General features: G+C 41.4%; 3 protein-coding genes and 1 pseudogene across 12 annotated transcripts in view; 2 read left to right on the top strand and 2 right to left on the bottom strand.

Moving 5' to 3' along the window:
- Positions 1-8,582: 8,582 nt before the first annotated feature.
- LOC105465540 (nuclease EXOG, mitochondrial-like) lies at positions 8,583-57,259 on the bottom strand (annotated as a pseudogene).
- Positions 57,260-74,516: 17,257 nt separating this feature from the next.
- LOC105464782 (GREB1 like retinoic acid receptor coactivator) lies at positions 74,517-373,682 on the top strand. Of its 4 annotated transcripts, none has more exons than XM_011712850.3 (34): positions 74,517-74,650; positions 213,651-213,760; positions 231,792-231,957; positions 232,487-232,684; positions 245,384-245,560; positions 251,352-251,528; positions 254,703-254,825; positions 283,972-284,100; positions 288,529-288,645; positions 289,267-289,386; positions 290,399-290,536; positions 293,236-293,421; positions 296,610-296,936; positions 298,131-298,259; positions 299,196-299,330; positions 301,470-301,667; positions 318,717-318,897; positions 322,714-322,906; positions 332,011-332,144; positions 336,491-336,830; positions 341,808-341,923; positions 342,590-342,834; positions 345,823-346,400; positions 346,632-346,734; positions 351,896-352,051; positions 352,285-352,424; positions 354,587-354,748; positions 354,848-355,052; positions 360,943-361,108; positions 362,531-362,758; positions 363,657-363,798; positions 365,078-365,278; positions 367,668-367,806; positions 370,567-373,675. In XM_011712850.3, the coding sequence occupies exons 3-34, from the start codon at positions 231,801-231,803 to the stop codon at positions 370,728-370,730; spliced, it is 5,904 nt and encodes a 1,967-aa protein (XP_011711152.2). In that variant the 5' UTR covers positions 74,517-74,650; positions 213,651-213,760; positions 231,792-231,800; the 3' UTR covers positions 370,731-373,675. The 4 variants fall into 4 exon arrangements, with proteins under 4 accessions (XP_011711152.2, XP_070941669.1, XP_011711168.2 ...); XM_011712829.3 differs by lacking the exon at positions 74,517-74,650 and adding an exon at positions 210,099-211,415; XM_071085568.1 differs by lacking the exon at positions 365,078-365,278 and having other exon boundaries at positions 370,567-373,682.
- A 3,757-nt stretch (positions 373,683-377,439) lies between these two features.
- On the bottom strand, positions 377,440-453,787 carry LOC105465547 (establishment of sister chromatid cohesion N-acetyltransferase 1). 6 transcript variants are annotated; one of them, XM_071085570.1, is made up of 12 exons: positions 453,242-453,783; positions 438,904-439,032; positions 427,598-427,700; positions 425,237-427,356; positions 419,059-419,173; positions 416,937-416,997; positions 415,118-415,232; positions 410,841-410,972; positions 388,750-388,839; positions 384,150-384,293; positions 380,593-380,780; positions 377,440-378,624 (listed from the first exon to the last, which is right to left on the bottom strand). In XM_071085570.1, the coding sequence occupies exons 4-12, from the start codon at positions 426,764-426,766 to the stop codon at positions 378,477-378,479; spliced, it is 2,523 nt and encodes an 840-aa protein (XP_070941671.1). In that variant the 5' UTR covers positions 426,767-427,356; positions 427,598-427,700; positions 438,904-439,032; positions 453,242-453,783; the 3' UTR covers positions 377,440-378,476. The 6 variants fall into 6 exon arrangements, 5 of the variants coding, with proteins under 5 accessions (XP_070941671.1, XP_070941670.1, XP_070941672.1 ...); XM_071085569.1 differs by having other exon boundaries at positions 453,450-453,783; XM_071085571.1 differs by having other exon boundaries at positions 425,237-426,948; positions 453,450-453,783.
- A 10,815-nt stretch (positions 453,788-464,602) lies between these two features.
- LOC105464809 (small nuclear ribonucleoprotein D1 polypeptide) overlaps positions 464,603-473,797 on the top strand; it is a 15,259-nt gene continuing 6,064 nt past the window's right edge. The window contains exon 1 of one of the 2 annotated variants that reach the window (XM_011712880.3): positions 464,603-464,760. In XM_011712880.3, coding sequence (XP_011711182.1) covers positions 464,747-464,760 — 14 coding nt within the window. In that variant the 5' untranslated portion in view covers positions 464,603-464,746. Of the gene's footprint in view, positions 464,761-465,245; positions 465,393-473,797 lie in introns of those variants that run through there. The other variant, XM_071085566.1, reaches the window with a different exon arrangement.

The raw sequence follows: 473,797 nt of genomic DNA, 5'->3' as shown, positions 1-473,797 counted from the left end.
TGAGACCAGCCTGGCCAACATTGAGAAACCCCATCTTTACTAAAAATACAAAAATTAGCCAGATATGGTGGCACATGTCTGTAATCCCAGCTGCTCAGGAGGCTGAGGCAGGAGAATCACTTGAACCCGGGAGGCAGCAGTTGCAGTGAGCTGAGATCGAGCCACTGCACACCAGCCTGGGTGACAGTGCGAGACTCTGTCTGGAAAAACACACACACACACACGATACAAGAATTATATCTCAATAAAGTATATATATAGACATACACACATGCACATGTATTTATGAATATATATATACATCTATGTGTGTATATAGTCTCCACTGAAAACCCTTCAATGGTTTGGATAAAGTCCAGCCCCTTAGAACTGCCCACACAGCCCTTCATTACCTTCATCTACTCATCCCAGCTGTACCTCTTGCCGTTTTCCACCGGGGACCCCAGGATCCAGACATACTGAATGATTTGCAGTTTTTATCATCTTTGTACTTTTGCAAAAGTTGTTTTACTGCCTAGAATAATACCCTTATTCCTCTTTTTCCTCTTACTCCTGTTAGTTTTTCAAAACTCAGGTTCAATTTCATCTATGGGAACTCATTCCTGTACCATACAACATGGTTAGGTTAAGTACCCTCTGGTAATTTCTTTTTCTTTCTTTCTTTCTTTTTTTTTTTGAGACGGAGTCTCGCTTTGTTGCCCAGGCTAGATAGAGTGCAGTGGCGCGATCTCGGCTTACCGCAATCTCCACCTCCCAGGTTCGCGCCATTCTCCTGCCTCAGCCTCCCAAGTAGCTGGGACTACAGGTGCCTGCTACCACACCTGGCTAATTTTTTTGTGTTTTTAGTAGAGATGGGGTTTCACCGGGTTAGCCAGGATGGTCTTGATCTCCTGACCTTGTGATCCACCCGCCTCGGCCTCCCAAAGTGCTGGTATTATAATTTCTTTTGTATTTGTCTGTCTCCTCTATTAGATTATAAACTCTTTATGTCTTATATCTTATTCTTAATAGCTAGTATAGGGTCTGGCACAGTTGGCACTACATTTATTCCAAAAAGATTTAATGAATTAATATTTTGATTATACTACTACTTTTATTGTACTATAAATTATTTGTATCTTTATTTCTTCAATAAATTGTGAGCTCCTTACTCTTATTCATCTTTGTATTTCTCAGGTAACACAATTTCAAGTATATAATAGATATTCCATAATACAATGATGGATGTATATTATATTATATTATATTATATTATATTATATTAATTATTGGATGAGACTCTACAGAAAACAGTTAAACTACAGGTATCATATGTTGACATGGCTTTCATTTTCTTTAGAGATGGGGTCTCATATGTTGCCCAGGCTGGTCTCCAACTCCTGGGCTTAAGCCATTCTCCCACTTTGACCTCCCAAATAGATGGGATTACAGGTATGAGCCACCATGCTCAGCCTCTGACATGGATTTCTGAAAGTCCTAAAATGTGTTTTTAAAATGTATACTGCGGCCGGACACCATGGCTCATGCCTATAATCCTAGCAGTTTGGGAGGCCGAGGTGGGCAGATTGCCTGAGCTCAGGAGTTTGAGACCAGCCTGGCCAACATGGTGAAACCTCATCTCTACAAAAAATACAAAAAAATTAGCCAGGCATGGTGGCACATGCCCGTAGTCCCAGCTACTTGTGGGACTGTGGTGGAAGGATCACTTGAGCCCAGGAAGTTGAGGCTGCAGTGAGCTGAGATTGCACCACTGCACTCCAGCCTAGGTGACAGTGTGAGACCCTGTCTCCGAAACAAACAAATAAATAAAATGTGTACTGCAAGTATCATTTAAATATGTAGATATAGATCAATAATTTGGTTTATCTAGTTCATAAACATTTCATTCTAGAGAGAAATATGACTCATTAAATAATATGTTCAAGTTGATTAAAACTCACACATAAAGTAATTTAACAATTGAACGTATGTCCCCAACACATACCAAATCAAAACAGTCTATCTTTGTTTGTAGGATATGATTGAATTTCCGGCAGCAAATAGAATTCGCTGGCCCATTATACTAACACAAAGGCTGTTAGAATGTGAATGCCTGATGCATATTAAGCACTGACATTCAGGGGTCAGGTGGAATAGTGTTTTATAAACTCAATCAGTCTTTATTACAGCAATAACAAATAATTTCACAGAAACAATCTCCAGGCTCATGATATCACAGAAGTGCATATAATTCAAATCTGAATAGCCATATTTGAATGATCAAGTGTGTTTTCTATATAAGATATAATAAAATGTTAGCTTTTGACCGGGTGCAGTGGCTCATGCCTGTAATACCAGCACTCTGGGAGGCTGAGGCTGGCAGATCACGAGGTCAGGAGATCAAGACCATCCTGGCTAACACCGTGAAACCCCGTCTGTACTAAAAATACAAAAAATTAGCCGGGTGTGGTGCCACGTGCCTGTAGTCCCAGCTACTCGGGAGGCTGAGGCAGGAGAATCACTTGAACCCGGGAGGTAGAGGTTTCAGTGAGCCAAGGTTGCACCACTGCACTCCAGCCTGGGCAACAGAGTGAGACTCTGTCTCAAAATAAATAAATAAATAAATAAATAAAACTGTAAACTTTTTTTTTTTTTTTTTTGAGACGGAGTCTCACTCTGTCGCCCCAGTCTGGAGTGCAATGGTACGATCTCGGCCCACTACAGCCTCTGTCTCCTGGGTTCAAGCCTTCTCCTGCCTCAGCTTCCCAAGTAACTGGAATTACAGTTGCCCACCACCACACTCGGCTAATTTTTGTATTGTTTTAATAGAGACGGGTTTTCACCATGTTAGTCAGGCTGGTCTCGAGCTCCTGACCTCAAATGATCCACCCAGCCTCCTGAAGTACTGGGATTACAGGCGTAAGCCACCGTGCCCCGCCATAAAATGTTAATTTTGAAAACATTGCAAGACAGTGGATTCAGGAAGCCTTATTGGAAATAATCATGTTATATACCCATTTACAGATGAGGAAATGAGGGCACAGCAACACTAGGTTACTCGCTCAAGGTCAGATCAGTAAAAAGTGTCAAATCCAAGCTGTTACCAATGTGTTCTGAACTTTGAATTTGAGTTATTCCCAGTGGTACCATGCTACCTGCCTCTTTTCAAAACATGAACTGTACTGGGGAGATTATAAAGCAGTTAGCTGGGTGTGGTGGGGAGTGCTTATAGTCTCAGTTACTCCAGAGGCTGAGGTGGGAGGATCACTTGAGCCCAGGAGTTTAAAGCTGCAGTGAGCTATGACAGTGTCACTGGGTGACAGAACGAGACCCTGTCTCAAAAAATAAAAATAAACAAAGATGGAGATGCGAACTCCATCCCACTCCTCGCTCCATATCTGTTGATCTAGAATCTAATGACCACTAACTTAATAAAGTCAGGTGCCAGAGTAAACGAGCAGTGCACAGATGTGGGTTTCACAGACATTTCTTCCTGATCCTGTGGACTGAACCAGGCCTCTTTTCCTCCTCGATTGGCAATGGCACTCCTCCTAGGCATTTAGAAGTGAGCACTTGGGCCTTAAAGGAGCGAGTTGGTCTTGAAAAAAGCTGTTCTTCCTGACCTTTCAACTGGCAAAATTCATACTAGCTTTCATAGACCATATGCTGATTTAGTGAGTACTGACTGGGACAAGTCATTGCACTCTTTTACACATTTTATCTTGTTTTGTTTTATCCCTACAGAAACTCACTGAAACATGTAGCATTCTTATCATGTCATTTTACAGATGAAGAAACACCTCAAGGGAGGTTAAGTAATTTGCTCAAGATAATGAGGTAGCAAGCATTGAATGCAGAATTTGATCCAGAGAGGAAGACTCCAGAGCCCAGGCTATTATTCTCTTGCCTTTGAACATAAAAATAGTTAAGTCCGTTCTGTGCTGAACTCCCACCTCTGCACCTTTAATCATCAGGCCCCAGCAGTTAAGATCTCTTCAAAGCTTCTGCATGGTTTCAGACTAACTGGGTAACAAAACAAATATCAGAAGTAAAATATCCATTTTGAATCTAAAATACAGTCTCTAAGATTTAAAGTGTTCACAGATTAGAAGACTGAATATTTTTGCCAATTCTCCCCAGATTGGTCTACGGATTCAGTGTGATCCCAGTCAAAATTCTAGCAGACTTCTTTGTATATATGAAAAGCTGATTCTAAAATTGACTATGATTTATAATCATCAAAACAATATTTTAAAAATTGGAGGATTCACACAACCTGATTTCAACACTTAATCTAAAGCTACAGTAACCAAGAGGATGTCGAACTGGTGAAAAAATAGGGACGTAGATAAATGAAACAAAATGGAGAATCCAGAAATAGACTCACAAATAGATGGTCAACTGACTTTTAACAAAGGAGCAAAAGCATTCAGTAGACAAAGAATACTCTTTTTAACAAATGAAGCCAAAACAATTGGACACTCAAAAGCATAAAAAATAAACCTTAATCCACATCCTGCAAGATATACAAACATCAAATTAAAATCGATCATAGGGCTGGACACAGTGGCTCATGCCTATAATCCCAGCACTTTGGGAGGCCAAAGCGAGTGGATCACTTGAGATCAGGAGTTCAAGAGCAGCCTGGTTAACATGGTGAAAACCCATCTCTACTCAAAATACAAAAATTAGCCAGCTGTGGGGGCACACACTTGTAATCCCAGCTACCCGGGAGGCTGAGGCAGGAGAGTAGCTCGAATCCGGGAAGCAGAGGTTACAGTGAGCTGAGATTGCACTGCTGCACTCCAGCCTGGTTGACAGAGTGAGACTTCATTTCAAAAAAACAAAAAATAAAAGTAAAATAAAATAGATCATAGACCATATAAATAAAACCATAGACCATATAGTAAAATCTAAAACTATAAAGTTTCTGGAAGAAGAAAACATAGAAGAAAATTATTATGACCTTGGGTTACACAAAGATTTTTTAGATAGGATGCACAAAAAAATATGAGCCACAATGGAAAAAATATCAATAAATTGGATTTAATAAAATTTTTTAAAAACTTTTACTCTTTGACAAACACTATTAGGAAATTAAAAGACAATTATGTACTGGGTACAATATCTATAAATCACATATATCTAAAATATATAAAGAATTCTCATATATCAATAATAAGAAAACAAGCAATCTGGCCAGGCACAGTGGTTTATGCCTGTATTCCCAGCACTCTAGGAGGCCAAGACAGTTGGATTGCTTGAGCCCAGAAGTTCGAGAAAAGCCTGGGCAACATGGTGAAACCCTATCCCTATAAAAAAAATACAAAAATTAGCCAGGCATGGTGGTGTGGACCTGTAGTTCCAGCTATTCAGGAGGCTGAGGTGGGAGGATTGATTGAGCCCAGGAGTTGGAGGCTGCAGTGAGCCATGATCATGCCACTGCACACTAGCCTGGGCAACAGCACAAGACTCTGTCTCCAAAAAAAAAAAAAAAAGAAAAGAAAGAAAGAAAAGAAAGGAAATAAAACAAGCAATCCAATTAAAATGGGAAAAATAATTGAATAGACCCTTCACCAAAAAAGATATATGAATAAGATATAAGCACATAAAAAGTTGTGCAACATCATTAGGTATTAAAGAAAATCAAATTAAAGCCATAATGAGACAGCATTCCATACCTATTATAATGGCAAAAAAAAAAAAAAAAAAAATGACAATACTAAATGCTGGCCAGGATGCAGAGCAACTGGAACTCTCATACATTGCTGGTGGGAATAAAAAATGTACAGCCATTTCAGAAAATAATTTGATGCTTTCTTATAAAGTTAAACATATATTTACCCTATGAACCACCAATCTCAATTCTTAGGTATGTACCCAAGGGAAATCAAGATAGTGTTCATACAAATATCTGAATATAAATTTTTATATAACAGTATGGCTGGGTGCAGTGGCTCACACCTGTAATCCTAGAACTTTGGGAGGCAGAAGCAGGTGGATCACCTGAGGTCAGGAGTTTGAGACCAGTCTGGCCAACACAGTGAAATTCCATCTCTACTAAAACTACAAAAAGTAGCTGGATGTGGTGGTGGGCGCCTGTAATCCTAGCTACTCGGGAGGCTGAGGCAGGAGAATTATTGGAACCCGGGAGGCGGAGGTTGCAGTGAGCTGAGATAGAGCCACTGCACTCCAGCCTGGGTGACAGAGTGAGAATCCATCTCAATAAATAAATAAATAAAATTTTATAGCAGTTTTATTCATAACCACCAATGACTGGAAGCAACCAAGATGTCTTTCAACAGCTGAATGGATAAATACATCATGGTACATCCATAGAGTATCACACGGCGTAAAAGGGGTGGACTATTTATATATGCAAAAATATAGATGACTGTAGTCCGGGCACAGAGGCTTGCGCCTGTAATCCCAGCACTTTGGGAGGCCGAGGCAGGTGGATCACGAAGTCAGGAGTTCGAGACGAGCCTGGCCAACATGGGGAAACCCTGTCTCTACTAAAAATACAAAAATTAGCTGGGTGTGGTGGCATGCGCCTGTATTCCCAGCTACTTGGGAGGCTGAGGCAGGAGAATCATTTGAAACTGGAAGGCAGAGGTTGCAGTGAGCCTAGACTGTGCCGTTGCACTCCAGCCTGGGAGACAGAGCAAGACCACATCTCAAAAATAAAAAATAAAAAATAAAAATAAAAATAAAATGAGGCCAGGCGCAGTGGCTCAAGCCTGTAATCCCAGCACTTTGGGAGGCCGAGACGGGTGGATCACGAGGTCAGGAGATCGAGACCATCCTGGCTGACACGGTGAAACCCCGTCTCTACTAAAAAATACAAAAAACTAACTGGGCGAGGTGGCGGGCGCCTGTAGTCCCAGCTACTTGGGAGGCTGAGGCAGGAGAATGGCGTGAACCCGGGAGGCGGAGCTTGCAGTGAGCTGAGATCCGGCCACTGCACTCCAGCCTGGGTGGCAGAGCGAGACTCCGTCTAAAAAAAAAAAAAATAATAAAAAAATAAAATAAATAAATAAATAAATAAAATGGATGACTATATAAAGCCTTATGCAAAGTGAATAAAACCAGATGCAGAAGGCTATATATATATACACACGCACAAACATATGTGTGTGTATATATATATATATTTTGGAGACAAGGTTCGCTCTGTCACCCAGGCTGGAGTGCAGTGGGGCGATTTCAGCTCACTGCAACCTCCACCTCCCGGGTTCAAGCAATTCTCGTGCCTCAGCCTCCCGAGTAGCTGGGACTATGGGTGTCAGCCACCACGCCCAGCTAATTTTTGTATTTTTATTAAAGACAGGGTTTCATCACGTTGGCCAGGCTTGTTTCGAACTCCTGACCTCAGGTGATCCGCTCACCTCGGCCTCCCAAAATGCTGGGATTACAGGCGTGAGCCACCGTGCCCAGCCAGAAGGCTATATATTATATGATTGTATGTATATGACATTCTGGAAAAGATAAAACTATAGAGACCAAAAGCACATCAGTGGTTACTAGGGACTAGGGAGGGAGGGAGGGGTTATCTACAAAAGAGCACAAGGGAACTTTTGGGGATGATGGAAATATTCTGGATACATTTGTCAAGATTCCTACATTGTGCACCTAAAAAGTATGAGTTTACTGTGCCTAGATTATAACTCAGCAAGCCTGACTATGAAGAAAACAAATGAATAAATGTAGTCTCTAAAGCAAGGGTTTTTCAAATTAGTGAGATAAAATCCATCGGTGAGTAAGTTGTGAACTCAATTTAGTGGGTTGTGACTGGCATTTTTAAAAAGTGAAATTGGCTGGCCATAGTGTGGCTCATGCTTGTAATCCCAGCACTTTGGAAGGCCAAGATAGGAGGATTGTTTCAGCCTAGGAGTGCGAAATCAGCCTAGGCAATATGTGAGACCCCAGTCTCTACAAAAAGTAAAAAAAATTATCCAGGCATAGTGGCACACGCCTGTGGTCTCAGCTACTTGGGAGGCTGAGGTGGGAGGATTGCTTGTGCCAGGGAGGTGGAGGTTGCAGTGAGCTGAGATTGCACCACTGCACTCCAATGTGGGCGACAGAGAGAGATTCTGCCTCAAAATAAATGCATAAATAAAGTGAAAATAGACTAATATAAGAAATATCAGTCATTGCACACAGTAAGAGGAATATTGTTAATGAAACATTTGTTTCAGTTTCATATATGTACTATAATAATGTGTCACAAAAAAGAAACCATCATTCCATCTGTTTTTAACATAGGGAATTTAATACAGGAAACTGGTTACACAAATGATAACGCTGAGAAGCCAAATAGGGGAAGGTGGGGCAACCAGAGATTAGCAACAGCAGAAACCACTAATCTTTTTAGACTAGAGAGACAAAGAGAGGAGGCAGTGTGGCTAGATCCCAGAACTAGACTCATCTAATGACAGGAGGGCCTTTCTGGCTAGAGCTGGAGCCAGGGAGGAGACTTAGCCACTGTCAGAGATGCACCTCGGGCAGAGAAAGGCAAAGAGAATCATCCTAGCTTTTCCATTCTTCCTACTCTCCAGCGTTGTGGCAGGGCCTTGTATCAGTAGGACCCAGCCAGGAATCACTTAACAACCTGAGAGCCTCAGAAACACAGCCTCTTGGATCAGCATCCCCATGACATTGCAGCAGAACAGGAATGGATTTGACAGCAAACAGGCCAGGGGCTGCCACAGTTGTGAAGTAACATATATTTCTGATTGAGGTTTGGGTTCTAAAAGATTTAAAAGCCATTACCTGAGAAAACAAACCTACCCTCTCAATTGTATGTGGTTCTCTCTACATATTGAAAGAATAAAATCACACTTTCGATCATTAGGGGATAGCAAATTTTGCCCTTTTTACTGTTCTGGTAGAAGGCAGTTTGAACTGAAGAAGTCAGATGGGGAGAATAATCCACTTCTGTCATTAGTGTTTTGTTTGTTTTGTTTTGTTTTAGAGACAGGGTCTCCCTCTGTTGCCCAAGCTGGAGTGCGGTGGCATGATCACAGCTCACTGCAACCTCTTCTTGGGCTCAAGTGATGCTCCCACCTCAGCCTCTCAAGCAGCTGGGACTAGAGGCACGCACCACCATGCTCAGGTAATTTTTAAGTATTTTTTGTAGAGATGGGGTCTTGCTGTATTGCCCTCCCAAAGTGCTGGAATTATAGGTATCAGTCACCATGCCCAGACCCTTTTTAGTTTTGGAGTAGTCTTACAAAGGTATCTTAGTAAAGCAGTAAAAACTTCTAACAGATATAGGTGAAATACAGGCTAGAAACAACAGAACAGGAAAGAAGTATACAAGCAGCGAATATGTAAGCAAAGGAACCAAATGCTTCTCTCCTTGACTGTGTACAAGGAAAATCACAGTACGTGGTTAAAAATTGGCAAGCTGGGTACCAAATTGCCGCTGCTGGCAGCTCTATGTGTGAGAATTCTACAAAATTGCCTGGATCCACAAGGACGCCAGCGACCAAAATTCATTTACACTACCCTATTTCTGACTGGTGGCTATCTGTTCCTCTGGTTCCAAAACTCTGACCTTCAATTACTTTAGATTTCTGATCCCATCCCAAGAAATGGCTCCCAAGGCTCCCTCAGCCCTTCACTACCTCCTTGATTTGAGACCAAACCTAATGCTTGATCCCTTGGGCTTGGAAACATCCTAGCACCCACTTTTGGACTTCTACCCTGTACTGACGGTGCACGAGCAATATACTTCAATCTGTTCATTTTCAGTCTGGTCTCCTTCAGTCATCTTTAATATAATTCTAGCAATATCATTTTAAACTCAACTGTGTAATTATCAAGAGTTATTTTTAAAGGCAATGAATATTTGTTGGGTGAATGAGTGGATGGATGGATGGATGGATGGATGGATGGATGGATGGATGGATGGGTGAAGGCAATGGAAGTCTCAGTTCTGCTTTTCAGCCAGGCTGAGGGGAGTCCTGAAGCTCTTCCTATATGTGGCTCTTCGTTTGAAGACCACCAGAATGCCACTGCACTGCCATCTAGTGGTAGCATAGCCACTCATAGGAAAAGAAATTGCAGAAAAACAAGCCTGAATGCGAAATGAGTGAATGTCACAGCTGTTTCTCAGATTCTGGCTGCTTATAATTGCCTCTCCTCACTTGACTATCTTTGATAGTAACACCATTTCACCTTGATTGTTTAACACATGCACAAAGAACACCAGTAGGATTATATAAATAGATTTCACCAGCTCAGACACCATATGGTGGGATAGGTACTCACCGGTACAATGATGCCAAAGGTCTGTGTGCCTTTTGAGACAGTCAATGAGCCCATGGTTTTCTAAAGTGTGATAACCAGCTGTTTTCAAAAGGAAGCATGATAACAATGTTATTACTTCCACACTTCAGTTTTAATTTGATGACTTCTTTTAGAGAACATGCTTTGTTTCTGGACAAATGGTAGTCTTTTCCTTTATACAATCTTTTCCTGGATAAATGCTAAATGATAAATTGGTAGAAACTCTTCATCTCAGAATGAAATTATGTAAAAACAAAATAAAATAGCTGCAAATTTTAGGCAACCAGGAGTATAAAATGAGGACTGCATGTAATAATAAAACTATTATTAATAATAAACGTACAATTAAGTTACATTGGCTGAAGGGAGTTGAGATTGAGTCAGGCTGGCCTGAGAGATATGAAAACATCTCCCTGAAGGGCTTTATATTTGTTTTTCTTTTTTCCCATTATCATCTTATCTTTATCTTAAAGCCTTGGCATTTCTGTTAGAACAAACACACCACAAAATGTTTTTTCTTGTGATACCACTTGGAAAGATAGCAGTGGTATGTCAGATTCAGACAAATTTTTATGCCCCAAGACATTTTACCACCGACACTCAGGATAGTCCATGAAAAGACTCCATGTAAACCCAAATCTAGAGATCTGGCTCAGAAAGACAGCCACTGTTTTCCCCAGAAATGCTAACTGCCTTTGGACCTTTGGCTCAAAGCACCACCTGCCCAGTGCTACCCAGGTAGACAATCAGGCACAGAGGCCAGCAAACCATAAGCCGGTGACTGTGGGCAGACCCTTCTCAGCCTCCTTAATCTTAAGAACGAAAAGCTCATCTGGAAAGCAAGGAACATTGATTTGGCACCATCTGGTCACTAAAAGAACTGCGTCCCTCAGGCAAGCAGGGTCTCTGATCAACCCTACAAAGTACTGTCGTCTAACTCCCAAGTACCTGTGGTGACCGCCTCCTTCCAAAGAGCAAAGGAAGGTTCAGTTCAGAGGACATTAAGGTTTCTTCGGCTCACATAGCAGACAAGAAATCAGACCCTTTTTACCAAGCAGGCCAGGGGCCCACAGATACCCATGGAAATCGGTATGTATTTCTGAGTCAAAAACCTCCATCCATGTCAGGGAAAATTTGAATTGACCTCAGCTATCTTTCTTCTTTAGAACTGTCTGCCTCGTACTTTCTGGATGCCTACTTTGGAAAGGTGAGCCTTGGGCAAGACACTAAGCTCTCTAAGCCTCAATTTGCTCACAGATAAAATGGGGATGGTGGTATCTACCTCAGAGGTCATTGTGAGACAATACGTGCGTGGCAAGCACTAAACGAATATATAGAACACATTAAGTGAGCAGAAACTGTAGTCGTTGAGTGATTCTACACAGACAGAAATGGAAGAATAGCAGGTTCATGAGAGGAGAAAGAAGAAACAAATACACAGTGCATGTCAACACGATAACACATAGAGGATTTCTAAAAGCCACCTCCAAGACAAATTCAGGTCCCAGGAGGAAGAGACTCTACAACCCTGAGTTCCAAGAAGGATGAACAGATGCATCAAAAGCGATGCATAATTTGGAGGCATGAAACTAAGCAGTGCCCTCACAATACACACATCCAGAGGGACACAAATGCAGTGTCATCTGTGGACACGGTCCTCCTGTTAACTTCATACAAGATCAGCCCTCCATCTGCAGGTGTCATAGCTTCCTCAACAATTAGTTCCCAAGTCAAATAAAATACCAACCAAAAAATTGTACATCTTTCATCTTTTAGGGGAATTTTTACTTGTAAATTTAGGATTCCACCATTTCTTTAAAGCAAAGTCACTAGTAGCTGAGGGTGGTGGCACACGTGGGTGGTACCAGCTACTCAGGAAGTGGAGGCGGGAGGATCACTTGAGGAGCCCAGAAGTATGAGGCTGCAGTGAGCTATGATCTCACCACTCCATTCCGGCCTGGGTGACAGACCGAGACCCCATGTCTTAAAAAAAAAAAAAAAAAAAAAAAAAAAAGCAAAGCCACTACAATATATTAGTATAAGGAGGGCATGCCTGCTTCATTACAGATGATATCACACATGTTCTTGTTTACTTATTTATTTAACCAATTTTTTTTTTTTTTTGAGACAGAGCCTTACCCTGTTGCCCAGGTTGGAGTGTAGTGGCACAATCTCAGCTCACTCCAACCTCTGCCTCCCGGGTTCAAGTGATTCTCCTGCCTCAGCCTCCCCAGTAGCTGGGACTACAAGCACGCACCACTATGCCTGGCTAATTTTTGTATTTTTAGTAAAGATGGGATTTCATCGTGTTGGCCAGGCTGGTCTCAAACTCCTGAGCTCAACTGATCTGCCTGCCTCAGCCTCCCAAAGCGCTGGGATTACATGCGTGAACCCCTGCATCTGGCCAATGTCACACAAGTTCTGAGATGAAAACCACAATGGCTCTCTTGTCTGGATTCCTGACTGCTCCTTAGCTTTGAGTTCTTTTAGTCTCTTCTCACAGGGACTCATGAAGTAATCATCTGGTTCAGTCCCTGCATTCTTCAAATTTTCCAGGATTTTTTCCAGTCTGTGCGCTGATCTGGCTTCTTCAATCTTTCCTGTACTCAGGTACAGTGAACCCCTAGAAATCCAGGTGCTTACCACAGAGCAGGTATTTCTGACATCACTAGTTCTATCCAAACGAGGAAAAAACATCACTTCTGACAACATCACTTCTCTAGGTCTCAGAGGCTCACTTGGAATCCAGCTAACTAGGATTGGAAGCCAGTGGCTTCACTGGGTATCACAAAGGCCCTTAGTGGCATAAGTTCAGTAGAAACTGGGGGCCAGGATCACCTCATAAAGGTGTGAGGGGACTGCCACCTCGTTCTCACCAATCACCTGGTACCTCTTTTCTTTCCATCACTTCTAGTCTGAGGTAAGGTCAAAGGCCCAGATACTACCCAAATATCTTCAAACCTCTCTGTCAGTTCTCAACAGAACATTTCTATTCTGTTCCAACATCCAGAATTATTATAACACCCCAAGGCACAATAGTAGAAAGGTAAAAGGTTTCAGCCTTTACTTGAACATTTGTTATTTCCAGCTGGAGCCGTGTGTCCTCAGGACTACTTGCTTCCAACATGGTCCTCGCTGAAGGCACTGAAGGTTGGAGGGATATTGGGACCAGATTTAAATATACAGTGTTTTCTGTCTGCATCACCTTGTCTCTGTTCCAGTTAAAGGGAATTCAAATTGTCCCAAGGGAACCTTTTCTGCAGATTCATCCAGCTCCCTCATTGCCACCCCTGCCTCAACACCCTGACTCCGCAAGAACTGCAGGGCTATGAGCCCGCATCCCATGGTGCCCACTATAGCCCTGACCATGCAGCCACTCAAAAAACGCCAGACGCCTCTGAGGTGGGAAGTAATACTCTTGGCAGTTATCTGACCCAGAGTACCACTTATTTGCTTTATTTATGTATTTATTTATTTTTGAGACAGAGTTTCGCTCTGTCACCCAGGCTGGAGTGCAGTGGCACAATCTTGGCTCACTGCAACCTCCGCCTCCCAGGTTCAAGCAATTTTCCCGCCTCAACCTCCTGAGCAGCTGGGATTACAGGCACCCACAACCATGCCTGGCTAATTTTTGCATTTTTAGTAGAGATGGGGTTTCACCATGTTGACCAGGCTAGTTTCAAACTCCTGACCTCAGGTGATCTGCCCGCTCAGCCTCCCAAAGTGCTGGGATTACAGGTGTGAGTCACCATGCCCAGCCACATGTTTGCTTTAAATGGAATGTCTGGGGACTGTTAAACATGTGCCTAGGCATATTTCCACATTTGAATGGGGTCCAAGAGTCTTGTGGAAAAGGAACTGAACTCTCTTCATGACTGGATACATCTGATGGACAGTTGTGGGGATGGGTGGAGGGAGGGACATGACCAGAGCTGGATAATGAAAGTGAAAGCCCTTAGGGGAATCCTCCTGAGTGCAGAAGTCTGGAGAGTGGGCCAGACTACATCAATCTGAGTGTTGGGAATGGTGATTCTGAGTAAAGAGTGAGGCCACTCTGGAACCATCTAGAGTAACTGTGGTAGAGATGAAAGAACTGAATAAATATACCAAGAGACCCAGGTGGGGTCCTCTTCTCTAAAAACCTGGGCATGAGAAGTGGGTTATCAACAATAACACCTGTAATGTCAATAATTCTGAGCTCCCATTGCAAAGTTCTCTTCCTTAATTATTGATGAGAATCCCTTGGGTGAACTCCAAGTATCCTATAGAATCCACTACTTAGTGGGTCTTAAATAAGATCTCTTTCCAGTCTCTTTCTAAACTTCAATAAAATCTCGATTTCAGAATATAATCATTAAAAATAAAATCAAATATTTGAAGAGGCCAGGAAACCAGAAGTGTAAAATAAGGAGTGTGTATGACTTCAGGTGCTCTGACAAGCAGGTACTCCACAGGTAATATTAGAGATGCAAGAGGTAGATCGGGAGAAATGCCCAGGAGGGACAAGGGGAGCAGATTGGGCAGGAAGGGCCTTCAGTTTGTGGAGCTGATCTGACACCTGTGAAAGGTGAGTGGGGAAAGAAGAAAGCTTGACTAGAAAGGGACTCAATTCTAAGAAAGTTTCACCAGACCAGTGGGAAAACCTTAAGCCAAAGCCATCCATTACAGGAGCACCCTGAACCAGTACTCACAACCACACCCCGTCCTTCACTGGAAAGCAGCCTAGGGAGCATGGTGGTGTTGCAACCTGGAAGGGGATTGGGGAGCAGCAGCTGGGGTTACCTGCCAACTGTCTTCCCTGAATTAGGAAATCCAAGCGGTGCATTTTCATCCCCCCTCCATAGAGACCATTCAATAATGTGCTATAATCTGTAATAAGGATACCCTGGCCACATGGAGTTGGGTTCAGCAGATCTCCCACATGCTAAGTGGCATTTCCCTTTCTGGTGCTTCTCCAGAACTTTGGAGCAAGGAAAGTATTAAATATAATCCAATCTTCTGCCTGCAGCTCTGTCACTCTGCTTCATGGCCCACTAACCTTGGCCCTGTTGATTTTTGCCTTCTGCAAAAAATTACCTTTTCAGGCTGGGCGCAGTGGCTCACACTTGTAATCCCAACACTTTGGGAAGCCGAGCAGGTGGATCACTTGAGGTCAGGAGTTCAAGACCAGCCTGACCAACATGGTGAAATCCCATCTCTACTAAAAATACAAAAAATTAGCTGGGTGTGGTGGTGCATTCCTGTAATCCCAGTCACTTGGGAGGCTGAGGGAGGAGAATGGTGTGAACTCCAGAGGCAGAGGTTGCAGTGAGCTGAGATCGTCCCATTGCACTCCAGCCTGGGCAACAAGAGCGAAATTCCATCTAGAAAAAAAAGAAATTACCCTTTCATTCCTTCAAGCCTGTTCTTGGCTCTGGCCACCTGCCATGGTCTAGCACCTCCTGGAAGTCCAGGATCAGCTGCCCAGGAAGCAGCTCCCCAACAAAGCATGAGCTGTGTCTGCCTCTGCCCACCTCTGGATTTCAGGTGCCTGCTTGCCCTTCCAGAAGTAATTGCTGTCTCCTTATAACAGGTAAACACTGTTTTCAGTATCTTAGTGTCCTTCCAGTGTATAAATGGCATACAATTGATATTTACCTGTTTTCTTTCTTTTTCTAGACAAATAATAGTGACAATACATACTGTTCTGCACCTTTTTTCATCTGACTACAAATCTTGGCAATCTTTCTACCATTTCATAAAGTGCCTTGTTTTTATGTTTGAATAATACTGTTTGTATAGATGTGCTATGATGCTTTATTCAAGCAGGCCCCTCTTGATGGACTCCTACAAATTCAAAGGTGTTACAAATCTGTGACTATCACAATCCTATGATGAACTATCTCCTTCCTCCCTTCCTTCCTTCCTTCCTTCTTTCCTTCCTTCCTTCCTTCCTTCCTTCCTTCCTTCCTTCCTTCCTTCCTTTCCTTCCTTCCTTCCTTTCCTTCTTTCCTTCTTTCTTTCTTTCTTTTTTTGAGACGGAGTCTCGCTCTGTCGCCCAGGCTGGAGTGCAGTGGCCGGATCTCAGCTCACTGCAAGCTCCGCCTCCCGGGTCTACGCCATTCTCCTGCCTCAGCCTCCTGAGTAGGTGGGACTACAGGCGCCCGCCACCTGGCCCGGCTAGTTTTTTGTATTTTTTAGTAGAGACGGGGTTTCACCGTGTTAGCCAGGATGGTCTCGATCTCCTGACCTCGTGATCCGCCCGTCTTGGCCTCCCAAAGTGCTGGGATTACAGGCTTGAGCCACCGCGCCCGGCCTCTCTCTCTCTCTCTTTCTTTCTTTCTTTCTCTTTCTTTCTTTCTTTCTTTCTTTCTTTCTTTCTTTCTTTCTTTCTTTCTTTCTTTCTTTCTTTCTTTCTTTCTTTTTCTTTCTTTCTTTCTTTCTTTCTTTCTTTCTTTCTTTCTTTCTTTCTTTCTTTCTTTCTCTTTCTTTCTTTCTTTCTTTCTTCTTTCTTTCTTTCTTTCTTTCTTTCTGTCTCTCTCTCTCTCTTTCTTTCTTTCTCTCTTGATTTCTTTCTTTCTTTCTTCTTCTTTTTTTCTTTATTTTGAGACAGAGTCTCACTCTGTTACCCAGGCTGGAGTGCAGTGGCACAATCTTAGCTCACTGCAGCCTCCGCCTCCCAGGTTCAAGCAATTCTCCTGCATCAACCTCTCAAGTAGCTGGGATTATGGACATGCGCCACCATGCCTGGCTAATTTTTGTATTTTTAGTAGAGATGGGGTTTCACCATGTTGGCCAAGCTGGTCTTGAACTCCTGACCTCAGGTGATCCACCTGCCTTGTTCTCTCAAAGTGCCGGGATTGCAGGTGTGAGCCACTGTGCCCGGTCTTTTTTCTTTTCTTTTTTTCTTTTGAGACAGGGTCTAACTATTGCTTAGGCTGGAGTACAGTGGCACAATCATGGCTGACTGCAGCCTCAACCTCCCTGGCTCAAGTGATCTTCCCATCTCAATCTCCTAAGTAACTGGGGCCACAGCTGTGCACCACTCTGCCTGGGTAATTTTTTTTTTTTTTTTTTGAGACGGAGTCTCGCTCTGTCGCCCAGGCTGGAGTGCAGTGGCCGGATCTCAGCTCACTGCAAGCTCCGCCTCCCAGGTTTATGCCATTCTCCTGCCTCAGACTCCCGAGTAGCTGGGACTACAGGCGTCCGCCACCTCGCCAGGCTAGTTTTTTGTGTTTTTTTAGTATAGACGGGGTTTCACCGTGTTAGCCAGGATGGTCTCGATCTCCTGACCTCGTGATCCGCTCCTCTCGGCCTCCCAAAGTGCTGGGATTACAGGCTTGAGCCACCGCGCCTGGCCAATTTTTTTTTGTAGAGACTATGTTGCCCAGGCTGGTCTTGAACTCCTGGGCTCGAGTAATCCTCCAGCCTCAGCCTTCCAAAGTACTGGGATTACAGAGATGAGCCAGCATACCCAGCCTGTATGTCATTTTCAACATGTGTGAATTGCTAAAGATAATCAAAGACAGACATTAAAGTAATAAAAACAGATTTTATTCAGTAACTACTGACAGCTGAAAGAGGTGAGCTCCATTCCAACTTATCCAGAGGTAACTGAGCAATTTAATGAAAGAATAAGGGAGAGAGGAAGGGGAATAAATAGGGGCTCAAACAGTCAGGGAAGTGAAAAATTACAAAAAGTAGGTAAGAATTTGGGTCAACCTGTCGCAGTGGCTCACACCTGTAATCCCAGAAGTTTGGGAAGCCAAGGCAGATGGATCACTTGAGCTCAGGAGTTTGAGACCAGCCTGGCCAACATGGTGAAACTCCATCTATAAAAACTACAAAAATTAGCTGGGCCTGGTGGTGCACACCTGTAGTCCCAGTTACTTGGGAGGCTGAGGCAGGAGGATCACTTGAGCCAAATTGTTTGAGGAGGTCGAGGCTGCAGTGAACTGTAATCATGCCACTGCACCTCCAGTCTGGGCAACAGAGTGAGATTCTGTCTCAGAAAAAAGCAAAAAAATGTGGGTGAGCATAAATATGATTAGTCCAGCTATGTCTACTAGCTGACTTTTTTTTTTTTTTTTTGAGACAGAGTCTTGCTCTGTCACCCAGGCTGGAGTGCAGTGGCACAATCTTGGCTCACTGCAACCTCCGCCTCCTGGGTTCAAGCAATTCTCCTGCTTCAGCTTCCTGAGTAGCTGGGACTACAGGCATACAACACCACGCCTGACTAATTTTTGTATTTTTAGTAGAGACAGGGTTTCACCATGTTGGCCAGACTGGTCTCAAACTCCTGGCCTCAAGTAATCCGCCCACATCAGCCTCCCAAAATGCTGGGATCACAGGTGTGAGCCACCACGCCAGGCCTACTAGCTGGCAATTATTGAAGTTAGGATTCTCCTACAGACTGAGAGACAGGTCGTACCCTTCCTGGTGGTTACATTTCAAAGGAGTAGCTTTCAGGTCCTTGACAATGACATGCCTAGTTTATATGAGATATGTACATATGTCATTGGTATCCATTGGGATTGATTCCAGGACCCCCAAAGATACTAAAATTCCCAGATGCACAAATCCTTGATACAAAATGGTGTCATATTTGCATATAACTTACATGTATCCTCCTGTATACTTTAAATAATCTTTGGATTACTTACAATATCTAATATAAACCTATATAAATAATTGTTATTCTGTATTGCTTAGGGAATAATGATAAGAAAAAAGTCTGTACATGTTCAATACAATGCAATTGTTTCCAAATATTTTTGATCCACAGTTGGTTGAATCCAACAGATAAAAAGCACTGGCTCTATAACCCGAAGGGACAGAGAAAGGATTTACAAATGTAAGCTGCTTTCAACTAAATTCTTTAGGAAAGAAGGAGTCAGGGCCTATTGTTAGGTGTTGGCTAGAACAAACTTAGCTTCAGCTTTCACAGACAGGAACTCAAAGGGAGCGAGGTTGTCCCAGGGATGCAATTTTAGGCAGTCAGAAGCCACGCCACAGTTGGCCAGGTCTCTTAGAGCTCATGTTGTGCCAAGAGTTATTTTGTAGTTCTCAGAATGTAGCCGCAAGATAAATATCATACGTTCAGTCACTGGGTCAAATTGCCCTCCTTAGAGAGGACATCAATTTATGCTCCTACCCAGAATGTATAAAATTGCCTGCTTCCGCCGGACGTGGTGGCTCATGCCTGAAATCCTAGCATTTTGGGAGGCCAAGGCAGGTAGATCACTTGAGGTCAGGAGTTCAAGACCAGCCTGGCCAACATGGCGAAACCCCATCTCTACTAAAAATACAAAAATGAGCCAGGTGTGGTGGTGGGTGCCTGTAGTTTCAGCTACTTGGGAGACTGAGTTAGGAGAATTGCTGGAACCCAGAGGGTGGAGGTTGCAGTGAACCAAGATTGAGCTACTGCATTTCAGCCTAGACGACAGATTGAGACTCTGTCTCAAAAAAAAAAAAAAAAAAAAAAAAAAAAAGAATTACCATATGATCCAGCAATCCCACTACTGGGTACCTACCCAGAGGAAAATAAGTCATTATATGAAAAAGACACTTGCAGATACATGTTTATAGCAGCACAATTTGCAATTGCAAAATATGGAACCAGCCTAAGTGTCCATCAACCAACAAGTGGATAAAATGTGGTATATATACACTGTGAAATACTACTAAGCCAGAAAAAGGAATAAAATAATGACATTTGCAGTAACCTGGATGGAGCTGGAGACCATTATTTGGAGACCATTATTTTTTTTTTTTTTTTTTTTTTTTTTTGAGACGGAGTCTCACGCTGTTGCCCAGGCTGGAGTGCAGTGGCGCGATCTCGGCTCACTGCAAGCTCCGCCTCCTGGGTTCACGCCATTCTCCTGCCTCAGCCTCCGGAGTAGCTAGGACTACAGGCGCCCGCCACCGCGCCCGGCTAACTTTTTGTATTTTTAGTAGAGACGGGGTTTCACTGTGGTCTCGATCTCCTGACCTTGTGATCCGCCCGCCTCGGCCTCCCAAAGTGCTGGGATTACAGGCTTGAGCCACCGCGCCCGGCCTGGAGACCATTATTCTAAGTGAAGTAACTCAGGAACAGAAAACCAAATATTGTATGTTCTCACTTACAAGTAGGAGCTAAACTATAAGGACATGAAGGCGTAAGAATTATAGAATGGACTTTGGAGACTTGGCGGGAAGGGAGGGGTGAGGGATAAAAGACTATACGCTGGGTACAGTGTATGTGCTTGGGTGACAGGTGCACCAAAATCTCAGAAATTACCACTATAGAACTTATCCATGTAACAAGAAAACCACCTGTTCCCCCAAAACTATTGCAATAATAATAAAAAAAATCCTCACACATTTGATTCCTTCTTGGTGTCTACTTCTCAGAAAACTCAGATTAACACACTGACCCTTTCTTCTGCTATCCCCCATCACTATTAAGCCCAGTCAGTAAATGTTTTTATTTCAGAAATTGTACTTTTCAGTTATTGAATATGTGTTTGGCTCTTTTTTATAGTTTCCATTTCTCTGTTGACATTTCCTGTATATTATTCAATAATTATTGTGGTACTTTTCATCAGTACTCTAGTGAAGGAAAAACAGCCCAATTTATTATCTAGACAAGCAAACTTTTTATCTAAAATACAACTGGAAAAGGGCAAAGATGTCAAATGTCCTTGACTTTGAGAACTTCCAGATTTAAATTTATTCTTTAATTCTAAGGAAATGCTATTAAATGTAATAGTCACATCTCATCTTAATTGACTAGGAATTTCTGTCACAATGTTTCAGAAAGGATGCCATCTTTTCCGGGATAAAAAATTGTCAAGTTATCGTACTAAAGTTATATAAGATGTCAGTTAACATTAGGGGAAGCTGGATAAAGGATATGAGCAACTCCTGAACTATTTTGCAACTTTAGTTCCTATCCTTTGCTGAAAGGGTCCTGATTAATATAGTTAATAAAAAGAAAATGTATTCATTGAATATTTGTAGAGATAGACCTCAACAGGGAACTTCTGAAATACTGATCCTCATCCGTGAATTATAATTTGAGATTAAAGAAATTATCTCCTTTCTAATATATTCTGAACATATCCAACTTCAAATCATTCTTTTAAACTAAGCATTAGTAATGTCTTTTCTTTTCACGCTCTTATGTTATACTATATATATTTCCTGAGGAAATATATATAGTATATATACTGCTGAGGCAGGGGAATGGCGTGAACCTGGGAGGCGGAGCTTGCAGTGAGCAGAGTTCGTGCCACTGCACTTCAGCCTGGGCGACAGAGCGAGACTGTCTAAAAAATAAACAAATCAATAAATAAGAAATTAATCATCTTTCCCACTAACTCTACTCTTTTAAATAGAATTTTAAAATGTTAATTGATAAAAAAATAATCTATCTGAACTCTAAAAGAAGGTGACATCCAGCCATCAAACCTAATTGTTTTTCTTCCAATTACTTGAGTCATCCTTTTTTCCTGCTTACTATAACCATCATCTACTACAATAACATCCTAATTTTAGTTTCAATTCCCACCCCAATACATCCCCCACATGCTGCCAGGGTTGTATCCGAATTGCTAGGCTGTCTCTCTGTTTTCTATCTTTATCTTCATCTTTATTTTTTTTAGAGACAGGGTCTTGCTGTGTCACCCAAGCTGAAATTCAGTTACATGACCATAGCTCACTGCAGCCTCAAGCCTCTGGGCTCAAGCCATCCTCCTGCCTCAGCCTCCTGAGTAGCTAGTACTACAGGGGTGGGCCACCACGCAAGGCCGTCTGTTGAGTGGCTTCCTATTACATAGAAAGTACAAACTCTCTTTGATCTCAGCTTTGCTCCTGTCTCTAGCCTCCCTTCCAGGCACTCACTTTCCCCTGCTTTATCTCAAGCGGTTAAACCTGCCCGTGATATCATGTTGTTCCTTGATTTCCCACCTTGACTCATGTCTTAAGACATCAGTGCTCTTCCTGCCCTTGTCACCTGTGACTGTTCCTCCTTTATCAGCTCAGGAGGTAGTTACTTCATGATGCGACTCCTTAATTTCTAAATTCAGATCTGGTGCCCCTCTCTGAGCTCTCAGGAATTATGTCTCTATTGAAAAATTCCTGCGGCTATCAGAGTGGTCTTTTTCCTTTGTCTCCCTCTCATTTGTTTTTCTGCTGTAATTGAGAAAATAGCAGTCCAAGTTACAGCTACTCCTAATGAACACTAGATGTCACTCTTGTCTTTTGTTTGAGCAAATGAGTTGCCACTAATTCTACCTCTAAACTCAGCTTTTAAAATTGTCGTTTTCCTGGTTAAATCTCAGAGTTAAAAATAAAAGCATTTCTGTCCTGAAGTTGTTTGTTTGTTTGTTGTTTGTTTTAACGAAACCAAGTCTTTATATGTATGCAGGTTCAACAAGGAATGAATCCCAAAATAAAAGCTACGCCGTTAAATAAACTGGCTTAGCCCTGCCATCCCAGCTGTTACTGCTATCGAAACAAATATATTGATTTTCAAAAGCATGTAATTAATTGTATTTTGGGGGGCAAAATAATGGAACTTGGGAAATTTGTCTTTTAAAGGTTTTTCTAATCTTCATAAAAGATAAACTCTTACCCTTTGTAATACAAATGAGTAGTAAATATTTTATGATCTATTATGATTATCTGTAGAGCTATCAAAGTGTTAAATAGTTTAAAGGAGGTCTGAAGATTACACCAAAACAATACTATATCAAGGAAAAAAATTTAGGACATGTTTTCAAAAGCAAAGGCTTGATGGTGCTTTAATTATTTTAATTTTTTATGTTTCTTATACACAGAAGACTCATATCATGTCAACTTTTATTTTCCTTCCCAAATCTAACAGTCTCCCAGTTTACCAGCTCTGTAAATGGCTCCACTCCCATTCAATTATTCTAGCCTCGAACTTTGTGGTATTCCTAAATTTTCCCTTCCCTTCATAATCTATAACCAAATCATTAGCAAAAAAATCTATTGGCTCTTCCTTCAAAATATATAGCTAGGCCAGGTGCAGTGGTTCACGCTTGTAATCCCAGCACTTTGGAAGGCCAAGGCAGGCACATCATGAGGTCAGGAGTTTGAGACCAGCCTGGCCAACATGGTGAAACCCCATCTCTACTAAAAATACAAAAATTAGCTGGGCGTGGTGGCGGATGCCTGTAATCTCAGCTACTCGGGAGGCTGAGGCAGGAGAATTGCTTGAACCCAGGAGGCAGAAGTTGCAGTGAGCCAAGATCGCGCCACTGCACTCCAGCCTGGGTGACAGAGCAAGACTCTCTCAAAAAAAAAAAGTATATATATATAAAATATGTCCACCACTCTTATCTCCACTGCCACCACCCTGGTCCAAGTCACTGCCTCTCTCCTACCACAAGAATTTTCTTACTGGTCTCTGCCCGGGCTGCCCAAGCCACTGTAAGCCCTCAGCTCTGAGAAAGAGGCCAACTCCATTCTAAATCTGTTTTACATAGAATCCTTAAGGAACAACCTCAGGTAAAAACTCCTCAAATTTGAACTAATCTAAGGAAGTTCACGTAGTAAAAAGAACCATGAAACAGTTTAATGAATTGTAGGAACATTGTCTAGCCATCACAATCCTATGCTTCCAGAAAAGAGGATTCGATATTGCTTTCTATTACAGCAGATATTACCACCAATGTTCTTTTTCTATTGGACTCTAAATAATCAGAACTGCCCAAAAGGAGTTATTTATATTAGTGAAAGAACAGTGAATCTTGAAAGTATTTCTCCTGTGGCAATAATGCTTTTTGTTATATGGTAGATGCAGCTTCCGCAAATAATTGAAATTTTCATCTTGTTATTAAACAGTCTAGCCTCTTTGCAATTCATTTTATGGGAGAACATTTATTGGACAAGCCTGCCCTTCCCGGGTGATTTACACTGATTAAGTTAGAAATGGAGCAACATCTATTCCTTTCATTAAAGAGGGGTAATTTCTCCCATAAAATTTATTGGTATGGTATAGGGAAGGTCAATCTATTAAATTTTTTTGGAAATTTGTTTTTAGCTCCATTCAGCAGATCAATCTCCAGCCAGCCTGAGCCTAGACAATATGTTTCTCTTGTCATCTGATCTAACAGAGAAGCTGAGAATTACATTTTAAGGGATTGGAATGAAGTGTTCCTATCATCTGCTTCTTTTTTTATCTCTCAGAGTCTTCTGAATCCAGTTATTTTTCACCATGTATTTTGATTCAATTTATTCCTTCATCCTCAGTTTAGCACAGGGAAGGAACATTATAAACACATATAACTATCTGAAAATAATATTTAGGCACTCCTTTTAATGCACAGAAGTTATTGCTTCTAAATTCAAGTTAATTTGTTTTCTAATATAGTTTGTGTAAAACTATTTAAAATTTTCCATTTCTTATCCCAAAAATATTTTTTCCAAGATTGAACAGAGGAGATAGGGGACAACTGTCCAGATTATGGTAGCCAACATTATAAATAGGAGTCATGCCTTAGATATTGCTTCCTTAATATATTTTTAATAAACTGGTTACCATTTATTGAATATATTCTATGTGTCAGTGGCTGAGCTGAGCACTTTCTGTGCTTTCCCATTTAACTTATTTAGTCTTCACATCAACCCTGTCAAGTAGGTGTCGTTCTCTTGTTTTACAGCTGAGGAAACTGAGGTCAGTGATGTTAAGTAACTACCCAAACCCACACAACCAGTATGTGACACTGCAGGGCTCAAGCCCCAGTTCTTTCGGGACCCAACCTATGTTTGTTTGTTTGTTTGTTTTTAACCAAACTACACTTCCTTTGATGCTTGCTCTTCCCTGCAAATGTTCTCAAGTGGATACTCATGAGAATAACTTACAAGCTTCTAGTGTTCAGGAGATTTTGAATCCTTGATATTTTTTATCTTGTTCAATGAACTAGTCTAAAATGCACTCAAACATGGAGACTCATCTGAGCCAAGTGGACAATTTTAGAAAGCACTTGTTGGATTGTCTTTAAAATTGCATCCTCAGACTTATAAAACATTTCTCAAAATTAACCAGAGAAATTAGGTACCGCTTTTAGTAATAATAATTTTAATTTAAGTCCAAACTACTATCTATATATAGTATATGTAAAAGTCCATACAATTATATATATAGATTATCTATTATCTATGTTTTGTGGACATGATGGTTGATATAAAAACCACAATCTTGCATGGCATTTGATTTTGTTGTGAAGTAGATAAGAGTCCTGTAGATTTCTAAGAGCCTAAAAAATGCTAGTCCTCTGCTCACCCTACCAGGGAAAATGATGAAAGTTTAGGCTGATGGACGTGCCTTAGGAGCAGCACCTTGGGACACCAAAATAGACTGAGTGCTAAAGGAGAGATGACTATAAGCGAAATAAGTGGAGCATCTGTTAAGACCCAGAGAGGTGCTGCACTGATTTATGATCAGGCTAGTCATAGACTATAACTATTTTATATATATATAAACACTTTTATATATATCTATATATTATATAAATTATATATTTATATATTTGTATATTATATAAATTATATATTTATATATATTTTTATATATGTATATATATACACACACACTTTTTTTTTTTGAGACAGAGTCTCACTGTGTTGCACAGGCTGGAGTGCAGTGGCGTAATCTCTCCTCACCGCACCTCCGCCTCCCGGGTTCAAGCTATTCTCCTGCCACAGCTTCCCCAGTAGTTGGGACTACAGGCGTGCGTCCCCATGCCTGGCTAATTTTTTGTATTTTTTTTAGTAGAGACAGGGTTTCACCATGTTGGCCAGGATGGTTTCGATTCCTTGACCTCATGATCTGCCTGCCTCGGCCTCCCAAAGTGCTGGGATTACAGGTGTGAGCCACTGCACCCCGCCATCTTTTTTTTTTTTTTTTTTTTTTTTAAAGAAACATAAACATAAATTTAACTAGCAATAGTTAATTCATTATTTTATATATAGGACTTTCCTCGTAATTTCTGTTATTCTCTAAGACATTTTCTTTATTTATTTAAGAAATGTTGGATATTAGATGAAAATTTCACTGAAGACAGAAAATATTATCTATTTACACTATGGCCAGAATATAGAAATTTATGACTTATTTTTTATCCCTATTTTACTCCAGGGGAAAATGCTAAAATTAAATTCAGATTTGATCACTATATATATCTTTTCTTCCTCACTATATTTTGATCCTGAAATAAGTTGTGATATTCAGTTATGACAGAGAAAAAATACTTGGAAACTATATGTCACACAAATTAAAGGAAAATTATTTTTGTTCTGATTATAAATTTAGAATTTTACATTATGCATTCTAAAGGCGAGATCTAAAGAACTTCTAATAAGTATTTCGCACTTCTATTGAGAGTAAATTAAAAACACCTAAAACATCAGAGTAAGAAGGAAAAAACATAAAACAGAAGAAGTTAGAGAATTTTAGAGGGGAAAATGTATAGGCTTAAAACCAATAGCTGGAACATTTTTAAAGCTGTTACATGAGGATTTAGATTTCCCTTCCTCCCCGACCAAGCATGGCATTGCTATTAAGGGAAGTAACACCTATTTAAAGGATGTTAAGAAAGTAAAATTTTGTTTTGCTTCACACCAATAAGCTAACACTGTAGCATGAAGTTGGTCAGGTAACACGTTTCGTAATTACAGTGGCAGATGCTGGTCATTATAGAGTCCCAAGAGAGTTCCAGGCTCTGGGCTTAAAATCCTGGCTTTTCTTTGATATGGAGGGCTAGAGATTCCTCCACCCCTTCCCAACACCTTCACCTCACCACTCCTCTGCAAAAATTCAGGTTCAGCAAAAACTCATCGACATCTTTTAATCTCATATTTCTTTATTTGCAGCCTATTTATCTTCTTTTATAATATTAATTTTCTTAATACAGTTTCTCTTTTAGCCTTCTGTTTTTCAATACTTTTAGCCAAAATCTAATGTATAGTAGTTATAGAATATATCTTTTGTTTTTTTTTAAAAAGTAATTTTTCATACATGTTGCAATACCTCTGTCATCACACCCTATTAAACTTTATATATAGCTCAGTCTCCATGACCATTCTTAAACCTTATTTACACAGCACTTAGGTAATTGTTAAGTGTTTTTACTTCTTTTTCTTATGTCTTTATATATTGTTTTCTCAATGTATGTGGTCCTTATTGATTAAAATTTGTTGTTGTTACTACTGTTTTATTTGCAAACAGTCTCAGTCCACATTTAAGTAATTTTCACAAATGGCAGCCAGCAAGCGATCTGAACAGGTAGACAAGATACACTAGGGTAACACCTTTTTTTTTTCTTTGAGATGGAGTCTTGTTCTGTTGCATAGGCTGGAGTAAAATGGTGCGATTGCAGCTCACTGCAACCTCTGCCTCCGGATTCAAGTAATTCTCCTGCCTCAGCCTCCCAAGTAGCTAGGATTACAGGCGCCCACCACCACGCCCAGCTAATTTTTGTATTTTTAGTAGAGACAAGGTTTCACCAGGTTCGTTGGGCTGGTCTCAAACTCCTGACGTCAGGTGATCCATCCACCTCAGCCTCCCAAAGTGCTGGGATTACAGGCATGAGCCACTGCACCCAGCCGGCACTTTTTTTAAAAAAGAACGAAACAAGGAAAACAAGCCTAAGTACTTAAAACTACCCAAAGATGCTTTGATTTGACCACTCTACACATATTCAGCAAATCAGCCAAACTGAATTTGAAAATGAATCATCCTTTGAATCTGATCCCGGCCTCACAGCCCATTGGGCTGCATACTTGTCCAGAGCTCAGGTATTCTGGAAACAGCAGCAACATAGCAACCAAGGCTAAGGTATTGACTGGCTGATTTTTAGGGATCCATATGCTGCTAGAACATTCAGTGATCACTTACAAAGACAGGTATGGTTATCACAATCCGTCCTTTTCCAGAAATTAAAGATTGTTTCTAAAATACTTTTTTTTTTTTTTTTTATCGAGATGGATTCTGGCTCTGTCACCCAGGCTGAGTGCAGTGGTGTGATCTCAGCTCACTGCCACCTCTGCCTCCCAGGTTCAAGCGATTCTCCTGCCTCAGAGTAGCTGGAATAACAGGCAGGTGCCACCACGCCTGGCTAATTTTTGTATTTTTAGTAGAGACGGGGTTTTGCCGTGTTAGCCAGGCTGGTCTCACACCTCAGATGATCTGCCTGCCTCAGCCTCCCAAATTGTTGAGATTACAGGTGTGAGCCACTATGCCCAGCCCAAAGATGGTTTATAAAATTCTGATACTTAAAGAATCACTTCATGATATCTGAATGGACATATGTCCTTATGAGTGTATCCTAGAGTCATTCTTCCACTCATTCCACAGCTGTGTCCTGGGATACAGGCATACATGATACAGATGTGAGGAAGACACAACAATCCCTGATTTTACAAAAGCATTCGTGGCTGACCCTCACCCCTTGACATCCACAAGGGACCCTTCTACCTCTTTGCTCAGGAATCTAGCCAGACCCATCTTGGTTTATGCTGCAAATATACTGTCAAGTGTTTTGTTTGTTTGTTTGTTTTGAGACAGAGTTGTGCTCTGTTGTCCAGGCTGGAGTGCAGTGGCACGATCTCGGCTTACTGCAAGCTCTGCCTCCCAGGTTCACACTGTTCTCCTGCCTCAGCCTCCTGAGTAGCTGGGACTAAAGGCACCCACCACCATGCCTGGCTAATTTTTTGTATTTTTAGTAGAGATGGGGTTTCACCGTGTTAGCCAGGATGGTCTCGATCTCCTGACCTCGTGATCCTCCTGCCTCAGCCTCCCAAAGTGCTGAGATTACAGGTATGAACCACCACACCCGGCCTAACCCATTCAATTTGTTTCTAATCCTGCTTTCAAAGTATTAGATGGTTCATGATTTCCTTCAAATAACTTACCTGAAGAATTAATATTAATAATAATGGGCCAGGGGCAGTGGCTCATGCCTGTAATCCCAGCACTTTGGGAGGCCGAGGTGGGCAGATTACAAGGTCAGGAAATCGAAACCATTCTGGCTAACACGATGAAACCCTGTGTCTATTAAAAATACAAAAAATTAGCTGGGCGTGGTGGCATGCACCTGTAATCATAGCTACTCGGGAGGCTGAAGCAGGAGAATCGCTTGAACCCTGGAGGCAGAGGTTGCAGTGAGCTGAGATCGCGCCACTGCATTCCAGCCTGGGTGAAAGAGTGAGACTCCATCTCAAAATAAATAAATAAATAAAATCATATATATATATATATATATATATATATGTTGATAATTAGTACTTGACTTTACTTGAGGTATTGTGCTAAATATTTCACATGCATGGTCTCATTTAATCCTTAAAACAACCTATGTAGAGTTGTTATTCTCATTTTACATATAGAGAAAACTGAGGCTTGGAGAAAGTGCAAAATTTTGCCAAAGTTATACCTAGTAAGTGGTGGGAAAATGGATTTGGAGTACTCTGACTTCAAAGTTCCAATTTTTCCCCTTCTTTTCCTATCCCCGCCATTCTCCTCTTTAGTTTAATTAATTAATTAATTATATTGTTATTATTTGGAGACAAGGTTTTACTCCCATTGGCCAGGCTGGAGTACAGTGGAGCAATGTCAGCTCACTACAACCTCCGCCTCCTGGGCTCAAGCAATTCCCTGGCCTCAGCCTCCCAAGTAGCTGGGACCACAGGCGCACACCACCACACATAGCTAATTTTTTTTTTTAAACAGAGTTTTGCTCTTGTTGCCCAGACTTGAGTGCAATGGTGCGATCTCTGCTCACTGCAACTTCTGCCTCCCGGGTTCAAGACATTATCCCGCCTCAGCCTCCTGAGTAGCTGGGATTGCAGGCATGTGCCACCACGCCCGGCTAATTTTGTAATTTTAGTAGAGACGGGGTTTTCTCCATGTTGGTCAGGCTGGTCTCGAACTCTCGACCTCAGGTGACCTGCCCACTTCAGCCTCCCGAGGTGCTGGGATTACAGGCGTAAGCCACCACGCCCGGCCAACACACAGCTAATTTTTGTATGTTTTGTAGAGAGGAGATCTTGCTGTGTTGTCCAGGCTGGTCTCCAACTCCTGGGCTCAAACGATCTGCCCAAGTTGGCCTCCCAATGTGCTGGGATTATAGGGGTGAGCCATTACACCCAGGCTAAAGCTAAATTACTGTTTATTTTTATAACTATGGTCATTATGACTTACTACCAAACTTGTTTTCTATTTTGAATGCGCCAAAGGGTGCCTCATTCCTGAAGTTCATCAGTGTCTAGCGGCACAGGAAACAAGGACAAAATGCTTGATTTAGTTAAGACGCTTATGAATCAGTACTTTTCAAATCTGTGTCAATCAATAACTGAGGAAGATTAATCTGGCAATATTGCTATTCTTATAAATGTTTGTTTTAGAGATAGGATCTCGCTCTCACTAAGTTGCTCAGGCTGGCCTGGAACACTTGGCCTCAAGCAATCCTCCTGCCTCAGGCTCCCAAGACACTGGGATTGCAGCCATGAGCCCCGGTGCCAGCTGTCAGGCAATATTATTTTACTGTAGGTTATGCTTGACCTGACTAACAATGCTTACATAAGGAAAATAAAAAGATAACTCTCCACTCTTTTAGATGCCACATCCTGCCCATACATGGTTTTAACATCTTGCTTGAAAATTAAATAGAATCCTCAAGAAAGTATATCTTATTTAAGTATTTGAAAGAGATTCTATAATATTCTAAATGGTATGTGAGATAGAAAATGCATGGCGGACATTCACTCATTTTGTCTGCCCAGGATAATTTCCTCCCCTTCAGGAGACAACTCCCTGATTGCTATTCTTGGCCTGCGCCTGTGTGAGACTGGCCCCATCCCGCTAGTTCAAGGCTTGATCATGTGACCCAGGCCTAATTAGCCAGAAGTGCTGTGATTGGTTCAGGGGTGACCATGTGATCCTATCAAGGTCAGTGAGTCAACCTTGGGTCTTTTTCCAGAACCATGGCGGACTATATGTAGTCTTTCTCCTGGGTTTGCTAAACTGTTCGGAATTAAGTTGAATTGCTACTGACCACCTTTGCTGATACTGGGGAAGACTCTGCCTGATCTCATTTTCTCAGAGGAAAGGAGAGATGGAAAAACACTGCTTCAAAGGGCAAGTAAGAATCCGAATAAGGGTGAAGATTAAGGGAGGGAATTCCAAGTAGGAAAGGCCAGAAAGCAAAACTCTGAGGTGCAAATGTGCGTGATGAGGGTAGCGGGTAGTAAAGAGACAGGCAGGATGGAGTGGAGGTGCAGTGTTAGACGTCATTGAAGGGAAAGGTGCACAAGTGAATGGAACCGGGTCTTGGAGGCCTTGAATGTCAAGCAGAAACTTTGTAGCTTTGTTGGGGCAGGCATTAAATTCGAGTGGGTGGTTAAATATTAAATAGGAACAAGAATCTGACAATGTTGTGAATGATAGGTAGAATGGGAATATGGAAGAAACTGAAATTAGTGTGACCGGCTGTGCAATCACTGTAGTGATTGAACGTAATTGATTTTGCTAATTTATTATTATTTCTTAATTTATTTTAAAATAGTTTGGCTCGCCGGAAGTGGTGGCTCATGCCTGTAATCCCAGCACTTTGGGAGGCCGAGGCGGGTGGATCACTTGACGTCAGGAGTTCAAGACCAGCCTGACCAACATGGTGAAACTCCGTCTCTACGAAAAATACAAAAATTAGCCTGGCTTGGTGGTGGGCGCCTGTAATCCCAGCTACTTGGGAGGCTGAGGCAGGAGAATCGCTTGAACCTGGGGAGGCGGAGGTTGCAGTGAGCTGAGGTCACGCCACTGCACTCCAACCTGGGCGACAGAGCAAGACTCCGTCTCAAAAAAACAAACAAACAAAAAAAACCAGTTTGGCTCATAAGAATAATGAGAGGGTGAAAAGTAAAACAAAGTTATTTTTGAAGTCCCAAGTCAACAATATAGCAATCAACTGAAATGAAATATAATGCTAGAAAATGAGATTTCAAACATTTGTACCAAGATCAGAATGTTCTAAGGCTTATGAACTAGTTGATTTTTTTTTTTTTTTTTTTTTTTTTTTTTTAAATAAGCTACAAATCAATGTGGTTTGCTTGGCTCCTGGCCTCCTTATAATCAGCCAATTAAAGCCACAGTCCCCATTAAGAATTTCCAACAGGAGTAAAGCAGAAGGAAATAGATAAATTATGAAAAGTGAGTTTAAGGCCGGGAGCAGTGGCTCACGCCTGTAATCCCAGCACTTTGGGAGGCCAAGATGGGTGGATCACGAGGTCAGGAGATCGAGACCATCCTGGCTAACACGGTGAAAGCCCGTCTCTACTAAAAATACAAAAAAATTAGCCAGGCGTAGTGGCGGGTGCCTGTAGTCCCAGCTACTCAGGAGGCTGAGGCAGGAGAATGGCGTGAACCTGGGAGGCGGAGCTTGCAGTGAGCCGAGATCGCGCCACCGCACTCCAGCCTGGGCAACTGAGCAAGACTCCGTCTCAAAAAAAAAAAAGAAAAGTGAGTTTAATTATTGTCTCCGAAATATCTCCTTTCCTTCCCTGCTCTCCTGTTTCTACCAACCCAGTTCAAGTTCAGACTCTCATACCTCTGCCCTGGGTTATTGAATTAGGTTCTTTCACATTTTCTTGCCTTCTTTTTTTCTCTGTTCAATCCAATTTATATATTACTCCCAGATGATCTTCTTAAATTACAGCTAAGATCATATCAACCCCCTGTTCCAAATACTTAACAATTTTCCATTGGGGTGCAAAAGCTTTAATGTGGTGTTCAAGGTCATCCAGAGGTCTGTCCTCAATTTCCCTCCCTGGCCTTGTTTCTCAGTACATCCTGCTTTCACTACATCAGATGAAATCATACCATACTTTCCTCACCAGACAAGAGAAATATTTTTATCCCCAAAGTGTGTAACCTCTCTCTCCTCAGGGTTCCAATAGCTTTCGTTTTAATCTCTCAGAGCACATCACATTAACCATCACCCAAAAGCCCTCTTCTGCCAGCTTGACAATAAGCAGTTTGAGGCACTGGATCTTGTTCATTTTGTATTTTCCACAGCACCAGTATAAACTTCTTTTTTTTTTTTTTTCTGAGATGAGTCTCGCTCTGTCACCCAGACTGGAGTGCAGTGGCTTGATCTCAGCTCACTGCAACCTCTGCTTCCGGGGTTCAAGTGATTCTCCTGCCTCAGCCTCCTGAGTAGCTGGGATTACAGACATGCGCCACCACACCCGTCTAATGTTTTGTATTTTTAGTAGAAATGGGGTTTCATCATGTTGGCCAGGATGGTCTCGAATTCCTGACCTCGTGATCTGCCCACCTCGGCCTCCCAAAGTGCTGGGATTACAGGCGTGAGCCACCACACCGAGCCTAAACTTCTTTACTTTCGCTTTTATCAAAATTATACATGCCTATTACTTGAAAGAACCAAGTAGTTCTTTCTCAAGACTTACTAGGAAGAACAGCTATCCTTTACCACTTCTGTTATCTAATAATTTTGATATTTACCTCTATCTAAATAATACACTTATACTGCTATTTTATGATTTGTCAGTTTTAGACATTATGAATAAAACTTCATGAAAGAAGACAAAGATTTAGATCTTTCCCCTCCCCCACATGTTGCCACAACATACTTGCATTCTTCCTATCCTCCATCTTCCCAATGCAGTTATAATTTTTGTTATATCCATATTACTTATTAATATATAAATGGCTGGGCGCGGTGGCTTACGTCTGTAATCCCAGCATTTTGGGAGGCCGAGGCGGGCGGATCACCTGAGATTGGGAGTTTGAGACCAGCCCGACCAACATGGAGAAACCCTGTCTTTACTAAAAATACAAAATTAGCAGGGCATGGTGGCATATGCCTATAATCCCAGCTACTCGGTGAGGCAGGAGAATAGCTGGAACCCTAGAGGTGGAGGTTGTGGTGAGCTGAGATAGCACCACTGGACATCAGCTTGGGTAACAAGAGTGAAACTCCGTCTCAAAAACAAAAAATATATAAATTATATAAGTATTATATTATAAAAATTATTATATAAATAAGATAGCTCTAACGAGGATAATGATATAAATAATATGGATCTAACTATATGTATACATATTATGACTATGTAAATACTATTCGCAGCTAAGCCATATGGGAAACTATAATTATTTAGTATTTTCTGTATGACTCTTTATCTTCTTTAGGATTAATTATTGTGTAATGTCTTTCATTTGCCTTGTTGTCTATATATGAATATTTTTTCTCTAAGTCAACCCCCAAATCTCCACTAATTGTCTAAATCTCTTAATACATTCACATGTATCAGGTGTTTCATCAATTTAATCTTCTTAAGAAGCTTTCTCTGTTTTCTGGCTTGTTCCAATCTGGACCAATTGCCCTCTATCCCAGTAGATAGGCATTGTCTTGGGATATTTCTTCACCATCATTCTGAGAATTCTGTTGGCTTTTCTATTATGTTGGACCTTTTGTTTCCTGTTTCTTACACCTTGCTTGTGACTTACTCCTTTGTTTTAATAAAGCACATTCTCTGAGTTTCCTGAGAAAGAATACATGAAAGATAAAGCCTTGAAGGACCTTTTGTGATTTAGAATGTCTTTATTTGACTCTCTTATTTGATTCATAGTTTAGCTTGGTCTATAATTATCACTTGGAAATAATTTTCTTTCAAAAATGTGCAGGTATTTCTTTATTGTCTTCTAGATTCCAATTATTTCTAATAAGATGTATAAACCTATTCTGATTCTTGATCCTTTGCATATGACCTGCTTTTTCTAATAGCTTGGAGAATCCTGTCTTTATTCTTTATTGTAATACATTTCAAAATGATATGCTTTGGGGTGAGTCTATTTTTATTGATAGTGTTGGATATTTTCAACTGAAAATTTGAATCGTTCATTTCTAGAATTTTTTCTTGAATTATTTCTTTGATAATTTTCTTCCTTTCTTTATCTAGAACTTCTATTAGTTCTATGTTGGATCTCAAGGACTGATCTTTAATTTTCCTAACTCTTCTATTCAGTTTTCCATTTCTGTTTTTTTTTTTAACCCTACTTTCTGTAAGACTTTTTCAATTTTATTTTCCAGTGTTTCTACTTACGTTTTTATTTATCTGAACACATTTTTAATTTCCAAGAGCTGTCTTTATGTGATCCTGTTCTTTTATGTATTCAATAGCATCTCTTATCTCTCTAAAGATATTGATTTATTATTTGACATTTTCATTTCCACGTGATATGATTTGGCTCTGTGTCCCCACCCAAATCTCACTTTGAATTGTAATCCCCATTGTAATTCCCTCCCTCAAGGGAGGGACCTGATGGGAGGCAATTGGATCATGGGGGTGGTTTCCTCCATGCTGTTCTTGTGATAGTGAGTTCTCACAAGATCTGATGGATTTATAAGAGTTTGACATTTCCTCCTTCACACGCACTCTCTCATTTGCCACCATGTTAAGCCATACCTGCTTCCGCTTTTGCCATGATTGTAAATTTCCTGAGGCCTCCCCAGCCATGCAGAACTGTGAGTCAATTAAACCTCTTTTCTTTATACTTTACCCCGTCTCAGTTAGTATCTTTGTAGCAGTGTTAAAACAGACTAATAACATCATGAATAGCTCTGTTTTCTCCATATTTCTTTTTCCACTTTGTTTTGGTTTTTACCTTTTGTACCAGAGACTTTTCTCCAGTATTCGGTGGTCCTTGGTTATAAGTTCACATTCAAAAGAGGACCACTGAGAAGCCAACAGAAATCTTTGAGCACATGGGTAGGGCTTTAATAAAGGATGATCTGGCTGGATCAATTATTTGGGGAATCCCTTTATCTATACCTTTAGGTGTTTCCCCTTGGAGAGTTAACTTTCCTCAGAGAAAGTCTTCCATTCACCTTCCTGGAGGTTAATAGCTAGATGTAGTGCCCTGTGAGCTTAAAAGAGGAAGAGGGCTTACAGGATTCAGCACAAAATTTACAAGTATTCACTTAATACTTCTGTTTTAGACTAACACCCCCAACTACAGGTGTGCCTGTTGTACTCACAGGCCAGGAACCTCTGTTTCACCTTTAAAGAATAAATCTCCATTATTTTGCGAAGTAAAAGACAGTCATCCAGCTTTGTTTGCGGAATTGAAGAGGAGATCTGGGAATGTAACTACTTCACAGAGTTTCAGCTTAGCCTTCTATTTTGAGCCCTCACTTCCAACTACACCTGATGCCACCAATTCCTAAGTCTTTGGAAAATCCTTGTATATGTGTTTGCTTCCAGGCTTTCCTGTTTGCTAGTTTAGACATTAGCTTTCTCAGATCTGCTAGATCCGTTGTCATATATCCGTCTCTTTCCAGCTTCCAAAGTTTTGTTCCTGTTGTCTCCTTTCTGGTCATTTATATCCCTATGGATTTCTGTCTTTTAAAAAATCCCAGCTGGGGTCGGTGGCTCACACCTGTAATCCCAGCACTTTGGGAGGGTGAGGTGGGCCAATCACGAGGTCAGGAGATCAAGACCATCCTGGGCAACATGGTGAAACCCCATCTCTACTAAAAATACAAAAAAATTAGCTGGGTGTGGTGGTGCACGACTGTAGTCCCAGCTACTTGAGAGGCTGAGATGGGAGAATCGCTTGAACCCAGGAGGCGGAGGTTGCAGTGAGCCAAGATCATGCCACTGTACTCCAGCCTGGGTGACAGAGTGAGACTCCATCTCAAAAAAAACAAAAAACAAAAAACAACAACAAAAAACACCCTTTATTATTGTTTTAATAGAGTTTCAATAGGATGCAAAAATAAATGAATGAGTGGAATTTGTCATTTTCATCCATAAGTTGACTTTGAAACGTTCTAGTCTTCTACGACTATATTATTTTATTTTTGCACACAACTAAATGTTGAATTTGGAGTTAAATTTCTCTTAGTGACCATGCTTCAGTTTATGGTATAAAATCAACCGTTTATCGACCACTATGCTTTTAGTTTTAGTTTAGTAAGAAATTTGAGGAACAAATTGCAACATAGAAGGGAACACACATCTGGCCTGGCCCTGGCCCTGGCCTTATCCTTCTAAATTTCTTTAACCTCCAAACTCTAGTGTGCCTCTGAGAACAAGGTGATCTTTCCAAGTGTGGCCTTGGCTGTTGTGAATAGGAAGCCAATTATCTGAGTTTCATAGTCCAATAATTTTTTTCTTTTTAAAAAAAGACCTTTTTTTAAAATCTGCCTACTTTATTTGGTAAAACAACAACAAACAAAACCTTATTTTTTAGAGCAGTTTTAGGTTCATAGCAAAATTGAGAGGTAGGTTCAGAGATTTCCCATACACCCCCGATCCCACATGTGTATAGTCTTGCCCATTTTTAACATCCCCCACCAGAGTGGTACATTTGTGATAACTGATGAACCCACATTGATACATCATTATCATCCAGAAGTCCATAGTTTACATTAGGATTCACTCTTCGAGTGAATTCTCTAGGTTTAGACAAATGTGTAATGACATGTAGCCATGATTATAGTAGCATACAGAGTAGTTTCACTGCCCTAAGACTCCTCTGTGCTCTATTTATTCTTCCCTCCCTCCCCTCAACCCTTGGCAACCACTGATCTTTACTCTGTCTCCATAGTTTTGACTTTCTGGAATGTGATATAGTTGGAATCTTATAACATGCAGCTCTTTCAGATTGGCTTCTTCTTTCACTTAGTAAAATGCATTTACATTTACTCCGTATCTTTTTATAGCTTGATAGCTCATCTCTTTTCATCACTGAATAATATTACATTGTCTGGATGTATCGCAGTTTATTTATCCGTTCACCTACTGAAGGACATCTTGCTTGTGTCCAAGTTTTGGCAATTAAAAATAAAGCTACTGGCCTGGCACAGTGACTCACACCTGTAATCCCAGCACTTTGGGAGTCCAAGGTAAGCATATCTGTTGAGCCCAGGACTTTGAGACCAGCTTGGGCAACATGACAAAACCTACCTTTACACAAAAACAAAAACAAACAAACAAAAAAAACAAAAGTTAGCTGAGCATGCTGGCGTGTCCCTGTTTTCCCAGCTACTCAAGAGGCTGAAGTGGGAGGATTACTTGAGCCCAGAAAATTGAGGCTACAGTGAGCCATAATTGCACCACTGCATTCCTGCCTGGGGGCCATAGCAAGACCCTGTCTCAAAAAAAAAAAAAAAAAGAGAGAGAAGAAGGAGAAGGAGGAAGAGGAGAAGGATGGGAGGAAGGAAGAAGAGGAGGAAAAAAAGAGGAAGGAAGGAAGGAGAGAAGAAGTAGAGGAAGAGGAGGAAGAGGAAGAAGAAAGTAGGAGGAGGAGGAAGAAGAAGGAGGAAGAAGACTACAATTATAAACATTCATGGACGGTTTTGTTTGTTTTAGAGAGAGGGTCTCGCCCTACCACTCAGGCTAGAGTGCAGTGGTGCAATCATAGTTCACTGCAGCCTCCATCTAGGCTCAAGTGATCCTCCTGCCTCAGCCTCCTGAGTAGCTGGGACTACAAGTGCACACCACTGAGACCAGATAATTTTTAAATTTTTTGTAGAGACAAGGTCTTACCATGTTGCCCAGGCTGGTCTTGAACTCCTGGCTTCAAGCAGTACTCCCTCCTTGGTCCCCCGAAAAGTGCTGGGATTACAGGCATGAGCTACTGCATCCAGATTTTTAAAATGTGGACATAGTTTTCAACTCCATTATCAGTACCATGAGCAGGATTGCTGGATTGTATGGTAAGAGTATATTTAGTTTTGTAGGAAATCACTAAACTGCTTTCTAAAGTAGCTGTATGACTTTGCATTCCCACCAGCAATAAATGAGAATTAATGTTGTTCCTCATCTTCCTCACCATTTGGTGTTGTCACTGTTTTGGATTTTGGTCATTCTAATAGGTGTATACTGGTATCTCATTTTTGTTTTAATTTTTATTTCCCTAATGACTTATGATGTGGATACTTATTTGCTATTCGTATATCTTCTTTGCTCTGGTGACTTCAGATCTTTGAGCTATCTTTTAATCAGTTAATTGGTTTTTTTAATTGTTGAGTTTTAAGAGTTCTTTGTATATTTTGGATGACAATCCTCTACCAGGTATATTTTTTGAAACATTTTCTCCCAGTCTGTGGCTTGTCTTCTCATTCCCGTAACAGTGTCTTTCACAGAGCAAAAAATTTTAATTTTAATGAACCAGCTTATCAATTCTTTCTTTCATGAATCACAACGTTGGTGTTGCATCTAAAAATTTATCATGAAACCCAAGGTCACCTAAATTTTCTCCTATGTTATCTTCTAAGAGTTTTATGGTCTTGTGTTTTTCAAGTCTGTGATCCATTTTGAGTTAATTCTTGTGGAAGGTGTTAAGAGCTGTGTCTAGATTCATGTTTTTGAATGCAGATGTCCAGTTCTAGTACCATCTGTTGAAAAATCTATCTCCTCTCTATTGTATTGCCTTTGCTTCTTTGTCAAAGAACAGTTGACTGTATTTATGTGGGTCTCTTTCTGGGCTTTCTGTTCTGTTCCATTGATCTGTTTGTCTATTCTTTCATCAATATCATGCTGGCTTGATTACTGCAGTTCTGTAGTAAGTCTTGAAGTCAGATAGTATCATTTCTCCAATTCGTTATTTTCCTTCAATATTGTGCTGCCTATTCTGGGTCTTTTGGCTTTTGGCTCTCCATATCAACTTTTTTTTTTTTTTAAGATGAAGTCTCACTCTCTTGCCTCGGCTGGAGTACAGTGGTGCGATCTTGGCTCACTTCAGACTCCGCCTCCCAGGTTCAGGTGATTCTCCTGCCTCAGCCTCCCAAATAGCTGGGATTACAAGCATGTGCTTCCATACCTGGCTAATTTTTATATTTCTAGTAGAGACGGGGTTTCTCCATGTTGGCCAGGCTGGTCATCAACTCCCTGACCTCAAGTGATCCACCCTCCTCAGCCTCCTAAAATGCTGGGATTACAGGCATGAGCCACTATGCCTGGCCCCCATATCAACTTTCAGATCAGTTTGTCAAAATCCACAAAATAACTTTCTGGTATTTTTACTGGATTTGCAATGAATCTGTGGATCAAGTTGGGAAGAACTTAATAGCTTGACAATACTGAGTCTTCCTATCCATGAACATGAAATAACCTCTGTATTCATTTAGTTCTTTAATTTATTTCATTAGAGTTCTGCAGTTTTCCTAATACAGACCTTGTATATATTCTGTTAGATTTAAACTTAATTATTTCATTTTGGGGGGTGCTAATGTAAATGATACTGTTTTTTTTGGTTTGTTCATTTTTGTTTTGTTTTGTTTTGTTTTGAGACAGAGTCTCACTCTGTCGCCCGGGCTGGATGGAGTGCAGTGGTGCAATCTTGGCTCACTGCAACCTCTGCCTCCCGGGTTCAAGCAATTCTCCCACCTCAGCCTCCAGAGTAGCTGGGATTATAGGCGTGCGCCACCACCTGCAGCACCACGAGACAGGGTTTCGGCCTGTTGCCCAGGCTGGGCTCAAACTCCTAGGCTCAAGCAGTCCACCCACCTTGACCTCCCAAAGTGCTGGGATTACAGGCATGAGCCACCTGATACTGTGTTTTAAATTTCAAGTTCCACTTGTTCATTTCTGGTATATGGGAAAATGATTCACTCTTGTATATTAACCCTGTATTTTGCACCCTTGCTGTAGTTGCTTATTAGTTCCAGGTTTTTTGTTGTTGATTCTTTTGAACTTTATACATAGACCATCATTGCATCTGCTAGCAAGGAGAGTTTTATTCCTTTCTTCCCAATTAGTATGCCTTTTATTTCCTTTTCTTGGCTTATTGTATTAGCTAGGACTTGCAATACAATGTTGAAACAGAGTGATGAGATGGACATCTTGCTGTGTTCCTAATCTTAGTGGGAATGCTTCAAGTTTCTCACCATTAAGTCTGATGTTAGTTGTAGGTTTTTGTAGATATTCTTTTTTGTTTGTTTGCTTTTTTGAGACAGGGTCTCACTCTGTCACCTGGGCTGGAGTGCAGTGGTGCAATGTCAGCTCACAGCAGCCTTGACCTCCCGGGCTCAAGTAATCCTCCCACCTCAGCGTGTCGAGTAGCTGGGACTACAGGTGCATACCACCACGCCAGGCTCATTTTTGTACTTTTTGTAGAGACGGGGTTTCGCCGTGTTGCCCAGGCTTGTCTTGAACCCCTGGGCCTAAGCAGTCCTACCGCCTCAACCTCCCAAAGTGCCCAGATTACAGGCCTGAGCCACTGTGCTCAGCTAATTTGTAGATAGTATTTATCAAGTTGAAGACAAACCCCTCTATTCCTGGTTTACTGAGAGTTTTTATCATGAATGGAAGTTAGATTTTGTAACAATTTTTTCTGCATCTATTGATATGATCATGTGAGTTTTCTTCTTTTGCCTGTTGATGTAATAGATTACATTATTTGATTTTTGAATGTTGGACCAGTCTTACATACCTGGAATAAATCCTACCTGGTGTGGTATATAATTCTTTTTTATACATTGTTGATTCAATTTGTTAATATTTTTGAGGATTTTTGTATCTATGTTTATGAGAGATATTGGTCTATAGTTTTCTTTTGTGGTAATATCTTTGTCTGGTTTTGTTTTAAGGTGATGCTGGCCTCATAGAATGACTTAGGAAGTATTCCCTCTGCTTCTGTCTTCTGAAAGAGGTTGTAGAGAATTGGTATAATTTCTTTCCTGAATCAATGAACCCATCTTGGCCTGGTGCCTTCTATTTTGGAGTTTTTTTTTTTTTTTTTTTGAGACAGTGTTTTGCTCTAGGTGCTTAGGCTGGAATGCTGTAATGCAATGGCACGATCTCAGCTCACTGCAACTCCACTGCCTGGGTTCAAGCGATTCTCCTGCTTCAGCCTCTTGAGTAGCTGGGATTATAGGCACGCGCCACCATGCCCAACTAATTTTTTATATTTTTAGTAGAGAACGGGTTTCATCATGTTGGCCAGGCTGGTCTTGAACTCCTGACCTCAGGTGATCCACCTGCCTCGGCCTCCTGAAGTGCTGAGATTACAGGCGTGAGCCACCGTGCCTGGCCTGGAATGTTTTTAATTAGTGATTCAGTTTCTTCAATAGATATATTAAAAGTTTCAGATTATTTATTTTTGGGTGAGCTTTGGCTGATTGTGTTTCTCAAGGAACTGATCTGTTTCATCCATGTTATCAAATTTGAAGTCATAGTATTCATTGATTATCCTTTTAATGTCCATAGGATCTGTGGTGATAACCCCTCTTTCATTTCTGATTAGTAATTTGTGCCCTCTTTCTTTTTTTCTTAATCTGGCTAGAGGCTTATTGATTTTACTGATCTTTTGAAAGAATCAGCTTTTGTTTTGTTGATTTTCTCTGTTGATTTCTTGTTTTCAATTTTAGTGATTTCTACTTTTTAAAACTTATCTCCTTTTTTCTGCTTACTTTGGATTTAATTTGCTTTTTTTTTTTTTTTTTTTTTTTTGAGATGGAGTCTCACTCTGTCGCCCAGGCTGGAGTGCAGTGGCGGGGATCTCCACTCACTGCAAGCTCCGCCTCCCGGGTTCACGCCATTCTCCTGCCTCAGCCTCCCGTGTAGCTGGGACTATAGGCGCCCGCCACCACGCCCGGCTAATTTTTGTATTTTTAGTAGAGACAAGGTTTCACTGTGTTAGCCAGGATGGTCTCGATCTCCTGACCTCGTGAGCCGCCTGTCTCGGCTTCCCAAAGTACTGGGATTACAGGCGTGAGCCACGTCGTCCGGCGTATGAGCCACCTCGCCCGGCCTGCTTTTTTTTTTTTTTTATTCCCTAGTTTATTAAGGTAGAAGCTTAGGTTGTTAATTTTAGATCTTCCTTCTTTTCTAAAATATGCATTCGATGCTATAAATTTCCTTCTAAACATTGCTTTTGCTGCATCCCACGAATTTAGATAAGTTGTTTTTTCATTTAGTTCAAAATGTTTTAAAATTTATCTTGAACTTTCTTCTTTGACCTATAAGTTATTTGTGTTGTTTAATCTCCATGTGTTTTGAAATTTTCCAGTTATCTTTCTGTTGTTAACTTCTAGTGTAATTCCATGGTGATCTGAGAGCAGATATTGTATGATTTCTTTTCTTTTAAATTTGTTCTCACGCCTGTAATCCCAGCACTTTGGGAGGCTGACGCGGGCGGATTACGAGGTCAGGAGATCCAGACCATCCTGGCTAACACGGTGAAACCCCCATCTCTACTAAAAATACAAAAAAAATTTAGCTGGGCGTAGGCTGGGCGCAGGGACTCACGCCTGTAATCCCAGCACTTTGGGAGGCCGAGGTGGGCAGATCACGAGGTCAGGAGATCAAGACCATCCTGGCTAACAAGGTGAAACCCCGTCTCTACTAAAAATACAAAAAATTAGCCGGGCTTGGTGGTTGGCGGCTTTACTAATCCCAGCTACTCGGGAGGCTGAGGCAGGAGAATGGCGCGAATCTGGGAGGCGGAGCTTGCAGTGAGCGGAGATCGCTCCACTGCACTCCAGCTTGGGCGACACAGTGAGACTCAGTCTCAAAAAAACAATAATAAATAAAATAAAATAAATTTGTTAAGGTGTTTTATGGCCCAGAATATGATCTACCATGGTGAAGGCTCCTCATGAACTTGAGAAGAATGTGTATTCTGTTGTTGCTGGAGGAAGTCGTCCATAGATGTCAATCATATACAGTTGATTGATGGTGTTTTTTGAGCTGAGATTCAACCCAGGAAATCTGGTTTCTATAGTAGCTGGTAGCCTACAGTCCCAGCTTCTTGAAAGGCTGAGGTGGGAGGATTACTTGAGCCCAGGAGTTCAAGATCTTAAGTCTGGTTCCGAAATTCCATGCACCCTAGCTACTTCACTATGTTGCTTCCTGGGGGATTGATTTCTCTCAGTTTGTTTCACAATTGTAGAGGTAACCACTTTAGTTGGAATTTTAACGTTTCATTTGTATCTTATAGATAGCTACTGTGTGAAAGACAACATGGAATGAAATACAAGGCATTTCTGTTTTGAGTTCATCTTCTCAAATCTTTTTATTGTAAAGAGAAATTAATTCTCATTTTAGCTTGTGATAAAAGGATAAAAATTAAATGTCATCACTGCTGAATAGTTCAACTTGCTATAATTTATAATTTATTTATAATATAAATAGATAAGTACGATCCAGCTCTACTTACTTGACTAGCCTCATCTCGCTCTACTCTTCAGAGCACATTAGCTGCCTTTCAGTTCCTGTCCCCTACCTCTAACTCCTACATACTTCAGGTCTCAGCCTAAATTATCAAATTCTCAAGAAATTTGTCACTGCCTTTCCAATGTAAATTAGACTTCTCTGATACCTGCTTTTATAGCTCTATGTTTTTCTTTGATGACTCATACTGTAATATAATCATGTTGTTCTTTGTATGTCTGTGTCTGCTATCACTTTTTTTTTTTTTTTTTTTTTTTTTGAGAAGGAGTCTCACTCTGCTGTTCAGGCAGGAGTGCAATGGCACGATCTCGGCTCATTGCAACCTCCACCTCCCAGGTTCAAGCAATTATTCTGCCTCGGCTTCTTGAGCAGCTGGGATTACAGTTATACAGCTGGGATTACAGGCACCCGCCACCACACCGGCTAATTTTTGTATTTTTAGTGGAGACGGGGTTTCTCACTGTTGGCCACGCTGGCCTCGAACTCCTGACCTCAGGTGATCTGCCTGCCTTGGCCTCGTAAAATCCTGGGATTACAGGCATGAGCCACTGCGCCTGGCCTGCTATCACTTTTAAACTCGACAGGCATCTTGATTATTTATATGCACTGTTTTATCCCCGGCACCTAACACAGGGCCTAGCACATAGTAAGCACTTTTTCTTTTTGTTAAAATACTGCATCCATGTAATTAATAACTCTAAAGCTAATAAGTCAAATTATTGACCTGAGCATGCCAAATGAGTAAAATGGAAAATTGAGTAAATTTATTTATAGGCCACTAAGACAAGCATATCTTAAAGGTAATTTTTAAAAAGCAGTAGCCCAGTGATTGAAAGTGTGTGTGCTCATGTACCTTTTCGCCTTGTAGCAATCAATAATTCATGTAAAATAATTAACACAATATTGTCTGAAACCGAAAAGGACAACCTGCCTCCTTTGCCTGGAATGCTTTCCCTTTCCTTTAATGTTCAACTCCTGTTGTATTTTCTTCATGAAGTCTTCTTGTAAGACTGAAACGCCTAGTGACTTTTCCTCCTCCTCTGAATTTCTGTTACAGTTAAAGTCCAAAGCCCTGAAGTCAGCACTAGATCCTATAGCCTGCCTTGTATTGTCCACAGCTACTTTCAATGTTAGTCTCGCCTTATTAGATTGTAAATCCCTGGAAGGGAGGAAACATACCTTTATTCCTCTTCTATAATCTCACGGCGCCTAAAGCAGTGCTGAGAACATGATTTCTGCACAATGAGCACTCACTGAGTTGTCTGTAGGCAAAAACAATGAATCCGACAGTTTGCAGTTTGTGGGTCATGGGTGTGTTTGAATCTTTTCAGCACAGACCTTGCTCTCCAACTACCATCAGCCTGGATCGCCAGCAGTAAGCAGGGATAGGGAGTCTCCTTTCTTCCTCTTCGACTTCTCTAAAGTCTTGCCATAAAACAAACTAAAACAATCATTAGAACTGTTCCTACTCTGGGATTCGCTTCTCTTTAAGGAATACAGCTTAATGGTCAAAAAAGCAGCTGCTTTGTATTCTGGAGAATGTACCTAATTAATGAGAGACCAAACAAATAGAAGTAAATTCAGGCTTCCATTTTATTATTGAGTAAGGCCCATTTGATCTCCAAACAGATTTTGGGCAGGACAGGGGCATGTCCTGCTGATTTGAGGAGCTCCTCACACAGATCCGTTGGAATTTTGGTAGGATCAAGCAGTGTCCTTGAGCAGTGGCAGCCTCCTTTACTGTAGACCTCTAGAAAAAACTGCCAAGAGGTAATTACTAGCATACAAGTTGAGAGGGAAGGGAGAGTTGCATTGAAGACAGAAAGGATATGGATGGTTGGCTCCTTCCATAATCCTTCATGCTGACCCTGTTCCATTCAACTGGTCATTTGTGAGCCTTTCAAAATTCTTTCTTTCTTTCTTTCTTTCTTTCTTTTTTTTTTTTGAGATGGAGTCTTGCTCTGTTGCCCAGGCTGGAGTGCAGTGGCACAATCTCGGCTCACTGCAAGCTCCACCTCCCGAGTTCACGCCATTCTCCTGCCTCAGCCTCCCGAGTAGCTGGGACTACAGGCGCCCGCCACCACGCCCAGCTAATTTTTTGTATTGTTAGTAGAGACGGGGTTTCACCATGTTAGCCAGGATGGTCTAGATCTCCTGACCTCCTGATCCGCCCACCTTGGCCTCCCAAAGTGCTGGGATTATAGGCTTGAGCCACAGCGCCCGGCCTCAAAATTATTTCTTGAGACTATTATGTGCCTCAGGTGACTCTAAGGAAAAGTTAGAATTCCTTCTAGCTTTCTAGGAGCTCGCAATCTGCTCAGGGAGATAAGATTACACACCAGGCAGGTAGGTAACAATAGAAGACAGAATTTGATGACATATTGATCAGAGAAGGGCAAAATCACTCTGAATGGGAGTTATCAGAGAAGATTCTGTGGGGTAGTGGAAACTCTACTGAATTTGTAAGGGCCGTTTATGGTGTTATTTTCATAGCTAGGTCATTAACAGTTAATTTACTCCCTTTCCCAAAATAGTTCAATTTACATCAGATGCTGAGTTATTTGATTTATGTAATCCGATTTAAGAGTCAAGGTGGCTCACACCTGTTATCCCAGCACTTTGGGAGGCCGAGGCAGGAGGATATTAGAGCCCAGGTGTTCAAGACCAGTCTGGATAACATGGCATAACCCTGTCTCTACAAAATATGCAAAACATTAGCTGGGTGTGGTGGCGTGTACCTGTAGTCCCAGCTACTCAGGAAGCTGAGGTGGGAGGATCGCTTGAGCCCAGGAGGTAGAGGCTGCAGTGAGCCATGATTGTGCCACTGCATTCCAGCCTGGGTGACAGAGTGAGGCCCTGTCTCAAAAAAAAAAAAAAAAAATAGGCCAGGTGCAGTGGCTCACACTTGTAATCCCAACACTTTGGGAGGCCAAGGCGGGTGGATCATTTGAGGTCAGGAGTTAGCCTGGCCAACGTGGTGAAATCCCATCTCTACTAAAAATACAAAAATTAGCTGGGTTGTGGTAGTGCACGCCTGTAATCCCAGCTACTCGGGAGGCTGAGGCAGGAGAATTGCCTGAGCCTGAGAGGCAGAGGCTGTGGTGAGCCGAGATCATGCCACTGCACTCCAGTCCGGGCAACAGAGAGAGACCCTGTTTTATTTATTTATTTATTTATTCATTTATTTATTTATTATCTCAAAATAAATAAATAAATAAATAAAATAACAATACTTCGTAGCTTACTTACCTATGAGTTTGTCTAGGTAAATAAAAGACTGGTTACACAAATCAGTTTATCTGTGTGTTCTCTCTTTCTATAAAAATGAGGGCATCAGTCTGGAGGCCAGTTTCCCAGAGGTTCTACAAAATGTTAATAGATATTAAAAAAAAGAAAAAGAGTGGGAGGCTGGTCATGGTGGCTCATGCCTGTAATCCCAGCATTGCCCGGGACAGGTAGATCACCTGAGGTCAGGAGTTCCAGACGAGCCTGACCAACATGGTGAAACCCCGTCTCTACTAAAAATAAATAGAAAATTAGCCGGGCGTGGTGCCATATGCCTGTAATCCCAGCTCCTTGGGAGGCTGAGGCAGGAGAATTGCTTGAACGGGGAGCCGAAGGTTGCAGTGAGCTGAGAACGCGCCATTGCACTCCAGCCTGGGCAACAAGAGCAAAACTCCATCTCAAAAAAAAAAGGGGGGGGGCGGGGGATGTGCTACATGCTCATGTGTGTTTCACAAACTACCGGTTAAACAAAGTTCTTACAATAGAATTTTTTTTGCAACCTTTAATATGATTATTTGAATTGTAGGTTCTCAAGATGAGGGTAAAGTTTTTTGTTTTTGAGATGGAGTCTCGCTCTGTCGCCCAGGCTGGAGTGAAGTGGCGCGATCTCGGCTCACTGCAAGCTCCGCCTCCCAGATTCGCGCCATTCTCCTGCCTCAGCCTCCCGAGTAGCTGGGACTACAGGCACCCACCACAGCGCCCGCCACCGCGCCCGGCTATTTTGTTGTATTTTTAGTAGAGACGGGGTTTCACCGTGGTCTGGATCTCCTGACCTTGTGATCCGCCCGCCTCGGCCTCCCAAAGTGCTGGAATTACAGGCGTCAGCCACAGCGCCCGGCCAAGGGTAAAGTATTAAAATGTACCATTTCCCAAACTTACTTGACTATAGGATACCTTTTAAATGAAGTATCATGTAGGACTGTGCTCTAAAAACTTGGGCAACGAGAATGCCTTTTCTCGCTTAACTCTGTGATTCTGCGTTTGTGCATTAAATGTATTTTTGTAGCTCTATACGGAAACTAATTATTTTGCTAGTGTTAATTTCACTTAGAACATGTAAGAATTAGGCCGGGCGCGGTCACTTAGAACGTACAAGAATTAGGCCAGGGCTGGGCCCAGTGGCTCATGCCTGTAATCCTAGCACTTTGGGAGGCCGAGGCGGGTGGATCACCTGGGGTCAGGAGTTTGAGACCAGCCTGGCCAACATGGTGAAAACCCGTCTCTGCTAAAATTACAAAAATTAGCTGGGCGTGCTAGCACATGCCTGTAATCCCAGCAACTCGGGAGGCTGAGGCAGGAGAATCGCTTGAACCCAGGTGGAGGTTGCAGTGAGCAGAGATCGCACCATTGCACTCCAGCCTGGGCAATAAGAACGAAACTCCGTATCAAAAATAAATAAATAAATAAATAAATTATGTGATCTTTTTAATACATACCAAACTTAGAGAACATGTTTGTTTTTCTCAAGTAATCTAAACCAGGTTGCAGTTACAGGTAATGTGTTATACCAAAAGACTGAAATGGTTCCAATTATATAATTGAAGTTCAATATTTTCTTGATACTAATTTTATAGTCTTTTGATTCTCTAGCATTTTCGTCAAAGATGCCACCTTAGAAACAACTTTTTGTGCTTAAGTTTGTGCATTAAAAGGACTCTGTTTCATATGAGCCCATTTTCTGTGGCGGAAAATTACCTGATCAAAACAATGTTAAACCTCAGAAAAGTTACCTCCTTAAATAAAGCCTGGAAGTTTATTTAATTATGATTTCACCACCTGATAACTACAGATTGCCTCCACCCCCAAGAAAAGATGCCAAGTCAGGTTTGTTTGTTTGTTTCCAGAATCTGCAAACACTTACTTTTACATTTTAAAAAGTTACCCTGCCTTGAAATGTCAGCCTCTGGGGTTTTGTGAGACCCCTGCTGATTGACCCTACCCTTGACCTTAGCTCCAAAGCCCAACTCCATTCTGGCATGCTGGTGTAGAGAATTTATTTATTTTAACAGTAGGGAGCCAGAATTCCAGGAATATGCTTTTAAAAAGCCTCAAGAGCTATTTACCAGATCATCAGCTCCACAGGACTGGGAGGCCTCCACTAACACACGAAGTGGATAGTAGTGGTTGGTGGCAGCCAAGGGCTCCAGGGGCTGGCTCAGCTCTAAGCAACGGGACATAAGGAAGTGTGAAAGGACTTCCACTAGAAGTGGTCTTTTTGATCATCAAGAAAAAAAGGAAAATAGACATATTTTAATAGTAGAGACCTTTCAGTGAAAAGGGGCGGTCCTTTAAGTTCCTCAGGATATATTTATTAAAGCATGGAGGCAGTTTTAGGGCCAATTCTCCATTTTATCTGTCTGCCTCTATCCATCAATTCTCATTCTCTCTCATATGTCCTGTTCCACTGTAAGATTGTAAAGTATAAGATGCTGTGTTTCTTTATTTTCTTTAAAATGGTTTTTATTAGAATTGGGTAACATGCCTGTTAAACATTTGTAAAATACTAAAAAGTACAAAAAGGAAAAAGTAAAAATTACTCATATGATGCTATCCAAACACAGTTACTCTTAATAATTTAGTAAATATCCTTTAGTTTTTTCTTGGGTAGGGCAGAGTCTCTTTTTACACATTTATAATAATTTTTATATACAATTTTCTCAGTAGATTTACTTAAATATTTTGGAGCATACACAAGAGTTGAAAACGTTTTACTGTGAACACATATTCTCATCGCTTAGACATTTATACAGTTAACATTTTACTATAAATGCTCTATCACATATCTCTCTATTCATCCTTCCATCTTATTTTTAAACATGTTTCTTTCCTTTTTTTTTTTTTTTTTTTTTTGCGACAGGGTCTGGCTCTATTGCCTAGGCTGGAGGTAAGTGGCGCCATCTTGGCTTACTGCAACCTCTGCCTCCTGGACTCAAGCCACCCTCCCACCTCAGCTTCCCAAGTAGCTGGGACTATGGTGCATGCCACCATGCCTGGCTAACTTTTATATTTTGCGTAAAGACAAGTTTTCACCATGTTTCTCAAACTGGTCTTGAACTTGTGAGCTCAAGCAATCTGCCACATCAGCCTCCCAAAGTACTGGGATTACAGGTATGAGAAACATGTCAAAGAAGGCATATAGACATTCTTTTCTTTTTTTTTTTTGAGACAGAGTTTTACTCTCGTTGCCCAGGTCTGGAGTGCAATGGCGCAATCTCAGCTCACTGCAACCTCTGCCTCCCGGGTTCAGGCAATCCTCGTGGTTCAGGCAATCCTCGTGCCTCAGCCTCCTGAGTAGCTGGATTACAGGCATGTGCCACCACGCCCAGCTAATTTTTGTATCTTTGGTAGAGATGGGGTTTCTCCACATTGGTCAGGCTGGTCTCAAACTCCCGACCTCAGGTGATCCGCCCACCTCGGCCTCCAAAAATGCTCGGATTACAGGCGTGAGCCACTGTGCCTGGCCTGACATTATTTTCAATTGCTATATTTCATGCAGTGAATTTTGATTTTCTTTTAAATTATTTCCCTATGGTTGACCAATTGCTTGCTTCCCATTTTTTACTATTTACATAGACTTCATAGGAAGGATACACTTCTAAAATTTAATAGTAATTTCGGGCTATAGTAAAAGTGTAATACTGGAAAAATTGATAGGGACCATGTTGTGGAAGGTTTTGAGTACCAGGGAAATTACAGCAAAATGTAGTATAAATAGTTACATTCTTGGAATCAGATAGATCATATACTTATTAGGTAACTGACTTTGGAAAAAGTATTAAACCTCTCTTATGCTGTTTTCTTACCTGTCGAGTGGGAGGCTATTATTACTTGTCTTAGAGGGTAATTGTGGGGATTAAATAACATATATGCTACTTCCTTAAATAGAATATTTTATCTGTACATAATAAATAGAAGATTTCCCAAAACAATGGTTTCATGTCAAAGTTGATGAAAAAAATTTATTGGAGGGTTTTGAGTAGGAGAGAGATGTAGATCAGACCTGATTTTAGGTGGCTTAATCTTGTAGAATTGTGCATGATGGATAAGAGTGAGGGAGAAAGGTTATAAGGAGGTAGATTTTATTCGATTTAATAAATATCAACTGAGTATGTATGAAATGTTTTAGCACTGTGCTAGGTTGCCTTGGGTTTACAAAGCAGAGTGAGACAGCTGCCACAAATATTTGAATTCGGTGGGTAATGCATAGGGTGAAACAAGAGCTATAAAACCAAGCAGAATCCATCCATCCTGATTCCTTATTTACCATCCATCCATTTAATCATCTACCCATCCACCCATGCATCTGTCCATCCATCCATCCATCCATCCATCCATCCATCCATCCATCCATCCATCCATCCATCCATCCAATGAATATTGATTTGCTCATGTCCTATGTCAGTTACTGTTCTAGATGCTGAAGATACAGCATGAGCAAAACCAAATAAAGTTCTTGCCTTCATGTAGCATACATTCTAGTGGAAGAGGAGCTAATGTACAAATAAATGCATAATAAAACATCACATAGTATAATAATGAGTATCTTGAAGAAAAAAGCAATGTAAAGGAATAAAGCCATGTGGACCACTGGAGCCCTGCCTCATATCATTTTTTTTTTTTTTTTTTTTAAGACAGAGTCTCACTCTGTTGCCCAGGCTGGAGTGCAGTGGCACAATCTAGGCTCACTGCAAGCTCTGCCTCCCGGGTCAAGCAATTCTCCTGCTTCAGCCTCCTGAGTAGCTGGGACTACAGGCACCCACCACCACGCCTGGCTAATTTTTTGTATTTTTAGGAAAGATGGGGTTTCACTGTGTTAGCCAGGATGGTCTCGATCTCCTGACCTTGTGATCCGCCCGCGTCAGCCTCCCAAAGTGCTGGGATTACAGGTGTGAGCCACTGCGCCTGGCCTTCATATCATATTTTTAAAACTTACTTTCAGCTAGAGTAATAACATGAATGTGAAAGTAAAAACCTTAAATGTGGCCAGACGTTGTGGCTCATCCCTGTAATCCTAGGACTTTGGGAGGCCAAGGTGGACAGATCACTTGAACCTGGGAGGTTGAGGCTGCAAAGCCGAGATGGCACCACTGCACTACAGCCTGGGCAACAGAGCAAGACCCTGTCTCAAACAAAAACTTTATGTTTTTGAGAAACCCATAGGAGAATTATCTTTAAGACTTGGGAGTAGAGGACAATTTAAAAAGTATAAACTATGAGAGGTAAAAGATTGATAAATAAACGTTCATATTAAGAACGTCCGTTGGCCGGGCGCGGTGGCTCAAGCCTGTAATCCCAGCACTTAGGGAGGCCGAGACGGGCGGATCACGAGGTCAGGAGATCGAGACCATCCTGGCTAACACGGTGAAACCCCATCTCTACTAAAAAATACAAAAAACTAGCCGGGCGAAGTGGTGGGCGCCTGTGGTCCCAGCTACTCGGGAGGCTGAGGCAGGAGGATGGCGTAAACCCGGGAGGTGGAGCTTGCAGTGAGCTGAGATCCGGCCACTGCACTCCAGCCTGGGCGACAGAGCCAGACTCAGTCTCAAAAAAAAAAAAATAAATAAATAAATAAAGAACGTCCGCTCGGCCGGGTGCGGTGGCTCACGCCTGTAATCCCAGCACTTTGGGAGGCCGAGGCAGGCGGATCACCTGAGGTCAGGAGTTCAAGCCCAGCCTGGTCAACATGGTGAAACCCCATCTCTACTAAAAATACAAAAAAATTAGCCGGGCGTGGTGGTGGTGGTGGTGGGCGCCTGTAATCCCAGCTACTCAGGAGGCTGAGGCAGGAGAATCACTTGAACCTTGGGAGGCAGAGGGTGCGGTGAACTGAGATTGCACCATTGCACTCCAGCCTGGGCAAAAAGAGCGAAACTCTGTCTCAAGAAAAAAAAAAAAAAAAAAATTGCAAGAGCATCTGCTCATCAAAGATACTATAAAGAGAGTGAAAAGACAGGATATTGAAATGGAAAAAGCATTTTTTCTTTTCTTTTCTTTTTTTTGAGACAGGGTTTTGCTCTGTCACCCAGGCTGGAGTGCAGTGTTGCAGTCATAGCTCATCTCCACCTCCTGGTCTCAAGCGATTCTCCCATCTCAGCCTCTTGAGTAGCTGGGACTACAGGGACCACCACCACGCCTGGCTTATTTTTTTATTTTTTGTAGAGACGGGGTTTTGCCATGTTGCCCAGGCTGGTCTTGAACTTCTCATCTTAAGTGATCTGCCCACCTCAGCCTCCCAAAGTGCTGGGATTACAGCCTTTGTGCCCAGCTGGAAAAAATATTTTCAGCACACCCACACGTGTGCGCGTGCACATACTCTCTCTCCCTTTCTCTTTCTCTCTCGCTATCTATCTATCTATCTATCTATCTATCTATCTATCTATCTATCTATCTATCTATCTATCTATCTGCCTACCTACCTACTTACCTACCTATCTATCTTATTTCAAGGTATTGGCTTATGTGATTGTGGGGACTACCAAATCTGAAACCTGTAGGGCAGGCCAGCAGTTTGGAAACTCAGGCAGGAGCTGCTATTGCTGTTTTGAGTCAGAATTTTTTCTTCTTTAGGGAAACCTTAGTTTTTCTCTTAAGGCCTTTCAGCTGGCTGGATAAGGCTCACCCACATTATCAAGGATAAGCTCCTTTAGTTAAAGTAAATTATTGTACTTTTTTTTTTTTTTTTTTTTGAGACAGAGTTTCGCTCTTGTTGCCCAGGCTGGAGTGCAATGGCGCAATCTCAGTTCACCGCACCTCTGCCTCTCAAGGTTCAAGCGATTCTCCTGCCTCAGCCTCCTGAGTAGCTGGGATTACAGGCGCCCACCACCACGCCCGGCTAATTTTTTTGTATTTTTAGTAGAGATGGGGTTTCACCATGTTGACCAGGCTGGGCTTGAACTCCTGACCTCAGATGATCCACCTGCCTCGGCCTCCCAAAGTGCTGGGATTACAGGCGTGAGCCACTGTACCTGGCTGATTGTAAGTCTTAACAATGTCTCCAAAATACTTTCACAGCAACATAAATAACATAAATAACTGGGTGCTCTAACCTAGCTAAGTTAATACATAAACTTACCATCACAGTCACAAAACAAACAAGTTATGACACACATTTGCCAAATGCTGTAAAAGCTGGAGACCAGAGAGAGAGGGTGCTTAAAAGAGCTCACCAGGAACCTTCTCATACCCTAGGTGAGATTGTCAGTGACTTGACAACATATTCAGGATCCCTTATCAGAGTGTGTGGATTGGCCTCAGTAAAAGCAAGGAATATTCCTGTAATGAGAACAAATTGTATCAAGCAGTCCCTGCTTATCTGTGGTTTTGCTTTCTGTGGTTTGTTACCCATAGTCAACCATGGTCTGAAAATATTAAATGGAAAATTCCAGAAATAAACAATTCATACATTTTAAATTGCATGCTCTTCAGAGTAGCGTGATGAAATCTCATACTGTCCAACTCCATCCTACCAGGAAGGTGAATCATCCTTTTGTCTAGCCGTCCATGCTGCACAGGAATACTTCGGAAATGTGGGTTCAGTTCCAGACCACTGCAACAAAGTGAGTATCTCCATAAAGCGAGTCACACAAATTTTCTGGTTTCCCAGTTAGGTTTACATTAAACTGTTATTATTTATTTATTTATGAAACAGAGTGTTACTGTGTCGCCCAGGCTGGAAAGCAATGGTGCGATCTCGGCTCACTGCAACCTCCCCACTCCAGGTTCAAGCGATTCTCCTGCCTCAGCCTCCTGAGTAGCTGGGATTACAGGCACCTGGCACTGCACCTGGCTAATTTTTGTATTTTTAGTAGAGATGGGGTTTCACCATCTTGTTCAGGCTGGTCTTGAACTCCTGACCTTGTGATTCACCTGCCTCAGCCTCCCAAAGTGCTGGGATTACAGGCGTGAGCCACCGCGCCCGGCCTATACTGTAGTGTGCAATAGCATTACATCTTTAAAAAGTACATTCCTTAATTTAAAAAATATACTTTATTGCTAAAAATATAGCAATACTAATAATGCTAACAATCTTCTGAGCTGTCAGCGAATCATCATTTTTTTTTTTTTTTTTTTTGCTGCTGGAGGGTCTTGCCTTGATGTTGATGGCTGCTGACTGAAGAGAAGGGTGGTTGCTGAAGTTTGGGGGTGCTGTGGCAATTTCTTTTTTTTTTTTTTTTTGAGATGGAGTTTCACTCGTGTCACCCAGGCTAGAGTGCAATGGCACAATCTTGGCTCACTGCAACCTCCGCCTCCCAGGTTCAAGCAATTCTCCTGCCTCAGCCTCCCGAGTAGCTGGGATTACAGGAATGCACCACCATGCTTGGCTAATTTTTTTGTATTATTAGTAGAGATGGGGTTTCACCTTGTTGGCCTGGCTGGTCTTCAACTCCTGACCTCAGGTGATCCACTCACTTTGGCTTCCCAAAGTGCTGGAATTACAGGCATGAGCCACCGTGCCCGGCCTGGCAATTTCTTTAAAATAAGAAAACAGTGAAGTTTGCCACCTCGATTGACTCTTTCTTTCAAAAAGATTTCTCTGTAGCATTCAATGCTGTTTGATCCCATTTTATCCATAGAACTTTCAGAATTGGAGTCAGTTATCTCAAACTTTGATACTGCTTTATGAATTAGCTTTATGGAATAATCCTTTGTTGTCATTCTTTTTTTTTTTTGAGATGGAGTCTCGCTGTGTCTCCAAGGCTGGGGTGCGGTGGTGTGATCATGGTTCACTGCAACCTCCACCTCTTGGGTTCAAGTGATTCTCCTGCCTCAGCCTCCTGAGTAGCTCAACTACAGGCATATGCAACCATGCCCACCTAAGTTTTGTATTTTTAGTAGAGACTCGGTTTCACCATGTTGGCCAGGCTCATGTCTCCTGGTTTCAAGTGATCTGCCTACCTCAGCCTCCCAAAGTCCTGGGATTATAGGTGTGAGCCACTGCACCTAACTAACCCTTTGTTGTCTGAAAATTTCAACAATGTTCACAGCCTCTTCACCAGGAGTAGAGTCCGTCTCAAGAAACCACTTTCTTTCCTAGCTCATCAAGCAAAAAAATTCCTCACCTGTTCAAGTTTTTTCTTTCTTTTTTTTTTTTTTTGAGATGGAGTCTCGCTCTGTCACCAGGCTAGAGTGCAGTGGCGTGATCTTGGCTCACTGCAACCTCTGCCTCCCAGGTTCAAGTGATTCTCCTGCCTCAGCCTCCTGACTAGCTGGGATTACAGGTGCTCGTCGCAATGCCCAGCTAAGTTTTGTATTTTCAGTAGAGACGGGGTTTCACCATGTTGGCCCAGATGGTCTCGATCTCTTGACCTTGTGATCCGCCTACCTCGGCATTCCAGAGTGCTGGGATTACAGGCGTGAGCCACCGTGCTCGGCCACCTGTACAAGTTTTATCAGGAGATTGTAGCAATCCAGTCACATCTTTGGGCTCTGCTTCCACTTCTAGTTCTCTTGATATTTCTACCACATCTGTAATTACTTTCTCAACTGAAGTCTTGAGCCCTTTGAAGTTGTCCATGAGAGCTGGAATTCACCTCTTCCAAACTCCTGTTAATGTTGATATTTTTACTTCCTCCCATGATCACAGATGTTCTAAATGGCATCTAAGTGGTGATTCCTTTTCAGAAGGTTTTCAATTTACTTTGTCTAGATTCACCAGAGTAATCACTACTGATGGCAGCTATAGCCTTAAAAAATGTGTTTTATTATTATTATTATTATCATGATTATTACTATTATTTTGAAATGGAGTTATGCTTTTGTTGCCTAGGCTGGGGTGCAATGGTGTGTTTTCAGATCACTGCAACCTCTGCCTCCCGGGTTCAAGCAATTCTCCTGCTTCAGCCTCCTGAGTAGCTGGGATTACAGGCATGTACCACTACACCTGGCTAATTTTTTTTTTTTTTTTTTTTTTGAGGCGGAGTTTCACTCTTGTTGCCCAAGCTGGAGTGCAATGGGGCGATTTAGGCTCACTGCAACCTCTGCCTCCTGGGTTCAAGTGATTCTCCTGCCTCAGCCTCCTAAGTAGCTGGAATTACAGGTGCCCACCACCACGCCTGGCTAATTTTTGTATTTTTAGTAGAGACTGGGTTTCACCGTGTTGGCCAGGCTGGCCTTGAACTCCTAACCTCAGGTGATCTGCCTGCCTTGGCATCCCAAAGTGCTGGGATTATCGGCGTGAACCACAGCACCCGGCCTAATTTTGTATTTTTAGTAGAGAGGGTTTTACCATGTTGGCCAGAGTGGTCTTGAACTCCTGACCTCAGGGTCTACCCGCCTCCACCTCCCAAAGTGCTGGGGTTACAGGTGTGAGCCACCATGCTCAGTCAAAAAGTGTGTTCCTTAAATAATAAGACTCAAGGCTGGGTGCAGTGGCTCATGCCTGTAGTCCCAACACTTTGGGAGGCCAAGGCAGGCAGATCACCTGAGGTCAGGAGTTCAAGACCAGCCTGGCCAATATGGCAAAACCCCGTCTGTACTAAAAATATAAAAATTAGATGGGTGTGGTGGCAGGCACCTGTAATTCCAGTTACTTAAGAGGCTGAGGCAGGAGAATCCCTTGAACCTGGGAGGCAGAGGTTGCAGTGAGCTGAGATTGGACCATTGTTATCCAGTCTGGGCAACAAGAGTGAAACTGAATCCCAAAAATAAAATAAGGGCCGGGTGTGGTGGCTCACGCCTGTAATCCCAGCACTTTGGGAGGCCAAGGCGGGCAGATCACCTGAGGTCGGGAGTTTAGGAGCAGCCTGACCAACATGGAGAAAGCCTTTCTCTACTAAAAATACAAAATTAGCAGGGTGTGGTGGCGCATGCCTGTAATCCCAGCTATTTGGAAGGCTGAGGCAGGAGAATCGCTTGAATCTGGGAGGCGGAGGTTGCGGTGAGCCAAGATCATGCCATTGCACTCCAGCCTGGGCAATAAGAGCAAAACTCTGTCTCAAGAAAGAAAGAAAAAATAATAAGACTCGAAAGTCAAAATTACTCTTTGACCCATAGGCTACAGAATGGATGTTGTGTTAGCAGGCACAAAAACAACTTTTTTTTTGAGGCAGTTTCGCTCTTACTGCCCAGGCTGGAGTGCAATGGCAAAATCTCGGCTCACTGCAACCTCTGCCTCCTGGGTTCAAGTGATTCACCTTCCTCAGCCTGCCTAGTAGCTAGGATTACAGGCATCCACCACCACACCCAGCTATTTTTTTTTGTAATTTTAGTGGAGACAGGGTTTCTCCATGTTGGTCAGGCTGGTCTCAAACTCCCAACTTCAGGTGATCCGCCCGCCTTGGCCTCCTAAAGTGCTGGGATCACAGGAAAACAACTTTTAATCTACTCATACGTCTCCATCAGAGCTCTTGGATGATCAGATGCATTGTCAACGAGCAGTGTTTTTTTTTTTTTTTCCTTTCTTTTTGTTTTTTTGAGTTGAGTTTTGCTCTTGTTGCCCAGGGTGGAATATAGTGGCATGATCTCAGCTCACTGCAGTCTCCGCCTCCAGGGTTCAAACAGTTCTCCTGCCTTAGCCTCCTGAGTAGTTGGGATTACAGGTGTGCACCACCACACCTGGCTAATTTTTATATTTTTAGTAGAGATGGGGTTTCGCCATATTGGTCAGGCTGGTCTGGAACTCCTAACCTAAGGTGATCCACCTGCCTCGGCCTCGCAAATTGCTGGGATTACAGGCATGAGCCACTGCGCCCAGCCTGAGCCATAGTATTTTGAAAGGAATGTTTTTTTTCTGAGCGGTAGGTCTCAACAGTGGGCCTTAAAGTATTCAGTAAACCATGCTGTAAAACAGATGTGCTGTCATGCAGGCTTTGTTTTTCCATTTGTAGAGCACAGGCAGAGTAGATTCAGCAATTTTTTTTTTTTTTTGAGACAGAGTTGCACTCTGTCACCCAGGCTGGAGTAAAGTGGTGCGATCTTGGCTCACTGTAACCTCCACCTCCCGGGTTCAAGTGATTCTCCTGCCTCAGCCTACCGAGTATCTGGGACTACAGGTGCATGCCATCACACCCGGCTAACTTTTGTATTTTTAGTAAAGACAGCATTTCACCATGTAGGTCAGGCTGGATTTAGCATCATTTTTAGGAGCCCTAGAGTTTTTGGAATGGTAAATGAGCAATGGCTTCAACTTAAAGTCATTAGCTGCATTAGGCCGTAAGAAGAGAGTCAGGCTGTCCTTTGAAGCCAGGCATTAATTTTTCTCTAGCTACAAGATTCCTAGATGGCATTTTCTTCCAATATAAGGCCGTTTTGTCTACATTGAAAAATCTGTGGTATGGTGTGGTGGTTCATGTCTGTAATCCCAGCACTTTGGGAGGCTGAGGCGGGCGGCTTGCTTAAGCCCAGGAGTTCAAGACCAGCCTGGACAACAAAGTGAGATTCTGTCTCTACCAAAAATAAAAATTAAACAAAAAAAGAAAATCTGTTGTTCAGTGTATCCGCCTTCACCCATGATCTTAGCTAGATCTTCTGGATAACTTGCTGCAGCTCCTACATCAGCACTCACTGCTTCACCTTGCACTTTTTTTGTTGTGGAGGTGGCTTCTTTCCTTAAACTTCATGAACCAACCTCTGCTAGCTTCAGACGTTTCTTGCATTGCTTCCAGCACTCTCTCAGCCTTCATTGAATTGAAGAGAGTTAGGGTCTTTCTCTGGATTAGGCTTTGGCTTATGAGAATGTTGTGGTTGGCTTGACTATCCAGGCCACTCAGACGTTCTTCATTTCAGCAATAAGGCTGTTTCGCTGTCTTATTCATGTCTTCACTGGAGTAGCAGTTTTAAGTTCCTTCAAGAACTTTTCTGGCTGGGCACGATGGCTCACGCCTGTAATCCTGGCATTTTGGGAGGCTGAGGCAGGTGGATCACTTAAGGTCAGGATTTCGAGATCAGCCTAGCCAACATAGTGAAACCCTGTCTCTTACTTAAAATAGAAAAAGTAGCCAGACATGGTGGCGGGCACCTGTAATCCCAGCTACTCGGGAGCTTGAGGCAGGAGAATTGCTTGAACCCAGGAGGCGGAGGTTGCAGTGAGCCGAGATTGAGCCACTACACTCCAGCCTGGGCAATAGAGTGAGACTCCTGTCTCAAAAAAACCAAAAAAACAAAACAACAAAAAAAACCTTTATCTTTGTATTCACAACTTTGCTGTTTGGTGCAAGAAGCCTAGCTTCTGGCCTTCCTCAGCTTTTGATATGCCTTCCTCAGTAAGTTTAATCATTTCTAGCTTTTGATTGAAAGCGAGAGACATGTGACTCTTCCTTTCACTTGAACACTTAGGGGCCATTGTAGGGTTATTAATTGACCTAATTTCAATCTTATTGTGTCTCACAGAATAGGGAGGCCTGAGGTAAAGGAGAGAGAAGTGGGAATGGCTGGTTGGTGGAGCAGTCAGAACACACACAACATTTATGTATGAAGTTCGCTGTCGTATATAAACGGACATGGTTCACGATACCCCAAAACAATTACAATAGTAACATCAAAGATCAGTGATCACAGATCACCTAACAGATGTAATAATAATGGAAAAGTTTGGGCGGGGTATGGTGGCTCATGCCTGTAATCCCAGCACTTTGGGAGGCCGAGGCGGGCGGATCACGAGGCCAGGAGTTCAAGACCAGCCTTGCCAACATGGCGAAACCCCGTCTCTACTAAAAATACAAAAATTAGCTGGGCATGGTGGCGGGCACCTGTAACCCCAGCTATTCGGGAGGCTGAGACAGGAGAATCGCTTGAACCCGGGAGGCGGAGGTTGCAGTGAGCCAAGATCATACCACTGCACTCCAGCCTGGGTTACAAGAGCAAGACTCTATCTCAAAAAAAAAAAAAAAAAAAAAAAGAAAAGAAAAGTTTGAAATACCATAAGAATTACAAAAATGTGACACAGAGACATGAAGTAAGCACTGCTGGAAAAATGGCACGCACAGACTTGCTTGATTCAGGGTTACCACAAACGTTCAGTTTGTAAAACGCAGTATCTGTGAAGTACAGCAAAGTGAAGCACAATGAAAGAAAGGCGTCCCTATCTCTGCTACTCACCTGCTAGTCACTTAGTAGTGTTTTGGCTACCAGACTGAAAAAGCACAGTAGATATAGGGTTTGGTACTATCTGTTGTTTTAGGCATCCACTGGGGGTCTAGGAATGTATCCCCTGAGATAAGGGGGAAGTACTATATTACAGAACATCTGAGGTGATAGAAATTATGTAACCATGGCATTTTTATCACTGATAACCCACTAGTTAGGCCAAGGGAGACTGTCAGAGGTAAAATGGAAGGACGGGAGACAGTGATTACTGGATGACAGGGAGAAGATGTAAAGGTTTACTGTTTTTTGTGTTTTTGGTTTTTTTTTGAGACGGAGTCTTGCTCTGTTGCCCAGGCTGGATTGCAGTGCTGCAATCTCAGCTCACTGCAAACTCTGCCTCCCAGGTTCAAGCGATTCTTCTGCCTCAGCCTCCCAAGTAGCTGAGATTACAGGCATGTGCCACCATGCCTGGCTAAATTTTTGTATTTTTAGTAGAGATGAGGTTTCACCATGTTAGCCAGGCTGGTCTCCAACTCCTGACCTCAAGTGATTTGCCTGCCTCGGCCACCCAAAGTGCTGCAATTACAGGCATGAGCCACTGCGCCCAGCCAACACTGTTTGTTTTTTTTCGAGATGGAATCTCACTCTGTCGCCTAGGCTGGAGTGCAGTGGCGCGATCTCTGCTCACTGCAAGCTCCACCACCTCCTGGGTTCACGCCATTCTCCTGCCTCAGCCTCCCTAGAAGCTGGGACTACAGGCGCCCGCCACCATGCCTGGCTAATTTTTTTGTATTTTTAGTAGAGACGGGGTTTCACCGTGTTCGCCAGGATGGTCTCGATCTCCTGACCTCGTGATCCTCCTGCCTTGGCCTCCCAAAGTGCTGGGATTACAGGTGTGAGCCTCCGCGCCCAGTCAACACTGTCTTTTTAATGCCAGAAACTAAAAGGAGACATGTCCGTGGGGAGAGGATATATCAAATTTGATAAGAGTTCATTAATGACCAAAAATTCCAAATCATAGCTGGAACTCCCTCAATTTCTTTCTTTTAAACTTTGTCCAGTCCCTCCACCCCACACTATTCTTCAGCAATTAACTGAATTACTTAAGTAATTAAAATACGAAAATATCAGCACGAAACATGTATAGCAATGGAAAATAAGTAAAAAAAATTAAAAATGTGAAAGAAGCAAAAAGTTGAAAAGAAAAACCATCAAGCCTGTAATCCCAGCACTTTAGGAGGCCGAGGCAGGCGGATCACCTGAGATCAGGAGTTTGAGACTGGCCTGGCCAACATGGTGAAACCCCATCTCTACTAAAAACACAAAAAATTAGCCAGGCATGGTGGCAGGCGCCTATAATCCCAGCAATTCGGGAAGCTGGGGCAGGACAATCTCTTGAACCCGGGAGGGGGAGGTTGCGGTGAGCCGAGATCGCACCATTATACTCCAACCTGGGCAACAAGAACAAAACTCGGTCTCAAAAAAAAAAAAAAAAAAAAAAAAAAAAACTCAGAAAAACAATCCAGGGAAACATGAAAAATTCCAACTCATTCTGTATAGTCTCAAAAAAATCAGATATTATGATCTCTCTACTAAAAAGTATCTATGAAGAGATGTAAGCATTTAAAGAGGACATTATGGAATAACCTAAGCTAGGTGTGGTGGTGCATGCCTGCAATCCCAACACTTGGGGAGATTGAGTGGGCAGATTGCTTGAGGTCAAGAGTGTGAGACCAGCCTGCTCAACATGGCAAAATCCCATCTCTACTAAAAATATAAAAGTTAGCTGGGTGTGGTGGTGTGCACCTGTAATCCCAGCTACTTAGGAGGCTGAGGTGGGAGGATGTCTTGAGCCTGGGAGGCAGAGGTTGCAGTGAGCCGAGATTGTACCACTGCACTCCAGCCTGGGTGACAGAGAGACCCCCCCATCTCAATAAAATAAAACAAAATAACCTAGAGAGTTTTGAAAGCAAGCGGGCAAGGCGTGCTTTTAAAGCAAGGGTCATCCATGTGTCAGAGGTCCTTCCTTTTTAAGGCTGAATAATATTCCATTGTATGTATTTATCATATTTTATTGATTCATCTGTAATGGATACTTCTGTTGCTTCTACCTTTTGACTGTTGTTAATAATGCTGCTATGAACATGGGTGTACAAATCTCTCGAGTCTCTGCTTTCAGTTCTTTTAAGTGTATATCCAGAATTACTGGATCATGTGGCAATTCTGTTTTTAATTTTTTGAGGAACTGCCATACTGTTTTCCACAGCAGCCGTACCATTTTACGTTCCTGCCAGCAGTGCACAAGGATTCTGATTTTTCCACATCCTTGACAACACTTGTTAGTTTATTTTTTCTTTCTTTCTAAAAGTAGCCATCCTGCTGGGTATAAGGTGGTATCTCACTGTGGCTTTGATTTGCATTTCCCTAGTGATTAGTGTTGTGGAGATCTTTCATGTGCTTGTTGGCCATTTGTATATCTTCTTTAGGAAAATGTTACTCAAATTATTTGCCTTTTTTTTGATCTGGTTGGTCTTTGGTTTTTTGTTTGTTTTTTGAGATGGAGTCTCACTTTGTCACCCAAACTGGAGTGCAGTGGGGCGATCTTGGTTCACTGCAACCTCTGCCTCCTGAGTTCAAGTGATTCTCCTACCTCAGCCTCCCCACTAGCTGGGATTACAGGCACATGTGCCACCACACCTGGCTAATTTTTGTATTTTTAGTAGAGACGGGGTTTCACCATGTTGGCCGGCCTGGTCTTGAAGTCCTGACCTCAAGTGATCTGCCTGTCTCGGCCTCCCAAAGTGCTGGGATTACAGGTATGAGCCACTGTGCCCGGCCTGGTCTTTTGTTGTTGTTACTGAGTTTAGGAGTTCCTTACATAGTCTGAGTATTAACCCCTTATCAGATACAAGATTCGCAAATGTTTTTTGTCATTCTGTAATTTGTCTTTTTCCTCTTTGTCTGTGTCCTTTGATGCACAGTTTTTTATTTTGATGTAGTCTGTTTTATCTATTATTACTTTGGTTGCCTGTGCTTTCGGTGTCATATTCAGAAATCATTCCCAAATCCAGTGTCATGAACCCCTGGGTTTTAGTTAATGTGTTTTTACTGTTCATAACTTCTAACTAATCTGTAATTGCAGATTATATTTATTTTTATATAGAAAAAATTAACTCATCAAGCAGATTTATTCTTTTAATAATTAATTTGTAGCTTTCTTATTTTAGGGTCAAAAACTATGACTTAGGCTCTAGATTTCCATTCTTTAGAATTTGTTAAGATTTTCCTTGTGATTTAGAACATTTCAATGTTTGTAAATATTCTTGGACTTTAGAAAAGAATGCATGTAGGCCGGATGCAGTGGCTCACGCCTGTAATCCCAGCACTTTGGGAGGCCGAGGTGGGCAGATCACCTGAGGTCAGGAGTTCGAGACCAGCCTGGCCAACATAGCGAAAGCCCGTCTTTACTAAAAATACAAAATTAGCCAGGTGTGGTGGCACATGCCTGTAATCCCAGCTGCTAGGCAGGCTGAGGCAGGAGAATCGCTTGAACCTGGGAGGCGGAGGTTGCAGTGAGCCGAGATCATGCCATTGCACTCCAGCCTGGGCAACTAGTGAAACTCCATCTCAAAGATAAGATAAAATAAAATAAAAATACAAAAAATTAGCTGGGCGTGGTGGTGGGTGCCTGTAGTCCCACCTACTCGGGAGGCTGAGGCAGGAGAATTGCTTGAACCTGTGAGGCAGAGGTTGCAGTGAGCCAAGATCATGCCATTGCACTCCAGCCTGGGCAACAAGAGAAAACTCCATCCAAAAAAATAATAATAATAAAGAAAGAAAAGAATGCATGTACTATCTTTTTAGAGTTCAAAGTTATCTATATGTATTACATATGTTTTTTTTGTTTGTTTGTTTGAGATATAGTCTCACTCTGACGCCAGGCTGGAGTGCAGTGGCGCGATCTTGGCTCACTGCAACCTCCACCTGCCGGGTTCTAGCGATTCTCCTGCCTCAGCCTTCTGACATATGTGTTTTGTTTATTTTTCAAATCCTCTCTGTTTATTTTTGGTCCATGTGATCTGTCAAATTCTTAAAGAAATGGGTTAAAATTTTTAAAATAAATTATTTTATCCCCCTTAGTTATTTATTTAAATATTTTGGTGCTATGAGCTTGCACTTTAGAATTAGCATATCAGGGTTTGAGTTCCATGTTCATCTATAACTGTGAACTATGAACATCATTTAATCTCTCTGATGTCTACCCCTCATTTACAAAATGAAAGAAAGCATTAACCACAGTCATTCCATGGAGTAGTAAAGATTATTTGAGAAGATGTATTTAAAGCACTCTCACTAAAGGTGTATTCAATAGATAGTCACTGTTCTTTTGTCTTGTCCTGCTTAATGCTTATTTTTTGTATTCATTCATTTTTTTTTTTTTTTTTAGATGGAGTCTTGTTCTGTTGCCCAGGCTGGAGTGCAGTGGCACAATCTCAGCTCACTGCAACCTCTGCCTCCTGGGTTCAAGCCATTCTCCTGTCTTAGCCTCCTGAGTAGTTGGGATTACAGGTGTGCACCACCACACCCAGCTAATTTTTGTATTTTTAGTAGAGGGGGGGTTTCACCATGTTTGTCAGGCTGGTCTCGAACTCCTGACCTCATGATCTGCCCACCTCAGCCTCCCAAAGTGCTGGGATTACAGGTGTGAGCCACTACACCCGGCCCATTCATTCATTCTTGAGATGGGGCAGGTGGCAGCAGGGGTGGGGTGGTGTTCTTGCTATGTTGCCCAGGCTGGTGTCAATCTCCTGGCCTCAAGAGATCTTTCCATCTGAGCCTTCTGAGTAGCTGAGATTACAGGCATGCACCACCATGCCTGGCAGTGCTTTCTTCTTTTTTTTTTACTTTTTTTTCTTTTTTTTTTTGAGATGGAATCTCGCTCTGTTGCCAGGTGGGAGTGCAGTGGGTGATCTTGGCTCACTGCAACCTCTGCCTCCTGGCTTCAAGCTATTCTCCTGCCTCAGCCTCCCAAGTAGCTGGGACTACAGGTGCACGCCATCACGCCCAGCTAATTTTTGTATTTTTAGTAAAGATGGGGTTTCACCATGTTGGCCATGATAGTCTGGATCTCTTGACTTCGGGATCTGCCCGCCTTGGCCTCCCAAAGTGCTTGGATTACAGGCGTGAGCCACCAGGCCCGGCCCATGCTTTCTTTTAAATCATTAATTTCTTTTTGATTTTATATTGCTACTTTTGCTTTTTTTTGTCTTCACTTGTTGTACCTTTGTTGGCCATCCATTTAATTTCAATCTATGTTGTTTTAATTCAGATGTTATTCATAAAGAGAAAATAGCTGTATTTTCTTTATTTTTTTCAGAGACATTTTTGTCTTTCAGTAGGGAAATTTAGCCCACTGGATTTATTATTATTGATGCTAAGAATGTATTCATACACCTTAAATTGTGTTTTCTCTTTTTTATGCTTTGTTTTTCCCTTTTCTTCCTGACTTTTGTGGTGTTGGTGAAGTGGTATTTTATTGGTTTCTTTGTATTTCTTTCTTCTCAAATTATTTGAAAGTTCTACAAGAAGTTGTGGCCAGTATCTTTAAACTAAAAAACAAAACAAAACAAAACAACAACAACAAATCTGATATGCTTATGAATAACTGATATGCTTATAAAGAAAAAAAGGATATATCTTTTCTCTTTTTAAGACAGGATCTCTGTCACACAGAGTGGAGTGCAGTGGCACCATAATGAATACTGTAGCCTTAACTTCCTAGGCTTAAGTGATTCTCCCACCTTAGTTTCCCAAGTAGCTGGGACGACAGGATCATGCCACCACACCCGACTAATTTGTTTATCTTTTGTAGAGACAAGGTCTCACTATGTTGCCCAGGCTGGTCTCAAACTCCTGGGCTCAAGTGATCCTCCTGCTTTGGCCTCCCAAAATGCTGGGATTACAGGCATGAACCACTGTGCCTGGTGGTATATATTTTCTTATTCTTCATTCTCTTTTCCAAACATAATGAGACTTTTAATGGTGAAAATTTACTCCCCAAGGGCCCATACCACCCACATTTATTGAAATAAACTGGGATTTTAATTACAGATTATTTTTAATGTTTCAATTTTTGTTTTTTCTATGCTATATAGCATTTATATTAGATTTTATAAAAACATTATGAATAATTATTTAGATCCCACGGGGCTTTTACTCGCCAGTACTTTTTGTTTACTCTATTTACCTCTTTATTGAGTTTTATTAAATTGCAAGTAGCATCAAATGCATTAATACAAGAAGCTTAATAAAAACTAGAATTTTGGCTTATTGAGATAGTTGTAAGGCAAGTTTCAAGCAGTTTGATGAAGGTTCCCAGTCTACCTCCAGAACTGTTTTGTTTTGTGTTTTGATAATAACCATTCTTATGGTGTGAAGTAGTTATCTCTTGTGGTTTTGATTTGCATTTCCCTAGTGGCTAATGATCTTGAGCACCTTTTCATATGCTTATTAGCTATTTGTGTATCTTCTCTGGATAAAAGTCTATTAAAGATCCTTTGTCCATTTTTAATTTAAAACTTTTAAAAATTGTTGAGTTGCAAGTGTTCTTTATATATCTGCATAATAGATATTTATCAGATAGATGATTCACAAATATTTTCTCCCATATTATGGGTTGTTTTTTCACTTTCTTGATTCTGTCCTTTGATGTACAAAGGTTTTTAATTTTTATGAATCAATTAATCTAGCTTTTTCCTTTGGTGCTCGTACTTTTGGTGTCATATTAAGAAACCTAATCCAGTGTCAAATAACTCTATAAAGATAGTTTTACAGTTTCAGCTCTTACATTTAAATCTGTGATCCATTTTAAGGTAATTTTTGCATCCGCTATAAAGTTGGTGTCAAATTCATTCTTTCTCATGTGAATATCCAGTTGTCCCAGCATCATTTATTGAAAAGACTATTCTTTCCCAATGTATTGCATTATTTTGATATCCTTGTTGAAAATCAATTGACCATAGATGCATGGGTTTAGTTCTGAACTTTTAATTCCATTCCATTGATCTATATTTACTTACATGAGCACCACATTGTCTTGATTACTATGGCTTTGTCATGAGGTTTGAAGTGGGGAAGTGTAGTCCTCTGACTTGGTTCTTTTTTCTTAAGTTTATTTTGGCTATTTTGGATCCCTTGCATTTCCATATGAATTATAGGATCAGTTTATCAATTTCTACAAGACAGGCAAATGGAATTTGATAGAGATTATATTGCATCTATAAATCAACCTGGAGAGTATTGCCGTCTTAACAATGTTAGGTCTTTAAATCCAGTAACACAGGATGTCTTTCCATTTACTTAGGTTTTCTTTCATTTCTTTTAATGATGTTTTGTAGTTATAGTATATAACAGGTGCTCCATTTTATTTTTCAAGCTTCCAACATATCTATAGTAGCTCCCCTGAATTTATTTTTTTTCTTTGATTTTTTCTTTCACAATTTCAATTTCTTCATCTTTTTGCTCCATACTCTGGAAGTATTGAGAAGGTCTTATAGTTTACTAATTCAGTTTTCAGCAGTATCCATTTTTTCTATTAACTGCTTCCATAGTTTTTTCAACTTAAATAGTCATTTACTGTTTAATTTCCAACAACATTCTGGTTTTCAGATTGCTTCATTTTCACAACCTGCTTGTTACTCTTTAAATTTCACTAAGAACATGAGCAAGATTTTTTAAAAGTTTTGTCTTATTTCCTGCATTAACTCCATTTTAGTGGGTGATATTTGCTCTCATTTGGTCCTCTTCCTTCAAATGGTAGATTCTCTTCTTATGATTGGTGATTTTTTTTATCTGCTCATATTTATAAGTGCAGATCTAGGTCATTCAGCATTGGTAACTGGCATCCGATCTGGAATTAGAGAGACCTTTGTTCGGTTCCCCACAGTGTATCTTTCCCTCTGACGAAGATGGTGGTAGGTTGGTTTTCCTTTCCAGTGAATTGGCTTTGAGTGGGAAAGTAGTAGCACCCTTTCTTGTAGAAGTTGAATTCTTTTTTTTTTTTTTTTTTTTTGAGACGGAGTCTCGCTCTGTCACCCAGGCTGGAGTGCAGTGGCACAATTTCGGCTCACTGCAAGCTCCACCTCCCGGGTTCATGCCATTCTCCTGCCTCAGCCTCCCGAGTAGCTGGGACTACAGGCGCCTGCCACCACGCCCGGCTAGTTTTTTATATTTTTAGTAGAGACGGGGTTTCACTGTGTTAGCCAGGATGGTCTCGATCTGACCTTGTGATCCGCCTGCCTTGGCCTCCCAAAGTGCTGGGATTACAGGCATGAGCCACCACACCTGGCCAGAAGGTGAATTCTGATGATAATACACGAGTGTACTGAGCCCCTAAGCCTCAGATCTTAAATTGAGAGAAAGGGAAACACAGTGAGGAAGCAAAGAAATCAACTATTTGCAGCTTTGCCCAGGAAAGAACTTTGGGTATTATTACTAGCACATGGAACTCATAGGAAGAGAATAGTCTACTAAGTGTCTAAGGAAATTGTAAGGTCAAATCAGCGATAAACCTGGCCTTTAAAATACCTTACATACAGGCCAGGAGTTGTGGCTTATGCCTATAATCCCAGCACTTAGGGAGGTAGAGACTGGAGGATCGCTTGAGCCCAAAAGTTTGAGACCTGCCTGGGCATTATAGTGAGACCCCATTCTCCACAAGAAGGAAAAACAAACAAACAAAAACAATCAAAAAACAAAACAAAATCCTTAAGTATGAAAGAACCCTTAGGACTCCAAACTTATACCAGCAGGAAATGTGCTGCGAAAACTGTGAAATCTCTGAAGGGCTTATTTCCCAGTGTGCACTTCAGATATGGTCACGGAGAATAATGAACAAGGAAGAATATTCCAGAGTGTGGAGCCAAGGACCACAGAAACAAATGCAAAATGGTGTTCATCCTTGAGAGCAGAACCAGGAGATAATCATAGAACTTCCTCCACTGCCAAGGCAAAGGATCGTCACACTAACTACCCAGGATTCTGCCATTTATGTATGGACTCTGCTGGGAGTCTCATATTTTTCACTAAACTTAGGGTTTTATAGAAACACTTGGGAATCACTGTTATGGGAGAGAGTGGAGGGATGCACAGGCAGTGATCACAGTCAACACTGAATAGTGTTCCAGGCTGGGCGCGGTGGCTCACACCTGTAATCCCAGCACTTTTTGGGAGGCCGAGGCAGGCAGATCACCAGAGGTCAGGAGTTTGAGACCAGCCTGCCCAACATGGTGAAACCCTGTCTCTACTAAAAATACAAAAAATTCGCCGGGCATGGTGGTATACACCTGTAGTCCCAGCTACTTGGGAGGCTGAGGCAGGAGAATTGCTTGAACCTGGGAGGCAGAGGTTGCAGTGAGCCAAGTTCATGCCACTGCACTCTAGCCTGGGTGACAAGAGCGAAACTCTGTCTCAAAAAAAAAAAAAAAAAAGTGTTTCAGGTACTAATGCATCATCTTCTTTTTTTTTTTTTTTTTTTTTTTTTGAGATGTAGTCTCAGTCTGTCACCAGGCTGGAGTGCAGTGGTGTGATCTTGGTTCACTGCAACCTCTGCCTCCCAGGTTCAAGCGATTCTTCTGCCTCAGCCTCTCAAGTAGCTGGGACTACAGATGTGCACCACCATGCCTGGCTAATTTTTGTATTTTTAGTAGAGTCCGGGTTTCACCATGTTGGTCAGGATGGTTTCCATCTCTTGACCTCATGATCCGCCCGCCTGGGCCTCCCAAAGTGCTGTGATTACAGGCGTGACCCACTACACCTTGCCTAATGCACCATCTGAATCCACATAGCCCCTCCCTGAATTCTGTACTATTATGATGGAGTCAAGTAGCTTGGTCAGGTTTACATAATAGGTAAGTCTTAGAGCCAGGATTCAAAACTATGGGACCTGTCTTTAGAATATTCACTCTGAACCCTATCATCTTTTATAATTATGGAGGTCTACTGGGCATGATGAGGGACATAGAAATCCCAAAGGGAAGGCAAGGCATATAAACGAATTCAGGACAAAGAAGCGTGAAATGTTTTTGTTTTTGTGTTTTTTTTGGGACAGAATTTTATTCTTGTTGCCCAGGCTGGAGTGCAATGGTGCAATCTTGGCTTGCTCCAAGCTCCACCTCCAGGACACAAGCGATTCTCCTGCCTCAGCCTCCCAAGTAGCTGCGATTACAGGTGTGCACCACCAACACCTAGCTAATTTTGCATTCTTAGTAGAGATGGGGTTTCACCATGTTGGTCAGGCTGGTCTCGAACTCCTGACCTCAAGTGTTCCACCTGCCTCGGCCTCCAAAGGGCTGGGGTTACAGGTGTGAGCCACTGCACCTGGCTGGGAGTTTGTTGTCTAATGAAGATGACATTGAACTCTCTTCAATATACCAGGATATATAGATTACTCTCACTTTTACCTTTATTAGGGACTTGCCTTGTTTACTGATAAATCACCACCACTACTGGTATATTATGCCATCTAACTCACAGTAGGTGCTCAATATCTGTTGAATGGATGAAGAATGAATACCAAAGTCCTGTAATATTAGACTAAGGTCCTTTAGTGACTGCCAGATTTGCTTTCACATTTTTAGGGTCTAGTGTACTTGGCGCTCAACAAATGGCCCTTGAACTAAACAGAGAGAAAACTGCACTGGTGGTTTTACTTTAAAGCTGCTCATCTTTCAGTTTCCTTATCTTTAAATTGGAAGGTGTTCTGCTTCTGCCCAACCCCCACACACTCTACAGACCTAGGCCTTGTGATGGTTGAATTCTCCAAAAGATTCTCACCTGCTTTAACTTCCTATGAGCTTAGTTTATATTCACCAGGTGAACTTGCAATTTCAGGTTTCTACAGTACTGTCTTTTCCACGTGTATGGCCAGTTCTCGTGACGAGTTTACTAAGTGACTTTGGATTCTTTTTAACTATTGCTAATTATCTGCACCTTTCTGTTGTAGTTATTTTAAAGCCCGCGCACGCGCGCGCACACACACACACACTCACTCACACTTGAGTCAGGGTCTCTCTCACTGTCACCCAGGCTAAAAGCGCTGGGAATACAGACATGAGCCACCGCGTGGGGCCAAAAACATACGGATTTTATTTACTAAACCTGTATTGGGTGCATGACCCAGAATTGTAAGAGTACAGCAATGACTGAGAAAGCCATGTTTCCCACCCTTGTGGCACTTAACAATGTTTCTATGTGTTTTTAAAGGCCCAACAACAGGGATTCAATTGTAAATTAAAAATATTTCAGCTCCTTAACCCCATAAGGTACAAAACATGATTGAAAAAAAAAGACAGCTATGTCTTCCGACTGGAGGAGGGAAAGGACAAACCTCGAACAAATCATTTATCTTGTTAGTCACAGCTTAGCGATGCCTTGAGTTATTTTCTGGTGATTCCAAATTTCCAGTCCATTCCCTCTGCATAGATCAAAAGTGACAGGAAAAAAAAAAATATTTCGGATACGGCAAAAAAGAAAAATGCAGGACAAGCAAACAAAAAGTACTGGGACATCGTATGAGAACTACTTTAATTGACAATGTCTTTAAATGGTACTTAACACTTGACAGTGATTCCAACCCACCCAGGCCTGGGCACCACGGCTGCCTCCCCACTCCCACGCACACGGGGAGCTCTCCCGGGCTGTACTGCACCAAAGGCACTCAAAATACATCAGCCTTTCCTTACCTAGATTCTTCCACCACATCTAGCATGGAGCTGCTGCTTCCAGAGGTGTAGTCGCCTATCTGTGGCAACAATTAATTTTAAAAATGGAGCTGCATCTTTAATAACAAAAGTCGCCAGCTGTGAAAAGTGGAGCGAAATCTCTCTACCGGGACGTAGCATCTCTCGAGAACCTTTTGCCCGCAGCAAGGCTGAGAACATTTTCCCCGTAGTCAAGGCCCAGGGCCAGCTGGACGCCGCTGCCCTGGGGTGGAGCCTTCCCCGTGGTCCCGGGAGGCTCCCGACGAGCAGGGGCCCGGGGCCGCAGGGCGTGCTACAGGAGGTGCAAAAGTCGGCTTGGGCCAGAGCTCCCGGGTTTGTTTGGTTTTGTCCGCTCCCTGCCCCCACCCTACCCGCTTTATGCAAAAGGCCAAGGGTTTCCGAGCCACCACTGCCCAGGCCGAGTTCACGCTTGGGGCTCTTCAGCCGCCGTCCAGTGAACAGAGAAAGCAATCGCGCAGAGGCGAGAGCACGCTGAATGAACGCGGGCTCCGGGGGAAATAATTTCCTCCTGACTTCGCGCGTCAGCACACTGGGGTGCAGCCCTCTTTCACAGAAGACCCCCCACCCCGCACAACCCCCTGTACACTCCCGCCTCCGCACTCCACAGGGACCGCACGTTCGTCAGTGCGGCGGGGTTTGGGAATGGAGGCGTGAGGACCGCGCACCGAGGGCTCCACAAGCTGGGCGGGGGGCGTCGTTGGAGGGGGTGGGGAAGAAATGCGCGCCCACCACTCTCAGAGGGCGAGGGACCCCCAAAAGCCACTCGGGAGCGCCGAGGCAGCGGGAAGGCGAGAGGCCGGGCGGGGGGAGGGGGCACGGGGGTCCCAGCCGCGGAGGCCAGGGCCGGCGGGAGGGGCAGCACCTGAGGAATCCGCCTCCGGCTGCGGCGGCCGCCGCCTCGCTCCGCCCCGGGGAACTGAGCGCGCGGACCGCGCGCCTGCCAGAGAGACGCCAGCCGCCGGCGGCGCTAGCACCTCGGAGGCGGGCGACCGGAGCAGCGGAGCGCAGCGCGGCGCAGGGAACGGCACTGGGGGTGGGGAGACCAGCCCGGCCGAGCCGAGGGCCACCCCCGGTCCTCTGCCCTCGCGCCCAGCCAGGGCCAGGTGAGCGGCCGCGGGGACTCCGGGGCGCGGGCGGGGGGTGAGAGGTCGCGAACCGGGCGCGGGAGCTCGCCTGTGACCGGCAGGAGCTGCCCTTTGGCGGGCTGGACGCCCTGGCCGCGCGGGGAAGCGCCGCGGCGGACTTTTCCGGAGGGATGGGAAGCGCAGCGGGGGTGTGAGCGGAGCGCGTGCGGGTGGCGAGGGAGCGCCAGTGCCAGCCTGGGGGCCGCGCCCGCCCTCCCTGCCGCCTCGCGTCGTCCACCGAAGGGACCCGGCCGTGCTGTCCGCGCCCAGAGGCCGAAGGCCTGTCACCGGGCTCTACTCGCTGCCTTTGTGGCGGGAGCGAGGCGGCCCGGGGGTGGGACGAGGGGGCTGCGGCGCGCCGTGCAGCGCGGGGGGCCCGGGGCAGAGGCGGCGAGGGGGCGCCCGGTCCGTCTCCCCGAGCCCAGGGGCAGTGAGGGGGTGCCGGGCAGGCGGGCGGGCGACAGGTAGGGCGCCGCGGAGGTGGCGGGGAGAGGATGGATGGCGCTCAGCCTGGGAAAGTTGAGAGCGTCCAGAGGTGGCTGGGCGCTCGCTCGGTGTCTGTGGGTTTTTTTCCTCCACACCAAATGTCACTTCGTCACAAGCGGGCGCGCGTGTCTTCCGGCCAGCGTGTCCATTTTTCTGTGCATGGCTGAGGACCACTCTTATTCCGAATGAGACACAAAGAGTTGTGTTGACAGCTGACCCTGACACAAGCAGACAGCGAGTGAGATGCGCCCTGGCCAGGGAGGGTGAGGGAGACTCGTTAAAGGAAATCCATTCCCGCCGTCCCTCTTCCCAGATCCATTAAAAGGAAATTACATGTGGAGATTCAGTGCGTGGGGTTTCTCAGTTACGTGAGTCCAAGGAACGTCCCCGAACGCGACTATCTGCCCGGAACGGCCGCTACCTCTAACCGAGGCTGCGGGTCCTGGAGAAACTCCTCAGTCTTGCCCCTTTCTCTGGTGAACGTGACGGTTCCAAGGTCCTTATCCTCCCCACGCGCCCCTCTGGCCCTGGCTGAGAAGATAGAAACCACATTTTAATTTTTGCTTTTCATACCGTAAGGGTTTTTTTTTTTTTTTTTTTTTGGTCCCCCGCCCTCCCCGTCCCGCCTCGAGGCGGGAATCCCTGCTTAACTCACATTTTTAAACCTAGCCATTTAAATACAGGGAAGAGCTTTCCCACAGAAGGTTTTTGAACTCAATCCCCCTTAATAAAACCTCTCATTCATCTATATGTTTTTAGACTTTAAATCCTGGAATTCTGCTTTTGAGTGTTGTGGCTGTGGTGTTTCTTTGCTGAAATTTTCTGGGAGGTTTTATGAATGATACTGAAAAATTAAAAGAGAAAAAAATTAGTTGAGTGTTTAGTAATACAATTACATGCATATAGGTATGTATTTCAAGAGGAAAATGTTTAATGAATGAATACTGAAAAGTAATATAAGTAGGGTAAAACATTTCAAACAACAGTGAAGAGTATACAGTGTAAATTAAGCCCTCTCTCCTCCCCTCCATACAAGCCTTCATCTTTCTCAGAGGCAGCCACTGTTGCACGTTTTTTTGTATATCTTTCCGTAAGTCTATTAAAATGGAATTACATTATAGATTGATATATACAAGAGATTGAATATAAAACTGAACTATATATTCGTGGTGATGACTATTAACTTGATACCCACGCATGATGACATGAAATTATTTAGCCAAATGTGGACAATTATTACCTTGAATATCAATTAGAGGACTAAAAATCTTAGAACAGTATGCAGTGGAAAGCAAAACTATTAAACTAGTATCTTCTCCCGCACACACACCAGTTTCCCTACACTGGTTTTTGCAATCTTTGTTGAATTTTTTCTCCATTTTGGAATTCTTTATGAAGTGGAGAATGAGAACTGTAGTAGTTTACTTTGTCTACTGCAGTGTGTATCTGAAAACACTGAAAGGACGTGTATATACTCCCATTGACATGACATAATAGAAAGATGTTAGTGGTAAAGGATCAATACGAAGGCCAAGTTTAAGATGTTTGGTTGCATCTCTTAATTCTGGGCCTGGATTTGCCACAAACCCGCCACACAACGTAACTTTTTTTGGAGATACGTTGTTTCCCACTCAAATAAAGGAATTGAACTAATTGATTTTTAAGGGTCCTTCGAGCTCCAGAGTTCTATGATTAAAATAGTTGTCCCAAAACTGGCTAAAGATAACCCTTGGACTGTGGATGTTAGAGAGTGGGGTGACAAAAAACATTCCTGAATGGTGGATTCATAAAGAGGAAGTTAGAGATGTTTAAACTATATCCCTGCTCTTATGAGTTTGATGTCATAGGAGAACAGCTACTCTCCTTACCCACAGAATGTGTGTTTACGTTGCTGATAGAGGCCAAACACCGGGCTGAGGGCCTCTGCATGTCACCTTGTGTGGCTAAGGAGAGTGAATTCCCACAGCTCAGGGTGCCATTTTTAGGAAAATTACTCTTACCAAACTCTTCTTTTTGGTCAAGTGGAAGTAAACTTTACCTACTTGAAAGAGACTTGACATAATTAATACTTTTCTGAAGTGTTTAGATTATGAACATCCCTTATAGCTAAGATATTTTAGTTACTTGATAAATATTCACTTAGGGAGTATGTTCTTATTAGGAAACTTCTAATTTGTAAAGTACCTGCAGCCTTTGGGCTAATGATGGGGACAGCAGTTGAGGAGTGATTGTAAAGTTGTGAAAGTAAAAATAATTAGCTAATTTTAGTCACTATGTATGGTCTAAATTAAGGGATTTCAAAGGTACCCTGTAAGCGGTGATTGCAAAAAGTGTTGTTGTTGGCCGGGCGCGGTGGCTCAAGCCTGTAATCCCAGCACTTTGGGAGGCCGAGACGGGCGGATCACGAGGTCAGGAGATCGAGACCATCCTGGCTAACACGGTGAAACCCCTTCTCTACTAAAAAAATACAAAAAAACTAGCCGGGCGAGGTGGCGGGCGCCTGTAGTCCCAGCTACTGAGGAGGCTGAGGCAGGAGAATGGCGTAAACCTGGGAGGCGGAGCTTGCAGTGAGCTGAGATCCGGCCACTGCACTCCAGCCTGGGCGACAGAGCAAGACTCCATCTCAAAAAAAAAAAAAAAAAAAAGTGTTGTTGTTAAGATAGAGACCTCATACTGAAAGCTAAAACTTTCTAAAAGCACCGCCGATGAAACATATGTAATTATTTTGAATAAGTCTAATATAAACGAATTATAAATTCTCTTTAGGAGTTGTTTGGGATCCTAAGAATAAGAACTAGAAGAATATATTTGTAAGGGTACTTAGAGTAATATTGATGAACAAAGCTGACAGAAACAAAAGAAAATTCAATACCAGTAGTGAAATTCCTCAAAAAGGTAATAGTTTTTTTTCCAGCGCCCTTCCCAATCTTGCCATATGAATGAATATTTTTACAAATGTTTTATATTGCAGATAATTTTCACCCTGATTTTTTATAAACATTTTTTCGATAGCTTCCCGTTATTTATAATAATTTTATAAAAGTTTATGCAATGGACGTTCATTATTAACTTAAACCTTTTTATTTTTGATTTTCCAGCATAAAAAACATAATGCCTATTATTATTGTTATTGTTATTATTATTTTTTTTTGAGACGGAGTCTTGCTCTGTCACCCAGACTGGAGTGCAGTGGTGCAATCTCCACTCGCTACGAGCTCCACCACCTGGGTTCACGCCATTCTTCTGCCTCAGCCTCCTGAGCAGCTGTGACTACAGGCACCCACCACCACGCCCGGCTAATTTTTTGTATTTTTAATAGAGATGGGATTTCACTGTGTTAGCCAGGATGGTCTGGATCTCCTGACCTAGTGATCTGCCAGCCTCAGCCTCCCAAAGTGCTGGGATTACAGGCATGAGCTACCATGCCCCGCCTATAATGCCTATTCTTATACAAGTAACTTTATTTCTTTTCTTCTTTTTCCCTTAACTTCCTTAGGATCATTTTTTTCTGGAGGGATAGTATAATGTAGTTGTAAGTGGGTGGGTTCTAAAATTAGAGGTTCTAGGTTTAAACCTAGCTCCATTACTCATTGGCAATATTGGACAAGTAATTTATTTTCTCAGAACTTTAGCTTACTAAGATGTAAAATGGGTGATACTAATAGTTCTTTAAAGTTAAGATAAAAAGCAATAACACATGAAACACATAAATGTTAGCTCTTATTTTTGTTAGGAAATTTCTAGATTTACAGTAATTTCCACATTACTTTCTAAAAGGACTACATAAATTTGTACTGTCATTAACAATCTATGTGTGTGCTTATGTTAAAACATATTTTTGTTACTAATTTGATCAGTGTAACATTTTATACCTTTCTTTTGATTTGCATTTCTTTGGTCTTATACAAAGTGAGGGATCGTTTTTTCTGCCATATTGCTGCAGTTTTCCAAATTGAGTGATAGAAGTTTCATTACTTCAGTCAGTTTGAGCTGGACCAGAAGGAGTGGACATATGGGAATGGTCAGTTACACCACTCATGAATAGTGAACCGAATTTTCCAATAGACTTTTTTCAAACTAATTGTAGTTTTCTTGTATTTTCAGTCTATGGTAATATTTACTAGCTATTACTATTATTATTTTGAATCTTAAAAAAGTAGCTGTTAACTAAGATATAAACAATATTTAAGTGAAAATGCAAGCTTCCTTGAAGAGCTGATTTATGGTTAGTATTATTTTGATCACAGTTTGCTGGAATTTTACTAGGAATGCTTCTCAAAACTCGAGGAAAACTCAGAAAATTTATGATCTCCAATCATGTTATCTTTTGGCTACAAATGGATAATGAAGTTATGCCCACTGACTTGAGTTCTTACATAGTCAAGGTAATTTAGACTACAAAACGCATGCCCTTGTGAGTTCTGGAGTTCCAGCAGCCCTGATGTTTTTGGCAAATACACACCCAACATGGATAACAGCAGCTCTTTGTGTTGTTGAGCCCCAGGAGGGCTCCCTATTGTGTACGCTTTCTTCCCTCCCATTCTTGACTGACTGGTGATAGCAACTCCTTCAAGTCCAGATGTGGAGTCCCACAGTGACTCTTCTCTTCTACCCAACTCTGTGTTTGCCCCTACCACCCCACCCTTCAGTGCAGTTGTTTTTGACCTATGATGTAGAGAATTCACTATCTTTTCAAGGTTGTGGTTTCAGATTTTATTTTTATTTTTCCCTATGCTTTATGAGTATCTTTAGCAGTCCCTACAGTAGGGACTGTAGCCATGTTAGCATAGATTAACACATAATCACTTGATAAATGTTTGTTGCTGTGAACTATATCTTGTATTGTCTTCTCTGTTCCTGGTCATAGTTCTATTTTTATGGTGCCAGTCTGCAGAAGCAAGCACCAGTTGTGTCCTGTATTCCCGTGTTTGCCTATATTACCAAGGTTAGGAGTTAGGAGGAGACCTGCTTGTTATGGCTCTTCCAACTTTTTGTGTGCTTAGGAGACTTTCTTAACTCCTGTGCTTTACTTTTCTTCTGTAAAATGGGATTAACAATTACTGCTCTAATTACCAACCTTCTGGATAGGTTTATTTTGAAGATAAAATGAAATAATAAATGTAGACATATTTTAGAAAAAAGGAGCTACAAATTTATATTATGTTGTCAAAATTACATATTGTCACTGCCCTTCTAGGAGTGGCCATATCTTTGAGAAAACCCCATCTTGACGTAGAGTTGCACTTGGAGCTTAAGGTTACATGCAGATTCTTGGGGTCCACTCTGACCTGTTGAATCAGAAATTCTGGGGATGAGGCCTACCAATCTGCATTTTAACAACCCTTCTGATACTGAACCACTGTTCTAGGGAGTAAGAAACTTCAGCACCCAATAAAAACGTATTCTCCTAATAGTTAAATGTTAGTTATAAAATAATCCGGCAATCTCATAAATCAGTTTTGCATGCTAACCATGGAATGATAATTAGCTATTATTATTGGCTGCTATTTGTCTTTTAATCTCTCAAAATTTAGTTCAGGTAGGCATTGTAAACTCAGATGCATGGAAGCAGTAAATCTGAGTTGTGAAGCAAGGCACTTGTAAAGTAATAGAGGTGGTGAGTTCTGGTGGACAAGAAAGTCTGAGAGTGGCAGAGTTTCTAAGGTTCCACTGATTGTTTCCTTTTGGGGTTGTGGGTCACTGTTGCTAGGCCATTTGATTTTTCAGGTGAAGCTAGAAGTTCACATTTGTATGTGAATTTAAATATTGGCGATACATTTTAAAGAAAACACATGGACCTGATAATCTGGAAGCCAGATAACTTCCAACCCCTGAGTTAAATAATATGGGTGAACGTATTTGCATTTGAATGAGTGTGATGACGGAAGAAACCATCCCATTCAACATTATTAATAATCAAAGAAATGTCTATTAAAATCACACACTTTTTAACTTTCAGATTACAAAGATTCAGTAGATTGATAAAATCTAATGTTGGCAATTGGATAAAGAAATGGTTGTTCTTATACTAAGACTGATGGGAAATGATTACAACTTTTCTGGGGAGTAATTTGGCATCATGTTTCAAGACTTTAAATGTCTATACCTGCCCTGTCCAATATGGTAGCCGCTAGCCACATGTGGCTATTTAAATGTAAATTAATTAACATTATATACAACCAGAGATGCAGTCTCTCAGTTATACCAGTTACATTTCAAGCACTCAATAGTTGCTCATGGCTGGTGGCTGCCACGTTGGACTGTGTATAGAACATTTCCATCACTGGAGAAAGTTCTGTTGGACAGTGCTGGTCTAAACTCTTTGATTTGGAAATTTCCCTTTTTGGAATTTGTTAGAAAAAAACAGGCCAGGCATGGTGGCTCACGCCTGTAATCCCAGCACTTTGGGAGGCCGAGGTGGGCGGATCATGAGGTCAAGAGATCAAGACCATCCTGGCTAACATGGTGAAACCCCATCTCCGCTAAAAATACAAAAAAGTAGCCGGGCGTGGTGGCAGGCACCTGTAGTCCCAGCTACTCAGGAGGCTGAAGCAGGAGAATGGCGTGAACCCAGGAGGTGGAGCTTGCAGTGAGCCAAGATCATGGCACTGCATTCCAGCCTGGGCAACAGAGCAAGACTCTGCCTCAAAAAAAAAAAAAAAAAAGGAAAAACAATTAGACAAATGCACAAAGACATATAGCAAAAATATCACTTGAAACATTATTTATGAAAGTAAAAAAATTAGAAACCACCTAAACACCACGTTATTAAAAATCAAGCTGTAGTAAATATCTGTGAAAATAGTGTTACGTATGTTGTGAAACTATTTCTATTGTAGAATCTTTTATTTTGGTAGATAGCTTAGTTACAAGGGGTTTGGGGATCACTTTTTCTTTTGTCACAAACACACATGAGTATGACGGAGCTTTCCCTTTTTAGCCAACAGCTCTTATAGTAGGATAAGTTGACTTTTACTAAAACATGAGCAGAGGCACTTGAGAACTCTCTAAATAACATCCGTATCAGCTGGATTCTTGTTAGATATTCAGAATCTCAGGCCCCATCCCGAACCTACTGAATCAGAATCTCTGACAGGACCCAGGAAGAAATCTTTATTAACAAACTGTCTGCTTACTAGTGGTATCTCCCTTCTATCACTGAATTGCTCAAGCTTCAGTTGTTTTATCTTGGCCAAATTAAATCTGACCTCTATCCAGGTACTGTTCTAGGTGCTGGGGATGCTGCAGGGAAGAAAAGTGACAGATATCCAGCCGGGTGTGGTGGCTTATGCCTGTAATCCCAGCACTTTGGGAGACCAAGGTGGGTGGATCACCTAAGGTCAGGAGTTTGAGACCAGCCTGGCCAACATGGTGAAACCCTGTCTCTACTAAAAAAAAAATACAGAATTAGCCGGGCATGGTGGTGCATGCCTGTAATCCCAGACACTTGGGAGGCTGAGGCAGGAGAATCACTTGAACCCTGGAGGCAGAGGTTGCGGTGAGCTGAGATTGCACCATTACACTCCAGCCTGGCAACAAGAGCAAAATTCCGTCTTAAAAAAAAAGAAAAAAGAAAGTGACAAATATCCCTGTTCTCAGGAGAATCAAACAATAAACAAAAGAAATTGAGGAAAATATGATGTTTTTTAGATAGAAGTGCAAGAGAGAAAAGTAGAGCAGAAAGGGAATTAGAAAGTAAGCTGGAGGTTGCGATTTTCCACAGGTGTCATTGAGAAGTGACCTGAGTGAAGACACAAAGAGGTGAGGAACTGAGCCATTGGAAAGGTTAGGGGAAGAGGGTTTCAGCTGGTTGTTAGAGGGGCAACTAGGAGGCCTGGGAGCTGATGGGGAGAGGCAAGTGAGGGAGCTAATGGGGGATTAGGTCAGAGAGGTAATCTATATCTTTTTACTTCAAATTCTTTGTTCTCTCTAGTGCACCAAACTCTCAAGATTCTTTGATTAATCAGTTTCTAAAGAGAGAAAACATCTTGAAATTTGCTGTTCTTCAGCATGATCTGTCAGTTCCTCCTGCCACATTTGCTTGGGGTGCTTGTTAAATACGGATTATTGATCACTAGACCTACTAATAAGAATTTCTAGGGTGGGACCCATGAATGTGCATTTAAAAAAATTTTTCTGCCGTAGTCAGAGGATGAATGTGCATTTTAAGTGTCTTCCCAGGTGGTTTCTATGGACACAGGTCTTAGAACTACTACTCAAAAGAATCATTCCGTAATTTTATTTTTAGAGCAGATGCACTTAAAGTTGTCACCTCTGCCTGTATAGGTTACAGTGTGAAGAGAAGATGTAATTGGTATAATATCTCTCTGTATTTTTAAACCAATTTAAATGGATACTAATATAAGTTAACATGTATATCTTTTTGGGGTATTGAGGGAACTCTGAGGCTGTTACCATAATTTGTATCCACATCAGAGGATGGGGGAACCTTTTCACTTGAGAGTTCTGCCTCTCACCCATACAGTCTGTTCTGTTTTTTGGAAAAGGCACATTTATATCTCTTTTTTTCTCATGTTTTCTTTCTTTTCCTCTTGTTTCCTTCTTCCTTTTTTCTTCTTGAAATCTAACCACACTAAGTCAAACATCATCAACATTTTGGTAGCCATTCTTTTGTGCATCTCTATGCATATTTATATATAATCAATATAAATATTCTTACATAAATAGGATCATGTTATGCTTTTTTAAGAACTTGTAGGCCAGGCACAGTGGCTCATGTCTGTAATCCTAGTGCTTTGGGAGGCCAAAGTGGGAGGAGGATCACTTGAAGCCAGGAGTTCGAGACCAGCCTGGGCAATGTAATGAGGCTCTATCTCTAAAAACAAACAAACAAACGAAAACTGTAGTTACTTTTTTAAAAATTTGAGGGCTGTCTTTTCCCTTTCCCCTTTCTTTTCACTTCAACAATGTCACTGATCTATTTATGTTGTTACAACTTTTTCCATGATCATGTACCCTTATATATATTTTAGTACCGTATATGTACTATCATATCTTTCTAATTTTCACCTAATAATAAAACATGAGGAACATAACTCTTAAGTTAACTGGTATAGCTTGTCTTTATTTTAAATTATTATACAATATCCTATAAAAATAATCTATAGCATATGTATTCCACAATTAAATAACCATTACTTCATTGAAGGGCATTTATTTAAGCCAAGCAAGAAACAAGAGCTATATATTAAAAGACAGACATGTGATAACACAATTTAAAAACATTTTTGTAAAGTAAAAAAGAACCATAAATACATACCATAGACATGTGATAGATGGGGGAAAAATATCTGTACCATATGCAAATAAAAGATCACCATCTCGGCTGGGCGCAGTGGCTCATACCTGTAATCTCAGCACTTTGGAAGGCCAAGGTGGGCAGATCACAAAGTCAGGAGTACAAGATCAGCCTGAACAACATGGTGAAACCCTGTCTCTACTAAAAATACAAAAATTAGCCGGGCGTGGTGGCGCATGCCTGTAATCCCAGCTACTCAGGAGGCTGAGGCAGGAGAAATGGTTGAACCAAGGAGGCGGAGGTTGCAGTGAGCCGGGATTGCGCCAGTGCTCTCCAGCCTGGGAGGCAGGGCGAGACTCCATCTCAAAAAAAAAAAAAAAAAAAAAGGTTTACCATCTCTAGTTTATAAAGAACTCTCTTATAAAATGGTAATAAAATATTTTATGAGACATAATTTTGAAGTATTTTGCAAACATTAACACTAGCTATTCACAGAACCGCTATTCCAAATGGTCAATAAGTATGAAAATGCTTAGCCTTATTAGTTATTTAGAAATGCAAGTTACAAATAATAGTAAACTATCACTTGATACCTACTTGATACTACTATAGAACTTCAATCAACATTAAAATTTCCAGAATTAGTTTATTTGTTCTTTGAAAAATCTGTGCAGAAACACTTGTTTGAAAGTTATATTAGGCTGGGTGTGGTGGCTTATGCCTGTAATCCCAGCACTTTGGGAGGCTGAGGTGGACAGATCACCTGAGGTTGGGAGTTCGAGACCAGCCTAACTAACATGGAGAAACCCTGTCTCTACTAAAAATACAAAACTAGCTTGGCATGGTGGCGCATGCCTATTATCCGAGGCAGGAAAATCACTTGAACCAGGGAGGTGGAGGTTGCGGTGAGCCATTGCGCTCCAGCCCTGGGCAACAAGAGCGAAACGCCATCTGGAAAAAAAAGAAAGAAAGAAAGTTATATTAAAGTGGCGGGGCACAGTGGCTCATGCTTGTAATCCCAGCACTTTGGGAGGCCGAGGTGGGCGAATCACCTGAGATCAGCAGTTCAAACCCAGCTGGCCAACGTGGCGAAACCCTGTCTCTACTAAAAATACAAAAATTAGCTGGCCATCGTGGCAGGTGCCTGTAATCCCAGCTACTCAGGAGGCTGAGGCAGGAGAATAGCTTGAACCTGGGAGGCGGAGGTTGCAGTGAGCACCACTGCACTCTAGCCTGGGTGACAGAGCGAGACTGTCCCTCCCCACCCCCCAAAAAAGAAAGTTTTTTTAAAGTTTTTATAATTTTTATAATTTTTATGTTTTATAATTTCCCAGGATTTCCTGTTTGCTCAGATAATTTGAGGGAGATTGACTTTTATTTTCTTTCAGTCTTAGCTCATAAGCCAAATGATGAGAACAGAGCTTAGAAAATTTAATTTTGATATCAATTGCCCATTTGTATTCAAAAGGGTTTCCTTCTGTTTTAAGACAGAGCTTTGTTGGATTTTAGAGCCATAGATCAATCTACCCTGAGAGGAAAACACTGCAGGGTTTACTTGACTTGCCCAAGGTCACTAAACTAGTCCTGCATGTTTTCTGGTTTACCATATTGTTTCACAGTGTCTTCTTATGCTTATAATTGCAACTAATATAGAGAAAACATATTTCAAGAATTTTTTTTTTGAGGTGTAGTCTTGCTCTGTTGCCCAGGCTGGAGTGCAATGGTGAAATCTCGGCTCACTGCAACCTCCGACTCCCTGGTTCAAGAGATTTTCCTGCCTCAGCCTCCTGAGTAGGGAGGATTACAGGCATGTGCCACGAAACCTGGCTAATTTTTGTAGTTTTAGTAGAGTTGAGGTTTCACCATGTTGGCCAGGCTGGCCTCGAACTCCTGACCTCAGGTGATCCACCCGCCTTGGCCTCCCAAAGTGCTGGGATTATAGGTGTAAGCCATCATGCTTACCTATTTCAAGAATTTTTTCTCGTTTTCAAAAACCGAATATATAACATTTAGAGAGATTATATGTAATGTGTTTAGATTTTAAATAGAAATAGTAGCATATGAGAATAATATTAACAAATCAGAAAAAGAAACATTACTTGTAATTCTACCGTCCTTACAAAGTGAACTGTTACTACAGTTCTGCTTCAAGTATTTATCTATATGCATTAATGATTTTACATACTGCTAATATGGTTTCCCTAATATTTCCCAAATCTTTTGGTAACTTTGACTTCCAGGCTTTTTTTTTCTTAGAGACAGGATCTTGCTGTGTCACCCAGGCTGGAGTGCAGTGGCACAATCAGCTCACTGCAGCCTCGAACTCCTGGGCTCAAAGGATCCTCCTGCCTCAGCCTTCTGAGTAGCTGGGACTACAGGTGTGTACCACTATGCCTGGCTAATTTGAAAAACTTTCTGTGGAGATAGAGTGTCACTTTGCTGTCCGGGCTTTCAGGTTTTTTTTTTTTTTTTTTTTTTTTTTTTTGATATAGAGTATCACTCTGTCTCCCAGGCTGGAGTGCTGTGGCATGATCTTGGCTCACTGCAGCTTCCACCTCCCGGGTTCAAGCGATTCTCCTATCTCAGCCTCCCGAATAGCTGGGATTACAGGTGTGCTCCATCACACCCAGCTAATTTTTGTATTTTTAGTAGAGACAGGTTTCGCCATGTTGGCCAGGCTGGTCTCGAACTCCTTTCCTCAGGTGATCAGCCTGCCTGGGCCTCCCAAAATGCTGGGTTACAGACATAAGCCACCATGCCCAGCTGCTTTTGGACTTTTTTTTTGGGACGGAGTCTGGCTCTGTCGCCCAGTCTGGAGTGCAGTGGCCGGATCTCAGATCACTGCAAGCTCCGCCTCCCAGGTTCACGCCATTCTCCTGCCTCAGCCTCCCGAGTAGCTGGGACTACAGGTGCCCACCACCTCGCCCGGCTAGTTTTTTGTATTTTTTTAAGTAGAGATGGGGTTTCACCGTGTTAGCCAGGATGGTCTCGGTCTCCTGACCTCGTGATCCGCCCGTCTCGGCCTCCCAAAGTGCTGGGATTACAGGGTTGGGGTTGAGCCACCGCACCCGGCCAGCTTTTGGACTTTTTAAGCTGGTCTGCTTGACTCTACTTTCTGTTTTTCGTGTGTGTCATTTTTAATCCTTGAACATTGTTTTGTATCATTCTCCAAATGATCCAATGTCTTTTATAGGTACCAGTTGCCTCCCTTAGCATTTCCCAAAGGGTGTTACCTTAAACATTAACACCCCAGTCTTATGCTGTCAGCTGCATGTAAAAAAAAAAAACACAAAAAACTAAAGGTATTAAACAGTAATGAATTTGTTATATCACCAACATTTCTCAGGGTGGCAGGGAGGGCACTGCAATTCTTGGGTTAATTTGGGTGCTTGACAATGTCCTCAAGGACCAAGATTCTTTTGGTCATTCTCCACCATTCTCAGCTTGTTGGTGTTTGTCTTCCAGCTTGTCTTTTCACTGTCCCAAGATATTTGCAGCACACACAACTCAGATCCTCACACAGCTTTGACTGGAGTCAGAAAAAGGCTCTTTATATTCAGGCTAAATGCTTTTAAAAGAATTTACCTACATACTTTGATGTCCCAAATCTTGGTGAGACTTCACTGCATGGTCATGCGTCAGCCAGTCACTGACAAGGAAAGTGGGATTACCATAACTGAGGTAGAATATTCAAGATTTACTCCAGAGCCTGGGGAAGGGTCTGTTCTTTGAGGTAAACATGTACAAACTGTGGGGCTGTTAATATTGAAGAAGATCAGGAAATGGTTTGATTAGGCAACCAGCAATGTGTGCTATAAAATTGAATTTCCTTAGTTCCCTTTAAGGCTCTTCATAATCTGACCCCATGATAATTTAATATAAAACCTCTATTCTAGACAGGCCAATCAATTGTTTCTCCTGCCTGTCTATCCTGCTCATGTGCATTCCTACCTGTGCCTTGACACGTTATATTTCACTATCTTAGAAAGTTCTCCCTATTAGAGCTGATGTGGCTATTTTAATTAAAATTTAAAATTTAGTTCCTTAGGCATACAAGTCCCACTTCAGTAGTCATGTGATTAAGTGGCTACTCTACTGGATAGTGAAGGAATAGAACATTTCCATAATCACAGGAAGTTCTGATGGACAGCACTGCTCTAGAAATTCTTACAAATCATAGGGCCGGGAGCGGTGGCTCACGCCTGTAATTCCAGCACTTTGGGAGGCCGAGGCGGGTGGATCACGAGGTCAGGAGATCGAGACCATCCTGGCTAATACAGTGAAACCCCGTCTCTACTAAAAATACAAAAAATTAGCCGAGCGTGGTGGTGGGCGCCTGTAGTCCCAGCTACTCGGGAGGCTGAGGCAGGAGAATGGCGTGAACCTGGGAGGCGGAGCTTGCAGTGAGCCGAGATCGCACCACTGCACTCCAGCCTGGGCGACAGAGAGAGACTCCATCTCAAAAAAAAAAAAATGTAATAAAAGAAATTCTTACAAATCATACCTATTATTTACACAGTGTTTGCCAAACTATGGACCACCTAAATGAAAATCAACTGTTTGAGATGCTGTTTAAATGCAGATTCGGAGCCCTAGGAATTGGCCCTGAGCCACTTTCATGCCCAATAAAGATGAAGAACACTGCTTTGAGATCTAGTTTTGTTTCTTTCTTTTATGGAAATATACTGACCATTGGAGTTTTCATTAATTTTCTCCTTCTCTAGACTTGTATAGCATTCATAGTTTATATATAAAGTTTTAGAATTTCATTATAGATATTAATATTCTCTAATTGTCTCAAAGTATTTTTCCTGAATATTAGAGCATAAACCTTTTAAGAGGAGGTACTGTGGCATATTATCACTTGTATTTTCCAACATGTCGAATATAAAGTTGGGTGCATAGTAAATATGAAGTATTGACTGCTTAATTACATTCTACAGAATTGTCAATCTGTAGTATATTTACGTGGCAGTTCTTTGAAAATCATCATACTGTCTGCAGTATTGAATATGGATGATAGAGTATTTCTGTAATTTTTTTTTCTTAATTTTATTTGTTGGAAATAAACCTGAAAATCTTGGTTATATTTCTTTTTTTTTTTTTTTTTTTTTTTTTTTTTTTGAGACGGAGTCTCACGCTGTTGCCCAGGCTGGAGTGCAGTGGCGCGATCTCGGCTCACTGCAAGCTCCGCCTCCCAGGTTCACGCCATTCTCCTGCCTCAGCCTCCTGAGTAGCTGGGACTACAGGCGCCCGCCACCGCGCCCGGCTAATTTTTTGTATTTTTAGTAGAGACGGGGTTTCACTGTGGTCTCGATCTCCTGACCTTGTGATCCGCCCACCTCGGCCTCCCAAAGTGCTGGGATTACAGGCTTGAGCCACCGCGCCCGGCCGGTTATATTTCTAACGAGTAGTATATGAGGATGTTCCCCATAATAAATTTGCATCATTTTAAAAAATGGCTATTTTAAAGTGCTCTGATCTTTTGATTCTCTTTGTAGAACATAAACTAGTCAAACTTCTGAAGCCATAGTTGATAAAGCACCTTTCTGTGGCAAATGAACTCTGCACTTGAACCAGGGTTCTTCTCCTGATTAATAGAGAATTCAGGTAGCTGTTCTGGCTGCTCTACTTTGATGACTTAATAATGGCCTGAAAATCGCTGGAGCAGGAGGTTAAGGTCTTGGCAACATTAGGGAATAGCTAGGTGTGCATTTTCACAAATTAGAGCACCATGAATGATCAAGTTGGAATAGTAACAGGGTAGTCATGACTAGCAGCAACTCACTTAGTTCTAAGGTGAGGAATATTTCTCTTTGTGCATAATTTCACAGACTGATGTGAAAACAACTACATTCTCTGATAAGCTCATTACCTTATGGTACAAAAATCAATCTAATCTATTAAGAATAAAATCTCTATTGAGCAAATAATTGCCTTCCTGAGACACTTGATATTTTTTACTCTGAGACAGTTGCCACATAATTTGATTCCAAAACAGGTCACATTTCTGAGATAATGAATCAACGCTGCCAAGCGTGATGGCTGGTACAAAATAGACTCCCAGTCATGCCTGTAATCCCCACTTTTGGAGGCCGAGGCAGGTGGATCACTTGAGTTCAGGAGATTGAGACGAGCCTGGCCAACATGGTGAAACTCTGTCTCTACTAAAAATACAAAAATTAGCCGGGTGTGTTGGTACACGCCTGTAATCCCAGCTACTGGGGAGGCTGAGGCAGGAGAATGGCGTGAATCCGGAAGGCAGAGATTGCAGTGAGCCGAGATGGTGCCACTGCAGTCCAGCCTGGGTGACAGAGCGAGAGTCTGCCTCAAAAAAAAAAAAAAAAAACAACCTCTCAGGAAGTGTTAGTTATTTTTCCTCATTAGACTTGTTGAATTTGAATGACAAGTCTCAGACTTTATATTAGAGAGTAGGAATTAGTTTGTTTTTTTTTTCTTTAAGATGGAGTCTCACTCTGTTGCCCGGGCTGGAGTGCAGTGGTGCGATCTCGGCTCACTACAACCTCTGCTTCCTGGGTTCAAGCCATTCTCCTGCCTCAGCCTCCCAAGTAGGTGGGACTACAGGTGCCCACCACCACGCCCAGCTAATTTTTTGTATTTTTATATTTTTAGTAGAGACGGGGTTTCACCGTGTTAGCCAGGATGGTCTCGATCTGCTGACCTCGTGATCCGCCTGTCTCGGCCTCCCAAAGTGCTGGGATTACAGGCATGAGCCACGGTGCCCGGCCGCAATTCGTTTTAAGTGTTTGCCTCCCAATTAAAAAGGTTACCAAGTTCTTTTCTGGAAAAATTAGACCATGTAAAAATAACCTTTTCCCCACTTGTGCATTTTAATGGAGCAATCAAATACTAGCTGTGGTATTTTTTACAGTATTGTTGGTCAAAAGTTGTATCAGAATTGTTTCATATTGGTAGGTATTAAATGGACCATTTGCATAATCTACTGAAGATTTTTCAGAGTCTGCACATGTGTGTCTGGTTATGGTATTTCAGGTATTCTAAATGTTTAAGGTTTTATGTCATCATAAAGACCTCTGAGCCAGTGGTATGCATTATCTCAACTTCTGCCTCCAGAGTGAGAACTGTGATGGAACAGTGTAATACATGGCATAGTTGCATATCTGGAATTTCAAAGAGAGTGTATGTATGTCAGAGTATGTGTATATGCACAAAACATAGCTTTTGATTTTAAAAACTTCCATAAAGGTCTTCTCTGCTTAGTCTTCTCCTGCTGTTCATTGATTTAATTAATAGCAGAAATTAATAATTTAATTCAACAATATAATTATTAAAAATGTACCCCACCTCACACATTGTGCACGTATCATTTCTAATCCTCACAACAGCCCTGTAAAGTAGGCATCATTATTCTCACTTTTACAGCTGAGATAACTAAGACTCAGATAAGGCTTAGGTAAATTTCACAAGAGCCTTCAGGTAGTCACTGTAAAGTCAGAATTCAAAGCTAAGTCTGGCTGATTTAAAGCTTTTGTTCCTGCCTCTGTGTCATACTCTTGGGGACCTGTTTTGTGATTCCACTAGATTATGAGATCTGGATGTCAGGAATTGCATCTTACAATGTGTTATATTACCCAGAAAGGTAACTTGTGGCAAATGTTGCTGTTCTTGCTGAAGGTGGTATAGGTAGCTGTCAAGGGGCATACTAGCCTTTTCACATACCACTAGGGGACCATTTCCTGCCATATTTTTGGGTAACAGGCTGTACAAGGCTCAGTTTTGGTCAACAAGGAACGGTGCCAGTGGGGTCAGATCTTGAGTTTATTCACCAGACTGCAAGTGCTTTGTCCCTTTTGCGCACTGTTCTATCCCCAGCACCTAAGACCAAGCTCATAATTACCCCCTCAATAAATATTTGTTACTGACAAATAATAATAACAGGTCTGTAGGAACTGTTAACTTTCTTCCATGGCTATGTATTACATCCTTAACCTAGGCCGAACTTCCTTCTGATCTAAGCCACTGCTTACACAGGAGTTGGGGCAAGGGAGGGTAATGGAACAACATAAACTTATTATGTTGACTGGAAATACCAACACAAGACTCATGCCCTTTGGAAGCTAGGTCAGTAGCATTATCTTTATATAAAGGATGGTAATGAGGAAAAATAAATTCAAAACAATTCTGTGGCAGAGGTGAAGGGAGATACATTTCATTTCCCTTTTGTTTTTGAATTACACAAAATGATGATGTGTTTATAATCTTTTGTGCATGTTCAATTGATCATCAAATTTACTCACAACTGTACCTATATAATTTAAGTAATATGGGCTTTAAATTTGCCAACAAATATCCTAGTTAATAAAAAATAGTCTAAGCCGTGTATTTCCAGGATAATACTGCATAGTGGAATAGAGCCATGGAATTGATAGTCTGGAAAAAAAGTGTTTTGAAAAATGTGACATTTCCTGTACAGTATAGTTGTTACAATTCATATTGCTTATTAGATTTTAAATGGGCAAGACTTCCAAAATCAAAACAATGTGGGCTTATTTTAGATACTGTTGCATGGGAGATTACCGGACATCTGTATGGTTTTTACCCTTCTAAAGCTAAAGTTCACATGCTGCAAACAGACGCCATAATTCTATCCTAGATTAAGGTTTGTTTAACCTATACTGAGTTTTTAAAAGGATTTGAAGTAATAATTGGCAGCAATAATTATCAAACTATCTCTCAATTTTCATTTGGGTAAAAGGAATGATTCCATGAAATACATTTGTCCCTTCCTTAAAAATAATTTTTCTCATAATTTTTCTACTGAGCGAGAGGTGTTTATTCAGTAGGGATAATAGAATTCACCATTGGGCAGGAAATTAACAGTAAGAGTAAGCTAGTAAGTCTTTTTTAAGCACCTATAATTGTAAGGGATGCTGTGGAGAGAGAAAGGAAAATGAAGAACTGTCCCTGCCCTTGAGGAAACTGACAGTCTATAGTTAAAACACAGTAACGTGACTTGTGTTTTTCTAGATTCAGATCTAATTTTATTCAAACCATGTTCCTCAAACCATTACTAATATAGGAAAATATTTATATAACATAATATGTAAAGGTGTTTTTTGTCTTGTTTCCCAATGCCTAAATTCCAAAAGAATTCAATTGAACTTAAATGGAATTTTATGCCCATTTAATTTTTTAAAAACTAGAAGATGTTTTTAACTTGTTCATGAGGCATTGAATGTATTATAAAATTTGAAACGGTATTGGTGATGTTAAGAAAATCTTGGTATGATTCTTAAGTTGTTAGTGACAGTTCATGGATATTAAGGTACCTATAAATAGTACCGAAATGTGGCATTCCTTTTTTTTCGTGGTGGGGGTATGAATTTGACCACTGTTCAACTCATATCCTTTTTTTTTGTCTTATAGAGCAGAAACTAACTTTAGTTAGTATACTGCTTTTGAGATGTTCTTTATATAGAAATTTAAGGCATGGGAAATTATTGTTTAGAAAGAAAATGAATGAAAGCTTATTTGGACCTTCAGACTATGTTTAAATCACATTATATAAGATTATTTAATTAGTACAAAACTATTCTACTAATGTAGTTTATATTGAGAAATAAGTATTTGAAACATAGATCTTAAAGCGTTTTCTTATAAATTCACTTTTTAGAAATTTGGATGTTCAGCAATTTTATATCACTGAAAGCTGTGTGTACTCTAATTTGGTCCTTGATATGTTTCTCATTATAAGCAGTATTAAAAAAAATAGAGAAAATATTTATCGTAAGTATGTTATTTTTAAGTACATTTCCTTTTAATTGAATGAAACTAAATTTTCTACCTGATTTGTGGACCATCAGAGAAAAGAAGATACATATTAAGGAGGGAAAAAAAGGAAAGAGACTGAAAGATTAATTAGAACTTATTCCTTGTACAATAATATTTTAGCTTTAAACTGTTAGTGCTTTATATTAGGATCCACTAAAGATCTTAAGTTAGCCTGCTAAACTTTAGCTCCTCACGGTAGCTGGGTTTTCAGAAACTTACATGCAAAGGATGTCTGTTCCGAGTTGACTTTTGTTAGTAGTAATTCTATTTTGACTTAGGTGTTTAGAGATACTTTTCCCTTAACTCTTACATTTAAAGCATTAACATATAAATCTAATTAAAACGATGTATTAAGTTGACTGATTAAAAATAGTTGTATAGTCACAATTTTGTTTCTCCTAAGAATTAGAGGTTTAAATCTCTGAAAACATTAATGTGTGTGGAGTGGTTATGATAGTCCCGCTGCCATTGTGTGTGTTCCATTTAAATGTTAATGTATCTTAGAGACTCTAAAGTTGAGCTCAGAAGGTAGAGAATTTTAATTTGAATAGTCATTTTCTTTTTTTCATAAATACTAAAATCTGTTTTATACTAAAGAAAAAAACGTATTAGACAGCCAATACTCAATTACCTCATTTTAAAGTTTCTAGTATGATACTGAGTATTATTTGATAGTTCTATGTAAAGGAAAACAGTAGTGTTTTAAAGAGAAATCAGGTTGTGGAAATACATTTCAAATAATTAAATCTGAGCTGTGAAAAAGACTACTAACGTTAGCAGAAACACACTGACCTATGTGTGACACACACATATCTATATACTATGTATATATTTAGATTATATGTATTTTTTCCAACACACAGTTGCTGGCTTGAATGTACTGTATTCTTAACCACTGATTAAAACTTAGTCTTACAGTTAGTCTGATACTGTAATTATAAATAAACTTCCAGGAACAATTATTGAGGACAAGTTTTTAAGGAAACTTCTACTTACCACTGTTCTCTTTAAAACAGGTCAAGATTTGAAGCTCTGTAATTTTGCTTTATTTCATAGCTGCCGTTGCCATTGTGTCAGCTACCATGTATGTTCTCTTAAGCAAGGTTACCTTCTGTTGCTTTTAGCAGCCTTTTCTACTTCCCTACAATAAAATAGGCCATTTGTGTGAGCTGCTGTTGATTGCATATTTTGAAGTCATTTTTGTCTTTAGTCATTTCATTACCAGCCTGTGATTATCTTGTGTTAAAAAAACAAACAAGTTGGCAGAAAACCTCTTTGATCTACCCTAACCTTTCTATATGTAAATTTTGGAAAAGCGACACTGTAGCATGCCAGTAAGATTTGCTCCTGCATTGACATTTCCAAAGTAATTATAAAAAGGATTATAAAATTTACTAAAGGAATTGCTATTTGTTGGTTGACAAAATTTACTTAAGCCACATCATTGTAAATTTATGGAGTCAAGGGTTGCCATCAAAGAAAATATTTTTGTTTATTCTAAATACCTTTCTTTTATTTTTTTATTTTCTAAATACCTTTATTTTATACAGCTAGGAAAGGTAACAGCGTTTTGAACATTTTGAAGAGGTCTTACATTTTTACTTATTCCATTCTTTAATATAAAGGTTTCCATGATTTAAGTAAGACATAATTCTGTATGATTTGCTTTAAATTAATAGTTACTGGTTAGAATTTAAAATTCTGTTTTATAGTAACCAGTAAGGATGTGAATTTTGTATTTATAGCAGTATACGATTTACAGATTCTATGACACACGGTTAGACACATTGGTTTTTATGAAAATCCATTAGCATTTTTCTCCTGTTTTCTCTGTGATTCCAGAATAATATGTGGGGGTGATTTTCCTGAGAACAGGAGTTATTAGCATCATTCTTAGAAGTAAAAACAGTACCCCTCCTTTTAAACACAGATCTTATTTTTTTGCTACGTTTTTTTTTTTTTTTTTTTTGCTCCTTCTCCAACTTCCCTGCCATTCCTCTTAACTTCTGAGGCTTGGAGAAAGTGAACTTTAAAAACTAGAATTATTTCTCTCTTTTGAATAACAGACCTTATGGGGTTACTTATGTGGTTGGGTTTCTCTCATCCCAGATGGAGTATTTAAATACTTTATAAAATTCTTTATAAGATTACGTGCTTAGAGATACTTTTGCTTGGTTACACTTTTGCTTTCCCAAACAGTTGTTTTTGTTTTTTGACACAGAAAGCAATGTTCTACCTCATTTGGATCAAAGCCCAGTTAGTTTAAGACACATATTTTGTAACAAAAATTTTATGTTTCTTAACATGATTTGGAAGTTAGTATTAATCATTTTTATAATTACTTGCATTGGTAGTTTGTCATTGTAATTGTACAAAGTGTTTCTAGGTTACAAAACCTAGAAGTTCTTTGCAAGGCGGTGGGCCAGTGATGTCAACCCATGGAAATGGCTATGATAAACCAGTTTTCTCTGGGTTCATTTCTAGTTTGTGTCACGGTTGGAGAAAAACAATAGATGAGAACAAGTTAGTGTGAATATTTTTAATCATTTCGTCTATTAAAACTTCATGCCATGACTAAGAGACGATGGGCTTATAGGGGTATTTTCAAGAATTGCTTTATAGAACTTCCTCATTAAACATTTTATAAGGACATTCTGCTTTAACAAATTACATGGTGTTGAGGTGGGGAGTATATGTAATTGTAAAAGGTTTATACCCCACATACAGATTATTACCTGGTGACTGAAAATGCTGTCTGGATCTTTTTTTGCAGTGCCAGGGAAGGTGGGGGATGGGGAGAATGAAACTTGAATCAGTGGCCATCTGGCCCAGATTTGGCTGATTTCCTGTGCACTGCCCTTTGTTTCAGCCAGACAATGGATTGTTCCTTTAAAAGATAAGAACTCCATTGATGACTTTGTGCTGAATCAGCACGTTGGTTTGGGATTGCAAGCATAGACTCATATCGAAGGGTTTTCTCTTGTTCATAGGTCACTATCCTTGTCTTGATCCATTACAAAATTATTCTTAAGGTTGTTTTCTGTAGTTTCTGTGCTGAGATTACAGACAAATTGAATAAAATAAGTGGACATGTAGTTTTCTAGTTTTGTGTTACCTGTCTTAAACATTGAAATCTCCTTGTCTTTAGTTTCCAAAATTAATATCTCCCTGATTGTGACTTTTGATAAATCTTTATGTAGAATCTTTTCTTATGTCTGAGCTTGAATTTTCCATTTGAATCTTCAATGACTTAAATTTAATATTGTCCTAAATCTAAGTTAGACTTTTATGATATGGCTATGGAAATGGTAAATTTTCTGTGACATCTGTTGTCATATATCTGCAAATTACATTTTAGGGTGGTAGAGCTACTCCTTACTTTAAATGCTACCTACTCACTGTGACACTGTTTAATAAATGGTTATTGACTAGAGAAGTAGGGATCTCTGTCACCTAGCATTCTAAGTCAGTCAGTCATCAGTTTTTGTAGGTTATCTCAGAAGCAGTAGAGAGTTGTCATTTTTCAGAAGACAAGAACAACCTTCACTGCTGCCATTTTGTTGTATGACCAAGAAATACAAAAACAATCATTTTTACTTTTGAAGTTACAGGAAGATTGTTGGCAGATTTTGTCTACCTTTTAGTTTAATTCTCATCTCTTTACAGTTGAATTGCCATGTGACTCCCCAGGGCAGAATTTTCTCTGAAACCACTGAATACTTCAAAATCAAGCATCTGATCAAAATAAACTGCATTGAGATCTAACCTATAATTCATTTGTGTAGATAAAAGTATGTTGTTTAGGTAGAATCAAAGGGCCTGATCACAAGAAAAAAGCTTAATAGTTAGTTCCTTAGGGATCTAATTATGTAGCAGATGGGACCACACAGCACAGTTCGCCATTATTTAGTGTAATTAATTTTAGATCTGCATCCAGAAAAAAAAATGATGATGACAAATGACACAAAATCTTAGTATGTATCCATATAGGGCACTATCCACTCATAATTGTTGTTCCTCTTCTCTTTTGGATCACTTTAATCTACTCCTTACTCTACTCGATGCTAATAAGGTCTCAGAATTGCTTATTTGCTTTAAATGCATGAGTAGTTTGGATACGCTGATATTAAGGGTGTCATGGATGTTCATTGGAATAGAATACTCGGATTTAGAGGATTGGTTAATTAAACTGTAAAACAAGCCAGAGTTAAAAGCTACAATAATGAGACCAAGACAAGTTCTACTTTATTTTCCCCCTGCTTTAATCAGAAACTAGTTCAGGGAACTAGTTCGAGGTAGAGGGGAAGGTCTTATCCTTTCTCCCCCTCCCCCCTCCTGGTCACCCTTCTCCCCTGCCCCACGCCCCCCAACCTCTGACTCTCCTTCAAATCTCACTGAGGAATTATAGTCTCTGCAGAGGCTTGGTTGCAGATGCCTGGAAAGTTTACACTGCAGAGAGTTGTTTTGTTTGGCATAGCTAATCAGGAGCCAGGCTGGAATTGCTCATAGCTGTCATTCAGGTTTTGTTTCAAAGTCCAAGGACCTGCTGGGAAAAACAAAAAGCTAATGAAAGCTGACTGTATTTAGGCCTCAAATCTGTAGAAACTGAAATGATGTCCTGACAGTGTATTCTTATTCTTTCACATTCTTGCTGTTACTAAGGTAACAGATTTTTTAGAGGCTTTCCATCTTCATTGTCAAGTATTTGCTACACTTATTGTTGTTTTTCAGATTAGAGCAATTCAGATTATCTCCTTTTGAGATAAAGGAAAAAGAGAAAATAATGGAAATAAAATGTCTGAATCAAATACCCTGAATGCTAGTAAGATCAGTTTTTTTTAATGCCTTAAAATTCTTAGATTCATAACACATTAAAATTTAGGACAAGTTCAGTTTCCCAACTTTGTGATGCTGTGTGTATGAAATTCCCATTGTAAGGTGACATAGTACATATTCATACAATCACTAAAGAATATATCTTACAGGAAAAAGGAATATAGTGAACTATACTGTCTTTAAGATCTTCCTTCCTGAATGAAAAACCAAATTACATGAAAAACCGACGAGCTTGAATTCCTATCTGTAAATGGTAAAATTAAGTAGCATGAAAAAATGGACTGTGATGGGCATATTTATTGAAAACATTGGTTTTTTTTTTTTTATATTTGTTTTCACAGGATGGTTTGTCTTGATAGATTAGCACTCATCTGTATGGAAATGCTGTTGTTTTTACAGTCTGTTTGGGGCACATATCAAACCTGTGGTTTGATAAGTGATAAACGAAAGATTATTTTGTGGAGACAAGGTGTTCTTTGGGTTGGCTTTAGAACTGAGACTCTTCAGGGATGCTTCTCAGTAGTGTTATAACCTTTATGAATCTTCTTGCCATGATTTTGACTCAATTGGAAGAGGACACAGTTTTTCTTTCCTTTTTTTTTTTTTTTTTTTTAACAGGCTTATCAAACATCTTCATCAAATACTCTTTTCCCTGTAGCAGTGACTGTAATATTGAAATGATCTAATTTTAGTATTGATCAGATCATGTCACTAATTTGGCTCCAACACAGTAACACAGTAAAAGCCTATGTTCATGGAGATAAGATCTAGCTTAATTTTCTTCCAAGAAATAAATAAGAGAGTGGGCAGCTGGCTGTATGGAAAAGAACCCATAAGGATCTGGAAGAAAAGTGTTAAAAATGTATCAGGAGGCCCTTGTTTTAATTTCTGTATCTCTGTTCATGCTAGTTTCCCAGCCTGGAATTTTATCTTTTCTCATCTCCGCCTATCTAAATCCTATATGTCTCAAGGTCTGGCTCAGGTCCTTCTCCATTCACTAAGCCCTCTTCAGCTGCTGGTGTCCAGAAGATAGTAAGAGAGGCTGTATCCTCAGCTGGTTATGGTATTGAAAGGATTGTGTTCAAATAGGGTTTCAACATTTTTAGGAGGAGAATGATTAGGATGAGGGAGATATAAAGGGAAAATAACGTAGATGGAATAGATCATTTGAAATGGGCAAGTTTAATCCAGAAAAGATTTAAAGAGAGACAAGATATCTGTCTTCAAGGGCTGACATATGCAGCTGGAATTAGATTTACTCTAATTACCTTTAAGGCAGTGGTTTCAAATTGTGCAGCGTAGAGCTTCAGGGATTTTGTGGTGAGCCTTGGGCTGCAGGGAGGTAGAGAAGAGCCAGAGAGGAGTAGACATGCTGAGTGCCCCCTGCAGCTGCCAACAGAAGAGTTCCACTTTTAACTGCTTTATGTATTGTGTTTCTGCCTACTATTTCTTTTAAAAACACATGGCATGCTTTCAAAAATAAAGTTTTGAAAAGTACTGCTGTATAGAATAATAAGAGAGTTTTGGTTCAAATTGCAATAAAATGTTCTAGCAATAAGAGACTTTGAAAAATTAAATGAACTGCTTTGTGAGATGTGAGTTCCACATTAAAGCAGAAATTAATGACCCTGGAAAGGATGTTGGAAGATTTCTGCTTTTGAGGAAAGGTTGAGTTAGATGACCTCCTGGATTTCCTACAGTTCTAAGATTATGTAATTGATTTTTTCTCTTACTGTCAGTATCAGATAATCTGACATTTAGCTGTTTTTGTTTGTTTGTGTTTTGTTTTTGTTTTTTTGGAGATGGAGTCTCACTTTGTTACCCAGGCTGGAGTGCAATGGCATGGTCTCGGCTCACTGAAACCTCTACTTCCTGGGTTCAAGTGATTCTCCCACCTCAGCCTCCCGAGTAGCTGGGACTACAGGCATGTGTCACCACACCCGGCTAATCTTTGTATTTTTAGTAGAGATGGGGTTTCACTATGTTGGCCAGGCTGATCTCGAAATCCTGACCTCATGATCTGCCCGCCTCGGCCTCTCAAAGTGTTTATTTTATTTTATTTTATTTTATTTTTATTTATTTATTTATTTTTTTTTTTGAGACAGAGTCTCGCTCTGTCGCCCAGGCTGGAGTGCAGTGGCGCGATCTCGGCTCACTGCAAGCTCTGCCTCCCGGGTTCACGCCATTCTCCTGCCTCAGCCTCCCGAGTAGCTGGGACTACAGGCGCCCACAACCGCGCCCGGCTAATTTTTTGTATTTTTAGTAGAGACGGGGTTTCACCGTGGTCTCGATCTCCTGACCTTGTGATCCGCCGCCTCGCCTCCCAAAGTGCTGGATACAGGCTGATCGCACCGCGCCGGCCATTATTTTTATATTTTAAAACAGAGTCCCAACGCTGTAGCATTGTTCAGCTGGTCAGACCTCCGCCTCCTGGTTCACTGCAATTCCCCTGGCTCAGGCTCCTGAGTAGCTGAGTACTGGGTTACAGGTAATGCCACCACACCCAGCAAATTTTTATATTTTTAGTAGAGACGGTTTCACCATGTTGACCAGGCTGGTCTTGAACTCCTGAACTCCTGACCTCAGGTGATCCACCCTCCTTGGCTTCCCAAAGTGCTGGGATTACAGGTGTGAGCCACTGGGCCCAGCCACATTTAGCTGTTCTTAATTGGGCTTTTTGAGAAACCCCACCTCCTCATTACATCGTGAAGTTGCAGAGAGTAGGAACAATGTCTTCATTGTTTTTGCTTTTGGATTCCTCAGATCCTTGCACAGATGTAGGGGCTCAGTAAATACCTGTTGATAGAGAAATGACTGCAAGAAGTACTTGCTTGATTGCCTTATGACCCCATCCAATCATAAATGGTGAAATCATAAATGGTGATAAGGGAAGGTGTTTGCAGGATTTATTTTTTTCCACTTTTGCTTTCTGCCCTTAAGAAATAGTAGAAATGACAAAGAGTTGAGATTAGCCAGTCCCAGCCCAAGCTCTTTTTTTTTTTTTTTTTTTTTTTTTTTTTGCCAAGAAGGCCAGAATACTACTTTGTCTGAAAAAGTGAACGTTGCTCCCAGAGAGCCTAATAGCTAAAAAATGTAACATGGAAATCAGGATTCTCCATACAAATAAGAAACTGAGGCACAGTAGAATGGTGAAGTGAGGAGATTTCCAGATATTCCAAGTGCAAATAGGGGAATATAAGAGGATCACATTGGCAGCCTTGACTTCAGGGTCTTTTGCCCCGATTTCAGTTGGTTCCCATGTTATTGAGAACAAGGACTAAAGGATATGAATTACAGGAAAGTTCTTCCAGATGCACGATTGGAATCTAGTAATGGTGGTAGACTTGATAGGGATAGGCAGGTGCTTGATGAGCACAGCAGAATCAAAAGCAGCACTTTCACCCATAGAAGGCCTTTTATATTTCCTGCCTTAGTCTTGGGTGGGAAAGGGAGAAGTGTTTGTGCCAGCTTCTGGCACACTGCCTTGTGCCAAGTAGACACTAAAGAAGTACTTACAGAATCAAACTGAATTTTATTAATGGTACTTTCAGTTACAGTGCACACCGTAGGTGGGGATCATAGTTCTTCTTGCTTGAAGTCCCCTGTTCCTCTACAAAGTCAGGCGAGTTTAGGAACAACAAGTTCCATGATGTCTATATATATCTAGGGAGAGAGAGGCAGGGTTTCACTCTCTTGCCCAGGCTGGAGTGCAGTGGCACGATCTCGGCTCACTGAAACCTTTGCCTCCTAGGCCCAAGTGATTCTCCCACTGCAGCCTCCTGAGTAGCTAGGACTACAGGTTCACCCACCACACCTGGCTAATTTTTGTATTTTTTTTGTAGAGATGGGGTTTTGCCATGTTGCCCAGGCTGGTCTTGAACTCCCGGGCTCAAGTGATCTGCCCGTCTCAGCCTCCCAAAGTGCTGGGATTACAGGTGTGAGCCACTGTGCCTGGCCCTGGTGTCAGTATCTTAGAGTTCAGATGAGGAGATTGGTCATATCTGAAAACACAAATAGACTTGTGAAGATCTCTGTACAAGTTGTTCATTGTTGATAAGTGACAAGAAGAATGTCTGGAGCCAGTAAATGATTCCAGCATTAAAGAAGCCTTGCCGTATCCCAGGAAAAGGGTTACTTTTCATTAGGTGAGTAGTTATAAATCCTAATTATTAATATGTGTACTGTAATGCCTGAGTACTTTCTGGGATGAAAATGTCATAAACAGAAAACTAGATTGCAAAGGGATCTCAAAATTAGTCTAATACTCATGTCTGTTTTACTGACGGAGAAGAAATTGGGGCCCCAGAGATACTTAAAGAACCAGGATTGGCCGGGCGCGGTGGCTCAAGCCTGTAATCCCAGCACTTTGGGAGGCTGAGACGGGTGGATCATGAGGTCAGGAGATCGAGACCATCCTGGCTAACACGGTGAAACCCCGTCTCTACTAAAAAATACAAAAAAAACTAGCCGGGTGAGGTGGCGGGCGCCTGTAGTCCCAGCTACTCGGGAGGCTGAGGCAGGAGAATGGTGTGGACCCGGGAGGCGGAGCTTGCAGTGAGCTGAGATGTGGCCACTGCACTCCAGCCTGGGAGACAGAGCGAGACTCCGTCTCAAAAAAAAAAAAAAAAAAAAAAGAACCAGGATTACAGCATAGGCTATTTAATTCCCAGTATAATGGCCTATTCATAATGGTAAAGGAGGAGGATATCTTTATTTTTTCCTTAAATTTTTTACAATATTTAGGAATGGCCTTTCTTCCCAAAGATGTTTTATAATTTGGGGATTATGCCCAATTCTGGGAATTATTTATATATCCTTAAAGCTCCTGAACATGTCTTATGGCTTTATGCAATGAGAGGGCACTACAGGTGTCAAGAACATTGTAGAACTGCTCATGTCGTATACAAGATGACACCTTAATGCCTTAGGCAACAAGTGCTTTCTGCCAGTAGTAATGAAAGTATAAGGCCCATGGAAAAATTTAATTAAAACAATTAAGACATGAGAGTCAGAAGAGGAAATTAAAAATACCAGTGAAGACAACTAATCTGGAAATGGTGTATTAGTAAAAAAAAAAAAAAAATTGTTTAAGCATATTGGAACAAATTTTTACTCATTTAAAAGAATATATTATTAATACTTTCAGGGCTTTAATAAAAACTCAGTTGTATGTACATATTTATATGATTCTTAGCAACAGTTCATTAAAATGTTTATCAATTAATTAGCATACTAGATTTATACCGGGCATCTCTAGAGATCAGAACTAGGTAGGATTAGGAGAAAAATTTCACAGAAGAAGATTAAACATAAAACAAGAAAGAACTTAAAAACATATTTTACTTTACTATTAAATATATTAAAGAGTCTAATAATGAAAATTAGGTTGTGTTCTACACCTGTTTCCCAGTCACCCAAACACCCTAACCAGAGGTAACTCCATTTCTGGTATACCCTTCCTGAGATATTCGGTGTATGTACATGCATTTAGGAAAACATATTGAACATATCGTTTGGTACTTTGGAGACTGATGAAGACCTGTCTATGAACTAGTGCTCTTAACAGTATAACATGCTATCTTGTGATGTATCTGAGAAGTATCACTTGTTCAACAAAGGCTGGAGGATGGGCTTACACACAGGGATTCCCATCCTGGGTGTAAGTGGACATTGATGACATTGAAGGTTCTCCTCCCAAATTCTGTGATATACTTAAGTGCCTACTAGGTGCTAAGCACTGTGGGGACAAAAAAGAAGCATAGGTAACTTATGTTTTAGTTTGGAAGATAAGATACATATTCACATGCACACCATAAGAGAAAATGTAAATTCTGTAAGACAAAATAGTGATATCACAAAGCTATATCGAAATAGTTGTTGAATGACCTGGGTAGATGGCAGTTAGTACTATGAGTTAAGCAAAGGGTGGAGAAGTCTAAGAAAACTTTGTTTACAAGGTAGGATTGCACTTAAGCCTTGAAGAATTGAATTTGATTAATAGGGAAGAGGTAAAGAGAGTAGTTTATTATCATTGAACGCTGAAAGTAAATACAGGGATGACGGGTAGACTGGGATGAAAGTGAAGGAAATAAGAGGTTGATTGGGAGTAAAGCTGTTAGGTTAAGACCATGTTATGGAGTCAGTGAAGTCCAGGATCTGAAGTGCAACCTACATAAAATGAGTAACAAGGGCCCACTGAAACTTTCTTTTTTTTTTCTTTCATTTTTAGTTGATACATAATTGTACATATTTATGGGATACAGAATATTTCAATACATGTATACAATGTGTAATGGTCAAATCAGGGTAATTAGCATATCTGTCACCTCAAACATTTATAATTTTGTTGTATTATATACAGAATTCTCTTTTAGCTTTTTGAAAACATAAATTATAGTTAACCATATTCTCCCTAAGATGCTACAGGACATCAGAACTTATTCCTCCAATCTAGCTGTAATTTTGTATCCATTAACCTACCTCCCCCATCCTTCCCCTCCCCTCACCCTTCCCTTCCTCTAATATCTACAATTCTACTCTACTTCTGTAAGCTCAACATTTTTTATTTTTAGCTCCCATATATGAGTGAGAACACGCAGTATTTATCTTTCTGTGCCTGGCTTATTTCACTTCACATAACATCCTCCAGGCTCATCCATATTGCCACCAAAGACAGGATTTCATCTTTTTCTTTTTATAGCTGAATAGTATTTCACTGTAGATACCACATTTTCTTTATCCATTTATCTGTTGATGGACACTTAGGTTGATTCCATATCTTGACTATTGTGAGTAGTGCTTCAGTAAACATGGGGGTGCAGATTGCCTTTATACTGCTTTCCTTTCCTTTGGATGTATACCCAGTAATGGGATCATTGGATTCTATAGTAGTTCTATTTTTAATTTTTTTGAGAACACCCATACTGTTTTCCATAATGGCTATACTAACTTATGTTGATGGTTGTACTAATTTACACCAACTATATTTAAGAGTTCCTTTTTCTTTGCTTCCTCACCAGCATTTGTTATTTTCTTTTGTTTTTTTCATGGTAGCCATTCCAACTGAGTAGAGATGATATCTCATTGTGGTTCTGATTTGCATTTCCCTGATGATTAGTGATGTTGAGCATTTTTTCATATACTTGTTGGCCTGTATACAAAAGTCAACTCAAAGTGGATTAAAGACTTAAACATAAGACCCAAAATTATAAAACTGTGAGTCTAGGCAACAATTTTATGGCTAAGGCTTCAACAGCGTGGGCAATAAAATAAAAAACAGACCAATGGAACTATATTAAACTAAAAAACTTCAGCATAGCCAGGGAAAAATATCAACAGAGCGAAAAGACAACCTGTAGCATGGGAGAAAATATTTGCAAACTGTTTATCCAACAAGGCACTAATGATTGGAATATACAAGGAACTCAACAGCAAAAACACAAATAATCTGGTTAAAAAGTGGGCAAAAGATCTGAATAGGCATTTCTCAAAAGGTGACAGACAAATGACCAACCGCCAGACATTTCTGAGCAGGAATGTGACAGTGTTATATTTCAGAACAGCAGTTTTAAGCTATTGCAAACATATGGGTGCATGTGGACCTGAATATTAGTGTTGGAAATAAAAGAGAAAAAAAGAGACTCAAAAAATAAAAGGAAAATAGATACATGATTGCTGATTGAATTTTGGAGTCAGGGGAGACAGATGAGAGACTGATAACTCCAAGTTTTTAAGCCCAGTTTCCTGGGAGAAAGATGTTGCCATTAACAGTAATAGGAAAGACAGAAGTCAGTGTTTTGGAGATGGAAATGATGAATTTGATTTTAGATTAAGGTAGAGATGATAGAGAGACATTCAAATAAAAGTATGTAGTTGTTGAAAGAGTGGGACTAGTGTTCTTGAAAGAAATTGGATGTGGAAGGCAGCATCCCTAATGTGTAGTACCCAGCTACACCCTGAGTGCACCATCTCTCCAGGAAAGAACAGCTGTTCTCCTATTTAGCTGAACTCTCATCAGACCCAATTTAAGTGGGAGAGAATTATTTACTTATGACAAGGTAAAGTCCAATATAGGGAGATGAAAAAATGGGTATACTTTTATTATTTGACTGAAATATTACATTTCATCTCTATAGAATCTGAAATATTACATTTCATCTGTAATAAAAACAAATACTACATTTTGTTTTGTTGTACTGTGATTGACAATTGTTTAAATCCTTGCATGCTATTTCAGCTATTTAATTCTGAAAAAGAGTCTTAGGATGGTGTTCTAGTTAAGTTACCCTTCAGTGTAACATTATAGTCTTTATTATTATTAACAAATAATAGTTCTTTTTTTTTTTTTTTTTTTTTTTTTTTTGAGACGGAGTCTCGCTCTGTCTCCCAGGCTGGAGTGCAGTGGCCGGATCTCAGCTCACTGCAAGCTCCGCCTCCCGGGTCCACGCCATTCTCCTGCGTCAGCCTCCCGAGTAGCTGGGACTACAGGCGCCCGCCACCTCGCCCGGCTAGTTTTTTGTATTTTTTAGTAGAGACGGGGTTTCACCGTGTTAGCCAGGATAGTCTCGATCTCCTGACCTCGTGATCCGCCCGTCTCGGCCTCCCAAAGTGCTGGGATTACAGGCTTGAGCCACCGCGCCCGGCCACAAATAATAGTTCTTATGTACATTTAAGGAGAGTGAAATTTAGTGAACTTATTTTTATCCTATGGCATATTGTACCTGCCTCTGACTTAGCAGTTTTTTGTTTTGGCAGGCAAAAAAAAAAAAAAAAAAAAAAGTTTACTAACGACAATGTAATATCCAATATTGAATGACTGGGTGTTTTACTGAATGATTAATCTGTATAATTGCTGAGATCACTATGTGCAGATAAGGAGGGGGTGAACTTTATTTATTGGTCTCTTCCTCTTTGGACAAAGTCTTGATGCTCCTCTCCTTCTTGGCCTGGAGCCTCTTATCAGGGAGCTGGCATGCTTCTTTGGTCTCAGACCTGTGGGCCTCAGCCTGGTCAGCCAGGAGCTTCTTGTGGGGCTCTTTTCATCCAGGCTGGGGTGCAATGGCACGATCTCCGCTCACTGCAACCTCTGCCTCCCGGGTTTAAGCGATTCTCCTGCCTCAGTCTCTGGAGTAGCTGCAATTACAAATGCCCACCACCACAGATGCCCCCCACCACCACAATTTTGTTTGTTTTGTTTTGTTTTGTTTTGAGACGGAGTTTTGCTCTTGTTGCCTAGGCTGGAGTGCAATGCTGTGATCTTGGCTCACCGCAACCTCCACCTCCTGGATTCAAGTGATTTTCCTGCTTCAGCCTCCCAAGTAGCTGGGATTACAGGCATGCACCACCATGCCTGGCTAATTTTGAATTTTTAGTAGAGATGGAGTTTCTCCATGTTGGTCAGGCTGATCTCGAACTCCCAACCTCAGGTGATTCGCCCGCCTCGGCCTCCCAAAGTGCTAGGATTACAAGCATGAGCCACCATGCCTGGCTTAATTTTTGTATTTTTAGTAGAAATGGGGTTTTGCCATGTTGACCAGACTGGTCTTGAACTTGTGACCTCATGTGATCTGCCAGCCTCGGCCTCCCAGAATGCTGAGATTACAGGTGTAAACTACTGTGCCCAGCCTAATCCTTGTTTTTGAACGTGTTCCCCTTCACCTTCCGGTATGGGATGTGATGCTCGTGGTAGTCCGTCCTCTTAGATTCACAGTACCTTCTGAGCAGCCAGTGAGGGATTCTCATACTCCTCATACGGGTTACCATCTTGGGCATTTGAGAATCGCCTGCCCTTCTGGTGGGCGAAGGTGTTTTTCCGGCATTGAGACCAGGAATGGACACGCACGGGCTTGAAGATGATCAGCCCATCTTTGATCGTCTTCCAGGTGTCCCTGCAGGAGTTGGTGTTGGCAATTGCACTGATCTCATTGGGGTCCAGCCAGACCTTTTGCTATAGCAAAGGACGCTGGAGGTTAGCCTCTTCCAAAGCTGATCATACTCATGCTTGGGGCCTCAGTGCCTAAAGAAAAGCTGGTTTAGCAACTTTTGAGCTGAAATGTAATTGGTTGAAACCTCTGGAATATCCCAAGTGAGAAATTATTATACCTTAAGGTAAGGAATAAGTTTTGTTTGTCCTGAGGAGCTGGTATGCCTCGTCTTCTATGTTGATAAGAGACTGTTGTGTTCCCCCTTTAGTTCCTGTTCCCTGGGAAAGTTAGAGCTAAATTTGATGCTGAACTCTACATCTATTGTTTAGCATATTTTATTTCTTTTATCTCCTGGACCTGAACTTTCTTTTCCTATTTTGTTACATGTTGTATATCTCTCATTATAAGCCAGTGCACATCTTGTGGGGGAAGACTGAAGGTACACATAAATTTAATATATAATAGCCATCAAACCATTCCCAGAGTCAAGGTCGTGTCTGCTCAGCATGTATAATAATTCCAAGTTCATAATAGGTACTCTAAAAATGTTTTGGAATGAAGTTCAACAAAAGTTCAGAAATTTCAGGAAGACTATTTGAGTGGGAAAACTAGAGATACTATCTTGAAAAAGAGGGCATTTATGCTTAACTCTGAGAAACAAATAGTGTTTGACAGGCAGAGATGGGCCGATGGGATTTTTAGGGAAGGGAGTTACATGAGCAGAAATGTAGAGGCAGAAAAACATGAGCCTTAATCCTCGTTAGGGCAAATAATCATTTTGGAGAATCATGGGGAAGATGGATGGAATGGTAGAAGGGAAGCCTGGCCACCTGTGCTGTGGCTATTCCTTGGCTTTTATCTCTTTCTCATCATGTCTAGAGCCAGGCCCCAGATACCATAAGCCGGGGGTGTAAGAGTTCACAGGGATAGGAAAGGGCACACACCCACTCTTCGAGTGTCCTCTCTCATCCCGCCCTTGACTCTTAGTCATTGACTCTAATCCTTTACTTAAAACAACTAAGCGGTGATGTTATTTTAACCCTGCCTAAAATCCAAGGAGTCCACAGGCTGCCAGGTAACCTTAATTATTCTTTAGTTTACCCATCAGGAGTCCCTGAACATAAAGTACACTTACACACATAGGCAGCAAGGATTTTCTCAATGAGTTATTTCACTACTTGAAGCTGTCTGGTGAAATTTGGAAATAATACAAATAAATGCTTATATTTATTGAGCATTGTGTGCCAAGCATTCAACTGAGTACATTGTATTGATTGTGTCATTTCATCCTTATCACCATCCTTAGACATGTATGCTATGATTACCACCATATTAGTAATAAAAAGCAGACAGAAGTCTAGTACACTACACTTGAATTCACACAGTAAGTGCCAGAGCTGGGATTTGAATCCAGGCAGCCCGATTTCAAAGCCTGAACTATTAGCCAGTACATCATGTTGATTTAAAGGAAACACATTAAGAAAGTATGAGAGAGACACATGTTCTGTATTCAATAGATGATGACAAACAATGAAGTGTGACTGTTAAAGTAACAGACCTTTATATTTCAAATTTCATGAACTGAGTGGTTCTGGGCCCATTGAGGCCTTTCTTTTGTCATTTTAATATTTGAATAAAAAATTATCTTTGGATACCTTTAGATGGGGCTTGTACTCTTCGTTCATTCATGTCACCCCACAAATGTATGTTAGTGTATTGTGATGTTAGTTCAGAATTCATTTATTGACCGGACATAGTGGCTCTCACCCATAATCCCAGCACGTTGAGAGGCCAAGGCAGTAGGACCGCTTGAGGCCAGGAATTTGATACCACCCTAGGCAACACAGTGAGACTCTGTCTCTACAAAAAGCTAAAAAAATAGCCAGGCATGGTAGCATGTGCCTGTAGTCCCAGGTACTTGGGAGGCTGATGTGGGAGGATACCTTGGGCCCAAGAGTTTGAGGCTGCAGTGAGCTATAGTCTTGCCACTGCATTCCAGCCTGTGTGACAGCAAGACCCTGCTCTAAAAAAAAAAAAAAAAAAAAAAAGAATGCACATGTTAGTTCAGAATGTAGCCCCCACTCATGTAGATTGCTGTTTAAGGCAAGGAGAGGGGAAAAAGGGATGATGTCAGCCATGCAGATTTTCTTAATCAGGGAAGGAAAACCTTTCCCAGAAATCCCTGCAGTGGACTTTCCATTGGATTTCTTAGCTAGAACTGGGTTGCATGACCATTCCTCACTACAGGGGAGGCTAGAAGGGTGGGGAACAGAATTCTCAGGATGAGTTTAAACCAACCAAAATCCTTCCCTTAAAGCTGTGCAAATTGGCACCCCAAACAAAACTGGAGTCCTGTTAGCAAAGAAGCAGGGGTAGATACTAAAAAAAAGGACTAAGAATATCTGTCATTCATTATGTTCTTCAAAATTATGATTGACTACACACTACCCTCACAATGGAATGATTCATTAGGACAAGCTAACTGCTGTAACAAACATCCTTAAAATTCCAGTGGCTTAATTACTTGCTCATGCTATAGTCTGACACAGTGAGGCACTTCTCCTTGCCGTCACTCAGGGATTCAGGTCCTTTCATCTTGTTCCACTACTATCTTCCAATTCTGGACTCCAAGATTGCTGTGGAAGGAAGAGAGCATACAGGAAAGGCAAACAACTCTTAACTGTATTGGCCGTCACATCAGCAACGTTCCATCGTCAGAGCTAGGAAATGTTCGACCGTGTCGCCAGGGAGAGGAAGTGGGTTTGCTGTGCATCTAACCACACTGCAGTTGAGTGAAATCTAGTTGTCACTGAAGACAGTTGACAAAATGGATAAAGGTATTTTTTACAAATGTAAAAAATGGCTTTCATAAGAAGTTATAAATGGACTTAGAATTTTTTGATATTTCTTAAATATATTTCACCTACTTTTCCTCTTTATCGACCGTTAAAATATGAGACAGCCTCAAGCACTTTATTTCCAAAACACCTTCCTTGACTTCTCCAGACAATAAGCAGCTCACTGCATTTACTTCTGTGCCAGGCTACCCCTTAGCATACATCTCACTTGGCTCAAAACTCAGAGGGCGAAGACTATGTGCAGTTCATCTTTTAATCACCAGGGCCTAATGCCAAGAAGATAATAAAAAATGATGTAATTGAATTAATGTCTAAATAGATAAATGCATGTATTGACAGTAGTAAAACTTCAGACTAAAAGGAGAAAAAGCTAGTTTTAAATTCATGAAAATTTTTATTTAGATAATTTTTATAAAAATGTTTTTCTCTGGCAGGCTGGGCGCAGTGGCTCATGCCTGTAATCCCAGCACTTTGGGAGGCCAAGGCAGGTGGATCACCTGAGGTCAGGAGTTTGAGACCAGCATGGCCAACATGGTGAAACCCCATGTCTACTAAAAATACAAAAATTAATTCGGTGTGGTTGCGGGTGCCTGTAATCCCAGCTACTTGGGAGGCTGAGGCAGGGAGAATTGCTTGAACCCGGGAGGCGGAGGTTGCAGTGAGCTGAGATTATGCCATTGCACTCCAGCCTGGGTGACAGAATGAGACTCTATCTCAAAAAAACTCAAGTTTTTTTCTGTAGCATAAATGATAATGATAATTTGAACTAACTGTTCACAAATAATTAGCATATGTAGCAATATTTTGTCACATCTAGTTCTAGTCAAGTGATTATGAGGTGAAGATCTTAAATTTTTTTCATAAATATATTAAGTATGCTGTTCAGTTTGAGTGGCCTTATATTTTGCATCTGTAGAGAATAAATGAGATTTTTATTTCGTTAGTAATATTTGTCATACTTAACTATTTTAATTTTCTATTCATTAATTCCACCAATGTTCAGTGAGTTCCTATGCAAACAGAAGATACTAATAAGCACACTAATCTGTAATTATATAATTAAATGATTTTATTAGTTGGGATGAGGGCTAGAAAAGGTTAGACTAACTGGGAGTTCATAATTTGTCTTGGAGATTTAACAAAGTTTTTGAAGAGGTACTGTCTGTGTTGAGATGAAGAGGAAGAGTGAGACAAAGCACAATGGAGAGTTGGGGAGAGAGCACTTCAGAATGTTTGAAAGTGCTAAGAGGAAGTGCTTGACACATGGGAGGAACCGAGAAAGAAGGCTGGGGCCATCGGCTGGAGGGGCAGGACAGGTGGAGATGTAGGCGTGGGCCTCCCAGAACATGGTAAGGCCACTGGACCTTTACTTTAATGCATTTGTGCATGTGATTTTAAAAAAATGAAGAAAAACTTACTGTTTTAGATGACAATGCATAATAAACATTTTAACCATCATAAAATATTTTAGAATAAGATGGGTAAATACTGTCTTAGTCCATTTTGGTTGCTATAACAAAAATGCCATAAACTGGATGGACTTATAAACAACAAACATTTATTTCTTACAATTCTAGAGACTTGGAAGTCCAAGATCAAGTCACCAACAGATTTGGTGTCTGGTAAGGGGCCTATTTCTTGATTCATTAGATGATGCCTTCTAGCTGTTTCCTCACATGGGAGAGGGGGCAATGGAGTTCTCTGGGGTGTCTTTTATAAGGTCACTAATTTCATTCATGAGGGATATAACCTTATGACCTGATTACCTCCCAAAAACCTAACTCCTAAAACCATCACCTTGGGGATTAGGATTTCAACATAGGAATTTTGGAGTGACACAAACATTCAGATCATAGCAAATACCAAGTATACACACACACACATACACATACAAACAACACAATTTTTATTTTTATTTTTATTTTTTGAGACTGAGTCTCACTCTGTTGCCCAGGCTGGAATCCAGTGGCACGATCATGGTTCACTGCAGCCTCCACCTCCCAGGCTCAAGCGATTCTCCCACCTCAGCCTCCTGAGTAGCTGTGACCACAGACATGTGCCACCATGCCCGGCTAATTTATTTAATTTTTAGTTTTCAATAAAAAATACCAGCCAGGCATAATGAAACATGCCTGTAATCCTGGCACTTTGGGAGGCTGAGGTGGGCAGATCACTTGAGCTTAGGAGTTTGAGACCAGTCTGGGTGACAAAAAAACTCTCTCTACAAAAAAACTAGGCAGGCCTGGTGGAGTGCACCCATAGTGCTAACTACTTGGGAGCTGATGTGGGAGGATCGCTTAAGCCCAGGAATTCAAGGCTGTAGTGAACTATGACTGCACTACTGTACTCCAGTCTAGGCAACAGAGCAAGACCCCATCTCTAAAGAAAAAATAATGAATAATTATTATTTTTTAAATACCACACTTATAATAACAATGAAAAAAATAAAATAGGCTGGGCGTGGTGGCTTATGCCTGTAATCCCAGCACTTTGAGAGGCCGAGGTGGGTGGATCACGAGGTCAGGAGATCAAGACCATCCTGGCTAACACAGTGAAACCCCATCTCTACTAAAAATACAAAAATTAGCTGGGCATGATGGCATGCGCCTGTAATCCCAGCTACTTGGAGGGCTGAGGCAGGAGAATAACTTGAACGTAGGAGGTGGAGGTTGCAATGAGCAAAGATCGCGCCACCAGCCTGGTGACAGAGTGAGACTCTGTCTCAAAAAATAAATAAATTAATTAAAATGTTGGTTACATTTCATAAAGGGGTGAACCCAGGAGGCAGAGGTTGCAGTGAGCTGAGATTGTGCCACTGTACTCCAGCCTGAACGACAGACCGAGACTCCATCTCGAATAAAATAAAATAAGTGTTAATATTCTCTGCATATAAAGCATTCTTACAATCAATTTTAAAAGAACAAATACCTCAAAAGAAAGGGGTCTAGGGCAGAAGTTGACAAACTCATCCTAGACCAAATCCAGTCCATATGTTATTTTGAAAATAAAGTTTTATTGAAACATGGCCATGCTTGTTCACTTGCATATTGTCTGTGACTACATTTGAGCTACAGTGACGGAGTTGAATGTGACGTCAAAACCAGCAACGTTTAGTCTGTTTCCTGACTTCTTATATAAAGGAAAATCCACTGTTGGTGGTCTTGGAAGACAATGTAGAATCTCTTCTCTTTGGGATGGCTTTTGGTGGTCCTGTTTAGCTTCAGGAGAATGGACCAGTTGGGCTCTTGAGGTTCCTTCCTCACCCTCATTCTGTTTTATCTTGACCTTGTCTTGGGTCAGGTTTTTACATGGGAATGCCTACACAAGACCTGTTCTCTCTTATGCATTTATTCCCATTGGGTCAGTCCTCAATCAACCTATCTTTCTACCCTGACTTTCTGCGACACCACTTTTTTCGTAGTAAATCAGTCCCAGAGGCCTCGGTGTTTTTAAGACACATTCTCTGACCTTCATCAATACCTAACTCTCCAACCATTTATTCTTCTTTGCTCTTGCACTCAGGTTGTTGACTTTTATTGAAGACATTCACACAACCTGGGAAATGGGTGGTTCATTCCCACCCGTTCTACATTCACGGTCTCTCCCCCGGGCTGGGAACACTGCCCTGAAATCTTACATGATTCCAAATAAACTCCTCTCCAGTTACCTCTACAGGGTGGCCAGCCTAACCTTTCTTCTCTCACATCAGCATGCCTGTTCCACCATCCTTTCTGGCTCTCTGAAAATGAACTTGCCTTCTACTGCACAGAGAAAGTGGAGGCCTTCATGTAGTAAGTCCTGAATCTTAACCTTGTCTTATTCCTCAGAGTCAGGAATCCACTGTGACACCTTCCTTCTGCTTTATTGTAAACATTTTATCTCTAAAATGTTTTCTTTAGCTTATAAATTAGTTCATTTCTAGTCTTTCTATTAAAGAAAGGAAGAAAGGGAAGAAGGAAGGAAAGAAGGGAGATGGAGATGAGGTGGGGAGAAAGAAGGAAAGAAAAGGAAGAAAGGAAGTTTTTTTGATATTTCTTTGGATCCTCCATTTCTCACCAGTTGTCCTACCCGCCTCTCCTTCCCTTTACAGCCCAGCCTTTTTTTTTTCTTGAGTCAGAATCTTGCTCTGTCGCCCAGGCTGGAGTGCAGTGGCCGATCTCGGCTCACTGCAAGCTCCGCCTCCTGGGTTCACGCCATTCTCCTGCCTCAGCCTCCCGAATAGCTGGGACTACAGGCACCTGCCACTACGCCAGGCTAATTTTTTTGTATTTTTAGTAGAGACGGGGTTTAACCATGTTAGCCAGGATGGTCTCAATCTCCTGACCTCGTGATCCGCCCACCTGGGCCTCCCAAAGTGCTGGAATTACAGGCGTGAGCCACCGAGCCCAACCCAGCCCAGCATTTTGAATACAGGCTGTCCACTTGTCACCAGTTCCTCACTATGTCATAAGATTTAGCCTCCTGTGAGGCTTGTGCAGGTGCCCGGGCCAAGTTGCCATGCTAGGGGCACCCTTTTCATCCTTGCCTTCTTGGATTCTTTGGCACTTATGATAGAGTTGGCTTTTGCCTTTTTTTTTTTTTTGAGACGGAGTCTTGCTCTGTCGCCCAGGGTGGAGTGCAGTGGCGCGATCTCGGGTCATTGCAACCTCCGCCCCTCCAGGTTTAAGCAATTCTCTGCCTCAGCCTCCAGAGTAGCTGGGATTACAGGCGCGTGCCACCACGCCCGGCTAATTTTTTTGTATTTTTAGTAGAGACGGGGTTTCACCATCTTGGCCAGGCTGGTCTTGAACTCCTGACCTCATGATCCACCCGCCTCCGCCTCCCAAAGTGCTGGGATTACAGGCATGAGCCACCGCGCCCAGCCCTTTTGCCTCATTCTTAAAATGTGCTTCGTTTTCTTTGTTGATACTGTTCTCTTTTAGTTTCCCAGTTTTGTTTTTCCTCAGCTGCTTTGCATGCTCTTACTTATTTTCCTTCTTCTTAAGTAGAATTTGAATCCTTAGGCCCTTTTCTCACCTTCTTCCTAGGCAATCCCATGACCTCTGTACTAATGATTGTAAATCTCTACTCCCAGCCTAGGCCTTTGTGTAAACTCCTCCATCAAGTGCCTACTAGGAGATCCGCATTAGATACCCTAATGTGATCTCAAACTGAACATAGTCAAAACTCAACTCCCTGTTACCCCGTCATGCCATCCACACCATGCCATGCTGCACCCTGTCATACCACATGAGCCACCAGACCGTAACGCTCTGTGATTTGTCTGTCTGCGCAATTCTATTTTGAGCTTCTTGAGGACAGGGATCTCACTTTTCATCTCTATATCTTCAGTGTCTGGTACAATCTTGCTCAATGAATGTGTGAGAGAATGGAAGTAAGGAAGAAGAGTGAAAGCAAGAAAGTTGATAAAACACAACAAAAACTCATGAGGCCTGTTGAAATGGGTATAGCCATGACAAGTGATTTTTTATTTAGTGTTGAAGCCATGTAGGCTTATAGGTTGTAGGATATTAAAGTTACAATAGCATCCTCCTCAAAACATGAAGGTTAGTAGTAAATATTGAAAATTTTACATTTAACATTTAGCACACTTTTGCTTAGTACCTGAATTTTTTGTACTTAGTGGTATTGAGAGCACTCAGTGTAAAGTGTTCTGGGTGTAAAATGTTCTGGTATCAACTGTTCTCAATACCTTGAAGTCAGAATACTAATCCTTGAGCAATTCATAACACAGACTAAGAGATATGCAACAAAGAAAACACCAGTCATGTGGTAGATGTGTAGAAAAATTACAGTTTTCAGAGTCCAGATTTGAATTAATAAAGTAGCAATCAACAATCATAAGGAAAAGATATGTGTGCCAAACTCAGTGCAGAAACCAATTATAATCAATTGTTTTTAAAATTCAGATTGTCTTAATGTTTCATTAAGAAAACCTCAAGACTTTTGGAAATTTGAAACTAACATTAGAATAGTCTAATAGTTACATTAGAATAGCAATAGTTCCTATAAACCTGAACACATGTCCTATGAAGTTGTGTTATTTACAGCTAACTCCATGTTTCTTACTTTTCCTGACAAATATCTTATTATAAAAATAAGCATTCAGTAGCATAAAAAAATCATTAAGACAATACCAAATCTAATATTTATATTAAAATCATTCTAAAAATACAGTTTGTCTCATCATTTCAAATCCCATCCTTGTTTAAAGAAAATTTTTTTTTTTTTTTTTTTTTTTGAGACGGAGTCTGGCTCTGTTGCCCAGGCTGGAGTGCAGTGGCCGGATCTCAGCTCACTGCAAGCCCCGCCTCCCGGGTTCACGCCATTCTCCTGCCTCAGCCTCCCGAGTAGCTGGGACCACAGGCGCCGCCACCTCGCCCGGCTAATTTTTTTTGTATTTTAGTAGAGACGGGGTTTCACCGTGTTAGCCAGGATGGTCTGGATCTCCTGACCTCGTGATCCGCCCGTCTCGGCCTCCCAAAGTGCTGGGATTACAGGCTTGAGCCACCGCACCCGGCCAAGAAAATATTACATTTTAGAAAATTTGAGAAATAGAGAAAAAGGGCATCTGTAATCCCACCAACTTCATATAGCTTTTTGTAGAAACGTTTATTTTCATAATTGTAATTACATATGTAATTTTGTATTCTTCTTTTAAAGTTAGTATTTCTCTCATGAATATTTTTCTGTGATGTTACTGAATAGTTATGATTATAATTTCTTATGGCAGCCTAATTCCATCTAATTATATGCCTAAATTTCTTTATCATTTGCTGGATACTTTAAATGAGATCCCATTTTTTACTCTGTACTTAGGGATTCCTTCCCAGCATACTGTGTACTTTTTCCTTAGGGTAGATTTCTGAAAGTAAAATAGTTCAGTTGAAAGTTATACTTTTAGATACATAGTATCTTAATTTCCAAAAGATTCTTCCAATTTTTAATTCCCCTATAATGTAAATTAATATGAGTACCAATTTCACTGCAAATTTAGCAGGTTTAAAATTTTTTTCTTAAAGAAATGGGGTCTTGCTGTGTTCTTTTAAGAGGTGGGGTCTTGCTATGCTGCCGAGGCTGGAGTGCAGTGGTTATTCACAGGCCCGATCATGACACACCATACAAACTCCTGGGCTCAAGCAATCCTCCTGCCCCAGCCGTGAGAGCAGCTGGGTCTACCAGTGCATGCCACCTGTGGCTGTCCTGATTTAGCAAGTTTTTAAAAAACAGTGCTTTATTGGTTGTTTTTTGTTTTGTTTTTAGTTTGTAGACTGTTTTAGAGCAGTGTTAGGTTTACAGAAAAATGAAGCAGAAAGTACAGAGGCTCCCATATATACCCTTTTGAACCCCTCTTCCAGTTTCCTCTATTATTAGTATTTTGCATTACTGTAGTGTATTTGTTACAATTGATGAATGAATATGTACACATTATTAACAAAAGTTCATAGTTTATATTAGGGTTCACTCTTTGTGCTGTACATTGTATGGGTTTTGACAAATATGTAGTTTCATCTGTTACTATTACCATATCTTTATTATTATTATTATTATACTTTAAGTTCTAGGGTACATGTGCATAACGTGCAGGTTTGTTACATATGTATACTTGTGCCATGTTGCTGTGCTGCACCCATCAACTCGTCAGCACCCATCAACTCGTCATTTACATCAGGTATAACTCCCAATGCAATCCCTCCCCCCTTACTATTACCATATCATGCAGAATAGTTTGATTGTGCTCTACTGTTGTTCTAAAAATCCTTTGAGCTCCACGACTTCGTTCTTCTCTCCCTCCCTATAAGTCCTGGGCAACCACAGGTCTTACTGCCTCTCGAGTCTTGCCTGTTCCCAGAATATCATATAGTTGGAATCGGATAGTAGGTAGGCTTTTCAGATTGGCTTCCTTCACTTAGCAATATGCATTTAAGGTTCTACCATGTCTTTTTGTGGCTTAATATCTCCTTTTTTTTTTTAACTGAATAATATTCCATGGTGTGGATGTACCACAGTTTACCTATTCATCTTTGGAAGGACATCTTGGTTGCCTCTAGTTTGGGAAATTATAAATAAAGCTGCTAAAAACACTTGTGTGCAGGTTTGTTTGTATAGATATAAGGTTTCAACTTGTGGGTAAAGTATATGTATATATATCTACTTGTTATTGTTTAATATGTATATTATCTTCTCTTCTGTCTTGAATATATTAATGAAGTAAGTGTTTAAACACTTTTTTTTTCTCCCTTCAGTGCCTGTTTTCTCCAGGTTGCTTTTTGTTTGCTTGTTTTGGTCTCTGTTTTCCATGTCTGAGATGTTTCTCAGTTGTCTAATAATTCTGGTTTTCTGCTCTTATTTAAGAGCAGTGCCCCATAAAGCTGATAAGAAGCTGTAATCCATGGTGTCTCTCCACCTATGGGCTATTTCACTGAGAAATGTCTACTTTCAGTATGTTAAGCATTTCCCCTTGACCTGGTTAGATTCTACAAAGAAAAACGTAGCCTCCTGTCATGATGGTGTAGGACTGGTTACTATCTTTCTGGGAGTTGAGTTGGAAAAGAGGTCTAGGGTAGGTGGACTCAGCTTTCAGTATATACAGTGTTCACCTAATCCCGTTATTTGCAGAATGCAACCCCACCCTCATCTCTGCCTGTCCAGCTTTCTGTAGAATAGGGGAGGTATAGTTGCCTGCCTGGAAGTGAAGAAGGTATCTGGGGATTGAACCGATTTTTTAAAAGAATTTCAGTTACTTCTCCTGTTTCTAACCTCACCTTTGTCTCTATACCTGGAACCTAACCTGGTGCTGCCTTTGGGGACATGGTGTGGTTTATTGTGTAAAACTAGTTGTTTCTAAGCTTCCCTCATTGCTGAGTTGAGATTCAACTTCTCATTTCTGCAAGGTCAATTATTGCCTATCCATTTGCTTTCAAGTTTATAAATGTTGTTGCTGTTTCATTTACTTCTGTCCTGTTTTGTCCTTCTGATTTCATGCCTTTAAAAACCTCTTTGCTGTACTTTTAGTTGGGTTTTGGTAGGAAGAGAAAATAAATGCGTTTGTACAATCTGCCATATTTATGTGGAATACTCATGTATCTTTTTGTTAAAGGCAAAGTTTAAAAAACTCTATAGGTAATAGAAGCTAATTGGCCAAAAACGTCAGAAAAATATTTTTCAAAATTTTAATTAATATTTTCTATAAACAGACCCTTGCATAAAATTTTGGTACCTGTCCATTCTGACTTTTCTGTATGAATACGTAATGTGATTTATTTTCATTTTTGTGTGTCTCAAAAATACAATTGTGTATATAGAGATAGAAAGCAGATGAGAATTGGCTGCAAACATGCACGAGGTATATTTTTGAGGTAATGTCTTTAAACTGGATTGTGGTAATGGTTGCATAACTCTACAAATTTGTGGAAAACTTTTGAAATACGTACCTACAATGGATGTGTTTTATGGTATGTAAGTTATAACTGGATAAAGTTGTTTTAGAAATTTCCCACTAACCAGCCAAAGAAAACTCAAATCATTATACCATATATATTATAAATATTTGTTCACTTAAAAATTTATTGTTTGGCTAGGCACAGCAGCTCATGCCTGTAATCTCAGCATTTTGGGAGGCCAAGGCAGGAGGATCACTTGAGCCCAGGAGTTTGAGACCAGCCTGAGTGACTTAGTGACACCCCACGTTTATGAAAAATTAAAAAAAAAAAAAAAAAAGCTAGGGGTGATGGCATGTGCCTGTAGCCGCAGCTACTCAGGACACTGTCAGGAGGATCACTTGAGCCCAGGAGTTCAAGGCTGCAGTGAGCTATGATTGAGCCACTGCATTCCAGCCTGGGCAACAGAGCAAGACCCCATCTCTTAAAAAAAATTTATGGTGGACACATTTTATGTCAACAAATTAAATTCAGATCTATAAAGTAGAAATGGTGTTTAATTAACACATTGTATTTCTCCCCTACTCTTTTCCCCTCACCTTACAAAATATATGAAATTCACTTTCATAATAAATTTTTGCTTACCTCTTTTCATTCTTGTTCATATGCTTACATATTGATGCAGTTATAATTATTGTATGAAATTTAATAAAACAGCACCTTAACCATTTTTCCATATGCTACATAGTTATTGTTGACAGTTATTAGGTTGTTACAAAAGTAATTGTGGGTTTTGCCATTACTTTTTTTTTTTTTTCAAGACGGAGTCTTGCTCTGTCACTGAGGCTGGAGTGCAGTGGTGCGATCTCGGGTCATTGCAACCTCCACCTCCTGGGTTCAAGCAATTCTCCTGCCTCAGCCTCCTGAGTAGCTGGGACTATAGATGCCCGCCACCACACCCAGCTAATTTTTGTATTTTTAGTAGAGACGAGGTTTCACCATATTGGCCAGGCTGGTCTCGAACTCCTGACCTTGTGATCCTCCCACCTCCCAAAGTGCTGGGAATACAGGCGTGAACCACTGCGCCCAGCCTTTGCCATTACTTTTAATGGCAACCTAATACATAGTACTTCATAAGGTACATGTATTATACATTAATTACCTATTTTTCTATGAGCATTTTTGCTGCTTCAAAATTTCTACTGCCAAAAACTATGTAATGCATAATTTTATGCATTTAGCCTTTTCATCCTTTTTAAATTTTTTTACTTAGAATAAATTCCTAGAAAGTCTCCACTACACTTAAACATGAATAACTTCAGAGCAAAACAAATTGGCTTTTACATAATTCCATTTTAATGTACCTTGGAAAATTCCATGCATAGGGAACCTATCAGTTATTTGTTGCTAATACCTGTTAAATCATTCTACATTATGGGTTCTGATATTTTGCTGAACATACATTTTATCAGATATACTGATTCAAAGGAGTGAAGGCAGGAGTTCTGTGGGGAAAAAAAAATCCTAGATATTATTTTGCTGAAAGGCAGCAGCAACATCATAGTGCTTTTGCTTTACTTAAAATTCCCAAATGGAGAGGTGAAGAAACCATTTTAGGTTGGGAAGCCTGAGGTTTCTAATGCCTATTTATCCTAAATAATTGTCTGTGTTGGGGTATCTCATCACTGATTTGCAGCTGTGCTTTACTGGATACAAGCTGAGAGGCTTTCTTTTAAACCAAAAACAAACTTTAAAAAGTTTTCATTTAGCATTAATAGATCACTACTTGGCCAAGTGGGGAAGTGACTGGGAATTCTGGAGAAGGCCTGGGAGTTCTCAGCATCTAGGAAACACCTCATCCTTTAACATGAGCAGAGTACTCAAGTCACTGGAGTCAAGGAGTCTGAGAGTTTTGTTCTTCTGAAATGACCAGCTATTTGCAGTCTGTATTAACTGTCTTTAGGATATGAACACCTTGTTCAATGGACAAGTTAGATGGTAAGGGCTTAGGAAGCCCAGGGTCAACTTGGTTCCTAAGGAACAATGTGCGTTTTCCTACACTTCTTCTGTGCTATAGCCAGGGCGTGACAACCGGAGCCTTGTCACAAACATTTTAAAAGACAATTTTTAAAGGTTGTAAAACTTTTAAAGCCAGCTTCCTCTATTGCAAATGCAACTCCTTCTCACCCCTCTTCAGTACCTGGACAGCCAGGAAGCCCAATGTCAGGGGCAGAAAATGCTCTGTCCCTGCCACCCCCTTTGTGTGTGTTGTACCTGTCAGCCTGTCACACACCCCTGCTTCATCCCCCAGTTGATTCAAGAGTCTGTTTAAATAAAAAAAAAGCTCTGTTGAGCTATAATTCACATAAAACTCACCCACTTACAATGTACAATGTAGTGGTTTTTAGTATATTTACAGAGTTGCACAGCCATGATTACAATTAATTTTAGAACATTTTTGTCACCCTCCAAAAGAAACCTGTACTCATTAGCGGTTACCTTCATTACTTCCCAAATCCACCAGTCCTAGAGAATCACTGATGTATCTGTCTCTATAGATACGCCTATTCTAGAAATTTCATTAAAATGGAATTATATAATTAGGGGGCTTTTGTGACTGGCTTCTTTTTTTTTTTTTTTTTTTTTTTTTTTTTGAGACGGAGTCTCGCTCTGTCGCCCAGGCTGGAGTGCAGTGGCCGGATCTCAGCTCACTGCAAGCTCCGCCCCCCAGGTTCACGCCATTCTCCTGCCTCAGCCTCCCGAGTAGCTGGGACTACAGGCGCCCGCCACCTCGCCCGGCTAGTTTTTTGTATTTTTTAGTAGAGACGGGGTTTCACCGTGTTAGCCAGGATGGTCTCGATCTCCTGACCTCGTGATCCACCCGTCTCGGCCTCCCAAAGTGCTGGGATTACAGGCGTGAGCCACCGCGCCCGGCCATGACTGGCTTCTTTTACTGAACATAGTTTTCGGAGTTTGTCCATGTACTAATACTTCATTTCTTTTTATTGCCAAATTCTACTCCATTGCATGATTATACCACATTTTGTTTATTCATTCATCAGTTGATAGACATTGGGCTGTTTCCGCTTTTTTGGACTCTAATAAATAGTGCTTGCTGCTGCAGTGAACGTTGTGTACAAATTTTTGTATGGATGTATGTTTTCATTTCTCTTGGGCACATATCTGGTCCTGGATTTGCTGGATCACATGGTAACTATGTTTAACGTTTTAAGGAAACTGCCAGACTTTTTCAAAGTGACTGCACCAGTTTATGTTCCCATTGGCAAGGTATGAGGTTTGTTCTCTTACCATATCCTGACCAACACTAGCTAATGTCTGTTTTTTTCTTTCAGCCATCCCAATGGTATGAGGTAGTATCCCACTGTGGGTTTGATTTGCATTTTTCTAATGGTTAATAATATTGAGCACCTTTTCATGTGCTTATTGGCCATTTATATGTCTTTTTTGGAGAAATACCTGTTTAAATCCTTTGCCCAGTTTTTGATCATATTTGCCTTTTGATTGTTGAGTTGTAATAATTCTTTACATATTCTAGATACAAGGCTTTTATCAGATAGATGGCTTAACAATGTTTTCTCTCATTCTGTGGCTTGTCTGTTCATTTGCTTTTTTCCTTCATTTTTGTTACTTTTTAATTTTTATTATTTTTTAAATTTTCTGTTCATTTTCTTGATGGTATCCTTTGAAGCACGAAAGTTTTTAATTTTGGGCCGTGCGCAGTGGCTCACGCCTGTAATCCCAGCACTTTGGGAGGCCGAGGTGGGTGGATCACAAGGTCGAGACCATCCTGGCTAACACGGTGAAACCCTGTCTCTACTAAAAATACAAAAAATTAGCCGGGCGTGGTGACGGGTGCCTGTATCCCAGCTACTCGGGAGGCTGAGGCAGGAGAATGGCGTGAACCCGGGAGGCGGAGCTTGCAGTGAGCCGAGATTGCGCCACTGCACTCCAGTCTGGGAGACACAGCAAAACTCTGTCTCAAAAAAAAAAAGAAAGTTTTTAATTTTGATGATGTTCAGTTTATCTTTTTATTTTGTCACTTATATTTTGGGGTTTGTGTCTAAGAAACCATTGCCTAATCCAAGGTCACAGAGATTTACACCTGTGTTTTCTTCTAAAAGTTTTACAGTTTCAGCTTACATTTAGGTCTAGGATTCATTTTGAGTTAAATTTTATGTATAATGTAAGGTAGGGATCTAACTTTATTCTTTTACATGTGGAGATCTAGTTGTTTTATTGCCATTTGTTGAAAAAAATTATTATTTCCCAATTGAATATCTTGGCATCCTTATCAAAAATCAATTGATGATTGGGCTCAGTGGCTCATGCCAGCACTTTGGGAGGCTGAGGCAGAGGATTGCTTGAGGTCAGGAGTTTGAGACCAGTCCTGGCAGCATAGCGAGCGAGATCTTGTCTCTACAAAAAAAAAAAAATTAAAAAAAAAAAAATTAACCAGATAGGGTGGCATGTGCCTGTAGTCTTAGCTGTTCAGGAGTCTGAGACAGGACGATGACTTGAGCCTTGAGCCTGGGAGATCAAGGCTGCAGTGTGCTATAATCACTACATTGTAGCCTGAGCAACAGAGCAAGACCCTGTTAAAAAAAAAAAAAAAGGAAGAAAAGAAAAGAAAGAAAGAAAGAAAGTGAAAGGGAAAAGAAAATTACTCGACCATAAAGATAAGTTATTTTTTTCTCGACTCTCACTTGGATTCTATTACCTATATGTCTGCTTTTATGCCAGCAACACACAGTTTTGATTACTGTAGCTCTGGATTAAGTTTTGAAATTGGATGCATGAGTTCTCCAACTTTGTTCTTTTTTTTTTTTTTTTTTTTTTTTGAGACAGAGTCTCACTCTGTTGCCAGGCTGGAGTGCAGTGGCGCAATCTCGACTCACTGCAACCTCTGCCTCCTGGGTCCAAGCACTTCTCCTGCCTCAGCCTCCCGAGTAGCTGGGATTACAGGTGTACGCCACCCCGTCTGGCTAATTTTTTTGTATTTTTAGTAGAGACAGGGTTTCACCATATTGGCCAGGCTGGTCTTGAACTCCTAACCTCAGGTGATCCACCCTCCTTGGCCTCCCAGAGTGCTGGAATTACAGGTGTGAGCCACTGCGCCCGGCCTGTTCTTTTTGAAAATTGTTTCAGTAGTTTTCGGTCTCTTATATTTCTATATGAATTTTAGGATGAGCATGTCAATTTCTGCTAAAAAACCAGTTTGGATTTTGATAGGAATTGTACTGACTTCCTGTATCTGAAAGGTCTGTTTTGTGCGGTTGTTCTGGGTGCCAAAATGGTACCTTGTAACTTTGCGTTTCTTGCTCTTTTCCCAGAAGACAGAACTATCCTTGGCCTTAGTACTGAAAGAAAATGAGGAAATCTGTTCATCTAAATGTTAGCAATTAAGTATGTGTTTTTTCTGCCTCGGTGTCCTTCATTTGTAAAATGAGGTTAATAAATATGACCTATGTCATAAAGATACTGTGAAGATTAAATGACAGGACCAGGCATGGTGGCTGATGCCTGTAGTCCCAGCACTTTGGGAGGCCGAGGTGGGCGGATCACTTGAGGCCAGGAGTTTGAGACCAGCCTGGCCAACATGGCAAAACCCCGTCTCTACTAAAAATACAAAAAAATTAGCCAGGCATGGTGGTGCATGCTTGTAATCCCAGCTACTTGGGAGGCTGAGACATGAGAATTGCTTGAACCCAGGAGGCGGAGGTTGCAGTGAGCCAAGATGGCACCACTGCACTTCAGCCTGGATAACAGAGCAAGATGATGTTGTCCATAATTAATAACAACAATTATATTCCCGGGGATCTTTGTATCTAGATGGACTCTCCAAGTTCTTCCTGCACTGGTCTCCTTTTCCACTACTCTCCCTGATATGACCTGGACTCCAAGAAAACCTGCATTTATTGTGTTCTCAAAAACTTATGTGCTTTCAACTATGTTGACAGATGTTTGTATCAGAAAACATAGAAAAATAAGAAGAATATTTGAGCTATGTGGCAAAAAGAGTATTTTCCACTAAGAAAACCATAATTGAAAAAGTATAATTTATTTCTTTCTTTCTTTCTTTCTTTCTTTCTTTCTTTCTTTCTTTCTTTCTTTCTTTCTTTCTTTCTTTCTTTCTTTCTTTCTTTCTTTCTTTCTTTCTTTCTTTCTTTCTTTCTTTCTTTCCTTCCTTCCTTCCTTCCTTCCTTCCTTCCTTCCTTCCTTCCTTCCTTCCTTCGTTCCGTTCCGTTCCGTTCCGTTCCGTTCCGTTCCGTTCCGTTCCGTTCCGTTCCGTTCCTTTCTCCTTTCCTTTCTCCTTTCCTTTCTCCTTTCCTTTCTCCTTTCCTTTCTCCTTTCCTTTCTCCTTTCCTTTCTCCTTTCCTTTCTCCTTTCCTTTCTCCTTTCCTTTCCTTTCCTTTCCTTTCCTTTCCTGAGACGGAGTCTCGCTTTGTCACCCAGATTGGAGTGCAGTGGCACGATCTTGGCTCACTGCAACCTCCACCTCCCGGGTTCACGCCATTCTCCTGCCTCAGCCTCCCAAGTAGCTGGGACTACAGGCGCCCCCCACCACGCCCCACTAATTTTTTGTATTTTTAGTAAGAGACGGGGTTTCACTGTGTTAGCCAGGATGGTCTCGATCTCCTGACCTTGTGATCCACCCACCTCGGCCTCCCAAAGTGCTAGGATTACAGGCGTGAGCCCCCGTGCCTGGCTTTTTTTTTTTTTTTTTTTTTTTTGAGACGGAAGTTTCACTCTCGTTGCCCAGGCTGGAGTGCAATGGTGCTGTCTTGGCTCACCACAACCTCTTTTCCCTGGTTCAAGCGATTCTCCTGCCTCAACCTCCCGAGTAGCTGGGATTACAGGCATGTGCCACCACGCCTGGCTAATTTTGTATTTTTGGTAGAGACAGGGTTTCTCCAGTTGGTCAGGCTGGTCTCAAACTCCTGACCTCAAGTGATCTGCCTGCCTCAGCCTCCCAAAGTGCTGGGATTACAGGCGTGAGCCACCACACCTGGTTGAAAAAGTATAATTTCTAAGGTCCAAGGGAATGAGGGTGATTGCTGTTGGAATACATTTTATAAAATCTTTAAGAAATTCCGTTCCTCGGTGTTGGTAGTTTTTCTTGACTGGGATATTTTCATAACTGGCAGCCAATTGGGAGCTAACAGACAAAAGAGAACCTGGGAAAGCCTGCCAAGATGAAATGTCAGATAGAGAGGATTATGTGTGTAGGTTTATTTTATTGTGATCTGAATGTCCACATGTTCTTCAGGCTGTAGGGAGAGTCTCCTCCCTTTAATTTACCTCCCCAAGTATCTGAGAATTCCTAGGTGATACCTACTTAGCAACAGAAATATTTCTGGCTTGTCACCTCTCATTCTTGAACATTGCTTTGAGCTTCTGCACCTCTGGTCAACCTAAAGAAGTTGATGTTAATAGCTTATAATTGAAGAACCTTGTCAATATTATAATGGTAATGTAGTATTATATTATAAATACAAACTGGAAATTTCTGAGTATACTGTCTTTTTCCAACTTTGGAAATTTTTTTTTTCTTACATTCACCTTTTCTTTGAAAGCGATTTTTTTTTTTTTTACATTTACTTTTTGAGTTAACAACCACAAAATACAATACAATCCAGCAGTGAGGGAATTGAGGGAACTGATTTCCTTAGCAGTTTTATAACTTTCACAAATAATACAATAGTTTCTGGTACAATGGCCCCAGATTTGGACGTGGATATTTATGGGCAATAAACTAATGAGTTTGTGTTTGTGTGTATGACTAATCTCATGCTCATTTCTTTATTCTCCATGTAAAACTATCAGCTGCTGATGTTTTGTCCGTTCTCTTAGCTTCCATCAAATGCACTCCATTCCACAAAACCTATCCAGCCCCTCCCAACTAGATTTCAGATTATCTTCTTTGACCTTCTATATAAGCAGAGGTGTGTGAATCTCTCACAGTACCTACTAGATGCCACTTGCATGGTAGTTACTTGTTTACTTATATTATTTTCCTACTAGGGTAGCTCCTGGCACTGTCTGTTTTTAATGGTGGTCTACCTTCACTTCCTAGTACAATTATTTTTACATAGTGAATGTTTAAATATTTTGTTAAATTAAACTTCTTGCTCAAGATGGAAGGAACTTGGCCAGCTACCCCCACTTCAGTAGGTGGCAATTTTTGTGCTCTTGTCTAGGGTTAGCTCATCAAGAACCTCCAACAGAAGCTTACTGTACCTGGCTGTGTAACAAGGGCACTGGGTTTATAGTTCATGTAGAAGGTACTGTTAATATCCTCTTACAGACAAGGAGATAAAGTTGATGAAGCTACACTACTGACACATCAGTACAAATCAACAAATCAAAGAACAAATCAGCCAGAACCTCCTCATAATGTTCTTTGTGGTTTATGCTGTAGGAGCACTTATTTAAATATTTTTGTCTGAAATTAATTTCTATCTAAAGCATCTTATTAAAATAGTGAATGAAAACCTGAAAAGTACTTGGAAGGGGCCCAAAATGGACTAACCTTGTACAGAATTTAATGCCATACTAAGCTGTTATCTAGCAAAACTCCAGTGGGAAAAATTACAGCTAACACATGTATGTGAATAGGTGACTATACTTGCTTGTGGGGTAGAGTGGGTTCTCTACAACTTAGCGTTGCCTTCAGTGTTCAGATTACCTGAGCTCACCCTTTTTAATGGACAGCATTTAATAGAGCAGGGCAGTATGTTAGAACAGTGCTTCTCAAATGGTCTGTGATGAAGACCAGTTTATTTTCTTTTGAACTTGGAATAGGAAAATAATTTTGTAAAATGCAATACACATAAATAACTAGAAAAATTAAATTTTAAAAGACATACAAAATACAACTCCCACATTTTCAATATTAGATTAAACAGACAAAGTTACTCTGTCAAATTGCTCTTCTGTACTTGTCCAAGGACCACACTTTGAGTAGCAGTGGTTTAGAGGGCAAACTATCCTGATAAGCTTCTGCTGGGGCTTGGATTACCTGTACGTGAAGTTGATTAGGAGATCTCTTTGACTAGAATGAATACTCAGGGGTAACAGGAGATGATTGTGTCTTCCAAGAGGTGAGGCCTAAAATTTAGCTATTCTTCATTCTGTTGGGTGAAAAGATTCTAACAGGAAGGAGGAGGGCATAATAAAATAGAAATGGCATCTCTAGAAATAATTTTCATGTTTAAGATTGATTATAGGGAGGAAAATGAAACACAATGAGCCTTTCAAAAAATAAGTCATGAGACTTCAGGCAAAAAACAAGCAAATACGTGGTCAAGTCTGAGGCTATGGAAGTAAAAATGGAGCAACAGCAGAAGTGTTCAATGAGCCTCTCTTACATACTAAATATGGTTCCCAGCACTTTACATATGTAATCTCACTTAATCTTCACAACAGTCCCGTGTGGTATTACTATTATTATTATTATTATCATTTGAGATAGGCATTCACTTTGTCACCCAGGCTGGAGTGCAGTGATGTGATCTCAACTCACTGCAACGTCCACCTCCCAGGCTCAAACGATCCTCCTGTCTCAGTCCCCCAAGTAGCTGAGACTACAGAAATGAGCCACCGTGCCTGGCTAATTTTTGTATTTTTTTTTTTTTTTCCATAGAGATGGGGTTTTGCCATGGTTCACAGGCTGGTCTCAAAACTGCTAGGCTTAAGCCGTCTGCCCACTTCAGCCTCCCAAAGTCCTAGGATTATAGGTATGAGCAATTGCACCTGCCTGGTAGTGTTATTAAACTCATTTTTCAGATGAAGGAATAGGTTCCAAGAGGTTGAGTAACTTGCCCCAAGGTCTCGTGACTTTCAGATGAGTGAGGTATGCATCCCCAAACCCAGATTAACTAGATTCTGAAATGATTGTCTAAATAAAGTGATTTTGGCAAATCTTGCTTAGCATTTGGGCAGTGGACTTGAGACTTACCACTCTCCTTTAATACCAAATAGCCCATTAACCGCTTTTTGAGATTTAGAGATTTGACCTTGAATTGAAGAGACGGAATGGCTTTAGGAGTCAGTGAATTCTGAGGGTTATAGTCATGGCTGGAGCAACATAACCCTGTAAAGTGGATGAATCCTCAGGTGAATGTTAACACTAGGCCTAGGATGGTTAACCTAAGGTGGATCTTAATTAATACTTGGTGTGTTTGGGTTTTTTTTGTTTTCTGAGACAGTGTCTCAATCTGTCACCCAGGCTGGAGTGTAGTGGTACACTCACAGCTTATTGCAGCCTGGACCTCCCAGGTTCAAGCAATTATCCTGCCTCAGCCTCTTTGGAGTAGCTGAGACTACAAGGTACACACCACCACATCTGGCTATTTTTTTTTTTTTTTTGGAGACAGGGTGTCTGTGCTTTGTCACCCAGGCTGGGGTGCAGTGGCACAATCTTGGCTCACTACAACCTCCGCCTTCTGGGTTCAAGCAATTCTCATGCCTCAGCCTCCTGAGTAGCAGGGATTACAGGCACACGCCATCTTACTCAGGCAATTTTTGTATTTTTTGTAGAGACGGGGTTTTGCCATGTTGGCCAGTCTGGTCTCGAACTTTTGCCCCCAAGTGATCTGCCCGCCTCGGCCTCCCAAAGTGTTGGGATTGCAGGCATGAGCCACTGCACCTGCCTATGGTTTTGATTTTATTTTGATTTTGTTTTTAGAGACAGGGTCTCTCTATGTTGCTTAGGCTGGTCTCAAACTCCTGGATGCAAGCCACCCTCCCACCTCAGCCTCCCAAGGTGTTGGGGTTACAGGCGGGAGCCACTGCACCTGGCCAGATCTTAACATTTTGTAAGGGACCTTTTATAATCTACTTCTAGTCATGTAGCTTCGCTGAACTATATGCTTAGGTTTGTAAGGTGCTGTGTCTACCTTGTATATGGTAAAGTTTTCATGTAGCCTGCTTTGAGTCCTGTGAGTGCCATGCCTTTTAAAATGAGCTAACCCTCTAGTAGAGCAATTATCTAGGAATTTTTTTTTGGCCTGAGTTTTCTGTTTGTTTCAAAAAACAGAAAAGAACTAGAAGAGTATGTGATTAGTCATACATGCTGTTTTTTCCCACACCAAATCTTACCCCAAGAACTTGTACTAATTGTTCTACAGAATTGCACGCTCCACCACACTACTGGCACTCTGTAGATGTCAAATAATAACTCCTTGGGGAGTAGAAGTCTTTTGTTAAAATGGAGTGCAATGTTCATTGCCATTTGAGATACATGTTCCCTGAAAAATGACCCAAATATTTGCAGTTGCCTTTTATCATACATTCATAGTCAGCCCTGTCATCTGTATCTTCTTTCGAAAGAAGATCATCGGAAGAAGTGTCTGTTTTTCTTACATGTTACTAAAAATGAATTTTAATTTAAAACATAGCCAATATTTTTGTTCCCCATAGGAGCCTAGGATCTTATGATTCACTCCCACATTTAACAAGGGAAACATTGCCCTTGAATATATTTGTGTCCCAAGCATGAGACTTAATAGTTACCATGTTTTCATTTAGTTAGAGTTGTTGTTCTAGGGAAGTGGAGGAAGAGTCTAATAGGTTTTAGCAGCCTGTGAGAGGAGGAAAAGAATATCAACATCAACTTAAACCTATCTGCATGAAATAAGTTAAAAATCTTTTTTTTTTTTTTTTTTTTTTGAGATGGAGTCTCGCTCTGTTGCCAGGCTGGCGGGCAGTGGCATGATCTTGGCTCACTGCAACCTCCGCCTCCTGGGTTCAAGTGGTTCTCTTGCCTCAACCTCCTGAGTAGCTGGGATTACAGGCACACCCTGTAATCCACCACCATACCCAGCTAATTTTTGTGTTTTTAGTAGAGATGGGGTTTCATCATGTTGGCCAGGATGGTCTCTCTCTCCTGACCTCATGATCTGCCTACCTTTGCCTCCTATAGTGTTGGGATTACAGGCGTGAGCCACCGCGCCCGGTCTAAAAATCATTTTTAACTTACTAAAAGTCAGTATAATATTATTACTTTTTTCCCATTCTTTGTTTTACTGGGGAATGTGATGCATAAGACATTTTGGGTTGTGTTAGCTAAAAATAGCCCCAAAGCTTTTTTTCTCAGAACAAGAAGATTATCCAGAAAGAAAAAAACTGTGATCTTTCTTCCACCTGGGGGAAATGGGTGTGAGTCTCTCTGTGGAGGGAGCTATACTGGTCCCTCATTTCTGGTGTGAACACATTTGTGCCACTGCAGGGCTGTAGCCAGATTACTGCTTTTGGACCGAGGACCACTGTCTGGGCTGACTAGTAAGCACCAATAATTAATGAATAGCAGCACCAGTAATTAATGAATAGCGGGTAAGCTCAGGTTCGAAAAAATACCAAGAGAGTTATTTCTTTCAACAGTAAATAAAAATGAAAAGGTTCCCATTTTATATTAATTGGATATTATTCTTTTTATAGTTTGTCCCCAATCATACATACAGATTTTTTGAGATAACTATTTCCCTTTTATATAAGTCTAAGAACTTTTGTGCCGGTTTAATTTTGAGATAAATTCTGGGGATATGTGGGAAGTTATGCTGTTTATATAAAACAGGGAAGCGAAACAGGTGGCATAGGACTTGTAAGGCTACCATGCTTTTTTTTTTTGAGACAGAGTTTTGCTGTTTTCACCCAGGTTGGAGTGCAATGGCGCGATCTCGGCTCACTGCAACCTCCACCTTTCGGTTTCAAGCGATTCTCCTGCCTCAGCCTCCTGAGCAGCTGGGATTACAGGTGCCCACCACCATGCCCAGCTAATTTTTGTATTTTTAGTGGAGACGGGGTTTCACCATGTTGGCCAGGCTGATCTTGAACTCCTGACCTCGTGATCTGCCCGCCTCGGCCTCCCAAAGTGCTGGGATTACAGGCGTGAGCCACTGCACCCGGCTGGCTACCATGCTTTCTTTCTCTTTCTTGATCACCCTCCCAGCGGCTGAGGACAAGAAAACGAAGACTGTGCATCGTACCCTTCATAAGAAGCTGAGCTACCCTTCTGTACTTTCAAGGAACTCTGACTTACTGAAAGGAAGCTGCTAACAGCCACCTCTCTTTCCTTCTGTTTCCTAGACCTACAATGCTAAAGAGTTACCAGAGAGGATCTTCAGTAAAGTATGCTTTTTAGGCCACGTGTGGTAGCTCACGCCTGTAATCTCAATGCTTTGGGAGGCTGAGGCAGGAGGATTGCTTGAGCCCATGAGTTTGAGACCAGCCTCGGCAATGTAAGAGAGACCTCCTCTCTCCAAAAAAAAAATTTTTTTTAAATTAGCACCCAAAGTACCAGCTACTTGGGAGGCTGAGGTGGGAGGATCACTTGAGCCAAGGAGTTCGAGGCTGCAGTCAGTGAACTAGAATCAGCCTGGCAGACCCAGTGAGACCATCTCAAAACAAACAAACAAACAAACAAACAAAAAAATGGCTTTTTAGTCTTATCCTTAACATACGTATCTATTTAAATAGAATATAAATTATCATTTTACTGATACTGGCTTAAATAATTATTTTGTGTATTTTGTGATTCCCGTTTACTTTGCACCCTTGATTTAGCTAGGGAGGGAAACAATCCATGCTTATTTGGATGACAAAAGTCAGTCACTGTGATAATCTGGATTGTTTTCTGCTTTATCTAGGCAATTAAATCAGAATTGTATATTTTTCCATGGGTGATATTTGATGGTGATATGCCATTACTATAACAACAGGCTGCATTCGTGGTGGCTACTAATTGCCTCCAGAATTACGAGGACATGGAAGGGTTTTTTGTGGACAAGACACATAGTGTTTGTAGAAAATGCAAAAAGGGCGCTATCAGAGCTACTTTATTCAGAATCAGCAGCTCACCCACTGCAGTGACTGTAAAAGATGAGACTCCTGGGATTTACCAGTGACTTACTACTACTGCCTTGTCTCTGTGATTGCTGGCAAATGCTATGCTGTTACTTGGCTTCTGGGAAATGGAAAAGGTAGAGTGGGCTTTGGCCTTGGAGTGCTTCTGTGGAAAATGTAACAGCATGAACACCTGCTTTCATATTCTACTTCTTCATTCAACTACCGAATGGATCATTTTAATCGCCCTCTAGATGTAGCCAAAACAAGAGAGTGAGGGGCTTCAATGCATGCTAATGATAGTAACATATTCCTTTTAAGGATAAAATGTTTCTTAACCTCTAATTTTCAGGCAACCTTGCTGTATTTTGTGTTAAATGGATGAGTCATCTTTTTATATGTAAATCACTGCTTTATTTTGAAATCACAATACTCTAATGTAAATTTCCTTAAAAAATACAGCTTATATAAATGTTTATGTAATCGTTAACTACTGGGCAGATGGCTCCATTTCATTTTTCTAAATCATGGTTTGGGTTTTTTCCCCCCAAAACAAGTCCATTTAAGATAGACCATCTCACCGAGTGCAGAGGCTCTCGCCTGTAATCCCAGCACTTTGGGAGGCTGAGGCAGGTAGATCACCTCAAGTCAGGAGTTTGAGACCAACCTGACCAACATGGCGAAGGCCCGTCTCTACTAAAAAATACAAAAATTGACTGGGTGTGGTGGCATGTGCCTGTAATCCTAGCTACTTGGGAAGCTGAGGCAGGAGAATCGCTTGAACCTGGGAGGTAGAGGTTGCAGTGAGCCAAAATGGAGCCACTGCACTCCAGCCTGGGCAACAGAGCAGGACTACGTCTCAAAAAAAAAAAAAAAAAAAAAAAAAAGATAGACCATCTCAAGTTTATGGTGAACTTTACTGTAGAGTCAAGACACGTAACACTTAGCAGACCTGTGAGCTGACAGTAGCTGTTGTTTATGTAATGAGACTTCCTCTTTTGAAAATGCTTTATAATGAGCAACGCTTGTCCTATAGGATATTTGTCTAGCCAAGCAGTTTATTCTCTAAACATAGTTCTATATTTATTCTACTGATGTCATCAACTAAAAATTAATTTCTAGGCCAATATTCTATCATGTTCTTCAGCCAGGTGATCACACATCTCAATCTGGCCCAGTTTTACCTCCTCTCCCACTCCCCTCAGGCTGTACCCTAGCTATACTGAGGACCTGACCCATTGTCCTATTGTTCCTGAAACCCAAGCATTCTCACATCTCAGCAACTTTGTACACACCATTTCTTTGCTCACCTGGAGTGCTGTCCCGCCCTGACTCTACCCAAACCTGTTTGCCTGATGACAGTCTGGCTCATTTGAGCCCTAGGGTTACCTCTTTGGTGAAGCCTTCCCTGACTCACTATCTACCCTTCACTCACTGTCCACCCTTCATGTTAGAGACATGTGGGGCGTTTCCATGTTGAGCTCACATGTCTGCTTCACCACTGTAGAGTAAGTGCTTTTTCTCCTTTGTATTCTCAATACCTAGTGCAGTACTTGGTTGACTGAATGAATAAAGAGGCAGCCTGTGTCATGTTGATTATTTTTTATTCCTTTATACTACTAAAGGAGGGAGGACGTGAAGAGCCCATGTTATTTGAAAATACTGTGAATCAATGGCTGTGTATTAAAAAGCATGCTGAAATCATGAATCAGTGCCAACCTTCCACAATAATGTGAAGAAGGTGGTTCCCTGAGGCTTCCTTATAAGGTTGAATTCATGCATCTTATTGGCGACTAAAACCTTAAAGAAAGAAAAATGGAGGCTGGGCGTGGTGGCTCACGCGTGGAACCGTGAAAACACCCCTGGCCGTGTGTGCAGATATCTCTACATAATGATACCAAAAGGCTGAAAGATTTGTTAAGAGTAACAAAAACCACTGTAAAGAATTACTGGTCTAGGCCGGGCGCGGTGGCTCACGCCTGTAATCCCAGCACTTTGGGAGGCCGAGACCATCCTGGCTAACACGGCGAAACCGCGTCTCTACTAAAAACACAAAAAATTAGCCGGGCGAGGTGGCGGCGCCTGTGGTCCCAGCTACTCGGGAGGCTGAGGCAGGAGAATGGCGGGAACCCGGGAGGCGGAGCTTGCAGTGAGCTGAGATCCGGCCACTGCACTCCAGCCTGGGCGACAGAGCGAGACTCCGTCTCAAAAAAAAAAAAAAAGAATTACTGGTCTACATAGTTTACTCTGAATATTTGTGTAACATGAACTGTAGAGGATACAGGATGGGCTTGGATGTTATTTTCAGTGGACTAGGGAAGCTATATTTCTACATTGGTTTTAAATATAGAATAACATTTGAAGAGTTAGATTATCTCCTGGGGCAGTTTTATAGTAAAATTTCAAAAGATATAGAACTGATGAGTTCTGTAAAAAATCGAAGCACCAGAATGAGGAGGAAACAAATTAGGGATGAAGACAAGGTAGAAGGATTTACATGGGAAGCCTTGTTAGGTGCTACTGGCATCAATAAGTAACTGTCCAATGTAGCTTAATGAGCTGCTTTAAGAGGCTGATCTTCCTTGATGCACTGTCTGGTGCTGTCTTAGGAGGATAAAGCTGGCTTTGACACTTGTACAAAAAAACTGTACTCTAAGTCAAAGGCAGAAACTTGGTTCTTTTAAAAATTGAGATATAATTCACATACCATGAAATTCAACCTTTTAAATTATACTGTTTGGTGTTATTTGTATATTCACAAGGTTGTGCAACCATTACCACTATCTAATTGCAGAACATTTTCATCAGCCCCAAAAGAAACCCCATACTCATTAGCAATCACTTCTCACTCCTGCCTCCCCCAGTTTGGCAACCTCTAATATTTTCTGTCTTTGTGGGTTCACCTATTCTGGACATTTCATTGGAATTATATCGCATGTCGCCCTTTGTATCTGGCATCTTTCACTTAGCCTGATGTTTTCAAGGTCCATCCATGTAAGCATGTATCAGTACTTCACCTCTTTTCAAGGCTGAATTGAAAAATGCAGCTCTTAATCAAAAATCAGATGAGCAAAAGACATTTCATTACTTCCCACTATGGGAAATTTTATGGAGTGAAATGAATACCATATTAGACTAGGTTCTGAAGTTTGGTCACTGGGAAAGACCTCAGGAATGCTACTGTAGATGTAGTTAGGTTTTTTAACTTGGAGAAGCAAGGGGGAGAGCACAGCAGGGGAACTGTGGGCATCTCAGAAGCATAAAGGTCTTTTTGTAAGGTTTGGATTTATGTTGAATGATTCTAAAGAAGGACCAGGAAGAGAGGATCAACATTGGATTGGGTGGCATCACGAAGCAGGGACAGTTTAGTAACTGGGTATCTTAACAATTTCTGTTCAGGATGGGGAAAGAACAAAGAGGGACTGGGGAAGTCATTGGCAAGAAAGCAGTAATCACAAAAGGAGTGATTTTGCAGCTCTGGTGTAGCCTTGGCAGAAATATTTTCTGTTGGCTGTGTCACTGGCCTTGTCTGTGCATATAAGAGACTGCAGAACTGATTTGCACCCTCTCACATGAGAGGGATACACTCTGGTCCTAAGATTAAGGAGCAAGTAGACTTGGCAAGATGAGGCAAATAAAACACGGCCAAACTATTAAACAGAACTGACCATTCACCCATTGAAAGTGGTAACCCTTCACATAAAATCTCTTTAATGGGAACAATCATTTTATTTTATGTAATGAAGTGTTACCTGATTTTAAAAAGTTCTTTAATGGTCTTCTGGCACAATATGAATTATGAATTACCAGAAGAAGGCAAAGAGTTGGACTTCTTAACCAACTAATTAATTAAGCACCCTTTATTGCCTGCTATGTGATGACCTTCATACTAGGTATTTTGTATATATTGTGTATATTTTCTCTTGTGAGTTTAAATACTAATAAATAATCCCTTTTTATTCAGCCAAAAGAGTATGTGTAAATATGCCTGTTTGCCAATATAGTCACTCATTTACAAAGTCACTATAGTTAGAGCTAGGCTCTGGGAATGAATAAGACATAGTCCCTACCCAATAGGTTATAATAGTGCTGTTCAACAGAACTTTCTTTTTTTCTTTTTTGAGACAGTCTTGCTCTTTTGCCTAGGCTGGAGTGCAGTGGAGCGATCCCGGCTCACTGCAACCTCTGTCTCCCAGGTTCAAGTGATTCTTATGCCTCAGCCTCCCGAGCAGCTGGGATTACGGGTGTGTGCCGCCATACCTGGCTAATTTTTGTATTTTCTGTGTAGAAATGGGGTTTTGCCATGTTGGCTAGGCTGGTCTTGAACTCCTGGCCTCAAGTGATCTGCCTGCCTCAGCCTTCCAAAGTGCTGGGATTGCAGGCATAAGCCCCTGCACACAGAACTTTCTGTGATGATGGAAATGTCCTATTCTGCGTGGTCCAGTATGGTAGTCATAGCCACATGTGGCTCTTGAGAAGCTGAAATGTGGCTCATGTGACTGAGGAACTGAACTTTAATTTTTATTTATTTTCAATTAATTTAAATATTCATAGTGGCATGTGAGGCTAGTGGCTATCATTAGATAGCACAGCTCTAGAAATTCACAGTCAAATGATAGAAAGAAAAACAGGTAATCAAAATTCAGAATTCAGGGTGTGATGTATCCTCCAATACAGGTCCCTATAAAATGTCCTAGAAGCTCAAGAGATGCTTCTGGTGGTGGAAGTGACAAGAAAAACGCCCAGAGGAGAGGAGATAACATGGAAGTGAGACTTTGAAAACAAAATAATAATAATAATAATAGAAAGGGAGGGGTGGGAGTGGAGGAGGTTCATTCCAGGCAGATGTGCAGAATCCTTGAGGCATTAGGAACATGCATGCAAGTTCCAGAAAAGCCATGTGGCTTGGTAGGGTCAATTATATAATGGTTATTATAATATAATGTTATATATAATAGTTATATATAATATAATAATGACAAAATGGCTTTTATGGTAAAGAGTAAAGATTAGGCCGGGCGCGGTGGCTCACGCCTGTAATCCCAGCACTTTGGGAGGCCGAGGCGGGCGGATCACAAGGTCAGGAGATCGAGACCACGGTGAAACCCCGTCTCTACTAAAAATACAAAAAATTAGCCGGGCGCGGTTGTGGGCGCCTGTAGTCCCAGCTACTCGGGAGGCTGAGGCAGGAGAATGGCGTGAACCCGGGAGGCGGAGCTTGCAGTGAGCCGAGATCGCGCCACTGCACTCCAGCCTGGGCGACAGAGCAAGACTCCGTCTCAAAAAAAAAAAAAAAAAAAAAAAAAAGAGTAAAGATTAAAAACAATTTTAACACAGCATTTATTTTATAGTATACATTGTTAGAAGAACTGCCATATTTGTCATTTACAGTAGTCATTAGGATTCTCATTTCACAGAGAGAAAACTGAGGCCTAGAAAGTTAAAGAAATTTGCCAGGGAACACACAAGGATTGGAGAGAGTTAGGATTTGAATCCAGGCCTGTTTGACTTAGAGATCAATCTCTTCACAATATGTCTTTCAATTTAAATTTTTCTCAGTTTGGAATTGCGATGAATTTCCTTTGGTATGTGTCCCATGATTCATTTCTGGCCATTAGACATCTTCTATTAGTTTTTTGTCTCTAATTTCATATTTAAAATATTTTCTGGCTAAGAGATAGGTATTATAAGATGAGTCTATCCCATTAACTAAGAATTTCATGAACTCAGATTTTGGAAATTACTAAAAATGTCTCTTCTTTTTCTGTACAGTTATGGCACTAGGAGCCTTTTATATCCTAAATTGGGGTAGTTAGGGAATTCGTCAGTTAAATTGGAGGACCCAGTCCAGTCATTCCCAAATTTGAATGGGCTCCTGTGACCATCAGGTCAGAGAACCTTTGCTTCCTCATGGTGAGGAATGGCTTGTTATTCGAGCCTCCCCACATCTTAACCTAAAGGTCATGACCCTAACCTCTGACTTCTTTTTTTCTTTTTACTCTTCCTAAGAGTGAATCTTAGTGACTGAACAGAGGCTTTGCTTTTCTTAGTGAAGAGGAACTGGATATCTGCACCTGTCCGGCAGGCAGGGTCAGGTCCTGAAAATGTCCCTTCCGGCTGGAAAGTGTGCTTCGTGAGGACTTTTTTGTTTTGTTTTTTCTTTTCAGATGCGAAAGAACTCATTTAATGTTATTTGTTGAATTTCCCTAAAAGTCCACGACAGAGTCATAATAAGATTCATCTAACATTTGTACCTGCCAGGCCTTGAGCATATGAAGGAGTATAATAAACAACACCTGCTTCAAGGAGCACCCTCCACTGCTAACGCAGGATGAGAGGACAGAAGTGGGCAAGCCCTCCTGGATGTCTTTCAGAGAGGGCAGGACTTACCTGAGGAGAGAAAGGTCAGTCTATACATGGAACACAGGTGTAGGCAAAGGCACAGGGTAGAGGGAATGAGTAGAATGGTTTGGCTGAAGTAGAAAATCCAACTTTGGCTGCACATGAAAATCACCTGCAGAGCTTTAACAACACCCCTCTATTACTAAAAAGTCAAAAAACAACAGATGCTGGTGAGGCTGCAGAGCAAAGGAACACTTAGACACTGTTAGTGGGAGTGTAAATTAATTCAGCCACTATGGGAAGCAGTTTGGAGATATCTCGAAGAACTTAAAACAGAACTACAATTTGACCCAGGAATCCCATTACTGAGTATATACCCAAAGGAGTATAACTCATTATACCAAAAGACACATGCCCTCACATGTTCGTTGCAGCACTATTCACAACAGCAAAGACATGGAATCAGCCTAGGTGTCTGCCCATCAGCAGTGGATTGGATAAAGAAAATCTGGTACATATACACCATGGAATACTACACAGCCATAAAAAAGCATGAAGTTAAGTCTTTGCAGCAACATGCATACAGCCAGAGGCCACTATCCTAAGTGAATTAATGTAAGAACAGAAAACCAAATATCACATGTTCTCATTTATAAATGGGAGGTGGACATTGGGTACACACAGACATAAAGATGGAACAGTAGACACTGGGGACTACTGGAGGGGATGGAGGGAGGGTGGCAAGGGTTGAAAAACTACTTATTGGGTACTACTTTCAGTTCCTGGGTGATGGGATCATCCATACTCCAAACCTCAGCATCACTCAGTTTACCCATATACCCCCTGAATCTAAGATAAAAGTGGAAATTATTTTTTTTAAAATCACCAGTACATACACATGAATGAAAAAAATATATATAACAGCCCCCAATCATTATGCTTTTTTTTTTTTTTTTTTGAGACACAGTCTCACTTGGTCACCCAGGCTGGAGTGCAGTGGCGTGATCTCAGCTCGTTGCAACCTGCAGCTCATGGGTTCAAGCAGTTCTCCTGCCTCAGCCTCCTGAGTAGCTGGGACTACAGGCACACGCCACCATACCTGGCTAATTTTTGTATTTTTAGTAGAGACAGAGTTTCACCGTATTGGCTAGGCTGGTCTTGAACTCCTGACCTCAAGCGATCCATCCTCCTCGGCCTCCCAAAGTGCTGGGATTACAGGCATGAGCCATCATTCTGCTTTAATTGATCTAAGGTATAGCTTGAGCATCAGGATTTGGGAGTTTTACACATGATTTTAATGTATAGCTGAGGTGAGGGACCATTGCTAGAGTCTCTTTACATGTAATGTGGTTCTGTGACCAGCAGAGCCTCCCCACCTGGAAGCTTGTTAGAAATGCAGAATGTCAGGCCCCATTCCCAGACCTAGGGAAGCAGAATTTGCATTTTCATAAGATCCCAGGTAACCCCTACTCACATTAAAGTTTGAGAAGCACTGCTATAGAGAAAAGATGAGAAATATGGTTGCAGAGGGCCTGATTACCTAACCAGGTTTCCTAGCCCTTATACTGGGCTGGGCATGAATTACAGGTGTGCAGTGATAATACCGTCCCCTCAAGCCATTAGGAGTGCTTGTACTTCTTGTCGGCAAGAAGTCTTCTCTGGTTATCTCTGTGTGCTCCTCAGATATTGCAAGTTCTTTGGGCGCCTTGAGGGAAAATGGCAGGGGAGCATCAGCTACAAAGCACCTGTCAGGAGTGGAGATCCCCTGAAGATTTTTGATCAAAGGATGTTATGTGTGTCATGTTGTGATGGAAGAAGGTCTTGACAGAGACATATAGAGTGGAGTGTGTTGGGGGTGATCTGGGGTCTGGGAGGCATGTTAGGAGAAAGTTGCAGTAATTCACACACAAGGTGAGAGAAGCCACAACTAAGGAGCATGGACATGCTTAAGAATCGGGATAGCACTTATATACCATTCCCAAGTCTTCAGGACAAAGCTTGGAAGGAATTTCAACAGATTCCCTTATGCCTTTCTGAAGACACCTTTTAACTTTTGGTTTGGTTTTGGTTTATGCTGTGTGGCATTATCTCCAAGGGTCGGGAGAGTTCTGATGATTAAAATCTACTTGGCATAAATAAGGTCATAAACATTCAGCACTCACTCTGCATGACCCCCTAGTTCTTGGTGGGTGGGATCATCTGACTTGAGGGTTATTAGTGGATTTCAAAGGAGAAAGGAAAACAATGATGGCCATCATTTGGTGACTGGGCAGCGAGGAGGAGTTTCAGGAAATGGAGAGGTTAAAAGTCCAAGTATGAAAGGCTTGCTTTTGTGGAATCAGGACCATATACTCCAGTAGGGACAGCCCTCACAGGGGAACCCACACATTACAGGAGATTGTTTCATTTGGAAATAAATGTTGAAATTATTGGTGTGTTAAATTGATTTATTCTTCAGGGCCAAGCTAGAATTGTACCTCTTCTGGGAATTCTTCCCTAGTTACCCCAGTTCACTGTGCGTCCACATTCACTCTCATTCTCCGGCTCTATTTCTTGTTCTCCTTTTCTCTCTTTCTCTCTCTCACTTCCTAAAATTCTCTTTAATAGTTCAACAAGTATTTTTTTAGTTTCAATATTTGAAAAGTGTGGTATCTACTTATTTTCTAATAACTCAGAGTTTATTTTTCTGATTTGTGATTATATCCTATCTCCCAAAATACATGGTAAGCACCTTGAGGACGTGGACCATGTCTCATTCTTCATTGTCTTCTGAGGGCTTTGTCTTTTGCTAAGTGCGTACAAATAATGATGATTTTCTAAGATGAGTCATTTCCTTGGGGGATTTGTGACTTTATAAAACAGCTGTTTTCAAGGGTGCTCCTGACTGAATGTAACCAATACTTTGCCATATACATTTGTGTTTTTCAAGTTTCTTGATATTTCTAATGAAGAAAATGAAGGCTGAGGCAGGAGGATCGCTTGAGCCCAGGAGTTTGAGACCAGCTTAAGCAACATAGTGAGACCTCGTCTCTATGCAAAATGTAAAAATAGCCAGGTATGGTGGCGCATGCCTGTAGTCCCAGCTACTTGGGAGGCTGAAGTGGGGGGATCACTGGCGTCTGGGAGGTTGAGGCTGTATAAGCTGTGATCATGCCACTGTACCCGAGCCTGAGCAACCAAGCAAGACCCTGTCTCTGGGAAGGGGGTTGAGGGGGAATGGAGGGTATAGAAAGGAAAGGCTAAAGAATCTTCAAAAGGCTGGGCCCAGTGGCTCACACCTGTAATCCCAGCACTTTTGGGAGGCCGGAACGGGCAGATCACTTGAGGTCAGGAGCTCGAGACCAGCCTGGCCAACATGGTGAAACCCTGTCTACTAAAAATACAAAAATTAGCTGGGCATTGTGGCAGGTTCCCGTAATCCCAGCTACTCGGGAGGCTGAGGCACGAGAATTGCTTGAACACTGGAGGCGGAGGTTGCCGTGAGCCGAGATAGTGCCACTGCAGTCTAGCCTGGGCGACAGAGCAAGACTCAGTCTCAAAAAAAAAAAAAAAAAAAAAAAAAGAATCTTCAAAAATACAGTAAATATCCAATGTTCATTTTAAACTACATAGTTTAAAATTAAGCCAGAAAATATTCGGATCTTTTTGTGCTTTCAGTGACTCATTTCAAAACAAGTTTTTAAAAAATTATAAATATATAGAATCTTAGTAAATATCCCTGTTTTCCTAACCTTTTTATATAGTACACATTTTCCTTAGTTGCTTTTCTCCTCCTGCCGTTTGGGTTTCTTTTTTTCTTTCTTTCTTTCCCCTCTGTTTGGAAGTGGTACCATTTGTTGTGGGAAGGTAATCCCTGGCTGTGTTTGTCATCAAGAGTGTCACTAGCCATCTGGATGTGACCCACTAAGATGTTTAAGCCGTTAGATTATATTTTATGGGCCGTGTATTGAACTCAAATGCTTTAACAATTTCACTTAGTTTCAAATCTTGACATGCTATTTTCACGCCCTTTCTTGGAATTCTGAAACCTAGTATTTGCCAAATTCAAAAGGCAGATATATTTTGAAACTTGGAACTACTGAAAATTGTCAGTGTCACCTAAATTTTGAAGGGGAAATTATTTTAATTATAATCTGTTATGATATTAGACATTATGATCAAAGAAATGTATATTACATATAGAATACCAGCTAGAGCTTGACCAGAAAGAATGAAACTACTTTACTGAAATTAAATCAATACTTTAAAAAAAAATCTAAACCTGGAGAAAATCTTTTTAAAGAATTCCTTAATGCATCAATCAGTAGTTTATATCCTTAAAGAATTCTTTATGGTATAATAATGAACATTTATAACAGAACAGAAATAAGCCATTTCCTAACATTAGCCTTTCTGCCTACGGAGGTCATAAAAATTGTTAATGCAGATGAGGTTGCCTTCTGTTGTGTGATGCTAATAGGAAATGGATCATTGCAGTTTATGGGGTACTTAGCCATTTTGGTTCATGATAAATGGCTGACTTCAAGTGACATTCCTTCACGGATTTCCCACTATTCATCACCTGAAAGAATGGAACCCAAACATGAAGTTGATTTTGAAGTTGTCAGGAGTTTCACTGTGGTGTAAATCCATCATAAGCCAATGTTTTCATTGATTTAGGAAGAAATTGTACAAATAGAGACACTCTTAAATGTTTCATGCTTCTATTTTCTTTTGCTCCAAAGCCAGTTTTGTGACTCTCTTATCCTGCTCTAACTTCTGTTACCTCTTCCCTTTCCCATCCCCCTCTCTAAACATTCTCTTTTGAAAACACCCTAGATTTTATCTTTGCAGAGATGCTTTGATGTAATTACATTGTTTTAATCTACAAAATCAACCTAACATAAGCAGAAAGAATGGAACACATTTTCAACTAGTCTGTCCATCTAGGTGGCAGGTATTATACTAGTATGGAGGACTTCTTCCACTGCTGTGCACTTGCTGTTATCCTATTTTCTTTTCGTTTTCATCATCTTTTCTTGAAACACTCCCTCCTCACCACTTCTTCCCCAACAGGACACACACACCATCCCTGTGTGAGGGGTGGTAGGGGGAGGGAGGCTGCCTATTTGAACAAGGTCACATTTATCTAGGATCTTGCTCTTAGAAAATTATTCCCTAGCTTACTTTCAGGGAGGCATTGTAAGACTTACTCAAGATCTAGTCGTGCCTCACATGTGCCTAAAGGAAGTTTGAGTCTTTCCTGTGTTTTCTTGATGTCTGGGATGTTTATCTCTGAGGTAGAGCCTGTGTTTAATTCAGTAGCATGATGCTTTCTGTGCTACTGGCATTTGAGAGTGTTTGATATCTGGCAGGATGCTATTCAGAAAAGAGAATGTTAATATTCCTGCAGGTTGTCTTAGAAGCATTTAATGTAACTGAGATAATTTGCCACTTATTTCATGGCTTCTTAAAGGAATTTTGAGCCCCCTTATCTGTGTGCATTGTTAGAGTGAACCTGACAACAGGTTATTTTGTTTGCTTTGTAAAACTTAACAGGAGGAGGAAGCCATCCTTGTCTTTCCTTGAGGTGCTGGAATCTTGGAAGGAAAGCTAGCCAAACTTTTCCTCCCAGAGGCTGTCTTTTGACATAGAACATTTTAGTTCCTACCAGATTCCTCTGAGAGGCTTTCATGGAGCCCAGTTACCCCTTCCCAGTTACCCGTTTTAGCAAACGGTATTCATGAATACCCTGCTCACAAAGAAATTTAGGTCAATAAATGGAAAGCGTTTGAGATATCTGGACTCTTTTCCTGTTCTAGAACCCCAGATGCTAGGGAAATTTTGGGAGAAAGCCTAGAAGTGGCAGAATTTAAATATTAGTTAGGTTTCTTATGGCCACCTTTCCTATGGAAACTCTAGCTCATGGGATATAATTTAATTACATGGTCTTAGATAAATCCTCATCAGTCTTTTATAGCTGGTTATGATATTTGATGAGATAAAACAAACCAACTTTTTTTTTTCAGATTTATTGAATGAGTATTGCTAATCTTGAATACTTATTTAGCTCAGCTCAAACCAATTAGCAAACTTTTAAAATGGCCAGTTCTAATATAGTACAGGCCATTGAAGCATATTCATAACTTAATTTTTGACCTGCGTTTGCATGATCTGGCCATTGGTGGCATCGAGGCTGGGACTGGAGGGAGGTTGCTTAGGGGAAGAAGAGTGGACTAAGGGAGAAAAAGGAGGAAACTCAGGAAGAGAGGCTGAGAACATAGATACCCTGGTAGACACATACTTTTGACAGCATTTACCACATTTTAACTCTGGTATGTTGAAATGAACATTGATAGCCTTTTACTTTCTTCCTTCCCTTTTTTGTTTCTTCTCCTCCTCCCCTCCCATATATGGCTATAAATATGTTGAAACTAAGGGAAAACCAACTAATATCTAAGGTATGCAACTTTTTCTGGGATGGAGGGTGGAAGATTGAAAGAAAGACACCTTGGTACCCAAAGAGTGCCTTGGGAATGAATAGTAAGCAGTAGTATGCTTTTTTGGAGGAGGTGGGGGTTCGACATTCAGAGGATTTTAATTATTACTGTCAAAAGACAAAATTACAACAAATTCAGTTTTATATCTAATTGGCTCTTATTTGCAATTCATGAAAGAGGACAGCCTCCGTTCTACAAAATAGAATGAGAGCTCCTACTAGGCAGTGGCAGAATAGTGGATTTTGTAAGGTGGAAAAAGAAAACAGAACAATAGAGAGGGAAAACTGATTGTTAATACCAGCTTATTTCAGGTTACTGTTTTGTAAGGGTTAAAGCAGAAGGACTTCTTTACTGTACTGCCTCAGGTAGGCTGGGACCTATCTGCTTCCTTAAAGCCTCAGTTTGATGATGTGACATTTAACATGAGTGACTCCATTTTGGTTTGGTCTGGTCTGTTGGAGCCTAGTGCAGGAGCTCAGTTCGAACAACGGCCTTGCATAATGTTTGTTTGTTTGTTTTGAGATGGAGTCTTGCTCTGTTGCCCAGGTTGGAGTGCAGTGGTGTGATCTTGGCTCACTGCAACCTCCCCCTCCCAGGTTCAAGCGGTTCTCCTGCCTCGGCCTTGCCAGTAGCTGGGACTACAGGCACGTGCCACCACACCCGACTAATTTTTTGTATTTTTAGTAGAGACGGGGTTTCACCGTGTTAGCCAGGATGGTCTCGATCTCCTGACCTCGTGATCTGCCCACTTTGGCCTCCCAAAGTGCTGAGATTACAGGCATGAGCCACCGTGCCCGACCTGATTTTTCTATATTTAGCAGAGACAGGGTTTCACCATGTTGGCCAGGCTGGTCTTGAAATCCTGACCTCAGATGATCCACCCGCCTTTGTCTCCCAAAGTGCTGGGAGCCACTATGTCCAGCCCTATGTTTATTTAACATTACTTTCACTCTCCATTGGCAAGCCTTTTGAACGCAATGTGTTCTTGAAGTCTAGATCTTCACAGGGATACCTTTAAGGTGAACTTGAAGTTTTTATGCACTATATTCTTACCCCCTGAGTGCAGTTACTGTCATCTGTTAGACTTGCACAGAAATCACCAAATAATCCCTTAGAATTAAACAAAAAATAAGGGGAAAAAAGTTCCCAAATGGAAAAATTCTTGTTCTTTTGTTTTTTAAAAATATACTGAAATATATTGGAAATAAATGTTTGAGAGAACTAAACTATTAAGCATAAATATAACATTTTTCCGGAGACTTTATAATTGATTTTGAAATTCTCACTAAAGAATTGGTTAGCTGTTAATGGTGTTCTCTCTTCACTTACTGATTCAAAGGTGTGATGTTATTTTTACCCTGTAGGCTGTTACTTTGCTTCTTTGCACTTCAAAAAGATCTAAGGTCTCTCACTGATTATGACTTTGCCACTTCCTGCCCTATTGTCCTCACAAAGGGATTTCATGAGTAATCTTACTGTAAAGAAGTCAGTGCAATGAAAAATTCTTGATATTTGCATGTCTATTAAATGTAACACGTTTGCTTTTTCATTTGAACCTTTAATTGAATATTTTTTTAATTGTATAATTTATAAGGTCATACTTATTGGGACTTGAGAATTCCTCTTATGAGAGTTGAAATGCCTTTTGTTTACTTCCCTGTATTATGCAGTAGAGTAAGAGAGGGTCAATCAGAAACTGACACTGTGTTGGGGAACAGCCAAGTCAAAAGATGTTCACATTTCTATGAAATTTTGTTGATCTACAACCATAATAGCAAAAAGCATTAATGCATTCTTAACACCTTTTAGTCAGTTGCCCCCCCATAGACTTTACTCTTTTGATGTAGCAGTACTGATAAACCTTTCCTGCAATTGTCATGCCTCTTCTTAGATATCATCTGGGTGTGACTGATGTGTCAGGCTTAAACTATCAGAGCAATGCGTCTGGTTGTGAATCAGTAGAGTACTGCCTTGACTTACTTTCAAATCTTCATTAGTTAAGGCCATATTATTATTATTATTATTATTTCTGATTGTGGTCATTCTCTGGTACAAGTTATTATCAGTCATACAGTCTTTGGCAGGGGAATACTTGAACAAAGTTGGCAAGAGCATCGAGCAAACAAAGATGATATTTCAGTTTTTGTTTTTATGTTTGCTACTTCACATCATTCTGTGTTTTTTCAACACTTCACTCTGTGAGGCACCACAGCCTATAGACGACATTTAAAGACGCAGTCCCCACCTCTCTCAAGTGTATGTTTTTAATATTTTTCATTTGGATTATTAAAAAAAAACAAAGTATGTCTGACCTTTCCCTAGAACCCCAGATTTATACATACACTGTCCACTCTATATCTCCATTTGGATATAAATAGGTATCTGACATGTAAGATGTACAAAATGGGAAGAAGCAGACAGATTGGGAACCTATTCTAGGGATAGCCTTACCAGCAGATTGAATGGAGGATCTGTTTAGAGAAAAAGTAAATTAAAAAATAACTCCTAGGGTTTTATAACCTGAGCAGCTTGGTATTGTCAATAACTGAGAGGGGGAATGGGAATGGAAAATGCTCATTCCTACCTAGGGGCTTTTATCTTAGCTGATCTTTGTCCTGGAATACTCTTTCTCCAGGTCTTCACATGGCTGACTTCTTCCTGTTGTTCAAGTCTTCCCTACAATGTCAACTCCTCAGAGAGGCTTTTCCTGAACATCTCATCTAAATTATATATCCCTCCCTCCTGTGATAATCTTTTTCTTTTTTTGAGACAGAGTCTCGCTCTGTCACCAGGCAGGAGTGCAGTGGCCTGATCTCAGCGCACTGCAACCTCCGCCTCCTGGGTTCAAGTGATTCTCCTGCCTCAGTCTCCCAAGTAGCTGGGACTACAGACGCTCACCACCACACCCAGCTAATTTTTGTGTTTTTAGTAGAGACGGAGTTTCACCATGTTGGCAGGGATGGTCTCAATTTCTTGATCTCGTGATCCGCCTGCCTCGGCCTCCCAAAGTGCTGGGATTACAGACATGAGCCTCTGTGCCTGGCCTCTATGTTAATATTTATCCCATTACCTTATTTTATTTTACTCCTAGCAAAGATCACTATGTAAAGTTCTTATTGATTTACATATCTGTTTGATTCCCTTATGTAACCATTCTATCTGCCTCATACTTGCTTTTCTCCATTTCAACCCCCTTTCGTTATTGACAATATCTACCTGCTCTTTTTATTTTTTTCTTTCTCTAAACAGATCCTTCATTCAATCTGCTAGTAAGCCTATCTCCAGAATAGGTTCCCAGCCTGTCCGCTTCTTCCCATGTTCATATTCTCATTGTAGTTCCAGCCATCATTACTTGTTACTTGACTGACTACAATGGCCTTCTCTCCCCTACAGTCTATTCTCCATGCAAAGTCAGAATGATTCTTTTAAAGCAGAAGTCGATCCTCTCCAGCTGAAAACCCTACGGCAACTTCCCATCACTCTTGGAACAAAATCTAAATTCCTTGCCCTGTAAGGCCCTGCTGGTCTGGTATCTGGCTAACTTTGCTGTCTTATCTCCTATCACTTTCCTTTCACTTACTGGCCTTCTGACTATTCCCCAAGCCTGCCCAGCTCATTCCCACCTAGGGGCTTTTATCTTAGCTGATCTTTGTCCTGGAATACTCTTTCCCCAGATCTTCACATGGCTGACTTCTTCCTGTTGTTCAAGTCTTCCCTAAAATGTCAACTCCTCACAGAGGCCTTCCCTGAACATCTCATCTAAGTTATATTCCTCCCTCCTGATTAATTTTTATCCCATTACTTTATTTTATTTTATTCCTAGCAAACATCACTATCTAAAGTTCTCATTGATTTAAGTACCTGTTTATTGTAATTCGCCATCTCCCCTAGAATTACGCACCATGAGGGTGGGGACCTTGTCTGTCTTGTTCACTGAGGTATCTCCAGTGCTTGTAACGTTGCCTGGTTTGTACAGTAGGTCTACTGTTCAATACATGTTTATGGTTGAATTAGTGAATGAGAATGTTGAGGCCCATGAGGCATATAAACTGCTGAATCACTGAAGGTAAGTATAGATTATATTTTAGGGGAAATATTGCTGCCAATTTTTCATGATAATTAAGTGGCCTATAGGCAAGAGAATGAACCTTCTCTTCTGGTTATTCAATCAATTTATGACAAGGAAAAAGAGACTAGCAATCATAGTTGGCTTTTTCTCTTGTAATATCTGTGTATATAAACTGGTCATCACTTACCAGTTCTGCATATTTTTTTCTTTGCAACTTGATATAAGTGTTATGTGCTTGAACAACAGTACGAAGTGTACTCCTTGCAGATAAGAGTCTGAAATTGTGGTAAGTACTCATTACAATGAGAACAGCTTGCACTGAACAGGCAGTAGCCATGCATACATCTCTCTTAAGAAAGAAAACATCAAATTGCAGACTCAGTGTGGTGCACAACAGTTCATTTAACTGCAAAGTTTCTGAATGTAAAATGATTTTCCAGGAATTGATGAACATGTAGATAATGACAACTTACTATTTCTTTTGTGACTAAATCTTTGCAAATGAAGTATAATAAATTGGGCGTATGCCTGTGATTAAGGGAGAAGGGAGAAGAAAACAGAAAGATCTTTTTCTTTCCTTTGCTGCTGTTTGCTGATAAACATCAGTAGGTTATAGGGCACAGACTCACCAAAATTAAAAGATGATGATATGTTTTATCTTTTTTATTTCTGAGACCACTCTAGGAATCTTCTTAGACTCTACTTTCCATTATTCCATTGTGTTATTTTCTGTCATGTGATTGATAATGTTTTCCTTTCTGCATTCTTAGGAAAAGAAGCAGATTTCAAAGTTAAGAACTTTTCCCACTGACATTCTTCATAAATTTCCCAGTCCCAACTGTCTTCTGTGTTCCACTACACAGTAGCAATTTTTCCCTTAGGAGTTTTGAGCACCTTTCCTTGCCCTGTTCCAATGGCAAGTGCCCAAATCTGAGTTCTGCTACATTCTCTCACAATAAAAGCTTTAGTTATATGCAGCAGTTACCATTAATCCTTCGCTTATTTCCCCTGGTGGGAACTATCCAGGAATCTAGAGCTGGTGGATTTGGGGCTGACCAACTTGGGTCTGGTAGAATTAAGGTTCACCATTTCTCTGTTATTTGAATATAACTTTCTTCTTTATTGGGATCTGATTTTTGTCCCGGGTGATATCCTGTTTTTAAATTAGAGAGGTGGTCCTAACACTGAGATTTTGATCAGCAATACAGAGTAAGAGTTTAAAAGTGATTCTTTCTCATTGGATTATGGACTGATTGATCGTGAATTGGCACCTTGAAGATTTCTGAACATCACTGGTTCAGGGATGGTGATTACCATGTTGAAGGATATCTTCCTTTTACCCCTTCTGGTCACCTTTTCACCCTCCTCTACCCTAACTCTCCCTACCCGGGAGGCTGGCTCTGAGGACCACAGTGAGGGGCTCCTGTGCCCTCTGACTTCTGCCAGGAGCAAAGCCCCAGCAGGAGACTCAAGGGGGGAGGAGTGAGGTCAGGCTCATTATTCTCCTGCTCCCTCCCTGTGGGGTTGCCTTGGGCTGCCTGTGCCCCTCGACCTAAGGTCATGGTTCTTCCCTATAAGACTTTCTCCTTTGGGGTTCCTGTAATCAATCCTTCTCATCTCTTTTCCCCCAGGAGTGGTAACAGTTCTGCCGTTACTATTGCCAAATTAGAGCAGTATCCCTTTTAGTACCCCGACACCATGTCCATATCTTTGCAGATAGTTGCTTTCAGATACATTTCTACAAGTTATGCTAATTTGGATTTGCCATCTGTTTCCTGTTTGGATCCCATCTGATACAAATGACTTACTGTTTCTTGGAATTTTGACACTATCAACTATTTTTGACTAAGTACTTACTATATACATATCACCTTAATACAGTCTGTGGAGTAGGCACAAAATAGAAGAGTCACTGCCTTCTGGGGTATCTGTCATGTGAGATAGACAGTTTATCCTTTACCTTCTTTAGTATTGAGTCAACGTTTATGAAATAGCTACTGTAAGCCAGACATGGAGTATGCATCTCAGGCAGATACAAAGCTGAACACTATTTGGTCCCTGCCATTATAAATTTTTATTTTAACTGTGTATTTACAGAACATTCTAGGTGTTCAGATAATTGTAATTCACAGTCCTGAACGAGACAGAGATGAAGTCCTTCCATCCCAGCCTCACACATTTGCAAAACTAAACAACAGCTAAGAGTATCATCACCACTATCACTGTCGTTGTCATCATTGGTCCATAGGGAGCTGATTGGGAGCACATGGAGGAATGGACTTTGCCTTAATTCATCTTTAGAGTATTGGTACCACACAGTGCCTTGCTTCAGCCTGCCGGTGTCTCTCACTCTCACGCTGTGATTTATTTTGTTTTCTTTGGTCATACCACCAGTTTTGTAAACCTCTCTGATGCCCACTTCCTGAACCTGTGTCAGTGCTTTGTGGCTCTGGACTGAGGAGAGAGGTGTCCGTCTGATTTCTGTGTCCCTACAGCTCATGGTGCTATTGGCACTCATTAGTTCTCAGTACATCTCCTGCCTTGGGAGCTTGATAAGCAGAAATCATCAGCCTGTTTATTTGTGCCTGATGCCTGGGCCTGTCCTGTTCTGTTCTAGCCTCCACCTCCTAGTTCTATATGGTGACCTCTGTGATTCTCAAGTGTGACCATTTCCTGAGTTCATAACAGGACCTCTTTTGTGCCTTCGTCTCTTTGCATGGGAATCTTACAGAGTGTCAAGGAAACCCTTCTGGGCAGATGGAAAATTCCAGTTAAGCACAAGTCTTTTCTTTATGTCGGCATTGGGTAAAACATATTCAGTGGATATACTTCAGAAGAAGGGGCCTATAGTTAAATAGATTTGTTTCTTCACTGTAAGACAACTCTTAGGGCTGTTGGCCACATTTTAGGAAAACCTGCTTCATATAGTTGAGTTGTATCCACCAGAACCTTAGGCTGTAGACTTTTCCCTACATGGCTCTCAATGCTGCTAACGCAGAAGAGCTGTTCAGTCAGAAGACACAGTATCAGGCAGGTTGAAAAAGATCTGACAGTCCCTATTCTGTCCATGTCAGTGCCCCTGCCCAGTTGGGAAGGCCTCATGGTCACCTTTAGCATCGTTATGTGAGAATGTTTTGGCAGCCCTGCATGTCGTATTCTGAACAAGAGACATCATCACTCTGCACTATAGCCAAAATGCTGCACTACAACTGGGGCACTTCACGATGCTGTTTGAGTGATCTGAGGGCCGTGGGGGTAGCCAGAAGAAAATCTACTATTGCACCTTATGGAATGATGAGGACCTGTTGTAAAAAATGAAAAGTCATGATCAGCCTTTTACCCTCTGGCCTTTTTTTCCTTGCTTTGTCTCCTGTAACCTGCCCTAAGTCTATTTCTCCCATTTTCTCTCTCAATTCATCTTGCCCCTCCTCTGTGGGTGAGCAAAACACAATCTATAGCTGTATGGTTTCATCCACATCAGGGTCTAGCAATGTCTGGAGACATTTTTGGTTGTCACACTGAGAGAGTGCTACTGGAATTAGTGGGGAGAGGGCAGGGATGCTGCTAAATATCCTGCAATGCACAGAACAGCACCCACCCCTGCCACCCCCACCACACACACACACTGTGAAGACTTATCTGGCCCCAAATCTCAATAGTCCTAAGGTTGAGAAACCCTAATCTAGACCTTAACCTGTCCAGTAGAACTTTCTGTGATGATAGAAATGTTCTATACAGTAGTCATTGCTATAGGTAGCAGTTGAGCACTGGAAATGTCGCCAGGGCAGCTGAGAAACTGAATTTTTAATTTAACTTTTATTTAAACAGCTGCACTCTAGCTGGAGGCAACCATACTAGACAGTGCAAATCTAGACCATGTATCCTGTCTAAATACCTTGGTTTACAAATGATGGGCAGAAAAGGTTGGTAACTGAGAGAAAAGAGGACCGATGAAGGAGTTTAGAGGAAGCTGGCCAAGTGCAGTGGCTCAAACCTATAATCCCAGCACTTTGAAGGCTGAAGCAGGAGAATCACTTGAGTCCAAGAGCTCAAGTCTGCTGCATTTTTTAAAATGAAAAATACCTATTTTCTAAAATAAGAAATGTAATGACAAAGATAGCATCATTTTACATTTTTTGCAAGTCCTTTTAATGTCTGACTTACTAGAAAACAACTTGGGTTCTCATGTCTGCTTCTGCATTCAATGTGACATGTCAGTAGCCTCTGGAAAACTCTTCTGTATACTCAAGACAGAATGAGTGAAAAAGATAAATTCCTTCTTAATGTTATGATGAAAACAGTTTTGACTTTACCGACACCCAGAAAGGATCTCAGATACCCCCACAGTCCCTATATCATACTTTGAGAACTACTGCTAAACAGAAAAGTAGGTTGCAAAATTTTATTGATTGCATATTCTATTACTTAGAGTTTGACATTTTCATCATTAGTAATCATTCTCCCTGCTATACTGATATGTTAAATACATTGTTAAAAAAAATACACAAAATAAAAAATGTTAAGTTTGAAATTATAAACATGAGTAAGAGTTAAAACTTTTTTCTTCCTGCACCTCAAGTGCTGTCTTGCACAACGCACACCTCCTTGGAGACCCATTATTGTAGAGGATAGAGTTTGAATGTAAGGCCTTTGGGTTTGGTGAATAGAGGGCCTGTATCACCAAACTTTGAGAAAACAATATCCATAAAGTGGTGATTATAGAAGTAAAGTTTACAAGGAGTGACAGGAGTGATGGAGGGTGAGGAAGTTAAGATAAACTACTTTAACACTTGGTGAGGGACAGAGGACAGTAGTTGATTTTCTAGGCAAGGACTAAGCAGAAAGTACACTTGAATCAAGACACTTTGAAAGAGCCAGTTATCAATGCAAGCATTAGTTATTTTGACTTCTCTCACAAGTGCAAAATAAACAAAACTGTAATGTCTTTGACAGTGGGGTGATAAATGCCTCAAAGCAAATTACACATAAAATTTGGAGATATTCTGACAATGGTGTTTTTGTAACAGAGTCAGACAATATAAATAGTTATAGTTGTGTAGAGGTTTGTTTATTCTAAGTTGGTCAGAATAAATTATTGTAATAATTTTGGATTGGCATCACCAGGCAGGAGTGACCACTCCTTTAGCAGATAGGTGTTCCTCTTTGCAAATGAACATATTTCCACAAATGAGTCATTGAAGATAATCCTCTGAAAAATGATAAATTATGCCCTTAGTGGCACCCATCCATCTGCCTGCTCAACGTATCTTTCCCTCCTCTGGGTACACGTGCTGCTCAATATGGAAACATTATTCTAAAGATACTATGCGCTGCTGGATACCACCTAATTTCCAGAAAGAGCCTGGTTGTATTAGATTGCTGCAATCGAATATAACCTGGTTATATTAGGTTTTGCCATTAAAAGTAATGGCAAAAATCTCAATTAGTTATAGCATGCTGAGATTCAAGCATGTGGAAATGTGTACCTTTTTTTCTGGCCACTCTCAATGGCAGAGAGGATTTTTTTTTAACTTTTAGGTTCAAGGGTACATGTGTGGGTGTGTTATATAGGTAAACTCATGTCATGGGGGTTTGTTGTACAGATTATTTCATCACCCAGGTACTAAGCCTAGTACCCAATAGTTATTTTTCCTGATCCCATCCTCGGAGTTTCACCATGTTGGCCAGGATGGTCTTGCTCTCTTAACCTCATGATCCGCCCACCTAGGCCTCCCAAAATTCTGGGATTACAGGTGTGAGCCACCATAATAACCATTCTGACTGGTGTGAGGTCATATCTCATTGTGGTTTTGATTTGCATTTCTCTAATGATCAGTGATACTGAGCTTTTTTTCACGTTTGCTGGCTGCATGTATGTCTTCTTTTCAAAACTGTCTGTTCATGTCATTTGCCCACTTTTTAATTGTTAAAGTTCCTTGGCCGGGCGCGGTGGCTCAAGCCTGTAATCCCAGCACTTTGGGAGGCCGAGACGGGCGGATCACAAGGTCAGGAGATCGAGACCATCCTGGCTAACACGGCGAAACCCCGTCTCTACTAAAAACACAAAAAATTAGCCAGGCGAGGTGGCGGCGCCTGTGGTCCCAGCTACTCGGGAGGCTGAGGCAGGAGAATGGCGGGAACCTGGGAGGCGGAGCTTGCAGTGAGCTGAGATCTGGCCACTGCACTCCAGCCTGGGCGACAGAGCGAGACTCCGTCTCAAAAAAAATAAAAATAAAAAAAATAAAGTTCCTTATACATGCTGGATATTAGATCTTTGTCAGATGCATAGTTTGCAAAAATGTTCTCCCGTTCTGTAGGTTGTCTATTTACTCTGTTAGTTTTTTTTTTTTTTTTTTTTTTTTTGCTGTGCAGAAGCTAGCAGAGAATATTTTAATAGCCAGAGAAATATTTAATATTTTTTAAAATGTTAAAAAATTAATATTGCTGGTAGTAGAATTTTAGTGACTGAGAAAGAAAAATAAGAGCCAGGAAGGTAATTGCCATACAAAACCATGTAGGCAACTGTGTCTACTCTACCAACTCTGAAAAGTTCATTTTGGGGGCTTTAACATATATTATACAATATGAAGGCAATAACAAACAATATTTTATTGAGTACTTACTGAAAGCTAATGATTATTATGAGCTAACTCATGTTACCTCATGTGTTACTCATTTAATCCTTATGAGGACTCATGTTACCTCATGAGTTACTAACTCATTTAATCCTTATGACAACCTGGCAAGGTCACTGGTATTATCAGCATTTTGCAGAAGATGAGGCTCTGAGAGGTAAAGAAACATACACAAGGTTGCCCAGCTAATGAGGGGCAAAGGAGGAGTGCAAGTCCACAGATGCAGAATCTTCTCTTTCATCCCGTGATGTAGGACAGCCATACCAGCAGTGACTTAACATAGCATTTCAAGATATTTGTTTTTGGTTTGTAGTTTTTCTAATGTAATTTGATAATAAGCTAATCATGCCAACACACACAAAAAAAGAAGGTATCTGGGTTTTAAATTCTCCTCCCATTTGTCTTTTCACTGAAACTGAAAAACAAAAAACAAAAACATCTTGTGTCAAACCACATTTCTTAGAATCCGCCGAAGTACTTGGCTCAGGCTTATGTTCTTTCCCAAAGCCAAATCACTCTGCTGTTTCCTCATCTTTACAAAGAATAATAAACAACAGTGGTGGTTTCTTTTATTTCTCTTTACTCACTGTTTGTATGGGTTTTTTTTTTCCCTCCTAGACATGAGTTTTAATTTTTTTAAGTAAATAAAATAACTGTTGACCAATCTCTTGCTTATCCTAGTGTCAAAAAGTGGGCATTCTTTTCCCTGACCAGCTAGAGCAAAAACAATAAGGGAATTTTTGCAGAAGTGATTACCTGGTACCTAGGAATTGTTTGTCTTACCTGTTCACCTGCTCTTCCTGTATCTGCTATTAGTGATTTTTCACCAAGGTGGCCTAAGTGTTGTGGTTCAAACTCCAAGTTGCTATGGTGAGGATGCTTCTATTCTTTGCCACAGTTTCTTTATAATACTTGCTCCTTACACAACCCATTCCTAGGATCTCAGAGGTGATGGGAGATAGTTTAGAATATAGTTTAGATGTTTAGGAAGATCCCATTGGTTTTGTGTGAAAGCGTGGAAACGTTCACAGTTTCCACGCTTTCACACAAGGCCAAAAATGATTAATTACTGTTTCATAAGCCCACAGCACCTGAAACAAGGTCTGCTTGACACACAGTAGGCACTTGATAAGTATCTGTTGAATAGGAAACGATGGCAGCTTGATTAAGATGTCAGCAGGAACATCAAAACAAGGCCAGGGCATCTGACTTGTGAAATGGGGAAGAAGAACCTATTACAGATTTGTGACTTAGTATTTCCTAATTCCCTGTTTCATGGTTTGTATTTTGTGGTAATTTTAGATCATGGATTGGCAAACTTTCTCTAAAGAGCCAGATAGTACGTATTTTAGGCTTTGTAAGCCAATCATCTATGGTCCGTGTTGCAGTTACTTAACTCTGCAGTTTTAATGTGAAAGCAGCTCTAGACAATATGGAAATGAATGAGCATGGCTGTGTTCCAAAAACATTTTATTTGCAAAAATAGCCTATAGGCTAGATTTGGTGGGACAGCATGGTTTACCTATCCTTGATTTTAAGGGTGGAAATTTAATGGACTTCAGATCAAAAGATACTAGGTGAGTCAGCTTCCTATCTTGAAACAAAATGAACACATATAAAAGTCTTTAGGCTTTGCCTTTGTAACCATTAATGTAGGTCAGTGGATTTGGCATGTAGGTAGAGGGTAGAAAGGTAAGGATTACATTCAGTAAGATCTGCTTATAATCTATTAGTTTAAAATTTTTATTTATTTATTTGTTTTCATTTTTTGAAGATGAGGTCTTACTCTGTCACCCAGGCTGGAGTGTGGTGGTGTGGTTGTGGCTCACTTTAATGTCAAACTCCAGGGCTCAAGCGATCCTCCCACTTCAGTCTCCCAAGTAGCTGGGACTACAGGCACGCACCACCATGTGCAGCTAATTTTTAAATTATTTTGTAGAGATGGGGTTTCACTATGTTGCACAGGCTGGTCTTGAACTCCTAGGCTCAAGTGATCCTCCCACCTCAGCCTCTCAGTGTGCTGGGATCACAGGCATGAGCTACCGTGCCCGGCTTAGTTTAAGATATTGATCATTAAGAATTTTTGCCCTTTGGCCCAGTAATTTTTCATCTTAGAGCATGTCATAAGAAATAATCAGCAATAAAGGCAAATATTTATGTACAGATGTTCAACACATATCATTTTAAATAAAAATTTAGGAATCATTTAAATGTTCAGCATTAGAGGAATGGTAAAGTCTATTAAGATATATTTGCATAAAAATATGTATCTGTTACCAGCCTCCTCCCATTATTTTTGGGGCCCAGGGCAAGAGGACACAGGGAGGCCTACTAATATATGTCTAAATCTTTTAAAGTTCTAAATCAAGCTAACAGACTGCTAAAGTATGTTTCATCCTTCTGCTTGGACAAATACACCTTCTTAATGACCTGGAAGGCCAGGTTTAAATCCAGAATTCTCAGACTCTTTGGAATTCCCTGTTGGAATGTGGTGGCTTGAGGAGAGGCAGCCAGCCTGCTCCCCCTCCCAGCTCTGTTTCAGCCCGGCAGCAAGAGGAGCCTTACACAACCCTCACATCGAAGTCCATCAACATCTTCTGTGACCCTCCCCTCCCCCTTGTGGGCCTGGGATGCACACAGTGCTGTGCAGTCTGCCCTCGGGGGTAGGCCTGAGGAAGGAGGCTAAACAGCACCTTTTCATCATGGCATTTCAGGACTCCAAGTACTGTGAGAATGGTCTAGAAGGGTGGCTCAGACTCTATGGAGATAACCTTTTTCTCTGTGCACCCCCCCATCACATGATGAGGAAAGGAGCCAGAGGAGGGACATAGTGACACTGCTTTAAAACACAGGGTCCAGGCCAAGGGAGCATTTGCCTGGTTTTATTTTTTGTTTATTTTTTATTTTTTGATATAAGGTCTCATTCTGTCGCCAGGCTGGAGTACAGTGATGCGATCACGGCTCACTGCAGCCTTGAACTCCTGGGCTCAAGGGATTCTCCCACCTCAGCCTCCTGAGTAGCTGGGGCTATAGACATGCACTAAGACACCTGGCTATTGAAAACAATTTTTTTTGTAATGATGAGGTCTTGTTATGTTGTGCAGGCTGGTCTTACACTCCGGGACTCAAGTGACATTTGCCTGTTTTAAGGGCAGTACTGCCCTTTACAATGTTTAGCCACTTATGGTTTCTCTTAATACCATGAGAAACGTTTTTAATACTAGATGTTATATGAAAGAAGTTGACTAGTAAATATGCAGACTGATACTGATTATGTGAAGAAAAATTGCATACAAAAAGAATTGGAAGGACTGGGTGTGGTGGCTTATGCCTGTAATCCTAACACTTTGGGAAACTGACGGGGGATGATGGCTTGAGGCTAGGAATTTGGGACTAGCTTGGGCAACATGGAGAGACCCTGTCTCTACAAAAAGAAATTTTTTTTTAAGTAGCTGGGCATAGTGGCACATGCCTGTAGTCCCAGCTACTTGGGAGGCTGAAGTAGGCGAATAAAAAAACTTGAGCCTAGGAGTTCTTGACTAGCCTGAGCAACATGGCAAAACCCCAATTCTACAAAAAAAAAAATACAAAAATTAGCTGGGTGTGGTGTCCTGAGCTTGTGATCCCAGCTACTCAGGAGGCCGAGGTGGGAGGATCACTTGAGCCCAGAAGGTGGAGGTTGCAGTGAGCCAAGATTGCGCCACCTCACTCCAGCCTAGGTGACAAAGAGACACTCTGTCTCAAAACAAAAACAAAACAAAAATAACTGGAAGGAACAAAGCAGAATGGAAAACATGACAAAATATTAAATGCAGTTGCCTCTGAGTGCTGAGATTAGGGTGATTCTTTAAGGCACTTTAACTTTTTCTCTACTCATCACATTTCCTATAAAAAGCATGCATTGCATTGATAATCAGGAGAAGACTTACAAAACACTTCCTAAGATTTTGGCCAGAAGTGTTAATAAATACAGCATAGTACTACAGTAATCGATTTTCTTTATCGTAGTTCTGAGAAGGCTTTTTGACTTTAAAAGAATAGCATTGTTGGCCGGGCGCGGTGGCTCAAGCCTGTAATCCCAGCACTTTGGGAGGCCGAGACGGGTGGATCACGAGGTCAGGAGATCGAGACCATCTTGGCTAACACGGTGAAACCCCGTCTCTACTAAAAAATACAAAAAAAAAAAAAAAAAAAAAAAAATTGCATTGTTGTCTATTTGTTGTAAAAGTTTTATAACGAAGAATATTTTGAAAATGTGTACAGGAAGGCATTATGGGACAGTGGGAAGTGAGGGCATATCTTGGTTTAGCTCTTACCTTGACTGTTTACTAGCTGTATAACTTTGGGGAAATCTTTCAACTTCTCTGAAGCTCAAATTCCTTTTTTTGAAAATGAGGATAATAATAGCTATGCAAAGTCATTATAATAGCATATAAAGACTACTTGGCACATAATAGGCCATCGGTTTTACTTCCTATTTTTACCATTTCCCACCCCCCGCCACACACACACATTTTTTGATTTGTGAGCTAGGAGTGAGAACAGAGAGGCCCCCTGCCTCTCAGGATGTCTATAAATTAATGGGAAAGATAACACATAAAACATACAATGTTATCAAGTAGAGTGCAGTATTCAAACAAAATGTAAATAGTAAGAGTATAACTGATAACTAAGGTGGGAGTAATGGGTGGTAGTGAGGACCATTGGCAACTCATTTTTTCTGAGTCTGGTGGGAGTTTCACCCAAACAGGTGATATTTACACATGTATGTTAAAATACCTCAAACCAGGCTGGACACAGTGGCTCACACCTATAATACCAGCACTTTGGGAAAACAAGGCAAGAGGATCACTTGAGGCCAGGAATTTGAGACCAGCCTGGACAACATAGCGAGACCTCATCTCTACAAAAAGAAAAAAAAAAAAAAGCCGGGAGTGATAGCAGGCACTTGTAGTCCCGGCTAGTTGGAAGGCTGAGGCAGGTCTATCTCTTGAGCCCAGGAAGTCGAGGCTGCCGTGAGCTATGATCGTGCCACTGTACTCCAGCCCAGGCAACAGAGCAAGACCCAGTTTCTAAACAAATAAAAAATAAAAATAGGAAATTAGAAGATTTAAACCCAGACTCCCAGAGACTATGACTGGTTTTCCTATGATCTTGGCTATATTTGTTAACTGGATAGAGGGGCACACACAATAGACAGATTCACCTAGAGGCTAGGTGAAAGATGTAGGTATGAATTTTACTGTGGAGTGTGTTCCTAGCTGTAGTCTGCTTGTTGCAGTAAACAAGGGAGACATGTTTGTGACAAGCACAAAGCAAATCTGCCACCGTTAACATTGGCATTATTTATTGGCAAAAGTAGGGCATGAGCAATTTCCTTTTGTACCAGTCTTTGTCTAAGTGGTAGAGGACAGTTCTGGCTCAAATTATAAAAACACAAAGAAGGTACAATATTATATTAGAATACTCCTGAGGTTACAGCTGAAATTTGTCTCCCAGATCTTTTTGTCTGTGCCAAATAGCAGTGACGCATTTCAAAGGCACCTGAAGAGATGAAGCTAGAATTAACGGGCAGAACACCAAGCACAGAGATGGTTATTCCTGTTTTATCCACATGCTTTTGTGTTCTTGGGACTTTCTGAGCTTGCCTTTTCTCATGTTACCTGGCTATAAAAACCACTTCCTTGCTATTGGGCTGTTGCAAAAAATAATAGATAATAGTTTCAGAAATTGTTTTAAGTTGTTGAAAATAAGGTATCTATACAAATACAAAGTTGTATTCAGTGTTACATAGTCATTTATGACTATGCCTTTTTTTCTTTTTCTTTTTCTTTTTTTTTTTTTTTGAGACAGAGTCTTGGTATGTCGCCCAGACTGGAGTACAGTGGCACGATCTCAGCTCACTGCAACCTCTGTCTCCCAGGTTCAAGCAATTCTCCTGCCTCAGCCTCCGGCATGGGCCACCATGCCTGGCTGATTTTTGTATTTTTAGTAGAGATGGGGTTTCGTCATGTTGGCCGGCTTGGTCTTGAACTCCTGACCTCAGGTGATCCACCTGCCTTGGCCTCCCAAAGTGCTGGGATTACAGGTGTAAGCCATTGCGTCTGGCCAGGCATCTCCTTTTCTAATATATTTTTTAAAATCTCCTATCCAAGCTGGGTGTCACGTTATGTGCCTATAATCGCAGCTATGCAGGAGGATCAGCCTGGGAGTTCAAGGCCAGCCTGGGCAACATAATGAGACCTGTCTCTAAAAATCAATCAGTGGATTAATCAATCAATTCAATCAAGAGATCCCCTATCTAAAGTTATACAATGTTAAAAAAAAATTGCAAACTCATACAATAACTTTGTGATTGTAGGCCTGGCGCAGTAGCTCACACCTGTAATCCCGGCACTTTGGGACACCAGGGTGGGTAGATTGCTTGAGCCCAGGAGTTCAAGACCAGCCTGGGCAACATGGCGAAACTGTGCCTCTACAAAAAAAAAATACTAAAATTAGCCAGGCATGGTGGCATGCGCCTGTAGTCCCAGCTACTCAGCAGGCTTAGGCAGGAGGATCACTTGAGCCCAGGAGGCAGAGTTTGCAGTGAGCCGAGATTGCACCACTGCACTCCAGCCTGGGCAACAGAGTGAGACCCTGTCTCAGTCAATCAATCAATCAATGTGCAAGTATAAAAAAAGTTTATCAAGCATCTTTTATGTGACTAAGAATTAAGATCTGCTGCTCATGTTCCTCACAGCTATGAAGTAAAAGCCATTGAGCTGACCTGCAGTCACTTTCAGCTCTGCTACTTACATCTGGGTAACCTTGGTTAAGTCCCCAATCCTGCTGATCTGTTTCCTCAGTTAGAAAATGAAGATAAATCTGCCAGGCGCGGTGGCTCATGCCTGTAATCCCAGCACTTTGGGAGGCCAAGGCAGGGAGACCAGTCTGGCCAACATGATGAAACCCCATCTCTATTGAAAATACAAAAAAATTAGCCGGGTGTGGTGGCATGTGCCTGTAATCCCAGCTACTTGGGAGGCTGAAGCAGGAGAATTGCTTGAACTAGGAAGGTAGAGGTTGAGGTTGTGCCACTGCACTCCAGCCTGGGCAACAGAGCGAGACTCTATCTCAAAAAAAAAAAAGAGAGAGAGAAAGAAGGGAGGGAGGAAGGGAGGGAGGAAGGAAGGAAGGAAAAAGAAAAGAGGGAAGGAGGGAAGGAAAGAGAGAGAGAGAAAGAAAAAAGAAAGAAAGATAAAGAAAGGAAGAAAAGAAAAGAAAGAAAATGAGAATATCTTCTTGGATTGATGTAAAAGTTCAATGAGATGCTACTGTGAAAATACCCTTTTCAGAACTTATAGAAAGTATTAAACAAATGTCTAGAGAATCTAAATCTGTTTGATCAGGCCACAGCAAAAGAAGGATAATAAGGATAAAAACAGCAAGTAATAGACTAGTGCTTAAATTCAGATGAAAACCCCTGGTATCTTGTGGGTTTTTTGGATTATGTTTTTCTTTTCCTCCAAGATGGGACCTTAAAGACTCTTCCTTATCCTTTCTTCTTTTCGTTCTGTGCCTCTTAAAAATTGGTCTCGATTCTTCCAAGGATAATGTGATCTTGACAACAAGGCCCACATCTGTGGGTCGAAACGCAGTCATAATTGGTCTGTACCTTCTAATGTCTATAATTTTGAAAATTTTAAATAATGTAAATCCAATGAGTATGAAACTCAGATACTTTTTCATGCATATTCTGTACTCTATCTTCATAAAGAAGAAGTTAATGATAAATATGCCAGTATAAGAAATATATTCCAAAAACAATTCGTGAGATGTGTCAGACTCAGATTATAGTGACAGTTCTTTTAACCTTGTAGGAGTCACCAGGGCTCTCCTTCCCGTATATAAAACATGTGTAACAGATGCCCACAGACCGAGAAGCGCTGGGAAAGTGAAGATCTGAAAGGAGGACTCAGAGGATCACAGGGTCACTAACCAGTCATCCTGAAACACTGGTGTGGGTGAACAGTAGGAACTTTGTGGAAGCTGAGTGTGGCCTGCTCTAGAAAGACTTCACCCCATGGAGAGGTCTATGGGGAGCTGCTTAGCCCCGGTGTGGTTGCCTCTGTGAATGCACAGCCAGTATCTGGTGGTGAGCCTGGAGTCCCCCTTGGCCAACAGTCAGGAAGAAAACCTAGATGTGGAAGAGAGGAGAGCAAGAACAAGCAGATATCCACTCTGGCACCAGTGACCATTTGTCAGTTTCTGACTAAAGCAATATTTTAAGGGTAATGGCTGTTTCTTCACTTCCACTTCCAAATCTCACACCAACCTCTTCCATACCTACAAACTCTAATTTAAAATCATACAGAGAAGGGGAAACATATTTCCTAGGTTAACCAAGTTGACGAAGCCCAATCCTGCACATCCACTTTTAACTCTTTCTTTCAATTAACCAACCAACTGTATATCCCAATCATGCCAAATTAAAAGGCTTTTCCTATTATTTATTCTCCCATCTACATTTCAAGTATGTTGATAAATGTCAGGAAATTATGCCGGAAGGCCCTATACTCTTATATTGTATTTTCAGAGTTAATAAACAAAAGTTGATTATTTTAGTTTTAGAGTTTGTATAATTAGCTGGATAGAATTTCCAATTTTAGTTATAGAGAAAAGTTAGTATTTTTTCCCTTTTTCTCAGAGATCTTACAAAGGCAACTGGGAAAAAGAAACATGTTAAAACTCCAACTCAGACTTTAAAACATCTGAAACCCAAACTATAATGCATGAGCAGGCACTGCCAAATACAGTGGAAGTAAACCAGGGCATGGGTAGATGCTTAGAGGGGAGAGCCCTGTGCTGAAGATCGGAGACAAAGCTGGCAGAACAGTTACCAAAGGAAAAGGAGCACTCTTAGAGACAAAACCAATAATTTTTTGTTATGAACATGGAGAATAGGTGTGCAAACTAATGCAAGAGCTTCCCTAGAGCTGGTTTGGCCTAAAGAAAAAGCAAGGTGGTTGGAGCTAAATAAGGAATGCCCATAGAAATAACATTTGTATAAAACATTCTGTAGGTAAGGCATGGTAAAGGAAAGAGACTCAAATTTTTTAATAGGACTTTAACTTCCACTTCTCTTCTGATCAAGAAGTTAAAGCTAACTCTCACACACAACTTTGTGTCAAAGAGAGAATTTCTGCTAGCTCAAAATATGGTCCTAGTCTCAGTTCTACATGAATCTGTTGTAAATTGCTGGTGCTAGAACTTATCTCATTCAAGAATGAGTAATCAAAAAGGAAACTGCACAGAATATGTACAAAGTTACGACCAGAAAAAGGGAGAAAATTGGTAAATGAAGAATACTAACACGCATTAACAAGAAAAAAGGCTGCCTTAGAAGAGCCTATAGAAATTGTCACCAAATAAGCCATACACTAATATATATATATATAAACATGTATGTATAAAATATTGTAATTACTGCTAAAAGAAACCAAGAGCCTAAAGTGCAGATACAAGAGCTCAGGGACTATATAGCAAGTCAAATGAAAGATGAAATACAGTAAAGCTCCATAAAAAAGCAGATTAGAAAAATAAAACTATTGGGCCGGGTGAGATGGCTCACGCCTGTAATCCCAGCACTTTGGGAGGCCGAGATGGGCAGACACGAGGTCAGGAGATCGAGACCATCCTGGCTAACACAGTGAAACCCCGTCTCTACTAAAAATACAGAAAAATTAGCCAGGCGTGATGGTGGGTGCTTGTAGTCCCAGCTACTCAGGAGGCTGAGGCAGGAGAATGGCATGAACCCAGAAGGCGGAGGTTGTAGTGAGCCGAGATCATGCCACTGCACTTCAGTCTGGGTGACAGAGCGAGACTCCATCTCAAAAAAATAAAAATAAAAATAAAACTATTTTAGCAACAAAGGCCTTCTTAGAAGCAGCACAAAGGAAGAGAAACATTTTGAAACACAGTAAGGGACAGGAGGAGGATTGAAAAGAGAAAATGAAATGACAATGAAGAGTTCTTAAAAATTAGAGGAAAAATGATACATATGGAAAATGAATCTGATCTTTGTATAACTACTACTCCTAAATAAGATTTAAAAAGATCAGAAATAATATTTAAAGATATAACTTGGCCGGGTGCAGTGGCTCACGCCTGTAATCCCAGCACCTTGGGAGGCTGAGGTGGATGGATCACTTGAGGTCAGGAGTTCAAGACCAGCCTGGCCAACATGGTGAAACCCCGTCTCTACTAAAAATACAAAAATTAGCCAGACATGGTGGCATGTGCCTGTAATTCCAGCTACTCAGGAGGCTGAGGCAGGAGAATTGCTTGAACCTGGGAGGTGGAGGTTGCAGTGAGCCGAGATCACATCACTGTACTCCAGCCTGGGCGACAGAAGTCTCAAAGAATGAAATGAAATGAAATAAAATAAAATCTTAAGAAACCTTATCGGAAACTAAAGAAATCTTCCATCAACAGATCGAAAATACTATCTCCCATTTTTTAAAAAAGTGAACGATAGGCCAGGCACGGTGACTCACACCTGTAATCCCAGCACTTTGGGAGACTGAGGTGGGTGGATCACCTCAGGTCAGGAATTCAAGATCAGCCTAGCCAACATGGTGAAACCCTGTCTCTACTAAAAATACGAAAAAGTTAGCTGGGCATGGGGGCGCTGTAATCCGGGTTCAAGTGATTCTCCTGCCTCAGCCTCCCAAGTAGCTGGGCAAGCACCTGTAATCCCAGCTACTTGGGAGGCTGAGGCAGGAGAATCACTTGAACCCGGAAGGCGGAAGTTGCAGTGAGTTGAGATCGCACCGTTGCACTCCAGCCTGGATGACACAGTGAGACTCTGTCTCAAAAAAAAAAACCCAAAAAATGGTATGCCATTACCAAGTAGGGCTTCTGCTAGCAGTTCTAGAATTGTTCAAATAATTTTCTGCATTAATGGAAAAAGCATATCGTTACCTCCATAGATGTCAGAAAGGCACTTTATAAATTCAACATCTGTTCTTGGTTAAAATTTCCTAAAAATGTAACAAAAGATGGATGTTTCCTTTTTTTTTTTTTTTTTTTTTTTTTTTGAGGCAGTCTGGCTCTGTCGCCCAGGCTAGAGTGCAGCCGCGCGATCTCGGCTCACTGCAAGCTCCGCCTCCTGGGTTCCTGCCATTCTCCTGCCTCAGCCTCCCGAGTAGCTGGGACTACAGGCGCCGCCACCACGTTCGGCTAATTTTTTTGTATTTTTAGTAGAGACGGGGTTTCACTGTGTTAGCCAGGATGGTCTCGATCTTCTGACCTTGTGATCTACCCGCCTCGGCCTCCCAAAGTGCTGGGAGTATAGGTGTGAGCCATCGTGCCCGGCCTAGATGGATGTTTCTTTTGCATGATACACAATATATCCAACCCCAAACCAGCGTCATGCTTAATGGGTAAATACTAGGAACATTCCACATAAGGATGTTCAGTATTAGCAACTTGATTTATCATCATTGTGGGCTATTGACAATAAAGTTCAAAAAAAATTAGAATAAGGAGGAGGTGAAATTATTTGCAGATGTGATTACCTCAGAAACTCATGGAAATCAACTTTTGATAAGCTATTATAAATAGATAATACAGAAGGTGACTGGATGTATAATTTAAATGTGAAAGTAAGTAGTGCATATGTGTAAACAACTAACTAGAAGACAACCTAGAGGAAAATAAATCATTTAGATAAACAATAAAAGGGGAAAACAAAAAACAAAAAACGTGGTATTAAATTTAAACAGAAATATGTTTATTCTAGATTAGTGATTCTCAACTGGGGATGACTTTGCCACCCAGAGGACATCTAGCAATACCTAGAGACATTTTTTATTGTCTAATTTCAGTAGTGGTGAGGTTGAGGAGCCTTGATCTAGGTAAAGAAAACTTTAAAATGCTACTTAGGATGACGAAAGAAGGCTAATCTGTGTTCTTGGATAAGGAGCTCCTAAAAGGTAAAATACATAAAATTTTCCTAAATTGTTATATAAATACAATGAAATATCAATAAAAATAAAATGAACCAGAAAAACTGATTCTAAAGTTCATATATAAAATTAAGCAAAAAATTCTAGAAAAATTCTGAATAAGAACTTTGGTAGTGTATAGAGACTAATCCCTATCAGATGTTAAAACATATCTAAAGTTATGATAAATATAACAGTAAATGAATTATAATAGACTCAAATACATACTAGAATTTAGGATATAATAGAGAAGACCTTTCAGACTGAGGGGGAAAGATACATTGTTTAGTAAATAGACTTAATTGGCTGCAATCTGGAAAAAAGTAAAATTAGACCCATAAGCCACATCTTACACCAAAATAAATGAAAAATTAATTGAATAAGTGTACAACTTATGGTAGTAAATATGGGATTTTTTTTTCTTAATCTTAGGAAGGACTTCTTAAGTTTGCAAATAAAAGATTGGTGAGTTCAATATTAGAAATAAAAATTGTATTGGCTGGGCACAGTGGCTCATGCCTGTAATCTCAGCACTTTGGGAGGCCAAGTCGGGCAGATTGCTTGAGCTGAGGGGTTCAAGACCAGCCTGGGCAACAAGGCAAGACCCCCACCTGTACCAAAAATATTTTTTAAAATAGCGAGATGTGGTGGTGTGTGCCTGTGGTCCCAGCCACTTGGGAGGCTGAGGTGGGAGGATTGCTTGAGCCCAGGGTTGAGGAGGTTGCAGCGAGCAGAGATTGCGTCCTGTACTCCAGCCTGGGTGACAGAGCGAGACGCTGTCTCAAAAATAAAAAAGAAAAATTGTATAATATAAGCTAAAGTCAGAAGACAAAAGAGTAACTGGAAAAATATTTGTAAGTGATATTACAAGGGCTAATTTCCTGACTTTGTGAAGAGTCCTTCTTTATCAACCAACAAAAAATGGAAAAATGGATAAAAAATACGAACAGACTTTTCGTAGAAAAGCTACAAATGGCTCCTAAACTTGAAAACATGCTTAGCCTCACTCAAAATAAGAGGAATACAAATTAAAACTGCAGTGAGCTACTGGTTTTCTTCAATTAAATAGTCAAAGTTCTAAGATGGGCACAGTACCCTGTGGCTACTCCAGAGGCTGAGGTGGGAGGATCTTTTGAGAGGCCAGAGTTCAAGGCTCTTGTGCACTATGATAGCACCTATACGTAGCTACTGTACTCCAGCCTGGGCATCATAGCAAGACTCCATCTCTAAAAAAAAAAAAAATTTTTTTTTAATCAAAGTTCTGAAAGGTAGCATAACATTCCATGGGTGAAGGTATGGTGAAGAGGTGCTCTCACACATTGTTGGTGGGATTATAAATTAACATAATTTCCGTGGACAGTAATTTAGCAACATCTGTCAAACTTTTAGAGGTACAGAAGTAATTCAGGAATCAAAAACCAAATACAGCATGTACTCACTTATAAGTGGAAGCTAACCTATGGATACACAGAGGCATACAGAGTGGTATAATAGACATTGGAGATTCAGAAGGGAGAAGGATGGGAGGGGTATGAGGGATGGAAAACGACCTGTTGGGTATTTGATTACTTTTAGATACTGTTTCCAGTCACTGGGAATTCCAGGTCAGTGACTCCCAGACAGAGAAGTTGTTACTATATTTGAATTGTTGGAAAATTTGGGCATGTACTTATGGTTCTTAACTAATAATATTTAATAAAATATGCTCAGCACGTAGATGGCCAATTCACGTTTACCGAATCTAACTGAAGCAGTATGTTATTATCCTATTATCACAGATAAGAATAAAAGCTGTGTTCAAGAGCTTAGTTTGTGGGAGTTTGGGTGCAGATGTACCCCCTATTTCTATGGTATAATTTGGCTCTTGGGGAATAGATAAATCGTGATTAAATGTGAAAGGCAGTTTTATATGAGAAAATAACAGATAACTAGAAATTCTAGGTAACTGGAAATTTTTGTCTTTCTCAAAATCAACCAGAAAACTTTTGTTTTTATCTTTATCATTAAAAAAGGCTTCTGGCTGGGCATGGTGGCTCATGACTGTAATCCCAGCACTTTGGGAGGTCTAGGCAGGTGGATCACAAGGTCAGGAGATCAAGGCCATCCTGGCTAACGTGGTGAAACCCCATCTCTACTAAAAATACAACAAATTAGCCGGGCGTAGTGGCGGGCACCTGTAGTCCTAGCTGCTGGGGAGGCTGAGGCAGGAGAACAACTTGAACCCGGGAGGCAGAACTTGCAGTGAGCCGACATTATGCCACTGCACTCCAGCCTGGGTGACAGAGCGAGACTCCGTCTCAAAAAAAAAAAAAAAAAAAAAAAAAACAAAATGCTTCTAAGGAGAATTACTCTACTTTTCTGCTCTGAAAGGAAACCATATTTATCATAAGTTAATTGCTGCATATGAGGACTCGTGCTGGTCCTGGAGTCACAGTCCTCAGAAGCAGTTCTGTATGGCATGGGTGTAGATTCTGGTAATTTAATACCCAGGATTGCGTTTCATTACTCTCAAGACGCTGGAATTTGAGAAAGGTTTTAAATAAAACTACTGGTAGAAGTCTGTTTTATTGATCTTTTCCTTATTTTATTTCAAATTTGGACATAATTTTAGTTTTTGAACTTCCTAATGACACCAAAGTCTCTTTGGTAGATAAATCCCAAGTCTTATCTATTTCTGTCCAATTAGGCTAGGGAATTTGTCTTAGAGATTATTATTATTATTATTTTTTTTTTTTTTTTTGAGACGGAGTCTCGCTCTGTCGCCCAGGCTGGAGTGCAGTGGCCGGATCTCAGCTCACTGCAAGCTCCGCCTCCCGGGTTCACGCCATTCTCCGGCCTCAGCCTCCCAAGTAGCTGGGACTACAGGCGCCCGCCACCTCGCCCGGCTAGTTTTTTGTATTTTTTAGTAGAGACGGGGTTTCACCGTGTTAGCCAGGATGGTCTCGATCTCCTGACCTCGTGATCCACCCGCCTCGGCCTCCCAAAGTGCTGGGATTACAGGCTTGAGCCACCGTGCCCGGCCTGTCTTAGAGATTATAAAGAGAGTGTTTTTGTGGATGTGAACCTTCTAGTCTGAAGCTTTTAGGTAAAATATTAGTTATAATAAGTTGATCCAGATTAGCAGCATTATCTACAATTCTTCTCCACCTTTGGGAGACAAATAACCAAATATCTGCTACATTTTTCCTTGTACATCTCTTCTATGCTTGAATCCAACAGAAATTGAACTGAATGAAATAATGGCCACACTGCTCAACACTATATGGCAGAGAATATGGTCATGCTGACTTGTTGTGAAAGTACAGCTATATAATTTTTTATGTCATCTAGTAAATTATAATAAATTAGGGCCTGGTGCAATAGCTCACATATGTAATCCCAGAACTTTGGGAGGCTGAGGCAAGAGTATCACTTGGACCCAGGAGTTTGAGACAAACCTGGGCAACAGAGGGAGACCCCGTCTCTACAAAAGTAAAAAATTAGCTGGGTGAGGTAGTACATGCCTATAGTCCCAGCTACTCAGAGAGCTGAGGTGGGGGGATCACTTGAGTCTAGAGGTTGAGGCTGCAGTGAGCCGTGAATTATGCCACTGCTCTCCAGCCTGGGTGACAGAGTAAGACCTTGTCTCAAAAAAAAAAAAAAAAAAAAAAAAAAAAAAAAAAAATTCCCATGTCCCAGACTACAGGGTTCACATCCACAAAAACACTTTATAATCTCTATGACAAATTCCCTAGCCTAATTGCACAGAAATAGATAAGACTTGGGATTTATCTACCAAAGAGACTTTGGTGTCATTAGGAAGCTCAAAAACTAAAATTGTGTCTAAACTTGACATAATATATATAATAAATTAGGAAAGTCTAAATAAAACTACTTACTAAATGTCCCCAAGCAGGGAATTGGTTAATAAGTTATGGTACTTTTATATTGTAGGATTCAAACAAAGTCTTCAAAGGTTCTTTCATAGTTGTTTTTAGCATATGAAAATATCATAAATTGATACATGAAAAAAGAACAGTGTGTATGATACTCACATTTTTGCAAGAAATTACACACACATATGCAAAAACAAAAAAAAGTTCATATAGAAAAATTGTTAAAAGGAATAGATTTTGTTAGGATTAGGTTTGGCAATAAGTGACAAAGAGCTAAGAAATAGTAGATTAAATAAAATAGAATTTATTTCTCTCTTTTAGGAAGTCCCAAGGGAGGCACTCTAGGCCCAAGATGGTGTCAGGGACCCAGGCTTTTTCTGTCTTTTGCTCCCCAACATTCCTACAGACACCGATAGCCGGTCGCTGGGGCCCCAGGCATCCTCTCTACAGTCCTCCCTGACTCTCAGCAGTAATTTTATATTCTTTTTATAAAAGTGACCCTGTTGGATAATCGTGTTGTTTAGTGAATAAACCAAGTTGCTTTTCACTAAAGCATCATATTAGTTCTGTTTACATTTGTAATACTTTAGTTCATTGTTAATACAAATCATTTTTAACCTGATATAATAGATACATGTAAAACAATAACATGAGAATAAGACTGCTGCTGTCTTCTGGCAAGTTCTCTGACCTGGACCTCTGTCTATTAAACCCATCATTAAACAAGTTTTTCCCATTTAGAAACTTCCCGAGCAGTTAAATAGAAGTATTAACCAGCCTGTTGTTCCTTCCTCCTTTTTCCCTAAACTTGCTCTCATTTCCCATTTGGCACATAAAGCCTTTTGGTAGATATCTGCTCTTCTTTTGTTGTTGGTTTTTTCACCTGGCTGTCTCAGGCTTAAAGATTGGTCTAGCCACAAAATCCATTGAGACATTCCATTTATGAAATAAACCATGAAACCTTGAATTTCTGGGGCAGCTGTTAAAAATTACAATCAATAGTGTGTGTCATAGGATTCCTTTGGAAAAGAAGAAGTAAAAGGACAGCTTATTACAAATTTTAAAATGTTATTTTCCTAAGGTTCCAGTCTGTTCTTGAATTCCCTCCTGGGGAGTCCAGATGTTAATAACACAAGGTAAACAAAAAGGCCCTCAGGCATGTCATGATGCATATTCCACTCACACACATACAAAGGGCAACACTCCCATCCAAATTAATGGGATGACATTTGCTGAAGTCCTCAAACTAGAAACTTCCCAGTTATCCTAGGCTTCCCTCCCTTCCTCATGTCCCAGACCTGTTAGGTCACTAACCTCTGCCTTAAATAAATGACATCTCAGCTCCACTGTCCTTGCCAGTCCCCCCTCATCTCTCGTCTAGACCATTGTAGTCATCTCCCTACCGGGCTCCCTACTTTTGGACTGTTCCTCTTCCTGTTCCCACTTTCGGGTGCCTTCCATTTTTATCTTTGAATTATCTTTTTGAATTATCTCCAGTGAATAATCTTTTTGAAAAGCACATTTGATCACACCTTTCTTTTGAGTACAGTCTTCAAGGACTCCCATTTATCTGTTTTTTGGTTTTTTTTTTTTTGTTTTTTAAAAAGAGGAAGAAAGCCCCAACATTTCTTTTTATTTATTTATTATTATTTTTTTTTTTTGGCGGCGGTGGGGGAGGTGGGGTGTGGACGGAGACTGGCTCTGGAGCGCAGTCGATCTCGGCTCACTGCAAGCTCCGCCTCTCGGGTTCCCGCCATTCTCCTGCCTCAGCCTCCTGAGTAGCTGGGAATACTGGCGCCGCCACCTCGCCCGGCTAATTATTTATTTTTTTATTTTTTTGTATTTTTAGTAGAGACGGGGTTTCACCGTGTTAGCCAGAATGGTCTTCATCTCCTGACCTCGTGATCCGCCCGTCTCACCCTCCCAAAGTGCTGGGATTACAGGCGTGAGCCACGGCGCCCAGCCAATCCCAACCTTTCTTTCTTTTTTTCTTTTTTCTTTTTTTTTGAGGCGGAGCCTCTCTCTGTCGCCCAGGCTGGAGTGCAGTGGCGCGATCTCGGCTCACTGCAAGCTCCGCCTCCCGGGTTCCCGCCATTCTCCTGCCTCAGCCTCCTGAGTAGCTGGGAATACTGGCGCCGCCACCTCGCCCGGCTAATTATTATTATTATTTTTTTTTGTATTTTTAGTGGAGATGGGGTTTCACCGTGTTAGCCAGAATGGTCTTCATCTCCTGACCTCGTGATCCGCCCGTCTCAGCCTCCCAAAGTGCTGGGATTACAGGCGTGAGCCACGGCGCCCAGCCAATCCCAACCTTTCTTTCTTTTTTTCTTTTTTCTTTTTTTTAAAGGCGGAGTCTCTCTCTGTCGCCCAGGCTGGAGTGCAGTGGCGCGATCTCGGCTCACTGCAAGCTCCGCCTCCCGGGTTTACGCCATTCTCCTGCCTCAGCCTCTGGAGTAGCTGGGACTACAGGCGCCCGCCACCTCGCCCGGCTAATTATTTTGTGTTTTAGTAGAGACGGGATTTCACCGTGTTAGCCAGGATGGTCTCGATCTCCTGAACTCGTGATCCGCCCGCCTCGGCCTCCCAAAGTGCTGGAATTACAAGCGTGAGCAACCGCGCCCGGCCAACCCCAACCTTTCTTAACCTAGCTCCACTCTCTAGCCTAACTTCAGGACCCACACAAAGCAACACCTACGTCTGCCTGTTTCTTTATGAGGAATGTCTTCAACTTCACCCTTTCTCTGTCATATGAACTCCTGGTCATCTTTGAAGTCCTGATTCAGTGCCATTCCCCCTCTCCCCAGGATGTTTAAGCACCATGTGTGCTCCTCTGTGAGAGCCCTAATCACACTGGGTGGAATTGTCTGAGCTGTGAACTTCCGGATGGTGTAGTCTTGTTCATGTGTGTATCCTCAGCATCTGTCCCAGTGCATTGAATTGAGTGAAATAAAAGTGAGTACAGGATATGCTTTGTCTATCGCAGTAAGACCCCAACCTGAAAACAGTGCCAAGACAACCAGGAAACTGGGTGGTCCAGCTGAACTGTATGAAGCAGAATGAGGCACAGTCTGCAGTAGTTCAAATGGAGTCCTGAGAAATTGGGTCCAGCCCTCATGTCACCCTGGCCTGCCCTGATCTTCTTTGCTTGTTCTGCTTAACTTCATTCTATTCTCTCACTTGCTCAGGAGTGTTTATTTGGCTCAATCTGTTGGGCCTGCTCCTTTCTCAGCACTGAATGCTTATGCATCTGATATGTGCATATGTGTGTGTGTGTGTATGTGCATATGTGTGTATGTGTGCGTGTGTGTGTATGTGTCTCAAGATGAACTCCCAGAAATAGAACTGGACGTGTCCACTTAGAGGGTTGTATGAATGAGGGGGAAAGAGGACAACAGGAAATGTATAATAATCACTTATTATGTACTGTTTGCCAGATGTCAGAATTTGTATTTAATTGTTAAAAGCACCTCGTGAATGGTAGGCACCATTATTATTATCCCCACTTTACAGATGAGTTAACTGAGGCAAAGAGAGACTGAATCACACACACCCTTGAAATGTGGGGGAGCTGGGATCCAGTCAGCATATGCCTTAATCCAGAGTCATTGCTGTAAGCACAATTAGTCTTAAAATATTGTAATGGAGGCCAGGCTCGGTGGCTCACGCCTTGTAATCCCAGCACTTTGAGCGGCTGAGGCGGGCAGATTGCTTGAGGCCGGGAGTTTGAGACCAGCCTGGCCAATATGGTGATACCCTCATCTCTACTGAAAATACAAAAATTAGCTGGGCATGGTGGTGCGTGCCTGTAATCCCAGTCACTTGGGAGGCTGAGGCACGAGAATGGCTTGAGCCTGGGAGGTGGAGGTTGCGATGAGTGGAGATCAGGCCACTGCACTCCAGCCTGAGTGACAGAGTTGAGACTCTGTCTTTAAAAAAAAAAATGTAGTGGGCCATATTACCATTGACCCTTGTCTTACAAAGATATCTCTGAAGGGCATAATAATGAAATGTTTGCTTTTCCCTGAGTTTTTTTGTGAGCAGTGGTATTTTTTTTTTCCCCCTCACAAATGACTTAACTCCAAGGATAGTTGTGGGCAAAAAGATACTTCCTTTGAACTTGGACTTAATCTCAAGGACTTGATTGCTTTTCCACCCAGAGTGTCCAATGAAGACTTTCCTGACATTTTCCTGGGTCTTACACACCTGGCTTTGAACAGCATTAATAGCCTATTGCTCAAGTTTCATTCTAACCATTAGTAAATGTTTATTGGTCTCCTTGACAAGATGCCTTATGATGCAAAATAGGTAAACAAAAATAATGAGGTTTGGTCCCCCTTCTCCAAAACAACCCTCACAATCCTGTTAATTTCTGGTCCTTTGGAGTTCCCTCTGGGCTGCTGCATGCATTTCCCATCTAGCCTCCTTTCCTGTGTTACTTTCACTACCAGCTCACTCTTTCTTGATTTCCAGATTCTCCGTATTCAAATTCTGGGGTATATCCTACATTCAAATTTCTTGGCACTCCTCTTTACCCACAATGGTTTTTTGTTGTTGTTGTTGTTGTTGTTTTTCCTTAGGTCTTTATCTTGGGTTTAACTCTTTTTCCCTAGGTCTTCAAAGGGGTCATCAATCCTGAATTTAACTTTGTAATTGAAGAAAAACCATAATTAAGCCAGTTCTTATAGAACATGTGGGTCCTGGCTGTGGGTCAGCTGTCAGTTGCTCTGTTGGCTGGGCAGGCAGGTCAGCTGGAGAAGAAGCCCCAGAGTGGGGCCAGGCAGTGGCAGTCTGTCCTAATCATGCCAAGGGCAGCACTGATGAGCTGCAGCCCTGGCTCGTGAGGGCTGGCCTCATTATTTGGGAATTGGGAAGGATAAACAAATATTTTCACAGGGTGCGTCCAGAACTGAGTATTCAGGGTCACTGTGGTACAGACAGAATGCATGGTGTCCGTGTATCCTGGTAACTGGCCTCAAGTGGCCTCCCTTGGCAGCATCTGTAAAGAACACCGAGTATGCTGTAACCTCTGCTGTTGATATTGGGTGCGCTCTTACCACCACTTAGAAATCTCTGGATCTGTTTCCATTTCGTGTTGATTGCTTTGAATGTGGAGCATAGCTTGCATTTTCTGTGGATTGGACCTTTGCCCTGCATGTTTTGCTCCTCCACTTGAAACTGACCTATACTGCTCTGATACATTAGTCCCACCCACGGAAGTGGCAGATACTCACAGGAAGTCCCAAATAGCCTTTGGTTTTCTTCCACAGATGGAGGTAAGAACACACAGACATACCTAAATCTCTCTTTGAAAAAACTTTACTAGAATGAGTCTGAAAAAAAATTTTTAAGGGAGTGTCAGAAGCAAACTTTCTTCCTTGACATACCTAATTTTTTTTTTGGATGGTAACATATGCCATCCCAACTCCCCACTTCCTCCCAACGTAGATAGCCTTAATGGAGGTAAGAAGCATTGAGTGTCAGAATTTTTAAAAATCACAATATTATACAAGTATTAGATTTTTCTTGCTTTTTAATGGCAATGTCCATCTGCATACAGTATAGGTTATAATACTTTCTAATATACATATACTGTTTCATAGTTTTGAGAATTTCTTTTTTATAAATAGACATCAGGCTATTTCATCTGCTGAGTTTTTTTCTGGCTTCAAAATCAGTGCCTTGTCATTAGCAAACTTCACTTACTAGTTTTAGTCAAGTCTGAGCTACACAATGGTTGAATTGGTGACTATTATATTTGTTTAACTGCTGTAAAGTAAGTTTGCAACAATAGATGCTTGCACTTAAATAGGCCTGCAGAGCATTGGGGCCCTATCAGTCATGCAGAGAGTTCCCTCCTGCTGTCTCCTCTGATGGACAATTCTGCTGATGTGGATATTCAGAAAGAAGGGATCAGGAAGAACAGATGATGGATAAAGACAATCTTCTGTCTTGAGAGGAAATCGGAGAAATCCCTTTAAGGAATTTCTTTGTCGTGGTGTCAGAAGATTAATTATGCTCGTGTGAGAACAGCTTTCTCATTGGGTAAAAAGAGACATTATCCTTCTGACTTGTGACAGAAGATTTTCAAAGAAAGAGAGTTAAAGATTTCAGCTGCTCTGAAATCTTCTTATTCTGTTGTCTTCTAAGAATCCTCTGAGACCCTTGGATTACATCCATGACATTCAAGGAGTAATGAATGAATCTGGAATTTTTGTTTCAAGAAACTCCTCCTCCTGTTCCTCATACAGATCTTCAGAAACCTTAATACCTGAGCTTGTATATCAGCTTTAAAAATGACATAATAATATAGGTGATAACTTATTACAAACCAGGAACAGCTTCTTGTTGTAGTGGTATGGCAGAGAAGATACAGGCAGTACAACCAAAAAATTGTACAGAAGATTAATAAACACAGTTTTTAACAAGGCAATGCATTCTATAATCTGAAAAGGTATCTTTTAAAAATTTAACTCTTAATTGTATGATTTAATTTAGTTGTAAATAGTAATAATATTTAACATATTTACATTCTTCATAGCCACTCTGAACAAAACAAATTGGTATTCTGAAAAACCTTTGAAAGTTAGAGACTCAATATATTTCATGGAACATAAGAATAGTAAAGTTGTTCCAAGTAACTTTATTTTCCAGATAACTGAAACTTCAAAACTTAAAACAAACAACAAAAAAGATTTCAATGAAAAATCTTCCTAAAATTCATTAGTTAATACTCTGCCTTTTAAATAATGCACATTAACTGACCCAGGGTCATAAATATGAAGCTCTGCTGTTGTACTACATTGAAATACAATGTTATCCTCAGGGACTGTTGAAGCATAGCCAGGGTTATTTGTCTCTATGCTAAGTGGCCTGAGCAGCCTCATTTTTATTTTTACATCATTTTTTATACAAATGTGGTCTCTTCCCTTCAGGTGAGTTATCTCTTCTCCCTAGAATGTGTGTATCATGTTGCTGGTAAATGGCTATTTTGCTTTATACCTGAGGATAAGCCTGTACCTACAAAACAAATCAGTTCCGTTTATTTTCTTATTCCACGCTTAAAAAAAAAAACAAACAATTGTGATGGAGTCTGGCTCTGTTGCCCAGGCTAGAGTGCAGTAGCACAATCTTGGCTCACTGCAACCTCCGCTTCCTGGGTTTAAGGATTCCCCAGCCTCAGCCTCTCAAGTAGCCTCTCAGGTGCCTATCACCATGCCCAACTAATTTTTATTTTTTTAGTAGAGATGGGGTTTCACCATGTTTCCCAGGCTGATCTTGAACTCCTGACCTCAAGTGATCTACTTGCCTTGCCCTCCCAAAGTGTTGGGATTACAGGCGGAGCCACCACGCCTGGCCTACCACTGTAAAAATTTATTTTTGACCAGGTGCAGTGGCTCAACACCTGTAATCCCAGCACTTTGGAAGGCTGAGGCAGTAGGATCACTTGAGCCTAGGAGTTCGAGACCATCCTGGGCAACATAGTGAGACCCTGTCTCTACAGAAAGTTAGAAAATTAGCTGAGTGTGATGACATATACCTGTAGTCCCACCTGCTTAGGAGGCTGAAGTAGGAGGATCACTTAAGCCCAGGAGGTTGAGACTGACTGCAGTGAGCCATGATTACACCACTGCACTTCAGCCTGGATGACAGAGACCCTATCTCAACACACACACACACACACACACACACAGTCTCTCTTATTTCTGGGTATCTAACTGGTTCTAGGCTAGGTAGTAGAGGTTTCCCAGAAGTCTGGTGTCTGGAAGGGGGTATTACTGTGCACACACATATACATACTCACATGCATGCACATATAACTGGGTTCATTTATTAACTGTATTTATTGTATAGTGATAGTGATACAATATTTATATGATGCATAATGTATTAGCTTACTCTGTGAATATATCATCAGGGCAATAGTTTTATATCAGAGACTTAATAATAGATTTCTAAGGCTGGGCATGGTGGCTTACGCCTGTAATCCCAGCATTTTGGGAGGCCAAGGTGGGCAGATTACCTGAGGTTGGGAGTTCGAGACCAGCCTGGCCAACATGGTGAAACCCCATCTCTACAAAAAATACAAAAATTAGCTGGATGTGGTGGCAGGCGCCTGTAATCCCAGCTACTTGGGGGGCTGAGGCAGGAGAATTTCTTGAACCCGGGAGGTGGAGGCTGCAGTGAGCTGAGATCGTGCCATCGTACTCTAGCCTGGGGGACAAGAGTAAAACTCTGTCTCAAAAAAAGAAAAAAAAAAAGAAAAAGAATAGATTTCTAGTCTGGGTTCGGTGGCTCACCCCTGTAATCCCAACACTTTGGGAGGCTGAGGTGGGAGGATTGCTTGAGGGCAGGAGTTCAAAAGCAGCCTGGGCCACATAGCAAGACCCCATCTCTACAAAAAATTTAAAAATTAGCTGGAAGTGATGGCACGTACCTGTAGTCCCAGCTACTTGGGAGACTAAGACGGGAGGATTGCTTGAGTCGGGGAGGTTGGGGCTGAAGTCAGTCATGGCTGTGCCATTGTACTCCAGCCTGGGTGACCGACTGATGAAGACCTTGCCTAAACAAAAAAAATTAAATTTCTTGTGACTGTACCACTTTAGTTACTTCTTCCCTACCTTTCCTAGGGCCCCAACATTGCTGTTGTGAAATGGTAGTCACACTTTGGTTTTAAATAAAAATGAACTATTACATTCCTCAAGACAGAATCATTAAAATGTGCCTTAAATATTAGCTAATGTTAGTAATTGTAAGTTTTGCAGTAACTATAGTAATTGTAGGGTCAGATTCAGATTTTTGTGAGACTTTGTAGCCATGACCAAGTGAGTGAGTCTTATTTTAATTCATACTTGGTATCAGTACCTGGTAAATAGATTTAGGTTCAAAATTTAGAATTATTGAGTTTTGAGCAGGATCTAAACTTTATTATCAGTTCCATATCCAGTTTGAGTTTTTTGAAGATGATAAATTAAAGTGATGATTCTCATGAAACGTACAAAGTGTTTAAGAAATAGTTCCAGGAAAATAAAAGTCCAAAAAAGTTTTCTCCTTCCTTTGTGAAGAGGGAATTGATGATTCTGTTACATTTTGTCTTGCTGGATAAAAAAATCGCCCCATTATTGATCACGAGGTCAGGAGATCGAGACCATCCTGGCTAACACAGTGAAACCCCATCTCTGTTTAAAAAAAAAAAAAAAAAATTAGCCGGGCGTAGTGGCACACGCCTGTACTCCTAGCTACTCAGGAGGCTGAGGCAGGAGAATCGCTTGAACCCAGGAGGTGGAGGTTGCAGTGGGCTGAGATCACGCCACTGCACTCCCTTTTGGTGACAGAGTATGACCCCGTCTCAAAAAAAAAAAAAAAATTGCCCCATTATTATCCGTTTGTGTTCTCTTTTAGCAGGATGAGTTAACCTTTGAGAGGCTTTAATTAAAACTGGAGGTAATTCACCTTGATGACATAGAACATTTGAAGATAAAAGTTTATTAATTAATAAAAATATAGCCAGTTACAGAAAATGTTTCTCTCTTTGTCTTTGTGAGCCTGCCATTAAAAGAGAACAATCAATTTATCCCCCCACTAGCTGTATGAATTCAATGGAAAAGAACTTTGGGTTTTCTCCTTCCTAAACCCTTGCTAAGTTGTTCTGGCAGTACATAAAAGTGGGTCATTTGTACCTAACATATTTTAGTGATGCTCCATTAATCTTAGTGATGGTGTTCTCTCTTTCCCTGTAATAAGCAGGACAGCAGGTTATTATGGGAAAAGAGGAGATGGTAAGCATTTTTTAAATGACTGTATAATAGGAAAAGGCCATTTAATACTTTGGAGCCTAGCCTTTTTGAGTATGGATACACGATCAAAATGCCCATGATTGTTTTGTGGTTTTTTTTGTATTATTTATTAATAGCATATCATACCTTTAGCATTAAGAAGAATGTTAAAACAATTTGTGAAAAAGATCATGTGTATCTTTGGATGTATATCAAGAAGGTCTTCATTCCAAAAACAAATGGTTTGTAAGACCAAATTAATGTGAGAAGGTAGGTGACTCAAGGACAAAAGATGTTTTTTTGGGCTGTTTTGTTTTACATGTAAAAGATCTATCACACTGCTTCTCATACACAATGATTAAAAGGAAAATTAACTTAAGACTTGAGAGTTTCTCAGCTGTTGGGCGTTTAAACTAATCTTATGAAGGCCTTGATTATAGCCTCTATAATGTGTTTTGCATTTCTTAAAATAATTCCCTCCCTAAATCATTCTTCATTCTTTCAGTGAGAGGTTGCTAGATGAGCAAGGCTGCACTGACGTTTCATCTTGGTCTCCTCTGTTAGTGGCAGGTTTCAAAGGTTAAACTAGCTACAGGTGAAAGGTAATCACTAGTGGTTTGGTACCTTTCCAGATCCCACTGGAAACTCTAATAGCCAACTCTGTTCATTTGTAAAGAAAAAAAGAAAAGCCATCCCCTGAGTAGTATGGAATGGGAAGCAACCACCCTCTTCTTCCCTCTGACTTAAATAAACAAGCTAAATGGAAAAATAAACTTCTTCACATCTGGTAGAAAGCTTCCTCTTCTGTTGAAAGTTCACATGCTCCCTTTGCTGCGCTTGGCCATGTGATCCAGGTGTCTCCCTTCCTTCCATGAAGTGACTTGTGTAGCTGCCATAGGGAGAGACCCTGATTGCTTTACCAGTAATCTAATAGCATTATTATATAGCAATAAGCAAAATAAATCCCTCAGCATTGGGAATTACATGGGATGACATTCACCCCAGCTGCCCGCATACCTGTTAGTAGTAAAGCAACAGGACCTTATGACAGTAATGCTGCAAGGGAACTTTGAATAAGCACACAAATTCTGCCGGGTCCCCCTTATATGGAGTCAGATTATATTTATTCTTTTGCATGTGCTCTACTTAATGGGACTAATTTTCAGCTTATACAGTGATCTATGTCCCTTTCTGGCGTACACTGACTTTCGCAAGCCAGAGCAGGATGCTGCAGGCAGCAGCACCATGATTTCTCAGGCACACTGGCATTTGCTTACCACCAGAGTACTGCTAGTGGTCAGAATTTATCTTTGCAGACTCCCTGTGCATCTTTCTGTACCCTCCCTACCCGCCTCCAGCCTTTATGCTTCCGGACCACTTTATCAGAACTCTTCTCCTTTCTGGTTTATCCTTCTCTAGTGAAATACTTCAGTAATTGGTATTCAATAATGTGATTTTACTGCTTAACTTTTCCATGAAATGAGGGTGTCAAGTATCATTTGCAGCCTCCTTAACACCTCAAAATTCCACAGACTTGATATCTCTTATTACATAGTTGAACATTCCACAGTGTTCTTTGGGAACACGTACCCTTCATGTAATCCAGGATCCAGCGATGATTATTGAAAACTTGGTTAAAAGCCATTTTAGAAGAAAAAGTAGAATATAAAACTTGGAGGAATCCCTTTTTCTTCAGATCCTAAGCATACTGTTGAATCTCAGTGATTTTGTGAGGTTTTATTTCTCATGAAGCTGTTGGGATTCTTTTGCCATTTGTTTTTAGTGTTTTAATTGCTTGGTTTTTTTTTTTGTTTGTTTGTTTGTTTAGATTTTATTAATAAAGAGCCTAGTTGATAAACACTGTTTAATTGTGTTTACTATTCTTGTTCCATGATAGTGCTAGCCTGAGAGGAAAAGGTAAAGGTCAAATGCTACAGGCATCCAAGAAGTGGTGGAGAGTGGTCGTGATGCCCATCCCAGGACCAAGTTGCTGCTGTCATGACAAAATGGCCTTTCGAAACTCTCTGGTGCTTGTAAGCACCCTTCTTGAGGAATTCTGAGCACTTTGTGAACAGAACCATAGAATGGCAAGGGGCTTAGGAGGCACCATAACTGATTTGTTTCTATTTTCTGAAGGAGGAGATGGAAGCACAGAGCAGTCAACTATCTAGTCCTAAAGTCAGACAGTGAGAGGTCTTTTTAAAAATTCTTTACTTTTTTTCTCCTTTCTTTTTAATATGTTTGGTTAATCCTTACAAATAAGCATCCCATTTAATAATTATACACAATTTTGATCTCTCTCTTAATCCAAATAAGTGGTTTTTCAAACTCTAATGTCATAGAATCAAACTTAGGGCTTCCTATTTGCTAAATCCATCAACCTTTCTGGGGTGTTCAAAATGCAAACTCCTGAGTCCTTTCCTAGACCCACTGACTCATGAATCTCTGAGAGGGAATAAGAGCTCTGCATGGCAACAGTGTTCCTCAGGTGATGCTGATGCAGTCCTTGAGCTAGATTTTGTGAGAAATACTGATCTAAAATACTGAATGTAATGGGTGTTTCATTGGCCACACAGTCTCATCAGGGAAAATCAGTAGTAATTCCAAAGAGATTTTCTATTTTGTTATATTCAGATCAAATATAGCCCATGCTGTACCTGTTGCTGAAACAAATGGAAATATCTGTTCTGTTCTTCCTTGCTATAACTCCAGTTTATCATTCAGCACTTTATACCACCACCATCACTGTCAGACCAGCAAAATGACTTTCAGAACCTATCTCTAGGCACCAGGCCCCAGGGCTGACCCACTCCACCTCACTTGTCTGTTGGTTGTCTTCATCCACAACTATGATCACTTGTTTCTCCATGCTGTTTCTTCCTAGGATTCTCCTGCATTTCTTCACGTTTTACCCCCAAATAAAAATAAGTTGTTTTTCAACTTAAGCCGCCAGCCCACATATCTCAACTCCTTTAGGAGGTTCGTTATATTTTACTTCTCAACAAAGACTTTCCCAAGGCAGGTAATAAAATGAAATGTTATAAAGGAGAGTGAGGATCATATCCGTGGATCAAAAAGTATCAGTCTGAGTTAGGTTTTAAACTTACCTTATTAGGCCGGGCACAGTGGCTCACACCTGTAATCCTAGCACTTTGGGAGGCCAAGGTGGGCGGATCACCTGAGGTCAGGAGTTCAAGACCAGTCTGGTCAACATGGTGAAGCCCCGTCTCTACTAACAATACAAAAATTCCGGGCGTGGTGGCTGGCGCCTGTAATCCCAGCTACTCAGGAGCCTGAGGCAGGAGAAATGCTTGAACCTGGGAGGCAGAGGTTGCAGTGAGCCGAGATCACGCCTCTGCACTCCATCCCGGGTGACAGAGCCAGACTCCATCTCAAAAAAATTAAAAAAAAAACTTATCATATTAGAAAATTTGAAATTTAAAAGGCACATAGTGGAGTCAGAATGTATTTAATTGTATAGAATCATGTAAGAGTGAACTAGGAATCCCATATTTTTTCTTCAGTTCTAAGCCAGTTTTAGGCTGTCAGTCTGACCTCAGATATTTATAATCAGGGATTTTCACAATTTGTGTAAGTAAAGTCATGTTTAACCAACCTAGCATTAGTTATTTCTCCTTTGAATTTTGATTAACAATTTTGATTACAGTTTGGACCATTTTACATATTTTCTGTGACTATGGAGAATTTAATGTGGCTTAGCCTGAAAAGCACATGATACAGAGTTTAAAGGACTTAGGTTTCAGTCTTAGCAGTGCTAACTTTCTTGAACAAGTCACTCAACATTTTAGAGTCTGTTTTCTCATGTAATGAATAAAAGGTTCTATCTCATAATGACATTATAATAATTAAATGAAGCAAAGTGTTCAAAGCTTTCAATGCAGTTCTGAGATGTTGTTTATAAAATTTTGGTTAATTTAGACATTGGTTATGTCTAATGACAATTAGGAAATCTCTCTCAACCTTAGACTAAGATAACATTTTGTGAGTCTATTATGTTCGTAAGGTTTTTTTTTTTTTTTTTTTTTTTTAGCAACCTAAAATAATAGCATTCTTATAAAGATCTAGAACCTACAGCAATATAATTGTTTTCACTTTTATTCTGATTACCTTTTACAGTGGACACTTTATTGACAAACCCAAAGTCCACCTCACCTCTCTGGCAGCTACCTAGGTGGTATGGGTTTATTTGTGTCTCTATTTTGCTTCCTTTGTTTGCTTCTAAGATCCCTCCCGGCTCAGGCCATGCTCCTCGCCCCCACCCGCAGGATCTGATGCTACGGGAATATAATTGTGGTCCCACTACCAAAACTCCTCATAGCAGCACAGTAGAAAAACATTGGGGCTGGGCACGGTGGCTCACGCCTGTAATCCCAGCACTTTGGGACTCTGAGGCGGGCAGATCACGAGGTCAGGAGATCGAGACCATCCTGGCTAACATGGTGAAACCCCATCTCTACTAAAAGTATAAAAACAAATTAACCGGGTGTGGTGGTGGGTGCCTGTAGTCCCAGCTACTCGGGAGGCTGAGGCAGGTAATGGTGTGAACCTGGGAGGTGGAGCTTGCAGTGAGCCGAGATCGCGCCATTGCACTCCAGCCTGGGCAACAGAGCGAGACTCCGTGTCAAAAAAACCACAAAAAACACATTGGTTTTGGAGTCAGAGGACATGCATTTGAGTATCAGTATTTGGCTACTTACGAGTGTGGTAATTTTATAAAGATTAACCAAGATTTTTTCTTTTTTCTTTTTTTTTTAGACGGAGTCTCGCTCTGTCGCCCAGGCTGGAGTGCAATGGCGCAATCTCGGCTCACTGCAACTTCTGCCTCCTGGGTTCAAGTGATTCTCCTGCCTCAGCCTCCTGAGTAGCTGAGATTACAGGCACACGCCACCACACCCAGCTAATTTTTTTGTATTTTTAGTAGAGACGGGGTTTCACCATGTTGGCCCAGCTGGTCTTGAGCTCCTGACCTTGTGATCCACCCACCTGGGCCTCCCAAAGTGCTGGGATTACAGGCATGAGCCACCGTGCCTGGCCCTAACCAAGATATTAATAATATACATGAAATACTTTATAGAGTATTTCATGTATATTATAAAGTAGAGAAGTGTGTATAGAGAAGTGTGTTCTTCCCATGGTTAGGGATTTATATAAGGAGGAGTGTTAACATTTGTTGCGTACCTAATATATGCAACGTGCTTCACATACATTATCTTGTTTACTGTAACACTATGAAGTAGGAGATATTATATCCATTTTACAGATAACTAGCCTCAAGCTACATGATTATGAAGTAGTGAAGCATGATCACCACTGCCTGTCTTGGCTTTCAGAGCAGTAATAGTCAGGCCATTTTTGGTCCTGCCTTGGCTATCAAGAAGAGAGGAAAGGAGTAGATGAGAAAATGGAAGGAGACCCTCTGTGTTGCAGTCAGCAAATAAGGAGCTATCTGAGAATTTGTACTAGTCACTGACCTGATAGGATAGATACCTGCCACTTGTCTTTGTGACAAAACTGAAAAGACAAGAGGGGCCACAGCACTGGCAAGGGTTCCTCCAGCTGAAAGTTTGTGGTGGGGAGCCATGCTCCTCAACTGCAGTCATCTTGAAATATGACTCAGCTACATGCTTCTTGATTTCTGTACTTCCCTTGTCCTCTGTCAAACAAACGTGATTGCAAGTGCTCACTGCAGAAGGCACAGGGATCTTTCCACCTCAGCTTCCGGGGTAGTTGGGACTATAGGCGTGCACCACCACAGCCAGATAATTGTTTAAGTCTTTTGTAGAGACAGGGTCTTGCTATGTTGCCCAGGCTGGTCTCAAACTCCTGGCCTCAAGGGATCCTCCCACCTTAGCATCCCAAAGCACAGGGATTACAGATGTGAGCCACCACACCTGGCTACTTATTAAATTGTTTAACCTAAAGGAGTGGTGAAGCCAAAAAGCATTTTGGAGTTCCTACTGACTGAATTTTTCTAGTGTTTTTCTGCTTGAACACAAATGAAGTCAAAGCGTTCACCTGGCCTGAAAGCTTCAGGTGACACCAGTCCATTAGGCGTAAAGTCTTTCCTTCCATGTCAGTGGAGCCTTGCTTATGACCCTATTAGGCTGTGACAAAACAATGGGAGTACCTTTCAAAGGGAAAGTGGGAGCTGAACTGCTTTTGTTGGTAGTGAGGGGCCATTGTTATAATCAAACAAAACTGGGGAGATATGATGAGAAATTAATTTCCTGAAAATAGAAATTATAGGGAAAGGTTTTCATTATTAAACCTCAATTTTGGTTTTAGGGTTTTAGTATTAGCATTTAAATTATTGGAACCATTTTTGCCTATGTGCTTATAGGGTCTCTAAATGCATTTGTAAAATTTCAGACTGATTGATGGCCTGAATTGATGTTCAGTCCATCATCATGAACTGAATGATGAAATGATGTCTACAACCAATTTTAATGTCATTACAGACCTTTAAAATGGTAAGAAGATTAAAAGAGAAAAAGGCCACTGTGTCTGGTTCGTGAATTTTGGTCATGAACACATTGTATTCAAGAACTATCCTGGCCGGGCGCGGTGGCTCAAGCCTGTAATCCCAGCACTTTGGGAGGCCGAGATGGGCGGATCACTAGGTCAGGAGATCGAGACCATCCTGGCTAACACGGTGAAACCCCGTCTCTACTAAAAAATACAAAAAACTAGCCGGGCGAGGTGGCGGGCGCCTGTGGTCCCAGCTACTCAGGAGGCTGAGACAGGAGAATGGCCCGAACCTGGGAGGCGGAGCTTGCAGTGAGCTGAGATCCGGCCACTGCACTCTAGCCTGGGCGACAGAGCGAGACTCAAAAAAGAAAAAAAAAAAAAAAAGAACTATCCTTAGGTCCTTGTTCTAGGCTTCACTGCCTCAAACAAAACTTAGGTGGGATTTTTTTTTTCTGTAATAATTACACTTAAGCACCTGATGATCTAATGAGGACAATTTCTTAATGTGCCAAAATGAGTTCTTTGTATCTTATTTGAATCTTTTGTTGCTTTAAGCTAATCTGCTTTGGGGTTCTCAAATCCAAGCATTTTACAATGCAGGCTCTAGCAACAGCATTTATTTGGAATGCTGCCTTTTGTTTACTAGCTTTACCAGACGCTCACTGCTTCCTTTGGTCATCTGGTGTCTTCACTAATGTGATTTGTACTCCTAGGCTCTGCAGGTAGCCATGAGCCTTTATAAGTGAGATTTACAATGGGACTCACCACCCTGGCTGCTAATGAAGGTAGCCACAGGGATTTTGTTTTGTTTTTTCATCTGTCCCCCAAAAGAGTGGAGGAAATTGTGCTCTGGGTTTTCTAATTATCCTTGTTTTCCATATAATTTTGCAACTGATTTACTAATCACCCTGCAAAAACACAAATATTTTTGTTGTCAGAATGTTTCATCTACCAGCCCCTCATGCTAATCACTAGAATTGTTTATTATTGAACCTGAAAAGAACAAAGTGAAGTCTCTGTTTAAACTCAACCAACTGGCATTTTACCTTCATCTGTTTTTGTCTTTCAGGAAGATTTCTGACCAATTTGGTTATTTAAAAAATAAAAACTGTGTGACTAGGTAACTTGGATTCTGGTAGCAGCCTTGCCATTCAGTACCTAAGTCATGGACACATTTTGGTTTCTTATCTGGAAAAAAAAAGGAGGTTAGTTAGCAAGGTACATATAAGAGCCAAGATGATGTTTTATATTCTTCTAGCTTTCTTTTCTACTATCATAGTGAACTAAAGTGCCCCGATTGGATTTGGGGGTAAACCTACCATTGAAAAACAACTTTGTATCTGATAAAATGTCTTGCTTAGCTGTCAAAGCAATAAATATACAATGTTAATGTCTTCATTTTAGAAATGCTATGATTTCTAGATTATAACCCAATTTTATACAGAGAGGGATTTGCCCATTTCCAGCAGGGAAACACAGAGCCCATGTATTATTGTGCTTCACAAGACAGTGGTTCTCAGGTATGGCTTAGAGCTGTCTCCCAAAGGTCATGGAATCTTTGGATTATACAAGAGAGGACATAAGCAATTACTCCAAAGACAAAACGGCTGCATACCAAGGTGGACATGTCCTCGCTACCTCTTAATGAAACACAGGGAGCAGAAGGTTGAGAAGAGAGATTATTATTATTATTATTATTTTTAGACAGAGTCTCGCTCTGTCACCCAGGCTGGAGTGCAGTGGCACCGTCTTGGCTCAATGCAACCTCCACCTCCAGGATTCAGGTGATTCTCCCACCTCAGCCTTCCAAGTAGCTGAGACTACAAGCATGTGCCACCTCAGCCTCCTGGGTAGATGGAACTACAAGCGTGTACCACAATGTCTGGGTAATTTTTGTATTTTTAGTAGAGACCAGTTTGACCATGTTGGCCAGGCTGGTCTTGAGCTCCTGACCTCAAGCAATCCACCCACCTTAGTCTCCCAAAGTGTTAGGATTACAGGCGTGAGCCACCATGCCCGGCCTGGATTGTTAATTCCAAGTCTGAACACTTAAAAATCACTGCTTGAGGCTGGGCGCAGTGGCTCACACCTGTAACCCCAGAACTTTGGGAGGCCTAGGCGGGTGGATGACAAGGTCAGGATATCGAGACCATCCTGGCTAACATGGTGAAACCTCGCCTCTACTAAAAATACCAAAAATTAGCCAGGCGTGGTGGCAGGCACCTGTAGTCCCAGCTATTCGGGAGGTTGAGGCAGGAGAATCGCTTGAACTCAGGAGGTGGAGGTTGCAGTGAGCCGAGATTGTGCCACTACACTCCAGCCTGGGCGACAGAGCAAGACTCTGTCTCAAAAAAAATTTGGCTTGTTTCTCCATTGCAACTGACAGCTTAAAGTCGATCTGATTTCGCAGATGTTCTGCTGAGGTGATGCTCCTGCGAAGGTGTTGAAACTACAGTTCCTCCCCTCTGGGAATTTACAGTCTGATCTGGAAATAAAACAAGTATACAAGTAGTACTGTGTGAGTTAGTGGGAATAAAAATGAGTAAAACATAAACTGTGACTCTAAAGATTTCAAAATCTAGAGGAAAGATGGATTTTAATACAACTTCATAGGCCAGGTGTTTAAGAGCTGGTCAAAGGTAAATTCAGGGTCCTCTGGAACTCACAGGCAAAATCTTAAATCAGACTGTAAGAAATGAAAGGAACTTACAGTAAAATGCTGGCCAGTGTTCCTATTCTTGAGTTGGTGATTGCTACTGGAGAAAATCCCTCATCATTGCAGACTGATATCACTGTAAATTCATTGTCCCTATCCCTAAATGCTACCTAATAATATCTTTGACTGCCCTTGGCTGACTTTCTTTCCTTTTTATCTAATCAATTATTCCAAATCTATTCCACTCTGTTCAAGCCCGTACCCACTTGCCCCTTTCTCAGCAGGCTGCTCGTCTCACTTCTAGGAATCCCTGAAGAGTCCCAGTAATTGCTGTGACTTTAGCTGATCCTAAGTACTAGTGAAGTGAAGTTCTTTATCTCCAACCCTGGGTTCCCTTGCACTTCAGACCCTATTAGATTACTGCTGGATATTTCCATTTGGCTGTTTCACAGCCATTTTGAAACCCGTATGTCTAAGAACTGAATGGATCACCCTCTGTCCAGAGACCTCACCTTCTTTCTCAGGGTTCCCTGAATCAGAGAAGGTACCATCATCCATCCCAGTTTACCTGAAAAAAGAACTACTCTGGCTGGAATATGCCATGTCCAGGTGGGAGGCTGCAGTAATCCTTGTCATAGTCTTTAACACATTGTATATAATTGCATGAGAAATAGCATTGTCAAGTGATTAAAAACATTTGGCTTTGAAGTATGATGGATCTGTTTGATTCATGGCACCATCACTTATCAGTCAGCTGTGTGACCTTGAGCCAATTATTAAACTTTCTAAGACTGGGTTACCTTTTCTGAAAGATGGAAACCATAATAGTACTTACAGGCTAGGCATGGTGGCTCAAACCTGTAATCCCAGCACTTTGGGAGGCTGAGGTGGGTGGATCACCTGAGGTCAGGAGTTCAAGACCAGCCTGGCCAACATGATGAAACCCCATCTCTACTGAAAATATGAAAATGAGCCGAGCACGGTGGCATGTGCCTGTAATCCCAGCTACTCAGGAGGCTGAGGCAGGAGAATCATTTGAACCTGGGAGGTGGAGGTTGCAGTGAGCTGAGATCACTGCCACTGCACTCCAGCCTTGGGGACAGAGTGAGACTCCGTCTCAAAAAAAAAAAAAAAAAAAAAAAAAAAACTTACAGGGTATTCTGGGGATTAAATGAGATCTCACATATGAAGCATTTACCATAGGTATCCCTAAGATCAAGTAGAACAGAGATCATTTAGATCATTTCTGACTCACTCACTTCTGTATCTGCCAGACCTGACACAAAGAAGGCACTCAGTAAATACTTGTTGAATGAGAAAATGAAGTAGTGGCATGCCTAGATTAAGCTACTGACAATAGGGATGGAGAAAAGAAGCAATGAAAGGCAGAGACCTACGTTTCTTCCTGAATTACTTCCCCATGTCATCAATCACTAATTCCCACTGATTTAATTCCTAAATATTTCCCAGGCTCATCCCATCCTCTATAACCCTCCCATAACTGCACCCACACAGGCTATCATGAACACTCATCAGGACTATAGCAGAAGTTTCTAAATACTCTCCCTACATCCTGTTTTACATCCTCGCAAGCCCCTACCAGACTGCCACTGGGGAAATCCATTCAAAGCTAAAATGCAAACATGTCATTTCTTTGCTTAAAACCCATTCATGGCTATCTTTTATCTACAGGATCTAGTCTCAGCAATTCAGACCTGGGCTACATTTCCCTTTCTTTCCTAACTTGCCCTCTCTCACACTTGGGAGTCTAGACCAACATTAGTTGGTCTTGGCCGTATCTTCTGGACATACCGTGCTATTTCATGTCTTCATGCTTTTAAGAGGTTTCTGGTTGTTCTTTTTCTTTCCATGGCCTTTTTTCCTGTCCTAATTAGGTTTACATTTGTCTGCAAATGACAGGACAACTGAAACAGCAAGTTAGAAGTTTCTTTCTTCTTGGCATAACATTTAGAGGTAATAGTCCAAGACTGATAAAGAATCTCTGCTATCATCAGGGAGCCTCAGTCCTGTCCTGTGCTTCTGCCATCAATGTGTGGCTTCCATCCTTGTTCTTCCTCTCTTCTTTGCCCCCTCTAGGACCTTATTCCATTAGTCATCACCTCTTCCTTTTCTTTAAGGAAAGAACCTCATCCTGCAAGCATCCCTCCTTCTAATTATTTCTTCCTGCCATTGTACCTTTCTGGCAATTACCAACCTATTTCCACCCTCGTTCACCACACTTGCTTCTTGAAAGGCTGATCACATACTGTGGGACATTTTCATTCCTGATCCTATTTGACTTCTCCCACCTTTTAAAACTGTCTACCACCAATCAGCCTGACCAATATGGTGAAACCCTGTCTCTACTAAAAATACAAAAATTTGCTGGGCGTGGTGGTGGGTGCCTGTAGTCCCAGCTAGTAGGGAGGCTGAGGCAGGAGAATTGCTTGAACCCAGGAGGCGGTGGTTGCAGTGAGCCTGAGATTGCACACAACCCAGCCTGAGATCCAGCCTGGGCTACAGAGCGAGACTACATCTCAGAAAAACAAACAAACAAAAAAACCAACAACAACTGTAACTGTCTACCACCTTCCATTTCTCCAGATTCTCTTGTCCCTCAGCTTTCACCACACTGTTCTGCTCCTGGCTCCCTTCCTGCTTCTCCTGCTGCTCCTTCTCCATCTGCTTTGCTGGTTTTACTCTTATTTTGCTTCACTTTTTTTTTTTTTTTTTTTTTAGGCAGCATCTTGCTTTGTCGCTCAGGCTGGAGTGCAATGGCAAGAGCTCAGCTCACTGCAACCTCCACCTCCTAGGTTCAAACAATTCTTCTGCCTCAGCCTCCCTAGTAGCTGGGATTACAGGAGCCTGCCACCATGCCTGGCTAATTTTTTGTATTTTTAGTAGAGACGGGGTTTTGCCATGTTGCCCAGACTGGTCTGGAACTCCTGACCTCAGGTGATCCACCCACCTCAGCCTCCCAAAGTGCTAGGATTAGGCGTGAGCCACCACACCCAGCCCCTTTGTTTGACTTTTTTTTTTTTTTTTTTTTTTTAGACGGAGTCTCGCTCTGTCACCCAGCTGGAGTGCAATGGCACAACCTCAGCTTACTGTAACCTCCACCTCCCAGGTTCAAGTGATTCTCCTGCCTCAGCCTCCCAAGTAGCTGGGACTACAGGCACATGCCACCATACCCAGCTAATTTTTTGAATTTTTAGTAGAGATGGGTTTCACCGTGTTAACCAGGACGGTCTCAATCTCCTGACCTCCTGTTCTGCCTGCCTCAACCTCCGAAAGTGCTAGGATTATAGGCGTGAGCCACCGCACCTGGCCTGCTTGACTCTTAAATGGCAGTATTTCTCATGGTTTCCTCCTGGACCCTCTCTCATTCCACATACTTCTCCCACCTAGTCTGTCACTAGGTAATCTCACCAGTACCCATAGCAGCTGGGCATGGTGGTTCATGCCAGTAATCCCAACATTTTAGGAGGCTTAGGTGAGAGGATCACTTGATCCCAGGAGTCTGAGACCAGCCTGGGTAACATAGTGAGGCCCCATCTCTACAAAAAATTTAAAAATTAAGCCAGGCATGGTGGCTCATGTCTGTAATCCCAGCACTTTGGGAGGTTGAGGCAGGTAGATCACTTGAGGTCAGTAGTTCGAGACCAGCCTGGCCAACATATCGAAACCCCATCTCTACTAAAAATACAAAAATTATCCAGGCGTGGTGGCAGGTGCCTGTAATCCCAGCTACCCGGGAGGCTGAGGCAGGAGAATCGCTTGAACCTGGGAGGCAGAGGTTGCAGTGAGCTGAGATCGCAAGGTTGCACTCCAGCCTGGGCAACAGAGGAAGACTCCGTCTTGGAAAAAAAAAAAAAAAATTGCCAGGCATGGTGGCATGCGCCTGTAGTCCCAGCTACTCAGGAGGCTGAGGTGGGACAATTACTTAAGCCGAGGAGGTGGAGGTGGCAGTGAGCCATGATTGCACCACTGCTCTCCAGCCTGGGTGACAGAGTGAGACCCTGTCTCAAAACAAGAACAACAACAAAAATCCCTGTGCCCATAGCTTCTATTTGTGTGGCTGCCCTCTGTCTCCAGGGGCTGCTTGTTCAGTCCTCACATCCTGAAGTCAAGTCCTGCATTTCTCACTGCGCAATGAAAGGGCTTCTTTTCTTTCCTTCCACCCCTGTTTATCTGCAAGCTCTATCCCGTCTTCCTAGACTCCTGCAGAAACTTTTTCATCTGGGCTCTAATCAAGCTTTCACAGTCTCAAAGTTACCTTTTATGTTTTAAAACATCTAATTATGTTATTATTATTATTATTATTTGAAAACTTCTGTTGGCTTTCTCCTGCTTCTAGAGTTAAATTCAAATCCCTAATTTAGTCTATAAGGCTCCTTATAGAGACTGGCCCCAACTTACTTTTAAAAAAATTTTTTTTCTCTTGCCACTCAATCTGCACCCCCCAAATCATACACCCAACAATTAACTTTAGTATTTCTAAAATATGCTATGCCTTTGATAGTCTGTTCTGTTGACCTGTGAGGGCCTCCTAATTTGATGAATTCCTACTTTATCCTTTAAAGCAGGGGTCTGCAGTCCCTTGGCCATGTGGCTTGTTAGGAACTGGGCCGGCACAACAGGATGTGAGCACTGGGCAAGCGAGCATTACCACCTGAGCGCAGCCTCCTGTCAGATCCGTGGCGGCATTAGATTCTCGTAGGCTCCCAAAACCTATCGTGAACTGTGTGTGGGGGGATCTAGGTTGCATGCTCCTTATGAGAATCTGATGCCTGATGATCTGTCACTGTCTCTCATCACCACCAGACGGGACCATCTAGTTGCAGAAAAACAAGTTCAGGGCTCCCACTGATTATATATTATGGTGCATTGTATAATTATTTTATTATATATTATAATGCAATAATAATAGAAATAAAGTGCACAATAAATGTAATGGGCTTCAATCATCCCAAAACCATCCCCCAACCCTTGGCTGTGGAAAAATTGTCTTCCACGGAACCAGTGCCTGGTGCCAAAACGGTTGGGGACTGCTGTTTTAAAGCAGCAAAATATCACCTCTTCTATGATGTTGTTTCTATTTCTCCAGAGTTGCTACATCCCCTGAGCCTTTTTTTTTTTTTTTTTTTTTTTTTTTTGAGACAGAGTCTCGCTCTGTCGCCCAGGCTGGAGTGTAGCGGCGCGATCTTGGCTCACTGCAAGCTCCGCCTCCCGGGTTCACGCCATTCTCCTGCCTCAGCCTCTGGAGTAGCTGGGACTACAGGCGCCCGCCATCACACCCGATTAATTTTTGTATTTTTAGTAGAGACAGGGTTTCACCATGTTGGCCAGGCTGGTCTCGAACTCCTGACCTTGTGATCCACCCGCCTTGGCCTCCCGAAGTGCTGGGATTATAGGCGTGAGCTACCATGCTATTTTAAATAAATTTAACAAATTCATTGGCTTATGATAAAAATAATATATGAATGGGGTATTAAAAACAAGTTATATTTATAGTCTTTACTATGCAAATATTCGTAAACTGTACTTGTCACAGTACATTTATCTACAATAAACCTACTGATGTGAAAAGGTATTACTTGTCATGAAAACGTCAATGTTTTACAAGAGCAAATGTCCAAAGTCAATAATGGTATTAGCAATAATAATAATAAATACAGAGCTTAATTAAGTTTGCAGTGTGCTTTTATATATATGTATTTTTTATGCACTCTGTTGCCCAGGCTGGAGTGCAGTGGCGAGATCTCGGCTCACTGCAACCTCCGCCTCCCAGGTTCAAGCAATTCTCATGCCTCAGCCACCTGAACAGCTGTGACTGCAGGCGCAAGCCACCACACCTGGCTAATTTTTATATTTTTAGTAGAGACAGGGCTTCTCCATGTTGCCCAGGCTGGACTTGAACTCCTGAGCTCAAGCAGTCCACCCACCTCAGCCTCTGAAAGTGCTGGGATTACAGGAATGAGCCACTGCACCCAGCTTTTATATTTTTAAAGTAACAACTTCATTGTAGAAAATTGGAAAATAATGAACATAAAGGAAAAATTTTATATTCTGTAATCACATCACCCACATAATGTGATTATATCATACTATATGAATTTATATCTTATTAGATTATTTTTTCCTTATAGAAATGGGACCATACTGCTTTTATAACATATTTTCCATTTCATCTATTATAAATACATATCTATGTCAAAAATATAGTACGATAGTGTTTCACTTACGGATGGATTTGTACGTGTTAAACGAGACAGGTACATGGCAGGTACTCAGTAGTAGCAGCTATTACTGTTACTAGAATATGCTTAACCATTTCTCTATTGATGGAATATTTGTTCTCAAGGGTGGGGGTATTAATGTTTTACTTTATTATATATATAATAGACATTCGCTCCTCATTAGAAACATTTTTCTTAGCTGATTCTTTTTTCATTGTATTTGTTTTAGGTGTGTAATATACAGATGTTTTATATTTTCACTAGTCAACTATGTTAGCCTCTGTGATTTCTGGTTAAGAAAGCTAAACTTTCACTGTAACATAATAAATGCTGGTAATATATGTGATGTATATTAGTGTAACAAATAATTTTATTTCCTCTTAGTTTTATATGGTTTGATATGAATGGGCGTGTAAATGTATTTATGTATAGACATTTAAATTTAATCTTTTATTCTCTTGAATTTATTTTTAGTATCTCATATAAGTTTTTTCCTGTCCTGTCCTGTCCTGTCCTGTCCTGTCCTTTCCTTTCCTGTCCTTTCCTTTCCAAAACAGAGTCTCTGTCACCCAGGCTGAAGTGCAGTGGTGCAATCTCGGCTCACTGCAACCCCTGCCTCCTGGGTTCAAGTGATTCTCATGCCTCAGCCTCCCGAGTAGCTGGAATTACAGGTGCATACCACCATACTCAGCTAATTTTTTTTGTATTTTTTGGTATAGACAGGGTTTTACCATGTTGGCCAAGCTGGTCTTGAACTCCTGACCTCAAGTGATCCACCCACCTTGGCCTTTCGAAGTGCTGGGATTACAGGTGTGAGCCACCACACCGAGCCTATAAATTAATTCTTTCTTAATTGTTACTCTTAAAATTATTGATCATTATTTTAGGATCATTAAATGAGTAATTTGTCCCTCCCTTTATTATTTTATAATGCCTCAATTGTCACATAATAATTCTTATAAATAATAAAGTCTTTCAGACTGCCACCACTGAGCTTTTCATTTTTGCGCCAATCTGATACGTTAGATTATTATTCAAAAAATAGTTTTTCCCAGGTATGGTGGCTCATGCCTGCAGTCCCAACACTTAGGGAGGCAGAAGTGGGAGGATAGCTTGAACCCAGTTATTAGAGACCAGCCTGGGCAACATAGTGAGACCCTGTTCTCAACAACAACAAGTTTGAAAAAATAGTTTGAGCGCCTCCTATGTTGGTGGGTACTACAGTAGGTGCTATGATTTCAATAATAGGCAAAACGAGAAAAACATGATTTTTGCTTTCATGGACTTTAGAATATAATAGGGAAGATAAATATTAATCATACCGATTATTGTGTAGCTTAAAAGTGAGTTAATTATTAGGAGGGAGATGAACAAGGTTCTGTGAGAGCTTTTAGCAAAGGACGGAGGGTGTCAAAGATGATGGCTTCCATTAGTAGCCATGCTTGAGTTGAAATCTAAAGGGCAAAATAAATTTAAATAGACAAAAGTAAAAGATGGGGTGGGTGTTATTTCAGGCAGAGGGAATGTAAGCGTTTAAAGGTTGATCAGTGTTGCTGGAACACAGCATTTAGGAAGAGAACATTGCAAGATAAGGCTGGAGAGATGCTCAGGGTTACTTAGGATATTGATTTTTTTCCTGAGAGAAATGTAAAATGTTGAAGGCTTTTAGCAAAGGGTTAGCATGATTGTATTTGCATTGTAATGCAGAGAAGTGATTGGAAGGTGCTAGAGAGGAGGCAAGGAGGACAGTTAGACAAGTTGATACCAGCTTTTGGGAAGAGACCTCCGTTCCAACCCATGAAGGTCTCTCCACAGAACTGCTTGAGTATCCGTAGAGCATGGTGACTGCCTTCCCTCAGAGAAAGTGATCCAAGAGATCAAGTCAGAAGCTGCAGTATCCTGTATGACCTTTGGAATCACATGCTGTCTTTTGTTCAATTTTTGTTTTGTTTTGTTTTGAGACGGAGTCTTGCTCTGAAGCTCAGGCTGGAGTGCAGTGATGTAATCTCAGCTCACTGCAACCTCCGCCTCCCAAGTTCAAGCAATTCTTCTGTCTTAGCCTCCCAAGTAGCTGGGACTACAGGCACGCACCACCATGCCCTGCTAATTTTTGTATTTTTAGTAGGGATGGGGTTTCACTATGTTGGCCAGGCTGGTCTCAAACTCCTAACCTCGTGATCCACCTGCCTCGGCCTCCCAAAGTGCTAGGATTACAGGCATGAGCCACCGCGCCTGGCCTTCTTGCTCAATATTTTATTGATCACACAAGTCAGTCTTGATTCACAGGAAGTAAGAATCACTGGAGTCCACCTTGGAAGATAGTTACCACAGACTAAACCCTGTGGAACACTAACATTTAGGAAATTGAGAAACAGCCTATGGATGCAGGAAAACCAGAAAAGCAATGAGATGAAATCCAGCAAAAGGGAAAGAAGTTTCAGAAATCTACTCAAAGGCATATTAGATTAGAACTGAAAAATGTTCACTGGATCTAGTGACACAGATTTATTGACCCAAAGCTCTTTCTTTATAATATGGTTTAATGTGGTTCTTACTCACCTCCCCTTACAACCTTCTTGAAAATATTTTTTTCTTGTCTTAAATTATCTTCCTTGTGAATTTATGTTTTTGTAAAGTTCCATAAAAATTCTACTGAGATTTTAATTAGAATTGTGTTGTTTATAATTTTGTATAAGAAATACTTCTTTTTAAAATGATGAGGCTTCTTCTTTTTTTTTTTTTTTTGAGATGGAGTCTCGCTCTGTTGCCCAGACTGGAGTGCAGTGGTGTGATCTCAGCTCACTGCAAGCTCCACCTCCCGGGTTCACGCCATTCTCCTGCCCCAGCCTCCTGAGTAACTGGAGTAACTGGGACTACAGGTGCCCGCCACCATGTCCAGCTAATTTTTTGTATTTTTTAGCAGAGACAGGGTTTCACCATGTTAGCCAGGATGGTCTCGATCTCCTGACCTTGTGATCCACCCATCTCGGCCTCCCAAAGTGCTGGGATCACAGGCATGAACCACCATGCCCGGCCTAAAATGATTAGGCTTCTAAGAAACTTAGTATATTTGTCTATAATGTGTAAATTTTCACTTAAATCACCTAATAGTTTGGCAACTTAAAAAACAATATCATATAGGTGCCATTAAAATGGTTCCTATTATTTTTCTGTTGCTATTGTGAATAGAATCTCTTCCTTACCCCCCCCCCCATCACCATAGTGTTTTCTTTGTAAAATAGTATTTAATTGAAAAATAAAAATTAGGCCCGGCATGTTGGCTCACACTTGTAATCCCAGCCCTTTGGGAGGCCAAGGCAGGTGGATCACTTGAGGCCAGGAGTTCAAGACCAGCCTGACCAACATGGTAAAACCCCATCTCAACTAAAAATACAAAAATTAGGTGGGTGTGGTGGTGCACATCTGTAGTCCCGGCTACTGGGTAGGCTGAGACAGGAGAATTGCTTGAACCTGGGAGGCAGAGGCTGCAGTGAGCCAAGATCATGCCACTGTACTCCAGTCTGGGCAGTAGAGTGAGACTCCATCTCAAAAAATAAAAATAAAAAAATGTATATTTATGTCTTAGAATATGATGTTTTGAAATATGTATACATTGCAGCATGACTAAATCATGCTAACATATTCATTACTTCACTTTTAAAATTGTTTGTGATGAGAACCGTTAAAATCTACTCTTAGCAATTTTTGGCTATACACTACATCATTAACTATAGTCACCACGTTGTACAATAGATCTTCAGAACTTATTCCTTCTATCTTTCTATCTTTTTTTTTTTTTTAGATGGAGTCTCTCTCTGTCGCCCAGGTTGGAGTGCCACCATGCCCAACTAATTTTTTTTTTTTTTTGTATTTTTAGTAGAGATGGGGTTTTACCATGTTGGCCAGGCTGATCTCGAACTCCTGACCTCAGGTGATCCGCCCACCTCAGCCTCCCAAAGTGCTAGAATTATAGGCATTAGCCATAGCGCCTGGCCTGTTCCTTCTAACTGAAATTTTGTGTTTTTTGACCAACATCTCACCCTATTCCCAGTGCTGCCCCTGATAACTGTCATTTGACTCTCTGCTTCAGTGAGTTTGACTTTTTAAGATTCCATATATAATTGAGATTATGCAGTATTTGTCTTTCTGTGCCTGCTTATTTCACTTGATATAATATCCTTCAGGTTCATCAATGTTGTTCCAAATAGTAGGATTTCATTCTTTTTGAAGACTGAATAGTATTCCATTGTGTATATATACCACATTTTCCTTATACATACATCTGTTGATGGACACTTAAGTTGATTTCATAAATTGGCTATTATGAATAAAGCTGCAGTGACCAGGAGGGTGCACGTATTTATTCAGGATCCCAATATCATTTCTTTTGTATACATACCCAGTGGTGGAATTGCAGGATCATACAGTAGTTCTGGTTTTAGTTTTTTGAGAAACCGCCATACTGTTTTCTGTAATGGCTGTACCAATGTACATTCCCACCAACATGGTGCAAGGGTTTCCTTTTTTCTACATCCTCTCCAACACCTGTTATCTTTCATCTTTTTTATAATAGACATTCTAACAGATGTGAGAATGTCTATTCTCATTGTGTTTTTGTTTCCCTGATGATTAGTGAAGTTGAGCATTTTTTCATATATTGGTGGCCATTTGTATGTCTTCTTTTTGAGAAATGTCTGTTCAAGTCCTTTGCCCATTTTAAAATTAGGGTTATTTGTTCTCCTACTGTTAAATTATTTATTTATTTGATTAATTAATTAATTTATTTATTTGAGATGGAGGCTCATTCTGTTGCCCAGGCTGGAGTGCAGTGGCACAATCTTGGCTCGCTGCAGCCTCTGCCTCCTGGGTTCAAGTAATTCTCCTGCCTCAGCCTCCCAAGTAGCTGGGACTATAGGCACATGCCACGATGTCCGGCTATTTTTGTATTTTTAGTAGAGACGGGGTTTCACCATGTTAGCCAGGATGGTCTCGACCTCCTGACCTCATGATCCAGCCGCCTTGGCCTCCCAAAGTGCTGGCATTACAGGCGTGAGCCACTGCGCCCAGCCTACTTGAGTTATTTGTAGTTGGGATTTTAACCCCTGATTAGATGTATGGTTTGCAAGTATTTTCTCCTATTCTGTATGTTGGCTCTTCGCCCTGTTGATTGTTTCCTTGGCTGTGCAGAAGCTGTTTAATTTGATGTAATCTCATTTGTCTGTTTTTGCTTTTACTGCCTGTGCTTTTGGAGTCATAGTCAAAAAAATCATTGTCCAGACCAATGTCATGAGCTTTTCCCATGTTTTCGTGTAGAATTTTTATAGCTTCAGGTCTTATATCTAAGTCCATTTTGAGTTGATTTTTCTAAATGATGTAAGGGTCTAATTTCTTTCTTTTGCACCTGAATATTCAGTTTTCCAAGCATCAGTTATTGAAGAGACTGTTCTTTCCCATTGTGTGTTCTTGGCCTCTTTCATGAAAATCAATTGACCATAAATGCATGGATTAATTTTGGGGGCTTTCTGTTCTGTTCCATTGGTCTATTTTTATGACAGTACCATGCTTTTTTGATTATTATAGCTTTGTAGTAAATATTGAAATCAGGTAGTATGATGCCTCCAGCTTTGTTCTTTTTGCTCAAGATTGCTTTGGCTATTTGGGGTCTTTTGTTGTTCCATATACATTCTAGGATTATTTTTTCTATTTCTGTGAAAAATGTCTTGGAATTTTGATAGGAATTGCATTGAATCTGAAGACTGCTTTGGGTAGTATGTGCATTTAAACAATATTCATTTTTTAAATCCATAAACACAAGGTATCTTTCCATTTATTTGTGTCTGCAATTAATGTTTTATAGTTTTCAGTGTACAGATCTTTCACCTCCTTGGTTAAATGTATTCCTAATTTTTTTTTTTATTTTGTAGCTATTATAAATAAGATTTTTTTCCATTTCTTTTTTGGATAATTTGTGGTTAGCATATAGAAATGCTGATTTTTGAGGAAAACCAGTTATTGTATGTTCTTAGTTTATGTGTTTATTTAAAGACAGACTCTTGCTCTGTCACCAGGCTGGAGTGGAATGCAGTCGTGAGATCTCGGCTCACTGCAAGCTCTGCCTCCTGGGTTTAAGTGATTCTCCTGCCTCAGCCTCCCAAGTAGCTGGGACTACAGGTGCCTGCCACCACACCCCGCTAATTTTTTGTATTTTTAGTGGAGACGGGTTTGCACCATGTTAGCCAGGATGGTCTTGATCTCCTGACCTCGTGATCCACCCGCCTCGGCCTCCCAAAGTGCTGGGATTACAGGCGTGAGCCACCGCACCCGGCCTGTTCTCACTTATAAGTGGCAGCTAAGCTGTGAGGGCACAAAGGTGTAAAAAAGGTGTAAGAGTAATATAATGGACTTTGGGGAAAAGGTTGGGAGTGGAGGTGAAAGATAAAAGACTACACATTGGGGACGGTGTACACTGCTCAGGTGATGGGTGCACCGAAATCTCAGAAATCACCACTAAAGAACTTATTTATGTAACCAAAAACTACCTGCTCACCAAAAACTGTTGAAATAAAATGAAAAGATAATAACTTCACAGAATAATAAAAAAAGAAGAAATGCTGATTTCGTATGTTGATTTTGTATCAACTTTACTGAATTCGTTTATTAGTTCTAACAGTTGTTTGGTGGAGTCTTAAGGTTTTCTATGTACAAGATCATGTCATCTGCAGAGACCACCATAAATGTTTTCAATCTAGAAGGGTCTTTTTGTTATGTTACTTTTATCCTCATTTTATGGATAAGGAAACTGAGGCCCAGGGAAGATAGGTGTCCTGGCCATGGTTACTTAGGGGCAGAGTTAGGAACTGCACATCTTGAACATCCAAATATTTTCATGCTACATTAATAAGAAATCAGGGGCTGAGCACAATGGCTCACGCCTGTAATCCCAGCACTTTGGGAGGCTGAGGCGGATTATGAGGTCAGGAGTTCGAGACCAGCCTGGCCAACATGGTGAAATCCCATCTCTACTAAAAATACAAAACTTAGCTGGGCGTGGTGGCGGGCGCCTGTAATCCCATCTACTTGGGAGGCTGAGGCAGGAGAATCATTTGAACCTGGGAAGCGGAGATTGCAGTGAGCCAAGATTGTGCCATTGCACTCCAGGCTGGGTGACAGGGTGAGACTCCATCTCAAAAAAATAAAATTAAATTAAGAACTACTCAGTCAAGTCTTATTCAAGTTAGTACTCCCTTAGGTATCACTTTTTTGGTATTAGACTTCAAAGTGATAATATACATTTTATAGCGCATTTCCAGTTTTTAGCATTGTTATTTTGAAGTATAGTGTCACGACTTGAGGAACTCCCTCTCATCTCCATTCAGTTCTCCTAAGACATGATTCCTACCAAACAGGAAGTGCTTCTTCTTTGAGGTCTAAATAGCACCTGACAGTCTATTGCACTGAATAAATATTTAATGAAGATTGGGTATTTCCTCTGTGATGCATCAACTACTCTTGTTGACTGTTGAGGAAAGCTTCTTTTTGTTATGGTTGTTTTCATGAAGTAGGTTAAGAAATTTATTTTCCTGAATATTGTTATTAATGCCAGTTTAAATATTTGTGTCATCTCAAATATAAATCTGAGATTCATTGATCTGGTTGCATGCAATAAAGTAATTTGGTAGGAAGGTTTTTTTTCTGGAATTTGTGGTATTTAGGGCTCTGAAAATGAAAAACATTTGCTAATGTGGTATAAGGATGTTTGTGGTGTATTTTTTAATTGAAGAAATATAACTTTTATTGATAAATACTTCCAAAATTGTGAATAATTCTTTCAGTTGACAAAGAGTTATATTTCTTGTATTTTAAACTATCAGTCATATATTTACTTTTCTTATTTTTAAGTTTCCTTAACTGATATTAAGGTTTTTGTTTTTTATTTTATTATTATTATTTACTTTGAGACGAAGTCTCCCTCTGTCGTCCAGGCTGGAGTGCAGTGACACGATCTCGGCTCACTGCAGCCTCTGCCTCCGGGGTTCAAGCAATTCTCCTGCCTCAGCCTCCCAAGTAGCTGGGATTACAGGCGCCTGCCACCACACCCAGCTAATTTTTTTTTTTTTTTGTATTTTTTTTTTGTTGTTGTTGTTGTTTGTTTTGAGACGCAGTCTCGCTCTGTAGCCCAGGCTGGAGTGCAGTGGCGCAATCTCGGCTCACTGCAAGCTCCGCCTCCCGGGTTCACGCCATTCTCCCTCATCAGCCTCCCAAGTAGCTGGGACTACAGGCGCCCGCCACCTCGCCCGGCTAATTTTTTGTATTTTTGGTAGAGACGGGGTTTCACCGTGTTAGCCAAGATGGTCTCGATCTACTGACCTTAGGTGATCTACCCCCCTCGGCCTCCCAGAGTGCTGGGATTACAGGCATGAGCCACTGCACTCAGTGCCTGATATTAGGATTCAATGAAATACATTTATCTTTGCCTATGGAGTCTCTAAACTTGTGAATTTAGTGAAATAGCTTGAACATTTTCAACTGGTAAAATTAGATCACTATAGTTGAATCATTTGGTGCAAGCTGTTAATGTGACATTCAGCTGGAATTTATCAGACTCAATTAGAAAACCTCCTCTCATTTAAATAAAACAAAAAATTGAATAGGTAGGGAAAAGGTTATATATGCTTTTTATTCTCTTTCCATTTTAGAAAGCAAATGAACATAACTATGAAATAGATAAGTCATACTTAGTGATAAAATATCCTCCATTTTTAAGGAATAATTTCCCTGTGTTTCACATTTGATGACTTTTGGGATCTATATTTCCATTTAGATAACTGTTAACATTGTTGGTGTTCATTTTACTACAGGAAAATTGGTGAGTGTATGTGATGACAGTTACACAGTACATATTCGATAACAAGGGTAGAATAAGTCAGTTCAGTCGTGGTGGTCTGTTATCTATTTTTAGGTCTTTTTGACCCAGGAGTCTGTGACCTATGAAATCTCCACTTTTTTGGATTTGTTAAGGTCTTTTACAATGCAAAGATTTAAATTTAGATGAGTACCACACTGAAGGATATTGGCTAATGTGGTCCCAAACATAAAGGGTATCAAAGGATACATTGGGAAAAGCTTATGAAGTTACGGTAACGTATGTGAGAGGAGAGGGGCTACAGTTAAGGAAGTTTCTTTTCTTCCCTAACTTATAACAAAGAGAATCTGAAATGTAAACTGGTATTTGCCATGCTCTGATTAGTCAGCAGCATGCCATTTTGTGAAATCATTGCTGAGAAAATGTACCAAATCTTGAGTACAGAGTGTTCCTGCATCTGATTGGAAGGGGCACATGAATTGTTTCTAAGGTATTGCAGACCCAAGGCTGCACAAATTAATGTGGAGACTTGGGGGAGGGATCCAGTCAGGGAAGGGAAGCTTCCTAGACATTACAGCTCTGTCCAGAGGCCAAATGGGAGATAAATCACCACTGGCCACCTCTCTTATTATTGAAATGGTTCAGCCCTGGGGTTTAACTGAAGGACTAACAGGGTTTTGAAGTGCAAATAGGATGGTGAAGGGTAAACCTTTTTAGGGTTTCATTTTGATGGATTTTTTTTCCTGTGTGGATTTCTGGTACAGACTGTGATCTGGAAGGGGCCCTTAAAAAAAAAAAAAAGTTTTGTTTTGTTTCTGATCAGTCAGATAATAAGAACTTTCCATAGGGGTGTACTTTTCTAGCATGCATATTGATTCTATTGTGTTTTAATGTAGATCATTTAATTGGATCTTTTTTTGAGCCTTCTGCAGTGGAGCTGTCATTTCAAGGTCACTTCTCTTTCTTGTTATTAATGCTAAAGTTTGAAAGTGTTGAATGATGTGGCACTTCTGGATTAATAGATTGTGGGGGATTACTTAGGGCCACTGTGTATAAGGCTTTGTTTATAAAGTCTTCTAGTTAAAGATCCAGTTCATATTAGAACAAATATTTTACATAAGTGTTCTATAATTATTTAATCTTTTTTCTATTGTGATATGATTTTACATACTCATTTTTTTATTTTGTATGTATTCTGCTTTGCCAGCCTTAAAAAAAACCCAGAAAATTCTGAGATTATGAAACATTATACTATGTTATTTATGAAAGATACATTGAAGTGTTTGAGGAAAGAAGAGAGACATAAAAATGTTTAAATAACTGATATGTTGATTTTTTAACCTTCTCCCCACAAGTAATTCAATCACAGGAGACAAAATATACTTTAAAATTTGTTTTTTTTTTTTTTGGAAAGTGGAGAGGAGAGGAGTCATTAGTAACGCCAGAGAAAAATGATTGTAGCATAACTTAAAGGCTTTGTGTACAAAAATTTTAGAGAAAAAATATTTTTATTAAAGAAATGCTGTAAGTATTTAGATTTCTTCTTAGAAATACTGTTGATGGAAATTTTCTTAAGCATTTTGGCTTTTTATTTTAGATGTAACATAAATATTTGTATCATTTTCCCTTTTTGAGAAAAATAATGTATTTAGCTCCAACAGAGGTTTTCCTGTGTTGCTTGATATCTATTATAAAAACGGGTTGTTAATCTCCATAATTGGCATTGACCACATGATGTTCTTAATTGACCTCCAGGTTAGTTTTTGTTTTTATGTTCTTTGAAATTTTCCCTTCACTGAATTTATCTGAATGTTAGAGTTCTATTTACTTCCTATTGCTGTCTGATGGTTTTAAATAAGATGTTTTAAACAACAGCCACAAGGAAAGTCCTAGAACCTAGATGGCATCAAGCAGAGTCTCCTGCATCTACAGCTTCCCTGTCATTAGTTTGTTGCTGGGAGATGTTAATATGACCTTGCCTTTGTTAGAAAAGAGCTCTGCAGCCCTTCCCAGAATCCTCTTGTAAAATGTGTTTTTAACCCAAGTTGGAGATTGTCTGATGAATGAATGGTGAGCTTTTTCAAATGTGCTGCACATATTGTTGACATTGTCACAGGTTGCTTTTTAATTTCTAATGTGTTTTTAATTTGCAAAGCATGCATGTGCCTTTCACGCAGTAGAACTGAGTCAGCATTTCTGAGTCCAGATATTGCTATATGCAAACAAGATAGTCAGGCTTAAGAATGCTGTGTGGCAGACTTAGATCTCCTGAAACACTTGTGAATGAATTTCACTTTGAATATTGATGAATAAAAGAAGATACTTGAGAAAGGCTCCCCTGCCCGCCCCCACCCTCAAACACACACAAGAACTCCTCTTGCCTATTGGTGAGTGAATTGCCCCAATATAAAAGCACTGGGTGGGGAAAAGTGAGTTACAGAGTGAAAAGGCAATCCACAAATAATCACTCTTTTCTGCCTTTGATTGTGTCAGATTTTGTGTGTGTGTGTGGCAATTGTTTTCTTTTTTGCTTAGAAGAGGTTTATGGTCCAGTGTCTGTCAAGTCAGCCCCCGTCTTAAGCTTGCAGTTGTATTTCTCTCTGGAGTTCCTGGAGGTGATGTTATCTTTTGTTCACTCAGCAGTGTGGTCGTTCCTGAGAGCATCTGTCACTTTAGGCATTACAAGATGGATGGGTCTCCAGTGAACTGCTGGTTGAAGCAAATGGTGAAAATAAGAAAAGTCATGGGGTTTCAGGGTCTGCAGAGGGGACAGACAACAAGGAAACACTGTTAGAAATCAAGAGTAAGCTGAGCAATAGAGGAAGAGAGCAAAGATGGATCAGATGTCATTTTATAAACATCTTGGAAATCAGAATCTTTTGGCTTTCGTGATCTGAGGGAGACATCTGCATCATGGTAAACAATTCCATGCTTTGGATTTGCAAAATGTGTTTGAATATATATTTTTTAACCTTGGTAAAGTGTTGGGAAATAATCATAATGATACAGAATATATTATGTGAGGATTTTGCTGTTTGGAGAATTAGTAGTCTTTTCAGTGTTTTAAAGATTAAATTAGAAATCTAAGCTTAAAATTTTTGTTTTATTTTCTCTTTTTTCTTTCCTTCCTCTTTTTTTCTAAATTTTCTTTTTGTAAACAATTGACCAAGCACAGACATTAAAATGAAAAGTTTTGGCCACATAACTAATATTGTTTACTAAATGCTTTTTGGCACTTTCGTAGAGGAATTCTGAAAATTCTGTGCTCAGGCTTTTGGGAGGCTGGGGACAGATTTTAAGTTATTTTCAGTAAACTTCAACTTAACGGGTTCTTTGGTCAAAAAAAGAAATATAATTGTTATTGATCTGTCAGAGCAAGTTGGAGATTTGTATTGTATTTAGAAATACATTTTGTTGGTGAAGGTCAAAATTTGTAAATCCTGGCTAATACAAAGTCCCTCCTGTGAGAGACAAGGAACAGGAAGGAGGTTGGCCAGGGAGTAAGAAAGAAGAAGAGGGGGCAATATGACTGCAAAAAAAAAAAAAAAAAATGATTTTGTCAAACTTCTTGGCATTTGTCTATGAAAAAGACCATAGGTTGAAAGGCAAAGAAATTAAGATGATTAGAAGCTTTAAGCTATACAAATGGTTGAGTATCTTCCTTCTCTATGGGTGTAAATAATAGATGAAAGAGTAAGAGTGACAACAAAGGATCAGGTCGTTTAAGAGAATGTGTGCAGCCTGAATAGGGGTCTGTGGCCCAGGGCCAAAGGTCTTAGCTTTGAGTGTAATTAGAAGAAAATACAAAAATGTCATTACTAACAGGTGAAGTGTGCAGCACGTGGCCAAAAATTAGCAATTTTAGACTCTGAAGCTATTGGAATTAGATTACTGACTTTTTTTTTTTTTTTTTTTTTAAATCATTAGGGTCCTTGTGGAGTAATATGGTTTCATTGGCAGTAATGCAGTTTGACCTTGTTGACCATATGGGGTAATCTTGGGTTTGGATGTAGGTAGCAAGGCTCCTGCTGACTTAGGAAAAGATGTCTATTTATGTGTGGGCGGGTGGGATATATGTGAGTTTGAAAAACTAGACCTTCCATTTTTAATTATTTTGCCTGAAGACCTTCTTCTGACAGTAAGAGGTAAGATAAATACTTTTATTCAAAAAATCTAAAATTTTTTTTCTTTCTTTCAAGTTGGCATAAGAGAAAAGTAAAATGAAAAAAACATTTTTGGACAACATAAGTTAATTTTACTTCAAATATTTTAGTTCTATAAATATTCATATTTAGTTCATATAAATATTCAAGAAAGAAGTTAGTTTCTTAGGAAAATCCTCTTTTGTTTTCTTTTTAAACACAATAACAAAGGACTAGAAATGCTTCTGTGTTATCTATAAAAATCAATGACAGGTAGCTTTCATTTCACTTTATGTTTTACAGCTATATTTCCTATTTTCCCATGTAGTTTATATTGACCATGTATATATTTCCTATTTTCCCATGTAGTAGTTTATATTGACCATAATCTATTTAGAGGAAAGATAAATATGCGTACTATAATTTTCAACCAATTATATGCAATTATAATTATTTAGTTTAATATCTTCTAGGAATACGCTACTCAGAAGGGTAGGAAACAATAGCTCTTTTTCTTTTTGCAGGCTTATTGGAAATTATTCAATCAATATTAATTATGTTTTACATTTTTGATAGTTCTTTGAGCAGATAAATTTGGCCCGGGTATCAGAGATTATTACTCTTAAATTCCTTAGGTAAGAAAATTACCTTCCACTAATTTCATTCCTAAAAGTCATCTGTTGGCTTTTGATATTATGGTAACATCTGCCACAAATGCAGACTTGACAGACTTATTCAACTTACTTTTAGTGGGGAAATCATAAGAACAACAGAAATTATCCTTGAGTATATATTATAATTAGGAGTCATTATTTTGAGGCTATTGAGAAAGGTGGAGTATCTGTATATTTGCTCATTATAATGTATATGGAGTTGTAAAGTGTAAGACTTTGATAATTTCTAAGTGTGATTTTCAGAGAATTATAAATATTTAGATTATTATATAATATGTATTTGGAAATTAACTCATGTCTTTATATGTATTTTTTTATTTTTTATGTTTTTGCAGGTGCACAAAAAGCTTTAAACAAGTTAAAATCTAGGCAACAGACTCCCTGAAGTGTTGACTGCCCAACTTAATCATGACTGTGATTCAAAAATGTTATTAAATAAACCAAGGTATTGTACAATTATATATGCCCCTCCCCAATTGTTCAAGATCAAATTGTTTTAGGAAGTTGTATTTAAAATTTAAGTAAAACTACTATGTTTGCTCCTTAAAGTAAGTAAGAGCTCCTCTCCTTCCCTGCTTTCCTCTCCCCTCCCCCGTCTCCTTATCCCATACCAGAAAGCTTCAGCAGTGAGTTCTTTCTCTACAACAGCCTCTGTATTTCCTATATACCTAAATTAAGTCAATAAGAATTCAGTTCTTTATTCCCTTTTGTTGATTATGATTTTGTCCTTCAAATTGTCTAATAAATGAGACTTCTAGATTATAGGCTTCTGCAGAAATACCCAGATTATCCCTATTGACTGCACATATTTGTCTTATGTAACACTATCCTGAGATGTATGTTCTAAAGATTTTATAAAGGTTTTTTTTTTTTTTCTATTTTAGGAGGCTTTTAATTTAGAAAAGGAAAAAGGTGATGTTCCCCACCCCCCAACAAAGAAAATCAGATGCTTGCTTAGAACTGAGAATTTAAGGCTACTGTTTAGGTAACTCCTATCTGTCAGAAGGGGCATATATATCCTAAGACTGTTTCTCTCCTGTTGGAAGTTACAATGTGCTTAAATAGCCTGGCATTTCCAAGAGAGGCCAAAGATCTTTTCCTCTTTTATAACACGTTGTATCCTTTTGAGGCCAAAAAGAACAAGAGGGTCATTGCCACTTCAGCCTGGTCCCTGTTTGTTCCTTCATGGTGACCACGCAGATACTGAAACCCAGGATGGGCTTAACATTTGGGCCTGGAACATCTGGAAAATGGTCAGAGAGGGAGCGGAGGAGGCAGAAGAAAGAGAACTGTTGCATTTTGTTTCACCAGGTGCTAGGAGGAAGCAACATTAGCCTTTTTGATATGGGAGGCACATTCTGTGGACCCTGGAGTTAGGCTGCAACAATTGAGGAGGTCAAAGGACAGCTGAGTGGGGTCAGTGAGACACCATGGGGTGTATTTTGTTACTTAGTAAAAGGAGCAGCCTCCTAAACCTTAAAGGATTCTCTTGAAAATCTGTGTTGTGAAAAGGTTTTATGAGTCTCATGGCAAAAACTCCTGATTTATCTAAGGAATGCTCGCTTTTGTCTAATGGAAGGATAATCCTTACCAAATGTTGGCAATGTCTATAAGAGTCAATATAGGTCTGAAAGAACAATTGGAGTTTGAAGTGTACTTTGCTTTTCAAAATGTTTATCATTTTAGTGTTTCTCTCTCAGGAAGAATTTTGCACTGTTGAAATATCACCTTGTTCTTTCCTTGGAGCAGAAAGTGGTAGCGGGTGGGGAGTGAGGGAGGGTGGAGGGGGGAGAGGTAATCCAGGAACCTATATTAATTTAAAACTCATTCTACAAGCTTTTGGCCTAATCTGCAGACAAGGTATTATTATTAAACCTTTAAAAACACCAAAACTTGTTAACTCTAAAAAGTAATCTTTGAATTTATTTTAACTTATGAGGAAAATGGGTGGCACATGAAGTATGTTTCCCTTTATTTAGTTGTCGATAGCTGATAGAAGAGGCTGTCAGTTGACAAATAACCTTCAACCTTGTGTTTCTTCCTGAATGTGGTCAAGAAGAAAATCAGTGTCAGAGTCACGAATAGAGAATAAGAAAAGCAATACAATAAGGAGTTTTCTCTTTGAAGGGAAATGGAGAAGGGAAAAATCTGCATGTTGTAAAAGCTCTCTTTACCACAACCCATGACCTCAAGAGACCGCTTATATGATTGTGGATACCTTTGAAAGGTATTAGCCACCTGACAGGTTGTGAAAGGAGACTGTTAGAGGAATTTGGCAGTATTTTGATATTCCAGTTTATATACTATCTTTTATATTCCAATCTATACACATATATAGAGAGAAAGCATATATTACAATGTATATAATAAGGAAAGAAAGATAAAATGATAAGGAATATAATAGGCCTTGCTAATTTATAAATTTACGATATCTACTAATTGTGTGTGACTTCTTTTGAATTTTTGATAATCACTTGTGTTAAAGAAACATATACATAAATGTGAGGCTTAGCACGTAGTCTGCTCTTTTTCTATTTTCTCAAGGTTAAAGCACCTTTCAACAACTAATTTAGAAACCTAAGTATAGTGACTGATAATTGCCTAGAGAAAACCCACAGCTGTTTAAGTAACCTTAAAATTGTGGCAAAACTGACAAATACGATTAGCAATGTTAATAAGCTAAGAAGATGGAAAGACAGGAGCAGATGACAGAGTGGAAAGATGGAGGTAGCAAGAAATCATAAAAGAATAGAATGTTTAAAAAAAAAAAAAAACAATGTTCATGGTTGCTTTGAATTTACAGTGCTTTTTCTTTCAAGCAAAGTCTCCCTCTTTTATTACTTACTCTCTGAATTATCAGCAGAATGTGTGCTTTGCAGGTTGAATAATTCAAATACATTTGTTCAGCCCCTAATTCACATCTGATTTTGAAAAAAGACAGCTATTTGGCTATAGTATTTAAGAAAAACCATCAAGTTTTGCCGATTCTAAGGCACAATTTGATTTGCAGTACTTTTTAGAAGTCAGTTTTAAACGTACTTCTGTTTTACTGTAATTACTTTGGGAATTTATTTACCCCTCTTTGTACCCTTGTAATGCCTAGTCACTCAAATGTATTATACAAGAGACCCTCTTTCTGGGTTTAGTGACCCACCATTATCAAAAACAAAACAAAGCCAAAAAAAACCCGGAGAAGTATTTAATATGTTATTATTACTAATTATATTTATCTGGCTAATGTTCATAGCCAACTTTGCAAACAACTTCTTTGGGATAATTAAATGGGGCTGGGTAAATAAGAGAAATTAGTTGAGTGTTAGGTGGAAAATATTTAGTTATCTGTGCCCGTCCCACTATTTAAAGCATCAGATGAAATTTAGAAAATTATTGTAGTATCTTTTGAAATTCTACTCTGCATTTGGGAAATTGGCAAGTTGTTTTTTGCCTCTGGTGTTTTATGCAGATTTTAATGATTGTTGTGATAAATCCCCAGAAGTTTGTTTTCAGAAACCTTAGAGACTATGAACTCTGAATGTGACAGCGTTGAAAGATGTGGTGAGCCACACGTTGGAAGCATTTCTTGTTATTTAATGTTTTCTGTTCTGGATTATTGACTGTTCTCCCTGTTGAAAAATTGGTCTCTGGTGACATGGTAGAGGTCACACGTTGCCTATTATTGTTTTGCTTCTTTGATCTTACACCAGGATTGCCTCTGGTAATTATACTAGTTCCAGAGAGTCTTGACAAGAGGTGTTTATTTTACAGAAGAATTTCTGGCATTTCAAGGAAGAAAGTAAAGATTTCCAGTGGTAACTTGTACTTCTTTGTTACAAAGGAAAAATAGCATTGTAATCATGATAGTTTTTTATCATTATTATGAAATTAGTTAGCATAGTACAATAACTATTTCTAAAACAATTTAATATATATTGCATATCTGTAAGTATATTGCTAAAAAGGGTAAATTTTAGGATTAAGTTACTAGGGTTGGGTTTTTATTTGAATACCTAAAATACTTTTGACTTTACAAACTATCAAAAGAAATTCTTCCAGCCTGGCCAACATGGTGAAACCCTGTCTCTACTAAATAAATACAAAAATTAGCTGAGCGTGGTGGCACGTGCCTGTAATCCCAGCTACTCAGGAGGCTGAGGCAGGAGAATCACTTGAACCCAGGAGGCGGAGGTTGCAGTGAGCCATGATTGCACCACTGCACTCCAGCCTAGGCAGCAGAGCGAGACTCCATCTCAAACAAAAAAAAAAAAAAGAAAAGAAAAGAGAAAAAATAAATTTGTCCAAATTTCCAAATTTAAATGTACAAAACTATTAAAGGAGTTTAAAATTTTTGTCTTTTAATCTGTTTGCACTTTCTAAGCATCCTCAGCAAGAAGGATGAATAAAAATGAAATAAAACACTTCTGTTTTGAAGGCATGGTTAGCTTTGTGCTTTTATGGAATGTGCTTGGGAAGAGATACCTCTTCAGACCTGTTTAATATATAATTGGATAAGACACAAAAGCTCAATTTATTCATTTTTTTGTTACTCAGTTCCAGCATTAAACAAAATATATGTCCCTGAAAACTCACAATCTACTGGGGGAAGTTAGACAGATACTAGACCAAACTAACTATAATGGAGAGTGACAAATATCAATTTAAAAGAATAAATGAAATGCTCAGAGAGCACAAAAGAGAGAGAACAAGGATATATAATTGTTTAATATTTTGGATTTGAGACTCTGAAAACTTACAGGAAGTATGTTTTGTTTGTCTAAGAGTCATACATTATTCCCTCTCATCAGGCAATATTTTTAATAGAGAAAGAGCATGTAAGCAGAAATACAGTAACAAATAATTTTCTTATACAAAGAGTTTTGTCACTGTAAGAGACAGTCATAATCTATCCTATACAATCATTTTACAGATGAAGAAATTGAGCTTGAGAGCAGTTAGGGGACTTGTTCAAGGTCACATCAGTAGGGACACAGCCAGGCCTCTTAGAACTTAAGAAATCCTTTATCTCTCAATCATTGTATATACTCTAGAGTTGTACTGTTCAGTATGACAGCTACTAGTCACATGTAGCTATTTAAATTAATTACAGCTGGGCGCAGTGGCTCACGCCTGTAATTCCACACTTTGGGAGGCTGAGGCGGGTGGATTGCTTGAGGCCAAGGTTTCGAGACCAGCCTTGCCAGCATGGTGAAATCCCATCTCTACAAAAATTATGAAAATTACCTGGGCAGGTGGCACATGCCTCTAATCTCAGGTACTTGGGAGGCTGAGGCATGATGCAAGGAGAATCGCTTGAGCCCCTGAGGTGGAGGTTGCAGTGAGCTGAGATCATGCCACTGCACTCCAGCCTGGGCAACAGAGTAAGACTCTGTGTCAAAAAAAAAAAAAAATTAATCACAATAAAATAAAATTGAAATTTTAGTTCCTTAGTCACACTGGCCACATTTTAAGTGTTCAACTGTCACTTGTGGCTAGTGGCTACCATACTGGACAGTCCAGAATATGAACATTTTCATTATCTTAGAAAATTCTGTTGAGCAGTGCTGTTCTTGGTGTCAAAGGTCATCTCGTGATTTGTATATATGATTGTACAGTTTCTTAATAAATAAACTGTATATAGTGCCAAATAGCAGCCTTTGGAACTTTTACATTATTTGTTCCTAGAAACAAGGCTCCAGAATCTACTGTAGTGTCCAACTCCTATAAAGGAAAGAATGCATCTTACTTTTCTTCATATCCTCAGTGTGGCATAATGATACATTTTTTTTTTTTAAATTTAAAAATAGTCACTGCTGGCCGGGCATGGTGGCTCATGCCTGTAATCCCAGCACTTTGGGAGGCCGAGGCAGGTGGATCACGAGGTCAGGAGGTCAAGACCATCCTGGCTTACATGGTGAAACCCTGTCTCTACTATAAATACAAAAAATTAACTGGGTGTGGTGGTGGGCGCCTATAGACCCAGCTACTCGGGAGGCTGAGGCAGGAGAATGGCGTGAACGTGGGAGGCGGAGCTTGCAGTGAGCCGAGATTGTGCCACTGCACCCTAGCCTGGGCGACAGTGTGAGACTCCATCTCAAAAAAAAAAAAAAAAAAAAAAAGGCGCTACTATGACTACCAACATGTTCTGCACTTTTTTTTCTGTGCCAGGGATTATTCTAAAAGCTTATGGCCAGGCGCGGTGGCTCACACCTGTAATCCCAGCACTCTGGGGGGCCGAGGTGGGTGGATCACAAGGTCAGGAGATCGAGACCATCCTGGCTAACATGGTGAAACCCCGTCTCTACTAAAAATACATAAAAAATTAGCCGGTGTCGTGCCAGGCGCCTGTACTCCCAACTACTAGGGAGGCTGAGGCAGGAGAATGGCATGAACCCAGAAGGCAGAGGTTGCAGTGAGCTGAGATGGCGCCACAGCACTCCAGCCTGGACGACAGAGCAAGACTCCATCTCAAAAAAAAAAAAAAAAGGCCGGGCGTGGTGGCTCAAGCCTGTAATCCCAGCACTTTGGGAGGCCGAGACGGGCGGATCACGAGGTCAGGAGATCAAGACCATCCTGGCTAACACGGTGAAACCCCATCTCTACTAAAAAATACAAAAAAAAAACTAGCCGGGCGAGGTGGCGGGCGCCTGTAGTCCCAGCTACTCGGGAGGCTGAGGCAGGAGAATGGCGTAAACCCGGGAGGCGGAGCTTGCAGTGAGCTGAGATCCGGCCACTGCACTCCAGCCTGGGCGACAGAGCCAGACTCCCTCTCAAAAAAAAAAAAAAAATTATTACTGTATGTAAAATCTCATGTATTTTCACAAAAATCTATGAAATTGAAAGTACTATCTCCATTTTATAGATGAAAGATTGAACAATTTGCCCAATATCATACTAGGAGTAGGTGGGTACAGGATTTGAATTAAGGTCATTGGACTCCTGAGTCAATGTAATTAATCCCTATGACAGTAGAATTTCTATAAATGCTGAGTGAATAATTGTTAAAATTTAGAAAGTGACATCTGTAAAGGAAAAGGTAATAGAAAACTAGGAAGTTATACAAATTTGTCTTTTTTTTTTTTTTGAGACAGAGTCTTGCTCCATTGTCCAGGCTGGAGTTCAGTGGCATGATCTCGGCTCACTGCAACCTCCGCCTCCCGGATTCAAGTAGTTCTCTGCCTCAGTGTCCTGAGTAGCTGGGATTACAGGCCACGGCTCCCGGCCCCAAATTTGTCTTTTTAGTACTACACTTGACACATGAGATTTTTTTGCAATTTTTTTTGTTTTGTTTTTTAGCTCATCAGCTATCGTTAGTGTATTTTATGTGTGTCTTAGAACACTTCTTCCAGTGTGGCCCAAGATGGCTTTGAATGTGACCCAACACAAATTTGTAAACTTTCTTAAAACATGATGAGATTTTTGCCAGGTGCAGTGGCTCATGCCTGTAATCCCAGCACTTTGGGAGGCCGAGGCGGGTGCATTACCAGAGGTCTGGAGTTCAAGACCAGCCTGACCGATATGGAGCAACCCCGTCTCTATTAAAAGTACAAAATTAGCTGAGCGTGGTGGCAGGCGCCTGTAATCCCAGCTAGTTGGGAGGCTGAGGCAGGAGAACCACTTGAACCCAGGAGGTGGAGGTTGCGGTGAGCCAAGATCACACCAAAACAACAACAACAAAAAATTATGATTTTTTTTTTTGCTTTTTCTTTCTTTTTTTTTTTTTTTTTTTTTTTTAAGCTCATCAGCTATTGTTAGTGTTAGTGTATTTTATGTGTGGCCCAAGGCATTTCTTCTTCCAGTGTGGTCCAGGGAAGGCAAAAGATTGGACACCCCTGTTCTAGAGGGGTGACTAAATTCTTGACACCCCTTGGCAGGAATGCTTCCTAGATGGTGAGTGTGCTTCATATCGTCTCCACTGAGAAGGCACGCAGCATCTCACTGCCTCACGTTTAGTGATGCTAAGCTCAGCCACTGGGTTCAGGAGGTGACAGCATGATCTCTCCATTATAAAGTTCCCCATCAACCTCCTGTCTCATGGTTTCACTTACTACCATTGCTTGCGTGAATTTTTCATTAGGGGTTACAAAGTGGTAATTTTATAATTCTGTCATTCCTTGCCCCCCTCCTTTTTTTTTTTTGAGACAGTTTTGCCCTTGTCACCTAGGCTGGAGTGCAATGGTGCTATCTTGGCTCACTGCAACCTCCGTGTCCCAGGTTCATGCGATTCTCCTGCCTCAGCCTCCCGAGTAGTTGGGACTGCAGGCACCTGCCACCACGCCTAGCTAATTTTTTGTATTTTTAGTACCGACGGAGTTTCACCGTGTTAGCGAGGATGGTCTCGATCTCCTGACCTCATGATCCACCCGCCTCGGCCTCCCAAAGTGCTGGGATTACAAGCGTGAGCCACTGTGCTTGGCCCTCTTTGACCATTTTTTAGCTGGAATTCTTCTTTTAAAAAAATTCAAACTCTCAATAATCAGGACTATTTGGTTCTTGGAAGTACAGAAAGAGCAGAATAAATGCTTTGCTCTTTTCAAAGTACAGAAAGAGGAGAATAAATGCTTTGCTCTTTTCTTTTCTGCTTGTAGTGCTCTGTTTTTGTCTTTCCAAAAGGAGCTCTTGCTTTTTCTCCTTTAGTAGTAAAATTAATTTGTGAATTTTTATATTTTAAATATGCTTCAGTCAGTTGGATCTATTCTCTTTTTTGTTTGGTTTCTCTCATCTTTAGCCTATGGGAGCTCTTCAAATAGTCTCCTATGTCTTTTAACGTGCTTCATTAGTTCTTTTTTTTTTTTTCTTGTCACCCAGGCTGGAGTGCAGTGGCACAATCACAGTTCACTGCAGCCTCCACCTCTCTGGCTCAAAGAATTCTCATGCCTCAGTCTCCTGAGTAGCTGGGACCACAGGCACACACCACCACATGCCCAGTTAATTTTTGTTTTTGTAGAGACAGGGTTTCGTCATGTTGCCCAGGCTGGTCTCAAACTCCTGGACTCAAGCCGTCTGCCTGCCTTGGCATCCCAAATTGCTGGGATTACAAGTGTGAGCCACTGCACCCGGCCTTATTAGTTCTTGATAACCTTTGCTTTCTTGTTCAGATGTTCGAGGCTCATCTTGCATATTCCCTGCCCCAGACTTGGAACTGGTCATACCTTGAAAAAGCTTGATTCCTTTCAGTGTGGAAGGCATTAGGCCACTACAATCAGAGTATAGAAAGTGCTTATTAATAGTAATTGAATGTTATTGCTTCTCAGATTTTTCAGTAGACAAAGCTTAGAAATACTTATTTTAAAACTTTTTTAAAAATGAGTTACTACTTAGAATATGTACATCCCCATCTACCTGTACCACAGCTTACTTTGCTGTTAAAATCACACAACCTCAAATTAGTGTTTTAGATTCAGTTCTTTGTCTTTTAGCTTGTACATGATCTTTTAAAAATCAGTGTTTTTCTTGTTCTTCCTTGTCATTTCCTTTGTAAAAATAGTTTTAAAAATTAATGTTTATTTGTTCCAGATAGTTGGTATTAAAAGAAACTTTTATCAAAACCCCAAGTGTATACTTGAAAATATATTTATACTTAGTCAAAAGGGGAACTTTTTTTCTTCTTCTTTTTCTTTTTTTTTTTTTTTTCCCACGCAGGGTCTCATTCTGTCAGCCAGGCTGGACTACAGTGGCATGATCATGGCTCACTGCAGCCTCGACTTCCTGGGCTCAAGCACTTCTCCCACCTCAGCCTCCCGAGTAGCTGAGACTACAGGCACGCGCCACCAATCTTGGCTAATTTTTGATGTTAGGAGGTTTTTTGTTTTGTTTTGTTTTTGGTTTTGGTTTTGGTTTTTTTGAGACAAGAGTCTCACTCTGTTGCCCAGGCTGGAATGCAGTGGCACGATCTTGGCTCACTGCAACCTCCACCTCCTGGGTTCAAGCGATTCTTCTGCCTCAGCTTCTCCGAGTAGCTGGGATTACAGGTGCCCACCACCATGCCCGGCTAATTTTTGTATTTTTAGTAGAGACGGGTTTCACCATCTTGGCCAGGCTGGTCTCGAACTTCTGACCTCGTGATTTGCCCACCTCAGCCTCCCAAAGTGCTGGGATTACAGGCGTGAGCCACCGCGCCTGGCCCTGATGTGAGGAGTTTTTTAATAGAGAGGTAGGGTTATTTTGTTGTGATTTTTAAAATTGTTATTTGGCTTTGTGACTCTTAGGCTCGTATCTTAAGTTAAAATTTCCTTTTCGGCCTGTCTTGCAACTGTTATATATAGAGATGAGGCCACATCAGCAAACAAACATTTTCTTTTCTGATTTTTTTCTTTGGCGGTCGGCAATTTTGTAGTACATTACGGAGTATCCATTTACCCAACTGGGCCATCTTGGTCAGTGGTTTAGTAGCTTAATGGTCCGAGTGATAAAGATATCACCTAAGAGAGCTGCCTGTGAGCCAAACTGATTTGATTCTACCCTGTCTTACCTATTTCCTTGTAGACTGATCTTAGGCAAGTTCCTTAACTTCTCTAAGCCTCAGTTATCTTGAAAATGTGAGTAATAATAGTACTTGCTCGGCACTTAGTAAGCTCTCCATGGTACTCTTGCAATCGTTGAAGGGATGCTTTCTTTCACATTTTTTGACAATAACTACCACCACCACCATCACCAGCACCACCACCACCACCACCACCGTCACTACTACTAGTAATAATAACAACAGCTGCTATTATATTAACTGCCAGTAATGCCTGCCATTGTAACACGTGCTTCACATACAACTTTAACTACAAGTCAGACTATATATTCTGAAATCAATGCTTTAATTGTAAAAAGTATTTGAGAGTTAAGGGAAAATTTTATCACTGAGGAGGGCATTTCTCTCTCTCTCTGCTGTATACTTTTTAAAATTTTTTTTGAGACAGAGTTTTGTTCTTGTTGCCCAGGCTGGAGTGCAGTGGCGTGATCTCAGTTCACTGCAACCTCTACTCCAGGGTTCAAGTGATTCTCCTGCCTCAATCTCCCTAGTACCTGGGATTACAGGTGCCTGCTACCATGCCTGGCTATTTTTTGTGTTTGTAGTAGAGACGCGGTTTTGCAATGTTGGCCAGGCTGGTCTCACGCTCCTGACCTCAGGTGATCTGCCCACCTCGGCCTCCCACAGTGCTGGGATTACAGGTCGGAGCCACTGCACCCGGCCTCTCTGCTATGTACTTAATAAATACTATAGAAGTACAGTTTTAATAATAGAGTAATTATTAACTATGAAATATTTCACAAAAAGGAAATGAAAACATACAGATTAAGGAGTACTGTCCCTCAGAGTGCATTCCTACTCTTTTCCATTTTCAAAAGGCAAAAGAGGATTGAGGAGAGGCGTGGAAGCATTAGTGGGCAGCTGTTTCCCCAGCTACTCTTTTTTTTTAAATTTTTATTTCCAACCTCTGTAGCCCCCCTTCCTAAAGTCATCGGAGATAGAGGCTACCTGTTTTACCCACATCCCCATTCTGCAATTTTTCTTTCTGTGGAAAAAGGGAAAAGGATAGAGCAGAAAGGCTGCAAACCACAATGTTGTGGTGGTTTGTAGTTGATCCAGTCTGCATTTTGAGCAATGAATTAGTGATGCAGAAAGACTTGCTCATATTTTTTACTGTCCTTTTCTTAGACATTTTCTCAAAGTCACAGAAGTGCTTTTTCGTATCTCAGAGGTCTGTAGTTCTATGACAAAATATTTAATATAGTTTGTCCTTTTGTAATTTTACAATAAAAAATATGGAAAAGCAATGTAATGGAGTCTTATAAACTTGATGTCAGCCAGATACATACAATACATAAGTATATAGTGGAAACCACAAGGTGACTTTCTGTCTTTTTTTTTTTTTTTTTTGAGATGGAGTCTCGCTCTGTCACTCAGGCTGGAGTGCAGTGGTGGGATCTCAGCTCACTGCAAGCTCCACCTCCCGGATTCACACCATTCTCCTGCCTCAGCCTCCCGAGTAGCTGGGACTACAGGCGCCTGCCACCATGCCCGGCTAATTTTTTTTCCATTTTTAGTAGAGATGGGATTTCACCGTGTTAGCCAGGATGGTCTCGATCTCCTGACCTCGTGATCTGCCCACCTTGGCCTCCTAAAGTGTTGGGATTACAGGCGTGAGCCACCGCGCCCGGCCTTTTTTTTTTCTTCATAATTATGTCTCACAATCTACAGAAGTGACGTGAGCTTTTTGGGCCCCTCATTTCTTTGTTTTTGCTTTTTTTTTTTTTTTTTTCCCCTAAAAATAGGCCATGTGCGGTGGCTCACGCCTGTAACCCCAGCACTTTGGGAAGCTGAGGTGGTGGGTGGATCACCTGGGGTCAGGAGTTTGAGACCAGCCTGACCAACATGATGAAACCCTGTCTCTACTAAAAATACAAACGTGGTGGCAGGCACCTGCAATCCCAGCTACTCGGGAGGCTGAGGCAGGAGAATCACTTGAACCGGGGAGGTAGAGGTTGCAGTGAGCCGAGATCGCACTCTTGCACTCCAGCCTGGGCAATGAGAATATAACTCCGTCTCAAGAAAAAATAGAGATAAGGTATCATTATGTTGCTGATCTCAAACTTCTGGTCTCAAGCAATCCTACCTCAGCCTCCCAAAATGATGGGATTACAGGCACAAGCCACCATGCCTGTCTAGAAGTCGCCTTTCTTTTTGCATTTGATGTAATGACTAGTTTCGAAAAGTATCTTTCTATCTTCTGCCTGAAGTCAAATTTATTCACATTGACTTCCAGTCAGGTGTTAAACCATCTCAGGCATGGGGGCTCTTTGAGATTTAGAGGAAACGGAGACTGGTGGATAATGCCAACAATTTCAGTGACCCTGAATACCATGGCATATGACATTTAGAATATATTACACAGATGTCCTTTGAACTCCAACCTTCTTTGGGTAGCATTGGGATATCAAGGGCAGAACTCCATAGTCAGCACTAAGGAAGTCTGAGGTCAGTTATGTAATTCTTTACATTACCATTATTTATTAATAATTTTTATGTTTATTTTTTATTTTATTTTATTTTATTTTTTGAGATGGAGTCTTGCTGTGTTGCCCAGGCTGGAGTGAAGTGGTGCCATCTTAGCTCACTGCAACCTCAGGAGCTTCTCCTGCCTCAGCCTTCAGAATAGCTGGGACTACAGGAGCATGCCACCATGCCTGGTTAATTTTTTGTATTTTTAGTAGAGGCAGGGTTTCGCCATGTTGGCCAGGCTGTCTCAAACTCTTGACCTCAGGTGATCCGCCTGCCTCGGCCTCCCAAAGTGTGGGATTACAGGCGTGAGCCTCTGCACCTAGCCACCATTATCTTTTTTTTTTTTTTTTTTTTTTCGAGACGGAGTCTCGCTCTGTCGCCCAGGCTGGAGTACAGTGGCCGGATCTCAGCTCACTGCAAGCTCCGCCTCCCGGGTTCACGCCATTCTCCTGCCTCAGCCTCCAGAATAGCTGGGACTACAGGCGCCCGCCACCTCGCCCGGCTAGTTTTTTGTATTTTTTAGTAGAGACGGGGTTTCACCGTGTTAGCCAGGATGGTCTCGATCTCCTGACCTCGTGATCCAACCGTCTCGGCCTCCCAAAGTGCTGGGATTACAGGCTTGAGCCACCGCGCCCGGCCTCATTATTATTTTTTAAAAGCCCTGTTATGTTTTTATTTGAAATAGAGTCAGCTTTTATTCTACCAAGTCTCAGCAGGGAATAGATACTTCCCGTTGTCTTCATCTGAGTATTGCTAATGCTCTTGTGGGATTGTGTATGTCTTCTATAATGGTGAAACTCCATTGCCCATTTTAAAATTAATTTAGGTTTTTTTTCTTTTTTTTTTTTTTTTTTTTTTTAGGGACAGGATCTTGCTCTGTCACCCAGGCTGGAATGCAGTGGCACAATCATAGCTCACTGCAACCTCCAACTCCTGAGCTCAAGTGATCCTCCCTCCTCAGCCTTCCAAAGTGCTGGGATTTCAGGCATGAGCCACCAGGCCCAACCGGATTTAATATTTTTATTCAGTGTGATATTTATCTGTTGTTTATATATATTCTGTCATATTACTCCTTAAACTATAAATTGAAGAGATTGAGATTATGTGATCCTCCCTATATAACTGAGTACTTTTAAAAATTAAACTAAAAAGGCCTGTTGGAGAATGTAGGTTTTCTAGATTTTCTTTTCTTTTTTTTTCTGAAAGGAGTTTCAGTCTTCTTGCCAGGCTGGAGTGCAATGGCGCAATCTTGGCTCACTGCAACCTCCGCCTCCTGTTCAAGCAATTCTCCTGCCTCAGCCTCCCAAGTAGCTGGGATTACAGGCAGGTGCCACCACACCTGGCTAATTTTGTATTTTTAGTAGAGAGGGAGTTTCTCCATGTTGGTCAGGCTGGTCTCAAACTCCCGACCTCAGGTCATACGCCCACCTTGGCCTCCCAAAGTACTGAGATTACAGGCATGAGCCACCACACTGAGAGGTTTTCAAGATTTTCAATGATGAAAGGAAGATAACTTGTTGGAGTGGTAATAGATTAAGAGGCGGCAATATTTCCAGACATTTGGTGCTCTAGAAAAAGGCTGAAAGTTCATATTTCAAGTTATTTCATTGTTCACAGATAAGCAATCCCATGGTTAACTCTGTGCTAGTTCCTGGTCCTTTTCTCTCTTTAGCAAAGAAGAAAGGTGAAATGGTTGTTGGATTTCGACTTAGATGCATAAACTAGTGGCACAGCCTATTTCTCCTCCAACCTCCACCCTGTTTTGATCACGTGTGGTGCTGCTGAAAAGTAAATTACTTTTGAGCTTTAAAAATTTTTAATGTTGCCGGGCACTGTGGCTCACACCTGTAATCCCAGCACTTTGGGAGGCTGAGGCGGGCGGATCACAAGGTCAGGAGTTCGAGACCATCCTGGCCAACATAGTGGAACCCCGTCTCTACTAAAAATACAAAAAAAAAATTAGCTGGGCATGGTGGCGGGCGCCTGTAGTCCCAGCTACTCGGGAGGCTGAGGCAGGAGAATGGCGGGAACCCGGGAGGCGGAGCTTTCAGTGAGCGGAGATCATGCCACTGTACTCCAGCCTGGGTGACAAAGCAAGACTCTGTCTCAAAAAAAAAAAAAGATTTTAATGTTTGTGTTGTATTGGTGGGGAGTCTTAGGAGCCTGGTCTAAAACTTGGTGTTTCAGGAACATTTCAGTTGACAGACTTTGTTGATTTTCTTCTATTTCTTCATCTTTTAATTGGGTATTTTATATACATATGCAACTTGTAATTGGGTATTGTACATTTTGAGTATAAGCTTTTTGTTAAAAAGAAACCTGATAATTTAAATTCATGGCATTTTGGTTTTATTACCTATATGAGAAAAGTTGCCAAAATAGGACCCCGGCTTTTTCTCCAAATCATAGGAATCTCTAATAAAACTTTGACAAACCCAGCCACTCTGATGGAAATCACTGCATGCTACTCACTGCCACCAGGAATCATATCAGAAGTCTTGTTTGCTATGTAAAAGTAGCTCAGGGGCACCGACATCCTCCACAGAGCTTTAGTGTGTGAGTCTGGGAAACTTGAGATAGAGTCGTGAATTCCCATGCATCACCTCTTCTGGGCTCATGAGTGGGCACACTGGGTGTTGGCACCCTTTCCTGATGAACACAGATGCATCCTCAGGGTTCTTCTCAACCAGTCCTCCAGGGACTCTCTCCAGGGAGTTAATCAGAGTTGGCATTCCAGATAAATTTTAAATTCTATCCCTCTCTTTGATAGAGGGGGGCCTGAGATATTCTCAAAATTACCTGTCTTGAAATGAGATTTATCCAAGGTGAGGCTGTACAGTAAGAGTGCAGGCTTTGTCATCACATGGCTGGATCCTGAGTCCTGGCTCTATCCCTTGTTAGTTGAATGGTAGTGAACTGGTCACTTCGTGTCTTCAGGTTTTGGTTTTTGGTTTTGTTTTTTAATCTGTGAAGTGGAAAGAAGTCATACCTTCTTCAGAATACTGAGGATTAAATACAGCCATTTTTATAAAGTGCTTAGTAGACTATCTAGCCCAATAGTTCTCAGACTGTTAGTATTAGTACCCATTTATACTGTTAAAGATTATTGACCAGGTGTGGTGGCTCACACCTGTAATCGCAGCACTTTGGCCGAGGCGGGTGGATCACGAGGTCAGGAGTTCAAGACCAGCCTGGCCGAGATGGTGAAACCCTGTCTCTACTAAAAATACAGTAATTAGCCAGGCACAGTGGCAGGCGCCTGTAATCCCAGCTACTCAGGAGACTGAGGCAGGAGAATTGCTTGAACCCAGGCGACAGAGATTGCAGTAAACTGAGATTGCAGCACTGTACTCCAGACGAGGCAACAGAGTGAGACTCCATCTCAAAAAAAAAAAAAAAAAAAAGATTATTGAGGACCCCATAGTTTTTGTTTATTAAAAATTAGAACTGAAAATTTTTACAAATATATATTACTTTTAGAAATTATAATAAAACCCCACTATATATGAACAGAGATAGCATATCTTATGAAAAATAATTGTATTTGCCAAAGACAAGTTAGTGAGTAGCTTATGTGCTTCCGCATTCAACCAGTTGCAATATCACATATCCTGCAGATTCTGGAAAACTCCACGTACCTATATGAGTGAATCAGAGTGAAAAAGACAAATAATATCCAAGTAATAGTTTGATGATATGCTCAGGAATGGACAGCTGACCCATTTCTAGCCAGAGATTCAAGGAAAAGTTTGCTGGGAAGTGGCATTCCATTCCAAATAAAAAGACCAAGGTTTCTAAAAAGAAGGCCTTTTGCCCTTTTGATTATTTGGAATGTAGACATGATGCCTTGGTTTGTCACAGCTATTTGGGGACAAGATCGAGAGTAAAAGTCAACACATTCAGGGGGATGGAGCAGAATGACAGGAAGAGCTCTGTTCTTCAGAGCACTGTTGAACAGCCGAACCAGCTCCTACAAGTCTTACCTACCAGCTCTGAACAAAAAAAAAATTTGTTTAAATAGTTTGAAATAGTTTTGGCTCGGTGTGGTGGCTCATGCCTATAATCCCAGCACTTTGGGAAGCCCGGGCAGGTGGATCACTTGAGGTCAGGAGTTCAAGACTAGCCTGGCCAACATGGGGAAACTGCATCTCTACTAAAAATACGAAAATTAGCCTGGTGTGCTGCCGTGTGCCTGTAGTCCCAGCTACTTGGGAGGCTGAGGAGAGTTGCTTGAACCTGGGAGGCGGAGGTTGCAGTGAGACAAGACTGTGCCACTGCACTCCAGCCTGGGTAATAGAGTGAGAGACACTGTGTCTCAAAAAAAATTAAAAAAAAAAAAAGTTTTGACTTCATGGACCATTGAAAGGGTAGGGTCTTGCCCACCACCCCACCCCAGGACCCTTTGAGTATCATTAGTCTAGCCACTAATTAGCACCCAGTAAATTGTTGTTGTTGTTATTGTTATAAATGGAATTTTTTTTTTTTTTGAGACAGTTTCGCTCTTGTTGCCCAGGCTGGAGTGCAGTGGCACAATCTTGGCTCACTGCAACCTCCGCCTCCTGGGTTCAAGTGATTCTCCTGCCTCAGCTTCCTGAGTAGCTGGGACTATAGGCACATGCCACCATGCCTGGCTAATTTTTGTATTTTTAGTGGAGACGGGGTTTCACCATGTTAGCCAGACTGGTCTCAATCTCCTGACCTCATGATCCACCCGCTGCGGCCTCCCAAAGTGCTGGGATTACAGGTGTGAGCCACTATGCCCAGCCTATACATGGAAATTTTTATAACCAGCAAGTACTGTAGTACTATATAAATATTAGTGATGAGAAGTAAAGGTCATGGCTTCGAAGCTTTTTGCTATATACTTTCATGAAGCGTCCCAAATAAGATTGTACTTCAGATGAAGCAGAAGAAACCACAGAGTTTTTCAAATACTAGTAATACATAAATGAATTATTCGAGTTGAAAAGGCTCAAGTCTTGCTTTCAGAAATTTAATTAAATATATAACCATAAAGCTTTCATTTTTTTTTCCAGAAGAGAGGCTTTTTCCCCCATCTAGAGTAATAGATCTTTGTAAAGAAAAAATTCATTACTTACTTTGAAACCACTGATAGAGTTTCTAGGGAGTTGTAGTAGCCTCCTATAAAGGTGTCATGGCCACACTGGTAACCAGGTTGGGATTCATGATTGACAGGTCAGTCTTGATTTACTGGTTGGAGAGCCTTGACTTAAGCATTTATTACTGTTATAGATACAAAATCCCTTAAAGGGGCTTTTTGAGTTCGGTTTGGGCTGTGAAGACAAAAAGCACATGTGATATGATAACAAGTAACTTACACAAGCTGTCTTAAGATATCTGGGTAGTTCATATATTTCACATCTTAACAAGATATATGGACATAGTTTATATTAGCTCTACCTGTGCTTTGAGACATAGAACCTCTAATTATATCGATTTTATCCTTCTTTTTGTTGGGGATGGGTAGGTGTAGATCATGGGGAATTCGTATGCTGGGCAACTGAAATCTGCTCGATTTGAGGAAGCTCTCCACAACTCCATAGAAGCCTCACTCAGATGTAGTAGTGTGGTACCGCGGCCAATTTTTTCCCAGCTGTACCTGGACCCTGAGCAGCATCCTTTCTCATCTGCAGGTAAGTTTCTCAATCATACGTATTTCTGGATTCTTTCTTTTTTTTTTTTTTTTTTTTTTCAGATGGAGTCTCCATCTGTCGCCCAGGCTGGAGTGCAGTGGTGTGATCTTGGCTCACTGCAACCTCCGCCTCCTGGGTTCAAGCGACTCTCCTGCCTCAGCCTCCTGAGTAGCTGGGACTACAGGCACACGCCACCAGGCCTGGCTAATTTTTTTGTATTTTTATTGGAGACAGGGTTTCACCATGTTGGTCAGGCGGGTCTTGAACTCCTGACCTTGTGATCTGCCCGCCTCAGCCTCCCAAAGTGCTGGGATTACAGGCGTGAGCCACCGCGCCTGGTCACTGGACTCCTTTTTTAAAAAGTGGGATTCTTTAGAAGTGGGGATTCCAAATCTTGGGACCTCTGAGATAAATTGGCTAAATGTTAGAAAATGCTAGAGTTCTTTTCTTCAATTATGTCTTTCAGAACTGTGCATTTTTCCATAAGTATCTTTTTGTTAAATCTGCTATGATTTATTTGTTTATCCAGATGTCAAACCCAAGGTGGAGGATCTGGACAAAGATTTGGTAAACCGCTACACTCAAAATGGAAGTCTGGATTTTTCTAACAATCTAACAGTTAATGAAATGGAAGACGATGAAGACGATGAAGAAATGTCTGATTCAAACAGTCCACCAATTCCCTATTCACAAAAACCTGCCCCAGAAGGATCTTGCACTACAGATGGTGGGTTTCAGTTTTGTTTTCTTTTTGCTATTTTCTCTCTAATATTGTCTGACATATTTCTAATTATTACATGCGGTGCTCAAGTCTGGAAACTAGTAATTATGGCATGGAGAGGAATGAGAAATGATTATGCTCTCATTCACATTATCTCCTGTGACTTCACAACAGATGTCTGTAAGAAAGACAAGTATTATCATCTCATCTTATAGATAAAGAGACTGAAATTCACAGTTGTTGACTTCCCTGAGATGGTCTGTTTAGAATTGCCTTTGCAATTCTTGACCTGCCTTTGCAAAGCCAGGTCAAGGCTTTTCCAGTATTCCAAGTACTTTCTGCAAGAATGCTACTATTTTAGGACATTTTTTAGTGTTCCCTCTTCATACTTCTTTCTATTCCACCCCTGCCCTGCAGATAATCAGAGAGATATTAGATATTTCATATTTACTTTTTACATTTATTTTAAACACTCATCCAATACAGAGGATTAAAATATTTTATACATATTGTAAATGTAAAAATTTATAGAGGATTAAAATGTGTATATTTTGATAATCCCTTTTTATTTATTAGGGTCAACCTCCTCTTCCACCAAGCCTTCACACTTTGTAAGAAAATCCTAGTATAAAGCATTTCCAGTATTTCATGGTTTTGGTGATATCATAACTTAAATTACACTCTCTTCCCTCCATTTAATAGTTTACTGTGCTATTTTCTGATCATCCTGGCCTAATTAATTTGTGAATAATACTTTGTCCAGATTAGCCAGAGTATTGTTCTTCTACCCAGAGTGACTTGGACCTAGGATGATTTCAGTGCATGAACATTTTGGAGTGGGGGAAATGGAAGGAGAAGAAAAGGGATATAATTTCAGAACATTCCTCTTACAAAGCCTGAAGTGCAAATAATTAGAGAAAAACTAGAGCTTCAAATATGGAAAGCCAGAAAGCCCTGCTTGGGAGTTTTATTTTCTCTTGACTTTTTTTTTTTTTTTTTTTTTTTGACAATGTGATAAATAGTAAAGGAGTCAAAAATCCCCTACCTAGGAGATGAGGAAACCTGAGTAATTCTCCTGGGAGCTTCTACGTGCCCAATTCACTAAAGATGGCCTCTAGCGATTAGTACTACGGCCCTGCCTGTAGCCCATTATTCCTTATGAATTTGTTTATGATTGCTCAAACTTAATATAATATATATGGATTTATTCATTATTGACATAATACAGGCTTTAAACCTGTGAAGGTGTAGGAGGTGACTAGCATTATGTTTCTTCTTACTTGCTTCACATCCATCTTCATGCCTTTTATTTAATTGAGCTGTCAACTCGTTTATCAGGTAACAAACTGGAAGGTGAAATAGTACTTAAAACGTTGTTGGATTCCCATTGAGAATCTTGTTATGTGTGAGAGTTACATAGAGTAAAATCTTTAGAGGATAACTTTCAAATATCTAATTTTATACCAAAAAAATGGGAGAGAGGTTTCCACTTTTCCTGTGCCCTAGGTATGTTTTTAGTTTGCCTTGTAGGGTATCTGGCACTGGTGTTATTTATAAGCAGGTATGGAGAGCTGTTTACTGCCCACCAAGGTATAATAAACTCAGTGATCTAGAGATAGCCAGTATTTCTTAAACTTTAGAACTTGAAAATATGAGAGTATATGGGAAGGGTAATATTATTTTAAAGATAAAGGAGGTGTAGTTTTTTTTTTTAACTGTCTCACTCAAGTTCAAGATTTAGATTCCAAGACAATTCAAAAACACTAGTCCTACACTTAGATTCCTATATCAGCTACTTTTGGTTCTTATGATTAGTGTCCATTTTTTTCCCCTTTTAATTCACCTTGGGGGAAGGCATAGACAGCTTTTTTTTTTGGAGATGGAGTCTCACTCTGTGGCCCAGGGTGGAGTGCAGTGGCACGACCTCAGCTCACCGCAGCCTCCACCTCCCGGGTTCAAGCAGTTCTCTGCCCCAGCCTCCCAAGTTGCTGGGATAACAGGCACCCACCACCAGGCCCGGCTAATTTTTGTATTTTTAGTAGAGACGGGGTTTCACCGTCTTGACCAGGCTGGTCTTGAGCTCGTGACCTCATGATCCACCCTCCTCGGCTTCCAAAGTGTTGTGATTACAGGCATGAGCCACCGTGCCTGGCCCTAACCAAGATATTAACCATGAGCCAGTAGCTCTTTTTTTTTTTTTTTTTTGACGGAGTCTTGCTCTGTCACCCAGGCTGGAGTGCAGTGGTGTGATCTCGGCTCACTGCAAGCTCCACCTCCCAGGTTCACGCCATTCTCCTGCCTCAGTCTCCCGAGTAGCTGGGACTGCAGGCGTCCGCCACCATGCCTGGTTACTTTTTTATGTATTTTTAGTAGAGACAGGGTTTCACCGTGTTAGTCAGGATGATCTTGATCTCCTGACCTTGTGATCCGCCTGCCTCGGCCTCCCAAAGCACTGGGATTACAGGCGTGAGCCACCGCGCCTGGCCAGTAGCTCTTTCAATTGGACTCATTTTAAGATAGTTCTAAGAGCCCTCTTACTCAAAGGGAGAACAGTTCTGAAATTTCTGAAATTTTCCTTACGAAAATGGCAATGAAATAGGGCAATATACTGCCTGGACTTATTTAAGCATACCACCTTCCCTTCATGGGAAATCCTCTATTTACTTAAGGCTCAAAGAAAGGTAAAGCTATTTTTAGAGGCAATTTAGATAAGCAAATACTTAACACCTGATGGGCTGCTGGGGTTTACCATTCAGATGTAAATTTTGGTTGCTAATTTCTTATGTAAATTATTGGAATAGTGTAGGTTCCTACCCTGCTGGGAGGCAGTTGATTGTCCAGAGTTAAGGACAACCAAATTTTAGGCCTCCAAATACTGCTTTGATTACTTTAGCTTGTGTTTATAGCTGTTTCTGTAAACTTTTCCCTTTGCCCCCTTTTAGTTTACTCTGTAACCTTCAAGTTGGAGATAATTGGAGAATGCAAATCTGTTTCTGTGAAGTGAAATCTTCAGCTGTTTTCTTAAAGAATTGCAGATGAAGTTTATAAAGAAGACCTATCTACTATTATTCCTTTTGAAAAAAATTAAAATCGTTTGCTCTGCAAGAGGCTTGGTTTTAGAGCAACATTTCAGTGTTGTCTTCAGAAAGTGAAATTATTTCAAGGGCAGATTTGTCAAATAAATTATTTGTATGCCCGTTATCACTAACTTATGTTTCTTTGCTTGTAGACTATAAACAGGCTTAGAGTCTTCCTTAGGATACTCTTAACCAGATCTTCTTATAGCCTCTAAAAGAAAGATCACATCGGTCCCTTAGAATTATTTAGATGTAATTCAGAATTACGCTGTTGTGGAGTCCTAAGGTTTTGTTTTGTTTTTCATTTAGTTTAAGGTTTTAATTGAGATTTAATATTTGATGTTTATTAGACTAGTAATCAGACATATTTCTTGTAGTGGAACTACCTGTCACACCGGATACCTGTCACACTGGATATTGGGATCCTATAAGTCTTGAGATAGAATATTTCATAGATTTTGTTTTTAGCTCTCCACTCTTTTTTACAGACGTATGCAGCTTATTTTCCATCTGAAAAAGCTAAATTAAATATTGCTCTTTGCATAAAGTTTTTATTGTCATAGTGATCCCTGATGCTATATTTTGTATATCATTAGCTGATCTGAATCCAAGCAATGAGGATTTGGAGGAAACAGTAAATAGATATATACTTTACAGCAATAGACCAGACCCTTGGCAGGCGAACTTATTCTTAGAATAACTACAGACTGAATTCATAAACTTTTGCTTGACTTAATGAGCATTTTTGACCTTGAGTTGATTTCTTCTGGACCCTGTTTTCTAGACTCAGCCCTGCTGTGCCTTTCTTTCCTAGTCTCTTCTTAATTAAATAGCCTGTATGGCTTGTGTTGGCAAATAGCTACGTAGTAAAAGATAAAATAGGACTATTTTATTTTATTTTTGAAGAACAGCTCTAAATTTGTGAAAATTAAGAAAATAGTAGTTTCTATATATCCTCACACAATTTGCCCTATTATTAATATGTTAGTATAGTACGTTTGCTACAATTAATGAACCAATATTGATATTTTTTGTTAATTTTAATAACAACTAAAGTCCACAGTTTATTTGAGTTCCTTGGCTTTTTCCTAATATTCTTTTCCTGTTTCAGTGTCCCATCCAGGATATGGCATCAGATTTAATTGCTGTGTCTCCTTAGGTGCCTTTTGACTATGACAGTTTCTCAGACTTTCCTTGTTTTTGATGACCTTGACCATTTGGGGAGTATTAGGCGTATTTGTAGGAGACCCCCCTGTTGGAATTCATTTGATGTTTTTCTCCTTATGAGATAGGGGTTATGGGATCTGGGGAGGAAGATCACAGGGGTCAATTTTTATCATATTCCTTAAATTTTTACATATTATTTCAAGGGTACATACTATCAACATGATTTATCACTATTGCTGTTAACTTTGGTCACCTGGCTGAGGGGCTGAAGGAGTGTTATCTCCACTCTCCTTCCACTGCATACTGTGTAAGGAATCCCCAGATCACACTTAAGGAGCAGGGAGTTACACTCCACATCCTTGAGGGCAGACTATGTAAATTATTTGAAATTCTACTGCATGGGAATTCATCTCTTCTCTCCCATTTATTGATGGGTTCATTCATTTATTTATGTCATTATGGCCATAAATGCCTACATTTATTTTATGTTTATAATCTAATACTAACTTATTTTGTTGCTCAAACTGTTCAGTTTTGGACATTGGGAGCTCTCAGTTGGTTCTCGTACCACTGTTAGAAACCCCCATCATTATGGTGTGGGGTTTTTTTTTTTTTTTTCCATCAAATAGGACATTTTCTCTTTTCATTGGCACAGGTACCTCTTGACTTTTTTTTTTTTTTTTTTTTTAGGTGAAGGAGGCTAGAAACACACCTCTCATAGAATACAGTAATTGTTTAATAATTATTGCTTTTCACCTCTAGGTGTCCTCATATCATAAGTGGGAAAACCCTCAAAGATTGGAAAACTATTTGTGTGGATTGTGTGGTTTTCATTTTGCCACAGAAATTGCTCTGAAATAATCTCTCTTCCCTAGAAAATCCTGCTTTCCTCAGGCCTTCTCCACACTAACTGTGCCTTCTCTACTCTATCCCTCTTTAGCCCAGAAACAAAATTGTAACTTTTCCCCATTAGTCTCCCTTTTGCAATGTATTGCTTGAGAAATCTCAACAGAAATGTCAGTCTGTGAGCATGGATTACTTTTGCAGCTTGTCAAAACTTTAATTTTAAGGACTCATTAGCAAGGATGAAATAGGTGAATGCCGACACAGTCAATGGCCGGCAGGGGCTGGTGTATCAAATGATACTGGGAAATCAATCTCAAAAGGCCACAGGGAAGGCAAGTGATAGGACCCAGCAAAAGTAGATAAGGAAGAAGTTATAGGAGAGTTCTCCATCAGACTAGAGGAGGGCGAAACAGTATACAGTCATGTGCCAAATAACACCATTTCGGTCAATGACTGACTGCATATACGATGTTGGTTGGTTCCAAAGCTGAAAAATGTCTGTTGCCTGATGACATTGTAGCTATTGTAAAGTAGTGCAGTGCATTACTCATGTGTTTGTGGTGTTGCTGATGTAAAGAAACCTACTGCACTGCCAGTCATATAAAAGTATAGCACATGCAATTAGGTATACCACATGATATTAGGTAATAAATGACTGTGTTATTTCAGAGTGTACTCCTGCTACTTATTTTAAAAAAAAAAAAAAGTTTACTGTGAAACAGCCTCAGGCAGGTCCTTCTGGAGGTATTCCGGAAGATGGCATTATTATCATAGGAGATGACCCTCCAAGCATGTTATTGCCCTAAAGACTTTCCAGTGGGACAAGATACGGAGGTGGAAGACACTGATCTTGATGATTCTGACCCTGTGTAGGCCTAGGCTAATGTCTGTGTTTGTGCCTCAGTTTTTAACAAAAAAGTTTTTTTGTTGTTGTTTTTTGTTTTGTTTTGTTTTTGAGACAGAGTCTCACTCTGTCGCCAGATTGGAGTGCAGTGGGGCAATCTCAGCTCACTGCGATCTCCGCCTCCTGGGTTCAAGTGATTCTCCTGCCTCAGCCTCCTGAGTAGCTGGGACTACAGGCGCCCACCACCATGCCCAGCTAGTTTTTGTAATTTTAGTAGAGCTGGGGTTTCACCATGTTGGCCAGGATGGTCTCGATCTCTTAACCTTGTGGTCCACCCGCCTTGGCCTCCCAAAGTGCTGGGATTACAGGCGCGAGCCACTATGCCTGGCCAACAAAAAAGTTTAAAAAGTTAAAAAAAAAATTAATACAAAAAAGCCTTATAGAATAATGATACAAGAAAGAGAATGTTTTTATACAGCTATACAATGTGTTTGTGTTTTAAGTGTTACTATGAATAAAAAGATTTTTAGAAGTTAAAAAGGTTATAAAGTTAAAAAGTTACAGTAAGCTAAGGTTAATTTATTATTGAAGAAAAAAAATTTTAGTAAATTTTGTGTAGCCTAAGGGTACAGTGTTTATAAAGTGTACAGTAATGTCCTAGGCCTTCACATTCACTCATTACTCACTCACTGACTCACCCAGAGCAACTTCCAGTCCTGCAAGCTCTGTTTTAAGTGCCTTGCATAGGTGTGTTATATTTTTATCTTTTATATCATATTTTCGCTGTGCCTTTTCTATGTTTACATATGTTTAGATACACAAATACTTAACCATTGTGTTACAACTGCCAGTAGTACTTAGTACAATAGGATGCTATCCAGGTTTGTAGCCTAGGGGCAATAGGCTATACCATCTAGCCTACACGTGTGGTAGGCTCTACCATCTGGGTGTGTGAAAGTACACGCTATGATGTTCACACAACAAAATCGCCTCTTAGAATGCATCCATGTGGTTAAGTGATGAATGACTGTATATGAGTCAGGGAGGTGTTAATGAGGTCGAAGGAGCAGTTAATTTGGAGTTAAGAGACCTGGGTTCTCTATCTACTGTTTCTGGTGGCTGAGTATTTGGCCTTGGGCCACTTTCTTAGTCTCTTGGGGCCCTTCTTTCATTTACATATCAAAGAGATTAGAACAGATCTGTGTTCCTCAATCTTTGACTCACAAATGTCTCCTATAATAGTGTGTAATCTTTTGAATGCAGATATTTAAAAACTAATTCTGTCATTACACAGCATGTGATAAGGACTTGATTTTAAATAGTATTTATTTTAGATTGGTTTGTTTATTTATTTATTTATTTATTATTTATTTATTTTGAGACAGTTTCACTCTTGTTGCCCAGGCTGGAGTGTAATGGTGCAAATCTCGGCTCACTGCCTCCTGGGTTCAAGCAGTTCTCCTGCCTCAGCCTCCCGAGTGGCTGGGACTACAGGTCCATGCCACCACGCCCAACTAATGTTTGTATTTTTAGTAGAGACAGGGTTTTGCCATGTTGGCCAGGCTGGACTCAAACTCCTGACCTCAGGTGATCCACTCACCTCAGCTTCCCAAAGTGTTGGGATTACAGGCATGAGCCACTGCACCCTGCCTACCTAGGTCAGTTTATTAATATACTGTTTGATATTCATGCTGTACAAGAAAGATTATCTACATTTGCTATTCAATAATTACTGATTAACTTCTTTAAATTCGTTGTGTAAGAAAAAGCATGTTTTGTTGACAAATTTAAAAATAAACTATAGGCCAGGCGCGGTGGCTCAAGCCTGTAATCCCAGCACTTTGGGAGGCTGAGACGGGCAGATCACAAGGTCAGGAGATCGAGACCATCCTGGCTAACACGGTGAAACCCCGTCTCTACTAAAAAATACAAAAAACTAGCCAGGCGAGGTGGCAGACCCCTGTAGTCCCAGCTACTCAGGAGGCTGAGGCAGGAGAAGGGCATAAACGTGGGAGGCGGAGCTTGCAGTGAGCTGAGATCTGGCCACTGCACTCCGGCCCGGGCGACAGAGCGAGACTCTGTCTCAAAAACAAACAAACAAACAAACAAACAAAAAAAATAAACTATTATATTTGTTTTGGAGGAGGATGAGAGGAGCTAAATGTATTTAAATGTTTTACAGCATTAAAAAAAGTCAAAATCTACTTTTAATGCCTAAATTTTGGAAATTCTACATTTTACGGTTAAAGGGTATAGTAGTTTATAATTTTTGCATTTTTGTTCTATGTGATGGAAAAGTTGTAGGCTGCTGTTTGTAGGTAACTGCTGATAGAGTTGAAAGAGGCAGTGTTTTCTTCCTCATGTGTTAAAAGCCAAATTGGATTATAATCGCTAAATTTTTACCTTTTTAACATTTGTTTTTTGATGTCCTGGAAAAACATATTGCTTCATTTTATACAATCTTTTAATTTGTTGAGTGAGTGTGGTGAATGAATTTAACTTTTGTATCTACCAAAGAGCTTTTAAAAGTACAGTTTCCCTGAAAATATGCTCCCCCAAAAAGCAAATTTAGGCACATTTATAAAATTTCTCTTTTTGTGTTATTAACACAAAGTTTCCTGAGCTTCCCATCTTTAACCAACAGCCTGTTCTGTGTATAAGTTAAGGAATATGTCAGTACATATGACTGAAAATGAAAACAATCTGAACTTGTATAGTCAAAACCACACAATGATATGGGGTTTGACTGAGTGAATTGTGAGCTCACTCAGCTGGTTTCCATTAACCCTACATGTGTTAGATGAAAGGCCCTTAGAACATTCTGTTTTAAAAGTAGGATACTTACACTAATTATTTATTCATTTTTAGAAATTGATGATGATGTCTATTTAAATTTCACTTACTATTCCCAAGTATCTTGGAACATTTTTTATGAATCCCTGGGAATTCACCACTTATATTGAGAAATGCTTTATTAGATGATCTTGAGGTTCCATATAACATAATTTGCAAATTGATACAGACTTGTGGTTCCATCTGGTATACTTTTTCTAATACAGAGTGAGTCAACATTGTAGAAAGATTGTATTACTACTTCTCAGTGACAGACATAGCTCCCCAAGCATCCTGCTTTCCATTAATAGGCCAATCATGAACTAGGTTTATGTCTGTAAACCTAGGTTTACTGTCTATATGCAAATTAGTAACTTATTTGATTAAAATAAATTAGCGTTCCTTTTGGTACTTTAATATGACTCCTAGATTTAGTATTTTAGAATTTGATGAAGAAGTCTGTGTTCACCCGTCATAGTTTTAGCACTGTATTGTAATTGTTCTTAGCTTCTCTTTTGCCAAGTTAAATAGTATGCTTTTTGTCTGTCTTCACTGTGGCACACTTCCTCTGTCTTACATCCTGAGCATTACAGAACTCTTTGTGTAACCTTGGACAAGTTTCCTAACCTTTATGAGCCTCAGTTTCTCCATCTATGAAAAGGAGATAGTACCAGTCTTGAGTGTTGAGAGGACTGAATAAGATGATCTATATAGTATTTAGCACTGTGCCTGGCTATGGCGAGTGCTCCGTAAGTTTTAGCTGCCATCATCATCATCATCATCAATTCCCAACTTCCAAACCTGTGAGCCTGTTCCTTAATAGAGGTGGGTGGGCACAGCAATTTTATTTTCCTATGGGTTCCATGTATCAAATAGGCTTCAAAAAATGTTTGTAAACTAAGTAATATGACCCACATATTTAATGACTATTTTCCAGATCAATATAAATGATATTTTGAACAAATGCAGATTCATTTAAAATTGCTGAAGAATTCATAAGTTTTTGTATTTTTTCTTAATTCATGAATTTTTAGAGTTAAATTGACTTTTAGAGCTTAAATTCACTTTTGTTAATGTTATAAAGGGCTCTATAAGCTTGAAATGATTGAGCCCTGTAGTCTTGATAATTTTATTCTTTCTTCTGCTGTCTTTTCCCAATTCTATTAGGCTTGTTTTTGATGACCCAAACTATACGGTAAATTTAATATGCCCCACCACTTCATCTTTTTCTTTCAATTTTAATTTTAATTTTTTTTCTTTAAAAAAAAATTTAGACAGGGTCTTGCTCTGTTGCCCAGGCTGGAGTACAATGGCACAATCCTGGCTTCACTGCAACCTCTGCCTCCCTGGGTCAAGGGATGCTCCCATCTTAACTGCCCAGGTAGCTGGGATTACAAGTGCTCACCACCAGGCCTGACTAATTTTTGTATTTTTTTTTTTGTAGAGATGAGGTTTTACCATGTTGCCCAGACTGGTTTTGAACTCCTGGACCCAAGTGATCTGCCCTCCTGGGCCTCCGAGAGTGCTGGGATTACAGGCGTGAGCCACTGCACCTGGCCTCATCCAATGTTTTGATGGTGTTTTCTTTTTTATTTCTCATGCCAGTAACTGATGGCATTCAATGATTTTTGACACTTGGTTAAAATCATAACATGAATTGATGCTAGGAGAATTTAGCATGGTTTTTCCCTATTTTGTATTGGGCAATAATAATGGTGCTTTCCTAGGGTTTGTGTATGGAAAGGTAGGTGTCCTCCTTGCTTCCAAAATTTTCTGAAATAGCATTTTCAGAAAATGGAAACAGGAAAATAGCATTTCCTGTTCTTGAGAGCAAGTTTCACGCTGTTGCCCAGACTGGAGTGCAGTGATGCGATCTCGGCTCACTGCAACCTCTGCCTCCCTGCAACCTCTGCCTCCCTGGTTCAAGTGATTCTCCTGCCTCGGCCTCCCAAGTAACTGGGATTACATGCATGTGCCACCATGCCCGGCTAATTTTGTTGTTGTTGTTGTTGTTGTTTGTTTATTTTTTGAGACAGAGTCTCACTCTGTCGCCCAGGCTGGAATGCAGTGGCACGATCTGGGCTCACTGCAAGCTCTGTCTCTACAGGTGCCCGCCACCACAACTGGCTAATTTTTTGTATTTTTAGTAGAGATGGGGTTTTACCGTGTTAGCCAAGATGGCTTCGATCTCCTGACCTCATGATCCGCCCGCTTCTGCCTCACAAAGTGCTGGGATTACAGGTGTGAGCCACCGCGCCTGGCCTTTTTTTTTTTTTTTTTTTTTTTTTTTTTTTTTTTGTATTTTTAATAGAGACAGGGTTTCACCATGTTGACCAGGCTGGTCTTGAACCCCAACCTCAAGTGATCCACCCACCTCAGCCTCCCAAAGTGCTGGGATTACAGGTGTGAGCCACTGCACCTGGCCTGAAATAGCATTTATTATACTTTCATTCAGCCTCTCTTGGTTGCAAATGACAGAAACCCAACTGAAAAGGGCTTAGGTAAAATGAAGAAATGACTGAAAGAGTTCCAAAGAAAAGGTTTCATGGCCAAACCTTGGGAAAGGCAGATACAGCAGGCTCAGGGATTCAGACACCTCCAGAACAATCTTTCAGCCTCCTGCCCATGGTGACAGAGTTCCCTCTCAGGTCAAGGAACAGGGCTGGCACTAAGCAGACTGAGCCATGCTCTCCTTGGCTCCATGTTCAGATTTTCTAGGGAACAGGCTTTGATGGGCCCTGTTTATGTCATACGTCTACCCTTGGACCAATCAACTATGGCCAGAAAGTTGGGCTATCAAAGTGGCCCAGCTGGATCAGGTCCTAGCTCCACATCAGTTTGAAGTGTCACAACTCCCTGAGGAAGTCACATGATTAGAGTACAGACAGAATCATTCCCCAGAAGATTTGTAGCAGAACTGTAGCTGTTCCCTGTAACACTGTCTGTGATTCTTGGTTCCTTACACATTCTTCCAGTTAACTGCAATGTGAGTTCTTGGAGGAAGACATATTTTGTTCAATTCTGTATCTCCTGGTCTCGGACAGCATTTGTTGTAAATGTTTGTTTTATAAATGATGAACAGATGAATTCATAGAATACATTATGATATACAAAGTGGTTATGTAAGATTTTGTCGCAACTTGTCATGTCCTATCATGGTAAAAAGTGAAATGTTGTAACAGTTTTGGCCCGTTCATCTAGGAGCCACAAAGTTCTGAACTTCAGTCTCTTCTTCTGTGAAATAAAGAGTATCTATTCTGACTCTACCCCTATCTAGAGAAGTGAATTTGCATTGGAAGTAAAATAACCCTATTACATGCACATACAAACTGCATGGTTTTCAAAGTTTGTTGTGTATTTATCATTGCCTCACTAGTGGACCAGACTCACGCCTGTAATCCCAGCACTTTGGGAGGGCAAGTTGGGTGGATCACGAGGTCAGGAGTTCGAATCCAGCCTGGCCAACATGGTGAAACTCCATCTCTACTAAAAATACAAAAAAAAAAAAGATTAGCTGGGTGTGGTGGTGCGTGCCTGTAATCTCAGCTACTTGGGAGGGTGAGGCAGGAGAATCGCTTGAACCTGGGAGGCGGAGGTTGCAGTGAACTGAGATCCCACCATTGCACTCCAGCCTGGGCAGCAGGGCGAGACTCTCTCTCAAAAAAAAAAAAAAAAAAAAAAGAAAAAGAAAAAGAAAATATGAAGTCGTCACTTTGGAGTGAAGCAGAGGGAAATATTTCCTTTCAGTGTCTTTTTAGCTTTGTTCAGAAGGCCACACTTGATAGATTTGTCTTCTGGTTGGAGTAAAGGGATATAGGGACTTTAATTTAGTGTTTAATAGTGATTCCCACAAGTAAATCTACTCTCCAAATGAGTGATAAGAAGATATAATCTCACTAAACATTTCACTGTGTCCTTTTTTTTAAAACTGGTTTTTAGGTTTTTGTCAAGCAGGAAAGGATTTGCGTTTGGTATCACTGTGTATGGAACAAATTGACATCCCAGCAGGATTCCTCCTGGTGGGGGCCAAGTCTCCCAATCTGCCTGAACACATCTTAGTTTGTGCTGTGGACAAGCGATTTCTACCGGATGATCATGGAAAAAATGCACTTTTAGGTGAGTATTTCATGCTTATAAAATTCCTTCCAATATGAGGGAGTTAAAATACACATTTATTTAAAACAACTGCAGAAATTTAAAAAATATACCAGAGGATTATTTGGGGATTATATAGTTTAGTTCAATTATGATACATTTTTTCTTTTAGTAACTTTTTTTTTTTTGAGATGGAGTCTTGCTCCATCGCCCAGGCTGGAGTGCAGTGATGCAGTCCAGGCTCACTACAACCTCTGCCTCCCAGGTTCAAGTGATTCTCCTGCCTCAGCCTCCCGAGTAGCTGGGACTATAGGCGCATGCCACCACACTCAGCTAATTTTTGTATTTTTGGTAGAGACGAGGCTTCACCATATTGGCCAGTGTGGTCTCAAATCCCTGACCTCGTGATCTGCCTGTCTTGGCCTCCCAAAGTGCTGGGATTACAGGCAGTAACTTCTTAAACATTTATTTTCCTTCCTTCCTTCCTTCCTTCCTTCCTTCCTTCCTTCCTTCCTTCCTTCCTTCCTTTTCTTCTTTCTTTTTTTCTGTCTTTCTTTTTTTTTTTTTTTTCAGTTTCGCTCTTGTCACCCTGGCTAGAGTACAGTGGCACAATCTCAGCTCACTGCAATCTCTGCTTCCTGGGTTGAAGCGATCCTCCTGCCTCAGCCTCCTGAGTAGCTGGGATTACAGGTGCCCACCATCATGCCCAGCTACTTTTCGTATTTTTAGTAGAGCCAGGGTTTCACCATGTTGGCCAGGCTGGTCTCAAACTCCTGACCTCAGATGATCTGCCTGCCTTGGCCTCCCAAAGTGCTGGGATTACAAGCATGAGCCACCACGCCCAGCCTTTTCATTTTTATTAATTCTCAAAACACTTAGCTTAATTAAATGAATTAAATTTTGACCAGACATTTTTTAAAAGCATGCAATTTATCAAAAATTAATATTTTATAAAGAAGAGAATTCACTCTCTATAGTCATTGATATCAAGTCAGCTCTGATACTGGACCTGATATCAAGTCAACTCTCAATTATTCATCTGTGGATTATTCACTTTGTAAGTTATTTGTTATTTTTCCATACCACACATTATTTCTATCTGTACTTGTGTGATGTGAATCTCACTTTATATTTAACATTAGTTCACCCAAAATAACTAGGACTATATATCTTTATATTTCTATCTATGTGATATAAAATGTAAATGACTTTATCTCAGAATTATTTTACTTTGTGATATTAGTGTCTGGGCTTTCTCACAACATAGCCTCCCTATATCATAAATAACAGACTTGATTTATGTTATTTTAAATAATTAAAAAGATAGCACATGAGATTTGTTGCTTTTTTACTGCTGCATTTCTCTACTGTTGTTTTTGTTTCTCAGAATTTGTCTTACTATAGATGAAAATCATGTTTTAGGCACAAATATCAGTGAAAAGGAAAAAGAATAGAGCAGTGAATTCAAATATTGTATTGATCATGATGTGTATTTATTTTTGTAGTTTGATACATTCTTCCTAGTTACATAGTGTCATCAGAAAGTCTAGCAATACACTGATCAATAAGTGAGCCTGCACACGCTTTATAGAAGTTCCTTAAATTATAGTTTAAGACTTCTCATGGTTCATAGGAAAAGAAATGGTAGTTTTCATTTTTCATAAGGCTCTCATAAAAAAAGAACATTTTCGGCCGGGCACAGTGGCTCACGCCTGTAATCCCAGCATTCTGGGAGGCCGAGGCGGGTGGATCACAAGGTCAGGAGATAGAGACCATCCTGGCTAACACAGTGAAACCCTGTCTCTACTAAAAATACAAAAAAAAAAAAAAAAAAAGCCAGGCATGGTGGTGGGTGCCTGTAATCCCAGCTACTAGGGAGGCTGAGGCAGAATGGCGTGAACTCGGGAGGCGGAGCTTGCAATGAGCCGAGATCACGCCACTGCACTCCAGCCTAGGCGAGACTCCATCTCAAAAAAAAAAAAAAAAAAAAAAAAAAAAACATTTTCACTTTTTTTTGTTTAGTGAAATTGAGCAGATGGTTTAATATAGAAGTCTAATGATAAATCTAATATGCTGGACTAAATTAGCAAAGACGATCCAACTACTCGTTTTTTTATTAAGCAGTATTTATTCAAAATGTACTGTATGACAGAAATCACACGAGGCTCTCACGTAGGGACACAACAGTTATAAGACTCAGTCCTATTCCGTACAGAGCTTACTACCTAGTAGGCTGTAGTAGAAGAACTTCAGAAAACTTTTTAGCATTTGAAAAGCATTATCGTCTCATCTGATGAAACAGTTCAGGTGTGGCTCTGACTGTAGACAATGAAAATCTCTCATAATGCATTTTTTGTTCAATGATTCTTTGTGACTAGAGAATCCTCTTAGATTATGTCATAGAAAAGACACAGAAAACACCATCAGAATAATAGACTTCATAATCCTTAGAAATTAGGAGTGAGACCAAAGACCATATGCTTTGGAATCAGAACTGTGTTCAAATTCCAGATTTGCCACTTAGTACTTTAAGAACTTCAGCAAGTATTTTAAGAACTTAAAGTTTTAGATTGCTCGTGCATATAATGGGGTCGTTAACACCTACCTTGCAGGGTCATAAAGATCAAATGAGATGATGTCCTTAAAGCACCCACCAAGCACAGTGCTTGGGAGATAGTATTTACTCTTCAAATGGCAATTATTTTACTATTGTGTTTATTTATTTATTTATTTATTTTTTTTTGAGACGGAGTCTGGCTCTGTCACCCAGGCTGGAGTGCAGTGGCGCGATCTCGGCTCACTGCAAGCTCCGCCTCCCGGGTTTACGCCATTCTCCTGCCTCAGCCTCCCGAGTAGCTGGGACTACAGGCGCCCGCCACCTCGCCCGGCTAGTTTTTTTTTTTTTTGTATTTTTTAGTAGAGACGGGGTTTCACCGTGTTAGCCAGGATGGTCTCGATCTCCTGACCTCGTGATCCGCCCGTCTCGGCCTCCCAAAGTGCTGGGATTACAGGCTTGAGCCACCGCGCCCGGCCTACTATTGTGTTTATTAAATACTCTTACAGACTTGGAACTTTGCTTACTTTCTCTAGCCTTGTAAGTGGACATAATTTTTTACTGACCACTTCTCCATGTAAAAGTGCAGTGCAACAGCAAAATGGCAGAAGGTTTTTCTTAAATAAGCACATTGTTGGGATTTTTACGTGTTTGATACTCTATTGTCCAAAAACTAATATTCATCCAACATTTCTTACTTAAAGTGGATGATTTTCATATGCATTAAAATATAGTGGAAAAATGTTTAAGCTTCCACTATTCTAGAACCCCTGCGGATTCAAATATCAATTTGCCTAAATTTTTATATAAACTATGCAGATTCCAAAGACTATGGGGGAATGATTTAAAAATATATTGATCCAGTTGGTAGTGCATGTGTCCCAAATCTGCCATGCAATTGGAAGACTTGATTGCCAGAAAAACTAAAAGGTAATTTGGCTGAGAGTGGTGTTATTTTTTGTTTTCAATGACAACAAGAACTTCAGGCAGATAAAATCTCCCTTGAAGGAAGGCTAATGCTGAAGGCATACAGAGTTTTTTAAATGGACTGTAGGATTCTAATTCTTTTAAAAGTTGTTAACTTATCATTAATGTGAAAATTCTCTCCTTTGCAGATTATTCTGACCCATGGCTTTTCTTCCTCTTCACACTCTTGCTTTTCACCTCAGAATAGACAGAGGAAAAGATCAAACTTAACCTCGGTAGTTTGTGAATTCTAATTCTCACACTAATGTTTTCTAAACCACTTGGACCTATCAGTTGAGCCTCATGTTTTGGCACTGTTCTTGATTATTTTGGCTGAAAGGTTCTTGTAGCTTTTTTTCTGTGTTTTGGGTGTGGCATATCTACTTCACAGGTCAGGCAGTTTTCCAGGAAGGTGCGACGGTCAAACCAGAATGTAGTTTCCACAAAGGCAGAGACTTTGTCAGCTTTGTTTCGTGCTAAAAACCTGGGGCCTGCAACAGTGTCTAGCACATAATACAGTATTTGTTGGATGGATGGATGGATGGATGGATGGATGGATGGATGGATGGATGGATGGATGGGTGGGTGGGTGGGTGGGTGGGTGGATGGATGGATGGATGGATGGATGGATGGATGGATGGGTGGGTGGGTGGATGAATGGATAGATGGATGGATGACTTTGGTGACCTAGGCAGCCACTGGCAACCTTTTTTGCAGGGGGAGGGGCTACTTTTTTAAGGTATTGGACAAATAGATGCTCTCAAATACAATCCATCTCTGAATATATTTTAAGTCATTTATAAAATTATATTGTTTACATGTCTAAAAAGTGGCAGTAATAAGTTATTAATTCTGTGTAATCGACCAGAGGTTATGAATCTCTCTTCTTCACCACTGTTTCCCTAGTGTTTAGCAAAATGCCTAGCATATGGGTAGATGCTCAATATATAGTTGTTGACTGAATAATAATAAATTGGACTTCCCATTTATAAATGCTTTGAATTGATGGTTAGCATTCTGAGATTAGGATATTGTGAGATATTCTATCATTAATCCTTGTGGCTTTTCTCTTCTCAATTTATATATCTTTGTTAATTATTAATATTTATCAGGTTAGCTCAGAGGTCTGAAAAGAGTGTATCACTTCATCAGTGAATTTGTTTTCAGTTATTTATGTATAGAAATATTGCCTTTATACAATATGGAATGCCCTTTCTTATTACAACATTTTTGTGCTTTTCATCTATGTCACAGTAAATGTGTTATGTCCTCATCAGACACAACAAGAAGAACCCACTCTTACTGTCTGTTTTTAGTCTGTGTATTAAGGGGGACTGAAAAGTTAATTTTCAATAAAAAAAGGCATGGCAAAAGAAAAAAAAAAGGCATGGCTTTTCATCTTCCCAGTTTTCTCTGTTTCTTCTTTTTTCCGTGTCCCCTGTTCTAACCAGGTCACCAACATTTTTGTTTTGTTTAATTTGTCTGAGTGGAATTATTTGGATATTAGATCTAAAGGAATAATAAGCTAGTATGAATAAAGAAGTGTTAGAAAAGGAGAAATGGGAATCTCATGGTACTCCTGTCGGAAAGTATAGCTAGATCTCACAGAAACTAGAAGCTGATAGAGCCCTGAATTTGCACATCTGGCCCGTGCTCTGCTCTCCTCTTGGCAGATCAGCTGCTTCTTCATGGTTCTTGGTTCCCATACCCTAGCTTACATGTGGCTGATGTAACCCTAATTGGGATTCCAATTCTGTAAAACCTTACAAATCCAGGGTCCAGCACCACCTGCCTGACTTTTTGTATTTATTTTGAAATTCCAGGAGAGAGATTCTGACTGTCCCAGACTGGGTCAGATGGTGGGCCACAAACTCACCAGCTGTGACCATGGAGGCAAGTCTGAGTGGTAGAGAGGGCAGAGAACCAGGTTATCTAAGGAAGGAGTATGTGGGGAAGAAATAATAGACATTCTAGAACCAAGCTTTTTATTATATTATGTGCTCTATTTCCTTAACCATTATCTACTGTATTTATCAACCCTATTTCCTTAACCTTTTAGAGGCTAACCTTTCCTTTCCTTTTAGAGCAGCATTTAAATTATTTCCAGTCTTTCACTGTTACAAAATAACTCTGCTAAAGAAATGTGTACCTGTTTTTTTTCCCTCTGAATTATTTCCTTGAGATTGAGACATTTTTGGGTCAAAGAATGTGAACGTTTCTATGCTGTTTAATACATAAAAGTATTGTATCAACTTACAAGGCCATTAGTAACATTGGTTTTCCTCACTTCAGGGTTTTCTGGAAATTGTATCGGCTGTGGAGAAAGAGGATTTCGATATTTCACGGAATTTTCCAACCACATTAACTTGAAGCTCACCACTCAGCCAAAGAAGCAGAAGCACTTAAAGTACTACCTAGTCAGAAGCTCCCAGGGTGTATTGTCTAAGGGACCTCTTATCTGCTGGAAAGGTAGTCAATTTCCAGGAAGAAAAGGGGAGGGAATGGAGATTTTAGAGTGGTGACAAGTGACCCATACAAGATTCAGAGTTCAGGTGGGATACAGATAAACATCTCAAGTTCAGAAGGATATCCAAAAATTTAAAGCCTTCTGGTGTGTTATTTGACTTGCCCCTTACATTTTTAACAGAGACAATTCAAGTGTAGGAAAGTGCATGTCTCTGTATTTGTCTCTTGGGAAGGGGGTACAGCTCTCAAGGGGAAAAATGGACTTTTTCTAGCTCTTCCGTCATTTAGAGAGGACCTCAGAGTGACAGCTCCTTGGTTAGATGCCCTTTTGACTCTATTTAATTTCTTTGGAGATTTTCGAACATCCGTATTTTTTTTCTATTTTAACTAGAGCTAAACATACTTAGAGTAAACATTTATGTTCTCTTCATAATACCTGGGAAAACACACTATTAAGTTGGCAAAGTGTTATTTCTTATAAATTAGGAAGAACTTAACTTATTTATAGAAATGAATCCAGTTGAAACTTCACATCTTCATGTGCTTGATAGGAATTGACAGAAGTTCTCTTCACTGTGCTAAAGAAAAGAAGTATTTAATTGTTATTCTATTGATCAGTTTCTTAGATGCTGAGATTTTTTTCTCCATATAATAACTATCTTTTTTTTTTTTTTTTTTGAGATGGAGTCTCGCTCTGTCGCCCAGGCTGGAGTGCAGAGGCACAATCTCGGCTCACTGCAAGCTCCACCTCCCAGGTTCATGCCATTCTCCTGCATCAGCCTGCCGAGTAGCTGGGACTACAGGCGCCCGCCACCACGCCCAGCTAATTTTTTGTATTTTTAGTAGAGACGGGGTTTCACCATGTTAGCCAGGATGGTCTCAATCTCCTGACCTTGTGATCCGCCCACCTCGGCCTCCCAAAGTGCTGGGATTACAGGCGTGAGCCACCGCACCCAGCCTATAATAACTGTGTGTGTGTGTGTGTGTGTGTGTGTGTGTATATATATATATATATATATTTTTTTTTTTTTTTTTTTTTTGAGACAGCATCTCCTTCTGTTGCCCAGGCTGTAGTGCAGCAGTGAGATCTTGGCTCATTGCAACCTTTACCTCCCAGGTTCAAGCGATTCTCCTGCTTCAGCCTCCTGAGTAGCTGGAATTGCAGGCGTGTGACACCACACCCGGCTAATTTTTGTATTTTTAGTAGAGAAGGGGTTTCATCATATTGGTCAGGCTGGTCTCAAACTCCTGACCTCGTGATCTGCCCGCCTTGGCATCCCCAAGTGCTGAGCCACCGTGCCCGGCCTATAATAACTATTTTTAATGTTTCTATTTGTTGTCTATACAATATTTTTTCCTGACTATGAAAAACAGCATAATATTCCAAATTACAACTGCAGGTTTGTTTCTGAGTCCTTCACCTTAATTTCTCTTAGTTACCTTTGAAGTAGCATTATATAGTTCTTTAGGAAATGGGTACATATTCCAAGATAGGTATCATCAGAACTTAAAGCTTGTGACCACTGAATCATAAGCTGGTGAATAAGTCTTTGTCCTATTAAATGATTTTTCTCAGAAAAATCATTTTGAATGTCATGAATCCTAATAAAAGGGTAAAAGTAGGATAGGTATCACCTCCCTCCCTTTTAATTTCCTTCTTTAGCCTTGTTTTGGTTGCATAAAATATTTTTAACTTCTTAGTTAGTACTCAGTGGCAATTCATCTTTCCTTCCTTCCTTCCTTTTCCTTCTTTTCTTTTTTCTTCCTTCCTTCCTTCATTCCTTCCCCTTTCCCTTTTTCTTCCTTTCTTCCTTTCCTTTCCTTTCCTTCCTTTCCCTTTCCTTTTTCCTTTTCCTTTCCTTTGCTTTCTTTCCCTTCCCCCTTTCCCCCTTTCCCCCTTTCCCCCTTTCTCTGCCTCTCCTCTCCCCTCCCCTCCCCTCTCCTCCCCTCCCCTCTCTTTCCTTTCTTTCCTTCTTACACGATCTCACTCTGTTGCCCAGGCTGGATTGCGGTGGCTCACTGCAACCTCTCCCACCCCAGGCTCAAGTGATCTTCCTGCCTCAGCCTCCCAAGGAGCTGGGACTACAGACGCACACCACCGTACCTGGCTAATTTTTGTATTTTTTGTAGGGACAGGGTTTCGCCATGTTGCCCAGACTGGTCTCGAACTCTTGAGTTCAAGTGATCCACCCACTTTGGCCTCTCAAAGTGGTAAAGTTACATGCATGAGCCACCATGCCTGGCCTCATTTTTCTAATAAAGAATAACATTTGTGAGAGAAGCCTCACGTTTATAATAGTTGCTATTTTGGAGCTGAAATTATATTTATTTGTATAATTTATATATACATACATATAATATCAATATACATATGTGCATATATTACATATTGGAGATATGCTCTTAGGCCAGAATACAGTACTCCTCATAGAAGGTAATAGCATAGAAGGTTATAGAAAACTGCTTCTAGTCATTGTATGTATCTGATAAACTTGGAGACACTCTAAAGGACCCTCTGTAATTAACTTTGTCGTATAAAATTATTTATATTCTTTTTTCACATGCTACTTTTTGAGACTAATAAGGTAAAATTTGGTTGGAAGTTAACAGTCCCACAGGCTGTGATAGTATTTACTATCTACCTGAATCAGTACAAAGCACTAATAAAATATCATCCCAGACGCCCATTAATACTGGCTTACTTAAAATGAAGCTTGGCATAGCATGATCAGTAACCACTTTGAATATTGGCTGTCTCCTTTAATAAGAATTGAGAATAATAATGTTCTACACTTAAACCAATCCCAGGTAGGGTGTTAACTGGTATTGAAAGGCCTATTAGGTTTTCATAAATTATTAATGTTTTAGCCTCTGTCTTACCCATAAAACTAGCATGACTATATTGGTTATGAGTATATTTCCTCTGGGAACTAGTATTTAGGGAACAAAGGTCCAATTTCTTTGCAACCATTTCTTTGTCTTGCAAACAAAAGCGTTGTATTCACTAGTTTAAACATTCTGTTGGAGTCAGGATGGGGAAGGGGATCTCTAATTAGAGAAGTGGCTGCCACTTAAGGAGCAGCAATTTAATTTAGAGATTTTATGGATTGTGTCCCCATCACCTGTTTTAACAGAACATTGGTCACTTCATACAGTGTAATTTTTACTCTTTTCCAGAATGTAGAAGCCGACAATCCTCTGCTTCTTGCCACTCTATTAAACCAAGCTCTTCAGTGTCATCAACTGTGACCCCAGAAAATGGGACAACTAATGGATACAAATCAGGATTCACTCAGACAGGTATGGGGTATTTTTCTTTTGGCATTTCAAGCATCACATGTATATTTAATGAGGCTTTTTAAAGTATATATTTACTGCTGGCTGGTTTGAATAGAGAGATTTCAAAATAAAGGTATTACTTGAGTTACTATTAGAATTAGAACTCATCCTTGAGATGGGTTAATCCGTGAATGACCAGAACCCAAGTCCTCACAGTCCTGACAGTGGTAGGAAATTTAGCTGAAGCCTAGGACATTATTCTAGGGGGAGACTGACAGTAGGCAATAAGTGGAAATCCAGACACGAGGGAAGTCTGCATCATAGCCATCCAGTGGCAAGTACTGGAGACACAGTCATGAAGACTGGAGTTCCAGGGTAGGGCTCTAGCTAAGCCCACAGAACATCATAGGGAGTAGTGCACCAACTGGGATACAAAACAAGGTCCCAAGCTAGGATTGTGGATCACAACGGATGAACCCAGGATCTAGTTTCTAGTGGTACAAAAGAGGCACTGGTTATGAGTAACTAGATAAAATCTTAGTGCCTGAAACTAGGTCACAATATCAGGACAGGATCAGCAGAATGACTGATCGTACTGAGCAGATAAGCTACTAGTCTGAGGCTTCTAAAAATTCCTCCAGCATAGAGCACCGGCCCAGGCCCTGAGGCCAAGATAAAATTCCAGGTGGAACTTCATGGTTCCAGGTGGCCAAAGGGCTGGAGGGCTTTACCTGAAGAGATCACTGCAGATAGTATTTGAGAAAATTACTCAGAACCAGCCTTGGTTATATCTTAGGCAAGAAGGAAAGTATTTTAAAAGACTTTGTGAATTTTTTTTCAGTTCACTTGTTTTTCGTGGAGTACATTTTACTCGTCTGATACACAAACTTCATAGCATATGTACTTTGCCAGTGTTAACCACAAATTGAGAAGAAGGTGGTCTCCATTTGCTACATAGCATACCTCTTTCAAATTAATGTGAAATTGTGATGAGCTGGTCAATTGTTTCTACTTATTTTCAAGATAGAAGTGATTATTGGAATATATTAGCAGCAGCAGCAATGATAATAAGGCTAACTTTCTTTGGGACATTTCTTGCTATGTGCCTGTACTAAGCTAAGCCCACCTCTTCCTGGATTGTAAAAAGTTTGGCTTTTAAATTGCGCGGGAGATTTAGATAGAGGCTCTGATCTGAGAGAATAGACCACTTCTGTTTAGAATAAATGAGAGAACATAGTGTCACTACGTATTCAAGAAAGAAACAAGTTAGCATTTGGCTCTGGCCATTGAAAGAATAGCCTTCATTACATTAATGACACACCTGCGTGTCTCTCTTAGAATACCATTTTTGTAATTTGATTGATTCCATAGTATATTATGCTGTGAAATATAATTTTTAAAACCAAAGTATTAAAAGCTAAGATTTACTTCATTACAACAAAAACGTATCAAGTGTTTATTTTGTTTTAAGAACCTTATCAGATGCTATAAGGCAGGGTTTCAGTACTCAACTGATGTCTGCAATGACTTAAAAAACATTCATGGCTGGGCATGGTGGTTCACGCCTGTAATCCCAGCACTTTGAGAGGCCAGGGTGGGTGGATCACTTGAGGTCAGGAATTCGAGACCAGTCTGGCCAACATGGCGAAACCCCGTCTCTATCAAATATACAAAAATTAGCCAGGCATGGTGGCATGCGCCTGTAATTCTAGCTACTTGGGAGGCTGAGGCACGAGAATTGCTTGTACACAACCACGAGGTAGAAGTTGCAGTGAGCTGAGATTGTGCCACTGCATTCCAGCCTGGATGAGACTCTGTCTCAAAAGAGACAGAGTAACACTCTGTCTCAAAAGAAAAAAAATTAATATAAGGGATTAAAGAACAGTAAAACAGGGCCAGGCACAGTGGCTCATGCCTATAATCCTAGCACTTTGGTAGGTAAGCCTAGGCGTGTGGATCCCTTCAGCTTAGGAGTTCGATATCAGCCTGGGCAACATAGTGAAACCACGTCTCTACTAAAAATACAAAAATTAGCCGGGTGCTCTTGCAGTGAGTTGAGATACTGCCACAGCACTCTGGCCTGGGCAACAGAGCCAGACCCTGTCTGAAAAAAAACAAAAGAAAAAGAACAATAAAACATGTAACCTTTCCTAAGAGGGAGAGATAGGTATGTAAATAAGCAGTTGTACCTGAAAATAATAACAAGGTATTAAAATGTTAATAAGAAGTAATACAATTTTAATTATACCAGAAAATATACTTTGTAAACAAATTTTGCTTTGAAAGAGGAAATCAAGATTCAGGCTTTAGCAAACGCTCCCCCAGTTGCCATCATGAAACACAGGCCAAGAGCAAGGGGAAGGCACTGACTGACTCACAGTGGCCAAGTTTTAATGCTCACATTCTTTTGTGTCCCTGTGAGGATGTAAGTGGTAATTTGACCATGAAAATTAGTTATTAACAATTTCAGATGCAACTTAGAAAATTTAATAAAAGAAAGTGCCTTTATAAGTGATGCTTTGTATCTAAAATTTTGTATTAATGAATGTTTATAGACTCTTCAATAGTTTCTTTCTTCTGACACTTGAACATAATCGACTGTAGAAATTTCATGTTGGCATTATGATACCATCACAAATATTAGCATGTGCAGCACCTCCTTAACTGATTGATTGAGGTTCACCTTTCTATAGGAGATTGTTTTCTCCCTAATCTTAATTTGCAGTCAGTGACTATCTGTAATCAACAGTTTTTAGCCTCAAGTATGGGTACACACATTGTATAGTATTTGAAGAAGAGTTTAATGCACTATTTGCATGCCTTTGTCTTGAGTTCTACCTGCTAAGCTGTATATATTCTATTCTGGCTGGGTTATGACTTATTGCTTGCATATTTTCTCTTAACATTTTCTTCCTTTTTTTTGATATGGAGTCTCACTGTGATGCCCAGGCTGGAGTGCAATGGCACTATCTCGGCTCATTGCAATCTCCACCTCCCGGGTTCAAGCGATTCTCCTGCCTTAGCCTCCTGAGTAGCTGGGATTACAGTTGCGTGCTACCACGCCCGGCTAATTTTTGTATTTTTAGTAGAGACGGGGTTTCACCATATTGGCTAGGCTGTTCTCAACTCCTGACCTCGTGATCTGCCCGCCTTGGCCTCCCAAAGTGCTGGGATTACAGGCATGAACCACCACACCTGGCCTTCTCTTAACATTTTCATGTAGTTGCTAATTCAAATTTTGGCCACCAAACTCAGTGAAATATTTTATCATTTTTACTGAAGGGGGCTATATTTTTATCTACCTGCATTATAAAAGTGACATACACATATATGACGTTTAATTGGGATAAAAGTTCAGGAATAGATGAAAAATGCATTTGTCTAACTCAGGATCTTGAAAATTTCCAAGTTTTTTTATAAAGGCTTTATTGTTTTAATTCTTGCAGTTAAGTCTGTGAGTCATTTTGAGTTAATTTTTGTGTAGTGTGAAATGAGAGTTTAAATTCATCTTTTCATGTGTGGATATCCAGTTGTACCAGCACCATTTGTTGAGCAGACCGTTTTCTCCTCAGTGAATTGCATTTGTCAGATGACTCTAAATATAAGGATTTGTTTCTGGAAAAATTGATAAAATGGGCCTCATCAAAATTGAAATCTTTTACACTTCAAAAGTCAATTGACTCTAAATATAAGGATTTGTTTTTGGAAAAATTGATAAAATGGACCTCATCAAAATTCAAAACTTTTACACTTCAAAATTTTAAGGATAAAGAAAATATGGTATATATACACAATGGAATTCTATTTAGTTGTAAAAAAAGAATGAAATCCTGTCATTTGAAGGAACATGGATGGGACCGGAGGTCATTATGATAAATAAGCCAGTCACAGAAAAACACATAACACGTGTTCTCACACGTGGGAGCTAAAAACAGTTGATTTCATGAAGACAGAGAGTAGAATGATGGTTACCAGAGGCTGCACAGGGTGAGGAGATGGGGATGAAGAGAGGCTGGCTAATGTGTACAAACATAAAGTTAGATAGAAAAAATAAGTTCTAGTGTTTGATAGCAGAGCAGCATGACTATAGTAGTAACCAATAATATATATTTTTAAATAGCATGAAGAGAAGATTTGAATGTTCTCAGTACACACAAAAAAAGATAAATGTTTGAGGTGATGGATATCCTACTTACCCTGATTTGATCATTACATATTGTATGCATGTATCAAAATATTATCTGTACCCCATTAATATGTCCAGTTATTATCTGTCAATAAAAAGACATCATTAAGAAATGAAAAGACAAACAACAGAGTGGTAAAAATATTAGCAAAACACAAATCTAATAAAGTATTAACACCCAGAATTTACAAACGCTCTTACACAGCTTAGTAATAAGATGACAACGCAACTGAAATATGGGCAAAGGATTTGGAATAGACATTTCTTCAAATAATATATACAAATGGCTAATAAGCACATGAAAAGATACTCAATATCATTAGTCAGGGAAATGTAAATCAAAACCATAATGAGGGCCAGGTGCAGTGACTCACGCCTGTAATCCCAGCACTTTGGGAGGCCGAGGCAGGCAGATCACCTGAGGTCAGGAGTTTGAGACCAGCCTGGCCAACATGGTGAAACCCCATCTCTAGTAAAAATACAAAATTAGCCAATTGTGGTGGCGTGTGCCTATAATTCCAGCTACTCAGGAGGCTGAGGCAGGAGAATCACTTGAACCCGGGAGGTGGAGGTTGCAGTGAGCCGAGATTGTACCATTGCACTCCAGCCTGGGCAAAAAGAGAGAAACTCCATCTCAAAAAAAAAAAAAATAGTAATGAGATACTACTTCACATCCTCTAGAATGGCTATCAGAAAAAAGACAGTAACAAGCGTCTGTGCGTGTGGAGAAGTGGGAACGATTATACACCACTGATAGGAATGCATTGGTAAAATGTGGCAGCCATTTTGGAATACAGTTTGGCAGTTTCTCAAAAAGTTGAACGTAAAACTACCATGCAACCCAGCAATTCCACTCCCAGATATCTACCCAAGAGAAATTAAAGTATATGTTCTCATAAAAACTTGCATGCAAATGTTCATAACATCATTATTCGTTATAATAAAAAACTAGCACCAACTAAATGTTGATTAACTTGTGAATGGCTAGACAAAAATGTAATGTATCCATATAATGGAATACCATCCAGCAATAACGAGAAACAAACTGTCGAGACAAGCTGCATCATGGATGAATCTCAAAAATACGATATTAAGTGAAAGGAACCAGCTGAAAGAGACCACTTATTGTATGGTTCTATGTATGTGAAATGTGCAGACAAGGCAAATTTATAGAGGAAGGAAAGAAGATTAGTGCTTGCCTGGAGCAGGGAGTGGGAATGGAGATGAACAGAAAATAGGGTATGAGCATTCTTATTAAGGGGATGAAAATGTTCTAACGCTGATTTGTGGTGATGGTTACACAACTTGGTAAGGTTACTAAAAATCATTGAATTGTATACTTGAAATGGGCAAATTTTATACATAAAGTATACCTCAATTAAGCTATAAAAACAGATTAAAAAGCTGCTCTGAGAAAATTCATAATCCTTCGGGGTGGCACTGTTTCTCTTTCAGTTTAATACAATCTAATTTATTGAATATCTACACTGGGGTGAGCACTTTTTCAGAGCAGATGGTAAACAGCGCAGGGCTGGGAGTCAGAGTCCTGCTATTAAGATACTGTACCTGACATATATTGGCTGACAATTGGGATAAGCCAATCAATTTTTCTGTGCTTCAGTTGCCTTTTCTTATTTGCAAAAACTGAAATTAACAACACCTGTTTTGCAACTTTGTGAGGAATGACTTAGCCTTGCTACCACACTTCTGCTCGTGTGACATTGTTCCCTGTTACAATGAGTTGTGAACCTTCTATATTCTCTTATACGCTAGAAGCTTTATGTTCTTTTTGTTTATCTCTGTATCACCTGGTACCAGACAAATGCCTGGAAATAAATGTTATTTGAATTCTGTTTTTATTTAAATTAGATATTAGCATTTGGGGATTATTAATTTAGTCTTTCTTTATTAAGAGTACTGGTATGTACTGTTTTCTAAATGAAGATAATATGCTCATCCACCATTAAAAGAACACATGTTTTATCCCCTAGCTTGTAGGGAAGCATAGGGGTGAGCCTCCTAAGCTCTGCCCCTGTCACTCATAGTATGGCTTTTAGGAAGATTCTATGAAGCAGGGCCACTTTATGATTTTCTTGGGCCCTAGGTATCTTTGCCTATGTGGGCTCTTCCTCTGTAGAAAAACGTGTAAAATTATGTTTTATAACTGTCGATATAAGGTGAATATATTAACATTACATATAAAGTCCGGCTCGGCGGCTCCTGCCTGTAATGCCAGCACTTGGGGAGGCCGAGGTGGGCAGGTCGCTTGAGCCCCAAAGTTCAAGACCAGCCTGGGCACCGTGGCAAAATCCTGTCTGTACAAAAAATATAAAAATTAGCCAGGTGTGGTGGCAAGCATCTATAGTCCCAGCTACTGGAAAGGCTGAGGCAGGAGAATTGCTTGAGCCCGGGAGGCAGAGGTTGCAGTGAGCCAAGATTGTGCCCCTGCACTCCAGCCTGAGCAACAGAAAAACAAAAAAACAAAAAAAAAAACAAAGTGTTGATCATAAAGGAAAAGACTGATATTTTACTACATTAAAATTATAACTTCTAACTATTAGGAGTCACCATAGAGTAAAAAAACAAGCCATAAATTGGGAGATGATATGTGTAATACATAAAACTAACAAAGAACTAGTATCCAGAACATATAAAGAATACTTATGGGCCAGGCATATGGCTCATGCCTGTAATCTTCACTCTTTGGGAGGCTGAGGCGGGAGGATCACTTGAACCCAGGAGGTTGAGGCTGCAGTGAGCTATGGTCTTGCCACTGCACTCCAGCCTGGGCAACAGAACTAGGCTCTACCTTAAAAAATAAATTAGAAAAGAATATTTATGAATTAATAAGAAAAATATGTCAGTAGAAACAGTGAGCAGAACTTCAACAGGCGCTTCACAAAAGAGAATATCCAAGTGGGCAATAAATACATGAGAAGATGATTAACCACTTTGGTAATCAGGAAAATTAGATTAAAAATACGAGATACTATATTGAGATCCCAAATTCGCAGTGAATTTAAGTGTGACAAATAGTTGATGTTGGCAAGGATTTCTTTTTTTTTTTTTTTTTTTTTTTTTTTGAGATGGAATCTTGCTCTGTCGCCCAGGCCGGAGTGCAGTGGCACAATCTCAGCTCACTGCAAGCTCTGCCTCCCGGGTTCACGCCATTCTCCTGCCTCAGCCTCCCGAGTAGCTGGGACTACAGGCGCCCACCACCTCACCCAGCTAGTTTGTGGGGTTTCACCATGTTAGCCAGGATGGTCTCGATCTCCTGACCTCGTGATCCGCCCACCTCGGCCTCCCAAAGTGCTGGAATTACAGGTGTGAGCTACCATGCCTGGCCAGATGTTGGCAAAGATTTCAAGCAATAAGAACTAATGTACACTGCTGGTAGGAGTGTTAATTGATACCAAATCTCTGTAAGTAAGTTGCAATACATAGTAAAGTAGAAAATGTGCATATTCTCTGATCCAGCTACTCCATTCTAAGGAAGATTTTGTATATGTGCACCAAGAGGTATGTACAAGATTGTTCATGGCAGTGTTCTTCACAGCCACCTTAAACAGGAAACAACTAAAGTGTCCATTAAAAATAGAATGGGTAAGTAAATTGTGAGATACTCGTATTTAGGGCCAGGTGAGGTGGCTCATTCCTGTAGTCCTGGCACTTTGGGAGGCTGAGGCTGCTGGATTGCTTGAGCTCAGGAGTTCAAGACTAGCCTTGTCTTGAACATAGTGAAATCTTGTCTCTACAAAAATACAAAAAAATAAAAATAAAAATTAGCAATGCGTGTTGACACATGCCTGTAGTCCCAGTTAGTTGGGGACCTGAGGCAGGAGGATGTCTCGAGCCCAGGAGGTCAAGGCCACAGTGAGCTGTGATCTCACCACTGCACTCCAGCCTGGGCAACAGAGTGACACCCTGTCTCAAAACAACAACAAATATATATATATATATATGTGTGTGTGTGTGTGTATATATATATATGTATATATATTTTATATATATATATAAAATGAAATAGCATATGACAATGAAAATAAACAGATGCCTACCCCTAGCACTACAGAGGAATCTTACAAAGATGATATTGAACAAAAAAGTCATTCACAAAAGACTCCGTCCAATATTATTTCATTTCTATTACATTAAAGAAAGGCGAAACTAAACTATTTGAGAAATGCATACAAAACACAGTGATCACCTCTGGGCAGAAGGAGGGAGCTGGGATGGGGAAGAGCACACAGGAGGCTACCAGCGGCTGACAGTATTTTGTTTTGTGTTTTTTCTTTGACTTGGATGGTGGTTTGATAGATATTTACCTTGTGGTTATTCCTTAAGCTATAAATAAATGTTTTATGCACTCTTTTGTATTATGATACATCTCAATGAGAATAGAAGGGTGGATTTACCACCCCCGCCCCACCCGCCACCAAACTACATACATGTACTAATGTATGTAGTCCTCATACTTTGATAGCAAGTAGTATCATAGGCAGGGCTGCTATGGTGTAATAATAATGTTTGGGTCTTTTGAGTTTTTCTATTCCCCACTGTGGTGACTGCACAGTGGGATTGTTGCTGTCATAGTAATCTCTCATAGCTGACCTTACTGTCTAAGAAGCAAGTGGGCAGGAACAACCCTAAATGGAACTCCGTAAGTGTCCAACACTTTTCCTTCCCCGTCCTCCACCATGGCTTCCTTTCCTTTTCCTTCCAAGAGTTTAGAGCTCTCATACTGCCCTCTGTGTGTCCAGAATATTTTGTGATCTGCCACCCCCTAACCTAGGCCTTCCCTGCTCACACAGCCTATCACTTTGTTTCCATTTCCCCCCCCGACTCCTCCTCTGTCCCTGGTGATGGCTGTTTAAGAAGCAGATTGTATGGGAGTGTATCATTCAACTGTCCCTAAGATGTGGCCGTGTCTGTCTTCTTCCGCTTTGTGTCCTCCTTTGGGCACTTACCTTCCCCCTTTCCTCTCTAGGTGCATCAAAAGTTCCTCCAGCATGATTTTCCAAATTTAGTTTCTTATGAATACTCAATTAATGCTTTTATAAAACAGTCTCTTTTTTTTCCAAATATGGTGGGAACGCTTTGGCAAATTTGCCTGCTTCTAGCCAGATACTGAGAACACGCAGGCTTTTCCTTTACACGGTAAACTCCTTGAGGGTAGGGATTATTCCCCTACTGCATTCCCAGAGCCTAACATAGTGCCTGGCATGCTGAAGAGGCTCAATAAATATTCGATGAGTTCATGGATGGGAGAGGAAGGAAAACAATGATCACTCCCCTCTGAGAGAGGAGAGGAGGCTCAGGGTTATGCATGTGCTTGTGAGACTTCTATTCCTGCTAAGAGAAAATGCAACCCTTTAGTAAGCATGAGGAAGAATATCCCACTTTGTGGAAATGAAGAAAGCCATAAGTAATAACAGTGAGGTCATTTTCACTTATTATACTAGCCAAAATATTTTATTTCAGTGATAAAATGCAGTGCTGGTAAAACCGACACTCTCAGCCAGGCTGGTAAAGGTGAACAGTGGTGTGACCTTTTAAGAAAGCAGCTTGGCAATATGTAACAAGAACATTAAAAATATTTACACCTTTGGCTATGATAATCCCACTTTAGAGGGCCTAACCAAGAAAATAACCAAAATGGAGGGTCAAGATATTCACTGCCATTCCCTTTATATTAATTAAAAAGGAAAAGCAACCTTAGTGTAGAAACAATTGAGCAAATCAGGACATACACACATGATGAAGATGCTAAAAAAGATCATTATGAACTGTGCAGCCACATAGGAAATAATTCTGTTAAGCAATAAAAGTAAAATTGAAATAATTTTTTGTCATATCATGTAAAAAGATAATGTGGATAAAACATAGAAGGACATGTACTAAAAAAAAAACTGGTTTGTGGGAGAAATAAGATTTTAGCATGGTGGTTTCTATTTCTGAATTTTCTTTTATGTTATAATATTCATAAACATAAAAATTCTCAAGATTAATCCAAATGTATAGGTTAGTAGAAAATGTCTGCTTTTTACTGATCTCTCGTCAGCTCTTTGCATGTGTAGAAATAAAGGCCAATACCTAATGTAGGCAAGTTCAAGATACAGGTAGATGATAACATAACTAGAATTTGAACTCTCTGCTCACTACTGAACAATTATATTGGGCAGTTACTGGGTACTAGGAGATGAGGATACAAAGATGGTTTTGAGCTCTACCTAGAGTTCCGTAAAATGCTCACGTGTGTCAGATTTCAAGAGCAGAATCGGGGTAGTAGGAACAGGAAAACAAAGGGAGAACACCACGGTCATAGAATCAGTAGCAGATCAGCTCAACATTTGCTCCTGGCCTAAATGGAGAAAAGAGGCTGGATTTACCCTCCAACTACAACAACTACAACAACAAAATACAGACAAAAATACATTAAAAAATTTAAATACACCGTATATCAGGCAACAAAGAATAGTGATCCCTGAGAGATGGGAAACAATGTGAGTCTTATGATTGCGCTTGCTGTCTTCACAATTTCTAGACCATGATATAGGGAGATGAAATATAGGGAGAACCCAGCAGACTCCTTAAGTCAAATAGAAGGAACTGAGAGGGGAGACCAGAGCAGCTAGAATTGACAGGACCAAGTACCAAAGGGAAGAGAGCTGCACAAAGAAGAGGGAAACCCAAAGATGTGCAGAGGGTCCCTCAAATGTTCAACATAGTATTGATACCTGCATGTGAAGAAACTACTCAAAGCTGATTTTTAAAAAGTACCATTCAAGCCAAGAGTGGTGGCTCACATCTGTAATCCCAGCACTTTAGGAGGCTGAGGTGAGAGGATTGCTTGAGCTCAGGAGTTTGAGGCCAGCCTGGGCAACCTGGTGAGACCATGCCTCTACAAAAAATAAGGAAATTAGTTAGGCATGGTGGCATGTGCCTGTAGCACTGGCTACTCTGGGGTCTGAAGCAGCAGGAATGCTTGTGGGTGCGGTGAGCTATGATTGAACCACTGTATTCCAGCCTGGGCAACAGAATGAAACTGTCCCAAAGGAAGGAAGGGAAGGAGGGAGGGAAGGAAGGAAGGAAAGGAAGAGAGCGAGGGGAGGGAGAATGGGAAGGAAGGAGAAGGAAAAGAAAAGAAAGAGAGAAAGAGAAAGAAAGAACCATCCAAAAGGATTAGAGGAAACTGCCCAGCATTCACACAGGGCCAAGAAAAGCAGCTATTCCCACCAGCCACCAGCCAAACAGGAAAACCACATAATACATCAGCTATGAGATAGAGTACTTAGGAAGGCCTTGTCTCAGTAACAGATAATACATAGCCCTAGACTGAGCACTGCTCCAGTCCTGCCTAAAATATCATAAAAGCCAAACCCCAAAAGATCAAATTGTTTCCAGATAATTTAACTGTATCCCAAAACAAAGCTCAAGTATATTTATCGGAATATAAAAATACTCAGCACCCAACAGGATAAAATTAACAATGCCTGACATCCAGTGAAAGATTACCAGGGTGCAATGAGGCAGGAAAATACAACCAATACCAAGGAGATTAATCAATGAAAACCAATGCAGAACTGACACGTTAGAGTCAGCAGAGAAAGACATCAAAACAATTATTATAACTATATTTCATATCTTCAGAAAGTTAAGTAGACATGGCAGATACAAAAAAGACCCAAATTAAACTTCAGTGCTTGAGAAGAAAAGTACACTGGGTGGGATTAACAACAGATGAGTCATTGAAAAAGAAAAGAATGTTGAAAGCACAGGAATGGAAACTATCTGCAGCAAAACTCAGAAACAAATAGAAGAAAATGAAACAAACATCAGTGAGCTGTGGGACAACTAGAAACAGCCTAATATACTAGTAATTGGAGGGTCTGAAGGTGTGGGAGACAAAATATATATTTGGAGAAATAATCCCCAAAAAGTTCCCAAACTTGATGAAGATTATAAACCCACGACATATATCCAAGTATATATAATCTAAGACATTCAGTGAACCCCAAGTATAAGAGAAAACTACACCAAAGCATATCACTATAAATTGCTCAAGGCCGGGCACAGTGGCTCATGCCTGTAATCCCAGCACTTTGGGAGGCCGAGATGGGCAGATCACTTGAGGTCAGGAGTTCGAGACCAGCCTGGACAACACGGTGAAACCCTGTCTTTACAAAAAATACAAGAATTAGCCAGGCATGGTGCCGGGAATCTGTAATCCCAGCTACTTGGGAGGCTGAGGCAGGAGAATCACTGGGAGGCAGAGGTTGCAGTGAGCCAAGATTGTGCCACTGTGCTCCAGCCTGGGAGACACAGCAAGACTCCATTTCAAAATAAATAAATAATAAAAATATAAACAAATCATATCATTGCTCAAAAGCAATGATAAAAAGAAAAATCTTAAAAGCAACCAGAGAGAAAAGGCATGTAACGTACAGGGGAATGAAAATAAGCCTGACATCAGATTTCTCATGGGAAACAATATAAATGAGAAGACAGTAGAGCAGCATTTTTAAAGTTAACCTAGAATTTTATACCCAATAAAAATACCTTTCGGCCGGGTGCAGTGGCTCATGCCTGTAATCCTAGCACTTTGGGAGGCTGAGGTGGGTGGATCACTTGAGGTCAGGAGTTTGAGATCAGCCTGGCCAACATGGTGAAACCCCATTTCTACTAAAACTGCAAAAAAATTTACCAGGCATGGTGGTGTGAGCCTGTAGACACAGCTATTTGGGAAGCTGAGGCACGAGAATCACTTTAACCCAGGAGACAGAAGTTGCAGTGATCCAAGATCGCGCCACTGCGCTCCAGCCTAGGTGAAAGAGTGAGACTCCATCTCAAAAAAAAAAAAAAATCTTTCAAAAATGAAGGTGAAATAAAGACACTTTCAGACATACAAAATATGGAATAGTTCACAACCAGCGGATTCACACTACAAGAAATGCTAAAGGAAGTCATTCAGATAGATAGACATCATAGCAGATGAAAATCTGAATCTTTACAAGGCATTGAAAACCACTGAAAATAGTAACTGCATAGATAAATGTACATAATTTTTATAATTTTTAAATTTAAATCTATTTAAAAGGCGATTGTTATACCAGTATAATAATATATTTTAGTTTTACAATAAATATAAATTATATGACAATAGTCTAAAGACCAGGAGGGGAAATATGGAAGCTGGGAAAACTGGCTAGCCATATGTAGAAAGCTGAAACTGGATCCCTTCATTACACCTTATACAAAAATTAATTCAAGATGGATTAAAGACTTAAATGTTAGACCTGAAACCATAAAAACCCTAGAAGAAAACCTAGGCAATACCATTCAGGACATAGGCATGGGCAAGGACTTCATGTCTAAAACACCAAAAGCAATGGCAGCAAAAGCCAAACTTGACAAATGGGATCTAATTAAACTAAAGAGCTTCTGCACAGCAAAAGAAACTACCATCAGAGTGAACAGGCAACCTGCAGAATGGGAGAAAATTTTTGCAATCTACCCATCTGACAAAGGGCTAATATCCAGAATCTACAAAGAACTTAAACAAATTTACAAGAAAAAATCAAACAACCCCATCAAAAAGTGGGTGAAGGATATGAACAGACACTTCTCAAAAGAAGACATTTATGCAGCCAACAGACACATGAAAAAATGCTCATCATCACTGGCCATCAGAGAAATGCAAATCAAAACCGCAATGAGATACCATCTCACACCAGTTAGAATGACAATCATTAAAAAGTCAGGAAACAACAGGTGTTGGAGAGGATGTGGAGAAATAGGAACACTTTTACACTGTTGGTGGGAGTGTAAACTAGTTCAACTATTGTGGAAGACAGTGTGGCGATTCCTCAAGGATCTAGAACTAGAAATACCATTTGACCCAGTCATCCCATTACTGGGTATATACCCAAAGGGTTATAAATCATTCTGCTGTAAAGACACATGCACACATATGTTCATTGTGGCACTATTCCCAGTAGCAAAGACTTGGAACCAACCCAAATGTCCATCAATGATAGACTGGATTAAGAAAATGTGGCACATATACACCATGGAATTCTATGCAGCCATAAAAAAGGATAAGTTCATGTCCTTTGAAGGGACATGGATGAAGCTGGAAACCATCATTCTCAGCAAACTATTGCAGGGACAGAAAACCAAACATCTCATATTCTCACTCATGGGTGGGAATTGAACAATGAGAACACTTGGACACAGGATGGGGAACATCATAGCAGGGCCTGTCGTGGGGTGGGGGGAGTGGGGAGGGATAGCATTACGAGATATACCTAATGTAAATGACGAGTTAATGGGTGCAGCACACCAATATGGCACGTGTATACATATGTAACAAACCTGCACGTTGTGCACATGTACCCTAGAACTTAAAGTATAATAATAATAATAATTAAAGAACTAAACCCACACATACATAGACAACTGACTTTTTATTTTATTTTTCTGAGACAGAGTCTCAGTCTGTCGCCCAGGCTGGAGTGCTGTGGTGCAGTCTCTGCTCACTGCAACCTCTACCTCCCTTCAAGGGATTCTCCTGCCTCAGCTACCCAAGTAGATGGGACTACAGGCACATGCCACCACATGCAGCTAATTTTTGTATTTTTTGAAGAAATGGGGTTTCACCATGTTGACCAGGCTGGTCTTGAACTCCTGACCTCAAGTGATCCACCTGCCTTGGCTTCCCAATGTGCTGGGATTGCAGGCATGAGCAACTGTGCCCAGCCACAACTGACTTTTTAACAAAGGCACAAAGACAATGCAGTGAAGAAAGGATAGCCTTTTCAGCAAATGGTACTGGAACAGTTGAATATCCATATGCAAAAACATGAACTTTGATCTATGTCTCACACCACATACAAAAATTAAATAGGTCATAGATGTAAATGTTAAACCAAAAACTATGCAACTTATAGAAGAAAACATGGGAAAATAACTGTGACCTGGGTTAGGTAATGGTTTTTTGGATATAACACCAAAAGTGTAATCTGTAAAAGAACAGATTGATAAATTAGACTTCATTAAGAACTTCTCCTCCTTCAAAGACACTGTTAAGGGAATGAAAAGACAAGCCACAGCCAGGTGCAGTTGCTCATGCCTGTAATGCCAGCACTTTGGGAGGCCGAGGCAGGCAGATCATGAGTTCAGGAGTTCGAGACCAGCCTTGCCAACATAGTGAAACCCCATATCTAATAAAAATAGAAAAAATTAGCCAGCCATGGTGGCAGGCACCTACAGTCCCAGCTACTCAGGAGGCTGAGGCAGGAGAATGGTGTAAACCCGGGAGGTGGAGCTGGTAGTGAGCTGAGATCGTGCCATTGTACTCTAGCCCAGGTGACAGTGCGAGACTCCGTCTCAAAAAAAGAAAAAGAAAAGCCGCTGGATAGGAGAAAAACCTTTGCAAAGCATATAAAGGGATTGTTTCTAAAATAAAAACTTATAAAAATTGAAAAATAAGAAAATAAGCCAATTTTTAAAATGAGAAAAGTTATATGGATGGCAATTAAGCACCATTAAAAGATACTCACTGTCATTATTATTAGGGAAATGCAAATTTAAATAACAATGAGATACCAGTATACACCTATTAGTGTGGCTAAAATAAAAAGACTGACCACATCAAGCAACGGTGAGGATGTAGAGGTGGTAGAACTCTCATGCAGTGCTGAGAACATAAAATTGTAAAGTCACCTTTGGAACAGTTTAACAGTTGCTTAAAAAGTTAAATATACACCAGCCATATGGTCTCGCCATTTTATTCCTAGGTATTTACCAAAGGGGAAAAAAAATAAAATCCATACAAACAGTTGTACACAATTGTTGATAGCAGCTTTCTTTGTAATGGCCCCAAACTGGAAACAACCGAAATGTCTGTAACAGGTGAATTGATAAATAAATTGATATATCCAGACAGTAATGAACTATTGATACCCATGACAATGTGGATGAATCTCAAAATAAATCTGGTGAGTGCAAAAAGCCAGACCAATAAGAAACAACAAGAAAAGTGATACTGTACAATTCTATGTATAGAAATTCTAGGAAATGCAAAGTAATCTGTAGTGGCAGAAAACAGATCAGTGATTGCTTGGGGATGGGAGCAAGGGAAGCATAGGAGGGAGGAATTACAAAGAGGTACAAGGAAACGTGGGGATGATAAATATGTTCATTATTTTTATTGTGATGATTTCATGTGTATACATATATGTCATACTTACCAAATTGTGTACTTTAAGTATGTGCAGTTTATTGTCAGTTATCCCTCAACAAAGCTATTTTAAAAATCAACAGTATAAGGATGGATTAGGAAGATACCTGATTTAACATGAGTTTTGGAGGGGAAATATGTTATATTTTAATTAAATGCTAATTCAGTTGAATCAAAAGTAAAACATGACTGACGTAACTAATGCAGGCTCAGAGTGCAATAATAGAAATATGGTGTCTACATTAGAAGGACATTAATTGCATGTGAATGTGAAAAGCGGTCCATTGTAGTTAACCCAGGAAAGAAGCAAATTATAGTTTTGTACAGGCATTTTGTACATTTTCTACATTTTGTACAGGCATCAAGGGCAAAAAGAAAGCTCATAAAGACTTAAGCTCTTGGTCATCTGGAAAACCTTTAACAAGATTTAGCAAAGCATTTACTGAATATCTACTGTGTTCTAGGTTCTGTGCTAAACCTGTTCATTGCTACTGTGAGGTTGTAGTGCCATTTTGCAGATCACGAAACAGACTGTAGGGAGGGTTAATACTTGGTGAAATAAGAACTAGTGAGTGGCACAATGAAGATTCAAACTCTCTACTGGCTACAGAATTGGCTCCCTATGTTTTGGAAGATTTTTTCCCCCGGGGATTTTGGGCTAACAGAAAGTAGTTGAACTATTGTATAAAGAGGATAAGGGGATTATTTTGGTATTTTTTTCCATTTCATTTCTTTAGCCACAGTGTGACAGTCATTGTCCCAGGAGCTGGGAATGCCCTCAAGGAGCCATATGACCTAGTGGGAGAAACAAGAAGTTACAAACTACCACAATGTAGAGAGCAGAGCTGTGACTTGCTAAAGGAACTTCCCAAGTTTGTGAATCCTCTAGTGCTTACAAGTTCCTTCTTTAAGTGGATATGAAATCATTAGTAGAGAGGATGAAGCCTTGGTGAGATGTAGATGCTGAGCAATCAGCTACTTACTCACTAAGCACCAGCTTCTGCACAGTAGCCTCACAGCCCTGTGGTTCACATTCGTGTCTGAGCAAGGTGACAGGGGATCACATTTTGGATATTTGGGGCTACTCCCAAATAATCAAAACTGTTCTGAAACATTGCTTGAGCCAAGGAGGTTGAGGCTGCCGTGAGCCGTGATCACACCGCTGCACTCCAGCCTGGGTAACAGAGTGAGACTCCATCTCAAAGAAAAAAGATTGGGAGGCTCGGGAAGCTGAAACATTTATTCCCACATCCCTTATTAATTTAGGATTGCCCTACAAGCATTATACTTTCTTGCACTTCTGGACTATACACAGGGCTGAGAGAGCTTTGTGGCCTTGGAGAAGGCCCTGAGACAAGTAGCTAAAAGAAGCTAGATGTGAGTTTCAGGTAGGATGCTGTCCCCAGGAGTCTGAGCTCATGCAGAACTGTGCACTAGAGCCCCTACTGAACTCAAAGGTAGATCAAAGGGATGTGATGTAGGACAACGAAGAGTCTGCTTACTACCATCTTTTTCTCTTACTGGCTTCTGTTGGCAGTAATGCATAGTGTAATTATTTGTGATATTAGTCACAAATATTTTCCCTGGTTTATAATTTTGTTTATATATAGTATTTTTAAAGTAACAACTTTGGCCCGGTGCAGTGGCTCATGCCTGTAATCCCAGCACTTTGGGAAGCTGAGGCAGGCAAATCACTTGAGGCCAGGAGTTCGAGACCAGCCTGACCAACATGGCGAAATCCCGTCTCTATTAAAAATACAAAAATTAGCTGGACGTGGATGATGCATGACTGTAATCCCAGCTTCTTGGGAGGCTGAGGCACGAGAATCACTTGAACCCAGGAGGCAGAGGTTACAGTGAACCAAGACTGCGCCACTGCACTCCAGCCTGGGTGACGGAGTGAGACTCTGTCTCAAAATAAAATAAAATAAAGTGACAGCTTTATTAAGATATAATTCATATATCATGCAATTCATCCATTAAAAGTATGTAATTCAATAAAAAACAAAAAGTATACAATTCAGTGTTTTTAAGTATTATATTCACATAATTATGCAATCATCACCACAATAAATTTCAGAACATTTTCATCACTCCAAGGAAAAATACCTGTATCCATTAACAGTCATTCCCTGTTTCATCCCTCTCCTCAGCCCCTGGCAACCACAAATCTGTTTTCTATTTCTATGTGTTTGTCTATTCGAGGCATCTCATATAATTGTTACACATGACCTTTTGTGACTAGCTTCTTTCATTTGGCATAATGTGTTCAAGGTTCATCCATATCGTAGTATGTATCAGTACTTCATTCCTTTTTACTGCTGAATAATATCCTACTGTATGGATAAACATATGGTACAAATCAATTTCCAGTTTTTCAATAGGTAAGTTGATACATATCAATTTTCAGTTTTTCAGTCGGGTTGTCTATTGATTTATAAGAGGTTTTTTAAATATATATATTTGGGATACAAGGTCTTTATCAGATACATGATTTTCAAAGATTTTTCTTCCATTCTGTGGGTCGTCTTTCACTTTCTTGATAGTGTCCTTTGAAGCATAAACTTATGTTTATCCATACAATATACAATCTATGGATAAACACCATTCATCAATTGATGGGTATTTGGGTTATTTCCATTTTGGAGCTATTATGAACAATCCTGCTATGAACATTTGTGTGCAGGTTTTTGGCTGGATGTGTGTTTTCCCTACTGTCACATTTCAAACTTGGGAGTGGAATTGCTGGGTCATATGATAACTCTACGTATAATCATTTGAGAACTGTTTCCCAAAGTGGCAGCACCATTTTACATTTCCACCAGCAATGTGTGAGGATTCAAATTTCTCCATATCCTTACCAACACTTGTTCATGACTTTTTTTATGATAGTCACTCTTGTGGGTATGATGTCGTAGCTCATTGTGGTTTTGATTGGCATTTCTCCAATGGCTAATGATGTTGAGCATCTTTTCATGTGTTTATTGGCCATTTGTATATTTTCCTTGAAGAAGTATCTATACAAATCAATTTTTAATTTTTTAGTTTGGTTGACTCTTTATTATTGATTTATAAGAGTTTTTAAAATATATTTGGAATATAAGTCCTATATCACATACGTGATTTTCAAAGATTTTCTCCCATTCTGTGGGTTGTCTTTTACTATCTTGATGGTGTCCTTTGAAACATTAAGTTTATTTATCTTGGTGAAGACTAATTCGTCTATATTTTCTGTTGTTGTTCGTGTTTTTGGTGTTACAGCTAAGAAACCATTGCCTAATCCATGGTCATGAAAATTACTCCTGTGTTTTCTTCTAAGAGTGTTATATCTATTATCTATTAGCTATTACATTTAGATGTATAACTCATTAATTCTTTTTTTTTTTTTTTTTTTTTTTGAGGCGAAGTCTAGCTCTGTTGCCCAGGTTGGAGTGCAGTGGCTCAATCTTGGCTCACTGCAACCTCCACCTCCCAGCTTCAAGCAATTCTTCTGCCTCAGCCTCCTAAGTAGCTGAGACTACAGGCACCTGCCACCACGCCGGGCTAATTTTTTTGTATTTTTAGTACAGATCAGGTTTCACCATGTTGACCAGGCTGGTCTTGAACTCCTGACCTCGTGATCTGCCCGCCTCAGCCTCCCAAAGTGCTGGGATTACAGGCGTGAGCCACCGCACCCGGCCTTAGGTTAATTCTTGTATGTGATATAAGGAAGAGGTTCAACTTCGTTCTTTTGCCTATGGATATCCAGTTGTCACAAAACCATTTGTTAAGATGACTTAATTTTTTAACCCCTTGAATTTTCTTGGCACTCTTGTCAAATTTCATTTGCCCATAAAATGTAAGAGTTTATCTCTGGGCTCTCAGTGTTATTTCCTTGATCTGTATGTCTGTCCTTATGCCAACACCACACTGCACAATTATGATAGCTTTGTATGAAGTTCTGAAATGGGGATGTGTAAGTCCTCCAGCTTTGCTTTTCTTTTTCAAGATCATTTTGGCTATTATGGGTCCCTTGCATTTTTATTTGAATTTTAGGATTAGCTTGTCAATTTCTGTGAAGAAGCCCTTAGCTGGAATTTTGGTGGGGCTTACTCTGAATCTTTACAATAGTTTGACTAGTATTGCCATCTTAATATTAACCCTTCTGATCTATGAACATGGGTGTCTTTCCATTTGTTTAGGTCGTCTTTAGTTTCTTTCAACAGTGTTTTGTGGCCAGATGTGGTGACTCATACCTGTAATCCTTGCACTTTGGGAGGCCGAGGCAGGCTGATCTCTTGAGCTCAGGAGTTCAAGAGCAGCCTGGGCAACATGGCAAAACCCCATCCCTACAAGAAATACAAAAAATTATCCAGGCATGGTGACATGTGCTTGTCATCCCAGCTACTTGAGAGGCTAAAGTGGGAGGATCACATGATCCCAGGAACTTGAGGTTGTTGTGAGCCGTGATCATGCCACTGCCCTCCAGCTTGGGCAGTAGAGTGAGACCCTGCCTCAAAAACAAAAAATGAAAAACCCAACAGTGGTTTGTAGTTTTCATAGTGTAAGTTTTACACTTCTTTTGTTGTATTTATTCCTGAGTAGTTATTATTTCTGATGCTATTGTAAAATGGAAGTTTTTCCTTAAGTATATTTTGGGGTTATTGCAATTACATAGGAATACAACTGATTTTTTTTTTTTTTTGAGACGGAGTCTCGCTCTGTCGCCCAGGCTGGAGTACAACTGATTTTTGAATGCTGATCTTCTGTCCTGAAGCCTTGGTGAACTCATTTATTACCTCTAGTAGTTTTGTAGTGGCTTCCTTAGGATTTCCTATATACGGGATCATGTCATCTGCAAATAGATGTGTTTTACTTCTTCCTTCCAACCTGGATACATTTTATTTTCCTTCCTAAGTACCCTAGGTAGAACTTCTTGTACATGTTAAATAGAAGTGGCAAGAGTGGACATCCTTATCTTGGTCCAGATCATAGTTTGATCTTTACCACTCAGTCTGATGGTAGCAGTGGGTTTTTTGTTGTTTTTATTTTGGGTTGTTGTCCTTTTGTTTTGTTTTGTTTGTTTTTTGTCCTCTTGTGTTGAAACTGAAAGTAGTGGGTTTTTTGTAGATGCTTTTTATCAAGTTTAGGAAGATCCCTTCTGTTTCTAGTTTGTTGAGTGTTTTTATCGTGAAAGAATGTTGGATTTTTTCAAATGCTTTACCTGTGTCTCTTGAGATGATCACGTGGTTTTTGTCCTTTATTCTATTAATATGGTGTATGGAATAACACGGATAGATTTTCGCATGTTAAGCCAACCTTGAATTTCAGCTGTAAATCTCACTTAGTCATAGCATATAACCTTTTTTTTTTTTTTTTGAGACAGAGTCTTGCTGTTGTTGGCCCAGGCTGGAGTGCAATGGCATGATCTCGGTTCACTGCAACCTCCACCTTCCAGGTTCCAGCAGTTCTCCTGCCTCAACCTCCCAAGTTGCTGAGATTACAGGTGCCTGCCACCACGGCTAGCTAATTTTTGTATTTTTAGTAGAGATGGGGTTTCACCACGTTGGCCAGGCTGGTCTCAAACTCCTGACCTCAGGTGATCCACCAGCCTTGGCCTCCCAAAGTGCTGGGATTACAGGCATGAGCCACCATGCCTAGCTTCCTTCCTTCCTTCCTTCCTTCCTTCCTTCCTTCCTTCCTTCCTTCCTTCCTTCCTTCCTTCCTTCCTTCCTTCCTTCCTTCCTTCCTTCCTTCTTCTCTCCTTCCTCTTCTCTCCTCTCCTCTTTTCTTCCTTTCTTCTTTTCCTTTCTTCCTTTCTTTCTTCTTTTTCTTTTTGAGACGGGGTCTTGTTCTGTCACCCAGGCTGGAGTGCAGTGGTGCGATCATAGCTCACTGTAGCCTCAAACTTCCTAGCTCAAGCAGTCCTCCCACTTCAGCCTGCTGTGTAACTGGGATTATAGGTGCAAACCATGGCACCCAGCCGTTTGATGTGTTTGTCTGGGTAATATTGGCCTTAAGAAGTTGAGTTGGGAAATGCTCCTCCTTCTTCTACTTTTTGAAAGAATTTGAGAAAGCAAGGTATTCTTTAAATATTGGTAGGATTCACTAAGGAAGACTTCTGAACTAGGCTTTTCTTTGTGGATAGTTGTGGGATTTATTTTTGTTTTTTTTTTTTTTTTTAACTAATTTAGTCTCTTTGCTTGTTATAGGTCTATTCAGATTTTTTCTCTCTCCTTGAGTCAATTTTGATCATTTCTGTCCTAAGAATTTGTCTATTTCAAATCTAATTACCTAATTAGATTTATCTAATTTGATGGCTATATTAGTTTGCGGGGACTGCCTTAACAAAATACTACACAATGAGTGGTTTAAACAATAGCAATTTATTTTCACACAGTCCTGGACACTGGAAGTCAAAGACTGAGGTGCTGGCAGGATTGGATTCTGCTGAGGCCTCTCTCCTTGACTTGCAGATGACCGTCGTCTTGCTGCGTCCTCACGTGGCCTTCCTCTGTGTGTGGGCACATTCCTGATGTCTCTTCTTCTTCTAAGGACGCCAGTCATTTCAGACTAGGCCCTTACCCATGACCTCATTTCATCATAATTACCCCCTTTAAAGGTGCTGTGTCCAAATACAGTCACAGTCTAAGGTTTTAGGAACTGGGGCCTTGACATATGAATGGCGGGGAGACAATTCAGTCTGTAACAATGGCATACAATTGTTCATAGCATTTGTTTATAATGCTTTTTTTTTTTTCTTTAAGGTTGCCAGTGATGCCCCCTCTTTTATTCCTAATTTTAGTAATTTATATCTTCTCTCTTTTTTCATTGGTCAATCTGGGTAAAGATTTGTCAATTTTGTTGATTCACTCGAAAAACAAACTTTTGGTTTTGTTCATTTCCACGATTGTTTCTCTGTTCCTTTATTCCTTTCTGCTGTTGTCTTTATTCCTTTCTTTTTCTTTCTTTGGGTTTAGTGTGTACTTCGTTTTCTAGTTTCTTTTTTTTTTTTTTTTTTTTTTTTTTTGAGGCGGAGTCTGGCTCTGTAGCCCAGGCTGGAGTGCAGTGGCGAGATCTCGGCTCACTGCAAGCTCCGCCTCCCGGGTTCCCGCCATTCTCCTGCCTCAGCCTCCCGAGTAGCTGGGACTACAGGCGCCGCCACCACGCCCGGCTAATTTTTTTTGTATTTTTAGTGGAGACGGGGGTTCATTGTGTTAGCCAGGATGGTCTCGATCTCCTGACCTCGTGATCCACCCGTCTCGGCCTCCCAAAGTGCTGGGATTACAGGCTTGAGCCACCGCGCCCGGCCAATCTTTTTCTAGTTTCTTAAGGTGATTGATTTGGGATCACTTTTAAGGTGATTGATTTGGGATCATTCTTTTTTTTAATATAGGCATTTACAGCTATAAATTTCCTTCTAATTACTTTAGTGGCATCCCATAAGTTGTATGTTGTGTTTAATTTTCATTTATTTTATTTTATTTTAATTAATTAATTTATTTATTTTGAGATGGCATCTTGTTCTGTCACCCAGTAGAGACGGGGTTTCACCATGTGAGCCAGGATGGTCTCGATCGCCTGACCTCGTGATCCGCCCACCTCGGGCTCCCAAAGTCCTGGGATTACAGGCGTGAGCCACCGAACCCGGCCTAGAGTCTATTTTTTCTGAGATTAGGATGGCCACTCCACCTCTCTCTGGCTACTATTTATGTTGTTATAAAATTTTGCCGGCCGGGCGCGGTGGCTCAAGCCTGTAATCCCAGCACTTTGGGAGGCCGAGACGGGCGGATCACGAGGTCAGGAGATCGAGACCATCCTGGCTAACACGGTGAAACCCCATCTCTACTAAAAAATACAAAAAATTAGCCGGGCGAGGTGGCGGGCGCCTGTAGTCCCAGCTACTCGGGAGGCTGAGGCAGGAGAATGGCATAAACCCAGGAGGCGGAGCTTGCAGTGAGCTGAGATCGCGTCACTGCACTCCAGCCTGGGCGACAGAGCGAGACTCCGTCTCAAAATAATAAATAAATAAAAAAAAATAAAATAGGCCGGGCGCGGTGGCTCACGCCTGTAATCCCAGCACTTTGGGAGGCCAAGGCGGGCGGATCACGAGGTCAGAAGATCGAGACCATCCTGGCTAACATGGTGAAACCCCGTCTCTACTAAAAATACAAAAAAATTAGCCGGGCGTAGTGGCGGGCGCCTGTAGTCCCAGCTACTGGGGAGGCTGAGGCAGGAGAATGGCGTGAACCCGGGAGGCGGAGCTTGCAGTGAGCTGAGATCGCGCCACTGCACTCCAGCCTGGGCGACAGAGTGAGACTCTGCCTCAAAAAAATAAAATAAAATAAAATAAAATAAAAAATAAATAAAATAAAATGTTGCCATACAGAAATTATTTATTTTTTGTAACTGAATTTATTAGTCTTTTGTTTATGACTTCTGCATTTTGATTAATAGTTTGGCCTTTTCCATATCAAGGTGATAATTAATTTTTCCATATTTTCTATTATTTTTATATTTTCAGAGTCTAAGTTCATATCTTTGGTCCATTTGATTTTTTTTTTTTTTTTTTGACACCTGGTGTAAGATGCTGGTACAACTTTATTTTTTTCCTGTATACATAATTGCCTCAATATAATTTACTGAATGGTTCTTTATTGCTGATTTGAGCTGCTACTTTTATCTTTTACTAAATTTTTATGTGTATTTCAATCTGTTACTTACTGTCTCTTTTGTTCCATTGTTCTGTTTGTACCAAGACCATAGTGTTTTATTCATTGAAGTTTTATAATATATTTTATTATATAACAATTCTAGCCTCCCCTCATTTCTCTTATTTTTTAGAATGTTTCCAGGTATTCTTGTCTAATTTTTATATCAGCATTACATTAGCTTGCCTCATTAAAACATTCAAGTTATTGTAATAATATCTAAACCTGTAGGAATTTTCCTAGGATCACATTAGATTTATAAATTAACTTAGGTTGATGGGCATCTTTTTTACATTGAGTATTGCTGCTTGGAAGCATGTTATGTCTTCATATTTGTTCAGGTGTATTTTCATAAGTTATTTTTTTTAATTTTAAATCTTAACAGTTTTGGCCGGGCGCGGTGGCTCAAGCCTGTAATCCCAGCACTTTGGGAGGCTGAGGCAGGTGGATCACGAGGTCAGGAGATCAAGACCATCCTGGCTAACATTGTGAAACCCCGTCTCTACTAAAAATACAAAAAACTAGCCGGGCATGGTGGCGGGCGCCTGTAGTCCCAGCTACTCGGAGGCTGAGGCAGGAGAATGCCGTGAACCCAGGAGGCGGAGCTTGCAGTGAGCCGAGATCCCGCGGCTGCACTCCAGCCTGGGCGACACAGTGAGACTCCGTCTCAAAAAAAAAAAAAAAATCTTAACAGTTTCTTTTCTTTTCTTTTTTTCTTATTTGCGACACAGTCTCGCTCTGTCGACCTGGCTGGAGTGCAGTGGCACGATCTCAGCTCACTGCAACCTCCACCTCATGGGTTCAAGCAATTCTTCTGCCTCAGCCTCCCGAGTAGCTGGTATTACAGGTGTGTGCCACCACGCCCAGCTAATTTTTGTATTTTTAGTAGGGATAGGGTTTCACCATGTTGGCCAGGCTGGTCTTGAACTCCTGACCTCAGGTAATCTGCCTGCCTCAGCCTCCCAAAGTGTTGGGATTACAGGCGTGAGCCACCATGCCCAGCCGACGTTTTCAAACACATATAAAGATAGAATAATAAAGTAAACCACCACCATGACCTATCACCCAGCTTCAGTACTTATGAACACATAGTGATTGTTATTTAATCCGACTTCCTCCTTCACTATGTTAAGACAAATCCCAGATACTATGTCCAGAAATATTATAATGTTTTCTTCATGTAGTTGCATACGTTTCTTACTAAGCTTACTCCTAGGCATTTTGTTTAACTATGGATTGTTGTTTATATATATGAAGATTTATTTCTGTAGATTAACTTTATACCTTCTCATTTTTAGTACATTATTCTGTACCAATTTGCATTCATTGTTTTCAGAATATAAGATGAATTATCACTCTTCAAATTAGGGATATGCTAAAATTATAGATATGAACTAGTACAGAAAGCTACTAATCTTCCAAACAATATGACTGTGGCCTGAAACATGAAGACAATCTGTGTAATAGCATAGCAGACTTAACTTGGATTCTTGTCCTGTAAGGCTCTGTTAAGACATGAAAAATTGGGGTCATCTTCAGTTTCCTACAACTTTGTAATGTCGTGTGTGCACTGGGTTCTCCCAGCAGACCTTAAATCACTCACTGGTGGGTAAGTCAGGCCCTCAGAGAAGCACGTTAACTCTTCCAAGCCAGTGGGGGACGATTTCATTCTTTTGAGTTCTGATGAGAAACAATGATTAGATGGATCAGGAATCATGTTGTGGGATGAATAATTTTCTAGATAATTTCTAATGGAGCACCATTAGTAAGTATCCTGTTCCTTAGAGCGTGCTCTTCAGACTCTCAGAGAGGTTTGACACCTTCCTGTGTTAATTGATCTAGCTGTTCTGCTGGAGTAGTCAGGGATTTGGGGTCTCTACTCATTTAGAAAAACTCTGATTGGCTTGAGTCTTTCTCTCTTCCACAGCCTGTCTCTGAAATAGCACGTGGTTTTCTGGGCTGAATTATTTTCTTAATCCGAAAAGCTTTCTTTTGGATGTTCCTGGTGTTGCCGTAAATTAATTTTAGTTTATTAAAAGAAAAAATAAAACTAAAGCAACTTTCAGAGAAAAATGCTTTCTCCTACATTTCAGTGAGTTAGTTTGCATGACGCTTTTAAAATAATAAAGTCATCTAGCTAGAGATAAAAACATCTCATTAAAATCTGGCTTTGAGGCTGGGCGTGGTGGCTCATGCCTGTAATCCCAGCACTTTGGGAGGCCAAGGCAGTTGGATCACTTGAGGTCAGTAGTTTGAGACCAGCCTGGCCAACATGGCAAAACCTCACCTCCACCAAAAAATACAAAAATTCGCTGGGCATGGTGGCGCACACCTGTAGTCCCAGCTACTCAGGAGGCTGAGGCAGGAGAATCGCTTGAACATGGGAGGCAGAAGTTGCAGTGAGCAGAGGTCATGTCACCACGCTCCAGCCTGGGCAGCAGAGCAAGAATTCATCTTTTTTTTTTTTTTTAAATTTATTTATTATTATTATACTTTAAGTTCTAGGGTACATGTGCATAACGTGCAGGTTTGTTACATATGTATACTTGTGCCATGTTGGTGTGCTGCACCCATCAACTCGTCATTTACATCAGGTATAACTCCCAATGCAATCCCTCCCCCCTCCCCCCTCCCCATGATAGGCCCCGGTGTGTGATGTTCCCCTTCCCGAGTCCAAGTGATCTCATTGTTCAGTTCCCACCTATGAGTGAGAACATGCAGTGTTTGGTTTTCTGTTCTTGTGATAGTTTGCTAAGGATGATGGTTTCCAGCTGTATCCATGTCCCTACAAAGGACACAAACTCATCCTTTTTTATGGCTGCATAGTATTCCATGGTGTATATGTGCCACATTTTCTTAATCCAATCTGTCACTGATGGACATTTGGGTTGATTCCAAGTCTTTGCTATTGTGAATAGTGCCGCAATAAACATACGTGTGCATGTGTCTTTATAGCAGCATAATTTATAATCCTTTGGGTATATACCCAGTAATGGGATGGCTGGGTCATATGGTACATCTAGTTCTAGATCCTTGAGGAATCGCCATACTGTTTTCCATAATGGTTGAACTAGTTTACAATCCCACCAACAGTGTAAAAGTGTTCCTATTTCTCCACATCCTCTCCAGCACCTGTTGTTTCCTGACTTTTTAATGATCGCCATTCTAACTGGTGTGAGATGGTATCTCATTGTGGTTTTGATTTGCATTTCTCTGATGGCCAGTGATGATGAGCATTTTTTCATGTGTCTGTTGGCTGTATGAATGTCTTCTTTTGAGAAATGTCTGTTCATATCCTTTGCCCACCTTTTGATGGGGTTGTTTGTTTTTTTCTTGTAAATTTGTTACCATTCAGGACATAGGCATGGGAAAAGACTTCATGTCTAAAACACCAAAAGCAACGGCAGCAAAAGCCAAAATTGACAAATGGGATCTCATTAAACTAAAGAGCTTCTGCACAGCAAAAGAGACTACCGTCAGAGTGAACAGGCAACCTACAGAATGGGAGAAAATTTTTGCAATCTACTCATCTGACAAAGAGCTAATATCCAGAACCTACAAAGAATTCATCTTTTATATATATATATACACACACACACACACACACACACACAAATATATATATACACAAAAATATATATATACACACAAAAAATGTATATATATAAATATATGTATACACACACACATTTATGGCTTTAAGGGGGACTGTGGAGACTAACTCCACAGTTAATTTTGACTAGGTTAAATGACTACTATTATTTAAGGTAGTAATACTTACCTTACAAAGTTGTTATAGGAATTAACTGAATTAATATATTTAAAGTACTTAAAATAGCATGCATCACATAGTAACTTCTAGTGAGTGTTTGTTAAATAAGTAAAAAATAAAAAAACAGTATACATAGAAATGGACTTTTTTAAACGTCAGAATAGTTCAAGGAAAGGACTGAAATTCTGTAATCTGCTTTTTCTCAACTCTTGTTGAATTAACTTCCTTCCTGCATATATAAATAGTTGCTAATTTAAACAAACTCTTTCATTTTAAAGATTCGCCGATTCTCAGTCCAGCTAATTCTGCAATCAATTTAAGTGGAGCTCAGGACCTGACCCGGAATAAGAATGTTGTGAAACCACTGGCTTTATCTTTGCAGGTTGTAGGGAAGACTTTTGCTGCAGGTGATGTTTTCCTCACTTATATTTCTTTGGTAAATACATAGTCCGTAAAAGACTTGTGTGACATTTAATTGACAGATTGATAGAAGAAAACAGAAGCTGCCTGTCCCTGCCAGTTGAAGAGAGAACTGGGGCTGTCTGTGATAATGTACTAGTGTGCGAAGCTTTGTGTTCTCTCCATTCCAACCAGAAGAGTCGGGGAATGACACTTGGTACTTGGAAGTGACATAGCAATTTGATTCCATTTAACAAACATTTCTTGGGCACCTGCTTTAACTAGGAACTGGGAATACGAAGATAAATAAGGTTCAATCCCTGACCCCCAGTTTCCTTGTAATCTAGTGGGGGAGATAGACCTCTGACAAGATATTTTCAGTGTACTGTAGCAAACATGGCAATGTACAGAAGAACACAGAACAAAGGGGTTTTTTTAGCCCAGCATTGTAGGAGTAATTAAGAATAAGTTCTCAGAGGAATCTGGTCTTTGACAATGAGGAGATCTTCACTGTACAAAGGAGTAGAGGAAAAGCAATTCAGATTCAGGGAACAGCAGAAACAATGGTAAAAGGAAAAGAAGGGAAGAGGGGAAAGCAATATGATACATGCAAGAATTTCCAGCAATTTGGACTTGTTAGGACCATAAAATGTAAAACTCAAAAAGTGGCAAGAGGTGAGTAAGTGGTGGTTAAGGGAGAAGTTATAGGCAGCCAGGCTAAGAAACGTGGATTTCACTGTATACTTATAGACCAGAGGAATGGCATGGTTCGATTTGAACTTGAGCTAGATCATTTTGGCTGTAATGTGTAAGAAGAAGACGAGATAGGAAAACTAGTTGGAGGTCATTTCAGTCGTCTCAGTGACAAATGATGAGGTCCTTGGCTAGAGTGATAATAGGTTGCAGAGGAAAGGACAAATTAGAGAACTACTCAGGAAGTGAAACCAGCAGGAATTAACTGATTAATGTGAACATCAAGGAGAAGAAGGGGTCTCAGTTGACATTCAACTTTCTGGGCTTATGTTGATGCCATCATCTGAGACAGGGATACAGAAGGAGGATCAGGTTCTCCAGTGGGAGATTGTGAGTTCAGTTTTGGAAATGCTGAATTTGAGATTCCCATAAGACATCCACGTGGAGCTGTTCAACAGCCATTTAATTTATCACAGGGATAATTCAGGACTGAGGGTGTAGAATAGAGCCACCAACATCTAGTTAAAGTCATCAGTGTAAATAGTATAAGCCAAGGAGAGATGTAGGCTGAGGCAAGCTGTGAACAAAAGATAGGATTCATCTGGGCACAGTGACTCACACCTGTAAACCCATTACTTTGGGAGGCGAAGGCAGGAGGATCATTTGAGGCTAAGAGTTCCAGACCAGCCCAGGTTACAAAGTGAGACCTGGTCTCTACAAACGATAAAAAAAATTTAGCTGGGTGTGGTTGTGTGCACCTGTGGTCCCAGCTACTCAGGAGGCTGAGGCTGGAGGATGGCTTGAGCCTGGGAAGTCAAGGCTGCAGTGAGCCATGTTTATGCCACTGCACTTCAGCTTGGGTGACAGAGTGAGAATATAAAAATTTAAAAAAAAAATCCTAAAAATGTTCAGTGGTGGCTCTGTGTGTGTGTGTGTGTGTGTGTGTGTGTGTGTGTGTGTGTTTCTTTTTCTGAAACAGGGTATCTCTCTGCCACCCAGGCTGCAGTACACTTGTGCAATCTCAGTTCACTGCAGCCTCAACCTCCCAGGCTCAAGCACCCTCCCGCCTCAGCCTCCCAAGTAGCTGGGACTATAGACACATGCCGCCGTGCCCAGCTAATGTTTGCTTTTTTTTTTTTTTTTTTTTTTTTTTTTTTTTTTTTTTTTTGTACAGACAAGGTTTCAGTATGTTGTCTAGGCTAGTCTCGAACTCCTGGAGTCAAGTGATCAGCCAGCCTTGGTCACCCAAAGTGCTGGGATTACAGGCATGACCCATGGCACCCAGCCAAGTTTAGTGGTAAAAGAGAAGAAATTTTAAGAGAAGTAGAAGAAGAATGAGCATAAAGAGAGCCTGTCATTTTTGGAAACTTTTCTTTTTTTCTTTCTTTTTTAATTATTTGTAGAGACAGGGTCTCCACATGTTGCCCAAGCTGGTTTCAAACTCCGGGGCTCAAGTGATCCTACTCTTCCACCTCCCAAATTGCTGAGATTATAGGCGTGAGCCATGGTGCCTGGCCATTTTTGGAAATTTTTCAACAGTTAGGCATCGTAATTTACACAGCCCACTTCTGTTCTTACTCAGGTTCAACATTTCTTGCAGGATTTACCTTCTGGTTGGATTACCGACTTTGAACAATGGAATCAAGTTTTTACAGCATTAAAAAAATCAATGAAGTAATAGATCAGTAATCATGGTTACTAAAACCATCAGATGAAGGCTGAACAACTTTATAATGCCAAGGATTATGCTGACAACTTTTGAACCTACTAATCAATCTTAATATCACAAGAAGAGAGAAAATGGGCTTATGTGCCCCCTGATGGAAATACTGTATACCACAGTACTTATGAGATACTCTTGCCAAAAAAAATCCTGAATTTGATCAAACCTCTATATCTAATAATTAGTTTATTAGAAATACAGCGGACAAGAGAATAAGTGACACTACAGGTATCTAATCAGCAAAATCTAGAAAATGGAAAATTCTGCCAGGTTTTCAGCAAATTAATTGTAAGAAAGAAAAGGGAAGGGCATCTTATAGATTAAAAGAGGTTTCCGGGACACAGTCACTAAATTCAGTATGTGCATCTTTTTTGAATTCCAATTTGAACAAGCCAGCTGTTTGAAAAAAGTATTTTTTTTTACAGATAATTAAAAGATAGTTGGGGAAAATTTTGAATACTAATAGGATATTTTATGATATTAAGAAATTATTGGCTATATGCAGTGGCTCATGCCTGTAATTTCACCCCTTTGGGAGGCTGAGGCAGGTGGATCACTTGAACCCAGGAGTCCAAGACCAGCCTAGGAAACATGGCAAAACCCTGTCTGTACAAAAAAAAAAAAAAAAAAAAAAAAAAATTAGCCAGCTGTGGTGACACATGCCCATAGCCCCAGCTACTTGGCAGGCTGAGGTGGGAGGACTGCCTGAGCCCAGAAGTCAAGACTGCAGTGAGCTGTGATTGTACCACCACACTCCAGCCTGGATGATGGAGTGAGACCCTGTTTCAAAGAAGAAGGAGAAAAGAAAGTATTAATCATTGTTAATTTTAAGGATAGTAATGGTATTACAGTTATTTTTAAAAGAGTCTTTTTATTTTAGAAACAAATACATTAAGACCAGGCATGGTGGCTCACACCTGTAATCCCAACACTTTGGGAAACCAAGGTGGAAGGATTGCTTGACGCCAGGAGCTCGAGACCAGTCTGGACAACATAGCAAGACCCTGTTTCATTTAAAAAAAAAAAAAAACCTTAAAACTTAGCCAGGTGTGATGGCACACCCCTGTAATCCCAGCTGTTTGAGAGGCTGAAGCAGGAGAATCATTCGAGCCTAGGAATTCAAAGCTGCGGTGAGCTCTGAGCCTGCCACTGCACTCTAGCCTGGGTGACCGTGAGACCTTGTCTCAAAAAAAAAAAAAAAAAAAAAAAAATCACACCTGTAATCCCAACACTTTGGGAGGCCGAGGCAGGCGGATCATGAGGTCAGGAGATCAAGACCATCCTGGCTAACACGGTGAAACCCCATCTCTACTAAAAAAGATACAAAATGTTAGTCGGGCGTGGTGGCAGGCGCCAGTAATCCCAGCTACTTGGGAGGCTGAGGCAGGAGAGTGGCATGAACCTGGGAGGCGGAGCTTGCAGTGAGCCAAGATCGCACCATTGCACTCCAGCCTGGGTGGCACAGTAAGACTCCGTCTCAAAAAAAATAAATAAATAAAGAAGCACACAGAAGTATTTATGTACAAAATGATATGGGTTTGCTTCAAAATAATTCACAGCATGCTTGTACATATGTGGAGGGGGCGGAGGTAAGGGTGGATAAAGCAAGATGGGCTGTGTTGATAAATGTTGAAATTGGATGCTGGGTATGTAGATGTTCATTATCCTATTCTCTCTACTTTTCTGTATGTTTGAAACTTTCCATGACGCAAAGTTAAGAACATATATATATATATAAGAATTTTTTTCCCTTCCTTCCACCCATCATCTCCAATGGCTTCACTGAAAGTGATTCCAGAAGATCTCTTGGGGTCCTAGGAAACTGTTTCTAAGTGACGTTTAATTTTAATGAAGCTCTTCCTCTGACAGTTGCAGTTGGTTTTATGTAACTGGACTGGGTCCTATCCATGAGGTTTCTTGGAATTCTAGAGTGTGAGGTCTATCAGATGGTTCCAGCATCCCAGAAAGCAGGGTCCTGCCCAGCCTCTGTTCTGAGCACTCCTCTCCTTGTGTTCTACAGATGCTGCTAATGGAAACAGTAGCCATGGAGGGAAGGGCAGTGCATCCAGCTCCACTCCAGCCCACACAGGGAATTACTCTCTGTCACCAAGACCTAGCTATGCATCAGGAGACCAAGGTACCATACCTGTCATAGAGTTTTCTAATAATGCACTTACCTGGGATTAGAAGTGCTCCAGATTTTGTAATGAATTAGCTGGCAACATACTCGGGAGTTTTTTCTCAGCTCGTCATACAACGTTTTGAAAGTTTGTAATTGGTGTGAACAGTAATGAGTAAATATCTTGGGATTCTATATGGATGACCTAACTGGGAAATAATGTTGAAACAAATGTTTAAGGAAGTGTCTTGAAAAACCATGGGTGTAGCTGACCAAAGTACAGGATTCGAAGTTGTCTGTTGTGTGATCCTGGACAAATCTGAGCCTTCCTTTCTCCTTTTACAAAATGGGTATAACAACAATATTTGCCCTACAACACCACAAGGTTGTGGGTAGAATCAAATGAAATAAGCTACATAAACTTGGGAATTGTAAAACAACATACAGATGTTAAGTGGCTATTATTGTAATGTTAGGTTACTAATGTGGCTTTTTTTAAAACTTTACCTCTAAAGGAGTGATTTAGACTTTCTGAGTATAATCAAATTAAAGGTTCTGTGTTACTCTGGCATTCTTTCCTTTCATCCACATGGCTGAGAACAAGACGATCTCTTTTTTTGTTTTTTTGTTTGTCTTCAGCTACCATGTTCATTTCTGGGCCACCAAAGAAACGACACCGGGGATGGTATCCTGGGTCACCTCTCCCCCAACCTGGCTTAGTTGTACCTGTCCCTACAGTTCGTCCTCTTTCAAGAACGGGTAAGGTTTTAACATAAGATGGATCGTGAGTGTGTTTTTAATTCACAGAGATATCTTCTACTTCCATTCTTTCCCTGAACTCTTGAAGATGAGTTATGTGAGGAAATTGATAGTAGCTAATGTTTTGTCACGATCGTATTTGCCTTCCCTACACACACAAGATCATTACAACTGATCTGAATTCAACCTTTGACTTAGTTTTAACCCATAGCATTGAAAAGTCATTCATTATATGGGACACAATGCTACCAACCCACCATCATAGGGCATATATCGACTTGTTTTGCTAGTAGTGGTGTTAGATTTTCCCTGCTGTTATCTGGTTCTTTATGTGACCCATGCTTATTATTTCTGACCTGGATGGTTCAGTCTGTGGCTAGAAACCTGAAAAACCAAAACCAACTGGCTCTCTTTCAGAATATCTAACTGTAGCCATTTGGTGTCCACAGTTCAAACATTTGTCTACCTTGCTGAACAAACCACAGACGATTGTAAATAAACTGGTTCTAAGACATAAATGAGTTATTTAAATGTTTGTTTAAATAAATAGTTTTAAAGACTACATAGACATCTTATATACACAAATAATTATGCCAATCTATCACTATGGTTGCCTGTAGGAAGTACTGGTTAATGATGAATTCATCCTTCTTCACACTTTTCTACACCTTTCAAAATGTATGTAATGAACAGATATATGCCTTTGATAATCTCGGGGGGAAAGCTAAAATACCAAACAGGATCCAAAATATTGCATATGGAAAAAACAACTGGAAGGAGAGTCACCAAAATGCTAAATAGTAGTTATAGCCATATAATATGATTATGGTTAATTTTTTTCTCCTTTTGTTTTTTTCACTTATCACTTTACGTAATCAACTTAATGAAAAACACAACAAACCGTTAGATTTCTAATATTTCTCTATTAAAAGTATTAAAACTGCATTGCTTTCTATTGTATTTCATTTAGTTTTCACATGTCATCTTTCTTGTCAAACTTTTTTTTTTCCAGAGCCCCTTTTATCTGCGCCAGTTCCACAGACCCCACTAACTGGAATTTTACAACCCAGGCCCATTCCTGCAGGGGAGACTGTAATTGTTCCTGAAAACCTGCTGAGTAACTCAGGAGTTAGACCAGTAATTCTGATAGGTAAGGCAATGGAATTCCAAGTTGCCTGTGTCTGCTGGAATCTAGGAGTGTTTTTCCATTTCATTGTTTGTGTTTTTTCACATATTCATGAAGATATTCATCCATCTATTGATTCTTTCAGCTTTTATTGGCCTGCTCTTTCATGCTATATTAGGAGCTGAGGATAAGGCAAAGTCTTTTTGCCCTCAAGGAGCACTGTTTATTGGGGGAGTCTCACCTCCCATGAGCCACTAGGGTTGGTAAATAAGCGTTACAACTCACAGACGATACCATTGTAGCACACTGTGACATGGAAGCTCCTTAGAGATTCACAACCGAGAGCAACCAGAACTCAGAGCTCTGAGAGAGGGCTTACTTTCCTCTGCCTGGAGGGGTCCGAGAAGACTTCCCAGAGGTCTTGGTTAAGCTGGGTCCTGAAGGTTGGTCAAAGTGGACAAGGTCGGGGAGGGGACATTCCAGTCAAAGGGAGCCAAACCGCAAAGAAATAAAACAAGCCAAGCCAGCTGACAGACCCTACTCAAGAGAACCAAGAGGCCCCACAGTTGCAGGTCTGAACCTTAGTATCTTTGAGGAGGCTGAGTCCTTCCAGGTGGTCTACAAGTGGAGGTATAGACATATAGGGGTCCCTACATTCCAGGACTAACTTAGTGCTTTTCATACCCATGTCAGGAGTCTCTTTGGTTTAGGGCTGCCCTAGGCCAGAAGGAGACTGCTCGCTCTACCTTTAGGACAAAATAGATAGGGTGTTTAAGGTTCCCACATCTTTAGGATGTGTTTACATGCAGTGTTATTTGCTTTTTGGGTTGGCCTGAGCCTGCCTAATTGGATGGTTTTGCTTCGAGTCATGTCCTTTACCTGGTTACTCTGTCTGCTAATCCTGGTTCTGTAGGTACTGAGGGGATCCCAGTTGCTTAAATGCTGTATGAATTAGGAAGCTTTTTTTGAACATTAACATAGTGCCACTAAGCTTTGAAAAGATGCATAGAACATGGGGACCCTTTGGTCCTTTGGTGCCTGCCTTTTAGAAAGTCTCACAGAGGGACTATCCTCGCCATCAACCACCAAAACAGGTCATATTTGGACACATTTTTTTCCTATCTATTTCTAAAACAGTTTGAGACTGTTTACTGACATTTAGGAAGACAACCTCACAAAAATAGCTAAGATAACAAAGGAGCAGGGATCTCCAAGTGCCTGAAACTAGTAGAATCTTGCTGTTAATCAATAAATTTAGTTTACTTTTTTTTTTTTTTTAAGAAAATCTCAGTAATATCTCCAGGTGGATAGTGTCGGAAAGGAAAAGAAAGGGGAAAGGAAAGGGCAGAGGAAAAGGGAAAGGAAAGGGGAAAGGAAACGAAATCTCAGGAAGTGAAACATGTATTGTTTGTTTCTGTTTTTGTTTTTTGTTGTTTTTTGAGACAGAGTCTCGCTCTGTCACTCAGGCTGGAGTGCAGTGGCACAGTCTGCTCACTGCACGCTCTGCCTCCTGGGTTCAAGTGATTCTTCTGCCTCCTGAGTAGCTGAAATTACAAGCGTGCACCACCACGCTCAGCTTATTTTTGTATTTTTGGTAGAGACACGGTTTCATCATATTGGCCAGGCTGGTCTCAAACTCCTGATCTCAAGCAATCTGCCTGCCTTGGCCTCCCAAAGTGCTGGGGTTACAGGCGGGAGCCACACTGCGCCTGGCTGGTTTTTTTTGTTTTTGAGATGGAGTCTCGCTCTGTCACTCAGGCTGGAGTGCAGTGGCGCGATCTCAGCTCACTGCAACCTCTGCCTCCTGGGTTCAAGCGATTCTCCTGCCTCAGCCTCCCATGTAGTTGCGTGCCACCGTGCCTGGCTAATTTTTGTGCTTTTAGTAGAAGCTGGGTTTCGCCTCTACTAAAGGCAAAAATGTTGGCCAGGCTGGTCTTGAACTCCTGAACTCAGGTGATCCTCCCGCCTCGGCCTCCCAAAGTGCTGGGATTACAGGCGTGAGCCACTGTGCCCAGCCGTATTGTCATTTGTTGTTTTCTGATTTCTTATCTGAAAATAAACTTGATCAGGGACTTTATCAGAAATATTTTATCATTGCAGTTTTACAGAGGATACAGACATGTTTTGCAAACTCATCAATCTTCTGGCAAAATATTAACATGTCCCTTCCATGAGAAACAGAGTTGTCCCTTAGTATCCCTGGGGGATTGATTCCAGGCCCCCTCCCATATCAAATTGAATATCCTCAAGTCCCTCATATAAAATGGCACAGTAATTGCATATAACCTATGCACATCCTCCCATATACATTAAACCACCTCTCCATTGCTTGTAATACTTATAACAGTGCCTACACATCACGTCATTCACGTGAATTCAGCGTACTACTCAGCCCACACACAGCAAGTTCAAGTTTCACTTCTTGGAACTTTGTGGAATTTTTTCCCCCTGACTATTTCAGTCCACGGTTGATTGAACGTGGAACCCACAGATACAGAGGGCCAACTGTATTTTGTTTCCTGTTCATTTAATTTAATATAAGGATAGAATGTGGAGCATCCAAGTGAATTCCTTAGGATTGATATATTTGAGTGATTTGTTTGATAGCTATCTCAGAGGGCAGGGAATTTTGTTAAGCATCTTTCATCCTAGTTGAGCAAGCGTACCTGGTTGGACCATAAAAAGAAATGTTGAACTGCACTGACCTGCTTCTATTGGGACAGGCTATGGCACTTTACCCTATTTCTATGGAAATGTTGGTGACATTGTTGTGAGTCCTCTGCTGGTGAATTGCTACAAGATTCCACAGTTGGAAAACAAAGATTTGGAACAATTAGGGTTGACTGGCAGCCAATTTCTGAGCGTGGAAAACATGATTCTTCTGACGATACAGTATCTTGTGCGGCTGGGTAAGTCATTTTCTATAATCATTTGCTAGTGACTACTTTTGAGGTTTTTTTGTGATGTACTTTTTCTTTCTTTCTCACGTTTATCCTCCTATCTCTTATTTTTCTTCTTTCACTTCTAATGTTCTTTCCCTTCATCCGCATTCTCTGTAACTTTTCCCTTTCTTCTCCTTCATTTCTACTCCTTTCCTTTCCTCTTTGCTTCTTTGGGTCCTAGAGGAGATGAATTGCACCACCTAGTGTCCAGTCTCATGATGCTCCAAAGGTCTCCAAAGTAGTTAAGGTAGGCAAAACCTTAAAGGGTTGTACCTTGAGCACCCCTTCCCTGGGGAGCTTGGCTAGGCCTCCTTTCTGAAAGTGCACCTACCATCTGGAATGCAAACACAGCCATTGCCTTAAACAATTATTTTCCAGTTTTCCATTTAGCCTTCTTATCTTGTTTATCCACTGGCCCTGCCCCCATTTTCTTTCTTCTCCAGCTACACCCCTTTGATGGAGTCCCATCATGCTTTCCATCATTGAGGTCATAACTGTGGACCTCCCTGGAAGGTCTCTAAGTTATAGTAAGGGGGATATGTAGGTCATGAACCCTTCACTTCCTCTATCTGATATATCCTCCTAAGCCCCAAAGTGGGTGTATGCAGGTGCCCTGACAATACTAGAGTGGCTCAGCAGCATTTACATCGAAATGTCCTTTATTTTGCAAATGGCAGTAGGCCATCTAATTATACACTCACTCTAGGACTTCAAGCCACTGATTTACTTAGAAAAATATTTGAGATGTGGCCGGGTGCAGTGGCTCATGCCCATAATCCCAGCACTTTGGGAGGCCGAGGTGGGCGGATCACCTGAGGTGGGGAGTTCGAGACCAGCCTGACCAACATGGAGAAACCCCACCTCTACTGAAAATACAAAATTAGCCAGGTGTGGTGGCGCATGTCTGTAATCCCAGCTACTCGGGAGGCTGAGGCAGGAGAATTGCTTGAACCCGGGAGGCGGAGGTTGCAGTGAGCTGAGATCACGCCATTGCACTCCAGCCTGGGCAACAAGAGTGAAACTCCGTCTCAAAAAAAAAAAAGAAAAAAATATATTTGAGATGTAAAATTAAACGTTAAAATATTTGTATGCACTCGTGAAATTTTTTAATTCTAGAAAATAAAAATACTTCAGTGTTAGGAGATAATAAAAACACTGGACTAAATAACTTTAAAAGAAAAAAAAAGCTTTGTTAGGGCATATGCAGTCTTTGGTGCATTAGCTAGCAATCTTGACTAGAACTCTTTGTGCCCTGAGAGGCTGACTTGACGTGGGCTCTGCTTTGACATGGCCTTTTGAAATTTACACGGCACCAATTTCCCATGAGAACTACTTTCATGATAAACCTAGGACTTGCTAATGATGCTTATTGAAAGGTAATACAATTATAAAACTCACCTGGGTCCATAGCTCATTTGATGACATAATTTTAATTGCTACATACTGAAATTAGATTGTAGACTGTGTTCTAAGATCCAAAGCCAACTTCTAAATGCACTCAGAATTAGTAAAACCAGGCTTCATAGAGTGATATTATAGCCAACCAAGCAAATCACTCTAGCACTCTTTTTCAGTTTTGTTTGTTTGTTTTGAGACCGAGTCTCACTCTGTTTCCCAGACTGGAGTGCAGTGGTGCGATCTTGACTCACTGCAACCACCACCTCCCATGTTCAAGCAATTCTCATGCCTCAGCCTCCCAAGTAGCTGGGACTACAGGCATGAGCCACCATGCCCTGCTAATTTTTGTATTTTTAGTAGAGACAGGGTTTCACCATGTTGGCCAGGCTGGTCTCAAACTCCTGACTCCTTCTCATGCAGAAGTCCGTCCAGTCCATCACCCCCTTGTTCTTCCATAAGGGGCTTTTAGCAGTGGGTTCTGGGGCTGTTGCTTGGTCTCAGATCACAGACACTGAGGTGTCTGAGCTGGTTTATGAGAGCCTGAGTTTCAAATCTTGGGTTCACACAGCAAAATAAATGATTGAATAGAGGGAGTGACTATATTCTCACTGCTTTCAATTTAAACTAAATGTTGAAATCTTAGTTCATTTGTGTCAGTTGGATACCAAACATTGACTTGCTTATTTTGTTCTAAAGACGTTGAGTTTCTAAAGAGAGTAAGAAACAAAATCCCCCTGATTCCAGGGGCCACAGGTCAGCAGTATAAGTTTAGCCCCAACTGGTTGGAGAAAAGGGCCAAATGGCATATTTAACAGTCCAGAATGCTGGGAAATAACTAGATCATGAAAGCGTTCTCTATCTGGGAAAAGTGTGAGGCTGCCTTCAATATAACTTGGGAGTGAAAAATAATTAAACTTCATTTCCTGATGCACAGTATTCTCAAATTTAGGCTTAGAGGCAATACATTAAAATGTTTTCCAAAATGCCTATGAATAAAATGAGAACTGAATGAAACTTAAAATTGGTTATATATACCAATAGGTTGGCTTTTTTCTTTTCTTTTCTTTTCTTTCTTTCTTTCTTTTTTTTTTTTTTTTTTTTGAGACAGAGTCTTGCTCTGTCGCCCAGGCTGGAGTGCAGTGGCGTGAACTCGGCTCACTGCAATCTCCACCTCCAGGGTTCACGCCGTTCTCCTGCCTCAGCCTCCCGAGTAGCTGGGACTACAGGCGCCTGCCTCTGCGCCCAGCTAATTTTTTGTATTAGTAGAGGCGGGGTTTCACTGTATTAGCCAGGATGGTCTCGATCTCCTGACCTCATGATCCGCCCGCCTCAGCCTCCCAAGGAGCTGGGATTACAGGTGTGAGCCACTGTGTCCAGCCAGGCTTCTTTTTTCATTAGTCATTAACAATTTCCATAATGCTAAGCTTAATAGGTCAAGAAATATGCCACGTGCAAGGACCAGCTCCGAGGGCATACCGTGGAATTAATGGTTTCGCTTAGTACATCCTCGTTTAAAAATCAGGAATACAGAAAAACAGAAGCCTGGTTTTTCACAAAAATTGAGGCAGAAAGAAAAATAATTTCACAACAGGAAGTGATTAGTAGGACTCTACTTGTCACCACTCCAAGAAAAAGAGGTTATTTTCTAGTTGGAGTATGTATGATGGGATGAGAAGTACTGCAGGATAGCACATGGGTGTATGTCTCTCTTCTACCTATGATTCTTTAAATTCCAGCTGTAATTCTCTTCTATATAGGTCCTGATCAGGTACCTCTCAGGGAAGAATTTGAGCAAATTATGCTGAAAGCTATGCAAGAATTTACTCTGAGAGAAAGAGCCCTGCAGATAGGTGCTCAGTGTGTCCCTGTGTCACCAGGACAACTCCCCTGGCTTGCTAGATTAATTGCCAGCGTATCTCAAGACTTGGTTCATGTGATTGTGACCCAGAACTCTTTGGCGGAGGGCATTTCAGAGACCTTAAGGACTCTCAGTGAAATGAGACACTATCAAAGGCTACCAGATTATGTGGTGGCAATTTGTGCATCGAAAATCAGAGGAAATGAATTTTGTGTGGTAGTGTTAGGTGAGTAACTTTTTTGGTTTTTATTTGTTTAATCAATTCATTCGACCATTTGTCCATTTAAAAATGTGTGTTGTGTGTTTCGGGCATCCACATAGTCAACCTCTGATTAATTGCTGGAGCTTGGGCTCATCCTCCTAATTTTAACTTTCCCTTTCCTTCTCAGATCAGGTTTTGTGTGGCCCTCAGTTTGGCTGGTGCCCCTGTCAGCTGGTTGTGGGAGCATTATTTCAAAGCTCTCCCTAGTAACAGATACCCCTGTCTCATGTAACTGCTGTCCTTTAAAGATTTTTGGAAATGTTACTACTCTAGCATGTGATAAAGCCAGTGCCACAGGTGGCCTAAGCCAATTCATCGAATTTGCCAGAAAAGTAGCTCATATATCCCCCTTCTCACTGAAGAGTCTATTTAATATTGTAACATCGACTCTAAAGAAAAGATTCAGAAAGTTGGTACACTACAAACCTGGGGGGTGGAAGGGGATTTTTGTTTGTTTGTTTTGCACTGTGCAGATTTTCTGTCAGGCACCCTCCTGGGTAGCCATTTGGACTACATTTTGCTTCTCTCCTCTCTGTGGTGAATGGCTCTCACCACTTTTGAGCAAAGAAGCTAAGAAAGTCCCCTCACTTTGACAAAGCCTGTCTGCCCATTTTTCTGTGCTACATGTATTTCCAGAAAGCTTCATCAGTGTGATACATTAATATTTTTTCATTTTTGTTAAAAGCATGTTTATATTTTTAAGGCAAATATTCACTATAACCATGCAAGCACAATTTTTATAAGGTTTTTCATACTCTTCCCTAGTCTGTTTTTCCCACATGTTCTCAGCCCCTGAACATCTGCCCAATTGGCCAGCCCTGGGGCAGCTGTGGTGTTACCCACAGCCCCTGGCTGGGGACAGGGACCTTCCTTAATCATTAAACACAAACATGTGCATATTTTCAGTTACAAACATAAGGTACATCATTTTTTTTTCCTTGATCATCTGTATTATAAACATTTCTGTTTCTGTCTAGAGTCAGAATTGATATTTCAAGTGCTGTATAATTGTCCACACCTTTTGGTGTGTCATAATTTTCTCAACCTAAGTCCCTATGGTGACATCCTTTGATTGTTTCCAGTTATTGCCATTATAAGTAATGTTCCAGCAACATTTGTTCTGTTGATGAGTTTTCTCTTCTCCCCTCCATCCTGCAGGTCAGCACCAGTCCCGAGCTCTGGCAGAGAGCATGCTCACCACAAGTGAGTTTTTGAAAGAAATTAGTTATGAGCTTATCACAGGAAAGGTCAGTTTCCTGGCATCACATTTCAAAACCACATCATTAGGTGAGTGGTTGTAAGATCTGGCAACACTGCCAGCCCCTAGTTGTGTGATTTTCTGAATTTAAATCTTAGCTTGTCAAGATGAGTGTGGAGCTTAAGCTGGCCAGCTGATCTTTCATTTGAAATGGTTTATCTTAAGTATTTTGTCACTGACACCACAGGAAGCAGTAAGGGGGTCTAGAGGAAGGCACATTGGTACCAGATTCAAAAGTCTCAGCTCAGCCACAACCTCACTGAGTGACCTTGGGAGAGTTTCTCTCTCCCTGGAACTCGGTTTGTTCATTTGTTCCTTCCTTCCCTTTCTTCCCTTTCTTTCCTTCCCTCCTCCCTCCCTCCCTCCTTTCCTTCCTTTCTTCCTTTTTTTTTTTTTTTTTTTTTTTTGACAGTGTCTCACTCTATTGCCCAGGCTGGAGTGCATGATCATAGCTCACTGCTTGACACCACCCCCCTTCATAGGCTCAAGCGATTCTCCCACCTCAGCCTCCCAAGCAGCTGGAACTACAGGCATGTACCACCATGCCTGGCTAATTTTTTAATTTTTTGTAGAGACTGGGTCTCCCTTTGTTGCCCAGACTGGACTCCAGCCCCTGGCCTCAAGTGATCCTCCTGTGCCTTCTAAAGTGCTGGGATTACAGGCATGAGCCACTGCGCCCAGCCTGGAACTCAGTTTTCTAATCCCATTCTGCCTGCTTTTGAGTATTAGGGAGGTCGAGATACAACATGTGAAAGCATGTAAATTATAAGCACTATATCAATGAGAGTAGTTCTTGCTATAGAGACACCAGTATACTATAAAGATGGCCAAGTGTAAATGCTGATATGCATTTCTGGCTGACCAACAAATCTACTGAGAACAGCCTGACTGCCCAACTCAGGCAGTTAATAAAACAAACATATCCTTCCTCGTAACCTTCTTATCTCTACTTTATTTTGTAATAGGCGATGACCTAGACAAGCTGCTGGAAAAAATGCAACAAAGAAGAGGAGACAGTGTGGTTACCCCTTTCAATGGAGACCTGAATGAATGTGTGTCACCCCAGGAGGCTGCTGCTATGATTCCCACACAAAACCTGGGTAATGTCATCTCAGACTGAAAGACGGAAGTCAGTCCTTAGGACAGACGTTGTAAAAACTAAGTCATTCTAAGGGTTTTGAGGATTCTTCAAGTCATAGACCACAACAGCCTTTTCCTGATTGTCTACATGATAAACCTGGTTCAAATTAAAAATGCTTTCCCATGTGGCCTGGATCAAAGGCCTTGTTCCTAGTAAAAGTCTTCTGGAATGAAAATCCAAGTCAAAGACTTTATCTTAAGCACTCTCTCTTTTTTTTCTGAAAGATTCCAGGACATTGGCCCATTTTCCTCCACCAGCTGTGCCCAGAGGACTTCAAGAAACTGTCTGAAAGAGTCACACTACAGGCAGTGCAGGGCCCCTAGCTCCTGCTCCTTCACTTACTCTCTGACTTGTAAAACACACATTGTCTCAGGGATAGTGAGGGTTTCTTGGCAGATAGAACAGCGCTACCAACATGTCATCTGCCCTACAACAAGCTTCAGGGGCTCAGAGCAGGAGTGTCAGGGATGAGGAGTCTGATCGTTAGACTGGATTCGTTTGGGTTCAGAGCTCTTCCCCAGTTCACTGATTGACAGGGATGACATAGGACAGAACAGAAAAAAGAACAGGAGAAAGGATAGATAGGAGACAGACCCTTATAAGCTGCTGCTGACAGCCACTTGGCCCCCACTTGATAGGAATGTATCATTTATATATTAGGATTGTCTCAGGCAATAAAAGTAGCATGGTTTGGCAGTCAGCTCTGTTGTAAAAACAAATGCAAATACAGGCAATAAAATGTTTTCACTTCTCAATGGTATTTGGTAATAAAGTGATCATCCAGATGGTCTAAAATGTGTTTATGTTAACTGTTTTGAATTATTAACACATTTAGAATTTAAACATTCTCAGAGGACTTACAGATTCCCAAGTACATTCTTGGTTCCCTGTTTAAAAAATCTTGTTTAAAGATGTTTTCGAAATGACAGCCTAGCTGTATTAAAAGACATATTTTGGTTAGTAGTCTGTGGTACAAAGACTGTTTGGGCTTCTATTTAAAGTTGCATGTTTGGGCTTTTCCATTGGGTTCTCTCAACCACTAGGGAGACCGTCCGTATAAATCTCCACTTGCTGTCAGTGTCCATGGTAACTGGGCTATGTTGACAGGCTGTCTTTGCCTCGGCTGCATTTGATTTTAGAAAACATTAATTAGCACAGGTTAATTAGGCCCTGTTGCAGTTAAACTGCCACATGTGTTCCTGATAATAACCAGCGCTTTAAAGAAGCATTGAATGTTGCCTGCTCGCGCGTTTAGCTGACTAAACTTGTTTCATTGTGTGCGTGGATGTGCATGCATGTATAAGAAAGATTGATTGCTTGATTATACTTGCAATAAAAAGCTACTGACCTGCTTAGAGTATCTGGGAAATGTTTTTGTAATACGTCACCTGCTGAGTGGCCAGCTGGCTATGTCATGAGTCAGGTGTCTTCAGATAGTCCAGGCATCGGCACTGGAGCTGGCCACAACCACCTAGACCTGCCAGGTCACAGCACTGGCAAAGTGAGTTGAGTGGGAAGAAAGGTGAAGGTCGTGTCTCCATGACCCACGTTATGTAGTCCCTGGGAAGGGAATTTCTGACCATGTTGCAACTGACTTGCTGAAGAGGAAACGTTTACTGTAATGCCATCCAGAAAAGCTCAGGGGGACTCGGCATTATGTTCATTATGGCACCTCCTCTTTCTTTGGACTGGGTCGGGTCTGGGACACTGGCCTGTGCTGATATTTCTAAAGAAAACCGGAAATGTTCCCCTTTTCAGAGATGAGTGCTGGCTCCAGCTGCAAGAGTGTAGTCTGTCTCCTCCACTTCTGGGTTGGGATAAGGGTATTGAATTAGGCATTTGTGAGATAATCAATCAATTTTAAAATAATACATTTGCAAAACTGCCACATCCACTCCTGAGCACATCCTCTCATCCGCGTTTCAGGAAAAATAGGCAAATCTATTAAAACTCAATAGAGAGTGCAAATAGCAGGTGAGAATTCTTAGTGAGAGTGTATTACATTACTGTCTGTGTGGTATGTGTCCTCATAGAGATTCACAGTGGCCATTATGGAAGTAAATTAACCTCGTTCTTATGACTTCTTTTTAAATTTTAGATTTAGATAACGAAACCTTCCAAATTTATCAACCGCAGCTAACAGTTGCCAGAAAACTCTTATCCCAGGTGTGCGCTATAGCGGACAGTGGCAGCCAGAGCCTGGACCTCGGTCACTTCAGCAAAGTCGACTTCATCATCATTGTCCCCAGATCGGAGGTGTTGGTTCAGCAAACTCTTCAACGGATTCGACAATCAGGTAAGAGTGAACTTTCAAAGAGGAGCCCACCTAGATCCAGCTTCAGATCCCGTTGCCTCTTTTGCTTAATCCAAACTTTTATAGGATGCTTAAAACCTTCTTCAGTAATAAAAATCATAAAAGCACTTTGTTATTTTGGGTTTATCTGAAGTTTTCCCTCAAAGTACTCTGTCCTTTTTCCCTCAAGGTCAAGGGTAAATGGCTGTGCATGTTTGCCAGATATCGTTAAGTTCATGATGTAATCTGTGGGACTAGAATCTGGTCATTTATTGATGAAGAGAAATTTTCTCAAGGCAAGGATGGCCCTGCATGAGTTGATGGCGTCTGTGCCACCTGAGCTTCTCCCACATGCAGGCCTCATTTGCATAGGTGGATTCTTGGCCATTTAGCACGTCACCAGCACTTCTGCAACCTGGAAACCGGAACACCATCCCCCATGTCATCTATGACATTCTTTAAGAAAAAAAGGTTAGCGTTACTCCTAATAACTTTAAGTATAAAGAAAAAAATATTTTTCCCAGAAAAGGTAGAGAGCAAAAATTTTACAAGTCTTAAAAAAAAAATGTTACAACTCTGTGGTAAATAATAACCCTTTTCAAAAATAAAATTTGATTAGAATTACAAGAAGTTATAAGGAATTTAGAAACTTGGGACAGCTGTAAAATGCTTGCCTTTGTAAACTAGGTTTGAAAAGGAAATTATAAATGTCAAGTTGCTTCTGATTACCTTAGCTGAGGAACACACACACACACACACACACACACACACACACACCCCTCACAAGCAGATTTTAGATCTGGAAGATGACTGTTTTTGCCAGAGTAAAGAATTTTACTTTCGGCCGGGGGCAGTGGCTCACACCTGTTATCCCAGCACTTTGGGAGGCTGAGTTGGGTGGATCATTTGAGGTCAGGAGTTCAAGACCAGCCTAGCCAACATGGTGAAACCCCATCTCTACTAAAACTACAAAAATTAGCCAGGTGGTAGTGGCACATGCCTGTTATCCCAGCTACTTGGGAGGCTGAGGCAGGAGACTCACTTGAACCCAGGAGGCGGAGGTTGTGGTGAACCGAGACACTGCAATCCAGTCTGAGTGACAGAGTGAGACCCTGTCCCCCCTGCCAAAAAAAAAATGATTTTACTTTCAATATATTTAAAAACAGATAGGAAGCAGAAAAATCCAGAAGTGCTTAAAATGTGGTTTATATGTTCATACCTGTCATTCTGTGCCTCTCAAATTTTATCCTACATACAGATCATGCGGGGATGTTGCTAAAATGCAGATTCCACTTCAGTGGGTCTGGGTTGTGCTCCGGATTCTGCATTTGTTTTTTTTTTTCCTTTTTTTTTTTTTTCTTTTGAGACATAGTCTCACTCTGTTGCCCAGGCAGGACTGCAGTGGTACGATCCTGGCTCACTGCAACCTCCACCCTCTGGGTTCAGGCAATTCTCCTGCCTCAGCCTCTTCTGAGTAGCTGGGATTACAGGTGTGTGCCACCGCTCCCAGTTTTTGTATTTTTAGTAGAGACAGGGTTTCACTATATTGGCCAGGTTGGTCTCGAACTCTTGACCTCAAGTGACACACCAGCCTCAGCCTCCCAAAGTGCTGGGATTCCAGGCGGGAGCCACCACACCCAGCCTGGATTCTGCGTTTCGAACAAGCTTCTAGGGATGCCAGTGTCAGAAGGCCACACTTTGAGTAGCATGGCTCGATAAGAAATCTTGCTTGATTGTACTTTTAAAAATAACTAAAAGAGTATTGTAATTGGATTGTTTGTAACACAAAGGATAAATGCTTCAGGGGATGGATACCCCATTTACCCTGATGTGATTATTACACATTCCATGCGAGTATCAAATTTTCTCATATACTCCATGAATATATACTCCTATTGTGTACTCACAAAATTTAAAATTAAAAGTTTTGAAAGAAGGCCTCATGTTCCAGAGGTCAAATGAGCTGACTGACAGTACATTTTTCCCTGTTTCTATCTCTTTAACCCCTCTTGGTGGCTGTGACTGACATGTGAAGTTTTGTCCATGTCCTCTGGAGGCCCAAGTGCCTGGTTGACAGTGCAGTCTTCTTTTTGGACTCTCAGTTTTGGAATGACAAGTTACAAAATGACTTATTGGAAATATCGACCTGTAGGTGATGAGCTGGAAAAGGTCAAATGCCTTCTCTCACAGCTCTCCCAAAAACCACAGTGAGTTTTATCTCTCAGCTACTGGCTTGTTTCTGCATTTATTTTTCGGTCACACCAAGCAGTAGCCAGATTTTTTGTTATTTTTTTTCTTTCATAACATGGAGGAAGGGCCTTGTCTTTTAGGTAGTTTACTTGTACCAGTTGCCATCTGTGGCCTCCCTGTTTGTGATCTGATATCCCAAATTGTGCTTGAGCAAACACATCATGGCAGCTGTTTGAAGTGACGAAATCATCTAGCAGAGCCTTTTCCTGAAATAACCTTTCAGTGACCTGCACTTTCACCTTTCCTAATAAATGCAAGCTCCTAAATAAAGCCTTGCATTTTTGACAGATGAAGAAATTGTACAGGTTCTTTGCTTTCTCTTCTCAATGCCCTCAGATTTTTCTAAAGTGAGTATTTTAAGATTGTCACCTCTCAAAAAGGTACCAGAATTTGACCAATTATTTGACCAAAGAATTTGACCAAAGAAGTATTTGTTTTGATATTTAAATACCTTCATATTCTTGGAACACATACAAATTGATAGAAGAGAAAGGACTAGAAGCATGTTAAAATGTATGGAGGAGAAATTGTTCCGGGTAGAATAAGTAGCAGGAGATTATCCATAAAATAACTCTTTAAGGCCGGGCGCGGTGGCTCAAGCCTGTAATCCCAGCACTTTGGGAGGCCGAGACGGGCGGATCACGAGGTCAGGAGTTCGAGACCATCCTGGCTAACACGGTGAAACCCCGTCTCTACTAAAAAATACAAAAAACTAGCCGGGCGAGGTGGCGGGCGCCTGTAGTCCCGGCTACTCGGGAGGCTGAGGCAGGAGAATGGCGTAAAAACCCGGGAGGCAGAGCTTGCAGTGAGCTGAGATCCGGCCACTGCACTCCAGCCTGGGCGACACAGCGAGACTCCATCTCAAAAAAAAAAAAAAATAACTCTTTAAAATCATAGGTATTAAAACAAAGTTTTTGAGAAATCATCTGACTTAGTTTCCTCATATGTCGTCATGTGAATTGAGAAGAGCCTAGTTTGCCTGAGGCCACAGAAGGTAGTACCTTAAGAGCAAGGACAGTTTGTTTTTGTTTTTTGTTTTTAGTTTTTTGTTTTGTTTTTTCTTTATTTGAGACCAAGTTTCACTCTTGTTGCCCAGGCTGGAGTGCAATGGCGCCATCTTGGCTCACCGCAACCTCCACCTCCCAGGTTCAAGCGATTCTCCTGCCTCACCCTCCCGAGTAGCCTGGATTACAGGCATGCGCCACCATGCCCGGCTAATTTTTTTGTATTTTTAGTAGAGATGGGGTTTCTCCATGTTGGTCAGGCTGGTCTCTAACTTCCAACCTCAGGTGATCCGCCCGCCTTGGCCTCCCAAAGTGCTGGGATTACAGGTGTGAGCCACCGCGCCCGGCCCAAGGACAGTTTTTTTATTGTTGCAGGCCTAGTGCCTCATTTCATGCCTCTCTTGGGCCTGGCACCAGCAGGTGCTCAATTGATGTTTGAATGGAGGGCTAGAAGGAGAAAGAGATGGGCAGAAGGAGAAACAGTGTCCAAGGTCTCTGTGTCCTGGTTGCATTTGCCTCCTTTACTAAAGAAAACGTTCCAGCAGAGCCTGCCAGGAAAAGCACCCAGGCAGGGAAGAGCTGCCAGAGTATGCAGAAAGGGCACATCCTTGGCAGTGCCTGCATGGCTGAAAGTAAAAGGATGAAAATAGAAACCATCACGTTGTTGCAGACCCAGCACTAAAGTGAAGCATTTGAAACCTCAGCTCACATTCAGATGAAGAAATGAAGGAAAGAGGGGAGAGAGTAGGAAAAAGGAAAACAAAACAAAATATCATAGAATTTGAAGTTTTAAAAAAAAAATGAAGTGGGTTTAACATCTTTTAAGTTTGCCTAATGTTGCCTTGTAACTGCTGGAGTGATCTGTGGAGAAGGAGCATTTTTATACTATAGGAAATCCTTTTGTTTTAGTGTTATTTTTTTAGAACTCTGAAGTTGTAGCGTGATTCTTCTAATTCAGAGGACCCCATATTCTGTGAATGAGAATACTTAGTGTACTGGTGCCATCCAAATGCAAGCCCATTTCAGTTCAAGGTGGGAGGGAGAAGTACAGGAAGTGACTGCCCGTTTTTTACCTCCCTGCTTATAAAATGGTGTTGGTGAGAGCCCCAGCAAATGGGAACGGGTCTGGAGGTATCCAGGCAAGGAAGTGTTATCCTGTCAGGGGAATGACACAAATCTGACACTTTAACACATGCATGATTATACAAAAGCTAGAGAGACGTATTTGTCTGCTGATATATAGATTACTCTATTCAAATGGACATAAGGCAGTTTTAAGGAAGCAGTAGACATTGCAGGGGAAGTGAAGAGAGAGAGGAAGGCATTCCCACTTTCTTTCCTTTTCCTTTTCCTTTCTTTCTTTCTTTTCTTTTTTTTTTTTTTTTTTTTGAGACGGAGTTTCGCTCTTGTTGCCCGGGGCAGTGGCACAATCTCAGCTCACTGCAACCTCTGCCTTTCCGGTTCAAGTGATTCTCCTGCCTCAGCCTTCCAAGTAACTGGGATTACAGACGCCCGCCACCACACCCAACCAATTTTTGTACTTTTAGTAGAGGCAGGGTTTCACTGTGTTGGCCAGTCTGGTCTTGAACTCCTGACCTCAAGGGGATCCACCCACCTCGGCCTCCCAAAGTGCTGGGATTACAGGAGTGAGCCACTGTGCGTGGCCGGCATTCTCAGTTTCTAAAAACATATTTTATTGTGGCAGAACTTTCTTCTGTAAGATATCAATTAAAATAAGAAAATACATTTTCTTATTTTTTTAAATAACAAAAAAAATTTTAATAAAAAAATAAAGACATATTTTTTTGGTCTCACCAACCTTATACTCCCTTGTTGGTCACTTAAAATTTCAACAGAAAAAAAGATAGTATTTTTTGTTCAGTGACTAAGACACAGGGAACAGGTGCCCGGGAAGAATGTACTGGGAAACTACTCTGTCCTGAGGTAGAGAAAACACAAGAGATTGCTCTTTGCAAGCATAACCCAGAACATGCATTGCTATCCGAGGGATGGCCCAGCCAGTACCCAACTCTCAGTACCTTCCGTTCTCACCCTCAGGCACATTTGCCCCCTGCTTCACCATAGCCACAGCCACTGCCCCCTCGTCATACCCTGGACTCTGCCTAATCCTGGAATCACCCATTCAGATGTTCCCAATTTCAGGCCACACTCTCCTTTGTGGCATATTCAGCATCTTCTCACTGTGTGGGAAAGAATCGACCTTTCCAGTTGATGCCATGCTTAATTCTTGGTTTTTTTTTTGTTTTTTTTTTTTTCTGTTTGTTTTTTATTTTCAGACTGAGTTTTGCTCTTGTGGCCTAGGCTGGAGTACAATGGCGCAATCTTGGCTTACGGCAAAGTCCGCCTCCCAGGTTCAAGCAATTCTCCTGCCTACGCCTCCCAAGTAGCTGGGATTACAGGCATGCACCACCAAGCCTGACTAATTTTTTTGTATGTTTAGTATAGCCATGGTTTCACCATGTTGGTCAGGCTGGTCTCGAACTCCTGACCTCAGGTGACCCACCCACCTTGGCCTCCCAAAGTGCTGGGATTACAGGTGTGAGCCACTGTGCCTGGCCTAATGAAAAAGTTTATCTATGGGATGGAAGAGATAGGTATGGAATGACTATAATTTTGACTTTTGAGCCTTGAAAATGATTTATATATTCAAAAATAAAATAATGGGGAAAGGCAAACTTAAAATTTAATACAAACAAATGAAGGAACCTAACTGCATATCACATTGACAACATTAACCACACAGCAAAAAGAATTAATTCAAGTAATTTTTTAACAGTTTTCTTACTGTACGTTGTTAATGTGACATATCCTATGGGGGAAAAGATTGGAAAGAAATCTTAAATTTTAATTAGAGTGTTTGTTATTGGGAGTATTACTGATACATTTAAAACTATTTTGTGTATGTCATAGGAGAGAGCAGACAGGTAAATAGTTTAATGTTTTTTTTTTTTATGAGATGAAGTCTCACTCTGTGGCCCGGGCTGGAGTGCAGTGGCACGATCTCGGCTCACTGCAAGCTCCGCCTACCAGGTTCACGCCATTCTCCTGCCTCAGCCTTCTGAGTAGCTGGGTCTACAGGCGCCCGCCACCGCGCCCAGCTAATTGTTTTGTATTTTTAGTAGAGATGGGGTTTCACCATGTTAGCCAGGATGGTCTCGATCTCCTGACCTCGTGATCCACCCACCTCGGCCTCCCAAAGTGCTGGGATTATAGGCATGAGCCACCGCGCCTGGCAGTGCTTTCAGTTTAATGTTGAAAACTAGGGTTCTCAAATGAAAGACAGAAACTTCAAATGTGAAATGGGAAAATAAGAAATATTCGTTTTAGGTTTAAATTGGCGATAAAAGGGTGAAGTCATAATTTGAAAAAAGAAAAATTCTTCTGTCCACTGAAAGACAGGGTCTCACTCTGTTGCCCAGGTTGGAGTGCAGTGGCGTGATCATGCCTCATTCCAGCCTCGAACTCTCAGGCTCAGATGATCCTCCCACCTCAGCCTCCCAAGTATTTGGGACTACAGGCACGTGTCACCACACCTGGCTAACATTTTTTTAGAGATAAGATGTCACCATGTTGCTCAGGCTGGTCTCAGACTCCTATCTGTGAGCACATGGAGCATTTAGGTTTGGGCTTCTTAACACCATTCCCCACTGTCCCAGCTCTGAGGTGGAAACATTTCTGGAACATTTTGTTGTGCCAGAAAGTGAGAAAGTGCAAAGATTGATTGGAGCATGCCAAAAAGGACATAGCAGCCTGCTTGAGGGGATTTATGGCTAAATTTGGAAATTTTGAGCATCACAAGGAATGATAGCAATGGATTGCAACATATTGAAAATTTTTTTAAAACCCATGAGTCCAGAGCAGTACTAAAAAATGAAAGGAGCAGGAGAAGTGAGACGTTAGGGGAATGCCTTCTCTACAGAAGAGTGCCAGTTAATAAATGCAGGAAACATGATGGAATTAGAAAATCCCCACTTTGTAGTACCAATATGTAATTATTGATTATGACAAAGATGGATACTAAAGCCATTGAATAAAATGTCATTAGGGGGCCGGACACAGTGGCTCATGCCTGTAATCCCAGCACTTTGGGAGGCCAAGGGGGCAGATCACGAGGTCAAGAGGTCGAGACTATCCTGGTCAATATGGTGAAACCCCATCTCTACTAAAAATACAAAAATTAACCGGGCATGGTGGCGCATGCCTGTAGTCCCAGCTACTGGGGAGGCTGAGGCAGGAGAATCACTTGAACCCAGGAGGCGGAGGTTGCAGTGAGCCCAGATCACGCCATTGCACTCCAGCCTGGGGACAGAGAGAGACTCCATCTCAAAAAAAAAAAAAAAAAGTAATTAGGGAACAAATATTCACAAAGTCTCAAAGTATCATCCTATGGATTAAAAGCTAACAAAGAGGGAAAGGTATCTCTCTACAATGCAGAGATCTGGCAGTAGACACTGCCATAACTAAGTAATTAAAATTTGGCATCTCCAGTTATGGGACAAACTGACATTATGTGCAAAAAAGCACACAATGTCACCTATGAGGTATAATTGCCAAAACTGTTTAACCTGAGTCTGGTCACAGGGAAGCTTCCAGACAGATCCAGATGGTGTGGCATCTTACAAAACAATTAGCCTGAGTTTTAAAAAATAACGTCTTGAAAGATTAAAAAGAAAAATAGATAAAAGAAAAGTCAGGGAGGCTGTTTGGTTGTTTTAAACATGGAGAATAAAGAGACATGACAACCAAGTATGATACTTAACTCATTTATTTTTTAATGGACAAAGATTGTATATATATTTTTATATGGAACATGATGTGTTAAGTAAACATTATGGAATGGCTAAATCAAACTAATGAACATATCCATTACCTCACATACTTAATATTTGTTTGTGGTGAAGAACATTTAAAATCTACTCTCTTAGCAATTTTCAAGTATAAAATATTATTAACTATAATTACCATGTTGTATAATCAATTCTCTGAACTTTTCCTCCTGTCTAACTGAAATTTTGTGTCCTTTAACAAACCTACTCTCCCCAGCTCCAAAACCCATGCTTAATTCTTAATTGGATACTTGACTAAAATATAAAAAATTAAAACACAGCTCTGGGACAATTACTGAAACTCCAATATGGGCTGTGTATTAAAGAATATTATACTGATGTTGGTTCAGTTTCATAAATGTAATAATGATATTGTGGTTATATAGGAGAATGCCTTTGCTCTTAGGAAGAGCATATTGAAGGATTTAGGGGTAAAGTATTATGATATACGTTACTTATTTCCAAATTATTTTGCAAAAACAAAACAATAAAAAGTAACAAAGAAAAAGCAAATGTAGCAAAATATTAACAACTAATTCATCTAACTAAAAAGGAAAGAGGTATTTATGGCACTAGTCTTTCCATTTCTGTAGTAGTCAAAATAGAATGTGAAGTTAAAATAGTTGCTATTCATTGTTGATGTATCTGTCAGATGGCATTTCGGAGAGTTATTGTCCTCAAATAGTTTCTAAAACATGGATAGGTAATTTACATTCCCCCTTTTTAAGAAGTTTTAATTATTGAATAGATCACATTTATAAAGGATATTTTAAAAATCACAATAGAATGAGCACTCATTACCCACCAAAATAAGGAACACGGAAAACTGTTCCTCCCTGGTGGATCTCCCTGATACTAACGTCCCTCTCTTTTCAAAGGTAACCATTACGCTGAATTTTGTGTTTATTATCATTCCCTCGCTTTTATTTATAGTTTTACCATAATGCCTTAACTTTTAAACAATATGTGCTTAATTTCATATACTTTAAACCTAAGTAGAACTACATTCTATGTATTCTCATGTGATTTATTTTTTATGCTTAATGTTATGTCCCTGAAGTTGTTCCTGCTGTTGTTTGTAGCTGTAATTCATTCACTTCACTGATTGTTAGTATTCTTCTATATAAATACATCACATATCTTTTAAAAAGCACAATTCTACTACTGATGTACACTTGTAATGTTTCTAGTTTTTTGATTCCTTCACACAGTGCTGGTACACATATAAGAGCTTCTCTGGGAATAGAATTGTTGGAGCACAGGTTATGAACATTTTACATTTTACCAAAGAATGCTAAAATTTTTCCACAGTGATTATATTTACACTCCCACCTGCAATGTATGTGCTTCAGTAAATATTTGGTATGCTCATGCCTCCTTAAAATTTTTTTATTTTAAAATAATTTTAGACATACGAAAAGTTACAAAACTAGTACAAGGGATCTGAAAATGAAATTAAGAAAATTTTAATTACAAGAATATCAAAAAATAAAATACATAGGAATGAATTTGACAAAAGAAGTGCAAAGCTTATCCTCTGAAATAATGAAGCATTGCTAAATGAAATTAAAGAAGACCTAAATAAATGAAAAGACATTTATATTTATAAAATTGAAGATTATTAATATTTTTAAGATGACCATATTCCCCCAAATTGGTCTACAGATTCAGTGCATCCCCTACCAAAATCCCAGCTGGCTTCTTTGCAGAAATTTACAAGCTGATTCTAAAATTCATGTGGAAATTTGAGGGACCCAGAATACCCAAAACATTATTGAAGAAGAATAAAGTTGGAGGACTCTCACTTCCCCACTTTAAGTTGGAGGACTCTCACTTCCCCATTGTAAGCTCTAGTAAACTGTATAAGCTACTGTACTCAAGACAGTGTGGCGATGACAAAATGATAAACATATAGATAAACAAGATGGTGTTGAGATTCCAGAAATAAACCTCAATTCAATTTTGACATGGGTGCCAAGACAGTTTAACAGAGAAAGAATAGTCTTTTCAATGAATGATGCTGGGACAACTGAATATCCACATGCAAAAGAATGAAGTTTGACCTCTACCTCACATACAAAAAATAACTCAAAATGGATCAAAGACCTAAATGTAGCAGCTGCAATTACAAAATTCTTAGAAGAAAATGGGTATAAATGTTTTTGACCTTGGAATACTAATGATTATTTCTTACATATGACACCAAAAGCATAAACTTTTATACATAAACCGGACAATCCTCAAAATTTAAAATATTTGTACTTCAAAGGACATCATGAAGAAAGTGAAAAGACAAGCCACAGAATGGGGGAAACTATTTGGAAATCATTTATCTGGTACGGCACTATATCTACAATATTCAAAGACCTGTTACAATTCACAGGAAGGGGAACATCACACACCAGGTCCTATTGTGGGGAGGGGTGGGGGGAGGGATAGCATTAGGAGATATACCTAATATAAATGACGAGTTAATGGGTGCAGCACACCAACATGGCTCATGTATACATATGTAACAAACCTGCACGTTGTGCACATGTACCCTAGAACTTAAAGTATAATTAAAAAAAAAAAAGCCTCAATAATAAAGACAAATTGTTTAATTAACATATGGATGAAGGATCTGAATAAGTATCTATCCAAAGGAGATACATGAATGGCCAATGAACACATGAAAAGATGTTCATCATTAGCCATTGGAGAAATGCAAATCAAAACCACAATGAGAGACTACTACACACCCCACTAGGATGATCCATAAAAGAGAGGTAGTAACAATTGTCGAATATGTTGAGAAATTGGAACCTCATGCGCTGCTGTTAGGAATTTAAAATGGCACAGCAACTTTAGAAAACAGTCTAGTGGTTGCTCAGATGATTAAATATAGAGTTACTCTATGATCCAGCAGTTCCACTGCGATATTAAATGAGCCGGGCGCAGTGGCTGACACCTGTAATCCCAGCACTTTGGGAGGCCGAGGTGGGTGGATCACAAGGTCAGGAGATCGAGACCATCCTGGCTAACATGGTGAAACCCTGTCTCTACTAAAAATACAAAAAAATTAGCCAGGCGTGGTGGCGGGTGCCTGTAGTCCCAGCTACTCAGGAGGCTGAGGCAGGAGAATGGCATGGACCCAAGAGGTGGAGCTTGCAGTGAGCTGAGACTGCACTACTGCACTCCAGCCTGGGCGACAGAGCAAGGCGACAGAATGAGACTCTGTCTCAAAAAAAAAAAAAAAAAAAAAAAAATCTGAAATGAGAGAGAAGTGAAAATATACGTGCATACAAAAACCTGTATACAAATGTTCATTGCAACATTATTCATAATAGCCCAAAAGCAGAAAAACCCAGATACCCACCAAGTGATGAATGGATAAATAAAATGTGGTATTCCATACAGTGGAATATAAACAATAAAGAGAAAGAAAGTATTGATGCATACTACAACATGGATGAAACTTGAAAACATTATTCCAAATGAAAGAAGCCAATCACACAAGATTGCATCTTGTACAATTCCACTTACATGAAATGTCTAGAATAAGCCAGTCTATAGAGACACAAAGTAGACTCTGATTGCCTGGGGATTGGGGGTGTTGAGGGAAGAATTGAGGGGTTAAATATATGGAGTTTCCTTAGGAGGTGATGAAAATGTTTTAAAATTGTGGTGACTGTTGTCCAGCTCCATGAATATATACTAAAAGCCATTGAATTATGCACTATAAATGGATAGATTATATGTGAATAGAGGCTTATATCAATCACTAAAGCTGTTAAAAAATCATAGAGTTCGCTAAACCCTTCACTCAATTTCTCTTAAAGTTAACAACTTTAAGAGAATACAATTATCAGAGCAGGAAATCAATGCCAGAATGATACTGTTAATGGAAGATCTCCCCAATCTTTCTCTTCATGTTGTTTTTCCTGTTCCAGGTTCCAATCCAGGTTCACACAATGCATTCAGTTATGTCCTTTTCATCTCCTCCGATCTATGACTTTTCTTCAGTCTTTCCTAGCTTTTCATGACCTTAAGTAAATACTAATCAATTGTTTTGTGTAGGGAATGTTTGAGTTTTCTCACAATTTAATTGAAGTTTTGAGTTTTGGGCAAGAAAACCATAAAAATGAATCTGTGTCCTGATCGCATCATGTCAGGGAGTACATGAGGTTGATGTTTTATTGTTGGTGATGTTAACCTTGATCACTGGATTAAGGTGTGTCTGCCAAGTTTCTGCATCGTAAAGCTACTGGTTTCTTCTTTGGAATTGATTTAAAATCTTGTGGAAATATTTTGGGCAATGGTAATATCCTGTTTTCATCAAACTTTCAGCTGCTAATTTTTGCATCCATTAGTGGATCTTGCCTGCAGTTTATTGTGGTATTTCCAAGATGATGATTTTCTGTCATTTTTCCCCTACATTTACTAGTAAGAGTTTGTTAATTAAATTCTGTAAGGAAAAGCTGTTCCTCCTCATTTATGTATGTATTTATAAATACAGGTCATTTTTATTTTATTCTGTGGGTTATTTCCAACACTATACTGATGATCATTATTATTTTGCTCAAATTTTCCAGCATTGGCCATTGGAGGCTCCTTCGGGCAGGCTCCTGTGTGTGTGTTTTTTTTTTTTCTTTAACATATTATCATCCATTTTCACATACTGTTTTCTTGCTTTCTGAAACCATAAGACATTCTAGGTTTACTTTTATTTTTCTGCCTCAACACTGGGATTAACCTTTTTTCCAAGAAACCTGATTCCTTGTATTGAAGAATGGTATTTAGAAATCAAAATCTGGGTGTTAAGTGTGCCCATTGCTACTAGGATGTCATTGTGCCTAAGCCCACTCAGCAGACAGAGCTAGGAAATCATGTATATGTATATTAACCCATGAATGCACACATATACCTCTTTGTTTCTGTATCTACCAATCTGTGTTTAAAACTATGAGTTATTTGTAACTTCTTTCTCTGACAGGAAGAAACCTAGTTCTCATTGTCTACAATATCTTCACGTCTTTGATTTTTTTCTGATAATTACACAATTACTAACTCCTACCTCTGTGCCCAAACCACTGTCTTATTAACAAAGAAATTCTTAATTTCCAGTGAGACAAACGTCTCCCATGTTTTCTACTTCAGAATTATCTTGACTCTTTTTGGTTCTTCGCTTGGCCATATACATTTTTAAAAACATTTTTTCAAGTAAAATTTTTTTTAAAAAAACCTGTTGGGCCAGGATCATGCCTATAATGCCAGTGCTTTGAGAGGCCAAAGCTGGAGGATTGCTTGAGGCCAGAAGTTTGAGACCAGCATGGGCAACATAGTGAGACCCCCATCTCTTAAAAAAAAAAAAAAAAAAACACTTAGCCAAGCATGCTGGCACATGCCTGCAGGCCCAGCTACTCAGGACTCCAAGGCGGGAGGATAGCTTGAGCCCAGTAGCTCAAGGCCACAGTGAGGTGTGATCACACTACTACACTCAGCATGGGTGACAGAACAAGGCTCTTGTCTCTAAATTTAAAAAAAAAAAAAAGTAATTTGTATTGGAATTACTTTGAATCTCTAGATAAGTTTGAGGAAAATTCAATTTTAACTTTATTTTATGATGTAGCTCTATTTAGGTCATTTTTAACATAATTAATAGTTTCATCATTTTCTCCATAATGGTCTTACATACCTTTTGTAAGATTTATTCCTAGATACATAATATATATATATAGATAGGTAGATATATATTTTTTTTTCTTTTTTTTTTTTTTTTACACGGAGACTCGCTCTGTCGCCCAGGCTGGAGTGCAATGGCACAGTCTCAGCTCACTGTAAGCTCTGCTTCCCGGGTTCACACCATTCTCCTGCCTCAGCCTCCTGAGTAGCTGGGACTACAGGCGCCCACCACCACACCTGGCTAATTTTTTGTGTGTAATTTTTAGTAGAGACGGTGTTTCACCGTGTTAGTCAGGATGGTATCGATCTCCTGACCTCATGATCCATCCGCCTCTGCCTCCCAAAGTGCTGGGATTACAGGCGTGAGCCATCGCGCCTGGCCGATACATAATATTTTTTTAACGTCCTGTAAATTTTTTTTTAAAGTACACTTCCTAACTACTGCTTGTGTACAGAAATGCAACTGATCTTTGTAAATTGATTTTGAATTCATCAACTAAATTCTTATTGATTCATCCATAGATTATTTTGTGTTTTCTACACAGATATATTAGTAAACAATGATAGTGTTATTCTTACTTGTTTTGTTTCTTACTTTGTAGTTATAAGCCAAATATATATACACACACACACACACACACACACACACATATCTCAGGATATACAATTACAAAATGTGCGTCAGGCTGCACAATATGCATAGAAAAAAACAGGAAAAAAAGCACAAAAATGGAAGCAGTGAATTAAATAATTATGGATACGTTTTTCTTTTTAAATGTTTCTCTATACTGTTCAGTTTTTCCAAAATAAGTATCACTTTCATTATGAGGAAAAAAAACAAACTTAAAAGTCTAAAACACAATTTAAAAGTAGGGATGATCTACTAAAAACACCCAGTTAGAAATAAAACAATCAAGTAGCTCTGATGTGCCTGCTCAGGACAGAGCCAGCAGCCTGCATAGTTATGGACTAATATACCATGTTATTGTCAAGAAAACAACCTCTTAGATTTCTGCAACTTTCTTTTTCCAGTAAGGGAAAGTATGCAATTGACCTGTCAAAGATATACAGTCATCTTTACACTTGATCTTAGCCAAAAAGCCACAATTGGTCTTCACTTCATTTGTTTTGAAAGGCAGCAAACTCTTAATTATCAATACAATATATTTTATCCTCTTTATGAATTATTTATAATCGTTTCTTTTTAGGATGCCTTAACTCATGCTGCTTATTTCCTAAGGATAAACGAAATACAGACTAATTTGTAACTGGTACTGCACTCCCTATTTTACAGATAAGGAAACAGACACTTTAGCAATTAAGTAGGTCCTTTCTCTGATGCCTCTGCTAGCTTCCTCTACCTACCCCATAGTACCTTGTCTCCATCGTGACACTCATCAAAATTTTCCGTCTTCTCCATCATAAGCTCCATGAGATTTAGATCTTACTCCTGTTCCCCTCTGTTTCCCCAGACCTAGCACAGTAACTGGCATGGCACATAGTAGATAGATGATCAATAAATAGCTATCGAATGTTGAATGAGTTTTTTCCTCTCTTTTGTTTCTGTTTTTGTTTTTTTTTTGAAACAGAGTCTCACTCTATTGCCCAGGCCGGAGTGCAGTGGTGTGATCTCGGCACACCACAACCTCGGCCTCCTGGATTGAAGCTATTCTCCTCCTCAGCCTTCTGAGTAGCTCGGACTACAGGCGTGTGTCACCACACCCAGCTGATGTTTGTATTTTTTATAGAGATGAGGTCTCACTATGTTGCCCAGGCTGGTCTGGAACTCCTGGCCTCAAGTGATCCACCCGTCTTAGCCTGCCAAAGTGCCGGGATTACAGGCGTAAGCCACCACACCTGGCCACAGTCCACTTTCAAAAAAATCACAGTATCTGCCAAATTAAATGTTTGATTGATTGCTTTTGGAAATATTCACAACAAAATTTGACTACATTTAGGTGAGAATTGAAAACAATCGGTGAGTAAAGGCTCCTAATGAACAGTGTTTGGAAGCAAAATTACCTTTCTGTCCACCTTTTCTGGTATAAAGAATTTTTCATATGGTAAAACATTTTTTTTCTGTTATACCATTTAGGCCTGTTAGTATTACAGCATCTAGCTGCTAATTAATTACATGTAATTCTTCATTGAGCTGCATTTATATTAAAATAAAAGATAGATAAAATTAAGTCAATGTAATTCATAAAAGTCTCTTTATTTAAAGGAAGATTTCCTCTTTTAATCAATTATCTCAACAACAGCTTTATGCGCCTAGAACTACTTTAGATGTGTGTAGAAGTAATTTTATTGGCTGGGCGCAGTGGCTCACGCCTGTAATCCCAGCACTTTGGGAGGCCGAGGTGGGCGGATCATGAGGTCAGGAGATCGAGACCATCCTGGCTAACACGGTGAAACCCCGTCTCTACTAAAAATACAAAAAAATTAGCTGGGCGTGGTGGTGGGTGCCTGTAGTCCCAGCTACTGGGGAGGCTGAGGCAGGAGAATGATGTGAACCTGGGAGGCAGAGCTTGCAGTGAGCCGAGATCACGCCACTGCACTCCAGCCTGGGTGACAGAGCGAGACTCCATCTCAAAAAAAAAAAAAAGTAATTTTATTATAGATAGAGATAATGATACGGTATTAAAGTTTCATAGTTTCTAACATACTGAGAATAATATAGCAATCATGACTAATTCAGTTTATTAAGTTGGTACATAAATCCGACATTCATTGAGGTCTGCCAGTGCTCTAAATACTGTGCAAGATGGTCACTGTATAAAAATGAGTAAAACACTACCATAAAAAGCTCACAGTCTAACGTGGTATCTTTGAACATTAATATATTGGTTTTTTCTTTTCTCATATATGTTTTGTTGCTAAATTTAGGGTAAAGAAGGCTTATATTAATTTGGTCAAGAGCTGTAGCCCAAAGCTTAATTTTTTTCCAGGTGGCCTGTTGAAGCCATTAGCAGCAGCACTTTATATGCAAATAGAATTTAGTGAAGCAAAGGTCTCATACACTCAGCTGCTTTTATCTCATGTACCAGAATGTTCCCTGTATTTGTGTCAGGGATGGGAGGTGATGAGCAGTGTTATGCAGAAAAGGATATCTGATATTTCCTCCTCATACTGTGATGGGGAACATAAAAAGGAAAAAGTATCTGCTCTGTAAGTCTCTTCATACAGTTGGTACCCAGTGTCAGCTGACAGTGAACTCAAGTCTGTCTCCTGTGTGTATGTGTATGTGTAAAAGTGTGTTAAAAGATTAATTTTTTTCTTCTTGGCAGGTGTCCTTGTAGACTTGGGTCTGGAGGAAAATGGGACAGCCCATCAGAGAGCAGAAAAATACGTTGTTCGTCTAGACAATGAGATTCAAACCAAGTTTGAAGTTTTTATGAGGAGAGTGAAACAGAACCCGTACACACTGTTTGTGCTAGTTCATGACAACTCCCATGTGGAACTAACGAGGTGATTGATTCAGAGTGAGCAAATGGAGTCTCCCTTCTACAGGAATAATTGTTACCTAATGAAATGTGTTAAATGTGGCCAGGCATGGTGGCTCACGCCTGTAATCCCAACACTTTGGGAAGCCGAGGTGGGTGGATCACTTGAGGTCAGGAGTTTGAGACCAGCCTGGCCAACATGGTGAAACCCTATGCTACTAAAAATACAAAAATTAGCCAGGCCTGGTAGCACATGCCTGTAATCCCAGCTACTTGGGAGACTGAGGCAGGAGAATTGTTTGAACCCAGGCGGTGGAGGTTGCAGTGAGCCAAGATCACACCACTGCACTCCTGTCTGGGTGACAGAGTGAGACTTTGTCTCAAAAAAAAAAAAAAGAAAAGAAAAGAAAATGTGTTAAAGGTAATTCCAAAGCCCAGGGACCCTAATGTTTGCCATCTTCTTACTGGTAACCTTTTCCTATCCTTTTCTTGTTTCCTCAGCTTTTCTCATCGATTTCACGTTGGTTTTATGTTAACTACATATGTTGGTCCATTTTCATGCTGCTGATAAGGACATACCTGAGACTGGGAAAGTTTACAAAAGAAAGAGGTTTAATTGGACTCACAGTTCCTCATAGCGGGGGAAGCCTCACAATCATGGCATAAGGCAAGGAGGAGCAAGTCACATTTTACATGGATGGCAACAGGCAAAGAGAGAATGAGGAAGATGTAAAAGCAGAAACCTCTGATAATATCATCAGATCTCATGAGACTTACTGTCACAAGAACAGCACAGGAAAGACCCGCCCCCATAATTCAGTCATCTCCTACTGGGTCCCTTCCACAACATGTGGGAATTATGGGAGCTACAAGATGAGATTTGGGTGGAGATACAGAGCCAAACCATATCTTTCTACCCCTGGCCCCTCCCAAATTTCATATCTTCACATTTCAAAACCAATTATGCCTTCCCAACAGTCCCCCAAAGTCTCAACTCTTTTCAGCATTAACTCAAAAGTCCAAAGTCTCATCTGAGACAAGGCAAGTCCCTTCTGTCTATGAGCCTGTAAAATCAAAAGCAAGTTAGTTTCTTCCTAGATACAATGAGGGTACAGGCATTGGATAAATATAACCATTCCAAATGGGAGAAATTGACTAAAACAAAGGGGCTACAGGCCCCAGTAGGAACTCTGTGTGGTGGGTCTGACCCCACATTTCCCTTCCACACTGCCCTAGCAGAGGTTCTCCATGAGGGCTCCGCCCCTGCAGCAAACTTTTGCCTGGGCATCCAGGCATTTCCATACATCTTCTGAAATCTAGGCAGAGGTTCCCAAACCTGAGTTCTTGACTTCTGTGCACCCATAGGCTCAACACCATGTGGAAGCTGCCAAGGCTTGGGGCTTCCACCCTCTGAAGCAACAGCCCAAGCTGTACATTGGCCCCTTTTAGTCATGGCTGGAGCAGCTGGGACACAGAAGTCCAAGTCCCTAGGCTGCACACAGCACATGGCCCAGCCCACAAAACCACTTTTCCCTCCCAGGCCTCTAGGTGTGTGGATGAGGGGGGCTGCCATGAAGACATCTGACATGCCCTGGAGACATTTTCCCCCATTGTCTTGGGGACTAACATTCAGCTCCTCATTACTTATGCAAATTTCTCCAGCCAGCTTATTCAGGGAAACTCCCCCTTAAAATACTATCAGATCTTATGAGACTTTTGCTATCACAAGAACAGCATGGGAAAGACCTGTTCCCGTAATTCAGTCATCTCCCACCGGCTCCCTCCCATACCACATGGGAATTATGGGAGCTACAAGATGAGATTTGGGTGGGGAAACAGAGCCAAATCATATCACTACACTCTGGATGAATTAAAGATTCCTGAAATAATTTGTTTTAAGAGCTTGGTAGAACTCAGCTTTGTCAGAGAAAGGACAGCAATAAGGAAGTTAGGATGAATGAGCTCCTGGAAGGGTGATGTACTTCCCTCTCTGCCTCCAACGCACTTTTCCATTTGACTTTGCTTCTATTCCTTCCTCTCCCACTATTTCTCCTCTTCTTTGCCCTTCTCTTTTCCCTCTTGCCTTTAAAAGCAGTAGAGATGCACTTTCATGACCTGAAATCTTCCCCAGTTCCCCAGTTTAAACAAGAGAATATCATATTTACTGGATGAAATTATTATTATTATTATTATTGAGATAGAGACTCACTCTGTCGCCCAGGCTGGAGTGCAGTGGCTCAATCTCGGCTCACTGCAACCTCCGCCTCCCAGGTTCAGGCAGTTCTGTGCCTCAGCCTCCCAAATAGCTGGGATTACAGGTGCCCACTAGACATCTGGCTAATTTTTGTATTTTTAGTAGAGATGGGGTTTCACCATCTTGACCAGGCTGGTCTTGAACTCCTGACCTCGTGATTCACCCGCCTTGGCCTCCCAAAGTGCTGGGATTACAGGCATGAGCCACCATGCCTGGCCTGGATGAACTTATTAATGAAAGAGAAGTTGGCAGGGTGCGGTGTCTCACACCTGTAATCCCAGCACTTTAAGAGGCCAAAGCAGGTGGATTACTTGAGGTCAGGAGTTCAAGACCAGCCTGGCCAACATGGTGAAACCCTGTCTCTGCCAGAAATACAAAAAAATTAGCCGGGCGTGGTGGCACATGCCTGTAATCCCAGCTACTCGGGAGGCTGAAGCAGGAGAATCACTTGAACTCAGGAGGCAGAGGTTGCAGTGAGCAGAGATTATGCCACTATACTCCAGCCTGGGTGACAGAGCGAGTCTCTATCTCAAAAAAAAAAAAAAAGAAGGAGTCAAATGTGGAACCACTTTTGCTCCCAGATCAAATAATAGTAATTATCTGGTAGGGGACATCTTTGCTCCTATGGATTAAAAGGCAAATCGGCAGGGGTGGGGGGTGGCAAATATTCATCATGTATTACATATCATGGTTTGTCCTCACCATGTAATGGGGAGAGAAATTTCAGGCATCATCAAGCATTTATAGATTTTCTTTTCTCCAGGAGATGCTGAGGTTAAGAATCTGGAAGTTTTTGGTTTGTGGTAGGGAAATGTCAGAATTGCAAAAGCTCTTATTCAGAAGCCAGAAAGTGTTGGATAATCCTCCACAATGTGAAACCTAGAGCCATACATGGGTATAAATAAGATCTTGTAGAACTTGTTAGATTTCAAAGAAAGGAAGGAAAGGAGAGAGAGAGCGGGAAAAGAAATTTTGCCCACATCTGTTCAGGTCTTGGCAGTCTTCTATGAGCAGGAATGGCTCATTGACCCTGTGTTGCCCAGGCTGGAGCGCAGTGGCGTGATTTCTGCTCACCACAACCTCCTCCTCCTGGTTCAAGCAATTCTGCCTTAGCCTCCCAAGTAGCTAGGATTATAGGCACACACCACCACACCCAGCTAATTTTTTTTGTATTTTTTTTTTTAATAGAGACGGGTTTTCACCATGTAGGCCAGGCTGGTTTTGAACTCCTGACCTCAGGTGGTCTATCTGCCTTGGCCTCCCAAAGTGCTGGGATTACAGATGTGAGCCACCATGCCCGGCTCAACTGCAGATTTAGATATCACTAGCCTAAATAACTGAGTTTGCACTTTGAGGTATATTGGGAATAAACTGAAAAGGAAAAAAAAATACATATTCCTGAAATCTGTCTGAAAAGAGGGAATGTAAATTTTTTCCCTTCCGTGTCAAATTTTGGTTGTTTCTACTCTGCTCGCAATTGAAAAGAGATAGAAAAATAAAAACTAAAACAGTATCTCCTTGTTAGGGTCTGATTCTGTATCTACTTGGTTAAATGAGGTATTAATATGACTTTCAATTTTTCTACAGTGTCATTTCAGGCTCTTTGTCACATGGCGAACCCAGTCATGGACTAGCTGATAGGGTTATTAATTGCAGAGAAGTTCTGGAAGCTTTCAACCTCCTGGTGCTCCAGGTCAGCTCCTTCCCATACACTCTGCAGACCCAACAGTCCCGCATTAGCTCTAGCAATGAGGTTCACTGGATACAGCTGGATACCGGGGTGAGTCTCTTGCCTGCTGACTGATACACTGTCATGTTCTTAGTTCCCCAGAGGGTAGGACCTTGTAACAAAATATGTCACGGCTTAAGATCATATTCATAAGAATTCAAAATCTAATATAATGCTTTATGTAAGACTTCAAAAAGCTGGCCGGGCGTGGTGGCTCACGCCTGTAATTCCAGCACTTTGGGAGGCCAAGGCAGGTGGATCACAAGATCAGGAGATCGAGACCATCCTGGCTAACACGGTGAAACCCCGTCTCTACTGAAAATACAAAAAATTAGCCAGGTGTGCTGGTGGGTGCCTGTAGTCCTAGCTACCCGGGAGGCTGAGACAGGAGAATCACTTGAACCCGGGAGGCGGAGGTTGCAGTGAGCCGAGATCATGTCATTACACTCCAGCCTGGGGGACAGAACGAGACTCTGTCTCAAAAATAAATGAATAAATAAATAAATAAATACCTAACATAATTCTGTGTCTTCCAAAAGTTCCACATATTTACAATTATTATAAGACTAAAGTCTAGGCCGGGCGCGGTGGCTCATGCCTGTAATCCCAGCACTTTGGGAGGCCGAGACGGGCGGATCAGGAGGTCAGAAGATCGAGACCATCCTGGCTAACACGGTGAAACTCTGTCTCTACTAAAAATACAAAAAACTAGCCGGGCGACGTGGCGGGCGCCTGTAGTCCCAGCTACTCGGGAGGCTGAGGCAGGAGAATGGCGTGAACCTGGGAGGCAGAGCTTGCAGTGAGCCGAGATCGCGCCACTGCACTCCAGCCTGGGTGGCAGAGCGAGACTCCGTCTCAAAAAAAAAAAAAAAAAAAAAAAGACTAAAGTCTAGTGAATAGTATCCTACATAAATCTGATTAGGTGGTTATTTTCTTAGATATCATGCAGATGCAAAATTATCTGTCCTATATAATTTTTCAAAAAGAAAATGTTGATGTTATCTGAGGCCAGGATCAATATTCTGGATTTCCTTTGTGCCTTCATATGATTAATTTCACCTGAGACCTGGAAATTTTATTGTCCTCTTGGATGGCCTTTTTGTCATGTTTTAGTCTGATGGTCTGCATCACTGTTAATTACTCTCTTGCTCCTCCAGCAACTGGGTTTTATTTTAAATCAGTTTTCACAGTCTTCTGTATGAAATGGGATGATGGCACTGTTACTTTAAATAACTCCATAGTAGCAGTGAATGTGTTGAGACTACCTGTCTCAACATTGGATATATCCAGGGATTTATAGTTTTTACTCCAATCTCTAATATTGAAAAAAAAAATATATATATATATATATATATTTTTTTTTTTTTTTTTTTTTTTGAGACGGAGTCTCGCTCTGTCGCCCAGGCTGGAGTGCAGTGGCCGGATCTCAGCTCACTTCAAGCTCCGCCCCCCGGGTTTATGCCATTCTCCTGCCTCAGCCTCCCGAGTAGCTGGGACTACAGGCGCCCGCCGCCTCGCCCGGCTAGTTTTTTGTATTTTTTAGTAGAGACGGGGTTTCACCGTGTTCGCCAGGATGGTCTCGATCTCCTGACCTCGTGATCCGCCCGTCTCGGCCTCCCAAAGTGCTGGGATTACAGGCTTGAGCCACCGCGCCCGGCCTTGAAAAATATTTTATATGACCCACAAACTATGCTAAATATACTATCAAAGAAAAGAAATATGAGTTTCATAAAAATAATAAAAATTAGCCATTAAGCAATGGATCCTTCATTTAAAAATACTGAACACACTGGATATTTTTAAATAACCATGTTTAAGTAAAAAACACCAAAAACGTCTTACATAAAACTAACATTTATTTTTCAACCCAGTGCATTTTGTTCTGTCATGAAGAAGGTAAGTTTTCGCTGACTTTGCGTTCTTGTCTTCGAGCATTGGTTTGTTCCTTGCAAGCAGGAAGCTCAGGTCCTTGAATCTTCTTGTCTTCAGCAGTCACTGCCTTATGAGAACTAACTCAGTGTGTTCACTATCATTAGAGATTACTTTGAGCTTTTGCTTTGCTTTCTTGGTATCTTCTCCATGCCAGCTCCAGCCATTCATTGGGCAGTTGAGGTAGGGGTGAGATAACAGAGCTGCCAGAGTTCCTTTGCCTCCAAACTACAAGGGGAGCCTATGGGCTACCCAAGTAGCTACTGGGTTGCTCTGACAAAGAATGGGATTGCCAAGAGAATGAATGGAAATAATAATTATTTTTTAAATTAATTTTTTTTGAGACGGAGTCTCACTCTGTCTGTCACCCAGGCTGGAGTGCAGTGGTACGAACTCAGCTCACTGCAACCTCCGCCTCCCAGGTTCAAGCAATTCTCCTGCCTCAGCCTCCAGAGTAGCTGGGATTACAGGTGCACGCCACCATGCCTGGCTAATTTTTGTTTTTTTAGTAGAGACCGAGTTTCACCATGTTGGCCAGGGTAGTCTTGAACTCCCAACCTCAGGTGATCCACAAGCCTCTCAAAGTCCTGAGATTACAGGTGTGAGCTAAGAATAATTAATTTTTTAATCCCCCAGACAGTTCTCCTATTATACGTTAAATTTCAGTATATTGTTGGAGTGTAGAGAGAACTGTCCTAATTCAGTCTTTTCCAAAAGGGATCACACCCCAGTGATAGGAAGAAGGACCAATAGCCTCTGCCCTTTATTTTCTCCTACCATGAAATAGAGAAACAGGTTTAAAATAATTTTCCTTAAAAGTCATTTTAGCCGGGCACAGTGGCTCACACCTGTAATCCCAGCACTTTGGGAGGCCGAGGCGGATGGATCGATTGAGCCCAGGAGTTCAAGACCAGCCAGGGCAACATGGTGAGACCGCATCTCTACAAGAAGTACAAAAGTTAGCCAGACATGCATCTGTAGCCCCAGCTACTTGGGAGGCGGAGTTGGGAAGACGTTTTGAACCCAGGAGGTCGAGGCTGCAGTGAGCTGAGATTGTGTCACTACACTCCAGCTTGGGAGACAGAGCAAGACCCTGTACCAAAAAAAAAAAAAAAATCATTTTAAGGAAATGATTTTTAGAGTTTAATAATGGTGTTACAGTTATTTATTTATTTTTTTTTGAGTCAGAGTCTGACACCCGTGCTGGAATGCAGTGGTACAATCATGACTCACTGCAGCCTCAAACTCCTGGGCTCAAACAATCATCCCACCTCACCCTCCCAAGTAGCAGAGCTACATGCACATACCACCATGCCTGGCTAATTTTAAAAATATTCTGTAGAGACAGTGTCTCACTATATTGTCCAGGCTGGTCTCAAACTCTTGGCCTCAAGCAGTTCTCCCATCTTGACCTCCCAAAGTGTTAGGATTACAGGCATGAGCCACTGTACCTAGCCTGTGGTTATGTTTCTGAAAAGGGTTCTTGGCCAGGCACAGTGGCTCACGCCTGTAAACTCAGCACCCTGGGAGGCTGAGATGAGTGGATCACTTGAGATTGGGAGTTCGAGACCAACCTGGCCAATGTGGTGAAACCCCATCTCTACTAAAAATACAAAAATTAGCCGGGTGTGGTGGCGGGCACCTGTAATCCCAGCTACTCCGGAGGCTGAGGCCCGAGAATTGCTTGAACCCAGGAAATGGGGATTGCAGTGAGCCGAGATTATACCACTGTACTCCAGCCTAAGTGACAGAGAAAGACTCCATCTCAAAAAAAAAAAAAAAGAGGTGAGGGGCTTCTTATCTTAGACATATCTAGTGATGTTCTTCTGGATTAAAGATATGATATCAGGTATTTGTTCAAACTAATTGAGAGGTGAAGAGTTATACTCTTCTTCAATTTAAGATTTAAAGAAATCGTCCCTGAAATTGAGATCAACATGGGATAAAGGGAAAAAAAATTTAATTTACAACAACTTTATACGTGTAAGGGAGAAGTTCCTGATGATTAGCATCCTTTAGTTATCTTGAAGCCTGTATCCCAGGAGGGATAATTGGAAAAAAAGCAAATTAATTGAATTAAAAAAATATGATTGAGCACACTTGTGGACTTGTATTGAATCTTGCAAAGAACACACAGAAAACTGATGGTTTAAGCCGAGCACAGTGGCTCACACCTGTAATCCCAGCACTTTGGGAGGCCGAGGCAGGCAGATCATTTGAGGTCAGGAGTTCGAGACCAGCCTGGGCAACATGGTGAAACCCAATCCCTACTAAAAATACAAAAATTATCTAGGCATGGTGGCAGGCAACTGTAATCCCAGCTACTCGGAAGGCTGAAGCAGGAGAATCACTTGAACCCGGGAGGTGGAGTTGCAAAGAGCCGAGATAGTGCCACTGCACTCCAGCATAGGTGACAGAGTGAGACTCCGTCTCAAAAAAAAAAAAAAAAAAAAGAGAAAGAAAAAAAAAAGAAAACTGATGGTTTAGAGGAGAAAGCAAAGTATATATCTAAGTCACTATTATCCAGAGGAGAATAAGACAATTTCAGAAAATCAAAATGCTCTGGGAGTTGAAGTGAGGGAGGAGTCACATTTATTGAGAGGTCCAGGGGAAGCTCCATGGAAAAGAGAACAGAGGATGATGGCCCTGGGGAGACAGGAAGGCCTGGGCAGGGGGATGGGGGCAGGAGGAGGCACTCCTGGCAGCGGACAGTGTGGGCAGGGGACACAGAGGAGGAAACTGGGCATTTTTCAGAGAACGCTGCATAGGATACAAAAGAAGCCTGGAAATGTACACATGGAGGCTGTCAGTGCCAGGCTAGCAAAGTTTACACTTATTATACAGGCATTAAGGATTTTTTAGCAAGAGTATATATATATATGTATTTATACACACACACACATATATAGCATTATTATAATTTAGTATATAGTATATATACTATATATAGTGTATATATATACACTATATAATTAGAATTAGTGTGTGTGTGTGTATATATATATAGCATTATTAGAATTTACCTGTTTCTTGTTAACAATGTAAAATGTTTAGTTTGTGATGAATTTTCACAAACTAAACACGCCTGTGGGACCAGCACTCAGATCAAGAAACAGAATCTTACCACCACCCTGGAAGTCCTGTGTCCCTTCTGGGCACCCCCACTAAAGGGTAACACTATTCTGGCCTCCTGTACTACAGATTTGTTTTGCTCAGTATGGAGCTTATATAAATGGAAACATGCAGTATGTACTCTCTTGTATCTGACTTCCTTTGTTTAACATTTTGTTTGGGAAATTTGTAGTTTTCATGAATCGTAAATCATTCTTTTTGCTGTGTGTGTGTGTTACATTGTATGACTCCACCACAGTTCATGTATCCATCCTATTTTATTTTACATAGTACTGCTGTAACATCCTGGCACACCCTTTAGTAAATGTATGTATGCATTTCTTTTGGGTCTCTGAGAGTGAAATTTCTGGGTCATCAAGTACACATATGTTCAGCTTTAATAGCTACTGAGAGGCAGTTCATTCAATCTAGAGGCTAAGTCAAAGTGATTAGAAGTAGATCAGTCAGTGGCTTTTCTGATAATTTGGGTTAGAATGAACAAATACATGAATCAGAATGATGGTCCTGGCAATAAAATGGATGGGAGACATGGCACATTTTCTAGGATTTGTTTATTCAGGGAGAGGGAAGAACCAGAAATATTTTTGAGGTGTTACCTTTAGTTGGAAAAAAGAAGTTGAAAGAAGTTTTTTGTTTTGTTTTGTTTTTTGAGACAGAGTCTCACTGTCAGCCAGGCTGGAGTGCAGTGGCACGATCTCGGCTCACTGCAACCTCTGCCTCCCGGGTTCAAGCGATTCTCCTGCATCAGCCTCCTAAGTAGCTGGGATTACAGGCGTGCGCCACCATGCTTGGCTAATTTTTTATATTTTCAGTAGAGATGGGGTTTCACTGTGTTGGCCAGGCTGGTCTTGAACTCCTGACCTCAAGTGATCTGCCCTCCTCGGCCTCCCAAAGTGCTGGGATTATAGGCGTGAGCCACCACGCCTGGCCAGAAAGAAGTTTGATTTGTGGAGGGCAGATGAGACCGACTTTGAGTTAAGGTGCAGGTGAGCACACCATTGTGTAGATTATGTTTTTTTGTTTGTTTTGTTTTGTTTTAACAAACAGTGATTATTGAGGCAGCTGGTGTGGTTAGAATCATGGAAGAAAATAACAAAGAGAACTGCCAAGAGGGCAGTGAGGCCAAGGGCCAACAAGTCATCACCACTGGCGTTGGCCTCAGGAGTCCTTGGTGACCTTCCAGGGAACAGCATCTGGAGAGCAGAGCATTGGACAGGAGCAAAGGCAGAGACAGCAGCCAAAGCACTGGGAGGATGGAGGGTCACTGAGAGGGCAGGCCTTCCACACAGGGGAGTTTGCCTTATGAGAGGGACATTCTCCCCCCAGAAATAGTGATTCAATAAGTCATACGATTTATGATACCTGAAACATATCTTTACAGTAAAATCATTCAGTTTCATAACTCATGGTTTAAAGAATGGTTCCACTCATTTCTATTAAAACTTTTGTAACACAAAACCATAGTTACAATTTAATGCAAACAGAACAGATGGGGAAACCATTCACTGCTAATTCTAATTTTTAGTAGCTCTAGTTCCCAAAACCCATACTGGCTCTAGTTAATCACAGGCCATCTATTTACCAACCTGCTAAGAAAAAAGAGAGAGAAATAAAAACGAGGACAGGTGGATGCAAGGTGGATGCATCGTATCCAGCAGTTCTAATGCTGTGTCAGGAAGAGCAACAGGCTCGGAGTAGGATTTAATAATTTCCCAAAGAAAAAGGGGCCAAGGATGAGCAGGAAATGTGAAGACCAAGTGCACACTTCATAAAGCTTTTCCAAATGACTCTGTGTCTGCAGTCCAGATGAGGAGGGAAGCTTAGATGGATGACTTTTTTCCCCGGGAAATGACTTACTTGACACAGTTACTCAGAACACAGCTAAGCCCAGAATGAAATAAGCAAAGGCTTCTAGCCTTGAAAACAAATGTCATTCAATCTATGTTGTCAGTCTCCAGTATCTCTAAGAACATATTCCAGTGCTCTCATAAAGCCTGTTTACTCTCAAACCTATTCCCAAAAGCAGGGTTTGGGGGGGGGGGCTCAAAAAATTAAAAGCCTTCAGTTAAAACATGCTTTATTTTTATCTTATGGGCCTTATAAATCATACAGTTGTTTATCTTTAGATGGTTACTGAAAAGCTCAGAACCAGCCGGGCACATTGGCTCATGTCTGTAATCCCAGCACTTTGGGAGGCCGAGGCAGGTGGATCACCTGAGGTCAGGAATTCGAGACCAGCCTGCTAACATGGTGAAACCTCATCTCTACTAAAAATACAAAAATTAGCTGGGTGTGGTGGTGCGTGCCTGTAGTCCCAGCTACTTGGGAGGCTGAGGCAGGAGAATGGCTTGAACCCAAGAGGCCGAGGTTGCAGTAGCCGAGATCACACCACTGCACTCCAGCCTGGGTGACAGAGTGAGACTCCTCAAAAAAAAAAAAAAAAAGCTCAGAATTTGGGCTACCAAATTTGTAGCCCACTTCTAACAAAATGTGCAGAAACTGCTGGCATGCATTTTAGGGAATACTTACTTTATCCCTGGCCCAGTCTTCCTTCTCTTACCCTTGCTTTTTCTTCCTCTGATTGCTTAATTTATTTTTATCTTAATATATGTATATAATTTTTTTTTTTTTTTTGAGACTGAGTTTCGCTCTGTCACCCAGGCTGGAGTGCAGTGACTCTATCTCGGCTCACTGCAACCTCCACCTCCTTGTTCAAGGTACTCTCCTGCCTCAGCCTCCTGAGTAGCTGGGTCTATAGGCACCCGCTACCACGCCTGGCTAATTTTTGTATTTTTAGTAGAGATGGGGTTTCACCATATTGGCCAGGCTGATCTCAAAAAAAAGTGCTGGGTTTACAGGTGTGAGCCACTGCACCCAGCCTTTATCTTATATCTTTTAAAGCTGTCTTATTTCCTTTATGAGTTGGAGAGTGCTTAAATAAAAATGTCAACACATAATAAATAACAAAAGTGGGCCAGGTGCAGTGGCTCACGCCTGTAATCCCAGCACTTTGGGAGGCTGAGGCCAGGAATTTGAGACCAGCCTGACCAACGTGACGAAACCCCGTCTCTCCTAAAAATGCAAAAAAAAAAATGAGCCGGGCATGGTGGTGGGCGCCTGTAATCCCAGCCACTCGGGAGGCTGAGGCAGGAGAATCACTTGAAACCGGGAGGCAGAGGTTGCAGTGAGCCATGATTCCGGGAGGCGGAGGTTGCAGTGAGCCATGATTGCGCCATTTCTCTCCAGCCTGGGCAACTTGGTCTCAAAAGAAAAAACTTGGTCTCAAAAAATAAAATAAATAAAATAAAGTAAAATAGACCAAATGGCACAGGCAACATAACAGCAAGACATGACTGTAAAAAACTAATGCAGAAAAGATGCAAAAAAAACTATAAATAAAAACAGATTCATGAACTCAAAAAGCTTATTTAATATCCTGGAGCTTCTGAGTTTAAGGACAAGCAACTTGTCACACTTCTCAAGATCCTCTGAGGGCATCTTTGTGTCACCGCCTAAAATAGCTATTCATTTTCATAGTGATGACTGACTCATCAAGAGGGGGGCTACTTAAAAATACTGTGGGTCCTGTTTAAGGAAAGCGTATATTCCATTTTTAAAGTAAAATTTGTTTGCAAAGATAAGCTTTTATGAATTACCATTATGAAATGATGTCAGAAAAGTTAAAGTTTCTGTAACAGAGGAGTTTGTCAGTATCTAGAGTTCTGAGGAGAGCCTATTTATCTTTATAGAGAACTGCTTCCAGCAGGGAAAAAGGCTGAGAATTGAGGCTGTCTGACCTTGTGTATCCCAACAAAAGAAAAAGAAAACGAACCATGTGCCTGAAGGAAATGTGTCAACTTTCCACTAATCACATATTCAGTTCCTTTGAAATGAAAAGAAATTTCACTTAGTGCCTCAGAGATGACTGTAGAGTTGGTGTTGGGTTACATAATGAAACACAATATTTTTTCTTACTTGTCAGGAAATAACCTCTTACAGGGACTCCCCCCCAACCCCCCTCCCCACCCCACTTTCTGGAAAACAAGACACTGTATCCTGTCCTCATTGGGTTTTTGCTCTGTATTTTGAACCAGGAGGACGTGGGCTGCGAGGAGAAGCTGTACTTTGGCTTGAATGAGTACAGCAAGTCTCTGCAGTGGGGGATCACGAGCCCACTTCTGAGATGTGACGAGACTTTTGAAAAAATGGTGAACACACTCTTGGAGAGGTAAATAGTAAATAAGGCCTTCTGCTCTTCTCTCTAGCTGTACTTGCAGATCTAAAATAGCCAAAAGCCTTTTGTGTCAGTGCTACAGGGTGTCTGATGGAGCCCTTGCAGATAACATGCAAAGGCCAAATTAAAACAGCCTTTCCTAAGATGCCCTACTATTGTTTTATGTGATCATCCAAGACCAATAAAGGAAAATACAACCAAAGTGGGCCGTTGCACTACTCTTCATGCTGAGTCAGCTTCCAGTCATGCTTCATTGCTATCATCAGGAGATGGATAGGGCAGAGAGAGATTTGTTTATTCAAGACCAGCTTCTGGCCGGGTGCGGTGGCTCACACCTGTAATCCCAGCACTTTGGGAGGCCAAGGCGGGTGGATCACGAGGTCAGGAGATCGAGACCACCCTGGCTAACACGGTGAAACCCCGTCTCTACTAAAATTACAAAAAATTAGCCAGGTGTGATGGCGGGCGCTTGTAGTCCCAGCTACTTGGGAGGCTGAGGCAGGAGAATGGCGTGAGCTGGGGAGGTGGAGCTTGCAGTGAGCCGAGATCGCGCCACTGCACTCCAGCCTGGGCGACAGAGCGAGACTCTGTCTCAAAAAAAAAAAAAAAAAAAAAGACCCCCTTCTCTGAGCTCCGGCCTCTCCTACCTTACACCTCAGACTTTGACATTTTTCCCTCTTTTCTCCCCTGTCCACCACAGGCAAGGACCCTAAGATGATTCAGTAAAAACTAAACTTTACTATGAGAGATTTGAAGTATATACTGGAAGAAATTAAAGAGCAATCAGATAATTGAGGTGAATTCAGTTCTTGGGGCGCCTCCTCCAGTCCCTGACCTTAGGGATTAAGGAATATAACTCTTCTGTCTTCTCTTCCTTTTCTTTTAAAAAAAAAAAAATCCCCAGTTCCAGATTAAACTCTGAAAGAGTTTTTTCTCTCTGTCACCTTGAATCATGGATTGAAAGGTAGGTAGAGACATTCGAATTTACCTAACCTGATAAAGGTCCCTCTCTGCCCTCCACAATATTCTGTTTGCTTATCCAATGTTGGGGCAATTGGGCTTTATTTTATGAGGCCAATTCTAATTTTTAGTAGCTGTAGTTCTTAGAATGCCTTTAATTGATCATATTATTTAACATCTATTTAACAAACCTGCCCATAATTTTGCTAAGAAAAAAGAAAAGGAAATTAAAATGAGGGCCTACGGATGCATCCTATTCAACAAATGGTAATACTGCATCCGGAAAGAGCGCCGGCTCAAGTAGGGTTTGATATTTGTGCAGCTGTTGGATTTGGGAAGTCTTAACTGACACTGTGACATTAATCCTTTCACAGCACATGTAGTCTGAATTTTCCGAAGTCATTCCATGAGTACCCCCTCTAAGCGTTCCCACCCACCTGTTACATCCACCAGCTTGAAATGCATCTTCTTTTTCTGGTAACATCATTCAGAGTTTCATAACTTTTATTTTAAATGATGGTCCCATCAACTTCCTATTGTAGTTTTCTGCTACAAAAGTTGTAAGTATAGTTTAATGCAAGCATGACAGATTGGAGAAACTGTGCACTTCTAACTTCATGATTCCTTCAGAGTATGAAATAGAAATGCTGGATATCAAAGTTACCATTTATTCTAACTTTGGCTTTTCTACGTGGCCCAGCAAAAAAGCATTAAGCTTGAAACACAGATTATCTATACTTATTTCCTCCAGCCCAGTCACCCCAGCCTAATAGTAGCTATGACTTACTGAATACCTGAAGGGACCAGCCCAGGATTTATTGAACTGAAGGATTTCTTCATTTCTACCCAACCTGCTAAATCCTTGCAATGTGTGAAGACATTGCTAGAGACTGGATAAAATCTAGGCCTAGCTTTGTCTCTGATCAGTTGTATGAACTGGGACAAGCAACTGAACTTCTCTCTGCCCCTGAACTCATTCCCTTTCTATGAAAAGGCAGAGTGGGCTAGGTGTCGTGGCTCACGCCTGTAGTCCCACCACTTTGGGAGGCCAAGGTGGGTGGATCACCTGAGGTCAGGAGTTCAAGACCAGCCTGGCCAACATGGTGAAACCCTGTCTCTACTAAAAATACAAAAAAAAAAAAAGCTGGGCGTGGTGGCAGGCACTGTAATCCCAGTTACCCAGGAGGCTTAGGCAGGGAGAATCATTTGAACCTGGGAGGCGGAGGTTGCAGTGAACTGAGATTGCGCCATTGCACTCCAGTCCGAGCGACAGAGCGAGACTCCATCTCAAAAAAAAAAAAAAAAAAAAAGAGGCCAGGCGCAGTGGCTCATATCTGTAATCCCAGCACTTTGGGAGGCTGAGGCGGGCGGATCACCTGAGGTCAGGAGTTCGAGACCAGCCTGATCAACATGGAGAAACCATGTCTCTACTAAAAATACAAAATTAGCCGGGCACATGCCTGTAATCCCAGCTACTCAGGGGGCTGAGGCAGGAGAATCACTTGAACCCAGGAGGCGAAGGTTGCAGTGAGCCGAGATTGTGCTACAGCACACCAGCATGCCAGCCTTGGTGACAGAGCGGGACTCCGTCTCAAAGAAAAACAAAAGACAGAGTTGTTCATATACAGGGCATCTTGGTCCTTTCCAGTTCTAAAACACCTCAAAAGTATTCATGTGTTATTCATTTGATAGCTGTCATTGGCATTTATTTGACCTGGAGGTTTTCTGTGCAAGGCCAGTGGACCACTTGTTGTATTTTAAGTAGAATTATAGAATGGAACAAAGGTGAAATCCCCCATCAGCCTACCCAGCCGCTGGTGGCTACATTGCTACCAGATGGCAACCAGAAAGAAAGTGCACAGCCCCAGCCTTATTCTACCAGTCTCCATGAGAGCCTTGGCCAACCTTGGACCCAGGGCCCACTTTGCCAGCACCTGCTTTCTTTCTTTTTCTTTTCTTATTTTGTCTTATTTTCTTTTTCTTTTCTTATTTCTTATTTCTTATTTTCTTTTGTTATGTTTCTTATTCTTATGGAGACCTCATCAGCTCCCCAGACTCTCACTCTGTTGTCCAGGCTGGAGTGCAATGGCATGATCTCGGCTCACTGCAACCTCCGCCTCCCAGGTTCAAGTGACTGTCCTGCCTCAGCCTCCCAAGTAGCTGGGATTACAGGCATGTGCCCGGCTAATTTTTGTATTTTTAGTAGAGATGGGGTTTCACCATGTTGGCTAGGCTGGTCTCGAACTCCTGACCTCAAGTGATCCACCCACCTCATCCTCCCAAAGTGCTGGAATTACAGGCGTGAGCCACCATGCCCAGCCTACTTTCTGTTTTTTAAAAAAATTACTTTTATTCAGTAGCAGAAGTACTGCTGGGCAGTGTGCTCAGGGTAGCCAAGCACCTGCTTTCTTGACTAGCAGCTCTTCATACCTGTAAGTGGGTCCTCTTTACCCATTCGTACTCATTTTGCCATCAGGCCTGGCTGAGGCGTAGCACCAAAAGGCGAAATTTGTTTTCTGACTCCTCTATAATTGTAAAAACTGCCGATTTTAACAAAGGGATCCTCTTCCCTGGCAGTCCAGGCTTAGGGAAAAATGGTACCAAAGGCTGCTGCTACCAGGCTCAGATTTACTTGGCTCCCTTGACGGAGCCAGGTCTCAGGTGATGAGGCTACAACACTAGGGGGTGCTGTTTCTCCAGTCAGCTCCAGGTTTCTCCAGCACCAAGGAACAGTTTATGGAAAGGTAGAGATTGCTATCTGTGAGGCTGACCTCAGATTAGTAATAATAATTACCCTTTTTATGTCTAATACTCAACAGATATTACACTAATGCCTCCGTTTCCTTTATTGTAATCTTATATATCAGAGAAATAAGTGGACAGTGCTGTCATTCTAACCCAATGCCACCAGCAAGAGGTGAGGATCCAGGGATTATCCATGATGACTATGGCGGCAATGAATGGAATAGACCAATGTGTCTCAGAATTTAACGTGGATGCAGTTCCCCGGGAGTCTTGTTAAGCTTCAGATTCTGATTAGTAGGTCTGGGGTGGGGAGATTCAGCATTTCTAACAAGCTCCCAGGTGCTGCTGCTGCTGCTGGTGGTCTATAGACCACAATTTGAGAAGAGAGGGTCTCTAGACAATCTCTAAACCCCTTTACTATGCTGTACTTATCCCAACAGGTTGATTCACATGCTTTGGAAGCTCAACCTTTTCCTTCCAGTGACGTGGGATCCCAGGTCATTCTAGAGCTAAAGCCCCACCACTGATCAGTAGCTCCTTCCCCACCATGCTTAATCTGCATTCTTACTGCACAGGCCTTGCTGCTCCCAGCTGGCCCTGCTGCCTGAGTGCTAGTGCCTTGTGTTCTGTCGAAGGTACCCCAGGCTGCACAGCATGGTCGTCCGCTGCTATCTTCTCATCCAGCAGTACTCTGAGGCTCTGATGGCTCTCACCACCATGGCGTCACTCCGAGACCACAGCACACCAGAAACACTCAGCATTATGGATGACCTCATCAGCTCCCCAGGCAAAAACAAAAGTGGGAGGGGACACATGCTCATTATCAGGGTGCCCTCGGTGCAGCTGGCGATGTTAGCCAAGGAGCGGCTACAGGAGGTGCGCGACAAACTGGGTCTGCAGTATCGGTTTGAGATCATCCTTGGGAACCCGGCCACTGAACTCAGTGTTGCAACTCATTTTGTGGCTCGATTAAAGGTTAGCACTGGACAGACATTTCTCCTTTAAAATACCATTTGTTTCTCTTTTCTAGGAATCCTACATAGGTGGCTCAGGGGCCTGCGTTTAATAGATTTTTACACGTGTGTAAATTTGATTTCCATGACAGTGATAAGGCTCAATGAAGGGACATACTCACTTTCTTAATTAGAACCAGTTTGTAAAGATTGCCCAGCCCCTTTATAGCAGGTGCATGCAGTTGGTCTTCAATGCTCTCCAACTGCAGGTGCAAAAAATGTGATGACCCAATTTGACCCCATGTTTATTGGCCTTGTTCAAGATGCATGTAGCCCATGGCCATCTGTTTTCTCAGAAAAAAAGGTAAGTTGTCCTCTCAGACCTCTGGGGGGGTAACGCTTTAAGTGTCCTGAACTCACTAATTCTTTTCTGTTCATCTAGCCTGTCTGTGAGCTCATGTCTAGAGTCGGTAAAGTATTCTGTTTCATCTTCAGTTCTCAGAACTGTTCCTAGCCCTCTTGCATGTGGATTCCTCAACAGTTTGTTGTTTCTTTGTACTTGCTTTGACCCTCAGCCCCAAGGCTTTGGCTGGACTGAGACTTCGCCAGGCACCCTACAGAAGGATTTAGTGCATGACTGAGTCCCTCACTGCTCCCGCTGCACGGCCAGTGACTGCTTCTCCCCTTCCTCTCCTGTCAGGCATCAGGGTGGGAGGAGTAGAACCCTCAACCAACTAACCTAACTCGGTTTTTCTGGGCCTACAATCCAGTGGGGCCTAGCCATTAGAAAACATTTAATCAAATATCCAGCTACATGTCAGTATGGAACTGAGCCAGTTTCTGTATGTCTGAGTTAGACCAACTTGTATCTGCACCCTATACATCAAATACTGAGCTAAATTGGGTTAAGGAAAATCTGGTTCAGCACAAATTTTATGAAAAGAAGGCACACAGTCTTGGGGGAATTTGCATTTTCACCCTGGGCTGCGGTTTCCCATCTGCAAAATGAGAGAATTGGGCTGTCTAATCTCTCAGAGTTCTAATTTGGGGATATTTATTTAGTGTTCAAAAATTGTTCTGGAGATGTAAATCTTCTTGTGTTCAGTTAGCTAACCTAAATTAAATAATCCAAAATGCAGACAAAATATCTTGTATTAGCTTGATAAGCAACTGGAACAAATAAAATTGTCCAAAAAATAGAAACTCCTATATTTAGAAGTTGTAACATTTATGTTTCATATATACACATTCACAATTTTATGTTATAGTCATAGACTACATTACAGTGGAATTCCTAGGATGAATAACAAAACTCCAGAAACGCTTCTTACAGTATAATTCATGGAGACATGAATTACGGGCTTGAGAGCATTTGAATGTTGCTAATGATGAAGAATTTGGAAAGGCGGACAATCAGCAGCACCACGCTGAGTCTCCCACACCTGTTGCCAGAGATTACCTAAATGCACGTGAGGCTGCTGGGTCTTCTCCTGGGCTCTGCTGACACTGATTAAGTGAAGCTACTTACAGAGTCTTCAGTCATGTGTTCAGAAGGGCCAGTCACTAAGTCAGTATAAATCAGTCTGTCCTAAATAATTTACCCCTCTGGACCACTGTTGGAAAACCACAGTCAAGGCCTGAGGTTCTTCATCTGGCTGCTAGCTCATCAGAATCACCTGCAGGGCTTTCAAAGGGCGATTAGTTGAGGATCCCTGTGCCCTAAACGAAGGGGGCCTAAAGTTGTTACTTCTCAAGGCAGTGTTACTTTCTCAATTGGTATGAGTAGCTGCCAGGCAACAAGTAAGCATAAGAGAGTCCTATATTCTGGCTGTTGTGATGGCTCATGTCTGTAGTCCCAGCTACTTGGGAGCCTGAGGCAGGAGGACTGCTTGAGCCCAGGAATTTGAGGCTGCAGTGAACTATGATCCCACCACTGCACTCCGGCCTGTGCAACATAGTGAGACCCTGTCTCTTAAAAATATATAAAAATAAACAAGTCCCAAATTCTCAAATTCGCTGGATCACATCAGTCCTTTTTACACTCTGTATTTGTGTGGGAGTAAAAATATGAGATCATGTTGGGATGTTCACATCCTAAGCAAGACTGAATTGTCAAGTAGATTCTGGTTCACTCATTTATTTGTAAGTTACCAAACTCCTTCACCATTTTCAGGATGGCAAGATTGTGCCTGCTATCTCTACTTTTTGGTGAAATCCAACACTACTTCTATTATGTGATCTTATTTTTGTGCTTACCCCTAATTATCCTGTTATGTATTGTGGTTAACTTATACTGATGATGACCCCTTTGGAAGGATAGAGTTTAAGCCAGTTCCTCCAGAAGGCAGGTGAAGCTTTCATTAGATGTCCTTGGTCTTAAGCCTCATATTATCCTTGAACTCAATGATCACCCCATCTTTTATGTTAAGTGCTTCTGCAATAAAATCATCTTGTGGGCCTGATTGATGCACAGTAGAACTGCAGCCGTCAGTCATCAGAAGTAGCAATGTGATGGAAAAGCACTTTATAGTAGGTTTGGCTAGCTGTGGTTGGTCAAGAGTAAAAGTGAGATTTGACTACTAATCTTCTGAAAATAAATATCCTCATATAGACCAGGAGCAGTAGCTCTTGCCTATAATCCCAGCACTTTGGGAGACTGAGGCGGGCAGATCGCTTGAGGTCAGAAGTTCAAGACCAGCTTGGCCAACATGGCAAAACCCCATCTCTACTAAAAATACAAAAATTAGCCAGGTGCGGTGGCGGGCATCTGTAATCACAGCTACTCAGGAGGCTGAGGCAGGAGAATTGCTTGAACTGGAGAGGCGGAGGTCGCCATGAGCCAAGATTGCACCATTGCACTCCAGCCTGGGTGACAGTGAGACCTTGTCTCAAAAAAAAAAAAAAAAAAAAAAAAAAAAGTCCTCCTACAGTAAAACATTTTAACTGTTATTCCATCAATATAACCTGACATCTTCCTGGTAAAGCCGTGACCTATATGGAGATGGTTCTGGGAGATAAAACACATTCAGGGAGAAGCCCAGTGTCAGGGATACCGTGCGTCCAGTGTGAAGGCGATCGGTAAAGTGATTTCTGTTCCAGAATGGTTTGCTTTAAATGACGCAATGTTACGGTTCCCCTTGACATGAAATGGTATGGAAAATTAAATTTTTATAGAGCATTTTTCTTCTAGCATTAAAAAAATCTTTTTGACACACTGATTTTTCTAAAACACGGGAAGTCTGTGAAACTTGTAAACAGTTACGTAGGTTCCCTATTTCCCCTTAGTATGCACATATATAATAAAAGACTGGACAACAAGTAAAAGCCTAAGAATGGTTAAGCTTCTTCCAGTTTTACAAATTATAGAAATTTTGGCCGGGCGCGGTGGCTCAAGCCTGTAATCCCAGCACTGTGGGAGGCCGAGATGGGCGGATCACGAGGTCAGGAGATCGAGACCATCCTGGCTAACACGGTGAAACCCCGTCTCTACTAAAAAATACAAAAAACTAGCCGGGCGCGGTGGCGGGCGCCTGTAGTCCCAGCTACTCGGGAGGCTGAGGCAGGAGAATGGCGTGAACCCGGGAGGCGGAGCTTGCAGTGAGCTGAGATCCGGCCACTGCACTCCAGCCTGGGCGGCAGAGCGAGACTCCGTCTCAAAAAAAAAAAAAAAAAAAAAAAAAAAAAAAAAAAAAAAAAACAAATTATAGAAATTTTATTTGAAGTGATTGTGGGAATGTTTATTACTAAAGACTGGCTTTTCTTTATTGAGCCTTTTATAGGCATCAACAAATCATCAATCAAACCCTATTATCTTTTGCCTGGTGACTTTCTTTCTATCCCATTTTGTGCTTAGTAAAGGAAGTACCAGTCTATTTTAAAATAAAATTGTCTGCTTTACTGGCCAGGTGTAGCGGCTCACACCTGTCCACGGTACTCCAGCCTGGGCAACAGAGCAAGACTCCGTCTCAAAAAAAAAAAAATTGTATGCATTACTTAACACTTTGCTTCTTAGTCTTTTCCCCTAAAGCATTATCAGAAATGTCCGTTCATTGCTTATAATAACTCCTGCTAGAAAGGTAATAAAAAGGATAGGTACATGCTACATACTTAATGAAAACTAGTAGAAACCACCTTATCTACTTAAGAGATGGTCATTTTTCTTTCTGTTCTAAAATAGACACATCGGTAAGGTCATTTTACTTTTGAATATTTTTCAAATTGGTGGGATTACTTTTCATTGATATATTCATGTTTTCAAGATTGGTGTTCCATTTATTAAAGATACATGTGTCTACTTATATGTGTGTTTATATGAAAAATTGATAATTATTATTTGAGAAACCATGAGCAATTTACATTAGTCCTCCAAATGAGGGGCAGTTTCATTTTGTTGTTTTCTTCTCAATCCAGGTCTGGTTATATTTTTAGTCTTCTTGAGAGAGATTGTTTCAAGGCCCTAAGCCAATAATTGCTTGTTAGTTATTTTAAAAACCAGTAAAGCAAGAAGGAGGGAAAATAACTATCAAGAGTGGTTCATTGTTTTCATTACTTTCTTGGTGAAATGTCTGTTTTAATGGAATTCTGAGATTCTTTTCTGAGTCATTCACAACCGAAATTTTTTCAGTCTTCCAATCCCAAGAATTTCTCCAATATGTGAAGAAAGTATATTTAAGTGCCTTGATTCAGGCAGTTTAGCCAGGATTTCTGTAAGGTTTCCATCACTAGTGGGATATTTCACATTGTATGTGTTTTTGGCCTGAGGTATACCAGCATCTCCCGTTTTATCCTGCTGAGATAAAAACTACAGCCCTCCTTCCTGCAGAAGTGCCTTGTATATGCGATGTAGTAGCAATCAAAATACACATACATACACATATGTAAACACTTAGTGGAGTCATTTTAAAGCACGGTATGTCTAAAATCTGGACTTAGAAACCTGTACAAAAGGTGGAAACTTAAATGAGAGTTTTAATTTTAACATACGCGTCTCTTGCTATAGAGTTGGAGAGGAAGTGAACCAGAAGAGTGGATCCCTCGGACATACCAAGATTTAGACGGTCTGCCTTGTATTGTGATATTAACTGGCAAAGATCCTCTTGGAGAGACCTTTCCCAGGTACAATTTCAATAATTAATTCCAGTTTTCATCAGTTGCCCAGCTGAACTGATGATTAAAACTTGGCTGATCGCCCAATCATTTCCTTTGTTTGTCAGGTAATGAGAAGAGGATTGTTTTATGCAGGGATATAAGAAATACAGCCATACAACCTTCTTTTATTCTTTTTTTTAGCTTTCCAGAGAGCATCCAGTAATGTTGGGAACAGGTGATAGCCACATTTGAGAAATGTCAGAGAGGCAGGGAGGAAAAGCAGGATGTTTTTTTTTTTAATAAAGTGCTTTGTCTTTGTTAATCTGCTATTCCTGCGCCCCTCAAGGATCGAGACTCCGTAGACTAGAGGGCAACAACAATAAAAGCATTAGTTGAATGCTCACTGTGCGTGTCAGGCAGCACCCTGAATGCCTCACATGTATTCAGTCCTTACAGCCACCATATGCGCCCGACACTACTATCCACTCTTTTTATATTCGAAGAAAATGAAGCACAGAGAAATGAAGGTCATAACAGCTGGGAGGTGGCAGAGCTGAGGTTTCGGTCAAGGCTCACCTGGCACTGAAACCTGGGATTTTAACTGCTGTGTGCTGCATCCAGATCACCAGGCACACATACACATTGCGTGCTTGGCCAGATGGACTCACCAACACCACAATTACTTTTGTTCAGGTCTTTGAAGTACTGCGACCTCCGGTTAATTGACTCAAGCTATTTAACTCGTACGGCCTTGGAGCAGGAGGTGGGTCTGGCATGCTGCTATGTCTCTAAAGAGGTCATCCGGGGACCCACTGTTGCCCTGGACCTCAGCGGGAAGGAGCAGGAGAGAGCTGCTGTCAGTGAGAACGACTCCGATGAGCTGCTCATTGACCTGGAGCGGCCCCAGAGCAACAGCAGTGCCGTCACAGGGACCTCGGGTCAGTACTTTCTTTTCTCTTTCATGGCGCGAGAGACGTGAGTCAGGAGGTGTGTAGGAATGTGGAAGGCAGAAGCATTTATTGACACTCCGACAGCCTTCAGAGGAGCCTTCGGGACTGGCATCCTCTCCAGACCCAGCTCCAGGGGGGTGATGCTTGGAAAACATGACTGTTGAACAGCCACAAAATACTTTTCTGGGTAAACATTTAAGGAAGAGCTTGCTAACAGGCTAAAAACAACTTTATCAACCCTAGCCTGTACCATTTTCCCTAGTCTTTTCTACCCTTAATCGTCTCATGGTTATTATGCATCTCATATTTGCACAAAGGCTCTGTTTTTCTTCCAGGTCCTGAAGCTGTAAGTTTGTGCTGAATGGCTTAGTACCTGACACAAAATGTTTCCTTGAATGTGAATGAATGAACGAATGAGTGAATGAATGGCTTTTCTAAACAGTTAACAGCAAGCATTGTATGGTGAGGGCTCCTGCGGGGCCAGCATGGATGTGAAGGCCCACCCTGCAGCCTGCCGGCCCCTGTCTTGCAGCATTACTGCAGGTCTGTGGCAGTGCCTGGCATGAACTTTCTTCGGATAAATTGTATTACAGCAAATGTAGCACTCTTTCCATTTTTTCTGATTATGAAAGTAATAAAGCTTAATGCAGAAAACATGGAAAATGTCAGCCGGGAGCAGTGGGCCTATAATCCTAGCACTTTGGGAGGCCAAGGCAGGTGGCTCACCTGAGGTCAGGAGTTCGAGACCAGCCTGGCCAACATGGTGAAACCCTGTCTCTACTAAAAATACAGTTAGCTGGGCATGGTGGCTCACGCCTGTAATCCCAGCTACCCTGGAGGCTGAGGCAGGAGAATCGCTTGAACCCAGGAGATGGAGGTTGCAGTGAGCCAAGATTGCACCACTGCACTCCATTCGGGGCGACAAGAGGAAACGTCTGTCAAAAAAAGAAAAAAAAAGAATAAAAAGAGAAAGAAAAGGAAAGGAAAAAATGTAACAAAGTACAGAGAATTCTGAGATTAAAAATGAAACACACTTCCCCTCCTTCTCCCCTTAGCCTCCCCTTTTTTGTGTGTGGGGGACAGAGTTTCTTGTCGCCCAGGCTGGAGTGCAGTGGCACAATCTCGGCTCACTGCAACCTCCGCCTCCTGGGTTCAAGCGATTCTCCTGCCTCAGCCTCCTGAGTAGCTGGGATTACAGGCACCCACCACCACGCCCAGCTAACTTTTGTATTTTTACTAGAGATGAGGTTTCACCATATTGGCCAGGCTGGTCTCAAACCCCTGACCTGAGGTGATCCACCCGCCTCAGCCTCCCAAAGTGCTGGGATTACAGACGTGAGCCACCGTGCCCAGCCCCTCACCCTTTTTTTGAACTATCATTGAGATCCATCACTCTGATATGCGAACACACAATTTTGTCCAAAAGCAGCACCGGACTTCCTGTCCATTCTGGCAGCAGCTGTTGGATGGCTCTGGGCAGGAATGGAAGAGGAGGGGTCTGTAGGGTTTGCTGTTGATAGTGACCCTCAGCCTGGAGGAGCTGGAGCTGCCCTGCTCCCACGCACGCACGGCTGCTCCCCCAGCCGGGGGTTAGGGCTGACCATGTGGACCACTCTGCCTGCCTCAACCCCACTGCAACAGGCTCCCCAATTTTCTCTCTGAGAGCAGTTTCAGAATAGAGTCAAGGGGTTTGAAGGATAGCAAAGGTTCACAGAAGGGGGGTGGGGAATAATATCTGGAAGCTTTTGGATACCAGCATGAGGAGGAGGAGCGCAGCCTGTACTTCCTTCCTGCGGTTCTTCCATCCCACTCCTTCCTCTCCCTCACTTGAGGAGCTGCCCCACAAAGTGAGTGCTTCCTTGGCCTTGCTCTGCTGAACTCACAAAGGTGTTTGCCCTTGGCTACTGCGTCCCTCCCTACAGACCATGCTCACGACACGGAGCACTGGGACCCCAGCCACGGCTGACTCGGAGGGTGACCGGGAGGTTCGCTGCCCAGAACGCACAGTGCTGTGGGGGGAAGGCAAGCTCTCCCCCAAGGCAGAGAGACACAGGCAGCCGAGCCAGTGAAGGGGCGGGTTTTAATCATGTCTTATTGATGGCTGTTCATTCAGGATCTCCCAAGGTTGGGATTCAACCTCCATGTCTGGGCAGCAACAAGACGAGCTCAGATAGGGCCTTCAGTTGAGCTTTTGGTTTGTCTTTAAACCAAAGAGTGGCTGGTCTATCAGGAGGACACACACACTTGAAAGGAGCTGGCCAAATGCATGGGGCTGCTTTAGGGAAAAGCCACCGGCCTTGGAGCCGTGTGTGTCTACACCCGCTTTGCGCGAAGGCATCCCCCACCCTAGCTTGGGAGTCCGTGGAAGGGGCTGCAGTCCAGGGAGCTGATCTGAAGCCAGAGGCATGAGGCCCTCAGCCCCTAGAAGGAAGCCAGTGCTACCAGGACAGGACTTGAATGTGGAGCCTGTGTTGGGAGGAATCAGAGGGCAGACCCAAACCAGGTCATTTGAGGAGCCTTTAGTAGTGGGACTGTTTACTAAGGTGTGAACAGAACTTGGAAAAGGAAGAGGTGTGCTGTGCTGGGGGGCGGTTAACCCCAGGGAGCCCTGGCCACCGTGGGCCTGACACAGGGAGGGACGGGAGCATCTCTCCAGACCTGCCACAGCCCACAGTAGAGAAAGGTGGTCCACCCCTGGTGACCATGCAGGGGGAAGCCAGGGAAGAAGCACCCCATCTCCTGCTGGTGACTCCCATTGGCCAAACCCACTGAGAAGCCAGGGCAAGGAAGCAACACGGAGCAGCGTGCAGAGCAGCAAAGGGAAGATTTCTTGCTCGTTCTGCAGCCATAGAGCCGAGCCCAGTGTCCACTGCTTTCCCGGCCTTTGCGTCCTTCCCAGAGCTGCCAGGAGCCTGAGCGCGCACCTTCGATCAGTAACAGTGCTGCTGTGGGGTGGGTTGTCTGTTCTCTCAACAGGTTCCATCATGGAGAATGGAGTGAGCTCTTCCAGCACAGCTGACAAGTCCCAGAAGCAGTCCCTGACCCCCAGTTTCCAGAGCCCAGCCACTAGTCTGGGCCTGGATGAAGGGGTCTCTGCCAGCTCAGCTGGAGCCGGAGCCGGGGAGACTCTGAAGCAGGAGTGTGACTCCCTGGGCCCCCAGATGGCGAGCAGCACCACCTCCAAGCCGCCATCATCATCCTCAGGACCCAGGACCCTCCCATGGCAGGGACAGCCCATCAGAGGCTGCCGGGGCCCGCATGCAGCCCTGCCACCAGTGGTGATCCTATCCAAAGCGGCCTACAGCCTCCTAGGCTCCCAGAAGAGTGGCAAGCTGCCATCCTCCTCATCCCTGCTGCCCCACGCCGACGTGGCCTGGGTGAGTTCCCTGCGGCCACTCCTGAACAAGGACATGAGCAGCGAGGAGCAGTCCCTCTACTACAGGCAGTGGACCTCGGCCCGGCAGCACCACGCTGACTACAGCAACCAGCCGGACCCGGCCTCTGGCACCCGAAACTTCCACCCCCGGCGGCTTCTGCTGACAGGGCCCCCACAGGTAGGGCCAAGCTAGCCTGGGCTGTTTCTTAGGCTGGGGTTGGCACGTCTTCCCCAAGAAGTAGAAGCCAGAGAACCTCTTGGGGGTGGAGCAGGTGTGACAGAGCAATGAGGACCTCATTCAGGCCTCTCAGGCAGGAGACTGCAAAGCCAAGGTGTGAAATCTCTTTTCTCTTTTCCTCCCCTCTCTTCCCCACCTCCACTCCTCCCCAATTAAAAATCTTCCCGTTAGGTGGGAAAGACGGGCTCCTATTTACAGTTCCTCAGGATCCTCTTCCGCATGCTCATCAGGCTCCTGGAGGTGGATGTGTATGACGAGGAGGAGATCAACACCGGTGAGTGCTGAGCCCAAGGACTGGGCAGAGGGGCAAGAGACAAAGACATTGAACCGCAAATCCCGGGAACTTGCTTTTGGCTTCTGGGATTTCTACAGTACCTAACCTGCAGTTATGGTTGGCTAAAGATAATGTGCCCAAGGCCAGGCATGGTGGCTCACGCCGGTAATCTCAGCACTTTGGGAGGCCAAGGCGGGCAGATCACCTGAGATCAGGAGTTCAAGACCAGCCTGGGCAACATGGTGAAACCCCATCTCTACTGAAGATACAAAAATTAGCCAAGCATGGTGGTGCACACCTGTAATTCCAGCTACTCAGGAGGCTAAGGCAGGAGAATCACTTGAACCCACCAGGTGGGTTGCAGTGAGCCAAGATCATGTCACTACACTCCATCCTAGGTGATGGAGTGAGACTTTGTCTCAAAAAAAAAAAAAAAAAAGAAAAGAAAAAAAGAATGTGTCCGGCAAATAGTTCTGAGTAAACTGTAGCCTTTTTTAGCTCATTGAGGTCAGGGATGGTGTATTTTACTTTTGGTGTCCTCTCTACAATGTCCTGCGAGGTGCTGGGCAAAAAGGCATTTTGGTTTTTGGCTTTTTTTAAAATTTAAGTTCTGGGATACATGTGCTGAACGTGCAGGTTACATAGCTGTATACGTGTGCCATGGTGGTTTGCTGCACCTAGCAACCCGTCATCTAGGTTTTAAGCCCCGCATGCATTAGGTATTTGTCCTAATGCTCTCCCTCCCCTTGCCCCTCACCCATCGTGTGTGTGTGTGTGTGTGTGTATGTTCCCATCCTGTGTCCATGTGTTCTCATTGTTCAACTCCCACTTATAAGCGAGAACATGTGGTGTTTGGTTTTCTGTTCCTGTGTTAGTTTGCTGAGGATGATGATTTCCAGCTTCATCCATGTCCCTGCAAAGGACATGAACTCATTCTTATGGGTGCAAAAAAAAAAAAAAAAAAAAAGCATTTTATAAAGGCTTTTTAGGTAGATTAATTGCCTAGATGGTTAACTGTTGTAAAATTCCAGTTGTAGTATTCAACTGCTTAAGGATCCAGGGCATATTTATATTCTGGATACTAGTCCTTTGTTGATTGGTCAGAGTATGTCTTATATTTTACCCATAGGCTCTGAGTGAAGGCACGGGATTACTATAATGAGACGAAAACTTCTTATGTGTAGAACTGAACGCTGGCACCACGAACAAAACATCTGCACTAAGACACGGGCAGGTGCTTGATCAGGCTGTGGGAGCCAGTGGGCATACCAAGACCACTCCAGCTGTCTTCCCCAGCTGGCACCAGGGAGATGACTCCACTCTGCAGCTAAGAGCAGTGTGGCTCGGCTGGGCATGGCGCGGTGGCTCACGCCTGTAATCCCAGCACTTTGGGAGGCCGAGGCGGGCGGATCACCTGAGGTCAGGAGTTCGAGACCAACATGGTGAAACCCCGTCTCTACTATAAATACAAAAATTAGCCGGGCGTGATGGTGTGTGCCTGTAATCCCAGCTACTTGGGAGGCTGAGGCACAGAATTGTTTGAACCCAGGAGGCGGAGTTTGCAGTGAGTTGAGATCACACCACTACACTCCAGCCGGGATGACAGAGACTCTGTCTCAAAAAAAAAGAAAAGAAGAAGAATAGTGTGGTTCAAAACTGTGGCTTCGCATCTCCAACCAGTTTGACTGTGCTGGCATCAAACTGTGGGGAGAAGTAGAAGCAACCAGCTGGAAGTTCTTCTCAAGCCTCTCAAAGATGAGTCTGGAATAGGGAAAGCCCTTGGCATCGTCTACCAAATTAGCTCTTGGAGATCTCACCTCACTTGTTTTACCTAAATAGGTGAACCTGTTCCATGACCAGCCCAAGAAATTAGTTTAGTGCCGAGTAAGAGTAGGTAAAAGCCATATTTAACCATTTTTTTATGGCTTCAGGCCTGTTGTCATTTCTCATCAATTCACATCCATGATTTTAGACACACACACGTGAATTCATCTTCCCATCTACATCTCCTTGTTTTTTTCCCCAGCTAAGCTGCACCAGATTGCCAGGCCCACGAGGTTGGCCTCAAAACACCCCACACCCCAAGGCCCCGGGAAAGAGCTGAGCCAGAAGGGCAAAGCCAGAGCCAAGCAGACCGGGAGTCGAGGCCTGCCCTTCCTGCCAGCTTTCCCGCCAGGCTCCCTGGCACCACAACAGAGTGATGCCTTTGATTCTTTCCCTCAGATCATGCTACAGTGATCTTGACCCTTGCTCTGTGTTGGTGAGCTGCGAGTCTGTTACAGCTCATCTGACCTTTGTAGTAAGAAACACTGTTTGCCTTTCTTCCTTCTCCCTCATTTTAGTGCAGGTTAATGCGACGGTGCTCTCAAGAGGCACAATGACATCTTTTTACAAACTAGGCTTCAAAGTGCAGACTTCAGTTCAAGGATATAAAAATAAATGTAGTATATGTGTTAAAAGATATTAGCTGTACCTGCAATCTTTAGCCTTTTTTGGAAAGTTTCTTTTCTCCCTTTGAAAGTTGTCTTAAGCTACTTTTTTATCTTATACATTTTATTATTTACATTTTATATATATACACACACACACATATATATATATATTTTAAGATGGAGTTTCTGTTGTCCAGGATGGAGTGCAGTGGTGTGATCTCAGCTCACTGCAACCTCTGCCTCCTGGGTTCAAGCAATTCTCCTGCCTCAGCCTTCTGTGTAGCTGTGATTACAGGCTCACGCCACCATGCCCGGCTGATTTTTGTATTTTTAGTAGAGATGAGGTTTCACCATGTTTGCCAGGCTGGTCTCAAACTCTGACCTCATGTGATTCACCCACCTTGGCCTCCCAAAGTGCTGAGATTACAGGTGTGAGCCACTGCACCTGGCCACTAATAAAAAATATAATCTCGGCCAGGCGCAGTAGTTCAAACCTGTAATCCCAGCACTTTGGGAGGCCAAGGCAGGCGGATCACGAGGTCAGGAGATGGAGATCATCCTGGCTAACACAGTGAAACCCCGTCTCTACTAAAAATACAAAAAAATTAGCTGGGTGTGGTGGCAGGCGCCTGTAGTCCCAGCTACTCAGGAGGCTGAGGCAGGAGAATAGCGTGAACCCGGGAGGTGGAGCTTGCAGTGAGCCAAGATCGTGCCACCGCACTCCAGCCTGGGTGACAGAGCAAGACTCCATCTAAAAAAAAAAAAAATATATATATATATATATATATATGTGTGTGTGTATGTAATGTTAGACACCAGCTGTGTGCCTGCAACTGTCTTGGCACTTTATTATTATTATTATTATTATTATTATTATTATTATTATTGGGATGGAGTCTCGCTTTGTCACCCAGGCTGGAGTGCACTGGCATGATCTCGGCTCACTGCAACCTCTGCTTCTTGGGTTCAGGCAATTCTCCTGCCTCAGCCTCCCAAGTAGCTGGGATTAAAGGCGTGCACCACCAGGCCCAGCTAATTTTTTGTATTTTTAGTAGAGACAGGGTTTCACCACTTTGGCCAGACTGGTCTCGAACTCCTAGCCTTAGGTGATCCACTTGCCTTGGCCTCCTAAAGTACTGGGATTACAGGTGTGAGCCACTGCACCTGGCCAATAATAAAAAATATCTATTAGACACCACCTGTGTGCCTGCAACTGTCAAAGCCCTTTATTTTATTTATTTATTTATTTTTTGAGATAGACTCTTACTCTGTCACCCATGCTGGAGTGCAGTGGCACGATCTCAACTCACTGCAACCTCCGCCTCTGGGGTTCAAGTGATTCTCCTGCCTCAGCCTCCCAAGTAGCTGGGATTATAGGCACGTGCCACTACGCCCAGCCAATTTTGGTATTTTTGGTAGACACGGGGTTCCACCATTTTGGCCAGGCTGGTCTCGAATTCCTGACCTCAAATGATTTGCCTGCCTTGGCCTCTCAAAGTTCTGGGATTACAGGCGTGAGCCACCATGTCCAGCCTGTCTTGGCACTTTAAATGTACCATCTCTGGCTGGGCAGAGTGACTCACACCTGTAATCTCTATGCTTTGGGAGGCCAAGGTGGGAGGATGGCTCGAGGCCAGAAGTTTGAGATCAGCCTGGGCAGCAGAGAGACCCCATCTCTCACAAAAAAATTTAAAACTCTACCCAAGTGTGATGGTACACGCCTGCAATCCTAGCTACTCCGGAAGCTGCAGTGGGAGGATTCCTTGAGCCCAGGAATTCAAGGTTGCAGTGAGCTTAAATTGTGTCACTGCATTCTAGCCTGAGTGACAGAGACCCTGTCTCCCAAAAAAAAGAAAAGAAAAGAAAAGGGTCTGGTATGGTGGCTCACACCTGCAATCGCAGCACTTTGGGAGGCTGAGGCAGGAGGACTGCTTGAGCCCAGCAGTTCAAGACCAGCCTAGACAATACAGTAAGACCCTGTCTCTACAAAAACGTTAGCTGGGCATGGTGGCACGTGCCTGTAGTCCCAGCTACTCAAGAGGCTGAGGTGGGAGGATCATTTGATCCCAGGTGGTTGAGGCTGCATTAAAGCTTACAATAATCTGGGGACTCAGGGTTAAGTACAGTGCCTGAAGGTGTGACATTGTCAGGGGGCAGGGCCAGGATTCACACCCAGGTCTACTGGCTCTCAGCTGTGACTGCATATTGGAACACTCTGAGGAGCCTTAAACAATATGACTGGTTTCTGGGCATCAGACATTCTGACTGAACTATTTCTGGGATGTGTGGCCTGAGTGTGGGAATTTTTGCTAGCTCCTCAGCTGATTCTAATGTGCGGAAGACATTGGGAATTTTGCTCGGTGCATCCTGAAATCTCTTGGGTGTCAGTATATTAATACCCCACAGCTAAAAATCTCAAGACAGAAATAAGATCATCCAAAATGAAACTTTTAAGGAAATTTGGCCTGGTGGAGACTAGGTTATCTTACAGATGCCAGAGTTTGTGAATTGGGTCTGCAGAGACGAATGCTGGGGGCCAGTGAGGGCAAATGTTCCTGTCAGCACGGGTGTGAACAATTCTGCCTCCTCTACTGGGATAGGGGAGCTCATTTTTCAGAAATGCCTTTGTCCACCCATCTGGGCTCTATGTCCCATAAAAGCCTTTCTCTCTGACACATGTGGAAGAGGAAGGCCAGTCACCTGCTCTGCACACTTCCTTCTTGTCCTAGATCACAGTGAAAGCAGTGAAGTGAGCCAGTCAGAGGGAGAGCCCTGGCCTGACATCGAGAGCTTCAGTAAAATGCCTTTTGATGTCAGTGTGCATGACCCCAAGTACACTTCGATGAGCCTGGTGTATACTGAGAAGCTGGCAGGGGTCAAACAAGGTCAGTGCAATCAGAGCCAAGTTCACCTCCTTTCCAGGTCAAGGGGACACTAACTCCATCTCGCTTTTCTTTCACTCTTATGCACATCATTTTTTAAATTTTCATATCTGTTTCTTAGGGCATAAATTACAGAATACATGGAAAAGTCATTTTGGGGAAAAGGGGACTTTTCTTTCCAGGCATAGGGAAAACATGTTATCTCATGGGATGGCTTTTTGCCCCTTTATACACAGAAGTGATAAAGGAATCCAAAGTTGAAGAGCCCAGGAAACGGGAAACTGTGTCCATAATGCTGACCAAATATGCAGCCTATAACACCTTTCACCACTGTGAACAGTGCCGCCAGTACATGGACTTCACCTCTGCCTCCCAGGTACTGTCCCGCCTTCACCCTCGCCCTCGCCCTCTGTCACCCACTATGGATTTTGTATGTAAGGGTAGGGGCTGGAGGGATGAAAAATAGGGCCCCTAGTTTCAGGCCTCAGGCAAAGCATAGTTTACTCATACGAAGGAGCCACTCATTGGTGAGAAAAATGCATGAAGGCTGGGCACGGTGGCTCACCCCGTAATCCCAGCACTGGGAGGCCAAGGTGGGTGGATCACCTGAGGTCAGAAGTTCGTGACCATCCTGGCCAACATGGTGAAACCCCGCCTCTACTAAAAATACAAAAAATTAGCCAGGTGTGGTGGCACACGCCTGTAATCCCAGCTACTTGGGAGGCTGAGGCAGGAGAATCACTTGAACCTAGAAGGTGGAGGCTGCAGTGAGCCAAGATCTCACCACTGCACTCCAACCTGGGTGACAGACTGAGACTCGTCTCAAAAACAAACAAACAAACAAACAATGCATGAAGCAATAATTAAATGAATGTTGGGTTTCTTTGGATTGTGGGAGGGAGAGGAGGCAGCTTAGTTCTAGTATCTTGAATTACTTCTTCAAATGGTTACATGTGTCATGTTTAGGTTAGGAAGTAGCTGAGATGTTTCTTTGCAATCCAGATATTACAGTATATTTGATAAGAGTTCCCCCCCTCTTCCCTTTGGATCACTGACTAAAATGGCACTATTATCTCAGATCCACAGGGTGTGCCCTTTGAGCTGTGATTCTAATAGGTCTGTTGATTTGCACCAACCTAGTCATATTCACACCTGTGTGGGGTGGCCTGGCCAGTGGAGTCGGTTTGTTTTATGCAGTGAGAACTGAGACATAGGAATGCAGAACACGGGCCAATAACCCTTAGTATGTGGCTTCTTTTTGGCTAGTGCATCTTTAAGCACAAAAGATGGAAAGGCAACATATGATAGCAATATCCAGAGCTTACTTCCCCCAATCCATCTTTATTTTTGTGACTTGGCTCTGAACACACAGAAACGACTCCTGCTTCTGGTAGGCCATACTGACTCCCCTAAACCTGTTTCTGCTCTTCAGGGCCAGCTTGTCACCCTTTTCCCACATCTCATCCTGAAATACAAATGAGTACTAGAAGGGATATGCTTTAAAAAACCGATCGAATCATTCTGCCCTTCTAAAACAAGTTACCTTTTATATCCCATTTGTTTTCTTGGTGTTACTGAAAACTTTTGGTGGGCTGCTTTGAAATAAGCTCTTAAAAGCTTTATGGAAGACCCAAGTCCCCTGGTCTACAGATTATAGGTTTTTAGAAAATCTCTTTATTAGAAACCCTCTATTCATAAAGTTTGTGTGACGACCGTACTAAGTAGTATATTCCCACATTTCTGAGGCAGAACTAGAATTAAGGGAAGAAGTGTAATGTTATTTTTCTATGAAATATAGTATTTCGGTTAAAACCATTGGGAAACCTACTTCGATTCTAGTTGCTGATGAAAATTGATGGTATCCTTTTATTAAGCCAAATCTTATCCACATTAAAAGCGTGAAAAGACCTATTACATAATTATTCACTGAGACAGGTTACTGAAAAAACATGAACTCTCCAGCACTTTAAATGTAGGTTAGATTTATATTTGGCTTCAGTGAGTCAAATGATCCTTCTTTTCTGAAACCAGAGTTCTGGGCTAAATGATTGAACCTCTTCAGCATCCACTGTAGCCAGGAAAGATAGGGCTGGAGAGGCATTTTAATGTCAGACCTGGTATTTAGAAAGCTGATACTCATTTGACCTGACCCGCAGAGAACAGAAGTGTTTCCCTCCAATTAACAGGGGACCTTTGGGAATGCATACAGAGCAGGACATCCCACAGGTATATCTGACCTCTGCATAAGATGGAGCAGTTGTGGCTCTGAAAGCATAAAGAATGCAGTGCCAGGCAACAAGTACTTCTCCCACTGAGGCTGTGCAGGTGCAAGATGGCAGGCTGCCATGTCAGTGGCAGCTCCTAAATGAAGTGTTTGCCTTATCAACCTTTTAGATGTGGCTGCTCACAGCCTGGTCTGGTGGCACTTACCAGTTCATGTTAGTTTCCCTCTCTTAGTAACAGCCTGAAGGAGTGGCCTGGAAGTTTGGAAACGGTGGGCTTACTTACATTCCCTCCCTTTCTTCTTTGCAAATGTAGATGTCTGACTCCACCCTTCATGCTTTCACATTCTCTTCCTCTATGCTGGGAGAAGAGGTTCAGCTCTATTTCATCATTCCCAAATCCAAAGAGAGTCATTTTGTCTTCAGCAAGCAGGGCAAGCACCTGGAGAGCATGCGGCTGCCCCTGGTCTCAGACAAGGTGGGTGAGAGCATCTGGACTGCCAGGCACCAGACCTAGTTCTCTAAGTGTCCTCAATCTAGAGGCTTTAATGTCATCTGTTTTCTTCCCTTTCGGCAGAATTTGAATGCAGTCAAGAGCCCTATTTTCACTCCTTCCAGTGGTCGACATGAGCACGGACTCCTAAACCTCTTCCACGCCATGGAGGGCATCAGCCACCTTCACCTCCTCGTGGTCAAAGAGTATGAGATGCCTCTGTACCGCAAGTACTGGCCCAACCACATCATGCTGGTGCTTCCCGGCATGTTCAATAATGCAGGCGCGGGTAAGGGGCCCCCCGGGATGGGGAGAAGGGCTTCGAAGATAAACTGAGCTCCATTCCCCTGGCATGAAAGCTTCAGATTCCCCTGCCTCTAGAAATTGTCCTGCCCTCCTCACCGCTTTGAAAAAAATAGTCTTTTGACTCTTCCTTGAATTTGAGTTTTCTTTTTCCCCTTATCTGCAGTTTTGCAGAATTAACTCTGAGGACTGGTAATTAAGGAAGAAGTCACTGGTATACGGAGCACCCTGGGAAAGTTTGGGATTCTTCCCTGTATAGGCTGCAAATGTTCTGAGCTGAGCACTGTGGAGCAGAAATGTAACCATGAGAAAAAAGATGGTCTAAGGGAGAGGCAGGGTTAGTGGTTCACCCAGATCAGGAGGGGCCCCTAGGTCATCTCATCTTTAAGGCATGTAGCAAGTTCTAGGGGACTGCTGTACAACCAGGGAGCTGGAAGCATCGTTACTGCCTACGACACAGGAATGTGCCTGAAAGAAGCCTTCCTGCTTTCCCCCGGGGTTTAACAGCAATGCGCTGATTTCTCAAAGGGGGCCAGTGCTTGTATGTATGACAGAGCTGTGGAGACTGGAGATGTGAGAACGCCTTCATTTTCCTTTCTCAGGCAGGACATCTCTAACCGAGTCCAATGTTTTAGAGCTGTGTTCTTCTGGACACTTCTTGCACTGTAGTTCTAAACAGTTTTGCCCATCTGCTCCTGTGGGGTGCCTCAGTGCCAAGTCAGGAGCTGCTTGTTCCCATTTTAAAGAGTAGTAGTAACACCCAGCCTAGAGCTGGACTGGAGGGCAGATAAGACCGGAGTAGTTTTCTTGAACCCACATGTTTCTTCTCTCCAGGGTCTCCTCTTTCTCCACTGTCTCCCAACTTAGCCTCTGCCTCTCCCTTCCTTCTTAGATCTCTCCATTTCTTGTTCCTTTCTATGCCTTTTCATGTTCTTCGACTTCAAACAGCCTTAATATGGGCTTAATATATTTTCAAAAATGGTTGTTTTGAATATAATTGTGTTTGTCACTTTATATCAAGTGAATTAAGGCTTCTGTATATTTCTGTTCCTTCAGCCTCCCCAAAACCACTTAACTCATACTAACCGAAGCCTTTTTCTTTTTTTTTTTTTTTTTGAGACGGAGTCTGCTCTGTCACCCAGGCTGGAGTGTGGTGGCGCGATCTCGGCTCACTGCAAGCTCCCCTTCTCGGGTTCACGCCATTCTCCTGCCTCAGCCTCCCGAGTAGCTGGGACTACAGGCGCCCGCCACCACGCCCGGCTGATTTTTTTGTATTTTTAGTAGAGATGGGGTTTCACAGTGTTAGCCAGGATGGTCACGATCTCCTGAACTCGTGATCCGCCCACCTCGACCTCCCAAAGTGCTGGGATTACAGGCGTGAGCCACCGTGCCTGGCACTGAAGCCTTTTTCTATATGAATATGACCTCCTTCTGTGCCTGCCTGATCCTTAGGAGAAAGTTTTCTCATCCTAGATCTGACCAAACTGTATAGTACTAGTTTTGCCATTTTTGCAATAATTTGGGGAGAAAGAAGCCAACACACATATGCAAATGAAAGATACAAACTATTATTTTTATTTTTGGTAAAAATCACATAACATAAAATTTACTGCCTTGGCCAGGTGCAGTAGCTTACGCCTGTAATCCCAGCACTTTGGGAGGCCGAGGTGGATGGATCACCTGAGGTCAGGAGCTTGAGACCAGCCTGGCCAACATGGTGAAACCCCATCTCTACTAAAAATACAAAAAAAAAAAATTAGCTGGGCGTGGTGGTGTGCGCCTGTAATCCCAGCTACTCAGGAGTCTGAGGCAGGAGAATCACTTGAACCCAGGAGGTGGTGGCAGCAGTGAGCCAAGAACATGCCATTGAACTCCGGCCTGAGCAACAAGAGTGAAACTCTGTCTCAAAACAAACAAACAAACAAAAAACCCACGTACTGCCTTAATACTTCTAAAGTATTAAAGTTCAGATTACAACATTCTTATTGTAATAAGAATTATTACAACAGTCTTACAACATTCACATTGTTGCATTGTTGTAAGACTGATTGCTAGAACTCTTTTCACCTTGTGAAACAAACTCCCCATTCCCTCCCCTCCCCTCAGCGCCTGGCAGCCACCATTCTGCTTTCTTTAAGTAGAATGATACAGTATCTGTCCTTTAGTGACTGACTGGCTTATCTCACTTAGCATGTCCTCAAGGTTCATCCATGTTGTAGCATGTGTTAGAATTCCCTTCCTTCTTAAAGGCTGGATAATATTCCATTTTATGTATCTACTCCGTTTTATCCATTCATCTGTCAGTGGACACTTGGGCTGCTCCCACCTTATGGCTATTGTGCATCAGGCTTTTATGAACACAGGTAGACAAATATCTGAGACCCTTCTTTCACTTCTTCTAGGTATATATCTAGAAGTGAGATTGCTAGATCATATGGTAATTCTATTTTTAACTTTCTGAAGAATCACTATACTGTTTGTTTTCCATAGTGGCTTGCACCATTTTACCTTCCCACCAACAGTGCACAGGGATTCTAATTTCTTCACATCCTCACCAACACTTTTTTTTTTTTAGGTGTTTTGCATTGTGATTTTGTTTTGCATTCCCCTAATGATTAGTAATATTGAACATCTTTTTGTGTGCTTGTTAGCCATCTGTGTATCTTCCTTGAAGACTTGTCTCCAAAGTCCTTTGTTGATTTTTCAACTGAATTATTTTGTTGTTGTTGAATTGTAGCAGTTTTTAAAAAATATATTCTGGGTATTAACACCTTATCAGATATACTCTTTATAAAGATTTTCTCCCAGCCGGGTGCAGCGGCTCACACCTGTAATCCAAGCACTTTGGGAGGCCAAGGCGGGCAGATCATCTGAGATCGGGAGTTCAAGACCAGTGTGACCAACATGGAGAAACCCCGTCTCTACTAAAAATACAAAATTAGCCTGGCATGGTGGTGCTTGCCTGTAATCCCAGCTACTCAGGAGGCTGAGGCAGGAGAATCACTTGAACCAGGGAGGTGGAGGTTGCCGTGAGCTGAGATCACACTGCTGCACTCCAGCCTGGGCAACAAGAGCGAAACTCCGTCTCAAAAAAAAAAAAAAATTTCTCCCATTCCATGGATTGCCTTTTACTCTATTATTTGATGAAGTCCAGTTTGTCTATTTTTTCTTAGCTTTTGTTTTTGATATCATATGTAAGAGATCACTGCCAAATTCAATGTCACAAGGCCTTCCCCTATGTTTTCTTCTCAATGATGTATAGTTCTAGCTTTTATGTCTAGGTCTTTGATCCATTTTGAGTTAATTTTTATGTAGGGTCTAAGGTAAGGATTCAACTTCATTCTTTTGCATGTGACTATGAGGTTTTCCCAGCACTTTTTTTTTTTTTTTTTTTTTTAAAGACAGGGTCTTGCTCTGTCACCCAGGCCAAAGTGTGCAGTGGCACGACCATAGCTCACTGTAGCCTCCAAGTTCTGAGCTCAAGCAATCCTCCCACCTCAGCCTCCTGAGTGGCTAGGACTATAGGCGTATGCCACCATGCCTGGCTAATTTTTAAATTTTTTGTAGAGACACGGGTCTCACTATGTTGCTCAGGCTGCTCTCAAACCACTGGCCTCAAGTGATCCTCCTACCTCAGCCTCCCAAAAATGCTGAGATTACAGGTGTGAGACATGATGCCCGGCCCCCAACTGTGTTTGTTGACAAGACCATCTTTTACCCACTGAATGGGTTTGGCTCCCTTGTAAAAAATCATTTGACCATGTATGAGAGGGTTTATTTCTGGGCTTTCTGTATGCCCAGATCAAAACTACCACACTGTTTTGATTACTATAGCTTTGTAGTAAGTTCTGAAATCAGGAAGTATGAGATCTCTAACTTTGCCTTTGCCTCTCTTTCAAGATTGTTTTGGCTATTTGGGGTCCCTTGAGACACTGGATGAATTGCAGGATGGGTTTTTCTATTTCTGCAAAGTCTTTGGGATTTTGATAGGGACTGCATTAAGGCTGTGGATCACTTTGGGTAGCACTGACATCTAATATCAAGTCTTCTAATCCATAAACACAGGATGTCTTTCCATTTATTGGTGTCTTCCTTAATTTCCTTCAACAATGCTTTGTACTTTTCACTGTACAAGTCTTTTGCCTCCTTAGTTAAGCTGATTTCTAAGTCTTTAATTCTTTTTGATGCTATTGTAAATGGAACTCTTAATTTCCTTTAGATTGTTCATGGTTGAGGTATAGAAATGCAACTGATTTTTTTTTTTTTTTTTTTTTTTTTTTGAGACGGAGTCTCACGCTGTTGCCCAGGCTGGAGTGCAGTGGCGCGATCTCGGCTCACTGCAAGCTCCGCCTCCCGGGTTCCCGCCATTCTCCTGCCTCAGCCTCCTGAGTAGCTGGGACTACAGGCGCCCGCCACCGCGCCCGGCTAATTTTTTGTATTTTTAGTAGAGACGGGGTTTCACTGTGGTCTCGATCTCCTGACCTTGTGATCCGCCCGCCTCGGCCTCCCAAAGTGCTGGGATTACAGGCTTGAGCCACCGCGCCCGGCCAATGCAACTGATTTTGGTGTTGATTTTGCATCTGCATCTTTGCTAGATTCACATATTCGTTCTAAAGGGGATTTTTGGTGGAATTTTGAGTTTTCTATGTATATGTTGCCTGGGAATGGAGGTAATTTTACTTCCTATTTGGTTGCCTTTTATTTTTTTTCTTGATTACTTTGTCTGGCCGTGACTTCCAGTATTATGTTAAATAGAAATGGTAAAAGTGGCATCCTTGTCTTGTTCCTGATCTCAGTTTTGGAAAAGCTTTCAGTCTTTCACCATTGACTAGTGATGATGTTAGCTGTGGGCTTTTCATACATGGACCTTATTATGTTGAGAATGCAAACTATTACACACACGTTTTTGGAAGGTAGATTTTCCTAAATCCCAGTTTTACCCTAGATCTATTCACAGTGCTTTGGGTTCTTCCATAGAGTTAATAGCTTTTCTTTCATTTATCACCTACATTTTGTTTCATTTTAGGATGGCCCACTCATAAAATTTGGCTGATTTCTATCATCTCGATAATCGCTAACATTCACCGAGTACTTAGAGGGTGCTAGGCGCTATCCTGAGCATCATACAGCAACCCTATGAGATCACCGTTATTATTGCCTTCTTAGAGGTGGGGAAGTCAAGGCACAAGGGGTTTAATTTGTTCAGGGTCACATGGCTAGAAAGTGGTGGAATTAGGATTCAAAATTGGACAGTTTGGCTCCTGTCTATTCTCTTAATCTCTATACCATATTGCCTCTTGCAAAAGGCAGATCTAGGGAAAGGGTACCAGTTTCCAGAGTCTTCAGAGAAGATGTTGCTGTCATTTTCCTTGAAGTGTCTAAAGAAGGTGACATATCAATGGAATTGGCATACCCACTCACTGCAGCCCAGTTAACTCCCTAGTACAGGACATGTGAGTAGCTGCTTCCAAGTCTGAGAGAGCCTCTTGGCATGCTTCAAGGAAGTAAACAATAATAGCATTTCCTAGATGTGGATTCCTTTGTCCTATGAGGGAGACTGGATTCTTGCAATACTCTCAGAGTGTGGTTCATATCATTTGCATCCTCAAAGATATCTGGTTTCTAGCCCTTCACCATACCTACTCAAATGCAGCCCTGGTAATGGACTCTAAGAATCTACATTTAAAACTGATTCCCCAGTAACTCTTATATACACTGGTTTGAGAGCCAGTGCTCTGAACATTTGGTTGGCTCCCACCTGCATGGTTCTCATGTGAACAGGCATTCTGTGGAGAGAATATAGCTGCCTGTGGGGCTTCAGCCAAGCCAGAGTGAAGGATGTGTGGATATGTAGATGTGGTTATGTTGCCTTCCAGGTGCTGCCAGGTTCCTCATTAAGGAGCTATCATATCACAACCTAGAATTGGAGAGAAACCGCCTGGAGGAGCTAGGCATTAAACGCCAGTGTGTCTGGCCTTTCATCGTCATGATGGATGACTCATGTGTCCTATGGAACATTCACAGTGTTCAGGAGCCATCAAGGTAGACTTCCAAGCTGTTCTGGGGGCATATGACACAATGCTGTAGACAGGATAATACATTTCTTGACCACAGTTACATACGGAAGTAAGTGAGAGACAGCTTTCTAGAGCAAAACAGCCGACCATGAGATCACCCTCACTAGAACATTTTGTGGTGACTTAGGACTTTTTTATTTAGACACTCAGTAGCCCAATAAATTCTGGATCATTCTGGGATCACAACATTGGTTAGCTATTAAAGTCTACTGAGGCCAGGCACGGTGGCTCATGCCTGTAATCCCAGCATTTTGAGAGGCCAAGGCGGGCTGATCGTTTAAGGCCAGGAGTTCTAGACCAGCCTGGCCTACATGGCGAAACCCCGTCTCTACTAAAAACACAAAAATTAGCTGAGCGTGATGGTGCATGCCTTTAGTCCCAGCTACTCGGGAGGCTGAGGCATAAGAATCACTTGAACCCAAGAGGCAGAGGTTGCAGTGAGCTGAGATTGTGCCACTACACTCCAGCCTGGGTGACAGTGCAAGACTCTGTCTCAAAAAAAAAAGTCTGTTGAGACACTAGGATTGATATAGAAAGACTGCTGACATCTCAAATCAGGAGACCTAGTTTTTAGCCCCAACTGTGTTTTTTGTTTATAATTTTTTGTAGAGATGTTGCCCAGTCTGGTGTTGAACTCTTGGGCTCAAGCAATCCTCCCACCTCAGCCTCCCAAAATGTTGGGATTACGGGCATGAGCCACCACACCCAGTCATGCTTCTTGACTGTCTATGAAAAGGGAAAGTCATCTCACCTCTCCGTATCTCAAGTCCATCACCTGTAAAATTATGCCTGGGCCAAAATCAGTGGTTTTCTTCCTGGGGTAGTGCCCCCTCACATTGCTAGTGGGTGCCGGTCAGGGGCATCTGTGAGGACCAGAGGATGCCAAACATTTTGAAAAGCCCAACACAATAAACCCCCAAAATTCAATAGCACTCCCATTGCAACACTGTGCCAGGTGACCTTTAAGCCCCTCCCAGCTCAAACATTGTGATTTTGTGTCCTTGATCCTATTTTGGATTTGAAGCCAGTGAAATTTTCAAATATTCCTTATTATATACAATTACCAGAACTGGGAAGGATACCTCTATGCGTCCAACCTCCAGCTACCTCCTCTTTGGCAACTCTTTATTCATTGTTCACTCTGACACAGGGGCTGGATTCTTCTCTGCCCAAAAGTGATAAGCCCCACCCCAAAAGGCAGTTTCTTTAATAGTGACAGGTAGTGTGAAAACTGGGCTTGACATTCTTCTCCATTTGCTAATACAAAGTAAATCAGTTAATTTTATCCTTGAGAGTATTACTGGTGTATAATAGTGTATAGACAGTTCACAAATGATCCTGTCTTCCATAATATTTATCAACATCTTATATAAACTATATTTCACAGCCAGCCTGTGGAAGTAGCAGTTTCCAGTAAGAATGTTTCCTTGAAGACTGTCTTACAGCACATTGAAGCCACACCAAAAATTGTCCACTATGCAATCTTGGGCATACAGAAATGGAGCAGCAAGCTGACTTCTCAGAGCCTAAAGGCCCCATTCTCTAGGTGTCACGTGCATGATTTCATTCTCCTCAACATAGACTTGACTCAGAATGTGCAGTATGACTTCAACAGGTAAGTCAGGCCTTATGGATACGGGTAATCCTGGCATCTACTGATGGCTTCTGCCCAGCTCTAGCCTCTGTAATGCTTTTATTCCTATGTCTTCAGTTGAGAAGCTGTCTCTTTATGTGGGCAAGGAGAAAGGGGGATCACAAGCCCCAAAGTGTGCCCCTTTAACACCAAACTGACCTAGATCTTAACAGGGGTTACAACGTCAAATGCTTAAACACTTTAGCCGTCTCATTATTCAACAAGAACTCAGAAACTATTGGCTCAAGTCAGTGTGTGCACCCACAAACATCTAAGACTAAGCCCTCCTTCACCCTCCAAACTCAGAAGGAAATCACTTTTCCTGAATGTTAGTAGGCTTCAGGGAAATCCTACTGTAGGGAAAAGGCAGCAGATGGGGATGAGCAGGGTAGCCATGGCCTTGCCTCCCAAATAAATTATGTCCAGGTTCCTACAAAACCTGAGAGCCAAACAAGAAAGCAGGAACCATAAAGTCCTTCTTATGCCAACCTCACGGTTATAGAATAGCTGCTGCTTTCACTTCTGTTTTAAATTGGACAGAGGCTTCATCCTGTTTGTAGCCAGAAATTTAAAACTGGGAGCACCTCTGCATTCCTGTTCTGCCAGAGTGTATCAAATAGGAACATAGTCCTGTTTTTGCATAGGGATACCTAAAACCTGTGACATAGCTGGGACAAAGATCATCTCACTTTCCCCTTTTAAAGGCTGTAATGCCCAAATCAGAGTTTTTCCAGGTCAGTATTATGAGGGCCAGCTCCACAAAAGCACGGTTGATTATTTTAGGCTCCTAATATCTTGCCGCATGTTTATTTCGCCGTGTATAGTTATCACGGTTGAGATATGCCAGCTGAAGAAAACTATTGTTGTGGTTACAATTTAGGTATTTCTGTGAAGACGTTGACTTTAATCTGAGAACTAACAGTAGTGGCCTGCTCATCTGCCGCTTTAATAACTTCAGTCTCATGAAGAAACATGTTCAGGTTGGAGGGCAAAGGGACTTTATCATTAAACCAAAGATCATGGTAAGTACTGCAAGCTTGATTCAAGTGCTGAAAATAAGCACAATGATAATGACTATCTTTGTTATTAAATGTTGGCATTAAGCACTTTCCGTTTTATTGGAAAAGTGAAATAACACAAGGGAGTTTTTTTTTGTTGTTTTTTTTTTTTTTGGAGACAGTCTGTTCCCTAGGCTGGATGGAGAGCAGTGGCGTGATCTCAGCTCACTGCAACCTCTGCCTCCCGGGTTCAAGCGATTCTCATACCGCCGCCTCCCAAGTAGCTGAGATTAGAGGTCCGTGATACCATGCCTGGCTAATTTTTGTATTTTTAGTAGAGACGGGGTTACACCATGTTGGCCAGGCTGGTCTCAAACTCCTGACCTCAAGTGATCTGCCCACCTTGGCCTCCCAAAGTGCTGGGATTACAGGCATGAGCCACCACATCCGGCCATTAGGGAGTTCTTAATGTCAAATTTTCAATCTCATTTCTGTTACTGGAGACTCATCTAGAGCCAAAACATTTGTTTTGACAATCCAACAAAATTACTTTAAATGTTGGCCTTAAATCTAAGTTTCTTTGGATTTAAGCCTTAACACATCCTTCAAAGCTTTAGTTTCAAGATGGCAAACTTTACATTTTTGCCTTTTTTTTTTTTTTTTTCCTGAGACAAAGTCTCACTCTGTCGCCCAGGCTGGACTGCACTGGCGTGATCCCAGCTTGCTGCAACCTCTGCCTCCCGGGTTCAAGCGATTCTCCTGCCTCAGCCACCATACCCCGCCACACTTTTACATTCTTTATGTAATACATGAGAGAAATATAAATCAAGATGCCAGTCTGGTCCTTTGCTAGAACTTTCTTAAAAGACAGTAATATAGATCAAAACTATACTCTAAGAAATTTACTGATATCTAATAATTCATAGCATGGGGCTACCAGTGGAGCTTAGAAACCTCTTTGCCATTTTTTTGGTGGGGTTGTGGGGTGGAGTTAGGATGAGATAGGATTTAACCCATACACACTGAGCACCACTGTAAAAGGCTTCCGATTGATCTCACAATGTACCTGTTAAATGTAACTTTTAGAGAAGCCTGCTTTCTTCTGCCCTCGCTGTGTGTAACTTACATTAAATCCAAGAGAAAAAAATTCTCAGGACCCTTTACTGACATACATTTGAACCTAGCACCCCTCACTGTGCTACTGCTATTATTTGGGGACTGTTAGGATACAATTCAGTGTTTCCTCTCCTGTTTAATCCAGTGACAGGCAAGTTTCCCATGATCATCTTGGCTCTGATTTCAGGTGTCAGAGAGCTTAGCACCCATCTTGCCCCTTCAATACATCTGCGCTCCCGACAGTGAACACACGCTACTGGCAGCCCCTGCACAGTTTCTCCTGGAGAAATTCCTTCAGCACGCCTCATATAAACTCTTCCCCAAAGCCATCCATAACTTCAGGAGTCCTGTGCTGGCCATTGACTGCTACCTTAACATTGGACCAGAGGTAAAAGGGGTGTGGGGGATACTGTACTTACCTACATCCATCCATTTCTTTCTCATTTTAGCTGTTTACAAAAAAGCCTGTGACATGAAATATAAATCAAGATGCCAGTCTGGTCCTTTGCCAGAACTTTTATTAAAATAAGATAGTAATACAGATCAAAACTTGTATTTCTACCCTTTTGCATACTCACTTATGCAAAGGCTCACACAACATGCAATGGCAGTTGGCCCTCCCCATGCCTATTTTATCTCCACAAATGAGCCAGAGAATATACAACTCAGCTGTCAGCTCCTCTGAGAAGCCGACCTTAGTGGCTTCGGGCAGCAGTTGCTTGCTCCCACTTCTGTTAACATTCATCAGATTATACTGTAATTATGTGGGTTTTTCTTCATAAAAGTGCGAGTTCTTCAAAGACACACAATGTCTTAGTCATTGTGTTAGACATATGTAAGAGGAGCTCAGTGATTACTGAACCAATAAATGTGTACCACCTGAAGCCTTTAGAGGTGGCATTTCTCCACTTCCCACGCCTTGGACTTCTAAAATTTTTCACGTTTTAGTTTTTTTTTTTTTTTTTTAAACTGCCACTTGCACCACCAGGCTCCTGCTACTAAGCTGTCCCTTTAGAAATTATTACTGTACTACATCCTCCTTGTAAAAAATATTTTAAAATAAGAAAGTAAAGTCACCTGCCAGAAGAACATTTTGGTGTACTACATTTCCTTCCAGGGCTTTTTCTTTGTATGTATTGAAAAACACACACATGTCCATACACATACTCTTTTAACACTGAAGTCCAACTGTATTCAATTTTGGAAACTAATTTTTAAAATTTCACAGTGTAAACATTTTACATTCCCATTTTTATGTTTCAATAATCTACACTGTAGCTTGGGTAATGAATTATAGAATTTAGAAGCAGAAGGAACCTTAAAAACCATCAGATGTCAAGGCCAGGCATCGAAGCTCATGGCTATAACCCAGCACTTTGGGAGGCTGAGGCAGGAGGATCACTTAAGGCCAGGAGTTCGAGACCAGCCTAGACAACATGGTAACACCCTGTTGCTACAAAAAATAAAAATAATTAGCCAGGTGTGATGGTGCATGCCTGTAGTCCCAGCTACTCAAAAGGCTGAGGTGGGAAGATCACTTGACCCCACGAGTTCAAGGTTGCAGTGATCTGATTTGTGCCACTGCACTACAGCCTAAGTGACAGAGACCCCATCTCAAAAAAAAAAAAAAAAACCCCACACCCATGAGATCTAGTAACATCTTTTACAGTATTTATGTAAGTTACATGTTTGATCCAGATATTCCAATTCCCCTATCCTAGAGTCCACAATCTCAATACTACTACTAACTGCAGCTAACATTTACTGAATACTAAGTTATTTAATTCAGAAAGCATCCTATGAAACAAGTACTACTGTTATCTCTATAGATGAGGAAACTGAGGTATAGTGAAATGAAGGAGACTGCTCATTGTTCCATGGCTACTAAATGGAGGAACCAGTATTTGAACCCAAGCACATTGGCTCATGCATTTAGCCACTCCACTGTTTTAACTCCCAACCATCTTACTTCCCTGTAATTTTTGCAGTTATCATCTGTTCACAGAAGCCAGATAGAACCAAAAATTTAAACTCATGTACTGTTTTTTTTGAGATGGAGTTTCACTCTTGTCACCCTGGCTGGAGTGCAATGGTGCAATCTCCGCTTACTGCAACCTCCACCTCCAGGGTTCAAGCGATTCTCCTGCCTCAGCCTCCCGAGTAGCTGGGATTACAGGTGCACACCACCACACGTGGCTAATTTTTTTTTGTATTTTTACTATAGACGGGATTTTGCCGTGTTGGCAAGGCTGCTCTCCATCTCCCGGCTTCAGATGATCCATCCACCTTGGCCTCCCAAAGTGCTGGGATTACAGGCATGAGCCACTGCACCCAGCCCATGCACTGTCTTAAGCTTCTATCCAATTGAAAATTTAAGTATATCTAAATGGAAAGCTGATCAAAAATATTTTTTATTCTCACCAATAAGGCAATCCAAACATTTAATCTTTCCTAAGTATGCTTTTTTGTGGAAAGTAGTTTTTTAAATTTTATAAAGACACTTAAATGGAAGGGCTTGTTTCTTACTACTAATTTGTCTCCTAATAGTCCTTTATGATGAGAAATAAATAAGAGAAGCTTTAAACAGGTTAACACTTGGCATGCTACATAAGAGGCTGCAAAGCTTAACTAACCAAGCCATTTAACATTGGAAAAAACTCATCTCCTTTACCTTATCCTGAAATAGATAAAAAGGAAGGTACTGACTCATTCTGCTGAACTGCAGATATTCTGCTTGCTCTTGAAATGCCCATGCTATTTCTGCTTGATGATTTCAGGTGGCCATATGCTATATCAGCTCCAGACCCCACTCCAGCAATGTCAACTGTGAAGGGGTGTTTTTCAGTGGACTCCTTTTGTACCTCTGTGACTCTTTTGTAGGTGCTGATCTTCTTAAGAAATTTAAATTTCTAAAAGGTAAGTCAAATTTAGTATCTTGCTTGTAATTGCTATTGGTTCCCACTGAGCAAAATACAGAAGATAAAGATATTTTTAAAAAGCACTTGAGGCCAGGTGCAGTGGCTCACACCTGTAATCCCAGCACTTTGGGAGGCTGAGGAAGGCGGATCATGAGGTCAGGAGATTGAGACCATCCTGGCTAACACGGTGAAACCCCATCTCTAACACAAAAATTACCCGGGCATGGTGGCAGGCGCCTGTAGTCCCAGCTACTCGGGAGGATGAGGCAGGAGAATGGCATGAACCTGGGAGGCGGAGCTTGCAGTGAGCCGAGATCATGCCACTGTACTTCAGCCTGGGCGACAGAGCGAGACTCCATCTCAAAAAAAAAAAAACAAAACAAAAAAAAAGAAATCAGGTTAATGAGTCTATATGTATGTATATAACTATACACATTCTACTGAATCGAACATATTGCCTGAGTCAGGAAGCAACTGCAATAGTCTTGTATAATTGCATCCCTAGACATAAACCCTTAGTTGTGATTCTGATACAGAAACCATAGGCTGGGTGCAGTAGCTCACACCTGTAATCACAGCACTTTGGGAAGTCAAGGCAGGCGGATCATCTGAGCTCAAGCTCAGGAGTTCAGAAGCAGTCTGGGCAACCTGGAAAAACTCTGTCTCTGCAAAAGTTAGCCAGGCACAGTGGCACACGCCTGTAGTCCCAGCTACTCAAGAGGCTCAGGAGGGACGACCTTTGGCCCAGGAGGCAGAGGTTGCAGTGAGCCAAGATTGTGCCACTGTACTCCAGCCTGGGTGACATCCTGGCTCAAAAAAAAAAAAAAAAAAGAAACCATAGTTGTTTCAATAGGTATGCACCATATAAAGATACTGGCCTGCCCGGGTGCAGTGGCTTATGCCTATAATCCCAACACTTTGGGAGGCTGAGACAGGTGGATCACCTGAGGTCGGGAGTTTGAAACCAGCCTGACCAACATGGAGGAAACCCCGTCTCTATTAAAAATACAAAATCAGCCGGGCGTGGTGGCGCATGCCTGTAATCCCAGCTACTCGGGAGGCTGAGGCGGGAGAATCGCTTAAACCCAGAAGTCAGAGGTTGCAATGAGCCAAGATTGCACCACTGCACTCCAGCCTGGGCAACAACAGCGAAACTCCATCTGAAAAAAAAAAAAAAAAACAATAGAGAGACTGGCCTAAGAGCAAACTAAGATTAAACATCACAGATAATCCTGATAAAATGACATTTGAGATCAGCAAAGAAAGTGAGGTTCAGAACACTGTGCAGCATGAAAACAGGGAGCGGGGTTGTGGGGGGACTGTGCATTCATTCATTCATTTATTTAGAGACTTATTGGGGATGGGGGAGTGGTAGATTTTGCCTCCCAGGAGACAGAGACACTTCTGATTGTCACACTGGAGGCTGCTGCTTGCTGGCATATAGTGGGCAGAAGCCAAGACTGCTGATGTTTAGATTCTAAACATCCTACAAGACACAGAACAAGGCTAGGTGTGATGGCTCACGCCTATAATCCCAGCACTTTGGGAGGCCAAGGTGGGCAGATTGCCTGAGCTCAAGAGTTTGAGAACAGCCTGGGCAACATGGTGAAACTCCGTCTCTACTAAAATACAAAAAATTACCTGGGAGTGGCGGCATGCACCTTTAGTCCCAGCTACTCAGGAGACTTGAGACAGGAGAACTGCTTGAACCCGGGAGGCAGAGGCTGCAGTGAGCCAAGATCACACTACTGCACTCCAGCCTGGGCAACAGAGCGACTCTGTCTCAAAAAAAAAAAAAAAAGACACAGAACAGCCCCCACAACAAAGAATTATCCAAGTCCAATAGTGCTGAGGTTCAGAAACCCTAATCTAGGAGGAAAACGTGAGAAACACAGCATTAGTTATCACAGGGAAGAAGGAATGTGGTTGGAAGATTACTTACTTTATACTGTTTTAAAAATTACTGAATTTGGGCTGGGCGCAATGGCTCACACCTGTAATTCCAGCCCTTTGGAAGGCTGAGGCGGGCGGATCACGAGGTCAGAAGATCGAGACCATCCTGGCCAACCTGATGAAACCCTGTCTTTACTAAAATACAAACAAAAATTAGCTGGGCCTGGTGGCACACGCCTGTAGTCCCACCTACTTGGGAGACTAAGGCAGGGGAATTGCTTGAACCCACAAGGCAGAGGTTGCAGCGAACCGAGATCGCGCCATTGCACTCTAGCCTGGTGACAGAGCAAGACTCGGTCTGACTCACACACATACACACACAAAAACTGAATTTGCAAAACTACTTAATAAAATTAAACAATTCTGATAGATTATGTACCCATCTGTTGGTTCTCAGATGTGTTAGCTTAGAAAATATAATCAGAGGCCGGGCGAGGTGGCTCAAGCCTGTAATCCCAGCACTTTGGGAGGCCGAGACGGGCGGATCACGAGGTCAGGAGATAGAGACCATCCTGGCTAACACAGTGAAACCCCGTCTCTACTAAAAATACAAAAACTTAGCCGGGCGAGGTGGCAGGCGCCTGTAGTCCCAGCTACTCGGGAGGCTGAGGCAGGAGAATGGCGTGAACCCGGGAGGCGGAGCTTGCAGTGAGCTGAGATCCGGCCACTGCACTCCAGCCTGGGTGACAGAGCGAGACTCCGTCTTAAAAAAAAAAAAAAAAAAGAAAATATAATCAGAGATGGTAAAGTTCTTTACATACTCAATCCCTGAGCCTAGGACGTATTTCTGTCTTTTTTCCTGAAGGTGCTACCCTGTGTGTCATCTGCCAAGACAGAAGTTCCTTGCGCCAAACGATTGTCCGCTTAGAGCTAGAAGATGAGTGGCAGTTCCGCCTCCGGGACGAGTTTCAAACCGCTAACAGCAGTGAAGACAAGCCTCTCTACTTTCTTACTGGACGTCATGTATGAGCTTTTGAAGAGACCAAAAACAGCAAAAAGATGCCTAGGTGGGGTGGGACAGAAATAATTTGGGATATTTTTTTTTCCTTTAAAGTACAATCACTGTGGAGCAAAGTGCAACATATTTGTCTAAATTCTCCAAAGAACTCCCCAAATCTGATCCAAGTCTTTGGGGACATCACTTTCCTTCACTTCCAATTACAGGACCCTGAAATTCAGGTAAACTCTACCCTAGGTAGTTATGCAATTACTTAAGATACGGTCTGCCCATGGGATCCTGAGGAGGATATACTTTGGAGAGTGAATATGGAGTTTGCATTATTTTTTTCTATTACACTATGTTAGGGGGAAACTGTCAGCATTAACTAGCCTGAATGTGTTACATGAGACTCATGCCATTGGTGTGGAATTAATTGAAGATTAACGTTTGAGGCCTGAACCCTCAGTTTCTCTTCAGATCTGTACTTTGGTACAGTATTACTCAGGGGTTTGAAATGATAGAATGTAGACGATATTTGTATTTAAAAAAAGAAGTAGCTTTGTCTTTCTCTGTGCAGTGTTAGTTTAAGATTTATAATCTTCTATGTATTGAAACTTTTGGCAAAATTTCCACAGGAGTTAAAAGTTTACTATTTAAACTGAACAAATCAGTAAATGCAGAGCAGGCATTGTGTGCATTTATTCATCTTCTAGCCTAATTCCTTTGCTTTTTCCCATTCTTTAAATGTGTTTCCAGTCTTCAAGAATATCTTATCTATGAGACTGTGGAACAGCAATTAATCTTTTGCAAGAACTTGATTAAGTCCATTGAGTTAAGAAGCTTTCAGCAGGTAACCTGCACCCGCCGTTTGGTTGGAATTAAGCAGTTGGCACCAGCAAACCTAAATGTCAGGCTGAGGTTCTGTTGCAGAGTGAAACTAATTTGTTTCCTTTCAGGGACTCAAGCAAAGCTTCCTTTATTTAAAAGATGCACTGAATATTACCACCTTACACTGACAACGCCACAGAAATTGCTGAATTGGGAAACTGAGCCATAAAAAGAGAAGTGTTTTCTACTTCATCTTAGCAGTGACTCTTGTGAGGAGTAAGGAAGACTCCATTAAGAGTCTTTATGATTCATTAAAATCAGCAGGGGGTGTTTGTCCAGTATCGGCAATGGGAGGCATATGTTTCTACAGATTTCTCAAATATTTTAATCAAAGACATTATTTTTAGAAAATGTTCCAGACAAACTAAGTCTCAGAAGTTTACTCTTAAATTACTCCAGTTCTCATCATTGAACAATGTCTCGAGTTTTCTCATTAGCCCATATTTACTACTTTATCCCCACTTAACATGGCCATTTTTACTTGAATCCATCTTGTTTGTGTCCTGAAACTACTGAGGGGCCTACTAAGCCTGCATTTACTTAGAACAAATAGTGTTAATTGACCAGCTTTATTATGACGAGGAGTTTACAAAGCTAGTGAAAAAATGGAATGTATTAGACTAAAAATGGTTTGCAGATCTCTTGGTTTTAATATAGCTACTTATAATGCTTTAACTGTATTTTGAAGTGAACAATTCCTTTTAACCCCATTTTTAATTGTCTTTCAAAGAGGACCTGCCTCATACATAATATAAAAAAAAACTCCTTAATTTTAGTACAGCAGAATTTTTGGTAAAGAGGTTATGTTTTGAAGCAGTTTGGTTTAAATATGAATGTATTTCACTTGTTCCTGTTTTGTTGAAAGGGCCTAATGCAAATAATATCAAGAAACCCACTGTCTGTGCAATATTCCAATGACATTTACATAGGGCAAATAAAATACTTGAAAGAATTATAAAACAATTGTACCTGGGGTGGATGGCCTCTCAGGGTTTCTTCTGGCTTTATGACTTCATAGCTTAAAGAAATTTTTTTTTTAAGTAGTTACATCAGATGCAGGTACTCCATTAGTTAGGGCTGCACTCTGAAAATTCAAATTATTATTATGAGCTCTTAAATACTATTTAACTCTGTGGAAGAGACTTGCCAGAATAAAGCCAAAAGACCATCACCCCTATAAAAGAGAAATTGACCTGCTTATTCTTTTCAAAGCCTATCTTACTAAGGTTTGGATCTTTTAAAAATCATCTTATCAGTATAATTCTTGAGTATGTCAGGTCCTTCTTTAAGGATAAAATTGCACAAGCACAGGACACCATGATTTGTGTATATATATACTAGTGTGTTCGGCTTTAAGCTTTGCAATCCCTTAGGACACTGGTGTGGGATGAATGGATTCGCTAGGCCCACACAGTAACTCACCTGTAGACCTGCTGAACCTCAGCATGTATGACAGTTCACACAGGCTAATACTGAATGTAAACTGAAAACTAGAAGAGAATTGTTGTAGTCAATTGTTTTTGGCTGTAATTTATGCAATTGCTTTTTGTGATTTTTAGAAATGGGGCACCTGTGTTACTTTATTACTGTAAAATGTTCTTAACCAAAATTTGGTGAATTTCACTAGTCTACCTCACGTTTTGTTAATGATTCAAAATTGTCTTGTGTCTACTGTTATGTTTTTGTCCTTTAATTTGGTAAATGTATTAAAGTTATCTCCCACCCCCTCCAAAAAGTTATTTTTTCCTTATAACTTTCTGGCATGTTAAGAAAACAAGCTCCCTGACTCTGGCAATGTCCTAAAAAGGCTGGAAGTCACATTATAGGTTGGACAACTAAGATTAAAGAGGTGTTGAAAATATACATAGTAGATCCCAATCTTTTATTTGAGAGATTGCAACTACACTCACTTTGATGTCCTTTTGGAAACAGAACTTTGGGTTGCTAGAACTAATACAAGGTGTTATTGTTAATCTCCAGTTAAAACTTCTCAAACTTTTTGAGAACTTCTCAAAGTTGCTAGAACTATGTAGTTTAATGAAGATGGTGTTATTGTAGCATGAATTTTATCTTCTTAAAATTTTTACTAAATTTTGAGAATAACTTTGTTGTCCCAGAAAAATGGCTTTCGATCTATTAATAAAGTGTAGTAAATTAAAAGAATTTGACATAGAATCCATGAAAACAATCTTCTAGGCCGGGCGCGGTGGCTCAAGCCTGTAATCCCAGCACTTTGGGAAGCCGAGACGGGCGGATCACGAGGTCAGGAGATCGAGACCATCCTGGCTAATATGGTGAAACCCCGTCTCTACTAAAAAATACAAAAAAAACTAGCCGGGCGAGGTAGCGGGCGCCTGTAGTCCCAGCTACTCGGGAGGCTGAGGCAGGAGAATGGCGTGAACCCGGGAGGCGAAGCTTGCAGTGAGCTGAGATCCGGCCACTGCACTCCAGCCTGGGTGACAGAGCGAGACTCCGTCTCAAAAAAAAAAAAAAAAGAAAAAAAAAAGAAAACAATCTTCTAGGCCAAAGGGCCCTTAGGAAGGGCAATAAATATTTGTAAGTGTAATGACAGACTTTCAGAGGAAAGTAAAGACTACTGGTGTTCCACTATACATTCCAAAGCTGCTGCAACATCACATTAAAATACTTAGGACTGAAACAACATCCAGAGAACGAACATTTCTCAAGCTTCTCTTTAGACACAGAAACTGGAAACTGGTCCTTAAAGCTTCCTCTGAGTCCAGGAGAATACTGCTCTAACACTGAAACCTTGGCTTCACTGAAAACAAAACAACAACAATAAAAACACTGCTAAAGATGACTTCAGGAATTGCCTCTAAGGCCAAAGAAAAAGTCATTCACATAATAAATTCACTGTGCTCTCAACTACCAAGTGTTGAGTTAAAGCATCTACTTCAGTGACTATGACAACAGATAGTATTACGTTAAAAAAAAAAAAAAAGGCAACACCAGTAAGCTGTTTTCCGACCACTTCATTCCAAATATTTTATTTTTACCAGTCTAGTGTATTTTATTTTTACCAGAAGGGTGGTGGGGGTAGGGGGTTGCTAAAAGACAGAACTCATCCCCTTTTCTGCCAAAAGGCTCAGGAGCCATGAGAAAGAAAATGTATGTCTAGAGTCACTACCCCAGAAATCAACTCAGCAATCTCAACCCTAGCTGCAATGTGGATGGGCAGGAATACAGCTGTGTTCCCATCCAGAAGGATAAGACTCTATAGCTGGGCAGCCATGCAAAGTAAACAGGAACAATTGAAATATCACTGCAGGTTTGTTGTACTCACTGACTGTCCTTACAACAGTCAGGTTTTCAGTAGATACACCAAGTTCACTCTTGCATATTATGAAGTAGTAAAATACTGCTTTTTATCTGTGTGTCCATGCAGATTAAGGCATCAACCCATAAAATCTTGTAGTTCCTGACTATATTTGTGGCTCTTACAATGTCTCTATGCTAGACACTTTTACAAACGACCAACAACGATATGAAGGCTGCTAACAAAAAATTTATAAGCACCTTATATAGTCAGCAATTATAGACTCACCCTCTTCTGCAGTCTGTGGCCATTAGTGTATACTCACTGTGTCCCTGCTGCCTCCACCACTCCACTGAGACTGCTCTTTTCCTAACATCACTTGGGCTCTCTTCAGTCTTCAATTGTGGTATGTCAGGATTGACCATTCTTTCGATTCTTGAAATTTTTCCCTTGGTTTCTACCACTCTTCTGGCTCTCCTACCTTGCTGCTCATGCCTTCTTAGGCAGTCTTCGAGACTCTTAAATGATGGTGTACCTCACAACTCTCTTCTACCTTCTCATTTTACAGACCCCAGGGTGACCTTCTAAACCTTCAAATAAATAAGTAAACTCGTAAATCTGTTTATCAGTTAGAACCTTTCTCAAACTCTAGATCCACATATCCAATTGTATACTAAATAGGTATCTCCACTTGGAGATACAACCACCTTAAAATCCTGACCAAAACTGAGGGCATCCCCATTCAATCCTCCCAACCTAATTCCCCTGTATTCCCATCTGCCAATCTAAGTCAGTTACCCAAACCACAATTCCCACTTACCTTAACCTCTCTGCCATGATCTTTTTGTGGTTGTTTATAAATTCCTATCAATTCAACTGTGTCAGTTCTTCAATTTTATCTTCTCAATGTGTACCTGTCTCGTCTTCATCTCCACATCACAGCTTTTGTTCAGTGTTTCAACGCTTTTCACACAATCTGCTCTTAGTTATCTTCTAAGTTCCAGATTCCTCAATTATAAACCCTACACCTCATAGGATTGTCATAATGATTACATAAAATAATGCAGCACTAAACACACAGGGTCTGACACACAGCAAACACTCAAATGTTAGGTATTAACTAAAAATACTATTCTTAGAGAAACATGTAAATTGTAAAATTTGGGAGGCTACATCTTCAGTATAAACATGAAAATAAACTGGTTTCTCAGTAATAGTAACATTTAAACCAACCACCCAATATACCCTCTTCCACCTCTAGGTTGCCTTGAAACCAAGTCAAAAGGAGTCAAAGTAGTATACTATTGTTTATGGAAACTGGACCTGTATTATGAGGTTAACAGTTACTAGAGAGTCTACACTATATCCCAAAATTTCATTGTTTTTTAAAAAAAACATGGTACCTGTCAGGCAAACACTGAGACCAGGATTGACCAAAAGAGTCTCAGGCCCAAAGGGAAATGATAGTATCAAAAGCTAGGGCCAGGTGCAGTGGCTCACACCTATAAACTCAGCACTTTGAGAGGCCAAGGCAGGTAGATCACATGGGGTCAGGAGTTCGAGACCAGCCTGGCCAATGTGGTAAAACCCTGTTTCTACTAAAAAATATAAAAACAAATAAGCTGGGCATGGTGGCAGGCGCCTGTAATCCCAGCTACTCTGGAGGCTGAGGCAGGAGAATCACTTGAGCTCAGGAGGCGGTGGTTGCAGTGAGCCGAGGTCATGCCATTACACTCCAGCCTGGGTGGACAGAGTGAGTCTCTGTCTCAAAAAAAAAAAAAAAAAAAAGAAAGAAAGAAAGAAACAAAAGAAGCTAGACCAGCATGATGAATCAGAGGGAGATGTTTACCCTGCCCTATCATTCTACCCATACAAAGAGTATAGAGTCTTCTACCACTCTAGAATTTTTTTTTTTTTTTTTTTTTTTTTTGAGGTAGAGTTTTTTGCTCTTTTTGCTCAGGCTGGAGTACAATGGCGTGATCTCGGCTCACTGCAATCTCCACCTCCCAGGTTCCAGCTATTCTCCTGCCTTAGCCTCCCAAGTAGCTGGGATTACAGGTGCACACCACCAAAACCAGCTAATTTTTGTATTTTTAGTAGAGACGGGGTTTCACCATGTTGGTCAGGCCGGTCTCGAACTCCTGACCTCGTGATCCGCCCGCCTCAGCCTCCCAAAGTGCTTTTAAAGGCACAAATTTATAGGGAAAATAAAATGTATACCTGTTAATTTAAGGCCCTAAATTTTAGCCAGTTTCCAACTGAGATATGATCATTTCAGCTCATAAAAATAACCTAAGTTGAACCATAGTGGTAATTCATTCTTGGGCTGTGGGCCCTTCATTTATGTGAAACATCATAAAAGTACCATGTTACTTAAATAATCAGAAAGGACTTTGCCTTTGGAGATAAAGTTCAGCTGATTTGCTGCTGACATAATGATCCTTTGGCAAACTGGTGGAAACTACCTTTAGGAAGCCAATGTTTTAATCATATTTCAAGATATCAAACCAAAAAAACACCCTGAAAAAGCACAAATGACAACACACCATTATCTCAGTTAGTACATTGGTCACTTAGAAAAAGCTATCAAGTATTTTATTATTTTTATTCTACATTATATACAGGTCATAAAAGGCCACAGCAGTTTTTCAACATATAAACCCTTTAAAAGTAGAGGGCACTATGAAGGATAGACAAGTATCAAAATGAAGTCCAGTAATGAGGGCATATACTCAGTGCAGTATTTCTGAGGAATAACAAAGCAGATACCGAGTCATCCATACTTTGCTTCCAAGTATTCTATAGGTTTTTATAAACCTCTTTGAGATTTGTTAACAGCCTAGGGGTGCCAAGTTGCCATTTATTTTTAAAAGTGAAACCAGAATGAAAGAATAATGAATCTAGGAGGGTACCTTTCCTAATGCTTGTCATTTATACCTCTTCAAGAAGGAAAGCCTCAATTCTTTACCACTTTCTACTTCCTCCTTCCATCAAAGATAGGAAAGAAAAATCGGGGAAAAAAGCTCAATATTCTAATTCTTCCTGTTTAGCTGGAGCTTTCCTTTTCTATCAGGGTTTCTTCAAAGTATAGTTCAGGCCTTTTAAAAATTAGCTTCAAATTCCAAAACATTTAATATTGCACCCTCCTTGAACAATAAGTAAAAAAATGGGTTTCCACTCTGTGAAAATACAATCCTTAAACCTATCACTGGTATCAGCAGATCAATATAAAAAAATACAGTACCAAGCTACACTGGTATATTTCCATATTAAGAACTTCAAAATATACTTATCACTGAGACCATAGTCCTTGCATTAGTTTTCAGTCCACTATGAACAATTATCTGCTGCATGTAAACATGTCTAAATAACTATAGATAAAATACATCAATCATAAATTTCTGTAAAAGATAATAAAATATCTTCTTTAAAAAACAAAACAATAAGCTATTACTGCATTGTTTCCAATTTTATGAAAATGGAACAACCATATGGTTGTTGCCAGTCCTGAGTTCATCGTAATAAAAATGGCCCTAGTTCCTGGTTAAAGTCAGCAATCAATCCATTCTCTTCAATAGATGTCTTCTAGTGGTGTAGGCAAGAATTTGTTTTACGTGCTATTCTGTCCATTAATAAAATTATATACCAGAAACTGACCAGTGCCACAGTACTGTGTTGCAAACAGCTTTCCATCAGGAGTGGGATCTGAGAAAGCAATTTCTTCTTTGCTCAAGTATGAGCCATATATAAAGTTACTCCTATTAAAAAAAAAAAAGGAGGGGGAGGGGTTAAGTGCAAAATGTTAAAAAATTCTTTCTAATCATTAAAACTGGAATAACCTGTCAAATACAATTTGACTAAAAAAACTTTTTAGGTCCTGTTGTATGTGCTCAAAATTGTTGAAAATAATTATTCATTTATAATATTATCAATAACCTGAGGTTAAATTTTAATAAAAGCAACAATGTAAAAACATTTACCCAACATCTTTTCATGATAAAAATATTTAACTAAGAGTAGAAATAATTTCCTCAACCTGATCAAGGGCATCAAGGAATATCAGAGTTAATGGTGAATGACTGAAAACTGTTCCTCAAAGATCAGGAATAAAAGAAGACTGCTCTCACCTCTTCTATTCAATATTGTATTGGAGGTTCTAGTCATGAGGAAAAGAAATAAAAATCATCCAGATTGGAAAGAAATAAAACTATCTCTTTTGCAGATGAAAAGGCCTTGTTTATAGAAAATCCTAAAAAATTCACAAAAACAAACATAAAATCTAATAAACGAGTCTGGCAAGGCTGCATATTCAAGATTGATATTCAAAAGTAAACTGTATTTCTATACACTTGTAATGAACAACCTAAAACTGAAATTTAGGGGGAAAAATTCAATTTATAGTAACATCAAAAAAAATTAAATACTTGCCAGGCACAGTGGCTCACACCTGTAATCCCAGCATTTTGGAAGGCCAAGGCGAGAGGATTGCTTAAGCCCAAGAGTTCAAGGCCAGCCCAGGCGACATAGCAAGACTCCGACTGCACCAAAACAAATGAAATTTTTGCCAGGCACATGGCTACAGTCTCAGCTACTCAGGAGGCTGAGGCAGGAGGATTTCCTGAGCCCAGGACATTAAGGATGAAGTGAGCTGTGTTTGCACCACTGCACTCCAGCCTGGGTGACAAAGTGAGATGCCGTCTCCAAAAAAGAAGAAAAAAAAAAACTTGGGAATAAATGTAACAAAAGAAGCGTTAAGACTTGTACACTGAAAACTATTAAACATTGCTGTAAGACCTAGGGCCAGACGCGATGGCTCACACCTATAATCCCAGCACTTTGGGAGGCCAGGGCAGGTGAATTGCTTGAGCCCAGGAGTTTGAGACCAGCCTGGGGAACATGGCAAAACCCCATCTCTGCAAAAAATAGAAAAATTGGCCGGGTGCAGTGGCTCACACCTGTAATCCCAGCACTTTGGGAGGCCGAGGTGGGTGGATCACTTGAGACCAGGAGTTCGAGAGGTAGTGGACACCTGTAATCCCAACTACTTGGGAGGCTGAGGCAGGAGAATCACTTGAACCCAAGAGGCGGAGGTTGCAGTGAGTAGAGGTCACGCCACTGCACTCCAGCCTGAGACAACAGAATGAGACTCCATCTCAAAAAAAAAAAAAAAAAAAAAAAAAAACCAACTAGCTGACCTAAAAACCTCTTTTGAATAATTAATTATAACCTCCTTTATTAACCTTTATCAGAGGTACTTTATAGGACAAAAAACTAAACAATTTTTCTGAGTCTCCCTTTTATATCTTCAGTCAAGTGATAAAAGAAAAACTAGAGATTTCGATAGTTTACAAATATTCTTGAATTAAGATAAATTTCTCTAAAAGCTGAACTCCCAAGGAACTTTCCACATTTCTTTGGTTATATTTAAAATTCTTCAAAATGAAGCACAACTTGAAATAGGCAGGTTATTTTGGCCTAATATCATAGTTACAAATAAGTAAGACGAAACAGCTTAATAGTGTTTAGCCTACAGTGCTTTCTTCTTCCTCATGTTAAATTCACATAAAAAGTACTTACAGATCCAATACACTGATAACCTCATGCAAAATTTATAATTAACACAAATAAAAGTTTTACACACGTTAATTAAATGCCAATCTTTATACTAAAGCTCTGCCTAAGTCCTAAACTACTAAAAATGACTTGAAGGATTACATTCAAGTTACCTTAGGCATTCAATCATGCGAGAAGCAATTTTCTTCCGACGCATCATGCTGAATACCCATATTCGACTGATCCCACAGATTGCAGGCTCTGGTAATGTTGAGCAGCACCAGGCTTTTTGCCTTTCAAATCTGACTTTTTCTTCTTCTGACCTGATAACTGGAAGTTTCTCTTCTATAACTCTGTAGCCCTACAAGTGTCAAAAATGGGGAAAATTTTTAAGTGAGACTATTAATTAGCAACTAATACTGATCTGGTTGAGGAGGTTATGACATTTGACTGGCTTAAAAAACCATGGGGTTACTTATGTTTTCACTCTCATTTTTAGGAAACAGACAACCTCTATCTGCATTCTGTTCCAGTTCACTTACTAGTTGTATGACCATGAAAGTAAGTTACAATTTCTCTAACCTTCGGGTTCCTCACTGGAGATATCCATCAACTCTCATTTTGAGAGATTAAACCCAAATACATACAAAGTCCTTTGCCATCATGAGGAGCCCCCCAATAGGAACTGAACATTAGTTCTCTCCACCTCTCACACTCCAAGAACCAGCAAAAGTACATGTTAAGAACACAGCAGTAATAACTGTTTCTGTGATTGCTGTCACAGTTCTAGATTTCACAGTTGTACAAGAACTGAGACTAGGGATAGCAGACAAATCAATAATTTAAAAAGCCATTTCATCACACTGCAATCTCTTTTTTCAAAAAAGTACCTTAAAGAGCATACATCGCTTTTATGGTGGCTATCTTTATGGGAAAAGAAAAGAAAATTTAAAATATCTCTGCCAGTCTAGCTGCCAAAATATAACACAACTGTTTTTCTTTCTTTTTTTTTTTTTTTTTTTCTGAGACAGAGTTTCTTCTGTCACCCAGTACAGTGGTGCAATCTCAGCTCACTGCAACCTCTGCCTCCTGGGTTCAAGAGAGTCTCGTGCCTCAGCCTCCCGAGTAACCATGCCTGGCTAAGTTTTGTATTTTTAGTAGAGATGGGGTTTCACCATGTTGGCCAGGCTGCTCTTAAACTCCTGGATTACAGGTGTGAGCCACCGTGCCCCGCCATGACTGGCCTTCTGATGGCACAAGATATAAAACTTAAAAGCAAACAAACAACACAGTTAAGAGTCAGCAAAAACAACCCTAACAAACATTACATAGTTATCCTTCTAGTCTAAACACTGCTATAAGTCATTTATGGATCTAGGTGGAATAGAAACTTAAAAACACAATAGTCTGAACTATGTAAAATTAACTCAATTGCAGTATGGCAAACTTCTATGAGTTAGTCAATTTATATCAAATTAATTTCCACAAACTACCCTATCAGTTACTTACTTAAATTAATTTTGTTATTATAGCAAGGTTCATAAGCACTATACAATAATTTCAGGCTGAATATTTATTTACTCATTTATTATTTTTTCTAAAGAGACAGAGTCTGGCTATGTTGCCCATGCTGGAGTGCAGTGGCTATTCACAGACACAAACATAGCACCCTACAGCCTCAAACTCCTGGACTCAAGCAGTCCTCCTATCTAAGCCTCCCAAGTAACTGGGACTACAGGTGCCACCACACCCAGCTGAATTTTTAAAACACGTAGCTTAACATATATAAACTCCTGCAAACTTGCTTTGACTTTTCACTTTTTTAGAAAATTTTATGACCAAGCATACATCTGTGCAAGCAGCTATTAACCCACTTATGCTTAGTGTTCCGTTATTGGAACACTAAGCATGTGGGAGTTATTTACATCCTACTGCTCAAGGTCATCGCCAAGGTCTTATTTTTCACCCATGGAAGAACTCAAAAAATTGTTGTAACCTTTGGCATAAACTAGTTAATATGCTAAAAGACACTATCTGAACAGTAGTCACACACAATGCACACTGAGTTCATGAGCAAGAACTTAGCAGGAAAAAGACAGAATTCAGGTCTGCCTCAAAGTGAGATTAGGGAGTCCAGAAGCTTCTGTTCTCTTAGGATAGTCTCAGCAGTTTCTACTAACACTCATAATATAAATATACATGATTCCACTGTTTGTTTTTTGTACAAATAGGCTACTAAATACAAGATAACTACTCATTTAGAGTTCAACAAAGGAAGTGGTGATCTGTTCCAGGCGTGGGCCTTTTATGTTTGTTTGTTTGTTTTTTGAGATGGAGTATTGCTCTGTTGTCCAGGCTGGGTTCAGTGCACGAACTTCAGCTCACTGCAGCCTCTGCCTCCCAGGTTCAAGCAATTCTCCTGCCTCAGCCTCACGAGTAACTGGGATTACAGGCACACACCACCACATCTGGCTAATTTTTGTATTTTTAGTAGAGACAGGGTTTCACCATGTTGGCCAGGCTGGTCTCAAACTCCTGACCTTCTGATCTGCCCACCTCAGCCTCCCAAATTGCTGGGATTACAGGTGTGAGCCACCATGCCCGGCGGTGTGGGCCTTTTATAAAGGCACAGATAGTAAATATTTTAGGCACCGCAGCCCACCTGGTCTCTGCTGCAACTATTCAACTCTGCCTTTGTGGTACAAAAGTAGCCATAAATATGTGAGCCAAATGGGTATGGGTGGGCAACAATAAAATTTTATTTACAAAAACAAGTTGGACTTTGCCCACTCTAGTTTGCCTAGTCTTGACTTACTGCAGTGCTAGAGGGACTAATTGAGAAAGACATTACATTGGTATCTAACATGGAAACTTCCAAAATAAACTTGGATAGTATTCTGATTTTTTTGGGGGGCGGGGGCGGGGGAGAGGGATGGAGTCTCACTCTGTCACCCAGGCTGGAGTGCAATGGTGAGACCTTGGCTCACTGCAACCTCCACCTCCTGGGTTCAAGCGATTCTCCTGCCTCAGCCTCCTGAGTAGCTGGGATTACAGGCGCACACGCCCGGCTATTTTTTTCTTTTTCTTTTTGAGACCAGGTCTCGATGTGTCACCCAGGCTGGAGTGCAGTGGCACAATCTTGGCTCACTGCAACCTCTGCCTCCTGGGTTCAAGCAATTCTCCTGCCTCAGCCTCCCAAGTAGCTGGGACTATAGGCACGTGCCACCATGCCCGGCTCATTTTTTGTATTTTTAGTAGAGATGGGGTTTCACCGTATTAGCCAGGATGATCTCGAACTCCTGAACTTGTGATCCTCCCACCCTGGCCTCCCAGAGTGCTGGGATTACAGGTGTGAGCCACCGCGCCCAGCTAATTTTTGTATTTTCGGTAGAGACCAGGTTTCATCATGTTGGCAAGGCTGGTCTCGAACTCCTGACCTCGTGATCCGCCCACCCTGGCCTTCATAATCTGGGATTACCGGCGTGAGCCACTGCGCCGGTCTGATGGTATTCTCATTCTACAGAATTTTTACCTTACTGACTTGAGAAATGAATTCCCATGTATAACCATTACTCCACTATGGTAAAGACTCACACATGGGAATTCTTGCATTAAAACTGTTCCTTACATAAAATGGAGACAAATTCATCAGGATTTATGTTATTTGGGATTACGTCGTAATCTCATTAAACACCAAATTACTTAAGAATATTCTTTAAAAATCACTTACCCATTGGATATGTTCCGCAATTAGGCACCCAACTACTTTTTTGTCATTGGAAATGAAGAGAAGTGTTTTAGTTCTGGAATAGCACATTAGTGGAGCCTGTTGAAAACCTAAATCATTGTCAACCATCTCTCTAATCTCGTCAACCTGCCAAATAAAGAACAAGAATTATTTTTAAATGAAAACATTATATACATGTAAAAACACACTATTTCAGTTCAGTAGATAGACTTTATTCCAAGCAGGGCATCCTCTAAAGAGTTCTTTTGGATGGGCATGGTGGCTCACACCTGTAATCCTAACACTTTGGGAGGCCAAGGCGGATGGATTGCTTGAACTCAGGAGTTCACCACCAGCCTGGGCAACATGGTGAAACCCCGTCTCTACTAAAATATAAAAAAATTAGCCAGGCGCAGCAGTGTGCGCCTGTAATCCCAGCTACTTCGGAGGCTGAGACAGGAGAAACCCTTGAACCTGGAAGGCGGAGGTTGCAGTGAGCTGAGATCACGCCATTGTACTCCAGCCTGGGTGACAGAGAGAAACTCCATCTCAAAAAAAATAATTTAAAAAAAAAGAGTTCTTTTGAAGGACTGTACTGATCAATAACTGTTTTTTAACCCCAAGAAACACTTTGCAAAATGAAGGAAGAACTGGAGGGTGATGCCAAACCCAACAGTCTAGAGAACAAGAGGGTGAGAGCTCCTACAATAGATTATTAGAAACATTAAGACTTCATATTAGAAGTATCTAATTTGTGAATGGAAGAGAACTTCACTGGAATCTTAGCCAGGCAAGCCACTTTTCTTCCCAACCCTTAATTAGTACTCTCATCAGTAAAACGAAAGTGAGTATAGAGAAAAGGAACTCATATTTACTTCCTATCAACCACTTACAGGCCAGGCATTATTCAAAGCACTTTACAAACATTTCACTTCAATCCCACATTTCTTGGAGGTTCCTTACTTTACACATGGAAGAAATAAAACTCAAAAGTTAAACCACTTTCCCATGTCAGATATTAGACATCTAGAAAATCAAGGAGCAGAGTCACATGTGAATCCAAAATGTTACTATGGCATCAAACCATGCTTCTTACAGTTTACCTCCTAAGTGACCAAAGTCAAACATGATAAGCTCAAACTGTTGGCAGGCAATCAAAAGTAAGACCTCTGTAGGTACTCAAACATTAGTTCCTTCCCCAGTTAAAAGATACTGCAAACAAAAGCCAGAGAACAGTGGCTGATGCCTACAATCCCAGCACTTTAAGAGGCTGAGGCTAAAGGAGTTCAAGGCCAGCATGGGCAACACAGCAAAACACATCTTTACAAAATTGTTTTATTAGCCAGATGTGGTGGCACTTGCCAGTAGTCCCAGCTTCTCAGGAGGCTGGGGCAGGAGGGTCACTTTGGTCTCAGGAGTTTGAGGTTACAGTGAGCTATGATTGTACCACTGCACTTCGGCCTGGGTGACAAGAGTGGAATTCTCATAAAAAAATAATAATAAAATAATAGAGTCCAATAACACTCATTTATGTTATTAAGTTTAAAATGCAAAAAATCCTTAAGAGGGTTAAACATTCATACCTCTGGCATGCAGAATACCATGCAGCAAATCCCTTACTCAGTGATGAAGACTCAAGTCCTCCTAATCCTGAGACAGCATCCTACAACTCCTAATTCCTAAAGACAAGTGATTCACAATTCCCTAGATTTTAATTTTTAACCTATTATGGGTTACTAAGATTTTGTTCAGATAAACTAAAATGAGGAAATTAGCATCTACTGAGGGTTTCTTCTAAGAAAAGTCTGGTTGCCACATATGGTAGTGTAGCAAAAGTTCCCAGTGTGCATTTCCAAATGTGAACAGCTGGAATTTCAAAAATTCCTTAATTTAATTTTCATTTAAGTTGACCCTTGAACAACAAAAGTTTGAACTGAGTGGGTCCACTTATATGTAGGGTTTTTTTCAATAAATATATTGGAAAATTTTTTGGAGAATTGCGACAATATGAAAAAACTAGCAGCCGGACGCGGTGGCTCATGCCTGTAATCCCAGCACTTCGGGAGGCCGAGGCGGGCGGATCACGAGGTCAGGAGATCAAGACCATGCTGGCCTCGAGTAGAGATGGTGAAACCCCGTCTCTATTAAAAATACAAAAAAGTTAGCTGGGCATGGTGGCAGGTGCCTGTAGTCCCAGCTACTCGGGAGGCTGAGGCAGGAGAGTGGTGTGAACCCGGGAGGTGGAGCTTGCAGTGAGCCTAGATGGCGCCACTGCACTCCAGCCCGGGCGACAGAGCAAGACTCTGTCGCAAAAACAAAACAAAACAAAACAAAACACTAGCAGATGAACCATGTAGCCTAGAAACATCAAAAAAAAAAAAAAAAATCGAGAAAATGTTAGGTATGTCATGAATGCAGAGAGTATACGTAGATACTAGTTTAAGTATGGGTTTAATCAATTATTTATGTTATCAATAAGGTTACCAGTCAACAGTAGGCTATCAGTAGTTAAGTTCTGGGGGAATCGAAAGTTGTACTTGGGCTGGGCAGGGTAGCTCATGCCTATAATCCCAGCACTTTGGGAGTCTGAAGCAGGAGAATCCCTTGCGACCAGGAGTTCAAGACCAGCCTGGGCAACACAGTGAGACCCTGTCACTTTAAAAAAAAAAAAAAAAAAGTTAAGAGTTGGATTTTTGGCTGCATGAGAAGCCGGCACCCATAACTACTACACTGTTTGTGGGTCCACTGTGGTTAATCACTGATCCCACATTAACTCAACAAGAATTTACTATTGTGCAAGAATCAATGTTTCAAATACAAGACAGGTTGGGCATATTTACATGTCACTGTAAATACTATTGTCTATTCTGTTAGGCAGCAGTAATGTAAAAGCTTATTTAGGTATCTAAGATTGTCCATTCAGATAAACAGAGTATCTGAAGAACCAGAGGATAAACTTACATATTTTATTTTTTTTATTTTATTATTTTTTTTTGAGACAGAGTCTCGCTCTGTTGCCCAGGCTGGAGTGCAGTGGCCGGATCTTAGCTCACTGCAAGCTCCACCTCCCGGGTTCACGCCATTCTCCTGCCTCAGCCTTCCCAGTAGCTGGGACTACAGGCGCCCGCCACCTCGCCCGGCTAGTTTTTTGTATTTTTTAGTAGAGACGGGGTTTCACCGTGTTAGCCAGGATGGTCTGGATCTCCTGACCTTGTGATCCGCCTGTCTCGGCCTCCCAAAGTGCTGGGATTACAGGCTTGAGCCACCGCGCCCGGCCCACTACATATTTTAAATAGACTATTAGCTAAACTTTCAAATAACAGGTGCAAAGTATTTTCCTTCAACCATCTTTCCAGGTGAAGTATTCTTAAGTTTAAAGAAGTCCAATTGCTAATCTAAAAAAAAGTATAATAAACTGTTTTTCTCATGTTTCCAGACATTTGGGACAAACTCTAGTGTAATTATTCGTTTTTCAGATACGCAACTGAACCCATTGCTTACATTATGAGATATTTCTTCTGAAAAAGCATCCAGAGGTTGAAGAAAAACATACTGAGTATATTATTTGAAAGTGCAATGAACATATTAAACTTATTTAAAAATAAGTTTACCTTATGGTTCCTGATTTTTTTAATAATCTACATAATAAAATGGTTCCAGGGTTCATTATCTCTCTAGTTCATTTCTCAACACAATAAACTCTCTGAATACTTGAAGTATATGGAACTCTAAGTTTGACTAACACTTGCCTCACACTAGATAAGATAAACTTTTATGTTTCTCCATTATATTTATAAACTGGAATATAGCCTTATCTCTTAAAAATATTGTAAGATTAAGTCATGTTTAATTTCAGGTTTACTATGACCTACTTAGCAATCCCCTTCTGCAATAAGCTTTTATTTAGAAATTTTCCCTTAGAATGAAACTTTACATTTTATTGATTTTCCAAATTATTATAATTAAGTTTTTATTTCTAGATCGTGAAATCATTTAGTTGGCATCGCTCACTTAACAGAAGATAAGCATGTCTACTTTGGCACTCAAATTATTAACTACTACTAATAGAGGACAATTTAGTAATAATACTGGACAGTACTCAATTCATTTAGAATTCATATACTGGACACACTATAAACTTCAACATAATTTTTGAATTGGGTTATACCCTTTAAATGCTTATTTCTTGCTTTCAGAATAGATGTTTAAATACACTATGCCAACGATCTGTTATCCTCTTAAAATTAACTGCAAAATGGGCCAGGCACAGTGGTTCATGCCTGTAATCCCAGCACTTTGGGAGGCCAAGACAGGCAGATCATGAGGTCAGGAGTTCAAGACCAGCCTGGCCAATTTGGTGAAACCTTGTCTCTACTAAAAATACAAAAGTTAGCTGGGTGTGGTGGCACACGCCTATAGTCCCAGTTACTCAGGAGGCGGAGGCAGGAGAATCGCTTGAACCCGGGAGGCAGAGGTTGCAGTGAGCCAAGATCGTGCCACTGCACTCCAACCTGAGCGACAGAGCAAGATTCTGTCTCAGAAAAAAAAAAAAATTAATTGCAAAATGATATCCACTCTGCATGAAGTTTCACTGGAAATTTACCTTTTTCAGGGCATACTTTGGGTCTTCAGGAAGAACCATTATTATCCTGCCATCAGGGTATTCCGCCAGAATTCTTTCTTTCTTCCAGCCCTAGATATATACATATATATATGTAAAGTATCAATTTTATGTATATTTTATTCATCATATCCATGTACAAGAGAAAAAGTACATCAATTTGTCTAAAAATTGCAAACATGAAAAATATATGCTCATTAATGCTTAATAAAGCATGATAAATAGGCTATTTTGTTAAGCATACAATAGGTACAAGGCAAGCTAATTTCTCTCTACTACTCATTCAGAGATACAACTAACACCACAGGAGTATTTCTAATTTATCATTTCCCATTTTAAATTAATTTTGAAAGCCACACACCAAAAGCAAGCCCCTTAAAGTCAGTAATTCCCAGAAACTATAATTCTCCCAGATGCTTGATAAAAGAATTAAACTCTTATATTTCATTGGAACATGGTTACCTCCACAAACAAACACTCAAAGTTTTATGTCTGGCATGCCAAAGACCTCCAGGAGGTTTTAAATGAACTGATTTGCATGCAGTAGCCCAGTATGAAAGGAATAGTTTTATGCTTATTGATCACAACTACCAAAGCCACAAGAAGGAGACTATAAAAAATATAACTACCTTCTAAGAATCTAATAGGGAAGGAGAAGCTACGTTGTGTGTATCTGAAGTTAAACATACTCAAAAAAAGAGAGGTAATAAACTCTTCTTCAGATCCACACTCGTGGTGATTAATGAGCAGAACCTGCATAAAAAAAACAAACAAAACAAAAGCCACTTAAATCTAGTAAGATGGGACTGAACCAGAGGTTAAAACTAGGAGCTTTGAAGTTCAAAATAAGTACAGAAGGAATGAGCTTAACTAGTTGTTCCAGTTGTCTTAACCCAACCAACTTTACATAAAAAGGCCTTTCCAGAAGCCATTTATACTTCCAGTAGAGAAAACCACCATATTTTTTCTGATGTTTCTTCTAAGAACACAAAAGCTCAATGAAACCAAGAAAATGGCAACTAGATTTCTTTAAAAATATACTATGGCAAGTATGAAAGCAGATTCATTTTCTTAAACCATCAAGAATTTTTTGGAGAGGGGAGGGTAGAAAGATCATTGTTGGGAACAAAAATTCTAGTTAATAAGCTTGGTATATGTAACAACTTAAATTAGAAGATTTAAAATCCAAAACTTGTTTACATAATAGAGTACCGAACAGAAAAGTTAAATTCAGATGATTAAAATTAATTATCATTGGTAACATGTTCTCAAGATTTGAAAAGAAAAGAGAAGAAATAGCCACAGAAGTCCTTTTTTCATCTAAGAAACTAAATCTGTAGTTCTTCAACCTAAATAAGGTTTTAAAAAAGAAACTTAAGGCCGAGTGTGATGGCTCATGCCTGTAATCCCAGCACTTTGGGAGGAGGGCGGATCACGAGGTCAGGAGATCAAGACCATTCTGGAAACCCCATAGCTACTAAAAGACAAAAAATTATTGTAGTTTTAGGCGGGTGTGGTGGCACGTGCCTGTAGTTCCGGCTACTCAGGAGGCTGATGCAGCAGAATCGCTTGAACCCGGGAGGTGGAGGTTGCAGTGAGCTGAGATCGCGCCACTGCACTCCAGCCTGGGTGACAGAGCGAGACACTGTCTCCAAAAAAAAAAAAAAAAAAAAAAAGACAGAAAGAAAAAATCTGAATCATATACAGATCTGAATATAGGTAAACAATTTTGAGAAGACTTACAAGATATCACCTCTTTAAAAACAAATTTCTATTAGTAATGCTACTTTATGAAAAAGCTTTTAAATTTATGAACCTATTTTTAATAAAATGAAAAGAGATTTTCACTTTAAAACAACGAAAAGACCTAAAAACTTAAGTAACCTCAAGTTATAAGAAAACCATTCTTCCTGAACTGAATTATCTAAAGACACTTCCATAAACTATTTTCCTATTAAATGCCTTTAAAAACAGTAATACGGGTTTCATGTCATTATATTGCATTATAGACATTATACAAATTATTTTGCTTTACTAATTTGAAGTGCAAAATTTTCTCTTGAAACAACTTCAGACTTGTATGTTCATGCTGACATTTTTATTTGATATTTTATCAAATTGACAATTCAATTTGATAAAATTTTATGTTTTAAATAGTACCGTTTTTTTCATGTACTAAATAAAAGCCCTTTAATCTAAGAAGCTAAGACTGCAAAGGGATACTTAGTACTGCTTAGGTTTCTAATGTGCATGAAAACAGCAAGTTTTATTTATTAATGTAATTTACCTATTTGAGACAGAGTCTCACTCTGTCACCCAGGCTGGAGTGCAGTGGCAAGATCACAGCTCACAGCAGCTTCAAAAGCTCCTGGGCTCAAGCAATCCTCTTGCTTCAGCCTCCCAAGTAACTGGGACTACAGGCATGCACCACCATGCCAAGCTAAGAAAGCACATTTTAGTGAAAACTTTTAAGTAATTCTAGAGTAAAAGTTCAGGGTTTAGATCCTTGTTCTTGGTAGTTACTAGATGCATGGCCTTAGGCAAATCACCAGAACTCTGATTCTGTTTCCTGACCTAAGCATTCTAAAAAATGGCTATCATCACCTCCATCACTTGGACAGGTACGAGCGTGCTATATTTGAGACAACTGCTCAAAAAGTAGCCACTCAGTAATTCTTAGTAACTTCCATTCTCCTTTCTTACTAGTATCAAACTAAGATCAATGCACTAATCTAACAAAACAGTCAATCAATAAATGTTCCCAAGGTTAAATACAGGAATAAATTCAAATCATAGACAAACAAAAGATGAAAGAAACAAGTTAGCTAATATTTGTTCAAATAACATACTCAAGACATATCTATGCCTCAACTACAGTTTACTGCTAGTCAGCAATAACCACATGACCTTCCTTACTTCAGAGAAACTTAGAGGTTGTAAAGTCCATCCAATGCTTAAAATTAAGGGACAGAAATGCAGGGTTCAGGAAAGAGTGCATGCAATTTAGAAGAATAACCAAATAGCCACAATGTTTCTACAAAGATATAAATTCCAGTGCAGTGCACTTACACTTCTGACCTTTAGCTCCAACATATTTCAGCACTAGTACGTTACACATAACCCTCTGCTAACAAGTAGTATTTTCCAAAACCCATTTTTTTTTTACTTCATCCATTTGGCTACTTCACGAAAAGCAGAAAACTTTATATTCCTAATTTGTATTTCTTTTTTTTTTTTTTTTGAAACGGAGTCTCGCTCTGTCGCCGGGGCTGGAGCGCAGTGGCCGGATCTCAGCTCACTGCAAGCTCCGCCTCCCGGGTTTACGCCATTCTCCTGCCTCAGCCTCCTGTGTAGCTGGGACTACAGGCGCCCGCCACCTCGCCCGGCTAGTTTTTTGTATTTTTTTAGTAGAGACGGGGTTTCACCGTGTTCGCCAGGATGGTCTCGATCTCCTGACCTCGTGATCCGCCCGTCTCGGCCTCCCAAAGTGCTGGGATTACAGGCTTGAGCCACCGCGCCCGGCCCTAATTTATATTTCTAATAGCAAGAAATTATTACTATTATTATTATTATTATTTTGAGACAGAGTTTCATTCTTGTTGCCCAGGCTAGAGTGCAATGGCGCAATCTCAGCTCACTGCAACCTTCGCCTCCTGGGTTCAAGTGATTCTCCTGCCTCAGTCTCCCGAGTAGTTGGGATTACAGACATGTGCCCAGCTAATTTTTTTGTATTTTTAGTAGAAACAGGGTTTTCCCATGTTGGTCAGACTGGTCTCAAACTCCCGACCTCAGGTGATCCACCCACTCAGCCACCCAAAGTGCTGGGATTAATAAATTATTATTCTTTTCTCCTTGCTATTGTAGTTACTCTAAACTGTACAGTCTAAAGAATGGATTTCTCCTTTTTCCATCAAAAAAAAGGATTACAATTAGAAACAAAATATACTGAGTGGTAGATACCACGTATATACAATGATCAAAATTCAAACCAAACACTTAAGATGTGTAGATTTAATTGTATAAATAATACTCCAACTTTAAAAGTTCATATTAATCACAATTTCATAAAAAGGTTGAATGAGAATATACATTTGAAGGAATATTTGAAGAAATAAAACCAACAACCAGCTTTTCAAAAAATAAACAAATATTACAAGGGAAAAAAACAGATCCAGGGAGAACCTAGGGATTAAACGATACTAAAGGGACATACCAACCAATGTAATATATAAACCCTAATTCAAACAAATAAGAAACATAGGAAATCATGAGCTATTTGGGAAGCTTTTAACTCTGATGGAAAACTTGATTTCAATAATTAATTCATTTATTGAATGTGTAGTTATATTATTTAAGGTACTTTTATGTTTAAAAAAGGAATAATCTTTGGCCAGGCACAGTGGCTCACACCTGTAATCCCAGCACTTTGAGAGGCTGAGGAAAGCGGATCACAAGATCAATAGCTCGAGACCATCCTGGCTAACACAGTGAAACCCTGTCTCTACTAAAAATACAAAAAAATTAGCTGGGCATGGTGGTGCGTGCCTGTAGTCCCAGCTACTAGGGAGGTTGAGGCAGGAGAATTGCTTGAATCTGGGAGGCAGAGGTTGCAGTGAGCCAAGATAGCACCACTGCACTCCAGCCTAGGTGACAGAGTGAGACTCCATCTCAAAACAAAACAAAACAGGAGTAATCTTCATCTTTTTTTTTTTTTTTTGAGACAGAGTCTCGCTCTGTCGCCCGGGCTGGAGTGCAGTGGCCGGATCTCAGCTCACTGCAAGCTCCGCCTCCCGGGTTCACGCCATTCTCCTGCCTCAGCCTCCCGAGTAGCTGGGACTATAGGCGCCCACCACCGCGCCCGGCTAATTTTTTGTAGTTTTTAGTAGAGATGGGGTTTCACCGTGTTAACCAGGATGGTCTCAATCTCCTGACCTCGTGATCCGCCCGTCTCGGCCTCCCAAAGTGCTGGGATTACAGGCTTGAGCCACCGCACCTGGCCAATCTTCATCTTTAAGAAATAAATATTTAGAGGTGGGACATGGTGGCTCACACCTATAATTCCAGCACTTTGCGGGGCCAAGGCGGGCAGATCACCTGAAGTCAGTTTGAGACCAGCCTGCCTAATCTGGTGAAATCTCGTTTCTACTAAAAATATATTTAAAAAAAAAAAAAAAAAAAAACCTAGCCAGGCATGTTCTACTAAAAATATATTAAAAAAAAAAAAAAAACCTAGCCAGGCATGGTAGCATGCACCTGTAATCCCAGCTGAGGCAGGAGAATCACTTGAACCCAGGAGGTGGAGGCTGCAGTGAGCCAAGATCACGCCACTGAACTCCAGCTTGGGCAAACAAGAGTGAAACTCCATCTCAAAAAAAAAAAAAAAAAAGAAAAGAAATACATATTTAGAAATACATACTAAAGTAATAACATGATGCCTGAGTTTACTTCAAAATAATTGGGAAAGTTAGATGAAGATGATTATCCATGAATTGTTGAAGGCAGGTGATCAGTACAAAGGAGTTCATTACTCTGTGCGTGTGTGTGTGTGTATCTGTGTGTGTGTACTGCATTAAACCTGTTTTGGAAAATTCAAATTGCCTATTGTCGAAACTGTACCAATGGCCCAAGGTTTGTTCAAGCATCATTTATTTAGTAGTAAAAAATAAAGGCCGGGTGCGGTGGCTCACGCCTGTAATCCCAGCACTTTGGGAGGCTGAGGCAGACGGATCACGAGGTCAGGAGATCGAGACCATCCTGGCTAACACGGTGAAACCCCGTCTCTGCTAAAAATACAAAAAATTAGCCAGGTGTGGTGGTGGGCACCTGTAGTCCCAGCTACTCGGGAAGCTGAGGAGGGAGAATGGCGTGAACCCGGGAGGCGGAGCTTGCAGTGAGCCAAGATCGTGCCACTGCACTCCAGCCTGGGGGACAGAGCAAGACTCCATCTCAAAAAAAAAAAATTACTGGCCAGCCAGGCGCAGTGGCTCATGCCTGTAATCCCAGCACTTTGGGAGGCCAAGGTGGGAGGATCGCCTGAGGTCAGGAGTTCGAGACCAGCCTGGCCAACATGGCGAAACCCTGTCTCTACTAAAAATACAAAAATTAGCCAGGCTTGGTGGCAGGCACCTGTAATCCCAGCTGCTCAGGGGGCTGAGGCAGAAGAATCCCCTGAACCTGGGAGGCAGAGGTTGCAGTGAGCCAAGATCACGCCATTGCACTCCAGCCTGGGTGACAGAGCAAGACACTGCCTCAAACAAAACAAAACAAAACAAAACAAAAAATTACTAAAGGAATTCGAAAAATAGGCATTTCAATAGTAATTTAAAAAGTTAAGTTGAGGCCGGGCACGGTGGCTCACGCCTTTAATCCCAGCACTTTGGGAGGCCGAGGCGGGTGGATCTCCTGAGGTCAGGAGTTTAAGACCAGCCTGGCCAACATGGCAAAACCCTGTGTCTACTAAAAATACAAAAAATTAGCCAAGCATGTGGCACATGCCTGTAATCCCAGCTACTCAGGGGGCCGAGGCAGAAGGATTGCTTGAACCCAGGAGATGGAGGTTGCAGTGAGCAGAGATCACGCCACTGCACTCCAGCCTGGGTGACAAGAGCGAAACTCCATCTCAAAAACAAAAAAAAACAATACTGGTAAAGATGTGTGCCTAATCCATATGGCCATATAGAACTTCAAAGTGCTGAAAAGTCTTAGATATTACTACTAGTTTGAAAGTGACATACACATGGAAAAATTCTCTCAATTCAATAAATATGTGCTGACTACCTACCATGTATACAAACCATTGATCTTAGCAGTATAGTATAGTGGTAAGGAGAATTTCAAAAATCAGAAAAACCTAAGATTCGAATGCAAACTCTGCTACTCACTAGCTGCAATGCTTTGGGCAAATTACTTAACCTCTCTAAAACTTGGTTTCCTCACCTATAAAATAGATATAAAAACAGACCTGGTGCAGTGGCTCACACCTATAATCCACACTTTGAGAGGTAGAGGAAGGAGGATCACTTGAGCCCAGGAGCTCTAGACCAGCCTGTTAAGAGCAGCATGGTGAAACCTTGCTCTAACCAAAACCACCAAAAACAAATAAAAACAAAACAAAACAAAACAAAACAAAAAACAGAAAACTACTGAGAAGCTAAATGAGAAAACACTATAAAATGTTGACCATTGGGCCTAGCACAATAATATGTACTCAATAAATAACAGTTCTGATTATTACAGCAACTAAGCATTTTAGTTGGTTTAGCAGATTTTGGTTTTGGTTTTGAGACAGGGTCTCACTCTGTTGCCCTGGCTGCAGTGCAGTGGTGCAACCATGCCTCAATGCAGCCTCAACCTCCTAGGCTCAAGCAACTCTCCCAAGTCAGCCTCCCAAGTAGCTGGGACCTCAGGCATGCACCCCAACACCCAGGTGATTTTTCTATTTTTTGTAGAGACAGGGTTTTGCCATGTTGCCCAGGCTCCTCTCAAACTCCTGAGCTCAAGTGATCCTCCCACCCTGGCCTCCCAAAGTGCCAGGATTAAAGGTGTGAGCCATCGTGCCTGGCTGGTTTAGGTTTTTAAATCTTCAATGCCTTCATGCCTTACAAGGTCATTCATGATCTGGTCCCCCATCTACCTCTTTCAGCCTTATCTCTTGCAGCTTTTCCAATACAACACAGTCACAAATCATAATGAAATATTTGTCTGACCTTTCACATGCTGCTCTCTTGGCCTGATATGCCTTTGCTCTATACCCTTCTGAGCTCAAGGGACTCCTACTTACCCTTTCTGAATTTATTAAGTGCTAACCTGACTTTTCCAATCTTTGTCATACGTCCTTGCTCTATGCTCTATATAGTACCCTGTATATCCTAAAATACTACTGTAGCATTTTCCACACTATTTAAATGTTTACCCATTGTCCCTCGCACTGATCTGTGAACTTACATAAAATATCTTTATAATAATTTTTAAAAACAAGGTCGACAGTTAATAAACATTTAAGAAATAAATAAGCCTCAGAAAAAATTATCACATAAGATATTGCTGTCATTGCTTACAGATTTGAAAAAAAAAACTAAAGAGAAAAAGAGTTAATATGCTATGGTCATACAACTAGTAAATGGCTCATTAGGAAACCACATCTCTATAGTTTAAGCTTTCTTTTCTACTATGCCACACTTACCTCAAGAATCTTATAAATCTAATAGGAGAAACTATAGTATACAAATGTCTTTAATACAAAGTGCAATGAAGCATACGCTTGAAAGAAGTTTTTCTTGATTCTAAAATAAGCTTTATTCATTATACTTCAACGTTTCTGAATCGAAAATCAGTCTATCAATATGTATATTTAATATATTTCTTAATTCTCAAAGAAACAACTATCAAATTGAAGCAGGAACCTATAAGAAAAGGCAAAATAACGTAAGCAAAGTGTTAAAATAAGTTTTAAGAGGATAGAGAAAACTCTTATGGGGATAAGAGAGGAATAAAAGAAAAATGTTCATAGAAAAGAATGTATTTCCGGCTGGGCGCAGTGGCTCATGCCTGTAATCCCAAGACTTTGGGAGGCTAAGGCAGGCGGATCACGAGGTCAGGAGATCCAGACCATACTGGCTAACACAGTGAAATCCCATCTCTACTAAAAATACAAAAAATTAGCCAAGTGTGGTGGCGGGCGCCTGTAGTCCCAGCTACTCGGGAGGCTGAGGCAGGAGAATGGTGTGAACCCGGGAGGCGGAGCTTGCAGTGAGCTGAGATTGTGCCACTGCACTCCAGCCTGGGCAACAGAGCGAGATTCCGTCTCAAAAAAAAAAAAGAAAAGAAAAAAAGAAAAGAAGGTATTTCCCTGGGATTGAAAGGCATGTATAAAAATGGGATGGCATTCTTGGTGGTGGGAATGCTAAGAACTAAAAAATAGAGGCAGGCCAGGCACAGTGATTCATGCCTGTGATCTCAACACTTTGGCAGACCAAACAATTGCTTGAGCCCAGGAGTATGAGACAAGCCTGGGCAACATAGTGGGACCCTGTCTCTACAAAAAAGTAGAAAAATTAGCTGAATGTGACGGCACATGCCTATAGTCTCAGCTACTCAGGAGGCTGAGGCAGGAGGATTGCTTGAGCCTGAGAAGTTGGGCTGCAATGAGCCATGATTGCGCCACTGCACTCCAGCCTGGGTGACCAAGTTAAGACCCTGTCTCAAAAAGCAAAAATAAAAAGGCGAGGAGGGTGGTGGATCATGACTGTAATCCCAGCACTTTGGGAGGCCAAGGTGGGAGGGCTGCTTGAAGCCGGAATTTCAAGACCACCAGGCCAACATAGCAATATCCATCTCAAAAAAAATTTTTTAAATTTAAAAATTGGCCAGGCATGGTATCTCACCCCTGTAATCCCAGCGCTTTGGGAGGCCAAGGCAGGCCAGAAGTTTGAGACAAGCCTGGGCAACAAAGCAAGACCTTATCTCTACAAAAAGTAAAATAATCAGCTGGGCATGGTGACACATGCTTGTAGTCCCAGCTACTGTGGAGACTCAGGCAGGAGGATCCCCTGAGCCAAGGAGTTCAAGGCAACAGTGAGCTCATTGTACCACTGCACTCCAGCCTGGCCAACAGAGCAAGACCCTGTATCTTAGAAAAAAAAAAAAAAAAAAAGGAAAGAAATATAAATCTATTCCCTCCTTATTAAGAGCTACAGAGTTTTCTGAAGGATCAATGTGTCTGGGTCTTTTAACCATTAATTCCAGTACTTTGATTTCAAAAACTGCATTTCCATAAGATAGTGTCCTAGAAGTAGAATCATTTAATACAACTTGTTTGTAAAGGCTGTTTCTTAACATAAAACCCCACTCTAATTTTTGAGACCCTATCTCTAAAAAGAAAACAAACCCCAAAATGCCATTTGAGTACCCATCTCACCCAGCATTCCTGTTTTGACCCTGAATACGGTATCTGGACTGCAGAAATCTACTTTAGGACCATGATGTAACAACCGTGAAGCACAAGAGTCAACACACTAAGAACAGCAGAGAGCTGAATGAGAAATGGCCAGCATTCATGATGACATTATTGAACTGCTAGATGGAACCACCCTGACCATGACACACCTCCAGACCTTTTTTTTTTTTTTTTTTTTTTTTTTTGAGACAGAGTCTCATTCTGTTGCCCAGGCAGGAGTGCAGTGGCACGATATCAGCTCACTGCAATCTCCGCCTCCAGGATTCAAGCAATTCTCATGCCTCAGCCTCCCAAGTAGCTGGGATTATAGGCAGACACCATCACACCCGGTTAATTTTTGTATTTTCAGTAGAGATGGGGTTTCACCATGTTGGTCAGGTTGGTTTCAATGTATGTATTTGGGAGTTCTGCTCCCAACTAGGATAAAGAAGGTCAAAGGCCGGGCACGGTGGCTCACACCTGTGATCTCAGCACTTTGGGAGGCCGAGGCAGGTGGATTACCTGAGGTCAGGAGTTCAAGGCCAGCCTCGCCAATGTGCTGAAACCCTGTCTCTACTAAAAATACAAAAATTAGCTAGGCATGGTGGCACATGCCTGTAATCCCAGCTACTTGGGAGGCTGAGGCACAAGAACTGCTTGAACCCAGGAGACAGAGGCTGCAGTGAGCCAAGATCATGCCACTGCACTCCAGCCTGGGCAACAGAGAGAGACTCCATCTCAAAAAACAAACAAACAAACAAAGAAGGTCACAAAAAAGATTACTGTGCCTATTGTAGTAAGAAAACACCCAATAAATAAAAAAGCATGTGTTTTTAAAGACACTGAAAAGGTATAGAAACAAAATGTCTAAATGAACTGATTTTCAGAAATGAACCAGCCCTTCCTAAGTGAGCAGAGACCAGTAGCCATTTTTAACCCTAAGATGTTGACTATGTCTGGGAAGCATGGGTGAACAAGCAAGCCTGCAACATGCAAAGAACAAGGAAAAGAGTCTCAGCAACTTAGTCAACATAATTGGGAGAACTGGGTCAGTTAATAACCAACAGTCATCAACTTTTTAGATAATCAGATATTATTTAGTTAACTGACCCAATTTTCCCATTACGATGATTAAGTGAACTTCTACTATAACATCTAAACCTTACGACTACATGAATATTTCTCACAAGATATGCCTGAGTCAGACCCAATAAAAAGTCAAATGGGAAGAATTACGATACTTTTTTCTCTTCTGTCATCTTCAAATATTAAAGAATCCTAAAAATCTCTTTATTAGGATTCACATATTAAGCACTTTTCAACTGGTAGCAACAATATCCCAGTATGTAAGAAATACTTGGCCGGGCGTGGTGGCTCACGCCTGTAATCCCAGCACTTTGGGAGGCCGAGGTGGGCGGATCACAAGGTCAGGAGATCGAGACCATGGTGAAACCCCGTCTCTACTAAAAATAGAAAAAATTAGCCGGGCGCAGGGGCGGGCGCCTGTAGTCCCAGCTACTCGGGAGGCTGAGGCAGGAGAATGGCGTGAACCCGGGAGGCGGAGCTTGCAGTGAGCCGAGATTGCGCCACTGCACTCCAGCCTGGGCGACAGAGCGAGACTCCGTCTCAAAAAAAAAAAAAAAAGAAATACTTTATTCGATGTAAATCTCATCTCAAAGGTCATTTGGACTTAGCAAATACATTGGGTTCATCGGTATTGCTTATGACTTTAAAAGACTCATGGTCCAAATTCCACTCAACCTCTACAGCCAAAATTAAACAAAGCCAACAAGTCTATTACTGAAAAATGTTATCACAATGTACATCTCTGGGAGTTCTGCTCCCAATTAGGATAAAAGAGGTCACAAAAGATCACTGTATCTGTTGTAATAAGAAAACACCCAATAAATGAAAGAGCATGTGTTGGCTGGGCACGGTGGCTCACGCCTGTAATCCCAGCACTTTGGGAGGCCGAGACAGGCAGATCACGAGGTCAGGAGATCAAGACCATCCTGGCGAAAACAGTGAAACCCCACCTCTACTAAAAATACAAAAAATTAGCCAGGCATGGTGGTGGGCACCTGTAGTCCCAGCTACTTGGGAGGCTGAGGCAGGAGAATGGTGTGAACCCGGGAAGCGGAGCTTGCAGTGAGCCAGGACGGTGCCACTGCACTCCAGCCTGGGTGACAGAGCGAGATTCCGTCTCAAAAAAAAGAAAAAAAAAAGAAAAAGCATGTGTTTTTTAAAAGACACTGAAAAGGTGTAGAAACAAAATGTCTAAATGAACTCATTTTCAGAGATGAACCAGTCCTTCCTAAGTGACCAGAGACCAGTAGCCATTTTTAACCATAAGATGTTGACCAAGTCTGGAAGCATGGGTGAACAAGCAAGCCTGCAACAGACAGAGAACAAGGAGAAGAGTCTCTTGCTGGAACGAAGAGAAACCAACCAGAATTATGTGGTCTGGCATGGCAGTCTGAAATCTGAAGAAACTCCAAATACAGCAATAATGATCTACCAACTCTCTCCCATGGGACAACTGTACAGTTGGGCTGCAAGGTATAGAGAGTTTTAGTGTTGTGTGGAGCTTAGATCCCCAATCTCAGTTGCAGAGAGACACCTAATACTAGAACAGAAAACTAAAGTTTCAAACCCAACTCTGACCTGACCCAGTTCAATTTTTAATTAGATCTAAGCAATCAGCCCCTCACCATAGTTAACTGACAAAAGAAAAGAGAAAGCGCTCATGGGTAAGGGAAAGGATACTATCTACTTCAGTCTCTACTATTTCTTCACACACAATCTCCAACGTACAATAAAAATTTACAAAACCAGATAGGAAGACTCAATATTCTTAAAAGGTCAGTTCTTCCTGATTTCATCTATAGATTCAATGCAATCCTAATAAAAATCCCAGCAAGCTATTTTGTAGATATTGACAAACTAGTTCTAAAATTTGTACTGAGGCCGGGCGCGGTGGCTCAAGCCTGTAATCCCAGCACTTTGGGAGGCCGAGGCGGGCGGATCACGAGGTCAGGAGATCGAGACCATCCTGGCTAACACGGTGAAACCTCGTCTCTACTAAAAATACAAAAAGAAATTAGCCGGGCGTGGTGGCGGGCGCCTGTAGTCCCAGCTACTCCGGAGGCTGAGGCAGGAGAATGGCGTGAACCCGGGAGGCGGAGCTTGCAGTGAGCCGAGATCGCGCCACTGCACTCCAGTCTGGGCGACAGAGCGAGACTCCGTCTCAAAAAAAAAAATTGTACTGAGAGGGAAAAGACTTAGAATAGCCAACACAAAATTGAAGGAGAACAACAAAGTTGGAGGACTGACACTATCCAATTTCAAAACTTACTATAAGACTAGTTATCAAGCATGGGGGTAGTTACCCCCAAGCTGCTGTTCTTGAGATAGTGAGTTCTCACAAGATCTGATGGTTTTATAAGGGAAGGTTTCCCCCCTTTGCTCGGCACTTCTCTCTCCTGCCACCATGTGAAGAAGGACAAATCTGCTTCCCCTTCTGCAATGATTGTAAGTTTCCTAAGGCCTTCCTAGCCATGCAGAACTGTGGGTTAATTAAACCTCTTTCCTTTATAAATTAACCAGTCTCAGGCAGTTCTTTATAGTAGCATAAGAACGGACTAATACAGTGGTATTGGTGAAACAACAGATCGATGAAACAGGACAGAGAGCCCAGAAATAGACTCACATAAAAATAGTCAACTGATCTTTGATATAAGAGCAAAGGCAATATAATGGAGAAAAGATAGCCAACAAATGGTGCTGAACTGGACATCTATATGTAAAAGTAACCTAAACACAGACCTTGCATCCCTCACAAAAATTAACTCAAAATGGATCTAAACATAAAATGCAGAAATATAAGATAGCAAAGGAGAAAAACTAGATGACCTTGGGTATGGCAATGACATTTTAAGTATACCAAAGGCACAATTCATGACAGAAATAACTGATAAACTGGACTCCATTAAAATTTATTTATTTATTTTTTTTTTTAATTTTTTTATTATTTTTTTTTTTTGAGACAGAGTCTTGCTCTGTCGCCCAGGCTGGGGTGCAGTGACTGGATCTCAGCTCACTGCAAGCTCCGCCTCCCGGGTTTAGATCATTCTCCTGCCTCAGCCTCCCGAGTAGCTGGGACTACAGGCACCCGCCACCTCGCCCGGCTAGTTTTTTGTATTTTTTAGTAGAGACGGGGTTTCACCGTGTTAGCCAGGATGGTCTCGATCTCCTGACCTCGTGATCCGCCCGTCTCGGCCTCCCAAAGTGCTGGGATTACAGGCTTGAGCCACCACGCCCGGCCTCCATTAAAATTTAAAATGTCTGCTCTTTAAAAGATACCGTTGGCCAGGCATGGTGGCTCACACCTGTAATCCCAACACATTGGGAGGCAGAGGCAAGAGAACTGATTGAGCCCAGGAGTTTGTGACCAACCTGGGCAATATAGGGAAACTTCATCTCTACAAAAAATTTAAAAATTAGTCAAGCACAGTGGTGTACCCTTGTGGTCCCAGCTACTAGGAAGGCTAAGATATAAGATAGTATGATTGCTTGAGCCCAGGAGGTCAAGGATAGAGTGAGCACTGATCACACCACTGCATTCCAGTCTGGGTGACAGAGCACAACTTTGTCTCAAAAAAGAAAAAGCATATAATAAAAAGTATTTTTTGGACTGGGCACAGTGGTTCTTGCTTGTAATCCAGCACTTTGGGAGGCCAAGGCAGGTGGATCACTTGCACCCAGGAGTTTGAAACAAGCTAGGATGACACAGCAACACTCCATTTCTATTTTTATTTAAAAAAAAAAAAAATTTTTTTTTGTTTTGAAAAAGATACTGTTAAGAGAATGAGAAGACAAGCTACAGGCTGGAAGAAAATACTTACAAAATAAACATCTGATTTAAAAACTGTTAACCTGGTGGGCACGGGGGCTCACGCCTGTAATCCCAGCACTTTGGAAAGCTGAGGCGGGTGAATCACCTGAGGTCAGGAGTTCGAGACCAGCCTGACCAACATGGAGAAACCCTGTCTCTACTAAAAATACAAAATTAGCTAGGCATGGTGGTGAATGCTGGCAATCCCAGCTACTCGGGAATCTGAGGCAGGAGAATCGCTTGAACCCGAGAGGCGGAGGTTGCAGTGAGCTGAGATTGCACCATTGCACTCCAGCTTGGGCAACAAGAATGAAACTCCATCTCAAAAAACAAACAAACAAACAAAAACACAAACACACACAAAACTGTTACCCAAAATACCCAAAGAACTCTTAAAACTCAATAAGAGAACAGCCTGATTAAAAAATTAAAATTAAAATAAATAAAATAAAAAATGGGCAAAGGATTTCACCTAAGAAGATATACAAATGGAAAATAAGCACATGAAAAATATTCCGTATCATATATTAATAGGAAATACAAATTAAAACAGTAACATACCACTACAAGCCTATTAGAAAGGCCAAAACCCAGAACACTGATAACACCAAATGCTGGTGAGGATATGAAGCAAGGCAAACTCTCATTAATTGTTGGTAGAAATGCAAAATAATACAGCAACTTTGGAAGAGAGCCTGGCAGTTTCTTACAAAACTAAACACACTCTTACCATACGATCCAGCAATCAAGCTTCTTGGTATTTACCATCAAGGGCTGAAAACATGTCCTCACAAAAACCTGTACACAGCAGCTTTATTCATAATTGCCAGACTTTGAAGCAACCAAGATATCCTGCAGTAGGTGAATGGATAAACTATGATACAGCCAGACAACGGAATATCACACAGAGCTAAAAAGAAATGGGCTTTCAAAGCCATAAAAAGACATGGGAGCCCAGCTCAGGGGCTCATGCCTGTAATCCCAACAATTTGGGAGCCCGAGGCAGGTGGATCACTTGAGGTCAGGAGTTCAAGACCAGCCTGGCCAACACGGTGAAACTCCATCTCTACTAAAAAAATTAAAATAAAAAATTAAGCCGGGCGTGGTGGCTCACACCTGGAATCCCAGCACTTTGGGAGGCTGAGGGGGCAGATCATTTGAGGTCAGAAGTTCAAAACCAGCCTGGCCAACATGGTGAAACCCTGTCTCTACAAAAAATACAAAAATTAGCCAGGAGTGGTGGCGCACAACTGCAGTCACAGCTACTTAGGAGGCTGAGGCAGAGAACTGCTTGAATCCGAGAGGTGAAGGTTGCAGTGAGCAGAGATCACGCCACTGCACTCCAGTCTGGGGGACAGGAGTGAGAGTCCATCTCAAAAAAATAAATAAAATAAAATAAAAAATAAAAAATTAGCCGGATGTGGTGGCACATGCCTGTAGTCCCAGTTACTCGGGAGGTTGAGCAGGAGAACTACTTGAACCTGGGAAATGGAGGTTGCAGTGAGCAGAGATCACGCCACTGCACTCCAGCCTGTGTGACAGAGCAAGACTTCATCTCAAACTAACTAACTTACTAAATAAAGACATGGGAGATGTTTAAGTGCATATTACTAAGTGAAAAAAGCCCATCAGAAAAGGCTACACGGTATATTATTCCAACTCTGACATTCTAGAAAAGGTAAAACTACGGAGACATTAAAAAGACCAGTGGTTGGCAGGGGTTAAGGTAGGAAGAAGGGGTAAATAAGCAAAGCAGAATTTTTAGCACAGTGGAACTATTCTGCATGATACCATAATGGTGAATACATGTCATTATACATTTCTCAAAACCCACAGAATATACGAGAAAATCCTAATATGAAATACATACTCTGGGAAATAATGATGTGTCAATGTAGGTTCATAAATTATAACAAATGTACCACTATGATAAGGGATGTTGACAGTGAGGGAGTCTGTGCATGTGTGGAATTAAGGAGTACATGGGAACTCTCTGTACTATCTGCTCAATTTTGTTGCGGATCTAAAACAGGTCTAGGCCAGGCGTGGTGGCTCACACCCACAATCTCAGCACCCTAGGCAACAAAACCAAACCCCATCTCTACAAAAAATTAGCCAGGTGTGGTGGCACTCACCTGTAGTGCCAGCTACTCAGGAGGGTGAGGCAGGAAGATCACTTGAGCCCAGGAGGTTGAGGCTGCAGTGAGCCAAGATTGTGCCCCTGCACTACACCCTAGGTGACAGAGCAAGACACTGTCCCAAAAGGAAAAAGAAAAATTAGCCAGGCCTGGTGGCCTGTGCCTATAGTCCTAGCTATGCAGGAGGCTGAGACAGGAAGATTCAGCCCAGGAGTTTGAGGTTACAATGAGCTATGATAGCACCACTGCATTCCAGCCTGGGCAACACAGCAAAACCCTGTCTCAAAAAAATAAAACAGGCTGGGCACAGTGGCTCACACCTATAATCCCAGCACTTTGGGAACTCAAGATGGGCAGAAAGCTTGAGCTCAGGAGTTCGAGACCAGTCTGGGCAACATGGTGAAACTCTGTCTCTACAAAAAATACAAAAATTAGCCAGGCATGGTGGCACACAACTGTAGTGCCGGATATTCAGGAGGCTGATGTGGGATGATTGTTGGAGCCCAGGAGTTTGAGGCTGCAGTGAGCTATAATTGTGCCACTGCACTCCGGCCTGAACAACAGAGTAAGATCCTGACTCAAAATAAAAATAAAATTTAAAAATCAGAAAAAAAAACTCTAATCCTGCTCTACTATCATCTTTTCTCTAATGCCCAGTTTCCTCTTTTTCCTAATCATACTGAAAAGAAATAAAGAAAAAGTATACAGAATTAAATTACATGTACTCAAATTTCACATAAAAAAAAAAAGGTTAAGCAAGAGTTACTGGATCATGGTTTCCCTAAATCAAAAATTTAATCACACGTAACTTTCCTCAGCTTTCTGTAGCAGCACCATCCAAGAGAACGATCTGTGTGATGATGTAAACATTCTATATATACACCACATAACACAGTAGCATCTAGAAATGTGTGGCTTTTAAGCACTGGATAGTATGACTGAAGAACAGCATTTTTAATTTCATGTAGCCTAGTGGCTACTTCACAGGATAGCACAGCTCTGTAGCCAATCAGAGATCTGTCAACTCTTTCTCTTTTTTTTTTCTTGAGACGGAGTCTCATTCTGTTACCCAGGCTGCAGTACAGGGTGCGATCTCGGCTCACTGCAACTTCCGCCTCCTGGGCTCAAGCGATTCTCCTGCCTCAGCCTCCCGAGTAACTGGGACTACAGGCGTGTGCCACCACGCCCAGCTAATTTTTGTATTTTTAGTAGTGATGGGGTTTCACCACGTTGGTCAGGTTGGTCTCGACCTCCTGGTCTCAAGTGATCCACCCACCTCGGCCTCCCAAAGTGCTGGGATTACAGGCGTAAGCCACTGTGCCTGGTATTGCCAACTCTTTCTCCAAAGTTTCTCATCAATGTTCTTTCCTATTTCTACCAATGTCACAGTAATTCGGCACTATACACACCTAATATGTATACTACTCTCTATATATGCCATTGAAATATTAATTATCTCCCTACACTTCATCAAAATATTGTTTTAACATTATTTAAATTTTTATCATTCAAAATGTTCAAGATTCTTCAAAACGTAAAAGAACAGAAAGAATAAAGTCCATATAGCATTCAAAATCAAAGTATCACAATTTGACTTGATTGTATTTTTCTAGTCTCATTATCCACAAAAATCCCGATTCAGTAAAAAAGATCTACTCATTATCCCTCACAAAAATGTTAAGCTTTCTCTTGCTTTAGTTGTACTGTTACCAATCATAGATGACTATGTTCATTTTAAAAGTCAAATCTTAACTCTTTCCTGTCTATGAAAACAAACGATTCTGACCACTTCTAAGTTGCAAAGCTAACATATGATTTAGTTAAATATTTAATATTGATTTATTGCTTTAATGGTTACTTAGATCTTTTAGTTTTCATTTCTTTCAGACTTTGTTCCTAAACTTGAAGGGCATAGCCCAGAGAGTAGTGCCCTCCACACATCATTCACTCAGATGTGAATTAATTCAAAGGAGTTAAAAAGGATAATACAGGAAAAAAGGACTGAGTTTTTCTCTGCCAAGAACCCACACATTGTTCTTTAGCATTACTAAAAGCTCAAAATATAGCTGAGTTCCTGATAGGTTTCTGGCAGTTTCCTGGCCTTGTAACGTGGCTCAACACACCAGGGGAGAGAACTCGTGCTTTCTCTTCACATCTTCACGGAACAGTACCTTAGTTCTGGAAGGAAACTGAAGTAGTTTCCTAGCTCTAAACCAGAGTCCAGGCTCCACTTGAAGCATTAAGAGGTTTCTTCCTAAATAGTTTTTTGGGCTTTGTTTTTTTCTGAAACAGGGTCCTGCTCTGTCGCACAGACAGTGGTGCAATCTTGGCTCACCTTAACCTCCTGGGCTCAAGTCAACCTCCCAAGCTCAAGTGATCCTCCTGCCTCAGCCCTGCCGAGAAACTGGGACTACAGGCGCATGCCACCATGCCCAGCTAACTTTTTTTTGTACAGATGGGGTTTCACGTGTTGCCTCGGCTGCTTCCTAGTTTCTAATAAGTCAAATAAAATTCATTTCCCCAAATGGTGTCAGCCACGCAGATGAGGTACAATGAAAGAATATGGTAAGAAAAAATTATCTACATTTTAACCTTTTGAAAATAGGATTTTTAGCTATTTCCAATTGTCATCAGATTATTAATCTGCCTGGAAAAAAATTTTACCCAAAGAAAAAGGTATTTATCTTTTTTTTTCTACAGAATGTTTGATTAAAATTTTGGCAGTAGTTCACGCCTGTAATTCCAACATTTTGGGAGGCCGAGGTGGGTGGATCACCTGAGGTCAGGAGTTTGAGACCAGCCTGACCAACACGGTGAAACCCCATCTCTACTAAACATACAAAAATTAGCTGGGAATGGCGGTGTGCACCTGTAGTCCCAGCTACTTGGGAGGCTGAGGCAGGAGAACTGCTTGAACCCAGGAGGTGGAGGAGGCAGTGAGCCAAGATCACACCACCGCACTCCAGCCTGGGTGACAGAGCGAGACTCCGTCTCAAAAAAAAAAGAAAATTTTAAGTAAAACTAGTTATTTCTAATTTATTCTATTTTTAGTCTTAAGTAGAACAAAACTTTATTTCCAGTTCCTGATATTGTCCATTTAACATGAATTAACACCAGAGCACCAAATGACTTCTTCTACATACTTCTCACGAACACAAACCTAACAGATAAAATTGGCATTAAATAAAATTAGATATTTTGTCAAGCATTTGTGAGTACTTAATGTCTATGAAAGGCATAAAATGAAAAGCCCAATAAATGTTTTAAAGTCACAACCCAAAATCTAGAACTGTGATCACAGCAGAACAACTTTAAGATAGGTACGTTTTCTTCTTCTCTCCATACACTATGGAATACCACAATGTTTTGGAAGAGTCTCTTCCTCAGACTCTATGTACACCTACATCTGAAAACAGCAAAAGATAAGAATATCGACCTTGATAACAGCAAAGGATGGCCAACAGCTAAACTCAATTCCTTCTCTTGAGCTTATTTCAAAAATGAAAAAAAATAACCCATGGCTCTGTCCCATCAAGGGGGGGTTGGAGGAGGGGTCCGGCTGGGGCAGGAAATAATCTTTCCTAGGTTGCTACATTGCTTTGCAGCTTTGCAAGAGAGCCAGAATTTGTTTGGAAGATGATGACTTCACCTTGTTCCACAAATCTACTTCTCTTGGCATCTTGGAAGAGTAGAGCAGATATTTCCAGATTTATTTATTTACTCTTCCTCTCAGAAATTAAGAATTTTCCTTAAGGTGAAGAATTAAGACTTTGAAATCGAATGTTTCTGTAATTTCAGGAAACTAAATGATCACCAGAATTAAATAATGTACACTGAGTAGAATTTACTTGAACTAACTTCCTCTACGAGGTTTGTATATAAAATATACTGAACTATTTTTGTCCTAGAAGTATTCTATAATTTAGCTACCTGATAGAATTATTTTTTTTCACAATGCAAGGATATTAACATAGTCAAATTGAAAAAGTACAAATTTCAAATGATAAAACAGTATCTAGCTATAGATATTCTATATCCACGCACCTTATATTTGGTGAAGTGGTAGGAGGGAGTGTGTGGAAAAGTCAGATGAAATAAGAAATATAAAGGATGACCAGAGGTAGAGAACCAAAAAAGTAAAAACTCACCCTATCCTGGGTAGCAGGTGGATGAATGAAATAATGAATACAAACCTTTCAACCGAAGGTAAGTATTAATACAAGCATATGAATTTAACGGAGGCCAATAAAGACCTTTAAATAATCCAGTATCTGGTACCTATATAAAGATTTACATGAAATGAATTGGTGATCTCAGTTCAGATATCCTGGAGGTCTTATTAATGTGAGTGTACAGTACTGAAGGTAACATGTATATAATAAAAACAGATTCCATTTCAGATATGGGTAAACAGCAATTCAATTAAATTACTATTTTCACAAGATATCTGAAATGGTTCAAAATTGTTAAAAAAATTTTGCTATTTCCACAAATATTAAATAATACCCATTATGCCTAAAATGCACTTACATTAAAAAATATATTTTGTACTAAAACAGATTTACTCTATGGGAATTTTGTTTTTTTAGTATACTACAAATTCTGAGGTCCTAATTTTCTAGAATTTTTCTTTTTTAATCTTATAAAGAAAAACCCTCATGATAACAAAGAGAAGATAAAGGAAATCTCCAAACAACCTACTTGGTATAATACATATCACAATCAAACTCCATATATAAAACTGTGCCAAGAAATATAAATATCAAATAGATTTATCAACAGTAAATAATTATTGAAATCAAAGGAAATTTTTTTTTAAAAAATACAAGTTAAATAACATTACTTCTGACAAGTACAATCACTACTTCAGAAAAGTAAAATTTAAATTCAAAATCCCACAACAAAAACCAGTCAGAATAAATTAGCTGGTTTTTATGTTTGGCTTTGTTTTTAAAAAGCCAGTATATACACTACATGTGCTTTGTACATATTATTGTCTCTTAAAAACATACATTTTTCAGTGATTTAAATTTGGCAACTCATCTCAGTAAGAGACCGACCTAATTATCTGATTTTTGCATTTTAGAATTCACAAAATTCCACTTACCACATATTTTACAGCACTTATAAACTGGTTGTGGAAAAGCAGATGCTGTGTTTCATCTTCTGGATTTGAAGCTGTATACAGCATTCCACAAACATTACAAGAAACTGCTCCAAATCTTTTTTGTCCTGCATCCTATTTATAAAAAACATACAAAAGTTTTTTTCCTCCCAAAAGAATTATTCCAGAACATCAGCCTCTAAGGCTATAGTGTGAGCATGAAGTGAGAATTGTTTAATCTACAATGAATAACATTCAATGTTAATTACTAAAAACTACATGCTAATCTTTGAAATCTGCATGTGATTTTATTAATGTTTCCATTTTAGTAACCTGATCCATAGCATATAACAATTTTTTAAAAACTGACAAATAGCTTTAACATCACAAACTTAGTCCTAAAGCCCCAAATAGTAAATATTCTATGAATGAGAACTAATATATATTTCATATTTGTAATAATTATACTACTAGCATGTAGAGGAAAAAGTTTTTTTGATACAGGGTCTCATTGTGTCACCCAGACTGGGACTACAGGCATGCGCCACCATGTCTGGCTAATTTTTGTTTGTTTTTGTTTTGAGACAAAGTCCCACTCTGTCACCCAGGCTGGAGTGCAGTGGCACGATCTTAGCTACTGCAACCTCTGCCTCCCAGGTTCAAGCGATTCTCCTGCCTCAGCCTTCCGAGTAGCTGGGATTACAAGAGCGTGCCATTGCACCTGGCTAATTCTTTGTATTTTTAGTAAAGATGGGGTTTCACCATGTTGACCAGGTTGGTCTTGAACTCCTGACCTCAGGTGATCCACCTGCCTCAGCCTCGCCAAGTGCTAGGATTACAGGCATGAGCCACCATGCCTCGCCACCTGGCTAATTTTTATATTTTTTGTAGAGAGAGAATTTTACCATGTTGCCCAGGCTGGTCTAGAACTGAGCTCAAGCGATCTGCCTGCCTCAGCCTCCCAAAGTGCTGGGATTACAGGTGTAAGCCACTGCACCCAGCTAGACTCTTTTTTATTTTTATTTTTAATTTGAGACAGAGTCTTGCCCTGCCACTCGAGTAGATGGGATTACAGGCACCCACCACCAAGGCCAGCTAATTTTTGTATCTTTTAATAGAGACCGGGTTTCGTCATGTTGGCCAGGCTGGTCTCCAACTCCTGACATCAGGTGATCCACCTGCCTCGGCCTCCCAAAGTGCTGGGATTACAGGCGTAAGCCACCGCGCCTGACTCACTCAATTTTTTAATGTCTTAAAAGTCTGGGGGGCCAGCTGAGGTGGCTCACGCCTGTAATCCCAGCACTTTGGATCACGAGGTCAGGAGTTCAAGACCAGCCTGGCTAACATGGCGAAACCCCATCTCTATCAAAAATACAACAAATAGCCAGGCATGGTGGTGTGCGCCTGTAACCCCAACTACTTGGGAGGCTGAGGCAGGAGAATCACTTGAACCCAGGAAGCAGAGGCTGCAGTGAGCCGAGATCATGCCACTGCACGCCAGCCTGGGTGACAAAGCAAGACTCCATCTCAAAAAAAAAAAACAAAAAACACAACAACAACAACAAAATAAGTCTTTACTCAACAGTTTTCTCCTCTACAATTTTTATTTATTTATTTATTTATTTTAGATGGAGTTTCGCTCTGTCGCCCAGGCTGGAGCACAGTGGCGTGCAATCTCGGCTCAGTGCAAGCTCCGCCTCCCAAGTTCATGCCATTCTCCTGCACCTGCCACCACACCTGGCTAATTTTTTTGTATTTTTAGTAGAGACAGGGTTTCACTGTGTTAGCCAGGATGGTCTTGATCTCCTGACCTTGTGATCCGCCCACTTCGGTCTCCCAAAGTGCTGGGATTACAGGCGTGAGCCATGGCGCCCAGTCCCCCAAAAATTTTAAGACCAGGCGTGGTGGCTCACACCTGTAATCCCTGCACTTTGGGCAGGCAGATCACCTGAGGTCAGGAATTCAAGACCAGCCTGACCAACATGGTAAAATCCAATCTCTACTAAAAATGCAGATGCCAGCCCACAGAACCATAAGCCAAATAAACCTCTAAAAATACAAAAATTAGCCAGACGTGGCAGCATGCACCTATAGTCCCAGCTACTAAGGAGGCTGAGACAGGAGTTGCTTGAACTCAGGAGGCAGAGGTTACAGTGAGCTAAGATTGTGCCACTGCACTCCAGCCTGGGTGACAGAGTGAGACTCCATCTCACACACACACACACACAAATTAACAATTAGCTGTGTGTAGTGATGCATGTCTTTTAGTCCCAGCTATTCAGCCAGCTGAGGTGAGGGGATCACTTGAGCCTGGGAGGCTGAAGCTGCAGTGAGCTGTGATCATGCCATTGCACTTTAGCCTGGGTGACAGAGTGAGACCCTATCTTTAAAAAAAAAAAAAAAAAAATTCTACTGATTATGCTGACTGTAACTACATTAAATGTTCCTAGTACTCTGGGTGCCTTAATTTCTTTATATTCACTCTTTCAAGTTAGATTTTTAATCAATCAAAATATCTCTTTTCCAATTTATCTGCCTGTAATTTAAAATGTAATTTTAAAATGATGTATTCTGCAATACAGATATTTAAAATCCTTTTATACATTAAGTTCCATGTTACTATTTTTTTTTTTTTTTGAGATGGAGTATCGCTCTTGTTGCCCAGGCTGGAGTGCAATGGCGTGATCTCAGCTTACCGCAACCACAACCTCCACCTCCCAAGTTCAAGGGATTCTCCTTTCTCAGCCTTCCAAGTAGCTGGGATTACAGGAATGTGTTATTATGCCCGGCTAATTTTGTATTTTTAGTAGAGATGGGCTTTCTCCACATTGGTCAGGCTGGTCTCGAACTACTGACCTCACATGATCCACCCGCCTCAGCCTCCCAAAGTGCTGGGATTACAGGCGTGAGCCACTGCGCCCAGACAAATTCCACGTTATTTTAAGATTTAAATCAACTACTGTAAGAAGGTAGTGATCAAATGACAAATCTAAGAAAGTAACAGATGTGTAATAAAGTATCTAATTTGTTACGAAACTAGAAGTATGAAAACAATTATTGTTAGAAGACAGAGTCACTATTTAAGAAGGGGGTTATAATAATACCAGGAATATTTTTCTTTTTCTTTTTTTTTTTTTTGAGACGGAGTCTCGCTCTGTCACCCAGGCTGGAGTGCAGTGGCTGAATCTCAGCTCACTGCAAGCTGCGCCTCCCGGGTTTACGCCATTCTCCTGCCTCAGCCTCCCAAGTAGCTGGGACTACAGGTGCCCGCCACCTCGCCCAGCTAGTTTTTTGTATTTTTTAGTAGAGACGGGGTTTCACCATGTTAGCCAGGAAGGTCTCGACCTCCTGACCTCGTGATCCACCCATCTTGGCCTCCCAAAGTGCTGCGATTATAGGCTTGAGCCACCGCGCCCGGCCACCAGGAATATTTTTCTGAGACACAATCTGGCTCTGTTGCCCAGGCTGGAGTGCAATGGCACAATCTCAGCTCACTGCAACCTCCGCCTGCCAGGTTCATGCAACTCTCCTGCCTCAGATTCCCAAGTAGCTGGGATTACAGGAGTCTGCCATCATGCCTGGCTAATTTCTGTATTTTTAGTAGAGATAGGATTTCACCATGTTGGCCAGGCTGGTCTCAAACTCCCAACCTCAGGTGATCCACCCGCCTCGGCCTCCCAAAGTACTGGGATTATAGGTGTGAGCCACTGCGCCTGGTATGGGAATATTTTTCATAATAAAATTTATTATGACAAAAAGGCTCTTTGGCAAAAGTGAATGAATTTATTCTTTAAAACCTTGCATAAATACAATGCTGCTATGATTTTGACAAGATTTGATTTGTCTCCACCAAAATTTATGGGGAAATTTGATCTACAATGTGACAGTGTTTGGAGGTTGGGCTTAGTGAGATGTGCTTGAGTCATGGAGGTGAATCCCACACAAATAGGTAAATGCCCTCGAATGCCCTCCTGCTGGAATGAACAGGGTTTAAAAAAAAAAAAAAAAAAAAAAAGAGGCTAGCTTCCTTGGTTTCTCTCTCTTGCTTCCTCCCTTACCACGTGGTCTCTCTGCACATGAGCTCACTTCCTTTCGGCATTCATCCGTAAGGTGAAGCAATCTGAGACCCTCAACAGATGCAGATGCCAGCCCATAGAACCATAAGCCAAATAAACCTCTTTTCTATAAAAATTACCAACCTCAGATATCATATTACAGCAACACGAAATATACTAAGATGGTTCTAACAATTCACCAAAATGATCAAGTTGTATACTTACTATAATCAACTGTTTTTCATCAGTTTTCTCTGCTTCTTTTAGTTTCAAGTCCTTTGGAATTGTTATCTCCAAATGGGAATTACACTTAGGCAAAGAATGATTTCGTGGAGTCTCCCTTAAAAAAATAAAATTACTAAATGTTACAGATCCAAGTCATTTCAAATCATTGGAGGAGAAAAAATAACTTATTTTCTACACAACACTGATAAATTTCAACTTCAGGAGAGGGAGAAAAACCTTTTAAAAATCAAGGGGTTGGCCGGGCGCGGTGGCTCAAGCCTGTAATCCCAGCACTTTGGGAGGCCGAGACGGGCGGATCACGAGGTCAGGAGATCGAGACCATCCTGGCTAACACGGTGAAACCCCGTCTCTACTAAAAAATACAAAAAACTAGCCGGGCGAGGTGGCGGGCGCCTGTAGTCCCAGCTACTTGGGAGGCTGAGGCAGGAGAATGGCGTGAACCCGGGAGTGGGAGCTTGCAGTGAGCTGAGATTCGGCCACTGCACTCCAGCCTGGGCAACAGAGCGAGACTCTGTCTCAAAAAAAAAAAAAAAAAAAAAATCAAGGGGCAGGCCTGGCACGGTGGCTCATGCCTATAATCCCAGCATTTTGGGAGGCCGAGGCAGGCACATTGCCTGAGCTCAGGAGTTAGCGACCAGCCTGGGCAACACGGTGAAATCCCATCTGTACTTTAAAAAAAAAAAAAAAGCCGGGTGTGGCAGCGTGCACCTGTAGTCTCAGCTACTCGGGAGGCTGAGGCAAAAGAATTGCTTGAACCCAGGAGGCTGAGGTTGCAGTGAGCCAAGATCACTCCACTGCACTCCAGCCTGGCGACAGAGTGAGACTGTCTCAAAAAATAAAAATAAAAAATAAAAAGGGGGAAGAAAACTACTAATTTTCAGTAAAAAAACAAAAACTGTAACACTTACCATAGTCTGAATATGCTTTTAAGTTTGATAGTTTCAGCTATCTAAGTCATTCCAATTTGTACTAAATACCATTTGTTGTTAATCCGAAAGGCAAAGTAAGTCAGATCTATTTAATTCTGACATTAAAAAGAAAACAAAAAGCTTTTAATCTTACTTAAAACACGCTTACATGTTGCTAATACCCAGTATTTCTAGAAGTCTAGGGAAAAGGGCATTCTCAAACACTATTTAGACAGGCCCAATCACTTTGGAGGAAAGTCTGGCAATGAGATACAGACACACAAGTAAGCAAAGATATACGTATTTATCACAGGATTTGTCTTTTCTGGATAGAAATGAAACAGAAATATCCAAAATGTTCATAAAGTACAGAACTGTTAAACCACGGTAAAGTCACACAATGAAATTTAATGCAGAATTTAGAAGAATAAGGTAGCTGCCAGACACTGTGGCTCACACCTATAATCCCAGAGAATTGAGAGGCTGAGGTGGGAGAATTACTTGAGGCCAGGAGTTCGAGACCAGCCTGAGCAGTATAGCAAGACCTTGTCTCTAAAGAAAAGAATTTTTAAAAAATTATCCAGGTATGGTGCCACTTATAGTCCTAGCTACATGGGAGGCTGGGGCAGAAGGATCACTTGAGCCCAGGAGTTCAAGGCTGCAGTGACTGTGCCACTGCACTCCAACTACGAAAAAAAAAAAAAATTAGGTAGTAAGGTAGAAAAAATGTCCATAGTAAACAGTGTGTATAGGCATAGAAAAAGTTGTAACAAAAAGAGAATCTGTAGGTAAACTGAGGGTTACTAGCATAACTTTTTAGGGAAGAATCCCCTAAACTCAAAACTTGTAAGTTAAAATCCTTAAGCTCTAAAATTTAATTAATACCTTACCTGTTATCACTGCTTTTAGACGTCTGGTTATTGAGAATACTCTGCTGTTGGGGAGCTGAACCTGTAATTTAATCAAGAAGGTGGGTTATGTATTGAGTTTTATATTAGTTTTCCATCTAATGGATAAAATCATTATGAAGAAAAAAAAACCTTCAATGCATTACATGACTTATTTTTAATAAAGACCATCTGATAAAATTAGAACCTCCTTCCTAGATACTATTCTTCAGACAAAAGGCAGAAAGGCTGTCCCATACTCAGACTACAAAGCTGCAAAGAGATGTAATGGTAGATTAGTTTGTCTCTAATTTAACTAACAATTATTAGGACCGAATAATAACGAAATTGTTTCAATGCCTGCATAATTATACAATCCCTAAGTAGAAATAAATGAAAACATTTTCTTGCTAAAAAAAAAAAGACGCCGGGCACAGTGGCTCACATCTGTAATCCCAGCACTTTGGGAGGGCAAGGCAGGCAGATCACCTGAGGTCAGGAGTTCGAGACCAGTCTGCCCAACATGGGGAAACCCTGTCTCTACTAAAGATACAAAATAAGCTGGGCGTGGTGATGTGTGCCTGTAATCCCAGCTGCGTGGGAGGTTGAGGCAGGAAAACTGCTCGAACCTGGGAGGCAGAGGTTGCAGTGAGCCAAGATCACGCCACTGCACTCCAGCCTGGGAGACAGAGTGAGACTCCGCCTCAGGAAAAAAAAAAAAAAAAAAAAGATGGTCTCTGGAATTTTAGTCAAAATAATAAATAAAGGCAATAAGCAATCCATTTTATTTTCTAATGAATAAATGCATTTCTCATATTTATATTACATTCTCTCTTCCCCAACTCAGAGAAAAAGTTAAAAGATGTCAGTAATTATCCAAACTCAACATTTTGCTTCATATATACCTTTCCTTTTTTTTTTTTTTTTTTTTTTGAGACGGAGTCTTGCTCTGTCGCCCAGGCTGGAGTGCAGTGGCCGGCTCACTGCAAGCTCTGCCTCCCGGGTTCACGCCATTCTCCTGCCTCAGCCTCCCGAGTAGCTGGGACTACAGGCGCCCACCACCTCGCCCGGCTAGTTTTTTGTATTTTTAGTAGAGACGGGGTTTCATCATGTTAGCCAGGATGGTCTCGATCTCCTGACCTCGTGATCCGCCCGTCTCAGCCTCCCAAAGTGCTGGGATTACAGGCTTGAGCCACCGCACCCGGCAATATACCTTTCCTTTAACAAACAATAGGAATTAAGAGATTTATTTTCTATACCCTCTGCTGTCTCATCCAATATAAGTGAGCAAATCCTCACCCAACAGTTCAAATTATTTTTTTTTTTTTTTAGTTTTTTGTTTTTGAGACAGTCTCGCTCCATCACCCAGGGTGGAATGCAGTGGTGCAATCTTGGCTCACCTTTGCCTCCCAAGTTCAAGCAATTCTCCTGACTCAGCCTCTCAAATAGCTGAGATTCCAGGCATACATCACCACGCCTGGCTAATATTTTTTGTAGTTTTAGTTAACAGAGACGGGGGTCTCACCACATTGGCCAGGCTGGTCTTGAACTCCAGGTCTTAAGTGATCTGCCCACCTTGGCCTCCCAAAGTGCTGAGATTACAGGTGTGAGCCACCACGCCCACCTCCAAATAATGTATTATAAAAAAGAGTTCACAAGGTTCCAAAACAAAGGCTTTTATACAAGTGGACAATTTGTAGCATTTATTAAATCCTTAGTTTAGACACAGGATCATTCAGATGGAAAACTAAGTAAATAAGGGTTAAAGATAAGAACCTGAAATGGTAGAGCACAAATAATAAAATACTTAAGAAATAAGCTGCTACCACTATTTTATGCAATTCACTAAGGAACACTTCTCAAGAAAGTCACAAATAAAAGTTAACTTAAAAAAAAAAAAACTTTGGTAGGGAGTCAAAGGGTAGTACTTAGGTACTTTAAACAAACCAATCAACAGAAGTAATTCTGAAACTATGGGTGATAGTCATGATAATCACATATATGAAAAATATAGCAATGGTTAAAAAGAATGTCACAACCCTATTTGGTATATAACATTTTCTGTAATACTGACAAAAACGTCACTGAAGACTATAAAATCCAAATAATATTTCCAAAGTATTACCTGGAAATTTATTCTCTCCTGTATCAATTTTTGCTTGACTGAGCAGAGTTGAAACAGCAGTAACATTTTCCACTGGACTGTTTTCTAGCTTGGATTCCAAACATTGGCTGAAATTCTGAACACACATAATTCAAAATTTTTACATCAACTTTGCGTTTTATCTAAATACACTTTCAGTAAATTTTAGCATACTAAAAAAATTTAAGATACTTTTTATTTGGAGTAATTCATATAGACATGAAGTCTCCCCATGATCTTGCTACAAGCTACCCTCTCAGCATCAGAGCCCATTATTACCCTTCATGCTAAATTTAAAAACAAGGTACAGCAGTGCATGCCTGTTGTCCCAGCTACTAAGAAGGCTCACTAAGAGGGGAGGATCACTTAGGCCCAGGGGTTTGAAGCCAGCCTGGACAACATAGTGAGACCCTATCTCAAAAAAAGGAAATACCTCTCCCACATATATATTCAATAGTTTCCTGGCTCTATACCTTTTTTCTAAGTTTTGTCTGTCTAGACTATAATGTCCAATATGGTCATCACTCCCACGTCTAACTAGTGAGCACTTAAAATGTGGTATCACTTGAGATGTGCTGACAGCATAAATCATACCAGATTTTGAAAACTTAAGCACCCGGCTGGGCACAGTGGCTCATGCCTGTAATCCCAGCACTTTGGGAGGTCGGGGTGGGTGGATCACTTGAGGTCATGAGTTCGAGACCAGCCTGACCAACAGTGACCAACAGTGAAACCTCGTCTCTACTAAAAATACAAAAATTAGCTGGGCATGATGGCAGGCACGTGTAATCCCAGCTGCTCGGGAGGCTGAGGCAGGAGAACCACTTGAACCCGGGAGGCAGAGGTTGCAGTGAGCCAGGATAGTGCCACTGCACTCCAGCCTGGGCGACAAAGTTAGACTCCATCTCCAAAAAAAGAAAAAACAGACAGGTTAAATGATACTAAAATCGGGCCGGGCGCGGTGGCTCAAGCCTATAATCCCAGCACTTTGGGAGGCCGAGACGGGCGGATCACAATGTCAGGAGATCGAGACCATCCTGGCTAACACAGTGAAACCCCGTCTCTACTAAAAAATACAAAAAACTAGCCGGGCGAGGTGGCGGGCGCCTGTAGTCCCAGCTACTCAGGAGGCTGAGGCAGGAGAATGGCGCAAACCCGGGAGGCGGAGCTTGCAGTGAGCTGAGATCCGGCCACTGCACTCCAGCCTGGGCAACAGAGCGAGACTCCGTCTCAAAAAAAAAAAAAACAAAAAAAAGATACTAAAATCAATTTGATCTATTTCTCTTTACTCTGTTAATGTGGCTACCAGATAATTTTAAATTATCTGGTATGTGGCTCACTTATATTCCTACTGGATAGTGTTGATCCAGAATACCTTTCCCCCTGTATAAATTCAACTCATTGCTCCTCTTCCATAAAGCCTTTCCCAGTCTTCTCTACCTGTTCTTCATCTACTTTGTCTAAAACTCTTTCATGTGCTTATCACTTTTTATTTTCAATCAGTGATTTGTGTCTGACTTACCTATAAATCTTAAAAGCAACAACCATATTATATTTACCTTTTTATTCCCAATAGCCTCTAATTCAGAACCTTGCCAAAGCAGATACTCAATTAGTAAATAAAAAAAGAAAATGCTTCAGGCTGGGCACGATGGCTCACGCCTGTAATCCCAGCACTTTTGGGAGGCCGAGGCGGGTGGATTATGAGGTCAAGGGATCGAGACCATCCTGGCCAACATGGGGAGACTCTGTCTCTACTAAAAATATCAAAAAATTAGCTGAGCATGGGGCTGGGTATGGTGGCTCACGCCTGTAATCCCAGCACTTTGGGAGGCCCAGGCAGGCGGATCACCTGAGGTCAGGAGTTCGAGGCCAGCCTTGCCAACACGGTGAAACCCCATCTCTACTAAAAATATCAAAAAATTAGCTGAGCATGGGGCTGGGTATGGTGGCTCACGCCTGTAATCCCAGCATTTTGGGAGGCCCAGGCAGGCGGATCACCTGAGGTCAGGAGTTCGAGGCCAGCCTTGCCAACATGGTGAAACCCCATCTCTACTAAAAATACAAAAATAAGCCAGGCATGGTGGCAGGCGCCTGTAATCCAGCTACTTGGGAGGCTGAGGCAGGAGAATCACTTCAACCCGAGAAGCAGAGGTTGCAGTGAGCTGAGATCACGCCACTGCACTCCAGCCTGGGAGACAAGAGTGAGACTTCATCTCAAAAAAAAAATATTAGCTGGGTGTGGTGGCGGTCCCAGTTACTCATGAGGCTGAGGCAAGAGAATCGCTTGAACCCGGGAGGCAGAGGATAGAGTGAGCCAAGATCACACCACTGCACTCCACCCTGGCTACAGAGCAAGACTCCGTCTCAAAAAAGAAAAAAATACTTAAAACTCCATCAACAGTGGCTATCTCAGGGAAACGGAAATGGAAACTCCTTAAGGGCAGGAAACCTACCCATGTTCTATAGCCCTAGCACAGCACCTTGAACATAGCAGGCACTCAAATATGTCCTGAACCAATATGGTCACATTTCCTGATCACTCTGTGACAGTGGTCAAAATGTTGAGATTAGCGAAAAATAATTGGAAACAATCTGAATGGTGAAAGTCTTCTTTTTCTTTTGAGATAGAGTCTCACTCTGTCACCCAGACTGGAATGCAGTGAAATGATCACAGCTCACTGCAGCCTCAACCTCCTGGGCTCAAGAAGTCCTCCTGCCTCAGCTTCCCAAGTAGCTGGGCCCACAGGCACACACTACCACTCCTAGATAATTTTTACATTATTTTGTAGAGATGGAGTCTCACCATGTTGCTCAAACTGGTCTAAAACTCCTTGGCTCAAGAGATCCTTCCACCTCAACCTCCCAAAATGCTGGGATTACAGGCATGAGCTACCGTGCCTGACCCAAGCTGAAAGTCTTTTCATAAAGGAAAATATAAACTTGTGGTATATTCCTATACAATTTTAAAAATACTCATGTATCAATAAGCATCTAATATAATGTTGATTACACAAAGTCAAGTTACAAAAATATGTATGTTAGTATTTTTGTAAAACACTGAAACACAAAGCAAGCTAAGTATTCTTTATGAATTTATATACACATAAAATCACAGAAATAAAAACTGAAAAGATCTACATCCACTTTAGGAGCACATTTAACTATGGGGAGTCAGGTAAATGGAATAAAGAGTTGCAGTCTTTGGCCGGGCGCGGTGGCTCACGCCTGTAATCTCAGCACTTTGGGAGGCCGAGTTGGGTGGATCACAAGGTCTGGAGATCGAGACTATCCTGGCTAATACAGTGAAACCCCGTCTCTACTAAAAATACAAAAAATTAGCCCAGCATGGTGGCGGGCACCTGTAGTCTCAGCTACTTGGGAGGATGAGGCAGCAGAATGGCGTGAACCCAGGAGGTGGAGCTTGCAGTGAGCCGAGATGCACCACTGCACTCTAGCCTGGGCGACAGAGTGAGACTGTCTCAAAAAAAAAAAAGAGTTGCAGTCTTCAACTACACCTGTAATGTACCTTTTGTAACTTTAAAGGATTTTTAGTAATGTTTTTTAAATGGTAACTTTTGTCAAATCTGGGTGGTAGACATATGAGAGTAATGTTAATCTCTGCTATATTCTAAATGTTTGCAATATTCTAGAATTTCAAACCATAAGATTTTTAACATAGCAACAAGTTACTTCAGATTTTTTTTTTTTTTTTTTTTTCTGGAGACAGAGTCTGACTCTGTCACCCAGGCTGGAGTATAGCGGCGTGATCTCAGCTTACTGCAGCCTCTGCCTCCCAGGTTCAAATGATTCTTCTGCCTCAGCCTCCTGAGTAGCTGGGATTACAGGTGCGCACCACCACACCCAGCTAATTTTTTGTATTTTTAGTAGAGATGGGGTTTCACCATGTTGTCCAGGCTAGTCTCGAACTCCTGACCTCAGGTGATCCAACAGCCTTAGCCTCCCAAAAGTGCTGGGATTACAGGCATGAGCCACCACGCCCAGCAGGATGGTTTCTTATAATGTTCCTCCAAACAGAGGGGCTGCATAAATTCAAAGTATCTTTCAGTAAAGGCAATGTTATCTAAGGTCAAAATAATGTGGTCTACGTAAGCATCTTTATTCTAGCACAGTTTACTACAAAGGAATGAATTAGATTTCATATCCATCAATATACTCTCCATAAACTGTCTGCCTTCTGAGTTCTAACAAGCATTTATGCAGCAAGGAGTTAGAAGACACACTCTACAACTGTATCTGGAGACACAATCCATAAAAAGCCACTACATCTCTGCAAGAAGCCACACTTATTACTCACACTACAACTCACTACTTATTTCTAATTACTATCACTGACTGGTAAAATCTCTCTGAACAATCATCTTTTAATTGATGCTTGCATTCCTATCTATACAGAAAATAAAATCTGAGAGTACAATATGGTGTCTTCTCCCTTTAAGAAAAATAATAGACACTGATCTATTTTCATGGCTTCTGGAATAAAGCCCAGACTCCTAACTCACATTTGCTCCTAGACAAAATGTCTCAAAAGAGAACTTTAAATCACTTGCAAAACTTTGAAGTAATTTGACTTTTTTCTCTATTCATGATGACTTTTTTTGCTCAAATGATTTCTAATGTTCAGAGTATGCTGTTTTAGAAAGAATGCTGGGCTAAGAATTAGAACACCTGGATCCTAATTCTATTTGTGCCACCAAACAAGTTGCCTAAATCATATTCCATTCTCAAGTATTCTCATTATAAAATTAAATAGTACAAATAAATGAGTGAGATCTATGTTAGAGTTTCAGGGTTCTATGCATATAAAATTTCTGCTTATTGGTTTTATGTATTAGTAGCCTACATATGATTTATTTTAAAAAGAAAAGGGCTCAGCTGCTTTCATAAAGTTTAAAACTACTTTCTTAGATAATCAAAATTTATTCCAGATACAAGATTCTGGTTTTCAATTTACTTTTCAATTTCAGAGTCTTGGCCACTACAATTTTATTCTTAGGCTGAAGACTGAATTATTTATACCTCTCAGACATTCTACTTGCCAACTATTCAAAACAGCCACACAAGTCATCTCCTTAAAGACATTTAACTTTTAAGTTATATCCAGTAGGAAAAAAGGCTGTTTAGTCCTAGTTGAAATTAATTTTAATATTTAGGTCAAAAGTAGTCCCTAAAGGCCAGGTGCAGTGGCTCACGCCTGTAATCCCAGCACTTTGGGAGGCCGAGGCGGATGGATCACCTGAGGTCAGGAGTTCGAGACCAGCCCGATCAACATGGAGAAACCCCTTCTCTACTAAAAATACAAAATCAGTCAGGTATGGTGGTGCATGCCTGTAATCCCAGCTACTCAGGAGGGTGAGGCTGGAGAATGGCTTGAATGAGGGAGGCGGAGGATGCAGTGAGCTGAGATCGCGCCATTGCACGTCAGCTTGGGGAACAAGAGCGAAACTCCATCTCAAAAAAAAAAAAAAAAAGTAGTCCCTAAGAAATGTACTTTCAGGCCGGGCGCGGTGGCTCAAGCCTGTAATCCCAGCACTTTGGGAGGCCGAGACGGGCGGATCACGAGGTCAGGAGATCAAGACCATCCTGGCTAACACGGTGAAACCCCATCTCTACTAAAAAATACAAAAAAAAAAACTAGCCGGGCGAAGTGGCGGGCGCCTATGGTCCCAGCTACTCGGGAGGCTGAGGCAGGAGAATGGCGTAAACCCGGGAGGCGGAGCTTGCAGTGAGCTGAGATCCGGCCACTGCACTCCAGCCTGGGCGACAGAGCCAGACTCAGTCTCAAAAAAAAAAAAAAAAAAAAAAAAAAGAAATGTACTTTCTATGGTTATAATTAATAGGAAAATCAGTGTGTTAAATTTAAAAGAAAAGCTGGAATTCACCAGGCTTATGCTTACATAAAATAAAAATGAAGAGTAAAAACGAGGAAACAATGAGAAGCACCCCAAGTAAATGTGAGACATCTAAAGTTCTATCACAACAAGACTGGGTTAATAAAACTCTCGCTAACAACTTAACAGGAGACCTTAACAAATGACTCTTCAAACTTTTATGACTTGATTCTTATGCTAAAATGTTATAGACATTTCTTACAGAAAATATTTAGGCACCTCTATTGTGCATAATAAAAACAGATTACCTTATTTGATGCTGAATCAAAAGAATGTTTCATCTGATTATCCAATGGTGGGTCAGAAGGTTTTATCTCATTAGCCAAATGACAATTTTCAGGAGCCCTTTCTGTGGTTTTATTAATTTCTACTGTAATATCATTAATTTTCACTTCTTGAGAATTAGTTTCTTTCATTTCTTCCTGCTGGCAACTTATATTTCCATCATGTGGCTTTGTCCCTAAAAATGTACTTTGAGTCATTGGATGATGCATTTCTAAAGCTGGTGGTGAAAAACTGGTTCGTAATAAGCCTAATTTAGGGGAAACTTGAGAGTCCAACTTATTGTGCTGCACAGAGTTAAATTTTGAGAGTTTAATTTTAGTCCAGTTGGAGTTCTTCTTGGCTGAACTATTTATTCCATTTAGTATACATTTCACGGGCTTTGTTTTTCTACTTGGGAAAAAACGATTACATTGCACATCCTGATTTGTTTCCTTCTGATGAAGTATTTGTCTTTCAACACTGGTCTCTTCCAATTTTATTTCCGTGGGCTTTTCTTCCTTTACACTTTCCATTTGTGAAGATTCCTTTTTCACCTCTACATTATCTGACTCAATTTCACCAGCAATTTCTTCACAGAGCTGGAGAATACTACCTCGTTTGCTCTTTCCTGCTTGCTCCAGGTCATTATCACTTTGTTCAGGCACTGATGGCTGTGGACTTTTTGGGAGTGTTGTGTTAGTATTCACTTGTGTATGAACCGACTTCTTTATCTCATTCTTTTTCGAGACCACTGAAGCAGCCATTTTTGATCTTTTCACCTCAGAAGGTACAGGCACAGGTTTCGCTTCCTCTTTTCTAGTAGTCTTCTGAGGACACTTTTCAGATCCTTGTACACACCGAGAACTACAAGCACAAGCAGTCTGATGTTCTACCTTGCGTTTTTTCCCTTTGGGGGAATCTATTACTTCATTAATTACTAGATGTTCATCTTCTTTAGAGTCAGACTTTACTTCCAGTACTTTTCTCTTCACATGTTTCTGACTTGTTTTACTAGATTTACTCTGAGTACTGCTACACTGCTCTTTTTTAGTTGGTGGCAAACTCTGTTTAACTGCTTGAACTTGACCCTGAATTTCTCTACTGCGTAAAGACCTTCTTGAAACCTCTGTTAACTGTTGTAGCCTTTGTGATCTCCGGTTAAGCTGTTCATTTGCTTTAGGGTTTTCATGCACGAATTTTTTCTGAGATAATTTCTTTTTTGTAGATTCTTGTGAATGTCCCCTCACAGTCACTGTATTTTTATTAATGGATTTGGTAGCTTTATCAGTAAACGCTGCCTTTGATGACCTTGTACTCATGCGTGTTTCCAATTCTGGCTGATTTATTTTACTTTCACTGGAAGATTTAGCCTGTGATTTTGTAGTCTCCTTTGGACCTGATTTTTTTGCTAGATTCTTTTGAGAATCCTGAATTTCTGTTTCTGAATTCTTATCTTCACTTTTTTTAGTAACTTTGGAGGAATTCTCTTTTGATTTCTCCTGAATGGACATCATTCCTGAGTAATGACTTTCTTTTCTGTGTAATTTTGAAGAGGATTTTTGTGTCCTGGTAGGCGTGAATGCTGATTAGCTAGTATTATTACTGAGGAGCAGGTATGAAAAATCAACTTTAACTGATGCTGATACACATTTTCAACAAAAATACTAGTTTGCTTCAAGTAAGGTTTCTGTCATTCCTAGAACATGAGAAAAGCTGGCATGAATGCTAAAAGATACTTGCTTTACTTTGGACAAGGTAATAAAAATTTGAGGAAAATTTAATTTGATTATTTTTAACAAGTTTTTTTATGAAAAGAAATTTAATTCAGGTTCGAACTGTTCTGTTAATTTTTTAATTAATTTTGGTTTCTGGCCTAGCCCTATTACTGGGGAGTTATTTATCAGTGACCTGTTTTGATAAAATTTTTGAAAACTTTTTTCTTCTGAAGTCTACCGTTATTGGACTTCGATTCACTTGAAACATGTCTTATGGCTAACACGTTTCTTTCCTTGTTTGCTGAGTCTGTTGGTTTGCAGTTCTTATCTAACCTCCTTTGTTCAATAAAATATTCTATTAATATAGATTTCCTTTTGTGCTGCCATTTCTGAAAAATTAAAAAACAAAAATAAAGTTTTGTACAATCCATGAAATATGGCAATGCTAATACTACACAGAAATAACCCTGATTTAAATTAAATCTAACTCCTCCTTTTGAAATACCTAGTCTGTACCCTTAAGGCTAACAGAACGAAGTATCCCAAGTATATTCCTATGAATAATCAATAACTTGTCTTATATAAGCATAGAATAGTTGAAAATCAGTGTATTCCTTGAGGTTTACTTACAGTTTTTGCCCCACAACATAGACTCGATGTCTCAGCCACCATAACTCATGAAAATTAGACAAAACCATTCCTTATAATATGCTCTTAACACATTACACAGCACCTGAAAGAAAAAGGGCTTTTTTAATGTTTAAAAGGACAAAGGAAAGATGTAATCATCCATTCAGCTCTCATCAAATATAACACTCCATAATTTCATCCTGTCCTACCATTAGTCATTATTTCCTCAGAGCTCACATTACACAGAGCATTTAATTTTAGTATTTCTAATTTGCAGTCAACTATATGCAGCCAATGGACTAGGAAGCATTCATTTATATTGTGAAAAAAAAGTTTTAAAAGACGAAAAACAATTCATAATATAAGCATAAAATGGGGTAAACCAATAAAGTAAAATCCTACGTGGGGGAAAAACCAATGCACATAGATAACTATATACATAGAAAAAGACTGAAATACAGTCAAAGGAGGAAGATTTAAGCACACACATTTACCTCTATTCCCATTCAAACCCTACTGGAAAAAAAACCAATAGAGGAACTAAAACAAGACCCAGTTGTGGTGGCTCACACCTGTAATCCTAGCAACTCCAGAGGCTGAGGAAGAAGGATCGCTTAAAGCCTAGAGTTTGTGACCAGCCTGGAAAACACAGCAAGATTCTGTCTCTACAAAAATTAAAAATTGGCCAGGCATTGTGGCATGCACCCACAATCCAGGTTACTTGGGAGACTGAGACAGGAGGATTGTTTGAGCCCAAGAGTTGAAGGTTGCAGTAAGCTATAATCATGCCAGTGCACTCCAACCTGGACAAAAGAGTGAGACCCCATCTCTAAAAATAAGTAAATAAAAAGCCAAGACAAGGCCATAAACCCAAAGGATACAGAATAAGTGAGTACATGATAAAAATTTAGAAGTACAAGGCCGGGCGCAGTGGCTCAAGCCTGTAATCCCAGCACTTTGGGAGGCCGAGATGGGTGGATCACGAGGTCAGGAGTTCGAGACCATCCTGGCTAACGCGGTGAAACCCCATCTCTACTAAAAAATACAAAAAACTAGCCGGGCAAGATGGCGGGCGCCTGTAGTCCCAGCTACTCAGCAGGCTGAGGCAGGAGAATGGCGTAAAAACCCGGGAGGTGGAGCTTGCAGTGAGCTGAGATCCGGCCACTGCACTCCAGCCCGGGCGACAGAGCGAGACTCCGTCTCAAAAAAAAAAAAAAAAAATTTAGAAGTACAGATGCTACAGAGAAGGATAAATAACTGACTTAGTAGACTCAAGAAAATCTGAATCTTCAGGTAGAAATGTGGAAAGCTGAGAAGATCTATTTATACCCCAAGACTCAGGAATTGGCAGTATCAGACTCCATAGAGATGGGGATAAAAATGGGACTCAAAAGGCCAGGCACGGTGGCTAACACCTGTAATCCTAGAGGCCAAGGCAGGTGGATCACGAGGTCAGGAGTTCAAGACCAGCCTGGCCAAGACGGTGAAACTCTACTAAAAATACAAAAATTAGCCAGGCGTGGTGGTGGGTGCCTGTAATCCCAGCTACTTGGGAGGCTGAAGCAGGAGAATCACCTGAACCCGGAGGCGGAGGTTGCAGTGAGCTGAGATCGTGCCACTGCACTCCAGCCTGGGCGACAGAGCAAGACTCTTGTCTCAAAAAAAACAAGAAAATGGGACTCAAAAAAGCAGATAGGGCTGGGCACAGTGGCTCACGCCTGTAATCCCAGCAATTTGGGAGGTCGAGGCAGGCGAATCACTTGTGGCCAGGAGCTCAAGACTAGCCTGGCCAACACAGTGAAACCCTATCTCTACTAAAAATACAAAAAAATTAGCTGGGCGTAGTGCTGCATGCCTGTGATACCAGTTGCTCAGGAGGCTGAGGCAGGAGAATCACTTGAACCTGGGAGGCAGAGTCTGCAGTGAACTCAGATTGTGCCATTGCACTCCACCCTGGACAACAAGAGACTCCGTCTTTAAAAAAAAAAAAAAAAAAAAAAACAAAACAAAAAAACAGGCTAGGCGTGGTGGCTCACACCTGTAATCCCAGCACTTTGGGAGGCTGAGGCAGGTAGATCACAAGGTCAGGAGGTCAAGACCATCCTGGCTAACACGGTGAACCCCGTCTCTACTAAAAATACAAAAACTTAGCTTGGCGTGGTGGCATGCGCCTGTAGTACCAGCTACTGGGGAGGCTGAGGCAGGAGAATTGCTTGAATCTGGGAGGCGGAGCTTGCAGTGCGCCGAGATCGAACCACTGCACTCTAGCCTGGGCGACAGAGCTAGACTCCATTCCACACACAAAAAAAGAAAAAAGCAGAGAGACTCCCAGATTGCCATTCCCACTACTAGCACTCAGAAGACTAGAGGTATAAATCTCTAGGAGTGAAACAGAAGGTCTGCAGGCTCAACACAGTTGAGGATGCACAGTTGAGGATGGAAGTATCATATCGATAACAGAAGAAATAAATAGGAATATACACACCGATTGCTGAAACTCACCCTGTACATTCAAAACCCTCTTTGCCTACTCACCAAGGCTCCTAGAGGATAGCTCCTAGAGGCTCCAAGCATACACCTTCTACTAAGGAAACGGAAATATTATGTTCTGAAGATGAGTACTACCGAATTTGGCAAGCCCTAGAGAAAATACCTAAAAATACTGATAACGTCTACCTATAATCACTAAGACACAAACACAAACACACACCCTATAGTCAGGAGTCTACCCGCCACTCTACCATCCAAATACACACAATTTCCAATCACTTTTAACCATGAGCAGTTAAACAAGAATCACCACCAACACAAGAAAAACCTTCATACGAAGAAAAAACAGGAAAAAAGTAGCTTTGAAGAAAAAATTAGAGACAAAAACTAAAAATAAGCTAATTTGTCATGAAACAGATATACAAGAACAGCATACAAAAAAGAACTCTTGAAAATTAAAAACACTATAGAAAAAAATGAAAAAGTCAACAGACACATCAGAAGGTAAAGATAAGGAGCTCTCCTATAAAGTACATCAAAATGACTAAGATGGCACATGGGAGGAAAAAAATAGGAAAACTAGAGGACAAGCCATGAGGTCCAACAGGCCATTAACTGGACCTTTCAGGGAAGAGAAAAAAAGCACTGGGGAAAAAAAAAAATTCAAGAACTCAAGAAATTTTCCTAGACCTGAATGACATGAGTTTCCAGATTAAATGGGCCAAGATTGCCAGGTGCAGTGGCACGTCTACAATCCCAGCTACTCTGGGAAGCTGAGGCAGGAGGATCACTTGAGGCCAAGAGTTCCAGACCAGCCTGAGTAACAGAGCAAGATCTACCACAAAAAAAAAAAAAAAAAAAAAAAGAAAGAAAAGAAAAAAAATGTTTTTTTGAGACAGAGTCTTGCTTTGTTGTCCAGGATAGAATGCAGTGGCACAATTTCAGCTCACTGCAACCTCCACCTCCCGAGTTCAAGCAATTCTCGTGCCTTAGCCTCCTAAGCAGCTGGAACTACAGGCATGCACCACACCACCTGGCTACTTTCCTCTGCTTCCCACCAAGATGGAGTCTCACTCTGTTGCCCCAGCTGGAGTGCAGTGGCACAATCTCGGCTTACTACAACCTCCACCTCCTGGGTTCAAGTGATTCTCCTGCCTCAGCCTCCTGAGTAGCTGGGATTACAGGCACGTGCCTGCCACCACGACTGGCTAATTTTTCTGTATTTTTAGTAGAGATCAGGTTTTGCCATGTTGGCCAGGCTGGTCCCGAACTCCTGACCTCATGATCTGCCTGCCTCAGCCTCCCAAAGTGCTGCAATTACAGGCATGAGCCACTGCGCCTGGCCTTTTTTGTATTTTTAGTAGAGATGGAGTTTCACCATGTTGGCCAAGCTGGTCCCAAACTCCTGACTTCAAGTGATCCACCCACTTTGGCCTCCCAAACTGCTAGGATTACAGGCATGAGCCACTGTACCTGGCCAAAAAAATGTTCCAATAAGCTGAGCATGGTAGCACATGCCTACAGACAGGCCCAGCTACTCAGGAGGCTGAGGCAGGAGGATGACATGAGCTCTGGAGTCTGAGGCTGCGGTGAACTATGATCATGCCACTGCACTCCAGACTGAGTGACAAAGACACCATCTCTTTAAAAAAACAAAAACAAAAAAATGGGGCCAGGCATAGTGGCTCACGCCTGTAATCCCAGCACTTTGGGAGGCCAAGGCAGGTGAATCATGAAGTCAGGAGTTCAAGACCAGCCTGGCCAACATGGTGAAACCCTGTCTCTACTAAAAATACAAAAAAATTAGCTGAGCATGGAGGCAGGCACCTGTAATCCCAGCTACTCGGGAGGCTGAGGCAGCATGGAGGCAGGCACCTGTAATCCCAGCTACTCGGGAGGCTGAGGCAGGAAAATTGCTTGAACCAAGGAGGCAGAGGTTGCAGTGAGCTGAGATCATGCCACTCAATGTACTCCAGCCTGGGAAACAGAGTGAGATTCTGACACACACACACACACACACACACACACACACACACACACACACACACAAAGCAGGGAGGGGACCTAAGAGTACCTAGAACAACGGATGAAAAAAATTTATTTATTTATTTTTTATTTTATTTTATTTTTTGAGATGGAGTCTCGCTCTGTTGCTCAGGCTGGAGTGCAGTGGCGCAATCTTGGCTCACCGCAACCTCTGTCTCCCGGGGTCAAGCAATTCTCCTGCCTTAGCCTCCTGAGTAGCTGGGATTACAGGCATGTGCCACCACACCTGGCTAATGTTTTTTGTATTTTTAGTAAAGATGGGGTTTCAGTGTATTGGTCAGGCTGGTCTCGAACTCCTGACCTCAGGTAATCCAACTGCCTCGGCTTCCCAAAGTGCTGGGATTACAGGCATGAGTCACCACGCCCAGCCCAAAAAAATTTTTTTCAGTCTTTCTATGTTTCTGCTGGCAATGAGGAAAAAAACTTTTTAATTTTTAAAAAACCTATCATAAGGATAAAAAGATGGCTCTCAAATTTCTAGAGGGGGAAGAATCCTGACCACTCTGTAGATGATTAAGATCAGAATTACAACAAACCTTCCACAGCAACACTGGAAGCAAGATAATGGGAAAATTATTCAAAATGCTGAAGAAAAATTATGTCCCAAGTAGAATTCAATGCCCAATTAAGTGTGGAGTCTAGATAATTTTCAGATATGCAGGGTGTCAAAAAATTTAACTCCCAAACATATTCCTCTGGGGTCTACAAGAGAATGTGCACCAAAAAAAAAAAAGTGTTAAAACAAAAAAAAAAGGAGGGAGTTCAGAAACCAAACAAAAAAAAGAGACTGCACGTGTGTAGTTACTGAAGTTTATATGAATAAATATAAGTATAAATAAGTTAAAGGAATTTTTTAAAAAGAATTACTATTGGCCAGGCGTGGTGGCTCATACCTGTAATCCCAGCACCTTGGGAGGCCAAGGCAGGCGGATCACCTGAGGTCAGGAGTTCGAGACTAGCCTGACCAACATGGAGGAAACCCATCTCTACTAAAAATACAAAATTAGCTGGGCATGGTGGCGCATACCTGTAATCCCAGCTACTCGGGAGGCTGAGGCAGAAGAATCTCCTGAACCCAGGAGGCGGAGGTTGCGGTAAGCTGAGATCGTGCCATTGCACTCCAGCCTGGGCAACAAGAGCGAAACTCCATCTCAAAAAAAAAAAAAAAAAGAATTACTTTCTGTGAGTAATTTTTTACTCACGCCCAGCTAATTTTTTGTATTTTAGTAGAGACAGGGTTTCACGGTGTTGCCCAGGCTGGTCTCGACCTCCTGAGCTCAGGTAATCTGCCTGCCTCAGCCTCCCAAAAAAAAGTGCTAGGATTACAGGCATGAGCCACCACACCCGGCCAAGAATCATTATTGATAATACAGATATACAGTCACTCTTGATTGTCTACTCATGCCAATAAAAGGAATGACCTGGCAGTTAATGAACTGAGGATATTTTCAAATATATTTTTCAGGTTTCAGAATGCATAAACCAAAATCAAGTATCATGCTTTATGGAATTGCACAAGTCTTCCATTAAATTCAGCAAGCAAAACTCTAACTATCTAAACAATAAGATGAAATACATAATAGAAAATACCACATGCCATTTATAGCAATACACAGACATGCACAAACGTACACAGACATGCACAAACGTACACAAGCACACACAAAAATCAACTTAAAAAATAACATGGTAGGCCGGGCGCAGTGGCTCACGCCTGTAATCCCAGCACTTTGGGAGGCCAAGGCGGGCTGGTCACAAGGTCAGGAGATCAACACCATCCTGGCTAACATGGTGAAACCCAGCAACTACTAAAAATACAAAAAAATTAGCTGGGCGTGGTGGCGGGCACCTGTAGTCCCAGCTGCTAGGGAGGCTGAGGCAGTGAGGCAGGAGAGTGACGTCAACCCAGGAGGTGGAGCTTGCAGTGAGCCGAGATCGCGCCACTGCACTCCAGCCTGGGCGACAGAGCGAGAATCCGTCTCAAAAAACAAAAAAAGGGAGATTTACACTGATATTAAAATACACTTAGCTGTAATATTTAACAGTTTAGTTCCAACATACCAATTTGTAGAGATTAACAGAACAAAACAGATTCTAAAAACAGGCCTGAAATACAAAATTAGCTGGGCATGGTGGTGGGCGCCTGTAATGCCAGATACTCATGAGGCTGAGGCAGGAGAATTGCTTGAACCCAGGAGGCAGAGGTTGCAGTGAGGTGAGATGGCACCATTGCACTCCAGCCTGGGCGACAGAGCAAGACTCCATCTCAAAAAACAAATAAATAAAATAAAAATAAAAACAAAAATAAAAATAAAAATAGGCCCTAATCCATCAGGGAATTTAGTACATATAAAGGTGGTATTCATTTCATTCATTTCAAATTAATGAAAAAAGATTACTCAACAACTGCTGTTAGCTGGGCACACACACCTGTAATAACAGCTACTCCAGAGATGAGGCAGGAGGATAGCTTGAGCCCAGGAGTTTGACACCATCATGGTCAACATAGCAAGATTCCATCTCAAAGAAAAATTTATTAATCAGAGTTTGAGACCAGACTGGGCAACACAGTGAGATCTCATCTATACTTCAAAAAAAACAAAAAAAAATCAGCGAGGCGTGGTGTGTACCTGTAGTCCCAGCTACTCAGGAAGATGAGATGGATGGATCGCTTGAGCCTGGGAGATCAAGGCTTCAGTGAGCCGTGATTACGCCACTACACTCCAGCCTGGGCAAGAGAGACCCCATCTCCAATAAATAAATTAATTAGTTAATTAATTGGTGTTAGAAAAACTGGGTAACCATCTAGGTAACCTATCCTAGTTTATGAATAAGAAAATGTTCAAGAAAAATGTTTTAATCATTAAAATAAAAACATTAAAACACAGATTAAAGTATGGGAAATCTTTTTTTCGCTCTTGTTGCCCAAGCTGGAGTGCAATGGTGCAATCTTGGCTCACAGCATCCTCCACTTTCTGGGTTCAAGCGATTCTCCCGCCTCAGCCTCCCAAGTAGCTAGGATTACAGGTGCGCACAACCACATACGGGTAATTTTTTGTATTTTTAGTAGAAATGGGGTTTCACCATGTTAGCCAGGCTGGTCTCGAACTCCTGGCCTCAGGTGATATTTCCACCTCAGCCTCCCAAAGTGCTTACATTACAGGCATGAGCCACCTTGTCTGGCCAGGAAATCCTTAAATATTTGTTTTCACAGTGAGAAAGGCCTTTTAAGCCTTGTCACAAAATTCAGAAGCCAAGTTTGAAGGGCAAAACTGAGGAAAAATACTGGCAAGAAATAGCAAAAGCTAATAAACAAAATATATTTACAGGGAAATAACTACAAATGGCTGGTATAATAGATAACAAGATAATAATACAAATTAAAACCAACACAAAATATCATTTTTCACCTATCAGACTAGCCAAAGATCAAGAAGTTTAACAATATACTCTTGGTAAATGTTTGTGTCAGGTACCTTACATTACTAAAAGTGATTCAATGTCTATGCAGGGCAATCCACCCATCAAAATTATAAATGCTAATTTTCAAACAGTTTCATTTCAGACCTGGCGCAATGGCTCACACCTGTAATCTCAGCACTTTGGGAGGCCAAGGCAGGCAGATCACCTGAGGTCGGGAGTTCAAGACCAGCCTGACCAACAAGGAGAAACCCCATCTCTCCTAAAAATACACAAAATTAGCCAGGCATGGAGGTGCATGCCTGTAATCCCACTACTTGGGAGGCTGAGGAAGGAGAATCGCTTGAAGCCAGGAGGCAGAGATTGCGGTGAGCCAAGATCCCAAGATCGCACTGTTGCACTCCAGCCTGGGCAAAAAGAGCGAAATTCTGTCTCAAAAAAACAAAAACAGTTTCATTTCCAGGATTTTATAATTAGTTATACTTGCACAAGTGCACAAGACACATGCAGCTACAAAACTCATTGCAACAATGTTTCAACAAAGATTGAAATCCCTCTCCCAACAAACAACTATCACTCTAACACTGTTTATAGAATTGATGATACATTTGTACAACAGAATACCATGCAATCACATCAAGGTAGAGCTGAGATTCAAATCAATTCCAGGCAAAATTCCTACAGGCTTTTCTTTTTAATAGATCTCTAGGTCCAATTTTTATTTTTATTTTTATTTAGAGACGGGGTTTCTCTCTGTCACCCAGGCTAGGGTGCAGTGGTGTAATCATAACTCACAGCAGCCTCAAACTTCTGGGCTCAAGTGATCCTTCTACCTCAGCCTCCCAAGTAGCTAAGACTACAGGCATGCACCACTACACCTGGCTCCCACAGGCTTTTTATACAGAAATCGACAGCCTGATTTTAAAATGTGTATGAAAATGCAAACTATGTACAATAATCAAAACATTTTTTAAAAAGAGCAGAACTGAAATACTAACACTATCCAATTTCAGGATTTACTATACAGCTACAAAAATCAACACAGTATAACAATCACAAGACACAGAGATCAACAAAACAGAAGAGAGAATCCAGAAACAGACTACACATGTATGGTCAGTTAATTTTCAACAAAAGTGCCAAGACAAGCCAAAGAGGGAAAGAAAGCCTTTTCTTTTCTTTTTTTTGCGGGGGGATGGAATCTCCCTCTGTCGCCCAGGCTGGAGTGAAGTGGCACCATCTTGACTCACTGCACCTCCGCCTCCTGGGTTCAAGCGATTCTCCTGCTTCAGCCTCCTGAGTAACTGGGATTACAAGCGCACGCCACCACGCCTGGCTAATTTTTGTATTTTTAGTAGAGACAGGGTTTCACCATGTTGGTCAGGCTGGTCTTGAACTCCTGACCTCATGATCGGCCCACCTCGGCCTCCAAAAGTGCTGGGATTACAGGCATGAGCCACTGCACCTGGCCCCAGAAAGTCTTTTCAACAGATGGTGCTGAAACTATTAGATATCTAAATAGACAAAAGAGGTTGGGCACAGTGGCTCACTCCTATAATCCCAGTATTTTGGGAGGCCGATGCAGGCGGATCACCGGAGGTCAGGAGTTTGAGACTAGCCTGGCCAACATGGTGAAACCTTGTCTCTACTAAAAACACACACAAAAATTAGCCAGGTGTGGCGGTGGGCATCTGTAATCCCAGCTACTCAGGAGCCTGAGGCAGGAGAATTGCTTGAACCCAGGAGGCGTTAAGTTGCAGGGAGCCGAGATGGCACTACTGCATTCTAGCCTGGGCAAACGAGCAAGACTCCATCTCAAAGCAAACAACAAAACAAATACACAAAAGAAAATGAACAGTTTTATGCACAATAACCAAAATGTGAAAACAACCCAAAAGTCAGGTGGATGGATAAACAAAATCAACAGAAACCATTCAACAATTAGTAGAAACAGCCAGGCACAGTGGCTCATGCCTGTAATCCCAGCAGTTTGGGGGGGCCAAGGTGGGCAAGTCCCCTGAGGTCAGGAGTTCGAGACCAGCCTAGCCAACATAGCGAAACCCTGTCTCTACAAATACACAAAACTTAGTGGGCGGGCACCTGTAATCCCAGCTACTCAGGAGGTTGAAGCAGGAGAATTGATTGAACCCAAGAGGCGGAGGTTGCAGTGAGCCGAAATCATGCCACTGTACTCCAGCCTGGGTGACAGAGTGAGACTCTGTCTCAAAAACAACAACAAAATCAACAGAAACAAACTACTAATAGTAAACAATATGGATGAACCTTGCAATCATTCTGAATGAAAAAGCTAGACACAAAAGAGTACCTACTGTATGATTCCACTTTTCATGAAACTCTGTCTTATAAAGGCACTAATAAAAAAGAAAAAAAAAATTCTAGGCCAGGCAGGGTGGCTCACACTGTAATCCCAGCACTTTGCGGGGGCCAAGGCAGGCAGATCATGTGAGGTCAGGGGCCTGAGACTAGCCTGGGCAACATGGTGAAACCCCATCTCTACTAAAAATACAAAAATTAGCCAGGCGTGGTAGCGAATGCCTGTAATCCCAGCTATTCAGGAGGCTGAGGCAGGAGAACCGCTTGAACCCAGGAGGCAGAGGTTACGGTGAGCCGAGATCATGCCACTGCACTCCAGGCTGGGCAACAGAGCGAGACTCTGTCTAAAAAAAAAAAAAAGAAAGAAAAGAAATTCTAGAGAAAGCAAACTAATCTACAGTGACAAAAAGCAGCTCAGTCATTGCCTGGGATCCAGAGTGGAGAGAGAGAGATTAACTTTTGGAGGTGACAGAAATGTTCTATCTTGACTGTAGTGGTGATTCCATGAATATTTAAATCTGTCAAAAACTACCAAATTGTAATTTTAAGAGACTGCAGTTTATTATATATAAATTATGCTTTAATAAAGCTGTCCAACAAATAGAGATATAAATTATATGAACTTATGACTAAGAAACATTATTAAACCAAAAAAGCAAAGTGCAGAAGAGAGAATATAGCATGTCTCCCTTTATGTAAAGAGAGAAATGGGAGATGGTGGAAGGAAGAAAATATACAGAATCATATGCCTGTTTATGCATAAAACATATCTGGAAGGAGACACCAACTAATAATAGTGATGATGTTTAAACAAGAGAATTACTAGACCAAGTGCCAGGAGTATGAGAAAAGCTTACTTTTCACTATATACCCACTGAAATGTTTTATCATGTAGACATACAACCTTGTTGAAAAATAAAAATGTAAGTTAAAATTCTCTGAAAATATAAAGTATATTTGGCACACTGATCAATCATCTTGGAAGATACTAAATCATAAAATCATATGCCACTTACCTTAAAGAAATAGTATATCACCTTTTTCTTCAAGTTGATTGATGGATGATGCTTCTAATGAATGGTACTTCTTATCACTTCCTGTATGTTTAATCTTTAAAAAAAAAAAACTCTATAGCCAAAGACAATCTGTTGAAAAAAAAAATACAAAAATATCACTATTAATTGATACATTAAAACAACTTAGACGAAGCTAGACTAAAAAATGGCCGAGTCAGGTGCAGTGGCTCACCCCTGTAATTGCAGCACTTTGGTAGGTGGAGGTGGAAGGATCACTTGAGCCCAGGAGTTTGAGACCAGCCTGGGCAACATGATGAAACTCTGTCTCTTCAAAAAATACAAAAATTAGCCTGGTGTGGTGGCACATCTGTAGTCCCAGCTACTTCAGAGGCTGAGGTGGGAGTATCACCTGAACCCAAGGAGACAGAGGCTGGCAGTGAGCTGTGATCCAGTCTGGGTGACACAGTGAGACCCCCATCTCAACAACAACAACAACAAAAAAACCTGTGATGATTTTTCACTATTATATGCAAAACATTACACAACTGCTGTAATCCCAGCACTTTGGGAGGCTGAGGCGAGTGGATCACGAGGTCAGGAGTTCAAGACCAGCCTGGCAAAGATGGTGAAACCCCGTCTCTACTAAAAAATACAAAAAATTAGCTGGGTGTGGTGGCAGGTGCCTGTAATTCCAGCTACTCATGAGGCTGAGGCAGAGAACTGCTTGAACCCGGGAGGCAGAGGTTGCAGTGAGCCAAGATCGCGCCACTGCACTCCAACCTGGGCAACAGAGCCAGACTCCGTATCAGAAAAAAAAAAAAAGAAAGAGAGAGAGAGACTATGTCTCTCTATGTTGCCCAGGCACGTCTCAAACTCCTGTCCCCAAATGATCATCCCATCTCAGCCTCCTGGGGAGCTGGGACCACGGGCGCATGCCACTTAACCGGACTAATTTTTTTATTTTTTGTAGAGATGGGGTCTCCGTGTGTTGCCCAAGCTGGTCTCAAACCCCCCGGGCTCAAGCCATTCTCCCACCTTGGCCTCCCAAAATGCTAGGATTACAGGTGTTTGAACCACTGAGCGCAGCCTAAAAGAATTTTTTTTTTTTTTTTTTTTTGAGACGGAGTCTCGCTCTGCCGCCCAGGCTGGAGTGCAGTGGCCGGATCTCGGCTCACTGCAAGCTCCACATCCCGGGTTCACGCCATTCTCCTGCCTCAGCCTCCCGAGTATCTGGGACTACAGGCGCCCACCACCTCGCCCGGCTAGTTTTTTGTATTTTTTAGTAGAGACGGGGTTTCACCGTGTCAGCCAGGATGGTCTCGATCTCCTGACCTCATGATCCGCCCGTCTCGGCCTCCCAAAGTGGTGGGATTACAGGCTTGAGCCACCGCGCCCGGCCAAAAGAATATTTTTTATTGATACATAACGATTGTATCTATTTCTGTGGTATATGTGACATTTTGATGCAGACATACAACCATGTAATAATCAAATCATGGTAACTGGGATAATTCATCACCTCAAACACTTATTACTTGTATTAGGAACATTTCAAATCCCTTCTAGTTATTTTGAAATATGCAATAAATTATTAACTACAGTCACCCTAGTGAGCTACCAAGCACTAGAACTTATTCCTTCTAACTGTATTTTTATAACCATTAACCACCTTCTCTCCATCCTCTCCTCCCCACACCCTTCTTAAGCCTCTGGTAACCACTATGCTAACTCTCTACCTCCATGGGATCAACTTTTTTGGGGCTCCCACATACGAACGAGAATATGCAGTAAATCTTTCCATGCCTGGCTATTTCACTCAACATAATGTCTTCCAGTGTTATCCATGTTGCTGCAGACAACAAGATTTCATATTTTTATGGCTGAATAATATTCCATTCCATACCACATTTTCTTTATCCATTCATCTGCTGATTAACACTTACTTACTTAGGTTGATTCCATGTCTTGCCTATTGTGACGAGTGCCGCAATGAACATGGGAATGCAGGTATCTCTTCTATATACTGATTTACTAAAATAATTATTTTCTTAATTTCCTTTTTTGATGGTTCACCACAGTATACACAAAACTAATTTTTGTACACTGATCTTGTGTCCTGTAACACTGTTAAATTTAATTAGTTCTAATAGGTTTTTTTGTGTAAATTTCTTAGGATTTCCTACATGTAAGATCATGTCATCTGCAAAGAGAGAGAGTTTTACTGCTTCCTTTCCAAACTGGATGCCTTTTATTTCTTTTCCTTTTGCCAATCTACCCTGGCTAGAACCTCCAGTGGAAATCTCCTCCTTTCAACTGTTGAAAGAAGTGGCAAGAGCAGGTATCTTCATCTTATTCCTAAGTTTAGTGGGAAAGCGTTCAGTCCTGCATACCATTAAGTATGATGTTAGATGTGGATTTTTCTTTTTTTTTTTTTTTTTTTTTTGTTTTTTTTTTTGAGACGGAGTCTCGCTCTGTCGCCCAGGCTGGAGTGCAGTGGCGCGATCTCGGCTCACTGCAAGCTCCGCCTCCCGGGTTCACGCCATTCTCCTGCCTCAGCCTCCCGAGTAGCTGGGACTACAGGCGCCCACAACCGCGCCCGGCTAATTTTTTGTATTTTTAGTAGAGACGGGGTTTCACCGTGGTCTCGATCTCCTGACCTTGTGATCCGCCCGCCTTGGCCTCCCAAAGTGCTGGGATTACAGGGATGTGGATTTTTCACAGATGCCCTTCTACTTCTAGTTTGTTTAGTGGTTTTATCATGAAAGAATATTGGATTTTGTCAGATTTTTTTTCTGCATCTATTGAGGTAATAATGTCCGTTTCTTTCCTTTATTCTATCAACATGGTGTGTCATACTGATTTCCATATGATGAACCAACTGTGCACTGCAGGGATAAATGCAACTTGGTCATTGTGTATTATCATTTTTATAAGTTGGTGGACTCAGTCTACAAATATTTAGTTGAGGATTTGTGTGGATATATTAATAAGAAATATTAATCTGTAGTTCTCTTGTGATGTCTTTGCCTAGCACTAAGGTCTTTTTAGTACTGTAATGTCTTCTTAGTACTAAGGTAATATCGGCCTCATAAAATGAACTAAGAGATCCTTCCTTTTCTATTTTCTGAAAAGTCTATGAAGGATTGGTGTTAATTCTTCTTTAAATGTTTGGTAGATTGCGTCAGTGAAGCCATCTGAGCGTGGGCTTTTCATTTTTGGAAGTATTTTTATTCAACCTCTTTGTTATAGGTCTATTCAGATTTTCTATTTCTTCTTGAGTCAGTTATAGGAACTTGTCTATTTTATCTAGGTTATCGAAATTGTTAGCATACCACTGTTCATATCCCCTTTTAAACCTTTTTATTTTGGTAATATCTCTCATTCCTTATTTTAGTAATTTGAGTCCTCTCTCATTAAAAACTTCTTTAAAAAAGATAAAAGTAGCCAGGTGTAGTGGCTCATGCCTATTATCCCAGCACTTTCAGAGGCCAAGGTGGGAGAATTGCCTGAGCCCAGGTGTTCAAGACCAGCTTGGGCAACATAGCAAGACCCTATGTCTACAAAAAATAAATTAGCCAGGTGTGGTGACACACACCTATGATCTCAGCTACTTGGGTGAAGGCAGAAGGATCATTTGAGGCCAGGAGTTCTACTCCAGCCTGGGCAACATAGCGAAACTTTAAAACAAAAAACAAACAAACAACAACAACGACAAAAAACACAAGGTGCCCCTGGGTCTGTTGACACATGCCTATAGTCCCAGCTACTCAGGAGGCTCATGTGAGAGGATCACTTGACCCCAAAAGTTTGAGCCTAGACTGTGATATGATCCTGCCTACAAACAGCCACTGCACTCCAGCTCGAGCAACCCAGCAAGGATCCATCTCAAAAAAAAAAAAAAAAAGACCAGAATCAAACCAAGTATTTAATATATATGATCATTTGGTTTATAAGAGACAGCACTGTCGCCTTAAAGAAGTAGTACTGGGATAACTGAATATCACATGCGGGAAAAATGAAATTGGATCCCTAGGCTGCTCTGCCTAGGGAGTAGTCATTTTTTATTCCTTTACTTTGTTAATAAACTTGCTTTTACTTTACTCTAAAAAAAAAGAAAAGAAAAAGAAATTGTATCCCTACCTCATACAATACTAAAGTCTATGGCAAATGGACTGACTATAGACCTAAAATGTGAAAGGTGAAAATATTAACTTACAGGCCGGGCGCGGTGGCTCAAGCCTGTAATCCCAGCACTTTGGGAGGCCAAGACGGGCGGATCACGAGGTCAGGAGATCGAGACCATCCTGGCTAACACGGTGAAACCCCGTCTCTACTAAAAAAAATACAAAAAACTAGCCGGGCGAGGTGGCGGGCGCCTGTAGTCCCAGCTACTCGGGAGGCTGAGGCAGGAGAATGGCGTAAACCCGGGAGGTGGAGCTTGCAGTGAGCTGAGATCCGGCCACTGCACTCCAGCCTGGGCGACAGAGCAGACTCCGTCTCAAAAAAAAAAAAAAAAAAAAAAAAGAAAATATTAACTTACAAAGGATTGGTATGCACAGATTATACAATTATGTATAAGGTATCCTACAAATTAATAAAACAGCCAACCACAGAGAAAAATGGGCCAGGTACGGGTGGCTCACGCCTGTAATACTAACACTTCGGGAGGCCTAGGCATGCAAATCTCTTGAGCACAGGAGTTTGAGACTAGCCCGCACAACATGGCGAAACCTTATCTCTACAAAACATACAAAAATTAGCCGGGCATAGTGGTGTTCACCTATAGTCCCATCTACTTGGGAGGCTGAGGTGGGAGGCTGCAGTGAGCCTTGATCACACCACTGCACTCCAAGCTCAGCAACAGAGTGAGACTCCATGTCAAATAAATAAATAGGATACAGAGATGACTTAATTTTAGAAACGTTAATAATAGATAACATCAGTTGGGCGCGGTGGCTCATGCCTATAAGCCCAGCACTTTGGGAGGCCGAGGTGGGCAGGTCACCTGAGGTCAGGAGTCTGAGACCAGCCTGGCCAACATGGTGAAACCACATCTCTACTAAAAATACAAAAATTAGCCAGGCGTGGTGCACATCTGTAATCCCAGCTACTCAGGAGGCTGAGGCAGGAGAATCATTTGAACCTGGGAAGTGGAGGCTACAGTGAGCCAAGATTGCACCACTGCACTCCAGCCTGGGCAAGACAGCAAGACTCCATCTCAAAAAAAAAATTTTTTTAAAAAGGTAACATCAACAAGTCAAATAAAAACAATTACCCTATCACTTCAATGTAGCCACTTTCCCCCTCCAAGTCACTTCTTAAAATTAATCAGCCTTTTTCCTACACACCCTAGAACTATTTTGCCCAACCTCATCTTAATGTTTTTTTCTTTTACTTTTTTCTTTACTTTGTTATTTATTTATTGCCTTTAAATAGTCTCTACTGCCTTTAAATAGACAATATTCAATTGTCTTGTATTTCAACATACTACTGGAAACTTCTAGCCATCTCAAGGTACAGTAATTCCATCAGATTTACTGCAGAATCAAGCCCACTATACCTCTCAATCCCAACGTAATTTACTGAAGGACTTTTTCCCCAAGCTGCTATGAAAGCCTCTTCAGTTCCATAAAACACTGGTGAAAATTCAGAAAGCCATCTTAATATCTAGGAAAGATTTCTCTTCCAGGACAACAAAGTAAAGTAAGTTCTCAGCAATACTTAGCTTGAAGATGGCACAAAGCAAAGATGGTAAAGTCTACCGAGAACATCAGACCTCTCACACCTAAGGCCTTCAATTTGCACAGATCCATTCCCACCAATCAAATGCAAGTCTGTCATAACAGTTATTTTCCCTTACTACCTTCCTTCTAACTCTCCTTACACTGCTGATCTCTTCCTTTCTTAAATTTATCCACAAGTCCCACATGAACCCTTTTTCTTTCTTTCTTTTTTTTTTTGAGACTGCTTCTCCCTCTGTCGCCCAGGCTGAAGTGCAGTGGCATGATCTCAGCTCACTGCAACCTCTGCCTTTCAGGTTCAAGCGATTCTCTTGCCTCAGCCTCCTCAGTAGCTGGGACTACAGGCACGCGCCACCATGCCTGGCTAATTTTTGTATTTTTAGTACAGATGGGGTTTCACCATATTGGCCAGGCTGATCTCAAACTCCTTACTTTGTGATCCACCCGCCTCAGGCACCCAAAGTGCTGGGAATACAGGCATGAGCCACCACACCCAGTCATGAACCCTTTTTCTATGAAAAGCAGCTTCCTACCTTCAATCTCTTCACAACAGAAATTCTACTTCCTAGCCTTAATTGAAAATTCACTTTCGGCCAGGTGCAGTGGCTCACACCTGTAATTCCAGCACTTTGGGAGGCCAAGGTGGGCAGATCACGAGGTCAACAGATCGAGACCATCCTGGACAACGTGATGAAACCGTCTCTATTAAAAATACAAAAGTTAGCTGGGCGTGGTGGCGTGTGCCTATAGTCCCAGCTACTCAAGAGGCTGAGGCAAAAGAATCGCTTGAACCCAAGAGGCAGAGGTTGCAGTGAGCCAAGATCTCATCACTGTACTCCAGCCTTGCGACAGAGCGGGACTCTGTCTCAAAGCAAAAAAAAAAAAAAAAAAGAAATGAAAAGAAAAAAAAAATCACTCTCTTCAATTTATACGCTTTTCTCTAAAACTCTCCAGTAGTGGCTAAATGGTGCCCCTCCCCCCAAAAAAAAAGATAAACCTGTGTCCTAATCCCTGAATTAGGGATTGTGAACATATCTTATTGGGGGAAAAAAGGTCTTTGCAGACATAATTAAATTAAGGATATTGAGATGTGATCATCCTGGATTATCCAGGTAGGCCCTAAATCCAATAACAAATATCCTTGTAAGAGAGTGGCACAGATATCCCTGTAAGAGAAGGAGACAGACACAAGACAAGAGAAAATAATACAAAAATGGTGGCAGAGATTGGAGTAATGTGGTCATAGGCCCAGGAATGCCAGGGCAACCACCAGAAGCTAGATAAGGCAAGGAACAAATGTAAGATAATAAATTTTTATTGTTTTAAGATACCAAGTTTCTGATAATTTATTACAGCGGACATAGGAAACTAATATCTCTCCTAAGCAGGCTATATCACATCAAGGGGCCTACAGTTTCCCCAGCACAAGCATTTTTCATCTTACACAAAATTCTTTACACGTCTCTTTTAAGGTTTATGCCATTCTGTTATTAAACTTTCTTTCTTCATTGTTGTATTCCTACAGATCACCAGAAACTCTTCATAGTTTTCTTCTCCAATCACACTGTTACCACCATCATCAACTTCAAAGTTCACATGGATCACCACAGATCCTTAATCTCCTTAATAATTTACCAATTCTTAATGCATTTCAACTATACAACCTTTTAACCACATCAAAGGGACAAGAATTACTGACTGCAAATCTGAGTCTAGTGGCTTGTCAAATTCATAACTCCTTTCTGAAAAACCTGCCATGCCCACAGGCACCTCCTTTAAAAAAAAAATACCTTAGACAATTCATAGTCACATTCTCAAAGTCCTGACCATGCTATGCTTCCCATAGCTAACTAGATCAAGGGTGGGTTTGTGACCCAAGACGTGCCAATATCTAGTCACTATAAAGCAAGGTTTTCCAATCTCACCACTATTAACATTTTGAACCACATAGAATCTTTGTTGGGGGGGTGCGGGGGTGGGGGGCTGTCCAGTGCATGGAGGAGCAGCAGCCCTCACCTCCGTCCACTAGATGCCAGTAGCAACCCTTCCCCTACTCCTCACAATCGAAATATCTCTAGACTGCAAAATGTCTCCCCAGAGGCAAAATCACCCTGGATTAAGACCTACTACTATAACAGCAAATAACTAAATTAGGAATTACAGGATACCTGCTGCTTGAGGAATTAAAAGAAGGCAAGCCAACTGCTAGAGCTGCACTATTCTCAGCCACCCTCTGAGTCCCGAAATATATTCAGGTTTCTGTAAGACCTGGTGAATTGTTCTTCAGCAAAGCCTAGTGTTTGGTGATTCCTATTCTTTTCTTCCACAAGATCTAGCTCTGTAAAGTCTTCTCTTCTTTATTTCTACATATCCTCCCAATGAACTACTATTATTTAAGGTAACCCAAGTATTTCTCACATTCTAAAATACATAACAGATCACTTGAGGTCAGGAGTTTGAGACCAGCCTGGCCAACATGGCAAAACCCCATCTCTACTAAAAATACAAAAATTAGCCGGGCGTGGTGGCAGGCGCCTGTAGCCCCACCTATTCGGGAGGCTGAGGCAGGAGAATGGCTGAACCAGGGAGGCGGAGCTTGCAGTGAGCCGAGATCAGGCCACAGCACTCTAGCCTGGGCAAAAGAGCAAGACTGCCACACACATACACACACACACACAAAAAAAAAAATTGGCCAGGCGCTGTGGCTCACTCCTGTAATCCCAGCACTTTCAGAGGCCAAGGCAGGTGGATCACGAGGTCAGGAGATCGAGACCATCCTGGCTAACACGGTGAAACCCAGTCTCTACCAAAAAATACAAAAAATTAGCCAGGCGTGGTGGCAGGTACCTGTAGCCCCAGCTCCTCAGGAGGCTGAGGCAGGCGAATGGCTGAACCCGGGAGGCGGAGCTTGCAGTGGGCCAAGATCGCATCACTGCACTCCAGCCTGGGCGACAGACCGAGACTCCATATCAATAAATAAATAACTAAATAAAATAATACTTGTCACAAAGACTGTACTATTTATAGGAGATAAAAGTAAGTTAAATTTAATCCTCTCCAACAATGCCACAACAGGAACCTTTCCTGGGCCAGGCGTGGTGGCTCATTCCTGTAATCCCAGCACTTTGGGAGGCCAATGTGGGCTGATCACTTGAGCCCACGAATTTGAGACCAGCCTGGGAAACACAGTGAAATCCCATCTCTTCAAAGAAAAAAAAAAAAAAAGGAAAGAAACCTTTCCTAATATAAAGCTACTTGGAGTCCTACAAAATTTTTAAGAGTATAAGGGGATCCTAAGACCAAAAAGTTTGAGAAGCACTGCATTAAAGTAATACTTAATGCCTCCTTTTAATTTACCCTCTGAGTTTTTATCTGTGAGAATCTTATCTATGCTGCCATAAATGTTTAAAGTTCTTAGAAAAGCTCCTGATATATCACCAGTGCTTAAGTATTCATTGTAATATTAATAATTAGCTATAATATTACAGAGAAAATGTTTTTATGAAAAGATAGAAAATATTGGCCAGGCATGGTAGATCATGCCTGTAATCCCGGCACTTTGGGAGGCTGAGGCAGGGGGATCACCTGAGGTCAGGAGTTCAAGACTAGCTTGGCCAACATGGTAAAACCCCATCTCTACAAAAATATAAAAAAACCAGCTGGGCATGATGGCAGGTGCCTGTAATCCCAGCTACTCGGGAGACTGAGGCAGGAGAATTGCTTTAAGCCTGGAGGCAGAGGTTGCAGTGAGCCGATATAGCGCAGCCTGGGCGACAGAGCGAGACTCCTACTCAAAAAAAAGTTTTTAAAAATTTACTTAGTTACTCCTGGCTTCGCTTAACTACTTGCCAACTCAATTTCCATCTTATCATTATCCCCTTCAGTTGCAATAACTACATTAATTCTAAACATTCAATTATTTATCTTAAAGCAGTAGTGCTTGAAATGTGATATGGGGGCTCTCAGGATTTCTGAGATCAAAATCACACGATAGTAAAAGATTAAAAGTACAAAACAGACCAATGAATTCTTTTTTTTTTTTTTTTTTTTTGAGACGGAGTCTCGCGCTGTGTCACCCAGGCTGGAGTGCAGTGGCCGGATCTCGGCTCACTGCAAGCTCCGCCTCCCGGGTTCACGCCATTCTCCTGCCTCAGCCTCCGAGTAGCTGGGACTACAGGCGCCCGCCACCACGCCCGGCTAGTTTTTTGTATTTTTAGTAGAGACGGGGTTTCACCATGTTAGCCAGGATGGTCTCCATCTCCTGACCTCGTGATCCACCCGCCTCGGCCTCCCAAAGTGCTGGGATTACAGGCTTGAGCCACCGCGCCCGGCCCAGACCAATGAATTCTAATGCAGAATGTCAAAACACATGTAGACAGTTTCAGATTCTACATTGCAACTAACCTTTAAGAAATTACCACTTGTTAAGTTTTGTTGCAGGATCAGAGTATCACAACTATCTGAAAAAGTTAAATACCCATCCAACATACTGGTCATAAACTTCAACCAGAAACATATATAGCAACAGATTGATAGGAGAATTCAGCTGTGTTCTATCAGGCCAAACATTAAGGAGATTTACAAAAATGTAATACCATCACCATTCTTTCACTAAATTATTTTGGAATATAGTTTTTCATTAAAATGTTATTTATTAAATATATTAAGCTGGGTGTGCACACCTGTAGTCCCACCTATTTGGGAGTCCGAGGCAAAAGGATCACTTCAGCCCAAGAGCTCAAGGCTAGCCTAAGCAACACAGTGAGCCCATTACTTAAAAAAAAAAAAAAAAAGTTAATTAAAATTAAAATGTTATTTATAGGCCGGGCGCGGTGGCTCAAGCCTGTAATCCCAGCACTTTGGGAGGCCGAGACGGGCGGATCACGAGGTCAGGAGATCGAGACCATCCTGGCTAACACGGTGAAACCCTGTCTCTACTAAAAAAAATACAAAAAACTAGCCGGGCAAGGTGGCGGGCGCCTGTAGTCCCAGCTACTCGGGAGGCTGAGGCAGGAGAATGGCGTAAACCCGGGGGGCGGAGCTTGCAGTGAGCTGAGATCCGGCCACTGCACTCCAGCCTGGGCGACACAGCGAGACTCCGTCTCAAAAAAAAAAAAAAAAAAAAAGTTATTTATATTAAGCTGTAGTTTAATTATTTCATATGAATATATACGAAATTAATTCCTAATACAGTAACTATCAATAGATATAAACTCATATAAGCAAAAGCTACTTGGAGTCCCGTAATTTTTAAGTGTTAAGGGGATCCTAAGACCAAAATGTTTGAGAATCACTACATTAAAGTAGTATTTATTACCTCCTTTTAATTTACCCTCTGAGTTTTTGTGTGAATCTTACATACGCTGCCACAAATGTTTAAAGGAAGCTGAAGAGAGCATAGGATATGTCTTCCTTTAAGCATTGTAATGCAATCAAGATGTATACGCCCCTTCCCCTGAGGAAAAGACAAGACATGATGGCTGGGTTAACAGAATGCTCTTATTTGCCAAAAGTAACTACAGTATTTTTTTTTTTTTCCTGAGACGGAGTCTTGCTCTGTCACTCAGCGTGGGGTGCAGTGGCGCAATCTTGGCTCACTGCAAGCTTCACTTCCCGGGTTCAAATGATTCTCCTACCTTGGCCTCCCTAGTAACTGGGATTACAAGCCCCTGACACCACGCCCTTCTAATTTTTGTATTTTTAGTAGAGGTGGGGTTTCACCATGCCAGTCAGGCTGGTCTTGAACTCCTGACCTTGTGATCCACCCGCCTTGGCCTCCCAAAGTGCTAGAATTACAGGCATGAGCCACCGCACCCGGCCAAGTAACTACAGTATTATAATACAGCTATAATACAGAACTTATACAGAAAAAACAGAACCAAAGAATTTCCATTGAATGATCCACAGAAAAATATGAAAGTCAGGGTTACAAAAGGGGTAATACAGTCCTTAAGTTAATTATCTACAGTAACAATTTTACTGGAGTTGGTTTCTGGTACCTAAATTTTAATCACCTTCAATAGAAGGTATTCCAAGAACTCTATGTGGAACAAAAATCTGCCAATAAAAGTCATGAAAAAGTAGGCCGGCGCGGTGGCTCACGCCTGTAATCCCAGCACTTTGGGAGTCCGAGGCAGGTGGATCACAAGGTCAGGAGATCGAGACCATCCTGGCTAACACGGTGAAACCCCGTCTCTATTAAAAAATACAAAAAATTAGCCAGGCGTGGTTGTGGGCGCCTGTAGTCCCAGCTACTCGGGAGGCTGAGGCAGGAGAATGGTGTGAACTCCGGAGGCGGAGCTTGCAGTGAGCCGAGATCGCGCCACTGCACTCCAGCCTGGGTAACAGAGTGAGACTCCATCTCAAAAAAAAAAAAGTCATGAAAAAGTATTTAACTATTACAAAAACAATCCATTATTCTGAACTGTGCAGCGCTGGTCACCTTCATTAACAGAATAAATACAATCAGCTCTGCCTAATAAATTACCAAGCTAAAAAGGACTATTTGGCAAAAGAAGTTAATGGCATTCATTAATTAGGGTACTTTTTTAGTTATTCTGTGAAGCACAATTCATCAACTTAAATGCCAGCACCTTGTATGGGACGGACATTTAAAAAATTACCTGGCCAGGCATGGTGGCTCACGCCTGTAATCCCAGAACTTTGGGAGGCCAAGGCGGGCGGATCACCTGAGGTCAGAAATTCGAGACCAGCCTGGCCAACACGGTGAAACCCTAGCTCTACTAAAAATAAAAAAAATTAGCCGGGCGTGGTGGCACCTGTCTGTAATCCCAGCTACTCGGGAGGCTGAGGCAGGAGAATCGCTTGAACCCAGGAGGCGGAGATTGCAGTGAGCCGAGATCTCACTACTGCCGTCCAGCCCAGGCGACAGAGTGAGACTCCATCTCAAAAAAAAAAAAACTACTTGTTCACTACAGGATTATAATATTGATTGAGAAAGGTGAAACAATAGCATATTTTCCACAGTTAGCAATGACAAAAGAGTTCTAGCTCATAAGCCAGGACAAATTTTGGAATTGTGCTTCCAAAGTCACACATCTGACCCAACAGTCATATCCGGCATTCTGCCTAAAAGGGAAAAAGTGGCTCTATTACAGTCCTAGTTTCCTCATTTCCTCACATGCCCTACGCTTCAATTTGCGGCTTCCAAATTAAGCACTTTTTAAAGCACTTCTCATCCTACTCCCATGTCTAATTCCATTGATTAGATTTCTTGCTTTTCAATTAAAAAAAACACACACACACACCAGGCACAGTGGCTCAGGCCTGTAATCCCAGCACTTCTGGAGGCCCAGGTTATCACTTGAGCCCAGGAGTTCGAGACCAGTCTGGGCAACATGGCGAAACTCCGACTCTACAGAAAACTTAGCCTAACATAGTGGCGCACGCCTGTAGTCGCAGCCACTCAGGGAGGCGGAGGTGTGAGGATTGCTTGAGGCCGGGGAGGTAGGTCAAGGCTGCAGTGAGCCGTGATTACACCACTGCAATCCAGCCTGGGCGACAGAGCGAGACCCCGTCTCAAAATAAAATAACTTAAAACTTTATTAGTGTTGGTGTCCTGTGTAAAGCAGAAACTAAGGACTAGATCGGAAGACAAAATGCATCTAGCATAGTTCACCGCAACCTGGATGTTTTCAACTGAAATCCAAGTTTTATCCAGTTTTTTAAAAAAAAAGGTTGGCGGGGGGACTAACCACACCTTATGCCACCAAGTAGCGCTTTTGTTTCCTGCGAAGGTTATTTATTGAGATATCATTTTGCAATAATATTTAGATACTGTGTGCTGCGATTCCTGTTTAAAGGAATCTCACTGCAGCTAAGATTACAGAAAAGATGGTTCATAGCACTTCTCAAATCGCAAAGCTTGAGCTCCTTCTTCCCCTCTCCCCGGTCCCTGCTGCTTCCCCATCGCCCCGGGAAATACAGTACACGCCGGATCCCCGGACGCGTCATTGAGAGGCGGAGGGAGAGGAGGTAGTCTTATAATTGTTGGACTTGCTATCCCATTCTGCCTGTGCAAAATAAACCCCCATATTAAAATAATCTCGAACCGTGATAAAAATCGAGGACCCAATTCTCTTTGGCTCGCCTCTCTCCATCGCTATCAACTTCACTGCGGCCCTCAATGCACTCATTTCTACTACAGAGCCGCCCTACCTGTGCCGAGACCCCCATCTCCAGCCCAAGTTACTCTATGACCTTGGGCCCGCTCCCCTTCCAAGCTCAAGGCTGTAAAACCAGGACCCCACATCGCACCCCGCAGACTGCAGAGGCCTCCAGGCTCAGGCCGGGTCAGCGAGTTGCGGCGGGGGAGAGCGAGCGACTGGCTCGGGGGAAGCGCTGGGAAGAGAAGACGCTGGGGGCGGAGACGGGGCTCGGGGCTACCTGCGGGACCAGCGCCGGCGCCACCCCGGTGCTAGCAATGGCTGCACGCCACCTCGGGGCTCCCGGAGCCCTCGCGGCCGTGCTAGGAACTCCGACCCTGCCCCGTCCGCGGTCACCACCCTTATGAACTCCGACCGCTCAGCAAGCAGCGGCAGGTGGTGCTCGGCCGCGCGAGCAGGTTAGCTGCCTACCTCAGGCGACGGCGTCTCGGAGCCCAGAGCCTCCCGCCTCCCTCTCAGGGGCGCGAAGAGCTGGGACCGAAGCAGTAGGAAGCGGCGTGCGAGGCAACACGCCACCGAGGGTGGAACAGGAAGAGGGAGAACCGTCCGCTCCCTGGAGAGGCTGGCAAAAGGGTGGTGAGGACGCAGGCGGCGGGGACCGTCAGGGACGCTCGCGTACCTTCCTTTCGCCTGGCGGAGGGTCAGACCAGAGCCAGCGGATCGCCTCACATCCGGGTATCAGGAGACACTCAGCTGCTACTGCTGCGGCCGCCGCCTCCCCGCGGCGCAAACACCAAACTTCCGGCGACGACGGCGACGCCTCGCTCGTCAGATGGGAGTTACCTGTGACTGAGTTGGGTGCGCTTGCGCAACGCTCCTCTTCAGCCCTAACCGGCTCAGCTGACATGCCCAGAAGACGAAGATGGCCGCCACGCTCGCTGCGTGTCACGCAGTTTTTCACCCCGGCCCGGACGGCTGGGCGTCGGGGAAAGGCGAGCTAGTGTCCATCCTCAGCGCAGGCGCGGTGGGAGGCCTCGCGCGCGCGCCTCCGCGGGTGGTCGCCTGGCGGGGAAGTGGCGGCGCCCCCTAGCGGCGGCCGCTTGTCCTTCCTGGGGTCATCGCTTTGAGCTAAAAACCACCGAGGCCCCCCGCGGTCGTGGTTTACCTTGGAAATTTGTCGCAACTGGTTGCTATGTAGGTTTTGGCTGCTTCTGTCTGCGACGTACAATCCAAGTGCCTTTGGTCTTCCATATGAGCCAATGTAAAGAAGGAGGGTGGGGCCGGGCGCGGTGGTTCACGCCTGTAATCTCAGCACTTTGGGAGGCAGAGGCGGGTGGATCATTTGAGATCAGGAGTTCGAGACCAGCCTGACCAACATTGTGAAACCCCGTCTCTACTAGAAATACAAAAATTAGCCGGGCGGTAGTGGCGTGCGCCTGTAATCCCAGCTACTCGGGAGAATTGGGGGATTCTCTAGCTACTCTACTCAAATTGGGGGAAAAAAAAAAACAGGAGTAAACTACTGGTCTGGTTAAAAGCTGATTATTCATCAGGAGACCTGACCTATGTTTCCCTTCATCTTCTGATTGGCAGACAACTGGTGGGACTTCTTTTGGTTGGATAAACTACTTTGTTTTTAGTAATTCAAATTCTGGCATACAAAGAAACCATATTTACAACAGTCAATTCTCACAAAATACGCCTGTGCTTCTGAGTAGTCTATTCCACTCTATGTGCTATATTGGCCTCAATCAGGAGCATAGGAATTCGTGCAAATATCAGACCATATGAAATCATAGCCCTTCGGCCAGGGACCTAGGCCATAGCAGCTTGGTGCTCTGCTGACCCTGGTGTCGGATCCCAGCAGGTGGCCTTAAAAAAACAAGAAAAGAGCCGGGCGCGGTGGCTCACGCCTGTAATCCCAGCACTTTGGGAGGCCGAGACGGGCGGATCACGAGGTCAGGAGATCGAGACCATCCTGGCTAACCCGGTGAAACCCCGTCTCTACTAAAAAATACAAAAAAAAAAAAAAAACTAGCCGGGCGAGGTGGCGGGCGCCTGTAGTCCCAGCTACTCAGGAGGCTGAGGCAGGAGAATGGCGTGAACCCGGGAGGCGGAGCTTGCAGTGAGCTGAGATCCGGCCACTGCACTCCAGCCTGGGTGACAGAGCGAGACTCCGTCTCAAAAAAAAAAAAAAAAAAAAACAAGAAAAGAAAGAAATCGTAGGTACTTATTTTCGGTATGTAATTCATGCCTGCAATTTATGCTATGTTTTGTTTTCTTTTTTTTTTTTTTTTTTTTTTTTGAGACAGAGTCTTGCTCTGTCACGCAGGTAGGAGTGAAGTGGCGTGATATCAGCTCACTGCAACCTCCGTCTCCCTGGTTCAAGCGATTCTGCCTCAGCCTCCAGAGTAGCTGGGATTATAGGTGCCCTCCATGATGCTCAGCTAATTTTTTTGTATTTTTAGTAGAGACAGGGTTCTACCATGTTGGTCAGGCTGATCTGGAACTCCTGACCTCAGGTGATCCACCCTCCTCGGCCTCCCAAAGTGCTGGGATTACAGGCATGAGCCACCATGCTGGCCTTATTTTCTTTTCTAAAACTGTATATATATAATCAGTTTCTGTGAAAAGAATAGTTTGCATTCACGGGAAAAAAATAAACTTTCTTGAGCATTATTCTTTATCATTTTGAAAGATATTTTTCACTTCTGATTCATGAATAACAGTAGTCTCAATTTGTAGTGTAATTGATTAAATCTTACTCTGAACTATGTTTGCTTTTCCTTCTATCGGTAGTTTTCTTTTAGAGCGTTCTATCTATGAGCTTTGGAATTTGGTTCATTTAATTTGGTTGTCTACTGAGACAATAATAATCTGATTAAATAATAATCCATTATTATTTAAATATCTTTGAGATTACAGTCTCTTTCAGGAAAGAGTAAAGAATTAAAGTTGGCCGGGCACGGTGGCTCACGCCTGTAATCCCAGCACTTTGGGAGGCCAAGGCTGCCAGATCACCTGAAGTCAGGAGTTCGAGATAAGCGTGACCAACATCATGAAACCCCGTCTCTACTAAAAATGCAAAAATTAGCCAGGCGTTGCAGCACCTGCCTGTAATCCCAGCTACTCAGGAGGCTGAGGCAGGGAGAATGGCTTGAACCCGGGAGGCAGAGGTTGCAGTAAGCCGAGATTGTGCCACTTGCACTCCAGCTTGGGCAAAGACTTCATCTCAAAAAAAAAAAAAAAAAAAAAACTAAAGTTTTTTGAGGAAGAGTGGGAGGAGGGAGAGGAGCAAAAAAGATAACTGTTGGGTACTGGGTTTAATACCTGGGTAATGAAATAATATGTACCACAGGCCGGGCGCAGTGGCTCAAGCCTGTAATCCCAGCACTTTGGGAGGCCGAGACGGGTGGATCACAAGGTCAGGAGATCGAGACCATCCTGGCTATCCCGGTGAAAACCCCATCTCTACTAAAAAAAAATACAAAAAACTAGCCGGGCGAGGTGGCGGGCGCCTGTAGTCCCAGCTACTCGGGAGGCTGAGGCAGGAGAATGGCGTGAACCCGGGAGGCGGAGCTTGCAGTGAGCTGAGATCCCGGCCACTGCACTCCAGCCTGGGTGACAGAGCGAGACTCCGTCTCAAAAAAAAAAAAAAGAAGTAATATGTACCACAAACCCCTATGACACGTGTTTACCTGTGTAACAAACCTTCACATGGCCCTCAAACCTAAAAGTTAAAACATTTGTAAAAAAAGAAAAAGAAAAATATAACTGTTGTAATTTGGAAATATAACTATTACTTATGTCTATATCAAAAGCATTTTTATTAATGAATGAATTAATAAATACTTTTTTTTTTTTGAGACGGAGTCTCACTCTGTCGCCCGGGCTGGAGTGCAGTGGCCGGATCTCAGCTCACTGCAAGCTCCGCCTCCCGGGTTTACACCATTCTCCTGCCTCAGCCTCCCGAGTAGCTGGGACTACAGGCGCCCGCCACCTCACCCAGCTAGTTTTTTATATTTTTTAGTAGAGATGGGGTTTCACCGTGTTAGCCAGGATGGTCTCAATCTCCTGACCTCACAATCCGCCCATCTCGGCCTCCCAAAGTGCTGGGATTACAGGCTTGAGCCACCGCGCCCAGCCAATAAATACTTTTAAATGTTAAAAGTTTTACGATTAGTCAATGAGAAGCCTAGCATTGAACTGGTAGAGAATAATAGATCACAATTGAAAGAATCACAAGTTTTAGTTCAAAGAGGGTCTGAGACTACCAAGAAATTATTTTTTTCAGATAATTGTAGGAAGACATTCAACTTAGAAAGATAAAGTAGTGTTTGATAATCCAAACAAAATGCTAGTCAGGTCTCTTTAGTTAGAAAATGACTGAAATCGGGCCGGGCGCGGTGGCTCAAGCCTGTAATCCCAGCACTTTGGGAGGCCGAGACGGGCAGATCACGAGGTCAGGAGATCGAGACCATCCTGGCTAACACGGTGAAACCCCGTCTCTACTAAAAAATACAAAAATCTAGCCGGGCGAGGTGGCGGGCGCCTGTAGTCCCAGCTGCTCGGGAGGCTGAGGCAGGAGAATGGCGTAAACCCGGGAGGCGGAGCTTGCAGTGAGCTGAGATCCGGCCACTGCAGTCCAGCCTGGGCAACAGAGCAAGACTCCGTCTCAAAAAAAAAAAAAAAAAAAAAAAAAAGAAAGAAAATGACTGAAATCCAGCTCAAACTCATGTAAGCAACATTAAAAAAAAGAAAAATATATATTGCTACCATAACCAGGAGCAATGGAGCAGCTGACCTCAGCTCATCCTAAAACTTGAGGATGTCAGATGATGTCAGCAGGACACTCTACAATGCCCAGCTCTTCTTTCATCTGCATTAGTTTCATTCTCAAATATGCTTTCCTGACAACTCAGCAGAAATTACATAAGTTCACAGCCAACTGGTTTCAGTGAAAAGAGCGGCCCCCATTCCTGAGAGCTCCCAAGAAGGTCCTGGGGAGATCTTTGTTTCAACTTTGCTGTGTACCAGTGCTAGAAATAAATGCTATAACCCAGATGACACATCATGGTGCTCAACATTATAGTTACATAAGTGGTGAAGGTCTTTTTAACACCCCCCTACAGCAAGAATTACAAGGCCACATTCTCCTGCTGAACTCAAAACCATGAATGTAATTTCCCGGACTTGTTTAAATTGGTTGTTTCCTTGCTGACTCTAAATTGCAGTATATACTTTTCTGCCTTTGCTTATCAGTAGGACATCTACTTCTGAAAACTGATAATGGAATGGTTGCATTGCTCCATGTATTATTTTCCCATTTCCTTGTTCCTTTTCTTTCTCGTGACCAGTCTAAATGCTTGCAACAGATAAAACCTCTGCCAAATCACAGAGGACAGGACAATCTCACTTTCAGATTAATCCTCCTGCTAGCAGGAAATTAAGGCATTATTTGTTGCCCCACTCTTGTTGACTTTATTTCAGGACTCTTGATGGTTTTATACTATGCGAAAGTAAAAATCCTAAAAAATGTTTGAGCTAGAAAATAAAGAAAAAGTATAGCAATTTAGGATAAATCAACGGACGATGACACTTCAATTTGCCATCTGGGAGACACGTCACTACCATACAAATAATAATGCTGGCCCCACATACTTGAGAGGCGATGAGTAGGCATTAGCCAGATTGAGAACTACATGTACGAAAGGCTGGAGAGGGAGTAAGCTTGATGAATTGCAAGAACTCCATTTTTGTTTTTCTTTTTTTTTTTTTTTTTGAGATGGAGTTACACTCTGTCACCCAGGCTGGAGTGCAGTGGTGCGATCTTGGCTCACTGGAACCTCCACCTCCTGGGTGCAAGCGATTCTTCTGCCTTAGCCTCCCGAGTAGCTGGGACTACAGGCACCCGCCACCACATGCAGCTAATTTTTTGTGTTTTTGGTAGAGACAGGGTTTCACCATGTTGTCCAGGCTGGTCTCAAACTCCTGACCTCCCGTGATCTGTCTGCCTCAGCCTCCCAAAGGGCTGGGATTACAGGTGTGAGCCACCACGCCCAGCCCCAAATATTATACTATTGAGGGGAAAGGGGATAGCTTAAGAAGTAGGCAGGCCCCTGTCAATCTAAAAGGAAGAGGCTGAAGCACAAAATGTGATTTAAAGAGTTTACTTGAGCCAAATTGAGGACAGCTGCCCAGAAGACTCAGCCACAAGTAAACTTGAATATGAGCTCCTTTTGGCCTTTGTTACAAGCAGGTTTTTAAAGGCAAAACACCTGGACAGGGAGTGAGCTGATAGAAAGTTGTTTTTCAAGAATTATCATTGGCTTACAGAAATAAATAGTGATTGACTAGGCATTGTTAAGCTACAGAGTATGGGGTTTAGTGTCTGGTGTGGCATTAGTAGGTAATTTATAGCTACTTGTAATAATAGCGAACAGTTTTGTGTGTGACAGGGTCTGGCTCTGTCGCCCAGGTTGGAGTGCAGTGGCAACATCTCAGCTCACTGCAGCCTCTCCCCACCTCAGCCTCCTGAGTAGCTGGGACAATAGGCGTGCATCACCATGCCCAGCTATGTTATTTTATTTTATTTTTTCGGATTTTTAGTAGAAACATGAGGTCTCAACATATTATCCAGGCTGGTCTTGGACTTCTGAGCTCAAGGGAGCCACCCATCTTGGCCTCCCAAAGTGCTGGGATTACAGGTGTGAGCCACCAGGCCCGGCTACAAACAGTTTCAATAGATGAATGAGACATGTGTCTTATTTTAATGTTTCTCTGGGCTTGATAAAGTTTAAAAACTCTGATTCGTCAAATACAAGTTATTTTCTTTTATCAGCCCAAAGTAGGAAGGGCCTTCAAGATAATAGGGAGGAGTACCCCATGCTCAGTACTGGGGATACTACAGAAAACAATACACTCAGGTCTCCTTCCTCATGGAGCATCCATCCTAATAGAGGAGGCATTCAGTTATCATTATTATTATTTTTTTTTTTTTCTTTGAGATTGTTGCCCTGGCTAGAGTGCAGTGGCACGATCTTGGCTCACTGCAACCTCTGCCTCCCAGGTTCAAGCCATTCTCCTGCCTCAGCCTCCTGAATAGCTGGGATTACAGACACCTGCCACCACACCCGGCTAATTTTTGTATTTTTATTAGAGACAGGGTTTCACCATGTTGGCCAGGCTGGTCTCAAACTCCTGACCTCAGGTGATCCGCCCACCTGAGCCTCCCTAAGTGCTGGGATTACAGGTGTGAGCTACTGCGCCCAGTTGAGGCATTCAGTTATTTCACAAATATTTATTGAGGGCATATTAACAAGGCATTATTTTAGATGCTGGAGGTGCTGCAGTCAACAGAAAAGACATAATTCCCTGCTTTCAGTTTACATTCTTGTATCTGACCATAAATAAGTAAATAAATAATTAAATTCTAAGAAGGAAACAAATATGGTCCTCAAAAAGTACTGTCCAATCACACTTTCTGTGATGATGGAAATATTCATATATCTGCATTGTTCAAAAGGGTAGCCATAGACACATATGAGTATTTGAAATGTAGTTACTAGGCCGGGCATGGTGGCTCACGCCTGTAATCCCAGCACTTGAGGAGGCCGAGGAGGGTGGATCACAAGGTCAGGAGTTCAAGACCAGCCTGTCCAAGGTGGTGAAACACCGTCTCTACTAAAAATACAAAAATTAGCCAGGTGAGGTGGCAGGCCTCTGTAATCCCAGCTACTTGGGAGGCTGAGGCAGAGAATTGCTGGAACCTGGGAGGTGGAGGTTGCGGTGAGCTGAGATAGCGCCACTGCACTCCAGCCTGGGTGATGGAGCGAGACTCCTTCTCAAAAAAAAAGAAAAAAAAAAAAAGAAATATAATTACCAAAATTGAGGAGCTGAATTTTTTTCTTTTTTTCTTTTTTTTTTTTTTTGAGATAGAGTCTTGCTCTGTCGCCCAGGCTGGAGTGCAGAGGCATGCTCTCGGCTCACTGCAACCTCCACCTCCCAAGTTTCAGCAATTCTTCTGCCTCAGCCTCCCGAATAGCTGGGACTACAGGCATGCACCACCATGCCCGGGTAATTTTTTTTATTTTTGGTAGAGACAGGGTTTCTTTTTTTTTTTTTTTTCTTTTTTTTTTTTTTGAGACGGAGTCTCGCTCTGTCGCCCAGGCTGGAGTGCTGTGGCCGGATCTCAGCTCACTGCAAGCTCCGCCTCCCGGGTTCCCGCCATTCTCCTGCCTCAGCCTCCCGAGTAGCTGGGACTACAGGCGCGAGACAGGGTTTCACCATGGTGGCCAGGATTGTCTCAATCTCTTGACCTCATAATCCGCCTGCCTCGGCCTCCCACAGTGCTGGGATTACAGGCGTGTGCCACCATGCCCGGCCTAAGGAGCTGAATTTTTAAATTTTATTTAATTTTTTTTTCATTTTTAAGGGTCTTGCTGTGTTGCCCAGGTTGGCCTTGAACTCCTGAGTTCAAGTGATTCTCCTGCCTCAGCCTCCCTAGTAACTGAGACTGTCAGCATGCACTGCAGGGCTGGCTATTTAATTCTAAATAGCAACATTCAGGCATTATTCATTATCTAGGGGCTCATTGATATCATCACAGGTTTTAGTTTTTTAAAAACTCTGTCCTTGGTTGGGCACAGTGGCTCCCTGTAATCCCAGCATTTTGGGAGGCTGAGGTGAGAGGATCAATTTATTCCCAGGAGCCTAAGGCTGCAGTGAGCTAGGATCACACCACTGCACCCCAGCCTGGGCAACAGAGCAAGATCCTGTCTAAAGGAACAAAGAAAGCAAGAAATAAACAACACTATGTCCTGAGATTGATTCTTCTCCTGGTTGTACGGAAGTTCCCAACAGCTCCAGGGGTTACTCCGTTTCCATTCATAACCAAAAGAAAAGAACTTTCCCTCCAAAGGTCCGACTGGATCAACTTAGATCCCAAACCTACTGTGAACAAGTAATGGAATGGACTATTAAAAGGGTAGAGTCAGCTTTCTTAGGACCACAGGGATCAACAGAAGAATATTAGGAACATTTGGAAAGACAAGGGGATCGACGTTGAGAGGGCAACACACAAATATCCATTTTAGCCTTGTTACTCAAATTGATGTGCATAGAGTAGGGGCAGCTTCATCAGCTGAAGGCTTTTTAGAAATGCTGAATTTCAGTCCCCCAACAACTGAATCAGATTTTCATTGTAAAGTTTCCAGGCCAGGCGTGGTGGCTCAAACCCGAAATCCCAGCACTTTGGGAGGCCAAGGCAGATGGATCATCTGAGGTCATGAGTTCAAGACCAGCCTAGCTAACATGGTGAAACCCCATTTCTACTAAAAATACAAAAAATTAGCCGGGTGCAGTGGCATGTACCTGTAATTCCATCTACTTGGGAAACTTAGGCAGGAGAATCATTTTAACCCAGGAGGCAGAGGTTGCAGTGAGCTGAGATCATGCAATTGTACTCCGGCTTGGGCAACAAGAGTGAACCTTTGTCTCAAAAATAAATAAATAAATAAATAATAAAGTTTCCCCAGGTGAGTCCTACACACATTAAACTTTGATAAATATTGTCCTTTTTTCTTCTTCTTCTTTTTTTTGAGACTGAGTCCTGTTCTTTTGCCAGGCTGGAGTGCAGTGGCACGATCTCCACTCACTGCAACCTCCGTCTCCCGGGTTCGAGCAATTCTTCTGCCTCAGTCTCCCGAGTAGCTGGGACTACAGGCATGCGCCACCATGCCCAGCTAATTTTTGTATTTTTAGTAGAGATGGGGTTTCACCATGTTGACCAGGATGGTCTCAATCTCTTGACCTCGTGATCTGCTCATCTCGGCCTCTCAAAGTGCTGAGATTACAGGCGTGAGCCACCATGCCCGGCCGATAAGTACTGTCTTACAATATCTAAGAGTTCTGTTGAGCAGGGGTGAAGTCTGGACTAGAGATATAAATTCAAGTTATGGTTTTGGAGGAGATTACCAGGTTAAAAGAAAAAGTATACATAAAGGGACTACAGCTGCAAGCCGGGAAGCACTCTGACATGTATTGGCTCCATAGAGAAGGAGGAGCCAGCTAAGGAGATTTAGAAAGAGTAGTTAGAGGCTGGGCATGGAGGCTCTGGGCCTGTAAACCCAGCACTTTGGGAGGCCACGGCAGTGGAATCTCTTGAGCCCAGGGGTTGGATACTAGCCTGGGCAACATAGTAAGACCTCTTCTCTACGAAATAAAAAATAAAATATTAGCTGGGCATGGTGGCATGCACTTGTGGTCCCAGCTACTGAGAAGGCTGAGGCAGGAGGATCGCTTGAGTCCAGGAGGATCGGTCAAGGCTGCAGTGAGCCCTGATTGTGCCATTGCACTCCAGCCTGGGCAACAGAGCGATAGACCTTGTCTAAAAACAAAACAAACAAGAGTAGTTAGTGGGATAAGGAAAAAGGCCAGGTGAGCTTGGCATCCTGAAACCTGAAAGAGGAAAGGGGAGTGTTTGTGTTAAATTTTGATGAAGTTCACACCTGTAATCCTAGCACTTTGCACTTTGGGAGGCCTAGAGAGGCAGATCACTTGAGGTCAGGAGTTCAGGTCATCCTGGCCAACATGGGGAAACCCTGTCTCTACTAAAAAGACAATAATTAGCGGGGCGTGGTGATTCCCCTCTGTAATCTCAGTTACTGGAGAGGCTGAGGCACGAGAATCGCTTGAACCGGGGAGGCAAGGGTTGCAGTGAGCCAAGATCGTGCTACTGCACTCCAGCCTGGGCGACAGAAGGAGACTCTGTCTCAGAAAAACAATAAAAATAAAATTTGAGGAGATGTTGTGAAAGATGAAGATTGAAAAGTTTGTCTTATAGATCGGAACTTAAAGTGAAAATAATCCGCTACATTGTGTGATTTTATTTTTTTATTTTTATTATTTTTTGAGACGGAGTCTCGCTCTGTTGCCAGGCTGGAGTGCAGTGGCGCGATCTCGGCTCACCGCAACCTCCGCCTCCTGGGTTCAAGCGATTCTCCTGCCTCAGCCTCCCGAGTAACTGGGACTACAGGCGTGTGCCACCACGCCCAGCTAATTTTTGTATTTTTAGTAGAGACAGGGTTTCACCATGTTGGCCAGCACGGTCTTGATTTCTCGACCTCGCTATCTGCCCGCCTCGGACTCCCAAAGTGCTGGAATTACAGGCGTGAGCCACAGCGCCCGGCCCATTGTGTGAATTGCTTCAGGTACATTAAGTAATGCTAAGGTTCCTGGCGTTGGAACAGAATTAGCATAATCCTTTGGGCTTCTCTAAGAACTTATTTTCGTTCAGTGAGGAATTTATATTAGGTGCTGCACTCACGGTGCCCTGCTATTCAGAAACGTGATGGTGACAGTACTAGTGTGTGTGTGTGTGTGTGTGTGTGTGTGCGCGCGCGCGACGGAGTTTCGCTCTTGTCGCCCAGGCAGGAGTGTAGTGGTGCGATCTCGGCTTACTGCAACCTCCGCCTCCCGGGTTCAAGCGATTCTCCTGCCTCAGCCTCCCGAGTAGCTGGGATAACAGGCGCCCGCCACCACATCCGGCTAATTTTTTGTATTTTTAGTACAGACGCGGGTTTCACCCTATTGGCCAGGCTGGTCTTGAACTCCTGACCTCAGGTGATACCCCCGCTTCGGCCTCCCAAAGTGCGACAGTCCTATTAATTGGATTTAATCTCTTCGAATCTCCCTCTCTTGTGGGACACTTTTCCTCTTAGACCAGCCCTCAACACCCTCAGTCGTGGCAAGGCAACCTCCAGCCGCCAGGGGCCGCAGTCGCGCTCCTCGCGACCGGAAGAGAGTGCGGCCCAGCGCAGCCTCGGCGTTTCCGCCGTGCGTCTGCTGTGCTCCGCGCGCCCTTTACGACCGGAGTCCCTGGAGTAGGCGCTTCCGGCCATTCATACTGCAGTTGGTCAGTATTCGGTTGTTGGATTCTGTGCGCTCTCGGACCCGAAGGGTGACGGCGCCGCTAGGATGAAGCTCGTGAGGTGAGGGAGTGACCAAGCAGCTCTGGGGGCTGTGGAGGGAGGGCTTGGCCCGGAGTCCGGAAGGCTGGGCTCTCCCATTTGCAGGAGGCGGGAAAGCCGCGTGTGCGCGGCCTGCTAACGGCCGGCCTTACTGCGCCCGCAGCTCGTGCTCGGGCCTGGGCTTCCGCCTGGGTCGCTCGCGGATCCCGCGTGTCTTCCAAGATACTGGTATAAAGGCCGAGCCTTTTCTTCCCGCCTAGTGACTTAGAGACTTTCAAGGTGCAGCGCCGCCTGGGAGACATCTCGTCCTTACAGTTACTGATTTTCTTTTTGAGTGGAGCTCCAGCCCTACTTAAGAGTACTTAGAAAGTTGTATGAGCTTATCTGGAAACAAACCTGTTTGCAAACTGTTTTAAATCAGAGAAGGACTTCTGGCTTCACAAGTTTTGTTTTTGTTTTTTTTTTAAATAAGACGGTGTCTCACTTTGTTGACCAGGCTGGTCTCGAACTCCTGGGCTAAAGCGTTCTGCCTGCCTCGCCCTCCCAAAGGGCTGAGATTACAGGTGTGAGCCACTGCGCCCGGCCGATTTTTAAGTTTATCTTTTGATTCTCCTTAGACTTATGATTGATTATTCTACCTCTTTCCTGTTAAGGTAAGCTTTTTATTTAGGAAAATCTCCCAATATAGGGCAGAAATTATCACAACGTAATTGTGGCTGATTACCCAGATGATATATAGTTATTCTGTTTTATTTCTTTCGCGAGAAATAGACCCTGTCACTTAGGTGAGTCTTCTGGAGACTAATTCCAAACTACCTGCAAGTAGATTTGGTTTTGGTCTTTTTCCTTGAGACTGAGCCTGGAACAGAGGCAGACGTTTCTAATAACTAAGTCATCGATTATAAATATTTAGCTTGTTTCTTTCCTGTTGAGTCAAGGATTGTCATTATCCGCTAAATAGTTACTGGGCACCTGTTACCTACTGGGCGCTGGTAATAGTATTTTTTAAAAGGCAGATCCTTGTTGGAGCTTTCTAGTTAGGGGGATGACAGACAAGTAGATAACGTCTGAAATAACGTTTGTTTGAAACGTTTTAAATAACACATAAAAGCCTTCAATATTCAGGGAGGAGGCCAGGCGCAGTGGCTCAGGCCTATAATCCCAGCACTTTGGGATGTCAAGGCGGGCAGATCACTAGGTCAGGAGTTCGAGACCAGCCTGACCAACATGGTGAAACCCCGTCTCTACTAAAATTACAAAAATTGGCCGGGCGTGGTGGCGCGCGCTTGTAATCCCAGCTACTCAGGAGGCTGAGGCAGGAGAATCGCTTGAACCCAGGAGGCAGAGGTTGCAGTGAGCTGAGATTGGCCACTACGCTCCAGCCTGGGCAACAGAGCGAGACTCCATTGCAAAAATAAAAAAATAAAAAATTCAGGGAGGAGTTGGTACAAAAGACAATTAAGGTTAATTTTTGTTGTTGTTGTTTTTTTTTTTTTTTTTTTTTTTTTTGAGACGGAGTCTCGCTTTGTCGCCCAGGCTGGAGTGCAGTGGCCGGATCTCAGCTCACTGCAAGCTCCGCCTCCCGGGTTTACGCGATTCTCCTGCCTCAGCCTCCCGAGTAGCTGGGACTACAGGCGCCCGCCACCTCGCCCGGCTAGTTTTTTTTTTTTTTTTTGTATTTTTAGTAGAGACGGGGTTTCACCATGTTAGCCAGGAGGGTCTCGATCTCCTGACCTTGTGATCCGCCCGTCTCGGCCTCCCAAAGTGCTGGGATTACAGGCTTGAGCCACCGCGCCCGGCCTGTTGTATTTTTATTTGAACTATAATTTTGGATAGGAAGTCATAGAATTTAAAGTGCATTTTTTAGGCTGGACGCGGTGGCTCACGCCTGTAATCCCAGCACTTTGGGAAGCTGAGGCAGGCGGATCGCCTGAAGTCAGGAGTTCAGGACCTGCCTGGCCAACGTGGTGAAACCCCGTCTTTCGAAAAAATACAAAAATTAGCCGGGCGCCTGTAATCCCAGCTACTCAGGAGGCTGAGGTAAGAGAGGCGCTTGATCCCGGGAGGTTGTAGTGAGCCAACGTCACGCCACTGTGCTCCAGCCTGGGCAACAGAGCGAGACTCTGTCTCAAAAAAGAAAATTACAACATTTTTTGAAATTTCTCCATACCTGCTAATCTGAATCTTAATCTACTCATAGTTCAATTTTATGTAATACACCTTGGATTTCATTTGTTCCCTTTAAAGATATTGCATGTTATGGCAATTTTCCAGTAATTTTTAATACCTGGACTGAATCCTGTTTTGTGTCTTAGGTCAAATATAGAAAGAAAATTTTTTTCTTACTAGAGAATGTATTTTTCCTCCAGAAAATGATTGTTTGACTAACTGGGTTGCGTTTTCAGTAGACTTATTTCTGTATATCAGTTGGTAGTTGTCATCCTTATTCTCACTGTCACCCTAACCAAAAACCTGGGAGGTGAGCTTGACTTTTTCTCTCCTGATGTCCTTGACATTTGATACACTGCCAGTTTTACCTACTGCATAAAAGTGTCCCACATTTTCCTGTTTGTTTTTTGGGTTCAGATAGTGTGTTTTGATACTGAGGGACACCGTGTTATCTGACTATTTGATATCTAAGTTTCACTAAGTAGAAAGAATTCAGATACTGAAAGATTCGTCTGAAAATAAGTTGAATCCATTTGGTTCCTGGGTTCAGTTAGGGAGGGATAATTGTGTATTTGTCCTGCCCATAGTAGCCTCCTTTCGTTCCGGTCACCACCATTGAGGTTCAGGCCCTTTTTATCCCACTCATGGATTTTTGTTTTCCTTCTTTGAGGTAAATATCTTAATACAATGAAATGCAGCGTATATTTCCTGCTATTGAAAAACATAAGCACTTTTGTAACCTAAACCCCTATCAAGAGAAGTAACATTACCAAAACCTGTTTCCTCAAGCCTTTCCCCGGCAACCTCTGACTCCATACCCCTAGATGCAACTAATTTCTTCCACCATACATGAATTTTGCCTGCACTAGAATTTCATATATTTGGAATCACAAAGTATTTTTGTGTAAAACTCCTTTTACTCACATGTTTTTGAGATTCATCCACATTGTGAAGTGTATCAGTGATGTGTTCATTTTTATTACTGGGTATTAGTACCTTGTGCGTTTGGAAGTTCTGTATTTTAGGCTGGGCACAGTGACTCATGTCTATAATCCCAGCACTATGGGAGGCTGAGGCGGGTGGATCACTTGAGGTCAGGAGTTTGAGACCAGCCTGAGCAACATGGTGAAACCCTGTCTCTACTAAAAATACCAAAACAGTAGCTGGGCGTGGTGGCAGGGCCTGTAATCCCAGCTACGAGGGAGGCTGAGGCCAGAGAATCCCTTGAACCTGGGAGGTGGAGATTGCAGTGAGCTGAGATCGCACCATTGCACTCCAGCTTGGGCAACAGAGCGAGACTCCTTTCAAGAAAAAAAAGCTCTTTATTTTAAAAAATTACAAGAAAAGAAAATAAAAACTTACGTATTTTGTTTACAACAACGTTGAATATTCTTCAGGTTTTTGGAGGGAAATAAACTTGTGGGTGAATACGTAAGAGTGGAGGTGATGGACTGTAGCATAGTTGTTATGTGTTTAGCTTTATGAGAAATTTCCAGACCATTTTCCAAAATGGTTGTACCATTTTACACTTCCAGTAACAATATATTAGAATAACAATTACTCCACATCCTCACCAGTGTGTGGTGTTGTTTGCTCAGTCTTTAATTTTAGCCATTTTAGTGGGTATGTAGTGGCATCTCCTTAGGGTTTAGTTGGTTTTTTCCTTGTTTATTTGTTTGTTTTTGAGATGGAGTCTCACTCTGTCATCCAGGCTGGAGTACAATGGCACGATCTTGGTTCACTACAACCTCTACCTCCCAGATTCAAGTGATTCTCCCGCCTCAGCCTCCCGAGTAGCTGGGACTACAGGCATGCGCCACCACACCTGGCTGATTTTTGTATTTTTAGTAGAGACAGGGTTTCACTATGTTGGCCAAGCTGGTCTCGAACTCCTGACCTCATGGTCCTCCTGCCTTGGCCTCCCAAAGTGTTGGGATTACAAGCGTGAGTCACTGTGCCCAGCCTGTTTTTGTCTTTTTGTTTTTGTTTTTTTGTTTGAGACAAAGTCTCACTCTAGGCTGGAGTGCAGTGGTGCGATCTTGGCTCACTGCAACCTCTGCCTCCCGGGTGCAAGCGATTCTCCTGCCTCAACCTCCCAAGTAGCCGGAACTATAGGCGCACGCCACCATGCCCAGCTAATTTTTGTATTTTTAATAGAGACAGGGTTTCACCTTGTTGGCCAGGATGGTCTCCATCTCTTGACCTCGTGATCCGCCTGCCTCGGCCTCCCAAAGTGTTGGGATTACAGGCATGAGCCACCATGCCCGGCCTGTTTTGTTTCTTAAGAGATGAGAGTCTTCCTGTGTTGCCCAGGCTGGCCTCGAACTTGAGAAACCCAGTCTCTACTAAAAAAAAAAAAAAAAAAAATTAGCTGATTGTGGTGGCAAGCGCCTGTAATCCCAGCTAAATCAACCATGTAAATATGGGACCAGAAATAAATGTTTGCTTGTATTGTTTCATTGATCTATTTGTTGTTCCTTATATCTCAATTACTGTAGTTTTAACTTGTATATGTACTGCTCTAGTCACATAATTTGTCTTCCTAGAGACTATACTTTTGTCTCTTGTCTTTCTAAAATCTGTTTCTGAACATTTGCCCTAGGTTCTCTTTTAAATGTGCATATGAGCCTGGTACTCCTCTTCATTGATGAAAATCCTTCAGTAGCTCTCCTAGAGGAATTCTCTAACAGAGTTTAGGGCTTTCTGAGAAGGGAACCTGCCTAACTCCTCTCTACTCATAGGACCTTAAATATTGAACTTAACATTTCATCGGTCTGGCTTGGTGGCTCATGCTTGTTATCATAGCACTTTGTGAGGCCGAGGCTGGCGGATCACTTGAGGTCAGGAGTTGGAGACCAGCCGGGCCAACATGGTGAAACCCTGTCTCTACTAAAAATACAAAAATTAGCTGGTTGTGGTGGCGTGCGCTCAGCTACTTGGGAGACTGAGGCACAAGAATCGCTTGAACCCGGGAGGTGGAGGTTGTAGTGAGCTCAGATTGAGATTGTGCCCTTGCACTCCAGCCTGGGCAACACAGTGAGACTCCCTCTTAATATCTGTAATTACTCTGTGTCTTATGCTGTATTTTTCTTTTGTTTCTTCTTGCTGCGTATTTCCAACTTTTCAGGCTTCTTACTAGAAGTCCCCTAATACCTGATTCCCTTCTCCACATGCTACAATATATTCTTAGTAAAAAAAAAAACCTGTGTGTAGCTGGGTGCAGTGGCTCACGCTTGTAATCCCAGCACTTTGGGAGACTGAGGCAGGCTGATTGCTTGAGCCCAGGAGTTTAAGACCAGCCTAGGCAACATGGCAAAACCACATCTCTACTAAAAATTTAAAAGATATTAGCCGGGCATGGTGGCACATGCCTATAGTCTCAGCTACTCAGGGAAAAAAACTAAAAACCTCTGTATATCTCTATTGCATTCTACAACTTATGGTTATTTTTACATATCTTTTATGTACCTGAGCCTCCGCGCCTGGCTACATAAGGTATTTTTTTCCTTTTATTTGTCTTCTTTGCTTCCAAAAATGATTTGAAGAACTTTTATAGTAAAAGTTCTTACACTAACTGGGATAGTAAGTTCATATAAAAGATAAAAACAGGCCAGGCACAGTGGCTCACGCCTGTAATCCCAGCACTTTGGGAGGCCGAGGCGGGTGAATCACAAGGTCAGGAGATCGAGACCATCCTGGCTAACACGGTGAAACCCCGTCTCCGCTAAAAATACAAAAAATTAGCCGGGCGTGGTGGTGGGCGCCTGTAGTCCCAGCTACTCGGGAGGCTGAGACAGGAGGATGGCGTGAGCCTGGGAGGCGGAGGTTGCAGTGAGCCGAGATCGCGTGGCTGCACTCCAGCCTGGGTGACCGGCAGGACACCATCTCAAAAAAAAAAAAAAAAAAGATAAAAACAAAAACTTGATAATGGGAGGAAGCCATTCGTTCAAAATTCTAGGCTTTTCTAGTATAATTGATTGTTAAATTTGGAGCTGAATAATTATCTGATGAAATCAAGTGTTACCAATTCATTGAGAGAAACATTTTCTTGATGTCATATATAGAGATTCAACTCATGAGTCTTTTTAAAGTTTGAAGCTTATTATATCCCAGACCAAGTAATTTTTTTTGTGATGGCTGTCTATACCACTAAAAAGAAAAAAAATTTTAAAAAGGCATTTTAAGGTTGGTTTCCCTTTATTCATTGAAACATTTCTGCTAGCATTATTCAGTGCCTATTACAGTCTAGGATTAGATATAGGGGTTACGATCCCTACCCTCAACAATAGTCTAGTGTGGGAGGATAATAGGTTATCTTACATGTACCATTTAGTGTGATAGATGATAGGATCTATTAATATAAGGTATATATTATAGACTAAAAGTTTGTATATGAACTGTGTATTGTATGATAGTGTAGGGTTCATTTTCTTAGATTTGATTGTGAGATTATGGTTATATAGGAGATCGTCATTAGAAAATGCATGCTGAAGTGTCAATGCCTACAACTTACTTTGAGATGGTATGATCTGTTTTTGTTTGTTTGTTTGTTTGTTTTTGATGGAGTCTCGCTCTATCGTCCAGGCTAGAGTTTAGTGGCACAATCTTGACTCACTGCAACCTCCGCCTCCTGGGCTCGAGCAATTCTCCTGCCTCAGCTTCCCCAGTAGCTGGGATTACAGTAATGTGCCACCAAGTCTGGCTAATATTTTTGTATTTTTAGTAGAGACGGGTTTTCGCCATGTTAACCAGGCTTGTGAACTCCTGACCTCAGGTGATCCGCCTGCCTCGGCCTCCCAAAGTGCTGGGATTACAGGCATGAGCAACTGCACCTGGCTAAGACTCTTGTCTTAAAAAAAAAAAAAAAAAAAGGGCCAGGCCCCATGGTTTACGCCTATAATCCCAGCACTTTGGGAGGCTGAGGTGGGGAGATCACCTGAGGTCAGAAGTTCGAGACCAGCCCAACATGGTGAAACCCTGTCTCTACTAAAAATGCAAAAATCATCCAGGTGTGGTGGCAGGTGCTTGTAGTCCCAGCTACTTCGGAGGCTGAGGCAGAATTGCTTGAACCCAAGAGGCGGAGGTTGCAGTGAACCAAGATCATGCCACTGTGCTCCAGCCTCACTGACAGAGTGAGACTGTCTCAAAAAAAAAAAAAAAATAGAATTTTTTTAAAAGACAGAGTCTTTCCCTGCCACATAGGCTCCAGGGCAGTAACACAATCATGGCTCGTTGCAACCTCGAAGTCTGGGCTCAAGTGATCCTCCCACCTCAGATTCCAAGGAACTGGGACTACAGGCATGAACCAACATGCTCAGCTAATTTTTTTTTTTTTTTTTTTTTTTTTTTTTTGTGATGGAGTCTTGCTCTGTCAACCAGTCTGTAGCACAATGGCACGATCTTGGCTCACTGCAACCTCTGCCTCCCAAGTTCAAGTGATACTCCTGCCTCAGCCTCCTGAGTAGCTGGGATTACAGCCCTGCACCACCACACCCGGCTAATTTTTTGTATTTTTAGCAGAAATGGGGTTTCACCATATTGGCCAAGCTGGTCTCCAACTCCTGACCTCATGATCCACCTACCTCGGCCTCCCAAAGTGCTGGGGTTACAGGCATGAGCTACCGTGCCCGACCAACTAAATTTTTTTGTTTTTATTTTTGTAGAGACAGGATCTTGCTCTGTTGACCAGGCAGGTCTCGAACTCCTGGCCTCAAGCAGTCATCCCACCTTGGCCTCTCAAAGTGGTGAAATTACAGGCATTAACCTCTGCACTGGCAATTGACAATATTTGTAAACCCTTCAACTTTTCTTCCTCTGCAAAATGTTATAAAAAGGGGAGAACAGAAATCTAGATGAAGTAAGAAGTGGATAGTTTGTTCATTATATATTATCAAGGCAACTGGCTATTCAGTTGGGGAAAGTAATAAAGACAGATTTGTGCCTTACACTGCATAAAAAAAGATCAATTCCAAGTAGATTAAAACTCTAAAAGTAGAAGAAAATAAGATACTATCTTTTACAATCTTGGCATAGAAAAAACCCTTTCCTAGGCAAATTATGTATCCCAGGAAGATGAACAGATTCAAAACATAAAAGTGAAAACAGTTTGTGTGACTAAAGAAACCATAAACCACAAACTTGAATGACTGGCAAACCAGTAGAAAATAAAAGAAAAACTCAACCTAATTGAGAATGTGTAAATAATGTGAACAGGTAATTCACGGAAGAAATAATTTTCCCATATTAATGAAAAGATGTTCAGTCTCACAAGTAATTAAGGAAAAACAAATTCCCCCCCCCCCCCCCATCAAATTCACAAAAATTTGAAAGACTTAACAGCAACTTGTGTTGGTGAGGGTTTGCATAATTGGGTTTGTAATGGGAAAAAATTGAACCAAAGTAATGTCCATCAACAGGGAGGTAATAAATTTTGACATTTCCATATAGTGGAATACTTTTCAGTTCTTAGAATGTTATTTTGTTATTTTGGCTTTTTTTTGAGATGGAGTCTTGCTCTGTCGCTCAGGCTGGAGTGCAGTGGAACAATCTCACTCACTGTAGCCTCTGCCTCCGGAGTTCCAAGTAGCTGGGATTACAGGCGTGCTCCATCATGCCTAGCTAATTTTTTTTTTTTTTTTTTTTTTTTTTTTTGAGATGGAGTCTTGCTCTCTCCCCAGGCTGGAGTGCAGTGGTGCGATCTCAGCTCACTGCAGCCTCTGCCTCCCAGGTTTAAGCGATTCTCCTGCCTCAGCCTCCTGAGTAGCTGGGATTACAGGTGCATGCCATCCTGCCCAGCTGATTTTTGTGTTTTTATAGAGATGGGGTTTCACCATGTTGGCCAGGCTGGTCTTGGACTCCAGACCTCAGATGATCTGCCCACCTCGGTCTC

This window comes from Macaca nemestrina, chromosome 19, assembly GCF_043159975.1.
Source record: "Macaca nemestrina isolate mMacNem1 chromosome 19, mMacNem.hap1, whole genome shotgun sequence".
Lineage (NCBI taxonomy): Eukaryota > Metazoa > Chordata > Mammalia > Primates > Cercopithecidae > Macaca > Macaca nemestrina.
Note: the sequence above shows the minus strand (reverse complement) of the source record. Positions and strands in the feature narration are given on the sequence as shown.

What these genes read in the sequence shown, in the direction of transcription:
- LOC105464782 (XM_011712850.3), top strand. Translation starts at nt 231,801, where the DNA reads ATGGGGAATTCGTATGCTGGGCAACTGAAATCTGCTCGATTTGAGGAA. An exon ending in ATCAGGATTCACTCAGACAG is followed by an intron (nt 254,826 to 283,971) that starts GTATGGGGTATT and finishes TTCATTTTAAAG; the next exon opens with ATTCGCCGATTCTCAGTCCA. An exon ending in TGCCGTCACAGGGACCTCGG is followed by an intron (nt 342,835 to 345,822) that starts GTCAGTACTTTC and finishes TTCTCTCAACAG; the next exon opens with GTTCCATCATGGAGAATGGA.
- LOC105465547 (XM_071085570.1), bottom strand. Translation starts at nt 426,766, where the DNA reads ATGATGTCCATTCAGGAGAAATCAAAAGAGAATTCCTCCAAAGTTACT. An exon ending in TTGCGGAACATATCCAATGG is followed by an intron (nt 380,781 to 384,149) that starts GTAAGTGATTTT and finishes TGACACTTGTAG; the next exon opens with GGCTACAGAGTTATAGAAGA. An exon ending in CGCATGATTGAATGCCTAAG is followed by an intron (nt 378,625 to 380,592) that starts GTAACTTGAATG and finishes TTTTTTTAATAG; the next exon opens with GAGTAACTTTATATATGGCT.